A 576,716-nucleotide genomic window follows, 5' to 3' on the forward strand; every position below is an offset into this window, starting at 1 on the left:
CAGTTCGGCCTTTTTCTTTGAGATTCTTCAGTTGAACTCAATTGGTTTCGGCTCCACATCATTATCAATTTGGCCTCTCCGCCCTCCTTCCTGAAACAGCTTCAGCCTTTAAGCTGATTTACAAGGTGAACACGGGAGCAAAGAGCAGAGCAGGTCTCTCTTGCAAATTGTCATTGACGTGGCCCCATATTTCATACAGTCATTTCAAAACCACACGTCGCGGTTTCAACTCACACATCATGATCTCAGCCCACACATCATGGTACGGGGCCGTGTTACAGGCTGACGCTTGTCCCGCCAATGTAGATAGAGCTGATTTTTATACGTAAAAATGATGGTGTTGATAAAAGGGAAACTCAGTTTGTTGTTTTTCTGCCAGGTCTATGCTGGGTCTACGACATAAAAGTTTATGAATGCAGTTTTTCTGAATCCAGACGCAGAATATCAAAGTACAGTGAAGACACACACACACACACACACACACACACACACACACACACACACACACACACACACACACACGCACACACACACAGGTCGAGCAGTGCCTAAAGCAACACTACTGGCTCCAACCTCGGGGTTCAAAGCAGCTCCAGTCTTCTGTTGTCATTCCATAAGTCATCTACCACAAATTACATTTTCTGTGTCAGTGATTTATGCTGTGGAGAAAAAGACATAAAAATAAGGATTAATGTTTAAGTCTAAGGATTTCTAGTTGTCTGTCCTGAGAAGTTCCAGATAAGGTTTTGATTTTTAATTTTTGCTGATTTAAGGTAAGTGTGTTTGCTTTTGTTATAAACTCTAAAAATCGGGCTCATAACCTTTTAGTAGAATCCAATAAATATGAATATAAGAGCGGAAAACCTCTTTAATCACACTGTGAAAACAGTCATTAACAGCAACATAGTAGGAATATAATGAAATCCAGATTAGAATTTTTGTCACGCTACATTAAGCATCTCTGTAAAGCATGTGCTCCATGGAAACAACAGATTTGAATTCTCCATAAAAAGATATTATGACCATGGGACATTCTCGGAGAAGCAAAAACATCTGAACTTAATTGCCCCGCTGCTTCACCAGGTGCATTTCTTGTACCTACATAGTGTCGATACGCAAATCAGACACCAAATCCCAAGAGAAAAGGGCGGAGTTTAAGATTTCACCCGGACACCATCACTTGTAGATATGACAACGAAAAGCTATAGTAGAGTATTTCTGCTGTGACGTGAGTCAAATATATCTTTTCCATCACTGCGAGACACAGGAGACGAACTCCAAGGTGAGCTGAGGTCGTCCCTTAGTTCGACTGCGCAAGCGAGAGAGAAACAACAAGGCCACTCTGCCAGGAGACTGAAGAACGGGAAGCTTTTAAACTGCAACCACTCGCACAACGTGTGTCAGGCAGCGAGGGGAATTCTCCCAACGACTAATTTGTTCAACAGGGACACGAAAGTCCCATTCAAGGTTTTCCATCGTTTTCTGTTCATGCCATCATACTATAAGTGGGCTGAGTTTAAGGGGCTGTTAAAATAACCAACATGACTAATTGGCTCAATTCAATAACCAAAAGGAATTTACCAGATCCTAAAATAGGGGTGTCAAACATAGAGCCCGCGGGCCAAAATCCGGATGGCCAACAAGGTCGAATCCACAGTGTGTCTTCGTACAGTGTAACAAAGAAAGAGTCTCATTGTTTTAATAAGAGTTGAGCAGTCAGAGGTCACAGTTACTCCTGCCATCATCAGGACTTGTCCAAATGTCCACCACCAAAGGCCTGCCACAACCAACCACAGCTACCTGCAGCTAACCTATCCTAACTAGACCCAGCAGAAAGAAGCAGCTTGGAGGCTTAGTCACATATTGCTTGCAAAATCGCCATTGCATAAAACCCATTTGGAAATAAGAAAGAAGTATCAGAGACTAATATTAAAGCTGTTTTTCTGTTTATTTAATATATGTTTCTCACTTGATAATCTTCCTGCTAATCCTGTTATATAACCGTTGTTGTTTGGGTTGCTGCAGTTGTGGTTTATGTCACTCTTGGTTGGTTATGAGTTTTGTTTATATTTATATCGTTGGTGAAGATGTTGATATGGTTACTGTTTGGTCGGTTGACCCGTCTCTTTGCCGCCCTCATACCTGTCTGTGACGAATGCCTAAAACACAAACCATGAGAACAGAGAGAGGCAACATGAGAAGAAGGCAAAAGATAAAGAAAACCCAAGAGCTTTTAAAACTGAGATCAAGGCCCCTGAAAAAAAAAATCATCTTGAGAATTAGAAAAAAAATTCATAAATAAAATAACTTTCATCTCGGTTCACTCATTAGTTTTTCATTATTTTCAATATTATCAGCCACAGTTTGTTTTTTGTTTTTTTTCAATGTGTTGTCTCTCCATCTGGTCTGGGATATGGTGAACACATGTTCACACATGTGATGAGGAAGAAAGACACAGTTTGCTCTTCAAATCCGTTTCTAATCCGACAAGGGACGAGGTGATTAGAACCAAAATCTGTCTGCGTGTCTGGCATCCTGCGTCGTCTGCAGGGCGCATTACAGCTTACAAAATGTTACGTAAACATCAGCGGTCAGCAAAATTCTAAAAATAGGTCCATAAGAGCATTTTTGCACAGAAATGTTTAAACAAAGAAAAATAAGATTAAGAATACTACATAAATATTATTTGAAAATTCCTGAGTACAAGGTTTGAAATTGTTACGGAATGTTTTGGGAAGAGCAAAGAAGAATTTTTTTTTTTTTCCAATAAAAGGAATCATGGGAGTTTGCAGTCATTGTGAAATAAGGTGTGTTACCTCATAAATCTCAACATTAGAGCACCGACGATTTAGTGGAAGAAACCATTTAGAGTAATTTGATGTGGGTTTAGCTTTTGTTGACTCCTCTGTGCCGAGGTTATTTCCAAACATTTAGGTGCAGCTCCAGTGCATGCAGGAGGAATTCAGGCTTCAGTCTATCATGGTGAGGAGGACGGACTCCGAATATTAAAGTGCGACCACAGGTCTGGAAGAGGTACGCTAGAAAAACACTGACGTCCAAGGGAGCGAGGTGGAGTCGTGAGAAATGGCAAGGACTCTCGAGGTGGTTTTCCCAACACCCATCTGACTCATGTTATTTAATATCGCCAGCTCCGCGCGCACGACAATTTGCGGCTTACAGCCCCATATCTAATCCAGCATTTCATCGAGAGTGAGATGAAGACCTTTTTTTTTTGCGCAATCGATCATCTCTCCAAATTCGGCTTCAAATCCCGAGAGGTTACATTAGGAGGGCTTTGTGATCTCAGTGAGATCAGAATTTCATTTAAAGCTTTCAAACTTCCTTATGTGGATAAATGGGGCCGCGTCTGTGTGTGCTGATAGTATTAGACAGCATTGCCACACCGTTTGATGTCAAGGAAAAGTAAATTATCTGATTTTTTTCTTTACTGGAATAGGTGCTTATTGTCACTGTGCTATCAAAGCAGTTCTTCTGAGAAACAATTTTAGAAATGTCTACATTACATGGCTATTTTTATCTATTCAAAGAAACGATGAAATTTCAGAAACAATCAGAAAATGTCAAATCATTGTGAATAGTTAAATATAAAGTTGTTTAAATAGCTGCTTTTAGCTTTGGATGTAAATTAAATGAGCTTTAGTGATGAAATCCCACAAATATAAACCCTACTTTTATTCTTAAAATAGCTATTTTCAGCTTTTGTAATTGCCAGAATAACTTTTAACAAAGAAAACTTTTCATCACAGAATAGAACACCACCATTGTTATTCAAACGTATTTATGCAGCCATTTATTTTTTTAGTAAAATCACAGTAAAATAAATATTTGCAGGAAATGTTTTTTTGTTTTTCAAGCTTGGGAACCAGTTGCTGTAAGAGTATGGCAATTATTTAACCCTTTACTATCCCAATGACCTTGTTAAGTCACTGTAAGAATTTGTATGAATAAAAAGGTAAAACATTGAGATAATGCTGCTGTAATGTTTTGCCTCTTTGTGTTCCTCACTGTCAGAGCAGCCGATTGGGCAATTTCCCTTGAAAAAAAAAAAAAAAAGAATATATATATTCAAAAACAAGCTTTATTATTATATACTATTTGCTCCATGCACGTTACAAACAGTGCAAAGATGCAACAAATTATTGTAGTTAATCATATAGAGAACCTTATTGCAAATAACACAATATAGTGTGGCACATTGGTTCCAAAGTGTGCAGAAAAACTTTTATAGAAATATATATTTTTTGAATTTTTTAAATTGTAAGTGTGTCAGTTCATTCATTGCCAACAGATTTAATTATATTGAAAAAGCTAATTAAAGTTTTCCTCCACACAGACTTCTAAAGTCTTGAATTCTTGACCACTTTAGGATTGAAAGATTTGAAAGAGTGTCCTGTAAAGGGTTAAACATATACAGACCAAGTTTTAAATGACCAAGCTATTTCTACTTTCTTTTTAAAGCACAGCAGCCAGATACGATTAAATTACTGTGATTATTCAAATATTCACAGAGTAAGTGCTTTTAAGCAGCTATTTTCATCTATGAAAGGAAAAAAAAAAAAGCAGGCGTTCTCAAGAAATCTACTGCAGGATCTAAAAACAATGTGAGTATTTTACTCTTCATTGAAGAAAATGCATTTTGTCACATAAAATTAGAACTGTGAAAACTCAGCCAATGATTTGAGCGTTTTGTGTATCAGCCCAGAGGTAATAGTGGGAATAATGTTGGTGGTTATATTTATCTGCAGTCTAACTTCTTGACAGGGTTCCCCGGCAAATATCTGAATGACAGCTTATTTTCTCTTCTGTCTTTCTGTCGCTTTAATGTGCAACGATCTGCCTCTGAGCAACTCCTCCACACCAGAATGAAAAAAAAAAACCCAAGGTGCCTCACAGCTTTAAAAGGATCTTGCCTTTGACATTTGAAGACAAAATTACTTACAGTCTCTATTTATCGACTGTAGGAAAGCGGATTGAACTTTCCCCCGGGGACTTTCTCCAGGAAGCTACAGCTCGGGCGATGCGAATGACAGAAAACGAGGCCCTGACATCAGCACGCCAAGCTACAATGATTTTAACAGCGCGTCGACCACAAATGTGGCCGCACTAAAGCAAATGTTTCATATTTATTATTTTCAGCGATCACACAATTTAGCTTAGCGAAAATCAAACAGCTAAATATTATAAAGAACCAATTCACCTGATTAAGTTGAAAGTTGGTCGAGTTCCGTTTTGAATAGCACATGGCTCCTGTTCATGGGTTTCATTGAGTGTTTTGTCCGGAGGGTAAAAACTCTGTCCAGACACTCGGTTTGATGAAGCGCCAGGACGTAAAATAGTGAGGAGAATTGCAGACAGTACGATGGATATAAAAATTTCCTAAAGCAAACAAAGCTTGTTCTGTGGCTGGGACAGATTTTCTTTTTAAACAGATGGCCACGTCGTTGGGTGGAAAAGTGTGTTTAAAAAAAAATATTGGCAAAGAAGTCAGAAGTGGTCATGATGGCACAAGTGCTTTGTTTTTGTAATTCATTATGTGCAAATAGCAGGTTCCCTATTTCCTTGAGCTGTGTACCAGGATGTGGAACTCTGACACTGAAATCAACACCTGGATTTCACCTGTGTGTCCCGGTAACCAGTCACAGCTGAGGATTGGCTTGAAATTCACGGTTTAACATAAAATTGTTTATATGAGGTCGGGGGGATTTTTTTTTTCTTCTCTCTCTTAAAAAAGGATAAGCTTTTGCCTTAAATAAAAAAAATTCTCTATTACTTACTGGAAAAGCTGAATATTGAACCAAAGTCAGCAGAGCCGAAGGCAGATGTAAATACTCATCCATCACTCCAACCACAACACAGTTCCTTTCCATCTGATTGTTTTCATGTCAGACTGGTTCTAAGAATAATCTTTTCATGGGGATGATAGATGTTACGTTTGGGTTTCATGCAGGTGGGATACACTTACTTACCCAATCTTTACAAATCTGTATCAGAAAACAGACTATATGAGAGCCTGGACCAACTCAGTTTAAGGTCAAAACATGATAGATTTGTGGTCATACCAAACTGTTGCTTTCTACAATTAAAACCTGTAACTTTCTTTTTTTTTTCCAAACGAGCTTTCATTTTCTCACGCTGCACACACGTTATTGAGTGCTTCAATGACTCCTCTGTAATTCAATGGATTGCACAGAGAGCCACAACACCATGTGAAATCATGAAATATTGGACGTGACTGAAATGAAAAAGGTTTGCGGATACAAGTAGGGCCTCCATGTTGAGGGGAGCCATTGGAGATTCTGATAAGCAGACCACCTTTCCACCAGGAGCTGGAGGAAGATGCAGAGGACAGAGATATCTCTTCCTCTCTGCTCTTGTTATTGCCACTGCGACCCCACATGGACTAAACAGGGAGATGGATGGATTGCAAATAGGCACGGCATGTTCAAAACCTGTCTGACGGCAAGTTACACCCACAGTAGCTTTAATCCATCAGCAGCAATTGTCACCCCAGCTGTCGTCTTTATGTTACCACCATAAACAGCTCATGTTCACTTCATAGGTCCATCTTCCTACAACAAACCGGTGTCATTTTGGCTGAAGGAGTAAGCGAAAAATTAGGCTGACTCACCAAGTGCTTACAGCTTAGCTAATGTTTTACAATGACAACACAATATTACACCGATGTGCAAATGACCAAAACAGGTCTGACTGACTGGGGCTTTCCAGCAGATACGACTCTGTCACTTTGTGTGTGCTGCGTCGTCATGTCAACATGCATGTTATACTGCACTCTGCACCAGCAGCAGAAGAAGTGGAGCAGTCGTTGATTTGTTCATTGTGTCATATTTGGTCACTGGTTTTTTTTATTCAATTTTTTTTCTGTGCTCCTACCTTTGCTTAACTGGTCAGATCTAAACTCATTCAAATCAAACTGCAGGCATTTTCCCCTTCATGGAGTCACCTTATGAAAAGAGCTGACGTGTCTGATGAAAGTGAGAGACTTTCCACTAGAAGGATAAAACCTCTCGTCATCAAATGATTTCTGACGTGCCTCTTTTGGCCCGTTGCCACTGGACATTATGTAATATATAATCAATGAAGTGAATTATGATGCATTGTCAACACCAGTTATATTATTTTGATAAAATGACTACATTTGCTATGCATTTCATATGAGCACTTCTTGCAGAGCTCCATTGTCTCTGGATACCTTGATGCTCCTTAGGAAAAAAAAAAAAAAAAAGGAGTGCTAAGGTGGTTGGAGGGTTGTCTAGAATGGTTGCAAATAATTTCAAGAGCTGCAGCACCTATGGCGGAAACTAAATGTGGAAGACAATAAAGGGTAAAGCATAAGTTACCCCCCAAAAATATTTACATTTATTATCAATTGACTAGTGAAATAACTTTGGAAAGTATCTAAAATCATATACGAGTTCAATCTTCAGCTGTAGTGTTTTCAACAGAAAGAGGAAAGAAAGTGCAAGACTCGGATGAAAAGTTGGGTTTGATCTTCTTAAACGTGCCCAGTTGTGGAGTGACATAGTGTGCGAGACATAATGTTGTTCTACGACTGCAACAACAAACATTCTGTGGGTTTGGCCTTTTTTCTTTTTTCTTTTTTTTTTCCGCTATGTTTGTTTGCCTTTCGGAACGATCACAATGACTAAAACCGGGAAAGTCATGCTGTGGGAGAATTGTTTCATGGGAAAAGATAAAGAGTTTAGAAGGTGGGAAGTGAACGTGTTGCACTGACCACAATGAAAGGATCTTTCCACGATGGGTGTGAAACCAGTATGTCAGGCTGGCCCGAGTCCTGAAAATGTGACGCAAATATCTTGAGGACAAGACACGTCAAGCGTCAAAATCAATTTGGAGATGTGGTGTGTCTGGATAGCGCTGAAAACTAAACCTCTGCGTGCGTGAATATTGCAGTTCAGGACATCCACGTTTGTAAAGAAATGTGACATGACGTTAACATCCTGAATTAGATTCTCAAGAAACAGCCTGATGCATCATGAAAGCAGCAGTGTTCTGAACTCCACAGGACCTCCATTGCAAAATTTTGCATTTGATGAGTCAAGAAAACGCAGAAGAACGACCGCAATTATTCACAATTTCGAAGGAATTGTTGCATGTAAATGTACCTTTCTATGTTTTAAAGTGCCGAAGATCATGTTCGAGGGTTTGCAGTGATGGCAGTGCTGATTACAGTGAACACCGGCGCTCATGGTTGACTGCTTGGGGAAGTGCTGAGGCTAATTGAACGATGCTCGCAATTATCTTCAGCGATGTGAAGCTAAAGTGGCTCACTTCCTCACAAAAGGGAAATCATAAAAACAAAGAGATACCTCACACGGGCTAGGACTCCGGTTATCACCATTTGTTGTACTCTAAGAAAGGGCCTGTTGTCTCTGTTATATACACAGGAAATACGGGGCAATTTTGACACTCGTGCTGTACGGTGAATGAGTGTCGAGGGGAGCTCGGGTTAGGTAAAAGTTTTATGTGCCGAAGTTGCTGTCGACTGATTTGTCATTGACACACATGTGGGCAGTTTATGCCACCGCCACCGTCTTAAACTACATACGGTACCTCCAGTGCATAGTGTGAGCAGTTTAGAAAACAGGGTTGTTTTGTGGTGTGGTTACCACTGTGGAGTCAACCCTCAATCCTGGAGTGTGAATCACAATCTTAATTAGAGAACACAATCTAAACCACATGTAAAAAAAAAAAAAAAAAAAGAATTAGCCTTCAAAACAGCAGGGCTGTTCCTATGTGTAAGTGTGTGTGTGTGTGTGTGTGTGTGTGTGTGTGTGTGTGTGTGTGTGTGTGTGTGTGTGTGTGTGTGTGTGTGTGTGCGTGTGTGTGTGTGTGTGTGTGTGGTGCGTGACCAACGTGTGAGCTCACACAAGCAAAAAGAAATACTGCTACATCCCCTGTTTAGCATGTTAGTGATTCTAATCTCATTATTTCAGTTTGAGGCTTTAGGTTATTTTTCTCGCCGGCCACTCTATTAACTGTTTCCCTCACTGTTAGTTTGTGAGCGAGACAAACAGCTGTTTTCCGTATGGGGGAAATGCTAAGATACCTCCACTGATCCCCACTCTACACTGTACCAAACAGCAGACAGTCAGGACCGGCAGGCATCTGGCGCACATAATGGAGTGTTTAGCATCTAAGGGGCCAGACTTTTCCCCGAGGAGGACATGAGAGTAAACCAAAGATGGAAGAGGAAAAGTGAAAATTGGCCCGTTGCTAATAGGCGATGGTTTACTACCATGCGGACAGAAAATGTTTAACTCAACCACTTTTTCCACATTCCAAAGCATCCACCAAACAATGAAAAAAAACAAAAAAACCCTCATCTTAGCGCTAAGAGTCATGCTTGTCAATAGCTGTCTCAATTCAGGCGCTGCATCGCTCAGAGGAAGCAGCGTTCTCAGCCTGGGACGTACCCATGCTGCGGACAGTCTACAGTAGGCTTCCAGCATCACCTTAGTCATCTCAGTCACGTGACATGAGGTTGAAGCACAACCAGAGCCAAAGAAAATTCATCCATCCATCCATCCATCTATCCATTCATCCGTCCATCCCTGCTGCTGCTCTCACATATTTTAGTTTATTCGTAATTTGTTTTCTTTGGGATTAAAATTGAGAACGTGCCAACGTATAAAATGCTTTCCTCGGCTGTGAATCACGTTTATTGATTTGTGTTGACAGCTGCTGAATGCTGGGTGGAGTTAATGGTGATTAACTGGGAAGAATACATCTGAAAACATTAAAACCCGGAGGTTTTAGAGAGCTCCAGGAAGACGTCACTGAAGATGGCAGCGATTTTTGGTGAACATTGTGTCCTCCCTATGCTCACAAAGAAGTTATCTTTATTCAAATTTTGCTCATATTCCTCAGAATAATTATAAATTAAACAATCACTCTTGCCATATCAGTGCAGGAGACCGACCCCGTGTAACCATAACACTTGTTTTATTACAATGGCTATGATTGTTAGTTATACTAACAACAAAAAAATGAGTCTTGTGCTTCATTTCATTCCCTTCTTGGTTGAGGCATGTTGCATATTGTTGGTGGCAGCCATATTGTTTGGTGTTATCAGCATGCAGATGCTGTAAAGTTGGAAATGGGACCTTCCAAATTGATGAAATTCAATGTCCCCAGCCACAAGAATGCCGCATATAAAAGCCCACCAGTTTTCACGCAAAATGAACCTGTTGGATAATTGGTCCTCATGGAAGGACACGTTTGTGGGCTGCGGGTGAAGAAGCCGTAGAACTGGTCCAGCCTGCTTGTGCTGTGTCTGACATCGGTCTTCAAATGCAATATGCAGTTATTGTTACAACATATGATATTCTCACCGCGCCGGTCAAAACACACACACACACACACACACACACACACACCAGCCCCATTTATCTCTGTTCTAACTTTTACAGAGGAAGCCCACAAGGCATCCAGTTATTGTTAGCGGCACCAAAATCCAGAGCAATAAAAGAACCGTAATGCCAAAGTACACAGCGCTCAACATCAACAAATTCCTCAGCAGAAACGATACGAAGACTGGAGTGGCGGGCCAGCTGTGGCAGAAGCCAAAAGAAACTGTTGTCAAACTCTGTCACTCATATAATGTGTGTGAGGCCTGAAATACTTTCGAGCGCATGTGTGTGTGTGTGGTTGAAACAGCTTTTCAGAGATAACCCAAAAGAAACAAACATCCCAATCAGCAACGGGATCTGATTAATGTCAACAACTTGTCCAAAAGGGCACGGAGCACACATTATTTTCTTTGCTAAGGACAGCTTTCTTAAGATTAGAAATTAGTTGTAACTAAGCAGAAGATGTTTTTGTCCCTTTCCCAGCCAAACATGGATGTGTTTGAAAGAATTTTGTCTGTAAAAGCAAATGATATGAGCACAGGCCACCCATGGTAGAAACAACAGAGCGTTTGACCCGTCTCCTCAGAGTGGCAGGTTAACAAAGTGCCAGCTCACGTCCTCAAGGAAGAAACGTTTCATTGACTGATCCCCTTAAGGCTGTTGTCATTAATAAATGAAACATGTCTTCATAACATTCGCGATTTAAAGCGCCAACGCCCTGATGACTTGTCCTCTTGGTCTGATATTTAAGACATCCCAGGGAACAGAATTCTCCAGAAAGGAGATCAAAGTTCACGCCAGGACTTGTTGCTCGGACCACAATCGCTTTTATTTGTTGTCTCTGTTCTTCACTCCAACATTTGTCTTGGTGTCATCTTCTCCTATTAACACTCATTGTCTCATTATCTGTCTCTGCCCTTTTCTACTCATACAAACCCACTCTTTTCCCTCTCTCTCTTCGTCCCTCCGGGGCGTTCGAACTCTGTAATCCCTTTGTCTTTTCATCACATGTTGACAGACCAGAATTTTTGGTCTTATTGCAACTTTGAGCTTAAGCAAGCATCGGGAATACGAGGGCCTCATGTATATGTGCGTGTTGGATGTGTTTGGATGAATGTAAGCCTCATCCACTGAGTTGTTCTGAAGGGTGGGAGGAAGTGCAAAAGGAGGACAGGAGGAGAAAAAGTGCAGACCGGGAGGAGCTATTTTCTTGTTGTTGTTGAAGATGGGTCTATTTCTTCTGATCACTTGACCCTTTCCTTTACATGTAAATATTTACGCTATTTTTTCAGTGAAAAACAAATTTCTTCCTAGTGATTTAAAAAATCTCCAAAAGGATTCCTCATATTCATGCTGTGTTTGAGTTTAGCAATCTTCCAATAGACAGATGTAAAGCATGTGTTCCTCTGTAGTTGGAGGATGAGCAGAGCTCTTTCTCTTTGTAACTTTGAGTCATTAGGTATGTGAAGATGAAGCACAGGTGGGTCACATCTGCTCCGCAAATCTCCACTTTTCCTTTCCAAAAACTTCATGTAACACAGCCACAACCAGTCACTACAAAACTTTTCTTCTTTTTTTTTTTTTTGTTAGGTATAATAGCCTTTAGTTTATGTTTCTTTAGTGATTTCCCAGCTTCTTTTCTTGTGCATACTTAAATATATCAAAGGGGAAAAAGTTAAAGAGGAATGTAGGAATCTGGTGAGTGTCATTTGACATTTTGTGAAGAAACTGATAAGCCTCTATAAACAAGGGGTGCTGAAGCCTATCTGTGTGCTGCATGCATTCAGGACAGCTTTGCTCTAACTCTCTGTGGTATGCTCGCTCATTAGCGCTGCACTAACGCCCTGTCCTGCTCGGGACTCGGATCTATCTTCCGAAAGAAGTCGAAAAAGCAGGATCCCGTTAGCGGCCGGTGATGGTTGTGAGATGTCGCGGCTGGTGGTGCTCTGCGCGTTGGCCTTGTCCTTCTTCTGTATCTCCTCTTCAGTAGAAGTTTGCACCAACGCTCTGATACCTGGAGCTAAAGGTAACACATCCTCACTCTGAGCGGTTCCATCGGGGGTCATCACACTGACATTACTGGATCTGAAGCTGAGGAGCTGCCATACGTATTCAGGCACGCTACTGTCTGCTGTTGAAAGAATTTTTATAGTTGCAGGTTTTGCTGTTGTTTGTACAAATTACTGGAGATTAAGCAGTCTATGACCTCACTTTAAATGAAATTGGTCAGCGTAAAACGTCTGAAGAAATACCCCCAATATATTTGGTGGTTTACAGAGCTGATGATAAAGCTACAAAGCATTAAATGTCCTGCAGTTTACGAGCGTTCTGTCTGCTGCGCCGGTCTCTTGGAAGGAATAGCCTCCCTGTCTGAGCTCTCCAATTTTACGACATCAAGTAGCTGGTTCCCCTGCTGATTCAGACAGACAGACCTAATAAAATACAAAATCAAGCTATGAAGGGTTGTTTTCTTGTCGGCTACTTTTACAATACTGAAAAACATGAAATTTCACAGTGAATCAAGGCCAAAGCCGTCAATTATTAAGCGGCTGACCGAGTAAAAATTCAGCAAATATGTAAAATAAAGAGAAACAAGTGATAGAAAGATAAAATAAACCAAAATGGCCACTCACTGAACTTTATAGCTTTTGACAGCTACTTTAATATGATTTTGCTTGTAAATGTTATTACGAGCTGAAATAAGTTATTGTTACTCCATTTTTAATGCAGCCACAACGACTTGAGTCTCTTTGAGCTTGTGACTTGTCACTTTTGTCGTGGATGAAAACAGTTAAGTTGCCATCTTCCTCTGCCCAGTTTATTGTGCCAGTCTTTAATGTGAAGCGCCTCCTGTTCATTGGAGAAACAACTCATTACTTTGCCTAAACATTAAGAATGCCTTAATGTAATTAACATCATTAACACAAATTGTGTGAGCTATGACGGTGGAAATTAATCTAATACCTGATACCTTGTAGTTTATCTGTTCTTGCTGCTTCTTTTATAAATTCTTTCAACAACAGGTGCTATGCTGAGTTATGCACGACAACTGAAAATTGCAACCGTTTCATGGGACCTTGTGCGGTGGAGTGATTACAAATGAATCTATGGGACTTTTTAACTCAAACACGTGTACTGCACCATTTGAATCCGGACTGATTGATGTGAACTGAGCAGAAATAGGTGAATGATTGAGTCTTCTCGAGATCTCCTCTGAGATGTGCAACATAACATCTAAATCATGCAGCAGTAGGAGCTGATCCACTATGGGATGCACTGAGGATCACAAAATAAGACACACGCTGTCAATTAAAAATGTTTCCCTCCATGTGTCTGTTTTGAATGTTTTTAACTATTTGTTTCAACTCTTAGCAGAGATTCTGCTTTTATTGTGGTGTGAGGGATTTCCAAAGCTGGCTCGCTTTGACTTTACCAAGTTTATTCGAAGATATTTTATTGTTCCTCCTTGTCGTCTTTACAGAATTTGGCACGCTATGGGATATTTTTTTAAATCAGACCAAAGGTATCATCCACTGCCCACAAAGACTGTGATATTGTGACGTTGAGACAGCGTCACCTCTGGTTCATCGGAGGCTGACATTGTGCAGTGAAACATGCAGCTTTATCCAAGTTTATGAAATCTGCATTGCACAGTGTGGCAAGAAATTCACTTTTAAGACTGCTAAAACCAAGCAGTCTGACATAGCACAGTTTATGTTTCAGTACTTGAAGTAACTGCAGCCTGCTGTGGCCAAAGTCAGCCAAGTAACATGTTTGTTTTTTTCCAGGAACTAGTTGGTTACTAATAACTTTAATCAAGCATTAATATTCATTAACGTGTACAGATCTTCATTATGGAGAAACGCCACCTTTGCCTTAATCCCAGTTTTACAAAAGTAGCGCCTGTCGTACAAAGTGAACAATGACAAGGTACAATTGTTGAGGAAAAGTAAACACACTTTCACAGTTTTCCACTATATATTTTTTTGTGCTGGGCAAAAAGAAAAACAACCCATTGTGACAGCATGTATTTATACAGCTGCCAGAAAAATGAACAGATTATTTGTTCAAGACTCATCCAGATAGAAGCGACCGCAGAGTCTGTGTGTGAATGTGCACATACTCCACCATCTGCGTGTTTGAGTGGGTGTCCGACGTACATTTTTCTATGTTTCATACACCCCAAAAATGTGTGCTTTTTTTTTTTTTTGACCTTTTTCAACAAACATAGTTTTATTGCCTTTACTGGTAGTTTGACGAAATCATTTTGAAATAGATCGGCCAGAATGTCTTTTATAATGAGATAGTAAAACTTGAGACACTGAAGGCCAAAATTATTTTGTTTTCTAGAAATAAAATCTCTGACAACGAACATCAAACAAGAGCTTTTCCTCACATTGTTTGTTATTACTATGTAATCATTACCGGAATGTAATTGACTTGGATGCCCTTTATGTGATTTGATGTATTAATCACATAAATGACTCTTGTCAGTCATGTGGTTTTAGTTCAGTAGTCCACAAAATGAAAGAGTTTTAATGCCGGCCGACTCATTCCAAAGTGCAGTGATTCACCTTTCATTCCTGCACGACCTGACAAAAAGAGGGCCGGCAATCAATTTTCTTGACGACTCCTTCAGGCTAACAGACGCAGATTGACAGAACACGCGTCTTAAAACTCAGCACATAACAAGATATAAACTACTTTGTGTATCAACAAAGGAAGAAAATTGCTCCTCTGATACACTCTCTTGCCAAGAGGTGTTTGATCGGCAAAATACTTTTACTGCACCTCAGTTGTGCTTCCAGAAATGGAAAGTGTGTCATTAAGGAAATGTTGGACATTGGCTGGTGTTTTTGCAAATTACATTGGAAAACGTCCCGAAACGTCATGTTTCTAAAAGCACAAATCCATCCATTTCGCAGTCGGTGATTGTCTCCTAGTGGCCTACTCCTGAAACCATGAATGAACCTGCAATGGATTGTTGTAGATAGAGACGATGATCAATCTTCGGCCTGCTGATAGTTACTCATGATGGCACATAGGCGTTCCATTCATGATACGTTATTTAGATTCTAACAATGAACCCAGCTTGGATCGAGCTGGATAATAAATAGAAGATGGATGAATATGACCCCCCAAAATTCTTCTTTTAAATTCAGGAGACCAAGGTGAGAAGGGGGAGGAGGGAGATGTGGGAGTGATGGGGAAGGCTGGACCACCAGGACTTCCAGGTACGTCCTCATCATTATATTTATATATTATTATGTGTAATTGTTATCTTCCATGACATTTTTTCATACTGCTCTCACCCGGTTTATAATTGTAGTTTTTTTATTCTTAAGTTTTCCCTCTGTTAATGTTACACTGATGCAACTATATTTTCTTGTATTTTCTGGCCTTTCTGTATTGTGAATGGCATTTTATGTTTGAAAGTTGAAAGATACTACTACTACTACTATTAATAATTTAAGAGTCAAAACATTTGAAGCGATTTCTTGCTGAGACACATTTAGTTGCTCACCTTTCCAAAATAGTTATTACCAACAGAACAGGCTAGTTTTGGGTTCTATCTACAGTACCTGTGTTTCTACACATGAAGGCAGTATTATAGGTTTATTATCCAATCCAATCAAACTGTTCTTACTTCACTAAGCCTGACTACTAAAAGCCTGTTTGATGACTTAGTCCATCCATTAATCCATCCTATATCCATCGTTATCTAACTTTAAGGTAGTGGGGTCTGCAGGCGAAGTACACAGTATACTCAGGATAAGTCACCAGACAAACAGAGAAAAAGAGGCAGTGATGGTCTAAAGGTTAAAGAAACAAGCTTGTGTCCAGAGGTTTACTGGTTCAAACCCCACTGCTGACAGGTTAACACTATGGATCCTTGAGCAAGGCCTTTTGACCCCGCTGGCTGCCCCCCGGCTTGTAGTTAAGGTCAACTATCAAAATCCTGTGATTTGAAAGCAGAGAAATGATTTCCTGGTGTGGAATAATGAAGTATTGAATCATTCTCATTAGTCATATTCACCCATACAATGTTTAAAATCCAGTTAACCTCAACAGCAGTTGCACCAGGAGAAAATCCACAGACAGGGAGAACATGTAAACAAAAAGGCCCTCAAGCTCTTCACCCGACCCGAGGACATTTCCACTGTGTGGCAAGGACGCTGACCACTGAAGCAGTGTCCAGCCTCTCATGCAAAATCTTATAAGATACAATCAGTTTGCTGAGTCGTCTCGCTGCAGTTCATATTGATGTGTAACAGGAATCACTGACTCAGTTTTGCTGACATCATGGTAACAACGGTATCATCATAACTGTTGAACATAAGGATTTTCCAGCATTTGTCAGTGGAGGACTTCAGCCATGAGACTAAGGGGTAAACATTGCTAACCACTACATCACTGTGCAGAACGGCGGTCTATAAGTCAAAACTCATGTAGCTTTTGATTGGGAGTTGGAAATATAAATGGAGTGGGATACAAAATTGTATAAATGTGTGATTTCAATTTTTTTCCAACTCTTCACCAGTATGCATTGTTTTTTATTTATTTAGTTTTAAAAGAAAAAAAAAGCCCCAAATGGCTCTGTTAGGTGACATCACTGCCCCTGGAGTCACACAGTGTTTTCACAGTAATCCTGTAAACAGTGTTTCATGTGTGAAAATCCCTGGACATCCCCCTTTATGTCCTCATAAAAATTGGGTTTGGTATCAGACTGCAGCTGAGAATAGGGCAGGAGGCAGATATCTGCATAATCTCAGTCACTCCGGGTCTGTTTGAGCTGGATGACTGCTGGATGACTTGGAGAGAACACTGTGACCAGGTGTCTCTGGCTGCAGCTGTGCAAAGTCCATCTAATAAGCACAAAATCAGGCAATTGTAGCAAAAATGTGTTTTTTCTTCCTTCGGCCTTGAGCTTCTACGTAAGAATGCCAAAGAGCTCTTCTGCACAGAAAGCAACATTGGAACACTTGAATATTCTGTCACAATGATTTCATGCCATTTTTCTTGCTGTAGTCTTTTGAGCCAAGTGTTCCCAAATGAAAAAAAAATGTAATAAAAAAAAAAAAGCACTGGCAAACCTTCTGGGCTGCACAGTAGTGTGGTGGTCACCACTTTTGTCGTAAAGTCTCTACATGAGTGGACTTTCTGTGTTTGCATGTTTTCTCCAGGTACTTAAATTTCCCCGACAGTGCAAAAACATTTGTTTGAGATAAAGTGAAATGTTCTTCGATGTGCCTTTGAGTATGTCTAAATGGTAAATGGAGTTCACTGGTGCACACACACACACACACACACACACACACACACATATACACACACACACACACACACACACACACACACACACACACACACACACACACACACACACACACACACACACACACACACACACACACACACACACACACACACACATATACACACACACACACACAGGGATGTGGGGGATCGAACCAAAACTCCTCTTAAAACACATTTTTATTATTTGGCTTGCAAACCCTAGTAAGAGCTTTTGTTTTTTTATTCATTTTTTTCCTTGACTTGTCACCCCTATGTTGTTTTTCATGATTATTAAAGTACAGCATTTTGTTTTCAGCCTTGGTTGTTTTTCAAATCCTATAGAAATAAAGTTGAGTGAAGTCCAGCAGTTCAGCCTCAGTCGTCCCAATATCTGAGCGTTTGTCTCTCTGTCCCTGCAACCCTGAGTATAAAGAGGCTGAGGATGAACTGTCTTAGTTCCCAGTAAGCAAGTGTATTACTTTGACATGTGACTCTGAGTCTGGACTTCTTTATATTCAGAAAGAAAGATTAAGTCTGAATTCATTCTGAGATGGTGTTTTGTCTGCGGTTGTAACATGAACAATCAGTGCTATATGAAAGCGACTGTGACAGACAGACAGACAGACAGACAGACAGTCCCGTTAACTGCTGCTGAAGAAGCAGGATCGTCCCGCTCCGCCATATGTTTTCCGACTATCCGGCTGACAGCCCGGCCATATAACACATACAGATGTCTGTTCACATGAGCCCATACACTCCAGTGTGTATGCGCGCTTGCTTAGAAGCGCACAACGAACGCCAGGACACATTCAAGTTGCAGACCTGCACGCACATAGACACACGTATAGAACAGTGTATGCACAAATAAACTGGAAGCAGTGTTTCCTGGCTGCCCTCGTGTTCTCCTCAGATGTTTGTTTTATTCAACAGATTCACACAGAGGTCGTCGCCCAGACATATATGCACACTCTTTAAACACAACAGCACACTTCTCTCGTCAATCTGACACAAATGCCGGAACCCATTTCCAAAAGCGAGAAGGTACGCACAGTCCATGTGAACCTTTTTTATCAACTTTTCAACTTTTGCGGGTATTATTCAACACTATAGCAGACCCAGTCATTATGGTTTTCTGTGTGTATGCGCACAGTAGACATGAATGCAGGTTTCTATGATGATTTTGTAACTGTAGTATGTCAGCAGCCTAACAGATGACGCATGTATTCCCCGTCTTAATTTAGGCAGTTTTACAGGAAACAGTTGCTTAATTTTGGAATGTTAAAAAGGGAATGCGTGACTGTTAATGCTCCCACGGGTAACAAAACTCATTTGTTGCTCCAAGGTCATTAACATCAGCGAGCTGGTGTGCCGCAGTTCTGCGTTTGTTAATTGGTCTCAAATCAGCGCTACTACAGGGGGCGTTTCACTGTGATAAACAGAAGAGTTCAGGGGGTCTCCGGTTTTGTGAAGAAGCTGTGGGGAGAACGAGCGAGTGCTAAACAATTGGAAAATGTAGCTGAAGGCCTCCGTCATGTGACCTTGCTCTCCTCTCCACACACGGCAGCATTCACATTTTCCCTTGATGACTGCGCAAACAACATTAAATGAATAAGTATAGCCTTATAATGTCTTGAATTTTTGATGAGATCCAGGTCATTCTCATGAGCATGAAAAAATCTGACAACGCTAAAGGGCTGAGAAAACCTTTCTTAAGCCGCCATGATTCCATTCGAAAAAAAGTGCGGCCTTTACCTCCTTTGTCCCCCAGCAGCTGGAGAGTCCAGACGTTAAACCAGTGGGAGGGGGCGGCCATTATAAAGAGAGCCTGATAGGAAGAGCTGTTATCTAGACGTTTGGATAGACGGTTTAACTGGCAAGCGCAAGAACTGCCAAAACATTAATCAACTGTTACAGACTCAGGACGGAGGACAACAGATAGAATTTCATCGTATAGCAAAAAAACAAACATCTACGAGCCTCTTCTCACAATCGGCTCCCAAGGTCTGAGCTGTCAAAATGTTGACTTTGTGAGGGCGCGTCTCGGCCATCATCGCAGAAAATTCCATAAAAATTGCACTCAGATTGTGGAGAAACTTTCCCAAAGGCCAGAGCGTTACAGACCTCACACAATCTGTACGACCTCACACCTCCTGCCAACTTCTCGCAAATCATCAAGTAGAAGAGCAACAGGAGAAAAGCGGCAAAAGTGAAATATTGGTGTGTGTGTGTGTGTGTGTGTGTGTGTGTGTGTGTGTGTGTGTGTGTGTGTGTGTGTGTGTGTGTGTGTGTGTGTGTGTGTGTGTGTGTGTGTGTGTGTGGCAGATCCTTCGAATAGCAATCGGCTTCTCCGGTGCGTCACTTAGTATTTTAAACGCCATCAATTTCCACTTGAATAGTTTCCTGAGGAAACACTCGTCTGGAGGGCTGGCAGCGAGCCGCGGTCTGCTCTGGAGCTTTTCCCACACGCGTGCACACACACACACACACACACACACACACACACACACACACACACACACACACACATACACGCATACACATACACACACGTACATACGTACACAGTTTCCCCGACTGACATTCTATATCCTAAATTTTCACATCCGAAATGATGCAATGTCTCAGTGTCTCAGCTCCGTTACTGTCTCAGCAAGCAGCTGTCAGACTAACTTGTGATGACAGTAATCTGATCGAAAGTCTGAGATACAAAGAAAAATATGACTCCAGAAGCGGAACACCTTTTACAGATATGATCACCATTTTTCAAACACATTTCCATATTCTTGATTTTTTTTTCTGATTTCATGGATTAAGGTTTATAAGAACAGTTTTGCAATTTTACCATGTTTTGTCTCGTGGAGCAGAGTGTAAGACACTATTTTCTTGGTATATTTTGGATGTTATACCAGATTAGATCATGATTATCCAGGTCAGAGGCTGAGATTTTTCTCGCAGGCCTCAAAAGTCTCTGAAGGACTTTATCAGCCCTTTCTTGTCTCTTCCCTTCTCTATCACTGTCACTCTTTCTCCTCGTTTACAGGAGCACAGGGAGAACCCGGGCTTAAGGGAGAAGTGGGCCAAATGGGGAAAATTGGGCCAGCCGGAGACAAAGGTACAACGGAGAGAAGTCTTTTAAAAGCTCAATATCCCAACTTCATGTTCCAGAATGAAGGTCAACAAAAAGATGCTTGAAACTCCTTTTAATCTGTTTGACGCACATTCATTTTACCTTGGAGTGCAGTAGTTTTAAAGCGTGTGGCGGGCCTCCCCTGGGGGGCGCCAGAGAGCAGTGCGGCAGCTGGTAAAATTTTGGGGTCAAAGGAATGCCTTTTTCCAACATGCTCTTTTTCTTAAAATTTGCTTTCTACGAAATGAATTATAAAAAAAAGAACAAATATATCATACCATATTTTTAGAGCTGAATTCATGAAGTTTATTTTAAATAAAAATGATAAAATGAGTATGAGTGTAAAATTATACATGTAAAAGTTGTGCAACATATTACACATGAAGCTACCATGAGAACAATTGTGTTTTGTTTTTTTTGTCTATGGTTTTCAATAGCCATGAACAATTATAGATGAAAAAGTATGACTGCACTTCAAACATCAAGCATACTCATCCAAACACATCAAATATAAAAGCACATTGCGGTAAAACCTTGGGAGTCTTGAAGAATATTAAAAAAGAAAAACAAAATACTTTGTGGGGCATTAAAACATCACGCATATACATTTATTGTTTCTTGAGTGCCGGAGTTAAATTGTAGCTGTGAGGATTTTACAAAAATGTATTGACTTTAAACTGATTTAAAGAAGAATAAATTTTTTTTAACTTCTGCTGATCTCCGCCTGCTGCCTTATAGCAAAAAGTCAAACGGACGTCTCTGTATAAATAAGTACTCCTAATTAGTCCCAGGATTAATCCACTTGAAGGAACTGCCTTAAATCTGCAATTCTGATGATTTCAGGGTAACTTAACAGCTTTTTTTAATTTAGGTTTTGAGTTATCACATCCAAAAATTGAAGAGAGCATAATCCAATAGAATGGTTTCATGCATTTGCACAGACCCATGTGGGATGTGGCAACACCAATTTCTATCTTTATTTTATTTTATGAGCAGTTATGTTCCCCTTGCCTTCCTAGACATTCACTTTCCTCAGTATTCATTATGTTTAATGCACTTACAGGAAAGTGGCTGTGCATCAGCCATCTCAGGCAAAGCAGTGAGGTCACAGCGTTGGCTTCTCCTTGATCCTGAGAGCTTGTGGCTCATAAAACACCTGGAAAAATACTTGTTTTTTTTCTCGGCAATGCCAGCTTTAACAGAAACACAAACCAAAATTCACTTAGTGTTTTACAAGTCACAGAGCTTGCTGTGACTCACTTATAAGAAGGATTTAATCTAAACATTCTTTTATGCTTATGGGAAAAGTATCTGCATATATTCAGACACTCATGACAGGCGTCACGATAATTAATACATTTCCATGAACTGAAATGTAAACTCCAAACAGTATAATTGACTCTATTTGCAAGACTGGATTCTTTTTTTTCTTCTTTTACTTTTTTGATTTCACATACACATTACAAAAAACACAGAAAAAACAAAAGAGGCACAGCTCATAATTGTTTTTAAAGTTCCTCATACAAAACTAGGCCATTGTAATGTTTGTACTGCTGCCCACTTCCCCAAAATCTTCAACTGCCAGTTGGGTTAATTTCCACAACACATAAAATGAGTGTGTTTGGCGGGATGGGTGGATTATATTGATCATATTTGCACACATCATTTGTATTTGAAAAACAATTTCCAGCTTGACCCCACTCCCACACGCGCACACTCGTGTGTATTTTTGCTGGCATGTTAAATCTATGTGGCACATTAATACACGAGTTAAAATGAGTAGTAAAATACTGCACTTTTATGTATAATGTGTGATACTGACATCTGGTGGTGATATTGTGGAAGTACATCTAGATTCAATTCAAGATTCAAAATACTTTATTATCAACGTGACATAAAAGCAGGGGTGTCAAACACGTTTTAGTTCAGGGGGCCACATACAGGCATAACAACTTTTCGTTTTTGTTGTGGTACAGAATATAAGTGATGGAAATGTCTATATTTTCACAAAGAAAACAAAACAATGGCCAATGAAGACTGCTAAAATCTCAACATGAGGCCAATTTTAAAGATACCTTCTGCTACAAAATGCAGTATAACACTATTCAAATTCCAAAAATCTATGATTTCTTTGACATTTTGCTTAGTCGTTTGATGTGCCATATTGATGCCCCTTGCAGGCCAGTTACGTTAGACACCCCTGAGTGAAAGGGTTTATGAAAGGCAACTCATTTCCCTGAGGTGTCACTCAAACAAAACCTAAGATTGCTGGGAAGAACTGAACCATATGGACTCATTCTGCTGCTCACTGATCACAATTTTCTATTTATTATCATCCATCGTGTAAAAAGTTTGGATTTGTCTTGCTCTACAGGTGACCAAGGTGACACAGGCTTGGATGGAGTCCCTGGTTTCAAAGGGAAAGCAGGTAAGGAGCTCTACAGGAAGTCCCGGGTGTCTCTGATCACTTTATGTGTTCTTGACTCTTCTGAGGGGACGGACATCTGAGGTTTTATCTCCGGTTTTGCCTGTCTTGAGGTTGTCGATATTAGATTTGTACATCTCAAAAAAAACCATGAGAGCCTCAAGAAAAAACCCGGGAACATTACTGAAGACTCCTGCTGCTGCAGGTTTATAATTGTGTCGACTGTCTTCAGCCCTTCACTGTAATTTCTCCTTCAAATCAGAGATCGGTGGCTGTTAAAGCTAATCAAATGCTCTTAAGATCTCATGTATGATGACACCACATCATAACAATTGTTTTAAACTAAATTTAACAACAATTTGTTTCCTCAGGCGCCACGTGTGACTGTGGCAGGTACAGGAACATCGTTGGGCAGCTGGATCTCAATGTAAGCAAGCTGAAGAACGCCGTGAAGTTTGTGAAGAACGGTGAGCCTTCTGTGGGGTTTTTCTGTGATTTCTAGGTATTTAATTCGGACGCATTTATCCAAAATATACTGGAGATGAAAAACTCTTGACAGTTGTTACGATGGAAAACAAAAGATTATTTGCAGAAATAGAAATTGTAGCAAATAAAATGGTCGTAATTTTTGCTTTCCATCATAATGATCCTCATTTTCAAAATATCTTTTTCAAAGAGTATGTTTTATCACTTTCACCAGCGTTGAGGTGAAACAAAGGCAGTGGCTCGAAAACTACAAACAAGCTCTTACATTACATAAATTGATCTTTTCAATTATTGATCTCAATCTGATAACCTGTTTCTCCCAATGACTGAACGGTTGGCATCTCCATAAAAAGAAATTGAAAAGGAATAGGTGATCAATTCTACTTGTTTTTTAAGGTATTCTCGGAGTACATTTATCCTGTAAACTTTCCTTGTGCAGTTGTCTTAGGCTTGAGGGAGACAGAAGAGCGGTACTACCTGCTGGTTAAGGAGCCCAAGAGGTTCAGAGAAGCTTCAGTGAACTGCAAGCTGAGAGGAGGCTCCATGGCCATGCCGAAAAACAGCGACACCAACCAGCTAATGGCCGACTATGTCAGCGAGGCAGGACTGACCAGGATTTATATCGGCGTGCAGGCCCAAAGCACGGAAACCGTAGGTGTTTTTAAATTGTTTTTTATAAAAAGGACTGTTAATAATGACCATGTACAGTAACAAATTCCCCCATAATAAGACTACAATTTGTGGTTTTGTTATTTATTATTTATATAAAATGAATGAAGATTCCAAGTGTTTGAATGTTTCACTGTGTAGAGGTAGACCAGTGACAAAAAGACATCTGAGCTGAACTTGTTTTTAATGACTGGTCTCCGTCATCCCTGTGTCAACAGAATGGATCAAGCACCTACACTTATGCAGACTCCAGCCCTCTGCAGGGCTTTGAAGCTTGGAACCAGGAGGAGGTACAATCCCCATCGTCTCCCACAACAAACTCCAGCTGTGTGGAGCTGCTCAGCACCGGGACCTGGGCTCATGTGGAGTGTGAAGCCACCATGTTTTTTGTCTGTGAGTTCCCTAAAAGCAGAAGAAGAGGAGGAGCGACACCTGCTTTGACATCATCTTGAACATCTGATAATAAATGCAGTATACTTGTGAAGAAGTGTGTGTTTTAATATGCATGGGTATACAAAATGCAAACAACTTTCACAACAAATTTTGCTGACTTGGTTCAATAAACAAGTATGGTATTGTTTTAATGTTTCATCAAGTCAAATCATTTACATTTGGTATATGTCGGCAATTCACCAAAATAAGATCTAAATAAGATCTAAATCCCCAAAATAAGTTTATCATAATTTTATTTTTTTTCCTGCCATTTTTTTCATGAGTACCTAGTCTTCCGCCGTTTGGAGCATGGACACAAAAACACACCAGAATGTATGGAACGTTCGGGAATATGTTGCTCCAACTTCTGTTAATGATTTGGCTAACCGTTCCTGAATGAATCCCAAAAAACTGCGGAAATGTCCCATACAAAGTGGAAGGGAGAGGCACCTCATGGATGAGATCAGAGGAGATGCAGGCATACTAGTTGTTCAGTGTTCTTTCAACTCTGAAAACACCCCACCAATTTATTATTGATAAATCTAGGACTTCTTTAAGATTGATCAATGTAGATGATTCATTGTGGTTTCAGCACTTTAACAGTGACAAATCCTTGGACCTAACATTTGTAACCCACTTCAGAGTATGTACACGTCACCACTAGCTTTGTAGGAGCTGAGAGTAAAAGCAATAACCACTGGACACAGGTATATGCTGTTAATTTGAATGTTTTAGTTTTGAACAACTGATTGAACAATAATACAACACAACTACAATACAATACTTATGGGCCCAATAACTAAGAAAAATAAAAAATTAAATAAAATAAAATGTCCATTGGAAAATATCTGTTGTGGATCCAATCAAAGTTCAAGTCAAGTCAGAAAGTCGGGGGAATAGTCAAGAGTATATCCAACGTAGGCTCTTGTTGGTGTTGGTCAGTGGGACTGACACAATCCTACCACAGAATCCGTTGAATGGTGTGGTGGAGGCTCACAGTTCGACTTGGATTATCGTAGGTTGACTGGAAGGTCAGAGGTCAACTGGAGGATCAGAGGTCAACTGGGAGGCTCGCCATCAACTGGATCGTTGGTCAGCTTCTTAGACACAAAGCTCGACTTTCAGTTTTTTTGCCTGGATCAAAACACCTGACCTGTATTTACAAAACAGGTGTATAGTCTGGGTTCTCATACAATGATATCAAATTACATTGAAAGTGTTGTAGAAAATTAAAACTCTATTTTCTATAACAACCCAAAATAATACAGTTCATGGGTGGATCATCATAACAATTTCCACTATAATCATTTCAAGTTGTCAAACCATTTAAATAAAGTGTAATTACAATGAATTGCAATTATGTGTTTTATCAATGAATTAACTTATTTACCAATGACACATTCCTTTAAAGTTAAGGTGTAACTTGAATTTATTTGTGTAATCTCTCTTTTTGATCTTTTTTAACACAGGCTTTAGATTTTAAATAAAATATAGCATTTTTAATAAACAACATGTACTAAAAGTAAAGCTTTGCTGCATTTATCTCTCCTAAATTAACTTAAAATGACTTTAACTTCAGCGAAGGTGATTAAGCGTTTCACAGTCTAAACACAAAATACAGGATCAATCAAAGTACATTTTCATCTCAATCATAAACTAAACGTAAGAACATCCTTCAAAACCAACATAAAATGTTTAATACACCCATAATAACATGTGCTTGCATGTTACTTTGTGGTATTTCCACATACACATCAATGGAACAGAAAGGAGTTTTCATCTGGAGAAACTGAGACCAATGAAAGTTCTCCAACCTTTAAAACAGGATTATAAATCAATATATAATAAACTAAATAATTTCTTCAATTTGGGTGCAAAACAATTGGTTTTTCATACCTTTTTCGCTTGTTTATTCTCTCTCACCGGAGAACAGAAATGCGCTCAGTCTGTGAATTAGTGTTATTAAGCCACCTCAAATGGCTTACCGATTTACAGTTTCACGGAAAATAAACTTACGGTTTTTCAAAAGTAAAACTCACAGTAGATATAAACATGAGCTGAAAATAAATAATGATCAGAAATAAGTTAAAAACTATAATTTAACCCCTATTGTGTCAACATTGCATTTACTCAACTTTCAAGGAAGGATTCACAGACAATATTGCAAACACGTCTCCCCGGTAAGAATTTGTAATTCTCTGATTCATCAGAAATGTTACGAATTGTAAGTCATACAAATGCTCACTTCCACAACTTATCAATGGACTCAAACTGTAGTTTTGTTTTCTGTTACCTCTTCATTTAGCATCAGCTTTAAATAAAAGGCCGCGCAAAATTACGGAAATCTGTAATAATCCCTCCTCCGTTAAGGTGGCGATGGCACAAATAAAGAACAAATTAGTTTCATTGTTGTCAACTTTGTATAATAAATGGCTCCATTTAAAAAAAATAGAAAATATGATGAAGCTAATGTGTGCAAATTGCTTATCCACAGGTCTCCATCCTTACCAAATTAAGACAGCTGACCAGGGCTTTGGCATTCCCCAACCTGTTGGCCCGTTGGCTGACTCTCCTGAACTGGAAGCTCCCTAGTCCCCCTTCACATTTTCGCTGGGTTCGCAAGGTGCTTTATGACTTGAAGCTCAAAAGACTCTACGTCTTACTCTAAGAGGCTCAGTGAAATCATTTCACTCTTCTTTCTTCCCTAAACGTATGTACACTCTTCTCTGGCCCTTTTTCTCTGAAGGAAATGTATTGAAGTGGGCGGCCTGGCAGTGGGTGGCGGATGGGTGGGTAGGAGGTTTACAGTCAGATGTGTCTATGTTTACTTCGGATTGGCTGATAGACCAAGTAAAACCAGATTTATGATGAAAAGTAAACGTGATGTTGTCGTCTGCGCTCGGTGAGCGGTTGGAGACGTTAATAACCGTTTTTTGATTTTTTTAATTAATTTGTGCACAATTTATGAAAAAACAGACCATCAATGGATACTACATACATAAATCTGGTTGTACTCTATAACTCTATACTCCCCCCTCCCTCGCCGAATCACACATGGCCCACATCCAGCCAATCGAAAAAACTAAATGGATAGCATCTCACGGAATGATGTTTTTTTTATGGACTAAATATTTCAGACGATAAACATTATGAAGTACATAACGGCTTGAGAAGTGATCGAAGCAACTCCTCTTCGATCATCCAATTCTTCCATATTTGTAATCAGCGGGCAGAGTCACGCCAGCTGCGGGAATACTCATCTCAGTGGCCGACACAGCGGGGCGCAACGTGTCGCCGTTGCCGGGTCTTGACATTAAAAGCTATTTTTCACACAACATATCTAACCTTTTTTCCCGAGAATTAGGTTGGCGGTGAGCGGTTGGAGCCGTTAATAACGTTTTTTTTTTTTTTTTTTTTTTTTAATTAAATTGTGCACAATTTATGAAAAAACAGACCATCAATGGATACTACATACATAGATCTGGTAGTACTCTATAACTCTATACGCCCTTCCTTTTTCATATTACTGTGGATAAATCCCGTGTTTTCAAGTGCAGTACAGACTAACCCATGGGTCCACACCCCCAGGGAACTGTTCTTGCTCTATTTTGCTTCTGACACCTAGAAAACGATTTGTAAAAACGCGATTAAAAATGCTGACAAGGACATTTCCCTGGGGAAAAAATACAAATGGACCGAGCTCACTGAAGAGGAGCTCCTGAAAGCCTCATATTCTTCATGTCCCTGGTCCAAATGCCCACTGTGAAGGATTATTGGAGGTCAAATCATATCCTTTCTGTTTCACAGTGTCAAAGGTCATGCCCAGCAACAGATTCCAGGCAATTTTCTGGAACCTCCACCTCAGCAATCCTGACCAGGATATTACTGTGGATCAGCTGAGGGGAGGATCTGGGCATGACAAACTGTTCAGAGTCCAGCTTGTGATGAGTGACATCCTCTGTGCATGCCAGGCCTACTCCCAGCCAAGGAGATGGCATTACTGTACAATTTTATAAAAACACAATTTTTTAAGTCTCAACAATTTTATAAAATACTCGTTCTTAAAATTAAACTTTAAATGTGTGTAAAATCTTGCGCCTGAGTTTGTATGCAAAATGATAGAGAAATGTAACCCCTGTGGTGTCACCACTAGAGGTGCTGCAAACGGTGACTGTAAACCAGCCAAATGCAAAACCACTTTCGGCCAAAGCAGCTTCTCAGTTAAGGGTCCACAGATCTGGAACAACCTACCTGCTGAACTAAAAACCCTCACAGATCTGAACCAGTTCAACAGCAAAGCAAAGCGCTGGTTAAAGACCAACCAAGCATGCGGACATTAAATACACTGTTTTATGTATAACTATGTATAACTGTTTGCTTGTGTCTGTTTCATGTTGGGGACCGGGTCTGCAAATTAGCCTTTGGCTAGATGGCTCATGGACATGGCATCGGTTGCTATTGTTGTAACAATGCTCTCTGTTCTGTCCCTCTTAAATAAACGAAAGAAAGAAAGAAAGAAAGAAAGAAAGAAAGAAAGAAAGAAAGAAAGAAAGAAAGAAAGAAAGAAAGAAAGAAAGAAAGAAAGAAAGAAAGAAAGAAAGAAAGAAAGAAAGAAAGAAAGAAAGAAAGAAAGAAAGAAAGAAAGAAAGAAAGAAAGAAAGAAAGAAAGAAAGAAAGAAAGAAAGAAAGAAAGAAAGAAAGAAAGAAAGAAAGAAAGAAAGAAAGCTGGCGGTCGATGAATGGATGGTTGCCACAAAAGCATAAACTGGCGTGACCCAGTACATGAAAAATAAATCAACTAAGTGGGGGATGAAATTATTTGTTTTGGCAGTCATGTACTGGGTGCACCATCCGCTTCACAATTTACACGGGGAAGGACTCATCTGCAAGCGAGCATGGGCTTTCCTATGACGCTGTAATGAGCCTTCTCCGGCCAGCTGCTCTTGGGACAGGGTACCATTTATACAAGGACAATTTTTACACAAGCCCAAAATTGTTCCGTGACCTGGCAGACCTGAAGATGGGAGCATGTGGCACCTATCGAGAACAGGCTTTGATGCCCCAGAGGGAGAGAAAATGCACTGACACCCAAAAGTCCTAGGGGGACCATGAGGTGGATCAGGGAGGGCCAATTGCTTTTTGTGAAGTGGATGAACACACGGGTGGTGTCCATCTGCCCCACCATCCATCCTGCTTTCTCAGGTGCCACAGTTCAGAGGAAAGTGCAGGACAGAGACGGGCCTTGGGCTGTGAGGGACATCCCCTGTCCCACACTAATAATTGATTATAACAAATTCATGGGTGGGTCAATGATTTACATCACTCTTGACACGCCCGCCATTTTCAAATCCCTCATCAGCTACACGCTTTAGCAGTGAGAGAAAATGGCACGAGTCATGTCTTCATGGACTGCTGCTGAGGTCCAGCTGTTCTGCTCCATAATAGGAGAGGAGGTGGTTCAGCGGGAGCTATACGGTGCGGTCTGCAATGACATTTTTTTCCCGACTTATTGCTGAAAGAATGGAGGCAGATGGCTTTATCCGGACGCAGTGCCACTCATAGCTAAAGAAGCTACGCAGCGACTACCGACAGGTAAAGGACCACAACGGTCGGAGCGGGTCTCAGCGGAAGCACCGACGGTGGCAGAAAGCCATGGACGCAATTTATGGCAAGAGAACGGCAAGTCAGGGTAGCTTGCCTTCACACAGCCACGACCCAGCTGGAGTCTCTGATGGAGGGGAATGGTGAGTTTTATGCCCCGAACTGTGCTTACAACCTCTGCTCATTTCAGTAAATAACACCTGTGTAGCCATGCAATTATCCGTTGCTACTTAGTGCAAGAAATTAACGGCAGTGAATCACCCCAAGTCAAGGCCCTGCATAAAGCCTTGTTCTACTACCGTAACTTCAGTGTGGAGATGGTTGCAGATAACAGCAAGTTGCAGCAGCGTTTCAACAGCTTGGAGGACGAGAAGGAGAAACTGCAGGAGGAAAAGGAGGTTTGGAGGAGCCAGGTTACTGCTTTAGAGTGTGAACAGCAGCAAAAAGACTCTGAGCTCCAGGAGAAGGCCCAACTCCTGACAGGGATGCAGGAGGAGCTCCAGGACCTCAGAAAAAGTCTCCAGTCCCAACAGGATGAAGCTGAAGCGGCTTGCATCAGCTTCACCAACCTTAAAAAGCCGTTTTCAACCTGGTGGATGCTCAGCACATTAAATACATCGATTATGAAAAGCTCAGAATGAAACTGAGCCAGAAGATCGAGGAGGTGAAAAAGTTCAGCACCCTGATAGAGACCAGCAAAGCTGACATGACAGAGAAGCAGGAGGAGCTGCAGGACCAGGAAAGCAGTGTCCGGTCTCGCCAGGACGATGTTGAAACGGCTCACACCACCTTTGACGACCTCATAGGGTCGTTTCTCAACTTCCACATAAGTGAGCCAGAAGAATGAGAAGATCACAATGTTAAAAGCCCTTATGGAGACCACCGAGGCGCTACAGAAGAAAGCGGCGGCCACTGTGTGGCGAAGACTGCAGCTAAAGACACTCTCCAAAATACCCATGGGAGGACAGTCGAGAAGCGAGAGAAAGAGAAGAGAAAGAGTGAAAGACTGGAGAAACAGGAGACTAAAAAAGGGGGTGGGGGCACAGTGAGAAATGGTTAGCACTGTAAATGTACAAATAAAAACTGTTAAAATGAATGTGGCAAGAACAATGTGATGTTTTTAAGTTATTGCACGTCCGACAACGCCACCTGGGGAATTGCACCCCAGGAAATACGAGGTAGTTTTTACAATTAAAAAAAAAGGTCACACAGGTTCAACGATACAACGGGGTGAGACAGTCTTCTGTGTGTTGTTTTGACCCACTTTTCCCACAGTTTTTATCCAATTTTCCCCATTCTAATAGCAAAATGTGCAACAGAATGCCTTTCTGCATAATTTTAAGCTATGAATTTGTTGTGTGGTTAGAGTTCCACAGTAATGTTTTAATACCTGCTGATCAGGAATGTTTCGCATGAACTCATACATAGAAGAATGGAAATGTCTTTGGACGGTTGTGCCAATTTAACAGTGGACATGAACGCCAACGGCATGACTGTGGGTGAAATCTCTGCACACCTGTGCAGGCAGGTTGGCCCCATCAGAGGGTTTTCGGAGAGAAATGTCCATAGATGGATCTCCGAGCGAGGCCTACATGACGGACGATCAACTCCAAGCTGAAGTTGCTTCAGCTACTGCTGAGGTGAGTAGCGTTGTACGAGATTAATTTATGATGGAAATTAACTACTGTCAGAAGCAGCACACTTGCAGATTGTCCTGAAGCATTTTTTTAGGAGAGAAAAATACATATTAAAACCAAATAATATTGACAAATGTGAGGCTACAAATATACTTAGTGTCAGGAGTGTCAAGTTGTAGTCACACCATACAATTTACACATTTTAAAAAACTAATGATACCATTCTTTATATTGGTTAATTGTTCATAATATAATACACAACTGTAATATTAATGTTGTTGTTGTTCTTGATATTATTACTAGTTACAACCTTGACGCAGCTCCGTATGCAGTTCTATGTCATTTTCATCATTTTTCTAAATCATGTGTTACTTGAATTGATAGGTTGGGCCAACATATGGGAGGAAAATTATGACAGGATTCCTGTCTTCTAAAGGCAGACATGCCAGTGAAAGGAGAGTGGGAGCAGCCTTTCAAGCAGTTCACCTTCAACACCATTAGGCTCGTCAACATGTAAGCCTTTTTTCCAAATAATCACTATTGGAACTGTCACATTTATGAAGCTTAAGCCCCGTTTCCACAGTGCCCCTTGGTACCGGCGCGGGTCCGGTGGTAACCGTTTGTTGTGCGTTTCCACTGACTCAGAACCGTTACCAACAGGTCCCATTGGTAACCATTTCTCGCTACCCCTCCCACTTGGGATACCAGGCACAACCTGCCGGATATGAGGGGGAGGAGCTTCAACACTGTCGTCTGCTGATTGGTCTGTGACAACCGCTATTATACCGGCAAGCCCGCCATTTCAAATCAGTTCTCTGGCAGCAGTCAGAAAAAAAGTGAAGAATGGATCCTTGGACTACAGCAGAAGTACAAATGCTCCATAATCAGAGAGGAGCATATTCAGAAAGAGCTAGACGGGGCGGTGAGGAACGAGAAAACCTTAAGGGTGGTGTCGGAGAGGATGGATAGTCATGGCTTCGGTAGAAGCCCAGCACAATGCCGGGCAAAATTTAAAAAACTGTATATATTCTTTTTCTGTCTTTAAGGGAGCCCGGAACCTGAATCCAGTCCCGTGCAGGGCTGACTACTTTGGTCAGAAACTCCACATTGACCAAACGAGAAGTTGGTGACGTTTGGAGTTACCCATGTTGTAGCCATTGATGGATACAATGAGACATTGGTTGCCCATTCCACCATGGCAATTGAGAACCTCAAAATATATGATGTGTACAGGTATGGTGTCACATGTTGCATGTAATCCCAAAATAGTTTTGCTCCAACAGAGACAGGATTTTATATAAACATGTTATGAAAAGTGAGCATGAAGTTAGGCCCTGGTGTCTTTTGTCACTAAACACAAACATGTAAGCATATACACACCTCATATTGTTTTAGTTTTTTGACGTTGTTAAAGGGAGGCAGTGATGAAGTACGGGTTGTGGGATCAGCTTCGAGCAGACCGTGGGACAGATTTTACCTGAGCCTGTTCATGCAGGAGAAACTATCTGGCTACAGATACAATACAGAAAGACTAGCATTTCTGCAGACGCCATCAACATCGGTAGGTTTTCTTTGTTGCGGTTCTTTTTTCGAACGGTACATTGTGAAATTGACTGCATTGTTGATTACATGCACTCAAGTTATGCGTGTTTTTCCTACTGTGAGCTAATAAATTTGTTGAGCTGAAATTGGATTTATATTAAACTGAGCTCCAATAAAATGTAATTGTCATGTATGCTTTATTTTATAGGTAAATAACAGAATCAACTACAAAATACAGGCCTGCCTGACACATCTGCAGGATCAAGAGGTCCTCAGTACACAGAATGAGCATGTCAGTTTCTGCGTCTCAGCCCTGGCATGCCAGGTCGCCAGCTGTAGCATCAGCCCGTTTGTCGACTCCTGGAATCCCCACCGAGTGCCAGGTCGTTTCTTTTTCATGCTTCTTGGATTAGTTTATCTATCTTTATTCATTATGGTTTAAGGCAATAACAAGTGATCAGTCACAGCAAATCATGACCATGATGTCCTGCAAATAGGCTATTTCAGTTGCTAATATGTTATTGTCTCATGTGTCCACTTTGTAACCTATTGCAGGAAGAGTGATCCCCAACGTTCTGGCCTCGGGTGGCTGTCCAGTCAAGATTCCAGAGAACCTGCTGCCTTGTGCCTCTGTAGCAGCAGACTGGTACGATGTAGAGAAAGGTTCATCCCTGACCAGGGTTTCAGGTTTTGGAGTCGACCCTTTCATGACTGATGAGGCAAGACAACATGCTGGAAGACAGTTTTCAGAGGCTTTTGGGGACATCACTCCTCTGTTTGATGGCATCGCCAACGGCAACCCAACGCCCTTTCAGGAGGCTCTGCAACACCTCATTCATGTCAGTGAATGAAAAAGCAAAGAAAAATGGGTTCGATGAAGGGGACTTACTATTTTTTCCTCATATAATTTCAGATCTTCAAATATACTTCCAGTCAGAGCACAGCCATGAGTACACTAAGGACAACAGAGAGTTTGCCCTCAACCTCCACTAGGGTTGTTCGGTATACCGGTACTGTATTGGTATCGCGGTACTGACGCCTTAAAAAAGATACTATACTGGGCCTGGCAGGTACCGGTATCTTTTTTTTTTTTTTTTTACACGTCTCTCCGGAGCGTCACTGTGTTGTAATTTGCACCGAAGAGAGGAGTCAGTCTCTCTGTGGGGGAAGCGTCAGCGGGCTGGTCCGCTTTCTGACTTGTTTTGGACAATTGAAAGTGCGGAAAACAGCGCTCTGGTTTATTTTTTTGCACTCCGGTTTCTCCGAGATGGGGTGCGTGAGCGCTCCCTCGCTCCGACCCGAGATCCGCAACTGAATAAGCGTTTCATACTTGACCTACACAACTTCAAAATAAAAGTAAAAACAACGTACTTTCAAAACAATCTTCCAACCGAGCTTGTACTTTGAAAAGAATACCGGATGCGCATGCGTAAATGACATAGCGTTTCCGTCCATGTGAGAGTGCGTAACTAACTCAAACGACCCGCATCATTAACGGAGAGAGAGAGAAAGAGAGAGAACAAGAGAGAGAGACTGCTGATACAGCCACAAGGCCGCAACTTGTAGAAAAAGCAGATGCACCAAGTGCTATATGGAATTACTTTGGCTCTGGCTCTTGGGGCTTAGTGTCCACATATATGGACAGCACTTTTTTAACTCCTATGTCCACAATCGTGTCGACAGCTTAACTGGGGGTGCTATAAATTTGTTTGTCAGTACCGTCACTACCATCTGGTGGTGGTAGAAGAGTATTACACCCCATCAACAAATTTGAAAATGGCAGCCAGTACACCACAAGAGGCTGCTGGCAGCTCCAAGCACAAACATCGTCCAGGTAAGAAGTCCTGAAATTTTTTTTTGGTTGATTTTGATTTAGAGAGTAATAAAAGTGTTGTACCTTTGTTACGAAATGCAAATTTGATGAAAAAAACGTGAATAAAAGAAGTTATTATGATGCTAAACATGAAGTACACGTACGTGTACATGGGGACTGAAGCTCCTCGAAACAGCTAATATTCTAGAAAGTATGCACACACGTAGAATAAGAAAAACTATTTGTGGTCTCAACATTGACCCAATCAGATAAATATTAAATAAATAGCCAAATTTATACATATATTAGTTGGACTAAACATGTTATTAAAAATGTAATATGCTAGTAAATTCATGTATGTGTGTTAGACTGGACAAATTCTGGAAGGTGAGGCCTTTTCTGGATCGTATTCTGCGAGGCTGCCGGTCTCTGAGTCGACCTGATTGCGCATCCATAGATGAGCAGATGATTCCTTTCACGGGAGCATGTCCATGGAGACAATATCTGCCAATGAAACCAAATCCAGTCGGCATAAAGAACTTCGTCTGTGCTACAGCAGATGGCATCGTGCTTGACTTTGAGCTTTATCAAGGTACAAATGTGCTGATCGAGAAGGTAGAGGAACCAGAGGGCATGGGTTTGGCAAGCTTAGTCATTGAGCGCCTGTGTCAAACTCTGCATCGTGGCACTAAAGTGTACTGTGACCGGTTCTTCACCACCATCAAGGGTGCGCAACGAATGATGGAGAAGGGGTTCTACAAGACTGGTACAGTAATGAAGAACAGAGTAGCTGGAGCAAACCACAAGTTATCAACTGACAAAGCCATGAAAAATGCTGGAAGAGGAACCTCTTCAGAAGTTTCTGCTGACGATGGAAAGTTGTGTGTAGTAAAGTGGTATGACAACAAACCAGTCCTGATGATGTCTGTTGTTCATGGTGTACAGCCAGAAGACACCTGCCAGCGCTGGGACAAGAAACTGAAACAACATATCACTGTCTCACGACCAAGCATTGTACGCCAGTACAACATGAAGATGGGTGGAGTGGATTTGATGGATAGAATGATAAGTTACTATCGCATGAGCACACGTACAAAGAAGTGGACATTACGGATGGTAATGCACTTCACAGATCTGGCTGTAGCCAACAGCTGGCTACTGTACCGCAAAGACCATGCAATATCTGCTGGACCAAAAACAAAACCCATCCAGTTCCTTCAGTTCCGTATGGAAGTGGGCAAGATCCTCTTGGCCCAGCATCACTGTGCAGATGCAGACCTTTCAGAACCTTCAGAGGATGAAGATTGGGTCAAACGTCATGTAATGGAGTTGCCCCATGTGTCGGTCCGCAGAAGAGCCAATGCCCACCTCCCAGAGATGATCGGCCAGAAGAACGCAATGCGCTGCAGACAACCAGGATGTACTGGAAGAACCCGAGTGCGTTGTGTGACCTGCAAAGTGTTGTTGTGCATGCAAACTGAGCGCAACTGTTACTCAGCCTTTCACTCATAGGTGATGACAGTGATTTCCAGGTGTGTACTTCTTCCGACAGTGATTGTAGCCTTTCACTTATCATTTTTGTTACATTACTCACGCATTGTTTCAAGCGCTGAAACTGAATATCCAAAAGTGGAAGAACGTTTTTCTTTTTGTTTACTTATATTCACTAAGATCGTTACAGTAGTAGGCTGATTCAACAGTGACAGTTAAAAATGCTTCTAAGTTTTGTGTTAAATTTTGTTACAGGCATACAGTGTCATCCTGCAAAAGGCCTGGTTGTTGTAACTGTTCAAAACGGGCAAAAATGCAATATTTCTTATGTTGTTTTTACTCTTTGATAATCATAACATGTCACAGTATTTGTATATGTGTTAATAATACATACTAAAGCAGTCAGGAAAAAACTGCTGTGTTCAAAGTGGAAATAAAGAGTTTTTTCACAGCGATTTCTTAAGTTGTCTTAAATGTGTTTTATGGAAATTCGGACCATGCGTCCACATATGTGGACGTAATTTTTCTCTAAAAGTACATAACTTCAAAATATGATGCTTTATTTTTATTCTAATTGGGTTCAAACAAGCCCAATTAGCAAAGAGAAATAACATATGCATGTAAAAAAACTGCTTGGGCCTTAAGAGGTTAAAACAAATGAGCACGGTGTTGCCATCAACACCGAAGCACCACCGTGCAAACGGTGTTTGTGAACATGTCTGGCTAAGGGGGGAAACACTACTAACTTGGCTAAACACCTGAAGGACAAACACTCAGACCTGCATAAGGAGTTCAAAGAACGAAAGATAATAACTTATATACCCATGAAAAAGTAGCTCTGGAAAAAAATTTAAGCTATTATAAATATTAGTATTATAAATATAATATAATAAATAATATAAAAGATTATAATATGAAAATATTTAATTTTAGCCATTCAATGTTATAAAGATTACAGCAAAGTAACATACCATTTAAAGACATTGGTCCTACTTAAGACAGGCGATATCTAATGACATTTTTTGTGTTCTCTTTTTATTTGGAAAAGTATCGAACTACATGGTGGTGTCAGAATCGATACCAAAATGTTGTTATCGTGAGAACACTACCCTCCACCTATGTGGTCCAAAGGCATACTGATAACTCAGGGAGACTCGAAATTTTCCACTCCCTCATCCACATATGTTAAAGGTAGTCTTAATGTTGTCCAATTTAATTTTTGGAAATGAATGTTATAAATATTTGAATAGCTACTTGTACAGGTGGCTGTGTTCAGTGGATGACAAGCCTGGCCTGAATAAGATGATGTTGTATGCTGGAGACCAGATGCCAGGAAGATCCGGCTAAATATGGATCTGTTGCACTGATGTTAGATGTCATGGCCATCAAAAGACATGTGCAATATATTCCACATCACCAGTCAATGTCTGGTTTTGTAGACATGGGTGATGGAAGCAATGAGACTGATGTTGCTACTGAGGCTCTTTTGTTCATGGTGATCGAATTACAAGGACATTGGAAGGCTCCCATTGCATATTACCTGACGAAGTCTCCGTCATCAGAAACACAGTGTCCTTCTCAGTCATGCTTTGGAGGTGCTGCATGCACGGGGCATTCAGGTGGTATGTGTGACAATGGATGGGCTTGCCTCCATTGTCACCCTCTGAGCTGAAGAGAAACCCACAAGAGTCACTGAAAACCAGTTTCCCGCATCCGGTTACAGGCGAGAAAGTATTTATAATGATGGATGCATGCCACATGCTGAAGTTTGCACGTAATGTGTTGCATTATGATTGTTGTTGACCTATTTGTACAAGTTATAGATCTGCTGCGAAAAGTTATCTCTAAATATTGTTGTCTGTTCATTTGCAGTTATGGCTGTATGTGATTATCAGCATTTTACTGTTTGTACTTGTTTAAGCAGTGACTGATTCTTTCTCTGCAGGCATGCCGTCCAATTTCAACAACCACTGGACAGACAAATTGGAGGTACATCAATCATCACAATGATGTGCAAAAAAAAGATGGACTGCTCGCTCACATTAAAATTACAAACATGTCTACTAAGAGAACCACAAGATGAGGGTGTCCCTGGCCGTACAAACACTGAATCACTCCGTGTCAGTCGCTCTGAGGGATCTTGGGTACTCTCAGTTTAAAGACTGTGAGACAATGACAGAATTTGTTGAGGCAATTAGTGATTACAGAACCGAGTCCACATTTTAAAAGTAATTTATAAAAATTTGATTTGAGCATCAGGAACCACTTGTTGATAATTCTGACTAAGTTCAACATTCAAATATCTTCATAAATTGTTATATTGCATATTCTCCATACAAAACAAAACTATGCAAAAGTTTGTAAATAACCTTAGAGACCTGCCTCCGTTCAGGAAATCCATTCCACATTTTGCAGCCAGCGAGCAGAGCAGCTGGCAGGGAAACACTTGTGGAGTAATTTCAGCAGACAAAGCACAGACGCGGCTTCATGGATCGGAAAACTTCGCAGGTTGGATCGGAAAAGAAAATTCAGATTCCTGAATTACGTTGCTATCAGAACCCGATACAGATACTGGGTCAGATCGGCGCCATCCCTACAATCAGTGTCATTTCATGTCCGAGACTTGGGACAGCGTTTAAATTGACCATCGCCAGATGGTGATTGTCGTAACCCTATAAAGTCCTCGCCAAGAAAAAAGCAATGAAAAAATTTGTCATTTTTATTTTTGGTTTTCTTGGGGCACTCAACAACAATCAATATTCTTTTTTTGAACAGACCTCACAGTTTGGGAAATATTGACCTCTACACCAAACGGTTGAGATGTTCCTTCATGGTAAAAGTGCGTTTTTTGAAATTTGCATCGATTCTGTGCCTTGAATTAAAATAAAAGAGATTCCTATGCTGCAAGTCAGGTTCAACTGTCTCCATTGTAGTTATTTATAAATGCACGCAAACAGAAATGTATTCACAATTTTGCAAATGTGTCCAGGTTTGTTATTGTTTATATATGTTTAGATATGCTCATATTTATTGATGACAGAAAATCTAAGCTTAAAAAAAGTAGTTCATTTTGCTATTCTTTTTTTGAGGTTTGGACCGATGTGTTGTTTGAAAACATATCTGATACCTTTTGTTTTTCCTAAACTCAGACTAACTGTAATTTCAATTAAACCAGCCCTAAAACACCTTTATTTTCTAAAAAGGACAAATGAAGCATCTGCTTGTATTGGTTTACAGGTATGTAAAAAAAAAAAAAAAGAGCCTTAATAAATCTCGATTCACTAGCTGTTTAAAAGTACAATAATTTTCATCACTTGCAGCCTCTCTCAATCTAAAAAAGGCAAGATTGTTGGAATGTGGTTTATAAAGGCACTGTATTTAAATAATGTTAACCTTGGCTGAAATTAAATAATGAAGAGCCCCATCTAAGACATTTACCACCAGTCGCCACTGAGAACATCCAATAAAGCAGAAGAAGAAAGCATTGGCTTCTCTGGATAGCCTGTTGAATGGAAGTGCCTTCAATCCTCCACTGTAAAACTTTGGCGATGAACATATCTTTGAATCATGCTCACAGTCCTGATGAAGGTCACTGAAGACACAACCTGACCTCTACTCCTGTTTCACATTGCAGATAAGACCCCTCTCTTCAGACCAAGTGATTGAAATTGGGGATGCAGGCATGTTTGTGGACCTATTGAAAGGGATGCTTCAGCTTGATGCTGCACAGCGCTTGACGCCGCATCAAGTGGTGCAGCATCACTTCATAAGCATGAGCCACATCATGTCCCTGCACCTTCCCAGTAAATAAAGCCCCGTTTCCACAGTGCCCCTTGGTACCGGTGCGGGTCCGGTGGTAACCGTTTGTTGTGCGTTTCCACTGACTCAGAACCGTTACCAACAGGTCCCATTGGTAACCATTTCTTGCTACCCCTCCATTTGGGATACCAGGCGCAACCTGCCGGATATGAGGGGGAGGAGCTTCAACACTGTCGTCTGCTGATTGGTCTGTGACAACCGCTATTCTACCGGCAAGCCCACCATTTCAAATCAGTTCTCCGGCAGCAGTCAGAAAAAAAGTGAAGAAAGTGAAGAATGGATCCTTGGACTACAGCAGAAGTACATATGCTCCTCTCCATAATCGGAGAAGAGCACATTCAGAAAGAGCTAGACGGGGCGGTGAGGAACGAGAAAACCTTCAGGGCGGTGTCGGAGAGGATGAGCAGTCATGGCTTCGGTAGAAGCCCAGCACAATGCCGGGCAAAATTAAAAAAACTCAGGAGTGACTACCGCAAGGTGAAAGACCATAACAGCCGCAGCGGGGTCCAGAGGAGGCACTGGCGGTGGTTGGACGCCATGGATGTAATTTATGGCCACAGACCGGCCAGTCAGGGCAGAGAAGCCGGTTTGGACAGCGCCACGGCCCTGCTGGAGTCTCTGGTGGAGGGAGATGGTAAGTTTTTAAACTCTGAACTGTGTTTACAACAAGTTTTTAAACTCTGAACTGTGTTTACAACCACCACTGTTGCCATGTAATTATTCACAACTGAAATCCATCCGTGCTTTTTGTGTCCACGCGAGGCGCGAGCCAGTTAGCTTTAGCACGCGGCTTAGCTAGTGAGCTTCAGCCCCAGTTATCGGCGCTGCTGAACGTGTGGTTTGTTTACATTTCTGCAGGAGGAAGTGAGTCCATGGGTGAGGATTTCACCTCCCCTGGACCCAGTAGTGTGGAGGGGCGGTGCAGCACACCGTCACTCCCAACCCCAACCCCATCACCTGCATCGCCACCAGCGTCACCACCTCGTCCAGGGGTTGGAAATGTGTCTTTCCAGCAGCGCCCGGGTAAGGAGTAGCTTTTACATGTTATTGGAGTACTGGTATTCTGTTAAGTAAAAGTATATACATGCACCATTACATTGAATACTGTGATAAATACTGAGGATATATACTCTGCATCATTTGTGCACAGCACAAATGATGCAAATGATGATATTTTCTGCTGTTTTTGCAGCTGGATGTTTATATTATTATATTCATGCTTAACGTCACTCAACAACAGATTATGCTCAAACAATTGAAGTGCAGAGCAGTGAGGTGATAGGCTCCACCCTGGCAGTGTCTTCCCACACATCCTTGTGACGTTAATAAGTCAATTCTGCCACTTTTAAAGACTTTGTTTTTCAAAAGGCTTCTCTTTACAGGTTCTATATAATTGTCAAAGTGCTTTTCAGTCTGAGGATGAATAAGTCAAAAGGGGAATATGATGGTTTTTCAGTAACAAATCCTGAACTGATGAAATGACTGTCTGCCGTAAGAGGAGCTTGACTTCACTTCTGGGGAAGAAGAAACTGGGTGCAGTTCCTCCCACAGTATTGTCCACCGTGTCAGCCAGAATGACTCTCCCTCATGTGTTTCCCCTGTGGAACACTGTTCATCACACCAAGTAGACAAAATCAGACCAGCTACGTAAGAGAAAGATTATAGATGAACAGGAGACGGATGCTGAAAGGACAGATTCTGAAAGAAAGAGGCAGTGTGTACCATCCGACAGTATTGCGGTCCGCCACTCCTAAATTAATAAGCCACTGCAGGTATAAGCAGTCAATTTGAATGTTTTAGATTTGAACAACAGATTGAACAACAACACAACACAACTACAATACAATACCTATGGGCCCAATAAGTATGACAAATGAAAAAATAAAATGTTCTTTGGAAAATATCTGTTGTGGATCCAATCAAAGTTCAAGTCAAGTCAGAAAGTCGGGGGAATAGTCAAGAGTATATCCAACGTAGGCTCTTGTTGGTGTCGGTCAGTGGGACTGACACAATCCTACCACAAAATCCATTGAATGGTGTGGTGGAGGCTCACAGTTCGACTTGGATCATCGTAGGTTGACTGGAAGGTCAGAGGTCAACTGGAGGATCAGAGGTCAACTGGGAGGCTCGCCATCAACTGGATCCTTGGTCAGCTTCTTAGACACAAAGCTCGAGCTTCCGTTTTTTTCCATGGATCAAAACACCTGACCTGTATTTACAAAACAGGTGTATAGTCTGGGTTCTCATACAATGATATCAAATTACATTCAAAGTGTTGTAGAAAATTAAAACTCTATTTTCTATAAGAAACAAATAATACAGTTCACAGGTAGATTATCGTAATAATTTCCACTATAATCATTTTAAGTTGTCAAAATATACAAATAAAGTGTAATTACAATGAATAGCAATTATGTGTTTTATCAATTTATTTATTTACCAATGACGCATTACCCTTTAAATTAAAGGCATGACTTGAATTTATTTGTGTAATCTCTTTAATTTTTATAACACCAGTTATACATTTACAATAAAATAAATCCTCTTTAATAAACAAAATGTACATAAATTACAGCATTGCTGCATTTATCTCAGCTAAATTAACTTAAAGGGGACATATCATGCTAAATCCACTTTTTTAGCCCTTAAATGCATTTTGGTGTATATTTAGAGTGTTTAGAAGTACAGAAAAGTTCAAAGTAGTCTCTTCAGGTGCTCCGTTGATATCTTTATATTCTGTTTTGGTCATATTTTGCGATCGGTTTCGATTTTTCTATTCTCTATTACGTTTTTTGAACAATGACGTCACAGTATTCTCAGCGGAACTGCCAAATTAGGACATCGACGTTTCGAGCAATCCGCCATTTTTGTTTCTCGCTGCGATTTTGTAGTCCAACCGAAGTTACGAGAGGATAAGTCGAAATGTTCGGTTGTTGGATGTAGTAACCCACAAGCTTCGTTACACCGTCTCCCAGCATCAGAACCTTTTCGAAGTGCCTGGTTGAGTTTTATTTTTCACAGAAATGTACCCACATCTGTGGGTAAGGTCATTTTTGTGTGCGCGAATCACTTTAAGGACGACTGCTTCAGCAACCTCCGCCAGTATAAAGAAGGATTTGCCGAAAGACTTGGTCTGATTGAGCGGTCAGTTCCTTCTATCTATGGAGACGACGAACAGAGCACTTCGGTAAGCTGTATATAACGCTAAAAAGTGTGATGATAAGACGTCCCTGTCATTGTTTTGTTAGCATTAGCAGTTGCACCGTCTTCATATGTTAGCGCTGTGTGCTCGTTTTAGATTATAATGTAACTTCTGTGTTAAATAGTCGTTGTAATACAGGCAGTATTGTAGTAGTGGGCATGGATGGAGAAGTTAGTGTAAATATAGTAACACACCATTGCGTTACATCCATATGAAGACGTTGTTCTGAAGGTGCATCATCGTCATTTTCATCTCGCTCCGCCGGGTCCGACTCTGGCTCCAACATGTATGGCTGGATGGACAAATCTTCCGTTGTTGACATTTTGTAAATAATGTGTGAATATAAAGTTTCTGCGCCGCTAGATAATTGTATCTGTTCTATCAAACTACAAAGATGGCCGAACAGGGTGACGTTGAACCGAGTGTGACCTCTGCAACCTGGAGAGGAGGAGGGGTATGAAGTGTGTCATTTGCATTTGAAGAGACCGCCCCAAAACGAGTTGCTCTCAGAAGCACATCAGAAAAGGGGTTGAAAAGGGGCCTGTGGAGCTCTAATAATGAGGAATTCAGACCCAAGCATTGCAGTTTCGCGTTGTATAGACCACAACTGTATGATTTATATGTAAAAAGGAAGGATTTAAAAGCATGATATGTCTCCTTTAAAATTACATTTGACCTTCCTAATGATGGTTTTAATCTTCAGTGAAGGTGATTAAGCATTTCACAATGTGAAAGTTGCAATGTGCTAATTATAAAATACAGGAACAATCAAAGTGCATTTTCAACTCAATCATAAACTAAATGTAAGAACACCCTTCAAAACCAACATAAAATGTTTAACACGCTCATAATAGCATGTGCTAGCATCTTCACCTCGTGGTCTTTCCACATACACATCAATGGAACACGTGGGAGTTAGCTTACCAAGAAAGGAGCTTTCATCTGGAGAAGCCGAGACAAATAAAAGTGCTTCTTCCCCGGTTCTCCAACCTTTAAAACAGGATTTTTAAATCAATATAAATTAAACTACATCATTTCTTAATTTTGGGTGCGAAACAATCGGTTTTTCATACCTTTTTCTCTTGTGATTTCCTCTCTCACAGGAGAACAGAAATGTTCTGCCTCTGAATCTGCGTTATTAGCTTCGCGCAGTACTTCTTGTTTCTAACTTCCGGTTTTTCGAAATAAAACTTAAAGTACATATAAACATAGGATGAACATAAATAATGATCGTCAATTATTAAAAATGTTATTTAATCCCTATTTAGGTGGGTGTTTAAACATTTATTGATATATTTGCTCCTTTTGCATTTATGTTTTTAATGAATGAATCTTTATTTTGAACATAGAAATAGAAAAAAAAGAAAAAGAAAAACACAATCTGCTTAATCTACATTTATATTCACGAAAAGGAATAGGAAGAAGTAAACCCTTGTTGACTCCTCTCAAACACTGCTTTATCCCCGTCAACACGTCAGTGACAAACACTCCCCACAATTAAATTTTACACCAACAGTTGCACAAATGCTTATATAAATAAACTATGGTACCTTGGTCCTCAATTTAACAATCAAACCTTCACAAAGATGAATTATTGTACCTCTCCAGATCGAGATGTTTTCTTTTCATGAATTATATTTTATATTTTTGTTATCTCCATTCCTAATTTATTCAACAGTTTTACTCAGTCGATGGTGACCCCGAAACCTTTCTAAGTAGTGCGCACTTTATGAATCTTGAAATTGAGCTTTCCTCTAAAATCATAACTACTCACTGTTTCACAGAACATTTTCTGGATGTTCTCTGGTAATAAGGTATTCTTTACTTTGTACAATATTTGCATGGTTTTGAACTCTACCAGATCAGTGAATTTAAAAGCTTTCGCATGACAAAATAATGAATTGGTGTGCTCCCGAAAACCAACTTTGTGAACAATTCTCATTTCTCTTTTCTGTAATATACTGATATTTTGTAATAAACTTGCATATGTATTTCACCAGACCTCCACATAGTAAGTTCAATAAGGCAACACCATTAAGTTATAAAGAATGTAAAGTGATTTATGATCTGAGGTGCCTGTGCAAAGTTGATGATGATGCACAGGTTTTATATAGCGCTTTTCTGGACACTCAAAGTTGCTTTACATTGCATTATTCATTCACTCCATACTCGATGGTAAGCTATGTATGTAGCTGCCCTGGGGTAGACTGACGGAAGTGAGGCTGCCAATCTGCACCACCGGCCCCACCGTCCACCACCAACCACTCACTCTCACCCTGCATTCACTCAGGCAGTTTGGTGTCTTGCCCAAGGACACTTCAGCATGTAGGAACCAAACCTTCCGATTGGGAGATGACCGCTCTACCAACCGAGCCATGCCACCCCTAAGTTGACAAATTAATAATAATACCATCAACAACACTTAACACAATAGTATCTCCTAATGTCTCAAACACAAATGGAAATAAAACTGGGTTCAACTTGAGATTTGGGGTATGCCTATTTCCTACAACAGTCTAGGAGAGCTTCTGCTTGGAATAAGTTGCACCACTGCCCCATTAATGCAGAAAAACAGAGCCTTTTTTTTTTTTTTCTTCTTCAGAAAACCATTATCTCATAAATTCAGAAAAACAGATCCCAATTTTTTTTTATAATTTATTTTTTCTAATAATTATGAGATAATTATCTCATTAATTCAGAAAAACTGAGACGATTTTTATTTTTTCATCTAAATTTTGAAGGCGCGGCTGCAAGGATTTACAGTAGAAATAGCGGCCAGCCACTCCTAAATGAACGTAGAGGAAATACTGGGGGTCCCAAATGCTTCATATTTTACATAAATTACAAATGTAAAGTTTTGACATTTTGAAAATTGTTTTTTTTTGCAAATGATTTGTAATTTTTGTTCTGGTAGAGACTTGCAGGAAATCCTGTGTATATTTGCTGCAGAATTGTAAAAGGAATACTTGTGCATTCATACAAACCGATGAGGTTGATCATGTGGAATCTCATGGAATGGAACTCTTGTCATACTGGATTGAGAAATGAACTTGAACTCTCATATTAAACTTGTAGAAAAACAAACCCTGTCAAAGCATTTCACTCGGCACTGAGGTTAAACACTCTCTGGACTTCACTCCACATCCTATGCTGTTCATTAAATCACCATATTCTGTGCTCAGGTCGGGGCCAATACCTACAGATGTACATTTACACCACTTCTCTCTATACTGTGAAAAGGGGTCATGAGGATAATTCACTACGCTGGTTAAGGAGATCACAGAAATACATTATTCTTAAAGTCAAAAACATCAGGTTTCACTGATCTGGTTCATTTTCAAACAACACCAATCATGTACAAAGTATCAAACAACTTACTGCCAGGGAACATTCAGAAATAGTTTTTTTTCAGGGTGTGTGGAGTTGGGTAGACTAAAATGCACTTTCAGTCAGTTTCTTTCCTTGTTGATTGCTTTTTTGAGGTTATTTAACTTTGTGAGTGTGTGATTGGAGGAAAACAGGGGGAAAGAAATCACAGGACTCAAACAATTCAATGTTTAACTTTATGTATGTATGTATGTATGTATGTATGTATGTATGTATGTATGTATGTATGTATGTATGTATGTATTTACTCCTGTACATGATTTAACAATGTGATTTTAATTTTCTTTTTCTTTTTCACTTTGGCCGAAAATTCAAGGATATCCTCAAAATGAAATCAAGCACATAATCATTCTTGTTCTACACTACCTGTTCAAATAACTTTTTTTTTTTTTAATTGAAAAATACCAATTTTTAATCACAAAATACAATTCAATGATTTTTTTTTGCTTTTTCAACAACATGAGTGCACACGAACAGTCATATAAACAGTAAAGCAAATAAATGATATTAGATTACAGATTTCTGTGCAAACAATGAACACCCCAACCCACCCCCCCACCTTGGCTCAACAACACACATCCTATTGAATATTTTACCTATTTACACAATAACGGAAAGCTATAACAGGCACATACAGTTTGGGTATCAGCTGGGCAATACTTGTAAGTCTGTGAAATAGGAGATAAATGGTTGCCATTTTTGGAAAAATTTCCCCGTACTCCCACCCAACGTATATTTTATTTTTTCAAGCTTTAAAAAAAACATAACATCCTTGAGCCACTGGGAGACGGAAGGATTCTTAGCAGATTTCCAGTGCAACAATAAGGAACGTCTTGCCAGTAAAGATGTAAAAGCTATTATGCCTTTTTGCATTGAATTAAGTGTAAGTGAAGGGTCAGGAATCCCGAACACAGCAATCAGCGGACAAGGTTGGAGATTTAACCCAAGCACAGCAGACAATCAAATTACTTTTAAGGTTTGAGCTTTATTTCCTTATTTTAATGCAATGATGACTACAATTGTGCACAACGATCAACTTTGTTGTCTGGAGGGGCATACTGACTGGTTGATCAGTAAATGCTGGTTCTATTCCCTGGTCATAATTACAAGACTTGGATTAATTAATGTCTGTTGTCTTAAAAGATAACTGTACAGAGGTTTTTGAGAGTGTCTCATCTCAACATCAAACCAAAGTCAAACTAAACTGAACTGAGCCCTTTCAGAGGTTAAATCCACATTGGTTCACATAAACCAAACCCTGGCTAATCATTCACAGTGGCATTTCCAGGAGAAACTCCAGACCGACTACTCTGAGCAACAGAGCATATTCACTCTTGAATTATAAAGGAAAAAAACCTGATCCAGAAAAGGAATAATCAATCTTGATGTGTTAGTTCTGTTTACATGCAAACATAACAAAAGTAAATCTCATTGGAAATCAGTTGGTCTTTGCTCCTCAGCTTTTAAGCCTTGAATCAATATTTGCTTTTCAAGCGTTTCTGCTCTTGCACTGTTGAAGTGAACCTGAATATTTGTGTTTCTCAGCCCTGATTCCTTTTGAAATGTTCATGACTCCAACATTTGGATGTTGTCTGTTTGACGGAATAGTTGGTGTCTGTTCACACACAGGTGGTGTTGGATTCACCAAAAGCACACATCAAACACATGTCTTTGCAATACAGCTGACTGTGGTTATCACAAAATTGACATTGAGGGTGTGGAGATGACAAAACCAAAGGAATAAAGGAGTAACTATTCTGTTAGGCCTCTACACAACACACCCAGGAGTATTTCATGACATGCTTGCATTTGCCCACAGCTTTTCTCATGTCAATTACAATCAGCAAGAAGCACTAAAAGTGGAAATTCTTTCAACCGCTGCCAAATTCTTATATAATCTCTTATATAATCAAACAATCACTCATCTCAAGCAACTGCATTAAAGAATATATTTGCTTCTTATTCATTTTATATTGTTATTATTGGAAATGTCTCAATAAAGCCCAAAGGAAGTGTAAGTTTAAAAGATGTGTAAAACCACGTGGTTATTTCAATGTGTCTTACATGATCACGTGTATTGAGAATGTGTTTATTAAGTTTTGTTGGTTATAAGTTTGGATAGATAGATAGATAGACAGATAGATAGATAGATAGATAGATAGATAGATAGATAGATAGATAGATAGATAGATAGATAGATAGATAGATAGATAGATAGACAGATAGATCTAGCACCTGTTGAGACCGACTAACCTGGATCTTTCCCACATGCCATCATCAAATCTTCTGCAGGCACAGGGCACGACCATTATTTTACATATAACATTATCAATAAATCTTTATTTAACCAGAATAATAACCTGTTCAAGAGCCAGATTCAAAACAGTCAGAATATAGAATTACACACATTTTTGCAACATGTTTACTAATAGTATGACTAAAAGTGATTAATTCGTACCATGGGAAGAATGAAAAGCTGGTGGAAGTAAAATTATCTTGTCATTTTTAGGAAAACAAACACTTTGTGTTGACTTTTGTTCCTCGTGAATCCTGGTGAGGGACTTTTGGATCGAGGATCTTCCGTGGTGTCCGTGAACGCAGCGCGGGCTTCCAGGGAGTGGCCGCTGCACCTGTCCGACCTGTTTCGGGGACACATGACCCCGGAGGAATTTCTCCCGCTGCTCCCGTCCTTTGTTTGTGGGAGACTTGAGGGTGCGAGGCAGAGGGAGAGAGAGAGGGGGAGACAGAGGAAGAAGTAGTGGAAGAAGAAGAAGAGAGGGAGACACAGAGATGTCGGAGCCAGCAGCCGCTAATCCCGCCGCTACTTCTTTCCCTGCGCCGACTGTGTCCTTACCTCTGGGACTGGACGTGCTGCGGACCTACTCCGGAGTGCTGGTCTGCCTAGAGATCGTAAGTGTGCTTTATTAAAGCTTACACCGGGTCATTATATCCCTACGTGGGTTAATAATGGATGAGACCAGTTATAATTGATGTCCTGAGTGTGTGATGTGGGGTCTCCTCAGTGTCAACACACTGATCCTCAGGCTGACTTTACTGGCTCTCTCAGGCTGACTTTACTGGCTCTCTCAGGTTGACTTTACTGGCTCTCTCAGGTTGACTTTACTGGCTCTCTCAGGCTGACTTTACTGGCTCTCTCAGCCTGACTTTACTGGCTCTCTCAGGCTGACTTTACTGGCTCTCTCAGGCTGACTTTACTGGCTCTGTTTGACAGCCAAAATCAGGGAAATGTCCCCTCAAGCGACGTGTCCAGCACTGGCCGTGCAGATCAGGCCAGCACCTGTTCGATCTACCGCACAAGGCTTCGATAACTTCTTATTACAGTGCTATACAGTCAGTCCTACAAGGGGACCTCCCTCTGCATACATGCTACTCTACTCTTTTAATGGCTCAGCTATTTATTTGCAGGCCTGTCTGCTCCCGAAAGCCTTCACCAGTTCATTTCGGTTTTTGATTTGTGATGAAAGCAGCAGAATTGATGGATATAAGACTAAGACAATACAATTGTGTTTGTTTCAGTAAAACACAAAACCTCACAACTTTGACATCGCGATGAACTCAAAAGTAAATCTTAAAGTCATAATAAATGTTACAGGTGTGCAGGTTGCATCAACTTAGACTAGATTCTACTTTCAAAGGAAAATACCTCAGCTGTCTACATCCATCCAACCATCTTCTATACTGCTAATACCCTGCGCAGTGGCACTGGAGCCAATCCCAGACCCTGGACAACACCTTGGACAGGTCGGCAGTCCACAGGGCAAACGCACACATGCTCACATTCACTACTCGGGTTCAACTCAGGGTCACCAATTAACATCACATGCATGTTTTGGGACTGTGGGAGAGAACTGGAGTAACCTGGAAGAAACCCAACGCACACAGGGGGAGAACATCCAAACTCCACACACCATCAAATGTAGTTTATTAATTCAGAATCAATCTTTGAAAATAATTTCTATCTTTTGTATTGAAATCACTGGATAACTGGCACGCAAACTTAATTTTCTACATGCTGTGATGCAAACAGTTTTAACATTTGTTTGATCCATATTTTTGCCCTTATTTTTACAAGTAAATTGCATCCCGGTTATACTAGTGTTGAACTGCGGCGTATGGCCTATAGCCAGAGACGGAAAGAGGACTAAAGAGTTCTAAAGAAACACTTTTCACGTTTCTTAAACTGTGCTCAATTACAAGTTGAAGCACTGTTCTAACAATATTCAAATTAAAGTGCAAAGCACACTTTGTATTTCCAAAAACAGGGATGCAATGTAATAAAATATCTACAATGACGCACATAACGCTTACAAAGGATAAAATAGGTTAAACAAATGTGTGTGTATATAAAACACAAGTTTCTCTTAGAAAATAACTTATTAAAAATATACTAAGGATCAACTTCTAATTTTCAAAACTATTTGTTATAGTTGATCTTTATTAGTGCCGGATACAACAGCGTCAACTCATGGCACTTTGCATTCAAATGAAATAGAGAAAACACGAACAATTCCATGTGAGCAAGCAAACGCAAACGTGGAATGGCAAAACATCCTTTTAGCAGAAAGAACCAAACTGCTTCTTCCTGCCGAACCCATTAGAGTGAAATGATAGTGAGAGAGAAAACTAAAGGATGGAGAACGACAAAGGAACCAGCCAGTTAACGAAGCCACACAATGTCAACTTGATGGGTGGAAGCACAAACTTCATCTGAGTAAACTACATTCAAGTAACTTTTTCTCTACTGATTTGTATTCAATAGCCACACGTTGTATTCCAGATTGAGTTCCAGGTTAAACAGTTTGAAACTATGATGTTGTACCACAAGTCTCTTTCCTCAATTATGTGAATATTGTCACTGTTGCTCACTTCATTATTCATCTATTTGTTCATTTGTAGCACCGTTATTACTGTAGGTAATGTTAAAATGTAAAGTTTGGAGATTTTATTTAAAGCTGTAGCCTTTTCTTTTGTAAAATTCAAAAAATATTTTGTCTAACTTCCCAAAAAATTTTATATTACAAAGAAAAGTAAATTTCATAATCAATTTTTTCATTTTTTTCCTGACCTGGTAGGACTAAGTTTCATATGCCCGTGTGCATCCCTATGAGACTGCAAATGTGTGCCCTGAGGCGGTGATGCTGATTAAATCCATCCAAGTGGACCTTTTCAAAATGCCGAGCTGCTTGGAGGATTAGAGCGCTCCATAAACTGCATCCGTCGCCAGTGTGAGTCATTTTGTTTTGTGCGTTCACAGATATTTGGCGGCCTGGTATGGATCCTGGTGGCTTCCTCCAATGTGCCCGTGCCTCTGCTGCAGGGCTGGGTGATGTTCGTCTCTGTCACCACCTTCTTCCTCTCCTCTGCCTACCTCACCGTCCTCCTCACCGGCTTGGCTGACCGCATCAACACAGATTGGAACGTTCTGGTGAGCTGGAGATAAACAAAGTGATCGCTGCAGTAACTTAGTCTGTTTTTGAAGATTGATCCCAGCTCCTCCATCCCAGACTCGAACCAGGGGTCGCTCTACTGCGAGACAAACCACTTCGCCATCCCGTCTGTAGTGACATCGGAACAATTTGTAATCCATTTGAGATTACTCTTTGAGTAGGAAAACACCTCAGACAGCTCGAAATAAAATGTTGCTCTCACCAGTTTTCACATTAAAACTGATTTTGGTTTGTCAGTTTTAGGGAATAAAAGAGACTTTTGAAACACAAGACTTATGAAAAAGCAGTGAGTTGAATCAGCATCAATCTCTTTAAGTTTTACACAGTAATTCTTGTCAGGTTGTCGTTGTGTTTGGTTCATCGCAGTTGGTTTCAGTGAGCCACGTCTTAGTGGTTGTATTTCAGCCCAGTGCATGTCTACACACCAAACAACCACCGGTCTATCAAACTCACTTAGTCTGGATACAAGTGTGTAACATGAGAGTACAATGGAATTACAGGTTGAGTGGACTTTCCCTCCAGAGGGAGGAGCATGTCTCTTATGTATATTTATGTGGGGCATTTGTGACTCAGTCGTCCTAATAGGGCAAGATACTGAACCCAAGTCGCTCCCAGTAAGTGTGTGAATGATTGTGTGTGTGTGTGTGTGTGTGTGTGTGTGTGTGTGTGTGTGTGTGTGTGTGTGTGTGTGTGTGTGTGTGTGTGTGTGTGTGTGTGTGTGTGTGTGTGTGTGTGTGTGTGTGTGTGTGTGTGTGTGTGTGTGTGTGTGTAGAGGTGAATGTGACTGATAATATCAAGCTTGTTGAGAATACTGAAGCAGAAAGAGTGGATTTATAAGTTGTGGTCAATTTGACACCCAACGTGTCTCTTTGGAAAAAGGAATCGGAGTTTTGTCAGTGTGATTGCGAATTGTAATGTCATCAATCTTTCCCCCCAATTTTTTTCCTATAATGATTCTTTTGCAAGATTGCCAAATGAAAGATTAAAATGAATGCATGCATCGCTCCTGTTTTGTTAAATCATACATCATTTAAGTGCTCCCCTGCCTTATGTTAAAGCAACACCATCATCACTCTTTTCAGTCCTTAACCAGTTTGAAGGGATGACTGAAGGTCAGAGCACAGGGTTAAGACCAGCACACATTTTCAGGAGTGCGTTTCAGGAAGAGACTAGTTTCTAGTTGCCACAAAAAGAAACACGGAGAAGAAAGAGAAACAGTTGCCGTGCACTTGTGTAACGTCTTTGTGGCGGCCTCAGCCCCCGAGTGGCGTCTGGGCTCTCGGACAGAGCGAGCCTTTCCTCGGGCTCCAGATCCTCGCTCCCAGGAGTAGCCAGGCGTGTGGGGTTGTTTGTTTTCAGCCGAACAATGAGTGACATCGATGATGAGCTCACGCGAAAACGCAACAAAGGCCCGCCTGTAGTCCCGCCCGGCTCTCGGAGTCGGCAACACCAACCCTCATTAACCTGCCTCGCTCGGGCTCGCTCTCTCTTCGCTTTCTGTCTCTCCTGAATCATATTCTCCCCTTTATTGTGTCTTTAATTCTTTGTTTCTTCCCCACGATTGTTGTTTTTACAAACGCCGTGTTTTCCATGCCCTACAAAAGGTGGATTGTGTGTCAGGTTTGAGGGCTTAGGAGGAGGCGCACTTTTGACGCAGGATTAATGGTTAGCGGTGTGCGTTGTGCCGTCACAAAGGCGACTCTCTTGTTAACCTGGAGGCATCACCATGGTGAGCCACGCCGCAAACATGACCTGCTCCAGAGATGAGTGATCCAGCGACTGACCAATCATCTACGTGGAGAATGACTTTGCCATTCATTTATAAAGCGACCTCTCTCACGAAACAGAAAAATAGCACAAAGTGCTTTAAGAAGAGCTCCAATGCAACGTTCAAACACAGACGCAAAGAAACCGACATGCAAACACTCTAGTTTGATCCACCGTAAAGTGTCTGAGCAGATAAAACCAGGTGAGGAAGCGCCGTGACGGGGACAGGCCGCGCCACAACGCAATATGAAAAACCATGACCACCACGACTACGCCACCCATTGTGTCCACACATCGCATGTGACCCCTATTATTACTTCCACATTATAGTTAACTCTGTATTTGTCATCAATAGAAAAGAGAGATGATCAACTTTGTGACATTTTCATTTAAATTGCTTATCCAGTGTGTTTTATTTACATTCACTGAGGCGCGGCAGTGCAGCGATCAGCAGGAGGAGTTTGCATGTTTTCCCTGGCTGTGTCTGACTTTCTCCGACGATCCAAAGTCTTGATGTTCAATTTCCCCGGTGACTCTCGGTATGTACGCGTGCGTTTGTGTGTGGACGGACATGATTGGGTGTCGCTGTGTGTTGGCCAACCGCTCCGGGGTGTACCTCGCCTCGTGCACAAAGTCCACTGGGCTTGGTGATCCTCAGCTGGATAAAGAAAGTATAGGCGCGATGGATGGAGGTGAACTCTGGCTGGCATTTTAAAAACTAACCTGCACGGATAGGCGACTTAAATCATTGTGAGGACCATGATTTCAAAAAATATATACATCAATACTGCTGGAAGAAGTTGTGGCTGAACATTTCTTACGCAGGAATACAGATTTTATGGAAAAGATGTTTATGCATAATTGTGGGCAATATTAAACGATCAGTGGACAGGTTACTTCCACATGATCGGATTTGCTTTAACTGAGCTGACCTGCAAATATTCTCATTTAGCTCCTGCATCTTAACAAGTACTGTACAAGTACTACCAGCTGTGTGATACTGACCTTGTCCTTTGTTCCAGCTCATGCAAAAAGAATAGCTGATCAAGTTGAATTCTCTTCTTGGTGCAGTTTCCAGCGAGCTGCAGACAGCAGAGCACCTTTTTTTTTGGGGGGGGGGTAATGACCTGCATGTTGCTTGAGTTAATTCCCAAATACTTCAGTGGATTCCACACGCCCACTATCTCTGGAGTCAGCATATTTACCTACCTTGAAAGTCCATACTCTCAAACTCCCTTTCTCTTTTTGTTATTCTCAGGATGTGTTTTACCATTTCTTAGCGGTGCTTTTCTACTTCGCCGCCTTCGTGTTGGAGGCGGCGATGACGGCCGCCAACGGGGGGGCGCACTTCAACCCGCTGCCGAACAGCACCGACGCCGTCCTGTGTATAACCTACCCCCGAGGGAATATATTCACCGTCCTGAACAGCACGCAGTACAGTATTAACGTGGCAGCCACGGTAAGTACTCTTTGAGATGAGGTCGAAAACGGCTGTTTTTGTCCGCACGTGTCACCTCGCACGCACTGCGGTCAGATTACGAAGACGTGAACCAATTTGTTTAACGCCGCACAGATTAACCTCTTGGCTGCCCGTCTAGATATTTGCATTCATCGCGACGCTTTGCTACGGCTGCAGTATGGTGATGGGATTCAGGAGGTGGAGGATGTGACCCGGAAACAGCTGCAAGAACGTCTGCGTCGTACCAAGATATCAGGCGCCTCATTCACCGCTCCTCGGTCCACGTTGTCAGCTCCTCGTAGAAGCAGGAGGAAACAGCCTCTACTCCAGAAATACAATAGAAACATGGATGGGAATCTTTCTTCCTTTTACAAAATACCGGACTATATTTCTGGAAACAATTATGTTACCTCTGGGCGACTGGAGGTGTTTTGAAGGTTAAAAATCTTTATTTGCATTTCAAGACCCCCCTCCCCTGGGATTAAGAAAGTATTTCTATTCTATTCTATTCTATTCTATTCTATTCTATTCTATTCTATTCTATACAAAATGGATGAACTGTTTTCTTGTTCTGTAACTTTTCCGATCCTCTTCGACAAAAAAAACCCCACCCATGTGAGGAATGGAGCAGAGTTTATTTTAAACTGTATGTAACATCAAAGTGACGTCTTCGAGTTATATTTATTCTCTTGTCATGTCATGTCAGTCCTACAGATTCTTTTTAGAGTCTCGGCCTCACTCAAGTAAATATGGCCGACCAAAAGGAGCCTCAAAAAGTTGCTGCCTTCTGCTAAAATCTCCACAACAGATCACATTTTAACGACATGCTTCGTTTGAAAGGTTTCCAAAAGAATGTTGTTGTTCCTGTGTTCCGTCTGTTCTGGTGCTCAGGCCGTTTGATGAGGAAACCGATCTTATCTTTGAATTTTCTTACGACACGAGGATCTGCGTTTGTAATATTTTGTAACATGTGCACTTCTATATATGTTACATTTGTCAAATAATAGCGTTGTTCAACCCTTATGAATAACTCCACTGATGATTAAAATGATTTCAAGTTCTGGCTAAAGTAAATTGGTGGTTTTGACTTGAGATCTAATCAGTTAACCGTCAGCAAAGATGCTCTGATCAACTATTTTTCAAATATCTTTTATGTAGTGATGGACTGTTTCAGTGTTTGTTTAATGGAGCGTTTTCTTAATGTTTGATCTTTAAACTGTATTGATCTGTAAATGAGTTGCTTAAATCAGAAATTATCCCGCTACATAAATAATTACCGTAGTTATATTGAATGTTCGCTTCAGTTTTTCGTGAAGGCATTGAAATAGGTTGTTAATTTAAAATAGTTTAAACGTAAAGTTTATTGATGATTATAATTTTTTGTGACAGCTGCTGTTTTTGACATTTGAAATACATTTCTCAACAACTTAAAATAAAAGTTTGTAAAAACATATCTCTTCGAGTTTCATTATTACCGGCTGTATTTTCATTCTACCACTAGGGGTCGCCAAACTCACGGAACAGCTCTTTACAGGTACGGATATGTAAATTTCTTTAAAAAATAAATCTCCAAAGTCTACAGCTGGAGGATTTTGACAAGTCAACAATATTTTATGTTGACACACATTCGACAGGACATTTATTTTTCTTGTTTCCAGTCATATTTACATTTTACACGTCATAGTTTGTCTTCAAGCCTTAAACTTTCCACTTCATGAGAATATTTTGTTGCTGTTTCAGAAACAAGAATGTGTAGGAGCTCTAACTGGCTATGTACGTTTAAGATAAGCATAAATATTTTGGAGTAAATGAAATGTGCAATGGGGATATAGGGAATACACTCTGATACCCCAGAAGAACAGACCAATAACGTCCTTTGTCCCAATAAATGTGCAAAGTTCTTTGAATTAGGAGTAGCAATGAATTCATTTAGTAATGTAATATGTATTTATGCTGTTAAAGTTTTTGTTCACTAAGATGAATTCCTGCATGCTCACACTTATACACACAAATACATAAAACACGGTTCTGCTTAATGTCGATATTAAGTGTTTTTTGAATGAACTCAGCGCTGTAGTTAGATGTCATTCTTATTTTGGCCACTAGATGTCCTCAGTTTTCTACACTAACTCAAAACACTGTTGCGTGAGTTTCCCCTAATGACTTTGTGTTTATACACAAATAGCATAATGTTGGCATTAATAATAAAGGTGATGGTGGCAGTTAATAATATTTTGCTGGCGCCACTGCAGCCTCAACAGTTTTTTTTTTCAGGTCATACATTAAAAATCACATTCACACAACTTTGTTCAACAGGTAAGACATTGCCGTTTTCTTACACTGTGACTGCAGAGACAAGATACATAATGCTAATTTAGTTACTGACTTACATACACTTAACAGTAAATTGTGCAAAGTATTATTTTTTTTTCAAGTAAACTTTTGGTTAACAATCAGTACAAAAGGACATTAATGATAAATGTCACACATTTTGACAGTTATCCAATTTAAATATGGCCATTGTTTGAAAATTAATTTAGTTTAATCTTTGAAATATCCTATGATAACAGGCATTCCGTTTTTATACATTTTGAAACAGTTGTACACTTTCAGTAGATATTTGTTTGACTTTCCTGACATTATCTGACATTTTAAGGACTAAAATAAATATGATATTCTCAAATGAGATATAATGACTCGACCATCAATAAATATGCTTTTATTTGATGTCAGATGCCCTTTATATTTTTGGTGAAATGCTTTAAATGTTTATTTCTTTATTATTAAAGATACATTTCAACATTTTCCTGTAATAATTGTGGTGGACTGTTTGAAAATTTCGGAGGAAAAAACCCCCAGCAAGAACCATGTGGGGGAGTATTGCATTTTACAAAATGTTGTAGTTAAGCACACTTTTTTCAAATACATTTTATTCACTCGTGGATCATTTCAGAGTGTTTGTTTCGTGTGTCCATTGTTTACAACTGTGTTGATGCATCACTAAGCAGCATAAATCATCCATCCTTTCATTGTCTCCACCACTTTCTATTCATACAGGCAGTTAAACACACACTCTCACACATGCATGGAATTTAAATGACTGGACTATGGGAGGACAATCTGGAGAAAACGCACACAAAGATCATTCAAGCTCCACACAACACAAGCACAGACTTGAACCCACAACCATCTGGCGTTGAAGTGAGCGTGCCAACCACTACATCCCTGTTCGGTTCTGTCATAAGCAATTCGTTTTTTAAATGGAAGGTAACAAAAAACCTTGCAAAATAGACTGCTAATTGTTTTGAATGTTACCCCTTGATTCGAATTAAGATGTGTAGTTTTCACCAGCTGCTCTTTTGGGTATTTGAAAATAAATTAAATTTACCATCAAGCTATTGAATGAATTTTTTCTATTTTAGTTGTAATTATAATGTTGAAATCTCTTAAAATAAATTGATACCATAACACTTAAGAGAAATATCGGTTTCATACTTGAAATTAAAACCACATTACTATGACAGTTTTGTTTTTCGTGGCTAACCGGAAGCATATTGAGAGTAAGACGATACGGGTGTTATTTTGACAGGGTTAACCGGAAGCAGGTGTTATTGATGCCATTTGACGGATTCGTTTTCTCCTTCAGTGTTGTGGAGGCAGAGAGAGGAACCCGGAGCGTCGGTATTCGCCTACCTGTCAGGCTACGGAATAACGAAACCCGACGAGTAATTTGGATTAACGCGGAATCGGCGTGTTGTGCTGCGGTCATGGCTGCGAGCGGAGCGGACCGGAGGAGAGAGGGGGATTTAAATGTCTCTCCCCCCCGCAGACAGCAGCCTCTCTCGGTCTGAAGTAGCGTCGGTGCAGCGGTGCAGAGAACCGGGGCTGCGTTTGTTTACACGGCTCCTCCAACTTAACAAACACCGGGGAAGTTATTTCCCGTCGATTTAGCCGCGCAGTTTACTTCATTTCGCGCCGCTTGGTTGTTTTTTTTTTTTTTTTCCCTCTCGGTTTTTTTGGTAGTTTTTTCTTTTTTTTTTTTTTCCTCCAGCGGAGGAAAGGAGGAGGAGGAGGAGGGGGGGTTGGTCAGACGGCGGAGGTGGAGGAGTGAAGGCGGCTCGCAGAGTCGGGACTGACCGCTGGAGGTGGTCCTGAAAATGGAGGCTGTTATCGAGAAGGAATGCAGCGCGCTTGGAGGACTCTTCCAGACTGTGATCGGAGACATGAAAGTAAGAAATCATAACATACTTCATGAATCTTAAGTTTTATTAACTAATGACTGGCATTCAGAAAGTAACCCGAGCGACTAAACATCTCATCCCACCGAGATTTATTCAACTGCCATCATATTGTTTAACACTTGTGTTGATATGTTTACCCCCCATCTTTTCATTGACTCTAATAAAGTTAAAAACTTTATTTCTCCCCCCCATAATGTTCTAGTTTGATGTGGATGCAGCAGCCATCTAGGGCAGTCGTCCTCCTCAGATCTGAGCCATCCTGCTATTTTGATGTTATTTTTGACAGCCTGGCTGATGAGACAATTATCAGATTCCCCAGCTGTTGTACTTGCCTGGAGGAATGCGGGGGGGACTTAGCTGTCAGGGTGGGAGGTTACCCCCGAGGGCTGTGACATGTGTGGGTCAAATGGCCAGCCTGCAGGTCTGCTGGAGTCAGAGAGGTTTGTTATGAATACTGCCGAGACATTCAGCACATCCCACAGTCCCAGCGTCTCTCTTTTAGCCCCCTCGTCCCTCCCTGTCTCTTATTGCAGACAGATCTAGCAGGTGAACTTGTGTTTCAACCTCACCTGGATCAGCTCCGTCTCACTTTGTAGGGTGGCTCATCTTTTAATTTGAAGGCTTGCCCGTTGAAGTCGCCATCTGTTGAAGTGTCCTTGGTCAATACGCTGAGGCACACACTGCTCTCAGTCGAGCATCTTGCATGGCAGACCTTGCCGGTAGCGTGCGAAGTTCAATGTGACTTCCATTTAAGTGAAATCCATTTACCGCACTCCCCAGATTTTACATTTAGGGTTCGCGGGCAACTTGTCATACATCAGCATCCAAGCCAAGAGCATCACCATCTGCATTCATTAAGAAAGCATTCAGAAGGGTGGGACATTTGTCCAAATAGTGGAAGCTCTCTTAATCACAATCCTGACCTCCACTGTGTATCCTGCTTTGTGCAGTACAGTGTGTTAATGCTTTTCATCCCACTGATCTTTAACATCAATTTCGATGCATTTGAACTTCCTAATCTGTCATGTCATGTTGACATTGATGTCAGCTTTGCTTTTCAGCCTCTTATAATAACCCCCAAGGGACAAATCAAGCTGTTGTTTTTTTTTTTTTTTTTTTTTTAATTCTTGCTCTTATCTTGTAAAAGGAGTAACAGAAAATGGGGGAAGGAATGCAGACAAAGCTCATTAGTCATGGTGCTGTTGGGGAGAAAGATAGGCGTGTGTAGTGAGGGAGGTAGGGGATTAAAAGGAACAAAGGTGATGTAAGGAAGACCAAGTGACTGGAGGAAAGGGAAGAGAGAAAGCGCGGCTGTATGCAGAGAGGACGGAGTTGGTTGTTGGGTGTAATGTTTGACAGCATAACACGACATTCCCCGGGCCCCCGACGGGAGTCGCACATCAGTGGCCAACATGTGCTCACAGCGCAGTCATCATTTCGTCCTGGGCCGTCTCTCCAAGCAATAGGCCACTCGTTCTCAGCGATTGCAAGGCTCTTTAACCATTTTCAGCCTGGGACCTGATTTAGGAAGAAGAAGAAAAAAAATTAGAGTCCCATTGGGAGCCCGGCTCATTACGCTGTGGTATTAATGCTCTTGTTGTGTGGGGAGCTCTCCAAAAGAGGCCTGTGACCCACTTTGCAGCCGAACGCATCCAGCATATGATGGTAATGTCTACTTTCAATTCATTGTGCAGAATTTAAATGTCGAGGTGCTTAAATGTGAGCCAGCTGTTTGGAGGTCATTTACAGGATCTCACTTTTCGATTTTGTAACGTTTAACGAATTCTGTCTCAATGGCTCACATGCTTGATAATCTACAGAGGGGAAAAAAAACAACAACTTTGACATTTTGTGTAAGAAAGCCAAACCCTCGCCAAGGGATTATTTGCCCTGCAGGTGAGGCGAGGCATCAGCGTGGTTTCATGCTGGCTCTGTCGTTATGTAACTATGAGAATAATGAAATCTGTTTGATCCAGAGATTGTGTCACTCATGTTTATGTGTATTTGTCCCCCCCCCACAGAGCAGCTACCCTATTTGGGAGGACTTTATCACCAAGGCCGGCAAACTGCAGTCGCAGCTCAGGTGAGAGCACGTTTGTGTGCACGTACACACATATCAGTTAGATTAAAGCCAAAAGTTTAAACGGGCGAATCAAGAGGACTTTGTCGTAAAGTTTAATCTGTAATCTGTTTGTTAAACATGTTTTTGGTTTGTAATTTTGTCACGTTGATAAAGATCAGGCCATTTTTTTTTTTTTTTCGTATGCACCTACAGAATTGTCCATTTCGCAAGAAAGACAAAACGTGGCTACCGATTTAAACATGTGAGGAGGTGGATTTCTAATACTAGACTGACACTAACTGTGTTCTAAACCTTTGGGATTAGGTTTGCATTCAGTGAAAGTGTCCTCTCACTTTGTGCTTAATTGTGACAGTTGATTGTACAGGCTCCAGCAATTTTAACTCCCCCAAAATTGCCATTGAAACGATTGCACAACATTTGCGATACCCCGTGTTGGCAACTTTTTACACTAAGATTCTTCTATTGTTCATAATCTGCACTTTAGCATTAGACGTCAGGAGTAATTCCATTTCCAAGAAGTTTAAATTGCCACGTGTCCTTTGATTAATGCGTGATGGCAGATGTATAAAAGCCTCATCTCTCAACAATACTGTCCTGCTGTTTTTGCATGTCCTTCCCCCCCCATTTCGTCTCATTTAAGCCTGATTTAATTTGTCTTTCCGACGATGTAACTTCACGCACCTCCTGCCAAAAATTATTCCAACGCCTGCGCTCACAGTGACGGCCAGTCCCAGCCAGCTCTCTTAGTTGGTTTTAAGTGGCCATGTGTCAGGAGACAAACAACTGATGACAGCTGAAATAAAAGTTCATTGTCCCGCAAGTACTGCAAACACGGATGTCCTGCGGTCTAAATTATTCTTTGATTAACAGTGCATGGCAGTTCTCTGGCCATTTAAGTGTCCACGTGTCCTCAGGCAGACTAACGCTGACAGTTGCATAAAGGTAGAGTGACTCAACAGTAATTTTACTGGGGCCGCCCTATGTCCCACTCTGCAGTTTTCTCACTATTAATGCTGATTAATGGTGATATGTTATTCGAGTGTCTCCATCATCGGGGGGTTAAATATGTGACCCCAGCCATGCCGGAGCTCAGGGGAGTATTTGTAACCTTGCTGCTAATGACCGGAGAATGTTTTTGTGTCTGGATGCCAGGTCAGTGATAAACAGAGCAAACTGAGTTTACCCGAGCGGTGGACAAAAAAAAAAAAAAGAGCCAAGCTCAATTTTCAATAGGATTTGGTTCGTGTCTTTGTTTAGAATCTTTTCTATCTGGATTAGTCTGTTGATCTTCTTACATGAGTATCATTCATTGAAAATGACTGTGTTGTGGTATTTCAGACCATCTTTTGCCCCATTTAAGCTCGGCCCACGCCCTGCTCCGAGCTGCAGCGGTTGCGGCATATGGCCGCCTGTAACGATGCCCCCGCCGCTGAAGCGCTAATAAGCGTGCGCTATCTGGGGTTGTGGCGGTGACCTACAAATAAAAGCCTCCTCTTTTTTTCTTTTTTTACTGCCTGCTTTAAAAGCCCATCTCCAGCCGCGACAAGTGACAAAATGGCCCCGTTGAGCATGGACGCAACCCTCTCAACCCATAGACCTCTGTCATCTGTTTTGACACTGAACTACACGGGGCGACACACACTCGCAGTAATGCATACATGCAGTAAAAGACAAACACACCCACCTTCCCCAGCTCGGCCTGGATAAGTGAGTGGCCAGCAGCGGTAGCGGCATATGTCTGTGTGTGTAATAACGTCCTGGGGCAGACTAGTCTGTAATTTAGCCCCTCTGCTCCCCTCTCACAAAAGTAACTAGGAAATCAACCAATTACAGTGTTGGAGTTGTTGTGTCATTTTTTTTTTTTTCTTTGATACAGAATTTGGGTTTTTGTCCTGCCCTTACTGGTTTTAAAGAGCCATCTTGCACACACACACACACACACACACACACACACACACACACACACACACACACACACACACACACACACACACACACACACACACAGACGCATACAAAAGACTGCTTTGAAGAAGGCAAGGGTGGAATAGAGGCGTACTGATTTCTAATCACAGTCCTCCTTTAACTTGTCAGTGTTTGGTGGGCTCTGGTCACTGCAGCTGTGTTGGAGCGCGGCTCGCACACGGCCCTCTATCATTCCGGTTTAAAGTTAATGTGTGTTGAAACACACCGCCGCAAAACTTCCATCTCTTGCTCCTGATGCCTTTGAACGCTACTGGAGGGTTATAAAACTCAATTGGGCTCAAGAAGAGGTACTTAACTGTGTGGACGGTAGATGAGTAAGTGGGTTGATGTATTGAGAAATGCATGCATATATCTATGGATGTCACATAAGAAAAAAAAAAAAATTGCATAAACTCCAATCCGTTCCGTCTCATGTATGTGGTGTCCCGGACACGTGGAGGTAAACACAACTTCTTTCTATGATTCAGACTTACTCCAGTCTCATACCAGGTTGTGTTGAACTAAGAATAGATGAGGGAAGCAGTGCTGAATGTGTCATTGTCAAAAAAGAGCGCTCCGCTGTACTACAGCCCGCTCTATAGGGAGTTCGGCTTGGCTCGGCCAGGACCTTGCGGGATAGATATGTTAAAGTCGTTTGTCTTGACTGGAGCGCAGGGGCGTGTGTGCAGATTTTAAGACCACTGGTAGCAGTCGGGTCATTGTTGGAGCAATGTGCAGAGCCGAGCTCTCATAGGAGCACTTTTTTTTAAAACATTTTTACAGCCACAGAAGTCTTGAGTATTTTGGCCAGCAGTCAGCTGAAATAAAACCTGGCTTTTCTGCCTCGCACAGACTGGACTTCATTTATATGTTAAGAAGAGAAGTTGCCCTCTTTTACCTGCTGCCTGAGCCAGAAAATATCGAGACGTTCAAGGAAGTGTGAAGATCGCATGAAGCACTTTAACGCTGTTCTCCCGTAAATGTAAACATTAAAGCAGATGACTAAGGAAAATAATTGTTTACAATCACACGTGCTCTGGAGCCAACGACGCTTAGATCAGACTTTGAACAATTCAGCGCACGAGCCTGTTTAGGCTTAATGAGGTACAGTTGACCGAACATGACTTTGCTGCACGTAAAATACAATCCGCAGACCAATGCGTACATGGTATAAATTAGTGGAGACTGGAGGCGGATATCAGTTGGAGGTTGCTCTGGTGCCCGCGCTGGGCTTTAAATAGAAAGGAATCTGCGTGTGCCTGCGCGTATGTTTCTTTTTCCATTTGCAGGAAACACCCTTGGATCTTCTGGTCAGCCCTGCAACAGCACAGCGCTTGATCACCAATGTTGCGTTAGATTTATGAATTTAAAAAGGTCCTTAACTAGACACTCTTTATAGTTCTTGGATTGCAAACAAGTCAGGTTTAACTCAGGGATCGATTTGCCCCATGTATTTGTTTTCTCTTTTTGGCAAGCTCATTGGAGGCTACCATGACATGTTGCTTGTACCTCATAACAACTGGAATAGTGCTGTAAGATAAGACATAAACAGGAGTGCACTGAAAACACAATAAACAATCTTTTGTTAAGTTACATTGGACACAAGGTCCTGTAGACTTCTCGCATCACAAATGTAATAAATGGAAGATTACAACACTGGGCATCATGCTTTCTCATCGCTCTCTGACCTTTCCAAGGGAAGTAGGAATACTGATGTGGTGAAACCAAATATGGAACTTTTTTCTCTGTTGGGTTGAGTCGTAGCATCTAATGCTCGGCTGTTTGTGAACGATACCTTGACAGAGTGTCAATGGAAACTCCCAGCTTGGGTCATAAAGGTGTTTTTTTTGGCCCATGGAGGATAACAAGTGTTTACAAATTCACATACTCAAGGTTAGAACAAACAAGGTCTTGTTGCAGGATTTGCGTTGGAAAAATTACTCATCAATTGTGTCTCTTTGTGAAACACTCGTGACTGATAGGTCGTCTAGTGTCTCTCTGGCAGATCGGATATCACATATATGCACAAGCATACGGCGGCGGCCTTTCATCTTCGTACCTGTGATCATGAAAGATCTGTTGTCTCTGAAAGCAGGCCTGTGTTTGCAAGTTAACAAGTCATCCGGCTCGCCAGTCAGGCTGCCAGCTAGAAAAGGAACTGCTTTGTCGGGGAGCCAGGCAGTCGATCGGTCAGGATACAAGCGAGATGCTGTGTGTGTGATGGGCAAAACAGAACCTAATCTCACACCCAGCTTCCTTTACTTTGTATGATGCACTGGATTTTGCATATTTCTTGTGTAGACACCGTGTTTTCCCCCAAACTGTACAAGCCGCGTGAGAAGCCGGAAGCAGTGAGCTCTCTGGCCTCCTTTAATAGGGTAGATCCCCACATTGGTCCTTCCATTGACCTGTAAGTGTGGCAAACTGGAGCTGCTCCGCTGAGCCGGACAGATTCCAGTGGTCTCTAAGTAATTACATGGACATTCCTCACACAGCGGGACACGCTCAGGTCTGAACTTAAACACACACTTAACAGTATATACAGTGCTTTGCCTTCCACAACACGTTTACTTCAGTCTGCAAAATCGACGTCCAGATCTGAAGTGGAGAATGTGTCCATGAGCGTGTGTGCTGTCCATGTAGGGACTTGAACTGCATTTTTGTAGTCTCTGCTGGCCACCACAAATAGCTCGAGGTTGATTGGATTACTTGATACATTTTCCTGTCAACACCTGTATGAAACTACTGCAGTTGATTGACAAGCATCATGAGGTTTTGCCAGTGATTACATGTGCTTTCCGCTTCCTCCATGATTTAACACAGTGGGATTTTTTCAACTTTTTTATGGATTTTTTTTTTTTTCCCCCTTACTTAAGTCTTAGTAATTTCTGTCCTCCCCTCCTCTCACAGGGCGACTGTTGTTGCTGTGGCGGCTTTCCTGGATGCCTTCCAGAAGGTGGCCGACCTGGCCACCAACTCCAGAGGTAATCATCGCCACACAGATGCAGAAAATTAAGCCTAAAGCCAACTTTTAATGTCTCTTTTCCCATCACTGTGTTGGTCTATATATCTTGCCTCTTCTAGTCCACTGTTTCACCCCACTGTGCTGAGGCGCTTAGTGGGTTGTTTGCTTCATCGCATGGGTAGTAAATCCATCACTATGCTGTTTGAAGCTCTGCTGCTGGTTTTGTCCTCCACCTTCACCCCCACTCTCTGTGGTTTTCCTCAGCCTGCCCCCACCTATGCCCTACCTCCGCTACATCTGGACTCTCTGGTCATCTGTGTTAATTCTGTATTTGCATGAGGAGTGAGAGAGTGAGAGATCTCATCCCTTCCCAGCTTTGACACCTCCAGGCCTGCTCCGCACTATTAATAGGCACCAAGACGGACACACACATTCATCACCTCACTCAAAGGAACCAGGGAAGAACGAACGGAGCTCAGGAGGGGCAGACGAGGCAGTGCAGGGATTCTTCTCTCCCTCTTTCTGTATAACCCACACGGTGTATCTGTTCGCTGTGCAGCAGTGGGATACGGTTCACCGAAGCTCATTGCATCATTTTTCATCAACTCTTTCATCACTTTCTCCCCCCTTGTCCCCCACTCCAGTTTGTATCTCAGGTTTTGCAGTGTCTCGTAACACTCATCATGTTGTGCTCTGTTGCTCAGGCTTCACTGGTACCCCTTAGCTCTTCAGGAGATGAGTCTGGATAATGACTTGATATATAGTGCAGCCTGACACAGCTTTATTACAGGTAGATAACCTGTGCACACAGTAGTTGCACACAGAGGATGACATGGTTTTTGCTATGCTCCTGTTTTAATTTTATTGGGTTTCTATCACATACTATACTCATTTAAATATGGGAACAGTCCTTTATGCCTTTAAGATTATTTTCCAGCCTCATGAACACTTGAGCAAAATGTTGATTTTAGCCATCTTATTATTTTGAATAATACAATTACAAACGTCTCTTTGCATTACAGTTAAGCTCCAAATGTCTCTTTATTTATTCAGTGTCTGGACAGAACATCATTCCGAGCTACTGTTTTATTGGCAACTAGTTTGAAGTGCAGTACAACTGCAAACATGGGCACACTCATGCATACTTTATCTACCTAATGGCTGTCTTCCTGCAGATAGGGTTGTTTGATTTCTCCATAGTGAATTGGCCTGGCTGCACAGACCACTGATAACAGCTGTAAGGACCAAACGTGTGTTGAGGAGAGAACAAAGCCGATGCTGTATAGGGATGTTGTGATTTTGAAGGTCTGTTTTTGCTTTTTTTCAGCTGCTTTGAGCAAAATCACAGTTGTTTTAAGACACACTGAAGAGATTTTTTTTTTTTGTCATTACTCCTAGTTCCTAAGTTTTAGCAATGTAGTTCTGACTATCCTCTGTTGACACAGTCATGACAAATCACATAGCTTTTTTGGTCACGCCCCACAACAGATTTCTGAAAAGAGAAATCTTAAGAAAAAAAAAAAAACCTCTTCCAGGAGTCAAGAAGGCTCATTAATCACCAAGCCAAAGCCCTCAGTTGGAATCTGCTGTCTTCTCAGAGGATTGTTTTACTTTTGTAATGGTCCTCTATGAAATGACAGGGCTTGTTTACCCTTCTGCTGAGTGAAGAGATCAGTTTACCGTAGTGTTCATGTAAAAAAAAGCAGAAGCGCTCAGCTTATTTTTTGACCACATTCGTTCCCAGCCTGTGTGTACATGTTTCAGTATTCTTCAAAGATCATTTGCATGTTTTTCTTTTCCATCGACAATGTTCTATTTGCTAATTAGCCAGAGGCCACCGAGGCCATGTGTACACATGGTAAATGGTGGCTGCTTTTCTTCATTCCGTTTTATCTCCTTCCATCTTGTCCTCCTGTTTGCCGTCAAGTCTTAACCTGATTCTCACAGCCATCGCCATGGTAATCACATAGAAATAAGGTAGATCGTGTGTGTTTGTGTGCGCTCGCATGCGGAGTGGTCTAAGTGGGAAGATACAACAAACTACAGCCATAAAGGTAACCACAGATTTTGTAGTGCACATATTAAAGGTCATTTAGACTGTTAATCATGAGAACTGAGCTTTTCGGCTTCCTTTGGAGATTCCTGTCCTGTGGCGAGGCTGCATAGATAGCGGCAGTAATGATGGCTCATAAAGATTCGAGCTGCTGATCGCCGAAGAGTAGCAGAGTATCGATACCTGACATAACGAATGTCTAAAGGTGTTTAAATGAGAAGTGCTCTGGGAGTCTTATCACCGAGGCAGAGTGATCAGAGAAGGGAAAGGAGCTTTAGCAGACTTTCAAAACTTTGGACTTTCAAAACTTTGGACAAACATTTATTCACAACACATAAAGATGATCCATTAAAGTTCCTCAGATTCAAATATTATTTAAGTTTATTAAATTTAGCATTCTTTGTCGCATCAAAGCAAGACAGGAATTCCGCACCTGACCTATCCAGAGTAAAACCTGCCTTCACCCACAGGCTTCCTGCGATCTAAAGATGGATAAAGTGTAATGGAGGAAGGATGGATGGACTGAATCCAACTGTGAGGTTTTTATTCCAATTTTAAAGAAAATATAAAGTAATCAATGCCTGTTTCAATTTTGATTGAAACTTTATGGAAATTGCAACAAATGTCTGTCAACACTAAAGCTCTAAATATGTCTTTTAAAAAAACAACAGATTTTTGGAGGTAATCGGGAAAAATACTGTAGCTTCAAGTAATTGTCAGCTGCGGCTTGCTGATTTGTTTCTTCTGTTTACGCACTACTTAGACTGTGTGGAAAGTGCACAGTTAAAGAAGAAATGAGTATCAGGCTCACTGAGGAAAAGTGTTTTACCAGAATAAACGATGAAAGGTGAAAGAACCTTTTCCATTGTTAGGAATTGTTCAGGTTTCATCTTGGTGGATTACACCTGAATGAAATCAAACAACAGGGATGCCACGTGGACAAAGTGTGAATAAAAGAAGTAAAGGGAGACTTAAGCTTTCAGCCAAATCCCTGTTTTTACTCTGCAGTAGTCACGGAACAAGCACATACACGAGCACACTTTCTTTATGCGTGCATGACTGACTGAATTTCTCTCTTTCTTGTGCTTAACACACACAGGATTAGGTATAACCACCTGTTCCAGTGTGCTCAGATTTGTTGTTTCAGTCTTAAAAAAAAAAAGAAAAGTGCTTGAGAGAGTACTTTGGTATCTCCACATTATTGTTGTTTTTACCGTCTTTCAGCTGGCTTTTGCACTATTACATCTCAAAATTTTCTCCTGTACAGCAATAGCAATTATCAAGTGATTTCCTACATTTCCATGTTGTTTACATGATTTTTTTTCCCCCACATAAAATACCCTTTTCTGATCACATTTAGTATGTTTTCATTTCTGTGCTTTTGTCCTTGCCGCTCTGTTTACCTTCTCCATCAGTGCTGCATGTGAATACCTTCGCTTTGGCTAGTCCGTGTGTTTTCAGAGCAGATCTTACATTTTTTCCGAGATGGTGTCAACGCTGCTTGGATGGACGTGTCTGTCAGCATCAACTCTTTCAGTGACCTAAGCTTATGTTATACATCGGCTTAAACCATCGGAATGATTATTTTTGTAAAGTGGAGAAGTCCACACGAGCACTGTGGCAAACCAAAATATAACCTAAAAAAACTGAAGAAAAAAAAAATATGGAAGGGGACAACTTGAAGGAGGTTTTGTTTTTTTTGACGCATATATTGATGTTGTTCAAATTGACGTTAATGAAGTGGCGAAACATCAGAAATGCCATGAATTTAGTTGAATTTGTTCTCTCTCGATTGAACTCAAGCTGTTTTTGCATCTCGAGCTGTTTTTCTTTCATTGTCTCGCTCAAGCCATCAGCATTGCTTTTCTGTTATACGTGTGTATATAAGTGGTTTTCTTCAATTTCTTATATATTTAAGTAAGCTGAATCTGCTCTCTAAGGTTGTGTGCATGAAAAGTGAAATGACAGACTCGGGTAAAAGAGCAAAGAAGCGGTGAACTGCCAAAAAAGGGAAGTATTTTATTATGCTCAATATATACACAAATAGGCTCTATGTCGCATAGAGACCCCAGAAAGGGCTTGGATCAGCAGCTACTTTGAATTGCATTGGTTTCCACCTTGGCGCCGCCTGTGGTGATGCTGCTTTCCTGCGCCAAGGTGCTACCCTTCTTCGCCATCTGCCTTTTGCTCCACTGTTTTCCATGATTTATTAGAACAAATAGAGATCAGGCCACAGTCATTACGCAAGCCGCAGTGCTGCTCAGACCTTGAAGCACTGGGTACGCTCTAATAGGTCTAATGATTCTGTTTGATTTGAACTCATGTCAAATGTTAATAAGTAACCAGGATTTAGGTCCGACTTCAGGTGCTCAGACATCAAGCCACATGAAAAAAAAAATGCCTGTCAATGTCGTGGAAACTTACAAATTAATCTGTTACTGTGAAACAGTTTTAGAAATGTTGGTTAAAAAGTGACATTCAGTTCAAAGAGACAATGTATTCCTATGTACATGTTAATAATTATCAGAGCCTAATCCGGACATTATTAATACATATGAACTTACTATTAACTTGGTGTTTCAAGTTGAAATCATAAAAGATCCTTTTGCATGAACCAGTTAAGTAAACTTGTTTTGACTAAGCAACATATTTTTTTGTAAAGATTTAGAATATTGCAAATGATGACTTAACATCTTAGTAAGTTTCCATTAAGTAACGTCACTGGAGTCCATAAAAGTTGCTGCCTGTTTCTGTTTCGGATACACCTGTATATGGAATGTCTTTCATAAATGTCGTTCTGACGTGCTCATTGTTTTTCAGCAGAGTTTAGCATTTGTCACTAGAACTGCTTATAAACTTTGCTTGAATGAAACCTGTGCATGTTTTCGATGTTTCCTGCTCCAGCACACTTCACTGCTCTTTGATTCATTTTGGATGAGGTGACCTCTAAAACACGTTAAGTTATGGTATTTAGAGGATACGGACGAGCAAACGCAAAACCGAGATGTCCTTTTGAAGCTTAGCATACCTCCTTTTGTATTTTAAACACATGAGCTACGAAATACCGTAATTTATCTCACTTTTTTAAAGCAATCAAGTGGGACATGCGGCCAACTATTTTTTTTCAAACATTTTTCGCCATATTCTTTTCATCCAAAATGTCAAACTGGCCATTTGTGAAGAGTGAGACAAAGCCCCATTGAATCCATGAAGAGAGAGTGTGAGCGGGAGAGAGAGAATGGGGCGATAGAATGGAAAAGGCAAGAGAGCAGACTTTCCGGAGAAGAATCCTTCCTCTTGTTTGAGAAAGCAACCAGTTCATTTTCCGTCGCTCCCTTCTGTTCTTCAGTTTTGCGTCACAGTTTCCTTCTGTGCATAATGGGCTTGTGTCGGTGTGTCGCTGGTCTTTTTTTAGCCCGTTTGTTTGTGAATTTCTGTGCTACCTCTTTGTGGTATTTCATTCACCCGGTGAGTGCGAGAGTGAGTGAGTAGTGGGAGCTCTTTCGGAGTTTACCACTTGGAAACAGCTGACGCGACTCGGGCTACACAGAGAGATGATCTCATTCCACACAACAGGCAGGGCACGGTGTGCAAAAAATAAAAAATAATACAGTAATTTAGCTGTGCTGCCATTCCAGGAATAGTATAATGTTGGTTTAAAACTTTGAAATATCAAAGGATTGTAGTCGTAGACGCACAATATGAGCTCCGTTTAAGTCACTAAACTGCGGTATGTTACAGCTATGCTGACAGGTGCACCGTGTAAAAGGATTGCATCACGACAACTGTTCAGTTAAAGTTGTAGAGAGCAAGTTTTACCACTTTGACTCATAATTAAAGGGTTTGCCTGAATCCTCCTTTGGCCCATTCTCACATCCCAGAGTGTGACCTTGAAAATCAGCCTGAGGAAGAAAAGCTAAAATAAAACAAGTGTCTTAGTGCAGGCACATTTGTACACATTTCTGTTGACCTCCAGAAAATGTGAACAATAAAAGCATTGCTCAACTTTATCTCTGATGCACATCCTCACAGAATGAGTCCCGTACAACCCCCGATTTACAATAGTTTGTCCACTCTAATAAATATATCCAGGGATGTATCAGATATGGGTTAGCAGCTGTTGGGGTACTGTCTCTACAAGTAGTGTGTGTATGTCTGTGCACATATACAGTGGATATAAGTATGTGTGTCTCTGTGTGTATATTAATCCCAGTGGCCCTGTCAGCAGCTCCAGTGTTTTGTCTGTTTAGACACGTCTGACTCTGTAGACATGAAATAGACACCTTCCACAGATCCTGCATGTAGAAGCCTGTTGAAACCAAAAAGACCATCTAGGAAACACAGTTTGAAGCTGATAATTACTAGAATCCCCCTGCCATCTATGCCCACTTTGTGATCAGTATCGTTGTCCCTTAGAAGCCTACGTTCTCATTTGAATCCGTTTCCCCCAGACCTAAAGGTCAGGCGCTCGTTGTCCAGATGCAAGTCTAACATCGTCCAGATATTAGTGAACTGGTCCAGCTTTCACACTTTGGTTATCATTCACGGTTTCATCTGCATTTGGGCGGCCTCTTTTATCCTCACTGCATTAGTGGCTGATCCATCTACACTTATGTTTCCCCCAGTGCCTATCCCTCTTAAGCTGTCTGTACCGGTTTTGTAATTTCCATGAATTACCTAATTGCAATGGGAACCATGTTATTCATGAGAATCTTTGGGGACACACAGAAGAGCAAACAAACAAACTCCAGCGGTGTTGACTGGAAGCAGACCAGTATGTCTGAGTAAGCTGCTGCCTTTGTTAAACTTTAAGGATTTCTGCTGTCTCTCCAGAGGGGAATACGGAGGATTATGGAATTGAAATGCTTATGTTGTGCTGAAGTACATGTCTGCATTGCTAAGTCACAGATTAAAATATGTGGGAAACTGCCTTATAATCTGAGTACGATGGCAGATGAGCGGAACAAGGGGTGTTTCGCCATAAATGACTCGCCGATTGTACCAAAAAGTACACCGGTTAAACCGCTATGTTCTGTTTTTGCTTCATGAATTCCTGCTTGCTTCTAGTCACCACACAGTGACTGTGCTCCATCTTCCTGACCTCTTTACACTAGCCTCGCTTCAGCCCATTGTTTAACCTCACCCATTTACAACTATGCTGCCCCTCCTTATGGAATAACTTAGCTTCGCCGAGGCCCCCTGTGGAGTTCAGCTCCCAGAAATATCTTTCAGTCGAGAGCTGCACATTTTCTGTTTCATCCTTCATCGGGGCAGTTTATATTTCAAAATAGCATGACTATGAAAAGTACAAACCTCAAAATATAAAAGAATATTGCCCTAAACTGATGTCATGCTGCTGTGTTTAGCGGCAGCCCAGAAGGGATGGGGTTGTAAACCCCAGATGTCTCTGAGGATTTACCTTCTTCTGTTTCCAGTCATCTGGTAATGCAGTTGGTGCCTCTGGGTAGACGCTGTCACATCTGCTATCTGTTATCTACACTTGTCACTAGCAGAGTTGCCGATAACACTTTTGCAAATCGTCACTCTTTTTAACCTCGCAGTCTGTGTAGATAGTTGGAAGTGATTAAAAGCTTGGCCAGCTATCCAGTGTGCATGACTAATCGAGGTGAACTAACATGCACATGATGTTCGCTGTTAAGGTTTAAACCCTCAAGTCTGTATAGTTGAAGGCGGATCAAGGGGTTGGTAATAAGTGGGTGCATCCACTCGACCTCTTTAGCCTTTGAGCTGGAGGGGACCAAACAGTTCTCATTTGGGTGGATCTCGCCCGGAACACCGGATTGCCTTGTGTTTGTATGTGATTGGGAAATCAAGTGCTTGTGGATTCATCTGTGTACACACAATCAAGCCCATACGACACACACTTACTCTCAAGAGTGTATGTGTGAGTCTGTGCATATACATGCCCTGGTTGTTTCTCAATGAGGTCTCTGTTTCCTCTCTGTCATTCCTTTTTACCGAGTGACACTGGGCCATACAATTACTGTGAACTAGGACACGTCCAACCTACTTTAAATAAGGTAAAAAGCGATCCAGTCCACTTGGTTCATTTTGGAATAGTGGCTGTAGATGAATTTTTCTTTTCTCTTCCAAGGTTCAAGGTTAAGGTTTTTTATTTTATAAAATGATGGTCACAATTCCTTTCTAAATGCAAGACTCCTGCATTGTCTTTTGCTCATTTCTCTGAGCATGCTCAACATGGTCAGCATGGTCAACAGACCCCCATACACAGCTTCATTTAAAAAATAAAATAAAATAAAAAAAATATCGAGCTCTTTCCTCCTTTGCCCCTTTGAGTTCATGCCTCGGCCTCTGTTACAGAGGAGCATTAGTGCCTGAACTAACCCGCAGTCTCAATGCCCTCTCTGAGAAGCTTCTGTCCTCTTTTCCCGTTTCAGTCCAAGACGTGCTCTGGCGGTGTACGTTTCCTGTCCTCTGTCCAGCGAACAGACCTCGATCGCATCCCCTGCATCAGCTCCGTGCCTCTCAATCCATCCTCTGTTCTTTTCAGTTCACCCCGACCCCATCCTGGGAATCTTACAGATCACTGCAACCAGCAAATAGATCAGTTAATGGGTCAAATACACTGACACAAGCAAAGACTCACACACTAATTTCACCGTGCACAGGCCCGTGCGCACATGCATGCGGATGCATGCACAACTAATGGGGTGACTAAAGTACGTAAACTTGACTTTCATTATATTATCCCCGTCTCAGACTCCGAGGCAATCGATTTCTCGTGCTGGTTTATGGAGTCAGAATCCTAACAGGCAATGTGAAAAGCATTAACACTGAAAAACACATCACAGGATTTTCTGCAACAATCCCAAAAGTACCAATATTCGTTGAGTCTCACTCTTGAGTCTGTAGGGTCAAAGTCGACCTGGTGGTGACGTCAAAGGACATGAATATGTAGAGATTGTTTGTTGTGTTGTGTTTCAGACATACATGAGAGTACATGCTGTTGAATCCGGATACCAGAGAATCATCTGCACACTTGCCTGTGCGTGCAGGCAGTGTGTGTCCGCACAAGTGTCTGTGGGTGTTAGCCATGTTTGCTCTCTGGTTTTGTTTAAACACAAACCCGGTTCGACCAGTGAGCTCTGAATTTGGAACATCTGACAGGCATGCAAAGCCAAACTCAAAACACATTTCTCTGGCAAATGAACCTCAGTCTTGTGTCTCTGAGTTGATTTGATAGGCACTTATTTGCAAAGCTGCTGATTTTATGGCCTCTGTTGGTGAAAAATAAGTTTCCTCACTGGTCTAGTCCTTATAGGAGGTATAAGATTTAACTATAATCCCAAACTGAATGAACAGCAATTTGTATCAACTAGTTGTACTCCACAATGACACGCTAGTAAGTAAAAGACTCCAAATGGCCCATATAACCTGACCCAAACAATCTGCAGTTGTTCCTGTCTTGTGTTTATCAGGTTTTAATCTCATAACTTGACCTTTTTGTGAAACCTGACATTGATGACATTGTTTCGTTGTCTGTAACGAGTCATTGTCTGCGTCAAGAGCATCAGTAATTGCACACTTTATCACTAACAGGTTTTTATCGCACGGGGCTTATCAATGGATCTTGGTCAACTAATAGCAGAAAGCTTGTCCGCTCCATGTCTGCATGCGAGCCATTTGCATCTGTCCGCCGTGTGTCTACATTTGTTTATCTAAAGCCTCTGGTGTATGTGTGTCTCTTTGTGTCTAGTTCCCAAGTGCATGTGTTACGGCTGCTATTTTTAGGTTTCTGCTTTTTGTAAATGGGTAACATTGAACACATTAACACAGGACTTCATCCCAACGGCCAGGCCGTGAACCAACACAGCCCACCTTTGTTCTGTACGGCACACACACACAGACTCGTGCTGTGTTACATATACTAAATGGTAAAGTCGGCACTCAGCACAGAGCCCTCTCATGTCTTGGTTAGTCCAAATATTTAAACTGACGGATGATCATTTGGTCCAAAGAAAATTTTAGTTTTTTTTTAAGTTGAAGACATTGGAAGCTTGTAACACAGCCTAAATAACATGTTGTTGACAGAAAGCCGAAATCGAACAAAACAGCTGCACGTTGGAAGCCTGCAGAGATAAACGGTAACACATGCCAAGACTAATACAAGTTTTTGTGTTTAATAGCCTGTTTCCCAATTCCCAATTTCATTAATATTTGATCGTGTTCGCAAGAGACAAAGTAAATTAGGGTTTTAAATGTAGTCCTTGATCATGTCTACCTATTTGATCCTCTTATTTGTACTATTTTCTTGTTCTTGTCTCTTATGCGTCTATGACCTCGCCTCCTGTGTGTGTCCAGGCTGTCGAGGCCAGGTGTGTACACAGCCGGTTTGTGACAGCAACACCAAGCCGCTTTGTGATTATCACTGGGGACTTTCTCTGCTGTTAAAAGTCCCCTCAAGGACACAGACACAGATAAATGACGTCAGAGGCGGAGGGTAGAAAGAGCCAAGTCATGGAGAGCAGTGACAGAAATAAAACAAGTCTCTGAGCTTAAACTCTCCTGCCCTTCATGTATCACACTTTAAGGATAAAGTACAATAGTTCCACGTGGTGGTCAAAACAAATATCGTGACACACGTGCACAGTGGGGTACCGTCATCAGCTTGCTGCTGTGTGGTGAGGTAGGTGGGCCATCTGTTGCAACGTGAACAGTAAAGGTGAACTTGGACAAAATGTGACTCGTTTTGTTGTCTTAGGATGGCATATTTATTGAATTATTCCCCGAACATCAACTATATTTGCTTAAATTTATTGCTTTCTTAGTGTTTTTCAAACTAAGAAAATAAACTTGTCAGGGGTTGATAGATGAGTAAATAATAAAGTTCTGTAAGTGATGTTACTCTGTCAGAAGGTTGATTCAGTGTTTTCAGCATCTGAATTGTTCCCCCATCGTCCAACAGATACTCCATGAAACACTGAATGCATGAGGTGTTTGTGTGAAGTGCACACTTGGGTGGTGGATGGATGTAGGGTGACACTGGGGTGGAGAAAGTCCCCATGCTAACTGTTTGACACTAAAACTGGAGGGGGTGGGGGCTCTTACGCATGAGCTCGCTCCAACTCTCACACACACTCTATACATGCAAAGGCTCAGACACACACATGATGGATGTAATCTGGCGGTCATTATGGCAAACAAGTCAGTGTTGTGTTGCACTGACAAACAGCTCAGTCTCTCTGCTGTGTCTCTGGTTTAAATTATGGCCAGTATCTCAAAGACTGGAGGCCTCTGGGTCTTTCTCCCCACAGGAAAAGGAAAGGTCACAGACACATTCACATACCGAGTGCTGAAGGTGAAAAGCCAAATATTGTAGAATGTAGGTATTTCTTGTCACCCACTCAGCTTTAAGCGCCAACTTCAACATTTTATTACTGTCATATTGCAGACTTGTTACTTTTAAATTATATTTGCATACGACCTGTTCCCATTGTGTTTCTTAATAAAGCCGGATAGTTTTGTGACACATTTTAAAAGAAATCTTCGTCCCACTGAGGAATATATATATATTTTTTTATTTCTCCATTTCTTAGTCACTTGAGGCCTTTGCAAATTTTTTGCCATTGCCTTGTAGGAAACTCCCGCCAATAGAGTATCGGGTTAAGATCCCGGTCTGAATCCCAGTTGATGCAAGAAAAAAAGCAAGTCAAGTCTCCATTGCAAGTAGCAATGGCTGTGATGAGTCCTGTACAAAGGGAGCAGCAGAATAGACACGGCTACTTGTAGGATGTTTTTAGCCACTTTACACACAATACAGGTCATAAACACAACAGTTCATTATTAGTTAATTTAGTATCAGTATTCTGAAATTTCAAGTCAAATTAAGGCTGCTTAAATAGGTCCTCGCTACTTACGGGACTCCGACCGAGAATGTCGATTGGTACTGTATATGTATAACATCTCAGGAAACATGTGAAGTGTGTTGCCAGTTGGAGGTTATGTAGACTGTAGTACCTGTTTCCAGCATGTGGCGCTATGGCTGACGGTTGTCATTGTGCTGTAGCTGTGATGAGGGCTGGTCTCTGATGCAACGTGTCAACTTTGATCTGACCATGCTCAGGCTCTTTACATTGCACTTCCCGTTGCATGGCCACGGCCACACCCTCACACGCATGGCGTGTCCGTGGACAGCGCATTTTACATTTTAGAGCTATCAAGTGTTCTCGGTGTGAATATTCTGTGAAATATGAGAGACAAACGCGTCTGAAAAAATGTTCCCAATATAAGTTCATATTTTGGAATAGGAGGGTCATAATAGAATGGGATGGGGAACAGCCATTGGCTCAATCCTTGAATGACAGCTCTGCTTCTCCAGCCACATGATGGCTTTCTGCTGCGTACCTGACATGTTGAATCTTGAATGCTGATGCAGCTTGAGCATCATTTGAAGGCATGGCAGTAGGACTGCAGTGACTATCTACCTTAATTTGCTCTCAAGGACTCGGCAGGCTGGATTAGAAGATCCAATGTAAATGAGTTGCATGTGGTCCCACAATTGACCTCACCTGATTACTGGGTTAGTAATTGACATACTTCAAAATAATGTGATGTTGTTTATCAAGATTGGGTGTAAATGTATCTTCAGTTGGAGGACATGTGTCTACAAGGTCTAAAATGACTGTTGTACCTTCTCCGCCCTTAAAACTGGTATTACCTGTTGACCTATGATGTATAGATGGGTGTTCAAACGAAGGTTATTTCTTTATTTTTTTTTTTCAAGTTATGCTAATATTGAAGCTTTAGTCTGTCCTGTATTCATTGAAGTAGCACCTGGAATTTCATGTCTCTCTGTCAATCACTTCGATGTTGGCGGCACTGTTAAGAATTACTATTCTGAACTTTGGTCGCTGTACAAAACAGACGTGACTCAGACCTCAGTTTATTCTGACAGGCATATGGAAATGTGAACCTCTGTCCTCTTATTATCAATGAATAACTGTGGCTTCAGTCTTTTTGCACGTTCAAGCCGCACACGCTGACAACAGATTGTGACTCATTTGGAGGGAAAGATTCTGAAGCAATGTTGACTTTGACCTTTTTCTACATTTATTTTTATTTTTTTAGGTTGCAGTTATCGTTGCTGCTCCACAGTTCTGCATACCATAAATACCCAACCAAAGAGAAGCAATGAATGTAGTTCATTGGTAGAGGTCTTAGTAAATCCTTTCTGTCTGTCAGTGGAATGTGTGTCAGACCAGAAAGGAAGATTAGAGAAAAAGTGGGGCACCAAAGCCCAGAAAAGAGCAAGAGTGGGCTCTGGGGGTAATCTATTCTCGCTCTCTCATTCATTTTCTCTCTCTCTCTCTGGTCATCTGATGACATGCTTAAATCCCCTCATTGGTGGCTTTAATTGGTCAGATTCTGGGCAGCAGATGTATAGCTGCTGTTGAGCTGTTACCATGCAGTGGAGAGGAATATGCAAGGCCTCTGGTTTTTATTAGTGCAGCTGTTGTTATTGAGCTATTTGGATGTAATTTATTTGCGCAGTTTTTAGATGCAGAAATGTGATGGAACTGAAGGGAGATAACTCTTATAAAGGCTCCCAAAAGCTTCATAGTGAATATATTGCATTTCAACCATATCTCAACAAGGCGAGAAACTCTCTGTACCAGTTGCCCATCGCGGTACTATTTGCTGTGTACGAAAAGCTTGAAAGCAGCAATGCAGGAGTTGCTAATTCGCCCTGTGAAAATCGATGGTGAGGCCCCTTTGCTAAGGATACACCGAGACCTTATGTTATCGTCGCATACTTTCCCATGGGACATTCTCGCCTCCTCTTCGAGCATTTATTTTCGTCTTGACATTGACCGCTAATTGAACTAGCCGACTGCTTACGGACAGGATTAACTTGTGCGCCGTGTTAACATTACGGTACTGGCTTGCTTACTTTCACAGAGACATCAGAGAGTAGCAGTGGGAGCAGAGTGAGAAGAAGCCGTGGACAGTACGGAGCAAAAAAAAAAAAAAAAGATAGAAAGCGAAACCAGAGCACACAAAGCCTATCATGTACTGTGAAGATCAGAGAGATAACGGCTTCAAAGTTGAAATCAAAGGCATACAGACGATAGATTGACCCAGATTTGCACTGCGATCTGCTGCAGAAACCAACATGTGCAGTAGTGATATCTCACTGTAAGAATACGGCAAGCCAGTTCGCATAAATTTGCATGTCAAGTTTGCCTGGAGACGGTTTGGTTTCAGAGGATGCCTTTTAAGAGACCACCCTCGTACTGGTGTACCCTCTTTGTGAAGCTGGTGGTGAAACCCACCAATCGGTGCCATGCTTCTCCAAATAGTTTCCTACACAACCTTCCGTGGTCATCCAGGTTCATTGTGATGTTGAAATAGTCGTGTTTGGTTCCAGTTTGAGGAGCTTCTTTATTTCCTTCCTTGTGGTTTACAGCAATGGAAACATCTGGTCCATTGTGCTCTGGTCAGGTGGCTGCATTTGGTCATAAATCATTCTGTGACTCTCCTATTTTATTGTCCTAAAGCCCCACAGCTACTGGAATCTCTCCGACAACACTATAGCTTAATGCTTTGAGTTATTTTTGCCGTCTTTTATTTTGCTTCTGGGTTCTTCAACGCTTGTGACACCATGTGTCAGACGATCATGTTGAAACGTTGTTCTGACTGGGACCAAATAAGCAACAAATGCGCAAGATGATGAATTACCCACAGAGCAAACCCATCGAAAGTGAGAGGAAAAAGGATGGCAGCATTTTGTAGGCAAGAACGACGCACTCTTGTTATCTTAATTGGTTCCCATCCGTTGGTTTAGTATCCATTCATAGCACAGTACTGCGAGATAGTACCGGTGAAAGGCAAAGAATAACGGGGGGGGTGGGGGGGGGGGGGGGTACAGTGACTTCATAGCATCCCAATGAGAGAGAGGGAGACAGAGAGTGCAATGAGTGCATCTGTCAGCTATCTTTTCTTGTTTATCTGTAGCTTGAAGACCTCGTTAGCATTCACGCTGCAGATCCACACAAAGGTGGCATACTGTCACACTCAAATGGCCTCGCTTTGTCACTGCCCTCGTGCTTTTTAGCTTTCCAGCCCACAGTTCCCCCTCTGCTGTTTTCTTCTCTATATGTTGGATTTATTCTTTACGTTTGTCCTCAGGTTGCAGCGGCTACACCAGCATACTGACACACTTCCCGAATCCAGTTTCAGCACTGTGTGGCGTACACCGAACATTCACATCTTACTATAATCAACACCACAAACATCGCTCCAAAGTAATTCTGCTGCTCTTTTTTTTTTTTCCACTCTTCACACTGCTGGTGAGATAGCGGTACAGAGTGAGGAAGGACAGGACGGTGACAAGGAGAGAAATTAGAACAGGGGAGTGTGAATTAGAAGGAAAAAAAAAACAAAACATGGTGACACACTGCAGAGAGGGAAGAGATGACGATCTCCACGAGGAGACGAGAAGATACCGGATAAAACCAGACTTTAGGAGAAGGAAGTGCCGTGAAAGAGGGAAGGGTGACGGGAGTCTCGTGGATTACTATTCAGGGTGCATTTCACTGCATTGCAGTGGCACACTGACACGCATTCACTACATGAACTACAGGTTACACTCGCTTCTGTCTTTCCTTTTTTTCTTCTTCTTCTAAAATATAATGTGTTTCAGTGTGAAGAGCAAGTAGAACATTGCCTGCCCATATGCGTATTGTGAGTAACCGCCGCATTCAGCTGTCCTTCACAGATGATGCTCAGAGGTCAGGCAGCAGTTGTTTTGGCGCCACAGTTGACTGTGATGCCTCAACGGGGGCAGTAGAGATGGATTTCTAGCCTTTATCACTCAACTTAGCATTCCATGAGTGGAGAAGTATGAAGAGAGACTTTTAAAATGTTGCCTGCTTAGTGGATCACAGTCTTTCTTTCATTATGTAATATAGGTTTATGATGGTTAGTTCTGAGTTCACTGTGATGGTTTTGTTACTTATACTAGAGCTGATAGTCTTTATTCTATGCCCTCTCCTTGACAGCTATCCTTTGTCAACACTTTATAGTATGTATTTTTCAACTTTTGCCAGCAGCAACAGAGTCCGTATTGCTAAATAAAAACAAAAAGAACCACAGATAGTTCAAAATAAAAAAAGATATATAAACATTTGGAGACTTTTTTGACTGATATACAGTTAAATAAGTTCACCTAGATCTTACTCTTGTATCCATAATATATCACCCAGGACACACACCTCTTGTTCAACTTTAGCTCAGACAGTTTATAGGCTCGTAAGGCATTTAAATCATTTCTACACAATCTGAAAATAGTGCTCATCCTCCTCCTTATTCTCTCGATCCTCCTCCTTCATTCCTCTCGGTCCTCTCCCTTTCCTCCTCCCATGCTCTGGCCTGACAGCTGTTTGGAGCTGTAGTCAGACAGTCCGGGGTTTTTCTGTGTCAGCACTGGTCACACTACAGCAGGTGTGTGTGTGCGCGTGCGTGTGTGTGTGTTCGTTCGCTCGCTCGCATGTTGTATATGTCGGTGCTCATTGAGCCAGGACTCGCCGACTGTCGAGTGCGAGTTTGTGTGTGCGCGTCGGCAACGTAAGACAGACAAGCTGTCTGTCTGTCAACAGCTATTGATGAATGACAAGAAGAGTTTGGATCCCGAAGAGGCCAGATCCACTATCACAAGAGACTATTTAAAGCCCTTGACCTTGAAGATAATCCACACACATTACCTTACCTAACCCGTTATCAAGTACAAATAATATAGCACATTTTTGATTTGTTTATTTCATCGACTGATTGTGTAATTTGAACATTTGACTGATCTTTTTCTGGCCATTTTAATCACCAGATTCATTAAAACCCTCTTACAAGTTCACAAGCAGTCACTTTGTTAATGATTAATAGAAGAATGTCATCGGATACTGACAGCAGGCTCCCAGACTGACGGAGTCACCGAATCAGTGAATGAAACGTTAGCCTGTATCTGTGCTGTGTGGGTGGCTCCATCTGGGCATACCAACTGCTCTGTTAAGACTGCGTGTATGCCTTCATGTGTGTCAGGATCCATGTGTCTCTTCCACTGAAGAATATCAACTCGATTTGTTAGATATACTTTGGACATGCGAGATCTTTTCCCAAAATGATGTGGAAAAATACTGAACTCCATAGTACCGATTCAGGAGTGTGGCACTTTGAACAGTTTTTCGTAGTTTGGATTATTTCGGGGCGGACCTAAAACAAAACGCTCAAGCCACGGTCTGAGCTACGCTAGATAACAACCACCACCGGCCGGTTGTGTCCATGAATCTCCTGTTTATAGCAGGTGAACACACCTGCTACATCTACGACAGTGCGAGTTTACCATTACGTTGTTTGTCTTCCATGAGCAGATCGACCTGCGTCAAACACTATTGCTTCCAGTGTACAAGTTTGTGTGTGTGTGAATGTTATAAATATATTTGCCAGCCAGTAGATTAGCTTGCCTGTTGACATTTGAGAGGCGGAACGTTTCACTTTTAATTTTGCCGTTATCATCAGATATTTCTAACCAGTTTAAATGCACCTTGAAGCGCACACTAATACATGTTTTGAAAAGTAAAATTAAGACCGTAAAATACTTTTAACAGTTTTTGTTGGTTTACAGGAATGATACAAGTGATTAGTTAGATTTAAAAAAAAATAAACAAATGTTTGCCCCACTGCCATTTCTGACCTGAAATACTTGTTAGTTAAACCAAGTCGTGTTTGATCAATGTACAAGACCTCTTTAAGGTAATGTAACCACTTTTTGTTAGTTATAGCTCCAGATCTGTCACACGTAAGTTTCCAGCAAAGTGGTAAAGCTCAAATAGACAGTTTTTAATCTGGAGGTTGGAGAGGTGCCCTTTCACAAAAACAGCACAGTTCAGCTGTAATTTCCTCTTGAAAAATCCCAACAAGGTACTGAATGTTGACTGTGTCAGAAAAAAAAACGGACATATAACCACTCCAGCAGATCTATCTGGAAACACATTCAACGAAAGTACTTGGATATTGCTGATGGTGACGCAAGCCGTGCTAAACTACAATAAATTAGTGATTATCCTCTCCAGTACCTACTTTCCTTCAGCAGTATTTGCATCTGTGATTATCTGAGCATCAGTGGGCATGTTCATTTGGGAATGCGATGTCGTCGGGCACGTTGCCACCTGATGATTCTTACAAAGCAATCGCACAAGATATAAATGTAAACACAGCTGACAGTGTTGTATAACCTGCTGTATAGGCCGGATGCAACAGATAAGCACGATTGCATCATAGCGGGGAGCAATACAGTGGAACATGGCGATTTTAAAGATTCATCATCTTGTAGTTTTATTTAAATGAAAGCAGCATCAAAAGGGGAGCATGCTTAGAGAGCTGGAGAAAACACTAGGGTTCGTGCTCACTAATTTGCGAGTGAACAGATCGCCTTTCCTCTGTCCAGCTGGGTGTGTGTGTATGTGAGTGCATGTACCCAGCTGTATGGTCTCCAGTCTCTTATCAGTGTAACCACCGGCCCGTGGTTAACAGCAGCCATCTGGTGCCCGTGCAGGGAGCTGGTTTTAACTATTCAACCTCTCTAATCTACATGTCAAAACTACCCCACCTACCATGCTCTTTATTTATTTTCTCTTTACGTTTTTCATATCCCCCTTTCTAATAATTCTATTTTAAATCAATGTGTTGAGGTGTTGAGGTTTTGATCTTTTAACTTTCACCTCATCAATCCCTAGTTTTTGTCCTTTTCTCTTTTTCTCCACATCACATATCTCAAATGTTTTTACTACAGACGACAAGCTACTTTGCATTGTCCTTTGAAAACATTATCGTGTCTCTGCTTATTTACATTACAGTGTATTCTTCCTTATCAACCCAATGCTAGAGTTTATGCTAAATACATGTTTTTAATGTATTTTGATGATCCAAAGTCTAGAACATTCTTTAGTTGTTGCATTTAACCACCGGAATAAGCTGCATCCCTAAAGGAAAGATTTGTTCGCTATCGCATTGCTTCCTGCTTTGTTGCTGCTCATTCAGATTCCACCAAATTGTATCACATTTCACCAGAAAGCTGTAACTCTTAACCCCGTTGTCCAAACACAAAGAAAGACAATTTGTCCTCTCATGTTTATTTAACCCGGACAAGAACACTATTTCACAGCCTGCTGTGTCCCGGACAATTGCGGAGTTAAGTCTATCGAAAATAAACAGATGGGATGTTTCGGTTTTACGCTCTTCAACCTTCACGTCATAATCCGAAGAGATACTATGACACGTTCAATCAATGGACTCCCATGTTGTTGTGCCTTGTGATTCACTGGCCTTTTCCACCAAACCTCCCTTTGTAAAGTACTTCAACTAAGTGCAGGCACACACACACACACACACACACACACACACACACACACACACACACACACACACACACACACACACACACACACACACACACACACACACACACACACACACACACACACACACACACACACACACACACACACACACACACACACACACACACTTCCTCTGTGTCAGCACAGTGTGACATTCCAAGGAACAGTCTGGAAGGGGGTTGAGGACGAAGTCAGGCTTGGCAACTCGACATCAAGTTGCTATACTGTCACTATCTCTCTCCCTCTCTCTCTGAGACACACGCCGACACCGACTCACACGATGCAGTGCAATACAACTGAAAAAACACTCCTCTGTGTTATATTACTGACTCACAATCTTATGCACAAGCCAAAATCAACTGAAGCAGAGAATTTAGATCTGCTGATTTTTCTCAAAGTCGCTCCAGCTGCCACCTTTTCGTTTTGCTCACAAAAAGGCGTCAGTCCGGCATTGTTGTTCCACCAAAGAACGAACCGTCTTTTTAAGTGCATATGTGTGTCTTTTGCCTGGCTTTAAGTCAGTGGCACTGCAATAATTACAAGCCTCTGAAACAACCACGTTACAATGAAGCTATTCTTACCGACAGCCGGCTATTCTACTACACACACACACAAACGCGTTCAGGTGCACTGTCACACACATGCACCCTTACATTTAAAAGCACACAGAAGTAGTATGGCTCGCCACAGGCGCAGTCGAAGCTCAAAGCCGTGTGCGTGTTAGGTTGTGCGTTTGTGTGGTAGACAACTGGCGCTGCCATTGCAGCTATTTCTGTCCCCAGTCACTCGGCGGTAGAAAGAGTGTACGATGTGTTAGGTGTTAGCAGCTACTTCACTCTGAAAACAACAAGATAATAGTCTACAAACGGGGAAGAAATCAACTCATCATTTACTTTTAGACGACACCCTCCGCCTTTGGCACGTGTCCTGACGATGTGTCAAGCTTGATTCATTAACGTGAATGGTCTCACCAACTTCACAGTGCAGAACAAGAGAAAGAAATTACTAATGTACTCTATACCATAAGCAATTAAAAAAAAAAAAAAAAAAAGCTGTTACACTGTGCTGTAAATGGAACGACACATGTAAGCTATTTGCGTCATGTTTTTTCAGACATGTCTGTGTCTTTACACAAGAAAACAAGGGTCCTCACCCAGTAAAACCACTTGGGGCCCACATCCAATTGAAGCTGGCACAGACAATGCACACACATATTGTATACAGTTTCCCGGGTAACTGCCAGAAAAGGCAGAGGCCGCGCTGACTGGCTACCTGCTGTGACGGGGAGTCAGAGTGGTGGAAAGATGAGATGTTGGCTGAACCAAGCTATTTTTCATTTGGCAAAAGACTTTGGTCGTGGATGACGAATGCAGTGATCATTTTTTGTTGCAAAGCCTGTCAATGTGGAGCCTGAATATTGTTATTGCAAAGACACAGAACTTGAACACCTGCGGCCGCATTTCTATGCATCCTTGTCCTCTCCCGTGTGACAGAAGTAGAATCTTCCCCTCACAGGATAAGTGCCATTTAGTGGAACAAATGGAGATTGAGTAAATCCCACACAAATGCCTGCTTGTGTGCTCTCTTTCCATTCACGTGTGCACATAGCCAGGAGCACATCTTGGTTCTCCTCAAGTGTCTGGTATCAAATCCAAGAACGTGGGTGGGGTTGTGGCGAATGAATAATCTGCTGAAACCGAAGCCTTCCCTTGACAGCATGTGGCGGGACTCTCCAGTAACTTTCTAATGAAAAACCAACTTCTGCTTTGCTCCAAATACCCCCCCCCCCTTTTTTTTCTTGACTGTGTGGCCTCTGTGTGGCACATTGACCTCCGTCAGCCACACCCTCTAGAATAACAAACAGTCATAGCGAGAAAGATGTGGGCAGATGGATGGATGTATTTTCTGACTAAACAAGTCAACGCGTGTATAAAGGAGCATTATGATATTGTGTAACAAAATGGTCTTTTAAGGCATGTGATAGCCACACCTGTCACAAACGCATAAAAACTGTATTAATGAATGAAAGGGCAAAGGCGGAAAAAAAACCCCACTAGGTTTCAGTGGCCTCAGTGGAAATGACAATAAATTACATGTGGTTGAAAGGTATAGCAAATGTGTGAATTGTTCCAGTGATTTGTGACTTTTAGCAGTCAGTCATTAGAAGCTTTTAGAAGAGATGAGCCGATGTTGATTGTCTGAAAACTACCAGCAACTGTGACGGAAAAATATATAAAGTATCGCTACAGCTTCACTGCTGTAGTTTATTATGAAGGAGACTTTGTTTTAGGGGGAACAACACCAATATTTAACTTGGATTCATACACTCGTATTTTCATTTATCAATATAGGAGTTGGACTGTAAAACAGTTCTCTATAATGTCTGCCTTCTACGTTACAGTATTGATGCGCACTCCCAAGAGGTGACTCAGAAAATGTTTAACGCAATGCAAAACTTGAGAAAATATAGTATAGCAGCACTTTTAACTTATAGTTACAGGATGTCTCCGTGTATTTCTGTGGAAGTTTTGCTGGACCGATAAGCAGCCACTCGCATGCTTTTGTTTCGGCTTTAAAAAGCATTGTCACTGAATGTGTGTTGTAAATCAGAGCGCGAGTGAGTGACGGCTCTGTGTGCGTCTCTGCATGCAGCGAGGGCTGTGCTGACAGCAGAATGGCTTGCTCTGCGGGAGGGGATTCACACACACACACACACACACACACACACACACACACACACACACACACACACACACACACACACACACACACACACACACACACACACACACACACACACACACGCACGAATTAGAATGTTATAATATCTCCGCACATTTTCATAGGAGATCACTCTGCCGCCACTTTCACTCTTTCTTACACACACTTACACACTCACACGTGTAGTCATTCACACAGTAATCCCACGGAGAGACCGGTTTGTCATAGCGAGCACCCGGACAATAGAACCGTCAATCAGCGTCGGGTCCTGGAGTTGGGGTCCAGCCTGAGGCCTTCCAAGCGGACAGCTCGTCTGTCTGCGTGAAGGAAGCAGACTTTAGCTCCCAGCACTTCCACCAAGGCTTCACTTCCAACCTCTCATCGCCCCTCTTGACCTGAATATCCGTGCAATTCGTAACTCTGCGTTTCCTGCTGTTTCTGACAGTCTTAGCTGAGGCAGTGCAGAGAGAGAGTTCACCGAGTCTGTGACCGTGTTTCTTTAAAGTCTTGCAGCGATGATTTGGGTTTTTTTTGTTGATTTTTTTTTTTGCAATAGTGATGGCACTTCAATTTAAATTTGAACACATCAGCTGTCAACTGTTTACGCTTATGCTTTTCATTTAGGTGTCAGTTTAACCCATACTAATAAAATGTAGTCTTTTTCCATTCAAAAGTTAATAAAGAGAAAAGAAATTAAGCTTATATGAACTATTTCAGTTGCGTGTGTTACTATTCTAGCCATAAACCGACGGGCTTCATAGTTTGAAGTCGGTCTCTCCCCAGGAAGTTTATTTGAATAAAATCTCCACTAAACAGTCTGAATGGCCAAGGAGAGTATGGAACAGTTTGCATGCTGTTTGTTTTTAGTTTTACAAGCATCTGTGTCTCTGAGGCATAAGCTACAAAAATGTTTGTTTTCAGTCTGAAAGACTGAAATATTCTATCCAATCTCCCGTTTGGATTTTTCCTCCTTCTTTTCCCTCCGCCATGTCCCTTTCTGATGAGTCAGAGTGATTCTGGTCCGGTACATGAGATTTGGCGACTGATAGTGTGTTACAATAGATGAATATAATTGATTTTAACATCGACTTCTTTTGTCTTTTTCCATCTTTTTTCAGGTGGCACCAGAGACATTGGATCTGCACTGACGAGGATGTGTATGAGACATCGCAGCATAGAGGCCAAACTCAAGCAGTTCTCCATGTAAGGGTCTTTACACCAGAGTATCCCCGCGCTGCGTTTCATCACAATATAAATGTGCAGTATAATGTAATCTGCGATTGTACTTTCAGTAAATCCCGGGAGTGCAACTCCGGTAAAATAGTGTGTTTATGAACCGTCTCCTCACTGTGCCCTCCGCGTTTTGACATTTTACATGCGTGGGTGAAAATGCCGCTGGTGGTGGAATGTTGGGAAAGAGACTATTTGTCTGGCAACACGTGCATCTATAATGTCTCAGTGCACAAACACACACACACACACGCGCTCTCGCACGCGCACACACAAACACACCACAGACAAGAGGCTCTCTAATTTCAGCTGGCATTTCAGTGGAGATTCCACTCGGATCTCCATAGCAGGGACTATACACAGGGGGGCTGTGAACACACACACACACACACACACACACACACACACACACACACACACACACACACACACACACACACACACACACACACACACTTACTTTGTGGAAATGTCTGCAAGAGGGATAAGTCTAATTTTAGCCTCATGTACTACGACTGCAGCTGTCCACCACTCACACACTCCACCTCCCAAACACACTTGCAAATACATCTTGGAAGACGGGCACAGTTGGGTAATGATTGACAGACGTAACTGCACGAGCGTCTCACTTCCCCCCGCGACACGCAGTCAGACGCAGACCTTTTTTCAGTTTTTTTTTTTTTTTTGTCTCAGTGTTTTTCTCCTTCTCTCGCCTGTTAATGATTGACACCGAGTTATAAGACATAACAAAAGAAAAGCAAAACAGATCTAATGACTTTTAGGCCTGACAGCTTGTCTGCCACTTTAACTGGATGACAGACGCAATGTGTTAAACTGGCTAAAACTCCCCACGCACTTGTTTTTGTATTGCCCTAAACTGACTCCAATTAAAGCTTTTTTAGTTTAATGTGAACTCCATCAATACTTTTCAAACAGAAGCACGGCGCAAGAAAGAAGAAAAGGAACAAAAACCTGTCCTCTTACTTTGAATGGTGCAATTGATCAGCATGACTGGGAATAATGGACCTGCTGTTTTTACAGGGGCTTCCTGGAGGGTCTGATCAACCCTCTCCAGGAACAGATGGAGGAGTGGAAAAGAGGAGTCAACACTTTGGACAAGGACCACGCAAAAGGTTGTAAAAGAGGTGCAATCCCAATTTAAAAGCATTTCAGCAATGTGAAGTATTAACACTTGTATAGTTTTTTGTTTTTTTTTAATTGCTAATTAACAAGTATTGTTATTTGAAAGTCTTTTTTTTTTCTTTTTTTTTTTTCCATACTTTATCATTTTTCTACTGAGGTTAGCGACAGCTCATTGACCTTTTTACCTGTTTCCGCCAGAGTACAAAAGAGCTCGGCAAGAAATCAAGAAGAAGTCTTCGGACACGTTGAAACTCCAGAAGAAAGCAAAAAAAGGTAGAATTTTTTTTCTTGAAATAGCTGGAAAAAAAGAGATCAAATACAGATAATTGAGCAAATAATAAAAGCAGCTTAAACCCAATAAAACCAATCCATCAAGTCTATCCGAACACATTTTTAATAATATAACAGTTGAAATGACTGTTGTTCCAAAACGTCAGTGTGAAACATGCAACGTAAAACCAGAAGAAATACCAATATTCCTACATTCCCGTCTTAAAATCCCATCATTGCTTTTCTCATTGCTGTTATATTATATCTCTGACCAGGCACAAGATGAATTGAAATGATGTCCATTGACCTGCAGGTGAATCTAACAGCCATCTGTTTTCTTGGGTGCCAACATGAGTGAATTTGAAATATTTAGGCTCCTTGCTGTGAGAAGAGGAGCAAAAAAACAAAAGCAGTTCATCTATTGCTATATTAGTGCACTAGGTTTTACACAGACATTATATCCCCGTTGTAGTTGTTTTCAAGCTATATTTAACCTGTATGAGCTCATAGACATGTCTGCTAGAATCCAAACTCAGATTTCTAAAAGCTGAAGAAACAAGCCAAGAAACAAAAAAGTCATCTTTTACATCAAATAGGAAAATTTCCAAATTGTGCACGAGTGTTTCGTTAGACAGCTGTGATGTGTTGGCAAGGACGTTTGTCCTCACTGGTTAAGTAGTGCACATGGAGCACGGCTAAACATTACCTTACTTGGTAAACACACTCTGTGAGGGCAGTGAGTTTTCTCTGTGTGCAGCTCTCTTGGCTCAGGTTCGACATACGCATTCACCTACCTAGAGAGAGAGAGAGAGAGAGAGAGAGAAGAAAAAAACATACCATACACAAAAAAGGAATTAGATGATTATGCGTCTAGTATGTTTCGGGATATTGCTGGTTTCCGTTTTAAATCCATGGATGGAAGACATTCCTAAAGTGATCAGAAGACATTTAAGCCTGAAAAGTCAGTAATTCTCCCTCTTTTCCACTATGTTTAACTTTAAACCCACATACAGCGGTTTCTGAAAGGATTCAGAATACACTGTTTAAAATTTTCTGAAATTTTTGTGATTGTTGCGTCAAACTGCAACGTCACAAAACTGTAGTAAATGAATGTGGCCTGAAAACTTTACAGCTCGTCTACATATCAACTTAATTCTGGATACCCGAGATACAGATATTTTTGGGTTTGTATGAAACACACATTAGACTTACGTCAGTATAGTCTCACACTTGTTTTCAAACACTTAATTATGTTACCAGGTTTCTTAAGAAGTCTTTAGCACGTTGCCCTGCAGTGTTTGAAGAGGCACAGAGACAGAGAGAGCTGCACATTCATGTGATGGATTAGTGTTTAGTGCTGGCGCGCTCCCTCAGTTGACTTGGATCTTTCTCCTCTCCTTGTCCCCATGTGGTTCTGATACCATCCTTCACCTTACGCTGCACTGCAGCTGACACTTTTGGTAAGTCAGTTTGTGAAATAGATGCTGTCCAGATTTTTGCCTATGCAGGAATGTTCAGCTCAGCATCTTAGATGCGAAGTAAAGTCGCTACTAGAAGTACTGGTTGTTGTTTTAATAAATGTAGACTGTAGTAAGTATTTGCATGCTCTTTTTTAAAAATTTTTTAAGGTAAGTCTCTGTTCTGCCATAACCTATGTCATCAGTAATACAGTTTTAAGTGTTTATGATAAGGTTCATTATTAACTGTGGCCTCCTCTACTTTCTGTCTTTTGTTTTCTCATGAGCAATCTCTTATACTGCCTGTAGTTCGTAGTGAAAGGTCCCGTCATGGGATCGGCATCACAATAACACAACTGATGTGGTCAAACAAGGGAAAAGAGGAGACTGTTTACAAGGGGAAAGGAGATGGAGTGGAGGCCGCAGTAGACCTGCGATCTCTTGGGTCTTAACCAGTAGGGCATGTATTTCTTCACCAGCCCAGTGCTGTAGTGTTAGATCCTTTTCTATAAACACTCTCTTTGTTTATCAGCTCTGTGGCATCAACTTTGACGGCGGTTCATAACAACAATTTTCCGTTTCACTCCTTTGCACTCAAGCACTTTGTCTCATCTTCAGTGGACCACGGCTGTAATAAGGAAGCGCCGCCACAACAAAACAAATCATCATTTTCCATTATGCACTTAACCAAGACCCTTGATCAGTTCTGGGTTTAAGGCCTTTCTGTGTGGAGTTTCAATGTTCTCGCTGTGTTTTTGTATGGGTTTATGATGGTTGCTGTGATTTCCTCTCACCAATCCAAAGACATGTGGGGCTCAGTTGGTAGAGTTTAATCCCAAGGTCGCCGTGTCAGTCCCCCATCTTACCATGTGTCGATTTGTCCCTGTTTGACACTGAAACCCCAAATTGTTGTGAACGGTGGGCTTGCATGACTTCTGTCAATATTGATATCCGAGTGTGTGCGTGATTGGTGATCGTGTAAAATTATAACTTTGCATAGTACAAGTGTATGCGTGTGTCTCTCTGTCGGAGTGTTTGTCTCTTTTTCTGCGTTTGCCCTTTGATTGGAGTGATGATCCGTTCTCTGCCAGTTGGAATACACTCCTTGAGACTCTTAACTTGGACAAAGCAAGGCTAGAGGACAGATGTTAATAGATTTGATGGTAAATTAGAATTATCCATCCCACTGAGGTTGATGGATTTTGTATGTTTGCCGACAAAAATCAACTCGGATAAGATTATAGTTGTCTTTCAATGTGGTGTGATGTAGATTCCCTCGGGAATAAGATAATAACTTGACCTAACGTTCCCGAACTGTGTCTGGCTCACAGCAACACTCATAAATTGAAATCAAATTTAGAAGTACAATATTAGATCCAGTCATACTGTTTGAAAGAAGAACGCTCCATCTGCTCACAGGAATAAAACACCATCTGTGTGCTTGCGTCGGTGAGTCCAGAACTGATGTTTGATACGTGTCTTGTGAGGGTGTTTTTCTGACCCGAGACCCCGGCCGAGCTAAGAAACAGCCTGTGACTGCAACCTAATGTAATCATTGGCCATGTGAAAGCCGGAGTGGTTAATCTCATTTGTGCGTGCACATGCAGATGCATGTGCGTGGACTCTGAGCAAAATACAGCTCATCTAGTCTGGAAAGTCAAAAATAGATGAAGAACAGAATGAAATGGTTATGATGGTTTGAAGATATAAAACGATTGGCGTTGGTAGGAAAATAGTAACTGTTGAACATCTGTTGTGCCCTATGTGTAATAGCTCTCTCTCTCTCTCTGTCTCTGTGTCTGTCTCTGTCTCTCTTTCTCTCTCTCTCTCTGTCTCTGTGTCTGTCTCTGTCTCTGTCTCTGTCTCTCTCTCTCTCTCTCTCTCTCTCTCTCTCTCTCTCTCCCACACACACACACACATCACACATCAAAGAGGCGGTTGTGTTTCAAATGTATGGTACAAATTAGTTGACTCTTTATCAAGCCATTTTCAACTAATGAAACAATGCAAATGATGAAATGACTGGTAAATGTCATTACAATATATCGAGTGCTACGGTAATACATTTGCATATTTGCTGAAGATCGTCTTGTCATCTCAGAGTAAAAAACTACAACAGTATGTACCACTTCTGTTGTTGATCTCTGAAAGTGGTGGGGGGGGGGGGGGGGGGGGTATGGCATGGCATGGCATCCGTTGTAGCTCAGATTTATTTACAGTCCAGACAGTGACCACAGATGTCCGATGGACCTCGATGTTTGTCTGCGGCTGAAGGGAAAAGAAAAAAGTAGCAATCAGGATCTTGTTCACATGGCAGCGCAGATGCACAAGTTCTAGCACAGAGACTGGGGATGTGGACAAACCCAGGAACGCCGACAAAGCTGTCGCGTAGCAGAAGCTTAAGTTTGGCACTAACCACCCCCTTGCTTACCACAAGTTGAAGTTTCATGCCAGGATGTGACTGCATTGTCTCCCAAGCACTCCACTTGTGCCGTGTGTGTTTATTAGTTATCTTATGTACTGGTGAGGTCTTCAGCCCAGCTGCAGACTAGTCCCCATTAAGAAAAAGTTAAATTCTTAGGTGAAGATTTATCACAGGGTTCAACTAAGGTTAAAGTTAAAGTAAGCCACGTCTCTGAAGGGAATTAAAACTGTATCTGTTACTGTTGTTGAAGAGCCAATTCTATTCACATGCTCTCAATATGGGGACTCTTAAGGTTACATTAAGAGTTGGGGTGAGTCTTAAGGTCAGGCAAGAATCATTTGAAGTCCTCAGAAATCTAATGTGACTCAGTGTCATAGACACATGTGCAGCCCTTCTCATCTCTGCAATCACTTCACTTACATCAGCTTCAATATCTGTAACACGCCGATTAAATAATGAATATTGCTTCTAGTTGCACATTCAGAATATTTTTCCCTGTCTATGTCTGCCACAGTTAAGTAGTTAATAATGTGTACCCTTGTATGGTTAGTTTCCACGATTGGCCTATGGGAAACACGAGTGTATGCATATTTGGAATTGGTTCAATCTTTGTTTAATTTCAATGGGCTGAACTCGAAGATTACTCACTAAGTCTTAATCAAACTACTTTGCTTGCATTTGTGACAAAGATTTTAATTTTTTTTTCTTATTGCGATTCAATGAGTAGAGGATAAGCCGCTTCTTAATAGGTCAGCCTTTAGCAGAAGTGCTGGCACGACTCAAGCCCCTCACAGGCACTACAAAAACAGCAACAAAGAAAAATATTTGGCTTTCCATCTGTCTCAGACAAAGTACCTCATCTTAAAGTCGTGTTTTTCCCCCAAAAAAACCACCTTGGTTATGTTGAGAAAACAGACTGCCAAGACTTGAGCTAGTGGGAGAAAACCAAAATTCAGTATGCTTCTTTATTTTGCTGCGTGCCAACGAGACACCACAGCATCCTTGGCTTTCAGGGCCTGAAAATCGGCTTCTTTATTTTGAAGCCAAGAGAGACGTAAGTTTGAAACTTTAGTCTCAATACACAGTCAAACAAAACATGGCTATAATGTGATAAGAACAGGTTTCAGGGTTATGTGGCACAAATTGTATCACCAAGCGCCACAGCTGCTTGTCGCTTCACTTTGAGCCTGTTTAAGTGAAGGGTTATGTACTGCCAGTTATTTGCAGTTTTAGCTTTAAAAAAAGAAATAATACACATGATACACAAGATTTTTGCTTGATCCTCCAATAAGACGTGATGACACTGGTCATAACACGATTTGACACATCGAGCAAATGTACAAATAATTTCTGTTTCAATGAGATGGAAAAAGACTTCCTTTGCCTGCGGACAAATGAATGATAATGAGCGCAGTCCTGCAATGGAAACCAGACTAATGAATGAGGCCTGTCTTCGCATTCTCAGGTCCAGTCAACTTCCCACAAACCCTCACGTAAAGTAACTGCACACTGATCTGCCCGAAAAAGCAGCTTTTCTATCCATACGAGACTGAAAATATATATACTGTAATTTGGACTTTCCAGCCTGGCCTCCACAGTCGATTTACCTCATCATTGGTTTCTATAATGTGATATAGGAGGAGCTGCCATAAAAACACACATAACTCGCATTCCTCCGCGTGCAGCTTTAAACTCACCCCGCTAGGCCCGGTAAATGGATCCTTAACACACGGCAACTGGGTTTTGTCTTATCTTGTCAACAAGAAAGGAGTTCTTAGAGCTACTCAGATGGCTGACTCCTCGTTTTTGTCACGTCTGTATTTGTTTGTATCCACCGCTCATTAATTATTTTAACTGTAAAGAGTTAAAGCAATTAGTGAAGGCTTTCCACAAGAAATGGACATCTTAGTTTTACGTTGTGAGGTGAGGATGACTTCCCTTCCGAACTCCGACTCGCCGTCCAGCTTGTTTGCATGTGACAGGACCTCATATCAAATGTCAACAGATGACGCCAGTGTATCTTTAAACAGGAGCAGACAGAGAACACCGGGTTAACCTTGATGTATCAAAGTTGAAACTCTTGTGTTTGTGTGTGTTTGGAAGCGTAGCTCAAGTGGTTAGATAATGCCTTTGAGGCTCACTTTAGGTCATCTTGGGCAGTCGCCAGCCTTCCTGCCTCCTTGGAGAACTCAAGAGGACTTGATTTGGCTTCAGGGTATCCTCTCTTAAAAACACACACACACACACTAGCCTGCAACCACACAGGCAGCGCTGAATAACAGGGTAACCTTGGGAGTGTAATTGAGCTCAAACGTTTCTGCATTTACATATGCATATTAAAAGACGGCACAAAGACCAGATGGTCTCGGAGATACCTCGCACTCTCTGTCATTAGGAAGGCAGACTCAAGCAGAGTCGCTCTTTATCATTTAATGGAGCTCCTGGGAATTGAAGTGTTTAACAGGAGAAGTTGAAAGATTATCGAGTCGACTCTCACTTTTGGATATCTCGTCACGATAGATTGCAGCTTCACAAGGCAAACAACAGATTAGCCTACCATGGATAACGTGTTGAACATGAGGGAGGAAAGATTTCCATGACAAGAGTGCCCTCTCATACCGAGGTGATGGCCAGAAAGTACATTCATATTAGAACATTTCCAGTGGCAGAATGAGGAGATAACAGTAGAGAAGCAGAAATCCTAAACACTAATGTCTTTGAAATGTTCATTCACTGCTACATGATCATGTCGTCTGTGACCTTTCATGCATGAGAAAGTTGACTAGTTATCCTTTTTAGTGTAGAAGGTAGAACATTGTCTTTATAGTTCAGTGGTACTATTCACTTCAAGCCAAGACGTAGTAGTCGAGTAATTTTACAATCACCTAACTGATTTAAATGTGCTTCTTGTGCCCGTGTCTCTTTCTCTTTGATAGGCCGTGGTGACATCCAACCCCAGCTGGACAGCGCCATGCAGGATGTCAGCGATAAATACATTCTGCTGGAGGAGACGGAGAAACAGGCTCTGAGGAAGGCTCTCATTGAGGAAAGGCAGAGGTTCTGCTGGTTCGTAGCCATGCTGCGACCTGTTGTGGTGAGTCCAAGCATGAGGGAAATGAAAAAAATCATCCTGAAAACACTTGACTGTAACTCCTCCTGAACTGAGGACGTGACACCACTCAGTGATTATATGCCGTTTGTCTTGAAATGTTTGTGCCCTCCACGCCTTTTATTCTTTTAGGATGAAGAGATTTCTATGTTGGGAGAGGTCACCCATCTCCAGGCCATCTCTGATGACCTCAAGGCCTTGACCTCTGACCCACACAAGCTTCCCCCTGCGAGTGAGCAGGTGAGAAAAAAAAAATGTCACGGGTGAATTTGACATCAATAGATACTCTAAAAAGGACACATTGTTTTTGTTTGCTGCCGATATTCTTTGTCTAAATGTAGCTGTCTTTGTTGCACCGATAATGTCCCTCCTATTTAGGTGATCTTGGATCTGAAGGGCTCAGATTACGGTTGGTCGTATCAAACACCACCCTCATCCCCGAGTACCACCATGTCCAGGAAGTCCAGCATGTGCAGGTATCCTCATGAACCCAATCAAAATTGATGTAGTGCATCTATAAACAGTCTGACTCAAGTCAAATGGAAATAGAAGAATTGCACTTCTACATTATAAGAGGGAAGGAAGGCGCACACAGAGTCGGAGGGGACAGAGTTTTGATAATCTTCCTCTCAGTGGTTTTGGACTTCTCCGTGGTTATGTGTCTGTGAGGGAGAGGTTTAATGTCAGTGCTAAAATGTAATGAACAAGAATTTGCAGACAAACATTATGATTTGTCCAAACGGCCTCTGCCCCCTGGTGGCCCATGTGAGCTGTGAGAGTTTATGGTCTGGTCATCTTTCAAAATAGTAAAGTTTGTCCTTTATAAAACTTCAGGGTTCTACATAAAAACCCTCGACAAATAAAGAATGTTTAGTTCATTAGCTGTTCAGACGATGTCACTGCTGCTTTCTGTGTCTGCTGATGATTTTTCCAGAGCTAAATCTAATGCCGGGGTTGGATGCTACTTTGCATTTCCAGTGGTACAATCATGTGATCCTTATTTTGGACTTGAAATGATGATTGGAGTATAATTTTTGTATAATTACATTTCATGTCACAATGTTCAACTACAGGGTAACAATTTGAGTCCAGTGGGATTTTTCTTTTTTCCTTTTTTTTTTGCAGCATTTTCATCTCGTGATTAACAAAGCTTTTGAGTTTTATATTTTCGAAAAGAAATCACTTAATAAAAATCCTCAGGTTTATTGTGAAACAGCTGCTGTTGTGCAGCTTGTGATTTCAACAGGTGTTTGTTTAAAGCACACAGATATACATACAGAAGCTCCAGCAGCCTCGGCCAGATGGAGTTCTACGTTATTGTCTCACAAATATAATCCGAAGGGTTTTGCAATATTTGCGTCCGATTTTAAATTTTCACGTCATAATTAACTCCAGTGTTTACATTGTTTTGCTTTTTTTTTATGGGTGTTGTATGCAAATACCTTCGAATAGCTCATTGACAGGCATGAAATCCTGTAATTTTATGCCTGTGAACATTGTCATGATGATTTCACACCTTTTGTTGCTGGTTTGTTTGGTTGTTTTGACGATTTGCTTCAGTCACTGCCTGCTGCATCTTGGTGTGCTGTGTTAATCGTTTCCAACCCTGTCTCCTCCACCCCCCCCCCCCAAATCCTTTGCCTTCACTCTCTCCCTGTTACTCCTCTTTACTCAATCAATCTTCCCCCTTCAATCCATGTCTGTGGGTGCACGCTTTTACCCTCCCCGACCAACTTCTTCCTCCATCCCCTCGCTCCTTTCACAGTAGTCTGAACAGCGTTAACAGTAGTGACTCCAGGGGATCCAGTGGCTCTCACTCTCATTCTCCTTCCTCCTCTTCTTCCTCTTCTTCCTCACACCACCTCTTCCACCACCATCACCCCCGCCATCGATACCGCAGCTCCACGCTACCCCAGCAGGCCCCGGTGAGGCTCTCCAGCATCTCCTCCCACGACTCGGGCTTCATTTCTTCGTCACAGGACCACCACACGTCATCCAAATCATCCTCGCCGATGCCAGCTGAAACAAAGGTAAGACAACAAACAAAACCGAGATACCCGCTCCTAACTCTTGTTCTGAGATCTCTAGTCACTACTAAAAGCAGGAAGCTGTCGGCAGAGAGTGTGTGTGATCCCGGTGAAGTCATTTCACTGCTATTATTACAGCAGAAATGTGCAGGAAATTAGTCTGCCTCCATTTGTCGCTCAAGGCGAAACAGCTCAGGCCCATCCTGCTATTAAAAAGTCGACCACTGTGACAGACTGTGGTTTGGCCCGGCTCGGAGGCTTGATCATGCTTACTGTTGTGTTTTCATTCGATGAATCATAGTAAAAACTGACATGCTCCTGTGTCAACGGGACATTTTCACAGCCACTAAGAGCCTGTCTCTGTCAGCAGGTCTCACTCTGACAGATTGCTCTGACCATCTGACACAGGGTTTCGGATAAATATCAGTGAGATTGTCCAACGGCTCCTCTGATCAGGGGGGCGGGGGAGCGACTTGTGGTTTGACCTCAACCATGAGAGCGGCTGCACTAGTTAAAGTTGTTTTATAATTCCAGCAAACCAGGGCTTGTCTGCACACATTGGTATAGTTAGGCTCCAAGTTTTTATGATGCACTGAAGGTGGTTTGGCAAGGTAGCCCCCCGACCCATTTACAGCACAGTCCTGGGAAATGGCCCTCGTGTTGCCTCTTTCCGAGTGTAGCCGCAGTAACTTTGTTCAGGGGGGGGGGGGGAAACAGCCACATGGCTTCCATTTATGGATCTCATTCATTTCCATCCATTTTAATCCCCACTTTTTTTAATGGTAATGTTCTCCAGCTGACCCCAACTTGTAATTTCCTCTTGCGAGCAGCAAGCCAGGACGTAATTTCCCCGCAGGCACTGATTAGATAACTTTTTAAATATCATGTGCAGCATTGATTGTGCCCTCCTTTAACAAGACGCCTAACACAACACTGCTGATGTCCATGCAATTAATGCTGGTATGACTCCCAGTGCACTGTCTACACAGCCTCGTCACTAACTGCTGAGAAGTGTGGAAAAGTCTAACAAAGTGCTTCTCCTCGCTTCTTTCTGTCTACCTGCTGACATGTTTGTCTTTTGCAACTCTTCCCTTTTGTGCACGTCCGTCTGCATCAACCCTCCTCCTCCCCCTCCTCCTCCTCCCCCTCCTCCTCTTCTCATCTCACTGCCTGCCTGCTTGCTGCTGCCCTCGCTGTTCCAGCCTTGTCCCAATTCCAGCTCCTCTGAGATGTCAGAGACTGGGCCGCTTCACAGTGACTGCAGCCCCCCCTCTCCTCTAGCTGCTGCTACTGCACCTCAGCACACCACTGACGAGGTGAAAAACACTCATCCACAATAATGAGCATTTAACACACTTGCAAACTTTACGTCTACATGGAGACAGAAACCGCCACAGTCCCCTGTATGTGCAGTTTTCATTCGTTATTTTGTGATCAGTTCCTTTGAATTTGTTTTCTTTTTTCTTTTTATTATTTAAGTAATTTTTTTCCCATTGTCTGTTTGTTTCTGTGTTGTATCTTGTTATGTCGTCACCTCTCCGACACGCACACAACCAGCTGTCCAACGGCTATGACCACTACAGCCCAGCCAGCTCCCCCTACTTGCACAGCAACGGGGGCAGTTTGGGCTCAGTGTCAGGCACCGCCTTCCCTTTCTTCTCTCCCACCTCCTCCTCCTCCTCCTCATCCACCACCTCCACCTCCTGCCCAACCCGCTCATGGTCACGTCCTGCCTCCGCCTTGCTCCCAGACTACCCTCACTACTGCACTGTGGGCTCCCCCATGGTGCCTTCATCACAAGTGCCCAGCTGGAAGGTTTGTTCATCTCAGCAAACTCCAAGATCAACACGTTTTCATTCTCATCGACCCATGAAACAAACGTTTTGAAGAAGTCCGTTTCAGATGCTCCTGAAAGGCTTAGCAAATAAATATGTGTCACAATGGACCCGAACATGTGTTTGTTTACAGGACTGGGCGAAGCCCGGGCCCTACGACCAGCCAATGGTCAATACACTGAGGAGGAAGAAGGACAAGGAGAGCCCAGCAATGGTGGACAGTAACGGGAACATGAGCAGTGATAACAGTCCTCGGCCAGTCCAGCCGTCTGTCTCCAGCCCTTCGCCTCCAGCTGCTCTGCAGACACAGAGCCAGGCAGCGTTGATGGAAGACCGGAACAGGATCATGCCTGCACCTCTCAAGGTCCTGTTCATTATCCAACTACTGTACTGCTGATGGTTATTCCATTATAGAATTGACCACATTAGTTTATCTGTCTACATCTGCCATCTTTTCAAACTTAAATGGAGACCTGCAGTTCATGAGCATATACATTTCTAAGTGAGTATTCCTTGATCATTAATCATAAAACTTAAAACCACTTGATGTCTGTATTTTTGCTGATTGACGTCATTAAATGTAATTTTATGCACTCTTTTTTCCTCACATGCTTTTCATTTGATAAGCTATTGCTTGAAGTTTGCAGTGATTAACTATGAGCTCTTTCACTCAGTAAATTGTTCAGTGATTCAGTTCCATGTTTTGTTTTTGTTTTTTTTTTACCTCTGATTAGCGAAGCTTATAAAGAGAGTTCCAACTACATATAAATCCATCTGCAGTGCGACCTCACATTCAGCCTCTTGCAGGCTGGTGTTTTTGCAGTCATGGCATTTAGACGATATGAATAGCCTCTCACCACTTACGTTCCCCTTTAATGGCTTTAATGGGTTATACCTAATGACTGTAATGACTTTAATAAATTGTACCTGGCCCTGTCCAGACAGGCAGACTTTCAGACTCTCATGCTAAATTGATTACAATCGGTTGATTGTATCCATTGCGCTGCAGGCCGGCGACATGGAGGCCCATGATGAGCTGGCTCTGGCCTTATCCAGAGGTCTGGAGCTGGACACACAGAGGTCCAGTAGAGACTCCATCCAGTGCTCCAGTGGCTACAGCACGCAGACCAACACGCCCTGCTGCTCGGAAGACACTATACCGTCTCAAGGTAATGCACTTAATGGAATAAGTTGACCCGCAATCCTCTCTTAGTATCATAAATGTATAGTTGTGTCAGTGCATTGACAGCCTCTCCATGTGCTCCATTTTAGTTTCGGACTACGACTATTTTTCGATGGCTGGGGATCAAGAGCCCGAGCAGCCGCAGCCGTTGGATTTCGACAAGTCCTCCACCATCCCCAGAAACAGTGACATCAGTCAGTCCTACAGGCGCATGTTCCAGACCAAACGGCCAGCGTCCACAGCCGGGCTGCCCAGCACACAGGCGCCGTACGCCGGACAGGGGGTCTATCAGCACACGGCGCCGTATCCCAACACACCGGTCCACACGGGAGCTTATCCTTCTACTGCTGCTGGAGCATATCCTCCGATCCCGACAGGTACACACAAGTCTCTTTAATGTTTGAGACCTCTCCACTATTCTTACCTTTTTGATTTTGTGTGAATGCCAGAAAGCTTGTTAGCTTGGAAATGTTCTTTTTTTTTTTTTTTTTTTTTTTATGCATTCTGATTTAAGAAAAACAAATAAAACGCTTGCTCTTGTTTTAAGTGCTGTAAATGTGTGTTCCCCCCCTTCAGTTCACTGCAAAGCCTAATGTTTTTCAAGTGAATTAAAGATGAGGAAACGCTATGAGAGAAAAGATGAGACACTATTTTAAATGAAGAGAAAAAGAAGGAAATGGATTTGAAATATTCTAATTACTATTTTTTTGACAATTATTGGATGCAGATCAAGAGATCCATAAACAACAGGCCAACAAACACGAAACAAAAACTGTATTTTTAATCTCTTGTGAGATTAACTGTTTGGTCCCTCGTTGTTTTATTGTTCATGAATTATTGATTAAAGCTTTTTAAAGCTGAATGCGTATTTGTCATTCAGCTCATGTTTTTTTTGTCTTGCATTCGGCAGGCCATGGTCCAATCATCGTCACCCCCGGGGTCGCAACAATCCGCCGCACCCCGTCTTCAAAACCGTCCGCTCGCCGCTCAGGCTCAAACGCAGGCACCGGTCCCATTCCCATCCGCACCCCTGTGGTCCCAGTGAAAATCCCCACGGTGCCAGACATGTCCGTGGTTAACGGGAACCGGAGTGTGGAGGAGACGAGAGGGGGGGGGGAGAGCCCAGACTCTCCAACATTCACAGGAGGAGAGGATACCGGCTCGCTGCCCGGGGTGTCCTGGAGCGGCCAGGCGACCACCAACCCCCCCACCGTGCCTCTGCCCAACCAGCCGTCCCTGCAGCACCTGCAGAGCGAGACTGAAGAGGAGGCGGGAGAACAAGAGCAAGGAAACATGCTGGTGGCCATCCGCAAGGGGGTCAAGCTCAAGAGAACCCTCACAAATGATCGCTCTGCGCCACGCATCGCATGATCACATCCTCACCATACGCAGCGGAGGTCACAGACACGTGACCCCCCCCTGCCCGGTGTATATTAGGTTCAAAAGCTTTAGAAGAAAATGTTGCTGTTAGAAATGCATTTTAAGAAATGAAAAGGCGTCTTGTGCTGCAAGTAGTAGGAGAAATCAGTAGTACCTGCTCTACAGGCAGCAGTTCCACACTTTGATTCCATTTGCAACAACTTAGAAAAGAGAACTTAGAGAAATGCTATTTTTATTCAAGTGCACATTTATTAATTTGGTTTATGATAGAAATTACGTAAAAGCCTGGCTAAATAGCACAACAGTTAAGAGCTCAAGCAGACCTCAGACTCTCATGGTCATGCTTTAAGCGGAGTAACTACACAAAGTAGATTGAGAAGACATAGTGTCTTTACACGGGGCCTCAAACTAAAGGACTCTGGCCAATCACTGCAGTGCTTCTGTAAATCTGGCCTCACAGATGTGTAATGAATGTGTTAAACATTAGGTTGTGTTTTTGTTAATAGATAGCTAGACATTGCACCGTACGGTTCTCCGTTAGGATAGGAGCACAGTAAAGATTTCCGTCTCGCCTGAGCAGGTTTGGATAGCAGTATTGTGCGTACCCCCTCTCGGTGTAAACAAACAAACAAACCACTTTTGGGACTGCATTGTGTGCCATCATTATGAAAGTAAGCGTTGCGACTGCCCAGTTGGTATGTAATAACCACTGCAATGGATCGCGAGAGCAATAATCAGGTCCGCTCGGAGGTAACCGCTTCACTGGCGGGCTTTCGATCGCATCGTCTGGCAGCTCCGGAACTGTCCTGGCTCGTTAGCGAGCAGCTGACCGCCGCAGAAAGCTGCTGTGTTGACGGAGTCCTCCTCCACACAGAGTGTAGAAACTACAGCACGGCGTGCATCCGCCTGGAGAAGCCCTGTGAGCCGGAGTTTGACCAACAGAGTTTCCCTGAAAAGCAAAGGAACTGATTTCACCGAGCAGCCCGAGTTGCATCCAGGAAACTACAGTTTGACCACAGCGTCACACGTTCGACACTGTCACGTTAAGGGACACTACATATTGTGTTAGGTTGTTTTCTTTTCAGCAATCACACGGTTTGTACATAATTTTGGACGTCTCCATTGTTGAGGAGTGTTGGTGCTTTTCATTCTCAATGACTTTGCTGTATTTTCACGTTTCTCCCTCCTCCGCCTCCTCTTTCCTCCCCACTGTGCCAAAATCACGGTTTCACATTTTTGAATAGGCTATAATAATCATTATCACACCCCATCGCCTTGAGATATATATTAGTTTTACCCTCCGCTGATTGCCATCCCCCCCCCCAATGCGACTCACTTAATCTACAACCTCTGCCTGCTGAGTTTTGTAGAACTTCTCGGTGGTTTGTCTTAATATGTGAGCCCTTTCTTTTTTTTTTTGTATTAGTTTGTAGCTATAATTACAACCCCGTCTACTGTGTATTGACTGCTCATAGCATGACTCGCAGAAAATACACATGTGCCATGGGAGAACACAGTGGCAGGTCAGGTTTGTATAGGATTAAACACTTTATAGAGGCAAAGTGGGATATTTTTGATGTTTTCAAAACCGACAACGCCGCGTCAGTTTTTTGGTTCTTCCATTTTGTATTTTGCTTTCACACCCTCGCCCCCTCTCTTTGTTTAATTTTTTTTTTAACTGCGAAAACAAAAATAAAATGCCCGTGTCCTTTTGGTTAGACGGAATATTGTCACTTTGATTTTCAGTCATTGTTTTTTCCCTTGAGATAGTGTCGAAGGTGACAAGTCCACTATGTGGCGATTTTGCTACGATGAAACATAGGCTATCAGATTAAATTCATTGTATAATTGAAAGAAAATGTGTTTATAGGTTACTCTATTATTTTGAATCTTAACCGTAGGATGTTTTTTTTGAGATAAGAGGCTCATCCTCTGACATTGTTCGTCTAAAGGCTAACGAGCGCCACCGTCTGTATTTTAATTTGCATTTCAGTTCAAGCACTGTGAGACCATGGCTACTACAAGATGTATTAAACTGTAAATAATATCTCGCTGCACACACTATTAGTCCAGGAACTCACACGTCGTTGTTTTAATTTATTCTTTATCTCTATTTTTTTTTGTCTTTTTTTCTCTCGACCTATCTCTATTTTTATACCTACTATAAGATATCAGAGCGACAGAGCTGTCTCCTCTGTTCATGCATGTGCTATCTGAGGATGGGATCAGTAAGAGGTTCACGACCTTCCTGGCACCACTCGCTGAAGTCCCTTATTTCACACACACGTTGTATTTATGCTGGTTCAGAAGCACAGTGTTTGTCGACACAGGTTGCATCAGTATTATGAGTTGCGCGATTAGACGGAGCTGAGCCCACTTTACCTTAGTTCAGAACGCGCTTCGCTCTGTGTGGTGATTGTTTCGATTGGTGGTTACTTCCTGTTTGTAGAGAGTCATCTAAAGAAAACGGACTGACGCCTCGCAACACGTTCATTTAATTGATTTTCAGTGTCAATTTTTCTTCTTCGGTCCACCCATCTAAGACTTGTATTGTTGAACCGTAATTCCCATATTTAAAACGTTAGCATAAATATATATTATATATTGCCAAATGTCAGTATATCCTATGAATAACAAGTTTATAGTTTGTGAAAGTTTGAAAGTACGATGAAACTTTTCTAGTTTAGAGTTTAGCTTATTCCCCCCCCACCCTCCCCACGAAGAGAGTTGACCTCTCCGTCTGTCCCTGTATAGTTCAGTCTATGATGCAGTTTGTTTCGGGAGGTTAAAAAAAAAGTTCTTATTTTTTTTTGTGTTATGACAGCTTTAGCAACATAATAAAAAAAATTATTAATTTTGCTTTGGGTCCTTTTTTTTTTTTAATGCATCACGGCTCCTCACAAGATGGAAACAGACCATTGTCCTAACTGAGATGTCTTCCTTTCCTTCTTGAATCAAACAAGTCACATCGGCTGAACGCTTAACGTTCATATCGGTTGGATTAAGTAACACCGTCCATCAGGTAAAGAAAGTTCAGTCGAGCTTGGAGCTCCTCAAGAAGCTGGAATCATCCTGTATCAGCCACAGGCGGCCTCTCGGACTTCTGTGCTTTTTCAGCTGCAGAGGGGAGGATGGTGGCAGAGCACATGATAAGCAGACAACTCATTTATAACTGACCAACTAGAAACGAAGGCCAGCTGCATTATCACGAACCTCACCCATCCAGGACATCACCTGTTTTCTCTGCGGGCCTCTGGAAAGGAATTCTGTTCAAAAAAACAAAAAAACTTAAGTGTCCAATTACAATAACCCCCCCATTACATTGTCAATTCATCTTCAATATGATTTTATCTGGTTCATAGTCACACACGGGCGATGAAACTTTGCTCGGTTTGCCAGTTCATCACAGGGAAAAACTATTATTTCCAATGTAATAAAAAATGTTTAACTCATTTTTCATTTACAACTGTTAATCTCCTCATTGTTTCTCAAATAATTCTAATAATCCTATGATAACATGCATCTCACAGCCAGAAAAGCCCCGGTTACTGTGCAGAGTTTGCATGTTCTCCCTGAATATACATGTTTGACAATAACCCATGACTGTCTCTCTTTGATTGTCTGGCCTGTTCAGACTGTACTCTGCAAATACTCGGATGAAATTGGCTCCTTTGGCCCTCAGACAAATAAATTAGTATAGAAGATGGGTTTATTAAAAAATTAAAAAACAAAAAATTCTGTTTATCGTGGCAAAACGTTTAAGCTCCAGTTTTCCCATGTGAAACAGCCCACAATGGAGATGAGTGGGTGAACTGGGTCAAAGCCTTTTTACTCCTCGAGACATAAACAGATGCTATGTTTATATTTGACCACCAGGGGGCGCTCTCATCCAACCCAAAGCTGAGTAATAGCTTCCATCTGGAAAATAATACATTCCTCTTCTCCTCTTCCACTCATTAAGAGGCCTGAAACAGTCATCGGATCAATTAAACAACAGACACACTCAACTTTACGCTGGAAAAAACAACCAATTATGACTAAACAGACGACTTGTCCTTGATAGTAGTGCTTCCTTTGAAACAAATAACTTGCTCATGGTGTCATATTTTCTTTGGGTGTGGACTCTGGTCTGACTGAATGCTTCACATGTGTCACGTGGGTGAGAGGAGAGGGATGGATGACCACACACACACACCCAGCAAACACACTCCCTTTGCAATGCAAGGATTTTAGTCGGCGCACAGCAGGTAGTTTGATCTGAAGGGATGGATTCACAGCGATGCTCGCCACTTTGGCAGATGCGTTAAATTTAATGACCGAATTCAGAATACATATGAGCGTCACAGCGGATGAATAACAAATCTCCAGATCCAGACCATATAAACTTCACCCAGAAAGTCGCAGGGTTGCGTTCACACGTTTCCAATCTTTCCAGACTCGGCGTTATTGTGACGCGAACGCAACCCGTGCGTCCTCATGATGTGCGTGCGCGCGGTGCCGTCAGAGTTACGCACGGAGCGGAGCGCCGCTGCGATTGGAAAACACATTCTGTGCCGCCTCGCGCTGGACCGCCCTCCTATCCGCTGCACGGCATCCTGTCAGCCAGAGGTTACACCGAGACGAGGAGTGCGCTCGCAAAAATGTGATTTCGTACAAATCTTTTAGCAGCCAGTCAGCGTCTTTAGGTTTTGCGCGAGACCACCTACCCCGCGTGAGACGCGTCGCAGCGGCGGAGCGGACTGGTCGGTCCGTGGCGCGCGACCGAGCTGCTGCTGCCCTGATCCCGAGCTTTCCTCTGGAGGTTGTCGGACGGGACAGCGGAGCATCGACCGAGGTGCGTCCGACCACACAAGTTGCTGTTTGTTCTCCGGACAGCTCGCGCCGCTTTGTCCCGCTGCGTCTTGTTTTGGGAGGCAGCTGATGTTGCGCGTGTTCGTCGGGCCCGTGTTTGTGTTTAAACATCCTCCAGGGTCTGGACACGAGGATGCCAGATAGTCCAAGTGGTGTTAAAGCAGGCCTGCTTGTCTCTCCCCTCCAGGTTCCCGGTGCATTGCTCCTCCTCCTCCACCTCGTCCACCTCCTCCTCAGAGATGCTGCCCTGCTGGCGTGCTCTCCTTCGGCCTGCCCTCTCCCTGAGAGCCGGGACCGGGACCGGGACCGGGCTGGCCAGAGCCGCTGCTGCCTCCCCGCCGCTCACCGGGCTGGTGCAGCGGTGTCATCTGGGCACGCACCCCTTGAAGGAGTCCGTGGAGCCTCTCAACTCCCCCCAAGGAGCCAAGGAGTTTATTTATAGCCTCCACCCGTCCGAGCGCACCTGTCTGCTGAGGGAGCTGCACAGGTTCGAGTCCATAGCCATCGCGCAAGGTATGTGATTCTGTATGATGCAGCCCGAGGGTTTGTTGCATTGGACACGTATTTGTTTGAAATGAATTCCAATAGTGCATTCAATGTGTGATTTATCATATCATGTGCCATAAATTCCAGGTTTAAAATAAGACTTCATACATTCTATTATCATCACTATTATCCTGTTTACCCGTTACTCTGTGTCTGTCAGTGTCCACGTTCCATCTGATACAATGTGAGCTGACAAGGTGTTGACAGTCAGGTTAAAAATATTCATATCTCGGCTTAATTAAGTTTGACATAAACCACATTTCCATGCAGGCAGCATGGGGAAATCCAGCTCCAACTGAGAGGAGGGAGCATGTTGATCTTGCAACACTTTTGATCCTAATATTATGAAACATAATATGGGGGTGGAAGAACATCATGGTAAAATTTGGAATCCAGTTTTGATGTCTGACCTTTCGTCTGACTGAAGAAAATAGAATCCAGAGACCTGCATCATCTTGAATATAATTGTCATTTCCATGACTTTCTCGGAAGTATTACTTAATGTTTAAAGGACTGCATCACAATCATTACACTTTCAGGCTTCTGTTCGTCGGCCTGTAGTTTGACAACAATTAGAAGCCAGGTACTGAATTTATCACCAAAATACAAAGTTTCTCTGCTGCCCTTTTAAATGTCACGTGTAACAGAAGTTTGTGAATGTGATTTACCGTCGAGTCGATCGGCTCTGCTGCTAACAAGCCTCTGGCTGAAAAAGGCTTGAATGGTTCCAACCAGGCAAACAGGAGTGAGACAATAAATTATCATCCTGATATCTTTTTTTTCATATTTGGGAGGAAAAAAACCTCTCAAAAACCCTTTTCTCGGGTTCTTTTTGGCATAAGCAGAGTTTTGGGGGACACGGAGGAATAAACTTGGCCAGTTTTTAATTAGTTCTATAGATATGAGCAGGGCCCATCTGCTCCTAAAACCCAATAGAATAGAGTTATTTTAATGTCTTGTGGGGGCATTTGTTATGATTTAAAATGGTGTTAGAAGCCAGAAACATGAACATATGCCAAAGTAGAAAGTTTCTCTCCGAGGGCGGAAGTCTTAAGCTTGAGTCCGTTTTGACAAAAAAAGGTAAACACTTGAGTTTTCATGTTCCGTATGCAAGGAAAACAACACATTTCATGTAATCAGTGTACAATGAGGCAGCATCGTACATGATTTTGTACTAAATCTCACCAAATTATTATGGTAATTCAACCCACCCAACTCGTAGTAGCATAACAGCTGTTAACTTGACAACAAAGGTCAAACCTTCCTATTACTAATAGTCTGTCATGCTGATAGTTACCACAGTTCACTGATAGCAGAAAGTCCAGCAACTCATAGGTAAGGGTCGGTCAGATCGTAGCTCTGGGTTGATAAGGTTTCCTATTCACTGAGCTTCTCTGAGACCACTGTAGTTCTTGCATGTTCGGAGTTGAGTATAAACCCAGTCCAACTTTTACCGGCTCTGCTGCTGTGTTAAGATCAAAAAGTTTAGTCCGCTGTACCGCATGAGCCAGAAACAAAGGAATGAACATATGAGAGTATATTAATAGACGTGAAACACAAAGCAAGAGCCACAAGGAGAGAGAAAGAGGGAAGGAAACGGGGTCGATCAATGTGGAGGAGAATAGAACCCGAGAACGAGGCAGAACACGAGCGATGATGAAGAGGCTTTCTAGAATATGAGGCTCTGTGGGAGCGTGCGGCTCTGAGCCACTGTCACTCTTTGTATTTCTCTACAGGAGTAAAGTGCACAGTCTGTATTTTATTTTTTTTTTACAATGAATGCCTGATATTTTATTTAAATGAACCCTTCTTGGGATATCGGATTTTAGTAAGCGCTTTTCTCTGAAGCCACTGAGAAGCGAGTGCACGAGGAACTGAATCACTCCTTTAGTGTCGTCTGTAATTTGTTATATTTAAAAAAAACTATTGAGGGGGGGGCAGGCAGATCGGCTGCAGTAAGCATAAAAACCTTGGAAAAAGTGAAGTTTTGTCACTTGAGTCCTGCAGGGTTGAGGGGGTGTAAGTGTCAGTGAAGCTTTGTTTGTCTGTGTCTCATGGTGGACAAGTGATTCCCATGATGGCAGACACCCTGCAGGGTCACTGTAAGTAACTTGGGCCTTACAAGTTTTCATTTCCTAAATTCTTACCTCAATCATTTGCAGAAATTCCACACTTCAGTTCATGTTTAGTATTTTTTCTTCCAGGGTTGTACACCCACCATTGTTCCGTCTCTTCCCCTAACCATTGACTTTCCAGGTTCCAAAGTGCGCCCTCCGCCACACTCCTTGAACCCATCGGTCCCTGCAACACTTGCCAGTGTCTCCTATCAGAGCTGACACAGTTTCACCTTTAGTTTGCGTGTATATTCCAGCAGATCGCGGTGCATTTCATCTGTGATCACTTCTCAAAATGATAGCGTCATATAAAATGTGTTCGCCGTGCACCGAACCCCCGAGGGAGAACTGCATACGTGCAGCTCCAGGTCTTTAATATGTCAAAGTATGTAGCAACAGGCCGCTGAATGTTGGCCTTATGTGCATCCATACTATAATTAGTCTTTCCAGCTTGAGCGGCCCACGATAACAAGATCACAGCCTCAGTCTTTGTTAATATACACAATGTAATTAGTTGTTTGCTTTATAGCCGTGGAATTCAAAGGCCAGAACGACGAGCCTCCCGCCTAGAAAACATGAATCGCTTAGCATGCCCTGTTTCCTCATTTCCCCTCATTATGACGTCTCTCCCGAATAACATCATTTGAATATTTTCTCATTGTTAGACGGTGGGATCAAGTTTAGTTTGGTAGCAAGGCCATAAGCCATGTTGATTATCAGGGGTGTGTGAAGTCAGCCGTATCTATTTTTTGCCTTTTCTGTTCATTAGGACCGTGTTGAATTAGATTTTATCTTCACTCTCCTTTAGCTATATCCTCCATTTATTGGTCACGGCAAACTACAAAAAACAAGGATGTACTCTACCTTTCACCCAGTGTTAGAGGGCTCTTCCCTCATTAAGATATGATATGATTCGAATGCCACATAAAGTTATATAAAATATATATAAAAATACTAAAATGCTGTTTGTAACTTTCTGAACTGTCTTGGTAAATGAGATTATTTTCTTGTTTCAGTTTGCTCCTATCACCAACATGGGAGCATATTGTTGTTCAGCGCAGGTGATGGGATTCACTCGTCGCATTACTGTTTGTGTCACAAAGGCCTCTCCCTGCCTTTGTGTACAGTCCGACAGACCTGAGGTGGCAGTTCCAGTACTCGTAGTTTTACAGAGGTCAGTGTAGTCGATGGTCATTATGACAGAGCTCATCAGTGTGTCAGGGAGCGTGGACAGAGGGAAACAGAGTAGAGGCAGATGTGAATCTATTAACAAAAGCTTTAATGGATGCACAGTTCAGAGAGCTCCAACAAGAACTAAGCATAAGGAGACAAACGGAGAGACTGGGAGCTTTATAAACACCAGGAGAAAAGGGCTTGACGAGATGCAGGAAGGCACTATAAAGGTGAAGACGGGTGGACAACATGAACCCAGGCATAAACCTGGATGGAGAGAAAAGACACAGCAGCCAATTGACAGAAAAGACTTAAAACCTCTAGATTATCAGAAGACAAGCACATGACATGAAACACAAAACACCGTCTTTTACCCAGCCACGAGCATCTTTCTCCTCTCCCGTGGTGCCATTTGCCCAGTGCTGACACATATTAGTATTTTCTCTCCATCTGATCGGGGATTGCAGAAATCAGCCCCCCCCCCCCCATCATTACAAGGCATTCCTCATCATCATGCATCGTTATGTTCCTGTCGAACAAAGCTGATTGCATCCTGTCCACATGCTGCCGGCCTCCGTCTGTGGGCTGCGAGTATTGTACCAGATCAATGTCGGGCAAAGAACCGTAAATCCCTGTGGAGCCCCGGGACAGAGGTTTTCGCATGACACGGTCAGTCTGACAGGAAGTGAAGCAGCGCTCATCCCACACCACAAGTATTGGGAAAAAGCTTTTGACTCAAGACTGGTTCTAATGTGTGGAAGAACCTGACTCTACGATAACGTGTTGTTTTGCCTTGTTAACAGAATGTCAGGCCTGAGAACGTTTCCCAGCATTCAAAGCCATCATAGCTATCTCTGTGGAAATATGAGCACAATTTGAGCCCATGTGCTCAGGTGACTGTACACAAATGACTTTCCTCTGCTCTCACCTTTGGGGCCTGCCGGTGCTGGAGCTGGCTGACATCCTCACCTTCATGCTATAAACACCCAGAGGGCTTCTCTTACCTTATGCAGACTCGCTGACTCGGTGATTAGACTGGTAATGTGTGTGTGTGTGTCTCTCTTTCTCACTCTCTGACTGCTTTGCTCGCACATAGATCGACAAGTTTGACAGGCTTATCAGCACTCATCATTATTCCACCCCGAGGCTACAAGGACACCCGAGGCCTTATTTTTTTGACGCTCACTCCCACAGTGACTGTATGTCTGCTCGGGAATGAAGCTGGCTGACATGTTTCAGGACCAGCCAGTCCTCTGGGTATATGGAGTGTGTAGCTTTGGAGCCATGGCAGATAATACCATCACATCCATGCTACCTATTTATATATAAATTCTGTACATCCTGCATGGTGTGTCGTAATCAGTAGGTAATATTACCTACAGACCTATAAAAGTCATCCTACTCTGGCATGTAAACATGCTTGCATTGATGTGTTATACACTTGGGGGCAGCACTTCTACCCATCCAGTGTCGTCACTGTCGGCTCATCAAGTCTCATATGACCAGAGTCTCCTACAATCCATCATGCGGCACTATCTTCTCTCTCTTTCTTGCGCTCTCTCTCCCTCTACACACACACACACACACACACACACACACACACACACACACACACACACACACACACACACACACACACACACCTATATAAAGATATAGATATAGTGCCACCCTTCTTTGACCAAACTTCCTGCTAAACCTCCTGCAATAACAAGATGTGTCCTTGGCTCAAATTTTTGTGAAATGCTCTGAAACTTTTTGAGAAAACTACTAAAAGTTTATTCCCTGGAGGTTAAGTGTTGAGATGGTCTTAGGGACTGGATGCTTTCTTCAGTGGAGAGGAAGACAAAGCTTCAGGAGGAGGCAATTTGTTGTGTATGTCATATATATACAGGTATAGTAGAGATGAATACGATCCATTTCAGAGAGAGATAGAGAGACAGAGACTTGGGAAGGAGAGAGAGCGAGAGAGACAGACAAGGGAGAGAGACTTGGGAGGGAGAGAGAGAGTTGGGAGGGTGAGAGAGAGAGAGAGAGAGAGAGAGAGAGAGAGAGAGAGAGAGAGAGAGAGAGAGAGAGAGAGAGAGAGAGAGAGAGAGAGAGACTTGGGAGGGAGGGAGGGAGGGACGGAGAGAGAGAGAGACTTGGGAGGGAGGGAGGGAGAGAGAGAGATAGACTTGGGAGGGAGGGAGGGTGAGAGAGAGAGAGAGACTTGGGAGGGAGGGAGGGAGAGAGAGAGATAGACTTGGGAGGGAGGGAGGGTGAGAGAGAGAGAGAGACTTGGGAGGGAGGGAGAGGGAGAGAGAGAGAGAGAGAGAGGGTAAAGTTTAAAGAAACTGAACAAGCGTGAAGGTATAATGAGGCTTCTGATGCAGATCCTCAAAGTGGAGAACAGTGAAAGCAGGACTCTAATAACGCAGCACATGTGACTCTATCTAACAAGAGCGCCAATGTCATCTCTCTGGGAATATTGGGTCATTATTTTCATACTTTCATTGAAGCCAAGGTTCATGAAATCAATAAAACTGAAAAGAAAGAAAAGTTTGACTATGAAGAGCTGAGACCCACTGGGGGAAATTAATTTTTAATATAAAATGTTGTGACGGCTGCCATGTCGAGAACATAGATCCTTTTCAGGAACAAAAGCAGGACTTAGAAACTAAGGTCCAGTTGAAATAATGAGTTCCTTTTGTTGTGGTTGAGATTCTGATATATGACTCCCTGTAGTGATTAATACATATTTCATTTGCATAAAAAGGTTTGTGCAAAATACAGATATTAGAAGAAATTATCAATAAATATGGGGAAATTCACGCCAAGCTATACAATGTAATGATTTTAAATTGTAGAGAAGCTATGTTATGTATGTTATGTAACCAATCTGAATGTTTTCAGCCCAAACTAATCAACACTGACAATTTACAATCATGGACCCAAGAATAAACCTGGAGTTTATTTGAACCCTTGACTTGTATGAGGTGTTATTGAAAGCAATCTCACTTTCTAAACTTTAACTTTTGTGACTTTTTAAAAACAGCAGTGATAAACACCATTATTTGTATCATGAAAAAAATATCTATTTTTAATAAAAGTATGTTAAATGGAGCAAAATCCCATATATATGGGGTGTATGGGGTAAATATGGTGGTGCACATGGTTGATGTTTACAGCGTGTATTAAATAGTTTTTATCGTACATGATCACGCATTGTGTCAATTTGAATGTTGAATACAGTAATCAGGTGCTTTTAGATTTAAGCTAAGGTCTGAATGCCAGCATTTATGGTTTTGAAAAGTATTTAGCATTTTCTTATTTCTATAAATACCACAACCGAGTATGTGTAGTTAACCTATTAAGTATATAAGTCATGTTATGTATATCTTGTGTTTTTTGTCAATTGTTCTTTGCAAAAAGTAAATTTTTGTGAAGCAAGCTGAACTTTTTGTGCCTGAACTTAAGTAAACATGTTTGTTGTGACCCTATAATTGCTGGTAATTTACATCGCTCTTGTTTTTTAAATCATTGAGCTACAAAGAGATAAAGATGGGCTCTGCAATGCTAAAACCACTAAACAGGTATATTTAGTAAACACAGAAATTAAAGACAACGCTGTATAAATACACAGCAGTAATGGCTGTCGCTGGAATAAGTTTGAGTTTTTCCTGAATTTAATGCAGAAAAATGCAAACATAAACAAACAATTTTTAAAGCAGCTTCAATGGAATAAAGGATCATTTCAGTCTGCATCATCGGCAGTACATACTGATCCATGCACAGGTTTTAGAACAAGAATACAGTGTTCCTCTGCACTCACACAGGGAGCATATATTTGCATACAAAGTCATCTTGCTTTGGCAAAAAAAAACTCCTAGTCACCCTGAAGTTTTCAGAAGACATGAGGTGCAAGAGCACAGAAACGAGGGAGTAACTGACCGAACGGACATGTTGGAGCTCTGTCAACATGCGTGGGCAGATACAGACGGACGTCCACCGCACAGGGCTTTTCCCGCCGGGTGAGCGATAAACACGGGAGGAGGTGACATCGAGGCATGTGAGACACTGTGGAAGGGAGACTTGATTGGAAATGTAAATGAGGAAAGCACAGCGAGTGGAAGTCATCCATTTGGATGCTCTTCATCGCTTTGCTTTTCCTGTCGCCTCAGTGACTCTCTGATGGCAACAAAGCAAAGTCTTCGCGGCGTCAACACGCTTTTACACTCCCTTTGAATGACTGTGCCCCGTTTGTTTTGAGGTTTAGTCATTATTCTTAATCTCTGCGAGAAAACAAGACTGATGCAGATTTGGGAGCTACAATGAATCAAGCATCAAAGCTTTTTATGTGGCTGGTATTTTCTTTCACCTTCTATGATGAAAGGGGAAGCCATGAGCTCTCCTTTCTCGTCATATTTTCCTCCCCTGGAATAAAGACTGGCTTCTAATTTCTCCGCACAGTCAGTCTGGGTTTCATAAAGATCTATTGTCATGTTAATTCACACACAGTACTGAAAAATGGCACTCGCTGGTGACATTTAACCTGCTTTGACTCATGCGGGGCTATAAATCTGGACTCTGCTGGGTGTTTGAAGCTCACATTTACAATGTTGTCGATGTTTTAGGAGATTTCTTGAAAAGTAAGAGTGATCCTGGCAGGATTAGTTGAGTAATTCAAGTCCATGTGGCATTCTGGGTTATGGCAGCACCACTCAACATCGAGATGTCTGATTCAGATGGCGATGAATCCATTAGTGTACGACCCATTGCTTATTATCTTTAACGTACAGAATATATTTGTCTGAGGGTTGTACTTGATCAGTCCTATGCAAACCACTTTACTGCAATTTACAGTTTAAAGCTCATACAGGCAGAGCTCATTAACTACAGCATACTAATTACACTTAATTCAGCTCGGTGGGTTCATTGAGAGCTCAGCTAAAGAGGTCCTTACACATTTATTTTAAAGTTAAATGCAGGATAGTTAGTTGATGTTTTTAAAATTACAGGAGAGAAGCTCGCTAAGTTCGTAATCCCCAACAAACATCTTGAACAAAGAGCTTCTATGCGATTATTGGAGTGTAAACTTCCCAGAATGCTCACACGAGACGGCACCACTGATGATGTTACGCAACACTTTAGGAAGAGGAGCGCTCACTGAGCAAGTACTGCAACAGGAGTACTCTTTATTTTTTGTTTTCTTTTATGTTATCTAATACAAACTATTCAATGGCATGTTTGTTTATCCTTCATGTAATATATGGTTGGAGCAAGCACTGACCTACTCGGATCCATACATGGATGTGTTTCCTTGTGGAGTTTGCATGTTATCCCTGGGCAAAAAGCCCCAAATATTTTGTTTGAGGTGGATAGATGAGCCCAGAAGGTGTGTGTTGTCTGTGACTCTTGTGTTTGTCCTGTGATGGACTAGTGGTCTGTGTAGTGTGTACCCTGCTTTCACCCACAGGCAGCTATGATTGACTCTGAGTTGGATGAAGCAGTGCAGAAAATGGATAGGACACATAAAGCCACGTGACTCCACTGTGAGAACCATGTGGGATCACTTTATTCAGGCTAAATTTCTGAGCAAGTCACTTTTGCTTTCCTTATTTTGACCAAATGGAACTCTATTTGGCTTCAGCCTGCCACGCTCGTCGCACTCGTTCCCTGACGTCCTCACACAGCCGCACCCAGCTGGTTTCTTATTCGTTCTCTCAGTATTCAAACCTGCTGGTTGCCCATTTGTGGCCTGTACTGAGGCTCAGTCTTGCAACTGCTGCTTTCCTTTCATACTGTTTCGCTTCCCCTATCTGAAAACAAGCCTTTATAAAATAGCTGCTTAAAGGAAGGAAACAATGAATCATAATAAGAAATACAGCCGATATTTTTGACATAAACATTTTTTTCCTGATTTAGACAGACAACAAAAAGTCTTTAATGTGAGAGGAAATTACCTATAAACAACTCAGCGGCTCTGACGTTCTCTTCCAGTCAGTAATCTGGCACCAATTAAAATTGTATCATTGATGTGGGAATGGGGAGGACGGTTGTTGCATTTGTTTCCTCTTCCGAGTGAAGTTCAGGCAGATGGATTGAGGCATGAGTGAAATTATTCTGGCACCACAGAAGCTCAGGTAATATTATTATGCGCAGCGGGACGTGTTTGATATTCCAGGTGGTATTTGTTTCGGTGAGCCCGTCCATTCAATCACGAGGTCATGAGCGTCAGAGGATAAGAGACAGGGATGGATCACCGTCTAATCTTGTTGCAGAGGACTCTCCGACCTTTGAAGATGTCACACTCTCGCATGCCGTCCTTTCCAAGCACTTTTTCTTTTGTGTTGCTATTTACTTGTTTCTTTTCCTCTCCCCATCCTTCTGTGTTGATTTGACTTGGTCCACATTATAGAACATATAACTTACTGTTCCTGTTTTCTCATCAGTTTGCTCTTGGCCTCTGACATCCTCCTGGGGCTCACGTTGCTCACCATGTTCACGGCTGCTCATTTCACTGCAGCCTCGTGAGGTTGAAGTCAGCACTTACAGATATTAAGGTCAGCAATCCCCTCCAGGCCTTTAGGTGCACCACACCTTCTACACTGACTGCATCAGATTTTTATTCATTTTTATTGATTCTAAATACATATGTTGAGAGCACTATCAGCAATAAAATGGGATTCCAAACCCTCCCATATTTTCAGAAGATGGCGGCAGCTCTCTTTGTGTCTCTGAAGTGTGATACTGACATTATCTTGATGTCTGCTGCATCGCCGTCCAAGATCAACTTCCATTGTTGAATTCTGTTGAGGAAATGACTTCAGTTTTTTTTTTTTAGCTTTTATTTTTTAAGGATAGCGATTGTTCAGGCGGGGACAGAGGCCTTGTGGAGTCGATGTGACGGGTTGACTGGTCCTCCTCTTTTGGCATTCTATTACATTTTGGACAATGAATTACTCACTAATTTATACAACTTATTGTTGTTTAAAATATGTCTCCCATTAAGGGTATGAGTAGAACTTTAATAACTTTAGTTCATGAGTATCAACATGTTTTCCCAGTTTGAAATCAATCAACTTAGCAGTTAAAATGATTGAATGCATCCCTGAAATGTACAGAGGACTAAACATGCCAAAACCAAATTAACCAATACACCACCAATAACCACTTAAATATGTCATTAATATATTGAAATACCAATTCACTCCACATAAAAAAGCACATATACATATACCTCAATATTCACCGAACCATCTCATGGTCTGGTGCTGCAGTTCCTCATGAACCTTCCTCATCTGTCAACCTCAAAATGCGATTCAATCTTTCACATCGGTGTGTAATACTGTGCTGTGTAAGTGAATTGGCGTATGCTCTTTATGTGTGTGTATGCTCTTCATTCATAGATGTGTTTGTGAATGTGTGTATCAACTTGTTGGCAGAATGAGGAAGTGGTGTGTCTGTGGGTGCACTTTTGTTCGACACATTGAAAGACTTTTTTTCTGAGCCCAGGTCAACCTTTGGCGGACGTCAGAAATCTCTGATTGCTCTTATTATCGTTGTCCTTCTATTCGCACATGTGCAGAAGAACTATTTACCGCGGCCGAGGTACGCATGCGCAGTAGCTGCGTTTTGACCGTCAACAATGAGACGAGACAGGCCCCAAGTGTGTCCGGAAAGTCTCGTTCTCGCCCGCTTACATGGCGTTAGAGCACAGGCCTTTTCGAAAAGTTCCACCTTGGGAGTCTTATCCTTAAAAAAAACTTTGTTTTGAGTGGCTCCGAGTGTTGTTGTCATGTAAGCAGACACCCAAAATGCAACAGACGTTTTGCACTTCCACTTGAAGTTGTTGCTGTGTAAACAGACCCTGATTTTGCATGTTCTTCCTGTGCACACATGGATTTCTCTTCGTTTTCTCCCCCTAAAAGACCAAAAATATGCATTTTAAGTTATTTGGTGACTGTAAAATTGCCACCAGGCGTGAATTTGACTTCACCATTAGTCAGCTGGGTCCATCTCTTCCACACACTGACCCTTTTCGAATTGAAGGATGAATAAAAGAAAGAAGTGAAAGTGACTTTGCAATGTTGTGGGTCATAAAATACACTCAAATTCTCAGAAGAGCAGAAATGGGTTAATTTGATCTGTTTTTACACTATTTTCCATTCCAACAATTTAACATTTTCACTGTTGTTGATGTAAATCAAACATTTGAATACTTTCAGGACTTACAGACAAGTGTAAGGGTTACCAATGTCACATTACTCTACGAACAGTTGAGTTTAATTTCAGATTAAGACCTTTTTTTAAATGTAATCTATAAGTTCTCCCTTTGTCTGCATGATAGGGCTGCAAAGGTTATCATTATGGCAATACCAACAAGCACAATATACATAAATCAAGTCTCCATGCATTCATGTTATGTAAATTCCAAATGACTGTATCTTAATATGAAAAAAATGCAATTAATTGAGATTATTTCCGACCAGGTGGCCACAGGGTAGAAATCAGAAGCACAAAAATTCAAAACAGATTACCGTAAACAGTCTTGACTGCTCATTTTCTGAAACAGTATATTGTATTGTATTGTATTCCTATACCTGTATTTATCAGAAACCATATAGTCATTGCAGTACTCAACAGCATTATGACAGCTCACATGTTCACCTGACATCGTACCGCTCTACTGCAGGAGTTGGTTTTCTTCACTGGGGAATCCAGCTTCCACGCACAGTGAAATTCCATTGGCATGAATTCTGCACAAGCAATTGGTGACTGTACATCGAGAGCAGATGTGAATGTGTAAATGACTGATTGTATCACTGTAAGATGGTTTAGACTCCCGTCCCTGCAAACCTAAACTTAGTGAGAGTGGGTGTGTGAAATGATTTCAACTTTTTTTCAGGAACAGCCAGTTTGGGAGTATGTGAGTGGTTTGTGCTGGATGAGTGAGTAAATTTAGAAAGCAGAACTCACCCACTGAAGTCCAGTATGCTAAATAATTGAGAGCGGTGAGCATGTCCGCCTTGGTTGAAACCATGTGGGAACATTACGGCACTGGTGCAGAAAACAATGTAGAGCAGGAGCTGTCTCGCTGCTCCTTCCTGTCTGCCTGCTGCTGTCTGCCGGCGGGGTTATAGTGTGTGTCACAGTCGCACTGTGGAGACAATCCTCCCTGCTGCTGCTGCTGCTGCTGCCACGTACAGCAACAAGGTGCCACAGCCAGAGAAAAAACCAAGCCAATTGTCGAGGTGGCAGCAGGAGACGATTCGACATGTCATGGTAGAAATAGCTCAGGTGTTGTTGATGTCAGCTCAGTGTTACAGGGAGCCAGCACACACAAAACTGTCCAGCATCAATTAACATTTTCTTTTAGCAGGGAACTCAAAGTTTTTCCAATGACCAACACAAATACAGCACATGTAAAAGAAAAAAAGATGAATGTCACTTTGATGAATCTGGAGTTATTAGCTTCTCCGAGCTCCTACATGGAAGTGGGACCGTTCCCAAAAGCCACTTAGTTCTGATTGTACTGGGATGTTCCGTCATGTTGGCTGATGTGTATGAACCGATCAGCTGGCGTGCATGCAGCTACCCAGGTTGTCATTAGCTGAAATGAGTGAAAACATCTGCACTGTTGTGTTTCTCCATGCTTGGTGGCGAGCCGCAGGTGAGATGTCAGGTGTAATTACCACACTCCATAAAACATGTGCTTCGATTGTGATTCAGTGCCACGAACCAGCTGCGGCTGCGAACCAGCAGGAGTCCGGCAGGATTTATATCGGCTGGCAAATAGAAAGTGGGGAGTGATTAGTGTAATGTAGCAGGCAAATCGCTATGTGAGGAGAGAAACTGGTTGCTGTGCTTGACTTTAGTGTCGTCGCACATTTTGACGAATATTGATTTTCTTTAAGAAAAGGAATTACAACAGAGGGGAAAAAAAAGACTCACTCATTTTGTCATGGTGAAATATTATCACAGAATATTGTGAAACATTATCACATAATGTCAACATTTATCATGTTCTAATGTGAGAAAAATCCACATTTATTTGATCCAAAGAAACATCATAATAATATGCCAGAATATTGAAAAATGTATCTTCCCTTGCTTATCCCAAGTCTTATTCCAGTAACAGAATCTGTCAAAATGACAGTTTGAGGCCTTTTTAGTGTGGAGTTTGCACCTTCTCAAGCTATTTGTTTCCACACAGTTTAAAAACATGTGTTTGAGGTTGATTGGTGACTGAATTGCTTGTGTGTGTGTGTGTGTGTGTGTGTGTGAGAGACTATCTGAGTGTGTGTGTTTGCTCTTTGATAGTCTGACAACATATCCAGATTGTACCTCTGCCTTCAGCCGGAGTCAGCTGGGATCACCTGCAGCCCCCGTGACCCTGAAGCAGCATTAAAACAAAAAGATGGATGTTCTTCTGAACCATGATCTTGCGATCTCCCGGGAGGTGAAGTGCTTGTGTGGCGAGGAAGTCATCGTAAACACTCCTCATTGTGTGTCACTCGATCGTTTCAGGCAGCTCTCGAATGAGTCTCCCACTTTCCTCTTGACTTTGTCCTTTTAGTTCTTGCAGGCAGAGTGCTAACAGAAACCACTTCCTCCTGTCTCTCTCATCTCTCGTGGTTTACCATTTGTCAGGAGGATCTTTTCAAGGATCGGTGGTCGTGTTATCTATTTTTTATTTATTTTCCGTACTTTTCCGGTGTCTGTGCTTTGTATCCGGCTCTCCACCGCTGCCTAAACTGGCACTGTTGGACAGATTGCTATATTTATTTCTCTACTTTCATGTAGAGGAACACACAGGAAGAAAAATACACTTAATTTTAACGACACCAGTGTGTGTGCCTGTTTTTCTAGAATAGCTTTCACTTCATGGAGAAGCTTCTCATTAGTTGTTTTTTTTGCACATTGTGAGAGGCTCATGAAGGAATGCACCTGTCTTCTGCTTATAGAAATAATCTTTAAATGTGGAGTCCAGTCTTGATGTACGTTTTTATAAATGGTAACATCTTTTCAGTTTTCCACTGCGTATCCATTGCCTCCATTGTATTAGTTTGCTGAATAATGTATGCAAGCTTTTCTTTGTAAATTTGATCAAGCATCCACAGGCAAATTCATTTCCAACCTTGCTTACGCCTGTAAAGACTTAGTTCCTCTCTGGTGTTTGTTAATGACTGGCCTGGCCCACATTTTGTGTGCATTGTAATTTCCTTCCTCTCCGCCTCAACACACCACCGGGGAATAGCGCCAAGCTGCGCTCTTGATGAATGGCTCTGGATTTCTGTTGCTCTTCTCCTGCTGAACTCTTGATCCCACACTCGCGCGTCCATATGTGCATATCTCCAATTCATGTCAGATTATTGATTCATACGGAAATAGATCCTTATAGACTCGCATCACAATCTCTCGGATAATGAGGATCTTCTCAGCTAAATAATCAATGAAATCCTGAAGGAAAACAAAGGTTACATCTGCTCTATTAAGGCCGACAAGGACTGTACCACAGTTGTGTGTGTGTGTGTGTGTGTGTGTGTGTGTGTGTGTGTGTGTGTGTGTGTGTGTGTGTGTGTGTGTGTGTGTGTGTGTGTGTGTGTGTGTGTGTGTGTGTGTGTGTGTGTGTGTGTGTGTGTGTGTGTGTGTATGGATCGGTTATGAAAAATGCCCCTGCAGAGCCTGTTACTGCAACTGTAACATCAATACCTGAATTTCCTGGAAACCTTGCCACCTCTATCTAATTTTTGTGAGCATGAATAAAGCTGAAAAAAAGACAAACCGCGTACTCATCATAAGCTGCTCTAAACTTAACTCATTCTTGCCTTGTTGGCATACTGTACCACATGTTTGGAAAGGAATGGCCGAGATGAATCATTTGTCAAAACAAAACAAAGCAACCAGTGTGTTATTTTCTCGCCCCTTCTCCTTTTCAACGCTCATAGCTGAACAAGTGCGTGTTAATGTTTGAGGACTGAGCACAGCAACAGTGTGAGGCTGCTAATGTGACTCAAGCCAAACCTCGGCCCATACAAACATGTTTGTGGACTCCAGGGCTGCACGATATTAGATAAACACTGGATAACAATACAATTTTGATAAATATAAAGAGTTGAGTATGTGATGTTTATGTGTTGTGTGCTATTGAGATTTATTACTAGAAATAACAGCGCTCTTTCTCTTCTCATGTTTTGCATCACGTTTTTATCTGCAGATCTCACCTGCGGCATTTCAAACAGAGCAGTTTGTAGGTTTTGTTCTCTTTTTTTGTGTGCTTTTGTACAACCAGATATGAAATAATTGGGGCTGTCAATCAATGAAAATGTTTCGATTAGTTATTAAGTCACCCTGTGTTTCTCAATTATTTGCAATTAACCACATCTTTCATAAGTTGAATTTTGCAGAACATGAATGCATAGTGCATGAAAACAGAATTTAGGATTATTTCTTTGCGTCCGTTGATATTAAATCTGTGATATATTGTGTAACTCTGTTAGACACCCTTGGAAATTGACTGCAAATCAGTAATGAGACATCCTCAGATCCAGTCAGTTGTGGTTTCAGGCCATCTGGATGCATTAATTACGCAGATTCCCAAACCATATGGATGGTCAGGTGCATACTTAGTGTTTTCAGTTAGTCTTTTTTTTCCTGATGGTGTGATAATTTGCTCGAAAAAAACTACAAGTAGATTGTTGAGCAGTGAACAAGTTGAATAAATAAAAACTGCAGCTATATTTATGATAAAGTGCTAACTGACTGGCTCTGAGGCCATGTTTACTGTACCCGGGTATTTAAAATTTTTTATATTACTAAGATTCTGTTTGGCAATCATGGCTTCATGCTTCTCGTTACACTGCCCCCTACAGGTTTGGCAGGCTCATAGTAGCTCTGAACCAGCTGTAAAAGCGGGTCCATGTCAATGAAGATTTTTTTTGTAAACATAGAGGGGAAAATATATGTTTTTGTAAAAACTTGTGTATGTTGTAAACGTGGCCTCAATCTTATTGAGTCAATATGCATTAATTTGATCATCTCCAGTTTATTTTGGATTTAGGAGCAGGGGGCTCCATGTCATATATTAAAACCAATGATCCGTACAAACTTCATGATTCTTAACTGTTTTTGTTGAGGGAGAAACAGCATGCAGCTCTTTTTCTTCCTCAGACTCATTCATGATGGAGCCTCCTGTTGTAAGGTGCTTTTTAATTTACTGGTAAGAGCTTTGAGCTCGATTGTTTTGTTTGTAGTGTGTGTGTGGTAAAAGCTGGGAGTAGAGTGGCTGATCTGTTCCTGAGAGCTTCTCTGATCAAAATGTCACCATATCATTCAGTCTGTTTACCTGGAAACAGTCTCTCAGCAGAGGTGCGGTCAAGATAAGAGAAAGCTTGAAGAGATATGAAACATGACTCCTTTAGTATTTATTTAATCATGCTCATGGTCAGCGACTTATCACAGCCCGTTTAACGTTTTCAACACTGCCGCCTGTTGAAATTGAAATCCCTTGAGACGACAAGCTGTGGGGGATTTTAAGACCGTGTGCAATCAATACTTTGTACCAGAGCAGCTCTCAGGGGGCAATAGGCAGCCATGTCACCCTTCTCACTTCTAATAAATGGCTCAGAAAAACCCGAAGGGCTTGGGAGAGACAAATCTGCAAGATTCTCTGTATCTTGGTAATGGCTTTTTTTCTTTTTTTCTATATGCGACTGGTGATGAGATGGTGACTCAGCTGTGCCTTCAATTGACTGGCGTCGTTCTTTTTAAGTGATGGAAAATATACGGCTGCACAGTAGAACTGCAATTATGTTTTGGCCCATTTATTTCACATCAAAGTGAGACAGGTAGTTATGAAACATTTTAGCAGCATAGAAACCCATTACCTGCTGTCTGGAGAAACGTCTGATGAGCAAGAAACAAGAGAAATCAGAACATGGTAAATGTGTGGGGACACCAACAAGCTTTACTGATGGAAATCTTCCACTATCTGTCATTTAAAACAAATCACATGTGTTTTGCATCAGGGAAAATGTGTTGTCATATCAACATTGTTGATTTACATTTTGCAAATGACAGATTTTGATTCAAGTATGTTTCTGTTCTCTGCTTCTGAAACAACTTTAGTGACAACTACAGTCCAATCCGTCCTTTTACCAGCTGTGAAAATTTCTGACGTCGACTTCAATATATTTATTTGACCACCGGGGGCGTACAGGGGTAGAACTTATTTTCTTTCTACTTTAGTCTATATTATGTGGTGAATCAGTTCTACACAAATGTAGAAAGGTGTCTTCATAATGGATCATTTCTAGATCTTGACAGGTTATTCTGACCATAATGTGAACCAGCCAACTATGTGTTTTTGAGTTCCAGCTAAGATGTACATAATGTGATAGAAATCCACAGTGATCTGTGTGTCGTAAAGCACATGGTGAACTGAATCATAATGTTGTTGGAATTGCAGTTCTTTTATTTAGCTTTCAGGTTTGTCATGTTTTGTAAAAGGATAGTTCAATAAGTATGAAATGAATAATATTCGTTTTTTGAACTAAAACAGGGACATAGATTTAGAATTCTACTTAGTTTTAGATTATAATGCTATTCTTTACTGGTGTGGCCCACTTGAGAGCAGACGGTGCTGTAGGAGTTTGACACCTCTGACTGGAGTGTTAATTCTCTTAATATCTCATATCTAATGTACAACAAATATTCTCTAGCCCAATCTGTTCATTGAACAATTTCTTTTGTGACCCTCGAAGCTGCTCAAACCTCTTTAATCCTTATTAAAACAATGAAACAAGTCTCTCATGACATTTTACCAAAGGGCAGATTTACAGCAATGTCAGAGTGGGTCATTGTTAACACTCAACTCTTGTTAACAGGATTTTCATGCATGACCCACCAAGGTTTGTGTTAATAGTGATTGGCTTTACAGCCAAATGCCAAATAAATAGATTTAGTTTGTGTAAGTGCAGCACAGCTGTGGAGTGGATCTGTCACCTCATACCTGTAAGGACGTTGCATGTTTAGTTTTTTTCTCTCGACTGGTTTTCCCATCCATCCAAAGATATACTTGTTAGGTCTCTTGGTGTTCGCTCTGTGATGGACGGCGACACATTGCCTTTTGTCCGACGTCAGCTGTGAAAGGCTCGAGCTCCTGTGACCCCAACTTGTATAAAGATGGATGGCTGAACTGGTCAGAGTGATAAATGTCAGTATTTAGTCACACGGCACACGCAGCAGTGAATACAGTGACTGAGCCTACGTGTGTTCTCTCGGCCTTTCACAGCACACAGTTTCCCACCAGCACTATTTGATTTATACTGCCGACCTTCAGTAGTTTTGATGTGTAGATTTGCGAGTTGTTTTTTGACATTGTCCTTGACTTTCTTAAATATGCCACTTTTAAAAATGATGTTGATTGTCAGAGTGAATTTAATGTGTTTTTAAGCTGCTTAAACGCCAATACAAACATAGAAAATTGCTCCATCTCAATGAGAAAAACAGGTGGCAGGCTATATATCCACAACAATCATGAAGACTTCAGCGAGAAAAGTTGTTGTGCAGCAGCTATTCTCCTGAGCGGATCATTGAAAGGCTTTAATTAAATCCTTTTAAAACAACTCCTGAATGAGAGATAAATGGAACCAAACGGTTTACAGTTTAAAGCAATCCTTCCTTCGTGAATTGGCGCCTCATCACCGCCAGTCTGTTCTGGTCTTGTTGTGGGATGCGTTATGCTCGTGGAGGTGAGAGGATTTTCCAGAACCTGTGAAACGAGATAATGGGCCTAACAATGCTCCCGGGGGAGTCGCAAATGGACGACGTTTCACCGAGCACAAGAAGCAGGAGGCAGTGATGGATCGGAGAGTACGGCTGATGGGCGTACTCCGCGAGCCAAATGCATCAGCAGCAGTTTTGTGGAGGAGCTGTTGCTCAGGTGAACCATTGTTCCGTGTGTGTGTGTAACCTGAGGCGGGGGTTGAACTCATGGCTTGACTGTCGGGGTTGAAATCTGACTCTTATGAGGTGAAATAGTTTGGACCTGAGTTGATGGAGGGAAAGAAGGCAGAGTTAAAAAAAAAATAAAAATTTTGTTTTATTGTAATACTGCAGGTGAGGTTTACCCTGCAAGCAGTGCTTTAAAACCTGTACCTGAGTGCAGAGACTTCATTATTTGGACTAACATTTCCACCCACCTTGTGGCAAGAAATTCAATTGAGCAAAGAAAATGGTCCTGCCTTGTGTCTCCAGCTATAAATCCAATCCAATTGCCTTCAGTTTCACAGCAGGTCATTGTGTGACTTCACAGTTCAGCGACTGTTGCATAAATCTGGCACATCTAATGTGGCACTTTATTTTACTCTACTATCTCTCATCCAAGATACCTCGGATAGTTGCAGGCCCTCCACTCCAGTTTCTCTTCAACTTTAGAATCACAGCATAAGATCGTAATGTAATTTCAGTACAGTCGTTTATTTTCATCCATTGTATGGCAGTATGTCGTTATCACTATGGATCTGTTGAAATGAAGGCTGAAAACAAATGTGTCTCCCCTCTTCTGTCTGCCTGAGTGTCAGCTCTGTGCCGCTCTCTCGTGTAATCAGTGTGCTTCCAGGCGTCCTCCTGAGGCTTGATGGGCACCACAATCATCATTGTCTGACGTAATTTTTTTTGTCCTCAGCCGGATCTGTCTGAAGGAAAAAACTGGCATCGGGGGAGCTGCTCCTCTTCCTCACTCCTCCCTCCTCCCTCTGACCCCTCATTCTTTTCCGCTGTCGCATCTTCCATCCTCCTCCTCATTTTTTCTCACTCTCTGTACAAAAGGTTCAGACTGATTGATAGGCTGTGCCATTTAAGAGCTGTCCCGCGTTCACGCCCTGTCCATTTCCATCCACAGAAATAATACAGATTCAAAACCTTTATTCACACTGATTTCTCTCTGTGTTTTCAGGGCAGCTGAAAATTGCACCGCCGACTTCAGCACAGTTAAGATACGGTAAGCGGGTTTGGATCACAATTCTCCTGCATGTAGAGGACGAGTACGCTCAATGGATGCCAGAAGTGCTCGTTAATTTTCTACAACAATATGACAGCTGTGATTCATATCCCTCATTGAGCTGTCAATCAGCCAGGATGATTAATGACGGAACACCTGTGTTAGTTAATGTGTGGAATGTTGATTTATTTGTGTTCTTGGTGGAGCATGGCGTAAAAACTGTACTCTGTATCAGCCAATGGGCATGACAGTTCACACAGCGCAATAATGAAAGGGTTCCATTTGAATGAGTGTGCATATGATAAAGACAAATATATGGAAACTTCACAAAGATTATTATATGTATTATATAGATTATATATCTAGATGTGCTTGATTTTTGTATAAAGCATATTTAGTGGTTTTATCTTCCTGGGATGTTGCTGTTTGTCCCATCAAGTAATAACAAGTTATAAAAGAGAGAGTGTAGGTCAGGGGTCGTCTGTATTTTTAAAACTGAGAGTTACCAGTACAAATTAACATGAAGAGCTCCTTTCATTGATTTCAGAACATGTCCTCTGGGCTCCTCACAGGGTACTGCAGGCTACCAGGGGCCTGCGGGCAATGTGTTGGCTACCCGTACAATAGATCATGCTAAAGCTTTGTTCCCAGGTCCAGACCAAACTTGCGTGGGTAAAAAGTTTGCACTCTTTGTTCCAACTTTCTCATTTTCAACACAGGATCAAAACAAACAAAAAAAAAACAAAAACCTTGCAGCTGTTTTCATGTGCAGTTTGGATTTCTTGTTAGTTTTATTACAAGGTAAGTCCCCAATATTTTATAAAGCGTAAAAAAGGTCAAAACAGCAACAAGAATTATTCCATTGTTGCATCAGTTATGATTTTCTTGCAGGGATGCATTGCTCCTGAAGCACAAGACAGCCTGTGTTTGGTTTTAGAGTGTTTAAGCCTGCGTTCATATCTGGTTCTTGTTTGATTGAAAGCAGACAGAGACCTGCTTCACAAACTGATTCAGGCCACTTGTGTGATAAATAGGCACCAGAGTTCAGATGGCAGCATTCCCACTTCCACGAATGAACCAAATTAATGCAACAGGGGTCATTTTATTCTGACCAAGAGTGACAAATGTAAATGCACCTTAAGGCTGAAGCTCTTACTTATTCACTATACTGTAGATTCCTATTCACTGACATTAGAGTAGCAGCTCCTGAGAATAAATATCACTGCAGGAAATGATCCAAATTGGAAGCACACAAAGGTTAAACTTATTACATTTAGGAAACTGTATATATTGTTATTGCATTAAATATGTTTTCCTATAATTTGAAACAATTAGGATGTGCAACTATAAAAAATGGAAAAATGAAAAGCAGAATTGTGCAGGTCCTGTGTGTGAGCAGTTAGAGTACTTTTACTATTTGTATTAGTAGTTTCCTCACAGTTGTATTTTAATATCATTAAAACTTAAAAATATTTCATGAGAATGGCTGAAACTTGACCCCCAGCATCCCACCGGGTGTTAACTGTGAATAGGGTGGGTTGAAGTGACAATTTCTTTCGTCTCAGTGGGCTTTCCATACCCGAGTGCTTGGACAAAAAAAAGTCAAATAAAAGCACCTTGATGATTGTGTATGTAACATTTCCTCCAATAGAAACTAAATCAGAACCTCGGACATGTAGGTAAAAAAACGATCTTTTTACTTGCAGTCTGTTCGTAGGTTCCACAGTGAAGAGCTTCAGAGTGGATCGCTGTTAAGGTCATGCACTCACACAGCCATTATGTAATCCTCCTGCACATGTGCAGCTAAAATCCTGTGCAGGCATTCTTCACTGTGTGGTGATTTTATGGAGGTGGTCACAAGGCATCTGCTGTTGTCTCGTGTTCTAACATCTGAGAGGTTAGAAACAAACAGATTTTTTACTCTGCACTGTCTTCTGTTTCTCCTTTTTCTTCTTCACTGTGCCAAAGCAGAAAGAAAACCACATGAGCAGTCGCGCAGTTCTGCTGAAATGCGGTTTCTCCTGCTTTGACTGCTCAGGAAAGATAACACAGCCGACTGAAACGAAAGGAAAGGAAACTCTGACTCAGACCATCGGCACTGAGGCTGCGGTGTCAAATACAGTCATGATCACGAGTTTCTTAAACACAGCCAGTCTTTGTGTTGTGTTGATTGTTACCTCCATTTTTCCTCCTGGGACTTATTAGAACAGTTGGCATCTTCAGAAAAGAGGCTGTGCTCCTTTTAGTGCCGTTGGAGGGAAGAAATCCTGCTAAAAGAAATGAAGTATAAAACTTATTTAAGATATTATATAAGAAAATTTATAGTAAGTGCAATAGTGATGAATGAAAACAATTAAATGAACATTATGTAATTATCAGATATTCTGAATAAACACATTTAATTAGCAGAATAAGAAGTTGTGCTTTTATTGCCCCTGGATTCCAACAGCCTTGAAAATGTGAAAAACATTTTAAAAATTCAACATTCAGACCAATTTTTTTGTGAAGTGAGACAAAGCAATGTGCAGCTTGAGACTGAGTAAGTGTTCACTAGAGATTATCTGTCAGGATTTATCAATAAAACTCTGTGTTTTCAGTTTCATCTGCGAAATGAAGATTTACTCTTTGTTTATGTGTTTATTTTTAAACTACTGGACATACAAGCATTGGTCCCGTGATATTTAACTGATACATATTTGAAACTACTCATTTCTCATATGTGTCAAAGAATAAACTTGATATGGAAATATATTTGTGTGTGTCTGTGTTGCACAGAAATAACAGTTCAAATTTAATGAGACGAACCGTGTTTTGTTTTGTTTTTGTTTTTTTAAGAAAAGTCACAAAAGTCTGCATTGTAAAACATAACCAGAAGCTATATTAAATTTAATAGGAAAACTCAGTGTGGAAATAAAAGAGTTACATATTATAACTACAAGACTCAAGTTTGGTGGTTCAGGGGTTAAAGAACCAAAAAAAAAAAAACTGACCAATTTAAATATGTTCATGTCAATCATAATGATTAAGCCGAGGGCCCGCGCCCTCAAAACAAATATCCAGATTAAAACTGGTCTAATAACCCAAAGGGTGTGATTTTTAATCAAATGTTCCCCACCAACACTGAGAAATGTTCCCTTATACCCTCTACAATTTCATTTTCTTCACTACAGTAGATTAATTACAACTAATGGCCGGAGGATTTAATTTCAAATCCTCTGACCTGTGATGCATTTGGTAACAAACGCTGGAAGATGTTTAGCCCTTAAATACCTCAGACTGTGGAGCAACGTAGTGTATCCTGTAACAGGCACAGGCTGGAGAAGAGAAGTGGTTCTTGCTGTGAAATTAAACTGTTGGTCCTGCGTTTTTAACTCGAAACCAGACTGGAATTGAAAATGCCGCGACTGATGTTTTAAGGGAGATGAACGTAAATTTCAGTTAAAATCTGCAATGCATTTTACACACTTTTACTCAATGAAAACATTCACCGGGTAAAATTGCAAATGGTCACTGTATTGCAGCAAATGCATGAATGTTGTGACGGTTATAAGAGACAACTGAGAATTCTGGACCATCTAAATTTGACGCCTCTCGCCATCCTGCGATCATTTTATTCATCTGAACCTTGTAAAAGAAGCTGCAGGACAAAGACCATTATGATGTCTCATTCTGTATAAATCACACAAATGAAACTGAGAAATGTTGGAAGCATGTTTTGTGACTTTCAAAAAAAGTAGTGCAAATTCTTTAAAGTTGTGTATATGAATTTGCACGTTGTTGCAGCCCCTGGAGACGGGGACTTAAAGTGTCTTGAGGCTCATGCAGCTTTAGGATTTAGGGTTCTGAAGCAGAGCGAGAGCTCCAGGGCAACCTGGTACTGTCACCGTCATACTGAGCAGGAACTTTTTTACTTGAAGGAGACCGAACTTCATTTGAACTTCTCTCACAATAAAATTCAAAGGCAGTTGACATTTCAAAAATTCAATTTATCAGACACGGCAATACATCAAGCTGCCTGTAAAAGCTGTATAATACACAGAACACAATATATTACTCACACACATAGATGCAGACAGCACACCTCACTGCAACACATCACAGCACTTCTGCAAATTGAGCTCCGTGATATTTATGGTCCTGTTTATTTATTTCAAAGACAAAAACCTTTTCTTCTGTTGAAAAATATGATTGCTTTGCTGCTGAATTCTGGGGCGTCTGAATGCATAAAACAGAGGAAAAACTGAGGTATAATAGCCAGCCTTCCACCTTATTCTACTTTCCGTATATATTTCTGTATTTTATTTTCTTGCCTGACAGCAACTATTTGGACTGTGCTTCAGCTTTAGGGTCATATTGTGTGTGAATCTTCTTCAGTACTCCTTCATTCGACTCGGGGTCATGAAGCAGAAACTGATCCCAGGGGAAATAGTTAACAAGTTCACCACTGTGGGGCGTTTTTAATGTTTTGCATGTGACGATCTGTCACATTCAGCCTGTAGCGGGTTCGCCATTACTAAAACGATGTTAGACTGAATAACTTCAGTCGCGCTCATTATTAATCCATCTGTCTCTCCTGTAGCTTTCAATCGATTAATTTTTCAGAAGGGTTTTGTGTCAAAAGAAAATGAATTTTGCATTTATTTCCATTGTATTGCTGCTCTGTCTGGCTCCATTACATTTAAAAGGTTGCCCTCTGTCAGGGTACGTTGACAGTTTCTTGTTCTTACTTTGCAGTGCTGCTGCACAACGCCCTGCCCTTTGTTGGATTCGGTTTCCTGGACAACTGCATCATGATTGTCGCTGTAAGTTTGAGTTTCGTGCAGCGCGGTGGTCCCCTGCTGCTCGGTGGGGGTTCACTGATGGTAGGAGTCTGTGGTTTTTGCTACATGTGCTCAGGAGAGTAATGATGGAGGTCTCCAGATGGAAGCAGAGGGTCTTCCATCCCACTTTCTATCATCTATTTGACAGATCTGGACTCTTTTATGTTCCTCTGTACATGTTAAAACAAAATAAACTAAACAAAGTAAAGAAAAGTAAAACCAAAGGTTTGGCTCTTTATGAATCCTCCAGAGCTGAATCAAAAGCCTCAAATCGAATGCTATAGTAGTGATATCAAATAGCTTATCTGCAGATTATAGCATATAACCATCATGGCTTCTCATTATATGCATAGCTGTTACATTTATGCATAGTTTTTAGACTGGTTATATTTCCTTTTCGCAATTTCTGATCATGACGTGAGAATAAAGGGAATGAGTCTGTGTTAGTTGGTTTAAGTTAAAAGTTTAGTCAAGATCCTTAAATTAGATTTTCTTCTGAAATGGTAACGTGTTTTACTAATGACCTCTCAAGAAGAGAAAAGCAGATCAAACACATATTATCATCATGCGTCCCTCTTCTGCTTATTGTTTAGCCCCTGATCTGTATTTTAGATTTTCTGTGTTCTTCCTCGTGATTATTCATGCGATAAATCTATGTAAATAATGTGTGATGAGTTGTACAACGGCTTGAAATCTTTACACAGTCATGGATGAAGGGTTTCCCTGTCTTATGAATTAATCTGCATGTGCGTTTGGTTTTTTTTCAGGGGACACAGATTGAGCTGTCCATCGGGGTGGTCCTCGGTATTTCAACCATGGCAGGTCAGAGAATGTCATTAATATGAAACTCTTTTCATCTATTAATTACAAGTATATTTCACTGACATAGGAAAGAAAAGCTTGTCTGTGTGTAAAAGGTTTTCATACAAGTTTCTTTGATTTGTAAAGCTTTTTTCCCCCCATTATACTATCACCTTGGTTCTATAAACACTTGAATTTATTCTATTTAGGTTAGAAAGCCCTGACCTAAGCACCCAAACTGTCTTTCATTCTACCTCCACTCTAAACCAAATTACAGTGGGCTCCCATTTCCCAAAATAGAAATATGGCATTTTTAGCTGCCAACATAAAACAAATTCTCATAATGAAGCTTTCATGATAAGCTCACAATACGTCTACCGCTGTGACGGCAATTTGAAATACGAGTGAATAATGAAGTGAAATCACATTCACGGGGGCAGAAAGAAGTGGGACTGACCTAGATAATAAAAGAAAATTCATAAATATGATAATGTTGTTCACAAGCAGACTGAATGGACGGTGGGATATCTACTCGGCTCAGAGGGGGCTATTAGCATTTTAATGTTATCGCTTGTTCCTGTTCAGTGTATCTAGTCTGAACATTTACTGCTTATTTACACTATAAAACACAGATGGTGCTCACTGTTGTACGTGAAGCATGGAAAGAGTCTCGATATACATATGCATGTTTATGGAAAGTATAAACAATCAATAGTATTAGTAGTTGGGTAGGTAAAGCAATCTCAGCGACACATGAAATATAAGAACAGTTGTGTTATTTTGCTTTGAACTCATGCTGCATTTGTGGTATGAACGGCGCACCTGTTTTTCTTTGCTGTTGACTCTTTTTTTTCGAGCTCCTGGTTCCCAGACTGTTTTTAATCACGAGTGAGACTGGGACCTCTCGATGCAGAGCGATACCGAGATGAGATTCTGCTGCCAGTCGCAATCCCATGTGTTCACAGCCTGAGTCTTTCCTACAAGAGGAGAACACTCAGCCTCACAGAGCGGAGTTTATCAGAGACTATCACCACCAGTTCGCTGTGGATAGGAAGGAATAACCTGTCAGTTGCCATGACCTGAAACCTAATGAAAGCTTGTGGGATTGGCTTGGACATGAGGTGGAGGAGGAGGAGGAGGAGGAGGAATAGTAGTAGTCAGGTTGGCACTGTTTGATTAACAGAAAAGAGTTAAGGCCCCATATTTTCACTCACATACTCAGCGCTGCTGCTCATTCGCTTAAAAAAAAATGTGGCAACCTTCCAATAGTGTTAAAAATTAATTGCCAAGACGCACTGTAAAAAGAAATGATCTTCCAAACCAAAGTTTCTTACTTTTTGCGTGTAGTTTAGTTGAAGTATATCTGAGCTCACAGGTATAAAAATTTTTGTTGGCTGCTCTCGTGTTTTTAGCTTTAAAACATCAAACAGACTGAGTAAAGTGATCCGTCCAGAAGTCTAGGCCAAGTCAACGATGATGCTGAGAGAGAGAAAGCTTTTTATAGGCCACTTCAAACAGACCGGGACGGATGTGAAGAGGTTCACCATTACAGGCTAGAGCAAAGACAAATGGACCCGTTGGGGATGTATTGTACTGAAGAGACAATCCAGTCTTTTCACTGCAAAAACACAGTATTTTTTTCGAACCACACCTTGTAGATTTTAAACTGCAACCAGTTCAGTTTAAAAATATATGCTCATTTTCGATTTGATTTTGATGGAGCTTAAGGAGCAATTTCAGGCTTGTTATTGACTCGTAAAGTCAAGCAGGGAGTGAAAAATTCATTTTCAGAAAGGCAGAGCTTGTTATCTTTGTGTGGCGAGATTTCCTATTCCAGACTCGTCAGTGAGCTGGTGCAGATAGCTTCCTTACATCACTGAGTTGGAGTAAGAAAAAAAAGCTACCCAGAGGGTCCACAGCCACCTTCTGTTCTTTCCACAAGCTCAGCCTCGATGTACTTTCTATCCCTCGGTCTGTACGGACCCTTCCCTGCTAAATCTGGGACATTCAGAAGCCTGAATATTCAGACTTTGTGGTTATCTAACCCAGTCCAGAGTGCTTTAGAGCTGGTGTCAGTTCTGTGGTTAGTACCACCAATCACTTTCCAGGACTCCAACACGTCCGAGGCAGCTCAGGCTCTATTCAAACTGAGCTAATGATGTGAAATACTCCCAAATTGGATTAAATCCATAAAAGATTTCAACTAAGGTGATTAAGTCATGAAATCGCCATGTTCTGCTGACATTTGTCTTCACAGCTTTGCACCCTTCACACGTCTCCAGACGTCTCTTATTTCATTACTGTTTTTGTGATATAAGTACTTTTGGAAACGCATTGCATTGAATACGTATTTTCATGGTTTTGAGTTTTGCGTGAGGCCTCTGTACAGCTCCAACTCTCATAAGTAAAAGTGTGCAGGTCTGTTTGTGCTGCTGTTGCAATAAAGAGCCTCCAGGTACGTCCATCCGTTTCTTCTGTGAACATTATGGGCTGAACCAAAGCTTTGTTAAATCGCCTCCGAGACAAAAAGCAGGAGGGACTAATAGAAAGCCCTCTCCGTCTCCTATTTGTGATTTCACATTGTTTCACGCTCCATCCATCCAGCCAGAGTTGAAGGTGTATAATAAACTTGTGGGCAGTGTTTCTGGATTTTGTTTGAGGAATTTGTCTGGGTTCGTCTTGAGGTCAACGTGCAATTTCAAGTGTATCTAATTTTCCATAAAATGGATTTTCCTCCACACACCAACGGAAGGTGCTTCCCTGCAGAGCTTCTTTCCTGCATGTTTTAGATGTCTCCCTGCTTCAACACACCTCAGTCTAATGACTGTCATTCAATCCCAGTGAGGAGTCTCTCTTTGTCAATCAGCTGGGTTGCAGCAGGAGGAGACTCAAAACATGCAGGGCAACAGCCCTCCAGGACCAAGATTACGCATCCCTGCTCTAGTGTATTGGTACACTCCATCCTTGAAAAAACATTAAAAAAAAAGCTGTTTGTCACATTGTCTTGTCATTTAATGAGTTCTAGATGAGAAACCAGGCTCATTGAGGCTTTAAACTATTCTCAGTGGGGAGAGAATGTCAATTAGTTGCTGTTAAATCTACTTTACCCAATTTGGACACTTCAGGGTTCTATAATATTGCTGCAACATATGAGAAATCTATCCACTCATCATTTTTTCCCACCGCATAATCCTGGTAAACCTCGAATGGGAGGCACTTCTAATCAGATGCCTGAAATCTCCTCTGGGCTTTTCCCCCCATATGGAAAAAATTTATTTTAAAAGTGAGAAGGATTTCACCAATGTTTATCAGTAATCTGGAATAAAGTGAGCAAGAGGCTCGTTACAAATATTAAAACCCCCCAAAATATGCTATAATCATCCTTAGATTAAAATTTACAAATCTAAGGTGGCATTGCATCATAACAATATATATTGTTATCATACCGTCCAGAAATAGGAGCATGTGTGATTAGTTTGACTGAAGATGATAGAGGCAGGAACAGTGGAGTGTTAAAGACATATAATAGGTTTAGCTTGTAATTACATTTGATTAAACTTCCCGTGGGCTCACCACCCGCAGGAAAGGTTCTTAATTGGTTCAATGTGATCTGGGTGACAGTGCTCAGACTGCCACCACCGCGACCCGGAAACGGATAAGCGGGAGAAAATGGAGGATAGATTTGATTAGATTAGCGACATAATCCATCCTGATGTTCTGTCTATTATGGTTGTTGAGAGACTTGCATAAAGGAAGCATAGCATCAGCTACATATTTTATTATTATACCATAATGTAGTTTGGGAGTCTTTGAACTGTAACCTAATATCTGTTTTTATTTTGAGTAAAGTATAAAGGGGTGCATGTTGTCTTGGTGGAAGAAAATATATAGTTTCCTTCTGTTGGCAACATGTCCTTCAAAACACCTCTTTCTATCTTTGCCTCCTGTTGCATTTTGAATATGACATTGTGAGCTTATTCAGGTCCCCAGAGGATAAGGGAAAACACTTTTCATTTATTTTGGGTGAGTAAAAATAACTGCAGCTTGTCTCCAGTTAAAGGATTGGGTTGAAACTAAGAAATGAATGAATTAGTGCTGCAGCTGACATGAACTTAAAAAACAGCAACTGTTCAAAAATACATTTTAATGAAAAGTGTGACACATTAATTGACTTTAAAGCAGTAAAACACAGCTGTTTTCATGCTCTTTCTCACTTAAATTAAAAAACAATAATTAAAAAAACCTTTTCTCTTTTTAAAGAACATATTTCCATGTTTCATTCGCAGACACAGAGTCTCATTGGGACGTGGCCCAGTGCAAACATTTAAGCTGAATGTGCCAAAGCAGATTCCTTATTGAACCCAAATCCATGGTGTGTTTTGGCTCTCACTGTTGCACCAAGTATTACAAACTCTCATGTCTTCGCTCCAACTGCCTTGGAAAAGCTGCCTTCATCCCCAAAGAGCTTCTTACACAGCTACAAACTAATATGCTTGAATTAAATTCCAAAATCCAGACAAACCAGCGGCTTATTAGCAGTGATGCTGCTTTTTCAGGCTCTGCTGATTTTATTAACAAGACACTTTAATCTCATCTGAAAGCATCTGTGCTGGTTTTGTTTTCAGTCCCTGTGGATGAGTTGTACGATTCCACTTTGTCAGTATGTATAAAAAGAGATGCTCCATCTGGATCAATCGCCTCCTGCTCCTGACCTCATTTCTACAGCAGCTCAAGGATCAGATGGAAGCACTCAGAACTTCCTCCAGCAGTGAGATGAGGATGTGCCTAAGCAGCAATGACACCGCAACTTTGTGTCGATCCCCCCGAGGGTCTCCGAGCTGCTGCTGCCTCTGTGACTGTCGCTACAACACAGCTAACGCGGGGTCACGAACCACCGAGAGAACACAAGCAGGCAGATTGCATTTCCTCGTGTATGAGCTTCTGAAGGAGCAACAAGGACACGCTTTAAACTCACAGTATATATCCCAACCTTTGCTCTTCTACTATCTCTGTCCTCTTTTCCTGGAAGTCTTTGATGCTTCGTGTTTATCCATCATATCCTCTGCAAAAAAACTAGACAGAAACATATTGTCTTATATTTCCTCTAAAAGCCTTTTATATCCATAAATAGCTCGTACAAATTATGGGTAATGACTTGGCTGAATAATTTGCTTTCTGGTCCAGACATGCTGCGTTTTGCTCTTTTGTGCATCTCCACTGGGGAACAACAGAATAATGAAAAGTACCACAGAGAGAGGAAGGCACATTGTAATGTGGATATTGTGGAAGCAGTTTCAGTACAAGGAGAGAGGAGAAATCAGGATCCGCACAATTACCACAAGTATTTGTGACCAAACAGCACCTGCAACCTGTCAGCTTTTCCCTGAACGCAGGAGAGAAAATGATCAGACACCTGACAAACAACCATTATCTTATTGTTGTGACCATTTTAGAAATGTTATACTATATACATACATCAGGGCTGAATTTATAGCAGAAAAAGTCAATTTTTCCTGTAATTTTGTAAAAACGGTGAAACTACCATATATTTTTGGTTCATTCATAGATTGAAGAAAAGAAAACAGTCATTTTCAGAATTCAAGGTTTTTTTTTCTGTATAATTTTAGTTTATGAGTTATAAAACTCATAATTGTGAAAGAGTGTTCCATGAGATCATATGGTTTCTCTTTAAAATTAGGCAATAATTATCAGTCGACTTGGTTATGCGTGTGTCGGGAGAATATCCCCACTTCTTTGTGGAGTTTGCATGTTTTCCCTGCGCGTGCATATGTACACCTGGTCTTACTCCCACGGTCCAAAGCCATGCATTTGAGGTTAAATGGTGAATTTTCTGTAGTTAAATGTGAGTGTGTCTGTCCAGGATGTACAACCATCCTTCACCCATAGTCAGCTAGGATTGGCTCCAGCAGCTGAACAGCAGAACAGAGCAGGACGCAAGATGGATGAATGTGATCGTATAAACGGATACGTGCACCAGTAGATGTCTGTTGCTGTAAAAATGGCTGCAGGTATGATGGCGGGTGACTTCAGAGACATGCGTCAGAGTGCCAGACAGAAAAATATGCCACCCCCTTGTTTTTCAGCTGATTGGAATAAACTCAGTCGAACTCCTTCTGTGCCTTTTCGGCTCCCCATCGACAAAAACTTCAATTTCCATACTCATCTGATCGCATGTCCTTTTCTTTTCGTATTTTCTGCAGCTGCTGCCCTTGGCAACCTGGTATCTGATCTGGCAGGATTGGGGTAAGCATTTCACACACACACACACACACACACACACACACACACACACACACACACACACACACACACACACACACACACACACACACACACACACACACACACACACACACACACACACACACACACACACACACACACACAAAATGCGAACTCATGAAACGCAAGCATGACAGCTTGTAGGAGAGCTTATAGGAGCTGATGAAATAATATGCCTCACAAAACTTGAGTTCCGTGAGGCAGTGCTGACTCAAAAAAAGTTTATTCCTTCAGATAGACACACGGAATAAGCCTTCGTTTCACACGACTGCGTTTGGGTAAAAGTTCATCACCACAGTCCCACTGGTGTTGGTGAAGGCTATGTCATTAAATAGTTCAACATTAGAGGGTAATTACTGAGTTTAGCTCAGAGAAAGATAAGCATGAGCAGCAAGGGAGAAAGAGAATCACAGCCACCAGAGGTATGTGTCCCAAAAGGAAACCAGACTGACATTAAAAAAAAAAAGAGACGTCATCATGAATTAACAAAAGGCTCATTTAAGATTACAAATGTGTTTTGATTACATTCCATCTGGGCGAGGTGTGCATGGGGATGTAATTTAAGATGTGAAAATGGTCCCCAGTCTGATCACTTAATGTAATCACCTTTAATGTGTCGCTGCTGTTTCTGATCTGTACTGAAGCCAGATTTCTTTTTAGCTGAACATAAAATATGTCTGCTGATGTGAAGCTGCTTTCTCACAGAGATTAAACATTTTATTGCCACTCACTCACTACTATTTCTTAAGATTTAGATGTTTATCCGTTTTCATTCCTCTTAATGTGTTTTCTACCCATCAAGTGATATTATTTCTATTAATGTGTCCACTTTGGATCAATAACAGGATGCTGCTGTATGAGGACTTGGTTTCATTCAGATGATTTCACCACGTTATGAGGCACAGTCAGCTGACTCGTGGCTGTTATACACTTCACAGCCTTCAAGTGGCAACAGGGACCGTAATCAGCTCCATAACCTGCTTCATGAGCTTAACCAAGCACAATGCTTCAAGGAATAGAAACGGCTTCATGCCTCTGCTATCAAGAGTGAGTTAAGTTGAATGCAGGCATATGAGGTTGCCATCACTTTTGCACATTTGCATACAAATCACACAGAAACGCAGAGATTGTGGCTGCTGCGTTGTTTCAGTGTGATGGATGAGTTGAGTAGTGGTGGCCCCTGTGTGAACACTCCCCGGGAGCGTGCGCAGTTTTTCTCCTCCCGTGTGTGCGTTTGTGGCTGCCGCTCAATCTTCATTGGAAGACGGAGCCCTTGTGGCCTGTTTGTCAAGGTGAGCCTCGATTAGACCAGACAAGGGAGGCTTTTTCTTTTTTCCTCCTCACTTTGATAGATTCACACCGGTGAGTGTTGAAGGCTGCTTACTGCATCAGAGACTCGGTGGACGCCTGCAAGTGGACTTCATGGCGGCAGTCGCATCACAGCTTAAGTGTTTTTCAAAGAGGAAAATCTTAAGTGTACACATATAAACGAATTACTCTTTAGTGTCAGTTAGAGGCTCCAGTCGACTTCTTCTCTCGACAGATTATGAACTATTCACATATTGCTATTTGAGGCACTCGACTAACACCAATTGTAGGGGAATCACTTGAACTGGCTTTCTCTAATTTCTTTTTGATTCATTTTTACAAAGTTTGTATGAATATGAACCTCGAAGTTTGACTCTACGTGACTGAACTCGCTCCAACTCCCAGCATTTTCGGCGTCCATCACAATGCTCCTCCCTTTATGATTAATACTTGAAAGTTTTCCCAAGCCCAGCCTGACTTCACAATCTTGATGAAATCATTTGAATGGTCCTTTTTTTTTTGAGTTGCACTAAATGTGCATTGTTTCATCGGGAGATCTATTACGAGAGCCGTTGAGCTGACTGGTGGATTTATGGACAATTTCAGCTTTTGTTTAAACTCTCAGTTGTTCTTGTTTATTCATTATTTTTCACTCGTTAACAGCATTGACCAAAATTATGGTATGAATCTGTGTGTGTCTGTGAGTGTGTGTTCATGTAATGCACACCTGTCTTTGTGTGTGTTGTTGGCATTGACTTAATTTCCACTTTCAACAAATTATACTGCAGGTCACTTGGATGAAAATCAAGGCTCCCATTTTCAGTCATCAAGGACTTCATGTTGTTCCGTCGCTCCTGTTTCCACCTGCAGCAAATGATACAAATTAAAAGCTCTACAGATTGAAGTGCTACTGACAGTTTGGAAACCAGGAAGTAGTTGGTTTCAAAGTCTTTGACACTGTTGCTTTAATATAAAGTACTGTGCCAGATTTGGGGGACCTTGGCCATCCTTTGTTTCTAAAACAGTGTCACTCCTCTAAGTACATCCACTCCGTTTTTGAAAGGAAGTTTTGAGAAATATTCTCCTGAGCATCTTTGAGAACTAACTAGGGGAATGAAGGCTTCCTCATATCTTATTGTCTCGTGTATAATCCCGTTTACCCTTTGTTGAGTTTAAATCAGTCCCTGCTGGGGCCATGATATCACCTCTGGGACTCAGTTCATTACAGTGAGATGTAAGTGACACTGGCTGTATGTGTGGGGTCGTCGACCTGCTGCAGATTTAATTTGGAGACCGTTTGTACAGTACAGCACTTGTGTGAAGAAAGAAATCTAAGAATCCAATCTGACCCACAGGACGACACTGACAATTGTAAAAATAACCAAAAAAATGCATAAATCTTAGTTTTTCCAATAAATGTAAAGAGATGTCTGTAATGTATTTCGCTGGACATTGCACTATTTTAGTGAGAGTAGCCAACACAACACTGAGAGCCAAGACCTGAGCTGAGAGGTCGATAATAGCTGCGTTGCTGTCAGCCAAGCAGCATGAGCATCTTGTAGCCATATTGTGTGTAAATCTGTGAAAACATTCATCCCGAAGGCTCGAGAAATTGAGAAGCGACAGACCTTTTGCCATTAATAGTCTAAAAGCGAAACACTACAGCAGAGGGAGTTTATTTCAGCAGGTTTGCAAACTAAAGCACAAAGTCATTTAGTGCTTTTTGAACATACAATGCTACAAAAAGAGGACATTGTTTTGGGGCATTTTACTATGTTAAGCTGAATTTTAGAGAACACAGTTTGAAACTGGACTTGTTTTCTACCAGAAATATAATCTTCTCAGAGTGTGTGAACATATTATTTCTTTCATGTTCTCTTACCCTTTTGCTTTATAAGAAATTAACAACATTTGCGATTGTCAGTATTTCTTGGTTATGCTATAATCTCACAGGTCTAGCCCAATCAGATAATAAATGACTGTCCTGTATGTGGCCCCTGAAATATAATGTGTCTACACATTTCTTGAATTCCATTTGTTTTCACTCCAAATTCTGGAGAATTTCATGTTGCATCAATGGCATATAAAAGTGATTTCTTTAGTTTTGCTTCTAGCGACAGTGCTGTAGTGCTGTAATGCAAATTATAAACAGTTTAAGAATACATCAAAAGTAGAAAAAGTCACTTTTTTGCAAACCACAGTTATTTAGCAAGCAACTGTGACACATAAATACCTCTGTGCAGATTTTGTAATGAGTACAACCCAGTCCAGTTTTGGTACAGTTCAATCCTCAGCCACATTCAAAGGTGTGTGTCGGTTGTGCAGTCGCTTGATCTTCTCAGTGTAACGCAGCAGCACAGATAGATGTAGCTGTCACTACGACACGTTGGACAAGTCTCTCTGGTCAATACTGTAGTGATTACATTGCAATGATTGTTTGTAAATCCTCCCACACGACGTCTGCTGTGCTCATTTAGGAGACAGCGACTGAGCTGGGCTGCTCCGATATACAGTTTTCCCGGCTTGTGTTGACTCCGTGTCGGAGCCTGTGGTGAGCAATCTGTTCAGCCATATCCACATATGCACCCGTGTGAGTATATTTTATCGTGCAGGAGTTCATGCAGGGTGAATTTGTCAGATTTTCCCCAGCAGAAGTTTGTATTCCGATGAACGCCGACAACCAGTGGCATGTCATTGAAGTCCTGTAATTTAGCTCATGAGTCATTCTGACCGTGATGCAGCCGGTTATTACTGATTCCTCTGACCAGTTTCAGCCACAGCTGCTCTTTCCATTTCTTTCCGGACACGACGCATCAGTGGCTTTCTGGGACAGAGGAAGCTCCCAGTAAAGTGTTGTTGCCGTCGGACAAATTCAAGAAAACAGCACAAAGATTCAAAACTAAATTAGGACACACAAAAAGGAGATGAAAACTTTGAATATCAGCTTTACATCTATAACATGCTTGTAACTGGATTATATTCTATGTCCTTATGTAATGAAAGTTGGAGGCAGTGACTTAATGAATGAGTGACTTTTAAATTCCCTATGAAATAGCCGAATAATTGATAAATCTCCTCTGGGGGGGGGGATTCACTGTTTTCCCTCAGCTGAGCGAATGTTTGTTTTAAATCCTCTCCAAATCTCTCTTTATCATCACAGAACTGACATTCAGCCACTCTGTTTGAAATGCACTATAGTTCTAGGTAGCTGTCAGTCATGGCTGTTTAACTTGTTTTAGAGCTCCATTTCATCTCAATTGGGCCAGATCAATGACATAGCATATATACCATAATAACCTAAACTTACTGACAATGCTAAAGTTTTCCCACCACATTTTATGCAAAAATGTAGCCCATGTAAATGTAACTGGTTTCCCCTTTGGTATCTGGATGTAAGTAGCTGTTTAGTTTGAGGTACCAGTGTTGTGGTCTGCTTATCGTACTAAAATAGTGAGACCCACAGAGGAGTTGGATGAGAGTAAAGAAAATGCTGTCGGTCCGTTGTGTTACTAGTTATTGTCATCCATCTTACAACGTTTGTTACTTCTTCTGTTTGCACTGTTGCCAAAACCAGAGCCGTTCTCCGTGCAGCAATATCAAGCTGATCGTTTCACTTTCTGCAAATGTAATGTTCCAGATGATGAAATGAGTTCATTGATGTCGACGCGGGTTCACGTTTCAGCCTGTGAGCTGCTTCTCGGACGCGCTCCGCCTCGTGATACCGAAGTCTGCTTTCTGTAAATTTCATCATTTGATTACTGCGTTATTTTCTTTCGTGTTGCAGACGTTTCGCTTTTGCAAGTGGGTGAAACATGACGGGAGGATTTGTTTGACAGCTTTTTGGGAAGAATTGAAACGGAGTGTATGTTCAGAGATTTACCTCTCAGTAATTACTGTCCCCATGATAGTTTTCGATTTACTGGCCTAATGGTGCGTCATCTGTCATAATAACTGGAAGGGATCTGTCAGCAAAAGTTTCTATTTCTTCTCTGCTTTTCTTAAAAGTTTCAGACACACACATCGGCTCCCCTTTTCCTCAAACACGCCACATGCTACTTATCGCTCCGCTCGCTCCACAGCTGCTGCTGCTGCTGCTTATTTGTGTGTTCAGTGAACTGAGCATCCATTAGCGCCACTGACTGAACCAGGCGGGTCAAAAATAATATCGATTTCTTTTTTTCTGTTGTGTTTGACCTGTGCTGCAGTTTTCACAGTATACATTATGCTTTACTACCTAATACTGGACACATGGCGTCTTTCCATTATTTCAGTCTTACGGCTGTTTTACTGTCTCACTTTAATATGATAATGGTTCTCATGCCTCACTGATGCTGCTGTAGAAAACGAAATGTTTCCTAATTTTAGTAAAAGTTAGTGAGGTTAGTTTGTGTCGGACTGAGATCTGATGATTGTTGTTGAAATATGTTCTGCCTCAGTTTTAATTTTCCTTCAGAGAACTCTTGTGGTGACTTTTGGATTTATCTTCTCGCCCTGTCCGTATGAAGTAAACACCTAAAGTTACACCATAATTGACAGTGAATGCTCAAATGTAGACCTCACTTCAGTTTTAGAGTAACCTTGTGCTCAAAGGTTTGCAGGTTTTATTCTCACTGCTAACAGTTGATCACTGTGGGAGCTCAGTATGTGTAGTTAAAATCAACTATGAATGACTGTGAATGAATGTTTGAGCTTCATGGTGTTTTGTGGATGGAAAAAAAAAAGAATACAGGAGTGTGTGAAGGGTTGAAGGAGAAAATAAGCAGTTTCAGTTTGTAAATTTGCAATACATGTTTTCACTATGTCAGGAAGGATCATTGAGGTTAGAGTTATTACTTACAATCCAGTCTGCTGTATTTCATCAAATGTGCAAAATAGGAAAGGGTCTGAATACTCTCTGAAGCGACTGTATTTATATGAGATGTACAGTTTGTGTCCTGCAGGTCTGTGATCTCATTGTTAACCAACCAGCTGTGAAATAAACGAGAGGAAAATCAGCTCAGTGGGAGAAACGGTGTGAAACGTTCAGTATCAATTTTTTGGTGAAAAGCATTTTCAGTCTTTTTTTTTTTATTCCAAAGTTATATTTTGTTTCAAACTTTATATATGAAGTACTTTTCTTACAAATGGATACAGTGATGACAGGACAAAACAAGGAAAACATGTGATTATTTAAATCTAGATCTATGTTCAACATACTTCTGAGAGGAAAATTATAATTCAACTAAAACATTCCTACAGTTGCAGATTTTACAACTTTGAATATTTCCATGTCATGAATAACCTTTTGTACCTTAAAGGGAAACATAAAGTTACGGTTGAACCGTATCTTTGTTATTACATTTACATACATATTATTCTCTGCGCCACATCAGACAAAACCTTCCAACGAAAATGAGCGATGAAAAGTTTGAAGAGATTACGTTTCCAATTGAAGATTTGCTCTATCCCCTCCATCCTGTCTTTGTCGAGAGAGCAATAATGAAATTAATTCAATCTATACGCGGAGGGGGTTTCCTCTGCAGCTCTCCGTCGCTGGAGATCTGCCATCCCGCTGGGTTTAAGACAAATGGTAGCAACAGGACACAGACTTGAGACATTAATCTGCTGATTCCGTTGGCTGTTATAATCAATAACTTACTGTTTACTTCTCTGCTCTTGGGGGGAAACGTGTCGCTCTGTTTGTAGTTAAATGGATCGTGACATCTAATGTGAGAAAGTATCAGCAGGAGACTGTTATGTGGAGCGGAGCAAATCAAACACAAAGACTGGCTCATAAATTTAATCCAGTATACGAATGTACTAGATTCACTTCTCATTTAGATATGGAAATATTGTTGCACATATGTAGGCGTTTTATCTTGCTCCTAAAACAAAATGAATAAAATCCACAACCTCATACCTCATTCAATCACAATGGAGGAAGAGGAATCAACTCTTTTCCTTCAAATGTCCTCCACGTCAATGTCATGTCTCAATGTTGTTGCACATTAAAAGGTCGCTGGATGAAAGTGATGGATTGTTGTGGTTGTTTTCTCCCCTGCTGTCCTGTCTCCCTGTAGACTCGCCGGCTACGTGGAGGCTTTAGCGTCTCGGTTGGGGATGCAGATTCCTGACCTGAGCCCGAAGCAGGCGGACATGTGGCAGACCAGAGTCAGCTCCCATTCGGTTTGTACAGGGGCGGGGGTGTAAGAGTCATGCCGTGTCTGACATGAATCTCTTCCTTTTCCGTTTGAACCCTGATTGTGTCACAAACAATATAACCTCAGAGAGGACATTCGTCACCTTGCCGTGGAGAACAATTTCCAAAAGGTTTCCATTTAATGTGTAATACAATCAGAGCAGACATCAGAGCGGGTCAGGCCTTTCGCACACTGACAACAGAAGGACACGTCTCGGCGACGGGACGTTTAAAAGAAAATTAGACTTGAATGAATTATAATGTGCTATGACTTGTGAAGAGTGAAATGTAATTACTTTCACTGATTAGTCGGCCACTGAAGGGCACCTGGATGATTGGAAAAGGCCACGCCAACTGTTCCGGTGCGATAGGAAATATTTTACATCTTCATCTTTTTGCTTAATCTCTCTAAAGGGGACAGATGTTTTCTTGAAGGATATAGCACAATTGAATAAAAAATTTCAGACTTAAACAGCCAAACAAACCAAGCTGTGAGCATTCTACTCATCTGAGTTGGAGATGATGCAGGAGGCTGAAAAAGATGTATTTATAATATATCGTATTAGAGTATAAAACTGAAAATCTATCCATTACTGAAAGCCATTTACCTGAGGCGGTGCCTGGAAAGCTTTGTGAGGTTAATGGACTTTCTCGGGGAGCCACAGTGGTGACCTGACAGCAGTGACTTTTGAACGCTGACCCTCGGGTCCTGTGTGTGTGTGTGTGTGTGTGTGTGTGTGTGTGTGTGTGTGTGTGTGTGTGTGTGTGTGTGTGTGTGTGTGTGTGTGTGTGTGTGTGTGTGTGTGTGTGTGTGTGTGTGTGTGTGTGTGTGTGTGTGTGTGTGTGTGTGTGTGTGTGTGTGTGTGTGTGTGTGTGTGTGTGTGTGTGTGTGTGTGTGTGTGTGTGTGTGTGTGTGTGTGTGTGTGTGTGTGTGCAGGGTAAAGCCATCGGCGTGGGCATCGGCTGCATCCTCGGTATGTTCCCTCTTCTCTTCTTCAAGGACGACGAGAAGAAGAAGAAGGACGGCCAGACTGAGGCGACAGAGACAACTCCTGCTCCTACAGAGAGCAGCAAAAACTGAAGCCGGCACCGCTGGAGACAAATACTATGTGGAATCCATTTAAATACTTCACTCAACGTGACGCCTTGTGGACTGACTGGGTATGGAAATGTCATTGAAACCATACGGTCCCATCACAAGGCTCAATCAAACTGTCCAAAGTATTGTGAAGAGGATTTTAGATAATATTTGACTGTTAGGCTGAAACTAAGCACAGGAAACGGGTGGTCTCTCGGAGAGACGAGGCTGGACTGCTGCTACCTATCGCTCTGTAACCTCAACTGGTCTCGACTGACTGACAGACTGAAACCTGTTTATCTATTACGCACACTGCAGCAGCCTCTCTGCCTCCCCTGCTCTAATAACTCTGTTCAGTGGAACGCATATAATAACACACGTGGTTCTAGATGGTTAGGTAGCACGCAGGCTCAGTGACATTTTGAGGGCTCCATGAAAAATCTGCAAGTTTTGCAAACAGTGCAACAGGAGGAAAAACCATTAGAGCTCATTTCAAAAAAAAAAGTACGTTAAAGATTTCTTTTGTGTTGATGACTAATAGACTGAACCAGGAGCAATGCAAATAGCTTGGTTCAGACATTTAAAAGAATATTTTGAACCTTTTGCTGCTTAGTTTTTGTGATGAGTTTTAGAAAAATAGATTTTTGATGAGCATGTCTGCATTTGGATGAGGTCAAAGTCTTAAAATCTCATTTCACGCACACGGCCGTGACCACCAGACATCCGCAGGCGATTATACTGTATACATAGGATAGCTGCCCTTTTTGTATTTTTATTTTTCATTGTCTTTTATGGACGACATGTTTTTAAATCTCTGCCAAAGCAATGACGTCGACAAAAAGCCTCCCAGGTTTTACTTTTATCTCAGCAGGTTGATGAAATTCTGCAAATCTCTTCCGAGTAGCCTGGAATTGTGAGGAGCTGCTGACAAATGGTGGAGGTGGGGCAGAATAGCGGTTTCCATCACTTAAACTCGACCACCTGAGACCTCTGTCCAATTTACAGGGATGTTCCAGCGCCCAATGTTAGACTTTATCTCCCCCCAGATCAGCATTTTCAACCCAGAGCAAATCACAACATTTCTTCCATCTGCTGACTTACTCTTCCAACAGTAGTGGGTGGGTTGAAACTGCATTTATTTTTAATAGAAAATGATTATCGCACTGTTTTTATTATGTGGAACAAGCGGTTCCTGCTTGTATTAATGCACAACTACATCACTGGCTTCACCTTGAGTGATATTGTTTGTTCTGCTGCCCTCCGCTGGCTGAACATTTGTTCTCCACATGTTTAGAAGTCACTTCTTTTCTCCCCCTAGTGAACGTTCACCCCTTACACCCCCCCCCCCAAAAAAAAATATTTGCTAACCTTCTCCAATTTACATTTTTCATCCTTTAATTATTGTTGTGATTGCTCTCCTCTTAATATGCAAACGAAGCAATCTGCAGGGTTTTTTGTCACCTGCTCAGCAAAAGCTGCACTGAAGACTGTTTACAGCCTTTAGATCTGTTTAGAAATTATATGAAAGGAAGCAGCAGTGTCATGTCCCCCCCCCCCCCCCCCCCCCCCCAAAACGTATTTATTTTTGGGATATTTATTCAGATTGGTAGTGGTGTGTTCTCACTCTAATACCTTCCTTTGCAGACGATGATGTGATAAGATTAGTTCGCACAAAAACACTTGGTATATTTTCAGCAGCTTTCTCTAGAAGGAAGGAGGACCTCACAGGTGAACATGTCCCAAACACTTGACGGGAGATTTCAACTGTATATGATCGAAACAATAATCTGAAAAGATGTGTAAAAGGAAGGTACCGTATTTCTGTAGAATTGTTTGATCCGATTGCTTGGTTTCCACGTTGCATGCACTGCTAATAAGAAAACTCAATTGAATAACTGAATATGTTCTGAAAATATGCATTTCAGCAGACTGTAAACCAAAAAAGCCACAAAGAAGATGCTGATATAATAATCAAAGCAGTCAGGCTGAATTAACTTGGAAAATATCACATTTTGGACTCTAGATGTATATGATTTTGAGGAAATAAGTGAACCTTGTGTCTTTTTTTAATAATTATAGGGTAGGTGGAGTGGAATGAAATACACTTTTGAATCAATAAAAAAAAAAAAATCTCTGTTGAATGGAGGGTTGAAACTAAAAGGTGAATTATTATTACTATTATAGCAAAAAAAAAAAAAGATTTATTTGGAGAACCTGATAATAATGGGTTTATGATAGTAGCAATTTCCCTCTTTAAACTGTGTTATTGAATTGCCCGTCACAGAGACTTTAGTGTATATAAAATAATATTAGATATTATAATATCTGTCAAACGGGTGCTGGTATCTTTTCCTGAATTCACACTACTTTGTATTTTTATGATTTGAAATAGCAGGTTGCAGAAACCCAATAATTGATTTATCGAATTACGTTTAATTGTTGTAGGTTTATGCTTGAGAGTCAGTTCAAATCTATAAAGACAGGAAATTAGCGTTAAATCATCGTTCACTGGCAGCCCTGAAGGTGTGTTCAGTACAGCATGCTGCAGGCAGATGCATGCTTAAGGACCTGTTCTATATTTCTTTCTGATTGTTTTGTGTGACGTGAGCTGATTGTGTTGGTGCAGAAGCAGAATCTGACATAAACTCTTGACTTTCCACTAACCGAGCTTGTTTTTATCTTATAACTGTGTTTCTTAGTCCTCGTCTCATGGATTCACCTGCACATTTTAGAAGGATTCAGATGAACGGCTTAATATGGCTGCTGTAACGTTTGGTATGTTACGGTTGGGGGTTTGTTTTGTGTTTGCAATGTGATGAACTGTCCAGGGTTCAGAAAAGATGGATGGATGGATTTTGGAGGTTGAAACATGTGTAACAGGGCGTTAGGTCCTTGGTGGCCAGGACTGAGAATCATTGTTATCCACGTACTTACAGACTGATGTGGTAGCATCACACACTCCATCGAACTCAACATAGTTTCCAAAAATGTTTTTTTTTCTTCACTAAGATATCAAAATAAGTTTGGTCATTTCTCTTTTTCACACATTAACCTTCAGCATATTGCATGATGATGCCTTTCACTATTTCCCACATATCCTCATTCATTTTTATTTATTTTATTTTAACAGCTATACATGTTTGACGGCATGCACCACTTTGTTTTGGAACCTAGTTCACGGTGCCAAAATGTCCATTTTGTGTTCCATTAATATTTGTTTCCTTCATTTGACACTTTTTTTTCCCCAGTCACAAATGATATGTACATACTGTATGCAAAAAAAAAAGAGAAGAAAACTAAAATGTACCTAGAAAATATAGAGGAAAAAAAAAAACTGGAGTAGAGTTTAAGAGTCCGTTTCTGTGAGATGTTTTTGAGTTTCTCTGCTTTGATTAAACAGTTACCACCTGGCTGCAAACCTCTCGACTTCTCTGGACTGTGCCGGTGCTTTCTGCAGAATCACATCATTCGCCACCACATGATCAAGGTTGTACAAGATACTGGGGTGCGGATGGGGGTGGATCAGTTACTTGGAGGAAAATGCACAATATGTTGGCGTTTTGGGAAAGACATTGTTGAACTAATTAGAAGCCGGAACCAACTGAATCGAAGCTGAGATGAACTGCCAACATGCAGACAGTTAATGTTAATTTAATGCAGGTAATTCAGCTTCACGTTAGTTCAGTTACAATGCTGCTGTTTTTCAGAGGTGGCAAAAGTACTCGTAGTCTATCTGAGTAAAGATGCTTTTGTAACTGTAATTCTACCAAGGCTCTTTATCCGCAGCAGCTCCCATATGGGGCAATTTGGGAAATTGTAGTAAATCTGTGCACTTTTTCTACACGACAACTGAGGTTACAGCAGGATTAAGTGTTTTTCTGTAGGGTTGTTCGACTCAAAGCACCAATCAGAGAAAGGCCAACGATTTACTTGGGACACCTTTTCTATCTCAGAGAGGCAACTGACTCTACACAATGACGAGTTAATCCCTATTGAGGCTTTTTCCTGCTACTCTTCAGGTACGAATGGTTAGTCCTTCAACACAAAGCTATTTGTCCTCATTCTTCCACCTTTAACTTCATAGTCTGACCTTTAATGGTGTATTCAGTGCCATCATACACTCATAACGTTACAATTTGAAAATAAATCGCCGTGGAAGCACACCATGACTCACCTGTGGTAAATCTTCAATGAGAATCACCTGTGATCATTTGTCTGTGCCCATGTGACATAAATCAGCCAATGAATGAGGACTTCAGTGTTTTAAAAAGCCACCAGTTGTGCTCTGTTCTTTTGTCACGATGGTGACGGCAGAGGAGCTGAGAGCATCAGTACAGCTTTCATTAGCAGATAAAGACCTCCTAATACGTTGGTATCCCTGTTCCAACAGTGTGTAATGAAGAAGTTTGCCAAGCTTGGAACTGTTAAGAAGCTTCCTGACATGGATGGAAGAGAAATATTGAAGAGAGAAGTCCTCAAATGTTTGTGCAAATGGTGGAAAAACACCAGATTGGAGTCGCACACCAAACCAAGCAGGGTTTTATAAGTGAAGGACAAGAAAGTTGTCATTACCTAGAAAAACACAGAAAAGAAAAGCTGATCTTTTCCAAAGAGTAAGGACAAAATGCAATCCTTCTGGGAATATGTTGGGTGTACGGATTAAAGACAAAAAAGATTATTGGCATTGCACACCAATAGTTTATTTACAGATGAAGCCTACAGGGGAAATATTTACAGTTAAGCATGGTGGAGGATGCATAATGCTGTGGGGTCTGGTACTGGGCGCCTTGACAATGTCATGAAATCAAAGGAATATCAACAGATCTTACCGTGAAATATCCTGCCCAGTGCAAGAAAGCTTGGTTTGAGTCGAAGATCAGGGGTCCTCCAGCAAGACAGCAAAGATCTAAATCACACGTCATAATCATGAACAAATATTTGAAAAGTAAAGAAACATGGGACTGTTTTAAAATGGCAACAATAAAAATACCAGCTTAGAAGTGCAAGAAGCTCATAGGCTATAAGAAACATTTGGAGGCTGTCGTCACTGCCAAAGGGTGTGCAGATATCATTGAGGTGTGTCTTATTGCTGCACATGGTGTTTTTTCTGTTTATTTTTTGAAATTACAATATGTAAGTTAGAAAAAAGCAATTTTCTTTATTAAATTACTTTGGATATACATTTGGTACATCTATTTCTGAAGACATTGTCCAGATTATGTAAAAAACATTATGCTTTTGGTGTGGCTCTGCAGTGCCGTGTTCCGATGACTACCTTTGGTACTGGTGAGGTATTGAGAAAGCAAGAGTCATCTCCCTTTGAATAGCAGCTTTTCTATTTTACATCTTCCAGTGTGCTGTAGTAAGGAAGACTGGTCCTCAAGAAGCCGGTTACAGGAAGTGGTTCAACCCTATCCAAGTGGTGGCCTTTCTATTTCATCCATGGACCTTATAGGCATTTCAAACAAAAGAAAACCATTAAAGTCTCCACAAACACACACCTTTATAATTTCTGATCATTTTTGACTCAACATTATCCAGTGGCGGACACACACCCTCTACTGGATGGAGAACGGACGTAGATGTGCTTAAATGTTTGGATCCAGCAGGCTGCAGAGGGAACAGATACCAAGTTGAAACAGGAACTGATTAGCGTGAATGGTTTATTGTAATTATGTGTGAACTAATTAGGTTGTAAAAAAAATACAGGAAGATTAATTAAACCCGTCTGATCTGAGTGAAATAAATCCTCATGGTAACGTGCATGTTCTCTTTTGTATAACTGCTTGATGGCAAAGATCGTCTGGAATATGTAGAGATTTCTCTCTTAATTTGGTTGTTCCTTCGTTCGTGGTGTTTTGATCCCATCTCGAGACACACACACACACACACACACACACACACACACGCACACGCAGGCATCTATGTCAGAGGAGAAAGGACAGGCGACACAGGGGACAACACAGATGAGCTACTTAGAGAGCACCATCAGAGGTTTACCAGCCTGGGAGAGGCGTCGCGTGGAGAGGATCTGAGGGACGGAGCCACCATGCATAACAAATACAGCTCATTTACACTTCATCACGTAAGATTGATGTTATAGATAAATCACCAAAATGCAAATATACCAAGCGGATTGACACGGCGATTGCTATAGTGATAATATAGATTGACAAGAAAGAATCAACAAACGAAACCGACCGAAATGCTTGTTTCAGTGAAGCTTTATTAGTTCTTCTAATCTTTTACCACTCACTCTTTCCTCCTTCTAAATAATACTAAAATGGAGCAACGATGCAATACGAAAATGTCACTCGCATACACACACCAGCGCGCGCACACACATACAAACTCTCTCTCTCTGTCAGTACATTTATTTCGCACAAAAATATCCACAAATCATATACAAAAAAAAGTCAACATCAAGTCAATCAAACAGCAGCTCATTCTGACATTTTCTCACGTCAATGTTCTATAAACACATTTTACCATGTTAATATAAAATTTGAAGGTTATGGACAGTCCCCCCGTACTGCAGGCTTTCTGTGTCAAAGTCCATCTTAAATGTAGCAGCAAAGTCAAAGGTGTGTGTGTGTGTGTGTGTGTGTGTGTGCAGTCAGGCTTCATTCATGACTGTTGTACGCATTTTCATCATCAGTTTGGATTTAACACATCATCAGCTAATTGCATAAAAAAAAGTCCTAAAAAAAAAAAAAGTAAAAGTATTAATGCTCAGAAGGTTAAATCACCACATGAACTGAACCAAACAGGTAAGTACAAAATATACATTGTTTTACGTTGATAAGTTGCAAGAAAATGCATTAAGATTGTTCCTCCAATGTGATTAAATCGGCAAATATATTAAATACGCTACAACCAAAGAATGAAAAAGCATGTTCAAAGACAAGCTATTGATATTTTCAAGTGTAAGACTAATCACTGCTGTGCTATAAAATAAACTATACATTGCATCTTGTTGGTGTTTCCAGCACACTGATAAACTCTACCAAACATATCAGTGCTAAATTCTCCACGTGAATAAAGTCAAAGGGAAAAGCAGTTTCCTTTTTTCTGCATTTAGCTCATCTGAAAACAAAACATTTTCGGATTCATGGCTTCTGGTCGTGCTCGAGTATGTAGTGACGGGAAGTGAATGTGTTGAAATTCTAATGTTAGTGGAATAAAAAAAAAAAAGAAAAAGAAAGAAGTTGCATGAGAGAAGTCACGCAGCCGTTTCAGTCAGTCAACCTGCCATCATGACTTCTCTCAGCACATAAACAACCACCAGATGTCTCTGTTAAGTCCACATCTCAATCCTCCAGAGGAGCTCAGAGGGAACAACACGGCACCATCACTCTCACCGAGACCGAACACATCTGACGTCTCCTGGTCTCCATTCATGGAGTGAGCTGTGGTTACTACCTAAAAACCTTCGATGTATTTCTTCTCAGCGGTTTGTTCAGTTTCTCTGCATCGTGATAGCAGGCGTCCAGCGCCGTGCACACGATAAACACTTAACACATTTAGACATTTGTTAAATTCCCTGCTGCTGTTTAAACTATGGAACAGTACATATTCCTAAAATCACTATTTACAGCCGAGCAAAGCAAAACTTGTTTTCTCATTTATGTGTACAGGGATATTACCAACGTTGCAGGATTACTCTGCATACTGTATCAAAGTATTGTGGCGTTCCGCAGGATAATTCCTCACCTGGAGGATCTCCCGTCCTGCTTGAAAAAAAACAACAAAAAAAACATGAGCCAAAGTTAGAAGTAATAGAAATGGCTGAACAATCCTATCCATGTTTTATGTAGTTTTCATCCCGGCAAAGTGAACCGTGGGAGAAATACTGACAGGTTTTGTAGTTTTCAGTGGCGAGTGGCGACACACCAGCACACATGCACACATTCATAGCAATCCCCGGACAAAGTGGGTGCAACGAGTGCAACTTTCTCTCTCTCTCTCTCTCTCTCTCTCTCTCTCTCCCCCTCTTTCTCCACTTGGCATGCCGTCCGGCGGCCTCACAAGGGCAGCCTTTGTGTGCCACCAGAGTGTGACAGAGTATGAGCGTGCCTAAGAGAGAGTATGTGTGCGTGTTTGTTTCCCAATCTTTGCTTATGCATCAGTTTGTGTGCATGTGTCCTGGTATTTGTGTCCCACCCCCACCCTCCACCCCCCCAACACCTCCTCGTTTATGAGCTCCTCTCCCACTGCGCTGGCTTGAATCCCACCAGTCAGCCGGACAGCACAGAAGAGAAAGCCAGGCTCATTTCGGTCTTCACACTGTTGCATTGTTCCTGGAAAGTGGGCAGACTGGTGGGGGTCAGGTTGAAGAGACTGTGGAGGGAGGCCAGCGTGCTCGTGGTGGTGGTGGTGGTGGTAATAGAAGTTTCTCTTGAGGGGTACGAGCCGAGTTTATTATCCTCGTGAACGCCAGTGCCACAGACTTTGCGTTGTACCATTAACGTTTTCCTCCATCTTTCCTGTATATTGTCCTTAAAAAAAAATTAAATAGCATAATATTTCCCTATTCGTCAGTTGTCCTCCAGGGATACTCACTTGTCTTTGAGCGAGGATCGAGCACCGAGAGCTTGATAAAAGAACGGTGGGGACGGGGGGGGGCATGGTGCTCAGTCTATTTTGTCATTGTTGTTGGAGTGAACAGGCTGGCACTCGGCTGAGCCCGGAGCTGAGAGGGTGGAGGAGGAGACGGAGGGGAACTTTTCGCTGGAGGCTGAGGGTTCCCCGGGTTTATGTTTCCGATGGAGGGCGATCGCAGCCAGAATGCTGATGATATGCATGTGGAAGTACATGGACCTAGGAAGACACAAAAGCAAAGTGGAACATTTCTATCGCCATCCTTATTGTGCAGTACGCAGAAATGTTGATCCCTCGGCAAAAGCGATTAGACTCATCTAAATGTGGGATATCTTTAAATTGCTACGTCATTAGTGAGAAGATGGAGCCGAGCTGGAATGACTTGTCGTAATTCTATTTATCATGTGTAAGTGAAGGGATCAAGCTCCATTGAAAAGTGTACATTTGAATGGAACAAAGACAGATTTGGCACAAAGGGTGCTGAACTCTCATTAAAAGGTGCAATCCACTTTCTATTAATTTAAACCAGTATTGAAAATTGGTTAAAAGAAATTATTACAAAAGCATGACTGACACGTAAAACCACAGCCCTAAGTTGTTCTGATAAAAAAACAAATACCAGTGTGAGATTGCTGGTTGGATTGATTAACTTTAATCCCCTTCCATCATGAATATATCGGTTGGTGCATAAAACTAAACACCAATAGCAATAAGAAGCTTTAAATCCATATATACTATTATAGCATCCACAGTCTGAACAATGACAACTGTTGGACAATTGCATGGACTGCTTAGCATTTGCCTCGTATGCTGATTAACGATTATTCTGCAAACCTAATGAGGAGCAGATCCAAGAAGATGGGTTGATTCAAGCCAGGTTGGACGTACCTGTAATACACCAGAGTCTGATCAACTGCAAGCAGCAGGAAAGGCATGACGGTGTAGCAGATGGCAAACTGAGTGGCCGCCCAGGTCAAGACATCGTAGCCCAGCTTCAAGACACTGGAGCCAAGGACGTGGTGTCGTATAGACCTCCGTATCTGACGAGGGGAGACGTTACATGTTACCTCGAGTTGTTATGTTATATAATTGCACAAGAAAATTAACATTTTTGTTGATTCCCGTTTCATTTTCACCTCTCATATGCTCACTGTGCTTATCTATCTACCAGGAGACTGTAGTGGTGGAAGGATCCATCACTGTGTTAATTTGAATTTTTAGAAAGAAGCTGATAACTCACAGCCCGTGCTGCCATGGTGATGGGGATGGCGGTGAGGAAGGTGAAATAATAGCCTGGATAAACACCGTGCCACAGGGCGGACAGGATGAAGGTCAGTGCCAACCGGTGCCGGGGGGCTCGGTCATAACACACCCTGAAAAACAAAGAGGACGACCAACTTAGAAAGAAGAAAACATGTTTAAAAAAACAAAAACAAAAAAAAAACTGAGCAGGGTTCAGCTTGAGTGCCAAATTATTTGCAGCGCTTACATTTTTAACCAAATTCCTGTTCGAATATTCCAGTTGTCGATGAAGGTCTTGAAGCTAGTTGCTGTCTGAATAAGAATCAGAGTTTTTCAAAGCTTAGTTACCATCCGATTAAAGGAAAAAAAGCTAAAAATGTGAATTATATACATGATTTCGGACAAGAAGACGGAATGTACCTCAATCCCAACAATGTTGAGGTTACAGATTAGATCCCAGGATGGCTTTCCGTTTTTATCCAACCCCGAGAAGCCATAACCTGCAGCGTTGTTTACTGCATCAGCTGACGCCAGTGCACAACAAAGAGATTTCCATTAAAAAAAATACACCCCATCACAGACGGTTTCTCCATACTATTATCAGCCAATGAAAGTTACCTAATGTCCAGGCGAAGTAGAATTTGGGCCTCGCGGCTTGTATGGACAAGAAAGCGTAAGCGAGTCTGGTGAGGAAGGGGGCGCTGCTGACGAAGTCGGGGTCCACGTTGTATGCAATCGGCAAAGACCGAGTCACGGTGAGGAAGAACAGCATGCAGCCACAGCACACCAGCAACTTCTGACAGACGGCATCCTGCAGAGAAATCACTGATTAGTATCATTTATAACACATACGCACACAAAGATCTTTCCAAAATAAGAGATTTTCGAGGTGATTGTAATGAAAATGTGGAGGAGAAGCCATGAAAATATGAAATAAGCTACAGTACAAAACCATGTGCAACATGTCAAACAGGTGCAAGGCTTTCCATAAAAACATGTGACTTTTTAAAGTAAAATCTTTTTTATTCTTACAAACAATTAAAAGCGTCTCAATGGAAAACGAGAGGACGTCCAGCATTCAGACAAAAAGTACTGTACTACTTAACACGAGGCAAAGCTTGTTAGTGTGTGAGTTTAGAGTTAGTCTACGATATTATGAAGGGGTATTTAGTACTGATGTAGGAACTTAAATCTGTTTACACAATCCAATCATGAGGGAAAAGTGATAAGAAAAAACAATATTTTTGGGGGGGAGATAGCAGGTTTTATAGTTGGGGTTAAGCAAAATGTATTGGTTTTGAGAGTAAACATGCAGTAAAAAAAAAACAAAAAAAACTGCTGAGAACATGAACCTGATTTGACACTGATCTAGAGACTTGTGTCACTGCGGAGACAACAACTGACATCACCAAACTGAAAATCAATGTTTCGGTGATAATACCATCTGGGGTCAGACGTCAGCTCACGTTAAGGAGAGGCTCCGAGGAAGGGACGCTACACACTGCCCTACACGTACTGTAGTATACGCAGTAGTTTACTGGAGTCTCAAGGGTGCAGTTTGAACAAATTGAGGTACAGCTGAGTCGAGACTGAGTTTGTGTGTCTTTGCAAGTTTTTCATGTCTAAACTTGCAAGGAGGAGGCGTCATTCTTCCCTCCAGCCGGAGCGAAACAGCTCAGGCGACGCGACACTATGTCGTGGACTGCGTCAGGATGATTTGATCGGAATTCATTCAATTAGTCAGGTTGTTTTTGAAAAAGCTGGAGAAACTAATTTCTCTTCATAATGATTAACAATTGGCAAAGGCTTGTGTGCAGCAGATATTCATTAATATGTAAAAAAAAAATCAACTTTAAATCACAAATATTTCAGTCTAAAGGAGCACCAACAACAAAAACGCTGCAAGGCTACAATTACACTAATCACCGATGCATTGATTGACTTACCAGAGGCGACGGCTCCGGGGTCTTACTGTAGCCGTTCTGGCCGTTGCAGGTGCCCGAGTGACGCCTGAGCCTCCTGCTGATGTGTCTGCCCTCGATGAAGTCGATGTAGTCCTTGTAGTCATTGCACGGCCCCACCAAGACACTCAGGAAGTTCAGATTGTAACTCAGGTACTCGATGAGAGAAGGCCTCGCACTGCAGGAGAGAACAGAAGCAGCCACTGAACTCAGACGGTTCAATAGCGGAGATCCGGTCACATGAAACGCAGCGGCGTCACCAGCCACCGTTTGTTTTTTCACGGTGGCGTGGTAGAAAATGAGAACTGCGTGTTATTTCTCTATAATTACAGACAGATAAATAATCAGAAACGTGCCTTTAAAATCTGTGTTAGTTGTGAACAGATGAGGAAATTAAGAGATATATAGAAGTAAATGTGCTATAACTTTATTGCATTCACACTTATGAATGTCATACATCGGCTGCCGTGGTTCCACTGATTCTCTGATAACGTTCTATTACATCACCGGCTGCCAGCCATTATGAGCAAAACAAGTGATGATATAAATATTAATGAATTAAGACGATTTTCACATTTTTGCATGCACCTGGATGAGATTTACAATTCATAACATTTTAATTGATCACGACAAACATAATCCATTCATCAAATTCAAAACTGCTCAGTTGTCATGCAAATGTGAATCGGCACATTTCAGGATTTCCTTTTGATCCATTTTCAATATCGGTTGTAAAAAAGTGGCATGCTTGACACTCTAATGAATGCGACTCTTCATCAATGTACATGCAAAGGTAAGATTTTCCGTGCAAGCCTGTTTGAAAGAATCCCAAGCATGCGTCTTTTTTTTTTTTTTTTTTTTTTAATGAACAAGCTATTCACCATTATTTCACCTCCTTGTCATTGTCCTTCGTGGCTAAAGGAAAAGAAAGAGTTATTTATTGTGTTAAAATAAGGTGTTTCTTCATGTGCACTGTGAAGGAGTGAAAGCATCTCTGCTTTTGGATGCAGATATACTTTAATCCTTTATCATAAACTATATACACCACAAGGGTCAGATTCGTCATTCGGAATATACAACCCAGATCATTTATCTTTTTAAATATACATTCCTGTTTTCACTAGCAACACCATGGTTTTATAAAACAGTTTCTATGATGTAACACAAACACAAAAAAAATGTTAATTGTCTATTTCATTAACACTCCTGTCTTCCTTCCTTCCTCCCAGAGTCAAACACAGAAGCCAGTTCATTTCCCTCCTGATATAAGCCACATAACTATCAAAATGAACATAACTGCAATATTTTCCAACAGGTTTTTTTTTGTGGTTTTTTTCATCTTCGTGAAAGTGTGTCAAAACTCTGATGATGCATCCTTCCCTCGAAGGCATTATAGAATCCTGCACCCAATGCAAATACTTGATTCGGCGCTATTGGCTACTAAAAATATGCCAGAAATATGCCAGTAAACAGAAATCTACAAAGGAATTGCCCAATTTCCAAAATATTAATCACCTGCATAGTCACACAGCAATCTACACTTTGATTATCGCCACGAAATGAGTGAAGTCATTGGTGTGTTTCACTCAACAAAACAACTTACTTTATGGCCATAAGCTTCTGCTCCGATGTTAGTTGTTCAGGTTTCTTACTAATACCTGAAAGAAAAGCAGTTAATTAGTCTTTCATGACAAGATATTTTCACAAGTAATAGCATGAAAAACACAAGAGTGGCTGAAATGACTAAACTTCATATCGTAGCTTTTGTTCAGGAGTCTTCTCACACACACAGACACTGCGGGGGATTTCCAATTAGGAGGCAGTCATAGTTAACGTGATTAGCTCATCCTGTACTATTCCTGTTCCAACAGGCCTAAAAACACTGCAGTGTGTGTGTGTGTGTGTGTGTGTGTGTGTGGGGGGGGGGGGGGGGGGGGGGGGGGGGGGGGGGGGGGGGGGGGGCTGTCATTAAGTAAAGCTCAGAGCACAGTGAGTGGTTTAAAGAAAAAAAGGCCGCAGCAGCATCTTGAGTATTTACACATGTGTGTCTGTGTGCCTCTGCAGCCTTACCATCGTGCAGCTGGAACGCCAGTGTGGTGATCTTCTGGGTTACTATCATCAGAGGTCTGAACAGAAAAAGGAGAAGAAAAAAACTAAACTGACTTGACTATAAAGTGATTGAATACAATACAAGAATAGAAAAGTTTCAGCAGTTCTCAAACATTTACCACATGGAATTTCTTTTTCTTTTTTTTTTCTTTTCTGGTGGTAAATCATCTAATTCCCCAAAGAGAAACTGAGACAGTCACACCTATGAGGTATTTAGACCACAATTAACATCAGTTACATTAAACTAATCAAGTCCTGTGGTATAGAGATTTTCATAATATGTCCATAACAGAAGCAAAAGAGAAAATTAAAGAGAAAGAAGCTTTTAGGAGGAATGTACCCGCGCCTGTAGTAAGCCGCAATCAGCTAATTATCTTTCCACTTAAAGTGGAATAGATTGAAGAAATAGAATATCTAATGAAAATAAATGAGCTTAAGAAGTAGGTTTTACACTTCCTCGTTGCATGTAGCTCCTCAGGCAGGCTGTTTCTGTGTCCTTCCTCTCTAAAGGCGGCAGTTCAGAGAGAAACATGCCGGATCATCAGAGGAATCGCATATGTGGGTGAAATATTGGGCTGCAAGAAGTCATTTAAAACATCCATGAAGTGTTTTTAAAAGACACACAAGAGCTCCACTGGTCCAACTCTCACACAGACACACAGTAACACACAGCAACACACTCACACAGTGGCTCCCGTCTGTGAGTGGGCTGCATTGTGTGCACAGCATGGCAAACCGAGGCAGAGCGAGGCCGTCCATGTGGCTGGCAGTGCCAGCTCAGGCTTTAGAGGAACATTTTCAGGGTGCCAGTCAGTACGTGCAGTGGCTGCGGCGGTATTAAAGTCGATATTTTTCCCCACATTGACTGCAGAACTGCCTTGTTGTGAACAATCTCTTAGCTGGAGGTCATTTCTCTCACATTATTATGTTATGGAGAGACGACAATGAGATGCACCTGCCCGAGCAAAAAGGGCTAAACAAGCTGTGACGTCTTTCGACAGCACTGGATGTCGAGCTGAAGGGCACTTGTCCCACTGGCGGGGGGGCACCAGGGAGCGTTGGGGCAACACAGCAGCAGGAAAAATCTATAAACAAAGTGAGGGGGTGAAAGTTAAAGGGGCAAAGGTGGCCTCGTCCTCTCACACCTGGAAAATCGGTCCTTTTCTGGGGGGGATTATCAGGCAAAGCTCGAAAACCAGAAAATCCCCAATGGACAAACTCCAACTGTGTCAGAAGAAGTCAGTCACATAAACGTGGCTGGATTTCGCTGAACCCTGAAGAAGTGGTTGTGTGTCTGAACCGATAGTCCAACATGAAGAACTGCGCTCACTACTCATACCCAACATACCAGAAGCTGAGTCACAGGCTAAACACTAAAGACACGTGGAGTTCAAGTGAGGCTGCAAACAAAGTCACCCATGCTGGTTGATTGACAAAGAAGTTGCCAATTGTCACCTCCAGACGTACAATCACAGAGTAATTGTTAAGAACCTCATCAAGTATGAACGTTCCAGGTGAAAACAAGGTTAATGCAAGATTCTGGTGTTAACAGTATTTCATTTCTTTGTCTCTTTCCAGCTCTTCTTTAAATTGTTTTAAAATGTCTAAAGTAAAACAGTACTATTGTAAAAGTAACACTTTTGTGCTTTAAACACCACAGAATCCCAGCGAACAGGAGACACTCGTCATTTTTTATCTCCGCCTGGGCAGCTGAGGAAATTCCTCTCTCAGTGTGGTTGTATTTACAAAAGGACGCGCGCGTCACTAACTGCTTTGTGGCCTGGTCCCGCACAGTACTGATAACAGGCCAGCTCCTCCGTACCTGGATTAACTGATACCCTGTCAAAAGGAGGGTGCAGAGATAAAAAGAGATAAGATATCAGGTAAGGAAATGATTCAGGTTTGCTCACCCGGAGAAGTCGGTGGACAATATCCCATAGTTATATATGAAGACTCGGCTCATTTGGCACGCGGTCAGGTAGCCCATGGTGATCATCATGGAGTACCTGCATGTGGAAGTAAATTATAGAAAGGACAATGGGAACATTTTTGCAATACAATACTTTAAAGATATCACACATACAAGCTACAGGCAAGTCATCAGTAGTGAATGTTAGTCGAAGTCAGAGGAATAAGACAAGATATCTACAGAACAGTAGTTCTTTAAGAAGCGTTAAGCCCCTTTTGAAACGTTTCAAACTACAAGTGTGGTGAGGCGTTAGATTGATCATACACCACTTTACCGGAGATTTAGTTGTGTGATCAGATGTGATGGTGTATCTTCGTACTGATTTTACAGCCTTAAAGATTAGAAATAATCTCTTTCAACCACATTTTGGGGATGGATCATCTGAACCTATGAATGCCTTATAAAGAGGTCAAATAAAATAGTTTCTAAAGTACATTATTAGGAGGGTTCATTGTTTCATGCCAAATATGACTATTTCACAAAAACACATTTCCTTTAAGTAGAGTAAGTTTATCTTGCTCAGTCAAATAAAGACATGTTTTATTCCTTATGAGAAGGTAATACACTCGTATATGGCTGATTGGAATTCTTCCATTTTGGATCATTGCATACATTTTACACGCACTCAAGTTTTCTGGAGTCATATTTTCATTCACAAAAAATTTTTGAGAACAGATATTCTGCAGTGACCCTGAAAATATTCTTATTTCGAGGGTTTATGTCGAACTACTTAAATAAAACATGTCTAACCAGTGCAAATAAGAAATGTGCGTTATCAAAACTCCATACAAAACCAGCTTTATCTCTCTGACACCAGGTAACGCTCAGACCCGTGAATACCACAGCTGCCTAAGCACTGACTCCATTCATGAAAAGAAAAAGAAGCGAGACGCGCTCCAGTCATCTTGTCTTAAGGCGACGTGCAGACACACAAGCAACCATGTACAAAAACAACGAACAAACAAATAAACAAGCAGGGATGTGCAGTACATTCTCACAAAGTTCTGCAGTAACACTAAAAACATCGGGACATGAACACAGTGAATCTGTCTGGATTGACTGAACGGGACTAGTTTGTCCGGCGTGTCTCTGCTGCACTCGTCAGTGGTTTGATTAAGTTTAGACTTGTAATCTTACAGGAGTACAATAAGGTATGAATACATAGCACTGACGTCTGTGTTGCAATGAGAAGGGGTGAGAATGAATGAAAATGAGAGTTGTGAGTGTGAGACACAAAAACAAGGAAAATTTTTTTTAATGAATCTCTCATTATCGGAGCTTAAGTCAGAATCCCTTCGAACCCCTGGGTAGATAACCACAGGGGTAAAGTAAAACCGCCCACTGCTGCAAACACCCATCTTTTGATGTCAGTGCTTTCAGGGCAGGGCTAATTTGTCGGACTAGTTCTACTTGAAAACAACATTAGCCAGGATTACATCACCCTGTTTGAAGTGAGACAACCCCCCCCCACTCCAATTAAAAAAGAAAATGTCGGTCTGGTCCAGAAACAACTCTGACCGTTTGGTAGGTTCACCTCCAACCAGACCAACCAGTCAGCGAGCCGGTTACACCTGGCGGGAGGAGCACGGCAAAAGGCAAAGGTGGTGCACAAAATGTAGGGTTTCATTTTAATGATGAATTCTCTGCTGGCATGTTCCAGCCTTGGTTTTCATGTCGCTCTCTCTTTGTGGTCTGACGATCAACACTTACTTGTGCACATTGTTGATGTCAGCTTGAAGGATGATCAAGTAGTTTGCAGCCACCACTGTCATGATGTGAACGGAGTACCTGCATGACAGAAAGTGTGTCTTAATAATGGACAAAACTATTTGGAGTTATTTAAAATATCACCGTGAGGGATCAATTTGCAGAAATGGCATATTTGTGTTTTCACTAGTGTTAACTCGCTTGTGAGTCAAGTATTGTTTTGGCCAGGAATGAGTTTTTCTTATGTAAACGATCAGGATGTACAAAGGGACTGTTTTGTTTCTACAGAAGCCTTGAATGAACAAAACAAATACAGGCTGTAGAAAAAAGCAATTTGCAAAGTGTATCACTGGTTTTGTGGCCACCTTGCAAAAAGAGACGTTTGTCCAATGAGTTGCTAAATGCAATTTCACTGCTAAAAATAGAAACCTACACTGTATATCTGTAAATGATGTTCAAATGTGAACCTATCATTTGAAGCCAGGCGTGTTTCAGTGCAGCAAATGCTTGAAATGCTGTCGCCTTCCTAAGCAGTCAGTCTCCTCCCTATGCGTGTGTCCGAAAGGTAAACACAGCTCAGCCACTGCAAATAACTGTCTGTCACATAGTTTCCGTCGCCGCATGCTGGTATCTATGTCATGCTGCTGCCTGAGGGTGGACAATATGAATAATCAGGGCGGAGATGTGGGAGAGTATCAGTCAGTCACCATCCGAAGCAGAAGATGAGGAAGGTGATGCCGAGAAGGGTGGCCACGGCGTGCCTGATCAGGGGGTTGGCGTGGTTGGGACTGAGGTAGAGGCGGAACCAGAAGGCGGCAGCCAGGGCAAAAAGCTGGCACACCAAGAAATTCACCTGGAAGGGAAGAGGAATGAGAATGAGAGGTGGTTGTGGACAGGAGATGAGAGCATGGTTTTAGATCAGACTAAAGCTTGTCTCATTATCCTGATCCAGGATAGCAATAGATGGCAGAGAAGGGGAAAATCTATGATTTATTTTATTAAACCACGTATTTATATTGATGAATCTGTTTGTTGGTGGAAAAAGCTTTGGTGGAGAACCTCAAGTGTTGCAAGACTAGAAGATTTTAATTGGTCTCAACAGCCAAACTATCTCATCTTATCATGTTAAAATGAATATAAATGAGGTATTCAATCACAAATTACTACTTGACAAAACACGGGACCCACCCAGTGAGGACTCCCCTCATGTCCCAACCAGGAAAATAAAGTCATAGTAATCTTAAAAGAGTACACCACAGCACTCATGGTGAGATCTGATCATTTCAGAAGGCCGATTTTGAAATACCGGTTGAGGAAAATAAATCTGATCTGATCTGATGAGAATCAAGCATTCCAATGTGGGCGTCAATGCTGCGTTAATTGAGCCATTCATTCACCACCAGGACTCCCACTCAGGCGCACTTTGAACTTTTCAGGAAAAGTGCAGATACTCCTTCGTGGATGTATCTGCAGGGAAAGTGGTCTCACCTGATCAAGAGGGAAGCCTAAATATCCACTGACAGGCAGCAGCCACCTGGATCCAGTGGTTTTATACGCGGTGTCCGCCGGCTCGCCCATCCTGCCCGTTTGTGCGCGTGACGCTTCACACTCTCCGCTCAGCTCCTCGTTTTATTTTCTCCTCCTCGCTTAGGAAACTCTTTTTCTTGCTTTATTCCAGTGATCGAAACATGGTTTGACCGAGAGGCCCCGTGACAAGTCAAACCAGTCTGCAGAGTGGGAAAGGTAGTCCGATGATCGCTCTCCTCCTCCTCCTCTTCCTCCTCTTCCTCCTCCTCCTCCTCCTCCTCTGCCTCCCTCCGGTCTGTGCGCACCGCAGCCTGAGAGCCTGACCGCAGATAAACAGCGATTCCGGCTTCTGCCTGCAAATTAAAAGCAGGCTTGACCTGGGAAATGGTTCCCCTTCCTGACCCTGTAAAATAAGACGTTTGACCCTTTCAGATCGCTGCAATGATAATTGGTTACCTTCAACCACATGCACCTGACCCAGTACGCCTAATATCAACATATTATAATCAAATGTAAGATGTGATATTTGTGTTTCAGACTTCCAACCACGATCTTGTCCTTTTTTAGTATTAGCATTGGAAATGCACTGAATCTGTGAAAGTGGGACCACTGGGTTTCCCCCCATGTGTTACTCCAATTATTACACTCCCACTGTTTACTGTGTGTTTGACGTTTGTGTGACGATTTTGTTTTTAGACACTGTTTTGTTTTCAGCCAGATTTATTTACATTTTCAAAGTACTTGTACCCTAGGTGTCGCCATTTTAGCCAATTGGCATGAGATGTAATTCATGTGTGCGCCAGTATTTTGATTGAAATAAAAGCTCTATCCATAGTGGAACATGCTTTCATAACGGATGATGTTGTGGTTTCGCACCTCACCACAGGAAAATCCTTGGAAGTCTTTCTGTGTGGAGTTTACATGTTCTCCCTTGAGGTGTGCATGTTTTCTAGGGGTCATGCTGTTTGGCCCCACAGTCCAAAAACATGGATTTGATGTTTATTGGTGATTTTAAATTGCCTGTACGAGTGGATGTGAGTTTGTGTGGGTAATTTTGTTGTCTCATTGACTGGTCCAGGGTGTAACCTGCGTTCAGCTATCGTTAGCCGGGATCAGCTCCAGCCTCCTGCAACACCAAATGGGATGACATTGTTTTGAAGATTTGGGGATGGTTATGTTTAGAACCACATTTAAATGTATTTCTAACAGAAATAGATATAAATCTTGAAATAAACTTCCATCTAAAGCCATACGTGTCACAGTTACAGCAGTTTGCAGACTATACTATATAGTAAGAGGTCTTAATTAAATCTCACTAATTTCACAGGTTTTAGGGTTTTTCATTGGCTGTGATAGACAACAGGAACAACAAAGATATTTTACAAGTGAAAAATATTAGGAAAGTCCAATAATCAAGAAAGAAAAAAAAAAACCACCTAATTGGCATCAAACAAAGTATGCACAGTCAAAACATTCACAACATCCGGCATACCTACTGTGAAGGAAAGTGATTTTTGCATCATATTGGCCTGCCCTCATTTAATAAGGATGTGGGTTTTCTTTTCTTTTTTTAAATAGACCCTCTTTAGACTGACATACCAGAAATAAAAGATGGAGAACTTTATTAAATGTTATCTGAACATTTATCTACATCTATATGTGCTCAGAACAAATGCAGAAGCCTTTACATGTACACTTGCACACTTTGTTACTCAGGAATCACCCTGTTAATAGTTGAATTGTCATCTTTTAAAGATTTTTTCTCTTATTAAGTTTTGTCTCTTTGCTTAAAGATCAGCTGCTGACTTAATGTGTTTGGGTTGGAGATGGTGACAGGAGAGATCTTCTGTGATAGATAGATAGATAGAGAGAGAGAGAGAGAGAGAGAGAGAGAGAGAGAGATAGATAGATAGATAGATAGATAGATAGATAGATAGATAGAGAGAGATAGATAGAGAGATAGAAGCAGTTATTAATAAGGTTTAATATTGGAATTCTCCGATTAATAGACAATTGAAGCGTTTTAATGAATCATTGTAATAATGATCAGCAGTAGGGTAAAATAAAGATATGAGTCCAAAACGTGTCCTACGATACCATAAATAGCATGCAAGTTCATTGAATGTATGCATGTGTATTATATTTAAACTGATGTGAAGATTATATTGTATGTAGCATTAAAAAAATGACACTGAAACAGGAAATACAATATGAATTTGAATTAAAAGCATTAGTAACTAGTGTAATAATATTTTAGTATGTAATATGTTGCATGCTAACTGGTATTTGTATATAAGCATGATAGGTTGAGGGAAGACTTCAGTTACTCTTGGCTGGGGGAGATTTTTCCACTCTCTTTTCACTTTGAATGTAATATTCTTTGGGACTTTTATCCTATAAGGAAACAACTTGAAACAACTTGAAGACAGAAAAGACTTGCTGGGAGAAAAAACAACATGTAGCAAAAGTTTAACCAACCACAAGTTGAATTGATCGATCAGCTTATTCACTACAACACTTAACTAGCCGCCCTAGAATATTCAAAACTTTACTTTAAAACCAGGGGATAGATACATGTCCTGTCCCACCTTTTGCTTTAGGCTTAGAGGTGTGGACTTGTGTTCAGAGGTTTGTATATTTCGAAATTCCGTCAGGTCCTTGAGTAGTGAAGGAAAACTATAATATGTGTAAAATGTAGAGAAATAATTCCCCTTATGGAATCAATAAAGTGTCTCAAAGTGTATTTTGTCTTTTGCTCTTATATGTTTTTTTCCTTATGCTTCAAAGCATTGTAGTTTTGAAAAATGTCTTTCCTTAATATTTGATCCAAATAAGCTCACCCTTGGTTTGTCTGAGGAAAATAAGAGTTGTCAATAGCGTCTCCTCATGAAGTTAAATGTGAAACATTTCAGGAGTCATAGTGTCAGAAACATTATCATACAACATACTCAGAACATTATCAATGACAATGATAATGTTTGTTGCAGCTCTTGTATTTTTGCTGAGGTTGTATCTGGCTTGTCAATCATTCACATAAAATTCTGTAAGAAGTATTGACGATTATTGATCCACCCTTTAACATGTTAAGGCAAATTTTATGTTGCAAAGATGAAAAATATTTTTGGAAACAAAGTCCAAAAGAAAGAACACACACATACACAATTCTGCTGAATTGAAGGCAGCATCTGTATTCTTATTTGTTCCTTCGAGATGTACTTGGACTTTAAATGAACCTTTACCCAGCTAATTTATTAATACTATTATTATTAATACTATTTCCAAAATGAATTATTTACATTTCCAGTCCAATGTGTCGCGTGCGCCATCCAGCGTCTCCTTCGAAAACGCGCAAGGCGTGACGGGTGACGTCCCCTGTTTACAACTGCCAATGAACACGTGGCGCACTGAACCCAAGGCCGCTATTGGTCGGTGCCGTTGTGAAGTAGGCGGGGACTTGTCCGTGACGGACCAATACTGTCGAGCATGTAAATTGTGTTTGAAAATTTCCCGGGAAATCTGAGTTTCGCGGGAGGGCTCTTGAGCGCGTAAACCGTATCCCTTCATTCATCAGGCCGTTTCCTGAAGCCATTTCTAGACGGGGGAAACGAGAGTTGCGCTACTTTTTAATCCGTTGCATCTGCCTAAATGCACCTCCAGAGGGGAAAATACTTTTCAAAAGTCGATCATTCAGACACTCATCTTCACATCGGTGTGATTATTTTTGTGACTATTGCGGTGGATTAGCAGCCAGACGAGCTCGAAAGTTGAGAGACAAGAAAGGGGTTACCCCGAATACGCAAGATGAGAAGAGGGATCTCCTCGGCTCCGGACAAAGTGATTTTAGCGGGGGTCGGGGGCTCTACTCTGGATAATAACATAATTTTAACAGCCCTCTCGGATCGTCTGAACCCCGGTCAATCCAACGCTACGTACATCCAAATAATAACTACACCTCCGCCTTGTAACGTTACACAGACATCCAATGTGTGTTTATCCGAGCCTCAGATTAACAACATTTACACAACTCCACAACAAGCGGCTGCAAACGGAGCAGGACAACGACCCGCTCTGGGAAGACCGCCGGTAATAACCTCCACAAACTCGGGTGTTTTCTGGACGTTTTCAGCCTCGCCAGGAGTGTTAGCGTGCTATGCTAGCGCAGCTTGTTGTTCGGGAGGGGGGCAGCTAACGTTAGCTCCGCGTTTAGCCAGGGCTCTCCCAGCGAGGCGGCGAACTAAACCACCGCGAGCCGACTCACCGGAGCCGGCTGGTTAAAGTGCTTCGTTAGCCGCGGCGAGGCGGAAAAGCTTTATTAAGTTTAATAAGTTTGAGTTTGTTTTTTTGAGTCGGGGGTCGTCCGCAGAAATGCGGGGCTGTCATGTAGCAGCGTGCTAAGCTAACTTCATGGTGCTTTAGAGTCCGCTTCAACGGGTTTTTATTTTTTTTTACAGCCTGATGGAAGTATTGGTAAGAGATGAGGAGCGTTAGCGGTGGCCTAGTGGCTGCTGTTGGTGTCTTAATTTTGGGGTTGGGGGGGGGAGGAGAGGCTTGTTAGGCTGCCTGGTTCTTTAGTTAGCTTGTTTTTTTTTAGCTTTATAACGCGACACGAGTGGAGAAACTTGCACAGTGGGGTTGCTAAAGCTTGCCACCAGGTCAGGAACTCGGTAGATATTTGTCCAGGTCGTCTCTTGGAGATGCAAACCAACTTGGATGAAGCTTGGGGGGGAAAAAAAAAAAATGTGTTAGCTTTCAAGGCTAGCAGCAGTATTGATCACCAGAGGACAACATTACTCGTTGTCGGCCTTGACCTTTTTAAAATCTGAATCTCTGCACGACTGTTTTAATGTAAATAAAGTAACGATGTGGTGCTTTTTTTTTTCTTTCTTTCAAACTGAAACCCGAGTTTGTCGCTTTAGTGCTGATTGCACGTTTCCTGTATTCTCAAACATGCACAGACCACATTAACATAGTTTGTGCAGCATTCAGGGTGTCTGCTCGTTCCTGGATGTTCATCTTTTATGAAGCAAAGCAGCCTTGTTGTAGCTGAGGCTGAAGCCATGAGCAGGCATGGGGGTGAGGGGAGCTGCTGATATAAAATGGCTGACACTTTGACTGTCAACAGAGGACATATTATTGCTTCTGACTTGGGCCAGATCAAGTCTGATCTAGTGTTAAAGGTGGGAACAACGAGGGTGGAGGGATTGGTTCACGTCTGAGTCAGCCTGGCTAAAGATTGAGGGGCAACATGCCACTGACACTGATGGAAACTGAAGTTGGGTGGGTTTGTGCCTTCCACATTGGCTGGAGGTGGTCTTCACCAGGGTGTGATGCAGGGTTATTTTAGGTGTAGCAGACGGAAATATTCAGTTACGAATAGAAGAAATGGAGGTTACCTACCCACAGTTTAGTAGTCGCTACACTGAGGCTAACAGGCTCTACCTTAAAGTGAGACCCATCATTATATGTGATCAAACAATCTCATGGGTGGTTGGTGCTTGAGTTAGGGTGTAAAGTGTGACTGTGTTTCATGACGCGAGAAACCATTTTTGCCTTCATTGTCTGGGATCACACTAATGTGACGTTCCCGTGAGTCGCTGGTGGTGCCATGTGGCCTGATAGATCATGCTGTCGTTGGTATACATGTGCTGGATTTCGCTGGCGTGACTGTTGCACTGGAAGCAAACCCACATGTGTGACTCACTCCTGAGATATTTAGGTTTGTCTTGGCCAGTCAGTTTGGGAACGAGGGATCCACGATCTCAAAGACATGGAAGAAGTCTGCAGAACTACTCTCATTGTCTTTGTAGATATCGTGGGTTTCCGACGGCACCATTTCCACTTTCTGAGAAATGAGTCATGTTGATATGGAAATGGTTGCGTCTGCAGGTGTTAATGTCCTGTCAGATTCTAAAGGAATCCAATAGTGGCATATAACCATGTACGTTTCTGCTTTTGAGCAATGAATTTGAACTTTTAAGGTTATTTTCTGTTGTACTTCAGTTAGAGAAGTTCTTGTATGAGAATTTAGTCTCTCATTGCTGTGCGGTTGTCTTGTTAACGTTCTCTTTAACATGCTCCCTCTCAGGCAAAGAGGCGGTTGGCGCTCGATGATTCAGACCAACAGTACCAGACAGAACCGACCAGAACGCAGAGAGGCCGAGGAGGAGCAGCGACCAACGGGACAAGGCTAAAGACACCAAAAAGTACGTGCGCACGTCTTTAAAGAGCTATATTAACTCTGCATTCTCATATTCAGTCCCACAATTTCTAGCAGCATGATCAGGGATGACGCACACAGAATTTGTAAACATTTGTGACGCAGCTACTTCAGATGGTTGGAACATGCTCATAAATGTTTTCTAATTTATTTATCTTTTGATCAGAAATGGTTTTTACTTCACAGATCTCTCAATTACATCGTCACTCATATCCTCAAGATCATAGCTTCTAACAGTGTCGCTATCTGTGATTTACTGGAGGTGCTGTGGTTTTGTTTATAATTATACAAATTCTATAGAAATCACCTCTTAAACAAAAGAAAATATATCATGTTTTATTTTTATTTCCTTAAAGATTGTTCTGAAACTCCCGAGGGAAATAATGGAGCTTGAGGACAACATTCATAAGCTTGAAAAGCATTGATTTACCTCATGAATGTTTACAAAACTATATTCAGTCACACAAAATCATTCACATCATTCACAGACTAAGTTTGAAACACAAGTTGAGACTGTAGATCCTAAATCATTGCAGGAATTATTCCAGCAAATGCTGACATATTGCTTGACCCGTGCTGCATCTTTATATAAATCACACATTGCCACCTATTTACGCCTTGCTGAATCATTTGACTCCATATTTGTTGATTGGCAAAACCTCAAAACCACAGTCTGAACTGTGAGGGAGACACAGAACATTAGATATCTGATATGTTCTTCAGCAGATATTGGAGACTTTTCCCCACAGGCTACATGGGCTGCCCAGTCCATGAGCCAACTTTAAAAAAATTAATTAATGATCTCCTTGAACAGGTATCATTGGAGAATAATCCAGATTACCGCATTACTCATATTTATTTTAAGTTATAAGTAATAGTATGATAGACATACAATCAGTCTTTCTTATCTAAACCACATGAATTATATTCATAAATTCTTGTGGTTTAGGTACGTGGGCATAATTTTGTCCTTCTAATAGTTATGATGACATTTTTGTGGCCCTCACAGTCCATCAAAATTGCTCATCCCTGCTCGACAGCTTTTTAACACTGCACTGGTCACCAGCCAATCACAGAAAACACACACACACACACACACACACACACACACACACACACACACACACACACACACACACACACACACACACACACACACACACACACACACACACACACACACACACACACACACACACACACACACACACACCTATACAGACAATTTCGAGTCACAAATTAGCGTCATATGCACTGTGGTAAGAAACAATAGTACAAGGGAAACATGCACAGGCAGAACATGCAAACCAGTCAAGCCTGGACTCAAATCAGGGCGCCTGTTTACACCTGGTGTTAACATGCGTCTTGTGGTGAACCCTGACGCAGACATGCGTTTGGGGCTGTCCACTTGAGGCCTGATTTTATTACTACCTCTACATCACTTCCACTACATGGTCCGGTTGTGATTTGTGTCATCCAGCTTGCACGGGACGGTATCCTCTGCCCCGTCGGCTATAAGACACTGTTTCTCTACAGAACTCCAGGCACAAACGTCCATGTTCTTTTCCATAGTTTCTTTGGAAAGTAACACAGTTTTAAAGACTATGTAACTCAGATCGACGCGTTCTCTTAGACGAAAACACAGCACGCACTGATGGCGTTTACATATATGAAGTATTCTCCTGCAACGACGCCGTCCCAGAACGCATTAGTGACGCATGCATTTCACGCTACAGAGCCTCGGTGGTCAGATGCGTCCCTGACCACCTCAGGAGGGGGTTTCTGTGGAAGCGCTTTGGTGCCCGGTCACACTTGTCTTGAGGGCTCACCATTTGTGATGGGATCTCCCGAAACGTGTGTAAACGGGAGCAGGGATATTCCCACTTCCCAAAACTGAATATAAATATATAATAAAATCCATTCAGAACTCATTACGCTGTCGATTGAAGCCTCCTCACTGCGCTCACTTTGTTTATTTACTCGTAAATAAATAACTCAAATGTAGCATAAATTGAAATCTGCTCAACACACGTGTGTTACTGCGTTTGATGGCTGCGAATGCAAAGTGTCGTCCACTACGCTCCCTTTGGGTTGTTTATAGAGACGGCTGTCCAATATCAACATCGCGACAAGTCCCCAACTAACTGCTGACGTTAAAATGGCTTTGTTTTTTTTGGTTTTTTTGCCACTTTGTTTTTTGTTCTTCCTGCTGCTGTGGGAAACTTCCCAGTTGGATCTTTGTGCCAGCATTGATTTCCTGTGGTCACTCATTGATATTGACAAAGCCACGCAGGCTTATTTCTTCCTCATGTAATAATCTCCCCTGTCTCATCACAGCACCAAAGTCCCCCCCTGAGAAGACGCGGTACGACACATCTTTGGGCCTACTAACAAAGAAGTTTGTGGACCTTCTTGCTCAGTCCTCCGATGGCGTCCTGGACCTCAACCTCGCTGCTGAAACCTTACAGGTAGAAGTGTGGATGTTGACTCATGATTTGCTAGATTAACTGCGTTGCAAAATGTTCAACTGGTTGGACCTGTATTCTCTGCTTTTCAGGTGCAGAAACGGCGTCTGTATGATATCACCAATGTACTGGAGGGCATTCACCTCATCAAGAAGAAATCAAAGAACAACATTCAGTGGATGTGAGTGGGTTTTTCCTCTTGCACTCTCATCATACAGCTTTTCACTCCACATGAACAAACTAACACGAGCTGCATTTACTGTACATGGTCACTCTTCTGTCAGTGATTGAATCCTTTATCGCTGTGGGATCCGACTGATGTTTGAGTCCATATTCACAAAGAATCTCTAATTCAGTCCGTTGATCCACCCTGAATACAAAGCTGTGCAATGAAATTCAACATGCTTTTTTACAATGAACCCGATTGGGTCATAGATACCACCAAAGGTTACACCACCCACAACATTTTAGAGAAAAAAAAAGAGTAACAATCCGACATGGAATATTTTGCAAAATAAAGCAAAACATGTTGAACTTTGAAGCTGAAAGGCAGCAGAGAGCCAAAATTGGACAATATAAGATTGAAAAGAAAAAAAAAAGCTGGTCTGATGACGCTCACATTTTCGAGAGACATGAAAGACTGAATCCATCCTGACTTATGTCAACAGTTCAGGCTACTGCTGCTGCTGAAATGGTGTCTCCTGGGACACTTTGTGGCACTCAGAATCAACTGAGCATCGTTTTAATATGGGACGGACATTTCTTTAAGATATGATGGAGCCTGGTTGGTGAGAGCATTATAGGTTAAAAGAGGAATTCAAAGAGGAATACTGCTCACAAAAATTTGGGGATTTTTGACTTTCAGGTGGAATTTATGGAAAATGTAAAAATTTCACACAACAGTGATATTTTATCATGAAAGTAGGACATTTAAGTAGACGCATGTGATGGCGGTTTCCTCTTAAACGAAATAGTTATTGAAAAGTAAGCCAACAACAGTGGAGGGTATACCGCAAACAAAACATCTAAACGTCTCAATAACTTGTCATGTGCCTTTGAGCATCAATTACAGCTCGACAACAACATCTTATGCTGTTTACAAGTTGATTTGTTGTCTGCTGAGGCATGGCGTCCCACTCTTCGAGAAGGGCGGCCCGCAGGTAATTATGGTTCTGGGGTACAGCGTTATGATTCTCTCCACTGCAACTCGGCTATATAGCACTCTCCTTGACGGCTCCAACATCGTTGACGGCCATCATTTCTGCTCAGTGTGAACGCTCCCTGGCCAATGCAAGACGATGATGCCTGTGCGTATGATCAGGTACTCCAGCACTTAGATAACGCTGATGTGAACAGTTTCCAATGGTCTGATGTGACTCCTGGAGCCTTTCACCTTCTCTAAATGTGTCTGGAGTTTAGTGGCGTTCGTCATCTGGTTCTACAGAGCCCTGTTCACAATCAAGCAGACATCCGAGAGGGTTCAACCTGCCGATGACATTCTGTGACACATTTAGCTCAGTGGACATTTCCATATGAAAACATCCTGTTTGAAGCTTTGCAATGACGTGGTACTCTTGATCAGTTGTGAGGCGTCATCTTGGTCTCATGATGTCAAAATGTGAACAGCATGATGAGGAGGAGGGCAGGTTAAATATCAATCCTAATTGAACCAGAACATTTAGTGGGCCATTCATGGATCAAACACCTGTTTGTGAATTTCTCTATTAGGTTACTTGTTGGAGAAGAAACTTCTGAAACACTGAACTGTTGGACATGTACATTTTAAAGCTTAGAGAAGGTCACATGAAAGTGGAGAAGAGTGCGTTTTAGGTTCATCCTGAGATTTTACCTGAAAGTTGAATATCCCTAACTTTTTGTGTGTACTGTATTCTAGAGTTAGCAGGAAGCTAAGATTCCTTTTTCTTGTCAACACAAGCAGTTATTCAGACATCCTGATTATGTGGATTTACAATAAGTGACAAATGCATGGATTCATTTTTCAGCCTCACTCCGAGTCGATGTGTTCTTGATTTTGGAGGCATTATGCAGGTGAAAGAAAACATTCCTGCCGACTTATTTAACGTGGGAGTTGAAGGATAAGTCCTGGTCAAAAATAACTCCCAGGTTCCTCACAGTGCCGCTGGACGTCAAAGTAATACCATCCAGTCTTACTATATCTTGAGATAATTTGGTTTGGTTCAAATATAATAACGTCTGTTTTAGCTGAGATCAGGAGCAGAAAATTACTCATCCAAGCCTTTATGTCTTTAAGTGAAGCTTCTCGTTCAAGTTGATCAGAATCATCTGGTTTCATAGTTGAATAGATTTGTCATCTGCATAAAAATGGTGCACGCTGATTCATGCTCTCGGTACAGGGTGTCCGCTATTTTCGGGATAGTTATCTGTAGTTTACCTTTGTACTTGCGGGTACCCGACCCAGTGCAGGACTCTGCTTTGAAGGTAGGGACTTGCGGCGTTGGGTGTATTTGTGACAATTAAAAAAAAAAAAAAGAAGAAGAAAGAAATATGATGGAGCAACGGCTCGGATTTAAGAATGGCGGTCCGCCACTCCTAAATGAATGTCGAGAATAGACGATTTTAACCTCTATTCCTCCGTGGTACAAGTAGCACCTTCAATTTTAAGATCTGTAGCTTGCCAAATCCATCAGAAACCCAAGATAAGATTTCTTTTCTTCCCCTCTTGAAATCTTGTTTCAGACACTTGGAGCATGAAGCACCAGATAGATATACAGGAAAGTAGCTTTTCACAAAATCCCTTGTAACTCACTCCCCTCTCTTGTCTCCCACCCACAGGGGCTGCAGTCTGTTGGAGGTCGAGGGGGCAATGAGCCAGAGACAGAGACTGACAGCTGAAGTTTCAGCGCTGGGCGAAGAAGAGCAGAGGCTGGAACAACTCATCCAGAGATGCAGCCTGGATATGAGACACATGAGCGAGTTGCCCGGCAACCAGAAATATCCTTTTGTTAGTTGATATGATTGCAGAAGTTAGATTTGACTTTTCGCTTCTGCGTCTCAGCAGACAAGTTTTTGTGAACCGGATCTCGTCCATCTGAAGGCGTCTGAACCTTTGTAGCTGAAATATATCTGCTCTATCCATCCATCTATCCTATAAACTTAATCATCCAACTCATGGCGGGAGAAAGCAGAGGACAAACATGCCTGTCACGTGGAACTTTTATATAGTCTGTGAGATTGATGTGAAATTTGCATCCTGCAAGACACGCATTGAAAAAATACCTCACGGGGGACACGCGTTAGTTATCGTTACTTCTGAGCGGCCGGCCGCGACTAACTGCGCTCACTGGGGTTGCTTTTATTTACCTTGTGCGTTCAAGCTCTATTTGGTTAAAAAATGTTTCATGGGCGAAAGTCGATTAGGATGTTCCTCTGAGTTGGGCGTAATCTTGTAAAAGGAGAAATTTGCCTGTGAACGTCACACCAAGTGAGGAGTCGGGGCTGTCCCTCTGAGGAGGCAGCGCCCCCACGTGACGCCGGGTCTCATGGCAGAGCACGAAAAGACGACAGCCAGAGGGGCAGCAGTCAGACGACAGTTAACGCCGCCAACATGATTGATTTAGGCAACGTAGAGAGATATATTGCGTTTGATCTATTTGGCTTCCTGCACTATTTGGCCTGTCGAAAGCCTTAATGTTTTCAGTCGGCTAAAGATCGGATTCCTGATGTGGCCGTTATCGGTGATCGGACATCAGGGCTAATCGGGATTTGAACTGACAGCATAAAGCCTGATCGGTGCATCGCTATGATAATGATATAATTTGTAATTAATATAAGCAATCATGGACATTATGTTAATGCTTTTGTGCTTTAAGATTAGCTGTTGTGTTGAATAACTACTTTTGCCCTTAATGTATAACGCCTGTTGCAGGGCCATTTACTTACTTTTTTACCCCCTGCAGTGTTTTGAAAGAATAGCATTTTCTTGACTTTTTTGTTTCAGTCATTTAACTTTGATTTCCGTGCTTCTGAACACTTTTGTGATATGTATATTGTGTATGCCGATATTGTAGCAACTGATAACTTGTTGATATGTGGTGGAGGCCTAATTCAAGTACATAGGCAAACTCTATACAAGATGGTATTTAATGTATAGGTGCCTGCTAGTCATTGTACCACCGAGTAACTATTATGAATGAAACAGTCTTCTGCTTTCCGCTCAAGACGTGAAAGCTATATATAAGGTGTAGGACAATGAATCTGAGGTCAGAAGTGCATCGCATTCCATCTCTACATACTATAAATGATGATCTTTGAGTGGCTCCACCAAACCGGTGTGTTCAGCATGCGAAGGTACAGTTCAGTGTCAAGTGTTGACAAGTTTGTCTGCTGATCAGCACTTCCAAGTCGAGAAGATTAGGTGTGTCGGAAGTATAGCGAGGCTGCACACTTGAACAAGCTGTAGTGGTTAATAAGCTCACTGTGCCTGACCGCTCAAGATGGAGCTGAGCTGCAAGGCAAAGCTCTCTATTAGTTTACTGTGTTTACCTGTAGTCATGAACTCGTGGGTCATTTTCAACGTGTGAGTGGTTTTAATTAATCGGAAAATTTGTGAGACGCATGTGCGGTTGTTTCTGCTCTACTGTTATGCAGATTTAAGATAAAGGCAAAATGGATGGAAAGAGGTTTCAGAATGATTCAAACTGAGAACATGTTGCTTAGTATCTCATAACTTCAAATTTCAAAAAAAGTGTGATTTCCTTAACCATTGCCTCTCCACGTATGCCTATGTAACGTACCAAGACATCAAGCAGCTGGGGAAGCTGAGAGACCAGACTGTTATTGTCGTCAAGGCGCCCACAGACACCAAACTGGAAGTACCTGACCCTGATGAGGTTTGTCTGCGTGAACAAAAACACGAGCTGGATTCGTCATCTGTGCCCTGATGAAACTTCTGCTTCTTTAATGCGTGTCGTCTGACGTATGACTTGTACTTCCCTAAAACATTTGAGTAAATTGATAATTTCGGTGTTTTGGGTCTAGGACAATGCTCGTCAGCGATTCTATAAATATATGTGTGTTTTCTTTGGGATATTACAAAAGAAAACTTTGAACTCCATATGCAGACAAAACCTGGATAGAAACTGTTTTATGTCTTCTCTAGAGTTTATCCATCCACCTGACCAGCACCAAGGGTCCTATAGAAGTCCTGCTGTGCCCAGATGAGGAGAACGACCCCCGGAGCCCCATAAAAAATGGAAGCACGGACATCAATGGGAACTCGCCTTTTCTCAAAGTCCTTCAAGGTAAGTGTCAGATGGGACACTGGTGCTTCACATCAGTGGACCTCAGTGATCTTATTTCCTCTGAATATAATTTCTGATCAACACGACTCGAAATGTTCCCGTGAAATTGACACGTTAGAAAAAGGGAAGAGGATTGAAGCAGTTTTGAAGATTCATGATTTCTACTACTGTTTCTGCTGGATAATTTGAACTTAACTGGACAAAGGAGAACGGCTCCACTGAGGGAGGCATTTCGATCCGGATGCCTCTTGGGTGCCTCACGTTGCAGGTGTACTGGGCCTGACCGACTCGGACAAGATCCTGAAGTCTGACCAGAACCAGCTGAAAATACTAGTACATCTTTGCTGAGCTGGGACCGTCTGAATTAGTCTTCTGTCCGTATTGCCACCGCCACTCCATGCAGAGTAATGAGCATGGACAGTTTGAGTTCTGGATGAATGTTATTAAAAGAAAAAAAAAAGAGCCATGTAAATCCCTTCATTCACACATTACCCGCTCAGTATAACATTTAGTCGAAAAACCCTGACATCCCTGGCTCCTACTGCTTCTTGTACTTCTTCCAGGATGAGCATGAGCTGTTTTCAGGCCAGCAGAGAGAAGTGATCTCTCCAGCAGGGCCTGGGCCAAACCTGGGCCGTGGCCCATTTGGTTTTGCCAGGCACGTCTTCAACATGGCCCGAGCAGCCTCTTTATCACCCCCTTCCTCTCAATGTGGAGGAGAAACAGTCCCGCCTTGAGACCATCCCACAAGAACAGGAATGTTTATACTATCCACCTCCAGGGAAAAACCTGTTTTGTTTTCTTGTTTCTACAATGAAATTCTGACAGTTGTGCACACGGTGAACAAGAGAATGTAGACCAACTGGTGAACAGAGGTCTGTCTTACTGCTCGGCTACCTTCTTTTTTTTTTTACACTACAGTCTGGCATGGCCCTCACAGTCCCTGTGTTATACTGCCTTCTCATAACAGTAGAAACAAGAAGCAGGGGCTGGATGTGAAATGTGCACATGGGGTGTGTGAAACCAGCTGCAAAAGGCAATCTGAACGGCGTTTAAAATGCTTCATATGAAACACTTTGCGTGGCAGTAAGTGTGACGTCAAAGGCGAGATGAGCTTTACTGTCAATTCTGCTGTACAGACGAGACACACGGTGGAATCGAAATTTAGTTTCGCCTGCCCTCCTGCAGTATTAAGACGTACATCACCCTAAATAAAATATAGACAATAGAGAAGATAGAACCAAAACAATAAGAAAATAAATAATAATGGAAAGAACAGTGCATCAAGATTTTAAAAACTGAAATGTGCAATATCCAATACAATATACCCCGGGAAATAAAATGCAAATACAGTGTAGCCTCAGAATAAGCTGTATTGTCCATGGATATGATTTATGTTATGAGATGAGCATAAAAGCAAAGATAGCTGGTATAAAACCAACGAGGCAGTCTGTGCATTGAATATGCTCAGCAAACAAAACTATAGTTTAAGAGATTATGAAAAAGGACCATGTGGTTTCTAATACGACCATTAATGTGAAAGTGTCCGTGAGAGTTGTATTGTTGCCGTTTTGACTTCTCGATGCAACAAAACCATATAACCTTTAGCGACAAGTTGTCATGACTGACGTTCTGTTTTCCTTCCCAGATTCTGGCTGTGCAACCACTTCTCCAAGCGCCTTCCTGGCTCCGCCTTCCTCTTCCGCCGTCTCAGCTGTTTCCGTCACCACTCTCTCCCCCATCTCGTCCCCTTACACCAGCCTCCTCCAGCAGACAGAAGACCAGATCCCGTCGTCTTTGGGGCCTTTCTTAAACCTGGGGCCTCCCCTCCTGGACCAGGAGGACTACCTATTAGGTTTGGGAGACGATCAGGGAATCAGCGACTTGTTTGACGCCTGTGACTTTGATAAGATGCCCTCACTCGGCTTGGATGATCTCCTGTGCAGCTAGCATTCGCTAAAAAAAAAATACTACATTAAAATCAAACACTGAGGGCTTTTCCAGTCCCGCCGGGGCTTAAATACCATCTTCTATTCATGGTGTCAGTGATAAACTGATCAGTGTGATGCCTTTTTTTTTTTTTTTCTTTTTTAGTGGATGGTATTTACACAGTCGATTGGCTAAGTACAAACAGGAAAGGAGAAGGTGTCCACTCCTCTGTATGAAGCCGTGTGTGTGTTTGTGTGTGTGTGTGCGCGTGTGTGTGTGTGTCATTGTACCGAGGCCAACAAAGAACAGCTCGCCGGAAGCCCCCTCCCCACACCACCTGGCATTAGTTATGAATCCTTGGGGATTGAGTTTGTTTTTTAACGGTAAAATCACTCACAACATTGCGGCGAAGAGGAAATACTGCGATTTTCAGAATCTGAAGGATTCCGCCTCCCAAGTCTGGAATACAAAAGTTGATCTGCGCGTCCTCCGGGAAGCTTTTTCTCTTCTCGTACATAAAGAGTCGTCCAGGTAACTCTGTGTGCTGATGCCAAGTGCCGTGTTTGTGTGGGCGGGCGGTCCACTGAGGAATCCTTGATTTCATTTGATCACACCAATCATCTGTGACACCGTTGACTGTTAAATCGGCTTCCTCTGTGTACGAAGGTGGCGCATTTTAGAAATCAAAAATAAGACGGGACACTTGTGATGCACAGCATGTCGGTTCACTCGTGGTTACAGGCTCGGTGCACCTTTTCGTCTCAGTGCCTCCCCAGACATTTGGCAGTTTCTCTTTCAAACTTATGGACATCAAGTTAGTAAGTATATTTTATGAATTTGGATAAATTCCAGATTTAGATAAACGGTAAACATCCGTGTGTTATTGACAAGTGGGCAACCTCTGAATGGAAAAAAAAAAAAAAAAAAATACTCGCCATACTGGAAAAAAAACAAAACAAAAAAAACATTTTGCCTGATGTAGCCCAGGATTTAGTGTTTAGTTGATAAAACTACACAAAAGCCATTTCTTCTGGGTAACATAGGGCTCCCCTACCTGTTTCATGATGTATGAGCTTGAAAATCATCTTCAAGCGGGACTTTATTTTGTAAATGACACTTTGTGAATTCAGGGCTCCTCTGCTCTTGCTGCTTCTCACCCGTCCCTCTCCGTCTTCATCAGCAGAAGCTGCCATAGCCAAACTTGTCTTCTAAAGCTTCCTCGGACGATGTGCTGTGCAATTCCGCCGTGGCTCGAGCTAATCAGAGTCACTCCCCCCACCTTAAACTGTCTCCTCAGTGTGCGTCGTGAGCAGGAATCGGTGAACATTAGTCATTGTCGGGTCGAAGATGGCTGGATTTTAGTGAATTTTAATACTGTGGTAGTGATTGTTGACGTCACTTAAACAAGGAACAATAGCCACTAACTGAGTTCAGCGCGCATGTAAGGGCTTCTTTTCTCTCTGTAATGACAACGTTAGGTTTAAAAGAAAGAAATCACCCCTTTCAGCTAATGGTATAAGTAATTTTTTTCAGGTTTTCCAAAAAACTGAATATTTGTTATTTAAGAAAACATTGTCATGTGAGGTAAGCTGAATAAAAAACAAAACAAAAGCTTAACTTATACAACTTTTGACAGACTATAGAGATTAAACAGTTGTTCTCGTGTTACCAGAGGTGAAAAGAATTACTTCGGCCATTAATTTAGGAAGATGTCACTATGAAATGAGTGATTTTCCGCTGAAATGTTTTATCGTCACAATGTTTCCTGCCAATGAATTGGTCGCTCATAAGAAAAAGCTTCACAACAACCGAAGGGGCGTCCATGTTTTTCTCTTTGTATCAAGGACATGAGCACAGCTCCGTAATAATCATTTGTGCTTTATTGCATCTCTAAAATCTAAATGTACGCATCTCCTCTGATAGCCTAGGATTTTAGATATCCCAGGTAATACTGCTGCTGTTAGTGCCGACACCCCCCCCCCCCCCCCCCCACGACGCCCCCCCCCCTCGATCTGACCAATGTGTGCTTGACTAATATTGTGTGCTGCGTGAGTGAATTCTTGTCAGATCGAGCCGTCGAGTGAGCCTGCCGTGTGTAAATCTATGTACAGTTTTCTAAATTTTTCAGTGCACAAGGTACTGTAGGCTACCTCTCACTTAATGACTGTAGTACTAGTGCGTAGAGGTAAATGCTATAGTGTGTATGAGTCTTCGATCATAGAAGTTACCCTCCTCGTTGAGCAGTCACGTGTCTTTCATCGCACTTTTGTCCTTTCAGTGTGTGTGATATTCCACCATGTGTCACCATCACTATCTTACATTTCAATGTTAAGCTGCACATTCAATGGGTAAAAAAAAAAAAAGAAGTGGATAAATACATTGCAATATTATTTTCCTTTCTCAATAAATTATTTAGTTATTTTGGCAGTGTTTGATTTTTGATTTCACCCCAGACGTATAGACATGCATGTCTCCATGTATCCATTCATCGAGCCTGTCTGCCCCTCGAGACAGTCGTCTCCACACGCCGCTGAACCTCGACCAGGTTTTTTGCTGAGTGTGCAGGGAGCTTTGCTTTTGTGACACTGTGTGTCCGTTTTGTGTTTGGAACGATGTCAGGGAGTCTTTGACATTTTTTTTTTATTTTTTTTTTTATATAAATTTCTGAAAATTTTTCTGAGAGTATTGCATTCTGTTAAAGGAGGTTATGGGCCTAGTCAAAGTAACTTGGCCCATCCAGCTGTAGAGAAAATTCCACTCTCTTAGTGAAGCGTTACTCGGTGGTTCAGGCAGCGCCTTTTATCAGAAATGACCTGAATTTGACTTGAATGCACAAATATATCTGTATTTTACATTGAGTCTTGACTAATTTCCTCCCATTTAGGTCACTAAGCGCAGCACTCGCTACAATTTACTTGGATAGTTATATCTTCATTTATTTCATGCAGCCAGAATCTGGTCCCCCCCTTCCCCCCCCTCCTCTTTTTTTTTGTGACAGAAATTTTTTATTTTTTTTTTCTGGAAAGATTGTACCTTTCCAGCTGTCAATGATTTTAATGCAAAGCTGATGCTTGTGTTTCTATATGATGGGTGACTTAAAATTGTAGCTTTGTTCATTTCTAATGTGTGATTCTGATGTGTGATTAGATCTTGCAGAAAGTTATCATTAGGCTAATTACGGTGTTTACTATAGTCCAGATTGAAACAGCAATGCTTTTTCTGCTATTTTCCTATGGTTATTCTTAAGCTGTTACCAAATACAATATATTGATTCTGAATATTCTGTAAAGGATATGTGAAAAATTTACCTTTTGATAGGAAAGAATTGACTGTACAATTACAATATTGCTGCCTGTTTCCATCAACCACAGACAAAAAAAAAACAACAAAAAGAGCAATTTGCAATTTTAGCGCATGGGTGAAAGTGCTGTTGAATGTTTAAGGTAAACTAATTTGATGTTTTTGGTGTGTGCTATTCGGTTATATAAGTTGTTTCTGTACATCTGTTAAATGAGGAATTTGAGTTGTATTTGTGTGTCGGGGAGGGAGGGACAAATGGACTTTTTGTACTCTGGGCATTTGTAATTGAAGATTTGAATAAAGGCAAATATGAATACGAAAATACTTTAGTGCATGATCTGTTTATTGATTTGAGTTGAACTGGACGTGAAAATAAGAAATCAACCTGCAAAGGATTTGATATACCCCAGGATAACTGCAGCACATTTTCTCTGTACATACCTGGTATCATAACGCCTGGGGACTATGTGTGGCCCTCTGGCTCTGTTTGACCGTGCTTCAGGGTGTCACTGCGAAATTCTGAATTAAATGGAAATTCTTCTCATTATTAGCTTTATTACATCTAAAATGGTAACATTTTTCTATGTTATTCACCATTATCACATTATTGGTTTGGTATTTTACCTTGACAAGCAGAACAAGCAATTGTGACCTCACATTTGTGTTTCACGTTGAAAAAAAAAGATTTTTATTTGCTTTTTTAATGAATTCGAAATTTAGAAAAATATGATTTCCAGACAACGAATGAGAAAAGGTGATGCAGAGCAATAGTAGCTCATAACAATCATGTAAAGAAACGGACACACACGGTTCATTCTGATGAAAGGTTTTCGAAACGCGTATTCATTAATTTTGTCCTTCTTCGCCTTCCGTAACTGCAAACAAGTATGGCGTCTCTAGAGTTGTGCGAACTGTTTTGATGGTGAAAATAATCAATAATCATCATTTTCAAAGCATCGCTTCTGCGGGACTTGCATTTATTCTTTCCAGCAACTACATCGGGACTCAGGCAAGTGATTCATTTCATGTGTTGAGAACATTTTCTCTCCAAAACAGAAAACACGTGTGGAGGAGCGCGCTAACGTGGCTAGCTGAGCTAGCAGCTTCGCTCTTGAGCTCAACATTTAGGAAGAGTTTATCCCATATTTATGAAACACTGCTTCTATTTTTAAATGTGTCTGTTTGGAGTTAGTTTTCGGTGATGTTAGTTAGCGTAGTCATGCTTTCAAGTTTGGTTGGAACGACAGGGTCGCGAGGGAAACCTAGTTTAAACGAAGTAAACTTGGCTTTTAATTAAACGATAATATAATGTTTATGCAGGTGCTTCATCTCGTTACGCCGTTTCTTGTGCAGTAAGTGTTACGAGAACTGACCAAGAGGCGATGAAATAAGCGCTTCACTTTCACTCATGTGCTGAAGCTGCATCCAGTCATGATCAAGTGTCACAGAGCTTTGACAGCTACTTTCTGTAATGATACAATCTGCTAATAATACAAATATATATATATATATATATATATATATACACAGCCTGACAACTGAGAATGAAATCCTGCTAACATTAACATTTGATCAATATTAACACTAGAGTAACATTTGATCAATTTTATCCGGTGAGAATAGTCAAGCATGCATATTGTCTGTCACAATATGTGGAGAGCAAATCGATCAATTCTAGAAAACTTGAAATAAAAGGGACTCGGCTGAATTGTTTTACACACATCCTCTCTTATTTTCCACAACACACTTGATAAATGAACGAGAAACGAGTGGCAATGAAGACAATCTATAGTTTTCTGCATTCATCCTGGACTAATCGATGAGGAACAGGAGAAGTTGAGAGCTTTTTTTTAAACAATTTAGTCTCTTCTTCATAAGTAACTTGATGTCAGGCAAAGACCTCTACTCAAACCGGAAGAAACACGTCATCCTCACTCTCTTGATTTAGAAAATAAATATTACTTCCTAAACATTTATTTCACCTTACGAAGAAAATGTTTACCTCTTCATTTTTGTAATGTTTTCAAACATTCAACTGTTGGCTGTATCTCCAATTAATAACAAAAGTGTCACAGTCGTTGGAACTGTTCAGCAGCTGATGGCAGAATGACTTTGTTGTGTGTGGAGCAGTGGCAGACCTGGCTGTTTTTTTCCGCCCTGGGCGGACTCCCAACCCAACGCCTCGGCCCTGAATCATATCATTTAGGCCAAAATCGTGATCCGCGCTTAGGAATTGAGATTTGTGCAGTTCCTGACTTGTCATCGTTATGCGTAAATGCACCTTAAGAGTAAATGTTTAAAGTCGACAGCAGTGTTGTCCAACCCTGATCCTCGGGGGCCCCGGTCCTGCATGTGTTAGACATCCCCCTGCTTCAACACTTCACAATCTAAAGGTTATGTCATCATGGAGCATCTAAGAAAGCCTTAGGGGAATCTCTCATTGCAGTTGAATGCGTTATAGCAGGGAGAGACCTAACAGGACTTGGGTTGAGCACCGCTGGTTTACAGTGAGCGTTTTTTTCTTTTTTTTTTTTCTGAATTACTCTGGTAATCACTGTGTATACCGCTCTGTCCACTTTATGGAGGTCCCTCGAATAAATCTCTTTCTGATTTTCAGGCCATCATGCCTTCTGCCTGTGACTCCTTGATCGAAGACATCGAGGATATGGTGTCTTCCAACGATCCCACTCCTCACGAAAGACAGTCTGCCCGTAAAAGTATCATGCCAAGGTCCAGAAAGAAGAAGGACAATCTGAGCAGCGAAGAGCTCCAAGCTGACAGGTAAATGCAGGGTCAGATGCAGTGGCAGTAATATGAAAACAGCATCCACTTGAATAGTGGTGCCTTTTAAAAATGTTTTAATATCTGAAGAATTTTACTTGATCAACTAAATTAAACCCAAATCCAATATATGGAATATCAGCTGAAAAATCAACACAGAATATTTTTCCATCCGTCCTTCTTCACTACTGCTCAATCCTGTGGAGGGTCGCAGGGAACTTTAGCTGATCCTCGTTAACTAAGGGCGTGTTCATGTTCCCCTGTTTGATCCGTACCGCATTTCTCTTCAGGGAAAAAAAAATGTTTCGTTTGGGCAACGTGAAAGACGGAAAATATCTCGCGGCCAGATGTGGAGTAGTGAAGACAAGTTAGTGAGGAAGAAATAGTGAAGAAGGCGCTCATTGATATCTGGTCTGAAGACTATATATCGTGGTTGTTTATGACTACCCATTAGCCACGAGCTAACTAGCCCAGTCACCGGCGGCAAAAGTGGCGGGAATTCCGGTTTTAGTCCAGACCAATCAATGAGCGGCGTTTCTTCTTTTGACGGTTTGGTCCGGTCTCTAAAGTGAATGTGAATGCCACCCGGACCAAATGAAAGTGTGAAACTTCTTCGCTCCCCTCGAGTCCCAGACTATCCGAATGTGAAAGGCCCCTAAGGGTGAGGGCAGGATTCTCCTAAGAATGGGGCCGATCCGATCCAGTATCAGTATCGGGTTCCGATACCAACGTAATTCATGGATTAGAAATTTCCGATCCAACCTGCGAAGATTTCCGATCCATGAAGCCTCGTCTGTGCTTCACTGTTGCTGAAATGACTCCACATGTGTTTGCCTGCTGGCTGCTCTGCTCGCTGGCTGCAAACTGTGGACTGGATTTCCTGAAGGGAGGCGGGTCTAGTTTATTATGAGATGATGACGTCACAAAAATAGTTTGTACTGCTTCCTTTTCTGACCTTATACTAACATCAAGTTACCTTTTGGGAGAATACATGCAAACATTCTTACATTTCAAACTTGCCTATAGAGAGGAGTTTATTACAGCCTCATATAAAATCAACAATAATAATAATATTAAAGCAAACAGAGCTCTGGTATCTGAATAGTATCGATATCGGCAGATATCCAAATTCAGGTATCGGGATCGGATCGGAAGTGAAAAAACGTGGATCCCTAGATTCTCCTAGGACTGGTCACCAATCAGTCACAGAGCAAACAGACGGACGGACAACCACACACACACACAACTTAACGTCACATGCATGTTTTTGGACCGTGCGAGGAAACCGGAGTACACAGTGGAAACGCAGACACGGGCACAGCATGCAAACTCTCCACAGAAAGGCTCCGGCCAGGATTTGAACCCGGACCTTCTTGCTGTGAGGCGAGAGCCCTAACCACTGCTCCACCGTGCAGTCCTCGAAATCTTCTTTCTGAACGTAATGCTGTTCCTTTTTGAGAAATGACAGGCTTGAATGTTTGATTCACTTAATGATCAATGAACACATTTCTTCCAAGATTTTAGTGAGTTTTACGGTTTTGAAATGTTTCCAATGTCTTCTCAGAGGGGGCCTAAATTAAGCTTCTAACCATTTATCTTCTTACTTTGGGGGTTTGAAATCTTGTTTGACTTTCTGATACCTTCACGGTACCTTCTGAGTTTGACACATTGACAAATTCATTGCTGAATCAATGGTTACAATTGATAATGATTTTTTTTTTTATTAGTAAACAGTTGATGCATCACTTAGTCTTAAGAGTTATTTTAATTACTCAAATTACATAACAACTTTTGTCATTGACAGTTCAATGTTTTATTGTTTTTTTTTCCTTTTATTTAAAACAAATAATTGCATAAAACAAACATTGCATTGCTGAGCCACAAAACTACTCAGTTAAAGTGTTTAATTCAGTCTCTGGTAATTGAGCAACAAATTAAATGAAAGAATGTAGGATTCAAGACATTTTGTCATTCATAACACTTTGTAACAAGCTAAACGCACCAAAAACACTTCCACTATTCCTAGTTATCTTTAAAACAAACAAAAGGTTGATAAATCAAATGATGCGTTGAAGACGCCACAAAGATATTGCTTTGGCGTGAGATGTAGGAAGTCAACTTTTAATCATGTTTATGACATTCCTGGTCGCTCCCAATCGTTCTCCAGTAGCCGTCCTTGTCCAAACATCAGTCTGGATTTATTTGTTGGAAGAGGTTTTCCACACTGCGGGAAGGAGACGCATAAAACACATTGCAATACCTATAAAAGTGCTGTATTTGAAAGTATTTCAATATTTTTTCTTACTAGTCAGCTGCTGCGTCAGGAAGATACTGTAACCACACTTTTAAAAGTATTGCTGTCACACTTAGTCTAATTTAATCACTGTATGTTAAAACTGTTTCCTGGAATTGAAGAATCTGTACTTTTATTTCTTTTTAAAATATTCATGTTACGGGTTTATTCGATCACCAAAGTGACACGCAATCGCGACAAATTTATCTTTGGATCAGTGGGGAAAGGGAAATACTTAAAAAGGTTTACAGACTAAAGAAGTAAGTAAACAAATTCAGAAACATCTTTTACACTTATACATAGACATTACACTGAACACAATATACAGCAGCCTTTTGACATATTCCCCGGTCTAAAAATGTTACAATATTGATTTTTTTTAAATTTATTTTCTGTATTTGTGGACCATAATATATTACCCGTGTTGTGTGGTATAACTTTGTTACCATGGCAGCAGCAGCGAGAAACTTCTTTTAATCTATATGAGGAAACATTTAGAAAGTGAGCCTTAAAGAAGGAATGCCACCGCGGTCAGAGCCTGTTTGGCGTGTTGATAATCCAAATATATCATGCAGGAATACTGGAGAAAGTAAACAGGTGTCACGGTGCTGTTTTGTTGCTGCCACAGGGACAAACCACTCCAGCACACTTTCCCTTCTGGTTGTTCCGGCTTTACTGCTGTGAAAAGCCATCTCCAACTTCTTCAAATACTCCTACACTCTCGATGGCCATGGGCGAGTTCACTTTGGCTCGTACCCATCCACGCTAATGCTGCTGCTTTAACTGAGAGCAGCATTTATTGTCTCCTTTCGTGAGTTGAGATTTGCCCGTAGTTGTGAGCGCGTGTAATGGCCTCTCTCTCTGTGTTTTGTGCCGTGACGGACGACTGATCTGTCCAAAGTGTAACCTGCCTTCACCCACGGGCAGCTGGGATCAGCTTCAATGCCCGACGTTGTTTAAAGCTTTTAGTTCCTACTCTCCTCACCTGTGGAACGAACTTCCTGGACACTTGAGGACTGCTCACACACTCCTTTTAAACCAGGCCTTAAAACTACTACTTTCTCCGGCTTTACAATACAATGATAGATTTTAATTATTTTATTTTATTTCCTTTTATGCCAATAAAGCTTTTACTTTATTTATTCTCCTTTTTAGGTCTTTGTTAATCGCTTTGGTTTAATGTATTTCTTTGTGATGCAGTGTGAATGGCCGTGTCTGAATGGTGCTCTTTAAATAAATTTGCCGTGCGTTGCCTTTAGATCTCGGTTTCATGTGATGTATAACGTATATTAATTGTGAATATTGGAATTTGTCCATAGTTAGTTGGGATTGGCTCCAGCGCCCTGTGACCCTGAACAAGACAAAGCGATGTAGAAGACGGATGGATGGAGAATTTGTACCAAAATGCATTCAGCGGTTGCTTGCTTGGATATGTTGTTGAAAGGCAAAGATTTCTTTAATATAGTTTGATTTAAAGCCACAATTGACACATAAAGGTTAATAAACATTCAGGTCAAAGTGCTGTTCTCAGGGTTTTATGTGTTACAGTAAGAACAATGAATGCGGTGGATGTTGGGCTACTTTCTGAGTTTCTGTGGAAAACAAAATTCCCTTCACATCCAGTGTGACACGCCACTCTGCTTCTCTCCGTAAATCATTTAAACACAACAAAAGAAAAGTGGATTAAAACAGATTTTCTCTTGTGGTCTCAACGTGGCTGAATCTGGTTGGAGTTTTTGAATTTGAGAACCTTTTCCAGATCCCATGTCTCTCTAGAAACATCAGTCGGTGTACCTGGGTTACCTTTGTTCTCCCTCTCTATGGAGAATAACATGGCACTAACATGGACCAAGTATCAGTCTTCAAAAGCTTGAAAGGAACTGAAAGATTTCCTGATTGACAAAATGTACCTGATTCATACTTAGTTTCCACATGCTTTTCAAATGTATCTGTGGAAGCATGAGAATACACATAAATCTGAAAAACAGTCCAATCTAAAAAGTAACTGACTGCATCATTACCCAGCAGCAACAAGCAAATACAAAGTCCAAGTGCTATTATTGCTTCTTGTCCCTTCCCGGGAGATTTAGCTCGACTTCAGGTTAAAAGACCTTCAAAACGAACAGCTTAGAGGAATGAAAACAGCTTTCTAGTGTTTCTCTTGAGGCTTGGGCAACAAACATTGTACAAAGGACAAGAAGTTGTCTGATGATCAGCAAGGTGCTTTGTTATTTTTCAATCAATGATCGGCTCAAACAATGATCTCACTGTACCAACATGCTATATTATAATACACGAGAATAATATTCTTTCAACATTTTTCAGTTTCATCCCAGGCACCCAGAAAATCTGGATGAAAACGTGGGGCTGCAGTCACAACAACTCAGATGGCGAATACATGGCCGGGCAGCTCGCAGCCAGTGGATACAAGATGACTGGTAAGCTTTTGTTCACTTCTAATAGTTTGGATGAAGCTGACTGACTGGATTTCAGGAGGAAATATACAACACGTACATGATTTGAGTTCAATCAATACTTGAGTTCTCATGTGGCGTTACTGTTGTGGTGTATTTATTTGCAAGGACACAAAAATATCCTTCAAATTCTGAAACGGTAGCAGGAATTCTTCCATTGTGCGATTCGGTTATGATCTGTTGCAAAAGCATCCTGACGAGGTGTGTTTAGATATCTTTGGACTGTGCTGCATGACACTTTTATTCCCATCATATGTACACAGTATTCATAACTTTAACTTGTTGACTGTTTATGTTCTACTGATAATGCAAAAGCTTCCAGAAAGCAGAGAAGTTGTCATTTCAGAAGCAGTTGCTCATTGCACATTTATTGACAATATGTCCAATCGCACAGGGTTAAACTGAAACACGTCAACATGAATTACAAATGTTACATGCTCTTTAAGTAGAATTGATCTGCTTGTTTTGGGTACACTACAGATAAACAGATTACAGCATTCACACCTGCTCAAGTTGTCCAACAAAGTTTCATTTATTTGTACCAAACTCGGATGGACTGGCTTCAAACTGATTGATAAATGTAGATGTAATTACTAATATTAACCACAAGGGGGCAGTGCTGCTTTTTTTCTTTTTTTTTTTTTTTTTGTTCATGTCGAGTGGGTCTTGTGCTATTCTTCCATAAGGGACTTCTTTCTTCCTGGATTGAATTTCCCAGGTTGTGCACTGCCCCAGAACAAATCAATTGAAGCAAAGCCATTGTTGCACCAAGTAGTTAAATGTGAAAGGTCCGACACAGTCTGGAGTCCACCAATCCTCTGGAGCCAGGAGGCTTTAGTATCCTCTCCTGTCACCGGAATATAAACACTTGTCTTACATACTGTTGTTGTCATCATCCCATCAGCAGTTAACATGTTGCTTTGAGATCCAGCATTAAAGTGAACCGGTGTCAGATTACGGACTGTTGTAAAAACCCTCGACTCTATTAAATACTACCTTTTCACATGTCGTTTTGCTTGCATTTTGCAGGAAGGCCCGACGTTTTATGTTATAAATTACCAGACGTTTGCCATTAGGGATTGTGCGTGTGTGCATGTGTACAGGTGAGAGAGACCAGCACAGACAAAAGCAGAGAGCGTTTGTTTATTATTCCAGCTTGTATGCAGTTGTCTTGTTGTGCCATAGTTCTCTTGCTTTGTGTGTGAGCAGGACTTCTCGTGTCAGGTTGTGTGTGTTCTCGGTTGTGCAATACTTTTTATGGAGCGTGAATGTTTGTGTTGCAGCATACACAGTTGTGTGTGTTTGTGCAGGGGGAGACGGTGGAAGAAAAAAAAAAAAGCGTTAACCCCCTTTAGGCATTTCTCTCTCCACGGGGTCCCCATAGCCATAGGAGGACATTAATCACACACTTCAAAAATGCAGATGTACCCACTCACTCATGCACACACACACACACACACACACACACACACACACACACACACACACACACACACACACACACACACACACACACACACACACACACACACACACACACACACACACACACACACACACACACACACACACACACACACACACACACACGGCACAAATTGCTCCTGAACATGGGCCAACAGTTTCTCCCCCGCATTTGATAATTTAAACCCTTGATCTCTTTATCCTTCCTACCTTTCTTTGTTTTGCGGTTCCCTTCGTCCCGGGAGCTCCTCTCCGATAAAACACTCGCCTTCCTCGTGCACTCTCTCATCACTCTGTCACCTCTCGCCCGCCACTCGACCGGGGGCAACATCCTGTGTGCAAACATCTACCAAGGCTTGATATTTAGTGTGCTAATTGTCTCGTGGCAAATCTATTTGGATTCTGTAATTTAGTGGCGCGGGCACAGTCGTGCTCCGAGTGGTTTTGTGTTGCTGCTCCGACCTTTTGTATGGGAAGTATCCGCCTGCGTCCCAATCTGATTACAGCACACATTGCTTCCCTGGTTGTCTTAAGGTCCTGAGCAGATATAGATGCAAGCGAGTGTAATGTAATACACTCCCAGGTAATAAGGTTAAAACTTGCTGTTATGGGGATTAGATTTTTCTAATCTCTGGTTCAGGTTTGGTCCTGTCTCCTTTTCCCGTTACTCAGATGACTGTAGGAACACAGTAATGGTGCTTATAGAAGCTACTATTTATATCTGTTTAACAGTATATCTGTAGTAGTAACACTACTTATTAGTGTTACTCTGGGTGATTTGATGCATGTTTTCCTGGCCCGGTGTGTGTATACCTAAGGTATGTGCTGGCACTGTTAAACCTCACACATGGCAGTCAATGACATACAGGTGAAAAAGTAAGTTAAGGTTTTACAGATTGTTTCTTTGTTGGAACAAGGCTTCTTTGCAAAAAGAAAAGTCCAAAATCAGCTCAGCTGCTCATCCGACAAATGTCTGTTCTTTACCCACTTGACACAATTTACTAAGATGAGAAAAATGTTTAATGACAGTGTGAGATACATTTTTTTGAAAATAAATAAATAATCAACCCAACAGTTATTTCAGTGATTAAATTTTTTTTTCAGTGTTTATTTGGTTTTGGAGGGAAAAAATAGCAAAATGACTGTGAGGCTACCCAAATCCTACCTGGACATATATTGATATTGTTCTATAAAAGAATACATTTTGTTTTAATTGATTGGACTTTATGCGATACTTTATAGAGACAGCTCTCACCTGAGGGCTCGGTAATCAGGGTTGATAGCCTTTACGTCTATTGTTGGAGAAGAAGGTTTTGCTCTACACCCTGTTCATTTACACCACAGCACAAAAAGGACAAGACTATAAGATGACAGTGAAGCATCTTTTCTTTCATACAAATTTCGGTTTGCTGGCTGTCCTATTTATTTGAGCTCATAATTCACATCCCACATTATTATCATTGTTATGGCTTTTGAAGTAGCCACAAAGATGCCCTCATCATTACCCACAGTGAAGTCAGGGAATACTTTCTCTGTTTTATGACTTCCAGTTTTGTTTTGTTTCCTCCACTTACCTCTTTCAACGAGGACTTGAAAGGTCAGTCTATTGGGACTAAAGGATTATTTTGGTTTCTCGTCTCTACACCTCTGCTTTTCATCTGTCTTTTGTGTTCATTAGCTTTCTTATCTGCCCCCCCCCCCCCCCCCCCCCCCCCGTGTTTCTCCCTCTCCCTCCATCCCTCTTTCACCTCATATCTCCTCCCATTCATTGTGCTTCAGTGGAGGATTGTTGGGAAGAGAAATTGACTGTCATGGCGAAAATCAGAGGAGATTACACTGGGTACAGGTTGTGATTGTTCTGAATGGCAGAGTGTGGAATGCGCTGCAGCTTTTCTCGAAAGGTATGAAATTGTCAGACGTGTATTTGAGAGAGTGGAATCGCCTGGGATGACCAGCCCTGAAATGGGCTCTTGAATGATGGAGCCTGTGGTTGTTGCCCAGAATGAAGCCGAGGACAGGTTTAAACATGATCATTATGGAGTCACTGCATTTCATCTTTTCTCTAAAACGGTGAGCGAAATCGTTTGTGAATATCAGACCTGCCAGATGACAGTAGTTGAAGTCTGCAGCGTCGTCGTGGGGAAGTTTAACCCGAGCGTCTGGACAAAGACGGCTCCAGCAGTGCTGAAAACATGACATCACCTCTCTCCTCTCTCTCTCTTCCTCTCTCTCTTCCCTTCTCGCTCATTCTCCCTCTCATCTTGTCTGACTTTCACCTCTTTTTCACAGCCCCCGCTCTCTCATGTCGTGTTTTCCTCCCCTTCTCAAACTCTTTCTTTTCCAAACTATGACATCACCTGGTGAGAGACATAGTAGCAGTCCCACAGTGTGCCTGTAGGTGGCAGCCTCGGACCACGGAGGAGCTTTTTATTGAAGGGATGAGTCTCTGCAGTATCAGGATGAGGTCATCCTTCTGAAAAACATCCTCTGCTCCCATTCATAGTTTTCACATTTCTAACTTTCAGTCTAAGTTGACCTGCTACCTTATTAGAGATGTGAACTAGAGTCTTGTTACTGTTATTTCTATTATTATTATGTTAACCTGAACCAATGCAATCCACATGGCATCATGTTTAAATACATGCTGAATGTCATGTGCTTTCAGGTTGAACTCTATTTAGACGAAGAATGCCTCTATATATTATATAAAATTTTGATATTTAAGCTATTTTTTTGTAATCTAGCAAACAAGTTGATTTTAACAAGTAATCTCTCGTTTTTCTGTCACACTATTTGAACTGGAACACATCACTCGCTGTCTGAGGAGAAATCTCACTAACTACTTTGTTATTCTCAATCTCATATAGATGCTAATAAGCAAACAGGAAGTAGGAAGTATTGTACAATCATAGTCTGGAATCAATTTACCAGTGTCATTACATCATCTTGTTTTCTTCCAGTTGCGTTTAACATCAGGGAAAGTGACCTGTGTTATTTCCCCCTGATTTCATTGTTTCAGCAACTTGTGTTTGTGCCTGCACTTGCTCAGCTCGGCTTCTCCCCAGCTGCAGTTCCCACGTTGAACTAAAGAGGGCACTATTTACCCATGATAGCACCACGGGACAAATGAACCACATTGGAGCAGGAGAGCAATGTGCCAAATAGTGACTTCATAGAAAGGCAAGTACACACACACACACACACACACACACACACACACACACACACACACACACACACACACACACACACACACACACACACACACACACACACACACACACACACACACACACACACACACACACACACACACACACACACACACACACACACACCCTTCCTTCATAGAAAGTCACACCAGGATATTTTGATTGTTTTTGGCTGGTCTCCTCCCCTCCCAATCTCTTCCCTGCCAGCCAGCCGCGCACACAGCACTTCAGTTATGATTTTACATACCGGTTAGGCAAAATTACTCCCTGGTACACAATGTCAGCCAAATGAGGCGTTCTCAGTTCCTGGTTTGGACAGGCGGTTGGAGGATATGGGTTTTAGAGGGTTTTAGAGAGAGGGTGTGAGCTGTTTTGATAAAACTCTGCGAGGACTTAATTGATCAACATGTATTACAGGTGTTGTTGTGCCTGGAAAATGCTGGCAGGTCACATGCGGTGTAATTTTATTGTGTCATTTTAGATGATAAACAGCTTTGAAATTCTGATGTGAAATCATCACTTCGAACAAAGTACAGGAATATATTATATCGGTCATTTACCATTAATTGGTTTTGTTTGACTTTGAGCTGGAGCTTTTCATGCTGGATGCATGTTCACTGACAGCTGAAGCAAAGCCTACAAGTGAATTTATAGAAAAGCATTCACTTTCCTCCTTCCAAACAAACCAAGCTGTGAATTTGTGGTAGAAAAGGATTTGGATGTTTGCGCTCAAACACTTTCAGACTGTTCTGATTGAGCTCGTATCGCGTTCGCGTTTCAAACGCCTTTGCTGCTCCGTGCGATTGTATTACATCACTGTAGAGTATTCTCACTCTGACTGCGCGTACCTCGCATACATGCCCATCTCATTCATAAAACCGAGCGTCTGTGCATCCCCTGATTGGCTCACCGCGTGGCACGCAACATTACACGCCGCAACATTATGGCCAATGAAAACTTACAATGTCGCGTCTGACTCCACCTCTCACATATACACACACATTGGCGCGCGCAGCCGGCTCAACACACACACACACACACATTTTGCTCTCCTCACACACAGTTGCAGACGTGGTGGGAATCGGTGTCGTACGGGGGAAAGTGTGTGAGAGGCAGTTCCGTTTTCGACAGTCATCACTCTGCAAGATTAGACGCATCACTCGAGAAAGACTCTGTCTGCTCGCTGTCTTCTCCCCCACTACGCTGTAACTGTGTGTCAGACAGACTTGCTCTGCTGATTTCGAGGGGAGCAAGAGGGAAGGAGAAAAGCAATGTAAGGAAACACGAGAGGAAGAGTCAGCGGGGATGTGAGGAGGGTGCTGGGATGAAGGGGACAGCCGACAGAGACGGGGATGCGCTCGAAGCCAAAGCAATGGTTGGAAGTGGGAAAGCGAACAGGGAGCGCAGTATAGTGCCAGTGAATACCAACGAGAGTCTGGCAAATCAGTAGAAACGGGGAATAGAATGAGAGAGCGAGAGCTGGAATGGTTTGAAACACAAGAGATTCAAGGGAAAGGAAGATCAGTGCTTTGAAAAAGTGAATACGAGCCATTAGTTGGCTGCAGTGGACATGGATGTAAAGCACTCAAATGTCGCTGTGAGAAAAATAACTCAAACATGCAAGTAGAACTTTTATGAAACTCACTTTTCCATAGTATTTAATCAGTTTTTATGGTTTAATGTAACTCCTGTGGTGGTCATCATGGCATTTTTATATAATTTTTGTATCACTTTAATAAGGAAAAACTGTCAAAATGATGAAAGAAAAGCTGCCTTCTATCTCTTAAAAAAAAAAATCCATGATTCCAGGCAGTCAGGTGTAACCATTTAAAGACCCCAAGATTAGAGTGATCCCAAAGCTCTGCGTGTGTGCGCGTGTGCGCGCGTGTATGTGCGCTTCAGTGATCCTACAAGGTGACCCATATGTAGGCAGCACCCAGTAACCATTTAGAAGCCACGGGATTAAGGACCTCGGCCATTCCTGCTTTGAAATTCCCTTGAGGTAAGTGTGGATAGAGGAGAAGACGGGAAGCGGCGTAGGCTGAGGAAAGAGGGGATCACCGCTCAGTCCCATCCATTGATTACTCTGAGGGAAGGAATTTTGATAACATCACACACTGACCTGATGAGAACTGCAGCAGGAAATTGTCACGGGAGATGAAAATCACTGTGTCAGTCCCAGGGATTTATTCCTGTCATCACTTATTTATTTACTTATTTATTTTCTAGGTAAGTTCAACCGTGGGACGTTTTGATAATAGGAAGCCTGATAAGATTGAAACAACATAATGTGTCTGATGTCTGAATTCCCCAATAAGTCCCACCCATGATTGTGAGGAACTGCAAAACAGAAGCAAAAAACGATTCTTCCCTGGTACTCATGTCTCCAAGGATACAAAGATCTCCCTTATTGTTAGCCTCCCCTTTCCCACATGTGAGATTTAGGAGCAGGGAAAGAGAATTAGAGATGACTGAAAGAGAGACCCCTCCCTGCCCCTTTGAGAAATAACAAAAAAAACTGAACAAATTCATTCCCCATAGGGCAGTGATAGCTCATCCTTGCTCCTCCAGCCTCAGAGGGAGCAGAAGAAGAAGAATGGAAGCAAGAATCACTGCTCCAGTCCTCTCTCTGTCCAGCCATTTGTTCACTCAGCCTTCCATTTCTCTGATGAAGAGAGCGAAGAGATAAATGATTGGAGAACCTGCAAGGGAGCCTCCTTTACTGCTTCTCTGTAGAGGAAGCGAGTGTATTCCCCTATTCCCCTCAGAACCCAGCCAGCCAGTGAACCCTCCGTTATCCCAGGAACTCCGCCCCGCATTCCTGCGGGATTGTGAATACCCTGAAGGGATATAATGGGAATATCATGGAGGGGATGTGAGTAATGGGATAAGGCAAGAACTGAAGGAAGGTGTGTGTGTGTGTGTGTGTGGGGGGGGGGGGGGGGGGGGGGGGGTGATAGGGAGAGGAGGGAGGGACTAACGACGACAAGCAAGGTATGTTGTCTGGAAGGGAGATGAGGGTTAAAGCCGGGTTTCACTCACTTCCACAGTGTTGAGCCTTAAATTAAAGCAGGGAAATTATGTTTCCTGCCATCAAATGTGGCCAGACTGTTTGGGAAGAAAAAAAAAAAATAAAATAGAAGCCAATAGCCCGCAGACTGACAGTTTAAATCCCAGACTGCCTCTTGCACACTGCACGCAAAATTGAAGGAGTCATGCCATCCCTTCCTTTTCAACAAGTGGCATCAGGTGCCATTTAACAAGGCATTTAGCCCCCGATGTTCCTACTGGAGCCGCTCAGAGCGGAAACACAGCATGCCTGCGGATATGTTGGGCAGCTCCCAGTTAGGTGGATGGAAACCACTCTCCATCGCCCATGTATTGCTGCTCATAAGAATGTGATTGACATTGTGTGTTTTTGGACAGCAGGACACAAAAATAAAAGCTCACCGTATGCAAGGAGCCAATTTCTAAACTTTTAACCATTCATATTAATACGTAGAATACTTAGAGAGTCACACAGCGAATTGGAAATTGGTAAAACTGAAAGAATAAATTAAAAAAAAACTAAAATTACACACACAGAAAAGTATTTTTTTTGTTTTTTTCAAACTCTCATCAATTATTTTCTGGTTGATGGGTCTCAGGGATCTAGGTTGTAACCCAACGCCTCCACCTCCTGCTTAGTGGGTCCTCAGATACGGCACATGATATAGTTGACCATGAACAAGCAGCTTAAAATGTAATTAAAATTAGATAAAAGCATACTGAATTGAATGATCAGAACAATTTTATTCAAAGAGTTGGCTGTTCACTACAGCTTAATGTGGGCAGAGGCAGGTGACCCTGTGGACGGGTCAGCAATCTGATAATATCACAGGAAAGAGATGCAGACAATCCAAAACACACTCACACTGCGGGATAACTTCAGAGTCACCCATTAGTCAAATCTGTGATTTTGGAAAGTGGATGTATCACAAGTACCTGTAAAACACCTCCACCATATTTTTCAAAATAAATCCAATACTTAAGGTGATTTCAATTTGAATCACGATCATTTATCACGATTGCTAATGTTACTGTGTTTTGCGCCGTAATGTAAAAGAAAACATGAGAAAACATCCCAAAAGCAAAATTTGATATCAAAATCCTCATATGCAACCATACTCTGTCTGATTTAATAAATAACACGTGACAATGACAGCAACCAAAATATTACGACAACATTTTTATGATCCTGTCGATCAGCTCGCTCTGCTCAGCCTCCGTATGGGACGCACAGTATTTGTTTATAATGAAGGTGAAGAAAGAAACATGGGATTAGTGGAAGTCTAAAGAAAGGACAGTGTCAGAAGGTTTGACTTTACTCGCAGGTGGTTGCCACTCTTTTATATTAAAAAACAGAGACCTGTAACACGCATTTATTGTGGGGAATGTGTGACACAGCAGTGATGGATGCGTGCCTTCCAGAGCCGGCGACAACCTGCCTGATAAATCATTGATGGACCTCCGTTTCAATTTCGTTGGAGGGTTCAGACCGCGTCGAGGGCCGAGATCTCGCAGCATCTCTTTGAGCTCTCCCGGCTGCGTCAGATCTGTTCATTGTTTGCTTGATTGTTTCGAATTCTCCAACTTCTTAGCTCCCGAAACACTCCCAAACCGGAAAACGTGCCGTCACCACGGCAACAGTGAGCTATCCTGTCATTAGTTGTGGCAAAACCGCAGACAGCGCTTTTAATACTCTGACTTTTATAGTCATTGCTTTTTCTTCTTCATAACATTCGTGCAGCAACAGCGTTCAGTGGGTTTACAGTTTTTTTTTTTTCCTCTTTAAACTGCCTTGAAAATAAAAAAAAAAAGCTGTGTGTACGAGGCACGTTTTTAAAGTCCCACATGCACTCTATTTTTTTTTTCTTCCACACAGGTGGTTATGATCATGTTGCTTGATGAGACCTCCTCTCAGGACAGTGTAGGTGTCTTTAAACGGAGATTCACACCTGCTGGCTGCTCAGCATTCTAAATGTTGTGAAAGGAATCGGTTCCACGGTGTTGTATAGACACCAAAATGTTTCCGACAGACGTTAAAGTTGGGAAAGTCCCACTTTTGAATCCCGTTTCACATGATGAAATATGTTGCTATAACCCTGATGGCATACACATAAATTTGTGGTAAATGTCATCACACACTAATAAAGATATTAAACGTAACACAGTTTGGTTTTGTTGGTGTTTTCTTTGCAACCTCGCATACCAGGCCAATGAAATCTGTTTGTGAAGAGTTTTGTTTTTATTTCAGGGTCCATCATTTAGACATTTGTCATATAGATGTCGTGCAAAATAACGCAACATGTTCTCACCGTCAATCTGGGAAATTCCCAGTTCCACAGGATTCAGGTATTTTTTTTGTCCTTATCACCTTTATTTATTCACTATGAGCACAGCGGTACTCGGATGTCTCATATTAGCGTCGCGTTGCCTCACTGGTGTGTCTATTGGCAGTGGTGAAGTAAAGTAGCTTTCTGCTGACTCCACAATCTGCAATAAACGATTTGTTCCAAAGACTGGTATTGTGTGAAGTTTGCATTTGTTCGTATGTCGTGGCGGCACAATTTGTGTTGGTGGATATGAAGTAAACGCGAAACAAATCTCGGCATTCTTTTCATCGTTGTGTAAAAACACGATCACACTCGAGCATTTGTTATGATGATCATTACCACAGCTGTGTTTATCTCCAGACTACGACTGAATCACATCCGTGCTGATACTCCGAATTACAGCACTCCTCCTTGTGTTGTATTTCTTAACTCAACTTTTTTTGAGACGCTCTTGAACTTGTTCTAATGATTTGAAGCCAGAGCACATGTGCACTCCTCCGTGTAGAAGTCCACTGTTGCTTGCGATCACAGTCGCGCTGTGCTTTGCGCCTGGCGTTAAATAGAGGCCAGATTGTTGTGTAAATGTTGTGAGATTGGTTGACAGTAAGAAAATTAATATAACAGAGATGATATGATGGCGGGGAATCTGTGAACCCACGGTTCAGTTTGCCGATGAGCAACATGTTTGTTTGCTTTTTCTTTTTTTTTTCTTTTTTTTTTTTCAGTCATTTTCGAGAAGTTGCACTGAGAGTACGGAGACAAGATGGCTATCAGTGTGTTAATTAGCTTTTCCAATCAGGGGGGAAAAAAAAAGAGTTTTGTTCACATAATTTGACAGTGCGAACTACTCTTATTAAAATGTCTTTGTTTGTATATAATTTAAATGTCACTATTACTTCGGTGAAGCAATGTCAACGACTCACTTCTCTTGGAGGACAAACTGTGGCACTCTGAAAAGGACCGAAGCAAGGTGATCTTTGACTTCTTGACTGACAACTCATTGTTGCTTTCTCTCTGAATAATTAGCTTGTCCAACATTTTACAAGGTGAAAGACACTTTTTTAAATTTTTTTTTTTATTTTTGTCTTTCTCACTTCTAATTTGTCCGCCCCTTGTTTTCTCTGTCATCTCGCCTGAACGAGGAAAACAAATGTAATTTCCCTCATGAAGAGGAAATGAAAGCTTGAAAGACTTTAGTAATTAATGTGGCTTGTCAGGCTGTTGGTGTGGGTGGATAAAGAGTGTGGGTGACATATGGATAGAAAGCAAAGAAATCGAGAGTTGGCATTCAAAGATGTGGAGCAAATGACTTTTCAAGGCCCTCGTTTGAGTTTCTCTCTCTCTCTCTCTCTCTCTCTCTCTCTCTCTCCCCCCCCCCCCCCCCCCCCCCTCCCTGACTTTGACTCTTTTGTGTTGTTTTGGAAGATAACCCCCCACTTTCTGCCCGAGCGTCCGACACTCAGCCATCAGAGCCATTACTCACTGGCCACCCGCTGAAATGGAAAGCAGTTTGACCCGTATCGTTGTGTGTGGATGTTCACACGAGGCCACCTGCTGAAATGAAAGCGCCGCTTACCTGTGAGTGAACAGCCGAAAGTGTGCGCGCAGGAGTGTTTAGCCGGTCATGTGGATTTATGAGCTTTGTGGGGACCAGTCAGCAGTTTGAACATTTTTAATGGCACGAGACGTCATGTGCGAGCGCGCTTTGGCGTGCGAGTGCACTTGTGTCCTTTGTAATAAATTAATTCAACATGTGCCTCTGTCTGATCTCCTCTTCATACATATAAATGAATCAGCTCGGTGCGAGATTTCCATGTGAGAGCACAGAGATTAGATAAAGTGGATTTAAAAGCCGCAGATGATTTGAGCAGTGGGTTTTAATTTGAGTCATCATCGGACAAAGTAACCTTGACCGCTGAGCAGAAGAGATGGCATGACTGGGGGCCTCGGCAGGACCTTCCTCGACCAGATAGAACTGTGAATGAGCACAAGTCACTCCGTGTGTGGTCGTCTGCGGGTTATAAAAACGAATCGCTTGTCTGCTGCCCATTCACCGAAGGCAGGGTGGAGACGAGTAATAATTGAGCTTGAATTGTTTCACGCTCAGCTGTTTGACTTGTATTGCTTTCTTTTCTCTAAGACTCCTCTTCATCCTCGCTCCCCTCTCATCCCGTGGTTATAACAGCAGTATGGATCTGCACACGGCAAAGTTAGCAGAGTAAATACAACTAATGTTTAGCCAGGGAAGAGATCGATAGCTATGTATTGATTAAGCATCAAGTGTGGCCACAAGTAATTTCCTGGTCATCTGTGTGCAACTGCCTGTGTTGGAAGGTGATTGATGGTCCCTAAAATGTGTTTGTGTGGTTTCAGCTGTGTGTGCACAGTACTGGATAAGTCCAGATGTACTGAAATAGTGAGGATTTTGTAGGACTTTACATGTTCCCACTAAGGCTGCACAGCATGACTTTGTATGTTGTGGTGTATAAACACACAAGTACTTTGAGTACCTCAGTGTATGATGCAAATGTCTTTGTGCTTTAGGACTTCTCAGAATGACACTATTTCTGTTCCTGAATTGAATTTCAAGTAGAACCAACTGAGCCGGTTCGTCTTCTTTCTTTTTCCTCTATTCATTTTGTGACCACATGCGTGTCCGCAGTCCCCATCAGCGATTTTTATACAGTCCACTGTCAACACAACCTGGTGCAGTGGAGCTCAATTGGATTGACCAGATATGTTTACATGGAGGGCATAAAAAAAAAAAATGCAGTTCAGTCAGTGTTTTGTGTGATTATATAGCCGGTGAACGTTGTTAATTTTGCAATACATTGTGCAGCCCTAATTCTCACTCAGGCAGAATAATGGAGGAACATCTCCGGCTGCGCTTCATTAAAATGAGCTTCATAGGTCAACCTTAGGTGAAACATTCCCTCAAATTGATGTTTATTTTGTACTTCTGCTGCACTCATTCGCTTTCCACACTCAATTTCTGGATCAAACGTATAAGCACTCGGATGCATGCACATACAGAGGTATTTGAAGTTTATTGATAACCCGGTGCTTTCCACATGGCGAGCAGATGGTCCCTCTAATCTTACAGACATTGCCTTTGGAGATGTGATCTGATGATCGCTCGCTGTGTGTCTGTCCGTGTGTGGTTTCCACGGTTGAACTGGGTGAGTCTGTCCTCAGAAAGCCCCCGCTGTCTTGTGTCTTCCAGGGCCTTTTGTGCTTAACTCATCTCACAGTTGTGGTCGGAATGTGTTTTCACTCTCGTCGCCGTCCTTGGTACTTGATCAATGGCATATCAGCACTATTATGACAACCCCTCTATTTTGAATATCATTTCAAGACAGTTCTTGGTTGCAAATCAGTCATGTTTTGATCCCCTGAGTTTAGAAATGAAATGCTGTGACAATTAATTTCTTTCTCTCTTCAGATTGTTTACAGTGGAAAGTAAAAAAAAAAATACGAGGAAAAGGAAACTCGATGGCCGTGAAAATAGGTCAGAACTGATCTCAAGCTCAATTTATTAGATCAGTGTGCTAAAAGCCTTCCATACACTTTCCCACAGCTCTGACTTTGAAGCAGATGCACAGCATTTAAGCTTCTGTATTTAATGTACTTGTTGTTTTGCTACAGATGACATTGTGCTCAGACCAGTGATCATGAACGTTGCCCATATTATGACACCTTTATGACCATAGGGGATGTTCTGTCTGACCTAACAAACACTTAAATGTTTTAATGTCTGCTTTTTGAATGTTTGTCCATTTTTTTAGATTGGTCAACGAGCCTTAATTAGACACTCAACCTCTTCACATTAACTTCCTTAAGCCTTTTCCTTTCGATAAAGATCAGCGAAAGCATATCCTGTGAGAAAATTGTCTATATCTTCTTAGACTGTGTGGAATCACAGCATCTCCAGAGTGGCCAGCAGTCATATTGTACAAGTTATCATCCAAATACTGACTTGAATTTGGTTGGACATCGTTCCAGTGGAGTGATTATGTCAGTTTGTTTTTTTCAGACAGTTTATATTTCACCTTATTTCCGTTTATTCGAGAAAACTACTAGCAATCATACACATCCAAAATAACTGTAATTTATCTTTTCTATAGACTTTAGCGTCTTCACTAGGCAGTTGCTGGAGCTTTTCACCTCATCTTTTCGGAACTAAACCAAACAGTTTGCTTTATACGACCCACTTAGTATTATTGTTTGAAAAGTAATCCATGTCTGACAAAGCACAAAGTAATTATTTAACTAAAGTTTAGAAAAATTGCTGTAAAGCTGTACTGTCAGATCAACTTCAGCAACTTTTAGTAACATCACTTTTCTCCTTGCTGTCACAGTTTTGGAGGTGGCCATGCAGTAAAAGGCACCTCGCTTATTGTTGCCTTCCCTTTGAAACAGATTTACTTTGAAGCAAGAAGTGTTGAATTATTATCAACAGTAGCTTTAAGCATCAATAATAGCTACATGCAGCCGGGGGAGTGAGTGGAAACGGAAAACAACAGGACTCCTGCTGTGACGGAGGCTGTTTGAGTGGCAGAATGACTGCTGGCAAGTGACGATAAATAAGTGAATATTATGCAAGGGAAGTTTGTCATATTGCCGAACATCTAGGTGTGGCTTTTCCTTTACAAGTGAACGGGTGTAGTAGAAATGCTCTTTCTAATTTATCAGTGAGTCTGAGTGCTGAAAGCAAAGTCACCCCTCTATGTGAATACCACACTTTGCCTCACTTTGCCTCAGTCTCATGACATTAATGCACTGATACATTGCAGTGTGACTACCTGTCTAAGTGTATTGTAATATGCCAGCCTCATGATTGTCTCAGCTTGATTTAGTTTCTTTGACCTGATATCTGATTAAAGAGACTCAGATGTGTGCAGGAGCGGGATTAGCATATAAAAAGACAGTGACAGGACATCACATAATTCTGATGCCATCTGTTTTCAGTGGTGTGTGTGCAGCACGTGTGTGTGTCTGTGTGGCCTCCCACACTCCTGCTCTCTTTCATTGTCCTCGTTACTGTTTTAAGCCTATTATTTGTATGTGTATTGCAGCTTTTCTTAGCTTCTGTCCCATTATTTGTGGTTTTGTTTCATATCTTTTTTGTTCTACAGCCGAGCAGACCTATTATTAACACAGAAAATGGACAAAGACATTAATTATTTACAATGGAAAACACTTTAAATCGTTCCGTTTTGTAATGATTTATTAATTAGGAGGCAAATTCTCTGGGATTTGGCTTTATGTCCACCCCAACTACCTAATGTATTCATTCACGGGTGCATGGAGCCACACATGCAAATGACGCACAAATCGACACACGCAAATTTCATAGGAGGCTTTGTGTTGTTGAAATCCTCCCATCATTTCAATAGGATTATTCTGAGACAGGCTTGTTGTAGTTTGGTGTAAATCAGATTTTAGAAATACCAGTACTTCAAAATAACAACGTGGATCATCATGCTGAAAGTGGCAAAAAAGAAAAATGGAGGAGTCATTATTAATAACAATTAGTGTTGCCAAACGATTACAATTTTTAATCAGATTAAGCGCAGGGTTGCTGTGGATTAATTTTGATTAATCACAATTAAATGTCATTCATTTTCAATTGACATTAACCATGTTTCATTTTGCATGAGTAAACAGAATGGAATATATAAACTCCTTTAACAGTTCATGTTGACAAAAAAAATTCTCTCTTTCAAAACAAATATTTTTACACATTAATGTGACCCTGCTACTTCTTTTTCAGCCAGCTACTAAGACAAACTAATTTGTTAACATTGTCTAAGAGGAGAGCGGACCGCTTCTTATTTACAATCTTGCCGGCAACTGAGAAGAGTCAATCCACGACTAACGTATGCTTCACGTTAATGTGGTAATTTAAGCTGGAACTCCTCCCTTTAGATTGTGCATAATAGTTTGTCGGTCGTGTACTTATTTCCCATCGAGAGGGCGTCTTCCATATCAACTGCCCATTTATTTGCGCATGCGTGGAGGCGACAAGCCCTACGGTAAGCCTACTTAAACAAATTGCACGAAATGTGTTGACAGGGATGTTTCAGAGATATTGAGACATACTGCGTTAGCATGTCAATTTTGACAGCCCTAATAACTATGTTTATATTTGGGATGATTGAAAAAAAAAAAATCCATCATCCATTTTCAGAGGCTCTGGCCACCGCTGTGGAAAAGGACGAAAGTTTTCGGTTTTCACTTGAAAACGTTGCCGTGCAAGCAGGGCCTAAGCTGGATGACAGGTGGATGGATCGATGAGAAAAATAGTATTCACGAAAGCCCACCGCACTTTTTGCACCGGGGTGAGCCAGGGCATGATGGGTTTTCGCGTGGTCCCACCGAAAAAATTGTGGATGGTACGGAAAAAAACGCTACCACCAGCTACGATTTTCCCCCTTGAGTTACCTAGCACTGAGGAACGGGTCAGTGAGGAGGGGTGACAACGCAGCCGTCTGCTGATTGGTAGTGACGATCGCCCTTCTCGACTTGCCCGCAATATTTGAAAATTTCATCTGCTGTAAACCCTCCCATTGTTTACTTTCGCCGCTTTGCACTTACTGGTTGTTTTGTTAACTGGGTTTATTGAAACGCACGACACAACACCGCGGTCTTTTACTGAGGTGCAGACGCTCCTCTCAGTAACAGGAGGAGGAGATTCAGCAGCAGCTGGACGCTGTTGTTTACAATGAGAACGTTTGTGCTGTGTCACAGAGAACGACTCGGACGGCCGCGGAGTCGCGACCGAGTAAAGCTGACTGCCGAGGGCCGCTTCCGCGTTCTTTGCTCGACGCGTCCCTGCGTCATTCACAGACCCACCTACATTTTAACCGTACTTTCTGTGGTGGGACGGCGCGACAGAGTTGGGCCTGCGTGTGTTTTGCTGTACTATACCCTCCCCCTCCGGCATGTACTGCGCGGTGAAACCGTGGCTAAATATTGACAGTGCATGTGTCAGGCGTCTCTCAGCAATGTTGTCAAAGTATCCTTGTATTTATTTAAACCATTCAGAACACATTACAGTGCTTTGTTTTTTTTATTCAGCGATGCCTTAAGAAGGTTTACAATCCCTTATTCTTGTCAACTTTTAAATGATCAGATTTTAGGCTGAATTTGTCCTGTTGAACCCGCAAAAGCCCAAAAAAAAGACCACTGATTAACTGGACTGTAGCCTTAAGACAGATAAGCTGTTTGCATTAGAGTGCGTGTGAAATGTTTAGGCGTACATACTTAAAGCAGCACTGCCTGTCTAATCAGCTGTCTACCTGCCAACCTCCGCGTTGATTTCCCCGCTCAGGGCTAAGTACATCAGCAACAAGCCCGTGTGCGTGTATCTGAGGGTTGAAGCTGTGATTAAGAGCTTTGCAGCATTCATTTCGAATGTGGTAGCATTGCAGGTAGGGAGATCAGGTGATGTGTTCGGGGCAACTCTGGCTTTCAATTAAGAGCATTATAGTGATTATGGCGGAACCGCCGGTGGAGGCATAGCGTAGTTCGTGCGTGCGCATATGTGTGCACGCCAGTGATGCATGTAATTTGAGGAGACACTGCCAATTGAACAAGGTGGTCCACTAAGCTTATCATGTGTTGTGTGTGCACATTGTTTCCTTCTGATTAATTCACAACTCCCAGCCACCTCCGTTTCTATAAACAAGCTAGATCAGCAAACTGTGACAGTGGTATTACTAGGATCCCAGATTATACAACATTTTCTCTTCCTTTTGATGCTCTCCATGACCTCTTTGAATACATTTTAAGGATCTCCCTGTCTTTTCTGTCTCACTGTGGCCTTTTGCAGTATTGTGCCTCAGACAGTCTCTAACAGGGAACATTTGCTTTATCTCTCCAGTGTTAATGGTTCTGGCATCTTCCTGGCATCTCTGTTGTTCTCATGTCTTTATTTCTCTCTTTTGGACTCAAGTTCCAGCTTTTGCTTCATACCGGCGTGCCATAGGAAGATTGTATACCTTACTCTTTACAGCCAGTGTCTTTCCTCCTGCTTTTCCCGCCTGCACATTGATCCTCTAATCAGCCGACTCCACCGCTTGGGTTTCAGTTTTGATGTGGCATGCAATGCCTCCCCTTCTCCTTGCTTCCTTGCCTTACACTCTCATTTCTGTCCTCATGTAATGTCTTGTAATATTTTTCTCCCCTATCTTCTTTTATTCTTTCTGTCACAACTTCCTCTTTTTTCTATTCATGCCAGTTGAGGAGAGAGTGAATATAAAAGTGCCAGTGTCAGGGGAAGAGTCGTTTTCAAACCCACGACATCACAGGACCATGTTATGTTCCTCTGCCTTCTAAGCCACCAGGACATCCCACATGTTCTCTGGATCAGAAAAAAACAAAAAAAAACAAGAGCTCGTTGCATCTGGGCTATTTGCATATAGTTTGCATATGAACCCCAACTGGCTGTTTTTGGAATGCCAAGAGGCTAAATTCAGTATTTATTACCAGAGCCCATAACTACTTTTCACTTTTCTGGTGGCATTTGCATCTGATTTGCATGTCCCTCTGCTTGGATTGGGGAATAAGGGACCCACTGACCTAAATTGTTTCAATTTCATTCAGAGGAAAAAAGAAAAGAAAAAAGGAAGCTCTAATTATTAATATTAATCGAATTAGGATGCTTTACATGTGAAGCGTAAATATGTAAAAATGTAATTAGATGCAATGCTGCGTCACGCTATGAGTGATTTGACAGGTTAACGTTCAAGTATCAACAATACTTGCTAAAAGTTTGGCTGGATAGGAATGGGAAGAAGGCCACGTGGTTGATTTATCTATTGTAGTAAATCAGTACATTGCCTGTTATGTTTCCACACTCATATTCATTCTTTGTGACTCTATCCAGCACACTGGCTTTTTATAACATGGAAAAGGCATTGTGAGGTTATTGTTTCAATATTTCCCATACTTTTTTTTTTTTATTGCATTACAGGAGCCTTTAAAACTTCTACAAAACATACATAATACCCTACATTAAGGATTCAATGATCCTGAAAGAGTAAACTGCCTCCATCCAGGCAATGAAAGCATTTATTGCAAAAGACAGTTATTGTAATTCCATTAGCATCATCATGTGAGAAAATGTCAAGTCACCAAATCCATTCATGAGTCTATTGGTGTGTTGGTCCAGCTGATCATTGACAGAGTGTGTCCACTGCGCAGGTGTGCATAAAGACTTTTCTTATCACTGAACGAGGGAAAGTCATTGAAAGAAAGTTATTGACCCGCTTGTTAGTAACCACTGCAGTGGCATTATGTTTCCTACCATTAATTAATGGTAATAAAGTGCAAAATGGTTCCGAAAGTTATTCAGGCAGTTCTTAAAAGGATCACTTTTAGTGACTTCTTTATATAAGACATAAAAGGCTCGACCCTTCCACATTTTTTATTGACTTCGATGTTCACACAGTTTGCGTTCATTCCTTTGCAATGTATTTGAACTGTGCAGAGCTCGGAATTGGGACAAGAAAAAAAAAAAAAACCTTGACAGTGACGCTTTTGTGTTGTCTCTTTAATCACCGCAGCTCCTCTCAGCTTCTACCTTTGTTAAAGCTCAAGCTCCATCTGCCACAGTTCACATTCATCTGTTCTTTTTTTTTTTTTTTTTTTTGTCAGAGGACAGGTGAGCTTTTACATACAGGTGGCTCCTACTTTTTCCCCCCCCTTTTCTTTTTAATAACCCTTCTCTTTCAGGCTTTGTCTCTCTTCCAGGTGACAAGCGGGGAGCTGTAATGTAACACACACTGAGTCACGCGGAGGCAGGCACACGCACGCAATGCTTGTACAGCAGTACATGTGGGGCCCACGCATTGCAATAATGCATTCCCATAGCCCCTCACCCTTCACCTTCAGCTAATTGCAACTCTGGACCCTAAAACCACATCTTAGCCTTTAAATACACGTCGGGTGCTGTGGGCGGACCCCCACATACGAGGAAAAAAACACACGCGCGCGCACGTGCACACGTTTCAGGAACTCTGTTTTCCAGCACATTCTTCTGTGTACAAAGCAAATTGACGTGCATTCTTCCCATGGCCTATTTCAACTTCAAATTCAACATGCGAACACACACACACACACACACACACACACACACACACACACACACACACACACACACACACACACACACACACACACACACCATTGAATATTAACTGCCATCTCCTAGGGCAAACAGCAAATATAATCACATTTGTAATGTCAGTGAAATGGCGTGTCAATATTTGCCTGGTCTGTTATTGTTGTGAAATGGGGAACTGGCTGTGGTTACCATAGTGTTCATGCTTTCGACAGTTGGCTTTGAGGTACAGAAAGATTCGCTTTATCACTGAGAACACACACACACACACACACACACACACACACACACACACACACACACACACACACACACACACACACACACACACACACACACACACACACACACACACACACACACACACACACACACACACACACACACACACACACACACACACACACACACAGCATTAGAGTGAATGCACATTTGAAACACAGTTTTAGTTATGTTGTAACCATAGAACCCGCAGTTATAAAAAATGACAGGGATTCATTGAAATGAATCATAAAGGAAAAAAACAAAAACCTCCAGAATTTATTCCTTCATGTAGTTTATACTCGGGGGAAGTACAAATAATTGTGTCGCCAACCCTTCATACTATTGTGAAGGTCATAATGTTGTGTTTTACTGAGGTTATGTGGAAACGAGTGTTGAGCCAGCCGTGTTGACTTTTGGTTTTTTGATGGTTGTCGTTAGCAAAACAACAATCCAAGAATTAAATCAAAAGAAATTCTAGCTCAAACTAAACCTTTCCTATTGAAAGACAGAAATTCCTGCAGAGTATTTGAAATTGATTTTCTCGTCAACCACTTAGTTACTACTTCTTCATACTCAACAGTGTGCAATGTGGACCTTTTAGTGTGGACAGGTCCAATCTCTGGTTGGCTTTTATGAGTAACTAACCTGCAGTGACAGACTGACTGAAGGGAGGTTCATGTGTTGTTCTCTTGATTTCCTGTAATCTATTGGGCAACCCAGTTTGAGTTTTCCTCTGTTGGGCAAGCAAAAAGTGTAGTAAGAACTCATCGAAATGGAGCCTCTCAGAAAACACTCCAAATTGAACGTGGCGTGTTCAGGCTAAACGTCGTCCATTAAACAGAACCATGTCTTGCGACATTGTTGTGATGAGCAACATTATCTTCTCGGATTGGGCGGGATTGGACTCAGTCTTCTGGCACCACTCGCAGCAGCTGCCATGGTTCCATGCAGATTGAATGTAATTGATGATCGCTTTAGTGGAGTGCTTTAATTTTACTGTTTTAATGACACAGCTCACGCCCTACCGTTTTCTTTTTTATTTTCTAGTAGTGAGTACTGTCAGATTGTGCTTGCTTTGTGAGAGGGCATCTCTCTGCTGTTTCTTAACTGCAGTCCACTCGATCACTGCTGCAGGGAGAAGGTCTGACGGCTCTGTTACACCAACTAGTGGCTGGAGGCTGCATGGCACCTGTTTGGTTCAACATACCAATATTTGTTAGGCCTACTAGTGAGGGGGTGGATGGTAAATTATGGAAAAAAACTGGTTGCATGATTGCATATCTCGCTATCTGGGTGTTTTTTTTTTTTTTTTTAATTATGTGCTGCTAATAGAAGTCTATCTGGTCTGTTATTCAACAATTAGGAAACATATGTCTTTTAAAAACATTTCTGGTAGAATGGTATAACACTAATTATCTGAAGCGAAATGCCTCCAACACTCAGCAGCTGTTCAGAAATTCAACAAGTACATACAGTAGCTTTGCAAGTTGGCAGACAACTGACATTAGTTACAAGTGAGTTGCCGGATGTGATCCTCCATCTCTCGAGGCTACAGAGGAGCAGCTTTAAGGCTCTTACGGACTCGTCTCACATGGCTGGAAGTCTTTTCAGTCTCTTATTTTCACTGAAGCTTGAGAAACATAAAGACGTGAACATCCAGGTTTCAGCTCGTTATTTTCAGTTCTTTGGATTTTGCTTGCAGGACAATCAGATGCATTTATTTCCTTTATCAGGACATTGTTTTTTTTTTATTTTATGGAATGGTTTCAAAAGTAATTTAATCTGTTGCTCTTCTTTAGCCTGATTTTAATGTTGGTTCACTAAATTCATTCCTCATAGGTTAAATATTTTTGGCGAGATTCTAACTCCAGTCCTAATTGCCATGACAATGGTGTTCACAGAGAAAACCGGTACACGTATAGCAGGTGTAACACATGGATGATAGCACCTATATGAAGGGTTTTTGTGGGATTTTAGGTATGGATCATTTCGATAAAAACAGCAGTAGATTGGAGTGTGCATTTCTTTTTAATGTTTAGCCATATATAGTAGCCTCCAGCCTTAAAGGGAAAGTGTAAGCCATGTATCACTCTGAGATGTGAGGTGGAAGTGAAATCACAGGAATATTATTCTGTCAGTCAGTAACCTTCCAGGCCCTTCTTCCTCCCAGACACACTGACTTTTGTGCCCTTGACTCTAATAGTCCCTCTCTCCCCGTGCAAAAAAATATCTTTTCATGTCTGCGCTGATGATCATAATGGTTTTCTGTCTGAGTTGCCGACTAGTGATTGGCCCCAATTACTGCATGAACCTGAGGCTTCAAATCATCTTATCTATGCAAGGTGAGACGTGTAATGGCAAAAATCTACTCAGGCCTGGTTTCTATCCCCTGCTCGTATGCACCTCAGTAAATCACACTTAATGCACGTTTAAAACCACATGGAATCAACTCCCAGATGTTTGTTATTATGGTCCGGTGTTGTGCATTTTTTTTCTATATACAGTATAAACCCTATGCAGCCTATAAGCCCACTTCTTTTCTTCAGTTACGTGGGAACTTAATAGTGCAAAACGTGTTTATTTCTGATGCGCATTTTCTCACATGTGCTGCCCATCTGAATTACTGCACTGCTCCAGTTTCACCGATATATTGACTACTTCTCAGAGACTATAAACACAAAGAGACAGAGAGAGAGACACTGGTGTCTGGGCCCAGGTGCTCCCACTGTGCGTCTGTGATCAGACTTAAGAGAGACGGATTGACTCCAGTCTCTTGCACCGCAGAAGAAAACTTCTGCCGTCCAAATTAGAAGCCACCTTGTCTCGCCGCATTCATCATTCCTGTTCCACTTTCAGCTCAGCCTGCCTGCTATTTTTCACTGAGATACCCCCGCTTAATCTTCTAATGTTAGATCTCTCCTTTGCACATCCTTGGTATTTTGTTCTCCTTCTGTCTGTTTCTCTCAATTTTCTAAGCCATTTTCACCCTACTTCTTTTCTCAATCTCTGATGTCTTGGAGATTTTTTTTTTCTTTTTGTATCTTCTTACTTTGTCCACCTCCGTCTTTTACAGCCCCCCCCCCCCCCAAAAGTCCTCAATCCCTCTCGTTTTCTGTCAGGCTGACTCTCCCTCTCCCGCAGTAATGTACTCAGAGTTGTTAGGGACAGGAGAGAAATCCCCAAGTGAATAGATCTTTCTAAGATGTTGTCAAACTGTTGACGTGAGTGCTATCATGGGCTCCTGCTGTGCCTAACTTGGCATACCGCTCTTACTTAACACACACACACACACACACACACACACACACACACACACACACACACACACACACACACACACACACACACACACACACACACACACACACACACACACACACACACACACACACACACACACACACACACACACACACACACGCTCAGCCACATCCCTCGGTCTCTGGAGAAGCGGCGGTAGATTACGCTCTGCACCGTTGCTGTGAATTTCTGCCACTTAACAAAGCGCGCAGAGACAGTCAGTCTGAGAACACCACAGACCAGCATTGCTGGGTGTATGCATGTGTCTGTGAGCGAGGGAGTGAGCGATATGGACCAAAAGAAGCTGTGAAACAGCTCAGATATCCTCATGATGAGTTTTAAAGTACCTGTCTCCTGGCTCACAGCCATATACAGTTAGTTTCTGGAATTAAAAAGGCCAAGTTTGACATGAATAATCAGGACTTCAGTTTCTGTGTTTGTGGTTGTTCAATCCACCAGAGGATGCCTCCCTGAAACAACATGCTGGCCCATTGCTAAAAAGAGTAGACTTATTTTTTTCCCAGAGTGACATGAAAAAAAGGAAATTTAACAATGATGTATATGGTGACAGCAGGATCCAACACTGTTATAGAGCCACTTTTCAATTTTTTTTTACTATTTGTTATTTGCTTGTAATCACTAGGCTCGAGGTTTTACTACTCCATTGGTTCGTATTAATAATATTCACAGAAAATCCAATAAGTAAGGAGGAAGTAAGCACATGGACAGAAAGCTTTGCTTGTATCCAGATGTGGATTAAATGTTGAGTGTGTATGAGTTTTAGGGTTGCAATTTCCTCCCATCGTTAAAAAAAAAATGCTTCATTAATTAAAGAATAATTGATCATTATTAGTTAAAGTTTGTTTCGTGTGTGCTGGTGTTGGTGCGTGATTGCATGTTTGCCTTATTCCTGTGATGAACTGGTCATCTTCCTGAGCTGCAGATGTGCCTAAAGATATGCAGGTCAAACTTAAACCCCTGTGACCTTCTGTTGTATTATTATTATTGTTGTATTGTATTATCATTATTTTCACTTAATTGTCATTATTCATTCCAAATTATTCTGAGTTTTACTTACATTTTTATCCATTTTTATTGAGTCCATTTGGAGCCTAGGTTTGAAATACATTGTTTGCTTTACACCAACATTTTTATTTTTTTTCCTGTTATAACCCTTAATTTGATAAAATGAAGGCTGTTTTAGTGAGTCGGGAGCCACGGACTTGTCATGGTAAAAACGGTTGGAGTAATAAAGTGAAAATACAATAAAAGGATGATATTTAATTAAAAGCTTTTAATTATTCTCTGCACCCTGATGCATATGACATGAGGTCAGATGCTGACGACCCCACCTGTACATCACCAGCCAGACTAAAAATAACACAAAAACTGCAGCAAGGGCAACAGCAGGATGGAAAACTCTTGCCTCAATGTTATAGCCACACTAAAGCACCTCGTTCTCGTTCTTTACTGCTGTTGCTCTGTTGTTGCATCAGGTGATTTATGGCTGATAGGAATTGAAGATGTGGTTGTGCCCTGTGCGTCCTTCTTCAAGGGGTGCCTTGGCTATTTTTACAAATGTGTTCATAGGCAGACATACGGTTTATGTGAAAAGTTTTTTTTTTTGTGGAAACAGATGTTTTTCACCTTTTTTTGCCAGGATAATTTTTTTCCCCCCATTTAACTGTGTGAAGTTCTCCATTCAAAATATGGTAGCGTAGTAAACAGAAATATTCTGATATTCTAACCTAATATAGCAGTTTCGTTTTTTTGTTTTTTTTCTCAACTTGTGACAGGTTGTCTGCGTCCTGTGGGTACTTTATTGTGTGTGCATGCATGTGTACAGCAGCCAGCATCCCTTCTAATGACAGTTGATTGCATTATCATCCACGGCTGAGTGGTTGCTCACCCTGCTAGACGGATAGACCAACTGCCAAACCCCAAGGCCCCGCCGCGTGTGTACACCAGCGTGTGCGCCTGCCCCAGTGTTTATGCTGAAGTGCCTGAGCGCCTGGGCGAGTGCTTGTTTGTAAAATGTGATTGGAGGTGAAGCTCGTAAGTCCTCGAAGGCCCATTCACAATTTGCCACGTCAGTAAGGGAAATGTACACGCGCGCGCGCACACACACACACACACTCACACACTCGCAAGCGGACTCCCCATCTTTCCCCAAGGAAAGGAGGGAGCCTTTTAGACTGAAATGTTTTCAGCTGGGAATCTCTCCTGTTGACCCAGCTCGACATGCCCAGCTCGTCTCTCTTTGCACACCTATTCTCACGCACATGCTTTGGGAATATGACTGCGTGTGTATGACTGGAGCTGTTACTTTTGGGTCATTCTTTTCACCGCCCCGTGCGATTTATCCCTACAGAGACTGTGGGATGACTTGTTGCTTACTTGCTTTTGCTGCCATTTCTATTGTAGATGTTCAAATGATAAGAAAAAAATATCGTTTTCTTCTTTAGGGCCATAAAATTGTTTATTATTTTTTACTAGTGTCTCAGTTTATCTTTTATTCTCTATTGTCTATTATTGTCATTAATGTCTGAAAGTGTAGGGAATCTCAGTCAGCAAGGTGCAGAGGGTCTAATTCTCTTCATATTGGTTTACTGGTATTAAAACGTTGGTCGTTTGTTTATGGGTAAAGTTTGCTGTAGATTGTCAACTAGAAGCCATACTTTTGTTTTGTTTTTGTTTGGCTTTTCATGGAGCTTATTTACTGAAATATATAGAAACTTACTATCTGGAACCACTAGATGACATTGCATGACAACAAAATGCTGCTGCATTGCCTCAAAAAAAAAATCCATTATTTCTGTATTTGACTGAGAGCAAGAACTAAATGTCGCTCAAATAATTTAAACTAAAAATCAGGAAAATATATGCAGTGGAACACAGAAACAAAGTAGCAGTAAGAGTTTGGATTGTCTGGGAAACTTGTAAGGGACTGGAAAAAACAGCAAAGAAACTCTTACCTGAAAGAAAAACAAAGGCTCATTGTGGGCTAAATGTGTGACCGACAAAGCTGAGGAACAAAATCACAGATGGTTCTGGAACAGCAGCTGGACGATGATTATCAACAATGCAGTTCTGAAAAAATAAATGCGACTTACACGCTAGTGCACGTTGTATGTTTTCCCCCCTTCTCCCTTCGCGATGCTTTTTTTATATATGCGACTTATGCTCATGTGCGACTTAAAGTCGGAAAAGTACGATCGATTTTTTTTGTTCTTTAGATTCCTACCGTAAATATTTCAGTGTACCTCTTTAATTTTCTCACTTTCATTTTGTCATTGGTGGAATCTAAAATGCGTCGATTGTGTTTTGTTCACGAGGTGCTTTGTTCCCTCTGTTGGAGTGCAGCACATGAAGTGGCGATACAAACATGAATGATCCCACCTAGACAATTAGTCACATTGCTCCATTTATAGCAGGGGTGTCAAACACATTTAGTCCGGGAGGAATATACAGCCCAATTTCATCTGGGGTGGGCAGGACTGGTAAAATAGTGCCATAGTAATCTTTATATTTAAACTATTAAGTTTGTCTTTGTTGTATACATGATGAAAATGTTTGTATGTTTGCAAAAACCAGCAATTACTACCGAAAATTGGAGATCGGTACCTTTCAAATTGGAATCGATACCGATACTCAACGATACCAATTTTCAATTTAACATATTTATTTCTCAATATGTAAGATTTAGCAAACATATAAAAACACCATTCAACTGTTTGTATCGTAACGTCACTGTTGTTTCACAAATTTCTTCAACATGAAAACCCTTAACTATAACCAGCGGTGTTCTTTTTTAATAGTGTGCAAATTAAAACCCAGCTCCACTCCCTCAGTCACAAGGACGTGTTTAGGTACCAAGAAATGGTACCGTTTGATTTTACGTGAATCGGTGCTCGGTAGTACTGATGGAATTCAGTCGGTATCTATGAAAGTACCTAATTCGGTACCCATCCCCTTCCCTGGTGGTGTGGAGCTTCTTACGGCCCAGTTTTACTTGTTGATGTATGTCTTTATTATGTTATCAATACCTTTCCGAAGGATTTTTGCCATTACACTCATAAAAACACATTTTTTCGGCCTTTAAATTTTGCAGAACATACCCAGGTTTGTTGACATCTTGCGGCCACGGAGACACCGGAAGATTCCGGAGGCAAGATCTCGTTTGTACCCTTGATCTCGCGAGATCTTGATGGGAAAAATTATTAACGATCATTATGAAAACATTTAAAATTATTCTTGTGGCTTGAATACTCTTTCTTTAAGAAGGTCTGGCTTTTTTTTTCTGAATCGGTCAAATGTTGATATTTCCGCTTGAGCTGCTGCAACGCCATCTTTGATATCCCAGAAACCCATACGGCAGATTTCCGAACAAGATGTCAGTTAGGAAACATAAACACAGTTTTTTGGCTACATATTCCAGTTTGTTTGTAAACTTAGATGTGATTGATTTAGGTGACTGCGGATTGGAAATTTGTGGGAATGAGTTTTTTCTCTGTGCAGAAGTGATACCTTTTATGGGAAGTATGTTTTAAAGATTTTTTTCTGGGAGAGTAACTTTAAACAGAGTTCAAAGTGTCTTCCTGAATCCCCTTAGATAAAAAATGGTTATATGACTTTATCATAGTCGAGATGTTGTGATCTGATAATTATTGTGATATGTTTGTGTCTTTATTTGTAAATGTATTCATTCATTCATTCATTCCAAACATATACATTGCAAAAGACTAGAAATGGGCACTTTCTATATATTTTGCGATTAAATGTGGAAATAAAGTGTTGCCAAATCTTTGCTGGGACACAATTTATGACACTGATCTCTGTATTTGACTTCTACCATGGGGGATTGGGTCAGCGCCTCACCCTGCCCTCCGGTCCACCTGTCCTCTCAGCCAGTCAGCCGCCTGGCATCCAGCTGTCCGGTCAGGCTATCTGCGAGGAAGCCCATACAGGCCTTGTTAGCTCAGTCAAGTGTGTCCATTCACCCCAAAGCCACCCCTTGCCCCAGCATGCTTACCCCTATAAACCACCACTGCACTGTTTCCCAAGGTTAGAATGTCCTGTGTGTGTGTGTGTGTGTGGGTGGGTGGGGGTGTGTGTGTGGGGGTGTGTGTGTGTGTGTGTGTATTAAAGATGAGCGATGGGAGCGGGGGCCGTGGAGGAGGAAAGACGATGTGTTTGAGATAGAGGGTGGAATGGATGGAGGGTAGAGGACAGAAATAACAAGGGAAAGACAAGTTGGTGTGTGTGTGTGTGTGTGTGTGTGTGTGTGTGTGTGTGTGTGTGTGTGTGTGTGTGTGTGTGTGTGTGTGTGTGTGTGTGTGTGTGTGTGTGTGTGTGTGTGTGTGTGTGTGTGTGTGTGTGTGTGTGTGTGTGTGTGTGTGTGCGCGCGTACATGCTCATCTGTGCATGTTGGGGTTGGTGGGGGTGTCTGGGGGTGTGTGTGGGATGAGGTGGAAAGTGGGTCATGGCGTGGTCTGTATGTGAAGCACCAGGAGCATCATATTGACCCCTAGGGCTGCTGTCTGCCTCTTCTTTTTCTCTCTCAGCCATAGACACACACACACACACACACACACACACACACACACACACACACACACACACACACACACACACACACACACACACACACACACACACACACACACACACACACACACACACACACACACACACACACACACACACACACACACACACACACACACACACACACACACACACACACACACACACACACACTCACTCCAAATGTCTCAGCCTTCTCCCTCATATATCATCCAGCAGGGCAGAAGACCAGAAGGTAGTTTACCGCGTCTAGAGAAATGAATGGACATCCAAACAGTGATCAGCCTGAGAAATAGAATCCAAATTTGGCAGAGAAAGCAGTTAACATAGAAATTTGAAACGTCCGTTGGACTGAGTCGGCCTCGCCCTTCAGTAGATTCAAGTTAGAAGATAGATAACTTAAACCATGTGTATATAACTGGTGGGAGAGTGTCAGAGAGAGTTTGGAAACTTGTTAAATATGTCTGTCTGAAATGGAAAATACGATACTCCAGTCACGATGGTACCAAGGAAAGTGAGGCTATGTATGATGTATATCTATCATCGAGAGAAATAACCGAAGGAGGCTCTATGAAAGGTTTATGGTGCTTGGAAAGCTAAAATCCCCAGCGCTCCTTTTCCTACATAAATATACACAATCTGACTGCACTGAACTCCCCTGAACTGCCTGCAAATCTCAAGCTGGAGACTTTATAATCAGCGAAAACTTAAAATGTTCTGTACTCTCCTGGCAGACAGGCTCTGTTTGCAGAGTAATCACCCCGGGAGCTCCCGTGTCCTCGAAAGCAAAACTGCTGTTTCAGATTTTAGGGTGCAATCATATAAATACTAACGTTTTCAATTATACAGAGCACAGTACCAGTAAGTGAAAGTTCCTGTAATACCTGTGTGCTTGCTAAATTACAGACCTGCTTTTGGACATGTTTGTACAGCTTTATTGCAGATAGGAAAAATAAAACAAGTGCATATACATAGTGTTTCATCACGCTTGATTGTGTAAAGATTCATCAAAACTATCAAGGCCCATATATTACTAAGCACAGATGGACTTGATACATTCACTGCTTTTACTAACTGAAAAGGTCTAACGTATAATTTTCTCTCCTTGAATGCAAATCGAACAACTGCATTGTGAATGTGTCTTTATTCTCTTATTTATAGTCATTTGGGACTTAAATTGCAATGAGCACTGAAGAATCTAAAATAACTGAAAATAACAAGGAATGTTTTGTGTGTGGCTCATCTGGTAACACGTGGGCATTCACCAGTGACTTAAGAAAGCAGAAGGAAAGACTTAAAGCGAGTCGATGTAATGTGTTGTGGTTAAGTGAAACGCGGGAGAACCTCCTCTCCTGTGGTCGTGTGGACCAAGGAAATTACAGAACAATTTGAAAATATATTACGTGGAGGAAACAAACCAGCGGAAAAGTGGTGGCTGTTTCTAGATGTTGTGGTAAAATATTAGGTGGGTGCGAGGTGATTGAAGCTTTAAATTACTAGTGTCTTACTTCCACAAAGCCCTTTGCTTTCAGTATGACTCCTTTAATTTAGTGCTATTTGAACTCTCTTCGTTCCATCCTGTTATCAATTTACTTACCTTGTTTTTTTTATAGTTTTATTTCTTCAAATGTTACTCTGCGTTTGAGGAGGTTCCTCCTAAAGGGACTGATTTTCCATGTCACAAGAAGGTACGGTTTCATCCTTTTTGTATTCTTTAATTACGAGCTATATGTCTATGATATTTGTGTTGTGTGTTACCTAAAGTTGCAGCAGTCAGCCATATCATTGTGACCACATATTTTACATGCCACATTTTTCAGTGAAGATGGCGCCGACCTCTGAAAATATCTGGAGGCATCAACGTTTCTGCAACAGATTGTTAAAGTCCCGTAGGATACAAACCCTCTATAGATTACATTTAATTGTCCAGCACTTCCCACCTTGCTCAAACAGGTCTGTACTGTGTGCATTACTCCAATGGCCGCTCCATCTACCATTGGCAGGTTGTATTTGTCCTTCAACGTGGTTGAGATAGGACGAGCCAAAGTACCCAAATCAACATGAAGTTCAGGATCAGAGGTTTTCCAGCAGAACATCGCCTGCAGCATCATGTTGTGCACACCGACTTCCTTTAAGTGAATCCTGCCTGATGTGCAGCTACACAGTCCCAAACACATCAAACTGTGATGTTTTACTTGTTCCGAGTCTTTTTCCCTCAGAACCAGTATTTACTGTTTGAGCAGTTTGCTTTGCTTTTGTTTTGGATCGGACAACGTCCCCGAGCAGCCGGTGGTCCTGCGGCACATTCATTTTGTCCACCTGTGACCATTTCCAGCTCAGATCACTTTTTTGCAGGTACTGGTCTTTGCAGAAAAAGACACCCCCTAAAAGAGCTCTGAACCAGTTGTCTAGCAATCATACACTCTTTTCAAAGTCTCTCAGATCTTATATTTGCCTCTTTCTTCCATTTCCAACATACCTAATATACGTGGAAGTTCAAATGTTTGCCTTGTGCCTAATACATCCCGCGTAGTGACACTTGACACGGCAAGAACATAACGGACGTTATATTGACGCGGTCATATGCTGTGCTGTATGGTGAAATGTATGATGTTCAGACTTTAAGACCAGTCAGGATTTATACTCATTTCTTGACCCCACTATTGCGTGACTCACAGCAGAATATTATGTTATAAACAGATCGTTTACAACTAAGATTACATCTTTAATTAGGGGCTGCGTGTCAAAGACCTTCGTATCCGCTCCATGGTACAATAAATTCACTCTTTACTGTTCTAGCCTGAGTGTCTAAATTCAAGATATGTTGGATTATTCATTATAGAGAATCTCAAACATCATAAAATAAACTTCTGCACTTTGTAGTAAATGTTTTTACTTTCACATCATGTGATTCTGGGTTTGAGTCTATTACATATTGAACAGTGTGTGAATAACGGTAGTTTTTGATCCAGACTGGGCTTATACTTTGCCATTCGTCTGAGGAAGGAATCTTTTACTTACTTATCAGAACAAATCAGAATTTCCAACATTGATGCTTTCTGGTCTGGTTGTGTGAACCTTGCCTTGCCGCACAAAGATTTGCATAACATTTCCATTTGACTGGCAGGAGTGACAAAGTAATCTCCAAGACGTTAGTTATGTACTAGTCCAAGTAGGACCAACTGTTTACTGAATAGAGTGTTGTCCATTTATTCAGTACAGTGAGTTCTCTTTAGCATCCTGAACCTGGCGGAGTTCACTTGAAAAGCAACAGATGATTAAAGTTTTACATTGAACATCTTTTCTCATGATTTAGTTATATGCAAAACTTTAGAACACGTAAAGTGTTCTGAGTAGGAAACCAGGAAAGAGGCAGCTTATTTAAAATTCATCTTGTTGATATGTCTTTGTCTACAGTTTGCCAAATACAACCCTGACATGACACAATCCTGTTGGGGGAGTGTCTAATGGTTTAAACGACAACAATTTTAAACGGAAACTGTGAATGTCGTTGCGAGTCGCTGAAATCGGCCTCTGACTCGGCGGTGGTCAACATCTGAAACCAAAAGTGCTGCACATGTGCAGAGACAGATTGGTTTTTAGACTTGGTTTAAACATATTTCACGTTCTTTTCACAACGTCTGTTGAGTTTTTATAAAATATGCTATATAGAACATTAAGAAAATAATTTCCAACAAGCACAGCAAAAACATTTTAAACTCACATTTCAATGAATTGCTCCTTCTTCTGACTCACGTTTACAAATTAATTTTAAAAGACAACCGATCTCCTCTGCTGGACTCCGTCATCAGTGATAGTTATTGGTGAAGTGTCTCTCTGAAGCATTTTAGATCAGTTATTTTTGTGGTTTGTTAACAGGTGCTTTTGGTGGGTTTTTTATTGATTTATTGGGTTGTGTGCAAACTCTGTCATACCTAGCGACTCTGCCCATGTGCAAGTAGATCCACGACGATAACAATGACAGATCCCAGAGTAATGTTTGAATAGCATTCACTCTCTTGAATTGAACTGTGCTTCTCCCATGTTTCTTACGTTCAGCAGAGACTGAGCGTGCCCATACAGGGGAAGACGGTTTGAAGGAGCTTGAAGGTTTATATCGTACTATTGTGTGTGAATGCGTGCGTGCTCGTAGTAAATAAAATACAGCACCAACTACTGACCTTGCCTTGCAAACTATAGTGTTTTCAGTCTCTCCTGTTCTTCTCTGAGTTCACGCTAGTAGATCGTCATGTAAATAAGATCTAATTTACCTCACTTTCCTGTACCTAACGGTCTAAAAAGCCTGCTGCATACATGAGAGCTTCATTCCTATGGTGAATTACAGTAATGGGAGTGTCACGATTTGAGGCTTATTTGCTGGCACACGGTCTTAAACCTATCGAATGGAATGGAAAATTATGATCAGGCTAATGTAGGGGACAATGTTAAAGTGGCTATGTTCCAGCTGAAGTCCAGTTCCAGCTTGTTGCTGCAGCTGAACCCCTAAACATGGAAATAAATGCACCACAAAAAAGATTTAGTTGTAGGGGCCCAGTCAAAACTCAGGCCTGGAGATGATGAGTTATGAGCTTTAAGGGATCTGTTTGCAGCGAATATCCTCAGAATATGGCACTGCTAAAGCAATTCTGTCGAGAACGATGGTCCAAAATCCCCTTTGATTCATTTTCTGATCTTATTCTGCATAGTGGGAGCACAGGGTCCACAGAGAAGTTTTGACAAGTTGTTAAATCTCAAATTAAACTTCCTTTTCAGAAGCTCTATGAATGTGTAATGCCTCTGTATCCAATATAGACATTCAGTATTAAAAACAGTTTGTTTGTTTTTGGTTCATTACATTTTGTTTGCCCTGGACTTGGGACTTTTATACAGAACTAGATATATATATTTTTATAAGCAACTAATATGGAAAAGGTTTCGAAGACATTTATTCTTCATCTGAACATTCAATCCAAATAGCCCATTCGTTCTTTTGAATAAATGCTTTTAATTTTCGCTGTATTGAAGAAGTGACTAGTGAAATTCATCAAAATATGTTTAAATACATGTGGAAAAAAGTGAAATCTCGTCCCTTTCAACTCTAAATGGAGAAGCTCAAGACCATCGCTAACGATCATAAAGGGACGAATGCAATTGTTGCTTCGGGTCTCAGTAGGTTAGATCGCAGCCAGTCTCCCTCTATGTGGCTCAGTGCATGCAACGCCGCCGTGCCTTGACTCGTTCTTTGGTTTTCTTAAGCGCCATCACGGACGAGGAGAAACTCATTTATTGTGGTATAAAAGCAAATCCCATGTATGTTACCTTTACCTTGGCTGTACACACCAGGGACCGTTTCTGTGTAAGCGTGAAGTCAATAGTGCAAACCATTGCACAATGGCGATTTTCAATCCCGCATTCCTGGTATTATAGAGATAATATTGAAAAACACATGTTGCGCTTTAGCTAGAGGATGAGCCGGCAAAGCAAAGCAGTTCAGGCGAGTTCACGTTGAAATGAAATAACAGGAACACTCTTTTCATCACGGGTTGCACTTGAGATTAAGTTTTTATGCTTTGCATTCGATTACATTACATTTTAATGTGCAGTGGTAAAAAAAAAACCTTTATTGGTCTTATTACCTTGCTTCTTGGCATCAAGGAAAATTGCACATAATGGGCTTTAAACTGCTACGCTTAGAGAAACAGACAAATATGCCGAGTTTCTTAGTGTGATACGCAGCTGTTTCAATTTTATTTTACTGTAAACAACTGAGTTGAATTTACAGTATTTATTTGCAAAGTGGCACATCTGCATACAGTACGTATGATTTCCGGGAAATGCTCCTATTCCCATTCTGCCTGTTATTGTGTTTGTTTCTCTGCTTTTTGACCCGGCAGCTGAGCCTCACCTCTGTTCCTCTGCATACACCTGTGGGTCAATTCACAAGCATTACAGGCATGCGCAAATACAAGTCTTAAGTGTGTCTCATATTTATATTTTATTCATAGAATTCGTTCAAAAATAAGTTACTAAAATTGTACTTATTGACACTCATGGTACTCATTTCTAAACTCAGCTGCTTTGAATTCACAATATATTTTTTTTATGACTGCTTTTTTTTATGACTACATGTAGTGTTGATACACTACATGTCTGTCTGTCTTTGTCTCTCTTCACGTACAGTGATAACCATATCTGGTCTTTCTCTCTCCCTGTCTTTTTTTTGGTCTTTTGTCCATCTCTCTGTCCGTACTTATTTGGTGACTGCACCTGCTCCCATGACTCTTTTGCCTCATCTCCATAGGGAGCAGAGTGATTGAAATGTGTTATGTATGACCCTTTCCCCACACGCACTGACCACAGGTGCTGAATTTTCAATATCCCGCTCTCTTCTCTCTGATTTGGGTTCGGGGTGAATTTAGGGTGAACATCACAGATTCACAAACAGGCACACACAGAGGCACTCACAAGGAATAACCTCATGGATTAGATTTAGTCATTTGGGTCGGTCATGGGGGTTGTTTTTTTTAAGAATAAGCTTGGGTGCACCGCCATACACATGCACACAACAAATGGAGGAATGACTGTATACGCTTGCACGCGCCTGGGCAGAGGCCAATTTCTTTTTGTGTATTGTGAGGTCAACAGTTGAGATTGGTGGAATTCCTTATATTTGTTCATAGAGAGACTCACAAACACACACATATATATATAAAAAAAATAAAAATACCAATATGTTGTGGTCGAATGGAGATTATTATAAAATGGGCTTTTCATCTAAAGGCTGGAGACTGAGTGAAGTAGTGTCATCACTGTCTGTATGTGTGTCTGTGCACCTTTTGTAAGTGTGTGACTGAATGGAAGAGGAAAATTGTTTAGCGAGTCGCCTCAGCATTCACCCCCCGCCAGCAGGAGTTAGTGTAAAGCTACAAATATCAAAAATCCAATGTAGCAAACTTGTACCTTCCACAACTCAATTGTGTGCTAAAAATCTTCTTTAAAGTGAAACACATTGTTTTTGCATTTTTGTTGAAGAAAAAAAATGTGCGTTTACACGGCAGTGTTTTGATAATGACGTCCGTTTACGCAGAAATGGCCGAAACACTGAAAACAATGCAGTTAGGATGCCAGACCAAGAGTTGGCGCTGTTGATTGTTTTTGTATTGAAACCACGCACGTGCACTGAGAACAGTACGCTATAAACATTAACAATGGGAAAACATTTGTATGGACAGTCGACAAAGTTGGATTGCTGTCGGGGTAATTCTCAACGATAAAACTACCAGGTCTCAAGACAATATGGACGGGGAGTCCTGACACTCTGGAGGCCGCCATTGCTGTTATGGTCGATTGCGTTGCGTTGTTGTCCATCGACATGGAGACGGAGTCGGAGCGTTTTCAAAAAGTTGCATTTCCAGTGTCTCCAGGCAACGCTGTCATGTCAATAGAAACCCATAATGCAAAGAAAGGTTTCCATTTTCACTTGAAAATGTTACATAAATAGAGCCTAGATCCAATGGATCAACAGCACGAAGTAAAGCATCACAAATAAACAAAAGCAGCCAGCATGTTGTCTAATGGATAAACTTTAAAGTTTCCCACAAATTTCTAAATTTGAAAAGAGAAGCCTGCACGTCATCAGCACAAGAGAGAGAAAATAGTTTAATGTCACATGTAGTTATCAAATATGTTCACTATGAAACAACACCAAAAAAACTACTAAGATTTGATAAATCCTAAGCATAACCTATAAGACTAACATACCAAATTGATGAGGAGTATTAGTAGTAATAGAGAAGAGGGAGCAGGTTGCGGCTTGTTTTGAAGATTTCTACTCTCATATATTTAAATGAGTTACTCAAAGTAACTGAATTAGGTCGACTGGATTTGCCTGTGTGTACCGGAAGACATTTTTTTCCCTTATTTGAGTGACTTCATCAGTTTGAGAGGACTCTCACCTGAACAAATTAGAACGCGCACAGGCACGTTTCCATGAGTGTGAGTTCTCCTGGGTTTTGCTTCACTGTCAAAGTCAGACATGGTTAGAGGGGGTCCACAGTGTTTCGCAAAGGCTGGCGGCCTCGTGTGAAACGGGGCTGTTGACTTACCTGACACAATCGTGCTCTCTCTCTCTCTCTCTCTCTCTCTCTCTCTCTCTCTCTCTCTCTCTCTCTCTCTCTCTCTCTCTCTCTCTCTCTCTCTCTCTCTCTCTCTCTCTCTCACTCACACACAGCAGGAAGCATGTCTTACCCTCTGTGACTTCCCCTCATCAGATAAAAGATAAGTCAACAGTTTCCGTGCACATTCCGTTCCAACAAATCGTCCTCCTGTTGCCTCCGGGCTGTGACATGCAAAGAGCAGACAAATAAATCCCCTGTGATTGGCTGATCCCCTCTGCCTTTGCAAATCTCATGCAAATTGGAAGATTCCAGAGATTTTACCAGGAGCAGCTTTTTTTTTTTTTTTTTTTTTAAGTGGTGGGAATGTATGGGCTTTTTATTTTTTATTTTTTATTGCTGAGTCACTTGGAGGTCATGCACCCACAAATTAATAATGTAAAAACAAAAGAGTCCTCCTGTTGTGATGTTTATCCAGACAGTGAGGAATACAATTCATTTTAATAAAAACTAAACTTTATTTATTATAACCTCATGATTTCATGTAGCTATACACATTCTTACATCTTCGGGAGGCATCATGAAGATCATTCTGTCCATGTGACAGCAAGGGCAGCGTATCATCTTCACATGTTTGATAGCTGCTATATCTCAATAACTTCCTCATCACATGGAAATTTGAAAGGAGAAGCAACAAAAGCAACCGTCAGTGAGAACGTGACAGCGTCTGTCAGTGTGCTGTTCACTCTGCACCCCATCTGTGTCAGATATTGCTCGCACTTTCCAGAAATACACCACAACAAAGTGTTATTTGACCTGATTGAGTATCTTGAATATATCTAGTGATGCGCGAGGAGAGTGTGAATTGCATAAAAAAAGTGCCTTCGCATTTCGCTTTAAGCAACATGAATCTACTACAATAATTAGGTCCAAGTGTCTTTCTTTGTTTGTCTTTCAAATTGATTTTAAATATTAATAATTTCTTCTGCTAAACTAAAAACTTTCTTTTCCAATAGGCAAAGTCACATAATATTTCACATTTTTGTGAGAATTTACTGAAAAGATACAATATTTAACTGTTTGGACAGAAGATGGTGATTTTCAGAGCAACGTTGTGTAAGGAGACAAAACTATTTGTTAAAGAGATGAATCTGATCTTTTTTTCTTTCGTGCTATTGCTGTCAAATATCAAATAGTTTGTGTTTGTTGTGCAAATTGTGGTAGTTGTGCATAAGGCTTTGTTCACACAACAATGTTTTCAAGTGAAAATGAAAAACTGTCGTTGCATTTTGAAGTTCCTTATACATGACAGTGGTATTTTGTACTTTATAGTCGAGAGTCACCTGTAATAGTAAGTCCGACTTCTGTCCGTGCCCTCACCATTGTAAATGTTTACAGCGTATTGTTCTCTGTGTGTGGTTTCATTACGAAAACGATCAACAGCACCAACCGGTGGCCTGGCATGCAAACGACATGATTTTCAATGTTCAATCGGCAGACTCCTTGTAAATAGACGTCTTTTTCAAAATGTTGCCATGTGAACGCCAGACTTTTATGACATGAAAATAATGCATACGTTGTCCGAAGATGGAATCACAGTCGCACTGCTATTCAATGCAACGGCAAAGAGACAATGAATTGCTCCGTCACTCCGCCTACCACCTACCACCTGTTTCACATGTTATTCATGAACAACAGATAAGTTTGGCTCGCGAGCGAGACGTTAATGACATAGCTGTTATTCCTGTAATCGTACATAAAATATAAATACAAACATATTTGATTCAAAGGAGCAAAGCCTACAGTAATTTGTTAGAATCATTGCAACAGTTTGCTGAGGAAATAGTTCTCCTAATATTAAGCTGGAGTGAAGCCATTATCTCATCATGCATTTCATTTTTTATTGAAAGTTATTTGAATCATGAACTATACTATGTGGCGCTCCCCTAATGTATTATATGTGTGTCTTAACAGTGCAAGCAGTGCATTTCCAGATAGTTATTCTCTGTAGGGTTTTTATTTGTGTGCTATTTAAGTTGTGCTGACAGTGTGAACAGGACTGTTTTGCAGATGTTCATGCCTGTCGTGTGTGTTCGTGTGTGTGTGTGTGTGTGTTAAATTGATGGAGAGCTTGTTATTGTTGGTCTGGAAGGCCTCCCCCGGGACAGAGAGGAGACGGCAACCACACAGCTAAGACCACTCCCACTACAGCCCCCCTGTGTGTGTGTGCGTGGGTGTGTGTGTGTGTGTGTGTGTGTGTGTGTGTGTGTGTGTGTGTGTGTGTGTTGCCAGACAAATAAAAGCAGGCATAATTATCACCTTTCGCCAGCTGAACTTATGCTATCTTTCATGCTCTTTTCTGTTTCTCACACATTTGTAGCTTCAGGATCGCTTCGTATTCTTATTTATTTTCTTTCAGTCTTTGTATTTTTAGTCCCGTCCCAAAAGAAACAATTATTGCTTGCAACCCACCAAAGCCCAAACAAACAGACAAACAAACAAACCCCTACACATGATTCATGTCTTACCACTGTGACTCATATTGCTTTATTGCTTTTTGGAGACATGCAGCTGTACTTCTGTTTTTGCGTGAGGCATCATTAAATCTTGCTGAATGTCTGATTCAATCACCGAACGCACCTCAAGCCCCGCATGGCTGTGTTTTCATATTTTGAAGATCAGTGGTTTCCGTGTTCATGCTTTGTGAATTATAAGTTGTGTTACTGTTGTTGTAATTAGACGTCATCTGAGCAACTGACTTGATAAAAATGTGGCTTGCCTAAATGTTGACCTGTAATGATTATTGAGCAACTAAAAAGCATTAGACTACAAAACCATTTTGCACAGTTTGTATTCAATAATGAGTCATTTGATAAACTTGCTCTTGCACCATTGTTTGCCCACCGTCCAGAAATTGCCAGAGAGGGATTGTTTGCACACCTTGTCTGCGGGAGCGTTCACCTCAGGCAAGGTGTGGTGTGCTTGGTAATCTCTCTTTTATCCACCTTCTCCAGTCTTCCACAGAAGACTTGTGTGGGTGTGGGTGGGTGTGTGTATGCTTGACTGCAGCGGGGAGGCGGATTTTAAGTGAAATATCTGGTTCAATGTGGCGTAAAGGAGCGGCTCCCCACCATCGCTGTACCATAACTCCCCGAGTGTGTGTGTCTTTGCTTGTGACAGCTCTCCTGGCAGCGCCATGCGAAGCTTGCCACCATGGCCTTGAGAAACAACAGAGCTTAACATCACACAGAGCGGCACTCCTGTGTGTGTGTGTGTGTGTGTGTGTGTGTGTGTGTGTGTGTGTGTGTGTGTGTGTGTGTGTGTGTGTGTGTGTGTGTGTGTGTGTGTGTGTGTGTGTGTGTGTGTGTGTGTGTGTGTGTGTGTGTGTGTGTGTGTGTGTGTGTGTGTGTGTGTGTGTGTGTGTGTGTGTGTGTGTGTGTGTGTGTGAGAGATGGTTTAAATCTAATGGCGAATGACCTGTTTTGAGCATCTGATATGTTTTCTTTTTTTTTTTACTAATTAATGAATTTTTAGCGCTCATTACATACCGTAATCTATTATTTTCTGCCGTAATGTTGTTGCACGGGGAGGATATGATATATGCATCTGAAAACTCTGAATGTTATTGGGCTTTTTCACAACCTTGGTGATGACATCATCATTACGTTCAGGTATGATGAGAACTAAAACATTCAGGACGCCGGCCCTCCAGGGCCGAGTTTGGACACACCTGGTCTAGACAATATCAATCCACTTCTAAATTGACTTCAGTGAGGTTCATTGGAGGTTTGGTTCATTGGAGGACCAAATGCATGGCGTGTAAGGAATTGCAAAAGATCTTTGTGGGTGTGCAAGACATTGTTTCTGGAAGTTTGGTGTTTTCACACTCATTATTAATGTCCATGAGTCCCCAACTGGTTTAAAAAATTTAATAAATAAAAGTTCCCTCACTATAATCTCACACGTGTATTTCTCCAAGTTTACAGAATTCTTATAGAAACAATGACAGTTATGTTGCGTAATTAAAGCAAAATAAGGAGAAAAGTGCCAAAGCCTTTAATGGAAAGGGACAATAAGCATTTAACATTACTCGGACTTGTCTGACTGTGTTACTGAGACCTCTGGTACTGTTATTGGCTCTCAGAAACCTGAATCCAACATTCTTGATTAGTTCAAAGCAAAGGCAAAGTGGAACTGAATTAATTGAATAGGGCTGAGCGATTTGGCTTAAAAAAGAAAGAAAAATTCAAGTTTTGATTAGATTTTCGATAGTTTTTCCCAATGCACTTAAAAATGACTGCAGCCATCAGATATATTGTCAAAAGTATTTATTGCTGTGATTGTACTCGGAGCTAAAATACATATGAACAATTCCAAAATAAAAGGTAAATGAGGCTCTGTCATTCAGCAAGTTCAAGCTTTAACCCAGGTTTAAGCAAAAGTGCAACAGCAACTACGGAAACCCACAAGGAATGGTAGAACGGAATGCAAAAAATGCTGAAAAACTGTGGGTAAAAAACCCCCGATAATTTGCAAAATAAAAATCTTTTTTAGCTACAAATTTGATAAATAGATTAAATCAATTATTTGCCCAGCCCTAGAATTAAATAATAATCACATAGAAAACATTTGGCTGGGAGAACTGTGTATCCTTACATAGTTAGATAAACTTATCTTTAAAAAAAAAAAACAACAACAAAGTAATCTAGTTGTGAGATAAAGGTCTACAATTTAATCTATTTTGCTGCTTTAAATAGAGGTGAGAACTGAGAGTGGTTATAAAAACATTATAAAACCACATGGGATCGTTTGAGTGTGACTTTTGTGTGGAAATGCTGACCCACTGTGTGCCTCAGGCACCAAGGAACTGCGCCAAAGACCAATTAAGTAGTTTCTGCATTTTGAGAGTGCGACGTGCTCTGCGAATTCTCTTCTTTATGCAATCTGTGATGTGATGATGTGTTGACCAGATTCGAGGTTCCTTGATTTCCCGAAGCCACGCATGTATTTCTGCTCCACATAAAATAAAGACCGTTTCTTTTCCACAGATGACCCGACAGAAGCAGATCTGTGGTTGCTCAACAGCTGCACTGTGAAAAACCCCGCAGAAGACCACTTCAGGAACTCAATCAAGTAATGACACAAAAAAAAAAGAAGCTGCACACACTAACACCTTACATGCACGATGTTTCTTTACGTTTTCATTAGATTTAGATGAAAGTGAATCAGCTCGTCAGAACACCTTCGTATATGGCGAATAGATTTGAATAGATAAACCTATATTTAAATAGATTTTTTTTCAGGTTTGAAATGGCCTTAAAGCTTCTCAAATGCAGCAGTAAATGTAGGAGGATTTTGGTACTTTCAAAATTCAGCTTTCCGCTCCAACGTAGCCCAAAAAACTAATTATGGTGCTTTTTTTTTTTTGTGCTCAACACATTTTCTCATGCAGAAATGTGTGCATGTGCGTGTTACATCTTTTCAGCTTGTTGCCCTGTGTCAGCTTCCACCTACTCACTGTTCCACCGGTCCCCGACAGTAAGCACACGCACACACAGCGAGAGGGAAAGAGGGAGGGAGAAACGCGCATATTTGCATAAACACAGAGAAATTAAGCCAGAAACTGTTTTGCATTTTGATTAATTTCCCCCCATCAGTGGCACACACACCTGGCGGGCGTATGCTTTTGAACCACTCGGTGATTTAGAGAGCAAAATCAGGATTGTGCTACTGAAGAGAGCTTTTGGGTTCGCTTCAGCTGAGAATTGCAGATCTTTCCACACTGTGGGTAGGAATGACACGCCATCGATAAAAAGAAAATTATTCCTCACACTGACTGTTTTGTCTATTAGTTGATGTGGTTTTCTCCCGACAGCGTGAGGATGAAAAGGGGGCTTGATTTTCCTCGTTAGACATCAGTCGGAGTCGTCTAACGTTAAGACGGTGCACTTGAGCCCGTCTTTAGAGGCTTCTAGTGGAGACGCGTGTTAACGCACCTTGTGACATTTTCTAAAGTGCCAGTGCAGAGCGTTGCTAATTTTATTATTTAACTTTAATTATGTCCATGCTCACAGAATAAATGACTATGAATTGTACAGGTGTTTGGTACGTGTACTTATATATGTGTATATAGGCCTTAATCTCCGCGAATTGCAATGCAGATATCGCCACAATCCACACACTTGCCTTGTTTTTTTTTTATCCAACAACAACTGCACCCACGGGTGTGTTGGGGTTACGAAGATGTGCGGGCAGGCACATTGGATAATATTGCCAGTTACTCCGGCAAACTAGATGCTTCTGTGTGTCAGTGGAGCTGAGAATACCTGCATCATTTAAGCACTTTGCTGTAGTATCTTCATTATGTATCTAAGTCTAAAAAAAGACAAACAGCTTTGAATTGTTAGGAGACAGTAACCCGCCTACCTTCGCTTTAAACGGATGAGCTGTTACGCTCAGTTTATTTGTGTTGTTTATAAAGACCCTTATAACAATGTAACAGGTTCTAAGTGCATTATTTCTTTTCATAGTGGAAAGGAGATGGCAGTCTAATAGTTTTTTTTTGTTTTTTTTGGGGATAGGTTCACACCAACATCAAGCTTTTATTAATCAAGAGAACAAGCACAGCCCCTTTTAATTGCATGCTTTACCCACAATTACGTTGCTGTTCAACAGCAAATGTGGATGCTCATAATCCGTAGTATTACACATAGCCCGCTGTAAAATTGATATAGAGCACGGAAAGTATAGATCACAGGATATTATATTATTTACTGCGACTTTGGAGGTAATCCTGCATTGCTGAGGTTCTTGAAAGCTCGATAAAGTGCCATGATCCCGCTCTGAAGAGATTTTATCCTCAGACTTTTTACTACATAATTGCCCTCACTGCTGCAACCATCCTTACAAGTGTTTGAATATATCAAATGTAGGCTTTTTTTTTTTTTTTTTAAATAAAAGTGGAGTTTTAGGTGAGTTTCATTTGCATTTAGAGGAAAGGAAACTGCTGCAATTCATCATGTCTCGCCTTTTTGCATTTGGCTGTCTGAAAAATCAGAATAAAACTTACTATAAGACAATGAGACAAGGGTGAACAGTTTCACACGGTCAACTTGATCAGTGCAATCTTCCTGTCTTTTTTTCCCCCCTCAGCTGTCTCCTGATGCTCGCATTTTCCTTTCACTCTCTCCGTCTGGACCGTTTTTATGCAAAGAATTTGTCAGTTGAAATGCACAAAATAATAACACACTTCAGGACTTTGAAAATGTCTCGGTTGTTGGTGCTAGAGTTTTCTTCGATTGGAAATCACCCAGCTGTAATGCTAATGCAATTAATGCTCTATTCACTGGGAGGGACACACACACACACACACACACACACACACACACACACACACACACACACACACACACACACACACACACACACACACACACACACACACACACACACACACACACACACACACACACACACACACACACACACACACACACACACACACACACACACACACACACGTATACGGGTAATAAAAAAGTTTTTCTTCCTTTCATCACTTGCATGATGGAGACTCTAAATGACGGGAGTGTGGGTTCACAGCGAATCCAAATGCCCACTTGTCATTCCTTTTCTTTCCTCCATGGTTTCGTTTTTCTTTGGCTTTCCTTCATAAGATTGGCGGGGGGGTGATGGTGGTGGTGGTGGGGGGAGGCGGGGGTGCAGGCACACGCGCTGCCTCGCGCTCAGTCACACGCTGGCCGTTATGCCTGCACCTCCTGGTACCACAATCCAGCACCAGCTGTGGCATCAAGTCTGGGGCCATGAAAATGTCTGGATTCCGTTAGTAGTTTCCAAATCTGCACCTCGAATCCAAATCTCGTACATTGCTTATAAATAGCGACACTTCAAACAAAACCCCAAACGCCACTTTTCTGCACCTCCCACCCGCCGACTCTTTGATTTGAGAAATTTGAGGCCATTTAATGTAGATGACAAAGAAGCTGTGCCGCGCTGTGAAGCTCAGCTTGCGATTCTCAATTCACATTTGAGTAAAGCACGATGTCAGTCGCCATGCTGTTATGATTTGTTACAGCTCAAAACGCTGGGTGAAACAGGCTGGCCAAACCACCATTCAGGTCTTAGAATCTGGGCCGCCGCTTCAACCAGTAAATGATTAAAGGTTTTCCTCCCTGCCAGTGGGCACCAGAAATATTTGTTGCGCCTTCTCCTCAACTGTCATTAAGCAGATTGGCACTAGTCAGAGCTACAGAGCCGTCAGGCAGATGTTGAATTGACATTATTTACCTGGAGCCACTGTGATCTGCCCTGTCTGAGGAGGTGACGCAGCTCATGGCAACACTGACCTTACAAGACAGGCTACCTCTTAACTTAGTTGAAGGGAAAGGTTTCAGGAAGTCAGTGGAAGATGTCGGGCCTAAGCACACAGTGCTGGGACACAAAATGATAACTTCTAGATTCCCGTGGAGTGCAAAGTGATTCAGATTACATTCAAAGTGTATATATATGTATGATAATGCCTTTACTATGAAATGTGCAAGAGTTTAATGGTTTTCTGAGAGTTCAATTTCTTTAGTGAGTCCGTCAGTACTTTAGTAGCCACGGTATGCCCTGCCATCTCCACGTTGTATTTTCAGACACTGCATCACTGAATCTGTTTCACAATGTGACAACATACCAGATCATCGGCAACCATCTGGAGCTCAGACGTTTCCCCATGTCCCTGCTGAGCCTCACCGCGCTCTGGATTCATTCTGCCACAATCCAGGAACAAACAAAGATGAAGTTCATGTCATGTCTGGTTTTGCATATCAATATAAAAATTGTAAGTATCAAATCAGGAAATTTGTTGGGATTGGTAACTGATAATTGGTAACTCAATTCTAAATCTCAGGTGAAGTCTTAACCTTGCGCTTGAGTGGCCCAGGTTCCAATCTGGTTTGCAGCAGGTGACTTGCTGTGAGACACCTGCAAAAAAAAGGATCAGTCAAACAGACCATCATCCTTTTAATAATTATTTTGTGGTTGTCTTTGGGTTACGCTGACCTCATCAAATAAATCTCTCTAGAGAAGTACTGCATTTTGGCTTTTCAATACAAACTGAATCAGATCAACTGGACTTGGTGATATGGCTTGAGTGATGTTTTGTCTCTTATCCAACTGTCTTCATCAGTCTAAATTTAGCCTGACATGCAGAATTTCTTCCTAAATTTTTTACTTGTTGAAGTACAGATTGTTTTTTTTTATTTTGGGATTATAACTGGAATACATGCCATGAACACAATTGAATAAGAAAAATTATAATGAACCAGAAAAGAGAGCCCATTACTCATTTTGGGGTGTAGTTGAAGGCTACACTAGCCCACAGTGCAGCGTTCTCTGCAAACTGAGTCTGATGCACTCTGATAAATGGAGTTATCATTCCCCCCCCAACAATGAGCCAGATAGATATTTCATACATATTTTCGAAATAACAAGAGATGGGAAAAAAATCTTCTAGTTTTATTCTCATCTTTCAGCAAACAGTCGACAGGGGTGTGATCCAATGACACGTTTTAGGTGGAAAAACGTCCCCCGCGACGACAACATGTGGCACAACAGACCTGCACATATGCATGGTCACATAAGTAGCAGTCAGTGTGATGGTAAATGAGTTGAGGGGGCTTTGAATGGAAGCACAGGGGTTCTCGGCAGTCCTCTATCACAGTTTGGAGCGGTGCTGTGAAAAGGCGGCTTATTACCTCTGGAGAGCTGGGGCTACGCTGGCATCCGTGCCAAGTGTGTGGGATAAGGAGTCGAATTTGTGCATATATGCATGAGGGTTGTCCAGTGGATGGATGCCCAGGCAGCTTGTAGTAAGTGGTATGTGTGTGCGTGTGTGTGTGTGTGTGCACACGTACAGTGTTAAGCATTTCCCTATGAGGGAACATTATCAGATATGCATGAAGCTTCTTTTGAGACTGCACTTTGTGTGTGGATGTGTTTGTGCATATGCGAATGCTGTTTTTCATTATGTGAACACGCAGCTCTCTGTAAATCCTGAAGCTGTTGGCTGCCAGGACATTTGTATGTGTTGCTTATAGATGAACAGGAGAGGCTGAAGTATTTTTGTCTTCATGTAAACTGTGAATTTGAGGAGAATAGCACAGGCAGGTGTTCTATTTGGTTATTTATTGCATATTTAAATCGTTATTTCATGCTTCTCGAGAGTATTTGCCTCTAGTATTTTACTATATTATATTGGTCACAATGCAGGTAAGATGGAAGACTTTCTGGTATTTTTTAAAACTGTCAAAGCATCCTCATCCCTTCTGTTTACTCCTGAATCAAAACCCTCTGTAGCCCAAACTGCTAATATGGCAGCTTCTGAATGCTAACAAGTTAATTAGTGTGTATATTTGAGTATGCATGTGTGTGCGTCCAAAATGCCAAAATCTATAGTGTAATTCAATGTCAGAGACCTCTCAAATCAATGAATACAGAATGCATTAAAGAAACAGTTGCTCAACAGCATGTGATTAAACTGCTCTGCATTTGTGTGTGCGAGTTGGAGTTTTCCACATGGCTGTTTCCACTAATTTGTATGATCAAGGGAATGTATGCTTAAGGAATTAAAACCAGACTCAGGGTTCTGTACCCCTGTTTTCAAAACACACCAATTCCCACATTATATTTACATTCATTTCAATAAAATTTTAATATTCATGAACCCAACCGTAAGAAAGAAAAAAAAAAATCATTAATGTTAATTGAAAAGGGACTCACAACACACAGAATGAACTCTTGGAGGAAGTCCAAAGTGTATGCAGTGTGCTTATACTGTGTATTTATAACAGATGTGTAGGCAGGGTGGTGAATATGTATCACTGCCTCTGGCTGCAGGGCAGACTACCTCAGTGTTGTTTTGGCAGAACTTTCTTTACAAATTTAGTACCATTGATTGGGGACCATATGCTGCCAAACGCTGAAATCAGAACTAAATTGAGCTGATTTACAACAGTGGCAGAGGTCTTCATAGTATGTCCCAATATAAAACTGAAGTAAGAGAATATAAAATCGTGATTTGTAGCTATTATGGTGTTTTAGTGTTTAGACTAGCAGGGTTGTTTCTTTTCTGCAACTATTTACTTTCCATACCTGATTCACCCAACTCTGGGTTGTGGATCTTGGAACACATGCAAGGTAAACAATGGGCCCGAAGGATGGACACACCCTCGACAGTGCAGGGTAAATCCAAAACCTGCAATCAATTTCAAGTCAACAAATAGTATATATATGTTTAGATTATAGGAGGAACCCCCTGGAGAAAAAAAAAACATGAACATGCAAACTCAACAGAAAGATGCTTGTCATAACCCAAAGTATGTTTTCCGAGACAAAAGAACTCGCCACTACAACTGAATACAACCCCTTGTTTCCAATGGTTGCTTAGAAATTACAATGTATTCACACTTTAACCTCGCTGAGCCACTCCATCTTTATTTCCAAAGTGCTTCAAAAGAACCACAGGGAGCCAAGTGCTCTGTACCAACTAAATAACACAATCAAGGGCCGTAAAAGAGAAAATAAATAAACGCAAGAATTTGACCGCAGCTGGACCTTTCTGTGTGGATCCTGTTCTCCCTGTGTGTACATTGGAGTTTCTCCAGGCATCCTTAAACAAACCTTCTCCTATAAACATCTGTTTGAGGCTAATTGGTGATCCTAAAAAAGTCCATGATGTGAACGTGATCATGGATGTGATGAAGTGTGTCTCTGGATTTGTCCTGTGAAGGACTGGTGTCCTGTCCTGTCCAGTGTGTAACCTGTCTTCATCCACAGTCAGGTGGCCATGGCTCCAGCCCCCCTTGACCTGGACAGATGGAAAGTGAGAAATGCATTTTATTAATTAAAGAAAAAGATTTTTTTTTTCGACCAACTGTGTCAGACGTGCTTGCGTTGGAAAAGTTTTCAGCCGTTGTTGTTTAACTTTTTGATGAACCCTGAGCTCACATGTCCAGAGTCCAGGTCCTCAATTAATAGCAGGTGGTTAATATGCATTTCAGCCCATGGCTACATCTGTTGATTAGTAAGATATCCACTGACGCCTGGCAAGCGATTTTATGTCATTGATTTTTGACCACATATTTACTGCAGGGAAAAGGTCATGTTTGGCAAATCTAATTATTAATCCACCCAGAAACTGAATTTACATGTCAAAGCCCCGATTTTTAGACTTTGAGCGCACTGACGGCATTTTCCAAACGTCTGTGTTTTGAGGGTTGAAGCTGCAATCTGTCAGATGACAAATCTCTCAAATGACAAACCCTGACCCGAATGCATTAATAATGGGTCGGAAAGTGACCCTCAAAAACACGCGAATGCCACTCACCCACGTAACTGTGTATTCATAAATATCAATCAAAATCCCGACATGGCTGTGTGGTCAGGGGAAAGCGTTTCCTCTTCAGAGTGTTTATAATGTCTGACCCTGCCTCACAGGCACTTTCTGCGTGTTGCTTTAAATGAACTGATACATGGAAGTGAGTGACATTAAGGCCAGGAATGTTTCCTTTTCATCAGGACATGACAACGAGGTATAAACAATTCGAAATCTGCACTGACCTTTAGAGTTGTTTACTAAGGGCAGTTATTTTATGTCTGCTTTCACACAGTACAGCAAACACACAGGCATGGATTTGCAACCAACTGGACACAAACATGCACACACACACACACACACACGCACTCACACACACACACTTGTACATGCCCGGGGCTGGTTTTGGTACAACTCAGGGATTGGCATTTAATCTGTCAGTCCTACAGGGCATTAGCCTACATTTTCGGGTGCGCACAGACACAAAAATAGTCATGGACAGGGAGAGGCAGACAGATGAGGAGAGAGGGCATGGACAAAGAATCTGGCTGAATCTGGGCATCCCATGCCGGCCTCGCTGTGCCAAAGGCTGTGTGACAACCTGGACACAACCTTGTTTCAACACATTTCCATCACACTCTTCTTTATATGAGGTGAAAAGGCCCTAATGTCATGTACGATGGCGGTAATCAAATCTTGAAAGGGTGTCACTTTTCATAGTTACAATAAAAGGTATGATTCTCTCTCTCTCTCTCTCTCTCTCTCTCTCTCAAAATAAGGTCCTCATCCACAAAATCAGGCTGTAATTAAAGATGGCCTTTTATAATGGGCTTACCATCTGGTGCTCACTCCTTAGTTTTTCCCATAAATCCTTTTTGGCATTATTTGGCGTGTATTGTTGATTGGCAGAGGAGAGACTGAATGACAAGTTGAATGTGGCCATAACCCACTAGTGCTGTCACTCTTCTCATATGTTCTTATTCAAATGTCCTTTGTTATTGTCTTATATCCAAATTATATCAATTTTCTTTAGCAATTTCAATGGAATATAGCCCTTCATTGATTAAAATAAATGTCACGATCGAGTAGTTTTTGCCAATTCAGTCCACTCGAGGACATACAATCAAAGGGGAAACCAATGATTTTGTTGAATTACTAAAAGGCGGCAACAATATTTGGCAGATAATACGATCTGGCACAAAATTAAGCAACTTGTCAAATGTCAACTTTAATGAATATCTTTAATAATTGATACGGAGGTCTTTCCTGCCAGCCTCTGTCAGTGAAGTATAAAAATATGAGGGCTGGTCAGTCGCTCCCTGTGAAATGTTAAACGATCTCATGCCATTGCATAAAATCGTACATAAACTGTGTCACTGTTTCAGGCTGCAGAGAAGCTTTGTGACATTTAGGACGGGGCAAAAAAAAGATGCAAGCTTAGTCGGGGAGTATTATTAGCAGGTGTTTTTTTACTTTTTAAATTATATTATTATTGCGCAGCATTTGACCTGGACCTCGCATATTATTTGGTTGCACTCCTTTATTGTTCAGATGCAGTGATTTTAATCTAGGTGTTCTCGCATTAGTCTGCTATTCTTTTTTTACTAATCTGAAAAATTTACCAGGGCTCGTCATGTGGCTGTTGGTGACGATCGAACACGTTTACACAATAGATTAAAAATAATTCAAATAGTAACTTTTACATTTGACTGGATTATATATTTTTGAATTATATTCAACTCCTGAAACTCATTTCACTAGCCCTATAGCCCACTGAGCTTTTGTAGTATTAGTGTATTCCAGCCAAACCATCCACCCAATGGATTAACAACATGGCAACAATTAAATTCACCCTCCACTTCTTCTCTTGCCCCTTCAGCCCCTTCAGCCCCTCTGCCCCGTTAGACCTACTTCACCAGAGAAGGTTCTTGCATTGCTTTAATTCACATTAACATGAACCTGTTAACTGGACTTTAAGCAATTATTGAGCATTATCCATCTTGCTGGCCTGCACAGGCTTATCCTCTTAAAATGATTTACCTGCTGTCATCAGACTAGATTTTAGTACTTTTATCTCGGCTTAACCTGAGACGTTCGCCGACATTCAACAGTCAGACCCAATTTGATGCAGTTAGTGCTGAAAGTGAAGTAACGGCCTCGTCATTTATAATCTTGTTTATCACAAAAGGCGATAGGCAACTCGGGCATCAGAGGGGATGACTGTAATGTGATGAAAGGCTAATAATATTAAGTCTCTATTCCTAACAGACTTGGCCGTTATCGGCTTCTGTCGGCTTTTAAAGACCAGGTGTGACGTCGTCTCATTCCCACTGCCAATGAATCGTCTCTGCAGCTTAAATGTCAAGTCACAGGTTGGTCTCCTGTCATTTCACCCATATGGGAGCAAAACATTAATATGGGCAGTGCATATAACAGCAGCATTATGAAGAAATCCTTGTTCTGCCTGAACAAGCCATTTCTTTGGGGAGACCAGTGCAATTTCACACAATGCTGCTTTATGAATTTCTTTTAAATAGGAAAACTACAGTGAATAACAATGATGAAATGTTTTGCTGTTACATGAACCATCTTGTTTATAACAAGGTTAAATTTAGGCTCTTTGCTGTTAGTGATTGTGCTTAAGATGAAGAAACCAGAACACTTTGCTTTTATGGGACTGTGTCAACTGCAAATGACAAAAAAATTAAAAAATAAAACATGTTGCTCAGACTCACTATTAGTGAAGCCTAACTTTCTGCTTGACTCCACACTTTTTGAATATGCCATGAAGAACCAAGACTTCAGTGACCATGCGTTCAGAAATGGTCTACATTTGGATATATAGAGTACCTGAGGTAGCGTGGGTATTTTTGTGTATGTTTTTGAACCGTACTCGCCACAAAGCTGTCACGTCTACTCAACAAAGTCGCCTTGAGTTCCAGGCTTAACTCAACATGGGGTCCCGGTATGTGTGTGTGTGTGTGCGTGCCTCGGCTTGAATGTGGCCAAAATGCAGGGCAGCTCACAGTACGCCACTGAGGCCTGAGCCAACAACCTTCTTACCATCCAACCAGATCTTGTTAAACACGGCTTCAGTCTGGACTCGGTTGTTTTGTGTGTTCTTTATTTGTAGTTCCAGTACAACTGTGTGCTTGAAATGAGTTTACATTCTGATGAATGGGACTTTTTTAAAAAAAATATTATTTCCAGCATTTGTAACAGCTTAAGTCTGCTACAAAACAGATATTCGTCACTGCTGTGAATATTTTGTGTGTAGCTGCAGGGAAATGTGTGTGCATGACTGAGCCCTTAAATAAATGGCTGCATAATCACAGCCTGTCACATTGCTGCTGTCCTTACAAGGTCTTCCTTAACGGCAACCACAAACAACTCCCGTCTTTCATCTGTTCAGACGGCTGGGCTCTTAAGGCACCCCACTGTGCTCGTGCCTTTTCGCTGATCCCCGATTGTGGCTTTAAGCCGTAAGAGGCCAAGTTAATATAGGATTGCGGATAAAATAGGACCTTTCACCCCGGCGCATTGCAAGCAACTGGGCTCCTTTCGTTGGATTCTGCATTTTGTCAAGGGATTCCGTTATTTTGGCTGCAGAGCTTTAAAGGGTCTCTTATCCATATTGAGGGACTTGGTGATCGTGTTGACCATTTCAGCTTCTGTAGGAATTAAAAATATGGGCCAGAGAAGTTGGGTCAACCTGGTTTCATAAATGCTTCAGTCACTTTAGAGTGGCGGAAACCTCATTTCACATTCTAGACAATCAGATTAAAATTAAATATCAGGCCCATATGTTTTTTTAAATATTGGTGAGAGGATGAATCTGGAAATGGGACGAGTTGACGCTAATTGACTTGAGTGTGTCCCTATTTTTTGATAATTCCCCCCCCTTCAGTCTTCAGTGTCTTCAGTCTTGTTGAATTCCTCAATGTGATCGCTTCTTTTTCTTTTTCCTCTCTCTCGCTCTCTCGCTCTCTAAATCCGAGACGATACGATATGACAGGATTAGCAGTGTTTTATGTTAACTGTTTTCTTTTCTCCCGGCGAATCCGTCGCCACGTTGTCTGAGCTTTCATTGAGCCAAGAGGCGCTAAGTCCCTCTGCAGGGGGTTTGATGGACTCGTCATGTGATCCGTGCACGTCTTAGGAAACATTGATGTCTTATTAAGACACATAGATGTCACTGACACTCGGGATATCATATCAGGGAAAGGATGGAGGAGGCTTTACATTTCAAAAGAGCGAAACTGTTGGATACTTAAATAATGATTCCAGATTTTGTCATTTATGCATTACTTTTTTTGTGCATAAATTTCTCTTGCGTCTGTGGTATGTGTAAAACTGGAAACATGCATACAGTAAAAGTGCTGTGATTTACTCGTTAGTGACTGTAGGGAATCGAGACCTCATAGACGCCGCTTGAAGAGTTTTCATATGTGCGAGCAATATAATAATTGCACTTTTCTGCCAAGATTTCTGAACATCTTCCTGTATATGGTGCACACTGTGTTGAGGCCACTTTTGTTCATTTGAAATATCACCACTCGGGGTTTATACGTCACAACTAGTGGTGTCTTTTTCTTAATTAGTATAACTTTTAAAGTTGCTGTAGCATACAGATGTGTCCCTGTGGGATGAATAAAGTACATTTATGATGTGCAGTTGTTTCCAATAAATGACATCACTGGAAGCACAAATCACAGCACCAACAAAGCAAATAGGCCATTTATGCAACAATGACATCAGTTTCTCATGCATAACTTTGAGACTCTTAATTAAAACAAATGTCAGCATTGCCGTGTTAATGTCTTGATTGTGGCATTGATATGAAGCTGTAAAGATTTCTGTCGTACGAGCAATTTTACCAGCCAGCATTAACACTGGATACCAAGGGGCATCTACATCACACTGCCAGTTTACTACCAGCAATGATAAACTGTTTGTCTGTTTGCAACAAATACAACAATGGGTAGTTAAATATAAAGGTAAGCGAGAAAGATGACGCAGGGACACAAGGCAGAGAGACAATGTCAGCTGTCAGCTGTAATAAGGAAATGGTGAAATATGTTGAGATGGGAGGTCTCAGCAGGAGGCTGACAGGGTGTTGTTATTTTTATTTGGTCCTGTATATTAGTGGTTTTCCTGTGAGGGAGCTAACATTAGTGAGTGATGGTGGTTGTAATGCTCATTATGTTGTTTGATAAATCCGCAACGACCCTTGGAGAAGGTCATGTTGAAGAGGTCAGAGGTCTCTTAAAGGGTTCTGGAGGTCATGCTCGGTGCAGCTGGTGATGAATCACCTGGCCGTGTCGGGGGGTGGAGGGTAGGGGCACATGCTATATACTCCTTGGTATGTGTGTGTGTGTGTGTATGTGTGTGCGTCATCCAGGGAATCATTGATCAGAGAGACTTAGTGCATAGTCTATATGTCATCATTGATGTTTCAAGTTATATTGGAGTGCTTGTATTGGGTTTTGTACTTTGGTTCGGTTGTGCATCTTTAGGTGATTTACTGCATTTGCTATTTTTTGCTGTGGGTGTGTTTTTTTTTTTGTTTTTTTACATGCTGTTAATTTTACCATCACATACCTTCTTTCATCTTTCCACATGTCGGCGAGCTGCAGTAAGTAAAATGTCTCTGAAACTTGTGATTTCAAATGTTGTTCACGTTGTCTCTTGAAGTTTCAGGTGTGTGGAAATATAAGCTGAAATTGGTGGGCGGTAGTGATCAATAACAAAAGAGCTATGCTTAGTATGAAATGATTTCCCATGATAACTCCCCAGCTGTGTGAGTGTTTTCCGCCTCAGGCACATAGTCGGCCAGATCCCACCCTCCCAGGATGCTTATTGCCACTATTGTGACAGGAGTGAAATGAAGATGAACACAGACATTCCTGCCGCGCTGTAGTCACACTCATTTCTGTTAGTTTACTTTTCAATCTAAAAACAGTCTCATCCAGATGATCAACTCTCGACTGCACTTGTGTGTTTGGCCAAGAGATATAAAAATACAAATACATAGAATATTTTGCATAAAAAGGAAGCAACTATTCACCAAGTTATTCATAATAAGGCCCCGCTGACATGACAGTGTTACAGGTGAAAACCCATAACTTATGCAGTTTTTTCCCAGAAAATATTTGCATTTAAAAGGCAACCTTTTGAAAACAATGTTTGTTTACACAGAAATGGCAGAAAAGTTGAAAACTATGTAGTTAGCATGCCAGGCCACTTTGCGCAGTTGGTTAAGCTATAAGTTATAAGTATTAACAGTGGCGACTCCACCAACATTCGTATGGACAGGCAATGAAGTTGGTTTTGTTATCACAGGTGACTGTCAACTATAAAACTATCGAGTCCCAGGAGAATATGGAGTCATGCCACTCTGGAGGCAACCATTGTTATTTTCCATGTACTCGCGCATGTGCAGAAGAACTGGTTACTATGGCCGTGGTGCACAGTTGCAGCATTTCAGAAACGTTACATTTTCCCTGCCTTTTACAGAGGAAACGAAGGCGGAGCAAAAAATTCCATCCTGGGAGCCGTTTTCAAAAAGTTTCGTTTTCAGCGGCTCTGTGCACCGCTGTTGTGTAAACGGACACCCATAATGCAATGACAGTATTCCGCTTTCATTGTTGAGACGCTGATGTCAATAGTTGATAGTTCATGAGCCCTTCTCCAATGGCCTTAAGAAATGCGTCGCTTTACCTGACGGGCAGCTTTGTTTATATCCCTGTAACTACAAATGCAGCATTTGCCCTGGTTGTTCTCCAATGCTCTCACGTCACATCGCTCTCTACCCAAACGCTGCGCCAGGCCTGGAAGATTTACAAAGTGACTCCCTTTCACTTTTCTTTATGTATCTTCTATTCTACTGACTCATGCGTCTGCAGATTTCAGCCAAATTCTAAGCACTTTTCCCTGTCTCTTTTTTATTGACAGCTCAGGGCAAATTACTCAAGATTATAGCGACTGGGCACTCCTGCGAGACATGCCAGGTGTTCTGTTGGCAGAAATTGAAGTCAGTTTTGCCAGTTGTTCAGTGTGGTTACTCACTCATAATGTGTATGATCTATATTTACTGTCAAAAGGCTACATCTGGGTAAGTAGAAAGAACTTTCTGGATATGATGTTTTTTTTCCGTCAAAGTATGTTTAACCTTACCTTTAGGGTTTAAACAACACTTGTGAAACTGATGTCAGAAGTATCTTTGATTCTGCGTGCCTCGCTCTTTCCGTCAACAGCAGTAAAAATTACAAGTGGGCATGCTGTGAATTTGATTGGCTTTTTCACTTGCCAAGCACACTGAATGTATAATACATCCAACCCTTCAAGCTGGAAGTAAATCTGTAGCTGGCACAACTGCTTGTTCAGAAGAGACATCATGTAAAGTAAATGATAAATGGACTTTACTTATAGAGCGCACTTCATCACCTCTGAAGTCTCAACACACTTTACATGATCTGTCATATTCACCCATTATCACGCACGCTCTCAGACACCAGTGGGGATGGCTGCCATGCAAGGTGGTCACACACTATTGGGAGAGACTTGGAGGTTATGTGTCTTGCCCAAGGACATTTGGAATTGGAAGGCAACACGCTCCACCGACTGAACTCCTACTGAGCTGCAGCCACAGGTGCAATATGCATCACAGTGGTCATGGAGTAGAAGAAATTGAAGAAAACACTTCTCTGGGTGGCAGAATGAGTAACAAGCCCTCGAGTGCAGGATGAGTTTTCAGACATTTGACACCATTTTATCTGGAGAGAAAATTGGATTGTGAAATTACTCTAATTATATATTTTTCAACCATCTGGCACAGATCAAGAGATGTATTTGAAGTTAAATAAAGAAACAAAAAGTGAGAAAGTGATATTTCATATTATGGTTTTTTTTTTTTTTCTTCTCTCTCTCTCTCTCTCTCTCTCTCTCTCTCTCTCTCTCTCTCCCCCCCCCCCCCCCCCCCCCCTTTAACCCTGTCTGAGAAAGTTACTCTGAAAAATATCGAAGTACTTTCACACCTTAGTTTCTAATCACAAGTACCTCAGCCTTAAAGACGAACTCTAAAGTTTCAAGGGAGGTAAGTTTAAGTATTGTGTTCTGTTTTAAGTGCCTATAATGGGTGTTAAGTGGTTGATAGTGAAGACATAAGGGGACCAGGGAACCTGAGAATGCTGTGTCAGGGAGATTTGTGTATCACTAGTATCAAAAACCACCCTGTGCCAGTAATTAAAACAGGAGGTGATTGTTGACACGAGCAGAAATAGTCTATTGCCGGGTCTCATACCGGTAACCTGGTGCCAGAAATAGAAACAAGCTGAGGTAGCTAAAAGCAATGTATGGCTGCACATTCAGTATCAGTAGCAGGAACAAGTATAATTTTCTGATGGGAGGCGACATGACTGAATGAGTAACTGGTGACGCGTTTTTTTGATAATGGACACAGCAGGGTGTTTCTAAAGTGAGGTGAGAATAGCGTACCTGGCTGCATAATGCCAGCGTAAGGTTATTGAAGTGAGAAGATAATAGCTGAAGGGGTAATTGGCAGCCTAGTGATGGTAACAGAAACAGCACGGCGCTGCTGAAGAGAGGTAGAAAAAGAGATTTAGTGCCATCAAAGCAGAGCCAATAAATGAAACCGTAAGGAGGGATTGAGTCAAGGTGAAAATCTCGAGGCGAATAACTTGCAGCTTGCTGCTACTGGTGGAAACTGCGGAATGTTATATAACTGACCTTTACAATGAAGCTGAAGGAAAAAGCTTGAGTGACTAAAGGCCCAGTTTGACTAATGTTGAATATGGGATTGCTGGAAAATGGAAATCGTCCTGGGTCTTATAGCTGTATAACTGTCAGCCTTAATGTGGGTAACGGAAGCTGCAGAGAATCCTGGAGGTGAGCAGAGAACTGAAATGGGTACTCTGTGGTGGTAATCTAAGGAAGAAACTGCAGTTACTCTCTCTTACGCCGTCTCTTCTGGTGTACTGGCTGAGTGACAGTCAATTTCGTGTGACCTGTTTTCAATGGGGAGGCTGAAGAGAAATGGTGTGGCCAGAACTTTCCATGAAACTTTCTAATGTTCACACTAATGGATTCTCTCCTGCGAGACGAGACCAAAATATTGAAGGAACTTTAAAAATGTATTTTGACCCAATGAAAAATTCGGTAGAAAAGAAAAGTGCTGATAACGTTTCTCTTTTTGCAAATTCAATGAAACACTACTATTATTGTGGACCAAAAGTAATTCTCTTAAATTTGTACCATATAAACACTTCAATCGGATTTTATTTGCACCATCTGAAATTACCAATTGTTTGATCGTATCACACCCCATGTAAACTGCAACATCGGGTTACTTGTGTCTGTGACGTTGGTTCACTTAACGTCATGTCGTGACCGCGTACGCACGCCGGTGTTTTGAGAAAGATGGTGGGAGCAAAGTAGCTGTAGCAGAGTAATCAGTGCTACATCACGCAAAAAAAGGAGACCTGTGCTCATCTCTTCCGTTTTATACTTTCAGCCAAGAGAAACTTTCTTTGATTTTGCAGTTTAATTAATTAATTAATTTATTTTAAAAGAAGCTCTACCAGCATAGTCACTAATTAATTCCATTTTTGATACTGGCGGGATTCTGGGTAAAGCCAAATGTGGGATTCTGTGTGCATGTCACAAACGTCGCAGTAAAAAGCACCATGGGATTGATCCACTGAAAGGAATCTGGTTCCATCTCGGTGCTATAAACCAGCGCAACATTCCAATTACTTTATTTTTCCTATAATAGGAAAGAATGAAAATGTGACCATGCAAACGCAGCAACTGTCGCACTGCAACACAGCGTGACAACAGTCTTTATACGGACAAACATCCAACTGGCGGCATCTGTTCAGCTCTCATTTCGATGATGAAGTACATCAGGAAAACATCTTTCACAATCATTTATGAAATGAAGCAAGGCTGAACCAACCACTTTTGTCCCACCATTTCTACACGTTTGGGAAGCTCAAGGTTCTCGGTTTTGATCTCTTCCGAGTAGAAAAGTCAGAGGCACAAGCAAAGGATAGAAATGTGCTTTCCACCGACTTCCATTTAAAAATGGGAAATCAGACACGCATAAACCCATGAGCACACATTCACGTAGCTGGTTTTTTCAAAATGATTCTGTGAAGTTTGGCACCTTGAGTGTTGGTGCGTCTTTAGTATGAAACAGTTTAATGCCAAAGTGACGACCTTGGCAACGCTGTTCTCAAAATTTGTAGCAATAAGGTGCATTTAATTGAATTTGCAGCTAAAGAGATCGGGCACAGGAGATGAAGACAAATTACAGTAAAGGAAGGGAAGGAAGAAGTGAGAAAAGATGGATGGAACGTAGGAGTAAATGAGAGTGAGGTTATTTTGCTTCCAATTAATGGGAACCGAGGACCCACCAGAGTCATTTCTATTCCATTTTAATTGAGTTTAGTTATTTCAAGCAAGTAACATATTCGCCATTTGGGAGCAGCTGCAAGGGTAGAGAAGAAGATGGTGGGTAAAGAGACCGCTCTCAGGTGGTGATGTGTTGTGTACTTGAGCTATGTGCTGCAGGTAATTTTTTTCCCAGCAGGTGATGACAAGCTCTCACAAGGTCACACCATTACCACTGTCTGTCTGTCATTCTCTCCCAACTTTTGCCCACTTTTGCACCTTCACATGTTCTCGAGGTCACTCCAGTGTCTGTAGTTTCTCCATCTCTCACCTCCATTTTTCAACCCCTTGCCATATCATTTCTCTCCCTCGTTTCTCATCAAAGTTCACAGTTCAGTCTTGGGAGTATGAGATATTGCAGTGCGCCGCTGAATGTAAGGCAGTGTTGACTTGTCCAACGCTGTCAAGAGTGTGTCCTGCCCGGGGGTCCTCGCTCTCCTCCCCATGTCTGGATTTGTAGTTTTTTTGTTAACGTCCTCAAATAAAAAGGCATGTGTAGTTGATTCTTAGACTATGCATCCTATCTTTATTGATTGATTATAATTCTTTTAACAATCTAAATCATAAAGTGTTTGTTAATGTTTTTGCTGTGAAGTGATGTCTGTAAAACCAAACCGGTGCTGTCACTGCATTGTCAGTTTATGAGAACACAAGGCTGTCATGTTGCTACATGGCCCACTGCTGTAATTTTAAAGCAGTGATTTCAAAGGTTTATACATAATTCACTCTAATCTCATTCAGAAGGGGACTGTGAATCTCATTAGCACCTCATTAGGATTTGCGTTGTGAGCGAGAGGAAGAGAAAGCGAGCGAGGGAGAGGGAAAGAGGAAGGGAAATGAGGGAGTCAATCTTGGTTCAGGGTTGAATTGAATTAACTGAGCTCTAAAGTTTTGTTACCAAAATTAGCTCAAGTCAGAGAAAGAGACCTAGACTACTTAAATGCACTTCAGATTGATTGAGCAGCAGATCTGTGATTAAGTTTCCAGTAATGTTTTATAGTCATCCTTTGAAATGTTAAATTACTGAAGAAAAGTTCAACAAACACCATTAATCGCTTGTTCGTAGTCAGGTTTAGGCAACACTATAAAGTGTGTTTATCAAACTGTTGAAAGCAAACCAATCAAATATACTGCCGCAATGAATAATTTAGCTCGACTTCACATTTTTCCTCTGACTTAAATGTTGCTGAAACGATGCTCCAAAAGCCTTTTTCTTTCACCCTTGTTAATTTCATGGGAAGCCCCTTGGATCGATTTAATATGTGTGCCTGAGAAATTGCAACGCCACTCATTTGAACATTTGTAGTGTGCGGCATTGCAATGTAGATAAAGTAGCATTGTGAATCTATAAAAGCTTTTGATTGTTTAATGCTTAATTTTATGCCATCATTATATTACCATTTAGTTACGTAGGCCCCGTTTACACGACAACGTTTTCAAGTGAAATTTTCTGAGGCAGAATTTAGTTTTTTGTAAAACGCTCTTGATTCCGTCTCCATGTAGACAGAGGAATACAACTTTTTTTCAAAAATGCTGTCACTGCATATGCACACTACAGTCGATGTAAATAGTTCGTCTAGACATGCAGAAACAACAATGGCGGCCTCCAAAATGTCATGACTCCATGGAAAATGGCGTCATAACAATCCAACCGAGTCGTCTGTCCGTACGAATTTACGTGTACTCACCATTGTTAATCTTAAAACTATATTATATTAAGCATTTCTGCTATTTCCATGTAAATGGACATCGTCTTCAAAACATTGACATGTAAACGCCAAACTTTTCTGAAACTAAAATGATAAAAAAACAGGGCCTTAGAGGCTGAGTTGGAGCGTATGGGCAGACAGTACACAAAAGATCAAACATGTAGAATCATGCCATATTGCCTCACTGTAACATGCTGGTTGCCATCGGGGCGGTGATGCTGTCGTTACATCTTCATAGACCAAGTGATGAAGATGTGGCAAGCAGCTGCTAATTTGCATTCAAGAAAACTATCAAGTCAACCTGTCAGGGTGAAAACAGGACAATACTGCCTTGCTTTATTGCTCTTCAATACATCATAATGAATCAAGTGTAGAAAATGACTTGACAATGAGCCCAGGTGCCCTTATTCCCGCCCACAGCTTAATTGTGGTAATTAAAAAATGTTACATTACATAATATATATGCAACATCAGCTGGCCAGTGTGGCTTTTGTGTTTAAAAAACACAATGTCATCTTTGAAACCAGGTCATGAGTGTGAAACACAGCCTCTCGGGGACTTAGGAAAGAAATAAAACTTTCCTGAAGTCACAGATATATTGTAAAAACATGACAGGGAACATGGATTTTGTATCTGGCCCAATACACGCATGTGGTTTGACATTGGCGGTGAATGTAGGAAAATGTCAATGTGACATGGAGATCATGTGACAGATGGCATATGGCAAGTACTGCACTGACCCTCTGTTCACCTGAGCGCGCGCACACACACACACACACACACACACACACACACACACACACACACACACACACACACACACACACACACACACACACACACACACACACACCTGCCCCCCCCCCCCCCCCCCCCCCCTCCCCCTGATTTCAATCAAACTGTGTTAGAGACATAAAAGACAAGACCAGTATTGCTAGGAAGTCTTTTTCTTTGGCTAGACTCCCAGTTTGGGCTCGACATATTTGTCTTTTGTGTTTGACCTAGTGCAACATACTTTTTGTGTGGTTAAAAAAAAAAAAAAGGAAAAGAAGAGGCTGTGTGTGTGTGTGTGTGTGTGTGTGTGTGTGTGTGTGTGTGTGTGTGTGTGTGTGTGTGTGTGTGTGTGTGTGTGTGTGTGTGTGTGTGTGTGTGTGTGTGTGTGTGTGTGTGTGTGTGTGTGTGTGTGTGTGTGTGTGTGTGTGTGTGTGTGTGTGTGTGTGTGTGTGTGTGTGTGTGTGTGTGTGTGTTTGAGAAAGCCTGGGTGACTCAGGTGGCAGGTGTGAGGGAGTGTGTAACAGCCAGCGGAGCAGCTGCCGTGTCTCTATCAAGTATCCGTAGTCACACACAGAGGTTTCTGACACTGAACAGAAACCAGGGGCACTGAAACGCGATCAGCCTCGATCTTTTCACCCAAAGACAAATACACCGTGGACACAGCAAGCCTGGCCATCAAAATTACAACAGTGCATATTCATTGTGTACTCATGCCCACGGTTTGACTCTGCACAGTGTACAAAGGCGTCTGTCTCAGCAACTCACTTTCAGACATCTTATCATTTATTAATACTGGCCTACTGTAAGAGAGAAAACAGCAATAGGAGGACGTGTGTTTTCTCTTGAGGAGCACCTACTATGAGCGTAAGCATTTCCCCAGCTGAGCTGCGGTCTTGTTTTGGGAGCCGACTCTTCCAGAGGCCTTGTTGTTGGTGTTAGATAAGCAAAGCACTGACCTGGAAATCACTGAGCTGCTGAGGTACTTTCTACTTGCTGCTAGTTATAAAAGATGACATCCCCCCCGCCCCAAAACAGTGTTCATCTCCACGCACCTTCAGGGTGATAAGTGAGATCATATTTATTTGAGAAACTCCGCGACACGGCATACACACTGATGAACATACAAGCACTCTTGAGGAAGTCTCTCTCGATGGATGTCACATCTAAATTCGATATGTTAAAATATAAAGACGGGCTTGATATACATTAAGTCATGCAAGATGACAGTAAGATCTTTGACCTTTGCATGACTTATGCTCAAACCCTGGGGGGAAATTTGAGGAGCGGTGCATACAGCGGAAAAGGGAAGATGAGAGCGGAGAGCAGATGACGGGCTGGTCAACGTCGAAGAGGATGCTGGAGAAAGAGGGAAACATGGTCACAATCAGAGGCAGATGGTTGGTAAATGGTGTATGTTTGACTGTTTACAGCCCTGCAAGCATCAGCCATGTAAAACGCTCTATTTACATTGAGGTTATATGCAAGAATAGATTCTTTTCTGTGGGAAGTTTGTGTTCTATTACGATTTATCGGAAGTAACTTGTTTATGTAACCAGTGGACAAACGTGGCGAAACCAGCCAAGATGCAATTTCACAAAAAGCTGTATGTGGAGTGACACAAGCCCACGGCGTGCATCTTCGCCATAGGTACATGTACAAAGAATGATGGATGCACAGAAACGTACACAGCCAGATGCCAACCTCTTTAAAGCGTGGGGTTGGCGGGTCAGTGCCTTAGTAGACCCGGGGCAGTCCTTAACCTCTGAGGTGCTGTACACAAACAGACAGATAGCTGTATATGGAAGGAGGGATTGTTGCTGAGGGGAGGCAGAGCACATGTGCAATATAGGCTACTGTACATTTATTCCCTGGCTCCTGGGGTGTAGCAGTGGTGTGGGATTATGTGCGTCTCTGGCTGCGTGCTTGTGTCAGATGGGATACAATAATGTGTCATGTCAGTGCCATTTACATCGAGACACATCTGGCATAAACTTTGTTGTGTTGTGCAGTTTTGGTCCAGCTCTTTGCCTCAGGTCATCCATTCATCTCCACTCAGGAGCTGCATGGGAAATATATTTCTTACTAAACAGTCACTCATCGAAGTCAGCCCTCAGTCTGTTATGTCCAATGTCCCGATAAATTAATGTCCCACTAATGGTTAACGTGTGTAAAGTTACAGCACAATGTCTTGAAGTAATTTGAAATCAAAGTTTAAATTGATTCTTCTTGATATTGGTTAAGTTACCACCCAAGAACATGGTGAAATATGACCATACTGAGTTTTACCCCTAAGTTTCCCCCCCCGAAAATGGAGAATTGACTCCAATCAAACGCCATACATGTATGTTTGTAGTGCATAAATCCTGTGTGGCCTCCCTCAGTTTAGTATTTACCCTCCATACTGAATTCACCTTTGTAGCTTGTACACTCTAAATGTTTATCTGCTGACTAAACATGACATGTGAGTATATATTGACACACCGATGATTAAGAGATGGACATTTTATGAAGGTGCACAAGGTAAATTTGGTATGGTTGTTAAATTAGCTTCAGTACAATATTTACCTTTTGTACTGAATGGTAAACATTGTACTGAACTGACCACATATGGAAGACATATGGCTGATTTTATGAGCATATATTTACAGTCAAACGTATTTTAATGTATTGGACAGAGAAGGTAAATGTGATATGGCTCCGCCACACACAATATTTACTCCTCAGTTAAACGGACTTGACATATCCTCTAGGATAAAGTTTTTCATTGTATATGTGTATGCGCGTACTTCCTCGCTCACACTGCAATTACCCACGATGTGCATGTGAAAACTATTAAAAGTTCACCACAATTGCTGAAAATAAAAGTTGCAATAATTGATTTACAACATGTGTTTGGATTTAGTATGTTTTTCCAAAATGAATATCAGAATGTAAAAAAAAAAAAAAAAGCTTAGCTACACACTTCAGAAGAATAGCAGTATATTCAGTGTGAGAAGTGAATACCATTAGTATGAAGCAAGTATTTCATCATAGATTCCAGCTGTCGGTAGTTGTCTATATCAGTGTGGCTTCTAGCCTTTAGCCCAAATGCAATTTTATTTCAATGCACCATGCCAATATATCTTTAAATGGATTTGAAAACTCAAATGCAATAAAATGCTTTATCTGCACTGTAGACCACAGAATGTAGATATTTGTTGAACATGGTCTTTATTGATTGAGGAGAGAGGAGGAAGATGTAACAAATGTAGTTCAACAAAAGAGGCCGCGGCAGCTCTATTCATCACCAACGAGAAAAATATTCACCATCCTTCTAACAAGCTAAATGTTTTATTTTTTTTTTTTTTGAAAATCACCTCCCCGTGTGCTGAAGCCTTTTTTCTCTCCGAACAATTCACTCCGTTTTCCTTTCTTGTCTTTTCTAATGTAATGAACCATGCCTTGAACCTTCCTTTTAATTGGTGTTGACTCGGATGAGAAAAGAGAAGCAAAAAAATAAATAATTCTGTTCCATAAATTAAGTTTTTACCAAGTAAGCAGGGTGCTTACATCGCAATTTGATCAGACCGTTAGTTTTGTGCACACCACAGCCTTGGCTTTATAAAGGAATGTTATTTGGAATGAATAAAGCACAGTGGTAAAATGAGGGGGTCTTTCAGAGGGACTGATGAGCCACCGCGGAGCCACTTCAGGCCATGCGAGGGGAAAGACATCAGCCAGGGAAATTAACAGGCTGAATAGATACTTAGACTTTGCGGCTTCATAATGAGACTCCAACTGTCTACATAGACCCGCTCTTATTGTACGTGTAGTCACATATCTGCTTTCGTATGCATGCTCGCATAGAAATAAATAACAGTGCACCGGCTCACATTAACGTAGCTGTGAAAAAATACGTTTCTATGCAATGCACAGATATGCCAGTTCAAAGATGCGCTTGCAATAAAAAAAAAAAAAAAAAAAAAAAAGCATAAGCGCGGCAATTAATGTAATTTCATTTGTGTAAAATTTATTTTTTAAAATAAGGAGGTAAATATAATGGTCGACCTTTAAACTGTACACCGACTTGATGCTGTCGCTATGAAGCTTTCAGATGCATGTAGCGAGTCTTTCTTTGTGTGTTTTTCAGTTCATTGAACTAAGATCTCCAGCCAGGGAATCAACCTTAACAACATAACAGTGGTGATGCTTCCTGCTGTGAAAGCTACCATGGCAGCATTTGTACCTCTCAGGCGGTTTGATATACTTTTCAATGCATATATACACAGTTCAGGCTCTTTCCGCAGTGCCAGCACGACCTCACAGGCTTCCTGTGAAAGCTCACACGTTTTACCATCAGCAGCCAAGCAAGCTGTGTTATTGCTTAATGTTTTCTTGGATGCAATAGCAGGTGCATCTATAGTAAATAGACTTTAATTGCGTACTCCAACTTTATTTTTACCTGCCATAAATAATTTATGAAGTCAGCAAGCTGTTATCTTTAAAAAAAAAATAAAAATCCCTCCAGTCCAATTTGTGTATAAGTTCACACGGAGGATATAAAAAATAAAAAAGAAGCCAGATTTAGATTTTTAAAACTTAAGGCACATGTTAAGTCTTACAAATTGTTCACCATTCGTTCCTACTGTATATCGTTCTTAATTCTATAAATTGTTATTCATCCCAGTGTTTTCTCTGTAATTGTTTACAGCTATGCAAGGTCAAAAAAATACCTCCTAGATAATGTGATGTAATTATATATCTGGTGAACTTTTAAGGACAGATTCTCTCTTTTATGTTCCCTTGTTAGAACAGTGTAATTATTCTGTCATCGTGTTGTCTAGAAATGAAAAAAGTGTCGGTTTGCAAAGATTGTGGATGCAATCCAGGTCACTGAGCATGTGCCATTCCACTTTTCCAAACCCCTGCTTGTAATAATTTATGACCTTGAAACCAATCATGATTGTTTATGCTTGGACTAATTTTGTGTTGATTCATTCAACCAAGAATGACTTTTCACCTGTGCCTTCCAAGCCAAGACTCTCCTCTTGTCTCCGGTTCGCGATCGGAATAAATACAAAGCGACAGCACAAAGGTGGAAAATGCACACTCACTCACACATCTACACAAGTACAAGCAAGTGTGCGTTCATTCAGAGGGAGTAAAATGACTGTATGTCTACAAGAGCGCTGGATGTCAGACCTATTTACACAAGAAAACCTCATAGGGTTGGATTGTGGATTTGCATGATAAATGTCTGTGTGTTCTGTGACCTGACCTGTTTAGCCTTAGGCCCCGTTTACATGAAGACGTTTTATATGACAACACGTAATCTGTAAAAAAAAAAAAAAAGGAATACATTTACACTGAAGCACTGTAGTTAGTATGCCGGGCCATGGGAGGGCGCTGTTGCTTGATTTTGTAATGAAACTACACAGACATGCATTCAGAGAACAATAAACTATAAACGTGAGGAGAGACGCGCATGCGCAGTAAACACCGCTCCATAGCCTCAGGCAGTCTCTCCAGGATGGAATAGCGACCGTGAAAGAATCTTTCCACCTTGGGAGCAGGGATAAAAACTTTGCGGATACCTTGGATCCGCACACTGGGGTCGTGTGAACGGAACCCGCAAAATTGAAGAAAGTTTTGCGGCTACACTTGTATTCGTTGTCATGTAAACGGGGCGTCAGACTGGAGCTGCCACAAAAAACACACAACGTAAACAACCCATCCGTTCGACTCAGCTTTTTCCCCACATAGGGTCCAGAGGTGTGGGGGCAAATCTCAGCTGAGCCGGGAGAGGCAGGGTAGACCCCGGACAGGTCGGACCAGACAGACAACCACAACACATACACATTCATACCTCACCAATAAACCTCAAACGTGTTTTTAGACTGTGGAAAGAAACAACAATACACAAAGAAAAAAAACCCCACGCTCACTTGGGGACTCCACACAGGAAGTTCCCCCGAGCTGGAACTCTTTTCGCTGTGAGGCGAGAGTGCTGAACATCAGCTATACAATATGAATTTATAATGAATTATATTACAAAACTCGGCTCTGCTTATTCTGGGGGTTTGTTTGGAGCAGTTTATTTTTTGCCCGAAACACTGACTACTATAGTTTATTTTCCTTGATGTTTTTATAAACCTTAATCCATGCACAGTGACTCCCTGCTGATATTTGCTCTAATAAGTGCATGATTCTATTTTAGAAGATAACGCCCTCTCTTTTCCTAGCAGTAACTCGCTGCTCCATATGGCTGTATGTTTGTTTGCCCTTCCTCAAGTATTAACTTGGCAGTTGTCTCTTCAATTCAGCCCGAGGCTGCGGAGCTGCTACCATATTATTGTCCTATAACCGCCGCTCCTATAGATTCTGGGACTTTGCATGAGAAATGGGACTCATGGGGCCCCTCCCTTGATTCAGTTTGCAGGTTCTCCTCTTTGTGGATCTGTCAAGTGCTCATCTCTAATGCAATTCCCCACACATCTGTGTGTCTGCATGTTGGCGTGGGCCTTTGCTGTGGCTCTTGGCTTTTTTTTTTGATTTTATTAGCATTTTCTCCATTATGAACCATTCAAGCGGTGAATACAACTCATTTACAGTAATGCAATATTTATCACGCATTCTACAGATTTTTATAAGACAGATGTCATCGCTTTCACAGCACTGGGCAGGTGTGTCAGGGATTTTTATTTATTTATTTTTTTAAAAGGCCATAATCTGAAAACCTTGCATTTCCGTTGACTTGCTTTTACTAGACCCACGTTGAGGATTGGGCTGCATCCTATCTGTGATGTACCCGAAGGCCGCGTGAACTCGCCATAAACTAGCCATGTTATTGGTGTATATTGATTGGTCAACAGATTGCCTGTATCCTGTAAAACAAAGCTGAAATGTGAATGCCTTTATTAACCACATTGGTAATAAACGTGCAAAAGTAAAAACAAGTCAAGTCATGGTCATGGTTGCAGCAACCCGAATCAATCTCAATCTCCCTGCTACTGTTGAGGTCCTTTAAAAATGCAGATTGAAACCAGGGTTTCAAGGGGGGCGGGGGCCCTCGCAACTTGTGTTTGGTGCTTAAGCTGACCCAATTTATATTACCTTTAACATCACTTACCACAACTCACTTTTATGGACCTGCTTTCATGTAATTATCTTTTATTGATTAAACGGTGCATCTCCTCTCAACTCCCCACCTCGTTTTCATTTCTCAGGCTTTCAGATGTTTTCTTCCTCTTTAATTTCAGATTTTCTTTCATTCGGTGCATCTTTATGGTTCCCGATGTCCCATAAACACAACAGCAGCTGAAGTGTTTGTGAGCGTTTTGTATATGTGTTTCAGACAAAGTGAGAGATCAGAGGGGGATTTAGAAGCAGCACCACTGAAACCCCTGTCTCATCCCTCCATCACAATCCTCCTTCACAGCTCCCTGACCCTTCAGCCTCTCCCTTCATTTTATTTTTCATCCGTCCTCCCTGTCTTTCTATTAGAACATGAAGATGAATCTGTTCCTCTTCCTTCCTTTCAATCATCGCCAGTTTTCTCTCTCGTGTTTCTCCGGCTCTGCCGACTTATCCCTATCGGCCCTTTCCATTCAGATTTAAATGATAAGTGGGTATAGCTCATAAACGGCTGGTCCTATATTTACTTCTTTTGTATGCACATCTTGCATTCAAAGCAACGTCCTTGGATGGATTAACAAATACAAAAACAGAGTTTTCACAGGAAATAAAAGACGACCTAGTTTTAATAACCGTTTGAAAAGTTTTTGTGTTTTCTCATCCCGCTGGGTTGGATCTGATTTGTAAAAGGCTCATTTATTAACTGAGCTCATTTAGAAGTTTTACATAACTTTAATCACCTCATCATCTCATTTCACAGTTGGTTCAGTTGTGTTACGGAGTGGTGTATCAAACAACCTTGTAATCATCATAATGGTGGCACATGTGGCGTTGGCGAAGGTATGTGCTCTACGGAGTGCCCGTTTTAGTTACCATTGAAACTCAAATATTGTGATTAGCTGTCTTCTTCCAAAGCAGTCGCTGACGTATTCATCTTCAGTAACATGTTAGTTGGACTCAATGCAATGAAAACCAAAATTGTTAGAAGTGTCTCAGCTATGCTGGAATAGAAGCCATTCATTAAGGTGGTTGTGTGCTCAATGTTTAGGTTCGTAGTTTACGCCAGTGATTCTCACTCGTGGGATCAAGGATAGGCCGCGATTGCCAACAATTGGTTTGCAAAAAACTTTCTGTTCCACTCCTGCGGGCCGTGAAGGACGTGAGGGCTGTGGGACTGCAATGCCGCTTCCCACCACTAGGGGAAGTGACACGTCATTCAGTTGTAGAATACGCTCCAATAAGAAGCAGAAGAAAAAGCCAGCCATAAACTTGTTGAAGTTTTTAAAACAAAAAAAAAAGAAGATGAAAGTGATGCCACCCCCTCCTCAAAGACGAAATATGTCTGCAAGTACGACCTTCATTAAGTTGGGCTTTGTGAATGGAGGTAGCGAGGCAGAGCCGAGAGCCCCGTGTGTTGAGTGTGGGTTAACGCTCGCCAAGGACTTTAAAACTCAGACGGCATTTCCAAACCAAACCTCCACAGCTGGTTGGAAAGCCAGCTGTGGGCTATTTCAAGACAAAAGAAAATGAGCTACAGATGCAGAAAAGGATCAATCTATTGTGTCACTGACTGGCGACTTTAAATGTGCTTTAAAAGCTGAGATGATCCGGGAGGTTGCTGCCAAGAAGCTGATGACCGTCCCATTCTGAAACGACACTGAGTCGCCAGGGACTTTTTCCTCTCTTCGTGTCGATGATTGCGCTGACGTCACAAATGCTGCACTGCTGCTGGTTTTACCACCGAATTTTATTTATCCGAATTTGTCTTTTTTATTTTTAGTTAAGATTTCTGATTTCTTTTCTGCTAATATTGACATAGAGTTACTTCAGTTGTTATAATTGCTCTCCGGTTCAGGGTTGTATGTGCAGGTTTACATACACGCTATTAAATGTTTTCTGAGATCATCACAGTGTATCGTATCATTTATTTTACAAGGTTTTACCTTGTTAATCTCAGTGAACTCGATTTAATTATTAAATACAAATAAAACCAAGATTCGGATCAGTTGAAATGAAAGTATTAATATTTAAATGGAGCCCCAGTCTAAAAGGTTGAGAACTCTTGGTTTACACAACTTATCTAGTATATGCCCAAACCCCATGGAAATCCACTGTGATTTCAGACCATTTACCATTGAAATACTGTTTATTTTTTACCTTTTTTGATACACTTCAGTGTCTGTGTTTGGACCAGTGGAGTCCTGAGGTTTGTTTTTTCTCCTGTAATGAAATGGAAGTTGTAAAGCTTTTTTCTAGGTGCTATTAGTTCTTCAAAGAACTTCATTTATGATGACCGCTACACGCAAGCTTTGCTGACCTTATATCGCGGCTTCCAATGCATCTCAGTAAAGCAAATGCACTTTACTTTTGTAATTCTTTATAAAGCTTTTAGAAGTCTCAATGCACGTTCTCCAATCACATTCACACGCCACTGGCTACGGCTGCCATACAAGGTGCTCACACCCATCGAAGCATCTTGAGGTCTGGTATTTTGTCCTTGGACGCTTTGACAAATAGACTGAGTGAGGATTGAATTGAAAGGACTCTTTTCCAACTTAGGACCCGTTTAGACGTCATTTCAAGTGAAAATTTATAATCTTTTGCGTTTTCGTTTCAGAATCTTTTCACGTTTTGCACAGCATTGTTTCGATAACAATATCCTTTTATTTGGAAATCGCAGAAACATCAAAAACGATTTGTAAACATTATCAATGGGAGCAAACGGACATTCGTATGGACAGAGAACAAAGCAGGATTGCTTTTGCAAGTGACTCTCAACTATAAAACTATCAAGTCCCATTAGAATATGAACTGGGAGTCATGACTCTCTGGAGGCCGCCATTGTTGTTATTGTCCATCCACTTTCGCATGTGCAGAAGAACTATTAATTACAGCCGTGGGGACATACGCAGTAGCAATACTTTTAGAAAAGTTGAATTTTCCGCTGTTTACACGGCGATGGAGTCGAACCATTTTCGAAAAGTTCCACCTTGGAAGCCATTTTCACAATGTTTTCACTGGCTCCGAGCACCATTGTCATGTCAACAGACACCCAATACTCAACAAAAGTCTTGTGTTTTCACTTGAAAACATGTTGTGTAAAGACACAGCTGCCCCCACAAATACCAGCTAAGAATGCCGAAAACGTCTTCAATTAAACAGGAGTTCAGTGAAATAGTCACAGCACATGACTGAAAACACCTAGTGTTCAAGTTAACTGGTCGCTCAATGGTAATGCCAGCGAGACAGCAGCTCTGTGAAACAATCTGACTGCATTACTAATCTCAGGGTTGGTTTCTAGCTTGTCCAGGAGTCGTGGCCTTGCAGGAGATTCTCTTTGAAACATGGCCGACGGACACGAGTTTCAGTTTGAAGGTTCAGGATTTGAATAGGCGTAAAGTTGGATCTATTAGACGTTTGCTGACGGTCCCATTGCGTCATCTGTCATGTATACCCTGACTTCTATCTCTTCTACCATCATCTGCTTCCTGTTCCACACTCTCCTTCATCGCTCTCTCTTTCTGTGTTTATATAGATGTTTTTTTGACAGTTTTCTGTCAATCACTTTTTCTTTTTTCTTTTTTTTTTACTTTCCTCCTTCTCCGCTCTGCCTCTTCTATCTTGGCTCCATCTCCAAGAGGCCCCTGGTCTGCTACATTAACAACTTTCATTTAGTTTAGTTTGTCTGCAGTCAGATCCCACAGGCTCGGAGTTAGCTGCTGTTTTATTTATACTGTTTGTTTTGACAGTTGTTTTTGGTAAACTTTGCCAGTGCACTTATTCACAGAGGAAGAGCTACATTTTTCATCAGCGTTAGGAAAAAAAAAAAAAAGTGAATTTCCTCCACATTCATTCAGCCGGCACTGTCAGTCAGAGGAGATGCATTTTCACGCTGCTGCTCAGAGGAAACACACAGGGAAATAAATATGGATACATGAATAAAACATTAAACAGATAAACATACATTGTAATCCCCCAAGCAGATCAAAAGTAAGTAAGGTATAGTGTTGGATCGCAATAATCTTGGCGGAATTGAAATTGGGACGGTGACCACATCTACGATTCCTTTACCATATATGGAAAAGTTTGGGAAAAATGGCAGAAAATATGTGAAGTGGAAGATTAAATACATTTAGGCCTCCCTTCTCCAACACTCATCCACTCACACTCATGCACACATCGGCTCACATCTTAATTACTAAGGCTTGATGGGTACTTAACCTTGCCCCTTGCTGCTTATGCTAATGCAGGGAGGTCAGGAGTGCGCTGAGTGGCTGGCTCGCTGTCAAATCAGGCGGAAAGAGTCGTCATCGCGCAGATGAGAGGATGGGGGGGGGGGACATAAGAGCAAGGACAGGCAGGATATGGGGTGGTGGGGGAGGGGGGGGGGGGGGGGACTGGTATGTGGTTAGGCGTGTTGGAGCTGTATAAAGTTCCACAAGTTAAATCGAAAATCAACGAATAATCGACGTAAATATTTGTTTGCTCAGCAAATGGTAGTTGTTTGGCTTTACAGACCGTTTTCTCCCATGTTTCTCTGTTTGACGCTCTTAATTACAGTCATCAAGGTACGAGAGCCGGAGCTCTTCCAAAACACTGACCTCCACTCGACGCGTCGTCCCCTACGCCTCTCGTGCAGAAGCAAAGGTGGAGAGCACTTGCTGGAGCCACACTGCTAAAACTGCTGCAAACACTACTCCGAGTGTCTCTCATGTGTTTTTGAGTCATTTAGCAAAGTGTCAGCAACACATGTAGCGGAGCAGTCGCTTTGCGTCGCGTGAGCACTTTGGGGCGAAGCTGCTGCCGCCGCTCGGCTGTAGCTGCCGCTCGCGCCGAGTGTCTTTAATGTTTTAGGGTGTAATTTAGCAGCACACTCGGATTAGCATTTTTATTTATTTAGCTCAGTAGCAGCAACAGTGCCAAGTGACAGCAGCATGTGCTCACATTATGCCGAAGCTAAATGTGCAAGTTGACACTATGCTGTTTGATATGATCAAACGAGTCTCAAACATACGTCCAGAAGGCTAAAATTGGCTCATCGCAGGGTCCAATCTGGCCTGCAGGAAGACGTTGGAAATAAGAAAAAAATTATGATAAAATTGAATTTTTTCCATAAAAGTAACTACAACAACCAATGATGGAACAATGGGCAATAATTTACTGACTTATTGTTATGAAATTGTAAAGGATTTGTCTAACTGTGAAGAGAGCGACTACGATGACCATACCATCCACCATACCTATTTTTAAATGTGCAAACTGCTAAAAACCTTTACTTTCCAAGAAATGTAGGCTTACTTATGTTATTAAATTATTATACTTATGCTATGAATTTCAACTTTTTTATGATGCCATTTCAATCTTGTTATTAATAACTTAATACATTGTGGGCAACATGTGTTGTAATGGATCAAATAGCATTGTTGACCATTGTTACATTATTAGTTGTTGTAGTAACTCCTATTTCTAACGTATTTACTGGGGATCATGGGGTAGAAGACATTACTGAAACAATACCGAGACCCGACCAAACTAACTTATTAACAAAATAGCATCAAAGCCATATGATGAGTGACTTTGTAAAACATGTTCAGTGCTGTAAAGTGCCGCAACTGGTGGATATTTCATTTTATGTTACACCAAGAGGCATTTACATTTCTTTTAAGCCTTCGTACTTACTATATTTAATTTGATAGAATTGATTAAATAAAAATATTTGGGTCACTGAAACATTTCTGGTTAAATTGGGCTGTGCATGGCCCTTAGACTCAAATGTATTTGACATACTTGCGATAAAAAGTACCTAAAATAGAGAACGGTAAACTATGATTTCTCTAAAGTTCATCCACATGTTGGTAATTTCTCATCTCAAGTCATTGTGCCCCAGTCAAAGGCCGCTGCGGTTAATCACAATGCAAATATGTACATCTCAGTTACACAAAAATTGAGTCGGCACTTGTGCCCGTGTGACCTCATCCTTTAAGCAGTGGGTTGGTTAAGGAGCATATGGCTGGCTCTGTGTGTGTGTGTAATGAGCTCATCTTCTTCATCATCCCCCCACTATGTTGCTATCTGTATATGGCGGAGGCTGTGGAGCAGCAGGGATGGTCATTGAGAGGACATACTTACACACACACAGCGCTCACAGCTGTGAGCCGGCTTTGGGTTGGCTTTCCACCTCACAAACATACTTATGGATGAGATTTTCTGCCCTCAGATTGTTCTCCCGGTTTGATTTCTTACAACTTTAAAGGGCAGAATTGATGTTTTGGATTATCACTGTTTATTTTTCATCAGAAAAGTCAAAACTGTACCACAGGGACAGAATCAATTGCAGCGGGTGCAGAATAAATTTGGGTTTGCTCCACTCTATTCATATTATAAAAGATTTTGTTTATACATTTATTGTGATGCTTCATCACAGCGAGCCATCATTTTGTTTTAGCAATGAACCACGTTATAAAATGTAGATTATGAGTATCATCTGATATGAGCCTTCAGAAAAACATTTCACAATCAACCTCCATATTACTCTGACTTTTAAAATCACGCTTTGTTATTTGCTTAACTGTTATTTGCGTTCCTAAAGAAGAAAGTAAACCTCTTTAAGTAGGATCAGAGAGGGTAGAATCATTCGAGAGTTGCCTACGTTGTTGTGGTAAATGCATCTGGATTAACTGAAAAACACAAAATACTGTATTTTGTTCGCTTTTTATCATATATTATAATTGTTTTAGTTTTAATGTTTTACATTCTTCACAAAGCAACACTGTAGCGTTAAATGATCACATGATCACATTTCATGGTCAAATCTGCTACTTTCACTGAGATGTCTGAGAAGTCCAACATGTGCCCAGTAATGGCAGGAAACAGCTGTTGGTTCCCACATATTTTATGGTAATGATTTTAGAAAATGACATGATTTTGTCCATATAAAGAGCTTTTGATCTTTGAAACCTTTTCCCACATATGGGCCTTATGAAAATGAGGGTTTGCCTTATAATCACATTTGTCTCATTCAGATTAATTATTAAACTTATCCACGCCTGTTATTTAAAATACCCAACAACAAGGCGGTCGTTGTTCTGCGAGGGCCACAAAAATATAATCCTCACCAATTTGGCTAAAAGAATAGACTAACTTACTAAATTATAACTACTAATTTTGGAAAAACCTTAGATTTATTTCTCTATACTATAATGATTTTGACAGATAAATTACGTTTAAGTGTGGTTGAACATATTTTCCTGTTGTTTTGAGCTATTAATGATATATTTTTCTGGAAACTGGTTTGGGAGGCACCATTTGATTATGTCTGGTGTAACACCACCTCCAAGCATGATGCGTCTTAATCCTTTGTTTTAGTCTAACGTAAGAACAAACATAGTCCGATCTGGTAACTTAAGCTACTCTATTTTTCTCATTTGGACACATCAGATTTTGAATTAAATAAGAATATCTCACATCCAGCTATTTTTCAACTTGTTTGTCTGATTGCTCATCATAATATATGCACATGTTTAATTCCAGCTAATTGCAGTGGGCATCAAGTGTCTGCTGTCGTGAAATTAAAATAATAACACGCCAACTGTTCCCGTGGCGGCCAACTTATGGATGCAAGACATAAAATGCAGTTTGTTTCAAAATGTCCTCACTCCATTGTGCTCTCCTGTGTTTTCCGATGCGAGCCATATGGGGCGGCTGTATGAACATCAGCGTTGAAGCTCAATTTATCTGATGTGATCACATTGTGGCTTTCTGTCGTGCACGTGGCGCTATAGAGGACTACTGTGTTCTAGAAAAAGAGGCTCCTCTCCTTCACTTCAAGTTTTGCTGTGAGAAAGTTGAAGAGGCCTATATATAGGTCATGCACCGTGGTCCATCCAATGCCTACAGTTATTTTAATGTCATATTCATAGCAAGGGGCATCTCCAAGCCAACCTGATCAATTGAGTTGGACATTTAGTCTGCTCTCATTTGACTGATTCACTGTAACCACTCAGCTGTTAAAAACCAGTATGTACAGCACAGCACTCCCTACCATACATACATACCACAGAGGTCATGCATGTATGCATAGGCCATTGTACAGTACTGCTGCGGCTTGCCGTAACCAAGGCTATTTGTGTGCGTGTACAGCGTGCTCAGAGCATGTGGGTGTTCAGACCCACGGCGCGCATGTGGTCTCGAGGCAATGGAGAGCAGTAACAAAGATTCGACAGGCCTTAGAGATTCAGGGCGAGGTGCCAAGGAAGTCAAGGAGAAACGTGCGTGAGCGCGCGCGCGCGCTCGTACTCAAACCCACACACGCGGCGCGCAGACGCACAGACCCACACCTCGTCGTATGATCTTGGGGGACATCTGCTGTGGTCCGGGTCACTGGCACCGAGCGCTTGGTTGGGCTCAAAAGTATCACCACAGCAACTGCATCGCATAATCCCATTCCATCTCATCCCACCCAGGAGTCATGCGGGCGAGGCGATTGGCCCGCTCCCCCTGGGGCGCTGAGGCGGCGACTCAGGCGCTGTCTGCTTACTCGCTGTGTCAGCTCCAGCTCCCGAGTCTGTGGGCAGGGAGCGAGTAGCGCATTAAAGGAGTGTTTGGCGCATTTTGGCAGGAGACGGTGTGAATTATGCAGACGCACCCCTACTGTGTGTGTGTGTGTGTGTGTGTGTGTGTGTCTGTGTGCGCCGTGATGCCAGTGTGAGTTCCTCATGACAAACAGCGTGCGGAGAACAAGCCAGTCAAGCCGATACGTCCGCTTGTGTCCAACCCGACTTTGACATGTGCAGAAAGTTTGTGTGTGTCCATCTTTCTTCATCGTAAAAACAGGACTACAGCTGCATAGATGTCACTTCTCAATCTGTATGATGCTGGTGGATAACACCAGTTCATTTACATATGTGCGTTTGAGATCAATAGAGTTTGTCTGAAATGCCAACTTTTTGGGACTTCCATTCTAATTGCTCCCTTTTTTTCCGATCAGTTGGCTCTTTATTGGTTTTGTGGGACTATAAAGTTGTACTGCACCCGTTTCAGCGATTCTCAAACAACCCTGAGCTCTACAAGCAGGCTTGAATAATTGCAAATAATCATGAAAATCTTTAAGTCCTGCCTTCATCTCTCCGCTCATCCTTCATCAACTTCAAGCTTTTATCTTTCCTTCCATTTCCCCCCCCTGCGTGTGACACTCTGCGTGTGACACTCTGCGCTGGCTTTGAATTGATTCGTCTACCTTCACGTCGTGCTCCCTCACACAACCTCCTCCACCTCCACATCACCGTCTCTCTTTGTTTTTGCTGAAGAATACAAACGCAGCCTGAATCAAAACACAACTGACAGTTTGCATCCAGTTTCATCGCTCCTCCTCGGTCCTCCTCCTCCCACGTATTCCCCCCCCCCCACACACCCCACCCCTTCCTCTCTCACTCCAGCTGTCAGGAGGCTTCATTATTAAAGATTCATGGCAGAGTCTGGGCAGCTCTTGGAAAAGCTTTTGTCACACAGACCGAGTGTCTCAAATCTCGCTGCCACTAACTGGAGGTGACATGAAGACTTGCGCACACGCAAACACATGTGCATTTTCCTCCTGGTTTTGTTACCCACTTTTACTGTCGCACATTCTTTTTAAAAATAATTGACAATCATATTATCAAATTGGATCTATGATGCTCATGTTTCTTTTTCCGGAGGCCTGTTTCCTCACGTCAGCGTGCATCGTTGAGCTGTAGCTGTCCACATTTAGGGGGAAAAATGATAATAATTTGCTTGATAACCAAGCCTGAGATAGTTGTGTCCTATGAACAGGTGATTGACTTTGAAATGGTTTGATTATAATAATAATAATATAATAATAATTATTTTAAATTTTTTTAACAAATCCTGAAAGAGTATTTAACTACCTATCTGACATACTTTAACCCGGGTCCCTTGTCGCTCACTGCAATATCTTCCACATTCATATTAGGTCATCTATTGCACTACATACATTCCTGTTCATCTTGGTTTGAGGTAAATCATCCCCATTTTAGGAGGAAGTAGTTCACATTTTATTGAATGAAAGCAAAATTTGATTAAAAAAAGTAAGATTCTGACATTAAGGTATGTCCTGTTAGGTGGTGTACTGAAAGGTATTATTTAGCTTCTTTATGAACCCTCAAGTCAGATGATCTCTTGGTATTTGAAGGTATAAATTCCTTTTAGAATTAGGCTTTGAAGCTGGATGCAGGTGTCAATGAAAGCTGCTGGTTTGTTGGTATGATGTTTTGTCTCTTCACCATCGCTTTGATATACTCTACTAATATGTCATTGTTTTTTCCATGTGTTTTCAACAGAAAAGCCCAAGAACAGCAGAAAAAGGTGGTGTTAGCAGGGTGTGTCCCTCAAGCCCAGCCACGGATGGACTACCTCAAAGGTCTTAGCATCATCGGGGTATGTATAGTCTTTGTGATTGATTGAAAGCGTGAACAGAAAGTACAAACTCTCTACAGCCATTGTCAGAGCAATATTCTAAGTATATACATTTTTTTTTTTTTTACATGCTCTGCTGTGCAACATGAATCCCAGAAACTCGGTACAATATTGATGTACACACACCTGCTGAGACATGAGGCACACCTTGCTAGTAGCAGGTTGGGCCCTTATTTATCATCAGAAATGTCTTCATTCTCAGTGGAATAGATTCAACGAGGGATTGGAAACATTCCTCAGAGATTCTAATTCTGATTGATGTGTCAGCATCAGAATCTGCAGCAGATTTGTCTGCTGAACATCCATGATGTGAATCTCCTCTTCCACAACATCCCAGTAGTGACAATGGAGGACTCTTGCGTCCAGTGAACTTTTTGTCATACGTTCACAGAAAAGAATATTTGAGATGGTTCGAGTTTTATGCCATGTTGTGTCGTTATGCTGGGAGTAGTCATCAGAAGATGGGTAAACCGTGGTTATGAAGGGATGACCGTGGTCAAAAACAACTCTCAGGGAGGCTATAGTGTTGCTCAATTATTAAGGAGCCCAAAGCATGCCAAGAAAATATCCCCCACACCATTACAACACCAGCAGTCACGTGAATTGTTGACACAAGGCAGGATGAGTCCCATGCTTTGATGTTGTTTACACCAAACTCTGACCCTACCATCTGAATGTAGCACCAGAAATCGAAACTCATCAGACAAGTCAACTTTTCCAATCTTCCATTGTCCAATTATGGTGAGCCTGTGCCAACTGTAGCCATTCTATCATCTCGAATCAGTCCTTCTCCTCTGACCTCTGGCATCAACAAGACATTTTCGCCCAGAGAAACTGCCTCTCACTGGATATTTTCTCTCTTTTGGATCATCATCAGTGAGTCCTGGAGATGGCCGAGCGTGAAAATCCCAATAGATACCGTTTTCTGAAATACCCAGGCCAGCCTGTCTGGCACCAACAGCCAATCTACATTAAAAATCACTCAAGTCACCTTTCTTATTCATTCTCGTGCTCAGTTTGAACTCAACTACACATCTGTTATTGGGTAGTTGAACAGGCATATGACAATATGCAAGAAGAGTATCATTCCTATATCATGTATGCAGCTTGTTGAATTAAGAAATATGTTGATAGTATTTATGGTGAGACAACAGTCCTTACATTTCAGACACTGTCATTGGATTATTCCTGGGTTTTTTTTGTGAGTACTCTGTGACAATAGGTGTAGGTGAGCCTTTTTTTGCCACAGTTTTTTTAATTACAACCTAAAATAGTTACATCAATTTGCTGAGACTTTATCAGAAAATTCAGTCTGTTTCACTCTGTTTCACCTCAGTAACCACAGGAAGAAAGTAAACACATTAGCAGTGTTCTGACATTTGTCATTGAGTAATTTATACACTTATTGAATTATTGCACATTTCTGTCTGTTGCAACTACTCTGAGCAGCGAAGCCATCCTGGAAGTCCTGAAACTAAATATTCCAACCTCTGAACGGTGAGGTGTTGGTGAAAAGAGACCAACTTTCTCTGTGGATCAGCAGCATTTACGCATATAATTCTGGACTGTACATACAGATTAAGGCATTTATTCAATGTTTAGTGGAGCAGGTTAGCCCGCTCAAATGTACCATATATGGAAGCAGTCATTTGATCAGTCAATGCTCACAAACAGCTTGAATTTGCCTCCTAAATCTTGACTGAACACTCTGATCCTGATTTCACATAATACTGAATCTATTTGCTTTTGTAAAACACAAAATGCCCATTTAACATGAAGGATGAATCAGACGCTTCCATGTCGAGTGCTGATTTTTGCTATTGTCTTACACATGATGTATTGGGGGGTGGATTATTGCTCAAATGCTACATTAAATATCCTTTACCATAAATAATGTTATTCCATTTAAGTAAACATGCCACCATGTAACATAATTACATTCAAATAAAGTGGCATGTATGTGTAATATAATTACGTTAGGATAAACAGCCTTGTATACGTAAAAGCCTTCAGGGGTTCGGCAAAAACAGCTGGGAAGTTCACCACTGCCCGTCCTCTCATTGTCATGAGTCGATTGGATTATGCATTGAAATATGCGCACACACACGCATGCATGCACGCACACACTAATAGTCACATGCATGCATGAACAGGCACACACAGGGCCAGACGCAGACAGAGGTATACGAGAATGCACATATTCCCCCTGTGTATCCTCGGTAGTTACAATCAGCCATGTAATGACAGTGGCAGTTGGTGGTTTATGCAAATGGTATGCAAAACAGGATTCAAAAAATTGTGTATAGTGATTGCACTAACGGCTAGATGAAGGGGTGTAGTTTAAAATAAAACAACAACAATGCTGGGCTTTGCTGTTGAATTCATTTGCTTTAATTGACCCGTGCACGTCAGTTTTCATGTGCGCTGCTTTATTTTCTATTATGTTTTCCCACCTGAAGGTAATGTCAAATGGATGTATTGTGTCTGAGGAACACAGACGGTCATACAAGTCTGCAATGTTTGCCTTCTCGGAGCTGGGCTTGTCACAGCTGGCTTAGCAATCTGAGGGGCACAATGGGAGAGTGGCGCTGTGACCACGAGGTACCTCGAATCAGTATGCTTTGGGGTATTAAACTGGTGAATATTGACAATCCTGCTTTATCCACATTATGTTCATGGAGGACTGGAACCAATCTCAGTTTAAACGCAGGGGACTTTGGTTATTTTTATCCAACTGTGACATTTAAACACACTTACCAATCAATCTAAAGTTTTCTTTGGGTTGAGGCACTATGCTGGACTTCCTGGAGAAAACATATGAATGCAGAGGAAGAACATGCACTCCAACCTTGAGCTGGCAGTGCTAACCACCAAATCACCATGCTGCCCCCTCCTAGTAAACATTTTTCTTCTTCTTTTTCAAATACCCGTCTTTGAACGCATACTCATGCTCAAAATGTTCTCCTTTTCCCAACGTTGAGTTACTATCTGAATCAAACAATATTGTACAGATGCAAAGCAGGCCTCGAGAACAGCCGGAGTTGAAATGTGAGTTCTGACTTAATAGCTAAAATGTAAACCACACCCGACCCTTACTCCAAGAAGGGCCGCCTGCTGTTGCTCTGAATGGACCCAGATTGCCTGGCCATTACTCGGAAATAGGTTTTATTTCAGTGTGTAACATGCATGTAACTGCTGCCTGCAAAGCACAGTGTGCCTCTGTGTGAATATTTCTCAAAGAAGGGTTACTCTGAGTAATGGGCCCGGAGCCATTGAGAGTGCTGGTGCCAAGGGCTATAGAGTATAGACACTTTCTCTAAGAATAGAGAAAGTGGGAGAGTTAGAAGTGGAAGGGATGCTGGGAGAACTGAAAGGAGAAATAATGGCAGGTAGAGATTATTAAGTTTCTACGCCCCCTTCTTCAGTTCAAGCCTCTTTTCCTCCATCTCACATTCATTCTCAGCTCACCTCTATTGCGCTGTGCAGTATTTCTGTAAGACGGAAAATTGGTAAAATCAGTGCTGTTTACATTTCAATATATCAGCTCATTTCATATACAGCTCAACCGCAGAATAGTCGGCCTCTTTATTAAACTGTAGCGAGCCAGAGCTTAATTGTTTTCGGTACATAATTCGGTGGTGTTTCCGAGTGCCCCTCAGTGCACTGAGCTCCAGAATTTCTTTTCATGAGAACAATGTGTGTTGTTCTTTGATTATACCTTGAACTTTAAAGTCATTCTTTCATAGTCTTATGCGGCATTCCTTTAACTGTGCAATCATCTCTGCTCTCCTCTTTATATTCTTGCCCTTGGTGCTTATCCATAAAAAGTGTACCACTGACCGAGGCTCTGTCAATACATATTACACATGGTGTTGCATCTACGCACACACTGCGTGGCATTTAGAAAATCCATATTACTTAATCCTGACTGGAGGAGGCTCAGTGTGATTGTATCCTTGTGCATTTGTTTGTCCGTGTGCTTATTGCATATCGCCTTTGTGTATATTTACATGGCCTCCTTGTTTAAACCGCGATCAGTATACGTATGTTTGTGTGGATCGTCAATATCAGGCTTTTGTTTGAACCGCCAGGACTTGGTCTGTCAGCATCAATAAACTTTTCCCCTGTGTGCCTCTGTCTGTATTTCAGGTCCAGCAGATTGATCGAGTGGTGGAAGTAGTGGACGAGGCTGTTAAAGGTATTTCAACACACACGCACACACAAACACGCAAGTGTTAAGTGAAGACTGAATGAATGCATAAATGAATGAAGGCGAGCCATTTCACTGTCTTCATGCATGAGCTACGCTCATCTTTTTTGATCAAAACGACTTCTATAAAAGACAAACGGCAACAAAAGATGTCAATAAAGGTGTGAAAACAAATATATGTTTGTGTGTACATGTCTTTATGTTTCTGACAGGTCAGGTGATACAGCAGGTTGCCCTTCAATACATTGATCCGCTTAGGATCTGTATTGGCCTGCGCTGTCCATGGAATCCCAGTGCTCTAGACATGAAACTGTAACTAACTTCCCCCTAATAGCGCGTGAGCGCCTTGGATGGCACCCATCTCCATTAGTGTGTGAATGTGTGCACCTATGGGTATGTTAATGGCTGAACGTGGGAACGATTGAAACCGCTCGAAGACTACTAAATATGATCAAACCATATAAAGGGAATCCACAGAGGCTGTTACTAATCCACAAACAGGCCTCATGGCAATTTGGTGACTCTAAAATTGCCTGCAGATTTGAATGTGGATGTGTGTGATTGCCTGTGATGGACTGCCTGTGCTAATATTTAGATTGGCTCCAGTTGCAACGTTGCTGAGTGGGATAAAGCAGCATTTGAGATCGATTGATCTCTAAGAGTTATAATATGGTGGTGCACTAATATATTGGTGAAATATGATAAACATGAAAGCACCACCCAGCCACTCCCCCCCCTTTTAACAAAGATTTACTTTATATTTTGATATCAGAAAAATTCACACTATATTTTAATTTGATTTATAGACATGATTATAATGGAGTAATGGAGGATTTAATCTGTTACTGTTTCTGGACAGATTGGAGCACTTGTTCGCACCGACGCAGAAAGAATATGTAGTGATCTTGTCATGTTTCCATGATGCGACAAGTATTTAATTGTTAAGGGCTGAATGCCCAGTGTTTTCTCACCTGGGATATTGTTTAACGTTTACATGCCTCTGCAACTGCATATAAACATTTTTTTTTCCCCCTGTACAGAATTTACATATTTACATTTCCGTTCTGTCGCGAGCCACTCTTACACAACAGTTTCCCTGTAGGGATTAATAAACTTTGTCTGATTCTGATTAAAAAAACAGAAAAAACTGAAAAATCCCCCAATACTTGGACACAGCGGGGGGTAAACATGGGCCCAGTGGGCTGGCGGGCCTGCAATAGTCTCGCGGAAACCCTGGTAATAAGGTACCAGCTGGAGTGTTATTAAGAAAATTCTGTATTCTGCAAAGTGTAAAGGAAGAGTTTGTCCTCCGTGGTGAAATGAGAGATGGCAGAATGACTGGGTTTACTACTTAATTATTTTTTTTGAATGTTTCCAGGGCAGTAAAATGGGAGGAGAAGATGCAGAGAATCGTCTTTTTGTCCACTCTACCATTCTGACGATGAATTGATTGGACTGATGTGTATTTAAAAGCAAAACTCATCAGCGCCGCTCCTGCTCCCTGTCTGTCTCGCTGTCTGAGGTGCTTGTTAAGTGGCGTTTGCTGTCAGTGAAGCTCAACAGACAGACTCACATGGCAGTGATTAGGTCATCCATTTAAACTGTGAGCGAACCAGCGCACTTAACTGTTTAATGAAGGTCAGAGGGAGTTTACAGTGCGAGAGTGTCCAGTCAAGCTGTCATACACCCCCAGCTGTTCTCTAATAAAGAACAGATTGAGTTTACACTGCTTGCTTTGTGTGTGTATGTGTGTCTCCATGAGTGACTAGTTTGCACTGCAGGCCTCATTCTAATGAAGGACAGCTGAACTCGGGCTTAATTTTACAGCGTGTCATCAACCCTAAGTCGTCGAGCTGTACACAAGCTCACATTCACACATGCACTCCGTGACTTATATTCCTTCCTTTCTTCACTATGATTTGCTCGTTCTTTACTTTTTTCTTCCCTCTTTTTTTTCCTCCTTTCGCCGTCTCCTTAGCATCTTTTGATCTCATTTCTTTTTTCCGCTTTCTCTGCCGTCGCACGGCCGTTCCTGCTCTTTCTCCCCCACTTTTTTTCCCCCCTCGCTCCTTCCACTATCACCCCCTCCATAGAAACTAATTTCCCCAGTATCATTACAGTTCTTTATGACCTCGTATAAGCTGAGAGCTGTTATTTCGTCTCGGAGGCCTGGGCATAAACCTTTAAGCTCAGGGATTTGCCTTTCGTAATGGCTACTAAAATACTTACTTCAATGAACTGCTAATAGATGCAGGTCTTTGCTGTGCCAAAATTGCTTGAAGGTCTGTTTTCCACATGACAAGAGTAGCAGTATGCATTTATGAACTTGCTTCTTGAGGTGTGAGACTATATTCCATTTGGATTCTGGTTTAAAAGATGTCTGGAGCGTCTGCCAGTCCATAAGGAGTCCTCCCTTCCATAAAACTTTAATCATACTCCATCTACGTAATATAAAGCTCGTGTTACTACCTGTTGTAAATGACGGGGCATATTTTTATCCCGTGGCGTTATCTCAAGTTGGCTTTTGTGATTGTGCACGCACTTCATTTAAACAATCGCATGCATTATAATTAGTGCCTAGTCTGGTGTTGTTTGCCTCTGTGCAGCACATTTGTAGTGTGATGGTGTTACAGTGGTCACAAGCTTGCTTATCCAAATCATTTATTTTTATTTTTTTAAAGCTGTGCCAGATGTTGATTTTCTTGCTATCAACAAACACTGCTTTGACTTTATCTCTTATTCTAAGCCCACTGGCAGATCCATAAAAAAACACTCTATTAATGACACCCTTGGATACACATTTTCACAAGGGCACTCAGCCAGATTTTATGTCTCGTAGTGATGCTCAACAAACAAAGAACAGGCAAGGAAATAGTTTGCTGAGGGAAAAATATTGAAAAAAAAACAAACAGAAAGGAGAGAAAACCTGTTTTTTTTTTTTTTTTTTAAAGAAATTCATTCTGGTCTGACGTACCATTAATACATATCTGAAGTAACTCTTTCTTTATAGAGCTGCTTTGACATCTTTGTTTCTTTATGGGCCTCCTGATATTGATCTTCTCTCACCGAGAAGATAGCCTAGTATGATACCTTTTCACCTGATATTCTTTTACCTTTTAGAGCCTGTTTAGATTTAGTGTGCTTGTCACAAAAGAAACAGAGGGCAGCTGAGGTTTGACAGGCTAATATATGTATTTAGCTACAGTTCAGAGGCCATACAGCATCTGTGTCACCCCGTGAACCGTATTTCTCGAGTATAAACACACCGTTTGCTTGTATTTCTGTTGATAAGATGAGGGTGAAGTATGGAGATGTGGCTCCACACATAGAAATAGACAGGGGGAAATGGAAATGAGGAGCAAGGACCAAGAAAAAAGTTAACACCTTCCCATTCATTTGAAGCCTTCTGAAGATTTTCCGAGTAACATTTTCTTTTTAATGCTTGCTGATTCTCTTTCGAGGCGACAAAAGGCGTCTCTCTACTTGTCAAACATCAAAGCCTCATGGATGTTTGTTAAGGACATGCTCTTGTCACACTTTTGCATTAAAGCCCGTTATGAAACATGCTATATCATACATCTAATGTGCATGTAGGTGCTTCCCATCAAAGCTGATTTGACTGACGTGCGAAGGGAAATTGAAAGATCTTTGAAAGTCATTGGTGCATATGTAATAAACGTACACATAGAAAGGATAAATGGCCAGCATCACATTACTCCAGTCTTCCTCTCGTTCTGACATGTCCTCGTCCTTCCCACCTCTCTTCCCCTCAATCCCGCCTGCTGCTTTACAATCAAACGGGAGAGCACAACAAGAGCCACCACTTATGAGACATCAGACACAGGTCAACAGGTCATCCTTTTAGCTTTCTACCTCTCCCATCCAACCATCCATCTGGCTATCCCCTACATCTTTCATCTGTGATGTATTTTTTTTTTTTTCTTCCCATCATCATCCAGGCATCCACCCTTCTACCTCTCTGGCTATCTATCCTTGGCTTCACTTCTTTTTTCTCGAGTGTGTTTTAATGGGTTGTTATGAGCGGGTGGACGGATGGATTTATGTCGACTTGTATTTATGAAGGGAAGAAAAGAACAAAGACTGATTGGAAAAGGGACAAAAGGAAAGGAGGAGGGCAGTTGGTGAAAGAGAAATTTGCTCTAAAACAATGTGTCGTTTTATATCTGTGCAGGGTAGCACATTGCGGCAATTAGCCTCTCTTAAATGCATAATTGAGATGACAAATAGCGACGAATCGGTTGGTTTTTCGTAAGTAAGTTCTGTTAGCTGTTTTGTCTCCTGATTTACATTCATGTCCCTCTCGGCCCTGGAATTGCATTTGGCTTCTGGGTGCATTTTTTAAGTGATTCTCTGCTGGCAGTGAGACCCTTTTTCTCTAGTCTTTGGTGGTATTCACACTGACAGGGTTCCTGCGAAGATTATCTGGGAAATGACAATCTCCCAGTTTTATTACAATGGACAAGCCCATAATTTGGGGAGGGGGGCGGGCATCTGGAAATTCAGCTCCATACTGGTAACTGCTTTCTCCTGACAAGTCTGTATATGTAATTATGTATCGGTCACTTTATTTTCCCACCATGTAGAAATAAGTGAACGGGGAAATAGGAAATGATTGAATTGAAAAAGCAGATTTAACCACAAATGTGCAGCAATGGACCTGAAGTTTTGATACTATCGTCCTGTTTTGTACCTAATAAAATTGACAATCTGCCAATTGTCATAATGTCCTATTTTCAACCTCTACAGGTAAACTAATCAAGTAAGCCCGAAGTCAGACACGTTTAAATGAGAATCTGCTAGATAAAGTGCTAATATATGGATAAATGCATCAGCGCATCAACAGTTGAAGCCATGGTCACAGAGGTAGGAATATTTGCACATGCATTAGTATTGACTAACCACAGGGTCAAAGAGCCTGTTAAAAGTGTAACCAAATGTGCTCAAAGTCCCAGCTGTTTTCCACGAGGGAAGTTTTCTCATTTCCTCGCTTGTACTGGGGTATTACGACCAGTCACGCCTCACCGATTGGCTCTTTGTCCTCCTCTGGGGCAGATTGTCATTTTTATCTACCAATTGATAACCAAGCTTCCTGCCCTGAGCCCACCCTCCCATGAGACCCTTGTAAAGCGGATGAAAACAGGAAGACAATTCCATCCCTCAGCGCCTCCATCTCGCGCACACCCCTAGCTCAGTCGCCTATTAGACGATTTGAGAGAAAAAAGAGAGACTGCTGCATCCCATTTCCACACACCAAAGGCTGGACATTACCAGCTTTTAGCTGTCGGGCTCATGCTGCGTCAACCCCCACATTTGTTTCAATGACACTGATATCCACTCAGAAACGCATTGTTTCAGTTGCTGTTGAGCTCATTTTATCAAAGCAACCAGGCAAAAAGTCTGGAAAAGAACTGAGAACTAAGAGCCATTCATGTCAGTATCATTTTTTGTGTCATCCATCCATCCATCCATCCATCCATCCATCCATCCATCGTAGAGCGGTCATCTCCCAATCGGAAGGTCGCAGCTTCAGTTCCCATCTCCGCCTGTCCACATGCCGAAGTGTCCTTGAGCAAGACACTGAATCCCAAATTGCTCCCAATTGATTGACAGTGCCTTGCATTGCAGCAACTTCCATTGGTGTGTGAATGGATGAATGTGATTAGCAATGTAAAGTGCTTTGGGACAGCTCACACAGTTGAAAAGCGCCATATGAGTGAAGTTTTCTTTTTATTATGATTGTTGTTAAGATAGTAGCTTCCCTTTCATCAACCATACATCTGCCTATCAGTGCAACAGTGATGCATCAGGTAAACAAAAACAAAAAAAAAAGTAACATTCATTGTTTTCCTTGTTTTCTCTCTTTCTATTTAGGTCATTCAGTCCGACTGTTGGGTCAAAAGAAAGATGGCGGTCGAAGGCTTGGAGGAGCTCGCCTGGATCTGCCCAAGATCAGGAAGAACCCTCTCATTGAAATCATCTCCATTAACACCGGGTAGGACACAGACGCACAAACAGGGAACACAACTCATAAAATATTCAGCTTTAACTGAATTCAATTTCACGGGCTTCCTGCTGCTGCAGTTTACTGTGTGTATATCCGCCTGCATGCGTGTGTGTGTGTGTGTGTGTGTGCGCGCACACTCTCTTTCTCTCTCATCCTCTTTGCACAACCACTTAAACCCTTCCCCTCTGTGCTTCTAATTCTATCAGTCCACATGGCTCACTCGGCGTGTATACGGTGTTAGTATGTGCGCGTGCATATAGTGCTATTTGTCAAATGTAAATGTGAAGGCGACCCAACAGGTGTCCAGCTATTTTTCTCCGCTTCCATTTGACTTGTGATATAAAAAAAGAAAATTGGGATAAACAAAAGCAGTTATGAGGAGACACAGTTTTCATCATGGCTGTGATGTTCATCGGCATCCTGTTCCATTTCTTTTTGCTCTTTCACCCGCAATACCATTGAAATAGAACTGTGGACTATGTATTTGTCTATTTTTTCCTATATGTGCAAGCATAAAGCTGAATGTAGATTTTGTGCAGATATGTTGTGGATAGACGACAACAACGATAGACTTGACCGTGTTCTTGTGATCACACACACTCTTAACATTACCTTTTTATGGGCTAATTTCATGTTGTTTACAGATCTGTGTGCCTCCACTAACCCATGTGCTGTATTCTCTGCGGGCCAGTTAAAAAAGGGTTACGACCGACTAATTCCTCTGTGCTGGACCTCTGCTGATGATAATCCATCCATCATCCTATTGGATGTCTTCCAGGTCTATACATTAATGGGTTGTCTCACAAAGAACAGACATAAAGAGCTTGCAGACAACAGGAGTCTTCCTATTGTGGAGAACTTTATCTTCTAAAAAGAATAAAAGCAAGACACAATTATCTCCCTTTTAAATGTGTTCACATCCTTCGCTTTTTACTATCTGACAAACGGATGGGATCGTCTTTGTTTGAACCTGTTATGCTACTGTGTTTTTCTAGAATCTCCAACAATGTCATTGAACAAAGATGTCTAATTGTAGCAGAACCTGCAACCATTAAAACATTTTATTTCTGGGAAGGCTTCCAGAATTGTCATATATAGTACATTATCACGTAATAGCAGTACATCTAATGTATTTACTTGTTTTAGGGTGATTTTGTCTATAAATGTACAGTTTCTGTGACGTTCCTGTTGAGCAAAAATGTGGCTGCTCTATATTGAGCATCTCCGATCACAGATCAGCTCAAAGTTAGTTTTTTTTTTTTTTTTTTCTAGTTTCAGATCAGCACTCTTGTCTTTTTTTAACTTTTATCACCCAGTTTGTCAACTCAACTTTCACCAGTTTGGGTGTCTAGAAATAAAAACAAGCAGAGATTTTGTACAAAACTGAAGTCATGTGACACCAACAATTGTGCTGTTCTCTATCTGCCCACCCAGAGGTTGGACTACCATCGAAGACACCACTGATTGCGTCCACTCATGATTTCTGCCACAGTAGAACACTGTTGAATTTGTATAAATATACAGAAAAACAGGACTAACCTTTTCTCTTGAATGCAACCGTGTTAACCACTCCTCCATTGTGCCCCGCCCACATCTGATTTAATTCAACGCTCCCCAAATAAAATCATAATCTATAAATATGTTAACTGGTGTTTGAATTCATCAGCAAACAAAGACATGTTAGTTATTGTGTGTGTGTGTGTGTGTGTGTGTGTGTGTGTGTGTGTGTGTGTGTGTGTGTGTGTGTGTGTGTGTGTGTGTGTGTGTGTGTGTGTGTGTGTGTGTGTGTGTGTGTGTGTGTGTGTGTGTGTGTGTGTGTGTGTGTGTGTGTGTGTGTGTGTGTGTGTGTGTGTGTGTGTGTGTGTGTGTGTGTGTGAGATAATTGCTTTGACATCGAACTCAGTTCTTTTATCTTTCTGTTTTTGTCGCTATTAAGTCAAATTTGCAGCTCGACTATTTGCAGTTCTTTTGTGTGCTCTTGCACCTTTCTGTTTGACTCGATTGTTTGAGAGCGCGTCCAGATGTGTGGGTTCTGGCATTACATGCAGATGTCAGTGCGTTGCTCGCCTCCTTCCAGCAGGGGGTCTGTATCTGATCCAGATGATCTTGCTGTTGTTTTTCAAAGGAGTCAAGCTGGCTACCAGTAAATCCCCTTGTTTTTTTTTTTGTTTTTTTTTCCAAGTGGAACTCGTAGTCAAGCGGTGGATTACACAAATATTTGATTGCTTGAGTGCTGATCTGTTTCCCCCAAATAACACGTGTGTGTGCTGAAAATCCAGGCTTAATGCGAGCCTCTGGTAAAGCTGATCAGTCATTAGGGTTGCTGTTCCGCCACGGTCCCTTTCAATGTCAGTCTATATTTATGAGTATTTCAAGGAACCGATCAGAGAATGTGTCCTCTCTCTGTTCTGTTTTTAGACAACGAGTTTTCATTAGATTAATTTGGGATGGCGGTGACATCAGTGGTGACATTTGTCAGCTGATGAAACAGAGAGGTCCTTGTGTGACGCAGACACACTCTCATGCACAAGACGGGCCACAGTTGTACTCTCGGCCGCCTTCACGCCAAGGAGAACATTTGAAACTGATAATCCTCTGTGTGTGTGTGTGCGTGTGTGTCTGTGTGTGTGTGTGGCCTGAAAGTCTTCACTTTGTCGGCTTGGCTTCTTTTAGATGAAGCATGTGGGATGTATTCATTTAGGCTCCTTCTCTATCTTTCTCTGATTTTCTTGCCAAATGTCAGGCTGATGTCATGTTTCAGAGTGCGTTGCTTCCACAGGATGTGTGCTGATTCTTGAAAAGTCTTCAACCTTAAATAATCTTATGGCCCTCAATAGGTTAGTGTATGTTAAATGCAGTTCAGGGATACGCGTGTTTTTATTCCCGCCATATAATGAAGGATTTGTTTTTTGCTTTAATGTCAAGTTGCCGGGCAAGTTGCTGACGTTTGGGGATATTTCTTGTGGTACACCACCACACTAAACATTTCAAGTGTGATTACATTCGGTCTCTAAAAAGCATCATGTTTTGCTCTGTAGTGTGTGGCGTCCTGGTTGAATTCAGTCTTGCCCATCATGTATAGGGAGCGAGTACTTTCAGACACATACTCACACAAAAAAAAAATCCCAAAAGTTGCTTCTATTATAATAATGAATTCAAATTTTCAACTTCATGCATCGCTGAGCACGGCGGGCAGCGTGAATGGAGAAAAAGGCAGGCGGGCATCCTGCTCTCACCAGGGCAGGTCAGGGAAGTTGTGTCAGAGGTTGCTGAATCTTTGGGAATTGGACGGACCAGTTCGTAAATCTGTTTTGAAAGGCTTTCAACGTGCTTTTTGTGGAGAACAAAGCTCTGAAACCATCCGACATTTTTTTGAGTCATCTCAACACTGAAATTCTTAAATACACTCCCTTTCTCCTGCAAATTACCCCGCGCACATTAATTTTTAGACAGATGAACCCGCTGGAACGTCCCCCTCACTTTATTAGCGCAAACCCTCAAAACAGCCTCGCCTAGTGTGCCACCTGGGACTACCTATGAAAATTTAATTTTGCGTTCAAATTGATTCACAATATTAGTTTCATTAAGTTGCATATTAATTTCATTTGCACCTATTAAATCCAAATTAGATTGCTTTTTTTTTTTTTTTTTTCCCTCCACCAAGCTAATTTTACCTCCATCAAAAAAACGCATTCAATATAGTCCAGCAAGGCTTTAAATAGCCTCTGGCTTTATATTAAAGGAACGTATTCAGGGCTCTCGTGCCATTAGCGTAGTTATTGTGCGTTATCTGTACTCGACGCATATATGAACCGAAACCCTGAATGTTACCTTGAAGGCTCAGTCCAAAAACATGTTACAGTAATGTCAGGAATCACCTGGCGGGATCCATATTCCTCTACATTTTTAGCGTGTTTTGATTCATTCTTTGCAGACGCAGTGGGCACGACACACAAATTATGAGTTTGAAGGACACATTTTGCATCATTACGCTTTTATTGCAAATGGTTAAAAATTCAATAAACCCCCATATGTAATGAATTTTAAGATACTGGTTTATAATGAAATTTTGGCTCCAGACATGTGCTGTCCATGCAGGTGTTTTGGGAAAAGGTCACAATCATGCGTTATATTTAATTAAAGGCAGTCAATTTAAATTTAATTAGCGACAACAACAAGCTTGGTCTATAAAATGCAGCTATAGTCGAGTCAATCGCAAATAGTTTTTTTCAGTAATGCCGCCAGTGACATTTCTTTTTCTTCCCGACACTGTCGCTGGATATGAGTGGACATCCAAACAACATGATGCCACACGATTCTTGATGAAGGTAAACCCACAGAATCTGCACTGGTACAACAGAATTGTTTTGTCACCGGATGTGGGCGTACGTGACGTGAAAGCAGTGGAGGGAGCAGATGTGGTAATCAGATGAACAAAAGAGGGAAAAACACACTTGTATCTGCTGGTGTTTTCCACACATGATCGGATAAGATGCGGTTGCTTTGAACACTGGGCTCCTTGTGATGTTAACTCCTGCAGCTCATGTCAGGCTTGTGCTCTTTCATTGGCTCGCACTCCAGTCCCCAACATTTAGTTTTGAATTGTTTCTTATGCGATTCCTCCCGTAGCCTGTTTATGCAAACAGACGAGCCCAAGGGCAGAGTTCATTTTTCATTCTGCCTCGGACCAAAAAAAAAAAAAAAGACTTCACAATGTCTTTCTAATGCTCTGTTTGGAGTCCCTGCTTTAGCCCGCTTGATGCCATTAGGAAAGCCGGTGCGTGCATGTGTGTCTTTTGCCCCGAGGCTACACTAACGGTCCATCCTTAATCTGTGGATATCTATATGCGCATGTGTTGCTGGTGACAGTAAAAGCCCTTTTGTGAGCAAGTTCAGTCAGGATGCCTCAGCGTCATAAACAAGGAATTTACAGCCACTCAGTCAGAATGGGTCATTAAACTCTGTGTGTGTGTGTGTGTGTGTGTGTGTGTGTGTGTGTGTGTGTGTGTGTGTGTGTGTGTGTGTGTGTGTGTGTGTGTGTGTGTGTGTGTGTGTGTGTGTGTGTGGTGTGGTGTGGTGTGTGTGTGTGTGTGTGTGTGTGTGTGTGTGTGTGTGTGTGTGTGTGTGTGTGTGTGTGTGTGTGTGTGTGTGTGTGTGTGTGTGTGTGTGTGTGTGTGTGTGTGTGTGTGTGTGTGTGTGTGTTGCTGTGTCTGTTTGTGTGAACCTTCGCCATTACACTCAAGGCATTAAAAAAAAGGCCCTTTGTTCCACTGTTACAGCTCATTACATTTCATTAGCTGTCTCTTCCCTGTTCTCTATTTAGTTGCATTTTTGGCTGCTCCGATCTCTGTCAGTGTTCCCACAAATTGCTAAAGTCAGGTGTTAATGATCCCGCGCTCTAACCCCAAAAAACCAATAACCAACTCCATCATTTTTTTTTGGGTCCTCCAGGCAGGCAGGTAACCAAAACGTTCCGGAAGAATAAGGCGTGGAGGCACACTTGTTGTGGTTTGAGAGCTCTTACAAACAGGAGTGCGGGATTGCTGGCGGCCTTGATGTCTGATTGCTGTGCTGGCAACTCACACTTTGCAACAAACAGTTTGAAATTGAATTAATGCTGAAATGGATGACTGCACCTCTGTCAAATACCGGCATCAAAATTACATCTAGCATCTGCTTTCAAGCATTGTGTTCTGCTCAATTCAGTTCAATGGGATTTAATTTTCCTCAGCCTAATGGTTCTGCAGAATTGTGCTGCTTTTGGGTTTATGTTTTTTTATTTATTTTTTTCTCAACCTTTATCTACTGCACACCCTTGTCCTTCACATGCTTGCAGTGTTGAGCTTATATTAGCTTGGCAAATAGACATGTTGACACCTCTTGAATAGAAGCAAACATTGAAGGATTTAATAAACGGTGAATTTCAATAGTCCTGTTTTTTTTGTTGCAGGGGAGTGGAAATTTCTCTTTCAAGAACAGGCCTCATCTAACCAGGGAGTAGAAAGTGTGACCTTGAAGCCCATGCTGCATTTCATCCCGTTTCCTTTGTTTAGCACCTTCTATTCAGTTTCCCTGTTATTGTTTTTACACCCTTTGACACCAACACTAATACAAATACCTACTTAACAGAGAACTAACTTAAAAATGCCGTTAAGCCATGTTAAGTATTGCATGATTTCATTATGAAGCAGTTGAATTTCTATTTAATACCTTTATGAACATCAGTGTTTTGCTTGTTTACTTACTCCAGCCACATAGATTTAAGCTTTAATGTAGTTTTTTTTTTTTTTTTAGCCTTGTTGTGTTTGCTACATATGATTTGTGTGTAGTGAACGTAGTCAAACATATCACTTTTTCCTTGAGACGTTCATCCCGGTCTCATTCTGAATGCATGCAGTATCAATAGCCACTGCAGTTAAACGCGCATACACACACACACACAGGCCGAGTTGTCTAAGCCGATGGAGTGCAAAATGTCCCCATGCTTGTTATGTTAGCGTATGTGAATGTATTTGTGTTCGCTAAGAGGCCCCCAGTGTGTTGCCTCCTGGTTTCCTGAGATTTACATCCAACTGCCTTGACTTCTACTTCCACAGTGGAATAATAGGCCTTATCAACTACCTCTGCTGATCTTTACACAGATTCGCTCTAACCATTGTGACCAGCCGTTGTGCTTGCAGACGGCGGCATTTGCTCTGGGTTGCACTAATGACCCGACGCCTTCAGAGCAGGCAGGGCCACTGTTAGGACTGTGCGCGGCTCCGACCCGACAACCACCTCAGCAATGTCTCGCGTGTCAGAAGTCTGATTTTCAACCGGGAACAAAAAGATTAAAACATCGGTATCCTGTCACTACTCGAGGTAACCCGACATGTCTCAGCAAGGTCAGGATGAATGTCGGTATGTCACCAGTTGAGGAGAGGTGGGTCTTCACAGGGGAAAAACTCCCACTCGTCATGCTCAAAGAAAGCCATGCACGTCAGGAGCACAACCCAAAGTATGCCTGACATTTTATCCATTGGGGTATGAACCATGACTCCCCCCAACCCCTCCCCGTTGTCAGACTGCGTCTTTATCTTTCTATGATATTTGTACGTCTTCTGAAGGAGAATGCTCGGCGGAAGCTTCAGAGAGCTGTGTGCGAGTTTTCAATGACAGCGCCATCCCCATACCAACCTCAACCCTCCCACGTGTTGGGGTTACTTCTTTTTGACTTTGACCTCTCCCCCGCGGGGAAGTTCACTGTATTGTTGCCCTCCCAACACACTGAAGATTGCGGATAGTTCTTGACATCTGCAATGTCACATGAATTTGATGAACGGATCGGAAACAAATCTTATAATTCTGCTAAAAGTTAGCTTTATAGGATTGTAGCCGCTGGGGCTACACCATTTGTGAAACATATCCGGTTGTGAATTGTTCGACAGATATTGTGATTTGACTTGCAATTTGAGTTTAACTGCAGACCTTGAATAATTTACTGCTTTCCCCCCAATAAATGGTACATTTCTTCCTGCAGTAATGCTATTTTAAAGTGTAAAAATGAGACCTAAAAAGAGATGAATAATTTTTATCAAGTTTTTTTTTCTTCTAATTTGCAGTAACAGTATTACGTGCAAATATCTGAGAAATGTGAACACAAAACAGATTAAAAAAAAAACACACCTTCAAGTGAAAACACTCTTCACTTTGAAATTTGTTGCCTTTAACAAATAAATAGGCTGCATTAGATATTGCACATTAGAATAACAGGGTGAGTGTAATATTTCCATGACTACTGGATATGTTGGCATAGGGAGGGTGGTTACAGACCAGATTATATTTGGAATTCTTCTGTGCCTCCATGCAACATTGTTATACCAAGGACCCTCTTCGTGAGGCGGAGGCGGCTGCACCACACTCATAAACTCATAAACCAGTCTGAGTTCACTGGTGGGAGCCTTCAAATGCTCCTGAAAACTTGTTTCTTCTTTTTGTCGCAGCGACTCCATGCATCTAGCAGAGCATCTTTTTATGAGGCATCTCATGCGACTTGTTGGTGGGTGGAGACCATGTGGCTTCGGTAATGACAGGTGATTGGTTGTCAGTATGGAGACGCGCTGACTCCCTTTGCTACAATGCTTTCTCACTCGAAGGTGAAACCGGCCTTATAATGAAGTTTGATTTCAGTGTCTTTCATCATGGTTTTACTTTATTTTCCATTTTCTACTCTTGATTGTATTTTGTTTTATTTACTGCATTCAGTAAAAATGAGAGGTGGCCAGGTTCTAGAGCAAGTGCATCGATATTGTGTTGGTAGATATATTGATTAATGTTGACATTTATTTTGATTAAATGTTAACACCATTGTTTTAGGTTGTTTCACTGTCATTGGCTCTGAACACAAAGTGTGGGACACAAAATAGGTGAGGTAATGTAATCATTATCACAGACGATGCTGCAATAATGATTGACAGTTCCCATTGTACCAATCAGTGTCCCTACACACGGTAACTCATTTTTCTTTGGCGAGTCTTCGGAGCAGTAAAGAGAGAAAACGTTCCTAACTTGGTAAACTGGAGCCTCAGTCCGACGGGAAATGTTCAAATGAAAATTTGTCCATAATCTTCACTTGACCTGTGATTACTGATTAAATAAAATTCTGCTCAGTGCTGAGTTTATGCTCCTAAAGATTTGGGGTTTGTAATCAGTCCTTAAATGTCCTGTTCAAGGCACGTTTGCTGGAGGTTACATTGCAGGAGCACGTGCAGGTGACGATGTCCGATTTTATTAATGTCTGATTAACTCAAATAGACCAACATGATATGTTTTCAGTGATTTTCTAACTTCCAACTAACAGCTGAATTTGATTGTGATAGTTATAATAATGCAGCCACTGCTTCATGTCTTCATAACCAAAGAAACTGCAAATTTAAAGTGAACATTCACTCCAGGTCTCATATGAATTAAAGAAATTTAAGGTGGTTTTAAGCTCGAGCTCAGGCTCGGAGTTTTTCATCTAATATGTTTTACGTTTGGATAAAGCCATTTCAGAGATATTGATAAGGATGGGATAGGATATGATTTACATTATTGATCCCCAGAGGGAAATTAAAATGTCACAGCAGCCAGGTACAGAGCACACATACAAATCTAATACAATAAAAGCACATTAAAAAGTACAGGTAATAATGAATTTATTAAATATTCTAAGAAATTAAAAGTTAAACCCAAACACTGCCTGTGCAGCTGTAAGCATGGACACATCACATATAATCATACACATATGAAAATCGTTTGTGCATATTTTGCAGTGTAGGAGGCAGAGATTATTTTGCTTCAGTGAGGATTCAGACGGGCAGAAGTAGATAGATTATAGAGTCTGATGGCACTAAGAAGGAACGCTTTCCTCTACCGTTCCTATAAACAAGCAGGGCTGGATGAGTCTGTGGCTGAAGCTGCTCTTCAGTTTGTCCAGTGCTTCATGCAGTGGATGGGGGACATTGTCCATGAGTGTCAGCAATTTTGCCAACATTCTGTCTTCGGCCACGTCCTTCAGAGAGACGAACTTCAGGCCAACAACTGATCCCGCCTGTTAAATCAGTTTATTTAGTCTTTTGACATCCTTTGCCATGATGCCTCCGCCCCAGCGCACAACACAGTGAAGGAGATGGTAACTTGCAATAACAGACTGGTAGAAGATCTGGAGCATCTTGCTGCGTACATTGAAGGACCTGAGAAGTTCTTTCAACTTTAGCCAATATAATCTGATCACTTGATGTTTGAATAGGACTGAAGAAGCCACATTTGATAAAAAAAAATTACCACAAGTCATTCTGGAGATATCTAATTGACCAGAATTTGACCTTTATACTATATGCATGAATGGAGTGTTTCGACAACTCAAAATCACACCGCCTTTGGCCTCCAGTCTGTGGTTGTACCTAGACAAAAGCCTTTTCGATGATTTCAAAAGCTGATAACCACTTTTCACTTTCTCTGTTCCAAAATAAACACTTCAGAGCTTCTTCCGCGATTTCTTTCCTCACAACTTAGTTTTTTCTCAAAGTCAGCACATTGTGTTTGTAAGCCGCAGGCCTTGACATAACACAGCACAGCTCACTGGCAACACACTTTACTCAGAGATTATCACTGAAGAATAGTAGGGTCACTAAAAGAATAGTGGAGCCGTTTTTGAAGATAAAAGTCTGGGCTTCAAAGAGAAAGGGGAGCGTGGTATGCAGGAGAACGATGGGAAGTCATTAACCAAGTTAAAAGCAAATTGAATCAGACCCTTGCACTCATTTGTAATTTCAATTTCTCTGGCAACAGCGTGGATATAAATAAGGTGAAATGCCACAGAGATATACAAATGTGTTGGTTTTTTTTGTTGGTTTTTTTCTTCTCCCCCCTTTTCTTCTGCCTCATACACACTCTAACCAACAATCAAAGATGGCATATCTGCCCGAGCATTACACTTCCTCTGAGAGTTTAATATCCACCGCTGGGATATTGTGTGATTTTTACTTCAAATAATTTGTCCATATCTCTTCCTCATCTTACTAGCAATATATAAGCCACGTTGGGCTGCTCTACTTGACTGCATTTTCATTTTGTTTATCGTTGGTCAGTGATCTAGTCTTTTCTTTTCAATGTTGTTTGTCCTCTGCTCGCAGCATAAGTGAAAATGCGTCATGTCGGCCAACAACAAAAGAGGGAGAAAATGTTCTGATGTGCTTTAGAAAGTCGAATTACAGCCAGTGATGTTTACATAAGGGTTTCTGATCACGTACCTATGTGTATAGAATCGTGGGAATGCATGGCTGCCCAATATACACACACAATCTCCTTCGATTTTGCACTTTAGCAAATGCACATATCCAAACACGTACACACACACACACACACACACACACACACACACACACACACACACACACACAGAGGCCCACAAAGGAATTCCCATTTTCTTTTTCTATTTCATTCCACACGTGCACGCCCATACACGCGCACACACGATCATATGCAGACATACTCCCACTCAGTCACACACACACACACACACACACACACACACACACACACACACACACACACACACACACACACACACACACACCTCTTCTAGCTATGTACCACGGTGGCCTTTCTTGCTGTTTATCAAACCAATGTATGGGTAGTTTTCAGCTCCACTGGTCTGAACATTTTATTCCATTTCCCTCTTTCCCACTGCTTAACACACAAACTCACAAATATATGCCAGAGGCTCATGCACATACACACGCAGAGAGACGCGCGCACACACACTCCCTCTCCTTCCACTGTTCCCCACACTCACCAGGAGAGACTCAGCTCCCCACAGTATATCCAAAAGATTGATGTGTCTCCTTGGACAAAATGAGATTGTGTGTCATTACAAGGTATTACGCCGCAGAACCCCAGAGTAACTGAATTAGTCCCAGTGTGTCTCACACACACACACACACACACACACACACACACACACACACACACACACACACACACACACACACACACACACACACACACACACACACACACACACACACACACACACACACACACACACACACACACACACACACACACACACACACACACACACACACACACACACACACACACACACGATTGTCTTACAGACTTTTAGAGTGCAGCATTTCCCTTCATGTTGTCTTGAATGTGATAAAGCAAGCAGTCATTCGATGCATGTCACTGAGTTCACTGGGGGCATGTGTACATTATTTGTCGTCGATGACATGCTTTTTTGTTGTGATGCCTTCTGAATTTAAGGCTAAACAGTTGCACTTACGTCAAAGATGGTTGCGAAATCCTAAGAAAATCCTTTCCCACATTGAACCGAGAGTTCAGAATTGTAACCCATTCTATAACTTCTCTGTCAATTCTACAAGAACCCACCAGGCCTCTTCTTCAGATAGACCAGTGGTTTATGATGTTTGTAAATCAGGAACACACAGCAGACCTTAATGTTGAAGGCCTCTCTTAAGTAAACACTTTGCGTCTTCAATGTGGTGTTTCAGGAAGGCATTGGCACGGACCTTGTAAATAGTTCTCTACATGCACGAGTGGATCGCCAACAACAACAATGGTGGCCTCCAGAGTGTCATGACTCCCAGTCCATATTCTCCTGGGACTTGGTAGTTTTATAGTTGAGTCACCTGTAATAGTATTGTTCTCTGCGCAAACGTGTGTGTGGTTTCATAAAAAAAGAAGTGCCCCGACATGAAAACTATGTTGTTTACTGTGTAAATGAAGCTTGTTTTCAAAACGTTGTCGTGTAAACTTTTCTGAAACAAAAACGCAAAAACGATGTATTTTCTCTTGAAACGCTGCGTAAACGCCACATGTAGGGCCATATGTTCAATTAACCCTATGAAGTACTTTGAAGAATCAGTTAGATCAAATGTATTCTAAATGCCTGCACAAGGTTTCCTGCAGGATCTATTTACTAAATTCTCATATTTCCAAGAGTGTTTGTTTGAGTTAGTTTTCCGTCTTATTATACAACCTTAGAAAATCTGCGTGGCCGATCGGTAAAGTGGTGAGACAGGCACTCAATCAATCACCAATCGGTGCACTTCAGTCACCCAGTGAGTGCCAAGAGCAGGTCACTCGGACTTGCTGTGAGTCAGGTAGTTTGTCAGAGAAGCTGTGATCTACTGTGAGTGCATCAGGTTGAGTCAGCTTGATGTTCAGGCAGGTTGACAGGGAAAAGTGATTTCATCTGTCAGTCACTCTTGTGAAGTGGTCAGTTGGGTGGGCAGGCAGCAGGTGAGCTGATAAGCTGCCAAACACTCAATCAGCCTGCCTGAACGTCCTACTTCAGATCATATCGTCATCCAACGCGCTGGCTGACTTTATCTACAAGCGTGAGGGAGGGGGGTGCAATAATAAACAAGCATCAGTCCATTCTTGTGTCGTGCACAATGGGCTGATTGATGTAGTGCAAACACCATCTCAAGGCAAGTCGACAGACAAAACAGAAGTTGGGAAAACACTCCCGAGTTCCTTTGCAGACACGGGCTTGTGGTTTCACACACAAACACACATGCTCCCATACACATACACGTGCTGCCTTTTTTTCCCAGTCAAAACAACAAGCCGAGCTTCTGGGCTCGCTGCAGAAAACTGAGGTCGGCATGTGACACATTTTCTAACACACAAAAATACACAGGGCTCTTAGTGTGTAGCACTGAGAACATGAGACTGACTAACAGAATTCAAGAGGTCAGACACAAAGGCTGGATTGAGCAGAGAGAAAAGGCCCCCAGCTGCACTGGAACACACTGTCATCCACACACTGTCAGATAAAAGAGGTTACCTAAGTACACACACACACACACACACACACACACACACACACACACACACACACACACACACACACACACACACACACACACACACACACACACACACACACACACACACACACACACACACACACACACACACACACACACACACACACAAAGTAAAACAACTATATTGTGAGTTATTGGTCAGAACTGAAAACCACGTGCTGATTTGTACAGTAGTCTGACTTAATAGTCACAAATCAAGGATCCATTCTTAAAAACTATATTCAAACTTAAATCTACATGAAAACATAAATTCTGCGCTTTGGTTACATCATTATTGTTGCACTGTTTTTTTTTTTTTTTTACTTTTTACTTTTGTACATATCTTCCCCACAAGTGCAAAAGTTTTGGTGAGTCAGTCTGGATTTTCCACACAGTCCAAAGACCTGCGTAGTTGGTGGATTAGTGTTTCAAAAGTGATGATGGATGTCAATGTGTATGGATGTGGATTGTTTGTCTGTGTTAACATTGCCTTTGTTCAATATCAGCAATGCAAAAAGTTAACTCTTTATATCGACTGGGCAACAGGTTCTTTCTGTTGAATTTGCATCTTCTTCTTTGGCTTTTGTGGGCCTCACCCAAGTACCCAGGTGTAGAAGAACGTCTGAAAATCCTCACAAAAATCACGAGATTAAAATAATAACTAAATAAGTCCTTCTCAGCCTCTTGCTCGCATGTTGGTCCTGTTGGTGTGATTGATGAAAATAGAAATGAGGCAGCAACCATCAGTCATACAAAAATGTTAAAGTTCATAATTCAATAAAAGCGCCCACATTATCTAATACTTTCCAAGTCCCCAAAGGTTCTGTGTATGTCTGTGTTTGTGTTTGACTGCCAGTCTTTTTCACAATTACTAATTGCCCTCTTTTCTTCCTCCTATTAGAGCTCTACCCCTTTGTGTTGCGTCATTTGTTCCTGAGCTTCATATCAGTTTTCCACCTCCACTTTGACTTTGAGATGACACAAGCAGCAAACTTAAAGGCTTTAGGCATTGTTCAGTCACATAATGCCACTTTTAGGATTGTGTTTGCTCATATACCCGCCGCACTTCCTCCCCAGTTTTAACAATAAGTACAGCGAGTAATCTCGCCTTCCAATTTTAAAAAGCGCTCAGATTTGCCCTGACAGTTGAAGCTTTGTTTTCATAATTACATTTTGAAACTGGTACAATACACACGCACATACATGCACATGCACACGCACATGTAAATCCACCAACTGCTCAGTTTGTTTGTGTGTAGAATGTTTTTTTGTAATTAATGTGTAGACGCTAAATGCTTATCATTGAGAAAACGTTTTTCCTGCTCAACTCTTTCCCAGTCGGCGTCTTTAAGATGCTGAACAGGGGAGCCCCTCTGAAGGGAACTGCACTGTGTTCATGTGTGTGTTGAGGGAGCTTTACAAATGTATAGAGGAACCTCTGGGCTTTCCTCTCTTTGTTAGCGCTTCAAGGCTGCAGCCGCACAATAGTCTCTGTCTTTGACTCATAGACACACTCGCACACACTGGGGAGGTAGCCTTTCCCATTGTAACACATTGATAAACTGCACGGTTGTCAGGTACAACAGCTACCTCTGCGGTTTAATTAACTGCGACGGAACAGCACAGAGAGGGGACAGATATAAAGTAGGGATAGAATTCAGACTGATAAGGATATTCCTTAATTCTACGAGCACTTCTCTCTTACAGGAGTTAGTGCTTCTGTTTTCGTTCATAACACCCCAGGTGAATTTCATAAATAGCAAAGGTAATGTACGACCCCGCAACTTTAAGTTGATGTTGACTCAGAATAAGATACAATAAAGGCCTTTTTGTTATTATCACATACAACACAAGTTGAACACACGCTGAACGTATGCGAGGGTGACACTACTCCTCTCCTTCTGTCGCTGCTATTTTGAGGTTGCTGACTAGTTGTCGCAGTCTGTCTAGGCTAATGGAGAAGTCGAAACTGCTAATGTGTTGTTGTGGTACCGGACAAATGTTCAGTAGGAACACACTCACTCGGGCACACGAACACACACATATACACAATTGATGCAAATAGGCACACACACACAGACAGACAGACACCCAAGCCGGCCACTGACTGTCTCTTGAGATTAATGTTGGTGTGATCCACTCAGCTGGGCCTGATCACATTAAGATGGATGGACCCCCTGGTGATGGTGTATGTGTGTGTTTGTGCGTGAGTGTGTGTGTATGTGCACGCAGGGTCCCATCTGTCTGTGTTTTCGCCACAGCTAGGCCCTGTGACCTAGCTGCCATCTTTAGTGCCCTCAGCTCGGATAAGCAATACCCTGAGAAGGGGAGATGGATGGGTCGACGGACTGATAGCTGTATTCTCTTCTCTGTTCCAGGTTTGGTGATTTGTGAAGATAAAAATCCAACTGTCTTTTTGCCTACTGTTACAAATGAATCAAGTTATTTTTGCCCAAGTAAAAATGGGTGGGATCTTACACAATCTAATAAAATGGGTGCACTGCTGAATGTATTTTGTTGATCTTTTCAATACTGTAATCACTCACATGATGTCTTCTGTGGATTATTTATCTTAAGTTGTAAATTTTGAACAGCCATCAGCAGCTCACTGAAATGTTTAAGGCCTGTTTGATTTGAACCTATCAGTAGTGCTATATATATATATATATATAATCAGGTCAGTGACATGGGATTGTTCATTCAAATTCAAACATCTAACAACATACATTTTTAAATAAATTAAAGGAAATGTGCAATTTCTATGGTAGAAAACTGAAAGAGAGTCTCTAAGTGACAGGGTAGGAGTCTCTGTGTAGCTGTTTGTTTGTTTTTTTCCCCCAAAGAACTACAACAGGAAGTCAAGAAAAGCTGCCCCGAGGATTTTTATTGGTTTCTAACAAGTAACCGATTGTTGAGTCAAAAAACCTTTAACAGAGGAAATAAATTCAGCTCGCATTTAAAAAGCCCATATACTTTTGGGCTGTAGGACAGTGGATTGAGAAGTGGACTTGGGATCTGAGGTTTCCAAGTTCCAAACCCACAGCTGACTGGTCACCAGCGTGGGTCCTTGAGCAAGGTTTGGTTGTTGTGGTTTAAGGAGGTCTTAGTTCCACATAGACCAGCCACTGGATTGGATATACATGTTCGTGTTGCACAATCTAATAAACCACTGGTATATTGAAAAACAGTAGATTTTACAAGTGTGCCTAATGAAGTGGGAAGTGATGATCTTCATTAAAACTAAGCATGTCATTGCGTTAACGCGTTCAGCACTACACTTTTTCCTGATACGCCTTTGTCTTGCTGCTCTGTTCTTCGCAGAGCCGCTTCCCGACTTCACCGCACACACACAGAAACAATCAGGATATACTGAAGGTCTCAGTACTGCCGAGTAGGATCTGTCAACGTGACAGACATCATGCTATGGCTGGTAATTGAGAAAAATGGCTATTCTTGAGCAAAGTGCTCCACTTGAATAATGTGAAATCTACATGACCCAAGTTACACGATGCAAAATTGACAACAGTTGTATCCTTTCTGCAGCTGGAGCTCTGCCATGTCGGCCCGTTTGTGTCAAGCTCCCGGGGAATCCCTGTTATTTCTCAGTGCCGCCGTCACGGCCGGATTCGAGGTTTATGCTCGTTATCTCCAACAGTCTGATTTCATAGCCTCGTTCTCGCTGCCTTGCATCACAGCATTTGATGGTTATTAATGTTTAGTGAGATGTTTTTGTCACTGTATTGGAGTGTATAAATCCCAAACCAATTTCAACTTTGTGGCAGTTGTATTAAAGAGGAACTGGAGCTTTTGATGTTTTTGTCTGTAGTCAGTAGCCGCCTTTAATAGCGCTGTGTGAACAGACGGTCATGTTGTTTTCTTTATGAGGAGCCGGACTGTGGTCCATTATTAGTCATAGTCGGGTTTGTTTGGGTCTTTAGTGGAAACAACACTCGGCATACAGCGTTCTGTGTCTGAGATGCCTCTGTGTTCAACTCACGCTGACTTGACGGCGTGGTCTTTACACAGAAAACTGTGAAGGAGTGTGAGAAAAGAAATCACTGAGGTCACAGCAGTGTCTTCTTTTAACCTGGTAGGACAAATTACAGGTCAGGAATGAAATCCAAATGCAGGAAATGCTTTTAATAATGGTTTTTAGACATCGTAGTGATTTAGGAACGGTGGTTAAAGAAAAATCCCCTTCCGAAGCAATTCTTTCTGCCACGTGTTTATATCTAGTGTGAGGCGGTCTTCTTTTCATGCCGTATTGTTTATTCTCCTTCTTTTCAGCATCAATTAAAATCATGCCTTTGCTCTTTGTGAAGCCACTGACCTGCCTGAACTCGGTGGAGGAGACAGCCATTCGTGATCATTTTGAAATCAGCCGAATACTCCAAACTAAGCGAGAAACTCTCCCGTGTCTGATTCATTTTCTCTTTTGACAGACTTAACACCCCCAGCTTTCTTTTTAAAGCCTCTTCATTTGTTTTGTATGCTCAGCCTGTTCTCCATTTTCTCAGGCTTTCTTCAGCGCTGCGCTTCAAGTTAAAATGTACATCTGGTGTGACAGTGAATTACTGCTGACAAATGCATTTATCAATACAATACACCCAAAATCGCAACTTTCTTGCATTGAAAGCGCTGAAGCCCTGCATCTTCTCTCTCTCTCTCTCGTGTTTTTCTGTGTCTAGGTGTCTGAACGCATGCACCTACTGCAAGACGAAGCACGCCAGAGGAGACCTGGCCAGCTATCCCGTCGAGGAGCTGGCAGAGAGAGCCAGGCAGTCCTTCCAGGGTGAGTACTTCAAGTGATGGGCAGCTCAAAAGTTGCTCTATCTTCTTAATAGCTGGTGATTTGGTTGTCGCAAAGTAAATTTAATGAGTTTTACCGTCATTATTTTGTGCCCTTGTAATTCACTTCTCGGTGTCTGCGGAGTTTAATGCACAGTGTGAGTCCTGGGTGTGTTGCGTGTCTGCGTGCGCCCTATTAGGAGGGGAAGGTTTTAGTAACACATGTTGATGTTTTTGTTCTTGGGTAGAGGGTCCAGCCAGTTGGCTCGGGTTCGATGCCAAAGGAACAGCTGTTGTGCCCTGGCATCTGTTCCTTAAGAGCACACTCCCAGAATCCCCCAACTGCACAGCAGGCTATGCCTGTATTAGAGCCCCAGGCAGGTCAGTCAAGGGCAACTCAACACATTGATAGCAAGTAGTCAGCTATCTTATGAGGAGCTATTAGATTTTACAAGATCATTTTGTCATAACTTAGTATTGCATATGTTTTTAAAAAAAAAAAAAAAAGCTACATGTGGTAGACATGAGTTTTTTGAGTAATATTTTTTTGGGTAATATCTGCTCGTGTTATATGGTCTTTCATAGCTGTTAAGAAGCAACAGAAAGTTGTTGTCACAGCCACAAACAAAAGACGGCTTTCATCCAGATTTAATCAGTTTTCTCTCATGCAGAAAGCGTAAAAGAGCCAAATGATCATAATTGTTTTTAATCCCCATTCACCTTAGTGCTTAAATTGAAAACTGTTGAGGTTACTTGTGTTAATGCTCAGAATGCCTTGGAGCAGTCCAAAAACAGTGTCGAACTAAACTCCGGACACACGCTGACATGGTTATTGTCTCCTCTTCCCCATCTGAAGATCCTGCTATTTCTGGTTCTGTTGAGCTACAGAATGACCAACATGATTCTTCTCCCACTTTAGACACGCATGGTTCATAACAATGTTCGAGTGAAGCACTTGACAGTCAGCTGACACCAGAACTTGTGAATGCGCTGCTTTGTGCCACTGAGTGGCACTCAGGACTTACTTGTCCAGCGATCCTCTCTGGCACACAATCACACCACTGATAGTCTCAAAACTCCCAATAATATAAAGGCTATCGTTAGAACAGATTAGAACAGATTGTGGTTTTGTTACACAACTTACGAACTCTAAAAATGATAGTTTGGTCATGCCTCTTGCTGCTGGTGACCTAAAGAGTAGAGTTAGCACGAGGCGACTTGGTTTGACGCTTGTTCATAACAGAATCAGCCAGAATAGTGTTGTAAGGTTATGTTACAGCTGGATGTTTCCCCCCAGGACCCCTCATCTATAGCACCAAACTAATGATCTCAATACAAACAGCAGAACTTGATTCATCTTTGTTTTTCTCTTAATTAGTGTCACTGGTCTAAAGCAAGTTTCACTGTATATTTAGGTGATAAAAAAAACTACCCCGAATGTACCCTTGACAAGGGCATGGCTTCCTGAATCCCATCTACAACCCTCTTAAACAGCTGCATCCATGCCACTGCCACAGGGTGGGCAGTCAAGGGCAAACTCACCAGCTGTTTGAACCTTGGTATGTGCATGAATGTTTTTACACATGTGTAATGTGCGGGGTGAACATACACCTGCCCTTTACACTTGTTTGAGCAGAGTTAGAACTGCAGGACAATGAATGTAACTTTTACTTAAGGGTGACTGTTGAAACATCAATCAAACCGATCAATCAACATACACTAGAATAGCTTTTGGTTGTGATTCGTAAAGACTATCATCCATGTTGTGCAGTCAAAGTCACATTTGTGGGCTTTTAGGGCCAAAATGAAATCCTATTTTATGTTTAATGGGATGTTGAGGTAAGCAGTGGGTATGGTGAGAAAAAGCCTTTGTGTTTTATCTGTATTGCAGGGTCTAAAACTCTGACTTCATTGGAAGTTGTCTGAAATGTGGGAAAAAGTCTCATTAATAGAAAGACTAAGGTTTCATGTACCCCAGACTAAAGGTTAAAGTTGGAGTCAAATGGTAGTTTTTAGGATGAGCTGTGGTTATGAAAGCAGGATTAAAAACGATGGTTAGGGCTGACCATAAGAACTAAAGCACGAAAGTCATATATTTTTTAGCTGTATGTAATGAGTGTATACTAAAAGAAATTTCTAAAGTAAGTTACAATGCAATACTATTAGGGCTAAGGGTCGAATAATTGCAGTGTATTAAATGTAATAGAAAAATAAAAAATAAATTCCCCCATGGATTATTAAAGAATTTCTGATTCTGGTTCTGAAGTATAAGGAATACGAGTATAGTCTAATTTTCAAAATGAATGCCTTGAAATGGCACCCTTCAAAAAATGTTATTCATTGCCTATTTTACCACCTCCTGTGAAAATAATTCAGCAGAAGTGACGGCGGGTAAATCTCCACAGTTCCCCAATGAAATTACACTCTGAATTAATGTGTGTGTTGCTTCATTAAACTTTCTCTCTGAGGTCAAAAACGTGGACATACTTTACATATGTGTGCCCCAGATAATAGAAACAACATAGCTGGACCCCCATGTTAAGTTTTGGAGGTTTTCCAGCATTTAACAACAGCAAAACTGAAGTGGATGGCAGGTTATGCACGAGGCTTGTGCTGCCTTTGATTGCATGTAATCCATGAAAGGGGTTGCCTCTTTTTGTTAGCATTGCTAAGGGAAATAAAATGCTAAGTGCACTTAATCCCTAAACTACACCAGGTATAGCCGTACCTCTGCACTCGATGTGATCCGCTGCCAGTCTACCTATGTTTCCACCAGAAGCGGCTCTGTGCTTCACTCTGCTGACTATGCACATTTGCTTTTACATAGAAGCTGCGTCACCTTGCACAGAGGCGAATGAAATACCCGCTCAAGAAGCACAGTGAATCGGATCATTTTCAAAATTAATATCTTATCTCGACTTTGCAAGAAACCTTGTGTCACCCGGATAGAAATCAGAGGCTCAAAGGGGAGTTCGAGTTAGTGCAGTGAATGTTTGAATTGGTATAATAAAACAAATGCTACAGTGTCAAATCAATCAGCATCGAGTGGAAATTTTTGTAATTGCATGATGATCAGAAACCTTTTCGTTTTGAGCTTTCGGTAAAGGGCTTGGAAAAGCATTGTATCAGCGAGAAGGCCACAGAAAATAGAAGAACCACCAGCCTCTGTGTGTGTGTGTGTGTGTGTGTGTGTGTGTGTGTGTGTGTGTGTGTGTGTGTGTGTGTGTGTGTGTGTGTGTGTGTGTGTGTGTGTGTGTGTGTGTGTGTGTGTGTGTGTGTGTGTGTGTGTGTGTGTGTGTGTGTGTGTGTGTGTGTGTGTGTGTGTGTGTGTGTGTGTGTGTGTGTGTGTGTGTGTGTGTTGGTGCTTTGTGAGGAGGACGGGCTGATCCGTTACAACGCAGGAAATATGAGTGTCAGAGACAGTTAGTAGTTGTTTTGAAAACAGAAAAAAAAAAAAGGAAGCGGGACGTGACAGCCTGTTACGATGTGGAGACAGTTGGAGTAAGTCATCCTCAAGATGGGCCACGAGTAAAGGAGAAACGAGGCTTCACTTGCTCGTCCAATATTTCTTTTCTACTCACGGATCCAAAACCGAAAGCTTAAGTTTGCCGTTTTAAAGTTAGTATACATTTGAAACGCCACATTACTGTGGGGACAGTTTTGTCATCGCTCCAATTCAACTGTAATTGTGTCTCACGCATACACACCCGCTCGCACTCGCAGAGGAAAAAACACACACTCGCTGGCATGTGTGATAAGTCGGTTTCATCTCTGAAAGTCATTTGGCATCCATAGCCTTTGGCCATCTAATGTATATTTTGTCTGTCACATGCCATATGTTGGAATCATCTTCTACGTTTATGAATGAAAGGCACACTGTTTACTCCATCAAATATTTTTGTTAGAGTTTGAATTACATTATGGCAGGGCGGCTGTGCCCCTTTTCCGAGCTCACTCTCACTCTATTAGCCGCTTTCTCTTATCTCAAACAAATTGAGCCTTACAAATACACTGCAATTTGATTTGCTATTTGATGTATTTTGAATAAAAATAGGCTGCAAGTATGAATACTAATTTTGATTGGCCAGTCAGCCAGCGTTGGGGGGTATTTGATTGGTTTATCTCCGGCAACTTTGAAAGGATTTATGGGATTTATTCAAATGCGATTTGAGGTAAATAGCTCTCATTCCATCTCAAAAGAGAGAGAGAGTGTATGTGTGTGTGAGTGCACGGCTTTTAAAATAATCTGAATTATTCAAATGTATGAATGTATAATTTTTAACATCAGAGAGGTTTGTTAATGCATGCAGGTAATGGAGGCTTCGGGATGTCATCGGAAATGACAAGGTTATGGGTGGAGAGCGCAGCGGTTCGTACTCGCAGTTCTGCGTGTGACAGACACACGCTGGGAGACTGATGATGGGGGGGGATTGGGGGGGGGGGGGGGCACGTCAGTGGGGAAGTGTGTATATTTACATGTGATAAAACCAAAACAGGAACAGAATTATTTCGTAAAAATTTCTCCGGCAATGACTGTGTTTACCGTGCGGTGAATCTTAGAAGATGGGAGATAAACATTGCTTTCCTCTTCTTTCCTTCAAGACGTCAACGTCACTGCGGCGGTTGACTTTTGTCTTAATGAGCCTTAGACCCCCCTCTCTGTCTTCGTTGTGTTGCTCCTCTGTATTTTAGATGTTTTTGTGTCATGGAAGTTTTTCATAGTCACTCCCTATCATCGTCCTGTTTCCTGTATTTTGGACTCGGGATCAGGTCTTTGCAATTGCGTGTGATTTTGTGACCAGACGTAAAGCTCAGGCTGCGTTTTCATGTCTGGAGTTTGCATGTTCCTTCGGTGTTTTTATGGGGTTTGTTCCAACACTCCAGTTTGCTCCCCCTTATCTGAAGACATGCTTGTTTAGTTAAGAGGTGAACTTGACTGTGTGTTGCCAGATTTCAATCCCTTTGACCTAAACTTACATAAGGCGGATTTAGAAGATGAATGGATACCAAGGTTTGGAGGCCCCAAAATCATAAACGCTGAAGTCATTAAACATCTTTTCTTAAAGCTGCCTCAGAGAAAAGAGCATATGAAATGGAAACACTTAATTGTAAAATAATTTGGTCCCATATAAAATGGCTGATCACTATCATGTTCAGCTCAACTGAGGTTTATCTCGTGAATCATCTCCAGATGACACATGTTACAGATGATGTAACATTCAGGCATATGTTTTGGAAATGTCAGGAGGTTAAGTATTTTCACAGGGGGGGAGAGTTTGTGTTGCTTTATCGAGTACGGATCAGGAGGAAATTTCCATGCCCCCATTGTCACATCATCTTATGAAGTCTGAGTTTCTCTTCCAGTAAAAACAAACTCGACAGGACACTTCTCTCTCTCTTTTTTTTTTTTTAACCACAGGCTTCTTCTCTAGTGCTGCAGAGAACTGCTCGTCTCATGAGCAGCCTCCTGACTGCAGAGTATCTCACATGTACCCACATCAATAACCAATCACTGAGAGACTGGAGGAAACCTACAATTGCACAGATTCTCTGTGGACTTCTGAACAGTGTGTTTCTCATTGGATTTGGGGAAAGATGATCTTTTAAAAGGTCTTACTGCTGCCAGGAAAGACGCTGGCAGCACAATACAAACCTCTCAATACAAATACTCGACTCTGATTCATAAATATGCATCCTGACTTTGGGAACATTGCGGTATCGGTTGCTGAAGTACAAAGGGACAGAACTGGTTCTAAACTCCATGTGAAAAGTAAAGAAACTTTGCCAAATTTCCTCTGCCAATTCCTATAAGACTTATATTCAAGAAGGATTGTCACAACAGAAACAAGAATTTGCTTTGATAACTGACATGGTTAATAGAGTTTGACTTGATTTTGTAAACCTATATTTATTCAAATGAAATCTGTGATGGGAGGGGTGGGACCCATGTCATGGTATTATTTGATGATGCATGCAAAATCCTTTGAAATGCAATAATAATGTAGATCCAGTGTGTCTTATGGTGTTGCCATAAATCAAGAGTCCGAGGGTTAAAGCAGAATTGCGTCTTCTTCTCGCATTTGTGTTAAAATAGATTTTCTTGTTCGGAAATTCGGCGTTTCCTCTCAAATTAAAGGCAAATTCATAAACTGAAATGCTTCAGGGTTTGAAGCTTGCTTATGGCTCTTCCTTGAAACATGGCGACTGCCCCCAAGAAACATGACAAAAGATGAGGAGCCAACCAGATAGAGTGATGTGCCAGAGCCGTGTGGCGAGGTGGCGAGAGAGAGAGAGCGAGAGCGAGCGCTCTATTTTTGTTGTGGCCTTGAAACCCCCACTGCGGCTGACGCCTTGTCATTTTAAACTGTCAGGAGAGCGTTTTTGAAACGGCCCCGTCTGAAACAGGACGTGACGCCTCATAGATACAGACACACTGCTATCATTCCCACATGACACACTACATTAGTGTGTGACGAGCGCCTCAGCTATCACGACACAGCTTGAATTTTGGTCTCTTGCTAGAGTTGGCATAATGAAAACACACAACTGAAACTATCACCCCCCCACCCCACCCCACCCCACCCCAGAAATGCCAGCTGGTGCTTTTCTCCCCTCTGTAAAAATGTTTCATGTACCAGATTACCCTAAAAAGTGCTTTGCAATGCACATTGAATTTCACATGGAACTGACAGTGTGATTCGGCTTTTACTTGAACATCAGGTCTGTTTTTTTTTGTTTGTTTGTTTTTTAATAAGTTTGATACATTGGAAATATACGAACTAATAGATACCTTGTGCTTTTCTTGCTCCAACCCAACTGCTGGCTTCACTGTGGAACACGGATATTAGTGGAAATGACACCGCTTAGGTCGTTGGCTCTGGCTGGATGACTTCGGACAGATAGACGGACAGATATGCGGTCTGGCTTGTTGGCCGGCTCCAACATCTGTGACAGGTGTCAGCTCCTGTTTACTTCTGTTGCCGCGGCTACGTGACACACGGACAGACGAGGCTGCCAAAGTTTGCCGGGAATGATGCTCAACGGGCGAGGGAGGTCACTCAGGTTGGGCGGTCAGGTTCAGGTTTAGAGCGTACATTTGGGTCGTATTACAGAGGAAATTTTTAAAAAAAGAAATCCCTCACAGCACCCGGAGAAAAGCTGTTGAGTTTGGAAAATAGTGCAACGAATGATGGAAAAAGCACAGGTTTACATTGTCTACATTATATAGCACTGTTTACGTCATCGCATATTTCCCTCCATGGATTGGACTTGGACTGGAAACAGATGTGTGTATGTGTGTGCAGGCGGGCGGGCGTACGTGATGTAAACTTGCTATTTATCTTAGTAAGCTAGATGGAGGTAATATGATTAAAAATATACTTGGGCTAAAGGGACACGAGCAGAGCGACTGAAATATTGATAGGAGAAAATTGATCATAGATGAGTCACCAAAGTGCCTCCTATTGGAAAGAGCATGTGGAAAACTGCTGAGCTTGCAGGCGCAAACACAAATTTCCTGTGTGTGCAGGCAGTCGGATTCATTATCCTCTGGGAAAGCTCTTAGTGAGAAGCTAAAAATGGATTTTCTGAATCGCTTCCAGGCTGATAACTCGCTGATATTTTTCACACAGACAGAGGTTTCTCCACATGTGCTCACTCTGAGAACTATAGTTTATACTCCCAACAACAGCTTTCTTTTTTTTTCTTTTTTTTTTTCTTCTTGCAATCTGGCTGTTGTGCTGCCAGCAAACTCGAGGCAGACTTCAGTCACACACACGTGCACACGCACCGGAGTTCAAACGTATGTCACCGCTGCCGAGGCGTTAACGAGCCCCTGTGTGTCTTTTACACTGCTATTGCTGTGCAGTTTTATTTATTAAACTCAACTTGGAGCGATGCAAACGATGCACAGTTATGCGAGGAAGTGTGACCCTCTACTAGCAGAGTTGTCAAACACATGGCACGCGGGCCAAAACTGGTCCACCAGGGGTCCAAGTTTTGGCTCGCAGGACGCAAAAGAAGACTTCACTTTGTCTAATTTGGCCCCGAAGGATCACGGTTTTACTAGTAGGTGACGTAATACAACCCTGAGACTTGGAACTTAACAGATGGCAGCAGCGCCTGAAGTAATGCAGCAGTGAAAGTTAACTCATTGGTCGTGGTAAGCCATACTATGAGGCGGTCATCCAGGCTAAATCCCGCATTAGCCCAATGAAGTGACAGGCTTTTACCAGCATTAGAGTGGAATTAAACACTTTACGAAGATACAGTTGACAAAAAAAAAGAAGGTATTTTATTGTCTCTCCTGGTGAAATTATGTATTTGCATTCAGCCAATGGCATTCAAACCTGCAAAACCAAGCTCAAGCTTGCTTCTTTAACCTCCAGACCAGATGCAACATTTTTTTTATTTCAGGGGCCCATAAAACCCAGAAATAAGAGAAGCATTTCAACGTTCTGCCATTTCCAGGAGGTCTCCTTGTGCAGATTACTGTCATCTTCAATTTTGTTGCAACTAAAAATGCAAATGACTCAATTTTTCTTCCTATTTAAAGGTGTAAATTATTAATTTTTTATAACTTTTACATTTACAAGGCCATGCTGCAGGCTGGATTGGACTCTGGCAGGATGATTTTTTGGCCCACATGCCGTGCATTTACCCCGCTGTTGGCCAAAACTGCCTGATGTACTCCGATGCTGATCTTTGCAATAAAACTACTAAAAAAAAAAAAATTGTACTTGTTGTTTATTAACTATTATAGTCATTTTAATGGTTTGGCCTGATTGAGATCAACGTATTCGGCCTCTGAACTGAAATGTGTTTGACACTTCTGCTCCAGGAGATAAGGACTTTATTTGCAAACCAAATTTGAAATGAGAAGTGTTCAGAGAAGTGTGCTGAGAGCACGGCGGTATAAATCATTCAAAGTCGGCTAAATCGACTCGCCCTTTACTCGTTTTCACAACACGGGAGGTATTATTTTATTTTTTTAATGTGTTTGGACATTTGTCAGTAGGAAAAGAACTCGCACGGTCAAAGTGAAAAATCAGTAGTTTGTTGCTTTCTAATCGGCCATGGTAATCTGATTCAGTAGATCTTTATCACAGTAAACACATTTGACTGGTGGGACACAGGTGCAATTAATAATAGCTGCATTAAGTTCCCATGTTTCAGTCTCAGGGACTTTGCGTTGCGGTGTGCTGGCTCAGCAACGTCGAGCACTGACAGACCGACATGGAAAGAAGCCATTGTTCAACTTATTATTTCCATCTGTGCTTTTCTTACTGTGATTGCGAACAGAGGTAGATATAAATGCTACAGAAGAAGAGCCGGGGAGATTGTAGCTTTGACCCACACAGACCCAGTTTCCTCCGTTCCACCGCGTTGCCTGCTCAATATGCAGACACGACACTGATTGTGCGTGAGGAAGACTCCTTTCCCCACTCCTTACCCCCTCGCGCTGCGTTCAATATCTATTTGTCTGTTGCCCACAAAGTTCAGCTCGACTGCCGCGGTCCTTCCCCGCCTCCGTATTCTTGTGTGACCTCCTTTAATTCTCTCCCTGGGCCGGACAAAAAAAAGACAAAACAGGGTGTTGTGTGTGCATGCGTGCGAGCGTGTGCTTGTGAGTGCGTGCGTGTGTCCCGTCTCGTCCTGTGATTTAGTGCCAAGCTGCTGGCAGAGGAGAGCCGTGAATAGGGGGCCCCTCGCTCTCGCTCTCTCTCTCTCTCTCTCTCTCTCTCTCTCTCTCTCTCTCTCTCTCTCTCTCTCTCTCTCTCTCTCTCTCTCTCTCTCTCTCTCTCTCTCTCTCTCTCTCTCTCTCTCTCTCTCTCTCCCTCTCCCTCTCCCTCTCCCTCTCCCTCTCCCTCTCCCTCTCCCTCTCCCTCTCCCTCTCTCTCTCTCTCTCTCTCTCTCTCTCTCCCTCTCCCTCTCCCTCCCTCTCTCTCTCTCTCTCCCCCCCTCGCACACACACACAGTCGCTGCCAGACTTCAGGCCACCAACTGCACACCTGGCATGCTGCTATTATGTCACCAGTGTGCTGTGTGCACACTGGTGTGTGTGTGTGTGTGTGTGTGATTGTGTAAGTCCAGCAGACGCCATCTGCTCTGTCCTCTGTGAACTTGTGTCCACACCTCTCCTCTCCCCGTGCCTCTTCACTATCTCCAAACCTTTTCAGTCCTCCTACAAACACTCTTGAGCTCAGTCCCGCTTCACGTCTGCGATATTGTTTCACACCTCAGTGCCACTTTAATATTTTATCCCGTGTAAAAACTCTAGTAAACCTGCAATATGCATTAGGGTGTATACTCGGTGTTACTGCTGCTTATGACTGTAAGTCTAACTTCTACTTTCCTTACCCTGCACCTCTATGTCTGCATTGTATGTTTCATGGAATCTACTACCCAGATAGTATTGAATTTGATGTAAAAAAAAAACTAGATCCCAATCATCAGTTTACTTTACCTCAAAAAAGGTGATTATGTAGATCTTGTATTTACAGTGTGCTGAAATGTTAGGTAAACACACTAAGTGCGCTCTGAGAAATAAACATCTGAATATGAGCTACAGAGCAACAGATGAAGAAATAACATCTTTTAAAGGTGTTGTTTTTGGCTGCTGAAAGATTTTTTTTATTTAATTTCAATTTCCACCCCAAAAAACATCTTTCTTCCCTTTTCTCACTTCTTCCTCTCATTCATGACACATTTTCTTCCCATCACACTCCCTCTCCCTCCAATCTGTCTCTGCTTCTCCTTTTTTTTTTTTATCTCTTCCTGCCTCTCACCTGAAGGTGCCTGTGCTACTGTACTTTAGCTGCTGTGGGGGAGGGGAGAGCACTTCCACCGTCTGTCAATAGGTGGCAGTAGGACACTTGGATTAAATGTGGAGCCATGTGCTCGGCTCACTGGCCTTGTTATTGTCTTCCTGGCTTTCCACTCGCAGTATCTCACACACGCCCAGAGAGTCGGTTTGTGCCTGTTAAAATGTTTAACTGCTGTAAGTCCTCTGACTCACATTTGGCTTTTTGGTTCTCCCTCACTCTGTGTGTGTGTGTGTGTGTGTGTGTGTGTGTGTGTGTGTGTGTGTGTGTGTGTGTGTGTGTGTGTGTGTGTGTGTGTGTGTGTGTGTGTGTTTTCTCCCGTTGTTTACATACCCCCCCCCCCCCCCCCCTGCGAGTCACAAAAGCTCAGAAATAAATGACACACTCTTCTTTGTTGTTGTAACCTTGTAAATATTTGTCAAGATTTCCTGCTCTATGAAACAATATTCACGATTGGCCTTTTTTTTTTTTCCTCTCTCTCCCAACTTGTTTTGGGGGATTTTTCATGTAGTTTTCCTCTCTGACCCCTATTGTGTGTAAACCTGTTGGAGAAGGCGTCACAAAACAAAACACTATACTTTGAAAATGCACTTTTGTGGGCTTCGTAGCTACTTTTTCTGCTTAACTCACTCTTATATTTTTTACTGTTGGCCCCATTTTCTCCTCCCATTTATTGTCCAGCCATGTGGGGTGATTGTCACTGATAATGGAATGTGCATTCAATTTGTGAATTAGTTCTAAAGCCTTAAAGTCAGACCGTGTCTCCCCCCCTAGTTGCTTTTCCAAGATAAAAATGGAATCCTTTAAATTTTACCTGGACTGCTGAAACAAAGAAGCACTGTGTTCCTTCCATGACCCTTGACTGAGTCACACACACACACACACACACACACACACACACACACACACACACACACACACACACACACACACACACACACACACACACACACACACACACACACACACACACACACACACACACACACACACACACACACACACACACACACACACACACACACAAGCTACAAGTGGCTCAAGTTTTTGGGCTTTGAAGTCTAGACTCGAGCTTGCGAGGTTGGAGAAGGTGAGATTAATTGGGGTGTTTAATCTGCACAGTCCCTTGTTTGAACACTTTAAGGTTTTTCTTTTTTTTGGGGCGACCTCACCAAAACAAAAGCCCTCCAGATACCTGCAGGGATTGAAGTTTCTTGCCATGTGGCATATTCTTGGCATGTGGATTTCCGAGTGGTTTGGTTTGAGTGAAAGGAAGATGAGAAAAAGCAGATGGGTAATGGGAGGCATATAGTAGTGCATTATAATTACTTCTTGAGGGTGTCTGTCAGGGCAATAAACACACCTGCCTTGCATTGAATGAGTTTCATTTGCACAGTTGCAGGTAGAGCAAACGTGCTTGCCTGTAAATATCCCGATAAAAGTTAATAAGGACCAGTTTGTTTACTTTTTACAGCCATGAAACAGTTATTTATTGATAAATTAACATGCCAGTGTAAAAAAAAGAAATGGCAACAACATGGTATTGTCATAAAAACTCGTTGCTTAAATTTGGCCTGAATGGACAGAAATATTAGGATTTATTTCAAGCAAAGTTTCCAGCCATTAAACACATTTAACACCCAAAGTGCACCAGTTTTTGTTCGGCGTTTGGTCTCCACCAACTGAGGGTAGAAATATCAGACATTCTATCCACTAAGAGTTGCTAATGTTATCTTTTCTAGTATGTGTTGACGTATTAGGGTATAACGCATCATATTTAAAGAAGCTAACTGTAACTGACAAAAGCTTTGAAGGTTAATAAAATAACAGGAAGCAGCACTGATAACTTTAAAATGGTTCATAAGTGATTATCTGTTTCACCATTATGGGTTTCTACCGCTCATGTCACTGTAATGTAAGCATTAATGATTGTTAATTGAGTTCGAGGTATATGTACACAGTTCATTTTATACCAAGACATTCCAAAATTCCACAGCATTTCTAGAAACCTACATTTTCATGGATTTCAGAAATTAACCTGTCGTAATTTACACATATTTTCTCACCTATTTTCCCCATTTCTTAGTTCAACGGAAGGTCTATTAACTAACGGGGAATCACCAGCAGGTATAAAGAGAATTCATTTAAATGTGATCGCTATATTATTCTCGAGATGCCAGCAAAAGGTGAACTCATATATTCATCTCTGTGCTCGGTTTCCCCCGAGCCGCTGGCCTCCCATCTTCCACCACAGACACATCTCTCATGTATGCCCACTTAGCGCTCACATCACAATTAATTGGTTGGACTACGTGTAATTAACTTGAACTTCACGTCAGTGTTGTGATCAACACAACTCATTACCTGTAAGAGAAAGAGAAATCAGAAGAGGGAGCGTAATGAAGGGCGGACAGCCCGGACGGAAAAGTCCTGGGAAACTGCAGTTGTACTTCTGATATGCCTATTATGGTTCAAAATGTGTTAAGATATTTCTTTATTTGATTCAGGTTTTGAAAACTGGAACAATCGTGTTGAACAAGCTTTTAAACTGGGAGTGAAAACTGTTTTTTTTTCTTTTTTCTTTTGAGTTATTCACTTTTTTTATTTTTTATTTGACTTCATTTCTTCTTCTCACACATTGTGGTGGTTACTTTTAGCTTTTAGTCCGTCTTCATACTCCTTTGATCACCTCTCGTTTTCTGACCAGTGAAGTTTGGTTCAGTTTCCCTTAGATTCATTGATTTTCCTTTTCTTCTTTTTTTGTTTATTCCTGACTTAATCACACTTCGCCTTTGTCGGGCTGCCTTTCGTCTTCTGCTCACAGGATCACTCTCCTGCCGCCTCGGTGTCTGTGGATATCTTCTATCTCCTCTACTCATTTAGTTTTACTGCCTGATGTTGAACCACTACTCTCTTATCTGCATTCAGATGGATAAATAATAACACCGTTTATGAAAAGGCTAAGCCCCGGTTCATTCCACAAGGCACATATCATCAGCAACTCATTTATTTCCCATTTAGTCCTATGAATAGGGGGGGGGGGAAGCCAGCAGTGGAAGCCATTAGCCCTGGAGTTATTTGCCTCCACAGTTATTTATTCTTCATTTGTAAATTAATTTTAAATGATCCATAGTATGATGAGGTTGTCTCATGATATGCAGAAATAATTCATTAGCTCGGATTTTAGTTGTTCCACTGCGGCTACACTGGGCCACTTTCAGGGCTTGAGGCACAAATGTAAAAACAAATATTTACGCGATCGTTGACTTATTACTGGTACCTAATTACTGATTCTGCCCTGTGGGACGAGTCAAACAAGAGAAAGAGAATAGTTTCAAAACTATGATGGAAGTAGATGGAGCTATTGGGGATTTGAGTCCAGGGATGCACTGACTGTCACGTTGCATTTAAAAAGCGTCCTTTCTTGGTAAACATTAGTAAACATTGCACAGAAGTGCAGGAATTAGTTGTTGGTAGAGTTTCTGTCTTCTCTGGACAATTCGTTCTTTGCGCTTGTAAAGTGTGTTTATTTTTGTCGTGCATCTGTGGGATGAGAGAAGAGTTGAGCGTGTCTCTTGAAAAGAAAATAACTAATCCTTCTCAGCCAAGAGCCAAACATCTTAGGCCCGTTTAGAAGTCAACATTTTCAAGTGAAAATGGAAAAATGTTGTTGCATTTCGGCCATCCGTTTATACGGTAATGATGCTCGAAGCCCGCTGAAAATGCAACTTTTTGAAATGTCTCCCAAGGTGGAACTTTTTGAAAATGCTCTGTTGTGGAATGGGTGAAAATGCAATTATTTTGAAATGCTGCTTTGACACACTAATGAAACCTGCTTACCACACCACGGCCGCAGTAAATAGTCTGTCTGCTCATCAGCGAGTATCTGGATAATAACAACAATGTTTCCTCCAGAGTTTCATGACTCCCAGGCCATAATCTCCTGGGACTTGGTACTTTTATAACTGAGTCAGCCAGAATAGCAGTCGAATTTGGTCATCCGTCCATACGAATGTCCGCGTACTCACCATTGTGTCAGATAACTTTTTTTGAAACGGAAACGCGAAAACGACGCGATTTCACTTGAAAACACTGTCGCGTAAACGGGGACTTTAATCTGCCGTTGCTGTGCACTCTTGTTTTGCACTTCTGATACTCATCAGGCAGCCAGCAGTCCTGACCTGACCTCCACGGACTTCTCCTCAACCAGCACTGGCGTGCTGTTTGAGCCAGAGTAAACAACACGACCACGCCGGCTGATTTGTTCTAAATGCCGGTTGTAGGTTGGGACGCCGTCCCACTGCAGCGTGTGACCAGCATGAGGAGGAGGCACCGGGCTGTTGTGGCTGTGCGCTTCGTCCGCACGCCACCGAAGCTCCTGTTTTGTTCAACATTTGAGTCTCGCCCTCACCCATATTGTCAAATGCCAACATATTCAATTATACAAGCAAAAATACCAAATAAGGGTCAGCAGCTGAGTAAGATGTCTCTGACGGGTGCAGCCATCCTGCTCATCCTACAAATCCATGTTCTTTGTGGCGCCATTTAAATGAGAAATAAACAGACCTTCGGTGAAGGAGTGTGGTCACAACAAAGACATATTCTGAATGTCCTCGGTCCCTAGCAAAATAAACCCTTATCTTGTGAGCATAAGTTGCGTCCCCGTGTAGACGTTTGTGTGTGCAATTGTGCACGCGAGTGTGTGCATGTGTCTCCCTCTGTGGTATATATTTTGGTACCATCAGGGGGTCTCTTCACACCCCCTGCAGGAAGCACTTCTCACATAGTGGACCACCCGTGGCCGAAGCCACAAGCCCCTGGTGTTGGGTGACATGGCGGGGCTACAGGGGAGACAGCTGATGCACATGCACAAACCGAAACATAACACAAACACACACGGGCACAAACACTTCCTCAGAGAAATTGCTCGCAAATGCTCGAAACCAGCGTACACGTCCTCATGCTCCCTGCAAGCCTTTTAACTCTGTGTCTGTGCTTCAGGTCGTGCATGGCATTGCCCTTTCATAAACAACCTTTGTTTTGCCCGGCTGCAGTTTAAAAATAATTCACTTCAGTCACTTCAGCTATTCAACAAACACATTATTTATCGCATGCTCAGTTATTCAGTTAAAACGATGTAAAAACCTCTCGACAAACATTTTGTCCTGACCACATTGCTGCAATGTTTCAGTGCAAACAAATCCAACCAAAAGCAAGCTTTTTGTGTTAATGTGCCCTCCAGTGTGACTTCACAAAAATCCTCATCGAGGGATTGCAGTAACGAACTCGCATTCAAGCCACTGCACGATATATGCGTGAACATTCAAAGCGGCATTGATTTTTCTGCATAAGTCTGACTAACAAGCATCTGAAGGGAATATTGTGAGTTTATTAAAATGCTCAGAAACACTAATCTGCTCGTAAAAATATCCACAAGAAAGAAGTTCAGGTTTTCCCCCAGAATTGAGGTTAAACAACATTGTGGTAGAACATGAGGTTTCCTCAGTGATGGCACCATAAATGGTCACATTGCTGCAGCTGAGATGGTGACTAAAAAAAACCAGCCTGAAACATATATTAAGTGGACTACAATGAAAAATATTCTTAAATTGTGATTGTTTTTTTTTCCTTTTTTGTCAGTTGTGTACTCAAATTTCTCTTTGAAGTTTGGATGAACTCCCTCTGCCTGTGCTGGCTTGTCTTAAGGTGCTCCAGCTTCTTCCCACAAGCCAAAGACATGCTTCTTATGTGAATTGACGTCTCTGTATGCGTCTTAGGTCTTAATGTGTTTGGTTGGTCCTGCAATAAATTGGCCTCATGCACGAGGTTTACCATGGCTTTGGATAGCAGTCTTACACTATGGCGTATTACTTTTGTCACGATTTAATGTTAAGTGTTCGAAAAGCTTGGGAGATCGTTGTTTCGTGGCTTTGCTTCAGCAGAATGGACGAGGCTGACACTTGGCTGGTTGGATAAAGCAGATAAATACCGGAGAAAAGAACAACAGAGGCTGAACAGAGAAAGTTAATTGCTGTAGGAGATGATAGAAAGATAAAAGTAAGACGACAAAAAGAGAATCCAGGAAAGTGAAACATCACAAGGCAAAGAATTCAGTGAAACTTCAACAGGAAGAACAATGATAATGGAAGAAGTTACAAACACAACCCTTTTTTTTATTTATTTTTTTTTTCATGTTTACTTGTCTGCAGTGTTCTCAATGTTTTGATCATAGGGAGGAGGCACAGCCACAGTGTGGTTAAAAAAAAAAGTGGGACCAGTTTCCATTGGCAAGGAAGTAAGGAGAATTCTGTTGTTTGCCACGGCTTGCGAACACACCAACGCAGGCTTCCACAGTGGGGTTCATGCCTGCACATGTTAGGACATGTCTTAGCATGTTTCTGTCTGCCTTCCGATTCTGTCAGACTCCTACTGCAGCTTTGCTCTCAGCTTTAGCAAACCTGTCACAACATTTTCTTATCATTGATTATCAGGACAGATTTTGACATCCAACTGTTTTTTTTTTTGGGTTTTTTTCTTTCTTGACCAGGGATTGCAGCTTTGTCCCTCCCGATTGTGCTGATGGCTCAATGATGTTGTGATATTGCATGATATGGTCCGAAATAAAGTTAGCGTTATGTCAACTGTGACTGTTAAGAATTGTTTTAAGTCATTTTTAGATGTTCTAGTGTGTGTGTGTGGGTGTGTGTGCGCGTATGCGTGTGTGTGTCCTGACACGTTTCTCTCCAGCCACACTCACTGTCACTCCAGGTCTTCAGCTAAAGAAATCGTTGAGTGTTTCTGCCTGACTGAACAGCCCGTCGCCACATCTGTCACTTTGCAGAAAACCCTGTGCCTGATTCACTTCGACCCCCACTGTGTGTGTGTGTGTGTGTGTGTGTGTGTGTGTGTGTGTGTGTGTGTGTGTGTGTGTGTGTGTGTGTGTGTGTGTGTGTGTGTGTGTGTGTGTGTGTGTGTGTGTGTGTGTGTGTGTGTGTGTGTGTGTGTGTGTGTGTGTGTGTGTGTGTGTGTGTGTATTGAGGCCACAACTTTCCTCCAAAGCCTTTTGCCTTGTTTTCTGAACTCTGTGTGATTACATATGTGCCCAGTAGTTTGCTCTCGCACTTTTACTTGTCAGGATTTTTCTATATCTGTGAAGGTGATAACTGTAATACGTTTGCTCTCAAACACACCATTTAGCTACTTGGGCAGTGTTGAAGTTTAATATATAAAGTTCTCAGTTTATTTGGATAATACAATAATAATAATAATAATAATAACACAATGTTTCATTCTGGTATTTTTGGGATGTTTGGGACAATGTAGAACATTTTAAGAAATAAGCTTATATGTTTCTCAAAACAACACAGACAACATATCAGAAGGTAAAAGTAAGATATATTGTTAACCATACAAATATTAGCTAATTTTCAATTTAAATTCAGTAACTTATGGGGAAAACAAAAAAAATGTAGGGCCCCATATATACACACCAGCAGTTCAAGTGAAAATGCATCATTTTTGTGCGTTTCTTTCATAAAGGTTTTGTGTTTGCACTGTAATGTTTTGAACGATATGACTTTCACGTAGGGCAACTAGTGGTTTGTTTTTGTAATGAAAGAACTCACAGAAAACAATATTCTATATACAATGGCATGTACGTGGACATTCATATGGAAAGAGACTCTCAACTCTAAAAGTACCAAGTCCCAGGAGAATATGGACTTGGAGTCATGACTCTCTGGAGGCAAACATTGTTTTGTATTGTCCATCTACTCGTGCATGCGCAGAAGAGCTGTTTACATTGCGTTTCGAAAAAGTTGCATTTCCCGCTGTTTTCACTGAGCCAGAGAGTTTTCGAAAAGTTCCACATTGGGTGCCGTTCTCAGTTGCTCCAAAGCCCAGGCACCCAACGAACGTTTTCCATTTTCTCTTGAAAACATTGTTGAGACGGTCCTTCAATCACAAAACAAGCATTTCAGAAAAGCAGAGTCACTCAAAAAGTATTGTCGGCATTTTTTTATTTGCTTATTTTTTTTGACATATTGTATTCAATACATGATGGCATTCTCATTCGCCACGTGGGAAAACGCTGAGGTGGCTTTATTTGCGACATCCAGAATCCGGCAGTGAAGAAACAAGTTCCTTCTCTCTTTTCTAAACGTAAAATCAAAATCATGTGAAAAAAGTGAGTCGCAAATGGGAATTGACAGTTTTATGGCCCCGCTTCAGTGTCTGTCCTCCTCCGACTCCTGCTCTAAGCAGATGTTCAGATCGTTGCCAATGCAGACCCAATAAGATCCAGCTGGGTTTTTTTTTCTGTAGATCAGTGGCGTTGCCTATTGATTGGGTCGTTTTTCCCTCAACGAGCTGATCCGTAAAATATACAAGGGAATAACTGAAGTTGACTATGAGAGAAACCGTGACTGAGATACTCTTGAAAGTGTGTTTGACAAGCAGAAATACTCACGTTTACACATCTCGGAAAAGAATTGATGCAAATTCACAATCACATAAAGTACCCGCTCTTCTTGATGAGTAATAATTAATACTTCCCATTTGTATCAACCGGGACTTATGTTCACTGAATATTTTCAATGAGATAATCCCATTGGTTTAAAAAAACAAAACAAAACAAAAAAAACACTGAAGGTAATTTCTATCCGCATGCCGCCTGCATTAAACTACAAACTGACAGCGCTGGAGCGTGTTGGCGATCAACGTGGGTCAGAGAAGGAGGCAGCTGCCCCACTTGTTCAGAGGAGGATTTTTGTCCCGGATTGAGACACCCCACTTTAAAAGTCTTGCCAACTGTTGATGAAATCCACAGGAGGGACTCTCCCCCAGGATTTGGAGTGTTGGAAGAAGTGCTGCTACTAGTCTGCATTGTTTCCGCCGAGCTTGGCTTCGTCACTCGCAACATTAAAAGCTCCACCAGATGCAAAATCTAATGGCAATCACTCTTGAGGTGTTTAATTGCACTCATTCCAAGTCCATTAGGATCAAAAGAAATTCCCAGCCGAGCCGTAGCAGGACCTCCTCAGAAGCGCAGCTGACACGTATAAAACTCAGCTTTTTTTTCCCCCCCCCCACATTCCTACAATCTTGAAAGTAGCTTTCTTGCCTTTTATTTAAAAGTTCTAGATTCTGTCCACCTAATCGGTCGTAGTTAAGGGTTAGCAACACTGCTTTAGGGGGGGGGGGGGGGATCCACCATCATGACGGATGACGCAAAAATCTAGCACAACCTCTGATGTTAAAGTGTTGACTTTCCAGCCATTCCAGCCCTCGTTGGCCCTGAAGGAGATCTGGGAGAGAAGAATGCAATGTGCTTTTGTGCCGTAAGAATGACAAGCATTTCTCCCATTGTGAGATTCTCTGTGTGTGTGAGTTTGCAGCTCAGATAAACCAACAAGTGTCAAGGCCTCTGCTTTCTAGATCCAGAATTGTTATGAGCTAGTATTCGCGATTAAACTTGCAAACATTTGCAAGAATTTTTATTTTTTTTTATGCATAGATGTGATATTTTGTTGCAAAACAAACACACTCTCGGCCTTAGAGGCTTATAATTCTCCTTTATGGGAGAAAGAAGTTTTTCCTCTGCATAAATGCCTACGAGACTTTGACATCAACTCCATAAAACTTTTGACTCCACTTCATGCAGAAAGTCGTAGAAAAACAGATGAGGCTTTACTTGCATGTACTCCACATTTCAAATCTCCCCACAACCACACATACATCTTTGCCCAGAAACAAGCCTCTCCATAAACTCCCCCCCCCCCCCCCCCCCCCCCCCCCTTTTTTTTTTTTTTTTTAAATCCCAGAACTATATCTGGTTTGATTTGCAAATGTACTCCAGATTTTTACATCCTGTTGAAAGGTTCATGTCTGGTACAACTTGAGGGCAGATGGCTGAGAGTGAAAACATTATCTTCGGGCACTCTTTAATATGTTGCAGAATTCATTGCTGAATCAATGACTGCAAGCTGTCCAGTCCCCGAGGCAGCGGAGCAACACAAAACCGTGACATTTCGGCCACAGTGCTTCGCAGCTGGTGCGAAGTTCTCCTCCTGAAAGGCTGTTTCCAGTCCCTGCCAAACCTGTCCGGACCACATCACTCTGAAAGACTCCGTCTTTGTACAGATGGTAGAAATCTACTCTGGTTTTACCCTTTCCCTCGGAATATGGTTTCAAAGATGTCCTCAAAATGTAGGCTTTAGGAAATGTATAGATCTGGCTTATGATACGTTTGGAAACTGAACTTGTCTGGGCACGCTCCGTATTTGTCAGTTGAGCAAATCTTGACTTGAGTCCTGTTTACACAACAAAGATTTCAGTGAAAAATACATCGTTTTTATGGTGCTGATGTCTTTTTACACAGAAATGGTAGAAATTCTGAAAATGAGCATGCAAGATAGCATGCCAGGCCACAAGTTGGCACTGATGGTTGTTTTATTAGTTTTTTTTAGAATGAAACCACTCTCACATGCACGCAGAGAACAATGATATAAACATTAACGATGGCGTATGCATGAGCGTTCATATAGATAGATGTTGACATTGGATTGCTGTTACAGATGACTCATAACTATTAAAATACCAAGTCCAAGGAGAACAATGACTGGGAGGCCGCCATTGTTGTATTACTACATCTGTGGTGCGCAGCCGCCGTGTTTCAGAAAAGCGTTGCCCCGTTTCCGTGGAGACGGAGTTAAGACGTTTTCAAAAAGCTTTGAAGTGGCTCCAAACACCTCGGTCTCGTTAAAGGACACCCAAAACAAAGCCTTTTTCCGTTTTTCATGTGAACATGTCGTGTAAATGTAAATTAAGGATCACAGCCCTTAAGTAAAGGACAGCACATATAAGTGACGATGAGCAGATTGAGATCAGCGGCTCTGCATATGGCCTACCTGTTGTTATGTGTTTTACCGCCGTAAACAAGCCGCGGCGGTTATTCAAAAGCCTTAACGTGGCAAATGTCCCATATGTTTACATAAAAATGCTAATATTTACCTCATATGATAATGTTGTACAATACAGTTCGAGGTTACCCCGCACACATGCATTATACGATTTACTTTTGCAAACACACCCAATATATTATGAAGTCACTAACTTAATTAACACTCACACAGACACAAGCAGGGTGCAGAGTTCGTCTGGGCTTCCTACAGTTACTAATTCCATAGGCACACACACGCTCACACGCGGCCATACACACACATACACATGGGCTAAGTGAATTAACAAACACAAACATGATGCCTGCTGGTGGGTCATGAATATATTAGCATAAATACTGACCAGACGTATTATTATTTATCAAATTAGTGCCTGCAGAAGCTCAAATGCACACGCGCGCGCGCGCACACACAAATGGCACACAGAGAAATTAGGTCAACGGCCTTGAATTGAAAGGAGTTAAACCTTATTATGTCTGATTAATAACACAACTGTAGCACTGGATGTGTGTATGCGTGTGTGCACGTGTGTCCACTGCCTTGACTTCTTGACAGATGATATTAACCATTACCACCTCGATGACTTTTTAATAGGAACTCATTTCCATATGTAATCTCAGTGTGTGTGTGTGTGTGTGTGTGTGTGTGTGTGTGTGTGTGTGTGTGTGTGTGTGTGTGTGTGTGTGTGTGTGTGTGTGTGTGTGTGTGTGTGTGTGTGTGTGTGTGTGTGAGAGAGACGCCCTTAGCACTGTGCAGTTTCTGGGGTCTCTGAAGCATACAGAAATGAGATCTGCCCCTATAGCCTCCTTTGACTCCCCCCCCCCCACCCCCCCACTCTCTGTGTCTCAGGCTCCCTGTCCTCTAATCCACGCGCCCCATCAGCCGTTCGCCCTCCCCTCAGCCTCAACTCATGTGCTTTTAATAGCTTACAGTACAAGTTCATTATCTTGATAGAATGACATTGGGTCAGATCTCGAGACAGTTCCCATAATCTGCCTTTCGAGATAAAGTTTGCTAAAAACACATCTTTCCAACTTTATTTCTCATCAGCGCGTTTAAAGATCTGCTGCGTCAGTGCATTAGCAGGTGAGAATTGCAATTACAAGTTCAACTTTTAAATAATTTATCAAGGAACAATGCCATGCACTTGGAGCTGACAGCATCTGTAATGAGAGATTTATGCCCTGCAACCCTGCTGTAATACCCCCTCTGTGTAAATGTCGATGCGGTATTCTTACTGACAGTCTGATCACATCCCACACTGACAGACTTAGAAACCAGGGGAAGAGTTGCTCTTCTGTTTTTCCTTCTAAATCACACTGATCATCACATGTGCTGCCAGTCACAGTTTCTGATGGGATTTTTCTGATGTCTTTCCCTCAGATCTGAATGCAGACGTCACTTTAGACACCAACATTGGTGCTGTTCTTTTTCTTTTTTTCTTCTTGCAATCTGTATCATTAGCCTGGATGTGACATAGATAGTCGGTTCAGTTTCACTTCACTGCAAAGCTTTTATGTCCTCGAGTAGTAACAGGCTAAACAAATTCCATCTTGACTGGTGAAATAGTGCCTTAATCACCTTTAAAATTTGAACTTTAAAGTTTCTCTTTATTGTGGTGCAGCGTCTGTGTGATCAAAATGTCGATATTTTCACAAAACCAAATATTTACTGCTGAAAAATACTACAATCTCAACACAAAGCCAGCTATAATGATTTATTCTGATGCAAAAATACAGCGAAATGTCCAAAAGGACTGTTTTTTTGTATTATTCCTGTTCTTTCAAACTCACCCAGACAACATGACTTTGGGGCTGATGCTGGTTTACTTGCAATGATCTCAGGATGTCGGTTTTGTCTTGTGTCCGCTACTGTTAAGAATTTTGGTTTTTAAATGTTTATCTATTTCAAAAATTTGCTTATTGGTTTGGCGGGCCATATTGGAGCCTCTCGTGGGCCCACGGGCCTTACGTTTAACACCCCTGGCAGGCATACACCAAATTATTAGCTACATGTCGCACCTCAGAGCAACTCGTCTCTGGTATATTTGGTGATTTAATTAAAAAAAAATAAACTTGGTGCATTGAAGAGTTTTTTAACAAGTAATTCTGTTGAAAGTCAGCATGTTGGTGTGATTCTTGCTTGATTGTATTATGGATGGAAGGCGTTGGAAAGCATCTGCCTTTTTTAATATCTCTATATTGCATTAGCTAAACCTGGTTGGCTTTCAGTAGTGGAAATAAGCATTTCCATAGCATCCCGGGTGTATCCACAACTTGTCAAATGCCCAGTTATCAGCTCCACTTCCATTTTTCCTTGGTCATGCGTTGAGTTGAAATATCACTGGTGTTTTCCCACTATAGGCAGCTGAAGGTCTGATTTTAGTCCCCAAAGAATTCACTTATATGCAGCAGTCTGTCGACTTCAGAAGCTTCACAAGATGCTTTCTCTTTGATAACACGCACGCGCACACACACACACACGCACACGCACACGCACACACACACACACACACACACACACACACACACACACACACACACACACACACACACACACACACACACACACACACACGCACACACTTTGTGAGTGAGAACTAGATGAAAGAAGGGATATGACTTTCCACCCTAATACACCCTATATATTCATATACACACACACACACACACTTACACGTATAGCACATGCACAGAGTTACACTCACATGCACTGCGGTAGGAGACTTCTTGCCAATTACTTTTGATATATCCATACAATATGTCTGACCCATATATGTTACGGCATACGTTGCATGCGCATGCACACACACACAAACCCAAAAGCTTTGATGTATTCAGACATTCTGTGTCATGCGCAGGCGAGCGCAGAGGGTCACGCCTGTAGTTCACAAACTATGTGAAAGTAGGTTAAGGCGGATGCGTTGTTGTTTAAGGGATTGTGTAGGCTGTTCATTAAAGCATCCACACGTGTATATTCCCACACACACACACGCACCGTGCAGCTCGCGCACATCAGTGTGTGCATGCACACATGCATGTATTTAGTGTAAACATGCCAGAGAAAGGATATTTGCATGCACAAGTGTGTCTGTTGGGTTAATCCGTGATGATGATGCTACCTGCCAAGACACCCACGCACCACATCAACAGTTGTTGCTCTAAATTAAGCTGCTTAATTACTGCAATTAAACTCTGTGTGTGTGTGTTGTGTGTGCAGGAGTTGCACTGCGTTAATGTGTGTGGTGGGGATTGAAGGAGAGCTTGTGTCTATGTGCAAGTATCTAGTTGCTTGTTTGTGTGCAAGTGTTTATTAGTAAAGTTTATGGATTTCAGTGAGAGTTCTTAATTGCGAGCCTAAAAAAAGAAGTTGCTAGAAAATAAGTATCAAATGCATTATGGGAAGTGGTAACGTGATATTACATATGTTTGCTCGAATCATTCGGGGGCAGGGATTAGGGAGGGTGTAAACCAATTAAAGTAATAATTATACAGTATAGTTTTTGTACTGTTTGGGTGTTTAAATTAGTTTCCAGTAAAATGTGGGGGAGAAAAGGACTCTGTTAATGTTGGTGTGATACAGGCTGTGCCAAATGATTCGCTGCCATGTTGGTAAATTTACCACCGCTATTCCAACATATCCTGAAGTACAATGCAATATTGATGTCTCCCTCCTCTTCTTCCAACAAATCATATCTCCTCGTAGTTCAAGTGTTCACTTTTCACAAATCTCTTTCCTTCCAAATGTATCATTTAATTTCTCAAGTTGCTGTTGCTGACATCTGCCCCAGAATTATCATTATTATTATTTTTTATTTTTTTTGGTGCCGTGCAGTGGTGGGTGGGGAGGTTTGCTGTGGAGGCAGACAGCCAGAGGGAAGTGATGGGGGAGGATGGGGAGGGACTAATGTGATTGAAGGTCAGACAGGCCTTCCAGTCAGTAGCACTGTACAGAAGTGTTACATAGATATAGATGAGGTGCCTGCGTGGGCTTTTTCTATTTTTTTTTCTCTGATGAAGAACTGAGTCATTTCTTAAAGGAGGCTGTGGTTTAAATTGATGTAATGTGTATAAAGTATAGTACACATTATCAGTGTATAAGGCCAACTTCTACATCCCTTTAATAGTTAAAAAAAATATATATATATATTATTGTTTGACACATGTTCATGTTGAACAAATGCAGTGATAGCTCCAAGCAGCTGTGTGCGTTTTTCTCTCCATCTTGCATGGGAGAGAGGTTTGTGTTGACATCTGGGAAGTCGTGTTTCCCAGCTATGAAATTGATTTGAATTCATTTTAATAAAAAGTGTTTCAAAAAAGAAGAGGAAATAGGCTTGATCTGTTAAAGAGGCCAAAAAGTGTTGTGTTATTTGAGCATACGAATAGAGGTTATAAACCAACTTTATATGTATGGTGCCATCATTGATTCCACATCATGTATATGCATTTTGTCTTTCTCCATTTTTTTTCCTTCTCCGTGTGGATTTCTTCTCAGACTGGATGTTCTTTAGAGGGAACATATCGATCCCTGTACTGTCCATGTTGACCCTCCTCTCCCTTCGCGGGCACTGAATGCACTTTTTTTGCATACTTATTTACTGTCTAATTATCAGTATCCATGGGAACCAAGATAAGGAGAGAGTTGAGACTGGTCAGGCCGCGAGGGTAAAGAGTTCATAACTTACGGTTGATTCTTAAGACACTCGCACTGATTTCTCTAAATGTTTTATCTTTGCATTTTGTAGTTCTGCGGTTACACTTCGACGGGGCTTTTTTTTTTTTTTTTTTTTTTCCCTCATCCTGACTGGTAATGTCTAATTGACTGCAGATTATATGCACATGAAGATAATCCTATTAGGCTCCATTAAGTCCATATTTTCCATGACACAAAGCAACACATAGCTAAGCACGTTGTATACATTAAGCTAGCGTGATGCACAAGTGGGCGTGTATGTGCGAGTATTTAAATGTAGGCTATATCAGGACGTATATCCAGATTGTTAGCACTCAGGACTATCGCTAATCGATTAAGACGTCATGGAAAAATAACTGAGACGTTGCAAGACATTTCAAAGTCGTTGAGACACCAGGCATTCAATTCAGATCAACCTTGATGTCCCCCCCTCCCCGTTCTGCATCTCACAGACTCTTCCTCCATGTGCAAACTGTGGGACGTTTTACCGTGTGTTGACTTGTGTTATGGAAAGTAGGCTTTTTAATACAGTTTAATAGGATCATCTTTATGTGCATCTAATCTATAATCTGTTAAGCAGTGCAGCCCCTGGCAGCCAATCAAAATGTATATCATGTCAAACAGATTAAGATAAGTAGGGATGCCGAGCTTACATCTATATGGTTCGGATAGAAAGGGTCACTTATGTGCATTTTCTTCCACATACACAATCCATATACACACAGCACAGATTTGAGAAGGTTTATGAATTTGCCTCGATTGTATCTTACTATATCATTTTTTTCAGTAGATCAGTTCAAATGAAACGCTGTGCATTAAGGCAACTTTTGAGTTTCAAACTCCTATATCCCAAAAAGCCTGGCTTCCATTGTATGTATCTGCATGCATCTCAAATCTGTATCTGGTTACTCAAAGAAATGCAACATTAACATTTAAGAGGGCTTGTGATGGGTTGGGTTACAGCATTATCAGTAATATACAAAATATGCGACCGCTGTTACACAACCGTACTGAGGGGATCTCGGCGGGCAGAAACAGACGCAAGCGTGATGTAAAACTGCACCGTCATGTCGCTTTTTGTCTCATTTAGGATTTCTGACCCTTAAAACAATTATCCTTTTACTTCAGTTCGACAATCACCTGACTCAACCGGTTCCGTCACATTTGAATATAAACACTTTCATCCTTTATCTCCTTCAATTCTCCTTTTTGTCCAGAGGCAGCATGGAAACACGGGTCCAGAAGAAATCATACATGTAAACTGCATAATGATGCATACAGGGCTAACACACACATATACAGATGCAAGCGACACAGTGCTGCAACTTATGGAAATAACATTATTATTGATTAATGATTAACATGTAAAACACTGTTTTTTCCTGAAAGCTGTTGTCAAATAACATCGAGCCACACTTCCTGTCATACACAATGACACTATTAATAAAAGGAAAAATAATTCATGTTTGTTATAAACCTACACCAAAGTTTCTACTATTGTTTTGACTAAGATTAACTAGACTTCTCATTTTTTCCCCTCTTTATTATGCCTGGGGGGGGGGACAACATAAAGAATTTTGTTCTTTTTTCACAGTTTTCTTTATTATTAAGTCTAAAACTGTAAAGCGAACTTGTGATAAATTGGACCTGATGTGGACCTGAGAACTAAATTGATTGGTATGTTGATGTGGGAATATTCCGTTCTAACTGGGAAATAACAACGAAACTTCAAACTCCTATCAAACTCAAATTTTCCATTGTTAAAATTGCTAAATGTTGGAAATGTACGAAAAATGTTGATTAGAAGAAACTCGGTACTAAAACTTTCTATCAAACGAGAACAGTTTTTTCCTTATGATACCCTCTGTGACAAACCGTTGCAGTTCATGCTCCAGAAAATGTGTTACTTCCCATGTGTAAAAAAAAAGATCAACTTCACAAACCTTCATTTGTCCGTACGTTGGTTTATATTGGTGATGGTAGGTTGTTTTGTCATTAAGTTGCTGAATTTTGCCAAAGTTCATCACTTCCTAAATTGCCAGCTTTATAAACGAACTCTTCTCTGAATGATGAAGTCAAATAAAAACCTTCCTCTAAAAACTTAGTGATACGCACAGCAAACAGGTATCTGGCACAGAACGGGGCTGATGACGGTTTGATATGTTTGTGGCGTTTGTCAGTCACCCTTGTTGTTTTGCTTGGAAAAAGACGAATGGAACTTCAGCATACGTCCAACCGTTTCCTTTTTCTAGTGCCTCCCTCCCTGCCTATAACACTTTGTTCGCTGGCCTGTCTGCTTTGTCCAAATTAAGTGAATGTTAATAGCTTTTAGGAAAAGTATTCTGCTCCCCTCCCTTGTTTATGGCTGCTTTGACATCAAACTACATCATTGGGTGACATGGAAAAAGGCCTCAGGTTGAAAGGTTCCTAGTGAAAACATGCGCAGGTCACAGCCAAGTGGAAAGTTTGCTATTTCGATTTCATTTCACTCAGTTTTGCATTTTTAACGTCATGTTACTCAACAGCCATACTTATGGTCAGATGCCAGGGTCAGTCAGAGCCTTCTAGACTGTTAAACTTCACTCAGATGCTCAAGGACACTTTTCATCGTAATTAAAACCTGTTCGGATTCAACCTATTAAGCTGTTATGCGTCCCGTTTACAGGGTTTGTACTTGCTTTCAGTGCCTTTTGTTCTCACGGATGATATTGATTCCATATGGTTATCGTGATAATGTTTGCTGTATTCTATTAAACATGATCCACTTCAATATAATCACATATCTTTCACGAGACAATGTCTTTCTGTAATTTATTCATTTTCTTTTTCAAGTAATCTTGACAAGAATGAGGCATGATTTACCCTTGGACCACCATGAACCCTCTCTGCACTGCATTCAGGCCAAACCCGGAGGAAGCAGCTGTGCTGTTTAGATCATCGCCGATAGCGAAGGAGGAGTGAGCAGACATTTCCTGATGGCTACCTTCTCTGCATTTTCTGTCCAACAACAACAACACCATTGGCACACGGAACTCAAAAGCAGCTGAAAAGCAAGCCAAAAGGGCAAATTACTGGGCAGTGTATTGAGTTTGTCTGGAGATCTGTGTATGGCTGTGGCCTTGAGTGGTTTTAACCCCCCCCCCCACACACACACACACACACACACACACACACACACACACACAAAAGCATCACCCGGCTCAAAGCGCAAATTAACACAGGGATCACAAGAGCTATTTATTAGCAGACAATACACAGGTGGACTATCTTGGCACCATTTCTCGAGTGGAATCAAAGGAATGTTGTTTTGTAAGGAACCAGTTTGTTGTTTGTTTATGACCGTTTACTGCAGTCCTGGCCTTTGATTAACACACTGCCTGGTCAGTGTTATTCTGGGACAGGGCTGTAAACTTTAAAGTGATGCTGGTGTGTGCCCCAATTTAGGAAGATTTCGTGTTGAAAATGGCACCATGATTTATGATAAAATGCTGCAACCACAGCAGCCATATTAATGCTGTTAAACTTGCCCTTGCGTTCCTACACTGTAGTGGTGAGAGCAGATGTTGACGTCATCGTGTGAAGCTTGACCACTAAATCCTACAGCTAAGATTTAGAGTGCTTTACAGTAGATGTGTATTTGATACGCCTGGAAAAAAATGAAAGAAAACCCAAAAGAAAACAAAAACAAGCAGGACGTAGCGACTGCTTGGGGGTTTTAAAGTTGTTTTAGGCAGTGTTGAACACAATCTGACTTTTTACTGAAAATACATGAATGGATTATGAAACGATACAGGATTTCCTGAACTTTTTTTCGATGAGGCAAAATACATGAACTCTGAAGCAAATGAACAATCAGTCCTCAATTATTTTTACACAAAGTGTATGGTGGAAAGATGTTTTTTTTTTTTTTTTTGAGGGGAAATCATTAGTGCATCTTAATGTCTGTGATGATGAACTCTGGAAACTCTTTCATCATAATCTAGAAAATTGCACTGTCATCATTTATAATCTGTCCAGCCCATGTGGACATTTAAACGCACGCACGCACACATTCTTATCCAATTAGCCAAACATCTTCTTCGCTACCTGAATGACTGCATGCATCTTTCTATCTCTGCACTAATGCTAATGATGGCAGGTATTTGTGAGTGCGTGCGTGCAGGCGGGCGGGCGGGCGGGCGGGCGGGCGGGCGGTCGTGCGGGCGTGCGTGCGGGCGTTCTGTATGATGGCATCTATGAATGTGCAAATGCATTTTTCTGTGCCCGCGTGACATAATATGTCTTAACACATAGCTTAAGCAGACACTCAACCATTTCCAGACCTACAGCCAAATGACAGTTCGGTCATTAAGCTCCAGCTCTTGAGTGCTGCTCTAATTTAGCATGAAGCCAGTAGATCATCCCCTCTTGCTGCATGTGACCTTCACATTTCTGCAATGCATGTTTACGGGACGAGTTCTGGTTCTTCCAGAGCGATGGAGCCATTAGGCAATGACAAAAAGATACCCTTAAAGGTAATGAAATAATACCGGGCAGAAGCTGGTGCAATGGCAACTTAACTTACATCTTTAGCTTGAAAACTAGAACACATTTATTTTGAGTTGAAGGTACCATGGCGGAGGTAAAAAAAACAAAACAAAGAAGAAGAAAAATGTTATCTCTGGCTATGGCAGAAACAACATAAAAGGGGAGAAGAAATGGAATAAACCCGGCTTTACATTCATGTGGTGTGTGGAGATTTTGCTCCCGACTGAGAGAGGGGAAGAGTGTGTGAGGGGGGCTTTTAAACCTTCATCAGGTGCAACTGATTGGAGAGTTGATTGTTGATTGGACGTCCTGAAACGAGCGTCCAGAGCCGGCTGGCTCTCAGACATGATGGATGAATGTAGCAGGGAGGACAGTGGGGCAGTGTAGGGTGCTGCTCCTGGGGGATTTGGCTTCGAACTACACCAAACTCCCAAACCATTTTATGTTTTTGTGGGGTTTTTTCCCCCCCCGGTTTTGGCGACGCAAAGATTATCAGAAAGTAGCATGGGAGTTTTTAATTCAATTCACATCAGTAAAGCATGCAAAATTAATATTCCGTAAGCTTATAATAAACTGTGAAGGCAACCCAGTTAATATGACCACGAAAACATTGGTGTGAGTTAAATACTTCCGACAGGTTTGAGCCTATAGGTTTTGCATTCATTACCTACAGTGAGTGAGGTTATTATTCATCCAATTAATGAAATGTAAACGTGAGATTCCCTTAAGAGGAACACGAGCAATAGTCACAGTAAAGAACAGCCACTTGGGATCTGCTCAGGAAACACGAGGCCGTGTTTGTCTTTTTAAAGCATGTTGTGCTTAATAGTTTGAAAAGCTCTCACATCCGCTTACAAGGATTCTTAATGCCAGGCGAGTCGTAAAAGAAGCATGTCTTGTGTTTGTCTTCTTCCAGAGGGAGTGTGTGAGATCTGGTTGACCAGCGAGGACACCGGGGCCTACGGCAGAGATATCGGAACCGATCTGCCCACCTTATTGTGGAGACTCGTCGAGGAGATTCCTGAAGGGGCCATGCTGAGGCTTGGTATGACTAACCCACCGTATATCCTGGAACACCTGGAGGTATGAACATAGGACACGCGCAGTCATGTTTCCATCACGTACGACACGACTGACTTCCGAGAGACTCGTCATTAGTGAGACTTTCCTAACTCTAATGTTAACTCGTAAAATATAATGATTCTTTTTTTAACCGCACAACTGGGATCTGAGTCCCCCCCTTCAGTGTAGCTGTGTAAATAGAGTAATGTCCCCACAAGATGAGTACTAAAAGAACTAATGCTGATATGCTTCAGCTTTTCGCTCAAAAGTACCATCAATGGTAATTAAAAAAAAAAAAATCAGTGATAAATGAAACGAAAATACTTAAACACTCACAACTTTTTCTTTTTCTCCGTCCAGCCTTCCTCCCGGTTGTCTCTCAGTTCCTATTTGTGAACAAACAATATTGCTTTGCCTAGATTTAATAAACCAAATGCCTTTCTGGTTTGCTTACCAAGCAGTTTAGCTGCAGAACTCATTCTCCACTCATTAGTTCATTCTCTTCTTCCCCTAATGAGTCAATTAAGGGCCATTGTGTCCTCTTTAGCAACCTCATTTTATCAGTCATTATTGTCTTCCCTAATGGAACAATGGACATTGTTATCCCCTCTTTTTTTCTCTCGACCCCTCGTTCTCCCTTTGTGTGTCTGCAGGCCTGTGAGACACATTTTTTTAATCATTTGAATCTGTTTTTTTTCTTTCCCTCCACCAATTTAAGTCTGTGTTTTTAAGTTTATTGTTTCTCAAAGTGTGTCAAGTAACAGAATGTATTCTTAAAATGTCCAACCATAGACCGTTAAGCTTCAGCTTCAAGACAATTGACTGTGGAGAGTAGAGAAAGGGAGAGTTGAATGGCAGACGGGTGATTTGGATGCAGAGTAGCAGTCCATTGTCTAATTGTCTTCCATTGACCAAATTCTATGGATGTATAATGTATGAGGGCCCCACAATGCCACGATTAGTTAAAAAAATAAGCCTCACCAATGCAGATTTCCAGATGATAAAACGGCACACCGATTCTCAATTAAAAAAACAAGTTTATTTTTATACCAACACGAGCAAGCTCACATCACAGTGATCGGCTTATGTCCCTGCAAATCAGTCCTCAATAACTCAGTTATGGCTGTTATGGCAAATCTGCATGAATATTTCCCTTAGATTCTTCTTGATAGGGACCTGTTGGTCAATTTTCGGACACATTATTGTTACTGTGAAAATCTTTTAAATATTGCGTTAGAGAAGGTGATGAGGGATGGATTTTTACTCTGGGGTCCATCTTTCAGATCGCCAAGTTGGCTGAAAATGTTAGCCCGCCAAGCAAGCCGATATTTATCAGGAAAATTACCAGCAGAACGTCTCTACCTGGCCTCCGCAAGCAGACGGCAGTGCTGAGATTTAATAAAATATTATTTACCGACATGTTAGAGTTTGGAATAGTGAGCACCCCCCCCCCCCCCCCCCCCCCCCAAAAAAAAAATCAATCCATCCATCTTCCAGACTATTCCGTCTAACTTTGGGTCGTGGGGGTGCTTGAGCCAATCGCCCTAAAAATCGCTTTATATAATGCCAGGTCTTACCTTATGAGAGCATACGATTCATCTTCCGTAGACTAACTTTAAGTAAAGCTAATGTTCTTCCAGAATGGAGTAAAACTTCATTAGGCACAAATATGGTTTAGGTCTTGTGACATCCAATGACAGCCCTCTCATTCAGGCAGGTTGTCTTCCACAATGCTTTGATCTATTTGATCTTTTTGACATCTGAGTTGTTCTGACGTTTTACTTGTTCATCTTTACCCAAGTTTTCGTGGTGCCAATGTTGTGCTTTCTTTTGTTTAACAAAAAAAAACAAGTGTATTTGTAGAATTATGTTTGTGTTTCCTGGCGTGCGAACCCTGATGCATCGATCTTCCGGCGGCATCGTTACTTTTGCGCGCCCATTTTGACGACAGATGATCCATGAAGTGTTTTCGAGCGATGTGCACGGCCTTCATCACAAACCTTTAGTCCAGTGACGACTTAGATGTTGAGACCTCTCTTTGCTTCGGATAGAAAAGCCCGCTGACACTTTCACTTAGGTCTGAAGCCATTTTTCGCTGTACTTCTTATCGAGCAGTGTTGCGCTTGAAATGTGAGGTAGAGTGCCATCTCGATGTCAGCTTCAATGAAAGGTAAACCACTCAGGTACGCCGAGCCTTTTGTGAAAATTACATTGAACACACTGCTAAAATATAAGAGCTCACCACTGAAAGTAAATTTCGCATGAAGGCATCTAAAGAAAGTAACATATTGTTTCCAATTCCATATAGCTTGAACGGGCTGCATAGATGTGTAGGTGGTGATCAATCTCTCTCCACATCGAGAAAGTCCACAGATTGATTCTGGATTTGGGACCTTTCTTTGTTTAAGTTTGCATATTATCCAAATCTGTGCCTCAGTCTAAAAAAAGATGTATTTGAAGCGAATTCGTGGCTGTAAATTGCCCGTAGTTGTACAATTTGAGTGTGTTGGTTGTCTCTCTGACTTTGCTCTGTGATGGACTTGTGTACCCTGCCTCTGGATGTCGTCATCTGAAATCGCCTCCAGTCCAAGCGAGTTTAAATTAGATGAAGTGGGACAGGAGACGGATGAATGTTACAGTAACTCGACTTGTCCTAAACTCTTATAAAAACGACTTGAAATAAGTAGAGGACATAGATATTAATGGGGAATGGGAGGACATAGAGGGCAGAAGCAGGGGAATGGTAACCTAGAAAAACACTGAATTCTTTCCTTTTTTGGTTTCGAGAAAATCCTGAGAAGTTCAAAAACAGATACTTTGAATCAAACAATCAAGGATGATGGAGATCATAGATAAATGAAACGAGGGCAGATATTTAAAAAAAATAAAATGGATAAAAAACGGGGGATGAAGGCCTGGGGATAGAGATGAGGGGTAAGAAGGATTGAGAAAAGTGCTGTGGGAAGCAGCAATGGAGGTTGTAATTAACCAGGGGTTAATGGAGGTGGCTAATTGTCCCCCACATGTATAGGTAGGCTTTCTGCTTGGCTACATTACAATTAAAAAACCACCCTCCTAATGATAGGGAATAACAATTAACTGATAATTAGAAATATACTAGGAAGACACACTAGCGGTGGTCTGTGTGTGTATGTTAAAGAATCATTTCATATGGTAAGGGCCCTTTTATTGTTAACGTCAATGCACTGAATTGAATTATATCTTCTTTTTTTTTTTTTAGCTTTAATTCCTCAGTCAATTAACCTACATAAGGAAAGATAAGACGGCTCCTCTTTAAGTTATTGTCTTTTGTTGCTCCTGTCCCCTATTTACCCTTCCTCTCCTCCCCTCCTCTCCCCTGCTTCACTGCCGCCCTCGTTTCACCCCGCCCCATTTCGTCTTTCTCGTCTTCCTCATAACATTTCCCCTCACTGAAAATCGACCTGAAATGTGAAACACGTTTTTTTTTCGGGATGCGATGAAAGTTTTGCTGTACTTTCCTTGATGTTTTCACAAGGATTTTTCCCTTTTGGCTGCTCCCCTCCACGGTGATCTGTTTGGCTTGGCAGAAGTTTAACACCAGATACCCTTGATGATTTAATCATTGAAAGGATTTGAACCCTATCCTCTCCAGGCCATCACTGCCCCATCCTTGATACTCTGTTGCTCTTCCATTGTTACTTTCCCCCTCTTTTATCATTATTTTTTGCTTTCCTCTTTCTTCTTTTGTAAGTCATCATATTATTCTCATCTTTCTTGGAATTTTCATCTTTCCCTTCTAATTACCCTTGTTACATCTTTTTTTATCCAGTTCTCACGACAATGGTAATCAAAATGGTAATCACAGCAATCGGATGATGATGATGATGATGATGATGATGATGAAGGCCAACAATCTCTGAGGTATATTTATCCATCATCTTAAGTAAAGGCCAGATGATATCCTGCCGTCCCTCCCTTTGAAGAACACCGGCACTTATATAACGGCATCGTACTGAATGGCCGTGATTGAAGCTGAAAAGGCCAAGTAACTTCTCCACTACCCCGTTAAAGATCACCCTCTCTCACACACACTCACAGATCAACACTTTGCCTCTGTCTCATTCCTGTCACACGAGAGCACACAATTTCTTTCCGTGTGCGGCCGTTTTTTTTTTTTTTCCCCTGACAGATGTAGACAGCCTCATAGCACCATTTGCTGATTGGAGCAGTTATAGGCCCAATCGCCTCTCACGGGCCACTTCTCCCTGACATTTTAGTTGATTGCATTGTGCTGTCAGTGGTTCCTTTCTGAGTAGCCGCACGTGAAAATGTCTTTAACAATGCTACTTTTTGTTTTTCATTTGACCGTAGTTTTTTGTCTTCGAGCTATATATATTTTTTCCCTCTGCTCAGCTTTCCCGCAGCCCCGTCCATCTACAGAGTGAAGCTGTACTTGATCATATAGGGTTCGCCTTTGTGCGTACGGATAAATGCGTGTGCCCGACTCAGCTGTGTGATTGAATCTATCATGCTAGGAGAAACAAGAAATGAGGTGTGAAAGTAGCCTCCATGTATGTAGCTCTCAGACTAAAGATGGATGAAACAAGGATTGTGGGTTCAACGTCCTCCTCAGAGCTCGTTTCACTCAGACTGAGAACCGTCACCTGTGCCATTCTGTGAAACAGTCATTACTGCTACTGCGACTAATGCCCGCCACACACTGTGCCATTTTAACAATCTTATAAGTTCACAGCTAACCGCACCGTATGACATGAATCTAATAACCTTTGGAGAGACATGAAGTTTGCTGTGGGCAGATTGCACAATGGAAGCTGAATCGCAGCCTACCATGTACGTGAGTCGACGTGATATCGCAAGACTAAAACATAAGCTGGCACCATCCAATCGTGAAGAAGAAACTAACGAAACACGAACAGAACCCTTGCCCTTGTGGCATTTATGTGTTTGGAGAGTAATCCAAGGGCACGTTCACATTCCCCCGTTTGATGCGGACCAGAGTTCTCTTGAGGGACTTTCTGGGAAAGTCCGCTTTGTTTGGGGGAATGTGAATGCACCCCAAACTCGGTTCCAGATTTTTCAAGCGGAATCTGGTCCCCTTCAAAACACCGGCCTCGGTCCTCTTTGAAACAGACTTTCGAGTGGGCGGGGTGAGGGTTGAAGGGACATGACGTAGAGCGCAATGCATTTTGGGTGCGCAGATCTGAAAAAGATGCGGAGAAAAAAGCTGGGGTCCTGCAACATTTGCGTTCTCCTGGAAAATGGGTCGTGTACAGACGTGGAGTAGCGAGGAAGTGGTTCCTTTACAAGCGATCTTTCTACCAGGTGGGGTGAGAGGATGGGGGAGGACGTGACATGCGCAATGCATTCAATAACTGTCAGATTGCCTTGAAAATGTATATCCTAAAAAAATGATTTATATGATGATACAAACTAATTAATTATCTGCAGCATAACTGAATAAATTCCTATATTTTAATGCCACAGTTTCAAAAAGATTGACACAAAAAGGAATCAAGATATTTTGTCTGTTTTTTTACATGTGTAAGCAATAGTTTGATATGTTTATTGGTTTTACCTTCAATTATTTCCATTTCTCTTGTTTTTACTTCTGCCATTTTGTAGTTACTTTTTTTTTTATTTATTTGTGCTAAAAGCATTGATTTAGATCTTATTAACATGGAAACAGGTTGGAAACAACATGTCACACTCTGAGATTAAAATGTTACTATTTGAGGAGAAGTATCTTGTATATCTTTTACAAGGCAGCATTTTAACATCAAAATATTGTGAGGTTTACCATAATATAACATCAACACTCTTTGCAATGCTGTGACATGAGGAGGCCAGTTGATGAAGCTCTATGAGAAGATACTTAATTGTTTCTTATCTAATCAGGATCTGGTGTCAATGGCTCAGTAGTGCACCAGAGTTTAGCTTACAAAAATAGTTTAGTGTTGTTTACTGCTGTTTCAGAAACATGACACAAAGTTAAGTCTGAACATGTTTAAATTACTCACATCTCCAGCCAATTCCATTTTTCTGCAATAAGCTGGACCTGTAAATAATGCAGAAGCCACTTTTTCTACCTTCCTTTTCGCAGGAGCACACTCCATTTTTGTTTTATCTTTAATTTTCACAAAAACATTACAGCGAAGCCAAACAGTGGAGACACGTCCCCCTCCATACAAAGACACAATATGCCTTAAAGATAAAAGCAATAGGGCAGATCTCAGATCGGGTGGAGGGGATAGAACTCCATGTTGACAACCACTGAGTTAAAGGATGTCCTAATCATTCTTTTAATCCCTAATAATGAAGCTGTTGCACAAAATGTGCTTATTGCTGTGGCTCATCGGCGCGCGCACACACACACACACACACACACACACACACACACACACACACACACACACACACACACACCTTGCTTTTGTTCACACTTTTTTATTAACTTCCATTCATTTCCTGCATACTAATGACTAAACTCGCCCTAACAACTAGCAACCTTAACTTTAATCCAACCCAGAGGTGGGTGAAACCATAGTCCTGTGATGAAAGGTCTGCCTCTTTTAAAAATGCCTTTCCTCCCCAACTCTGCTGGATTAAATGAATGTGTCATCATGAAGCACTGAAGACCTGATAATGAGCCGCCCGTTGCAAGGTGGCGTGTCGGAGCAGGGGACTCAACCCAGCCATGCATTACCAACAGTGCCCACCTCTGAGCTACCAAAAAAAAACATGTCTTTTCCTTGGAATTTATTGATTTCCTGTGTGGGGGGCCTCAATTGTTGTCCCCACAGTGACACAAGTAAACAAGGGTCAGTGTGCAATCAGGGTGATGTCTCCAGCAGAGGAAAAGACTGACACACACACACATACACACCCCCATCTCTTACCTGCTCAAGCGGTGTGTATTTGTATGGGTACCCACACTCTCTCAAACCATTTTCATTTTAATGAAGCCTTTGGGAGCGTCTTCACATTAGAGGCCTAATGTAGCGCTGTGTGAGGGACCGAGCACCGAGCGAATGCTCACATTCAAACCATTCTGATGCGCCTCTAAATCCTCGCTCCTGACGTATTGCAATGCATTACAGTTTGCTGAATTATTGCAGCGGAGTGTGTTTTCAAGATATGGAGATTTAAATTTTCACTTGAAATGGTGCATTTCGACATCAATCATTCTTGTTGCCTTTTACTGTTAATGCTTTTTTTTTTTTTTCAAGGTGTAAGAATAAAATACAAAAGCAAAAATAATGACTGCGATTTGAATTGTGAAACCCGTATTTATTCACAATTCTTTACTCATGTGTAGATTTGTTGGATTTTGTGCTTGACTTCTCCTGTTGTCAGCGAACAAACTTGTCACGCACACTCTCAATATTACACGTAAACAACGTGACAAAATACTCACAAATGTGATATCACTGTCATGGTTTATGCAGCTCGCCGCCACATGAGCCACACACACACACACGCACCACAATACAGTGTGACATTCAAATACTAGACCTTTGCCTAATTTCCCTTTTAGAGTGCAATACATAGAATTCAGTTCCACTGTGTGTGTGGTGCTGCAGGCTCGGTTTAGCCTCCAGGGAAAATCAAGTGCAGCCTGGAGTGTTTGAAATGTTTAATACCACAGGGATCCCAGTTTTCTCTGTCTGCTGTTGAATGTAGTTCCCACCGACTGTTGGCGTGTGTGCGTGCGTGCCTTTCTATCATGGGGATGGCTTGTAGAATGGTTTTCTCGGCAGACTCCCCCGGGTGAGCCCTGTTAATGTGTGTGGGTTTGTGGATATGTCTGGGTTTCTGCGCTGATGCAGTTCCGTGCGGTTTCAGTGCAATCGCCAATGTGATGTTGTTACACGCCATACAGGAACGTAATACCAAGACCCCACGTCCAATTAGTGACCAGGTGCCACTTAAACCATTAGTGTGGGAACTTTGGATTCAGCTTGTTCAAATTGCTGTGTGGCCGTTGATCGATTTGAACATCTGCACTTTATCTCCCAATTTTCACTTTAAGATTGAACAAATGGTAATAAAAAAAAAAAAACTGTTCTCTCACATTTACTTTTAACTTTTTTTTTTTATTTTGTTTTTGATGTTCAGCTCCTCCACATCAAGGCTGTTCTTACAGGAAATTACCAGTTTTGGTGTGCAGGTGATTTTAAGTGGACTTCAAGTAGACGTTTTCTTTTCTTCTTCTGTCTTCGTCCCAGTCTTCACAGAAATGTTGGTGAATTTCTGTGCCCCCCCCCCCCCCCAAAAAAAGAGCTTGGTTTTACAAAATATCTTCCTTCATAGTCTAAAAAAATGTTCTGTGCGAGTCTTAAGGTATCCCTGTTATGTATTTTTTTTAACTTCAGCTTCTCTCTTTAGTACTATCAAGTCTTAATTGCCACAGACGTAATTATTTCTTCCTGAACAGAGATTCTATTTTTTTGTTGCTATTGACAGGTTAATGATATAAATAGAAATCGTAGTTTATGTGTAAGTTAGTTATTCTTGACAAATTCCAGGTTTCATTATAGTTTTGATAGAGTTGTTTAAGATTTATGGGAAAGTCGTGGAAGACAACAAGGATGTATGACATTTTGCAGGCCGTGCAGATTCATTTAGTCCATTTAACTGTTCATACCCGTCCATACTGCAATACTCCTTTGCATAGAAGCACAATCCATTCGTTTGATGCCAGATCTGTGACTTTCGAGAGAAGCCAGAGTACACCCAGGACAGGTCACCATTCCATTACAGGACTAGCACAGAGACAAACAACTACAGATAATTTAGAGGCACCAATGCATGTTTCTGGACTGTTGGGGAAAAAAAACAATGTACATAGAGAAAACGCGAACACACAAATGTTGCTTGATAAAATGTAAGTTAAAAACTGCATAATCCTCATAACCCCGGATGTATTTCTGATGTCGGAAGTAAACACCATGTCCTTCCAAGACCTATATTTTGCTTATTTTGAATTAGATGACAGAAGCACATCTCCAAATAGTTGGAACGAAGGAACAAAATGCTGAATAGGTAATTGGTAAAGGAGGCTGGAGATGCTTTTTGCGCTGAAATCAGTGTAATGGTAAAATCTCGCTGAAATGAGGGGCCAATTTAGAACTGGATTATATAAGCAACATTACAAAAAAAAATGGAAGTGAAGAATCACTTTTCCTCTCTCCTTAAAGAAAATAGGAGGGAGCCAACTGATAAAAAAATAAGGAGCACAAAAACAGCACAAAGCAACAAAATACTCCACATGGTTTACAAGACTAAGCCTATAAGTAGAAGGTGGTGTGAAAGGGTGAAGTTACTACGGCGGATTGCAACCAAATCATCTTTCATCTCCTTGCTTCACTTTTCCCATGTATGTTCTTTTCGTAGCTATCTGATCCAAAGGGGGGAGATATCAGATCCTTTGCACTAATCCAGTTAATATAGATTCTTTCTGGTTTATGTTTGTCTTTTTTTCTTTCTTTTTTTTTTTTTTTCCAAGAGTTGTTCAGCCAGAGATGAAAAGATTGTGTGTCTGCTTGTGAAAATGAGACATAAGACCTGCTGTGGAGAAACAAAAAAAAAAGAGCACAGAGACCATAAACAATTATTGTACGGCTTTATGAGCCATCAGAGCTCATTAAGATAAATAAAAAAACATTCAAAACCTCACGGTTTATTTAGGCCTGCCGTACTTTTCTTTGAGCCGGATGGTTCATCCTTCTGGGAGCGAAAGCATTAAAGCAGAGCTGCAATTCTTTGCCACGGGGCACTGCTGAGAGATATCTCGCTTCTCACAGCATCATTTTCACTTTAGACTCAATAAACTGTCAGGAGCAGTGAAACATCGAGAAAAAAAAAAAAAAAAAAAAAGCCTCTCCCCCTTCTCCACGGGGATTCGTAACGAGAGATCCATATCAGTGTACTGTATAATCACCGGACGAAGCGACGCAGTCTGTTAGACAGAAGCGCTCACATGATAAATGGCTTGTGTGAATGAAAAGTCCTCCCCTTATAGATTAATCCCCAGCTGTAATCAGGTGCCCCGCTACTCAAACCAGCATGCCATCTGCTAAGACCCCATTCACCCTTACGACACACATCCAGGCACACGCACGCGCTGTCTGCGATCTTGATTGTGGTCGTTTGGGACTCGTCGTTGTCAGCGCATCTAATGAGACTTGAGTAACGTATTACTATACATAATGCAAAGCGCCGCAGCAGGGAGCACAGAAATGCATCTATCAGTTCTGAGCCGAGCAATTTTATTTACATGACACATTTCATCGCGAGTGAACTCATTAAAATGCACACAGCAACAAGTAACATGCAGAGAGGCTTATATATGCTGCAGCAAATCCAGCTTGCTTACGCTGAACTCTGAGGACCCTCAAGGTTCGACTGTCAGCGGGGCTCGCTGTGCTCGCTGCAGTTGCATCAGTTGGAGAAACATGCGAATGGAATGCCGATGGCCGCCATTGTCAGGGACCCGGCGGGGAGGAGTGGAAGGGCGAGCGTCGTAGAGTGTCGGCACGACGGCTCTCGCTCCTTCAGCTAAACTAAACTCATAATCCTGAGAAGAAAAAAAAGGGGGGGGCTTTCATGGTCAAGTCATTAACTCGGTCAGAAAAAGGACTATATTCAAAATGATAAAAGTCGTTTTTTTTCCCTTACCTGCACACGAGCATCCAGACCTTACAGGTCAGTTCTTTGTCCTTTTAATGACAAGTGCTAAATTCATAACTGAACCTGCAACTTGAGGATTCATATACAACTAAGTGTTTGGTTGCACTTTTGAAAAGAAAATCAATGTTTTCACAAGTATCTTCTTTTTTCCGAACGCATTCTCAGTATTTGAAGTCTATTTCATGAGTCTTGCACACAGGCTCGTGTTGTTCCTCGTTATCTCGACATGGAGCGCTCCCTTTACATTTTTTTGTTTATACGTTGAAATTCCCTCTTTCGTGGTTCTATGGTTGCAGCTTTCAAAACTCCTCCGCGCCTGACATCGAAACTACATTCGACCAAACAGCTAAGCTGTAAAAGGAAGAGTGTTCACCTCTCGCAACACTTTAAAATACACATACATTTCCATGTTCCTGTGCATGTTTTTTCCTCTCACACCCCCTCTCTGTCACACACGCGCACGCAGCAGCCTGATTTCTGTCACCAATCAAGCTCCATTTTCCAACCAAATTAATTCTTTCTAATTTGGAGCTTCCAGCGGTCAACCCCCCGCGGTGCTGCAACCGAGCTGTGTCTGTGTGTGCGCTCGCGCGCGCATACGAACCAAAGAGGGAACATGCTACAATAGATCTTAATTGAGAAGACGGACTGCAATCAGCACATTCTTGTAGGAAATCATTAAATCATTTTTTTTTTTTTCTCCCTCCCCTCTCTTTTTCCTTTCCTCCTCCTTGTGGTGATTAGCGTAGCGATGATAGCATTCTGATTATGTCCGTCAAGAGAAATCTGACATCTGCAGTCTCTCCAGTTCTTTCACAGACGGAATTAAAGTGAGAATGAAGCGAGTGCGGGTGGAGCAAAACAAAACTTGCCAAATCCTCTAATTAATTGGGGTCCCTTTAAAACGCGGCGCTCTTGGTAAAAAAAAAGTGTAAGAGCCGGGGAAACAAAGGAGACGACGAGCGGACCTGTGATGTCAGCTTCTGTGGAGGAAATTCACTCAGGCTGAACCGTATCCGGAGACCGCTCAAATCAGACGTCGCTTCACTGTCTCAAAACTTTAAATTTCCTATTATAATGATACAGTTCATACAATTTATAATATGTATTTGAGCCTAGTGGAGCGTTGCCTTGATTTAAGCCGCAGAGCATCTTTCATTAATTACAATCAAAGTGAAGCATCTTGAAGTGTAGACAGGCTCTTATGTCTGCCAAGTCCTTTAATATAAGAAGTGTATGCAAACAACAAGGATAGAAGAATTTTGCTGCTTGGGGGGAAAAAAGAAAAAGAAAAGATCTGTTTATGAGTTGTTTTTCATTTGCAATCACATTTTCCTTTAGCTTTATTATAACGGAACACAAATTCAATATCAGCTTCCCATGTTATCGAAGCTGCAGGACTCACTGTACCTAAAGTGTTTGTGTAAATCTTTCAAAGGAAACTGAAGGTACCCAGAGTCCTGAAATCCTTAGCGATTTAATTATAGACATAATATGTTTTTCTTTTTTCCCTCTCACCATTTTGATCTGAAATGGGGACCCGCATGCTTCGGTAAAAGCTCTTGACTCTTCAGACATAAAGGATCCCTACTGGAGCAGCCTTGAGTCTTTGGCCCCGAGATGTAGTGTGTGCACACGATGAATTCTCCGAGCTGCTTTTCTTTTACTCTCCCAATATGAAAAGAAGGAATGGAAAAATAAGAGGCCGCGCATTGTGAAAGGTCTGGAATGAAAAGGGTGCAGAAAGAGGCAGGAATGTTAATGGAACCTTCGTTTTATTCAAAGCTCGCAGCGATCATTCACCAGAGCCATCAGAGGGATTTGCTGCTTTCCTCCTTTAATATTTCCCTTTATTTGAGTATTTTATTATGCTTTAATTGACTACATTTTCGAGCAGCATGAAAATATTTACAGAAATTAAATTTCTGGCCACAAAATATTGACTCACGGACGTTACTCGTTAGGAGGCGCAGTCATTTCCTCCTACGTTTAACCATCAATCAAGAGAAATGGACATTTTTAGACTTGGTACATTTATGTCAGAATTGCAGCTTAGCCACAGGCTAATAGTGCGGTGATGTTCGAGTGTTTGAATAGATTGTTTACTTTTACATGATAGATTGATTTTTTATTTTTTTTTATTTTTTTTTGCTTTAAGAATATTTGATTCAAACTCAGATAATGTATTATTGGGTGTTGGGTGGTAATTATGTTTGTGCATTAAACCTTTGATGAGCAGTGGCAATCATATTTTTCTATCCTTCCCTCCGTGCTTCATCAGGAGATGGCGAAGATTTTGAATCACCCGCGCGTCTACGCCTTCCTCCATGTTCCCGTGCAGTCGGCCTCCGACAGCGTGCTGATGGACATGAAGCGGGAGTACTGCATCGACGACTTCAAGAGAGTGGTAGACTTCCTCGGAGAGAGGTAAGACGCCATGTGGGGTCCTCCTGGAGGTTTTGCTCGATACTATCGTCCCTTTGTGCGTCGGAGATCCAGCTGAAACGGTCTCCTCTCACGGTGGAATACGCACCACTTTTACCCGACTGAAAATCACAATAAAACAACCACATTCTTTGAACGCGCCCCCGCGCTCACTGCACACATTCTTGATGATCATGACTCGCACATCCGAGAGAAATATCTTGTTAGCTCCGTAATACTCAATCCTTATTGCAGACACAGGTCCATGTCAAACAAGAACATGCAAGTACATAAGTAGGAAGGAGGAGAAAAAAATAAATAATAAAAGATACAACTCACTCCACTGTGCACATGTTGCCCTGTGTTGTGTTTGAGTGGCTGCTTGTGTGTCTTGAGTTCCTATGGCAGGTGATTTTTTTTTTTTCTTTCTTTCTTTCTTTCTTTCTTTCTTTCTTTCTTTCTTTCTTTCTTTCTTTCTTTCTTTCTTTCTTTCTTTCTTTCTTTCCCATCTCAAAGCAATGGCTTCTTTAATGCTCTCCTCGGCTCTCCTTCACCCCTTCTCTTTGACATGCAAGACTAAACATGGATGATGAAAGTTTTATTTCAGATGTGGTTCAGGGTTTCTTTGTGTTCTATATAATTCTATTATGTGAAAGGCCTTCATAGCATGAATCTGAAGGAACCTAACTAGTATCATTAAGTTGCATTTGTTGGTCTTTCTGAAAGTTCAACATCAAGTTAGCTCGATTTGTGCAGCTGCTGGACGAATTAACTTTCAATTATAGGGATTGAATAATTTCTGTCGCTGCCATTGTTTTGCAGTTTTGAATGAAATGTCTGATGTATATATAAGTATATTATTTCATTCCTATAAGTCTTCAGGTCTGTTGCCCAGTAACCAAACCTTTCACCGGTCGTAGTGAACAAGGCTCTGTTTACACAAGTGAAAACGGAAAGCTTTTGTAGCGTTTTTGTAGCACTCCGTCTCTGTGGAAACCGCGGAAAACACAACTTAGTGAAACGCTCCTACTGCGCACGTGCACCTCAGCCGTGGGAAGTAGTCCTTCTGCACATGTGCGAGTAGATGGACAAAAACAAGAATGGCGGCCTCCGGAGTGTCTTGACTCCAAGTGAATTCTCCTGGGACGTGGTTGTTTTAAAGTTGAGAGTCACCTGGGATAGCAATCCAACTTTGTCGTCTGTCCACAGGAATGTCCGTGTACTCGACATTGTTAATGCTTTTATCACGCGTGTGTTCGGTTTCATAACAAAAACAACCAACAGCACCAACGTGTGTCCCGGCAAGTGTAAACGGGTATCATTGTCAAAATGTTGCAGTGTAAACACAAAGCTTTTCTGAAAGCAAAAGGCAAAAACAAGGCTCTTTCACTTGAAACAGCCTAAAGCTGCATCACTAGCAGACCAGAGAAATGATTTAGTTAAAGCAGAGCAGTCACCTGTCCTGCATCCGAACAGTAAAACCAAATTGAATTTCAACTCACACAAACGCAATAAACACAAATCTACTTCAGCAAATAGTCCATTTTGGTTGAATTTCAGATTTCCCTGTATTTCTAAACATATTGCTGTCAATGGCTGATTCACAGACAATAACTCACATTTCTTGAGTATTGCTAGTTAGAGAATGTGACTTAATTCTGATGTTTCAGGTGCACCTGCAATACTTACTGGGGTCTTTCATTAAGTTTTGTCTGCGTCATTACATTTCTCCATTTAGGACTGCAATGCTGCTGGAGCTTTGGATTTGGATAAACTTTTATAATATTCTACTATTCTTTGTTCTCTCTGTCAAATCAGCAAGTGCAATGCTCCATCTACTTTTACCAGGAATATCTGACTATTGTCATTTGTTTGCTTATGTACAAAGCACATTTAGGTTAATAATATGAGGCATTTTAACCTTTAGCCTGCAAGCCAGAAGTCAGTTTGCTGTGTTTTTCACTGTGTTACAGTCAGACAACACTACTGGCTGAGTTAGAGAAACTTAGCAACCAGTTTGCTTACAATAGTAATATTGGTTTGATGATTACAAAAAATCCTAAGTTACTTATTTTGAAATCAGATCTGATGTAAATGAAAGTATAATCAAACTTGCATGTTTTTTCCGACTGTACAACTCGTGAATATAAAGGAAAGAGAGAGAGAGAAAAAAAACATGCTTTTTAGTTTATCTTCATTCAGCACATCCTATTCATAGTTACCCTTAACTATACACACTAGGAGGGGTGAGCTGCTGCACAAAAAGCTGGTTGGGGTCAGGCGACCAAACAGTGACCGGTCAGCAGTGAGATTCTAACCCGTGAACCTCTGAAGAGAAACTTGTTCCTCTAACCTGAAGGCCACCGCAGCACCAAGTCTTATACAAACCATCAAGACAACTTTTTCCTTTTCGCAGCTCAAAAATGTCACTTCTCCAAAGGCGGCACTAATTTGTTCTATCCAAATTTCTCAGTTTTGCAGCTGCGTGTCTTTTCTTTTGCTGTCACATTCATCAGAATATGACTTCACAAGGTGAAAAAATTCAAAAACATCAACTCAACAGACAAAAAGCGCTCAACAATCGAGTCCTGATTCCTCACATACTTTTGGAAAATGTGCCTCCAAAACACACACACACACACACACACACACACACACACACACACACACACACACACACACACACACACACACACACACACACCAGAGTGTGTGCTTTCTTGATAGGGAATAGATATATAAATATAGCCACATAATACACAGGGCCTGACCTTCGATATTGCCATAAAGACAAAAATGTAATCTTTTACTGAATGAAACATAATCTATCACGGAATTTGAGTATGATTAATTATGGCAGTGCACATCGGAGTGGAGGGTAAATATAGAGCCGATGCTCTGAAGACATGCCATGAGGTGGATTCAAATGAAAATGAGTTTGTATCTTGAATCTCTAGGTATTATTATAAGATTTAGATATCTGAAAACATGTTTATGTATGCAATGGTATATTTAAGCATGTTTTTGCATTTGCCAGATGACAATCTCTTATTTTTTTTCATCCAGAATTAAATGGCGACATACATGTTTTTGTGATGAATACAGTGCAGGGCTTTTCTGCCTCATTTGATTATATACTGTATGCGGGAGATTTGTGAGGTAGAGAGGTTAAGCGCTTTGGGGAAAAAAGTGAAAACACTTGTGAATAAGCATGGAGTCACTGTTGTGATACTCCGATATTCGGATTAGATAGTTGAACACAGAGACACTTGTAAGGAACCTTGAATTATGTCTGTTAAGGTCCCAATTGTAAATAATGATATCAATGTTCATATTATTAGTTACGTGGACGTGCGTGTTTTTTTTTTGTGGGGCGGGGGGGGGGGGGTTGATTTGCAGATTTTGTTTTGCCTGCATGGAATTTACTCTAAGCGGATGAGATCCATGTACCGCGGCAATCAATAGATTTCATGTCCATGTTTTATGTGGGTCAACGTCAAGCCATGAGCTTAAATATGAAATGTAAATCCGGGTGTGATGACTTTTATTCGGGTCGCCGTACAGCTATCTACATTTTAAACTCTGCCTATTTAGCAATATTCACAGAGGAGCTTTTCCACGTGTCGCCTCGAGTACTGAAACAAGAAACTCGTGAATGTGGGACTGTGTGTGCACATGTGGGACATTTATGTAATTTGCGAGTCACTCTGACTCACTTATACTTCCCCCTTGCTACCTCTTGTTCACCTTCTTTCCCACGTCTCATTTATATCTCCTGTAACACTGTGCAAACCCAATGTAGTATACATTACCTTTTATGTCTATTTCTTCGACCTTGTATAGCTACTGATTCTCATTTGTTTTTTGATTGTTGAACAACCTTGAAGGCCATTTTTAAGCAAAACTGTCCATTGTTTGACTATGCTTTATAGTTTATGTCATTGCCCTGCTCTTTGTGTAATTGTGCAAAAATAGGCCAGCACATTCAGGTCAGTAAGTTGTAATCTCACCTGTCTGTCCTCAAAACTGTCCTCAAGCTCTTTTTAAACACTGAAAACTTCAGCTTTTCCTCGAAAGTTGGTCTAAAAATTGTGATTTAATTTATGGTTCCATTGCAGCATACATATACATGTTCATATGTCTCCGCTGCTCTGGTTTATACTCAGTGTCATTGAGTTGTGGTGTTTAAGTTCTCCTTTCCGCGTGGAGTTTGCATGTTCTTCTTGTGGGTGGGTGGGTGGATGAGGGCGTCTCTCAGGGTTTGGATCAAACAACATAAAAGATGGCTGTTTCCACTCTTTAGTGTCGCTATGTTTTCCAGCAAAACTCTTAACATAGTGACACTGACAGACACACACACACTGTACGCACACACACCCATGCAAACACACACACACTTAGGACCTGCCAAGTATAAATTGCCTTTTGTGCGAGCCGTTGTTTCCTTGTGAGCGTGGTTGCGCAATGTCTGGCTTCTGTTTCATAAACACAGATTGGAATAACGAGCAGGTGATGTGGGCTGTTTGAAATCAATAAGAGAACACAAACAGGGGCCTGACCCATTTGGCTGCAGTGGAAAGAGCTGGGGCGCAGTTCAGGCTCTGGGAGGGAGGCCAACTTTTTAGACGAGCCAGGAAACAGCCCTCTGTGTGTGCGCGCGTGTGTGAGTCTTTGTGCATGTGTGTGTATTAGCTAAGAGGGGATGTCCATGTTTGAATAAGTATTATTGTGCAGTTTGCTTACTTTGGCACCGGTGTAGTGCACCTCCATGGCTAATTAAAATATTTGCCTACTAAGCTGTCTTCCTTATTAACTCTTTGTACATAGAGCTATTACTTTTATTCATTTAACCTTTCTATATTTTCTATATAGTGATATGTATTGTCACATATTATACCAACTAGATCTCTGCTCTTGCGGTGTTGGCTTGTTGATAACCTTTTGTGGGGGGGGTTTTGGTCTTGTTTTGCTTTCAAACACCTAAAATGGAAAGGCAGGCCCCACACCATGCTCAGTGGGTGGTCTTGTGTATGCAATGAGTCAGACTCACAGGTGACTCTTAATGTAGGGACTTTGTTGAAGCATTTAAAGTTCACTTCAGAGAAGGAGACGTGCACCTTGTGCAGGTGTCTGAGAAGAGTCAGGGCCCTTTTCTGACTGGACGCCGACAGCAGGAGAAAAACACGTTTCTCCTTACTAACAGCTTAATGCCAGCAACACAGCAGAGGTCACAAGGGGTCACGCTCCCCTGGCTTTTCTTTTCAGGCAGAAAGATACACACACACACACATACACACACACATACACACACACACACACGCGCACTATACCTCAGACCTCCATGCTTGACATCGTTCACGGTCGAGTGTCTTGAACTCCATTATGAATTCAGTTGGACATTTCTTCTGTCACTTTTGAAGCGCTGATTGGTTTTCTTTATTTTCTTTCTCTTGACAGATGAAATAGTTTGGCTTTTTTTTTCTCCAACTATGAAAGAATATATCAGCAGTCCAGACCACCATTAAAGGGCAAATAATGGCCAGGAAAGTCACAGTTGGGAATACAGTGCAATCACTGCTCCTTCTGCACAGTCTTTGGCGATGTGTGGGAGTTTATGGCCGCTGGTATTTAACACTGCGGTCCTTCTCGTGCTGTGTTTTTGATCATGTAAGTAAATCGCAGTGCGGTACCTTTACAATCATAAAGATGAAACAGCTGCAAGCGTTTCAATTTAAAGCCTGGATGGAATCTAGTTTTACAGTTCTTTCTCTTTTTACTCTTTTGTTGGATTAATACCTTCTCTTTCAGGAGGCCTTAAAGAAGTTGAATTATGTCCAAATTTAATATTTACAAGAATCGTGACTAAATATTTTTAATTAGATTTAGAAATGTTTCTATTTAATTCCTGAAGCCTCAGCCAGGGCCTCACTACGAGGGATGATTAGTTTAGTTATTGGTTAACGTATGTGAGGACCAATAGGATAGAGGCTTCAGTCATAATCTTACAGATCTACAGTACAATCTACAGTATAGGGGAAAATAGTGCTGGAAAACAGGAACAAACAGAAAAGACCTTCTCCAAGCCCTTCAGAAGCTTAAATGCCCCCCGTGGGATCAAGATGAGCAGCTTTAGATCCCGCTGTAACCCATCCCAGGTTGGAAAAGCAGAGAGAAAGAAGGCCTGTTTACCAAGCTCAGTACGTACTGAGGGAGTTAATCAAGTCCAGTGACCGTAGGCTTAGACCGTTCTGGTGGAGTAGCGTGTGGAAAGATAAATATAAAGCCAGCAAACCAGGGATGGATTTGTGAATGAAGGCATACTAGTGGAGAAGTTTGCATATGGATAATGATGTCCAGTTGACCAGCGACTGTAATGATGTGCGAGGGGTTTGCAGCCTGTTATTCATCTAAAGCGCTCCATGATAAACAGCGTCCAGGTAAACAATGTCGCCATCGTCGAGGTGAGGTAAGAGGTTAGCAGCCTCGTTTTAATTTCTTTTTTTTTTTTTGTTGTTGTTGTTGTTAAAGATGTTCAGTACGAGTTTAATCAAGAACGGATGTCCCTTGTAGAGATGTTATAGAAGCTTCATAGTCATCTTCTCAGACTGGGCGGGAGCGCCGTGTCTCCAGGCGAAGCACGTTAAATTAGTGCCGGCCATCACCGCGAGCACCAGCAGCCAGCGTTACATACAGGTTATTATCCACGTGTTTCAGCTGAACGTGGTCGAGCATTGCAATCCAGTGCAGTGATTCTGTGCAAATTTTGTCTTGCACAGTGTGCATTCTAACAATATGTCGCCACTTTCCCTCCATGAGGCTGATGTTTAGTCACTTAGCCAACTAATTACGCATATTCTTTTTCTTTCTATATAAATAAATGAATCAGACATTACACAGAGAAAAAAAAATCTTCACAGTCATGAGTGTTGTATTAAAGAAGCCCCCAAACTGAAACAAGTGTTATAAGTCTCTGGAAGGTTTGGCAGTCAAATTAAGCAAACTCCTCGAATCTAATTGCAAATTTAGTCTTGTCCAATAATTGATGAATTGATGAAAGAAAGTCATAGTTATGGTTATAACAGTGTAAACATGTTTCTTTGGGCAATTTGTTCAACTAAATTTGCTTTAGCAGAAAATGCAGTTTGTATGATGGACAAAGTTCAACTCGTGGCCATGTGCCAGTTTTGAACCTTTTTTGACATTTGGAGATTATATAAATACACCTTTTGAAAAATTAATTGCCTACATTGTTGTTCAATGTGATTTCATTTGGGTGTTTTCCATTTATAATGCAAGCTTTGTGCCATTATTTTAGAACTGATGTGTGTTTCCACTCTTTGTTGCGATATTTGGCCCAATTCCCGTTGTCGAGTTTGCTCCACTGTGCTCTCCACTAAAGTCACGAGTGAAAAAAAAAAAAAAAACCAAAACAAATTGCATTAAGTATGTTCTCTTTTGAAAAACATAATAAGACATTTTGTGATAAAGGAATTGTTTTCTGCCATGAATAATTCTAACCATCAGTAGAATAATTATTTCATTAAAATGGTTAATTTGTTCTCATCTGCCAATACAGGCCATATTTTTCTCTCTCTTTTCTCTCTGCTTCTATCAATTAAAATCATATAATGAAGTACAGTCTTTATGTAATGATGTATGGAGAAAATCCTATTATGGTGGAATAAGGCTGTTAAGGAGTGAGCGAACGTGGTCAGAGGATTTTCCACAGTTGTTTCATAGTTTGCTGTAATATCGGGGCAGATTTTCCCTGAACTACTCTCGAGGATTAAGTGTGTTTGAACCACAGGGACCAGAGATGAAACGCCGGGAGAAGAATAGTCATGTGCCTCTGAGTTGGGGATTGGTTGTGTATGTGTGCTCAGCAGCAGAATCCAGCAGTTAAGAGTGTTGAACTTGAGGGCTAGTTGGTTGAGATACCATACAGGGATTAATGGCAGGGTACAGCTGGGCGCTGAGTGGCCTTTAGTCCTTCTAGGGTATCCCGTGGGTTGCTGGGTTTGTTTCCCCGGAGGTTATGTGTTTGTGACCTCCAGAAACCCTCTGAATCTCAGGCTAAAGACGTCCTCTCCTCAAGGAGACACTTCCACTTATATGCCTCTCAGCCGCCGGTTCATTCTCGAGGCGTTTAAAATGACTCTTCACAGTGTCTTTGTAGTTGAAACGTAGGAGGCGAAGCGACATTGATACCGAATGCTAAGCAGGGCTTTCTTCTCAGAACTGTTAACGTGAGCGTCCGCTGCTGTGGAGTTTTTCCGCTTGTTTTGCCAAAGCAAGGAGGATCTGCATAGGTCAACAAGTGATTAATCTGCGCGATGTCAGAGGCTGACTGACTGTAGTGACCCTTGACATGACCTATAGGATCCCTGCACTTCCATCCAATCTTTGTTTTGAGCATTCGGTTACCATTTCGCCCCACTCCGGTCCATGTCACCCACGAATGTAATCACTCTGACCTTTAGCACGGCTCCTCTCCTGAAGAAGCCAAACAGTAACGCATTTTGTATGTTCCCGTTCTCTCTCTAAGCATGTTTGGCCTCTTCAGTTTCAGCTTCAGCTTCAGCTTCAAACTGACCAGTCCACGGTCGTCACTAAAGTCTCAGGGTGCACTTGTCCCTCGCGAGACAGGTGCAGACACCCAGCGTGTAAGATCAAAACTCAGCAGCTTTTGGATGAAGATCAATTCAACCTATTCATACTTAAAAAAATTAATCAGATTTTACATGTGAATTAATTCCTGTTTTTAGCACACACTAAAACATCTCAGTGGTTGAAAAAAAAAAAAAAAGTGTCTGTCAGTGGTGCTGTTTTCACGCTACCCTCTCTTCTGGTTTCTATCTCCAGAGAAATACATCAAACATTAGCTTGTTCAGACAGTGTTTTTTTTTATATTTTTTTTTTATGATGATATGTTTTACCTGAGGGCTGCTGTGGCTCAGGTGGTGGAGTGGGTCATCTTCTATTCCCCTGGTTACCAGTTCGACATGATCTCTGCTGCCCATCTAACAAAGTATCCTCGAGCAATACTGAACCTCAAGCTGGCAGCCCTGTTGTTTGTAGTGTGTGATCGGGTGTGAATGCCTGATTTTTAAATTGCTTTGTGACTGTTTAGGTGGTGAAGTGCGTGTGATTGTAAATCTTCTGCATTCTTTAACCACAAACACTGTGATTATCGCCTGTTCTTTTTTTGCTTTGTTTTGGCGGAGAAGACTCCCGGTGAAAGAAGTTATTGATCTGTGACTGTCTGGCAACTTTCTTTTCACCAACTGCAGTTACAGTAATGCGATTAAACCTGGATCCGACATGATCGTAGAAGACTGTTCCTGAACCTGGATGGTGGATCATGTGCACATTGCCATTGCCACAGTGCAAGGCATTATGGGTTTGATTCACTGAGACAGATGATATTCTTGGTGTATGATCAGATAACCCTCACTCAGAGGAAATGCAGTCATAGTCCTCAAAAAGTCACCAGGCCACTGCAGCTAGTGTGTCAGGATTGTTATACAATTAAAAACCTACGGCATGGCAATTTTTCACTTACCCAGGTGGGACTCCCCCTCAAAAAAAAAAAAATTAAATAGAATGAACCATTGTGCAGTTGGTCAGTTTTCCTTTCAACACATTACATCACAAGTCCTCACTTAAAGAGACCAGCTATTCTCTATAAACTGTGTGACTTCACACGTTTTTTAAATGTGCAGCTGGCCATATCTTTCTGGTGATTCATAGAAATAAAATGCATACATTGTATTCATAAAACACTTGGCTGAGTTCTGGCTCTTGTATCTGGAGCTGTGATAAATAATACATTTTTTCTTCTCCCCCTTTATACGGAGCATTTGGTGGAAGGAAACAAGTGACCACGCACTCTAAAGAGGATTTGACACCAAAGACGTAACACTAACACACCATAACTTCACTATAGTGTGTTCAGCTGTTCAGAGTACAAACATTATATTGCTCACATTTACTCCTACTTTGAAACAGTTGCATAACGGTGTCTTTGTTGTTTTCTTTTTGTTTTTTTTTAAAGATTTGGAAGTTAATACATAATGCAACGAATGAATGAGTTGAGAAAAAATATTATGAGAAAGCACAGGAGAGGCGCTGTGGTCTGGGACGGAGATGATATCAATTTTTAACCAAATAATCTAACTGATCGCCTGGGCTTCCTCATACTCCCGCCACATTTATGTGTTAAAAGTGCAACGTGCCGCCAGAGAGACGCTGTGTCTGTTGACTCAGAGTGTTTCACTGATAAACCGTGTGTGTGTGTGTGTGCACGCGTGTCGATTTCTCTTGAGTGTAGCAACTGCTACTCGCTGAGCAAACAGGTCCAAGAGCCCTTGTATTGTGCGTGTGTGTGCGTGTGTGTGTGTGTGTGTGTGTGTGTGTGTGTGTGTGTGTGTGTGTGTGTGTGTGTGTGTGTGTGTGTGTGTGTGTGTGTGTGTGTGTGTGTGTGTGTGTGTGTGTGTGTGTGTGTGTGTGTGTGTGTGTGTGTGTGTGTGTGTGTGTGTTAGTCATCTCCATTAGTCACACGAAGTGACAGGGTTATATCAAACTTTCATGGGTTACTGCGAGACACACGCATCAGTAGCGTGACTGCACTCTGTGTTTGTGTGGAGACTTGTTCTGTTTGTAGTGTTGGAGATACCTTTATTGGCTCACACACACACACACTCCTAAGAGTTTAAGGTATCGGCAGGGCTAATGTTTCACTGAAATAGAGGGCGGGATGGGGCAGCAGCTCCCTTAAGGCATTGCAGCAACAACAACAAAAAAAAAAAACAAGTAAGACTTGTAAGGAGGGAAAAAGTGAGGGAACGAAAAGGAGGGCAGGAGAGGCGGGAAGAGAGCAGCGATCGAGACGGGTTTGCCGCGATAACCTGCCGCACTGGCGCGACTTGTCAACACCCCCCCCCCCTCCCCTCCTCCCTCCTCTCCTTTCGCTGCAGCTGATGATTCAGCAGGTAAAGTAAATGAAGCATTGGGTTTCTGTGCGTGTGTTTTGACTCTCAGCCTTTGATTTACAACTTCTTTTGAAGCACAGCAGACATAGCAAACAGCCTCCTCTGGGTCGTCGGTGGCGGCGGGGGGGGGCACAGAAACCTCAACAATTATGAACACATGGATCTTTCAAACTCACCATTCAGCACCTCTTAATACTTCAAATAAGGATTTCCACAAGTGCTTGGCAGACTCATAAAGTGACGTGCAGAAATGACTAATTAAAAACTGAAATAATAGTAATTTGGTAATAATTACAGGGCTGTGGTACAAATAAATCCTGCGACTCAAAAAGATCACATTTTCACTTTCAAACTTTCTCATTATCGGTTGGATCGTGTCACTCGGCTCAAAGAAAATGATGATATCTTTAGATCATTGGAAAATGTTTGGGTAAACACACGGGAACCTTTACATACTCAGCAGGGCTGAATACCGGTGATTGCAACTGTATCTGTTTATGCTGTTTGTTTATGTTGCCTGTTGGTTTGTGTATAGAAGCCACTTAATCCAGGAAGGAGTGAGAGAGGGAGGGAGCCTTCCTGCCTACATACCTGGCTGCATGTGTCAATAAGTCTGCAGAATTGGCTCAGTTTAAACAACAGGAAACAAGCAGAGACGACTCATTAACTTCACAACAAGCCGAAACTCAAGTGTGTGTGTGTGTGTGTGTGTGTGTGTGTGTGTGTGTGTGTGTGTGTGTGTGTGTGTGTGTGTGTGTGTGTGTGTGTGTGTGTGTGTGTGTGTGTGTGTGTGTGTGTGTGTGTGTGTGTGTGTGTGTGTGTGTGTGTGTGTGTGTGTGTGTGTGTGTGTGTGCGCGTGTGCGCGTGTGTGTCTGTGAGCGATTTTCAAGTGAGAACCAGCTTGTGGGTAATGACTCCGGGCAATTCCTAACACATCGTTGTCTTATTGACACTTCCTCTGGATTAAACCTTATTTCCTTTCCTCAAACCACACACGTGCACACCCACCCCCGAACACACACACACTCTCTCTCTCTCTCTCTCTCTCTCTCTCTCTCTCTCTCTCTCTCTCTCACACACACACACCTAAGATACATACAGCTTTACCATAATTACAGGAGTTAAGTTTTACTTCATTAAGTTGTCTTCATTTATTATTAAGCCTCTCAGGCCACATCACCCATCATTGCTGTCTGAGACAATAGAGCACTCAAGCATGGCGTGTGTGTGTGTGTGTGTGTGTGTGTGTGTGTGTGTGTGTGTGTGTGTGTGTGTGTGTGTGTGTGTGTGTGTGTGTGTGTGTGTGTGTGTGTGTGTGTGTGTGTGTGTGTGTGTGTGTGTGTGTGTGTGTGTGTGTGTGTGTGTGTGTGTGAGAGAGCATGAAAGAAACTCAGGATGTCGGCACTTATGTAAGTGTGCGCATGTTTCTGCATGTCAGAGCAGCTGTGAAACTCTATGCTTCCCAGTGGTCACAAAAAGCAGGTGGTAACACTCCCTCCACCATATCCCCACTGCATGTCAGAATGATATAAGAAGAACGTGGTGTTCTTTCCCCTGCATCACTATTGTATTCTGCCCCCATTTAATCTCACTTCAAACTGATTTACCCGCTTCTTACTTTTTGTTCATTGTCAGCTTCCCTTCCCTATGACTAATTTGATGTTGGTTAGATATCATATAAGCTGTTAGTGGGTATTGTCCCAAACTAAGCCACTGTAATTTATGAGTGTCATTTTTTATCAAGGCAATGCTTTGATGTGGGTTTAAACTCATGAGCCTCAAGGTTATCTGTGGCCCTGAAGGACAGAGGTTATGTTTGGGTTACCGCAGCCTCCTCACTTGTTACACATTTTCTGTATTTACCCAAAAGATGTAGTGATATTGGTGTTTCGTTTTCCCTCAAACAAAGTTGTATTTGTACTCTGGTATGGGAAAGCACATCGGCTCATTTCCCACCCAATCAAAAGCAAACGGACACCTGATGACACACATGGCTGTGTTTGCTATGACTGTTATACCTGAATGAAAAGTATATTAGTGTTGATTGATCAGTTATCAAATGAAAAGAAGAAATTTGTGTTTACCTTCACCCAAAGGTTCATTGAAAAGAGGGATTTTCTTTGAGACCGATGTGAATCCCACAGGTAGTGGGAATACATGTGGTCTGACCACCTTGAAAATAACACCCATTACGTCAGATCCAAATGGACTGAGTGAAACATGACGTGAAAGTCTCGCCACGAGAGACGGGACAGAAGTGTGCAAACACAGATATCATGTAAAATGATCAAAACAAGCTGGAATGAAGAGTACAACCTGCCTCCTCTCTTATCACCACACAACCAGTCAGACGTTGTGTGAAGTAACGCACACACCCACACGCACCTCGCTGTGAGGTTAAAGATGCAAGGTTTTGGACCGCTTCAAGTGTACTTTATGGAGCGTGTAAAGTGTTTATCGGATAACTTTGGAAATTTCCTCCATCCACACCGTTCTGCAAACGGCATAGGGAGGGCCTGTGTCTATTTCTGTAACCTTATGAAAGTGACAATCTTGTCTTCACACCCACTTCACACACTGGGAGTGGACAACCATGTGGGGGTGAGAAATAAACCAAGGACTGCACTTCTCACTTTGTTTTCTTTTGTTTTTTTAAGTGTTTATTTTCGTAAACAACTGTTATGAATGTTTTCAAATGTGCACGGTCATCCCCAGTAGTCGCTATCACGCTTTCACTTTTTCGATAACGGCATATTTGATTTCTGAGCAAAACCAGCTTTAAGTATGCAAACACCCACATTGGGGACCCATGACTGGGAACAAGGCAGCGTGGCACGCTGTTAACCTGAGAGCCGTCTCACAAAAACACAGAGGAATGTCAAGGGACGAGGCAGCGAAGTGTTAACTTTCCATGTGTCTGCACCCTCCCAGTGTACTCACACAAGGTCAGCTGTTACTTCAGCACATCCTTCAGTGTCTGACTCACCTTTCAGTCTCTCCGTCTCTCGTCTCACGTTTCTCTCGCCGGGTGTTTGAGTCACGCTGCCTTTGTAAGATCATTTCCAAGCACGCAGTTTCACCCACTGCTGATGGACTCTTCTCTGTGCGTGCGTGTTTCAGCGTCACTTTGTTTTCACCTTTATTATTGTGCAACATATTTTTCCACCCTCAGGTGGATTATCACCAGCAGCGAGCTCAGCTTTCTTTCTTTTTTTTTTTAACTAATGATGAGTTTGTTTGTGTTTCCAAACTCACATTCGCTGTTAGAGAGACAGGGCGGGAAAACTGCCACCAAACTTCTGAGTTACGTAATGTTTAGCCAAGGTAAGCTATTAAACTAAAACGAGTGGACTCTCACTTTAATGTCATCCTAAAAGGGCAGTTTAACTTCCAACTCAGATTCCTACACAAACACTTCTTATTATTTACGCATTTTGTGTTCCAAAGTAAATATTTTTATGTGTTTTGAGAGCAGAGAATATGTGCCATGTGCATCATCTGATACTTGATCACACTGACCACACTTACATTCAATGTTAATGTGTCTCATGCTTAAAATGTCTTCACAGATTTAATCTTGATTTCTTTTACACGCGGTACAAACCTGCGTCTCCGTTGTCACATTAAGTTCATGTCAGGTCGTTATTGTTTTTTGGTGGTTTTTTTTGGGAGTCATTAGCTGGAAAGGTGAATATGATTACAATCCAATCACTCTTAAAACTTTTGATGTCAGGTTTTAATGACTCGTTTCTTCATTATTGTTTTAATGTGTTCCTTTTATATCTTTGTAAAGCACTGCGTCTGACTGGTGCTCTATGAATAAATTTGCCTTGCCAAGCTTTGCCTTATTAGTATTAGCCACACTTAAACACAACTTATAAAATACACAGCAATTATATATTAATTTATTCCCATGGAGAATGTTTTATTAGCTTAGCTCATAAAATATATTAATATCTCTTAAAAATGTAAGTGCAATACAAGGTTTGAAAACTTGAACTCAGCACATCCATCGAGGTCAAGAGTTAACCTCTTGCACCCCCAGGGTAGACTACAAGTACACAGTCAATCACAACAAAGCTTAATGGTAAAGCATTGCACAACAAGTATGTAAAGTGCATGGGACAGTAGAAAAAATGGGTTTATCTTGTAAAGTCAATTAAATATCTGCACCATTACACTCCATGAGTCAAAATGAAGATACTACGTAAGTGAATCAGTACTTGGCACATAATTGGAGAAATGCATCAGTGTGTAAATACATAGCCAAATCAGAGAGGAAGAGTCTGCTTTCCAAAATCAAGGGAATAAACATAATCAGTGTTTCAGTGAAGCCAAAAAAGCAGCCTTGTGAAATATTACAATTAGGTTTTTTGGGAAAAGTAAATATAATGTTTGTTTTGATATTATGTTGTCGGAGCCTGATTGTCTGGGATGTCTTTCTACTGTGGCTTGTTTTACTGGAGAAGTCACAAGTTGAAAGTGACACTAATTGATTTGGCATGACAGGTTCTACTTCAACCCCCCAACAAAAGAACCCCCACATGATGTGGTTCCCGAGCCCCAGTATCTGTCCGCCTAATGACTCATAAAATGATCAGTTAGTTAAAAATGATTACCACCAACTGCAGCGTCAGTCAAAGGTCTGTCTTGCTTAGCACACCCTTTGCTGCCTGTCAGTGGCAGCGGATGTCAATCAATGTCTTTGAATACTTTACCACCACCACCCACCCACCACCACCCACCCACCCGTGTCTTGTTTATCCCATTGAAACAGTCTGTGTGTGCATAACTAAGATCAGCCAGACCTGCCTCAACATCAAATTCACCTTTTATTATGAGTAAGATAATCTGAACAAACTCTTATAAAGTCTTTTAAATAAGAAGCAATTATCATTGTTAATCTTTTTTGGATTTAACCTTTAGTTCAGTTTTTCATGGTAGTATTTGAATATCTACTCATAATCTCTTTATGAGAGTACAGACGTGGCTCGTTACCTGTTTTAGCAGTTCATGTCGTTAACAATATTTTTTTAACTCTGGCGGTGAGCTGCCCGATAAAGAACGGACGAAAGCCTGTCCACCATTCATTTCATTCAGATAAGGCTTTTATGTCCTGCATTTATCCGGTGCCTTGATGTTATCCATGTCTGAGCGGGTCAGGTCAGCACAGCGGGATGGAATGATGAATCACATACTGCCGGTATGCCAATGAACGCTGGATTAAATTGAAATAAAGTGCAAAGGGACAGTCCATTTAACGCCTGAATAGCCAGTCATGAGTGTCATGCCTTTGCACCGCTGCGCTCCTTAAGCTTTTATACGTGTGTGTGTGTGTGTGTGTGTGTAAAATATCTGTGTGCACGCACGTGTGAATGGATGGATTTGTGGTGTCTGTGCGCTCTTATTACTCCACCCTCAGACTAATGGAATGTGTATGTGTGTGTTCTCATTACCCTTCTCCAAGGCTAATGAAGTATGTGTGTGCCAGCATGTGTAAGTGTGTGTGTTAAATTGAACTGCAGTTCTGCTCTGCTGTGTTCGGGCTGTTTCATTAAATGATAAAGTTTACTGATGACTCCAGCGGGATCATTATTTACTTGGCTCTCCATTCATTCTGCTGCAGCCACCTCGATCTTTACAAATGACCTGCTGCACAGAGAGACAGAGGTTATTTTGCACTGTAGGTTTAAAGACGAATGGTATTCTCTTAATAGACCACCGGCATATCCACCGTGTTTACACAGGCCATTTGTAGGTATAGCCAATATCAGGTGATCGCTTAATGCTAAGACTTTTCCTTAACAAACTTGTTTGATAAACAAATAAAATCTATATTTCTGGGGGGCTTTTTTTTCTCCAAATATTTGAAACTGATTTTTTTATCTTTCTCTCACTCATAAGCAAAGATTAAAGGAGCAAGATGACAAATGACGAGTGTGGGAGTCTGTTGATAACCCAAAATGGAATGCTTAATATAGGATTTCCACTTGAGTAAGTACAAGTGAAAGAAAAAACAATTTCCCACATTTAACCGTTAATTCCCAGAAGTTTGACTGAGAGAAAGCCAGGAAGTGAAAAGGTGAAGCTCCACGTTGAGAAAGCCTTTCCGACAGTTTGACAGCTCCTCTCAGGCCAACTGAAGCCATCACCTGTCTCATTCCGTCTCCAAACCAATCATTTGTCTGCCAGCTCTCTGCTCACACATTCCACTGTTTTCTTTAACTTCTGCTGAATCCGTAACATCGCTTAACAGCCGATTGTGTAAGTGTAGCTGGATGCTTGACTCTTTAAATGGATTAATTGTTCGTGTCTGTCCTGACTCTAGTGGAAAGAACACAAACCCCGGCTTCAACATAATCAGGTTTTCAGGTCATGGTCGTCATCACTTGGGTCTGGGAAGTCATTTTACAGTTATTATAGTTCACATCGGGGCCTCTGTGAGATCCATTGTTTGCTTGTGCAGCTTTGATGTGCCTGAAATTCCCCTGTTATCTGGGCAGTCACCTGGCATCCCCTCAGCTCGCGCTGACAGTCCTCTCCTTCATCCTTGATGGTGGCAGTGGGTGAGGAAAGTGAGTGATAACCAAGGAGACCTCTCCCTTTCTCTGTAAATTGAGCTGCTACATGACAGTGCCATTACCTCTCGCTGCCACAGCTAAATCAAACACTTAAGTGTCTGAGTGATTACTCACACTCGGCACAAGTGTCCTTATTCTTCTCTTTTTTCTTTGATTCCTTCTGTCTCTTCTGATAGATTGGATGGAACGGATGGATTGGATGGAGAGTGTGCGCGTGTGGAGTGTGGACACCTGTGTGTGTGTCTTCACTCGCCCACATTTTGGGGACACAATGAATTCCACTGACAGAGTTGTCAAATCTTGAATGGCATAATCAACATACTCAACATTGCACCTCATCACATGAATGTATGTTTCTTCTAAAGGTAGCAGAATTCAGAAGGCAAATAAACAGACTTTCAAACATTTATTTTTTTATTTTTTTATTTTTTTACCAAAAATCCACACAAATAAGTGAAACATTCCAATCAATAACCTTGAGAGCACAATGTAAATTCCTGTTTGTTGAACGTCTTTGACTCCTTTTTATGAAATGTTTTACGGACTGTAATAATGCATCTGACATGCGGAGTCGCCCAGATTTTGTTGAAAAGAGGTTTAACTTCAGAAAGTCAGTGGAAAAGAAGATTTGCATGACTTTTAAAGTTACATAATGTATACGTTGTCTGTTGGAGACAGGTTTTCCTGAGACAAGATAAGCTCTTATCTTCAATGCTTGAATCTGCTCCACAGAGAATTTCTATATTCATTTACTGGTGGAAAATCCAAGTTTGGTGAAAGACAAAGCAGACATGTAGTCTGTTCTCTTTAACTCCCTGGAATCATTTTAGAGGCAGTTTAGACAAAGCATTCTTCACTCCATCACTACGCAGCAGTTTATTTAGAACCGAAACAATAAAAAAGATTAAGACACATGCAGTGTTAAAGTCTGTTGAGCCGAGTCGTGTGGCGAGTTTGATGAAATTCCCAGGAATTCACGTCGAGCCATGCTTGTTATCATATCAACATAATGTCAAACCAGAGCAAGCACGACCAAGTCTTTCATTCCACAAAAGTGTATTTTGCTTTTTGGAAAATAACCGTAAATCATATTACCCGTGTTGTTGTTGGCGATACACCCAGAGATCTCGCTGCTGTTTGGAAAAATCACATCAGCTGTGAACTTTAAGGAGTACGGGAGCGGACAGATGGCGGCTATGAGAACTTTGAATCCACAGTGAAAACCCCACCGCTCGCTCTGGTTCTCACACATGAGCATTGATTATCTCAGACCCAAACTTAATTTTCACCCAATATGTCATGGCTCCATAATCTTCAAACTTCATTCCTCATAGACTTCCTTCTCTCTCTCTCTCTCTCTCTCTCTCTCTCTCTCTCTCTCTCTCTCGCTCTCTCCAGCTGCTGCTCTCTCTTCCTTTCCCTCACACACAATTACACATCACAGCGAAGCTGTCAGATTACACGTTAATGTGATTTTATTTAGATTTTTTTTTTCTTTATTCTCAAGACACCAGCTTTGCAAACTTTTTTTTATACGTTTGACACAAACTCTCCCCAAAGCACAATTCTTTAGCATTTTCATCATCCTCCCCCCCCCCTCGCTCCTCGCTGCCGTCTCTTTCTCTCTCTTCCCTGCACCGTCCGACTCCTACGCTGCAGCAGCCCCAGCGTGCCACACATTACCATTTCAGAGAACACACATACACCACACACGCTGCCGCACAGATGGGTAGCATGGTCTCTTTCCGACACATGAATAGGTAAATATTTACCTTCCCATATTGTCTTTTTTTTTTTTTTTTTTACCTGCTCTCATCCTTCCATCCCTCCACCCATCGCCCGCCTCTCTGCACCTCCGTGCCACACTCATTTTTCCTCTTGTTGTCATTTTTGCAGGGTTCTTCTGTCCCAGTGGTCTCGCCTTCATCTTATCACCGAGGCCGCTCACAGGCATCTGTTGTGCAAACACGCTTGTGTACACACGCACATATTTTGAATATATGATGAAAAGGATGGCGGTTGCGCATGTGTGGAAACGCAAGTGCTCATGTATGGAATCTGTGAGGGCCTCTGCAAACAAAGAGTTGATAATAATAATAACATGGACAATAGTGTGTTTTATGAAGCTTAATTCTACTCATTGAGGCAGATTGGGGATTGACTGAGCGCTTATCTGGTGCTTTAATTAAAAGTATTAAATCTTCTCTGAACGCTTTCTCCCGGTGCAAATTCTCACACACAAGCCTGATGATAGTCCACTGTGGTTAATGGAGTCTACTGTCTTCTGGGAAGTGGCGGAGACGGGATGCACACAAACCTCATCTTGTACATGTCTTTTTTTTCCCGAGTGCTCGCTATTGTCTGTCATTCTGCAGCATGTCGAGAAATCTCGGCCTTAAAAGTACCTCTACATCCTTTTGTCCCTGGTGCCCTGTTCAAAGAATAAAGTAAGTATCATGTCTACTACTGACGACATGGGAAAAGCGTGAGCAGAGCTTTCAAAACCTTTCCAACCTTTCTAAAAAATAATCAACCCCAGCACTAAATTTAACCCGTTTCCACTTGTCTAAACCCACAAGGAGCTGTGATGGTTTACCAAAGTTCCTGCACTTCAAATCTAGCTTTAGCTTCTCAGTCCCCCTTCTCCTTCCTGTCCTAGGATTTCAAAGGGTCCTGGCTTGCTTCGAAACCGTTAATTCACAGTCTCAGACATTCAAAACTTGATTTAATGGAGCTGCGATAAAAACACCATCAGGATGCACTCAAAGATGACATTTGAAGAGGTATTATGATTAGTGGACATTGTAGTGTAAAATGTTAAGCCTCGCTTTTCTTAAATGCTTCTATTGTAATATTTATCACAAATGAGGAAGTTACTGAAAACCAGTTATGGATGAGTTACTTTTTTAAAACCAATATAAATATGTCATTTTACAGGTACTACAGCCTCATTATCTGATTAAGTTGAGCTAAAGTTTTGATTTTTCAGTTACTTTTAAGTTTCTTAAAGAAGGATGACCTATAATCTAAATGTTAGCCTTTTTGAAAGACGCTGATTCATAAACATAAAAAAAAAACTACAAACGCGCAGTTTTAAAAAGATAAACAAATGTCCATGTTGTTAATTACTTGCAAGCACTATGGATAGAAGCTTATGTTAGTGCTGCTCGGACACATTTAATCTCATTGCAGGGCTGAGCTAGTTCAGAATTACTGAGGTGCATCACCTCCAGTGGACAGTAGTTTGGTGAAATTGCGACAGATTAGACAAGGGGTTTGTCTTGGTTCCGAGCGGAGGACAAAGACAGATGGCAATTCTGCAGCTATACATCTATTTTTGTGTGTGATAAAAAAAAAAAGACCTTTAAGCGTAGTGAAAGCAAAGTTACTATCATAGCGTTACTCATTTTATAATTGTAATCATTCATTCCAAAGTTATAATGTTACATTGACACGTCACTTTAGAATTTGTTGTTCACAACACTGTCACACAATTCTTGTTTTGATAAACTGTAATCTCCTTTTTTTAATGACAGATCTCCCGCCATTGCCACCAAACTTGTACAATTCGACTTGCAATCTTTCAACTTAACTTTTTTGTCTGTTTTCAGAGTAAATATATTATATATATATATTGTGAAGAACACTTTCTTGAATATCTGTCCTGAATCAATACTTGACATTAACTCCTTCGCGGTGCCTGACTGAGCCAGATAATGTCTCATTTGATAGATCCTGCTCTCCACTGTCTGTTTTATCTCTTTTCCACACACCAAAGACACCCATCTTGCACTGTCAGTGTTTTTCTTTAGGTAAGGCTCTATTCAGATCTATTCATTGGCTGCATAACTCATCTCTCTTTCATTACCACACCTGCCCCCTATTAAAATGACAATGCCCCACGTACCAATATCTTGCTCTGTTTACTGTAAACAGGAATTTAGAGGAGCCGTCAGAGCCGCATTCGCCCGCTACTTTATTAGATATAAATAATAGATATGTTTTATGAGTTTTGTCACATAAAATAGAAATGTGATTCAAAGTTGAGAGTGTAATCATAAAGCTGTAGGGCTCGCTGGCAGAAGAAAGGAAGCCAGAATTAAGACTTGTGCTTCGTAACAAAAGTTCATTCCAGTTTAAACAGACCGGTTTTCAGTTTGTAAATTCGTGAAACTGTTCCTCGCCTGCGTCATTTTAATTGAAAGCGAGTCGAGCCTAAATGTAATCTATTCATCCTTTCTTGTTCCTGTTTTTTCTTCTCCTCTTTCTATTCCTCTTTCCTGGATTCTCTCCGTTTCTCTCACATTCTGTTTTTTTTTTTTTTTTGAAAGGTGAACAATAACAAGATACACTTCTCCTCTCTCATTTTAACAAGGAGAGTATCAGTGTGGTTCTTGTTCATTAGTATCACACATCACACCTCTATCACCCTCAGATGTGGGAGAGGTAGAGGTGTCAAAATGTGAGCGTGCGAGTATGTGTGTCTGGGTTTTTTTCTCCCTTCGCCTTTCTGCTTCCACCTTAGGAGCATCTACAAAAGCCAATTCACACTAGTCTCCCTCTCCCCCTGCTCATTTCTCCACTGTTCTATCTCCTTTTGTTATTTTGCACCCTTGGCCTGAATTGTACATTTCTTTCCCAGCAATGGTGTCAATTTTTTAGTAGCGCTACCAGAATGAAAAGGACACGTGAGCTGCCTATGCCTCCTCACCATCAGCGCTACCACCCAGGGGCAGGAGCAAATTAGATGTACAAGCCCTGTGGAGATGCAGGAGACGACTATCTATTGAGGCTGGGGCAAAGAAAGGCTTGTTTGTTCGTATTGCTAATTTTATTTACCTTCCCTCCTGCCGCCATTAATAAAACAGCTCAGAGGGATTTACTGCGGGCAGGAACTTCAAATGGTGATAAATAATTGTGAGCTCATTCAGATTTGTTTCATCCCCGCTAGAGGATCCCGTATGCTGCGCCAAGATTCTGGACTCCACCTGCATGCCTACAAGTTTCACACAGTTGACCCTCATGTGGGCGCAAACTGACACTGTGGAGAAACTCTGATTGCAAAAAAAAAAAAAATAATGTACCATATCTTACCGCTTTCTGGAGACTTTACTGGATTAATTATTATAGGTGCCTACAGGCTGCACGTACTTCTTTGTTTACCTAATAAGATAAAGGATTAAACCTTGAATTTTGTGTTGAGCACTCAGGGGGGGATTGGAGCTGCTGCTTGAGGGGATCCAGGAAGTTAATTTTAATGACAAATGGAGAATTATTCATTTATTCAGCCCATTTGACCATTCTGTGCACGTAGTTTATTTTGTTTTATTCTTTAATTTATGTACTTTTACTTTTCCATAGGGTAGTTGTCAGGAAGATCTGAGAGGTCAAGGATGCCTTTGCCCGCAGGCTATTGGTTAATATTAATGACCATCGGCCAATTGGAAGCCGTCAATAGGTCAGAGGTTATCGCTGGGTTGCAGATGCAGGAAGTTAATGTAATTAGAGATGCATCATGTTGTCGATAGCAGAGAAAATGTCTTCCCCACTCTTTTCCGAATATCTTTGTTGAGCTGTCTCTCTCTTCGACGGCATGCCCGTGTGTGTGTGTTTGTTAGTGTCTTTATTTCTGGAGCTTCTCATGGATTCCAAACAGGAGATAAAATGTTGGTGATATTCACGCTTTCAAGCTTCTTATCGATACGAACCGCAGAGAATGTGGGAGAAAAGGAATAAAGCTGAGATAATAGAGAATAGAAAAGAGCCAAAACTAATAGTGTGTTGTTTATTATTGATAACGTCTCGGCTTGTTGTTGTTCAAGCCTATACATTAAGAGGCCCCGGTGCTTCTGCCATTCCACTGTATAAAGAGCTTTGATAGAAGGCTTATCGTCAATATCTTGGCTTTTTAAAATTGTGAATAGTAAAAAAAAATAAAAAAAAGCCACTACAGCAAATACCTGCATCTTCAAAAATGTTCTGTTTCAGAGCGAGCTTGTCAAAAATAATCTGGACTCCATTGCTCAGAGTAATGCCGCTTCGTGCAGAACTCTGGCATTGGTAACGGAGCCCTTCATGGTAATTGACAGTAGCTTCAACTGCCAGAGATGATGATAAATGCCTCCAGGGTGAAGCGCAATCATTGAAATTCAACAGCAACATGTCAAAATAGTGTTTATTTCAATGAGAATGTCAAATATGTCCTTCAGCGAGACAATGTTTTCTGACAAACGTGATTCACCCTTAGAGTTCCTTCATTTGTCATCTAACGGCTGCCAATACAAACAAAATTCATGAAGCAAATCAATGCATTCATTCCCATACTGTTCTATTGGCCACCATTAATCCAATGAGCCAGGCGGTCAATAATCAATAACTAACGATTTGCAGTTGCTAATTAAGTTTTGATTGGCTGAATGAGTCCATGGGGAAAGGTGCAAACCTCCCCTAGTGCCCACTTCCTCCAAACATTTAGGAAGGTGTATATCAGCACTTGTATGAATCATCCGTTTCAGTTAATAGGTCATGAATGTTGCACTATGAATGTGTTGTTTTTCTTTACGTTTTTTTTTTGTTTTTGTTTGTTTTTTGGTAATGCCAAAAAATTGTCCAGTCTTGAGCAGAGGAGTCAATCTGGTCAAAACCAGAAAATCTAGACAGTCTCGTCTGGCCCGCGGGATGACCTTACAAAGAATATAATCATAAAGACAGCATGAACTTTATTTTTTCAACTGTTGCTTCTGATGCATTCACTGAGGATCACAATGTTTTCTGAACAGTAGTAGACATAACCCCACGCAAAGAGTCAAACCAAGACATCTGTGATGCAACTGTAAAATGATTGGCGTTATGATCAAAGATCACATCTTCCATGGGATTGGCCGAATGTAGCATAAAGAGAATTTTTTTTATGCCGCAAAATCCGAAGACGAATTAGGAGTCATAAATGGAAGAAGTGGTTTCATCATTCCATTCTTTATCAAACACACCAAACATTGTTTTTAGAAGTGTTTTCTGTATTTATACCCTCACCAGTTCAAAGCACAAAGCGAGAGATAGTCAAACAGGCAATTTAGAGTCTTCAAATTAGCCTCAATTACATGTTTTCAGACAGTAGGATGGAATCTCATGCAAACTCCACACAGGAAGGGCCCTAAGCTCATTCTTACCCTGAACTGGTGACCTTCTCTCAAAACCATTACATCCCCGCATGGCTAAAATTTTAACCAGTGAACGTCAAAGATCTTGTCTTACAGCTAACTGTGCCTTTCCTTCTCTTTTAGGGTTCCTGGTATAACCATAGCCACAGACATCATCTGTGGTTTTCCTGGTGAGACTGACACGGATTTCCAAGAGACCATGGAGCTGGTAAAATACTATCGATTCCCCAGTCTCTTCATCAACCAGTTCTACCCAAGACCCGGTACACCTGCTGCCAAGATGGAGCAAGTTCCAGCACATGTGGTGAGTGTGGACATAAAGTCACTGCAGATCTCATGCACACACACACACACACACACACACACACACACACACACACACACACACAGTATACAATAACATGATGAAATATTTAACAACACTGATAAGTCAAATCTATTGGCTCTGAAATTGATAAAATGATTTTACAGTCAAATAAATAACATTTTACAGTGCGCTTTAATCAATATGTGCTTATGTGTGATGATTGTAGTAAAGCGCATGCATGTGCGGAGGCTGTACATTTTTTCTTTCGCGTGTTTCAATGGAGGAAACACCGGTCTGTCCCTCTGTCATCCTAAAATGTAAAATCCTGTTCCAGTTCTGTCATAACGTGTGTATGATGAGATCCCTAATCCTGAGAATCATCAAACGTATGTGTGTCTGAGTGAGTGACAGAGCTTTTCTGTCCCGTCCCGACAGGCAGACTCATGCGTACACATATTCAAGCGCATCGCGTTAAAGGTTCAATGTCTAAATGCTCAAAGCCTGCTTGGGATTTCTTTTCTTTTTTTTTTTTTTGCAATTGGGAAAAGACCTGAACAGACACCAGAGTGACTATCAAGCAATTTTTCACACGTGCAGAGCGACTTCGCCTTAAAGTTCCTGAATGACCAATTATGGTATGAAGCATTTTCCTCTTCATTTTCTCAACGCCTTTATTGGAGTAAAGAAACCGCATTTTGAAGCACCGACTCATTATTTGATGTTGGTTACTGGTTCATTTGAACCTCTTATTGTTTCATGTGTAACTACCCAGCTTGTGAGTAATACCCTCTCAAGCTCCATCTCTCTTTCTGCGTGCTGCCAAATGAAACAATTACGAGCTAATGAAGATATAATTGTGAGCAGAGGAAGATTGAGTGGAATAAAAGCAACTCAGACTGAAGACATCAGCACCAGCAGCACCTGAGTTTTCATGACCTTTTTGCCTCACAGCTACATTATTATTTAGCAGAGCTGTGCTGAGTTATAATTGGGACTATCTATAGCCTCTGCTTTATAGCTTTACCATCCTCATCATAAGCAAGGTTTGTCACATTGCAATGGAAGATTATACTTCGCTTTTTCAATCACTTCTTTTCAGCATTAGCTTGGCTTGCTTATTGGATTTTTTTCTTTTTTTTCACATCTTAATGCAATTTCTATTTAATCCTGTTATTTAATAACATTTTTTTTGAATATCCTTTTCTTCAATACGTTTAATATTACATGCAACTGAACGCTCGAGTTCTGTTATTATTAAAGCATTACCATGCATTTGTTTGTCATTGTGGCTTAAATGTTTTCTTTGACCTTTTTTCCTCAGTAGTTTCACCACCTACATATGCTCAGCTCTGCTCTGTATGTTACATCTCTTTGTGCATTTGTGCTCGCTCCCTCTTTACCATCAAAGTGTTGACACATCTCTTTCAAGTGGAGCATCTTCATAAGTCATTCTCTTTTCCCTTCCCCTCGGTTCTCCGAGGAGAAGCCGAGCGTGTCTTGGAGGGATCAATCCCCAGACAACCACACGGCTGCTTCTCGCCTCTTCCTCTCCCTTTTCACCCTCGCCTTTCTTTCTCCTCCGTCGGTCCCACATGACTTTTGTTGTCAGCATTGGGGTGTCGGCGCAAATCAACCCAGGGTTTCCACTTTTTAGTGTCATCGTACTATTTTACGCGGGGACTTTTAATTCCCACATAAGCATTTTTTTTGACATGTGATGTTATTTTGCCAGCTTGATTTATTTAACACTGGCATTGAGCTTTGTGAGTCGTTCGCACTTTTTGCTTCATATCAAGACAGTTCATGGGCTGATGCCCGATGAGACCTGCGCTTCCTGCATCTGCTTTTGTTTGATTTGTGACTTTCAAATCTGAGTGCGTGAATGTTTGTTCGTGATAAGGTAGTTTAGTATTCTACCTTTTGGCATAGTGAGGTAAACTCTATCCTCCACCACATGGCTCGAGTCTGGATAAAGTGTGTATGGATAGATTAATGGGTGGATTTGTACTAAATCACTGTACATAGAGAAGTCCATTGTAAATATCTCACATGCACAGACAACAAAGGATTGGTTAGCGCCACATGAGCAGTTGTTTGTATTCTTTAATTGCTTACAATTGACTTCTACTTGATTATGCCCGGGTTTCTCACACACTTTTTTTTTTCTCTTCTTTTCCCTCTGTGGTGTTAGAAGATGACTTAATATTGGGCGTATTCGTACTTGACAGAGAATAGTGAAAGGTGAGAGTGGGGGTGTCAGAAAGATGTGTTGGGGTCCCTGTAACCAGTACACCTGCTTCAGTGGTTAAAGCTGCACACAACATCGCTTCATCAGTCAGCGTGCACCTGTTTCCACACACACAGGCACACACATGCACACACACACACAGCGAGCGGTGGCAGCTAGGCGACGTCTCAAAGCCATGTAGGGTCAGTCATTAATAAAGTGCACCAGATGGTTTGTCTGGAGCACAACTGTGTTGAATAGCCACAGGAGGGCCGGATGGATAGGTAGATGGAGGAGGAAGGGAAGAGGGGCCAGAGATGGAGGGAGCTGGGAGGGTAATAATGAAAGGCAGATACAAACACATATTGGGGGTTTTCCACCATGGGGCATGTTGGAGCCCCTCGCAATCTCCTAAATTTAGCATTTTGCAGGTTATAACATCGGTTGTTTTTGGCTTTGACGGATTCATTGGGCAGACGGTTGCATTTGGGACACAGACAAAACAATTGACAGTATTAAGATAAAAGCAATTTATTGTCTACTTGGTTGCAGAACTAATGTGGTTTTTTTTTCTGTTGGTAAAAAGTAAAAATACTGACATTCTCTCACATATTTACAAAAACCTTGCCTCTCACTGTAGAAAGAAGTATCAAACAAATGATATTTCAGTCATGCTGGGTCTTTTTAAAGTAGCATCAAGTGAACCAGGTGTCTTCTCTAGGATCCTTTATATAGTGCATTGACAAAATCTGAATACATTAAATAAAAACCCAAGGGCAGACAGAAGACTTTTTTTTTTCCTCTGTTGTTTCGGAAGGCAGAATTTTCTACACTTTGCAGCACCGTGTCACCTGGTGTCAGCCCATTTTATTTGATTATTACCACATTTCTGTCAAGACAGTAATTGTAATGTGATTTTTCAGTATTGGGATGTTGCTGTGGCCATCTTGTTTCCAGCCATATAAAGGAGGGGGGTACAAAAAGCACATATTTGATTAGGAAAACACACAGCGAGCAAGACCATGTGTGAACCGGAGAAAACACAGCGGGCTGGAGGGTGTCCACCTGCAATGAGGTCCAGGTGTTTTGTGGTATCTGTAGGTCTTATTACCTTGTATAATAAATGATATATGAGAGAATGCTGGATGCAGGTAGGAACGAGGCAGATGGGAGGAATAGGAGACCACAGGGATGGAGGGATAGAGGGATAGGAGGGAACATGTTGAGAATAAAGGAATGTGAATGTTATTAGCTTGGATCTCCATAATCATCCCCAGGTGACTAGAACTTAGCCTTGATAAATGGACTTGCTGAGTGGAAGGTGTGTATATGTGAGCGTGTGCATGTCTGTTGGTGAGGACGAGTTGAGAATGAGCAGCTGCAGGAGAGAAAGTGATCGAGAAGGAGATTAGCTGTTCTAGTGGGACAGTGTTTTTAATTTCCCCAGGTTGTAATTGGTTAAGAACTCCATTACCCACGAGGCGCCAGTGCTGCAGCTGTCAAAGTGAAACAGCTGGCCAGCCACTAGTAGCTCCATCTTCTCGCTTCACTATCATTTATCTACGCCTGGACACACACACACAAGGCAGGGGTGGACACACGCACACACGCTTTCTCTCACCTGAGACAAAACTCCCTCACACACATATCAAGGGAGATAATAACACTTGCTTAAAGGCAGTCTAACAGGTATTAAGGTTGAGTTAATGGTTAAGTTGCTGTCTGGGGCCAGGTAGACCTGCACTTGATTAATGAGCGCCGTATCCACCAATAATGGATGAGATAACACATTGCATTTTAATGATCGCAATTTTTTTTGCCGCATTCAAATAATTATATTTTAACCTGTTTAGTTCCTTCATATCGCTGTTCATACAAGAGTTTTAACTAGCTGGGGGAATCGAGGGTAACACGGTGTGCAAAATCAAGATCTCCGTTTGGTCAATGCATATCCCTGAGGGGAAATTTAGTTGATGCTGAAAAATGGTGATAGCGGTGAATATAGCCTGCAGAATAATTAGCAACTTTAATAATAAAAGAAATAAATTGGAAAATAAATGGAGTTTTGAAACTCTCACAGCTTAATCCTTTGTCATGGTGGTGAAAGAGGATGCCCCCTTCCCCACATTGGCTGAATTGGCATGTAGGGTATCTGACAAGTCAAAATAGGACAAAAATGTTATGTTACATGACCTCGATAGAGGGGAAAAAAGGTCACACGCAGACACATACACATAGGCACGCACCAATGTGACCACTGTGCTTGCAATGCTTTAGGAGGTGTTAATCCTTCACAGGCACAAACACACACAGATGACGCCCAAGGTTCTCGTACTGCAGGAGTAATGTGACACTCGGGCTCTATAGCAGCAACATCTGTCTGTCATTAGGGGAAAGACAAACGGGCACGTACTGATGAGCCGGAGGCACACACACTACAGGCAAGATCACTGTTACCTTGCCCCGCAACGTACTCACTCCCGGGTATATTGAGATACATGGACTTCATGTATGCGCACATACTACACGGGCGCACACACATTCCTCCTGCCTTCATTTCTGAAATCGAGAGCATTTGAAGATACAAAACACTGACACAGCCACAACACTTGGAAGGGTGTACATTTTGATTATATGAGTATATGTGCTACTCTACATTTTTAGCATCTGGCCTCCAGTCGCTTTAGCTTCCTATATCCGAAGACAAATATTTCTTTGTCCGTGTAGCGAGTCATTTTTAGCTAGCGTCATTAATCACCACTAAATCATAGGCCTGTCAGAGCAACTGCTTTTCAGCATTATGCAGATATTCATACAATCTTACAGCAGACTGTATGAGCACTCCACGCACACACGGCCTCCGTCTGCAGCAGTCCTGCACCAGAATGTGGGTACGAGTACAAGTGTCTACATCCATGTAATGTCACTTCACGTTACACGCAGCATCCGTCTCTGGCGACAACAACAGATGGACGTCATGATAACAACCATTGTTCATCATCACCACGGTGACAGGTCCACACACACACACACACACACACACACACACACACACACACACACACACACACACACACACACACACACACACACACACACACACTGTAGCATTGCATTGCTGGGTTGTCACCAGCACAACCTCGACGACATGCAAGATTAACTTCTCCATGCACAGAGTCACACTAATTTGTACAGCCATCTTTGCGAGGACATTTATCGACATACTGCGTCTCCCAGCTCCAGGCCCATCCTGATCTATCACAGCTAAAGGTCTTGCAGCAACCTCTAGGCCAGGGGCAACTTTGATCAGAGTCAGGCCCACGAGAATATAATCCTCTCTACCAGAGGACCAAATTATGCTGGATTATTTAATATTGTATGAGCATTAATGCCAGTATTTTAAATTAAAGAGCTAAGTGAATGGCTATATGTTGAACCTACTGAATTAAAATGCATGCATTTCATAATGACCACTTCAAAATGCTATTAGTTTTACAGTATTTAGGGGGAATTGCAGTTGGTATTGGGTTCAAATGGGGTTAATTGCATCACCATTTTTAGTTCTCGCGGGCTCCAAAGTAGACAGATGGGTCAGTGCGTAACCTACAGGTCGCCATTGGTCCATGCCTGCTTTAGGTAAACCCTATTATAAATCTAACTGTACTGTTGACTGAGCATTCGTCTACAGTCTTTGTGTATGTGTATACATGTGAAACAATGTTCAGTCACCCGCTCGCTCTCCTTTTTGAAACTGTTAGTCTAATTTCATGGCGTGAAGATCGTTTTTTCACATTTTCAATTACAATGTCAAATGTGCAGCATTGTGGAGTGGCGTATTCATTTACCATTGCTCCTGTGGTGATTGAAATATTTTGCAATCAGTGGTTGCTGTATCAGAAGCAGGAATACAGTTTGATAAAGGTTCCATTTGAATGTTACATGTCTGGCATTTCAAAATCTGCAGCTGTTGCGGTGTGTTTCAGTTCTACAAGGGTCAGGATCTATCAAAAGTGGTCAGAGGAAGGAAAAACGCTGAATTGGTTACGAGATCATGGAAAGAAAATGATGTGAAGGCTGATCCATGGGGTCCGAGCCAACACAAGAGCTTCTGTAGCTCAAACTTCTGCCAATTTCAATGCCGGTTCTGATGGAAAGTTATCATATTACACAGGGAATTACAAAGTGTTGATCCCGCCGGGCCACAGTTCTGCCGGTTTTTGACATCTCCCTTCTTCAACGCACCTGAAACTGAACAACATGTGTGGATCTCTCTTCCCCCCCCACCCCCACCCCCCCAATGTGTTTATTGTGTGGAGAGAGGTTTAACATCTATCTCTCCTTATTTTGAAATAAAAATAAAAAAAAGACAACAACTCAGTTTGTGTTTATGTGTGTCTGTGTAGGGTTGTAGGACTGCTGTGCTGCTGCTGCTGTGTGTGTGTGTGTGTGTGTGTGTGTGTGTGTGTGTGTGTGTGTGTGTGTGTGTGTGTGTGTGTGTGTGTGTGTGTGTGTGTGTGTGTGTGTGTGTGTGTGTGTGTGTGTGTGTGTGTGTGTGTGTGTGTGTGTGTGTGTGTGTGTGTGTTTGCTATTGAGCTGAACCTGAATTATTTCTACTGGGGGTTGTGAAATTTTTACCTGCAGTTACATCTGTCTTACAGTTTCTCGCTGGTACACACACACACACACACACACACACAGAGTTGAGTCTCTCTGAATAGAGAGTGATGTTGAGAGTGATAAAGGGATGGCAGGAGGAGAGAGAGAATGGTGTTGAGGAGCAATGATGAGAGCATCACTCTCACCCAAGGTGCTCGAGGCAAAGAAAGAGTGAGAGTGAGAGAAATTGTGGTGGGACAGACTTAAAGGGGGTGGGGAGGGAGAGGGGCTGGTGGAACGGGTGAGAGTGGAGACGGTCTGATTAGTAGGAATTTTCTCCCACTGGAGAAAACACAGAGAGCGAGGGAGAAAGTGGGGGGGAGTGGAGAGACGATGGGCTTGCGGAAAGCCAAAGAAAATGTGAGTGAAAAGAGGATTTGGAGATTCCGGAGAGCCCTTTGGCAGAGGACGTGAGTGGGAAGCAGGTGAAAACAAGAATGAGCAGATGGATGGAGGGACAGGGCCAGTGATTACAGGAGTGTATGGATCAGATGAGCCTTGAGTGAAGAGAGGATGAGTAGGAGATGGGCAGAGCTGTACTATATGGAAGAGGAAGACGTGATAGGATGCTTAGATGGATATGAATGGAGATTAGGGCAACCGGCTTTGAGAGGTGAGCGATGGGGGATATGTCTTAGTGGAGACAGAAAAGCCAGAAATGAAGTCAAATGTGGGAAAGAACAAACATCATCCTTTTGTTTAGTTTTTTGTTGTTGTTTTTTTTACATTTTACTCCTCACCTGAGGACATTAGGACAAACTGCCATGTGTTGCAAACTTATAAAATGTAGATTATGTCTGTCCAGTCAACAATACATTTGTTAGTTGTTGTTTTTTTTCCCCCCCTCAATCTCTGCTATCCTGCTGCTGCACGTCTATCAAGCTTTAATGATGCCCCTGTGCGATAACAGAATGACTTGGGTGCTCTGTTCAGTATGTACAGATCTGGCCTAAGGACTCTAAAAGCATCTCTGTACATCCCGACACTGAAAAAGACGGAGGGAAGGAAGAGGAGGGAGAATAACAATGAATGCAACGCTCCCTTCAGCTACGGCGGCGTATACATATATCCCTTCCCCTTTAGCCAGACGTGGCCTAATCAGCGCACTAATTAGCTCTCTCTGTAACTGCATCAGCCTCATGTAACTGATTGCATTAACAACTGCCACACATCAAACAGTCATGTCTCACGCTCGTGCATCTCATTACGGATTAAGGACATGCAAGGTTAAGGCCAGACTTAGACTGGAAATAAAATGAGGAATATTTTCTGCCACAGCTGGCGAACAAATAAATGTGCTCCCTCTGTTTATCGCATGGACTTAATGAATTACCGTGGGCGTAGTTGTCAACCATGCTAATTTGTTTTTCCTTGTGTCACAGTCATCTAATAAGTTAAAATAAGGGAAACTATACTTTATGTTCATACTTGCTCCAGATGTTATTTTCACTCTCTTTGTGAGATAAACAGAAAGTGATGGGCAAATGTCATAAAAACATATATATTTTTGGAAGACGGATCTTACCACGTGCATGTAATAAGATGCAATTTGTAGATAAGTTTTCCATTTCTTTTCAAATGTGAGACATAAATAGTCAATATTTATATCCAACCTGCCTGTTTCTCAATTTCTATTTCCAGTTATTATATTTCTAGTTTTGTATTTTATACCATAACTGCTTTGTCTCTTTTTTTTTTTCCCCTTTCATTTTACACGCTATAGAAGAAGCAAAGGACTAAGGAGCTCTCACAACTCTTCCAGTCTTACACCCCTTACGACCACAAGGTAAGACCTTTAGTCTATTCCTTTGTGCTTTCCCAGCTTTACATCTTAATGTTTCTTTTCTGTGCAGCGCTGAAAGTACTGTGGTTTCTTCTTTTTTTTTCTGCCTGCTCGCTGTGTGTTTCTTAATGAGCCCTGAGTGTCCAGCATCATTCACCTCTAGACCAGAAGCTCTCACTTGACATCAAAGGTCGCCATCACCACCTTGTATTTATGGCAGCTGTGAGTTTATTGTCTCTTCAGGATGGACACCTCTCGTCAGTAATTTTGTGGTTGAGCACTGCTCGAGTGTTTGCTCCTGATTACAGTGGGAGAGAGTGTGTGATTGTGTCTGTGTGTGTGTGTGTGTGTGTGTGTGTGATTGTGAGGGAGATCAGAGTCTGATATAAATCTAATCAGCTGTATTGGTGTGTATACCGTGTGTGGGTTCATGCGTTATCAGGTTAACATCTGACAGCAGACTGGTCCTGTCACACTTCACAAACACTTAAAATGATGGCGTGAGAGCGTTTGTGAGCTTCTGCCTGTAAAGTTCTTCTTCTGAGGGCGACAGCCGCTGCCATTGCCTTCTTCCCCACCATCACTTTTGTCCGGGATGTGAGTTGTGCTGTAAGCACTACTTATCACCGATGCATAGTTTGGCAACCTGCAATTGCAGAGGGAATGTTGTCGACATGCCAGAGATTGAAAACTGCCTTTAAGATGCGTTATTGTCTTCAGATCAGCTTCAGCTCAGCCAATTTTTTTATTTATTTTTTATTTTTATTTTTTTAAACACACTTCATACTCAGCCTGTAGTGCATGTTATATGTTGCACACTAATTAAAAGGATATGGGAAAGATCACGTTTTCATTGCAGCAGACGTGCATCTTTGCCTCCCACACGCAGAAAGATACACAGGCGCACATAGAGACACTAATAATAGTAATAGTAATAGTATACACAGAACACACACTCACATAAATGAGTGCAGGAGTTTGAGGCGAACACAAACAGAATGTGAATTGAACAAAGTTAGCGGGGAATATCTTCATAATACATTAGCGCGTTTATACCTAAATGAGGCCGTTGGTATTCGCGAACATGCGCTATCCTTAACTACCATCCTCGCAGGGATTGAGGACTATGTGACAGAATTTCAAAGTGATCCAGCACACAAATATCACCGAGCTCTTTGTTCTCTTATAATGGGATTTCTTTTGAACTTGCTGATTCATGAAGATTTGGATTGTTGGAGAAATTACATTATTCTGCTCTAATGTCCATTTCAATCGGAAAAAAAAAAGAAGTGTTTCTCTGAATAAACTCTTGAAAGAAACTCACAGAAAGGAACCTAAAACAGGAGATTCATAACAAGTTGTCATGACAAACACAGACTTTCAGCTTTTTGAACTCCTCCTGTTTACACTCGCTTCGTTAAAAGAAACCTTTGTGTATGTTCATTTTATGTATGAGCTGTATGTTTATTTTTCACCCAATTTTTTTTAAACAGCCTATGGAAGAAGACCGATTTTGTCTGTAAAGTGTCACAAGAAATATGTCTGTATTGTCTCTGCAATGATCGCTTTTAGAGGGACAAAAAAACTCCAGTCGGTGGCTATTATATGCACTCATAGTTACAGTATTATCAGGCTGGATCATTTTATGATTTCAGACGTGCCTTTGTTTCTTGTATGGATTCAAAACTGCTTGAAATATCAACAATACTCATTCATATTGATATGATAGCATCGCCGTGTTGCTGCAGATTTATCCACAACACATCCATCATCATTTATCTCCTGTTTCACCATGTTCAACTTACCACTTCGAGATGATTCGTCAGAAAGCATCTGACAACAACCGTCATCCCGCCCTAAGATATCATCAGAAGAAAGCGAACATATGTATAAGGTTAGACACCATCAGCAGCAATGTTCAGATGCCACGTGTCCAATTAAATGATTTAATATAAAGGTGAACTACAAGCTGCAGCCTGAAAAGTCGATACTGGGCATGATGTTTATGCTAATTTCTGACCCGGCATTTAACATGTTGCCAGCTCTTTATTGTTCAACCACGGTGAGCCCATGTGAAGAATAACCTGCGTGACCTCTTTTAAGTGGACAATAGCAGCGTCCAGTGTGGTCCTCTGCTACCGTAGCCCATCTGCATTCAAGGTTCTTCAGACTATCTTCTAGATATATCGGTGGTAACCAGTGGCTTTTTGAATTGGTTTTGCTTTTTCTGTCATCTCCGACCAAACTGATCCATCTCCTCTGACCTTTACATTCACAAAGCATCGTCACACAGAGAACTGCGGCACGCAGGATTCGTAGTTTATGTTTATTGATCGGCAAAACTTCAGCGCTCGAGCCGTATAACTCAATAATAACAGTTAAATGGCACTAACATTCGACCTAGGCTCATTAACGGTGACCTTCGATTTACTTCAGGACTCAAGAGGAGAGAGCCTCAGCAACAATCATGTGAAATTCCTTATACAGAAAATAAAATGTGCATGTGAACCACACCGTGTTTCCGAGCTGTTTCAGTCTGTCGTTTCATGGGTTGTCTCGACACTACCCAAGGCTCAGATTTAATTCTCTCCACTATGTGGACAGAAAAAGCTTCAAAACGAGAAACTCACAAGACAGATGCAGCTCTTAACGTTGGACGTTACATTTCAGCAACCTGGAAATAGAACAGACCTGGAGGAAGTGCTCACCTCAGCCAAACATAGTGTGTTCTCCCCCTCTGGTTGGCCAGGGAATTACTTCACTCATACAGGGTTTAGTAAGCACAGATTTCATGTGGATTATACCACCATGCCATGTAGACTATCGATTCAACCTTTTCCACCCTGAGTCTAATGTTCGTTTTGAACTCCAGCAGGTCATGTGATCACGTCAACGGGCCTAAATAAATGGAGCAGTTAGCAGGTGCATCAATTGTTCTGACCAGTAAGTTTATAAATGAGTCAATTTAATCACTTTTAAATCATAAAACAATCATTTTGATATGTCAGTCGTTATCATGACATAGCATGAGGTTTTCATGAGAAAATGCCAACAAATTCACAGATAAACTTGCCAGTCGAACTATATTTGGAGATAAAATGTGTCAAAAGTAATCTACTTCTATTACATGTTATCGTACGCCCCTCATACGTAAACGTGTTCGGCATGTCGAGTTTCTTGTAAATCTCCCTCGTAAGCAGCTCAACTTGCAGCCACATTACCGTAGGTCTTATTCCTTTTTCCATAGATTGTGTAGATGTGCAAATAAATCCCCTTACATTACAAACCCAGATACCCGTGAGATATGATTTAATGATAACAAATCTAATGTCAAGCATGCTTCCTCGCAGATCAACCACTGTTCTGCCTGTCCTTGCCCATGTCCGTAACACCGTGGAAATGCAAAAGCAAATCAGTTTGTATTAAGCCCATATAGCCGTTAGATAGAAATAAATGAAGTCTGATAATGTCCCTCATTTTACACTAAATTCCCTTGGGTGTCTGACCTTTCAGCTTACAGTTTATGTAAGGATATTATGTGTTTACTAGCACGTCCGTGTGCTTGCGTGTGTGTGTGAGAGTGAGATAAGAGAAAGAGTGAAAGGATCAACATTAGAGTATATTGGTGTTTTTACAGCCATTATTGTTATTATGCATCCTCCTATAGGTATAAAAGGGTCATTAATAAAGAGTGAGTTGGGGAGAGGGTGGGTTAGCGAGGCTTTATTGTGGCTCCAGGCTACCTACCAAATGAAACAATGTTTTTAAATGAACTAATTGTTATTTCTGTACCAAGCTTGTTTCTTAATCTCCCATGACTAACTCTGAATTACAAATGGAGCGAACGGCTAGGTAAAAGGAAATGGGGGGGAAAAAATGGATGTCAAAGAAACTATGCATTTTCTCTTGTTTCTTTTTATTGTCATTTCTTCTTCCACAGTCTTCCTCCAGCCCACCATTTACGTTCTCTTGTCTCAACGGTGCCGCCGTGTTTGCGTCAAATCCATTCCTGCGTGTTGATATACGTGCATTACATGTAGACAATTGCACTCATCTGGTATATGTATGTTTAAGGGACAGAAGTGTGTGTGTGTGTTTGTGATGATTAATGCGAGGTATCCCTTAGCCAGATGGTGCTGAACAAGGCCCATCCATCAGCAATGAAAAGACCAGTGGGCAGAAAGCTGGCAGAGCACTTTGTCTGGGGCCAGTGCCCCCACTGGACACACACACACACACAGACACACTATACTCTCTGACACACACACACACACACACACACTCTATACTCTCTGACACACACACACACACACACACTCACAGATGCTCTGAGGCTTTGACTGTGTAAGTCACTGAGCCATGTTGGAGCCTTGTGTTTTGTTTTGGAATACAGGTTCTCCTTTGTTTAGCTTCCACCCCCTCTCTTTTTTTGGCCGCTTCTGTCCCACATGAGTTGTGCTGCCTCACCCATGAAAGCAAGTCCGCGATGGCCTTGACATGTGCAAGTTCAACCTATTATACTCCCAAGACACAGTTTAAGGGTGAAATCTTTCCCATTCCAGTGCCTGATTTGTTATTGCACATCAACACCTTTTGTAATATTGCTCACGGGTACTCTACGTTTAATTGATTAAACTATTGCTGTACTGACACTTATTTTATTGTGTTAAATATTTCCGGCATTTGTGTGACTAAATATACAACTGAAAATGTCAATAGCACAATAAACCAAGGCTGCACAGATAAAGTAACTGTGCGATTTTCTGCCATTGGTAAGATGAAGGCCTTGACTTCTCATAACTGTTTCAAATTAACAGACCATCTTTCATAATAAAAATCATTGAGGCAGTGTTCACGTATAGAATGTGCTTTTCTACTATTCCTATCCATTGTCTATCATCTTTTATCCTTCTAAGTCACATTTTAGTTCAGGAATCGCATACAGCCCACTTTACACTAGACCAGTAAAATAATAACCTTCAAATTTAAACTTTAAAGTTTTTCTTTGTTGTGGTGCAGAGAATGCGTGATGGAAATAACTATATTTTCCCAAAACCAAACAATTACTCCTGAAAATGACTACAATATTAACATAGTCAATTTTGATGATACCTTCGGGTGCAAAATAGTGAAATGTCCATAAAGCTTCTCCTATAGCTGTTGCATTATGCATGCTTTCACAAACTCACACTGAGAGTATGGCTGTGAGCAACAGCGTAGCTATCTTCCATGGCAACATCACCGATAGCTCAGCTCGGGTCTCAGAGTTGTGTTGTGTCTGCTACTCCCAATGAATGTGCTTTAAAAAAAAAAAAAAATTCTTTGACATTTTTACAATTTGTTTGTTTGTTTAAAGTGTCAGATCAGAGCTTCTTGCGGGCAGGCTTTGGCCCAGGGGACCTGAAGCAAACCTATACACACAGGAAAAACATGCAAACTCCGAAAAGCACCCCCCGATGTCAGTTTAAATTCAAGCAGACTACAGGAACTTCTGTTACAGGATTTTTCTTTTTTCTTTATAATATACTGGACGTTATGAATAAATCCCAAAGAAAACGGCACAGAAATCCCCACAGTTCTCTGAAGAAAAGTACACTTTTGGATTAGAGGTGAACTTTTTAGCACATCCAAGACATTTTCATCCCCACTTGGACTTCGACACATTTTGATGTGGACTCATCCACTCCAGCCTGTGTTTTCAACCTTTGGTCACAGCTACATTTTAACTTGTTGCTGGACAGCTCTTTTCCGTTTAATTGGGGATTTTTGTCACAGTCCAGTCTGTTTTTCTCACCTGTGGGTCATTGCTTTTTTTCTTTTTTGTGTGTGTGTGTTCACATTAATTATCTCTCTTTTAATTCATTAAGGCGTGTAGTGTAATCAGAGGTAGAGCAATCTCTCGCCTTTGTTTGAAACAGCCACATTTTCTTCCCCTTGTGTCTTCGGATGTACGTGTAGGTGCAGAAAGTGAATGCACCACCCCCTCCCTCACAAGACTTCTCTCCCTTCGCTGCATCACTGTGTCATCCGGTGTAAAGTTTTGCTCCCCGAAGGCTTTGTCCTTCCAGGTTGAGGTTGTGAAGCTCCCATCATGTTTAAGTCATTGTCAGCATTGTGTGTGTGTGTGTCCACGCATTCAGCTGTTTCTGGCAGTTAGCAGAGTACCTCTACCTTCTCTGCACACACTGTCACTGTCTCCTGAGAGTGCGCACACACACACACACACACACACACACACACACACACACACACACACACACACACACACACACACACACACACACACACACACACACACACACCATGCTGTGTTCATAGGCCTGAATGACAGGGGTGACAGTTTTCCCTGTGGCAAGAGAGGAGGGACAAGCTGTCAACATGGCCCGCTGCACCTGCCCGGCCACACAAGACCGGCACAGACTGAACAAGGTTGGGGGGGGAGAATAGAAAGAGGAGTTGAGGTGGCTCAGTGAAAACCTGATAATAAAAGACTAACAAGGAAAGCATTTATAAGAAATAAAGCACTTAATTACACTCAGTAAACATCCCCCTTCAGTTATTCTGAACACCCAGTTTGCCTCAAAAGAAGTTGACATAATTATCTATCATTTGAAGAGAAAGGGAAAAAATGCTAATTAGTCTAACAATTCTCTTCCAACTCAACAGATCTTTAAATTTTTTTCCCCCCATCATGTTGCTAAACTGAACAAATAACAGTCATCTTTTTCTTTTCTTTTTGGCATTTTTAATTACTTTATTTTTTTTTAAATGAGCTCTTAAGCTGCTGTTGTTTAGCATTATTGTCAGAAGCTAACCTCCATCTTTGTCGGACTTGACATTTGCCTGGCATACTTTTCCTTGTTAATTAACTGACTATTCAGGGCACGAGGGAGAGGTGGAGGTTGGGGGGAAAAGACCAAAAATATTGCTTATGGTGATTTATTTTCTAGCCACGCTCTTTAACTTGTCCCTCCAACCTTTAAGGGCTTTTTTCTTATTGTTATTGCTCTGTGTGTCTTCGGGTTGTGCGTCACTCTTTAAAACTAAAGACAGTTGATTCATTTTTCGTTTTTGTTTGCTGATGTTTGACAATTTTGAACAAATGTATATAATTAATATAATTTGCACAGACAGAGAAGTGCTATTTATGTTGTTGTTTGACAATGTTGATCACGTTATGCATGTCTTTTTCAACAACATTTCTCATTTGTTGGATCTTATGTGGACTCTGATAAACAGGCCAGTGTGACTGTCATTCTTGCATATAGATCCTGAGCTTCTAAACATATGTGTTGACTGTAAAGGCAACATCATACCACTGTCTTTGTAGTTATCGAGTCTGGAGTTTATGATGTTGAAATCCTTGAGAGCGAGACCGTATCAAAACTTATACGAGACAGTTTTGTACTCTACCTGTAAAAATAACCATTTACACTTAAATCTCACCTGTGTGTCTGAAGTCTTGTAAATAGCCCATTATTACGTGCATGTAACTGTTGTACCAATACTGTAAGTACTAATGAAATAGCAAATAATCACAAAGAAAACCGCAGCAGGCTCTGTGCTATCTTTAGCATCCAGTGATCAGTGATGTTATTATTTCACTAAGTTAGTGTTTACCAGAGGAGCAGCACCTGCATGCAGCATGACACTTGTCTGCTTGTTGACAGTTTCTCCTACAATTTCATTGAAAAAACCACAAATATCCAGAGTATAGAGCATTTTTCGCCAACAAAAATACGTATCTTCAGCCGACCTTGCTGAGTGAATCAGTCATTAAACTGGCCAACAAAGTGCAGACAGATCCTGATGTATCTAATTAACACTGCAGTAACACAGAGACACACTGGCAGGGCAAACCTCAAATAGGGAAATAATGAATCTTACCTTGAAAATTAAATTCCTATTTAACCTTTTTTTTTTTTTTTTCCAAGCGACACTCCATTTCAGTGGCTTGTAGATAAAGATTGCTAATAAATGCACGTTCGACTGCGGGCAGGTTCCATTTGTCAACGCTGCCTGAGCACTTTTGGATAAGCGTTTGAAAAGAACTGCAGAGTGGATATACTTTAGTGAAAATGGGGGCCACCAATAGATGCCGACGTACCGGTGTCACATTTCTTGCTGGGTCATGGGTGTAACTACCACTTTTCCGTTGAACATAAGCTGTTATATAATGTTACACAGTATATGTTCGCGCTCATTTTATACTATTCTTTCTGTCACTTACTGAATGAGACAAACTGTGCACTTTGTTCTCCGACCTCTTGCCGCCTGTCTCCAGTATTTTGTTCACAGCAGGTCTGCACCCTGGTGATTATACAATGAATATTGACAAGGCCCATCTTTGGCGAAGTTCGGAGGCAAATGAAAGCCATTTTTCTGTGGCTTTAGGTGGGCTGAGATATGTATATTATCTGACTTTACAGGATAATATTACTACCTCCATTTGATCAAAGGCAGCAGAAATGAAACAAAACCTGTGGTGTATGGGTGCGCACGCTTATATGTGTGTGCGTGTGCGTGTGTGCACTCACTGATATTCCACCCACATTGCAATGGAGCTTGCCAAATACAGGATTTTCTTCTGCTACAGTACAGAGCGCTATGGCGATATATACATGCTCTCAATCTGTCAGTTTTACATAACCGGGACGTGCGCAATACATACTGATGTATAGTCCCACAAAACTGCAAGCGTACATGTGAACTTCCGTAATTACACGCTGCATTAGGAGCCAGACAGACGTGTGCCTTTGAAATATTCCCAGGTTCTTCTTCATTTTCCTTTAATTTATGCACACCACCTTATAGCAACTTTGTATTTGTTGTGGAGACAGGCAGGCAAACTGTGTACAACTCTTGCCAGGCATGGCATCACATAAGAGGAAATATGCCTTCGCCACACAAACTGAACTTGATTTCTTCCCTCAGATTCTTTCATAGGCAACGGCACTGTCTCCTGTAATTCTCCGAAAAGCAATCACATGGATGCTGTAATGATTTTACTTCGAACAGCAGCAGGATTTTGAATGCTGAACACAATTTGTGGGCAAATAAATGTGTTCAATGTAATCAGTAGTTTGCTTTTCTGCGTTTGCCACTGTGTTGCACAATGTTTTCTGGTGGGTTAGTATGATTGAAGTGTGGTTCCTCACAGAATTGAGTTGCAATGGTTTCATCCAATCCATAGCTGTGGATCGGAAACATAGAGAGATAATCACAAACATACACAGACAGATATAGGAAATGTGGGGTTTACCTGGAGAAAACCCCAGGCCCCCCCATCAAGCCTGAACTGGGGTTATTTTCTCTGCAGCCCCACGTTCAACACAATGTCGCTATCAGAAAGAAGAAAACAAGAATTGTTGTTGACTTGGTAAAAAAAAAAAGATTCCAAATTTAGTTTGTTATTTAAATGTATTTTCTATTATCAAAATGAAACTATATGGGATGAGCCTGCCTTTGCTCCATCTTCTTTTTTTTTTTCTGACCGCCTAACCAGCCACTCCTCAAAGTGGCACCATGTGTGCTGTTGATTGCCTCCATTTGTTAGGCCAAAGGCTGTATGACACACACACACACACACACACACACACACACACACACACACACACACACACACACACACACACACACACACACACACACACACACACACACACACACCTATGCACACATACATCCATAGTGGAAATCACTGGGTTGCAGCCACTTGCACATACGATGTGACTGACATATGAATGGAGGGGTGGGGTGGTGGGGGGAGTGCAAATGAATGGGTACTAGGCCTTGTGTTGCTAAATGGTTTCTTAGACAGGAGTGTGAGTGCTCTCTGCTTCAGTCATAAGGCCTTCGATTCAGGCAGGCTCATTTGAAATGGTACATGAGTTTTATTGTTGGTGAGTGTATTTCCCTCTATACCGGTGTTCTGCGGCTCCTCAACAGAAAAGGTGGATACTCTCTCTTCTTTGAAATAAGCATCAGAAATGCTATATGTTATCAGCATATACACCCACTGCTCTTGTTTTAATTTTTTTTCTCTAATTTGTCTTTAAAGAAACAGAAAGGCTACATTTGTAGATGAAAATGGAATATAACATATAAAAATACACTGTTTAGTGTTGCAAGAATGTAAACAACATTAGAAAATTAATCTAATGTCTGTTTTAGTGCGAGAATGTCAAATTTATATTGGTTCAGGAGCCACTTACACACTTTTTACTGACCCTGTTGTTTTTTTTAATCAATTGGTTTTCTCTCTAATGCCTGTTGTTTCATTGGATTGTTGTAGTCGTTATCATGTTAGTATTATAGCAGACCCACTGCCCAGTTTAGGAATTGGGAATAGTAGGTACATTTAAATGAATGCAATTAATGTCTTCTATGTAATATTTACAATATGTAGAGATTTCCTCTCCTCAGGTGGGCCTTTTGGGGCAGCAAGCCTTACATTGGACACCGAGAGGAGATATAGTTGAGTGAATAATGCATCTTGAGTAAATCTTGTGTTTTACTTGGACTTTGGAAACAAAAATCTGTCAAATCATATTATGAGGACTTATCTGAACATTAAAAAAAATTGTAGTTCAAGACGTGTTCTAGAGTTAGATTAGGATTAGATTTAAGGGTCAGGGTTCGGCTGCTTGTAGTGTTTTTGATTTATTTCTGCAAACATCAATGGGAGCCATTCTAATCCCATAAAGTGATGAGAACAGAGTGCATGGGTGTCAAAAGTGAGGCCCGTGGGGCCAAAACCGGCCTGCCAGAGGCTCCAATCTGACCCATCAAACCACCAAGCAAATTGTAAAGATTTCAAGAGAACATTGATTTTTTTTTTTTTTTGGGACACTTCATTTCTTAAGCATCGCGGACATAACACAACACTGAGATCCCAGCTGAGATATTGGCATGAGAGCGAGCTACCTCATCGCTCAAAGTCATGTTGTTGGGGTGAGTTTTTGTAAAAACATGTATAATGCAACAGCTTTAGGAGAAGATCTTTGGACATTTCACTGCATTTGTCACCAGAGGGTTTCATTAAAATTGGCTTTATATTGATTGTGTTGTGATTTTCAGTAGTCGATTTTTGGTTTAGTAAAACTCAAGACATTTTGGTCACATATACTCTACACAATGAAGAAACACGTTAAAGTTTAAATGTGCAAAGCATTATGGCAGTATGTCACCTCTCCGACCCCCTCAACAGGAAATTGGGCCGTGCGTGGCCCCTGAACTAGAATGTGTTTGTAACCCCTGCGTTAGTGTATCATCAGGTTACTGATTTACGAGTATCAATAGACAACACTCATAGAGGGTGTAAGTAACTCTTTGTTAAAGTAGAAAGTATTTCCCCTTTTGTTAGTCAGTTGTGCAAAGTTCAAAGATACTTTTATTAAAACAATGTCTGGCATTGGCTGAAGTGTTAAAAGTGTTGTTGTTTTTTTCCATCACACTGATCAGCAGGTCCTATAGAGTGGGTTCTCTCTCTCGACATACACGTTCCATCCTGAATGTAATCATTCCGGCATGTATGCATTTTGTGCTCGCTCACACTCAGAGTTTTTATTGTATTTTTATGAACTTTGCTGTTATGAGCCCACAGATGTTTTAATATATGTGTTTTTATGTATGCATGTATGCAGGCTTATCAGCCCGGGTAATTGTATTGTCTGTGCTTGATTGCTTAACATACCCTGTTATTAGAAATATTTGAAGCCTGATTCTAACAAACCCTCTACAATCTATATGGAAATTCAGTCGCATGGTTCCAGGCTATTGGTTAACAGGAATATGTGCCTCCTTGACCTTTTACTTTACTTTCTTTCTTTCTTTCTTTCTTTCTTTCTTTCTTTCTTTCTCTCACTCTCTCCCACTTTGTTAGACCGAGGATTAACTAAGGACTAACTCAGCCAGTCTCTCATTAAAGCCTTTAATTAAGTAAACACAAAGTTTATTTGTGAGCTACTTTATCTTCCCATTGCACGGCGGGGAGTTTATCTTCTGTTGTAAATCACATGTTAACACCATTTAAAATCCTGCATTCATGTATTGATTTTGTTTTGTAGCCGTAGCTCTTGTATCTTGGGGAGTGACTGTTTTTCGGGTAATTTATCTGTCTGAAAGTACTTGAAAGAACATTCTGGCATTTTGCCTGTAAGTATATGTCTAACTCTTTATCGGGCAAGTTGGTATATATGTGCGGCAACGCCTGCATTTCCTCATGTTTCTTCCAAAGTAGTAATGGAAAATCGATTACAATGGGTTAATTAGTTATGCTAAACAATACAGTTGGTGTTGCCTGTGTAACATTTGTATTATTATATCAACACATGACATTTCTGTTATTAAAAATAGGCTTGTCCAAAAACATGCATGCCAGGTTAATTGGTGACCCGAGGTGTGAATTTGAGTGTGTGTGTGGTTGTCTGTCTGTCTGTTTTCCCTGTGATATACGGGTGACCTGTCCAGGGTGAATCCTGCTCTGGCCCGTACTTTGCAGGGGATTGGCTCCAGCGCCCTACAACCCTCGAACAGGATAAGTGGTACAAAAGATGGATGGATGGATAGAACATACAGTATGTTCATTAATGTCTTAATGGAGGATTATCCATTACCCAAGGTAACCTACGTTATATTATAAAATGGTATTACTCGTAAATTTTTCTCAGTGTACTTACAGAAATTTGTATTTGATCATATTTAGAGAGCTATAAAGCTATGAATTCTTAAAAAAATGTAGGATTTCTGTCTACTTTATACTTACAATCTGTTCCTTTATATAGTAACTTGTCCTCCAGCAACACTATTTTAAACCCAAGTGCCTTTTCTTTGGTCCCCTTTCAAAGTTTCCGATTCAAAGACGTTCAAAAGTCAGTTTGATGGTTAAATCTTAACCGTTTTCTGTGAAAAAATAAATAAAGGCTGTAAATAAAGGCAGAGCATGTTCAGTCCAGTTTCTCAGTGTGAGCATGTTTATCCTGAGTTCTTGTTTTCACAGAAACAAACTTGGTGCAATGCAGCTGACGGTGCATGTATTGTTAAACGGTGCACTGCTGTTCCTCCTGAGATAAAGAGGTGTGACAGACTGATCTACCTCTTTATCAGTGTGGGAAACCTCCAGGGGCTATTGGCATCAATCTGCTTTACTCCATCTCTCTCCAGCTCTAGTTTGCTGTAACTAACTAACCACAGCAGCTGTCGCACACCTCAGACTAAAATCACACTGTGACTATACACATATATATATATATATATATATAAGTATTTGCTTGCCATCCTTCACACACATATGAATTTGAGTGACATCACATTCTTAATGCCATAGGAATTAACATGTCAGTCCATCAAATGCAGCTATAACAGATTCAACTCTTATGGGAAGGCTTTCCATGAGGTTAAGAGTGTGTTTATTGGAGCTTTTAACCATTCTTCCAGAATAGCATTTGTGAGGTCAGACAACAGTGTGGGACGTGAAGGCCTGGCTCGCAGTCTGCACTGTAATTCCTCCCAAAAGTGTTGGTTGAGGTCAGACCAGTCCAATTCTTCAACATCGAACTCGCTCCTCCATGTCTTTGTCGACCTTTGCTTTTTGCACTGGTATGCAGTCCTGTTGGAACAGGAAGAGGCCATCTCCGAACCGTTCCCACAAAAGTTAGGAGCACGAAAATGTCCAGAATATCTTGGTAGGCTGCAGCTTTCAGAGTTCCTTTAACTGGAACTAAGGGGCCGAGACAACCCCACACCATAATCCCTCATCCACCAAAGTTTACCCTTGGTACAATGCAGTCCGACAAGTACCCTTCTCCTGGCAACTGCCAAACCCAGACTTGTCCATATTGCCAGATGGAGAAGCGTGATTGGTCAGTTGAGAGAACACGTCTCTAATGTTCTAGGGTCCAGTGGTGGTGGTCCTCTATACCAATGCAGCCGACATTTTGCATTGCACTTGGTGATGTAAGGCTTGAATGTGGCTGCTTGGCCATGGAATTCTCTATGAAGCGCTCGACACTCTGCTCCGGAGCTAATCTGAAGCTCACATGAAGTCTGGAGGTCTGGAGCTGTCAACTCTGCAGAAAGTTGGCGACCTCTGCACACGATGCGCCTCAGCATCAGCTGACCCTGCTCTGATTTTTCATGGCCTGCCACTTCATGACTATGTTGCTGTTGTTCCCAATTGCTTTCACTTTGTCATCGTACTACTAACAATTCGTTGTGGAAATTTCACTTTTCATTTTTATTTGCAGAGGTTGCATCTCATAACTGTACCATTGCTGGAATTTACTGAGCTCCTGAGAGCGACACATTCACCAATGCTAGATTTTACACACCTGTGGTCATTGAAGTGATCGCAACGCCTGAATTCAATGATTTGAATAGCCTAGCAAATTGCGAAGTGCAAAAAGCAAAGTGTTTACATCTTTGTGTATCACTCCAACATTTCAACAAATGTATGATAGTAACTGACTTGTTAATACATTCAATTCAATTTAACTTTATTTATATAGCACCACATACAGTCATTTCTAGGTGCCAATAGAGAGAACCCCAACAAATCACAACAAATAAATAAATTTGATATTTGCTTCTCCCCTTTACAAAAAATATCAAGGTTTTTATTGAGTAGCGACAGATCAACAAATTGCTTCATAACGCGTTGAATTTGTGCAGGTATTCAAGTATCATGGCAAAGATTAGATACATTTTTAATCAGATCCCAAAAAAAAATTATATTTAAAATGTTGATATTATTCTATTTTATTAGTAATTTGTTAATCCAAACTAGTGATATGTAGTAATATTTACTGTTTATTTTATAAAACCTCTTTCTCAAACCCAATTGGCATTGTAACTTGAAAGTTGACTGATTTTCATGTTTTATAACAGCGTTTGTTTTGTTGTTTCCTCTGTGCAAATAAAGCTGGCTTTGAGAAGACTGACTTTATCCGCAGGACACATATACACACGCACACACACACACATGCGCACAGACAGGTTTTAAGATAGAGAAAAACACACGCACGCACACACACACACACACACACACACACACACACACACACACACACACACACACACACACACACACACACACACACAGCTCACACTGTCCTCCAAATGAGCTGTGTGTGTAGTGTGTTGAGATCACAACTGTAACGGCTGTATTTTCATAACTGAGTTGCCAAAACTGGGGCACAGCAGGGGGGATAAGTGATACATTAACTGACTGTAGGCGTTTTGTGTGTGTGTGTGTGTGTGCGTGCGTGCGTGCGTGCGTGCGTGCGTGCGTGCGTGCGTGCGTGCGTGCGCGTGTGCGAGAGCAAGAAAGAAGTTTAAATGAAAGCAGTCAAAAATAGTGACAGCAAATGTGTGTTATTTTTCTTTTTCAGCTTATGTTCTTTGTTTGTGTTCTTGTGACAAGAATTAGTCCCGAGCTGTCATACCCTGACGTATCTGTGAAATTCATAAGGAATCCAAGCTTTTTTTTTTTTCTTTTTTTTTTTTACGTTTATCCCAGAATAGGAGTTTTTTCCCCCCTAAGCATCACAAATGGTTGTTTTTCAGATTTTCTTGATGTTCGATGGGATAATTCATTTAAGGCTAATTTGTGGTTCCACCACAAACCTGCAGGAGCTCTGGATCTGGAGCCTTTTAAGTAGGAAAGATCTCACAAATGTTGTGTGTTTTTTTTGTTTTTTTTTTAAATCTTTTGTTCTTTAGTTTTTTGTACACACATTTGGTTTTTTTTTAGCAGTTCTGATTCCCAAAGTGTTTTGTCGTAACGATACTTCTGATATGGGGATGGCGAGCCACTTGTCACAAAATGAAGAACAGAAATGCATCAACGCCAGAAAATGTCAGTCGTGAAGAAATGCCACCCGTGACACTACTGCAGAACTATAAATCTACTGCAGACATATAATCAATAGTCCGGCATTATGTGTACAGCACAGCATTTAAGCACACACATACACATAAAACGGCAGTCAACTATAGTGGGGCTCCAAATAACGAAATGGCGTTTTTGTTGGAAATCAATCAGACACTTATTGTTTATTGACAGAGAAAGTGAGCCAAGTTTAAGGGAGTGATGATATGTATCAAAACTATTATATATTACATAATGCTGCATTTTACTACCGGGCAATAAGAACGTGCAAGAATTCCGTTTCCTATTGCTCTTCGGGGCCCGGGTTCTACGACAACGTTTCAAGTTAGAACGTATCAGAGGAACACCGTAATGGAGCCCAAGTCACAGTTGGGAAAGAGAGCTTCTTTTTTTAACATGAATAAGTAGTTTTAAGCAGGATTGTAACGTCAGAGGAAGATGTCCGCACCTTGATGTTACATGATCGCCCCAGTTCATCATGTTTTGATTCATGACATCTGAGCAGTTCGAGGGGTTAAGAGCCTTGCTCAGGGAACCACGGCGGTGACCCACCGGCTTTGGGATTCAATACCTATCACCACTTCAGTCGGTAAAAATGACAAGCAAGCAGCATTTTAATGATCTGTTTAACAAGGAATGCGAGATACTCGTCCTTTGTGACCATTTCATGATCAAACTGTAGTTTATAAATCTTTCATGTGTCCATCACAATGTGGAATGATTCTTTTTTTTTTTCTTTTTGTCATAATGTGCACTTCTTACCTTTGTTTTAAGGGTTGAATCCCACTGAGATGTGGGCGATGCTTAAAAAAAAAAAATCTGTCCTCAATAATATAATCTGTGAAAATGACAGACAGATTTTACTTTTTTCTATTATCAGCCAAAACATTTGTGAATGGGCAGACATCTTGATTAAAGAAACACTTGATAGATTAATTCTTTGTGATTTTTTAATTTTGAGGCACTTTCCGCTGCCAAACGACAAAGGAATAGTTGTTGATTCACACTCATTCACAGTTTGCCATTTTTGTCCCTTCGGTATTATTTTGTTTGCTTGCGATCGTGGTGTAAGAACAGCGTGTTTTCATCACTTTTGGTGCCTGATGTTTTGTCTGGCCCGCCGTTATCCCTGCCCAAAGTGATACGGTTAACTCGACGTCGTTACTCACCGCTCTCTCAAAACACCGTAGACAGCTTCGGACAATGAAGGGGAGAATCCCGTAAAGATAAAGAAGCGAAAACACAGCTAGAGCTTTCACATGCTGAAGTGGAGAAAGTGAGACAAAAGGACAAAAACAAACACCTCAGGAGGAAGGGAAAAAAAAGAAAAAAAGGAGTGATTATTTATGGGAGTGAACGCAAGGAAAGAAAACAAAGAGCATTTTCAACAGTGTTGACACCTATTCTATTTGTGGCCCTCTTTTTCATTTTTCTTCATGATATTTGGTGCGGTCGTTCCTCAATGTGTTGCGTATAGATTAGTGTGGCTGCTTGTTGTGCTGAAGGTCTGTTAATTGGGTGTTTGAGGCTAATAAATAGCTGTAATTAACAGGCAGGGGTGAGGTAAAGCTGTGGCAAAGCAAACAATGAACTACGATATGGCAACGTTCACCTGGAACTTTTGTCCTCTGGGATGTTCCGATTAAAGACCCAGCAAGGTAAATCTTCCAGGGAGCATTATTGGCTTTTCGTTTTAAACTGAATTACTGTACTTTCTATTTCAGACCTCTCTAATGAAGCGGATTGCGATGAATACATTAAAACTGAAATATTATATCACGCGCTTGCATTCAGGAGGCAACCTGCGGAAACCCCGGCCATGCAATGTGTGTTTTCACATAGAACTGCGGCAGAATTTCATATTTGGGTTGAACGTCACAGAATTCACAGTCAAGCTGACGGTGTCACGCAAATATAGAAATCCAATCTCTGCCTTTTGTTCAAACCGTGTCAGTGGTTGTCAATCATTTTATATTGTTTTGCTCTGCTTTATCTGCATCATACTTACAATGTAGAAATTCATGCTTGCACTGTGATAAACAACATGAGAGTCGGCCAATATTTAATGTGTGATAAAAAAGTGTTTTATTGACACATGCTGCGGCGAAACGAGCCAAAGTGGTTATGTTATGTAAAGCAAACAAGCCTATCAATCTAAATGTCCCGTGTCTTTCCTCTCTTTTCCTCTGAAGTCTTTCCATTTGTGTTTGGATGAAAATATGTGATATCTCTGAGGTAGAAAATATTGAATTGTTCTGCTGTCTGTCATCGTTGCCAGGTTCCAGGTTTGTGCTGTCTCACCCCTTTTCTCTCCCTTCTACTCATCTCCGTTGATATATGAGAGGCCAGACTTGTTGAAGCACGGTAAAGGTGTTTGAAGTCCTGCCAATAAAGAAGTGAACTTTAAACCCTTTAAACAGCAAAAAAAAAAAAAAAAAATCATCAGGGATTTTCTCTTTCTTTTGATTTCACTGGAAGTTTCTTTCTTTAGTTTTTTCATGCTCGCTTAAAAAGCAAATAAAAAAAGTGAATGGACACAGGTGAAGCTCATTTATCTGTTTTGTGTCACACCCACTCGTTCAGCCGGATCCCCAGGCGTACTACAGTAGCAGTGCAATTATAATAAGAGAACACCAGTTATGTAATTGTTATTGTATTGAAATAATTTACTGCAGCATGCATCCTGTCCCATTATGAAGGGATGCACCGGAGCGTTTCAGACATTGGTCGGATCAGTCGAAGTAAATTAAGAAGACAAAAAAAAAAATATTCTTGATTTGTCACTTTTCAGCCATAGAGATGTGATGCTTAAGGGCCCGCCCACACAATGGTGGCAATCAGTGGAGGACCAAGCGGCTGCTTTCGTTTTGCCTACCAGAATCTCCTGTCAGTCCAGAGATCCGAACCGGCCTGAGGCCACTGAAGCTTGGCCCACACTACAGGATTTTCAAAATCTTCACCGATCAAGAGACCACACACTTGATGATCACAAAAGACAGATCGCACAAGCTCGTCCTCTTCTGATCTGGTAGTGTGTGGTGTGACTGCGTAGCTCAGCACACACTAACCGATTGTTCAACAGAGTATCAGGCTCTGCATCATAGACTTCTATAAATCTATATATATATAGGTCTAGGTTCTTCAAGCTCAATATTCCAAATCTTGCGTAGTCAAATATACAATATCCTGATTGGTGCACGGATTGTCCCGCCCACTTGGTCAGAGCGGAGTGGAGATGGGGTGTTTAGAGCGATCTGAGGCTTTGAAGGATCTTTTTGTTCTTGTTCTTGACTTGTTCCCCAAGTCTGTTTAGTTCTTTGAGGGTTGATCTGTAATAATGAGTTCATAATAATGGTCAGGTGCAGAAACAGGAACTTATGGAGAGCACCGTGTTGCTTTCAGCTGGTTGGCTTTCATGCATGTGACGACACAAACTACACCAAAGGAAAATCAGACCCGATTTTTTTTTTTTGCAGAAATCCGACTATCGGGCCCGTGCACCCGATGATCAGAAGTTGGAGATCAGGACTAAATTCGGCCCGGTTATCCTGTAGTGTGTGCCGGCATTAAGCTGAAACGCTCCATATAAATACTGCATTCAGAGGTTGTCACCATTGTTCGGTTGGTGGTTGAGTGCTACACTGATGGTATCCCACAGTTTTTGAAACCCAGTTTGTTTCCCCCCCCCAAAAAATAAATCTGTGTATTTCAGTTATATTCTGAATTCAGAACTTTGTGAACTTGAAATGTTCCCATCTTCACCTAATTAGCATAGTCATTTAACTAACATTTTCACAATTTGCATAGATCCTCTATCAGAAACACAGCAGACCCACACAGATATTTTAAATTAAAATGACCCAGACTTATGTTTCTCTCTGTGCTGCTTTATCTCGCTCTCATTTTGATCTCTTTCTCCACCACCTATCTGTGAGTCGCATGCACAGTATCGCTGTCACATTGTTAAAATAAGTCCGGCTTTGAAAGGAAGCGGCGGTACCCTGAGGGCTTGTCAGCCAACTTGATGACATGACGTTTCTGTTCAAAGAAAGCAGGGAAGATCAAATGCTTAATGGCCACCTGTGTGTATGTGTCTGTGCCTGTGTGCGCAGGAGTGTGTGTTTCCCTTTATTGAACTTACGCTCTCATTTCACATCCTTTCAAGCGATGTATAAGATGTTTTAATGTCATAATGTGTTAAACATGGAAGTTCACTGTGCTTTAAAGGCTAAATAGAAAATTGGAATTTAATTTTGAGTAACACAAGCGTGAAGGAAAACGGTCGAGCAGGTCTGTCTTCAACTTTTTTAATGGTGTTGAGAACAGCGCTCAACTATTTCACAAAGGCATTCAAGTTTATTACACAGTTTGAACATAGGAGTTGGGGCTACATGAATAAAGGTCCAAATTCTGCCACAATATTGAATTACATTTTTTTTTTTTCCTACTTTAACACGGTCACAAATGGAAATGGTTTTCTTTGAAGATACATTTTTCATCTGTCCGTCCGTCAGTCCGTCACCTGCTTGATCTGGTTCAGGGTCAAACATGCCGGGTGAAGCTCACCCCAGCTGACTATTAATGAAGGCAGGTTACATGCAGGACGGGTCACCAGGCCACCAGAGTGGCGGTGACAAGCGGTGACACAACAAGTCATGTATGCTTTTTGACTGCGGGAAGGAGCTGCAGTATTTGGGCAAAACCCATGGATGCAGAATAAGATGATGCAAACTCCAGACAAAAAGGCCCTCCAAACACATTTCTGGCTCTGATATGAGAGTGTTGATAACTACTCCACTGTGCCGCCTCGAGAATTTGTTTCCAATCAGTTGAAATTAAGTTAATATGTCAACATGGTCATCTTATAATGGCGCCTTATAATCTTTTAAAATGTAGAACACAAGATTTCCAAACGAGCAAGCAAGGGCAACAATGGGTCAAGATCAAGACTGGGATGATGTCTTTCTTGTGGTTTCAGTTAAGATTGGAAAATGTTCAGAGAAAAAAATGATAAAAGAGAGCAATAAACAAGTTGAATACAGACATCAGGTTGACAAATGTCGAAATGCAAGACATTTTTGTATTTTTGTACAAAGGCTATAGATTGCTTTGATATCTTTTCAGTAATTTTTTTACGCTCCAGCTCATTTACTCTTACTATACTAAGGTCACCCTTAGTAGTTTTTTTTTTTCGCTTTTGGTAGTTTGTTATATCTTGAAATAGTTTGAGTCGGCTCATTTTTCTGCTCCACTGACATCGTCTTGACCCAGCCTGTATTTCTGTTGTAAATCTTAACATTTCTCTTGTCTACATGCCGGTCATTCCCATGGTACGTGGTCTCAATTCCCCCGTATAATTTGCTTGTTTTTATACATGCTGTATGTGTATAACTAAAGATGCGTGCGTGTCTTCCCTGACTCTGTTTTCATTGAGTCATTTCCCATGGGAGATGGAGTTTAAAAAAAAAAAAAACTCACACAGAATTAAAAGGAAGGATGATAAACGGAGGCGTCACTGAATATATTTGCTTGTGGGAAAAAAAGCACATAGATTAAAAGTGACATCTTGATAAAAGAAAGGAGGGAAGAGACAAATATATATATATATATAAGTATAAATATGGGAGAGACAGACCAGCTCTACTCAGCTCCTCTCATGCAAAAGTGATGTGCTGCCTTGAGCGCAGTCCTTTCCAGGAACTGCAGCAAAAACAAATTAAGTCAAAAGTGTCCCTACAGCTCTTTGTCTATGCATATCTGGAGATATATGTGCATCCTTTCTGGGTGTTTTCAAATATGTCCTCCCCCTCCCACGTACTAGTTTTATGTGACTCCATGTGTGTTTATGTGGCGTTTGAGTCCATGATGTAGCTCAGGAAGGCATGTCTACCCAAGCACGTGTGTGGGAGTATTTAGTGCGTTGTGACTGGCGTACTCTGAGGCAATGTGTGTACAAGTCACTGCAAGGCCACACTGTGATTACATTGTTTGGGGAGAATTTTTTTTTTATCAGGACAACACATGTAGTGACAACAAGTCCTCAAGCTAAAGCTGAGCTAAGACACCGTCAGTGCATTAAATTCCCCGATGGCAACAACAGTATAGACTGTAGGATAATTCAATGTCCTCCAGTGGTCAAAGTGGGCTGGCAGCCATTGGCGCAGACAGTAATATATTTGACTCTTTCCTGAAGCATGTCTTTTCCCTGCACAAGAGCACTTTTCACAAGTTGCCGTTGCTTTTTTTTTTTTTTTTCTTTCTCCTTCACACTTAATGTAAACTTGTCTGGCTGACTCGTAATGGCTCTAAATAAACTGCATCACCCAGGGGGAACAGCGTCAAGCTCACCTCTTTCCATGCTCCCTGCCTGCTTTTCTGCATTGCTGGTTCACCAACCTTACAATACGTTGTCCCCTTAAGGGAACCAAGAGAAGACGAAGGTACTCCTGTGATGCACGTGAGCCTGGAAAGTCGAAAAATGAACAAAAACCCAATCAAAACTAAATGTATGAGTAACAAGGTAAAGTTGGCAAACCCCCGAGAACACCTCACCCAGTACTTAATGGAGGCTTTGAACTTCTGCAATTACAGTAAAATGGCCAGATATGGATATTACACTTAAGACTGTGGCGATGAACGACAGTCGGTCAAAGGATTAAATGTTGTGCTGAGGAGGCAGCCAGCTATACTCATTGCACACCCCAGCTGCCTGGAGCTTCGACTTGAAGCTGCCCCCACTATTGGCCGTGTCTAATAGCTAATGTGACCAAGGCTTTGGTCGGATAAATGACGCTGGCACCTCAAGACGAACACCCTCGCTATTACCATCACTACCATTTAATGTTCAGACACTATAACCTGATTTTCTCCTTTTCGTGTAGAATAACCAGTCCGACGCATCAGCATATCTTGACGGAATTGATTGTCACTCGCATAGCTAACTGCTATTTAATTTAATTCTCTTTGTAAACCCCCACTCCCTCCGTCCGCGCATGCCTCTGTTGTGTGCGTCCACTGGGAACACAGAGTGCCAGTTTGTTCGTAAAAGACGGCCGCACGTCTCCTCTGATTGATGTGTAGTCGACCTGTTCTCGTCAGCCACCCTCCCTCTCACCCCAAGCAGAGATTTCCACGGTAGGCCTCATGACTTCATCGAAGCAAACACCAAAGACGGCGCGGATCAGTAGCCTGAGGGAAGCTGGACACAGAGCATCGCGATACAGAGGTGCTTCATATGTGCAGCATATAAAATAGTCTCAGTACCTTTTATTCCTGCAATTTCTCATGGCCTTTTTCTTACCGCAGAAATTTTGGAATCTAATGATTTACTGACTTCTATCAACTCAAAGCACTGTTGTCCTCCAATGCGTGACCTCTTAACACTTCTGAAATGAGCTGTATGAGAAAATATGGAAGACATAAGATAAGTTTGAGATAACTGTGGAGGTTTTTCTTTGTGTGACACATTATCTAAACCCGTTGGTATTTGTTGAGGTGATAACTGTGCTCTGAGGCTTTTAGTGACCCCAGTTGGTGCATCCAGTGTGGCAAGTATTAAATGTGAATGACCTTATTTTGCAGCGAGTGCACTGGCAGAAACCGCTTAAAGGGGACATATCATGCTAAATCCACTTTTTTAGCCCTTAAATGCATTTTGGTGTATATTTAGAGTGTTTAGAAGTACAGAAAAGTTCAAAGTAGTCTCTTCAGGTGCTCCGTTGATATCTTTATATTCTGTTTTGGTCATATTTTGCGATCGGTTTCGATTTTTCTATTCTCTATTACGTTTTTTGAACAATGACGTCACAGTATTCTCAGCGGAACTGCCAAATTAGGACATCGACGTTTCGAGCAATCCGCCATTTTTGTTTCTCGCTGCGATTTTGTAGTCCAACCGAAGTTACGAGAGGATAAGGCGAAATGTTCGGTTGTTGGATGTAGTAACCCACAAGCTTCGTTACACCGTCTCCCAGCATCAGAACCTTTTCGAAGTGCCTGGTTGAGTTTTATTTTTCACAGAAATGTACCCACATCTGTGGGTAAGGTCATTTTTGTGTGCGCGAATCACTTTAAGGACGACTGCTTCAGCAACCTCCGCCAGTATAAAGAAGGATTTGCCGAAAGACTTCGTCTGATTGAGCGGTCAGTTCCTTCTATCTATGGAGACGACGAACAGAGCACTTCGGTAAGCTGTATATAACGCTACAAAGTGTGATGATAAGACGTCCCTGTCATTGTTTTGTTAGCATTAGCAGTTGCACCGTCTTCATATGTTAGCGCTGTGTGCTCGTTTTAGATTATAATGTAACTTCTGTGTTAAATAGTCGTTGTAATACAGGCAGTATTGTAGTAGTGGGCATGGATGGAGAAGTTAGTGTAAATATAGTAACACACCATTGCGTTACATCCATATGAAGACGTTGTTCTGTAGGTGCATCATCGTCATTTTCATCTCGCTCCGCCGGGTCCGACTCTGGCTCCAACATGTATGGCTGGATGGACAAATCTTCCGTTGTTGACATTTTGTAAATAATGTGTGAATATAAAGTTTCTGCGCCGCTAGATAATTGTATCTGTTCTATCAAACTACAAAGATGGCCGAACAGGGTGACGTTGAACCGAGTGTGACCTCTGCAACCTGGAGAAGAGGCGGGGTATGAAGTGTCTCATTTGCATTTGAAGAGACCGCCCCAAAACGAGTTGCTCTCAGAAGCGCATCAGAAAAGGGGTTGAAAAGGGGCCTGTGGAGCTATAATAATGAGGAATTCAGACCCAAGCATTGCAGTTTCGCGTTGTATAGACCACAACTGTATGATTTATATGTAAAAAGGAAGGATTTAAAAGCATGATATGTCTCCTTTAAGGCTTTTAAGGATGGTGTGTGTCTCACTTCTTTAATGTATCATTTATGTTGCTGGACTTAAAAATTTCACAGTTGCGGCTGAATTGCTGTTGAACTCTGGCAAACTTGTGCATTCTGCTTGTATTCTGTTGCGCTCTGCTGCAAAATATACTGGCTCCTTGGTGCAATATTAAAGATCCATGCATGTGTAGTCTTTTGTGATTTATCTGGCGGTGATTTGGTGTGGTTTGCTAGTGACGGGTCTACCAGGACTGGCTGGCTGTAATGTACACAAGCACCATGGTGTTTGTCATTAATGCAGCAATTTGGCAGTCACATCTGTACTGGAGTTAAATGCATTCGGTGATTACTCACAAACTTTGAATAGAGCCTCAGTAAGGAAACATGGGCATCACTTCATGTTTGTTTGCCAAAAGGACAAGATAAGCAATATGTGCAGTCAAATGAGCCCTAATTCTTACTGCTACATCTTTCTGTGAACTGCTCTTTAAGCTGGCTTTCATCAACTTAGCTGTAGCCTGTAAATATATTAAAGTGGATAAAGGGATATTTTATGTGTCGTCCTCAGAAGAAGAGAGATCTTTCCTGATATGTGGACATATATGAAGTTTGATGGTTTACTGGGAATTATGCACCAGTGCATCAGGAGATATTGCTTCACAATGCAGTTATATCTTATTTGGTAGTGTCACAAATTCCCATCTAGAAGCTTTAACACAATAAATTCCATTATCTATTCTAACTCCACACTATAGCTCACATATCAGCTCATTAGTATACTTTTATTTGGACCAAAATTACCATAATAGTGCAAGAGTTGCTGTAAACAGTTCAAGTTTGTGTGTGCATGCCTTTCCACATTACTTATTCCGCTCCAACCGCTAAAATTCTACCTGACCAGTCTCATACCGCCTGCTTTAGGCTCTAACAGAGCATATAGTGTGGTGTGTGTGCTTGTTCACATGGTTTTTATTGTTTGTTTTCAGGCCGTAAAAAAAAAAAAGTCAAAAGTCATTCAGTGACTGCACGAGCTGGCTTGAAAACTATGTGATATGATAGCTTATATTATGAGTAAATAACGCTTCGCAGAGTTGTGCATTGAATGCCTGGGGCCTTTATTGAGGACACAAGTTGTTTATGTATCTAATGTACCATATATGAGTGAATAACCTTTGCCGGCAAGTATGGATCGAATTGAAAACTGTGTGGAGGACTTGTGGAGGACACAGGCTAGTTTATTAATCTAATGTAGAGCGGAGTCGTTTTCTGTTGCTTTGACCTGCTTATGGGTACGTGCCTGCTGACATTAGAGCATGACAGTGTGTGTGCCCATGAGCATGGTAGTGTATGGAGTTAGCTGCCATAGGATTTTTTATTGGGTGCATCGGCTTGTTTATGTATCAAATGTACCACAGGCCAGTGTGCCTGTTGATATGTGATATCCAGAGTCCATTACCAGATGGGAGTTAAGGCAAAAACAGATCTGCTCAGACAAATAAGGTCACAGCAGCCTCTCAAGGCATTCAGAGGTCATTGTAATGTACAGTATCGCTGTAAAAGAAACTTTGCGGCGTTAAAGTCACTGCTACACAAATTATTCATGGATATTATGTTGAAGATTTGGATTTGAACTCTTGCTAATTTGTGAAAAGATTATATGCCAATCTTTGCAAGATGTGTTTCAGTAATTTAAATGAAACGCCACCTTGTTTTCTGTATGCTCGTTCGTGCACTTTGGAGTGTGACTATAAGTTTCCATTCTCCGGTTTGTTTGAAAATCAGTGAGGCTCTCTGTTAATGCGTGTTTGTCTGAGGTGATGAATATAGAGGGGACAGATTTGGATTAACATGCAAATCCTTCTCATTCACCAGCCGTGTGCCTTGTCACACACTCAAGCGTGCACGCACACACACACACACACACACACACACACACACACACACACACACACACACACACACACACACACACACACACACACACACACCCCACACTGGCCATTTGATAGCTCTGCCACTCAGCCATATGCCACCCAAAGGCCTGGCATCTGTTGGAACCCAAACACACAGTAACAAGAAACAACATACTGGTATAATGACTTCTTCCTCTGTGCATCCACAGACCTCTACACACACACACTCCCTTTGAAGCAGCCCTTCTCTACCTGTCATTTGAACAGCTCATTCATTGTATTTACCCAGCCGATAGAGAACAGCACATATGTACGGCTGACATATTGGACGCTTTATCCCTATTTGTTTAGACAGCCGATCTCGGTTCGCTATTTACAAAAATCAACCCTCCACAAATGTGCACACATGTTCAGGGAGGCCGATTCTCTGGCACGGGCAAGGCACATAAAGTTAAATAGCAGACTTTTATGAATACATGCAGAGTCACATTCATAATTGTGAGCGCTCAGGCTGGTGCCATGCATATTCAAATGATTCCAAAGCCACAAAGATCCGTCCCGTATTTGCATTTGTGCCATTAGCCCACAATCAAAAGCACCTCAGCTTGCCAGCATGCCCTCCCTCTGCATGTACACACAGAACTCACATTTAGATGTGTGACCGTATATCATGTATTTACTGACTCCTCCTTTACATGCACACACATCCTTCTCTTACTTCTCTTGGTCTTGTAGGAAATAGCTTTTCTTTATTAATGCACCAAAACCAACACGTTACATTTAGCTTATTTTTTACTGCTCTTAGTTCACGCATTAATACTGACCATAAAAAATCTGATCTCACTGAAACACCTTGGCTATAATCAATATTAGATGTATTCTACACACATTTTTGCTTGCTTGTTTACAGGAGTTTAATAGAAGCCGTAAACCGAAGTGCTCTTATTAAGCGTACCCTGGATGTTGGCTTCATGTTTATTTTACAGGTTTTGGGTGGTTGCGGAGGGCTGGGGCTTTTTGTCTGTCGTGTCTGCCTCTAATGACTTGCTGGTTTGAATGGCACAGCTGTGTGTGAGCAGACTTGCCTCTTAAAGCTCTGTCTGATTACTACTTGCTCTCTTTGATTAATGCTCATTATGTGTGTGTGTGTGTGTGTGTGTGTGTGTGTGTGTGTGTGTGTGTGTGTGTGTGTGTGTGTCCAAGCGTGCTTGCGTGTGTGCGTGCATGTGTGTGTTCAGCCTGACCCCCCCCCCCCCCCCCCCCCCCCCCCCCCATAAATCAATCAACACCATTGAAGTGTTAATATTGCTGCCTTTGTGAGACATTTTCTTATTCAAGTCTCATCCCTGCTGAAGTCAATGTGATTTTATTCAGATAGTTTGTCAGATAAAAGGAGAATATTATGAATCAATTTTTGGATTTTAGTAGTTTTTATCCCTTAATCAATACGTCTTCATTTTCAGTGGAGAAATCAGACTTTTTTTTTTTATTTTGGCCCTGTTATGTCTTTATAGATTAATTCAAAAGGAAAATTAAAGCAATGGCAGACTCCTTCAATCATTCAATCATTCAATCATTCATCATCAACTGCATGTGCTAAATAGAAATGAGACAGTAAGACCATCTGATAGATGATATTGAAAAAAGCCTTTTAAAAGAATCTCGACTGCCCACTTTCAGCATTTTAAAAGTGAAGTTAATTCAGTTAGAATCTGCCAAGCAGCTCGGCGTGTGCATGTCAGCTATTTCTGATCCCTATAGCTTCTCACTGTCTTCCTTTCTATGTGCATTAGAGCAGTACGAGACATGATATGAACGTTCCTTCCCATAAGCTGTCCAGACCCATCCATTGTTTCTTTAAGATGTATATACATTCATTTGAAAGTCTGCATATCATGCTGGAGTTTGCACATTTTCCATACATTGGCCAGCCAGCATATCTGCTCGTGAGCTTGTGTCAGCGCACATTGAGCCTGTGGCCACCAAACAGCCAGAATACATTAATCTCCGCCCAACCTAGAAAGAGCAGGGTACTTTAGAATGTTACATAATTGTAAGGGAAGGTTATTCTTCCTTTCATCATGTCGGTTCCCAGTGTGCATGTCGTTGGTGCATGCATGTGTGACTGTGGTCACTGTGGTACTATAGCTGTCTGAGTGCGATACTTACGTGTTGGCCATGTACACATGCTAAGCAGTGTGCCCACATTGATACCATATCTATATTCAGTATAACATTGATGTGTATTCCTTCTGGACTGGTGCTTTTCAACCTCGCCTTGAATCTACTTCGGCAGTTTAGTTGAAGTATTTCTGTGGCTTTAATATATAAAGTTTTACTTCTGTTTGTACAAGCAGCATAAAGAGAGTCTGCGCCACACTTGATGTGGAGTGCATCTGCAGCCGAAGAAAGATTTAGTTTTTGAAGGTCAGGATTCAGTGTTTTGAATTCTGTGTGCTTTGCGTGCTTTTAGGGCATGCTTAATGCACCAAGCACAGTACGGCTTAAGAAATGACGCTCAGTGTTTCACCCACGGTGCAACGAACCCCAAACAGAAAACTTTTTTTTTTTTTTTTAACATAGCTGAAGAAAAGAGAGACATAAGGGATTTAGTGCATTAGCTGTGAAACCAAGCCTGATTTAATGTGATAGGGGTTTGTTCAGTGTGTTATTGCAGCTATAACTCAGTGATCAGGGTTGATATATGACATTTTCAAAGCAGTTTATTAAGCAGTAAATTTAGTACATGCTACACCTGAAGCTGTGTACTATATGGAGTAGTAGTGTGAGGTCTCCCTTCTTTGTTTGCCATGTGACAAACTTGTCTTTGCTCAGTGTGAGCATCACCATCTTGCCATAATGTTTCTCTCTATTACCAGTTTAATATTGGCAATTTAGCCACACAGTCTTGATGTTGTTCGTGCTAAGTTGTAGTAAATTGTGAAAAATTTTCAGAAAAAGCAGTTTAGTTACCTCTGTTGTCGATTTTAATATCAACTCATTAAGACTTGGACCCGTGCTTTCTTCCCCTGAAGGCAAATAGGACGTGCACACATGGAGGCTTCCTACGTGATGTCACTATTGAATAGGTGACTGCTCCACCCACAGAAGCATCGTGTTGTGCAATCTGATATGAATATAGAAGTCACACAAATATTGATATTCACGCTGACGTATAGCAAATGATGGCAGACTTGATTGTGTTTTGTACTTTCAAAGCAACGTCTCCCACATCTGCCTTCATCCTTTATGCACACACCTGTTACAGCCTGCTGAAGAATAAGGACAACGGCAAAAAGAAAGTTATCATCAGGAACCCAAGAAACGGTTACAAATGTTTGAGAAAAAATAAACGTCCTCTAACTTTTCCTTCTCTCTTTATGTCCTCAATTCATCTGTTGTTTCCTTGTCCTTGGATACCTTATTGAATCACAGAGACATGGGAAGAAGAAAAAAAAAGAGCCAAGTCCTTGACAGTCCATCTGTGTACCACTTGTACCAGAATGTACCATCAGCGGGACGGATGAAAAGGACGTGGGTATACTGGACCACATGCACACGTTAGTCCTGTGAACACAATCAAGATGTTGAACATCCAATAAGTGTTCTTACTGTACACCAAATCCAGGGTGTACTACACAAACATTATTGTGGCTTTCAAACATTATTTGTCTTTCAAAAAAAAAAAACCGCAATAATGAATGTTAATCTTTTTTGTGTGTGTTTTTTGTTAGAACACTTGAACAGACCTTTAATGGTTACCGTGAAGTAAGGGTCATCTTGTGAATGTTTCATTATACATGCAAAGTGTACACCCTACACTTTATTTGCATCTCCCCAATTCAAATCTGTCCTTGATTTATATGCACAAAAGTCACTTGTATGACAGAATAATTCCCATACACAACAAAGAACAACCTTCTTCCCCTATTTTAAAGTACAACCCTTGAAACAGCCATAATGTTAAATAATTGCCACTTTGACCAAACACATGAAGGCAGGATTTATTACGAATGACTGAAGTTTATGTGGAGTGACTTCTAGTTTAGGTTAAGTTCAAGATGCTATGTTGTTGTTCCATGTGTTGTGAACCCTTTGGGTTTAGTAGTATTGCGCGCCCATCTGTTTCCCCGACCATCACACTCCTACTTTTACCATCCTGCCTACACAGCACAAGACTGCTCCATGTATACCTGATGTTGGCATATGGAGCTTAAGACCAACAACTGGACACATGGGGACTGTAGTAAAAGTAGTTTTGTATATAAATGAGGCCATCTGCATGTACGCCCACTACCTTCTTTACATTTTAAAAAAAAACAAAGAAAAGAGAAAAAAAATCTCCACACTTCATTTCTCATTATCTCTGCAGCAAAACAGTTTTCTGGCTTTCATTTGTTTTCCAGCCAAATTTCCAATCTCATTTGTCAATGTTTTTTATTTGGATTTGCACAGTTGCCAAGTCATGACACAGGGGAAGCGTGGAGGCAGAGATAGGGAATGCATGAAAGGTCATGATCCGGCTTTTAACCCAATCAGGCATTGGAAGCACATGATCCTCGCCTCATCCTGCAGAGCTACCAGGATAGCCTCGTGGCTCATGTTTTACCCCCCTCCCCTTATCATAACACATACTTTCTCTAATTCTACTTTGACAACTGGAGGGCTAGCCTTGAACAGCAATCAGACGTGTTTGCGAGATAGGCCTTCCTATGCATGTATGATTTGTTGTGTCCTCAGGTCTGGCCTCTAGTGATAATCATAATCATACTGCTATTGCCAAGGCATTAGTTTTAGCTGCAATTATAGATTAATGTGGATGTATAGATGCCTCCATTACACATGCACTCCCTGTGCCTTTTCGTCCCTGTTCCTCTTTTAATCCCGTACACATGAGTTACACACCGAGGCCTCCAGGCCCCACAGGGACGCTACGGACAATCAGGCTGACAATCACAGCTGAGCTCTGATTGATGCTGCTGTTGCTTACACACACAGTCGCAGCCACAAAGATGCTGTAATGCCAAGGGCTTGGTCCTCGATAACACACACACACACACACACACACACACCGACACACACACACACACACACACACACAGAGGCCCCACTGTGGATGAATAAATGTAAGAATATGTAAAGTTTCCAATCACAGTGACTCTGTGAGATATGTCTATTGTTACCATGCAAACATTATTAGTGCTTAGTATAAAACTCAGGATCAGAAAAAGATTTAGTTGGGGCCAAAGGGCATTTATTAGATAGTCTGTCAGGCGATGTGCTCTGCAATATCTTCTGTAGTGAAAGGTAACATAAATATACAAACCTATTTTTATTGTTCGTTGGGTCTTTATGAGATCATAACGTTCGCAGACATAGTCTGTCAGTGTTATGATGCAAGAGGACTGAAAATACTCTTAATATTTGGTGTCCTCTTCACAGTTTAGCATGACCAAAACTGTGTGTTTTCGGGGTGCGTATGTGTGTTTGCGTGCAAGTGTATTTGTGTGCATTTTAGTAAATGTTTCTCAAGCTTTCATTGTGAGTTTTCTGCCACGTCTCTGTTTTGATGTAATCCATTCCAGCATCTGAGACACTAAACAGCCTACGGGCTGCTGTCACAGGGGCTGCGTGTATGTGTGTGTGTGTGTGTGTGTGTGTGTGTGTGTGTGTGTGTACGCTGGTGTGTAAGAGGGACATCTATCTGTCTCTTGTCTGACAAACTAGATCTGTCACAGTGGGAGCAGACTTGACTGTCTTTTCTGTCGGGTGGTTAAAATTGATGAGGCAATCACGTGCTTGTGTGTGTGTGTGTGTGTGTGTGTGTGTGTGTGTGTGTGTGTGTGTGTGTGTGTGTGTGTGTGTGTGTGTGTGTGTGTGTGTGTGTGTGTGTGTGTGTGTGTGTGTGTGTGTGTGTGTGTGTGTGTGTGTGTGTGTGTGTGTGTGTGTGTGTGTGTGTGTGTGTACGCACGTTTTACATGATGTGTTTGTAAATGTGCCAGAACTCACTTTGTGTGCATGTTAGGTGCAGCATATACGTAGGGGTAGAAAACATTGTCATATACAATGATCTTCAAACCCTCTCGTGTAAAAGTGGAAACATATAAACCAGCTTAATGTGACAACACATTATTATGTCTTAGAGCTTCTCCTTCACCAGAAGTGTGCCCCTTTTCTCTGCCTTTTATTATCTTACTGAACTCACTGTTGCAGCTGTAAAATATGAACAGCTGTTTAAACCATATTTTTCCAGTGGCACGGATTACTATCTCATGAATCGTTATGTGTCCATCTTTACAGAGTGCAGTATACAGAAAGTGTTTTTATGTGCTTTTACCATCTGCTCAAGCACAAAATGAAATGTAAAGTGCTCATTTGTGAACGTTTTTACTTATATGTATATTGTCCTACATTAGCAGTCAAATACTAACCCTCTGAAAATAGAAATGGTTGAATCTCAAGCAACGCTGTACGACATCTACATTACATTCACTGTGATTTTGTCTGAGCTTTGTTGATGAGCGCTTTCCTTACTGGTATAACAACCTTCACAGGATACAAACAATCAAACCCACCAAACCACAGTCACATCCTCATCATCAACAGACTTCAAACAATTTGAGCCTGTAAAACTCTTCAAAAATAGTTATTTTCCTTCATTTTAAATTGTGTAGAAGCTTCTTTCTTTGGTGGGGTTGCATACAGAGACCAGTTCTGAGTTTTCATAAAGAACGTTTGGCAGCTTCAACGGTATTGTGTAATAAAAACCTTTATCTCCCAGATGCCTTTTTAAATGCTAGTAATGGCCATCCAACCGTTTCCTACCTTGGACGGAGTCAGAGCTTTATTATGGAATAGAAAATAAATACAATATTATTCCGGGTTTCCTATTATCATTTCTCCACACAGAGACGTAATGCATGGTAAATATAGTATGTACATGTTCGGGTTTAACAGTAAATATAATGTGTACACAGTGAAGGGATTGACAAAAAGTCCAGAGAAGTCATCTGAATGTTTGAAGGCTTCAGGAAGGAAGACAAGTCAGTCGTTCTCTGTAGTGTATTTGGATGGAATGAGTCTGTTGCTGGAGGTGCTCCTGCTGTTCACTAGTACATCAGGGTGAACTGCAGTTTGGACCTTGTCTTCCTCTCTGAGACCACCTGTACAGAGTCCACCCCCACCCCCACCACTTCACTGACCTCTCTAATTAGTATATTGAGGTGTCGGCCTGCCTCAGCCTGCTGCCCCAGCATGCAACAGCATAGAGGAGATGTCTCTCTAAATTAGATTTCATCCAGGTTGGAGGTGTCTCACAGCCACAGCAAAGAGGATACCTTTCACCACTACAGACTCACAGACCTTAAGCATTGTCCAGAAGATCTTGAAGGACCTCAGTCGTTACAGAAAATAGAAACCGCCTCGGCCCTTCCTGTAGAATGCACCAGTCCTCCTAACCAATAAAAAAATGAATCAAGTGATCCTGTGGTAGACAGTACTGGGATATTTAAGGGTCTTAAATGGCCTTGGATCTTCCTCGTTGTCTTCAAATGTTTCAAAAGTTTGCACATTCTTCTGTCAGTCTTGTACAGATTCCTTATTAAGATGATGGAGATGAGCAGATCTCAAGCAGCAAACAGTCCAGAAAGGGACTGATCTTCAGTGAGATTAATACTGTATAAGATGCCTAAAAGATTGCCATTATGATCTGAAAAGCAAATATTCTTTATATAGAGAGTAAATAGAGGACAAGATATCAACCCTTTACAAGCTACAATTTGAACCATCCACAAGCAAAAACCACACACATTTCACATTATTTGATTTGATTGGTCTCCCTTCATCTTACCTCTCTGGGCTACTTCATCCTGCACTCCTGCTCGGCGCGTCAGATTAGCTGGTACAGAGGTCTGAAGCTCAGAGAGGACAGAGCCTTTACAGTTATGGAACGAGCTTCTACTTCACTGTCCATTTTATAAACTAATCTTAAAATCCATATTCATTGCTCAGCTTTTAACCCAGCTTGAGACTCTGCTCCCGTTTGTATTGTTGCCATGTTATTGTATTTATTGTATTATTGTTTTCCATCTTTAGATTTCCGTGTCTAATTATGTACAGCATTGTGTTTTAGTTGCAGTTGTCTTTAAGGTGCCATACAAATAAAGTTGAGTTTATTTGTATAGCCTATTGAGAACATCCTATGTAACTGAACATTGTGAGAAACAGTCAAAAAGGAACAGCACAGAGTACCACAGAGTTGGCTTCAATCAAGTGAGTTAACTATGTAATCCCCCACAGCAGGTACTGTGATATCAGCGGGTCTAAAGCCTAATTGCTGCAGCTGAAGGACATCATTATCCTGGAGGATAATGATGTGAGTTCTCCAGAAATTGGACAGACTTGACAGCTTGATTTAGTCATACAATGGTTTTTCTCTCACTCATTAGTTAATCACGGTTAAATAATTTCAATATAACTTGCTAAGATTCTGGCACTGCAATCAAATGCAGGTAAATTCTAATCTAGTGGGTTGACAAAACCATTAAGCAAAAAACTGGTGAATAATGCCTTCAGTCGTCCTCGTTTTATGTTTCTGTCAACTTCTTCAAAATACCGTGAGAATGTTTTTAGAGAAAGTGGTCCGAGCTGACCCTGCCGCAGGGCAGCGACTCACCTTTGCATGTTTTACATCTTTCATGTCTCAGAAACGTCTCCAAAGAGCTCTGTTATATATGAGGATGAGAATATCATTCTCCATGAAGTCTGTCTGATAGATATCACAATGGGATGAAAAAAAAGTTACCTTTAAAATATGTCTGTTTTCCTTAAGGCAGAACTTTACATACGTCTTTGCCTTTGTTTGCCAAGCCTTGCTTTCTTGCGTATGCATTTCTCTTTTCTTTTTTTTTTCGGCTTTTGTTCGTCACTTTTCCTTTAAATCAGCAGTTCACACTTCCATCCATCGCTCTGTCTGCCATACTTGCCGTATCCAAAGGGCCACCTTGAGCTTATTCAAGCTGACATTGGGTGGAGAGCGAGATGCACCTGGGACAGATCAGTAGTCCTTCATAGTGCTAAGGCAGAAAGACACACTTTGTCACTGACACGCACAGAAAGGATGTGGAAAATCTCTGCAGGCCAAGGAGACCATGCAAAGGTGACATAGCATGGGTCCTACTTGTAGCGATGATAATCACTTCACCAACATCCCATTTGGCTTTTGTGTGTGCTTAATTATGTTTTGTCTTGACCAAATATTTGAATATTTCAGAGTTAGACGTATGTTCGTGTGTCGGGTTACAGATTGGGGTTTGACAAGTCGCTGTGGATGAGTTTAACAGAGAGAGAGAGAGAGAGAGAGAGAGAGAGAGAGAGAGAGAGAGAGAGAGAGAGAGAGAGAGAGAGAGAGAGAGAGAGAGAGAGAGAGAGAGAGAGAGAGAGAGAGAGAGAGAGAGAGAGAGAGAGAGAGAGAGAGAGAGAGAGAGAGAGAGAGAGAGAGAGAGAGAGAGAGGAGAGAGAGAGAGAGAGAGAGAGAGAGACCTATTGAGCTCTGGGAACGCTTTAAAAGACCTGGGGAGGAGGGGGTTGTGTGGGGTGAGGGGGTTAGATTTGATGCAGGTGCAGAGCATGCTGTTTGGGCAAAAACCTCTCACACTTCCCCTGCTCCATTTGGGGGGGGGGGGGGTTTACAAGAGCCAAGAACACATTAGAGGTCTGGTTGGAAGCCTCAAGGCGCACACACACACTCACATATGTGCTCACACAGTTAGTGGGGCTTTGCTCGGCCGTGTATTCTGAGAGGTAAACTAGCCTAAGAGACACATTTTGTTGGAATCTTTGCAGGCGTGTTGCTCGGCCCGTTTGTTGGGTGGGGGGTTCGGTGCGGGATTGAAATGTTGTGTCTGGAAATGTGCATGACACTAATATTTTTGGGATTGGCTCTCGTGATATTTTTCCTTCCACGTAGCTCTTTGACATGCCTGCTTTCTCTCTGCCTTTGCGAGGGACCTGGTTCACATATTGGCCACACAGTAATAGCTCTTATTACTGCGGGTTTGAATTAATTGCTAGTGTCTCATGCTAATAACGGCTATGAAAGCCCTAACTCTAAACCCGGCAGTAACCATACGTTCACTTTGAAACCAAGTCTTCAGCTTCAAACACTTTCTCTCAGTGGGGTTGTTTCCAAATACACATAAAAAGACACGCTGACAACAAATAAGACTGACTTACAGACAAAGCACACGTTCATGTCATTTTTTTTCTTTCATCAGTCCATTATAGTGCTTTTCATTTCTCCTTTTAATTGTCAATAGCAGATCTTCCACACAAAGGCCTTTATGTCTGTCAGTGAAGTCAGTATATTGTCATCTTCCACTACTCCTTGGTGTTCCAAACTTCATGGAGCTTTGTTGTATTTTACTGTTATTATGGCTGGGTCAGTGGTTCATTGCTACACAGTGACTACTTTAAAGTTCCTTGAAGTAAAGAGGATACAATAAATCGCTTTTTCCTTGAATTCTTTTTGTCAGTAGAAGTTGCCCGAGCGAGCAATGGATTGACAAAAAGTCCTGAAGGAATATTGACACATTAAAGTGTCCTGAACATTCATTCCTTTTTTTTTTCTTCATTATTCTGCAAAATATTCATTCTTTGGTATTGCCACGTGTAGCAGTTGATCACCAGAGATATTTCAAGTGTTTCATAAAAATATTACAAATGGAATACATTGCCAGGCTGGATTAACATAACACCGGTCTTATGATTCTTTTTTTTTTTTTGTTTGACTGTGTTCTTTGCAGCACAGAGGACCACACACACATTCACCTCACCTTAAGTTCCCTTTGCATCAATATACCAAATGTCTTTCTTCACGTATTCAGTGACTCTATGATCCACTTGTCTTTGTTTGACCAACTGGTAAAAACTCAAGGACTTGTTGTCCCTGACATTTCCAATCTGTTGTTGGTCAAAGTGTGGTTCCTTCTTCAGTTTCCTCTCAGATTCATTTGAGCCGGTATTTTTCTTCAAGGGACTGCTTGGTGAAGTAGTAGACGGAAGTTTCACTTTTCAGAGAACTTTTGCCTGATTTTGGGTGACGATTCACACATCAACGGTGCTCAGAGCCACAGAAAACTTTTTGAAAACGGTTCCCAAAGTGGAACTGTTCAAAAATGCCCCACCTCTGTTGTCATGTAAACTGGGGAAAGCTAGATTTTCCTGAAACGCTGCTACTGCACATGGCCGTAGTAAATATTTGTTCTGCACATGCTCAGTAGATGGATATTAAGAATGTTTGCCTCCAGTGTGTCATGGCTGCCAGTCCATATTCTCCTGGGACTGGGTAGTTTTATAGTTGAGAGTCTCTCATAATAGTAATCCAACTTGTTAACGTTGTCCATACGAGTGTCCCTGGCCTCAACGTTGTTAATGTTTATAGCGTAGATAGCATGTGTGTGGTTTCATTACCAATACAACCAACAGCGCCAACTTGTGGCCTGGCATGCTGACACGTGCTACATCGTTTTAGTGTTTCTGTCGTTTCCATGGAGCTGAACATCGTTTTCAAAACGTTGCTGTGTAAACGCAAAACCTTTCTGAAACAAAAAATGCTAATACGATGCCTTTTCACATGAAACATTGTGTAAAAGGGGCCTTGTTTCAGATGTTCCTGTGTGAAGTTTGTTGGTTCTTACTGCCTTGAATATGTTCTCCGATAACACATATTCATGGTTGATCAATGCGTAAAATGACCAGTGTGGATGTGTGAATGTTTGTGTCTGTGATGGACTGGACCCTTCCTCCTCCCATAGTCACCTGCGATCTGCTCCAGCACCCAGTGAACTTCAAATAGATAAAGCCACACTGACAATTTGAATGATTTGTTTAAATTAAATGTCCTTTATCAGACTCTTTAGCTGTGCTAATCTTCTGAATATTAATTCTAGTTTGACACGACAGATCGGCATAGGAGTCAGTTTTATCAGACTGTAAACTAAGCGGACGCTCTTTCTGTACTACTCTTTATAAATATTAATTTAATGCACTGACTCGGAAAGTACGTTTATCCTTCAACATATTGGAATGCGGACCCTCTCACTTCCACTCCCTAAAAGGCTCACAGTATCAGACGGGGGGCTGTTTGAATGTGAAAGACAGGCACGTGTGGAGTTCATAAACATACAGATAAGGAATCAGTTTATCAGCTCAAAAAAGTACCTCCAACTGCCGATGTGCGTGCGTTTATTACTGTTGTGGAGACTTAAATCTGTGTGCACACTCACATTATGGGGACCCGCTATCCTTATGGGAACAAACTGATATGTTTGAAGATGTGATATGTTTGATTAAGGTTAGGGTTCAAAAGATAGTACGTATGCCTGAGTTTAGGAGTGAAACATCAGGAACTGAATGCAAATCAAATAATGTCCTTGAAAATTGTGAAAACACAAAGTGTGTGTGTGTGTGTGTGTGTGTGTGTGTGTGTGTGTGTGTGTGTGTGTGTGTGTGTGTGTGTGTGTGTGTGTGTGTGTGTGTGTGTGTGTGTGTGTGTGTGTGTGTGTGTGTGTGTGTGTGTGTGTGTGTGTGTGTGTGTGTGTGTGTGTGTGTGTGTGTGTGCGCCTGTTTGCAATCTTGAAAGGGTTGATCTCGGCTGTCTTGTTGAGTACAAAGACTCAAAAACTACTTGTAGGCTTTTGGTGGTGTTTAAAAGTCCTCATAGTATTAAAAAAAAAGAATTCATAAACTGTTTTCTTTACTTGGCTCATGTGTCGTATTCCTCTTGTCATTTATCCCTTCTGTCATGCATTCTCATACAGTTGATGTATTCCTTTAGGCATTCACATTCAAGAGTTCACTTTTGTAACTTTGATCTGTGTTGATTGTACATTTGTCCCTGCAAACATTCACCCAAAAGCCACCGTAATCCCCCCGGTGTTCTGAAAAGTTTTCATTTGGATTTGACTTTGAGCCTAAAAACTAAATACCCAAACCAACAGGGGTGTGTTTCTCTTCAAATATCTTCCACGAAGCTTGTTTAAAGCGAACCTCCAAAAGATCTGAGCATCTCTCTTTAGCCTTGTTATATCACTCCCCACAGCGATTGTTTAGCAGGCAACAAAGCAGAACCCCTGCAAGTGGCTGCTGAAAGCTCTGTGTGTGTGTGTGTGTGTGTGTGTGTGTGTGTGTGTGTGTGTGTGTGTGTGTGTGTGTGTGTGTGTGTGTGTGTGTGTGTGTGTGTGTGTGTGTGTGTGTGTGTGTGTGTGTGTGTGTGTGTGTGTGTGTGTGTGTGTGTGTGTGTGTGTGTGGTAGAGTAGACAGTGTCTATAGAAACCACAGGGGTGGATAATGAGTCCACGAAGCAGATGGAGAAGTAAAAACAAATGGGTCAATGTAAGAGAAGAGAGAGTGATGTATAAATGTACAATGAGTGGGAGAATAGAGTTCAACTTTGTGTTGCATAAGCCTCCAAGCCTCAGCTCAGCAGTCAGTGGGGTTACGGGTCAGGGGTGGGGAGGGTCAGTCGGTCAATTGTAAAAAAAAATTAGTATAAAAAGTTACAAATTCAAGTGAGGAGATTGTTTTAGAGACGTGGCCTGGAAGATTTTTTTTTTTATGAAATTTACAGAATCCCATCGAGAACTACTTCGGCTGTGTAGTTTAAACAGACAGATTGTGACAGATTTCTGTGTTAGAGATTAATTAAGTGAGATTTTATTCCATCAGCAAAATCTAAGATGGCACCAAGCAAATAAGAGCTTTTCTCTTTTTTTTTTTTTTTTTTTTTTTTTTTTTTAATTTCCTGGAAGGGATAATAACTGGAAGTTTGCCTGCATTGATTGCTGCCTGGAGTCAATTGGTTGAACATAAATCTTTATATTATGTAATGCTGTATCAGTTCGCGGAATATCCCTCCCTTACTTGTTAATACAACTTGAGTAGAAACGCTGTGAGCGTGCAGCGCAGGGCATTTTTAAAGTAGATTAAAATCTAAACTAGCGTGTCCTCATTGTACGCACATGCTGTGTGTGTGCGCGCGTGTGTGTGTATGTGGCACTAATTGGATTTAAATGCGGCTGCCCTTGTAGTGAGACCACTCCGGAGCGTGTTCTCACTGAACGTACAGTTTGTTGGAGGAGCTCTGTTTAATCTTAAAGATTGAGCAATGCAAACAGTGCTCCATTATTGTACCCAATTAACTGTACAGAGAAACTATCACAACTATTCCGACTACAACGGTGGAGTGCATGTACCTAAAGTTTTAGAAAGCTTGTGTTCTTCTTGATCAGATAGACATTTGTACATTTTGAATTTATTTCCTTCTCTGGAAACCGTTTATAAAGACTCAAAACATCCTTGTTTGAACAGTCGAAACACAAAAACCTAAAAGCGCAGCGCTTGTCCAGTATTTCCCCACTCTGTGCTGAAGTATAATCCAAATAAAGTGCACAGATTGATTAAAACAGTTTGGTTAAATCGTTCCTGTATTTGGAGCCCAGATGAAGATGTTGATTAGAATTCAAAGCCACAGTTCTATCATTATCCTTGTTATGATGTGGATTAATTATCAATTAAACTCCTGATCCTGCAAATCTGTAGTGGATCTTCCATGCGTCGTGGGACGCTATTCTCTGGATGGCGAAGTAAATAAATGTCTCACTGTGCAAAGACATACACGCCTTGTATGGTGTGCTGTGATGTTTTTCCAACAGATGGAGTAAATACGAATCGAAATGCTCTCACACACACACAGATATGGAAGGATAAGCAGCCACACAAACCAGAACCTGATACATATGTTCCACACACACACACACACCATCCAACTCATATTTTGGAGCCCAAAGTGTGTGTGTGTGTGTGTGTGTGTGTGTGTGTGTGTGTGTGTGTGTGTGTGTGTGTGTGTGTGTGTGTGTGTGTGTGTGTGTGTGTGTGTGTGTGTGTGTGTGTGTGTGTGTGTGTGTGTGTGTGTGTGTGTGTGTGTGTGTGTGTGTGTGTGTGTGTGTGTGTGTGTGTCTGTGTGTGTGTGTGTCGCCAAACAGGTTTAATTTTCTCAGCTCTACCATAGTCTGAGATTTGCCTTTTTCTGGACCAGGTTGTGTTTATTCATGATTGTTGTCTCAATGACAATTCATCCAGGATAGATACAAACTCCGGGGTGACTGCTCCTCACCACTTCTTTAGGTATGGATTATGGTATATTATCGTGGTTAGAGTCGGTAGAATGGGTTTAACTTCAAGTGAATCACTTTCTCGGACTCATAGCATCCATCCAGCCATTATTCATCTGTCAGTCATCTACACCCACTTCGCCCCATGTCGGGCCGTGAGGGACTGGAGCTCATGCCAGCTAACAATGGGGGAGTGGCCGGGCAAAGCCTGAACAGTCCACCACCGGGGAAACACAGACTGACGCATAATCACAGGAATATACACTCACTGCTACGAGCAAGTCGGAGTCAATAATTGGCCCAGTGGTTCTCAGAGTGTACGGCATCCCCACAGGGCACAGGGCGTCCAGGGTGGTGCAGGAGTCATCCGGGGGTTGTTTTTTTTTTTTTCCTCTGTACAGTCTGAGAAGAGACCTGGTATGAACTAATAATTGAATCATAACAGTATGGCTTTTCTCAGGTGTAATGAAAATACATTAAAATCCTATTATATGCTTGAAAAACCACAAGTGTAACAACAGTAGGCGACAATATTATATGACTTAGCAAATAATTCACATGGAAAGCCTCTGTGTCTAATACCCACTACACACATTTCAGCCGTCCCAGACAAAAGATAACGATCGCAAGAGAATCGTGGCGATATCTTTGGTCTTCGTTCTGAATTCTAAATTGTTGGTCCTAAGGCGCACTGTGTGACCGGTTCAAGGACGGCTGTTGTCATGGTCTTGCGACCAAAGACAACCCTCAATAAAATTCTGACAGTGTTAGAAATTGGGGATGATCATGATCATCTAACCAATAGAAATGCAGCATGAAACAATCAGTACTGATCAGCGTGACACTGGTGCTAAACCTAAGTAGACGCTTAGTGGGTGCAATGGCAGAACGAGTTAAAAAAAACAATAAAACTATGTGAGATGGAAACAAAAGCTTTTGGGGGCGATTCCTCTCCGAACACATAAAAGCCACAAGGGCGAGGACGGGTCATTCTTGCGCAATCATATCGACTCACGTAACACCGCAGGCTGTGATTCAGCTTGCGTTTTTCATGGTGCAATCTGCACACAGTAAACTTTTTGTCGTGCTAAAATTGCAGTGTATAGCGGGCTTTAGATTAGGAAATCTGATATTCAACTACTTCAGCTCTGAGGTAGAGCTCCTCCTCTCTCACTTTGAGAACAACTGAAGTATCATCGGCATAATTTTTTGTGTTTTTGTCTCAGAAAAACTTTGTGTGCACACAGAAACACCAGAAACTGTGAAAACAATGTAGTTTCCATGTCATATGGTGAACGCTGTGTTTATGGACTACAATCTCTGAACAGTGCACGCACAGAACAGTGCACCGCAAACAGTCAAGCACCATTAAACTTATTTCTTTCAAGACGTTTGAATTTCTTTATTGTTTTGGCCCGCTCGGTATCTGGTTGTATGAAAGAAATCTGTGTCCACTAAAAATCCACAAGAGTGAGCAGCAAAAATAGGAGCTAGATTCTTTCATTATTGTCAATATACGCCCGCATGCGCATAACTTTTTACCATGACCACAGTGCACGTGTGCAGCACTCAGCGTTTCAGAAACGTTCGGTCTTCTCTGTTTACACAGAGATGGAGAGATTCCAAGCAGTTGCCCGTTAGAAGCTGTTTTCATAAAGTTCTTTCTTCAGGGACTCTTGAGTGCTGAAAACATTGTGCACCGGGAAAACATGCAAACTACACTTAAAAAGACTTTGTGCCTGGAATCAAACTGGATTTCCCTGCAGCAGTTGATTCACAGCATCAATAAATGATTTCAGAGGGGGCTGCGCTGTGGTGTGGAGGGGTTATCACTCCCACCACAGCTCCAGTGTTACCCCACAGTCCATAAACATCCTATATGTAATACATAATAATACATTGCCTGCAGGTGTGTGTGTGTGTGTGTGTGTGTGTGTGTGTGTGTGTGTGTGTGTGTGTGTGTGTGTGTGTGTGTGTGTGTGTGTGTGTGTGTGTGTGTGTGTGTGTGTGTGTGTGTGTGTGTGTGTGTGTGTGTGTGTGTGTGTGTGTGTGTGTGTGTGTGTGTGTGTGTGTGTGTGTGCGTGTGTGCGTGTGCTGGCCTCTCTGTTTGACCTGTGATGGACTGTTGACCTGAGTTAAGAGAGCAGCTGAGACACTAATGGCAACTTTACTATTGAAATGAATAATATAGTCAGAGGGGACCGGCTCCGCTCTGAGTTGGACGACGCGGTATAGGAGCTGGATTTATTTGAGCTGATCGCCAGCTGTTTAGAACAAAGTTTGATCAGCAGTTTTGCCCTAAAATTGAGAATCTCTTCAGAACTTTTTGAATAATTTATTCCATTTGAGTGTTTTTAATAATGCATCCATTGGAGGAGATGAAATGGGAACAGTTGTGGGTTCATACTATTGTCATACTGTGTGATGTTGCATCACAAAGGGTCTATCTTTTGAATAAGTATCATACTATGCCATTTATAAATAAGAAACGTTAAGAAACGCGTCTAATTTAATTCTCTGATTCAAATAATATTTTTTGAAGAAGAATTAGTGTGAAATGTTGTTTTTTTCTTCATTTGAATTTCAGGCTTTCAGCAGAGACATCTGTCTTCAGTCCAACTGCATAAATCGGAAAAGTAAAATGACCAGTAATAATCTCACAGAATAGATTTTCCAGCCAATTTTTTTTTTTTTTTTACAAAAAAAAAGTAAATAAGTGATTTATTTTATCTCTTCTTAAGTCTGCCAGTATGTTTGCGCAGGTGTTGGAACACACGCACACACGCACACACACACACACGTCGGCGGACACACACACACATACACATGCAAAGGGGATGAGAGGGGAGTTATATTGGAAGGAAGAAAGGTGTGAACAACAAAGAGAACGCCCAGAGATAGTAGTGAGGGATGCAGGCGAAGGGATAAGCGCGAAAAAGAGGGAAGAAAAGAAAACGGAATATTGGTGTCTGCAAAAAATGGAAACACCCTGGGCAATATGTCGGAGCCATGACTTCTAAGGCTCTGACATATTGCTGCGGAAATGATCAGTCAGCACAGTTTTACGGCACACGGGCTCATCACTGACAGACTTTTAAAATGCAAATACTGCCCGCCGTGCCTACAGAAGACCCCGGTTCCAAACATTTTTAATAATGTGTTGCGGATGTTTAATTCTCCGATTTCGCTCGGCAGCTCTGTTTCCTAAATAGCCGGGGTTTGGATCTCAACTTGTTGGTGTGTCGCAGGCTGTTTCAGCCGGTCAGACTTTGAGAAAGTAAGTTAGGAATTCAGACTGTATAGGCATATATACAACCAAAATATACTGCACACCGCGCAGGACTCGCATTCATTACATTAGATGAGCCCTACATCGCAGTTTTTTCTACTGTTGACCGCCAGCAGACTCGTCGAATGAAATTACAGTCTGATATTTTCAAAAATTGATTGTTGTCATCTGCGAATACTAAAACATGGCAAACAAGCATGAAAAGACCTCTCTCATTTTCTCTGTCAAAGTCAGTCCTGAGGTGGTTTTATTCAGACATGCAGCGCTTTCTATAAAGTTTCTCAGACTCTTCTTTTCATTCTCTGTTTGAATCAACACTATTCTTCAACCAAAAAATGTACTTTCTGTTGTTTTGTCCAATACTAAATTGATGGGAAGGAGGCCTTGTAGTATTTGATTTTCTGATGTCTTGAATAGACTGGTTTTTTGTATTCATTTGAACTGTATCTTGTAGAAGCTTCTTTTTTTTTCCTGTCTGTTTTTCTTTTTATTCAGTTTTCTTTTTTGTAAGGACCTGAGCTGAATAGTGAGCACTATACTCTCTGCAAAGCGCTAAACCTGAAGTGGCTTGGAAACCTTGAGATTGTAATTAAAGGGCGAACTGCAGTAACATGAAAGACCAAAAGCCTCCATTGAATTTGGGTTCATGATGAATGCAGGCATGACCGAGGAAGCTCACTTGTGCTGAATTAGAACGGTCGAAAGCTCTGCGGGCACCTATACCTGGCCTGTGTAATGAAAGTCCTCAGCCTATAGTCCATGCTTCGGTCTGTATTTTGGGCATAAAGGTATATCAATGAATGCGTGTCATCAGATACAATGATTCAGTGTTCAGCCAAACCGTACTGGTTCCACTGTTGTATTTAAGGGATTGTTTGGGACTAAAAATGCCCTTTTGTGCCAAATAAACTTAACAATTTTCCAACAAATTCTTTTTTTTCCCTTTTTCGTGAGAACCAAAATGCTGTGCAAAAGGGCGAAACTAAGCATACACTTAATGCATGAGTACGTTAATGCAAGGTATTTGCTCTGGTGAAATGATGACTGATTATCCATGTCACCTTTCTGTACTTGATATTAATTGTCTTAGAAAGATTTGGTCATTAAACTATTCCTTCCTTCTTGTTTTTTCTCCATGTGTAGGTAGGAGAGAGACAACATGTCCTGGTGACAGAGGAGTCGTTTGACTCTCAGTACTATGTGGCTCACAACAAGTTCTACGAACAGGTAAGATCATCTCTGAAAGGAAGTTAACGAGAAGAAAAGCTGAAATCCAAAACATTTCCATTATCTATTCCACGAAATAATAACTACCATTGATAATTGAGCCAACATGACTTGTAATGGTTTCTACTGGAGGACGACGGAGCGAAGTGAATGGCTGTTGACACTGTTGCGTACCCTGACGGTTACCTACAGACTTTCTCGACCATCAAAACACAGGAAGTGCAACAAGCTGTAAAATTAATCTGCATTTGATGAATATTTTTCACGTATGTGACGCTAATCCAAGTCTCCCTCATTTTCACACTCAGTAAATCAGATCAGAAGGTTTGCTTTGCGTGTCACACCAGTACCCACAGCAGGTGTCAGAAGCTTAAGCTTGCATTGACTAAAGTAGGTTAGCTATAATATCAAACATACTCACAAATACACACACACACACACCCTGCGGTGGTCATGAGAGCATTTGGCAGCTGATAGCAGCACTACTTTTTCTTTTTTTTACTGTACTAACATTAAGGTCAGCCCTAAAGACATGTACATTCCACCCTCCAAACACACACAGCTGCTCTCGCACTCACACACACTCGCGTGGCTTCAAAGACCCTCTCTCAACCTGTGAAAAATTCACTTTAAAACATCTTCAAATAAATCAATTTCCTCCTGCTTTAACCATCATCAGAAACATGTTTGAAGTCATGCTTTTTATTAGCAGGGAGGGCAGGGGATGGTAATAATTTTTCCTCCTTTCCACTTTCCTCTCCTCCCCTCCTCTCCTCCCCCTTTGCACCTCCTCCTGCGGGCTATAAACTTAAGTTACAAGTGTTACTCAGTTCACGTGCGTGCGCGTGTGCGTGCATATCCGGACCTGTGTGTCATATATGTCCGCTGGTTGTACTCTCGGGGAGATTTGTTTGATGTTTGTCTTTGTTTTTTTGGACATCAAGTGTTTCTCGAGTACTCGTAAATCACATTATGACTTGAAAATAGGAGCTGAGAAAACGTTCTGTACCACTGTGTCTAGAATCTGTACCCCCTGGGGGCTATGCACCCACCAGACACTCATACCACAGTGTACACGCTGTAGAAGTTGTGTACACATCAAAAGAGGCTTGACTCTCATGTCATATGAGTTGTATTTAGAGGCCTTCCCGTCTTTCATCTAAGTTTCCACAAATTAATGCCAGTCATTATCTCGTCACATGTCATTTGATGGGAATTATGAGGCAGCGGGTTAACGCTTACGTGTAGGAACTGCATTGTTGAAAGCTAGAAAAAGGGCCCTGTTTGATAAGCTGAGCGATTTGAACAGAGAGTTAATGACTTGCTCAGTGCAGCTCTGAAAGCAGAAGGTCCTCTTTGGTCTTGGATGTATGTGCTAAGTGGTGAGTGACGACCAGAAGCAGCCTGAGGAAGGACGGACTTTAAACCACCGTTGCACAGACAACCAAGGTTCCTTGAGGTATAGCGGTAGTGAAAGCTGGCTTACAGAAGGGCTGCTGTAGCAAATATTCCTGAACACCTTAATGCTGGCAGCCCTGGAACCATCTCTGTTCACACAGCACATCTCGCCATACAGCTGGCGCGCCATGCTGACTTTATTCACCATTGGATGCTCCTTTGTTTGGCACATGGCCTCAAACTGAAGCGTGAAGTGAAGTTGTCTTTGCCGTCATGTGGACAGTTACATCTGTGGATACTTGTGTTGGAAAAAGGTGGCAGGCAGGATAAAAAACTGAGAAAGTCTGTGTAGTCACATGCAGGTAATGGTGTGCCGAGCACTTTGGGTCTCTCCAATGGCTGTAGTCTTTTTCGGGAGGTGCTTTCAGGTGAAAACGGAAAAGTTTTATTGCGATTTTGTTGTGCGTTTACATAACAACGGTAGTCGGAGCCACTGAAAACACATGTTTTTGAAAACAACTCCCAAGGCGAAACTTTTAGAAAAACCGCAAGTAGATGGACACTCACAACGATGTTTCCTCCAGAGTGTCAGGACTCCCAGTCCATATCCTCCCGGGACTTGGTAGTTTTATGATTGAGATTCACCTGCAGTAACCATCCAACGGGCTTTCTGTTCATACGAATTTACTTGTGCTCACCATTTGTAATGTTTGTAGCATATTGTTCTCCGCATGCATGTGGGTGTGTGGTGTCGTTACAAAAATAAACAGCAGCACCCACTAGTGGCCCTACATCAACACTGCATCGTTATCAGCGTTTCTCCCGATTCCGTGTAGACAGATATCGTATTCAAAACTCTGCTTTGTAAGTGCGAAACGCTTCTGAAACAAAAACACAAAAAGAATGTTTTTCATTTTCATTTGAAACGTTGTGTAACATTCTTGTAGAGTCTTTTCGGTCGAGAGCTCTTCACTAAAGTAATTACATTGTGACTGGTTTGTGTTTATTAATTTTCTTCATTTATGACGTAACGAGGAATTGTGTTGTTATCGAAGTTCAACGTTTAGAAACATATACAGGAAGTGAATTGCACAAACAAAGAAATAGACAGAAGGACTTGAAGAGGAGAGGTTGCATAGCGGGGTTGCGAGGCGCGAGCGTGAAGAAATGGGCCGCTTTCACTTTTCCACTGTCCGATAGATAGTTGTGCCTTGGCGGTTACAATAGGCACCGGTCCTACCTGCGTTCGTGTGTGTGTAAGTGTGGATGTGAAACTGTTCGGGGTTAAGTGAGGAAGGAGGAGAGGGGGTTTCCAGCGAAATCGGACAAGCTCTTTCATCATTTAATCACCATGTAATGGGCCTCAAACGACCCTCACCTACACACACGCACGCACACAGCGACCTCCCCCACAGCCATGCTGTTTTACCTCTCTGCTCCCAGTTTAGCTGCTGGCTGCGCACACACACACACACACACACACACACACACACACACACACACACACACACACACACACACACGCGCACACTCAGTGGTCAGAGTGTTGAGCTGCAGGTGTGTTGATTGGGCACGTTTGACGCTGGCTGTGTGTCGGTTGCGCCGGCGCTTTGCCTCCTATCGTATTCCACCAGCTGGATAAAAGAGCGACAGATTAACACTGAGGCGAGGCGCGCTGCTACCGTCACAGCGGCAACAATCTCTCCACCGCTGCATGGGCTATTCTCTGCCCAGCCAGTGACTTAACCCTGCAGAGTGGCGTAATAGTTAGACACACACTACCAGATGATCTGAGTCAGCATGCAGCCACCCTGCTGGAATGTACGCGTGCAAGACGCGGAGTTTCCAATAGGCCCCGCAGCATCTGAGCGCGGCCTCTCATGTGTCCTTGGAGAGAGATGAGCTAAGAGAGAATTTATAGAGAGATTATTAAATTATTATGTTATTAATATGCTATTTATGCTAAGCGGTCAAGCGAGTGTCAGAACGGCTTGTCTAAAGAGCCTTTTATGTACATCAATCATGGAAGTGTACTTTTCTTGTGATGAGAATTTACACAAACTTTAAAATCCTACTATTAATAAAAGCGCCCCCCCCCCCCCAAAAAAAAAAGAAGCTATAAAATTGGCCTTGTAGTCATGCAGCATCCATCACTGTAAGGCTTTTTACTTTTAGCGAGTTTGAGGACAGTTTTGAAAGAAAATGCATTTGCATACAGTCTTTATTTACAGTGGCGAGTCATTAAGAACAAATTCCATTTCACACGGAGCCGTAATTATAAGGCTTTTGTTTTCCTTTCCCTCCCGCTGTGATCAGCCAAGATTTATCGTTGCCACGGTGAAATAATAAGACAAACCACCAAATCCCTCTCGTTTATCACAGCTGCTGCCATACTTTTTGACCTTGAGGGCTTCCATAAATGGAACTGAGGAGCTGAAAACACTCAGACCTATGTCTGTTTTTTTTTGTTTTTTTTTCAAGACGCCAAGGACTGGCTAAATAACAATGCGGCCGAGCTTTGGGAAATGCAGCAGTTAATTGAAAATGTAATTGGCAAATGTGCGAAAATGTTCCGAGGGGTGGTTACTCTGTGGATTGCTTATGTGGGTCTGCTTCTGTTGGTAAATTACAGCTGAGTGCTGAATTCATCCCACCTGTGGTGCAGAAATCCGTCACTAAGCGACATAATATTATCCATTGTGCTGTGACTTGGAAGAGTTTCATCTATACTCAGTGATAATGTAACATCCAGACCCAATTTTAACTTCATTCATGCTATAACAGGATGTGTTCTTTGTTTGCAGGTGCTGGTACCTAAGAGGATGGAGTTCAAAGGGAAGATGATCGAGGTGGATATATACGAGGCAGGAAAACACTTCTTGAAAGGCCAGGCTGTAGAAGACAGCAAGCCGTTCACTCCCTCCATTGCTGCACCCCTCCGGAAAGGAGAAGTGTCTGGTTTGATGAAGGTAAACGCACACAAACACATGCAGGTGTAAGTAAATGCACGCCTAGATATGCAATGTTTTCACAAAACATTGCTAAATTGCTCTTGAAATTGGCGCGAGATGAAAAACAAATGCATAATATGAATGGATGCACATGAACCAAAATATTCGGAACACTTCACACAACCGTGCCGGGAGTTTTTAATGTTTAGTTTGTTCTGAATGGATACATGAAGCAAGAAAATAGAGGCAATACTTCTGGACCTGTCCCACATGAAGCTCATATTGTGTGTCCTTCACCCCTAAACACTGTGAAAGTTGTGTTTACAAGCTATTCAAATTTTCTGCATTCAGTGTGTGTGTGTGTGTGTGTGTGTGTGTGTGTGTGTGTGTGTGTGTGTGTGTGTGTGTGTGTGTGTGTGTGTGTGTGTGTGTGTGTGTGTGTGTGTGTGTGTGTGTGTGTGTGTGTGTGTGTGTGTGTGTGTGTGTGTGTGTGTGTGTGTGTGTGTGCGCGCACCCATTTTTTGTGCATCAATGCATGGTCGCCTATGTAGTTGAAGAAGCACCAGTGTGTCATCCATGAGATAAGTAATTTTAGATAAGCCGTGGCTGGCTAAACTGTCCTCTGTCTGCTGTTGCAACACACACACACACACACACACACACACACACACACACACACACCATGTTAATGTATCTGTTTCACTGCATGTTATTTTTCACTCTGACTAGCTGTAGCTTATAGCTCAGGACATGGAGCCACAGAGCAGAATATGATACACTTTCTAATTTCACACTCCATCAGCCTTTACTGCCAGACAGGGAGGGAGGGAGGGAAAGAAAGGAACAGACAGAGACGTGAAGAGGAGGGGAGGGGGACTGGAGGAAGAGGAAAGCAAGCAGAGAGAGAAATGGATAGCAGTGAATGGAATAAAAAAGAAAGAAAGAGGAAGGTTTCACCAACTGACACATCACTCAGCAGTAAAAAAAAAAAAAGAAAAAAAGAAAAAAGTTCAGCAGTGAGGCCCAGACCTTGTAAAAGTAGTTGCCTCATAAAGTCAGCAGCCCGTCCAACGCACACGCTCGCATACATTCGCTCACCCACTAACTTTCCCTCACGTCTTTACACAATATCCCAGGCCATCTTTACAGGGGGATTGATGTAACACATGGACTCTCACACACACATACACACACACACACACACACACACACACACACACACACACACACACACACACACACACACACACACACACACACACAGCATGTCACTCTCTTCACACCCTTCTACACACTTTGTTTTTACCACACTTTCTCTCCCACACTCACCATTCCTAAAGCAAAATGTAGGATTTATTTTTTTTTTTTTGAGATGAGGTCATCAACTTCCCAGAAAAGGAGAAAAACATTTTTTTTTCCCACTTTCTTAGAATGAGACGAACTGAAATGCACATATTGTAATTGTCCTTCCTTTTAACGCACTGTTTAAACTCACTTCATAGTTTTGAGGATATCCAGTGGGGACAACTGTATGATGGTTGTGGTTTAAAATAGCAAGCGCTGAACAGAAGTGATGAATTGAGGGAGTCAGACAGACAGAATGAGAAACCAATTTAAGGCGACCGGCAGCCAGCGAGTCGGGCATCAAAGCTCACTGGCAGATAAGTGTGCGCTGTAATTTAGTGGCGTATCTGAACTTGCAAAAAATTCATTAATGATTGTCTCTGCTGTCCGCAGCATATTGGCAATTAACACTGTGTTATATTAAGTGATCTCCAGTGATGCCGCTGATGATCTGTAATCCCTGGTTCTTATGACCTCCGTCGTCGGCTCTTAATGGCACCGAGTGGCACTTGAGCACAGCGCGATAACTGACCTAATGGCTCGGAAACACAGCAGTATTTGCAAGCTGTGCACATAGACATCCTTATTGTGGAGTCCTCTGGTATATCAGACGTCCTTGTATCGCATTCACTGTTATTATTCTAGTCAAGTGAATAGTGAGTGAATTAATCGGGATTGTTTTCTTTTCACTTTATAATTGACCCAATTTTTCCATTGAGTTCGACAGCCTATTTTAAAATGATCAACAATCACTTGCAAAAAACAAATAACTATCAGTCCATCCAGATTGGACCTTGATTGGCCCACAGGCCACAAATAGTGTTTTTACTTGTAGCAAACCATGAGCTTATTGAGAATTGCAAAATCAAATAAATTGAGTGTCCCATGATGCACGTGGTGCAACCCTGTTGCTTTCATTTCGAGGGTGGTCACTTTATTTATTTTTTATGTCTGTTTTTCTTTCACTTATGGGTCTTCCTCTACTGGCCTTCACAGAAAAGTTGACTAAAGTTAAAGGTGAGGTTCGAGCGCTTGGACTGTGTCGAACATATGTCTGAGCAGGAATCACAGTTTGAATCACCATTAACCAGACAGCTCACACAGAGAAATGCAATAGCTTGACTAATGCTGAGCAGGAATGGTAGCACATAAAAACCTATATATATATAGTTTATTTATTTATTTATTTATTTTTAGGGATATAATAATATTGAGCAAAACTGAGTACAAGACATTCCTCAGCCCGCCGCAGCAGTGCTAGTTTTACATGTGGCCCCTGAGGAAAATGAATTGCACATCCCTGAACCTTTGTTTTATGCTCTCGTGCACAACTATACAACTAATGGTGTTTTCTTGTGACTGCTAATGGTTCTAAGTGAATGATTAAATCAACTGCTTTTTCTTTTTTTTTCTTTTTTTTCTTTTTTTACACTCAAGCTGTGCCGGCACTCCTCCTTGTCATTCTGTGTAAAAGATAACAATTCATAATCGTTAGATGTTGTTGTTCCAGGATGGCAGGACAAGATGCAACTATATTTTATGCTCAAACTCCTTTTCCAAGTGTCAGGGGTGCATGTAAAGTTACACACCAGGGCTGTATTATGTCGCCTGTCCTTGGCTCATTGTTTTGACTCTTCTCTGTGCTGGATATGTGGCATAGCTGTGTTGAGTGCTTCACAAATAACAATGAAGACTGTGGGAATGGACTGAAAGTTGAAGAACAGGCGCACCGAATGAAAAAGAACATTTGAAGTATTTTGTGACAACCAATATATAAATCCTTGAGATTATCTTCTACCTGCAAGTTGAATAGAAAAGATATTTTTTGAAGATGGATTTTGTGTACAAATGTATTTTATAGAATTACTATTATTAGTCAAGTCATTACTGAGATATTTATGACAATTAATCATGATATTGATCTCAGTTGATATCACCCAGTCTTTAATTGACTATATGCATGAGCGCTCATGCGTTCTATACATCCACAGATGGGGGTGAGAGGACTGCACATATCTGAAGACCATCTATTTTCTATGAGGCTCAGCGTGACGCCGTCTCACACTGACTCGAATGTGCATGTGTGAGATGAAGGAGTGATTGTGGAAAGGCAGATACTCAGCCCCATGTCTTATAGCGGGGTCTGTAATTACAGGCTTTTGGCAGAGAGCAAGAGAAAAACAGAAGAATGAAAGACCAGGAGGAGAGACGTTGTGTGATGAGGTGCATGATAACTGGGTAGGCGATGGGAGGACAGAGTGTGAGCTTTGTCGTTTAGTTTGAGATGCAGGGACATAATGCAAAAGAAAGTGGGAGAAAGAAAGAGTGGCGGATAAGTGGGTGATTGGATAGGCAGAGGAACCGGCTCAGGTCTGTAATATTCATTTGTCACAAGAGGAACACAGTGAGAGATCTCTCATGCCAGAAACACGGAGAATAAGAGAGAGAGGGAGAGAGAGAGAGAGAGATGATTGCACACCAGCCAGCATCCATACTGATGTGTGCATGAATGAAGCAATATGTCCAGGTGGATGAAGGAATGGCTTTTCACTTGAGTCGCATATAAAAGCCTCTGTGAATGGACCTGAAAGCCTACAGGTAGATGTGGATCTAAAAATGTGATGCCATGAACGCACAGGGCTGATGGATGTGCAGATGAGTGCATACATGAGGGAATATATAGACAGCTGTAGCAATCATGGACGGACGGATGGATGGATGACTGCAGAGGTCAGACTCTTGGTGATCTAATGACACACTGCACTGTGCAAAGTCCCGCAGCTTGCAAAAGGGGGAATGTGTTCTGAAATCACCAGGGAAATTCAGTTGCATTGTCTAAATCAGTGGTCCCGTGTAGCCCCCCGATTCCTCTTTCTGTGGCCCCTGAGCCGTTTCCCAATAATGTATAGATGAATGGGGAAAGGAAAATCATGTCAACCACATTTGGAGCTGATTTAGATGTTTTTTAGTTACGGTGTTGAATCAGAATTGGACTTTTCAAAATGTTAGGAGCCACTAGAGTAGAATATGTGTTAAAAGTGCTCAGTTCCAATTCAGTCAGTGAAGTTTCTGAAGTCGCTCAAGCCTCGTCTGGGTATGACGTTTTATATTTCATTGTTATTGGTGGACTCAAACGCAAAACCACGACCCGGCAATCTGGCCAGTTTTTATCCAGATTGTATTAAATCCGTTGTGTTTGTCTATAAGACTACAAGATGAACCTCCATGCAATGACAAACATGTATCTGAGCTGACCTAAGGCGTTTTGTTTCACCGAGTAGTGAATCTGCACGCTCATTAAAAGCCTTCATTACATTACAGGAAGTAGACTACAGTCTACAAGAGATAAAAATGTGCTTTTATTGATATGGATGACATCTTCTTTCACTGCCCCCCCCCCCCCCCCCCCCCCTCTCTCTCTCTCTCTCTCTCTCTGTCACCGTCTATCAGCCCTTCATTCACAGAAACCGCACTTTCAGCAGAAGGGGAAGGGCAGTAATGAGTCTATTGGTAGGACACAATAGCCAAGAAAGCACTCAACAGCATGGTAAAGGAAAGAAAAAGAGAAAGTATCTTCACCAGTCCTCTTCCTCAGATGAAATTAAATGATAGGTTTGGGGGGGGGGGGGGGGGGGAGACAGAGGCCCAAAAATGAAGCCAAAGTAAATGAGAGCGAGGGAGGTAGATGGAGAGATCAGGAGACAGAGGAGCAGCTTAGAGTGCCATTTAATAATCAGCTCTTTTCACAGCATATTCCTTCAAGAAGACTGAGAGAATGGGTGAGAGGGAAGAAAACCGCTCTGCTTCTTCCACAAGAGAGCAAATTGACAGTTTGTATGAAAGGCCGCATAGAAAAGGGAGAGAGGCTGAGAGGGAAGAATACGGGTAGCGAACAGTGTCCCTTCATGAGCGCAAATTGACAAAATAACAAAAAGGGGGAGGTGAATGAATGAAGCTTTGCTGCATTCACTCGCTTCACTTTCTCCTGCTTTTATTTGGAGATGGCGTTCCAGGTTTTCTTTGCTTTCCACGAATTTTCCTGGGGAATATTCCTTTTGCCTTTTCTCCGGCGCCATCCAGCTCCTCCCCTCCTGCCTCAATCTCTTTAACCTGATCCTGTGCGTTTCACTCATTTGGCGTGAATTAGGTGCCGGGCAAGAAATAGTGAGGCGCTCTGCGGGGATGTGGTCAATTCATAATGTTCTAGTGCAGGGTGAGTGGGTGGGATTGCTTGTACTTTGCATCATAATGCTTACAGTACATAAACACAAGGCACACTAACGTACAGCGCAGATGCATGATAAAAAACAAAGCTCCTACACGCACTGATCCTTGTACGTGCACAATCACATACACATATATGCTGATGCAGTCCCCCCCCCCCCCCCCCCCCCGAGTGTGGCTGGCAGATTCTGGCTGGCCTCGGGCTGTTTGAGACACTTCCTGCGCGCGCACGCACACACACACACACACACACACACACACACACACACATAACGCAGACAAAGCACAAGCATGCCTTACTTACACACACACACACACACAGGCGTGAAGCTTGAACCAAAATCTCTATTTCTCTCCTCCTTTTATTTATTGCTCCGTGTTGACATGCAACTGTTATGGATTGTTGCTTTGATGTTGCGTTATGCTCTTACGTTGTCATCTCTATTGTCGGGAGAAGAACAGGAATCAAAGATTACGCTTCCTTTTGTGGTCGGGATACAGTTAATCCTCTCAAATCTATTTTTAAACTTTGTTGTTTATAATGTCAAAAGGTTTTGCGTGGCCTTTGCATGACTTCGCCCGACTCTCGCAGCAAATAATTTGTTTTGCCTTCAAAACAGCGGGCGTAGCTATTTTGAGCTTTTCATTTAGCATGTCAAATTGTATTACATGGCCTGCACTTAAGAACCAAAGTCAGAGGAACAAAGGAATAAATGTTACGCCATCAAAAATATCACTCAGCTCTATTTTCAGTATTCCTGCCTCACATGTCAAATGGCTTTACAAAAACCTCATTCTGTGATGTTCATTCAGGATGTCAACAAGCTTTAAATGTCCCATGTGTTGGGATTTGTTTTCAAGCCACAGATGGAAGATAAGTACATTTCTAATTAAAAAACAAAACAAAACAACATCTACCCAAAATTACAAGAAAAGATAAAAGAATCTTGCTTTCGTTATTGGTTAAGTTTTTGTTTGGTGAAAAGACCTCACCTCCAATCCTTTCTCAGCCCTCTGAGAGATTGTTCTCACTGTTGACATGGTGTCTCTTTATTTACTCCCATGTTCTGGGATCAGTCATCACACAAAGATAGAAACATAAACCCGAATGACTTCAGCTGGGTGTATAATGACGGGGGTTTTGCAAGCCAGTGCCTTAGTATTTAACCAGATTACCTCAAAAAGGCCAGAGTAGGGGGTCTGTGCACCAAAATGTGACTAACCTCCTAACTGATGTAACTTCAGTTGAACTTGATGAGTGAATGAGTGGATCAACCACCAGAATAAACCACACAGCTGCACTAACAATGTGTGTTTTATTGAGACAGGGCATACTGAGGGAGGGAGATAATCAAAAATCAATCCAAGTTGTTCTGTACTGTTGTAAATGGGTGAAGTTGTTCACGGGGGTCCTCATCATGTTCTGCTGCTCTGGGCTTCCCTTTGGTCAGACAAGAAACCTCCCACACAAACATCTATTACAATGTTATTACATTATCGACACCATGTGGGTTTTCTTTTTCTTCTATTGTACATTCAGAATGGCCAACATTGTTCTGTAACTGGCAGCAGTTGCATTATTGGTCATTATTGCATTATTAGATGTTATGGACACTAACATGAAAAGGTTCTAATAAACTAATTTTCTGAGTTATTTCTGAGAAATATTTCTGCTGCTCACAGCGTGGTTTAAAGGCACTTTGATTATTGTAATCTTCGGTGAAACCAATGGTATTGCACTTTGTTTTTATTGCGGTACCTTTGAATAAAGATGCACGATAGACTGCTTCTGCATTCATCGTTGAATTTTGTGCCAAACAAAAAAAAAAAAAGCTCAGTACAGAATTCATGCTTATAGACAGTATATGCTTAGAACTCATAAGTAAGCTCTTAATAATATTATCAACTTACAGTGAATGTAATGTAACTGAATGTGCGGCTTGTATAATACTATTTAACATTTTGACATCTACTTTCAGAACAATAAATAAGTGCGATAAGGTAATGATAAGTTACACACCATCTATCAATAAATCAGGTTTGATTCCTTTATAAAATTCACTGGCGGCTTCAGTTAGAGATCGAACCTGATGCTTGTGATGCTACAACTGAGCTGTTGAGGTACTTAATAGAAGCAAACGGTCATCTTCAGAGTCGTCAGGAGAAATGGGACTTTTTCTGTTACAGTGGTTATTTTAGAATTACAGACTTGTATGGCTGACCTGTATGGTCCTTGAACACCTTCCAGGTATTGAAGAAAAAAACAAAAAACAATGCACCTTCAAAACTCTGACTGACTCGTCACCATTATGTTCAGCATGTAAATGATGCTGTTCCAGTCCTGAAAATGTCCCAAGTGTAACCACAAAACAATGCAACCTAGAACAGAAATGAGAAACCAAACCTTAGTATATCAGGTCTTTATTGTTTGGGCCAAAAGTCTCAAAAGTCTTGTGTAAAATCTGAACTTTCTCGTGATGAGTTAATAAGGTGACACTGCGCTCAGTTTTCACTCAGTGGAACCATCATCTCTTTATCTGGCAGGATGATGAAAAGTTCACATGTCCAGCTCGTGTCTGTTCCACGTTTCGCTCATGGAGCTTGGCGCATATGTGCAAACCCAACACCTCGACGCGCACGCTGTTCGTCTGTATTCAGTTACTGTAACTGTAAACCTCTTTGTGGGAACAACATGGACGCCCTTTTTGTATTTATCTAATGAGTGCAGAGAATACTCGGGCTGTGTGAATAATTACAGTATAATTGTTTCTATGTACATGCCAAATCTTTTGGGAGAACTTGAGTTAAATTTAGATAAAAAAATGTGTCTGTTTTTTTAGCGTCGCGTTTGTAGGAACACTCGCATGAATAACTATGAGCAAACATAAATGATGAAACGCCACAGAATCGTATATATCATAAGTATATTGTCACGGTAGTTTTGTTAGATTTGAAATGTGATTCCTGCTTATATGCCCTGAAAAGAGCTGATACATTGTTGTAGTTTTTGATATTTACTGTATTTTTACACTTTTTGCTGCATTGTGAGCATACACATATTGTAAGTTAAATATTTTAATGTCTTATCAAGTACTTTACATTATCAGAGTTGTACATTATATATCAGCCTGTCTCATGAGTATCTTAGAGTGATTCTGTGGGTGTGTGCACATGTGGCATAACAATGCCGAGGACGTCGTGTTTAGATTTGTGTAAAGTGACAACAGGTGCACCGGAGTACGGTGCTTTGGTAGGAGGGATGGGCAGTCGAGGTAAAGGGAGGAAATTTCACATGAAAGAAGTCGATGACAATATGACTCTCATCCCCCTCTGAGCTTCTGTTCATGGTTTTGTTTGTTTTAGGCTCCCTCCTTTCCTCCTCCTCCTCCTCCTCCTCCTCCTCCTCCTCCTCCTGCTCCAGCGAGAAGTCGCACCATAACTGTTTTCCATAACCACAATCCTTTTCTCGACCGTCCTTCCTTTCTGGTGTAAATACAGCTGCAGCACACTCAGAATGTCGCTACGGCTTTGTTGAATCACCCGTGACTAAGGAGCCTGTTACAGTATCAGTTTGCGTGCATGCACACACTCACACACACCGACACACACACACACACACACACACACACACACACACACACACCCTGCTTCCATGGTCAATGTGTTTCAAGAGTGACACTGACAGCTGGCGAGGATCATGTGAGAAATGTGACCACTGTGCATTGTGCGTTCTGGCTCTCGCGTCCCGCAGTGTGTATTTTAGTGTGAATATGTCAGTGTGTTGGCAAAGGCTCCACCAGACGCCCAGGCAGATTTTGTTTTTAAAAAGGATGCATATGTGGATTTGGAGCAAGAGTTTGTTTTTGTTTTGGGTTTTTTTTCTCCTTTTTGAATGAAATAGTAGACATGTAAGTGGGAAAAGACTGGAGCTGTGCTCGCCGGTCCGCAGCCTCGGTGTGGAGTTAGATGATCTTCGGGGGGATTATTTTGCCCTCTTCTACTGCTGTGAGCAGAGACAGAGACATTATCCACCACCGGTCGGCGTGTACACACACATGGACAAACACCAGCAGCCTTTCTTACAGACATATGCACAAGCTCAGCACGCCAGCTAGCAGGTGGTGAACTATCACTGAAAGCCCCATCCCTCATCTTTTCCTGCTCCTTTTCTTCCTCTCCTCATTTCTTCTCACTTTTTTCTCTTTTCTGTCTCTCTCTTCACGTCACTCGTCTTCGCTTCTCTCTCGTCCTCTCTCCCACTGTGCTGACACGCACCTACTGGCACTTGGATTTTCACTTATCCTCCCTACCAGTAATAGATTTTAGACTGTACTATTCAGTCTCGCTCCCGGCACCCTGTTGTTAAAAGACACCTGCAGAGAGACAGATAAATAGAAGCAAAGAGAAGAAGACGGTATACTTGGCCTGTCAGCAGAGAGAAAGATAATGGTCTTAGTGCTCAACTATTTCTGTTTCATTAGTCCCTCTCTCTTAGTACAGCCTTTCTTTTGTCACGTCTTCTATTAACTATTCATCTTGCTTCCATTCTCCTTGAGAAGTGAGAAGAAAGTGAATTTTACAGTATTAGTTTTTTCTTCTTCTTTTTTGCACATATCTTTTCTCATTCAGTTGTATTTTAGCAAGTCATGAATGGTGCTATAATAAAAAAAAAAAAAAAAAAGACCCGTTCTTTTTATAACTTGCCATTCGTAAAAGAATGAGTCAGCGTTTTTGAATACACCGAAAGGAGAAGGATTAGTTAGAAAAGTGGTCCTGTTTGTTTGATGTGTGAAAAATCTCAGCACTGTGTGCGACCGTCTCACATCAAGTAACCGTTTCCAGAAAGCCTCTTTTTTTTTTTTCTTTTTTTTTCACAACAACAAGCGCTTTATCGCCGGTGTCATTAGGGAGTCCCCGCATGATACAAGCGTGGATGGGTCAGCCGGGCCCGCCGCCACCGGTCCGTCCCTCCACCTCTCGTCTGAAGTTACTGCGAGGTGACTTATGGATGCGTCACGTAGGCGTCGCCTGTCATAATATCCATCCTCCATTGTGTGCGCCGAAACAGAGGAAGCCATTCACGACAATGTGCCGAGGAGATGAGTGGGTGGCAAGGTGGCGTTCGCAGCCATCAGAGAGTTTGGGAGGAAAGCGAGGCAGAGGACAGGCGCTGCACAGCTGCTCGCACACACACACACACACACACGCACACACACACACACACACACACACACACACTGGAGCACACGTAGGCGTGCACTGGCACTGCAAACACACAGGTAGGTGTTTGCACTCCACAAAGTCTGTCATTCTTTTAGTCTCAGTTTAAATGTTGCATGCAAATTCAAGCCAAACACAACTTTTTAAGTTTTTCTACATATATTGATACTTTTTTTTTTCTTTTCTTTTCTTTTTTTTTTAAACACTTCTGATCTTCCACAACTTTCCGTGAGCTGGATAGACCTTAACAGATGAAACAAAAAGCAGGAAGTTATCATTTTGTATTAATAAAAGGACTACAATTGTTAGATAGAAGAAAAGAGATGAAAGGGAAGTAACGAGAGCTCCTATTTTATATCAAAAGGGGGAATAAAAGACGGAAGACGGTGGATTAAAATAGAGAAACATGAGTCGGGGAATAATGGAGGCCGAGGTCAGAATGAGTCAATATATCGAGAGTGAATATCAAAGCCAAACCTCTTATGTTTTTCTCGATGGCAAACGCGATTAAAGGTCACTCTAGAAATGTTGATCAATTGCTTAATATCAGCCTGCATAATTTACGTCGGCGATGATGGGGCATTTTACTGGCTGCCGCGCCAGGAGGAGATGGAACGGGAATCCCAGCAAGGTCGTCCGCATCGATTTCCAGTCCGCCCAGCCGTGTTGACAGGCCGCGCGTTGCTTGCATCAAATTTGTTTAAAGCTCAAATTAAAAAAGACCGCATGTTGTGCGGGATTATTTATTCCTTTCCAGATCAATTTGGCCCGACTTGAGCTCACACCTCAGGTCTCGGCTCTCATACCTTCAGATAAAACTAAATAAATGTGTAATCAAACAGAATGATGATCAATGAGGGAGGGAGGAGTCCACGAAAGGAACCGGCCTGGTGATCAATATTCAGTGTTGCCAACTGAATTATATTAACGCTATCAGCAACTGGAAAATGACAGCTTGTTTTTTGATTAGGTGTGTGTTTGTTTTTAACTGCTTCTTTTTTTTTTCTTGTTGCGCACATGCTGATTATTTGAATTTGCATGTTTGGCTGGAAGATTCGAGGCCGAGTTCTTACGTCCCTGAAATTCAGTCCCAAACAAGAAGCAGGTTTATGTGAAACTTGAATGAAATAGAATCATCATTGTGGCCAAGCGGGATTAAAGAATCCATGGTCCTCCTACAGTCGTGCTCGGGCTGAGCCGCGGTTCAAACTGTTATTCCCCTCCCAGCCCTCCTAACGACATGGCCGTGCACCTTTTCAACATCAGCCTGATTCAATAGACAGCACTCTGCAATAATTGGATCACTACAAAACTGCATTAACAGCTTACACAGAGATAATGGCATCATAATTGAAATGCGCTCATTTGCATAAGGAAATGGCTGGTCTCATGAACGCTTTCATCCACAAAATATCGAAAAACAAGCGCCGCATTTAAAATTCGGTTTATTGTTGTCTTCCTTTTCCAAAGCAAACTGACTTCTGGAGAGGAAGCAGATGGGAGGGAGAAGCTCTGAAGGGAGAGACGGCAGTGAGTGATTCTCCGGCACGCTCCCGAATTATCATGCCACCGACATATCTCTGGATCCTCGTATCGAGTGTTATCAAAAGATGTGTTTCTGAATGCGCGTAATGATGAACCGCAGCGATCCATGAAGGACACTAATGCAGCTCTCCCAGTTAGATTATTATAAAGAAGAGAGGGAAGAGAGCAAATTAGAATTTGACTGATTGATGTCAGGTAATAAGCTGGGAATAGTTGCTTAAACAAACATAATTAAGGTTCGGTGTGTCCTTTCTGGTCCTCCTGACAGTTTTCCTTTCTCTCCCTTCAGCTCCAGTGTTGGTTTCAGGGTCCAAACAATTAATACTAAACACACATCTGTGATTATGGACGTGTGATGTGTTGGATTACTGACGCCACTCTGCTACCGGGACTTCCTCTTTGATTTGGAACTGAGAGAGAGAGAGAGAGAGAGAGAGAGAGGAGAGAGAGAGAGAGAGAGAGAGAGAGAGAGAGAGAGGAGAGAGAGAGAGAGAGAGAGAGAGAGAGAGAGAGAGAGAGAGAGAGAGAGAGAGAGAGAGAGAGAGAGGAGAGAGAGAGAGAGAGAGAGAGAGAGAAGAGAGAGAGAGAGAGAGAGAGAGAGAGAGAGAGAGAGAGAGAGAGAGAGAGAGAGAGAGAGAGAGAGAGAGAGAGAGAGAGAGACTGTGTGTTTGCATGTGTCAAAAGGGTTCACAAGACGCTCCGTCTCGTGGAAACGGGGGAAAACGCAACTTTTCTGAAAGACTGCAACTGCACGGCCGCAGTAAAGAGTTCTTCTACACATAGACGAGTAGATGGAGGATAACTCCGGAGCGTCAGGACTCCCAGTCCGAGTTCTCCTGGGATTTGGTAGTTTTATAGTTGAGTCTCCCGGTCTGGCAATCCAACCTGGTCGTCTGTCCATGAGAATGTCTGTGTACTCTGTATTGTTGCTGTTTATAGTGTCTTGTTCTCTGTGTGCGTGTGTGTATATGTGTGTGTGGTTTGATTACAAAAACAACCAGCAGCACCAACTCCTGTCCTGGCGTGCTCTCCACATCGTTTTCAAAACGTTGGTGTATAAAACACAAAACTTTCCTGAAACCAAAAAGCGATGCGTTTTCACTTTGTCGTGGAAACCTGCCTCATAAACGTTGAATGTACCGCGCAGTGTGTCCACTGTAACCTCAGTGTGCGTTCACTGTATTATGTAACCTCAACGTTTGTCTTTTTTCCAACAGGAGGATTTGGCCAATGGCGTCCAGAGTCCCACGCCTTCCTCATGCGCCTTCTTCATGGGCTCGTACAGTGTGGACAGGGACGCACTGAAGAGGCTGGGGGTCGGACTCGCACTCGCTGCAGCCATCTTGGCCTTTATCGTTGAGAAACTGTACTAAGTGCATAGTCTTCCTACCTCTGTGCCGTGTCTTTGCCGCTTTTCACACCGAGTCAGTCGTCCTGGTGTCAGCAAAGGACAAATAACCACGTGACCACATGGTCTCCGATCTTCACTGAGCTCTTGACGTTTTCTTTGGTATAAATTACAGGTAATAGTATTTTTTAATTGGAATCTACCCCAGTCCAAATGTCTTGACGATGGCCGCCGTTGCTTTAATAATTTCTCAGACTTTTTATGAAGACGCTGCTTCGACAATTGTTGCGTTGACGTTGTCTGAACTAGTTTGGAGTCGATGCTGCGGCAAAGCTTAGTTTGTTTTATCTTGTGAAGATGAGCTGTACAATACTCTGAAATAATGTAACCTTGGTTTCAAAGTATTTATTTTAGAAAAAGATATTTTCAGCGCTGCGTAATAAATGACATTTCTGTTGTTTAACATGTTAATCCAGTGTGTAATTAGTTGGTCCAAAACAGCTTTCTGCTTGATCCTTTTCTTTTTTTTTGTCTCGTACACCAAACACAAGTGGTTTGTGATCTACATCTTATCTTAATGGATAACGGAGCCGGCCAGGTGGAAACCCCTGACTGCCGGGATTAATGGTCATCGTTGACTCGCGTCTCGTCACTGCGGCTCACGCCCAAAGTGACTGTTTATGTTTGCATGTGACGGAAGCTGTGTTGTATTAGCTGTACTGGTGTCATCCTGGGAGGTCTGTCCTGTCACTCCACGACAATGAAGGTCATCCGTCTACCTGGAAGAAGGAAAATGTGGCTCCGATGCCAGAGAGTCTGCAGAATTTGTATTTCAGTCAAATCCAGTCCAAACAGCTTGCGTACCTTCCAAGTGGCAGCTTCGTCTATCATCCATCATTGCGATATTCTTTCCTTTATCTGTTATTAAACGGAACCTTCCCTGTCAGACACCTGCTCTGTTGATGTGTGGACTGTTTGTGACATATGTACAGTCATTGTTTTTTTTTTTGTTTTTTTTTTCTTCTTCTTCAATTTTGCAACCATCCAGAATAGTTTAATAAAGCGCAAAAATCAATTTGTCATGAGTGGAGCTGCCATTGCGTTGACTGATCGACCGATTCATTGAATTATTGATCACCCGCTTGTTGTCATGCATGGATCTGCCTGCCGCTGCCGCTCTCTAATGTCTTTCTCTTTTCTTTCTTTTTTTTTTTTTTGGTGAAACCACCATCCCAACACAGGCTCCTAAATCTCAGGCAGTAAATAATGCATGCCCCAGTTTATCTCCTGCAGAAGTGGCACACGTGTCTCCGTACCTGTTTTCCTCGTCACAAGATTGTTTGTGGGATTGTTTCTGTGTCAAAAGGGGTGTGTGTGTGTGTGTGTGTGTGTGTGTGTGTGTGTGTGTGTGTGTGTGTGTGTGTGTGTGTGTGTGTGTGTGTGTGTGTGTGTGTGTGTGTGTGTGTGTGTGTGTGTGTGTGTGTGTGTGTGTGTGTGTGTGTGTGTGTGTGTGTGTGTGTGTGTGTGTGTGTGTGTGTGTGTGTGTGTGATGTGTCTGGAGGTTCTTCCGACGCCTAATTTAGCAGAAAGTCAGCGTGTGTGTGTGTGTGTGTGCATCAGGAGTGACAGTAGTCATCACTCTTTCACTCAGAAAGTCTTCTTGTTAGATATACCGCTGTTTGGAGCCTACACAAACACACACACACACACACACACACACACACACTGGCTTTGTATTATCTAAGTAAATGACGCATGTCGCACATTTTGTAGACACACAGTATGCATGTTCTTGTTCTTACCTAGCTGATGCATGTCTCACACATGCACGCGCACGTACACACACACACACATATATACACGCACAATAACAGCACAGTGCAGCTTTGTGGTGTATGGGCAAATGATGCATGTCAGGAAAAGTTGCACACAAACACAGGCACCAAAGCTTTATATTACCCGATCAAATGATGCATGTCCTACGCACACACACACACACACACACACACACACACACACAGGCTTTGTATTATGTGATCAAATGATGCGTGTAGCTATGAAGCTTGTTACATCCATCCAGCAGTGCCCTATATTATTCTGCAGCCATCCATACTGTGCGACAGTTCTTTTGATGCTTTGTAAGCACATTTCCTCCCTGTGTATGTCACTTACACTGCATTGTTCTCCAATGAAATATGGATGCAATGACACCCTTTATTGTTTGGGAGATCATCACTTACCATGAAATATTGAGGCGGGAGCCATCGAAAGAAGATCATTATTCACTTCGCATCATTCACTTCAGTTGTTTCTAATAAAAGCAAGAGTTTCTGAATTCTTGCCTCACTTGCAGCTGTTGTCAATTTGTCAGCCGAGCGGTGACGTCCTCTTTTATTTATCTATTTATTTTGATGTTGAGACAAAGAAACTTTGGGCACAAGACAAATGCAAAGGAGGTTGAACATTAATGCACTCTTTGTGTAATCTTTCATCGGTCGTGTGATGCATCGCCAGTGATTTAAGTGATTTAAATTCAAAGTGGTTTGGCTGGCATACGAACATGGGCAACATTTTTGATACTCAAAGCAGGCCCGAAGATGTATTGAGACAGATCATTGTCAAAAACTGCCCGCCGTCTTATCTTTGCTGATGTCCGCGGCTCAAACTTAGTCATCCAAGAGTGGTTTAGATGTGACGCACATTCTTGTGTAATCACAGTAGACGCATAAAGCTGGGAAAAAAAAAAAAAAAGGCAACATCAGGCCTGTTTTCAAGCTTTGACGGCGCTTGCCTTGTCGCAGTCTGACTACAGCAAAGGCTAACAATTAGTACGAAGGCTGCGGGAGATGGGAAGAGAAACATTTATTGTAGCATATTATTCTGCTCATATGCTAACGTGCAGGCGTGCCGCTCATTTAATGCGTTCATGCTGCTGTACAGTGTGACGTCCTCATGCAGCCTGAATCGCTACATCTGACAGTGTGGATACACCTTCATTTCCTGTCTTTATCGCAATTCGTATTCGCCGCGTAACAGTGGGTTCGTCGTCGGGAGTGTGTACATTACGCGTGTAACAAGTGAGGCACAAACAGGAGATGGACGTATGAAACGTTTTTGTTTTTTTTTTGTCATTTGTAATATCTGTTGCTTTCAGTTCTCGGTTGATAATTAACAAGGCCGCCTGCTCTTCTTATGTTACACGGCTCTGCTCAGCTGGCGTCGACAGGCCCCGAACGCATGAGCTTCTGATCCATTTTTTATTTATTTTTAATGTTTAATTATTGCTCACCAACTAATAGCAATGACTAAATATTACAATAAATTTAAGGCTAAGTCGTGTCATAATGAGGACGAGTCTGCTGCACAGTGTGAGGGGTTTTATTCATGAGACGGTTATAATAATGTGTGCTAACAATAGAGATGTATAGTCGTCTTTAATGAATAAGTGTGGGAGTTCTTCAATGAGGAGATCAAATAACTTCAAACCTCATCAGAATATACAACAACTGGAGCACATTTCACTAACCTATTAAGCTCCTCTGCGCTCTGGTGAGATGAAATCTCAGTTCAGTCCAAGTTATTTTGGGTTTCCAGCCATTTTTCCTTTTTTTCTTGGAGTTCCACCAAATGTATCCATGAGTAAAAGTGAGTCCTGAGAAATTGTTTGGTATTTATCATTATTCTTGCAGTTAGAGTATGGAAATGTGAAGTGGTTCTCAGTAGGTCTCCACTAAGAATGATTAAATTGACTTTCATAGAGAAAGGTGTTGTTTTTTTTGTTTGTTTTTTGTTTTTTCGTTTAGTTTGAAGTTTAGTTTCTTAAAGCTATCTGGTTAAACACCTGCTAGTCTGCTTTCCCTTGTTTCCTCCATGAATGAGTCCCTCCCTGTGGAGCTCCTTTAATGCTGCCAGCTCTGTATAATTCCTAATCTTTCTTCATAACATGCGAAAATGAGCTACCGGGTCGCGTTGCAGACGGGAGTAATGATAAAAAGTCTTAATTTTCGTTCTAGCTGAAAGTGAAAATTAGCTATAATGTCCTCAATTTTTCTGATAGCAGACATTAGACTGAAAGTCCACCAAGCAGGCTTTAATAGTGAAGTAGCTACTGGTTTTTTTTTTTTTTGTCATTTTGTGGAATATCACAAAGCAGTGTTTCCAACTTAATGACGATATTTGGCAAATCAAGCAGCTCTCATAAAGCAGCCGGTGACTAATGTAGAAACCTTCTCCCTCCCATCACATCCATTACCATTGGATGGTCGTGGCTTCTTTTTCTGACGACTTTTGGGGGCGGCGAGTAACTACTTCTCGAACCGAAGAGTTGGCGAGTGTCTCTCAAAGTTCATTCTATCTACTCCATCCCATGGCGTATGAAGTTGAGTTTTAAAAAAAAAGTACTTGTTGGTAGAAACTGGGTGTTCAGTCATCTGATGACTGTTTGTCTGTGACTCGATAAAAAGTGGACATCGACTCATTTTATTTAAGGCCGCTCGTCATTTGCGTTTCTCTAATGCCCTGTTTACACCACAGCGTTGTTATGTGGAAATGGAAAGCTTTCGTTGCGTTTTGGGTCTCCGGTCAAACGACAAACTTTTGAAAAATGTTACCAACTCCATCTCCGTGGCAACAGGAGAAACACAACTTATCTGAAAGACTGCAACTGTGCCATACGGCCATAGTAAAGATTTCTTCTGAAGCGTGAGTCGATGGACATTAACAACAATGGCCGCCCCCCAGGAGTAGCATGACTTTGCAATTTTATAGTTGACAGTCGCCATAATAACAATCCAGCTTCGTCGTCTGCACATACGGATGTCCCTGTACTCACATTGTTCATGTTTATAGTGACTTGTTCTCGTTGCATATGTGTTTTGTTTCATCACAAAAACCAACAAAAGCACCCACCAGTGGCCCAACGTGAAAAATGTTGCCGTGGCATGTAAACCTTTTCGAAACGAAAACACAAAAACAATGTTGTTCACTTTAAATGTTGTGTAAATGCGACATTTGTCAAGACTGTATGAGTTTAGTTCTTTAGTATCACCATTATGGGACAAAACAGTAAAACTTCGGCGGCTACGATACCCTATGCCCTTTGGTTATTTCCCTAATTAACTGGATTGTGGACTGAAATGTTTGACTTTGATTCTTCTGGCTTTTAAAGACTTTTCCAGCCTGATGCCAGACCTAAAATCTTCAACTCACTTGCTTTGGGCTTGACGATTTGTAATTGTGAGGCACCGTGTGTAACAACCAATAAAACACGAGGAATAATAAAACACCAGTCAGCTATGTCAGGCCTAAAATCACATTATCAGAACGTCATTATTGACCATTATTTCATTATTGGTTGATACAAGCATGTCTTTTCAGAAATGTATAGATGAAATTATCCACTGGGATGAAGAGGTATTGATATCTCAGTATCATAAACTAAAGGTGGAATCAAAATAAATGGACACACTCTGACCCTCTCACGTTAATAACTTTCTATTGTGTGACTCAGAGCTGTTTACCCAGCAGTGATCTTCATTATTCAACTATGACATTTAATATTTACTGCTGAAGTTTCTATTTGTTCAAACCCGATGGCTGAAAAGAATAGTTGATTTTGTTGCTTTGACGTGAAACATTTAAATGTATGTGTCAAAACATGTACTCCACAATTAAAACCGGGCTTTACATATGACTTCAGTAGTTGAACACTTTAAAATCTGCAATCATTTTCTTCAGAAATCCACATTTGAGCTCTGTTGGGTTCAAGCTATTACTCTAACCATCGTCCTTTGTTCAGAGGCGAACCGAATGTCCAGGACAAATAGTTTCAGATTGAACTCACAGAAGATGAATTCTGCTCAAATATATACACTTTGTTTCCAACAACAAGCAGTTTCCCGCGAACGCAAAGCCTTTTGGCATCAGCTTTGGCTGACAGAGATTCTCATTAGCCACCATCTCGGCCGGGTGACCTTTTCATTTCTCCTCACAAAGTAAATTCCTCACTATCTTTCCCACCCACCGCTGATATTTTTCTTCTTTCTTTTTTTTTTTCCTCTTTTAACTGTAGCTCCTGTTTGTGGGTTTTATTGTGGGTATAAATCATCCACTTGATGACTGGAATCTCAAACATCGGAATTCAGACAGCTGTGAGATTTTCAAAGTGAGGAAACAAGGCAGAAATGCACACAGCGAGTTTGTTTCAGGGTTCAGCTGATACCTCTTTTGTAAAGGTTGTAGCCTGTTTTTTTTTTTTGTGGGGTTTTTTTTTTTTTTTTTTAGAAAAGCAATCAGTAAGGTATGGAGAGAAAAGCCTGACATAATTACTATGTTGATGTTTGTCAGGTTAAGCCCAATTTAGCTCAGTCAATTTCCCATGCTGTCATTCAGCTGGCTTCAGAATGGTTTCATTAAAAATATCATCCTTTTTCCCTCCCCGTGCCTTTTAGCTGAAAACGCTACCTGCATCTATCTGCACGCCAGTCAAAGCTGCCGCTGTGAGATTACTCAGACAATAATGTTCAAGGTGCAATTAAAACATTTACACCATCAAAGCGCTCGCAGAGCATTTATTTTAGAGCTGCTGTTAATTGGCAAGGGGCGCAGGCAGTGACAGTCATAGTCTGTGTGTGTGTGTGTGTGTGTGTGTGTGTGTGTGTGTGTGTGTGTGTGTGTGTGTGTGTGTGTGTGTGTGTGTGTGTGTGTGTGTGTGTGTGTGTGTGTGTGTGTGTGTGTGTGTGTGTGTGTGTGTGTGTGTGTGTGTGTGTGTGTGTGTGTGTGTGTGTGTGTGTGTCTGGAGAGAAGGAGACCTGCTTAGCCTGAGGGCACACACGCATTAAGAACAGTGACTGACACTACCTTTCAACTGAGGCCTGGCAGAAACAATGTCTATTAGTGTGTGTGTGTGTGTGTGTGTGTGTGTGTGTGTGTGTGTGTGTGTGTGTGTGTGTGTGTGTGGCTGCCACCATCCGACACGAAGCGAATGGAAGGACAGAAATACCCCCCCCCTCATCTTCATTAGCAGTCATTGTTTTTTTGCCCTTGACTTTTACCCCCTGTGCATCATAAGATAAAGTTCTTGCATCAAAGATGATCCTTTCTTCCTCGTTGTCATATTTGCTCCACACATCGAACACACTTTGGAATAGTCTAAAAATGAATTTTAATGAAAATCCAATTCACCTCCTGTATTCACCTCACTTCGTTGTGACGGCTGGTGAACACACGCTGCGACGCTCCGAGGAGGAAGGATGGCGGCTTGTGATTCTGAAACAGAAATCTTTGCACTGACATTTAACATTTAGCGGAATAACACAGGCGCCGACTTTCCTTCCCCAACTCGGCTCGGGAGCGAAACAGCTGGATGCAAATGCGAGCCCACGCGGGTGTGACCAATTAATTTTTGCAATTTTGGTGACCAGCATGCTTTGTTGGTTCCTGTCTTTACCTCCCACCCTTCTCCTCTCTCTCTCTGTCACACTCTGCCTTTCCATTTCTATAGGCTGAGGTCTGCTCGCTGTGTGCTAAGCACCTCAGTGCCTTCTGGAACAGAGGGGAAACTGTCTTGGCAAGCATATCCATTCCTAATCATATGTGCTATGTGTGTGTGTGAGTCTTGATGCCAGCTTCGTCCAAGCATTTAGTTTGGTGGCCCTTGTGCCTGCATTCAGTGATTGCTGTGTTTTTTTATCTGCACACACGCACAAGTGGAGAGACACACACACACACACACACACATACCCCATTGTCGCTGCAAAGCAAACTGGGAATTCACAGCCTGCCGTGTGAGAGGGAGATTGGCCCTATTGAGTGTCTTGGTGGCTTGCCAGTTCTGTTTCAGTGTGTGTTCCTTTGTGCGTCCGTGTGTCTCTGTGGTTTTGTGTCTGTGTGCGTTTGATGGACCCACATACATCTTTGACTTTGAACGGTTAAGGGTGTTTGTAATCACCAGTGGGACGACAGACCAAAGTCAATATTTTAGCTCTACAGTGACATTGTTCTTGAAAGAGCTTTAATAAGCACACAGAGACATGGCGCCCGTGCCGTATTAAAAGCTGTTATTAGTTTGAAGTCAGTTAAATATCTCTCGATGTGTGATTTGTGTCCATTGTTGATTGTTTGCCTAATCGAGGGACTTAAACGGTCCGGCTTATCTGTCTGGAAATGGAATGTTCCATTCTTTTGTTGAGTAACTCTGGACTGAGGAGCATTACTTTTAACTCTTTCCCTCAAATCCAGACAGAAAGTGCATTAATTTTAATTAGATTCCTCAAGAGTTCTTCGCCCACATGTCTAACATTCGTGGCAGACCTGTTCCAGCTCATGGACACTTAATGAAAAGATTTTCATGAAACCCTTGAACCGCTGAAAGTTGCCCTTTCCTTTTCAGTGAGTGGTTCACTTAGATAACAGATATAACAGATATGGATGCTGGCAGGCGGACGGCTCACATTTACTGTAAGAAGGGTCAAAGAAATGTGTCTGCTGGAGGAAACTTTGGTAATTACCGCAAAGTGCCACATTTAGCAGGTTTTAGCTTAATGAACCGGCTACTTTTCTTTTTTTGGGGGGGGCTTTGGATCTTTTTAAACAAAAAGGAGAGGAAGAGAGAGAGAGAGAGTTAGAGAGAGAGAAAGCACCTTGAGGCCTCACGGCTGTTTTCCTCTTGTTTGATTAGAGTACTTCAGATGCCATCCAAGAAACTTTTAATGATGTTGTCATGGAAATAATTGTATGTTGCCTAAGACAGTCAAGCGCTGCTTTGTTGCCTAAGACAGTCAAGCGCTGCTTTGTTGCCATGGTGAAATGTTCCTGTGGTATTGTCCACACATGAAGCATTACTCATTTACATAACTGCATTGTTAACACGCAACGGAAACCTTCTGGGATCTGCGACGGGACGACTCAACTGCTGATCCCGAGGGAGCGATCGGCTGTGGCGTTGTGGGAAACACTTGAGATTCATATCCAAAAGCCTGAAGAAGGATTTCAAATTTTAAATCGTATGGTCTGTCTCTGTAAAAGAAGTTGCATACAATATTCAGAGGGAGTTTGTTCTTCATTTCATCTTTAATTGTTTTCATTCCGAACAATTTTTCATTCTAATACTGATGAAATGAGGCGTTTAGGCAGAGCAGTGGGGTATAGCCTGAGCTGTGCATGAAGAACACGTTTGAGAGCTAAACCACGAGTGAAATAATGATTTTTAAAATTACGTTGCATTTGACTTTTCTAATTCGAAACTTCAACACACAATAGTTTGTTTTCCATGAATACATAAATCTGTTTTGATCTAAACTATTCCATTGCAGCTCCGGCTGGATGTTTCCGGTTGTCGCCCTGCTGGAGGGTGACCCTCTGCCCCAGTCAGAACGTTTTCCTCCAACAGTGTCCTCTATTTGGTTCCATCCGTCTCCTATCAACATGAGCAAGCATAAGCGATGATGGAAAGAAAAACCTCCGTCTAAAAGGTAGAAAGCTTTGCAGAACCATAGCTCAGAGGTGGCGGCTTTCTGCAATTCTGGTTGGGGGGGAGAAGGAGAGGACAGACTGGGGCAGGGATACAGACCCCGGTTCGGGCCGGGGGTTAGGAAACATGTGATGTGCAGTGCTAGTTTTCTGCCACACTTACCAATTGGTATTTAGTCCAAAAAGTTCAAACAATGGATTTCTTCTTGCCGCTCCTCCATAAAAGCTCGATTTGTGGAGCGCAGACTGACAGTCGTCATGTGGACAGATCGTCCCACCTGAGCCTGTGGAGGTCTGCAGCTCCTCCGGAGCTACCGCGAGCCTCTCGGCTGCTTTTCTGATCAATCGCTCTCCTTGACCGTCCTTTCGGTGTAGGTGGACGGCCACGTCTCGGTAGGTTTGCAGTTGTGCCATACTCTTTTCATTTTCTGATGATGGATTCCACAGTGCTCCTCGAGATGTTCAAAGGCTGGGAATAGTTTTTAATGAATTAACGCTGCTTCAGACTTCTCCGCTCCTTTCTCCCTGCATGTCAAAAATCATGTATTATTTTACTTTCACTTCTGAACTATGCAGCATATTGTGTGGGTCTAACATGAAAATCCCAATAAAATCCATTTACATTTGTGTTTGTAACGGGACAAAATGTGGAAAAGGTTAAAGTGTAAGAATCTTTTTGCTGGTCACTGTCGATCCCATTGTGCTGTTAAGAATAATTGGCAAATTGACCAATCCAAGGCTGCAACACCATCTTGGTTGGAGAAATTCTCGCGGTGTGAATACGAACATGTCCTGCATGCAGTGCAACTTCACAGAGTCTAAAAACAGCATACTGGATTATTCTCGATTCATTCAGGGCATAGTGAAAGACAACCTTTATAACACACAATTTCAGTCAGTCTTATGTATTAATGAGTAAAAATGTGGAACATGGATTACCTGTACGTGTCTTTTGGTCTTTTTCACATGTCTAGTATGCAATTTTTCCTACATGCATCAGGAAATTATGAAACCAGTCAAAGTTAATTGCATTGGTAGAAAGACATCATGACGTCTGATACTTAAAGCACTCTATTTTGATTGAATAACAGTTGTACATGGTGTTATGAAGTAAAACCTGATTTTATACAACAAACCAAGAGCGGCAGATGTACAGTGTGTGTCAGAGAGGGTGGAAACTCTTTGGGTAGAAAGATATAGACTTGAAAATGTCACACAGACTGAGGCTCCCGACAGTTTCATCGCTGAATGTTCCGAATGTTTAAAAGAAAATCAATAAATGCCGTCCACTTTCAATTTTCTTCCTGTATGATTTCAAAAGTGTCAAAAAAAAAAAATGTTCGCTGTGGGATAAAAAGGTCCGTGCTTAAAGACCTTCTAAGGAGACTGTGCTTCTGAAATTGACATTTTCCATAAGACTTTCCGAGCCCGACGAGAGTACGTACTTGAGTAATCAGAGCTGCGGTTGTAAAGACTCACCTGCTGACACTCTTAAACACTGTGAACAATCATTTAATTATAATTCTTTTTTGTATTATTGTTTCCGGGGTTTTTGAGACATTTTCAGAGGATTAGTATTTAGTATGAGAAGCTCTGCCAGTTTAAATCAAAGTGTAACACAGTTTTGCTTCTGAGTCTGAGAATAAGGAGGTCAGAGGTTTGACAGCACGATGAGTCTTGTTTGTTTGGTCATTTGTGAGGAAAATACATGCTGATGTCTGAGCGGACGAGCTGTCAATCACCTGACCACCCAGTATATTTGACATGGTGCTTCCCTCGGGCCAATTTACCAGTGATTCTCCTCCATTGTCCACAATGACTGAAATTAAGACTGAAAAAGAAACTTTTTTTTTTTTAAATTTTTCCTGAATCTTCTCTGTCACACAGCTTTTCTTTGCTGATATTATTGACGCTTGTTTTGGAGCATCTAAGATCATGTGGTGACACAGACTCTGCTACAGTGAGCTCAAATGACTTGTTTGACTGATCCGACGTTGCAGAATGTAATTTAAATCGGTTCTCGTACCAACAGCCAAGACACTGCGGGTTCAAAGTGCGGAGAAGACGCAGACTTGCTGTTGGATCGATCAACAGAGACATGTTTCAGCGGAGGCAGCATGAGGCGTTATGATTAGTCATAATGAGAGGTGATCTTAATGCAGAGAGATATCGAAATTAAATTATGCAAGCAGTGGAAACCCCCCATACTTATAGAGACCAAACTATCCTGCAAGATGGAGACACTCGCCCCGACAGAGCAGGGCTTATCAGTAAATACCTGCAGGGGTGGAGGGGATGTAACGACCTGCCTGCAGTCCTGACCTCGACCCCATTCCAAACGTGTGTGATCACCACCGACACGTTGTTCACGTCAGTGACCAACACCACCACAAGCGCCGACTGGCCACAAATGCTGTTTGAAGAATGAGATAACATCCCAGAGCTGTGTGTGAGCGAGCTGCTTGGGCTGTGGATATGTAAATATGTCGTGTTTCTTCACACTACCAAAGAAAAGCTTCCCTTAAATGCACATATTGTACAAATCCTGGCAGTAATAATAAAAGTGTAATAAGTTGTCTAATGGTTTAAGGTGGATTACCAAGAGGCATTGATTGGAGAAATAATCCACCAAATATATTTGTTCCGACTTAATTATAGAGCCACAGTAATTCCCATCTCTGCCACTCGTCCATGACTTGTGTGTCCAGTGTAGGAATGAAATAAAAAAAAATCCCCTCTGTGTGTATGTGGACATTTCGTCTCATTCATCAGGACTTGCTGGCTCCCAGGCACAATCAGACTTTCTGATCCAGAGTATCACCTCAGCACCCGAACAGACACCGAGTGTCGGGGAAGATCAATACGTTCTCCAGCGAGAAATGCCCCGCGAATGAAACGCAATGACTGATCCATCGAGGTGTCTGTAACTTTGTTTTTAAAGAAACATGATGTGCAACAGCTTTTCGGTGACCTCTGACCCCGCCTCCTCCCCATCTAGTCCATCACTGCTCCCTCTCCTCCTCACTGTTTTCTTTAACTTTGTCCCTTTCCTCCCCCTTCATCTGCCTTTCTCACTCATCTCAGCAAATCATCCCGTATTGACAGTGTGGTTTAGCACTCAAAACCCGCTCCCAACACAATAATCCTCACACACATTTTCTTCCACCCAAAGTACTTTGGCTGTGAGGCTCCGATAAGAGGGAGCTGTTATTTAATAGGCACCTCTTCACCTCCGAGTGTGTGTCTCTGAGTTAGAGAGCGGAGCTGTGACGGGTTAGAAATGTCTTAATAGCGCAACTAATTACATACACATGCGCGTCTTTCGGATTCTGCTTTTGGAAAGATTTAATATAGTAAAAAAAAATAAAAATTCTCATTCGCTGACAGTTTGAGAGGCGGGCGGCCTCTCCAACACGTTACAGAACAACAATCACATGCACAGAGTTGAGAAGTCATTCACAGGGCAGGCTCACACCGAGGGGAGTCAGAAATAAAAAATGAACAAAGGGAGAAAAATAATAAAGGCATCAAAGATAAAGGCATCCAAAAGCCCTGAAGACATTTTCATCATTTTATGTGTCATAGGGGGTATTTCACCCAGTAGGTTCTCCTGCCTTTCTCTCACTTCTTGTCTCTTTATTCAATTCTTCCTTGCTTTCCCCTTATTTCCCCTTCTTTCTCTTTTTTTTCCCCCCTCCCTCCTCCTCCTCCTCCTCCTCCTCCTCCTCCTCTCCTGGCCGCCCCCCTCCTGTCGTCGACAGCACCAGTTAATTTGATGTCAGCTCTGCCAGCTCGCCCCGTCACCGCCAGACAAACAGACCTGAGCGCAGGAGGGTGCGAGAGGGAAAGATCACTGCGAGCAGGCAGAGGGCAAGAAGAGTGAGAGAGAGAGAGAGGGATGAAAACAGAAAACAAGTTAGAGGGAAAAAATAAATTAACCAATAAAGTCAAAATAAAGAACTCCGACTGTCGGAGCCGATACGAAAGAGTTTATGCTTTCCCACAATCCTTTGCCTTTTGCAGGAGAGGCAATTACAATTTCACAGGTTGAAATTAAAATTTGCAGTGTGTGTGTGTGTGTGTGTGTGTGTGTGTGTGTGTGTGTGTGTGTGTGTGTGTGTGTGTGTGTGTGTGTGTGTGTGTGTGTGTGTGTGTGTGTGTGTGTGTGTGTGTGTGTGTGTGTGTGTGTGTGTGTGTGTGTGTGTGTGTGTGTGTGTGTTCCACGAGATAGAGCAGACTGTCAAAGTGATTTCAAGCTGTTTATAGCCTAAGCTCACAAAATAGATCCTCATGCAGCAAAGGGAGGAAAAGAATCTAAATCCCCCCTTTTTAAAAAAGAAAACTAATTCCTTGAATATTAATTGCCTGGCTGGGTCTTGACGATCGGCTTATTTGTTTGTGATGAGGCTGCAAAAGAAAAGTACCCATAATCCCTGTCTCTTCCTCTCTCTCATGCTGTCTGCTGCCTGCATTAATCTTTCTTTCAGCGTCTTTACTTTGCACTCTCAATATCTTTTTGCCTCTTTCTTGGAACATGTTCGTCAGCTGTGTATTTTTCCCCTCTTAGGTAAAAAGAGCAGGGCTTTCGAGTTGGTGAAGCGGTGTCATCTGATATTGAAGTTCAAGTGTCTAATTTCTGGTCTTGCTTTATTTACATTCCCATAGATTTACGATCCCTGTCAGGTTTCGTTTTCAAGCCCCAGAGTGCAGCTTGATTTATTCCCATTATAATAGTATCTCCACTTTCCAGTGCTCTCTCTCCCTCTCCCTCTCTCTCTCTCTCTCTCTCTGATTCCTTACAGCACGCTGTGTAGGCTACAAGTACCATATAATCTCTCTGAGTGCTCATATCAGTCATTGGCGTTCATACGGTATCAACTTTTATTCATCCACGGAAAGTCAACCGAGTGTGCCTGCTTTTATTACAGGAACACTTCCTGCGAACATTCACAAGTGGGAAATACAAAGTGTGGCCACATGATCCTGGCGACCAATCAGCTGCTCCGCTACACCTGAAGGCTGTTGCTCATGGGCACTTTAATTGTGGGTGTTAATAGAGGAAGTGTCACCAAGTGGAGAAATAACACATATTTGACTTCCTGATTCCGGTTGGATTAAACGACTTCAGTTTAAAGGTGAACTGACAGAAATGGACTGCAGTGCTTTCTATGAGCATCTATTTGTATAATAGACCAAATTTGATAGGTAATTTTTATTGAAATTGGGAACTTTTGTTGAGGAGTGCATTATAATTCTTGAGTGAACTGAGTCCTTGTCGTACTACAATTGAAGATGTTCCATAGAAAATGATATAAACTGTGTACATCTCATACAAGGGCAGATTTAAATGAACATGACTTTTGCTTTCTGCATTTCGGTACATTACTTCATGCTTATCCTGTTGTCCAGTGGCTGAGGCCAATAGAGGGCGGTAGGATTCCCCCGACCTCGGACCCAGAAGCAGAGGGCCAAGTCATGCAGATGGATGACTGTCGCTTCGGACCTTATTGTCTCGTGCGGTCCGCTTGGTTTGTCCCATCCATTCCTTCTCTTCTGCACGCCTGGAGTCTTTGAGCAGCTGACGTCTCTCCCAGAGGATCTCTTGCTCCTTCCTGATCTCTTCTTTCAGCTGGTCTGCCAGGGGTTGCTTATTCTGCGAGTCAGCCATCTGTGAAGCCACCTTCTCTCTAGTGATTGATCAAGCGCTCCTCCCACACAGCCATCGACTTCACGTTGTCTGCCGTTGCCTTTTGCACCCCCATACATGACTTCAGGGTGCCAATTTCCAAGGTGAGCTTGCTGATGACCTCATCCTGTCTTTTACAGAGATCCTCCTTTTCTGCAGGCATTGCCGCCTCGCTGCTGTCTCATCTTTGGCTCCAGCCATTGTTACATGTCTGCCATCATTTTGTCTGTAGTTGTCTTCATGTGTCTCACCTGCTCGGCGCTCTTGGATAGCTGAGTCTCAAGGTCTTTGGACTCAGTCTCCTTGATCTGCAGAGCCCTTTGTGAGCATCTTGACCTGCTCCTCCTCCTGCTGGAGCTTGGATTCCATATGTTTTTGTTTTCTTCAAGCTTTCGTCAAGCTGCTTTTGCTTTCTTCTTCGAACTCGAGGAAGCGCTTGTTTCAGGTCGACGCACTCTGCATCTTGTTGCACGCCGAAGTTGCGGTAATAAGGGAGTGGATTCCACAGGGATCATATTCTTAAGAATTCACTCCTTAGGTGGTCCTCTGCGTTTTACAGCAGCCTCTTTCTCTTTGATGGACTTTTCATGTCTCGCAAGACAACAAATCTCAGCAGTCTGGGAGTAACTGGACTCAGACCTGAAATTCAACAAATCACAAAATTTACTTACTACAGGTGGAGGTCATCCAGACTCCACAAAAAGGGTGGAGCATGTTACACCTGAGCTTCAATCTCTGCACTGGCTGCCTGTGTGTCAAAGGATTAAACTTCAAAATCTTACTTCTGGTCTATAAAGCTTCAAATGATCTCGGGATTTAGTTGCAGAATATGAGACATTCAGTCTGAATGGTGTCATATATTCACCTTGCTTTGCCTTTAACAGAACCACATGTAATGAAGGTCTTGTGATGAGCGACTTGATGAGTATAGAACCTCATAATTACATGTTGTTGTACTAATTCTTTAAATCACCTGATCAAGCTTTATTTAGTTTTTAATCTAATGTTCGTTGAAGAAGGCCGATCAGGTCATATTCAATCCGATCCTGTTTCTTTGGAAATTAGGTTGTTATACTTTTTTTATTTTTTTTTTTATTTAATGTTTATGGGCTGAAACAACACAATAAAAACAATTCTAACTTTTTGTTGCAAACCTAGAGACTCATAATGGACCTCAAAGTTTCTGAAGGTTGTATGGGAGTGGGGTGGGGTGTGTGTGTGTGTGTGTGGGGGGGGGGGGGGGGGGGGGTCTAAATTTGCATTGGGCCCCTCAGAGCCTGGGGCCGGCCCTGGGAGATCGTGTGCTCTGGAAGGTGAAGATGCTTCTGCTGAGCAGACTTGTTTTCATCTGTGATAAACCAGAACAGTTGAAAAAAAAAAAAAACATGTTTCTTCAAAGTATAACAGACTTTGAGCTCCAGGAAGCTACAAGTAATAACTTCAAATGATTGGCAGAATATGACAAACATCAGCCCCGAATTCATCTCAAAGACAATTTTATAAAGTGCTGCTGCTGTGTTTCCCAGATCCAGCCAGTGTTTCCAATTTGCTCCTCCCCTTATAGTTTTTCAGAACAAGGTTGTACAAATGAGTCGGCGTATTGAATCAAAGAAGAAGAAGGGGGAAGGATAGGTGACACACCAATGGCTGAGGGTTAAGATGTAGTCTATGTTATAAATGGATACATGTCATCTACCAACCAGACGAACCAGTTGAATGGGGTACATGGGTTTCTTGTTCAGAACAAGAAAACAAAAACAAAAGAAAACCCCCCAAAAAGTGCATTTAAAGTTTCCATTCTTCTCTTATATTACATTTATTTAGTGTTTCGTTTTTATTCACAACAATGGAAATATAATCTTTTTTCCCACCAGCAATAAAAATACTTAAACGCTGCACCACTGAGCCACATGGTGGCGCAGTGATTCTGTTGGGCGATTGCATGTTCTCCCTGCGTGTGTCAATTACAAGACGCGGCGCCCGGCACATCCACACTGAAGGCCCTTCCATACTTTCTGCATTGCGCGTCCGCAGACCACCTTGACTTGAGCGCCGACCGTGGCTGCACACGTGGTTCCATTCATACTACATCTCAGGGTTCACACAGGTATGGGTTCCATAACGTAACGTAACAATCCCCGAAAACATCTCTACTTCTGGTGGCCGGCGTTCTCCTCCTTTCCTAAAGTTGTTGAGATTTCACTGGAGCAGTTCTGAGCCCTCTGGCTATCTTGATTTTCTTATACATTGTGACGGGGATACTGGTGGATCTCCTCACACAAGCGTTCCGGAGGCGTTCGTTGTTCCTTGTCGGAGCGCTCAGTCGGTGTGTTCACAAAAAACCAGCCCCAAAACTCATCCATTTTTTAAAAGGGACTAATTAAGCATTTCTTTAAACCTGACACTAAGTGTTGTAGGATGAATGCAGCTGCATGACTTGTTCACAATTTAGTTTTTTTGTTTTTTTGTAGTCTGCGCTGAAACACATTTGGAGCCAAACAGGAGCTCATGAACGAGTGTGATTGAATGTTTCTGTTCAGCTGACCAGGAAGACAAACTGATTTTCTCTGCTTCCCCCCCCCCATGGCCGGCTTTTTTGTTCCAGTCTGTTGACACGCAGGGAAGTGCAAGTCGAGTTAAAACATTTTCAACTTAAGCAGCTGTGTCTTTGCTCCCTTAAGTGAATCTGCATTTTCACTCGGCCGTGTTCACAATCCTTTGTATCTGTGTACTTCACTTCACATTGCATCTGAATGCGAGGAACACACTCAAACGGCTCATAGTGCAACTGCAGAGCAGCAGTCACACTTTGTTACCACTGTGGCGATAAGACAAGCTGAACCTGTTCAAAGCCCCGAGTGAACCGTTTCCTTTTTCTTTCTTTTTTTCCCCTGCATGGCCAGATAGAAATCCCAGAGCAGCTGGGAGCAGAGTGATTACAGACTGCTTTGAGCAGCAAGCGGAAATTACAGCAGCTCCTCTCCTCTCACATGCTCTCTCCACTTTACTCAGACTTGGGACTTGAGCAAGGTTGACTAGGTCACACCTCTGGCAGAGCCCCACTCATTCACTTTCATCCGCAGTTTCTTTTTTTTTCTTTTTTTCAGGCTGTCCTCAGGACGTGAACCAGTTTAAGCCCTCTTGTCTAACTTGTAGGGCTCTTTAGCCGAGTGCATGTCGCAGGGGTGGAGACAGGCAAGTCCTTTTGAAGGGCATTACATTGTGTGAGTGTAAATATTACTGTTGTTTGGACAGAGTTGGACTTGCCATGAGCGGAATAGTTGTGTCACAAATAGTGGACATGGCATGAATTTAACTGTGTAGATTCTGTGTGGCCTTGTTTTTCTTTTTCCCTGGAGACCTGATCCTGACTGCACTCTGGGGACTCATGTTGGAGGCAAAAATTGAGATTTCCATGTTACAGAAACTACGTTTGAGGGTCAGAACTAAGATTACAGTTCTGAGTGTTAGAGTTACAGCCGAATCAGTCCGCGGGAAAATATCATATGTTAATATACTGTCTGCGTGCGTCTCTCATGGTCCAAGTATCGATATTTTTAAAAACTCAATTTTTCACAACCACAGAAAGTGATAAGGAAACTTATACATTCTAGTACAATCATCAATTTCAGCTCGTCATTTTCCTGCTCTCACACCTCCTGGTGACTGCCAGTGGCTGTGTACTTTATTGTGGGATTTTACCGACTGTCCTGAAAAGCTTTTATAAGTCTGTGTATGTGGGTTTTTTTTTTTTGGCAAAGTAGGCTGTCTGATCTCTCACTGATCATTTCTTTTCATTTTTCACCATCTGCTACACCAGTCTCACCCATGAGACCTGCAATGTGGTGACTACTACTAATTGCACTAGTAAGCAAATATGATTGCTTTTCACACTTTTTTGCCACTTTTTTTTTTTTTTCTTTTTTAAGCTAAAAGCCCTTCAGACAAAATGATGTAAAACACATCTTGGAGATTTGGTAACTTCCTGAGCAAGTTCAAACTATATCGAGGAACTGAGTTTTCACTAACGATTTGTAGATTAAGATTGCGGCGCTCGTGGTAAATTAGTTTTTGTAGGAGGGGAAATGTATAAATCCAGGAGGAGAAGTCTATGGAAAACACGTTTTACTCAGCATGATGGTGTGAAACCTCTCTCTCTCTCTCTCTCTCTCTCTCTCTCTCTCTCTCTCTCTCTCTCTCTCTCTCTCTGCCCCCCCCCCCAATGTTGAGTAATATTGTTGAATATTAATCTAATATTAGATGCAAGCTGATTACATCTAGCTGACCTGGGCTTTCTGCTTTTGTGCCTCCTGCGGAATGTGTGTGTGTGTGTGTGTGTGTGTGTGTGTGTGTGTGTGTGTGTGTGTGTGTGTGTGTGTGTGTGTGTGTGTGTGTGTGTGTGTGTGTGTGTGTGTGAGCAGTGTTAAGGGCATTAAAGTGTGAAAGCGTTTCTAAATTGCTCTTAAATTGCTCCAGGGACGGGTTGGGTGAATATATGCCCTGCAGGGCTTAATGGAAGGAACATCAGTCTTCCATGGAGGAAACTGCAAGGCACAGGTGCCCACGTTTATTTATTTCATTTTTATGTAGAAGTACACACAAATGCAAAACACACACACACACACACACACAATACATGCTCTGCTTTCTCCATCGCCTCAGCCAGACCGATTACTCTAAATCCTCTTCCTCCCTTTTTGCCCTCCTCCTCCTCCTCCTCTTCCTCCTTCTTTTGCCGTTCTCTTTTCTCAAACTTCATTCTTCTTTCTCGTCTTTCTCTCATCAGTATGAAAGACGAGAACTTGATTTCTCCCACTTGGTCTCTCTCTTTCTCTCTCTCTTTCTCCTCTCCCCTAACCCTCACCCTCCCTTCCTTTTTCTTTTTTATCTGTCTCCCTACCCAGTCAGGTTTAATCCTGTTAGTCACGGTAGATATATGGGGTCCTGCTCACTCTGTTTGACTCTCTTCCAGAGAGACATTCCCCAGAGCAACCCTATGGATTCAGATGCACACACAGTGTACACATACTTCCACAGTGAAACATGCATCGCTCAAATACACTCACGTTACTTTTATCATTATGCATATCACTATGAAACTATGTTTAACATCAGGGTTTCAGAATATGTTTCAATACAAACGGGCTTCTATTTAGTATTTCAGTATTGGTTTTAACTGCCAATCAACATGTATTGGTGTATTGATTTGATTTTGTATCAGATCTGTAAACGGCTTAAAAAGGCACGCTGTACTCAGTTTACACTTCAAAACTTTGAAATGACCTGTACACACAATATAAATTTGATTGTCCCTGTGTGATGGACGAGTGACTAGACCAGATTGTTCCCTGAGATTTCCCGACAGTCAGCTGGGACTGGGTCCCTAACTGAAGTCTATTAAAGCATGTATCTACTCTCTCCTGTTCATGGCGACGGGGTGAAAGAGTTATTCCCAGTTAACATGTATGCTTTGGGGAGGAAACCAGATTACCCAAAGAACAATCCATGCATGCACAGAGAGAACATGCAAACTTTGAACACTTCATTTAAAGAGGAACTTCTCTGTGAGAGATTTGCTTGCCCCCCCCCCCCCCCCCCGTCTGCTTTGGTTTTCTCCAGTTATAGAAGGTTTCCTTGACCACTTGAAAAAAAAAACAGCTAAAATTGGTGTTTGTAACTTACCTGTGGCTTTGGCAGCTGGGATCCACGATTCTAATGTAAATAAAGCAGATGTAGAAAAGAGAGCAATACTCCATCTATGTAGGGTTGCTTATTAATTTGTGTGTGAATGTGTATTAGTTGTGTTTCTCTCTTCCGGGTTCTCACTTTTTTGCATTGGAGGGCAGTTTTCTGTCCCCTGGAGCAACACCACCTTCCATTTGTCTGTGTGTGTGTGTGTGTGTGTGTGTGTGTGTGTGTGTGTGTGTGTGTGTGTGTGTGTGTGTGTGTGTGTGTGTGTGTGTGTGTGTGTGTGTGTGTGTGTGTGTGTGTGTGTGTGTGTGTGTGTGTGTGTACATTTGCACAGTCTGTATTGTGATTAAGGCCTTGACAGTGACCCCCCCCCCCTCTCGCTTTAATTAACAAGCAGATGCACTACCCTCATCGCCGTCTGCCGTTCTCTTTTGTATGTGTCCGCGTGCGCGTCTTGTGCATTCGTCTTGTTTTGAACCAGCTTGCGCTCCCCATGTGACGGTTTGGAGCCATATTGCCACCAGGACTGTTGGTGTCATCTGTATGGAAGATAAAGTCGGCGGGAACAGGGTAAACACGGTGGACAAAGGCAGGACCTCTCCACCGCTACATCTCCAGAAAAGCTGAAATCTTTGAGCAATAGCACACAAACATGCTTTTGTAGGCACACCTAAACACAAAGGTAATTGTATCAGGGCAGATGTTTAGAAAAACCTGCAGGAAGATTTTCTACAATAGTACGCTGTTACAGGAAAATCTCCAAATTGTTCATTGAGAGCACTAAATGAGTTCCTCAGATCTAAAAACTAGAACAAATGTGTGTGTGTGTGTGTGTGTGAGAGAGAGAGAGAGAGAGAGAGAGAGAGAGAGAGAGAGAGAGAGAGAGAGAGAGAGAGAGAGAGAGAGAGAGAGAGAGAGAGAGAGAGAGAGAGAGAGAGAGAGAGAGAGAGAGAGAGAGAGAGAGAGAGAGAGAGAGAGAGAGAGAGAGAGAGAGAGAGAGAGAGAGAGAGAGAGAACGCTGCACAGTAGTTGCCTCCGATTGCATCAGTCGTCAGTCAACAGATGGGATCAGCTGAAGATGAGCTAATACCTTGGATGTGTTGGACCCAAACACTAAAAAAACAGATGTTTACTGACAGCGAGAGCTAAAAGAAAAAAAAAAAGAAAATAAGTGTGTGAACCGCTTAAAGCTACTGGTGTCTATGACATTATTTTTCTCTGCTAAACTTTCTAATACTGCAACATTTTAAAGGATTTTTTTGGTAAAATGTTTGGAAAAGTCTAAAGAGTGAGCTCCTGATCTATTGTAGGCTGATTTCAACTAATACGCATGTTTTTAGCTGTTTGCGGCTAAAGTTGCTACTCTGTCGTCAAAGAAGCTGATTGATCCAAAACCTTGAGGGCGACAAGGTCAAATCTTATGTGGCTTGAGAGATTTTCAATGTTATGCTTTGCTTTGTCATGACCACCTGTGTATTAATTTACTGTAAATAGTATATTGCATATACTATGTCACATATCGGTACTGTTGCAGATGCAGCTTGTTTTCATGTAAATAAAGATGCAATCTCGACGGAGTATTCTCCTCCGTGTTCATCAAGCTTTGCTGTTTACTGTGTGCTTGCTAATTTGGAAAAATCAAATGTTCATCTGAGGCATATATAATCAATGTTGGGCTTTGAAAGTGGCAGCTATTGTACACACAAGTGTATAAGTGCACACACTGAGCTTGTTGTGTTGATCTAACTGGCACGGCAACCTTGAATTAGACTTCACTGTAGAATCAGCGTTGCGCTGTATATACCCTTTGTTATCCTCCACTTGTGCAGTAATTATAAGGTCCTGCTAACCGCTGCTATAATTCGTCACTTTATGATATGTGCTTCTGCTCTCTTTGTAGTTGAAAACTGTGAGACACTGTCTCTGTGATGAAAAGCGGTAATGCATTACAGTACAATTGCTCTTAATGGATCCGTTTGGCAAGACGAAATAACTGCTGGAAAAGTTCAGGGTTCCTCGCGAGTCAAGGCTGTTTCTGCTTGCCTGATGTCTATTAATCCTGCCGTCATTCATTGTCATTTATCTACTGCTGCAAACACAATAGTACACATTTTAGTTGTGTGGCTGTGTTACAGGGGATACAATTGCAATTTTTTTCTTCTTTTAAGGTGTGTGTGTGTGTGTGTGTGTGTGTGTGTGTGTGTGTGTGTGTGTGTGTGTGTGTGTGTGTGTGTGTGTGTGTGTGTGTGTGTGTGTGTGTGTGTGTGTGTGTGTGTGTGTGTGTGTGTGTGTGTGTGTGTGTGTGTGTGTGTGTGTGTGTAGTAACTGAAACGTTGTTTTGGTATATAAAGCCCTTTTACAGATTATGTTTTTGTACTCTGCCCACAGTTTTTGTAGACACACACACACACACACACACGCGCACACGGGCACAAACTGAAATGTACATTCACAGTATTTTCGGCACAGTTCCCATGCCCTCTTACCCAGAGATTTGGCAAGTCAGTCAACTCAGAATCTACAGTATGTGAAAGTGTTTATGTTGCAACACGTTACAACATCTTTAATTCCCTCAACCAAACCAAACATTTCAATGAATATTGCATTTGCTTTTTGGAGGGTTTTTTTTTCCAATAGCTTTTCCACATACTGAACATATATAGTCTGCAGCGATGGGAGTACTTTGGTAAACAAAATACAAGTGTATAAATGCCTTGCTTGTCTGCAAACAATCGGTGCGGACAAGGAAGAAGACAATAACAATCTCCTCCATTCTTTCAGATTTGTGGAAGGTTGTTTTTGCGTTTGGTGAAGTGGTCCACTGTAAAGAAAATCAATTGCCAACAAAAAATATTGCTTAATAAAAATTGTATGATCACTGTGATCTTTTTCCTGCACAGTCACACACAAACACACACACACACACACACACACACACACACACACACACACACACACACACACACACACACACACACACACACACACACACACTCTCCTTACCTTCTCTGCTTCTGTCTGCTCTTTCTCCTATGGATCTTTTGATGTCCTCTGTGCTGTGGATCAATGGACTGACTTTCTTCCCTGCTGGATTGCACACAGGTCTGTTGTGGAAACAGGGCCGATGGCGTGTCTTCCGGGACTACACACACGCAGACACACAGACACGCAGACATGCATTCACACACACACAGATACACAAGGAGCTGACTGGAAACCACACTGTGATTTATTGACAAGATAGGATTGTGCTGAAAGAACCCTGACCTCCTGAAAACCAATATGAGGAGCAGACTGACCTGGGGGGAAGTGATCTGATTGGCACATTCAATTTGAATTTAGATTTTTAAAAAAAAATTTTTTTACTTCCTTCTGTGTGCTTAACGCTTTGAGAATATTATATATTATATGTATGTACGTGTGTTCAGACTATGAAGCTTTTCTTGTTAAGTGAGTCCACTTGTTGAACGATGCCTTTACTTATTCATACACTTAAAATAATATTCAAATGCAAGCGCGCTCTGATGGTCATCTTTCTCATCTTCCCTCGGTATTGTGAGACTTCCTGCAATATCCTGGTATTATCTCCTTGCTCTATTTATTCGGGGCAATAAGGCATACAGTCATTTGCAGCACGACACCTTTGATAGTTAATTACAATTTCAACAAGATTTAGGAAAAGAGCTGGAAGAAATTCTAATTGTTATTTTTAGATAACCTTCTACCAACACACGAGCACGCACGCACGCACGCACGCACACACACACACACACACACACGCACACACACACACACACACGCTAATTAGATTAGTACAGTGTCATTAGGCTGTTGTTTGTTGTTTAGGCTAAGTATCAGTGCTTAACGTTAAGTATTAATGTTTGTGTTTCACTGACGGAAAATGATGGGAGTTAAAATATCGCACCCTGTGCGGGCGGTAATTGTTCATGTCAGGGAGTACTATTGAACCTGCACTCCTCCCATATGACAATATGGTATAAATCCAGCCGCCACACTTACATAATGAAGACTGTGTGTGGCATAAGTACCAAGTTTGAGGAAGGGGTCAGAGTTCAGTTCCTCTGCTCCTCCAAAGTTAATGGTGCAGACCCATTCAACATTTCAAATTGAAAAGCACTATAGTTAACGGCAGGTGGGATCCATTGACTCGAGAAGCTTTTATAATCTATGGAGAGTCTTATGAATAGCTTTCAATCATTGCCCCTGGGTTGACTTACAATTGTCCCCTTCAGCTGATTATATAGTTTGAATTTACCTTAATTATATTTCTATCCGCTTCCAAAGAACATACGTTTTATTAGGTTTAACCTCCAAATATTCTTTTATTCTTTTTTTTTTTTTTTAACTCCAATTCCTTATAATTAACAAAATGGCACGCTGGGAAGACAAGTTGACCTCCCCATCGCTGGCATGAGGTTGGCGCTCATAATGTCTGGGTTAGAGTTCCGTGTGGAAAACTCTATACGTTTTATGCATCTATAGCCTGATGTTCTAAGATCCTGCTTGAAAATGTGCTAAATTTCACACTCACGCAAACAAATTGCACTTTCAGCTCGTGAAGAATGACAGCATGAGCAGCATCACACTCACACAAGAGTTTTCAGATTGAAGTTGTTGCTTGCTTTAGATCCTGTTACATAAGAAACATCAGCTGGAAAATGTCTCACTTGAGTGTTTCTTTGAGTTCACCATGGAGTGATAGAGCGCTGAGGTTCCACAAGCACACACACGTTTGGAGCATGATAGTGAAGAAAGTTTTACAACATACTGGCGGAAAATAATTCCTTATTTGACTGATCAAGTCGTACATCAGTCTATTAGTATTAACTTATCCCAGTATTTTTCACAAACCCCTCATACGCCACATTCATGAACACAGACTATTTCTTTATTTTGTTTGTCTGTCAAAAACAATCTGTTAGCAGATCAGCTATCACACACGTGTGCTCACAATATCTTTTTATACCTGTATTCAGTAGACTGGAGACTTATTACAGAAAATGCGGCAAAATGATAATATCGTAGACCTGATCTGTAATCAGTTGAGCATATTTTACTTAGACAGCTTAAATTTTCATGTATAGGTAATTAATTACTTTTTATTTAGCTTGTAAACAAATGAAAGCGAAAAGACCAAGTGCATTGTATTTATTTCCCCTTTTTTCAGAGGTTGCATAACAAATTGTTTCAACAGCTCTGCAACCATTACAGAATCCCCTTGCTTTGAGTGTCCCGCCTGCAGGCACCCAGGCTGCGCAGCGCAAGAAAATTGGATGTAAAATGTGCTTTTGGAGCCTCTAACCACATTACTGGGTTGAATCATGGGCATGGAGGCCGGCTCCGATATTCACAGAAGTATATTTGACAATATTGTTGCAGAGCTTGTTATTCAGCCAAGCGAATAATGGAGTTGCTTTTGGGCACGGTGTCATCTGCAAACTGAGGGCAGTTTGGTCTTTGGCACGGGAAGGTTTTCATTATTACTCCAGTCCGTCACACCTTGAACCGCTGCTTCCTTGTGATTGTATGATACGAACATTACAACACATTACAGGTCACAAAAGATGCAATTGAGACACGTTAAATTTTTTATATATTTTATTTTTTTCCTAAAGAGCAACGAGAGCAGTAATGAGACACACATATTTGTAAATAGAAGAGAGAACAAAAGAGGAACACAATGTGTTCTTCCTGCACCTCCTGTCCTCACTACATGGCTTCATTTGTTGTTGCAGAAAAAGTGTGGAACAGTGAAAGCCCTTTTGGGGTCATCAGTACGACTTTTAATATGCTGTTTTTAGGCTTTTTTTTTGTTGTTGTTGTTGCTGTTATTCTTTTAGTTGCATCACAAAGAAAAACTGGGAGCATTTTCGCTGTTGTTCTTTAACTGAGCAGTTTAACAGTGAAGAGCTGGTCGAATGATTGTTTATCTTGTGTGATGTGCATTGGGCCACTCTTAATCCATCAGCAAATGGCAGCACAGCAGCTGTTCGGTACTGGAGATGATGTGTTTTGTAAGTATATGTATGGCAAGTTTAAAAGACTGTTTACATACTGAAATCAGCATTCAGAACCACACTGATGAGACTATTTGAGTTAGAAAACATCAAGGGAATGGGAGTGAGAGATAAGCCTCTCCATATTTGAAGATCCACTTGTTTATTTGACAACTCCTGCATGGTAAATTGCACACTACACAGCGTTTGCATGACTGACTACCAATTTTCAAACAACATGGCAGCCTTTATCCTAATAGGATAAAGTGATCGAGGAACTTCCAGTTCCAGCTTGTGCTGCGTTTTTCACACTTCAATATATCGACTGTATTAATGTAAATGGAGCTAAGATGCGATCTTATTTTTCCTGTGTCTGCTCGTCTTGTTGGCATTTGTCACACCGTCATGACACGCAGCGGGACAGATAAAAAGTGCAGAACATTTGGTCCCCTCAATCCTCACATAGATTCCTATCAAGTAAGCATGTTTGAAAAAAAAAAGAAAAAAAAAAAAAGAGTCAAATACCATCTGCTTGGTGCTTCCCATATGGCAAATCTACCTTAACCACTTAACCCCCTTCTGCCAATACAGAAAACCTTTATGTGATCTTAAATGTCAAGAGTTGACATTATTCAGCTGGAAGCGATCAATAGATGGTGTTTGTCTAAATGCATAACTTTGAATGACAAGTGCAAGTGCACTCGGTGAACTGCACTGTAGCTGACTGTAAATTCAAGGCAGAGGTGTTTGGATTGTGACCATCAGGTGAGAATAAAAAAAAAAAATAAAAATAAATTCTTAATCGTTTCTCCACCATCCTGCCCTCTTCTTCCTTTCACACAAAAATATTTCCAGTTTCTTTAAATAACCCGCCTCAGTCAGAGTAAAAACAAACAAAAAAAAAAGACACATTTTGTACTTCATGAAGTGTCACATCTGAATCTATTTGTCAGAATCAATGCGAGCCTGAGCTGTATCCATCTCAAACTCCGACGTTCAGCACTTTCACCCTCGCCGAGAGGCTGAAACGTTTCCCTTTGTTGCCGTTTGCTTTTATTCTCCAACTCCAATTTGTACAAATTTGCCTGTATGCAATGAACTTCATTGTGTCTTTTTCCCAGTAAAACCCGGGTCATTGTAGTTTTTTTAATTTTTTTTTTTTAATGCACTAAATGACGTTCAGAAAAGCTTTGAAAACATACAGCGGCTGCTCTTGATCAGAGCAACAATAATCCAAGCAACAGGGCAAAGCAGGAGGAAAAGAACCCATTTTAACAGACAAAGAGGAAAATATGCTAACTCTAAGGCCTGTTCACAATAAATCCTAGTTAAAGATACTGAACTAATGTACACCATCTGACAACGGAGTGTCAAAACATCAGGAGGCATTTTACTTGATTAAAGCAAGTAAATGAGAGGAAAAAACATCAAAGTGTTTTGAATGTCAGATTTGTTTAAAAAAAAAAAAAAAAAAAAAAACTCTGAAAGCCGAGCATATGAAAGATATTGTGTCCCACTAACGCCGGCAACGCTCACGCATTTACATCGGGATAGGTGATCAGTTTCGATCCCCTGCCTCAGAAACCTCAAAGCAGTTGTTTTGCAAAATGATATTCATGGAAAGCCCAGAAAAACACAGTTGCACTTGATCAGAGTAATAATGACCCTGCAGGCAGAGCGGAGCAATTAAAGGAGAGTCCAGGGGAGAGATGAGAACTATTAACAGCCACAGAGGACCTCCTCTTCCCCCCCATCATCTCACTCTTCCTCGCTCTCAGACGAGGCTACCGAAGCTATACACTGATGAAAACATTGCTGGAAATCCTGAAAAAAGCACTAATTACAAGGGGGAGAGGAGGGAGGGCGGGGGGGGGGGGGGGGGGGGGGTAGAGCAATGCAGATCCCCAGTGCTTCAGAGGCATTTCCTGTCCAATTTAATATGTTGCATCAGTTATTTTTGATCTGCTGTGTTTTTCTCTCTCCTCTTTTTGCATAAAATTGTTTCACACGGTTTGCAGTCTGACCCCCGTCCAACTCGCACAGACTACTGTGAGATAGGAAACTTGGCAGAGGCTTGACTGTGTAGGATGCTCTGGAAATGCCTGTCACAGTTATAATGACCACGGGTGCGATGTTACTGTAGACTAATGTCTTATTACTGGTAATGATCTTTTTTCTGGCTGCTGGGAATTAGATTAATATAATGGAGCACAGAATTTTCTTGTTTTAGTCTGAGAAGAGAAGAAGAGGAGAGAAATGATGAGACACAAGATTTTTTTATTATTTTTTTATTTTGGCATAAGTTGTTTAACCATTTATAAGACACTCATTGAAATGTTGTTAATAAATGACATCTCAACACTTTGTGACACTTTGGCTTTGTTCACACTACAGTGAAATGCGACCCAATTCAGATTTTTTTACTCACAAGTGACTCATATCCGACCTGTTTATTGGCCGTGTCAAAACGCAAATTCCGATTTTTTTCACACTTGACCCAGGCCTCGATCGGATGTGGTACCAATTCGGATACTTTTCGACACACGACTGCTTCGTCATCGACGTGTGACTGACATCACAGTTAAGCACTGGAGGAAGCGGCTCTGCCAAAATGTTAAAAAGCATTTAAATTTAAAGCTTCTGCTCTGTTTTTATCTCATTCTTCTTCTCCCAATAATTTGTATCCTCAATGAATGAATTTGGCAGGTATCCCATCGACTTCACCTATTTTTAATAGGAAAACTACATAAACCTACAAAAAAAGCTTTTATTTCTAAGAAATGCAGTCTTATTTATGTGATATTGCTTTATTGGCTGCGGTTATTACATTTAAAAAAAAGACTCTTTTAATACTACTTCAATCGTGTAATAACTTATTACATTATTGGCACACTGTTATTATGGTAATAACTCTAATCTTGTATTACATTATTGACATGTTATTACATTGTTGGCTTTATTACATTGAAAAAAAGCAAAAATTGTTACATCACTGGCCACGATTACAATTTATATATACTATTAAGACCAGCTATCCAACAATATAATGTATTACTTGTAAAACAAACAGACAGACAGACAGACAGACAGACAGACAGACAGACAGACAGACAGACAGACAGACAGACAGACAGACAGACAGACAGACAGACAGACAGACAGACAGACAGACAGACAGACAGACCAACCAACCAACATGATGTACCATATTGGGCGAATGTTAAAAATAGACAGGCATCCATCGTGGATAATTCCATGTGCACAGAGCATCTGATCAAGTTTGTGGTCCCATTTTCAAGTTAAACCCATGAATTAGTTGCACAGGCAGTGAAATATGTTTTCCCGAAACAAAAGCCCCGTACGCAGCCGTGCTTGTGGCGTCATGAGAAGTGTCAAGCAGAACAGTTAAGCTTTGTAATTTTCACAAATTCCGACACAAGTAGCGCTTTAGCTCGATGTTAATCACGTTTTCTGTGACTGCTCTGTATTTAGCATGATTAGTTTGGGAGGAACAGGAAACGATGTGGAAGTTACCCAAAGTGAACACTTGTCAGATGAAGGGTTAACGCCAGCAAGCCTGACAGAACAGGTTTTGCTCTGTTTCAATGGGATGTGTTGCTGGACTTTTCTTATAGTGCCTTACAGACACTTACAGGAAATGTAAACAGTAATACACATCTGAATATCATAGATGTTGATTTGCTACTTAATAATTTATTTGTTATTTTGGTATTGTGCGTTTCATTACATTACACACTATATTTTGTAGTTTGATCTTCCAGTTTTGACTTAATAAAATGAAAGTTTGCACGATTGCCCATAATTAGTTTTTGCACATAGCTTTTATATTTATTCAATATGATGCCTACTTTTTCTCCCTGTGCTCCATTCCTTGAATGTTTTGCGTAGGGTTTTGTATTATTCAAAGCTTTTTCATTACATCTGCTGTACCAGTTGTTGCTCTAGTCTCAAAATAGAGGAGATCTTCTGTTTACAGAAGTAAAACTATATATATAAGGATATAAAGTATTGGTTTTACACTTGATGAGCTCATTTTCAACATTAAGATATCAGAAAATAAATGTCTAAAGTAAATATATTCTTCCAGTTTTGGCAGTAAATGTCAGTTAATAGATGATGGCACTGATCTCAGAAACCTATGTAAGCAAATGTCAATTATTATAGAAAAGAGAAAAGGGGCTTTTCTGGGGTAAATATGCTTTGTTTTGTCATCTAAGCAGCAAATCGTTACTAATACGTGTAAAGAAAGTTCATCGTCGTCTGTCATGAGCAGAATTCAAAGTTGTAGCTTTGTGGACATGCGTGTTACTGTGTCAGATGAGTCTTCCTGGAATGCTGGAGTCAAGTGTGAAAATGGCCATTTCTTCTAACACACAAAGGTCGAACACGGGTTCCACAGGTCAGCGCGGTTAGTTCAGAAAACTACAGAGAATAATTTTAAATTGCTTGTGTGAGAAAGGTTACCTCAACCGGGTCAAGCATCAGCTTTATTTAAAATGTCACTGACGCGATGAGGACACATTTCTACCCAGTGTGTGTTTGTATGCGCACGCGTGTGAGTTGGCTCATGAGCAACTATGGCAGTGGTAGAGAGGAGCTATCATGGCCTGGCCTTAAAGTCACATTTAATTGGTGTATTCCCCCAAGTAAATAAAAAAGGTGACATTTTCTCTTCGGTGGCTGGACTGGAATGCTAAAACCCGATGGGCCGAGGTCCCTGAAATGTCAAGGAGGAATAATTTCTATCACATACTTTGCCAGCTTTTGTACCTTGCCCCCGCTCTGCTTTGGGAGACTCAGAAAGGTCATCAGCACGTTTGACTTATTTTATGTCAACATTTGGCTGAGAATCAATGACAGCTTTCCGTGATCAAAGATAAGTAGGACGCCGCAAAATTTTGTCCCGAGCTCGAGGCCGACTTTGATGCTGTGATACATTAAGGCTTAGATGTCAAATTTCCACCTCCTTTTTGCATCATCCGCGGTTAGGTGGTTGTCTCGCACACTCGCAGGAAGACACAATTACACACAGAGCATGAAAGCCCCCCTGGCACAGTAAACAACTTTAAGCACCCCGGAAAACAAACAGATAAAAGCACGCCTTTGACATGAAAACATGACAATTTCCCTCTAAGAACCTCTCAGAAAAATAAAATCCTGAGAGAGAGAAAAAGGCTTTACTGACAAGAACAGACACTATTGACTAAATCTGTGTTATTTATCATCTGGCGTAGCTCTGTGGCCGGCTTTAGGCCAATACTCCATGAATTACCTGCTGCAACATCAAAACACTCCCGTGTAACCATTCAGCTATTTTAGGCCTCAAAGCATCTTAACAGAGGAAGCGCATTCGTCCATTGGCTCACAGTGAAATGATTTGCAGAAACTAAGACTGCAAAAAAATTTGAAACTCTTCCCTTCTTCTCTCTTGCATTTGTCTCGCTTTCCCCTCTGTGTGTGCGCTTAATGGCATATTAGGTAATCAAATCCAGAGTGATCAGGTTTGATGCATTCATCGACAAGGATTTGTCAGTGCTGTTTTCTCTCTAAAAAAGGACTTAGGATGCATAATAGAGTCGGTACACCTCTCCTCCTAAACCCTTCCTTGTTTCAGGATTTATGACTTACCGTTATGTAGGCAGAGGCATAAAGTGGTGGTTTTCCCCACCTTTGATGTCAATGCTGTGGAGGTTGATAATCTATGTGGGCTGTGCTATACTTCAGTAATATTGTGCACGAGAACTCCACTCAATCCCCTTACCGTATGCGGGACATGTTATTTTCTTTTACATTAAAGCTCAATAGAGAGTCTTTCATGATGTGACGCGCTCGTCGCGAAAAAATTAAATAAAATAAAAAATTGGACTATTGTTTTAAAGCCACTTCAATATAAAATACAAGGAGTGAGATTTGAATGTGGCTGATGGTGGAAGCATGAGGGAATAAACAAGAGATTAAGCATAAAGACGCAAACGAGAAGGATTGTTGCACTGCAGGCACCTTGCAGCAAGTTGGTCTTTATCCTCAATGCAGCTGAGCCCTGTGAAATTAGTAACAAGCAAACAACAACAACAAAAAAAAAAAAAAAAAAACATTTGGAGAGACTCTTGTTTTTGAGGCTGATTGTAAAACACAACCAACTCATGACTGAGTCAAACTTCATCAGTGCTGCAAGGCAATGCAAACAAACCAATTAAAGGAGCCTTCACAGCAGCGTCTGATATTTAAAAGCAATAAACAATCAGGCAGATAGACAGCCCCCAAAATTAGACGCACACACTAGAGGTCTATTATCTCATCTCTCATTTAACAAGCAAGTGCTTGATTAACAAACAAGGGGCTTAACAAGCTCTGATTGTTTAACGATGGGTTGCATTAGGGGGATGAATTTTTAGACTGATGATTTATTTCAAACCGAAGGGAAGAATTTGGATGCCGTCATTAGACCACTGCTTTCATTCAGGGCAGCGACAGGTGCGTTTTTGGTGCAATTCAGATTGAGAACAGCGAAACGCGTCTTGGGAGTTTGAAACTTCGCAAAAACCTTCATGTTGAGAATTGGAGCTCCAGTTTGTGGAGAAAACGATCGCTCAAGAGCTCTTTAGACCTTTAAAACCGCATTAGCGTTTGTCGAAAACTGTCCACGGAGCAAACATGCAGAATGGTAATTCCCCATTTAGCAAGTCAAACTCAATTACACATGGCAGTATATGTTTGTTGCTGGGTCTTTAAACCTTGTTAGCAATGTTACGCCGATTAGTTCAACTCGGCCAAGTCAGAATAGTATTGCATGCAGGTATTTGAACAAAAAATAAGGCATTATTTTCTTCTGGGGGACTAAGAAAAAGAAAAAGGTTTATGAGGAGGAAAATAGCTGTGTAGTGCCTAATAAGTGATTAACATGCTGATAATAAGAGGACAATAGAATAGTAAGTAATGTGTTAGAGGAAGAAAATACCTTTGAGAAAACAAACGTGTCAACGTGATTCCTTATTATACTGATATTAGAAAAAACATGAGACTGAATTTCGTAATACATAGAATATCTTTGCTGGCGGAGTGTTGAATATGCGGCGTATGGCGTATGTGATGTGGTGCAGCCCAGATGAAACAGCACACACACACACACACACACACACACACACACACACACACACACACACACACACACACACACACACACACACACACACACACACACACACACACACACACACACACACACACACACACACACACACACAGACAGGGTGTGATCGTTATAACGTGTGCCCTCCTCACAAAGCAAAGTGTTGCAACTGACATAAACTGAGAATAAAGACTCCAGTCATCGGAGGAGCTCGTATTGAAGTGCAGCTTCTGAAGCCCCTCTTCTCTTGTTCTACTGTTTGCCATCAAACAAAGCGGTGACCAGCGGAATGAGAGGGAGAGACGGCGAGAGGTGCCTCGAGGCATTTCTACCACTATCATCGCCTTCATTTTGTATGAGCCAAGATTCAAAATGCCCTTTGTGTGATTATGTGACAACTCTGGAAACCTGGTAAGAAGCAAAGCATCACCACAACCACAATTACGACAAAGTACAGAATGATGCCAAACAGTTATTGTTGCTGACATGCTTACACATGACACTTGACTTGAAAGCAACTGGCCGTTTTCAGCTTATCTGGCCTCAGAATAATTCCGAGTTGACAAGCCTCCATTCGAATTTCACGGCACTCGCCAGCCGCAGACAAGTCAAGTGTAACTTGTAGCCTTAAAATGTCCTGTCATTTTTAATCTGCCCATTTGCATGTAGCTGTCAAAGAAATGACAACTGTAAGTATTTACTGCTCTGGAGCCACATCACTCCCACGGTGAAAGTGACCGAGAAAAAGAAGAAGAAAAAAAAGCAACAAGCTTGTTGCCTTTTTGTCACAGCGTGAAATCCAATAGTTATATCCGATACTATAAATACATTATTCCTGCATTGTTTTAATGACTCTCGGCGATATCATCGTGTCATACTTCTGTTTCCTCTGTCAAGAAAAAGTGATGATGATCAGAGCAACCTGAAATAGCAGAGGAGAGAAAGAAAGTGACATATTGTGGGCTGCAGGAGTTATGCCTTACTGCTCTGCTGCTACAAATTCATCATGTTTGTGACAAGTGGAGGATGATGTTTTTAATTGCTACAACCTTCAGTGGCACCGAAGCCTGGCCTTGAGGGACCAGTATATGCCTGTATACGTGTGCATATACGAGAATCCCTACTAAATGCGCGCATGCATGCATGTGTTTGAACTTGTGGCGGCTCTCCTGTAATCAGGGTGACGGCAGAAGAGGTGTTTGTGTGTTATCTGAATCTCCAGGTTCTCCGTGAGGTATTACGGCGTTTAATTAGCCACGGGGAGCGCTCATCTCGTCTCGTCTACGACGGAGGCTGCAATTGTGTCCTCAAGTCATTGGATCTAACATCACCTTAACATGGTATGTAATAGTATATGACTCACACGAGAAGGTTTAGAAAACATTTCAGGTTCAAATTATTCCAAAAGGCCGTACTTTCTATATATCGCCTTGGCGCCACAGACAAACTGTACGTGCCATATTGGCTCTTCTTTCCGCTTCCCTCTCGACACACATTAAGACCCCTTGTTAATGAAACCACACACACACACACACACACACACACACACACACACGCACACACACACACACACACACACACGTGCGCACATAGTAGGAGACGTATAGATATGCACATGCAGTGGCCCCCTTCGCTAATGAACCTTTCCTCAAATACATTTGCATCTCTCTAAATTAGCTTGATTATTTCAGGGTAATTAGCATAAGCGTATGGAAATTAAATTGACTATAGTGGTGTGGTGGCTTCAAGGTGTTTTTCCATGTGATGTGTGGGTAATGGGCTGCATTTGATGATCCCTTGCAAGATAGGTGTTCCCTTCGTACCGTGTGACACCAAGGTGTTTTTAGATCCGAAAAGCTTAAAAGGGCTTTCGAATCTGATAAACACTTTATTAAATTACATCCTGTATTAATTAAAATCAGCCGCGGGCATAACAAATTGATTAATAAGAGAGGAAAAGTTAGCTTTTCAGCTATTGAAGTTTGGAATTCAGCTTTAGTTTTTTTTATTTTTGATGTGACATAAAAGACGAGTTAATGCCAGGATCGAGGAAAAATCGAAACGTAAACATGGGTCGAAAAAAGAAGCAATTAAAAAAAAAAAAAAAAAAAATGCAGTGAATTCTTTAAGCAAAAAGTCAGCAAGATTTTAGGAGATTCCAATAAAGTTTGAATCAGCCAATGTGAAACAAATGTACTAATTTTGTTTTAATGTGTTTTGAGTTAAGAAGCAGTGCATGTCATCTTCCTTCATCGTTACCCATGATGCCCCCTGGTCCTCCTCATCTACAGTAATAGGGGTCTGAAATCCCTCATACACTAATAACTCAGCCATGGATTATTAATTAATATGTTCAAAGTACTCTCTCTGATTCTAACCCCCCGACCACCACCACAGCTAATGTGAACCCTGTGAACTTTTATTCTCCAATATTCACAAAAGGCATTGACTGATAAAAGGGAGAGAAAAAAAAGATAGTATTTTCAAGTTTAGAATTTTGAGTGCTCATTGGCAAAATTATAAGGCCTTATAATTAGAAGTACGTTTCAGGGTAGTGCATACATCTACATGTTTTAAAGGGATGCAATGAAAATTTAATGAAGTTATTGGTGACATCTCAGAGGAAGGGCATTCAGTGTCTTGCTCAAAGACACATCAACAAGGATCAGGGTTTCAACGTGCCATGGAAAACATGTCACATGGGTTGGGGGCTTCAATATGTCCAAATGGATTATAATAATGTCTTCATCTGTTTGTCCATCCATCCGTCCAGCCTTCCATGGATGGATGGAGTGATGTGTTTGGACTGCGGATGGACATTTAGCACAATTGTGCGTGTGCAGCGGGAGAGAGCATTAATCTCTGTGGGCCACCATACCATGTGGTGCTGTGTGGTTAACATGGAAACCCATATTACACCTGTTTCCGTGGGCACACGGACATGCAAGTTTCTCATTGTACTGTGGGTCTCAGACTTAATTAGAGAGCAAACGTTATGTTGAGTGACGACAATCTCGAAAAGCCATGGACCTTAATCTGCAGCAAATGCTGCCAATCAGAGGCTCTAAAAGTCTTCACTGGAGAAGAGGCTGGGTTTTTAAAGACATTAAAACATTAAGATTTGTGCTGTATTGAACTGTGAATTCCTCCATCATGGTAAGATTGTCAAGGCAGACATCTAAAGGAGAACATTTGGTACAAAAGACCTAAAGTGTGGCGCAATGGCAAAGCCTTGACCGTATGTTTTCATTTCGGTCGCATCACTGCGACTCACCCACTTTGGCTACTCGCAACTTCTTCCCCCTTCCCCAAGATGAGGATCAAACTGAAGTGATGCCATCCAAAGACAGTGGAGGAGATTGAAGCCACAGATGGTGCTTGACAAGTTTGAAGAAGAAGACCTCCAGAAAGTGTTCCAAGTGTGGCGGGGAGTGTTGTATCGCTGCACAAAGTGACTACTTGGATAGTGGTTGGCAGCCAAATCCAAATCAGACATGCCTTTTGCTTTTTATTGGCAAAGTCTCTGGACTTTTTGATCACACCTTGTATGTCTTTTGTCACTGCCTTCTGAGATGAGTGTTTTTCTCATGTAACACCCCTGCAAGAATGATGACATTGTTGACACTAACAGAAACCTCCAAAATCTTACAAATGAATGTTGCAGCCTATTATTTTGAGGTGTTGTTTGGCACTCAAACAAATGACAAGTGCTGGAATTTATCTTCTGAGTAGTTTGAGAGAACATTGATTGTTTAGAGAGGGCAAGATGTAGACTGCAGTCTGTACCGTCAAAACCCAAAGGACTTATTATTCCGCTTTATTTGTGATGCTGTAACAATAGTTTACTTTTTCTTTTATGGATTATGTTTTTTGTTTTTTTTTTAAAGCAAAGACAAGTTGCCTACATTCAATAAATACAATAAAATAAGTCAGACATACATACTAAGCATACCCGTGACCTGACCTTTACTTTCTGTGATGATGATGACGATGATTATAATTGTTATTATATAACAGAATGTTAGCACTATCATATGGTCAAGAGAGATAGAAGAAAAAAAGTCCCGGTCAACCGTTACAGCAATTTTCCACTCACATTAATAAAGACGTCTTTGTATCTACCATATTTCCTCCTGGGAATGTGTATATTTACTGTAAAATATACATGAGAATAACTTCATTCATGGCTCATTGACTTTCTGTTTTCCTTCCCAATTCACAATCGCAGCCTGCGTACGGTTATCACTGATATTTCATAGCGTCTAGTGCTATACATTGGGGGTAATGATAACATTTATGAGCGTGATGCTTTTTCACAGAGGAACGCTGTAGGTTATTGATGAGTCTCAGTGTGCACCATTACTTATGAATGAAAAGAAGGCGAAAGGGAGGAGACACAGATAAGAAGAAGGTATGGATGTTATATCCTCATCCCTTGAACTATATTTCATCAAAGCTCATGGCTGGAGACTGTGCTTGTCATAGACAGGGTTCACAAGACTTTCTTAACCCAATGTATACTGGTGCTTTTTTTTTTTCTTTTTTTTTTTTAACTTGAAGGGTGCTTTCATGAGCTTTTGGATTGATTCGATAGTATACAGTGGTGCAAGATCTGAAAACAGAGTAAAAGAAGCATGCGCGAACCACTTTTGATCTTTTAACTTATACTTATGCTGAAACTGTGTTGTTGAATGTCATATCATTAAAAAAAGCATTTAAATCATGGTCACCATAAAAACAACTTTCACCTGATGGGATTGTCAAGTGGTGCAATTTCTGCACTTGTTACTCTAGTACATTTAAAGTTAAAAGAAATGGTTTAGAATTAAGCCATTTATGTGCACTGAAATTGCTTAACGGTTCTGCTGTTTCATCTTGAGGCTTTGTAAATCTCTGTTGATAGATAAGTGGAATATATATCTCCACTCAGAAGTCGTGCTATATCTCACTTTTGAACCAAGAGAAATGTAATTAACCACAGCAAAGTCATAGTTAATTGGAAAAAAAAAAAAAAAAGTGGAAATTATTTTTATGTATTCGGTGTCAGTATGGCTGCATATTACATCTGAAGTTAATCAGAACATCTGCTTGTTAATTCACTTTGATGAAGGGAGGATGGGGAATCGGGGAAAAAGGCTGTACAGTGTGTGGACCCGCTACCCAGAGAACATGAAGAAAAACAGGAGGGAAAAAAAAGAAAGAGGAGACAGGAGGCATTATGTTGAATTAGCCCACAATTCATTCAAAGTAAAGTGTAATCAGGAATATGTGGAAAGACATGGAAAAAAGTGATGTTACACAATTATTTCTGCTTCCTTATCCAATAATGTTCTACCGTATTGGTTATTAATTACACAGCCTGTTAGTCAGTCTTATGATAACGCACGTTTGAAGAGGAGAATGGCTTTGTGATGTTGAATTGTGGAAAACTCTATATTGTTGCATATTATTCACCGGCTTTTTTACAACATCTATAAAAACATGGCAGCCGAGTGATTCAATACTTAGCATACATTCTCATACATAGACTCATACATTAATTCAAAAACAATTTTAAATTTGTATGTGCACACATGAAATAGCTTTTATAAAAGTATGACAGCTAAATGTATATGTTATGTTAAGAAAATCTGAAATCCATCCATCCATCCAATTGGACAGGTGACCAGTGTAGCTGAAACAGACTTTTCGGGTGTTTTTACATTCCCGTTTAGTCCAGACCCCAGTTCTGTTCAGGGTTTGAGCGACGTGAACACCCCCCGAATCTCTGAACCGGATCTAACAAGCGATCTCTGGTCCCCTTGAACAGCTAAATCTCGGTTCGTTCCTCGTACGATCCTTCTACCAGGCGGTGTGAGAGGAAGCGGGGAGGGGATGTGACATAGTGTGCAATGCATTCTGGGTAATAAACAAACAAAGTTAACCGCGTGAATCAGAGGAAGCAGACACAGAAAGAACAAGTTGGAAAATATCTCATGGGCAGACGTGGTGTAGTGAGGAAGAAGTAGAGAGGAAGGCGCTTACTGATATCTGCTCTGAAGACTATATATTGCAGTTGTTTGTGGCTACCCAATAGCCATGAGCGAACTCGCCTCGCCACCACCAGTATCTTTATTTTCGTTGCAACAAGTACAACGTTATTTAAAATCTCTGAATAACCCATTTCTAATCTTTGCAATGATTTTGAACCCCTGAGTCTGATTTCTTTTAAAACAAACTGTTATTGTCTTCAAACGGTTGCTACTAACTATGGCGCGAGGAAAGTTTGTGCCTATATTTTATTACTTCAGTGTACATATCTTTTTTTTCTGCATCTGTTTGTGAAAGACTTCCATCTATTCTTAGTCTAAACCTACTTTATCCAGATATTGGACGTTCTCATGATGCATGATTCCATCTGACGTTTTTTGAAAGGGGGGATACACAGAGAGACCCACGTATTTACAACTACAGAACATAAACAAATCATTAATCTGGATTGAGGGATAAAGCTAAAGTAACTAAAGAAAACCCTCATCAGGGGAATCATGCAAACCCAGTGTCATCAATTCATGATACGTCCATTCTGTAATGCTTCGAAAACAATGAAACTCAAGAAACACAAGTGTTTGAATTTTAATTTCAATTGTCAGAGTGAGCAGTGCTCATTGATTGTCGCTATAAAACCCCAAAAAACCTCCAAAAAAGAAGACATAACAAAAATGGCTGACGTACAAGTAAGAACATGTAAATGTCAGCTTCAATCTCATATTTGTAATGAAAGTAACAAGATGGAGCTGCACACTTCAAATAAGTGAGAAACACAATTTTAATCATGAATATGTAACAAACACTGATAACAGAGAAAGAAAAAAAAAAAGAAAAAAAAAAAAAGGACAGACTAGAATAAACTTCTTTTTGTGGATTTAGTTTCATTAAATGTGACAAAACTAAGATTGTTTTTGAAGCCTGTCTATTGACGCATTAGATGAGGCCTCTTTCATACTCTAAGCAGTCGATGTTTGAATGTTTCTCAATTACAATGGAGTAATATGCCCAAAAATAAATCCATCTTGCTTGATGAAAATCTCAGACACAGCAATGATTAAGACTGAACAATACAGTATACAAAAAGCAGTTTATAAAGAACAAGTGGGGAGCAAATCAGTAAAAATCTGATAATGAATTAATCGTTAATGAGCAGCTCCTGAATAACTCCAAATTGAGGAGTATAAAGTAGATAATGATGAGTTCCTTGAGAACAGACAAGAAGATTGTATCCTAATGAATCATTAGGTAATGATTAGCTCGTTAATATCTGTGAAACAAAATAACCATCAGTGTCGCTTAAAGTCGCTTCTGATTATCTGCGAACCCGGACTCCTTTTTTGCGCTCACTCCGGTCTTATTGACAGACTCAATGCAACTTCCTGAGTGCAAAGTCACTCTCGACAATTTATTTATTTATTTATTTATTTTTGCTTTAATTTCACCTCACGGGACACAAAACGTACATGTGATTGTTGGATAATCGTGGATTAAGTGCTTGAAGACAGAACTGACTGTAATTTAAAGAGTAAAATAATTCAAAAAGAATAAGAAGCTGTATGCATTTCGACAAGACGGCTTGATGGAAAATAGCATCTCTATGGAAATTTTGTTTCTTTTTCAAGCAATTTGGGGTTCAGTGTCTTGCTCAAGGGCACTCCTACAATATGGACAAGGGTGATGAAGGTTTGATCCTCCAACCTGGCGGATGATCAACGACCTGCTGTACTGGCTGAGCCACAGCCGCCTCAGATTTAACTATATAAACAAATTAGGAATTGTTTATATTTGGCGGGTGAGAATCACTTGTTAATGTCAGTGTTGTTAATGTTTGTTTTTTAACGATATAACAACTTTAGGATTCGGTCTTCATACACAAAGTTCAATATTTTCTCCCTCATGCATTGGATTCCAGTTCATGACACCTTGTGCACACTCATCCAGTCTAACGCTGCTTGGCTAAAATCTTCTGCTCACACTCCAGCTGCACTAAATGACACCAATACATGAGGAACAATCCAGGGAACCAATCTTTCAATGCAGCATCATATAAATCAATGTTTTGTCCATACTTGCTGTGTAATTGGGTTCTTGGACTGACATCATTAAGTCAACAGATTTACAGTTGTGTGTGACTTGTACAAATTCATTCTAAACTACACCTATATGCCGACTTTGTCATAACAAAGCAATGAACAACTTGCGGAACGTTTATTCCCATTTTAAACGTGTGGCACAATTGTAGTGAGGCAGCATTTGTGGGATGAGCAGCAGAGTTCCGTCCTTCCTTTGCTCTTTACTCTTGCTTGATCAATTGGATCATTTAACTGTGAAGAAGCAAGATGTATTGGGAAAGTAATGATTGATTCGGTTGACAAACAGGAGCCCCGTTTGTGTGTTTGATGAACGATACATGACCAACACAGCCTGGCTCCTCCTCCTCCGCCTCACGGTGGTCACACTCACACACAGCTGTTTGATGGCATCTCACTTCTCAGCCAACGTGGGTGTGTTGGTCCATCCCGGCACACCCGCGCATATCCCACAAGTGTGTCATTGGGTTTGAGGTCAGGAGCGCAGGCAGGGTATGTTTACCGGAATCTCAAAACAGAGGCAGTCGCAACAGAAGATTTAGCAGTTTTTTGAAGGATAAAACCTATTGTCGACTCTGCTGCTCGTCACACAAATGCATGTATTTCCAGAGTCTATTTAAAAAAAATAAGAATAGATTCCGTGTTTGCTTGATTATTATGTGTTTATAGTAACTTTAGTAGTGTGGGCTGTGCTTGTCTGAGCAGAGAAAGAAGCACTTAGTGCTGCTCTCAGTTTAATCCACGTTCTTATTCCTTAAGGCATTTGAGTAATTCAATCTTAAAGATCTTTGTTTCTGAATAGGGTTGAAAGACCTCACCAATATGAATCAGGCGACTGTGCCTCGTGAAAAAAAAGTCAATAAATCTGAATAGCTGAAATGTTTAATCTCTTCTATTGAATAATATTCATGCATCCTGCAGCAATTCTTCCAGCTCGAGGCTTTTGACTTCAATTAAAGCGCTCATTGCAACAAACTGTGTCGTACTGACAGCCAAAACAGCATTCAGGTTTGTTCACTTTTCTAGGAGTTTCAGAGGAAAGTGGCCTCCGCTCAATGGGCAAACATCCGTTTTTTTGTTTACAGTCGGAGAAGGACAAACATTCACATGGATGAATATCCTGCTGAAGTAAATCCTCTGCTTTTGATTCGCATCGCGTTAAAGCTTTGGTAAATGAGAACAATCTCTCTAATGCCTAATCCAAAATATCACAAAGCTCTTTGTGGCCCTGCAGAACTCGTCCCAACGCCGTACTGCTGCTCCGGCTAGTTAAGGCCTCCAAAACACAGGCTTCAAACTGTACGCCTGGTTTCAAAAGTTCAAGAATATGAAACGGAAAGAAAAAATAAGCCCTCTTAGCCTAATTGCTCTCAGTGGGAAGTAAACAGTTATTAACGTATGGCAAGCAGCACGCAGGGATTTCAAACTGGGAGGGAGGTGGGAGGAGAAAGTTGGAGAAAGAGGGAGGAACATGTCAGGAGAGAATGGAGGAGATGAAGGGCAGGAAAATAGAGGAATGGAAACCAGAGAGGCAGGGAGGTGGAGTGAGGAAGAAATCACTCTTCAGTGACAAAGCCACTCGCATTTTAGGATCGTTGCCTCTAAAACAATTCTTTCATGTCCCCCCCCCTTCTTATTTATCTGTCTCTCCTATCCAACGCACCTCCTCCCCTTGGAGGAACAGCTCATATTTCCCCTCTCTCAGTTTCTCTCTCTTTCTCTCTTTCCTTTAATTTTTATTCTTTGAATAATTTACTGCAGCAGGGGAGAGTGGAAGTGCGTTTATTTTGAGTGTGTTTGCGCTTTAAACAGAATGCTTAATGATTGCCGATGGGAGAGAGACTGCATTAATCCCATTTATGTTGAGACCTTAGATGTACTGACACCCGTGGCAGACATGCAGGGCCCAGGCAGTGTGTTTAAGCGTGTGTGTCTGTGCGCGCATGTGTGTGTGTGTGTGTGTGTGTGTGTGTGTGTACATGGGGGCTCACTGCATTCCCACAAATGATCCACCATCACATCTGTGGGAAGAAGCCCCCTATCACTCGGTCTTACTGTGTGTGTGTGTGAGAGAGAGAGAGAGGATCAAAATGCCAGCTCTGTGCATATACCTCCACTCTCGATCAAGGGAGGCCTTTGGGGCATCCCCCCTACTCGCTGAGTTGATTTGAAAAATCTGCTTATGAAATTCACATTTTTTTCCAACATATATGTATTTCATACTATTTCTGCATTTCCACAAGTGTGGAAACAGCTTTGAAAACTCTTGCATTTATATTTGTCCAAAAGAGGCCTTGAATACATCATCATCCATTTACCTTAAAAAAAAAAAAAAGAAGCTGAGTGTGTTTTTTATAAGTGTTGGGCAGAGAAGAGATGGTTCAAATTCATGACCTCTGGCTTAAGTACATGCACAGTGATAATTACATACAAAACAATTCAAAAGTGACAATACGCAGATCACGTAAACCTTTTTTTTTTTTTAACAGTTTCAGCAGTTTCAAAGCACTTGACATTGTTAGTCACATTCACCCATTCAAACACACACTCACACACGCCATGCATCCATCCACTGGGATCCATTTTGGTCTCACTCTCGTGCTCAAGGACACTTTGACAGATGAAGGGGTGGGGGTGGGGGTAGAACCTCCAACCTCGTGATTGAACAGCAACCTGCTGTACTAACTGAGCCACAGCCGTCCTACATATCCCCTATACCGCAGATCTGAAAGTGAGACACATTATTTAATACTTTAAAGTCCAGAAATAAACGAAACACTCGGTTATGAAACGTTGCTTTACTTGTATTGAATGATTATAAAGGGTATTGAACATGTAAAAGTGTGACCAATGCCTGACATATTCATCATTCAGTCCCCTGACAAGAATAATTAAATAATGCTATTAATAATTGCAGATATGTGAAATTACCCTAACTCTTCCTGACAATCTTTCTCTAATACGTCATTATTTTTCATGATTCATGATTCATGAAGCATTTTTTTTTCTCCATACTATTAAATTCATCCATCCTCTATTCCACTTTGTCTAGGTCAGGGTCGAGGGGGTTGAAGACAGGTTACACAGGTCGCTGGTTCATCACAGGGCAAACAAACTCACACATGCGAGGTCACAACAACAGTGATCTTTGACCTTCCTTCACAAAAAGGTAATGACTTCATTCTTACGTTTGGCATTTGTAAAAGATTATGTAAACAAAAAAAAAAGCATTAGTGCACATACAATGGCTGAATTTTCCAGCTCACAAAGTAATTGATTTGTGAATACGACAACATTGTGTATATGTACTCGACTGTATGGCATAAATGTCATAAATTTCTTAGAGAGAAAATTACAGACAGGGATGCAAAGATCCACTGCCATGGATCTGAGTTTACTTGACCTTATCAAGAAGTGTTTCTTGAGCTGTTCAGGCTGCAAAATAACAGTTGTAATCCCAGTGAGTACTGAGTCTATTGAGTGGAGTTTTTCTACCTTAAAGCTGGTGTTATCATCCTTTAGGTCAACTATAACTGGTTACTTGGGTATGCTAAGTATTGAATCTAAGAGGGCACAAATCACAAAAACAATGGGATACAATTATTGTGAAATTACATCATTAAAAGCTCATACATACTAGGACCCAGATTCTCAATTTTGTATTAAAGAACGGGTCCCGAACCACCACTGTTCAGGAACTCATCCCTTACAGCTGTGTGTGATCCCAACATGCAACAGGATATACTGGAGCTGATCTACTAAAGGTTCACGCATATAAAAAAGGCCATAAATTTGAGATCGTGCACACAATTGTGGAAGCTGATCTACTAATGGAACACACTGAGGATAGTCCATGACCCGCATGCGATATTGACTTTGCGATTCATTAAGATGTAATTTCAGTCTTCTCAAAAATACTAAAGGTTTATACGGATGGATCAGTGTACGATGCACGATGTGATTTACGACATCTGAAAACATTTGCAATGTTTGTGGTTATGTCTGTTAACTCGATTTCTTCAGCCGAAAGGCTGCGTTCATGGTGGTGAGAAGCATTTCCTCAGCTCGCTCCCCCACAACTTCTCTACCTTATTACTGAATATTGTATCTATTGTGCTTGTTCTTGGTTTTTAAAATCTTCAAACAGGCGTATTCTTGCTTCATATCGAGGTTTTTCTGGGCTTCAGAGGCTTTCTGTGTGGAGTTTGTATGTCCTCCCTTTCCTCCAACCCTTAAAAAAAAAACCAGACATTCCAGGTTGATTAGTGAGTGTTGCCCGATTGTAGGAGTGAGTGTGACCGTGGGTCCATCTCTCCCTGTGTTTGCTCTGTGATGGACTGGTAATCTGCTCAGGACTTCACCCATATTCAGATGGGGATGAGATAAAGCTGTATAGGAGATGAATGGATTAAAATGATGATAATAACGCTATACAGCATATGACTTGAGACAAAAGAGCACAGGAGACAGATGGGCAGTCCTAAACTGAAATTTTACAAGCTTAGAAAGCATTTTCTGCTGAAAAAACACTGAACCAGTGAGAACAATTAGGAAGCTAATGTAATAGTACAGCTGAATGGCTTGTTGCTTTTTTTTTTTTTTTTCATATCTCCTGTATTCACCTGGACAATTACATGCTTGTCCGTATCCGTGAGGTAATTGCGCCTATTAGTTCACATCTGCCTGTTACTGCACTTTACAGAAAAAAAAAAAAAAAAGAAGCTATTTCACAGGTTCATCAACATTTGTCATCGCAGGTAGGGTTTTCTGAATTTACCTAACATCCAAATCATTGAGTGTTTACCTCTGGCGAAACATTTCTGAACATATGGCCAATCCCTCTGCGGGTCAGATTGATGCAAGTTCCGAAAAGGAAAAAGAACCCCCCCCCCCTGGTTCTGTTTTTCCTCACTCTCTCCTTAACCCATCCATCTGTTATTCCCCATAGATACAGAGAATGTGAAAGATGGAGTAGCAAGAAAGATCTGATGCAACATGCAGCGGTGTGCTGAAGCCGTTCGCTTTGTGGAGCGACCACTTCACGTCTGCCTGTGAGCGCACATGTGTGCGGCTCTGTTGACGAGTGTTTTGCGTAGACTTCCACTTGTATGGGCAGAGAACATAAATAATGGACTCGCTCCTTTCTCTGGCACAAGAAACGTCGAAGCTGCAGTGTCACTGAAATAAATTTGAATGGATTCAAACTCCCATTTCAAGCAGGGTCAAACACAGATGTGCTGATCTTTAAGAGTGGTAGAACACTTGAAAAAAACTGAAGTGGCTCTGTTATTCAGAAATGTTCCATCATACTCAGTATTATATTCTGCAACTTGTTTTGACGTAAGAGCTTGAAATTGGTCAAGTGCAGCACAGTGTGTGCATTAAAAGTATGATAGATTAACGTATTTGAATAAGTAGTTTGGGTACAATGTTAAAAGAAAAGTAAGATTACATTTGTAAAAAGTTTATTACTTGAAGAACTTTTAGGAAAACGAGTATTCAGCTGGGCTTTCATCTTTAATCAGACCGACAATTATGTTACCGTTATTAACAAATGATAAAAAAAATAAAGATATGTCGATTTAAAAAATTGTTTTTTACACTTTTCCTTGCTACATTCAGTTACTTTTGCATCCATGTTAGTTTCAGTCATTTTTCTTATATTACTTTTGTAGCTGAGATGTAAAAAAAAAAAAAGAAAAAAATGAAAGGTATGAGGTATGCAGCTTTTATATTTTCACCTGGATTTCTTTTTCCCTTTCATCTGTCTGCAGGAATTTGGATACAAAGTCTTTGCATTTTCTTGTTACCTCTGGAATCTGGCAGTTTCATGTATAATGCAGTATAAACATGCGACAGGGAGTTTGTATGCTTTTTGTTATAATCCAATATTAGCTCTACTAGCCTCAGACCTCTTTCTGGAGAAAATCACTAATTACTTTAATGTGATTGTGAAAGCATTGTTTTTACATACACATCATATATGTTCTTCAAACAACCCACGCTGATTGCTCATGCAGTCTGAGGAGTGATGATTTTAAATAGCCACGATTCTTGTGTATGTATGTGTGTGTGTGTGTGTGCGTGTAAGCGAGTGCATGATTTGAAATCAACTTTATGCTAATCCTGTTCCACGCCTTGACAGTCTTAGTGAGGAGATACATTTGCATAACTCGCTCGTGCCACGAACAACAGGGGGTCTGTGCGGTTCACATTGAGCATGTAGGTGTGTGCGGCCTGTGCGGTTGGAGAGGACAACTTTGAAGAGACAAAGTGTCAGTCTCCTTCCTCGTTTGCTCTTCTGCCTTGTCGTAGTTTGAAATAGGCCTCAGCCTGCGCGTCAGAGTGCTTGTATATAGAGACACACATACACACACACACAAATACCACAATGAAATGCAGAACAAAAGGAAAAATCCACTATAACTGGAAGTGTTGGAGTGTAACTGCAACTTCACCAAGTGGTGAATAATTAAGATTCCTCCTTTATTAACTTGATTGTTTTGAATCACCGTATTTTAGATGCATATCCGTACTGACTCACTATGACACAGTGGCGTCATATATGTCGCCAGCTTGCATCCAGGTCCTGAGAGCTTCTCAATCTAAGGATCTGATCTAAAGTCATTGGGTATTTAAGAGGTCTTTCAACAAAGAGGAATAAATGAAGCGAGGTTAAGGGTTTTTCATTGAAAATTGAAGAATGATGACACTTTTTTGAAAATAGAAATCATGACAGAGAAAAATAGATAGAAAACATGAATTATTTGATATTTTTTGGGTTTCACTGCCCTTCTCTGTCTATTTCGCACATCTTCTATTTTCTCTGTTCCTGTTTGTTTATAACATGATCTAACTCCCAGCAGGACACTGTGAGGCGGGCAGCGCTCTGACACGCACGCACGCACACACACACACACACACACACACACACACACACACACACACACACACACACACACAAACATTGCGCACACACCGAGGCCGACCCTGTAGCTGCTGCTGGCACCACGCCATCCTGTCTGGGCCGGTCTATGTGTAGGGGGCGAGCTGTCTGCCCTCATCAGTGCCAACATGTCCCCTATATGGACGCTGCTCCAGGGGGACCTGTGTGTGCGCGCACGCATGTGTGTGTGTGTGTGTGTGTGTGTGTGTGTGTGTGTGTGTGTGTGTGTGTGTGTGTGTGTGTGTGTGTGTGTGTGTGTGTGTCCATTCAGCCCTTTTACCAATACCCAGCGACCATGTGGGGACAACAAAGCTCATTACACCGGTGACCCGAATCCCATTTGATACATGTATCTACATTTTATGGTCAGGCAGACACAGATAAATAAACAGGCAGGGAGGCAATTTTACACTTAAGCAGGTGAGTGCAAGTATGTGCATTTCTCCGCTGCTCCACAAACACGACGTCGACGTTCAAAGTGCTGTAATATTCTTTTGTTACTCCTAATGATGTTGATGTTCCTGATTTATTGGCTGTGCAGTCAATCAGACCTTATTTAAATTGCTCCGAAGGGCAATGCATATGTTCTTTTGTTCATGTTGAGACAAAAAAACACAAACACAGCGTTCAATACGACAACAAGCCCAAAAGCATTTGATATGTTAACACATTAATGTGCATCATTTCAAACAGAATAATATATTTACTTGTTACACGCTTGTAATAAACAGGTTGCTCAATAATGTATACAGTGTTATTCAGAGGTAAAGAGATTTTTTTTGTTTGTTTGTTAAAAAAGTTGTATGTCTAATCTCCATTGAAACTTTTCCTGTCGGTTCTTCATGAGGCTTTCTGTCAGTCTTACTGCTCCATTACGCACCTGCACAGCACTTAAGTGCACAATAATGCTGTTTCACCTGCCTCTGGAGATCTGTTAAGCATAAGAATCTCTCGTGTGCAAAAACAGTGACCTTGGAATCGATGTTTGGATTTTCATATCGAGATCAAACCGAGCAGAAGACTCCCATTGGAAATAAATTTGCGTCGGCGTATCCCTGCGGAACGATAAAAATCAAAGGTCCAGTTACATTTCTCACTGGGGAAATTTGATCTTAACTATTTGCAAATGAAAGCAATTCTCTCCTGCACAAAGCTGGTTTTAAACTGAAGGGAGGCCAGAGTCAATGAAAGGCTTTTGGAGACGTTTAGATTAAAATATGGATATAGATGTTTTACATCTGTTTGTAAATGAGGCTCAATTGAGCTCCAGATCAGTTTCTTTGAGTGCAGCGACCACACATTGCTGCACTGCCAGGGTCAGCCCAACCTTTTCCCGCTGCATCATAAGGGGAGAGTTAAGGTTGTGAAATCCTCATTTCATGGTTCCTATGTGTGGCGTTTACCAACAGGACTCCAGATCTTACAGAGAATCACTGCTCTCCTCACTCACGATGGTCAGATCTCTGGCATAAACTTTTTATATGATGGATGATCTTGGCATTAATCGAAATCTTATGAGAAGTCTTTTTCAAATCATTTTCCCTAAAAGCCATCAGCTGTCCAACTCCGAAGCCCTACAGTGGTAATTGCCCTTCTCCCTTTTCATGACTGACATTTGCACATACTCCTGACACACTGGTCCTTGCTGGCATTTGCTGATGAGGCAGAAGGGCACCGTCTTACTGAGACACCCTCTAAGACCCGAGTGTAGATGAACACACACACACACACACACACACACACACACACACACACACACACACACACACACACACACACACACACACACACACAAACACACACTCGAGCTCGAGTTTGGAAGAGTGCACACTCACATGCAGGTGTGCAAACAAAGATAGATTGCACCGCACAAAGACATACACAAAAATGGCTTCTTTTTTTTTTCCCCTCTTTTTTTTTTTGGGACTTGCTCTTTGTGTTTCCCGTGTCTGTGTGTTAGTGAGCATGAGCGACACAGTCTTCTTGTCCCCGAGGCGGCTGTGTCAGGAAGTATCGGAGTCGACAGAGAGCGCGCTCAGTAGGCTGCCTGGGCCGAGGAACACTGATCTTTATGTCAACTCAAAGAAATGGAATCACCCTTTTCTCTGTCAAACGTGTGTGTGTGTGTGTGTGTGTGTGTGTGTGTGTGTGTGTGTGTGTGTGTGCGTGCGCACGTTTGTGTGTGCATGACAAAAGCAATAAGGATACAAGAGAACCCGGCCTTGCTTTGAACTCTGTCACTTTGTTATAAGTCACTACTTCATGCTGTCTGAGTCCTCTTCCCATTCCAGCTTTTGCCGTCTCCTCTTCTTACAGCAGCCCCCCCTCCCCTCCCCTTCATATGCTCCTCTGGTTTCCTCCCTTCAACAGCTCTCCATCAATACATTCTCCCAGTTCTGCACAAAACTCTACTTGCTGCATAAAATAACGAAGCAAAAGGTGTGTTTAGGATCCTTTAATTACAGCAATAGGCAGCAGGTGTTCGTAAAGACATGCATCTCTCCCTTAAGGTCTGTTCATGTGGTCTAGTTACAACGTGGAGCTCTAATCACCGTTAAAACGTGTTTGATCTCGAAACACATGGGAAGCTTTGGTGCTCCTTCCACTTCTCAGGCATCAGCTTCTTGTGATCCTGACTCTGAGTGGGGTTGGAACAAATCTACAGACCTCATTGCTGTCAATTAAGCATATCATCAAAAGAATCTCGGTGAGGAAAAGAAAAATTATTGCATCCACACTGAGATGGAAGGTGTGTGACTTCCAATTATGTAGTGCAACAAAAGGATATACAATATCTATCTATCTATCTATCTATCTATCTATCTATCTATCTATCTATCTATCTATCTATCTATCTATCTATCTATCTATCTATCTATCTATCTATCTATCTATCTATCTATCTATCTATCTATTCATTCCCCCACAATCTACTATTTCACCCCATAATGGGGCCATTTTCCATTGCACACCCCATTACACTTTGTCCATTTAGGGGGCACTGTTTAGTTCTCCTCCAGTGATTACACTGACAGTTCTCTTTCATTATTCAGTAAAGCGTGGTCTCCCATCACTCAAGGTTCGAACTCTGACGGCGTGAACCCTGACCTTAAAACCCACCAACTTTAACATGTCACTGATGTAATGAGTGTCGATATTAAGCCGAAACCGAGACGGTCAATAATCAGCATTCAGCCTTTACTGGGACAATCTCAACCTGGACTGGGTTAAATAGGACAGCTGGTGTGGTTTGACTGAGATCAATCCCCCTTGGAATGTTTTTCACCATATTATTGAGTCTGGGTGACAAACGGCTTCTTTGCTTTTAGCAATTCTCATCTCGGGGTAACAATTATATACAGTCCCACTACAGTTGGCTCAAAATGAAATTATTTTCCATCTGATTGAACTTTTTTTTTGTTCACTGTTTGGCACTAACCTAATCTGCCCCCCTCTATCAGTAACGTTTGATCTCGTGTTGTATTTCAAGTGTTAAAGGTGTTAATAGGAACATGTGTTGGCCTGACATGAGGTGTCTTCCTCACTCCACACGTTGGTGCAGCGAGGCTGACTGAAATGGCACCAAAAAACAAAGTGAAATGCTTCCTAAAACTAAATATGTGTTTACCACTGCAGCCACACAAGGCTTGTCGCAGAACATATTCAAGATTTGAAGTCAATTCTGGTTAAGCAGTTTTTTTCTATGATTTGCTCGATAACGAACCTCTTACAAAGCCAACATCCGTGTTAACCTTCCATAAAAAAGTGACTCTGTCCTTTTCAGCACATGCAGAAATGTCAATTAAAGCGTTGTCCTTCATTTGAATATTCCTGATTATTATGCAGCTTCCTCTCTTACATATTCAAAATGGGGTTCGCAATCCAATTAAATGGGCAATGTGCTGTAAAGGCGTGGGCAAACATGATTGAAGGCAGAGCTTAGGATGACAAACAAGAGCAATCTGAGGGAGATGGAAAACCGCTTGCTGTGAAGTTAATGGAAGACTCTGTGATGATCACTGATGGAGCAATGGATGGAGACGTGTGTGCGTGTGTGTTTGTGGTGTGTGTGTCCCTTATGGAGAGAGAGGGAGAAAGGTAAAGAGCCTAAAAGGAAAGCTTGAATAAGGAAATGAGAGCAATATGGAATTCTGGGAATAAGTTAATAGGAGGAAATAAGTCTGAGCTCATGTTTGTGCAGGTGCGTGTGCTCGCAGAGGTACGCTCGTGTTTCTGTGCATGTCAATTTGCCCTTTGCTTGGACAGGATTTGATGCCCCCGTGCTCGTGTATGATGAGGAAGCCTCACGGAACACATTTAATTTGAAATTCAGATTTGGCTGCCACATACAGGGATCGGCGGCAATTACAGTAATAACACTTTATTTAGAACACACCTAACAAACAATTAAAATTCAGGGACAAAAAGGCAATTAATGTAACATCTACGGCGCGACATGTTGTGCCATCCAGGTCGAATGTTATTTGTGGATTTGGAGAGAACGCTTAATTGGCTTGTCTAAAAGAGCCAAGAGTCAAAGGTGCCCTTTTAAACCTGCAGTCAATAAATTGTATATGTTGACAAAAGGGAGGAAAACCACATCACATGTATCCCGAGGAAATAAAACATGCACTCTGTTTGTGTCGAATGTTGTGGGCCCCTGCCTGCCCTTGGTTCAGGACCCAATCAGTGTGTTTAAAAGCCGTGCTCGGGAGCCGCCTGATGCCGCTCTGTCAGACTTGTGTCTGATGAATGCCTTGGCGTCCCACCGGCTCGCTAAATATGCGCAGTGAAATGAGCTGAAACACGGGCCTTAATTAAAAAGTGGAGACCCACGAAGATGTGATTAAAGCAACGCTCAGCGGATTATAGTGACTAAAGCGCCTCCGAAGGCATACAGAAAAGAAGAAGTGAAAAGGGGGAAATGAAAGAGAGGAATGAGCAAGTGATTACCACTTTTCTGTTTTCTTCTTTCATATTTTTTTTTATTTTTTTTCTTCCTTTACACCAAAAAGCCTGGAACAGAATAACAGTCAGCTTGCTTAGTGCCATGACGTCAGGTCCATCATGAAGCAGTTTGGTGTGTGTTACGCCGCGTTCGTGCAGCTGGAGAACTGGGATGGTTACCAGTATGAAGCTCTCATTCCCCGCCTTACAGCGTTCGCATGACAATAACAAACAAGCCGTGTGATTGTCTCAAGCAGTGCTGCTTTTATTTTACTTTATTGCTGCTGTCAGAGTATAGAAAAAAAGACAAACAAGCTCATCATCCCATGCATCAATCAAGATGGGGAAAAAAATGAAGCTCAGGAGTTGGCATTCATTTTCGCACTATATTCAAGCGCATGATCTGTGCAGCCGTTACTTTATTTCATCTGTCTTGTGTAATCTCTTTATTTGTCCCCGTAGAGTTTTATAGTTTGAAATGGCCAAAATATTTCACTGAAGTGGCAAAAGGGAGTGTCATTGTAAATGTGATTTATGCTTAAGAGTCATAGAAATCATGTTTTTTTTAAGCAAAGTGAGAACCATTTCTTAATTTTCAACAAAGCTGGTGCCATGTTGGCACGCCTCCTCTTAAACTCCTCTATCAGTCCATCGAGAACGTCCTTCGGTCTGCATATTTCCACTTTCGCAACATCGCCTACCTGCGTCCCTCCCTCAGACACAACAGCAGCCCCACGCTGGTCGGCTCTCTGCTCACCTCACCGCTTGGCGACTGTAATTCCTTTATCTCTGGTCGTCTTCTCAAATCCATTAACTCCATCTGGTTCGATATCCTCACCGGAGCACCCTCAATCAGTCACATGACACCGGTCCTCCAAAAACACTGGCTTCCAATTCACCGGCACATCCACCGCCAACGTTTCTCCTCCACACCTGACTGAACTCTTCCTCGTCGACGCAAACGTTTATTCCCTGATTATAAAGTCAAACAAATTCATGCAAAAGGTCTGTCACCTGAATGTTTTATTCTTTCTTGTTTTGGCTGTTTCCAACTGTCTCCTGTTTATCTTCATTGTGTACAGTGAACCAGAGTGTGCAGAAAAGTGACTCTTATCATCCCTCTTGTAGACTGAACTTACTGTATATTTAAACACAAACTTCCGGACAGATCATTCCCATGACGCTGTGAGCGGCACTGATTTGTGATTAAAAGTCTGCTTGTCCTTTACATGGGAGTCAGCACTCAAACTGTAATGGCCTGGTGGACCCTGTTCTTAGACACTGCATTGTTAAGTAGCCATAATGATGCTCTTATTAATAATGTATGGTTTTATTATGGCTTCTCTTCTCTTCTCTTCTCTTCTCTTCTCTTCTCTTCTCAATATTGGGACTATTTTTCAATTAATGTGTTCATAAAAAATACAAAACATTTCTAGACACAAGTGAATGCAGCCATTTAAGTGCTGCACATAAAATTATTATAAAGCATCCAATGCCGGGCAATAAAAGGAAAAGAAAAAAAAAAAAAGCGAGTTACAAATTCAAGGATTCTTTCACACAAACAAATAAATATGACTGTGATATTTCAGAGGTAAAAATTGGAGGTTGGAGAGCATCTCATCCCTCACTTCTGTCGTCTCAAAAGACCACTTAAGCCGCATTTTTCAAAGCAATCTCCTCATTGTTTGGTCTCTCCATCTCTTGGTCTACTCTTCTTCTTTTTTTTCCTTCTCCTCATCTTTGTCTGCCCCCATTCTCCAGGATGACCTACAGTATGTATGCAAATACCCTGTGTTTGTTCATATCAGGTTTTTCACTGTATGGATGTCAGCTCCTATATTAATCAAATCTTCTTTTGCCTGGTATCAGCATGCAAAGAGGGATAGTGTGATAACAAAGATAGAAAGACACTGCTTATACACTGCTTTCTGTATTTTAATCTCTTTAGCATCAGTGTGATTAAAGGCTGCGTCTCATATCCATAAGATTTGTGATCCTTTATCGAATCTCTCCTGAATGAGATGTGTGTGGGATGAGCAGTGGATGGAAAAGGTTATGGAAGACGAAAAGGAAATGAATGAATGAACTCTGGTTTATTAACTACCGTATTTTTTCAATTTTTCTTTTTTTTTTTTTTTTGCCTTGTCTCTGACTTATTTGACGAGGATGAGGGATGTAATGAAGGGTCAGAGAGGAGCAAGGGCAGATGGGAAAGATAAAGAAGGAAGAGAAATACAGAGAAGTGGTGGATGGTGATGGGAATGTGAGAGAGAGAGACGGCATGCAGGACAAAGAAACTGAGGAAATGAGTAAGCGGATTAATGCTGGTCGCAGTGAAAGTAGAAAACAAAATTAGATAAACAAAGTAAAAAGATGGAAGTTCAGGCCCCGCTCAAATTAAAAAAAAAAAAAAATCTGAAAAAGAAAACCAAGGTACGAAATTACTGATAGTTTGAATAAATAAACAGGAAATTTAGAGGTTGGAAGGTAATTACTCGAACTGAGATGCATTCAGAACATATTGCGACAGTGGAGAAGCAAGTACAGATCGAGGATATGGATTTTGTTTGGTAAAAGTCCATCACAGGCTGAAGGAGGGCAAAGCAGAGTTGTTATGTATTTGTCATCCTGATGCAGCCTTCTGGCACTTGTCCAACATTAACAGAGCAATGCATATACTCTGTCTTACCTCTACCCACCACTCATTCACACGTACATCACCAACACATCAGATGCTCATTACCTGCTCCCCAGCCCCCCATATCTCCCACTGACACCGACTGATTAACAACCTCCGCAGGCCTTCCTCACCCCCTTTTACCACCTCTCAGCCTTCCCCCACCCCGTCATCCGACACCCTGTCTGTCTCACTTTTACTCCAATATTTGCACGTTCGGTCGCTTGTCTTTGGACGACATTTAATGGGCGATCAGATCACGACAGGGATGACACCGCGGGGAACAGGTGGTGGGGTGTACTGTTTGTACGGCAGACACGTTAATGCACGAGACAAACTTTTCATCTGGAGGTTTTCAGGTTTTATCAATCCTATCAAGCGAGTGGACATAGTTAATTATTTGCATTATGGAGGGGGTCAAGGACTTGCTCTACGTACTTGAACTAACCTAAACTGAGGCCCCATTTACAGTGTAGTTTTTGCATTTTTGTTACAGAAAAGTTTCAGGTTTACGCGACAATATCTTGAAAACAAAGCAGGACATGAGTTGTCGTAGAAGGAAAAAACACATAGAATTGCACAGAAAACAATACGCTATAAACATAAACGATGGTAAATACACAGACTATAAACTATAAATCTACCAAGTCCCAGGAGGACATGGACTGGGAGAACAAGTCGCTCTGGTGGGAGCCATTGTCGTTATTGTCCATCTGTAGAATAACTATTTACGACAGCCGTAGTGTGCGTGCACTGTCGCGGTGTTTTAGAAAAGTTGTGTTTTCACCAGTTTCCACAGGGCCAGGGCATTTTCAAAAACTTCCACCTAAGGAGCCATTTTGCCAAAAGTTGCGTTTTCATTGGCTCCGAGCACCGTTGTTGTGTAAACAGACACCAAAGACGCAAGGAAGGTTTTTTCCGTTTTCGCTCGAAAACAGAGCCCGTGTAAAAACAGGGCCTGAGACGAGTCACAGGAGCAACCGCCAAACAAATTGTGTTGAAGAATTGCAAAACTGAAATCGGAGAAGTCAAGTGGAACAAAACTTTTTCTCACTTTTTCCCATTATCGGTCTGTGATCCTCGTCCAAATAGAATGAAAAAAAATGTTCCATACCACGTGTGACGAAGACAATCCATCTTCACTAATAATTCATGTCATCCATCTCTCTGGAAATACAGTTGTTTAATCTAATAATGTAATGTATTCAGCTCCAGTTTTGCTTCTGTAATTACCTTTGTAAGGATGTTTCCACGCCTGTTTGCTTTCACTTCAACAGGTGAGTGAAGGTCACAATAGATTTGTTTGGAATATGTTTTCCCCTCTCCTAGTACCTGTTTAAGAAGACTTGTTGAAAGTGACTCACATAAGAAATAAAGTATTTGTTAAACATTACTTGGGTGAACTAAACAAAATTGTGTAAAGTACTTCCACCAAATTTAAATGAGCTCTCCAGCAAGAAACTATTTTGAAGCATGACCTCAATGTAAATATGTGCGCCACTGTCACTTAACTACCAGGGTTGGGTCCAACATAATTTGCAAAAGGTTAATTTTAATATGTTTACCCCGGTAGGATGTGACATCATTTGATTGAATCACTTTTAAGTGTCTGTGCTTGACTTTGTTTTTCTCTGGCAGCTTTTTAGTTTTACCTTCATTTTAACAGAAAATATCTCTACATCTTTCTCCTTACGTTATCAAAATGGGCTCATATTAAAACTTACAGTGAAGGTTTTAACCTGCATCCAGAAGTTTGTGAATGTAGGAGTGGACATAAAATATAATTGAATGCAAGACTTAACTTTGTTTGATTTAAAGAAAAAAGTTTTAAATACATTTTCTTGTTTTGTTAAAAGTCCAGCAACATCAAAAAAATAATAATATCACATCATATGTTTGGACATAAAACTATGAGACAACAGTTGACCCATGACCGTTTTAATTGCTAATGATGAAGCTTGTATATCCATGCTGTTACACATGTCGAACAGTAGTTATATTGTCTGTAAACACTGTATATAGCGATACGTTATTTTGATGAAGCACTTTTACTTAATGAAGCAATATATTTTTAGCCTCATTATACCTACACTTTAGTGAAGGAACCAAACACTTTGTCACCTCTGTTGACTTTTGCAAAAACAAATAAAACAAAAACACATAAATGACCACAATAGGTTTTCATACCCCCCAATGTATTTTTTGGAAAACAGATGTAGACATATCACGAGATGTTTACATGAATTACCAGTTTTCATAAAACACCTTTGTTTTTCTAAGTTATCAAGATATGGGAACAAACTATAGACCAACCTTTCTGTGTTCAGTTTATATTCTAAAACAAGATGAAGCACCGAGGGCCACTTCACCTATTCTTCAAACATCTGACATCTGCTGGGACCATTTGAGGTATCTCCTTAAGATAACGATTGGAAATGAAACAGCAATTTCTTTTTGTTGAATTCTATACATTTGGGTAAGCGTATGCTTTTAAAAAAAATACAAAAAACTGCTGACACTGGCCAAAAGAGCTGTCTAATTCACTTTTTCACTGCAATACGATAATAAAATGTTAGCGTTCCACCAACTTCGACACACGCAAGCGGTCAACTGGATTAATCCATTTGTACTGGACTCACAACAAGTGCATCAATATAATCAGAATATTTGATCAAAACAGCATGACTGTGCATCCATAATGCACCGATTGTCTGTGGCCACTTTGATTTTTTTTTAGCTCACTTTTAATGAGGCGTTCATTAATTCCTTCATCGGGCCTGGATAGTTTGTCTGACTTGTCATCTGACTCGTGCTGTTAACCTGCGCAGCGGCGACAACAGCCAGCGCTGAAAAGGTCAAGGTGTCATCTCAACTAAGGAAGTGAGAGTTTGCGGCTGTGATGCGCAGACGTAACTGTCACCGTCTGTCCTGGGAGCTCCCAATGTGGCACGCAAAGTGTGCTTTCTCGCTCTCTCTCTGACTCTGGAGTGGCAGGTTCATCACACCACCAGATAAATGATCAGGCCGTGCACTCTGATGCTCATAACAAGGCCGCTCGCTGCCTCATACACTCGCAGACAGACATGCCAGTGATCCTTTGCCACACTTCCATTGTCTTTACTCCCAATATAAGCCGCTGCATTGTCTTGTTCAGTGTTGAAGAATACTTGAAATGAATGCTTTTTTAAAAAAAAATGTAATTAATATTTGTAATTTCAGAGAACACAGAACGTGTGTGCTTTGTCCTTCACCCAACGAAATGTATTTTATTGACTTATGAGAGGTGGTAGTACTTTTAATGTTGCTCAGTTACTCAGACAAATTAGGAAACACTTATCTTTTTTTTGGTTTGTTTGTCTGCGCTTCAATGCTGCTGTTTGATCCCTGACATTTATGGGGGCGGCGAGGGGGGGGGGGTTCTCTCAGTATAAGTTGGCTCTCTGCCACGGGGAATTGAGGTAATACAGTGTCAGATGCCTGCGTCAAGTGTGTAATTTTGATTCCAGCACAAACGGTAGATGAAAACTGCACGTCTGAAAAACAGACTTGTCTGCTTTTCAGGAGTCTAAGAAAATATCTGCATTTCACATACTTGGTCCCATAGTCCCAGTTTAATAAACCTTGCTCTGCAGAAAAAAAACAACAACAACACACACACACACACACAAAAAATAGACCACTATAGACTTTAAGGTGGGACACAATTTAATAAACTAGACGTTAGTCCTGATAGAGGTTTGCTGTGTTACCTCCCCGTGCACCCGCTGCCACGCACACTTGCATGCCGTGCACGCAATCGCCGGCTGAGCTATCATCCCCTGGCTGATTAGCTCCGAAGTCAGCCTGGAGGTGAAAGAATAATGATCATAAAAATGTCATCACATATTCACTACTGACACGGGAGAAAGAGAAAGTACGGGGCTTTCCATTTGGGAAAGGGCTCATTCAGTGGTCACGCCGAGAATGTGAAGGAAAAGACACAATTAATTGCGATTAGGTGGCCTGAGAGGATTCGCCAGGCAGGAGAGATGCCGTTTCGGCGAGAGTTTCAGAGCCTGATTGTGCAGCGAAAGGTGAGACTGCATGATTAAGACTGCTCGTGCAGGAAGTTAGCATGCGCCGTGCAAGAGTGCTGCGAGAACACCACAGCGCGGCGAAACCACCGTATGAGGCGTCTCACACCCACGTGCAAATACAGCTGTGTGACATGATGTCACTGGATTTTCTTTTTTTCCATGAAGGGAGCCCGTCTAAGCTCTTCCAGATACTCTGACCTGGTTAAGACAGCGTTGCAAGCGGAGGAGTTAAGACTCTGTGTCTTCGCACATAAAAGTCAGTACTTTCACTATTAAAAAAAAAAAGAAAAAAGGATTGGATCAATGCATTTCTTATACAGAACACAGAAACATGCCACCTCCACACGAGAATGTTGTTTCGTGCAACGGCGTTGTTTGTTGTGGCCGATCTTCCACACAGCGCGGTGTTTTAGGAGTCGGAAGACAGGTTTAAAAAAAAAAAAAAAAAAAAAGGGTTCCAACATCGGCATTGAGGTGTGGGAGGGCAAGACTTACATTTGAGGAAAATGATGATGTCATCTACTTTTAGAAGTTTCTAATAATTACACATTTGAATTTAAATTCAAACACTTTGTTCTGCATTTCTTCTGGCAATGGATTTATTCTGTATTCTTCTTCACTGCTGTTTTTTAACACTCAAAGTTTTTTTTTTTTTTTTTTTTTTGTACTTTTCCTTGTATTTAAGTACAAATACAAATCTTAATAGCAGTTGTATTCCAGTAAGCCTTTTCAACACTTTCTTCACATCTGGTTCAGTTGCTACAAATAAATGCACTGTCAACAACATTCACTCAACTCAGTTTATGTTTAGTATACATAAATACAACTCACAGTAATTATAGTAATGTGTGTATTTGTAAAGCATTACTTCCACCCCTGCCAACTGTGTTAAGTACATAAACGTGAGCATTTATTTACAATCTGTAGGCTGGCTGCTTCAGTCACTGTGATTTTAATGTACGTTTTCATGAACAATTATAGATAAGCACATAATCTGTAATTAATCATGAAGCAATTAATGAGTGACTTACATTCATGTGCGAGCGGTTGAAGGCAAATTAAACAAGAATGCAAACAGTTTGGATTGAAATGATTTTTGGTTGAAGTGTTTCTTTTCTTTTTTTTCTTGTCATTTCAAGCCAGCCTGGGATTTTAGTTGGAGTAGTTGAATTTGCTCAATCCGTCAGGATAATGAGATGAAGCTCGAAAGGAAAGAATTAGAATAAGAGATTTGATACAAAGTTTTTCCTCTCTTTGCTCACACTGAGATTTCCAACATGTTAAATTACTACCTGGATACCAAAGCTTAATGTTGCCGCGGCCATAGGTTCTGTATGTGTTAATAGTATTTTGCTGAGACCTGCGATGAAGTCACAGCTGACTACATCCTTCATACATCTCATTCCACATCTCTACATCGCTATTATTTCACCCCACCCCACCTACCTCCCACTTTACTTCATAACCCCCCACGGTTTCTTGCCTCACTGGCTGGCAGCCCTATAAATAAATTGAGCGAGATGTACGATCAGAAATGAATTTATCTGCTTTTTATGCATTTGCTGTGACAATTTCCAGGGCAATATGTAACTGTTTGAAGTCTGAGGTGGTGTGAGGTGGTGGCTAACACAATCTTATCAAACCAGAGAGGGCTGGCTGGAGAATTTAAGCAGGCCTCTCCAGTCTGTTGGATATTATTCACTCTGATGGCTTCAAGAGGTTTATCAGTATGCCAGAAATACTAAGTAACTGAGCGCAGCCCGCTTCTGTATCTTGCAGTGCCTTTGCACACAGACGTTCTTGCGCTTAAAGACATAAATACACATGTTTATATGTGCTGCTCTGTTCAACCACACACACACACACACACGAATACCTCGGCCGCCACGTTCTCATACGCTACTATTTTTATAATACTCAGTTGCCTGTTCAGCCTGCTCCCACAGGCGAGAGCGGACAGAATGGGACTGGACGTACAGGCAGACACACTGCCTGTCAACCTCCTACAGCCACAGCCTCACACACACACGCACACACGCACACACGCACACACACACACACACACACACACACACACACACACACACACACACACACACACACACACACACACACACACACACACACACACACACACACACACTGGATTGGTCCCAGCGCCTGCCATCTGCGTGTGTTTGTATGTTGGCCTATTGTACCAGGGAATGTGTTATATTAATGTGTGAAAGTGAATGAATGGGTGTTGAAATGAGTCTTTTGATATTTGGAAAGTACAGAAGGTCAGTCTGTTACATGCTGTCAAGGCCAACGTTGTTTCTTTGAAGAAAGTTTAGACTGAAGTTTGTACTTACAGAGCTAGTTGGACTTTAATGTGAGCGCTTCGAAAGCCAAAATGCAGGCATTTTTTTTCTTCTCCCCCTTCTTCTTTTTATTTGGATGTGAGTTGTGCAAGGTTTAATTCAAACAGGAACAAATGGAAAGGAGCCTTACCTGTAAAACACGGTTATATTTATAAGCTTCGCTTGAGTTGCAAACTGACAGAGAAAAACTAAATATTCTAGATGAACTGTGTTTTGTATTTACTGTGAGATTTAAACAAGCGAAAGCTTTCTAAACAATCTATGGCAACTAAATGTCATTTTATTTCAGTTTAAACTCAAATTGCTAATTAGGTTTTAGGAGTATTTTGCTTTATTTAGCTCAATAAAATGTCACTCTTAATTGACATCACCTATGTATGAAATCGTGATGCAATTTCTGAAGGAACGAGAGTCGGTCATGTTGTCTGGCATGTGTCTTTACCCAGCATGCCTGTTGAAAATGTATATAACTCATATATACTAAAACGACTGCATTTTATTTCTTAATCAAAGATAAGTTTTATAAATCTTGACTCAATATAATAGATGATAACTAAGAAAATGTAAATACACATTATATTAACTTTACATTATGTTTAGTGAAACACCAAGGGCTTGATCTGGTATGTGCACATAAGAAATGGTTCAAATGTAATATTGTGTTCATCTGGACAAACTGAAGTTGTGTCGCAGACACGCAGAATAACACGCAGTATTGATTTTGGTAGTTTACCTTCATGAATATGTAATATCAAGTCTGCAACAGATGATGTAAATGTGATTTATACAAAGCAGATAAGCTGATGTTATTGTGGCGAAAGACATTTGCTCAGCTGATGACTTTGTTATGAGGCGTTTTCTGTGTCGTACCTGGGTCTAAATCTCAGCTTTTATCCCCCCCCCCCCCCCCCCCCCCCCCACAGCTTTGACTTCCTGACATATTAACTTCCATATTGTGTGAAATAATACAGTTTCCAACAGTTTGTTTGTGTGTGAAGAGACCATAATGCATATATGCATAATGCATAATGTATATATATTTGTGTGAGCTTGTAATTTAGTACGCTTTATGTATGCTGACTTTACTATTAAATAAGGCTCTATCAGTGGAACTAGTACGACAGTGACTGAAATTCTGCATCTAACTACCATTTGCCAATATCATGTTTTTTTTGTTGTTGCTTGTTTGTTTGTTTATCCCAATTTATAACCAAAATCTCTTATCCGCTTTTTCTTTTTACAAGGGTCCGCAACTGCACTCTTGATTAATGTTTGCTGCCTTGTTTTACTTGGATTTTGTGTCTTTTATCAAATCTCAGTGAAGTAGCTTCAATCACACTGAGAAAGAGATGGACTTTATCCTTCCGACTTTGAAGAGAATTTAGTAAAACATATGTTGAGCAGGAAGAGGAAGCATCTAAATGCCACTGCAAAATTGCCCCTTATGAGAAATAAGTGTACTTTCAGGTGCAGAGAGAATAGATTTGCTTTGCTCTTGGTATATATTGTAAAGCACCTACAGAGTGCAGAGAACTAAGAGGCCTTTTTCTTTTATCCTTTTTATTTCACATGCGCTCCTTTACAGAACAAACAATGCAACATAAGTTACATGCTATATGTCGCTGCTCTTGAAGACTCTAGTGATCTAAAACAGGAAGAAATAACTCAATTGTATTTCAATTCATTGACCTTGCTTTAGTGTTTGTGTCTTGTTTTTTTCAGTGTATTTTTTTTAATATGAAGATGATCCTTTCTTCCTATTATAGACATAGAAGAACATTTTGTTATTATAACTATCTGCACCACAGTATAAGTTTGTATTCATACTGTTTAACAGTGTTCTGGTTGCAACTTCTCCACAGGAAAACAAGCGTAGGTCATGCTCGAGGAAAGAAGTTTTACCAACAGTGCACATTAGGCATGTCAAATATTTCATGTGTTCCATGCATGTGTTTGTTTTTGCTGTTTTGATAGAAGAGGGCGATAGTCAATGTGTTTAAGACTCATGCACATATAAACATTTGGTTAAATGGATAAATAACATACTATTACAACTATTCTATGCATTTTAGAATATAGAAAGAAATTGTGCTTTCTATGATGTTTTTGGTTTTTGCAATGTTTAAACTTTTTTTTTTTTTTTTTAATTACGCAACACTTTTCAAAGTGAATTAAAGTTTGAATTTAAGTGCGTTTTATTTTTTTAGACAAACTTCTATGTACGATCAGTTACAGTTACGTGACCTAAATGTCAGCTTAAAAACATTTAAATATATTTAGTGTATCCTCACGGTTCTAAAAATACAAAAACATTTGGCTGCTAACTGTTTCACCGCGAATCCAATGGCCAGAAAACTCCTTTAACAGGTTTGAATGGTTAATGAGGAGGGGGAATGTGAAGTTCTTTAATGTGCCGGAAACATTTCAAATGTTGTTTTTTATTTTATTTTTCAGTTAATTTCCACCCCCACATCTTGAGCACCAGCTCCTGCCATCATCCCCCAGATTACACACATGCAACAACTCCTTGCTGCACTCAACACTTTGTGATAAATCTCAGTGAAGGAAGTGAAGTGCAGCTCATGACGGCCCGCCCACTTCTGTCAGGATGACTTCATGCTCGCCGGCTTATGAGCAGCTCACAAAAGTCAACGTGTTTTTCGTTGAAGCTGCTGTTGCTCTTTTCTAAATCGCCTAATGGCAAACCTCACAATTTACTATGCAACTAGAAAATAGGCATATCTTGTTTGTCCCTTTTTCTTATTATTTGTTGGTGAGCACAGTTTAGTTGTAGTGTTTATACTTTACTGTGCAAAAATGAAATCACCCACTTGGGAAATGTTTTTGCTTTTAATTTGAGTTCAATAAAAACTTTATTGGTATGGAGAGAAAAATAGACTTGTTTAAACTACAAGATTTTATTTATTTATTTATCTATGAAAGTATACAAAAAAGAAACAAACAAAGTAAAAAACAAACAAAAACCAAACGAAAATCCAAACAAGTAAACCAGAGTTCACGTGACACACACTCCAATTTTACAATTTTATCGAAAAGGGGGTAGGAAGAAGTATGGATGTTTCTAATCCTACCCCTTTACATCTTTATCATTACTTCCTTACAAGTCACACTTTTGTTTTTTTTATTATAGTAGACTTTCCTTGAGCATTTATGTTTTTCATATTTGATATCCCTGTCTTTCACCAGTTCAGTTTTCTTCAGAACACAAAGGTGAGAAGAAATTACAAGCTGCTCATTTATGCACATTAGTACCACTTTGGTTGAAACAGTAACAAAAACAAGGCTGACTGGTGATGCAAACATTGAATTTGTTACACAAAGTGTTTTTTTTATTTTTGACACAGTAATTAGGAGACATCCAATGAGAACGAAACCCACAACTAGTGGAGCTTTACCAGTTAACTAGTATCTCATCCGTTATCAAACTAGTTGATAAATGTTCACTGTGTGACCAGTGAAATCAAAAAGTGCAGTAGTCATACTAACAAAAGTCTATTTGACCTTTGGCTTTGACTAATCAACTAGTGTCTAAGTCTTACTATTGTAAGTTCCAAATACTCACAATACAATACATACTGTATGACTCACCACACTATAACACTGGTGAAAGGTACTTTCATCAAACTCGTCCAATGTTTAACAATAATTATAAAACAAAAACAGAACAAGTGATAGAAACTAATACCAAGGATGCAAAAGAAATTCTCCAACAGTTTGCCCTATTTCTTTTTTTCATACATACTACGTCCTACTTGATTTGATTTGGGGAATAACTCAATTGTAATCCTCCTTTTATTTTGCCAAAACTACACAGACAAACAGCTGTATCCACAGACAAATGTACACACAGGCACAGGATTTATACACACAAGCTGTTCCTCTCTCTCTCTCTCTCTCTCTCTGTTACTTTTGGGGAGATTACATTACTTTATATCCATTTACAAGTGCTATACCTCTCCCAAAACTCCTACTTGCCTCACCCCCCTCCTGCCCTCCTGCCCTTTAACATAACCGGACACTGAAGTCCACCTCCGGATGATGACACGTTTTTATGTTAAAATCTAACCTCACAGGGAGCAGCCTTTTGTCTGTCCCCAACACTGACTGTGTAAACAGGTCCTCACAACGTCAGTGACACACACACACACACACACACACACACACACACACCGCGCGAGTGAGGGGCTTATTTGAGGTTATTATGGGATATTAGTTTGGCTTGGGAAATGACAGGGCTTTGCACGACTCTGCCGTTGCATAGCAACCAAGGTAATTTTCAGCTAGCTAGCACTGCTTCATTTTAGGTGATAGAAATGTTTTTTAATAAAACAGGAGGAGTGGAGATATTTTTGTCTGCCAGCCACGGAGAGAAAGAAATGGGGAGGAAGAAAAAATAATTGTGAAATAGGATTCTCTATTCTGTGTGTACACCGTCAACCACTCCATAACCACACACACACACACACACAGATGTCAAGTCACATTTATGTTTTTTCAGGCAGAACATGTTTTTAAAACAAAAAAGGTTTTCCCTTAATATAATCTGGTGTATTGCCTCAGTTCCATGTACAGTGACACATTTAATTTGTTTATATTAGCTGCGATAAAGTAGATGGCGACATTAGAAGACTCCTCAGGTAGCTGAGGATATGAAGAAATGGCCGTGTGTTATTGGACATACTGTATGTGAAGTTTGACTTTTACTTTTAAGAAAGAAGCAACTTTAAAGGCTGAGCAAATCAACTTTAATCACTAACTGCTCTGATGAAGCATGATCAGGATATGAAATTGCTGCAGAAATCTGGAAATCAACCTACCGAAACATTATTATCCACCATTATCTAAGCAAGTACTGTAATATCAAAAATTGAATCCCATGTCACCTGCTTGTAATTAAAAAAAACAACTAAGATACGACTGCAATTATTAAAATGAGTAAATAATAGAAAAGCTGTGCTTTAAATAATTGAAATCAGTCACATATCTTTTATTTCTCACCCAGTGACGTTGAAAACATTGTTTTGGGAGCGACACAATGTTGCTAAATCTCTCAAAAAGCAAATCTTACACTACATTTTACATTTGGCAATTAAAAACGAGACAAAGGAATGTAGAATTTGCATCCCAAATGTCATACGTGATTACTACCAGCTACTACTTGTATGGAGGGAGAAAGAGAGATAGGGAATGAGAGGAAATGATAGACGGGGAGGAAAGAGGGGTGTTGAAGGGGAATGAGTCTGAGGAGAGAAAGAGCTACTGTACAACATGGTGCTGTAGTGGCAGATAAGTGTTTTTTTCTGGTGGGGCAGATTAAAAGACTACAATCTCCCGATGAATATATTAACATTTTATGAGGCGAATCGGGGACTGGCAATCTCTTTCCTTGCATAAATAATGAGCTGGTTTAATATGACTGCCTGGTTGGGAGTCTCCTCTGACATGTGTGAAATTGAATGGGATGTTATGTGTATGTGTGTGCATGTGTGTTGGCCCGATGTGTGTAAAATGGGAGGGACAATGTGTGTGTTTAGTCGAGGGGGCATGAGGGTGTGCATTGGGATGTGTGTTGGGGTGTTTGGCTGGTGGTCTGTGTGGGTGTGTGTCTGCGTTTGGCATTGATTCTTGGTGGGGTGTGTAGGAAGGATGCTAATGACTGAGTCACTGGCACAACACCAGCACGCATGCACGCACGCACGCACGCACACGCACACGCGCACACGCACACACACACACACACACACACACACACACACACACACACACACACACACACACACACACACACACACACACACACACACACACACACACACGTGTACATTCAGGAGCACACAAGCACCTTGATGAAAAGTGCAATTAGAAGCTTTTCAGCTGCAAATTAGACTATACAAAGCTTTCCAAGCTCGTACCGCAGTGATGAAAAAAAATAACTTCATACTATTGCTTTAACTTAAGTACAATTTTCAGGTGCTTGTACTTTACAAGGGTGTTTAGAAGCATTTTGACACCTAATTTGTCGGCATAGAATTTAGAATATCTTCATGACAAAAAATGCCAATGAAGTCACAGATCTGGTGGGATATCAAACAGAACAAATAATGCACAAGGCCAAATATGAAATACGACCAGGAAATATTCTAAAATTGTTCATTGCGGAGAAGGGAGCCATGATTTACAGTTTTTCTTGATTGATAAGATACGGTTCCTGAAAAACAGCACACATTTCCCACAACAATGCACCCTATTTTCTTTATTACGACACAATTCACAAAGCACTGCACACACAAAGCAAAAGTAGGACACTGCACTGCTACACTCAAAAAAAATCAACTATGCAGTTTTTCAGTTTACATATCAGAAATATGTTTGATTAACATGAGCATATTGAGTTTCTTGTTGTTAAATGGTTCATTCTAATACATGTCGTTCAGATAATATGAATAAATGGGATTCAATCTACTTAATATGAATAGATGGAAATGTGTGACATGATTAAATTACATTAACTCAACAAATTATTTTTGTGTTTGTGGAAATGACTGAGAATAATTTTTTTCAGTGTAAATACAAAACACTCTTCTCTAACTGTGGTTTCTTGTGAAGAATAAAAAAAATGATGCAGTCCTAAAAAATGACAATTTAAACACAAATGCATCCTGTAAAGGATTCAGGGGGCCATTGTCTGACATTACATTACAAATAAAAACAATGTTAGACAAATAAATACAGCACTGTATTGTACACAGTACAGTATGCAAATATTTACACCACGTCTGCATCAATTCTTTCAGCCTGGCCAGACCACAGGACCTCGTCACCATCACAAGCTATGTTTTCTCTGGTCAGGCAACGTTGAAAGAAAGACTCGTGTGTCTGATCCAGCCCTGGCATCCATCAACAGAAACATCATCACATGCCAAGACCATGATTGCAAGATATTTTTCTGAATATATGGCTGCCGCTCATATACCTTCCACCTCCATGTCGAGAAGAATTCCTCTATAGGATTTAGAAAGGGAGATTATGGCGGCAGAAAAATCACAATGCTGTATCAATGACAGTGGCACAAATTTCATCTAGATTGTATTTCATTGCATGGGTCTTTGTCTCTAAGTCTTTGCCTTGGTGTTTGTCTGTGTCGTGGTCCAGGACCAAGTGCAAGGGCTGGGGCTGGGGCTGGGGCTGGGGCTGGGGCTGGGGCTGGGTCAGGTCCAGGTCCAGGTCCAGGTCCAGGTCCAGGTCCAGGTCCAGGTCCAGGTCCAGGTTCTGGACCAGGTGCATGAGCAGGTCCAGGTTTTGGACCAGGTGAGGTTCTGGACCAAGTGCATGGACCACATTGTGGTTCTGGCCATGGTCTAGGTTGTCCACATGGAATTTAGTGTCTTATCAATTGAGAAATACTAGAAAAAAGAAAAAAGAAAAAAACACAACTTCAAAACTTGCAGTGCCCGTACCACCAGGAAAAGTTTCTGTGTTTCAGTCTGTGGAGTCCGACTGTGGAACAGTTGGAATGAGGAGTTGAAGCAATGTCTGAAAAAACACCAGTTTAAAATACTTTACAGGATATAAGGATGAAGAGGGGGCTTGACTTATGCCAGGTGATTACAGGAGTTAAGGTTTATCTTGTTAATTATTAAACTTATATATGTATATATGTATATGTGGGTGTATATTTATATAGATAAATATAAATAGGTGGTATCATATTGGTATATACTTTGAATGTATCTTACATGTATAAACACAAATTGAATATTGTATAAATAATACTTATTTACTTAATACTTGTGTTTACATATTCTAAATAAATATCATTAAAGAAAAAGGAATACATGAGTCACGCAGCAATGCACTGGTTTGTACTTCACATGTCTGAGGCTGATTGGTGACTCTAAAAATGTGTATGCATATGTGTGTTTACTTCTCTGTGTATTTGCCATGTGATGATTTATGACCTACTGTTCCCTGCTTTCACCTGCAGTCAAGGTTAGCTCCAGCACCCTGCGACCTTGGATAAAGAAGATAGATGGATATGTATTAATAAAAGTGTCAATCAACAAGGGTTTGCTTTCAGTTAATCAAAATTACTTCATTGTCATAGTCATTGGCACCCTTCACTGTTTTGCTTGCTTGAACTCCAGCAGCAAGAAAAGTGGATTGAATGAGATCTTGGACTTGTCGCTTCTCGCTTCTCTCAGCTATAAGTTTCTGCTGCACTTTAATTATGATACAATCAAGGTAAACTTAGGATTTTGCTTTGTTTGTGTTGACTATCGTAATATCTGTTTTGTTGTTGACAGGTTGGAAACATATGCCTAAGATTTTATTGCTTCTGTGATATGTTTAGCCTCCAGTACCAGAGGCAGAGAATCAGGCCTGCGATAGAAATCTCTGATTTTGTCATTTTAGTGTTAGTATTGGTGTTTTCTATTGCGTTCTTCCATAGTGTTTCACTGAAATGAACACCTTAAACAGTCAATTTATAAAATGTATAATATTAGAAGTTCTGATTCTTGTCTTCACGGTTCTTAAATGAATGTGAAACAGTTTGACATGGCAGACGTTTTATGTCTGAGCCTCTTTTCCTGATGCAGACCTTCAGTGGGACTTCACCCCCACCACCTTACCATCACAAACTCACTGTTTAACCTTGTTTGGTATTGAAAGCGCCGTCCTCAAATATTCATGGTACAGTGTTTTTAGAATACAGTGTTTTGTGTTCCCCGTGCACTGTATGAAGCGGTAGCGTTACTTTTCAGCGGAATATATTTTACAATAGCTTTAAAACTTTAGCGCATTGTTTAAGATGTTGGCCATAAACATACTGTGGGCTGTGGGCAAATACCAGTTTGCCTCACTGTAAGTTTTAGCTCATCGGAAATGTGAGTTAACTGTGAGCCCTCAGCAAATTTAGGGCAGCAAAGATTAGAGACATATTCAAAATACAAAATGTATCCAAACTCAATGCTTCATCGTGAAGGCTGCAGTATGTGTTTACTGAAGTTAAAGGTAAAACCTGGTGTTCCGTATGTGGAGAAGAGAGTGCTGTGTTTAAATAGTTTGACACATCTGGAGCTTGTTATCTAAGCTACAAAATCAACACAGCCTTTTTTTATTTATTTTTTTTTTTTTTAAACTCAATTTTATACTCTCAGGGATAGAGCAGCTGGAGGCAGCTCTGTAATATCCCACAAAATCACTAAAAACAGTAAGCCATTCTCTGATGGAGAGTTTATCAAAGAGTGTTTGGTGGACTCTGCAGGCTAACACATCCCGAGATAAGAGAAGAGCTTGAGAATGTGTTTCTCTCTTTGGGGGGATCCACAGCATTTCTTGGACGCAAACTGGGTGGGCTCCAGGGAATGAAGGTTAGAAAACCTCTGAAACTACTCAGACAAGCCTTTCCTCCTGCAGCTGCAACACTATCGTACTACTTACAAACTATTGCCTCTCAGAGGCCATATATCAGTGGAAATGGGGGGGGGGGGGGGACTTCTCTGGAGACATTCAGCCTCTAACCCTTCCATACTTTACCTATGCAGATTAAAAAAATAAATAAAATTTCACCTCAGCATGAATTTAAAGGACAGTACCGACTTTTACAAATATTAATTTGGTATAGTGAAAAAATATATATAAAACATGTGTATTACAGAAACAAAACATTTCAAGATGGAAATGTTCTGAAAATTAAAAAGTTATTGCCTTTTTAATTACAATGGGTTTTCCATAGTTAGAACCCTAAAGTCGCTTTAATCACATTACACCTCCTGATACTTGTATCTCTGTCGTACTTACCTGAAGCACTGTTGTTGGAGTAGGTTGTTGGTTCGATGTCCCACCTCACCCGAACCAAGTGTGGAAGTGTCTTTGAAAAATACATTGACAACACTGTGTTCATCTGCAAATTTAAGAATTTAAGAATGAGTCCTTCCTAAGATGTACCAAAAACAAACAAATATGGATTTCAGGAAAAAAGAAAAATTGCTTTTGTAATCTTAAATGGTCCGTTCTTAGAGGTGGTACAAACATATAAATACCTCGACATCACCATCAACAACAAATTGTCCTTTGATCACACCAGTGTGTTGTGTAAAAAAAAGCCAGTGCATGTTATTTCTAGAAAAGTGAGGAATTTTAACATCAATCAAACTGAGAAAGTCTTATTGAATCTCTTCTCACTTTTCCCTTTGACTGTTGGTATGTATGGGCAACCCATGCTCAGAAACAAAAACAGACTGGAGAGTGGATTGAAAAAACTGCTGCAAAACTGCACATAACATACTCAACAACCTCAATGATTTATACAAGATGAGAACCTTCAAAAAAGCTCAGGCAATCGTCTGTTTTCAGTCAAACTTGACTTGCTCCCGTCAGGACATCGGTTCAGTCTAACTGCATACAGATCCGCCAGGCACACGAACTCTTGTCTGTGTGTATTGTATGTTTTCTTTTATGTATGTTTTATTGCTGGATGTACCACAACTTGCCCCCTTGGCGATAGTAAAGTTATGACTTGACTTGACCTCAAGTAGTATGTGAATAGCTGCCGTCACCTTTTGGTGCGTGCATATGTGCGTCTGGTGTGTGTGCGAGCATGAATAGGCAGATGTGAATAAGTCATTGCTAAAAAGACCCCACGGTACAATCAAAACATAGTGAAAAGTTGCCACAGAGACCTCAAAAAAAACAAGCTTATTCACATAGTAATGTCTCAATTAGTTTTCTCGCCCTGTGTCCGGTTTTTTCCTTGATGTCCCTCCGTGTTCTTTCTGCTGCTGCTTGGTAAGATGGCACATTTTACACACGACAAGCATAGAAAATGACACTAAAGGAGCATTTTTTTTAAAACATATATATGAAAGAAAGAGATCGCAACAAGAAGTTGAATGACGACCAAAAACCTCTTTTTTTTTAATCTGAAGCGACACAGTGAATTCAAGGATAGCAAAAAGGGTTACACGCAAGTAGTGCAAAACAAACACAAAGATGATGAACAAAATAAAACAGAGTGAAAAATGAATAGCTGATCGTGAAAGGGCTAAAAGGGAGAAAAGGATTTCGTGAGGGTTTTCACATGGATGCATGTGAACAGGCAGACACAAAAATCTTTTTTTTCATGGGTAAATATGCTGCAGGTCAAAATGTGAAATCATATAGTGGGAGTAGCAGCCGCTGCCTTTGAAGAGTAACCTGCTTTAATTTGCTTCACTTCTCATCTGTTGACCGACTTCTTTCTTATAAAGTTCTGCAATAAAACACGGACGACATCAAAACTGCAAGCAGCTTCCGAGTCCTTGTGAAGCTTTCAAGTGCAGTGACAGTATTTATCATGGAATGATTGATGTTTTTTGTTATGAATGAATTGAATGAGATGTCCAAGGTAATATGCCAAAAAGTGTTTGGAAAAAGGATTAACATCACTTTTACCAATAGTAGGATCGCATATTCAGTACTTGACATGCTTTTCCGCTGAGAAAAGTTTTACGACGGCTTGCTTTGCCTTTACCGTCGAATTTTATTTTACCAAAGTAGTTTCTTTCTTCCTGTCTTTTTATGAGCTCATTCCCAGCTTCCCTATTCATCCTTCGTCTCCGCTATGCCTTCTTCTCACTCTTTAAGAGCAAACTGGAAAGAATGAGGCGTAAGGTGTGTGAGGATGAGAGATCACAGGCTGTGCTGCTAAAATGTGTAATTTCTCGACGTTTTTGCCCCGTGGCGCCAAATGACATCTGCAGCAAAGTTGTGGAAGTTTTTAGTGGACCCCTGCTGATTATTTAAAACAGCCACCGCAAAACCTGGAAAATACATCAGCTAGCCAAGTGAGAAAGTGGTGTGTTTAAATTGATTTTGCCGCGTGAAAATACAAACATGGTGTGAACCGCATCACTTCCAGTCCCCTGGCCCAGTTTAGAGTGGACCGTATTGGCAGAGGTGCAACCCAGAACGCAACAACAAATTGATAAACATTTCTCAGTAAAGGATGGAAGAACTGCCAACCATTGTAAATGTGTCATATTTTAATCTAACAATTGTTTTTTTTTTTGTTTTTTTTTTAAATAAACAAGTCTTTGCATTCGGGTAGTATGGACATGATGGGGCTAAACACTGTAACAAACCTACTGATAACAAGTGACTAAAGAAACATGAGGACAGATTTAACCCAAAAAAAAGGAGCCATGAGTGAAACAGTTTTTAACTGTGCACTTGTGATGAAACTAATAAGGACTCTTTCACCTTGAGACAAGTTAATGAAAGATGGCAGAGCATTTCACGGTGCCTGGCATTAGCCCTGCTATGAGCAGCCATCTCTTATTCCCTTTACCCCGTGTTACTTTACCCCTTAGCGCCCTCAGACTATTAAAGCTCTGCATTTTGACGTGGAGCTTCCCCAGAGCATGGCGGATTCGTGAGAGAGGGTCACGCAAAGTTCACTAATAAAGGCCAGTTTGGAAGGGGTAGTAGGTTGTGTGTGTGTGTGTGTGTGTGTGTGTGTGTGTGTGTGTGTGTGTGTGTGTGTGTGTGTGTGTGTGTGTGTGTGTGTGTGTGTGTGTGTGTGTGTGTGTGTGTGTGTGTGTGTGTGTGTGTGTGTGTGATTTAAGAGAAAGAGTTCGTTCACCTTGCCTCAAAATGATGAAATATCCCAAGACATCAGTAACTGATCCAGCGTAAAGGTTAGGCTATTATTAGTCTACGTGTGTGTGTGTATGTGTGTATGTGTGTGTGTGTGTAAGAGTGAACACACATCGGCATGCATATGTGAATGGGTCTAAGTTTTTACCTTGACAGGGATAGCAAGGTAAACCTAGAACAATACATGGGGGAGCAATGTGGCAGTGACCCACTGTGATGAAGTATGAATGCTATGCCCCCTGAGATGTGTGAAAACAGGAGGAAAAAAAAAAAAAAAAAGCCCGGCTCAAAGTAGAACATGACCTTGGCAGGTCATTAACAACATGTATCGCTGAGTTCACGCTGTGAATTACTTGGTTGGAGGGTCAGTCTGTTCTGATTGGTCGTGCACCATGCAAGAGAGTCTGGTGGAATTACAGAGTGAAAAAAACAAACAGACGACAAGTGACAGGAGAGTATCGTGTCCGGGTCAAGTATTTCAGACAGAGGCAAAAGTTTCTGATGTTTTGTATATTTTCTAAAAATTAAAAAACATAGTGAATGTAAAGTTGTGACTTCTCTTGGAGGTTGTTTTAAGGGAAAACTGTTGTTAGTGAGACAAAAATTAAAGTCACACCTGCAGAAACAGGAGGTCAATTGATCATTCATCACATACAGTATATACACATAAACATGTTGTTCTTTGATATTGACCACTTTATGGTGACTCATATCAAATACTATCTGTCCACAGTTTGATACTTTCTTTGACATTTTCTTGACAATTTTTTTTATTGGAAAGAGAATTTAGTGCTCTGCTTATTTGCTTACGGATCCTTCAAACTTTGGAATTGTAGTCAGTTGCTGCACTGTGCGATGTGGATTTCATGAGCACGATCCCAGTAAGTTTGACTGTCATTTTCCACTCAATTGCAGTTGACAACTGCTACAAAGTACTTCAGAATGTTATCTGGTTAAAAAGAAAAAATTTACAATAATAATAAATGTACACCAACAGTGCTTTCAGAAAACAGAAAAATTAAGCAAAACCAGGAAACAAGATGTTGTTCTTGTATTAATTCTATGCTCTGTATGAAGGTCTACAGATAACGTGGAGAATGTGGATGGAGCGTTTTCTCGGAATCTGCAGCTTTTGTTTTGGTGTCGTTTTGATTGTTAAGTCATTTTCTGTTGCCTTATTGTTGCCTGAGGAGAGACAATAGTCACGGCAGTGGAGAGTTTTTCATCTGCATGTGCTTGCACAGCAGTGACGCCGGATAACCCTTGTGCCTCCAAGATCCTCGTTCTCTAATGCGGATGGAGGATGGACACAAAGAGCAGCTGTGAAGAGACAAAGAGGGGCAGTAAAAACTATATATGTTTCTTTATGTTTGATCGACGCTAAGACCCACTGGGATTTCACACCGTACGCCCCTGTACGGCTGATGGGTAGGTTGTTCCGAGAAACCGGCATGTTTGTTTGGATACTGTGTTTCGTGAAGTTTGATGAGTCATCTGGTCATGAAATTGAACAAATCAGCGGAAAGAAGTCGAAATGTGCTTTCAGAAATTGAGTGCACGCGTGCGTCTGTGTGGGTGTTCTGTGTGTAATCTGCCTTCCTTCCTATAACGCAAAGACATGTTTGTTGGAATAATTCGCGACTGTAATTTGGCTGTAGGCATCTCTGTTTGTGGGAGGGATTGTCTGCTGCTCTGCATTGGGCGTGCGGTTGGCTGGCAAGGCATCCAAGCGTGTTTGTAACTCCGTACTGTCTTTCACTAATGTCAGCGGTGAAGGACAAGGCAAACACAATATCAATGAAAAGAAAGTGTTTCTAAATGCTCTTTATCCAGCTATCAGTGGCACTAATGCGGCAATTTGTTTGTTTGCTAATTGTTATTAAATAAACAAAAAAGAAGACAGTAAGGTTTTTTTTTTTTAAAGCATATTGGAAATATTAGTTTAATCAGGGTTGATATTTGCACAATTTTGTCACACTGCAGAGTTAACTTTGCATAATTCCCACTACACTGCGCCCAAATTAGTATGTACAGATTGAATTAGAATGCGGTCATGCTATTCCTCTCCTCTCGTCTGCTTATTTATAGTTTCTCCGCTTCACAACAGCAGTCTTCCTCACTAACTCCCTTTCTCTTTCGACCACCCTCAACTCACCTGCTCGTGGCTGGGCCTCCACTTCTCTGACTGCTCCTCTCCTGTTTCAGCAGTTTATCTCCCGCTTCCTTTAAATGGAGCCTGTTTCCTTTTGTCCCGGTTGTCTGTGATCTACCTTCCACTTTCCTTTTTGTTGTTGTTGAACGGACTACTCCATCCTGCCCTGAGTGATGAATTCGGGTCATCTTCCCAATTCATCAACACTGTATTGCGTTCTTTTCACAGCGTACAAAGCCCCAAATCTGAATCCAATACAAGGCCAATATTCTTGACTTTTGCCATCATTCAGAAATCAGATTGAGAAGCAAGGCACCACAAGACAATTATTTTCAGACAAGGCCTGTCTCCTCTGATATACAGTGTTGGGGAAAAAAATAAAAAAATCAACAATACTTGTATTTCAACTGGAAGAATCATTACAAGAGGGATGTATTCATTGAGAAGTCGACACATGGATGGGCAGCATCCAAAGCAGCCTTCACCTTCAGCTCAGATGTTTTAAAGTAAAAGTTCAGCAATCAGCCTGATAAACGATGCGCCATGGTAACAAGACCATCTGCTTCCTGAGAGGGCCCGTCTCCTCTGATATACAGTGCGCACACATTCACACTCACATACATTATATTGCAGGTAGCTCAAGAGGCACCCTGGGAATTCTGTTTGAAGTTACATAGCGTGCTGATGGGAGTATTCACATGCACGCACACATATGCCTCTCTCCTTTCTTCAAGAGGTCTGATAGTAAGAAAGTTTGAGAGTGAACACATGCACACAAATCACTCTCGTACTGATTGATCATGTCCCCTGGAAATAAATCTGAGACTGTGACAGCTCTGGCTCCTTTTTCTCTTACCACACATTCAGAGTCGGCCCCTCCTTCCACATATACTATGATCAGGGCTATAGTTTTCCCAGGGCACGGAATCCTGGGGGATCACTGACACAACTGATTGCCTGGTACCACTCCTGTAATGACAAGAACACCAGTGGAGCAAAGAGGAAGCATTAAAACACAATGTTCCTCTTTTTCTGTTTACATCTGCTATCTGTCTCATTTTGTGCACACCCTGCTATTCGCAATTCTCCTCTCATCTTGTTTTTCTTCTTTCCGTTCTTCTCCTGTCTTATATGACCTTCATTATGTTCCCCAGCTGTCATGGCTCTTATGTCTGCTGTAGTTACATGTTTCAGTACAGTCTCAGTTAAGAGACAAGAGAGAAGATTTACAGCATATGCACGGTTGTTTAAAGTCATCTTTTCCCTTCTTTTTTTGTATTTTGTGTATCTATGAGTGATTTGTCTGGAATTTTTCTCTTTGTACGGCCTGTGTGTGTGTGTGTGTGCATGCATGTGTACATTTGTGTTTCAAATGCTAGCGTACTAAAGTTGAAATACTTCCTTTTAATATCCTGTTTAGCAGGAAAAACAAAGATGATCAACATCTGTGCACCGTTGAAGTACACAATAGCAGCTGCATGAAGTAAAGTCTTGCCAATGTTTGGGAAGAATGTTATGGTAGTTTGAAGCAATAGCACCTTTGATGCGAACTTCCTCATTTATCACAATCTCTGTTGTTGTAAACGATGAAATCGTGTTCAGGGAAATAAAATATGGTTCAAGATATGCAAACTATGCACTTCATACTAATGTGTGTGACCATATATGTTCCACTATCTTTTGTCGATTGTAAGAGTGAAACTCATTTAAAAAAAATTTATCGATGCAAAAATCCTGTTCGGTAGAGTAACTGAAGTTTCACTTTATAGAGATCGGTGGACGAGAACGTTGTTTACTGTGTTTCTGTGTCAGTAGATGAAGTGTAGTTGTATCATCTATCGTTGGTCTGAAGCAAGTGTACAATAACCCAAAGCGTATGTGTGCATACTGTCCCTAAGCTGTCCCTGTCTGCCACCAAGAACAGGGTGTGTATCCGTCTCGGAGCTGTGTGTACACATGCCTGTGTGTGTCCATATGTGCGCATGATGGCCTGCACCTGTGTGTGTGTGTGTGTGTGTGTGTGTATTCCCTGCACAACTCCTGTCCACTGTCAGTGTCAATGCTGGTCCGTTGGGCCTTTCAGTGCACAGGTGGTGATAGACTGGCCCCTAATGAGTCCATATGGGACTGTCTGGGAGAGGTGTGTGCCTGCGCCTGTGTGTGTCTGTGTGTTTTCTGGCGTGAGAAGTCTGTATGCGTCGCAGATATTGCTGTTCCTATTGTGAGCATGGGCACATTATAGGTAAAACCCCGCTGTACGTGAGAAAGAACAACCCACCTGATGAGAGTGTTTAGTGGGAAACTTACCACAGACGGTGAACTCCGCCATGCAACAACAACGCCACTGTCGTACATGATCACAAACTTGTTTATGTGGTTTCAATCTGTCTTTGTCGTCACTGCAGACTTTTATCCCATCTCACCTGTCAACATACTGTGCGTCTACACACTCCTCACACTGCAGTGTGCCACGGGCATACTTACCCGCCTGCATGCTGTCGCTCCATGTGCATGATGCATCTTTGAGGCACGTTATAACCAACTGTGTAAATGCTGCGTGCGTCTGTGCAGATTTTCTGCCAGGGGCCCTCGGGTGCAAAAAGTATAATCATGTAGGTTTCTGTATGCACAGACATCACATCAACAGAGAAAAGTTGAGAGAACTCAGACTTCTGTTTGAAGGCAGTCACCTCGCATGGAAATAAGAAAGAACCTGCTTACATACACACATGAGGAATAACACACAAATGCACTCATGTGCCCAAGCCGTAATGCTGCTCCTCACTGTCATATGTGTACCATTTATTTAATGCCATTGTAAAAAAAACTATGTATAGTTTAATGATTTTGTATAATTCTGAATTATTTTCTGTCTATTGCTCAACCAACAATATACAATTACGTTTTTGTATGCACTGTAATGCCGCACGTTCACGCACACTATATTGCTGCACTATTTTAATTTATATTCATACATTTTCATTATTAATCCCTTATGCCTATGTAAACTTCTGGTTCTGAGAAACAAATTTCACTTACATGTGAAACCATGAAAATGACAAATAAAGACCTTGAACCTTAAAGTGAGCAAATATACACTAGTTTGTCGATTATACAGCATTACATTCTGTAAAGGAAAAGTATTAAATCATACATTGAGTAAAGACTTCCACCTAAATTAAAGCTCAGATGTGGTCAGAGTTATAAAACTGCTGCATATAAATTAAAGGTACCGTAGAGAGTAAACCAAAAATATTATTTGTAATTTTGTAAATAGATGTTTGTAGTGGGTCGAAACTGAAGGGTTAATATATAATATAACACAGTGGTGCCGTGATTGCCACTCTCAATTCACAGTGAGATGTTCACGGGTGAAGGCCTTGTTTAGGGACTTTTCTGTGTGAACTTTGCATGTTCCTTTTGGGTATGTGTGTGCGTGACTAGATTTTCTCTGTTTTCCATCTTACAGTCACAAAATGCCCTGTGACAGACCGGTGAATCCCCTGCCTCAATCCCAAACAACCCCAAGTTGGATCAAGTGTCATAGAAGATGGATCGATTCACAATAATATGTACATGAAAGTCCCATGAGAGCTGTGATCAAAGTATTTCTCATCGTTTGAGAATAGCAGCAGTTAGGTCAGTTCAACTGAACTTCTGTGGATAAACAGATGCGCCATGTGTTGACGTGCACACTCCCCCTGAATACTAGTGGTCTGGATGACAGTTTTAGTTTCCCTGCAGTGCAAATGTTATCTCTTTATCTGTTGACATAACAGAACTTGTGTGAGTCACTCTGTTGAATCAGTGGTTAGGAGCTGGTTTGACTCGTCTGTCACATGAAACCTGCTTCTCGTCTTCTCGGAGAACAAGGCAGCTGCAAAAACATTAAGAGAGCGTTTGTAGACTTGCAAAACTTTCAAGTGACACTTCTATAAAATGATGCATGGGAGCATTGAGATAAAGACAACTCCCCATACCCATTGACAAATTGCTTTGCTACAACAATGCCCGAATAGTTCGAGCACTGAGGAGCCTCGTGGAACATTTAGATGTGTTTATATAATGTTGAACAACTACAGGGAAAAAAAGCCTCATCCAGGATTTTGTGGCGTTGATTGCACGCTACTGTAAAATGTGTTTGATACATCTAAAATAACTAAAGCAAAGTGGCAAAAACAGTATTCTCTGACAAAGACGTGTGAAGCGTTCAGCTATTTTATAATGAAAGCAACAATGTGACACACACGGTACATGCTTGTAAAGACAATAACAATCCTGTAAACATATAGGTGTTTACTGTCAAACAGCTTTTTAACATTTTTTTATTCTAACTTTTTGTCTTAATGTGCAAAAACATGAAAGACAAAATCAGCATCTTGTCAAATCATTTTTAATTGATTAGGTTTTTTTTTCACAGATCTGGAGAAAGATACACAGCACAAGTCCTATCTGGTTTGAACATCAAACATTTTTTTAAAGTGATTAAAACGGGAATGACAAAGACAAAGATTACAATCGGATATGCTCAGCCGTCTGCAAAATGAAGCAAGCAAACACTTACCTGGTAATTTGTGATTCAGTGTTGCCTCATTAGTTGTACTGCTCGTTAATTGAAAACAAATCGTATTGAAATTGTAATCACTAAATGTAACTACCTAAAAGACTTTGTTCACGAGCTCACCTGAAGTCTCTTTGAATAAGTGAGAAAATGACACGACAAGCAAATTGTGACAAATTATCAGCATTTAAAATAGACAATACTGACGCTCCAATCGGCTCCCCAGTCCAATGCATTCGATGCCACTTCATCGAAAAAGTAACTACATTATAGTAATCATCCATCATGGCATTTAATACAACATCCCCCTTGTTTCACACAGCAGATGTGGGTCTTTCACAGATTCAAGTGGGAAGGATAAGACGACAGCAGGAGATCTGAGAACAATTCAGTCTAAATAGTTTACAAATACTTCTCTTATTAAGTGTGGAAAGCCTCGTCACTGTCTAACATTTCACATGATAATAATAAAACAATCTCTTACACGCTGGAGTAGGAAGGGTAAATTAAGAGGGAAAATTGCAATTTTGCAAGCAGAGGAGTGAGATGGAGAGGAATATGATGAGGATTTAATGTGGCACTTTGGCCGCCTACTGAGAATACTATTCTCTACTGAGAATAGAGCTGTATCAAACACAGGGAGGAAATGCAGCCTAATGTGAAGGACGTGCCTTATGAGAGGGAGGAATATTGCGGCTTGATTAGTGTAATGTTCGGGTGGTCAGTTCACCATTTGATTCACCAACATCCCCGAGCCAAAGTTAACTCCCCGGGGTGGCTGTTATCTCCAGAAATCCAGGCAAAGTGTGACTTTATGAATAACACATAAGGAAGACAAGAGTCATGTCATTGATGACAGAACAGAGATTAATTTAGCAACTCTCTGGACTTTGAGTTGTCTTGTTTGACCTTTGGTATCTGAGCGCGAACTGTGTTAAAGGAAATGCAAATTTTACAATGTCGACAGTTTTCTGTGATGACAGGGTGCCTCTTAAAGGTCTGTTGGAATAGAAATGTGGTATTTCGGCTTCACACTTATCATATATGCTGAACAGCAGTGATTGGCATGCATATAACCACATTACATTGACGCAGTGAAGACTGTTGCCTTAAGTGCCATGAGTGAATTTATCTCCCAATGTGTCTCTCTCTTCATGTATTTATTGAATGCATTTTTGTTGACTCAAACATAAAGGAAACAGGCAGCAGCAGTTGTGCGTTTAACATGAAGATTACAGCAGAGGCCAGCTCTATTTTTATATTTACACTTAAAGGTTGTTCTCTATCTTTTGGAGCTTAAATTACAACCTTCAAAGATATAGGGTGGTTCAAAAAAAATGTTCCTCGTGGAGTATGCTTAAAGCAAAGTACTCGGAAAAAGCTGTACTGCAGTGTCTCACTCTCGTCACTCCACAAATAGATTCCATTTACTTCAAGATGTGCAGAGCAGAGTGAATTTGGCCTCTTCTATCAAGTCCTGCAGAGAATCTCCAATTTTGACCATAATTGACAGCTTGTGTTGTCTGCCCATGTATTTTGCACAGCATAATGTTGAAGTAGCTTCACTCCAGAGGGTGTTTTTTTTTTTTTTTTTTTTTTCCAATTTCCCTTAAGATTTTAGAGACATTTACAAACAAGGCAAGGATAGACAAGATAAAGGTGAGAACAGAGGAAGAAAGCACATATGAGCACATATAGCGGCGGGCAATTCTGACTCACAGGAAGACAGAAAATAGCACACAAATAGATGTGATTTGCTGTAAGTGGCTTTGAGCAAGAGACATGATGTGTACTTGCCATTTACAAATAATGGACCTGTCATACAATGCAGAGAGGTGGCAGTATGGAAAATGGGGGGGGGGTGCTGTTGGTTCATTGGATGCATGTTTATGTAAAGGTCAACCTTATTATGGTGATATAGAAAGAACACAGTGCCCTAAACAAGCTCGCCAACCGAGGCTGTCAGGTTACGAAGCAAGCAGAGGCATAGTTAGTGGCTGTTTAGGCTTCCTCCAGTGCTACAAAATGAGGAGGTTAAGTTTCCATTTGAAAATTCACATTACATCTGAGGAAAGATGTGGGATCGGAGATGCAGAAGGAAGGCAGGCAGGTTTGTCCCACACAGAGTGGTAATGAAGGTAAGTGAATATAGCCAAAGCTAGTTCTACAGGCCTAGTTTATTTTCATCGTCTCCTGTCACTAATGGTAAATATTACTTGAACAGCAATATGTGTCTCATAAAACAAAGCTGTGACCGTATAGGTATGACTCAGTGATGTGAAGATATATCACTAAAGCAGAAGGAAGGAGGAAAGTCGCACCGGCCGTTTCCTTGATATCACTAAAATTTCTCTTCTTTAAAAATGTAAAATATGTGGATTCTCTTAGTATTCACTTCTGGGCAGTGCTTCAATTGAAAATCAAGCCACAGATAATATCCCATGGATGTGCTGCTGCATTTCGTCAACAAAAGCTCCTGAAGTAAGGGTGGCGACAACTGCCCTTTCTCTCACGGTTTAAGGGAAATATAGGCTTCTGATCAAGCATATTCAGGAAGGTGAAAGCAACGTAATTCCGCCTCATGAATAATTCATTTCCTTCCCCTTTCCACCCTTGATTTTCCCTGACAGATGCCTGTGTGTCCTCTCCCATTACCCATGTCATTTCCTCTCCTTCAACTGCAATCCCCGCTCATGTCCTTAACACTGATCCCTGAGGACTGACATGTAAGTGGAGGGAAAGGATGGAGTGAGTGGGAGGTGGGGAAGGGGAGGTAAATTGTGTGGAAGATGTGTGAAAACTAGAGAAAGACAGGGTGATGAGGAAAAAGTGTCCGCTGCGGAAAAAGGGGACCGTTTTTTTGCTTGCATGCAAAGATGGATAAGTACACTTCAAGACAAGACAGCTGGGAATGTAACCAAGTCATCACTAAGTCAAAAAGCCAGTCCTGAACCTTGTGGTATGACATGGTTTAAAAGCAATACTGCCAGATGGACTATTGCTCAGCCAGGCAGGCAGTCGCGCTTGAATTTACCACCTTACCAACTGTACATTCAGCCATAGAAAAAATGTGAGAAGCAGCTTGTAAGCCACCGGCTTTGAGACGGACCGCTTTCCATCCATAAGGCAATGGCAGCGATATGAAGCCCAGCTCACCAGTCAAGCTCACAGACAGATAGGCAGATAGAGCTGCTCCTGCTTCGACGCTGTTCTTCCCCTCCAGTGACACTAGATAACAGCATGGAGCTAGACAAAGTAATCCACCATAGAAAATACTGTTAGGGTTACCCAGAGATAGATAAATGCTGACGGGGAAGGGGGAGAAGAAGGAGGAGAGAGATGAATGTGGTTGGGGAAGGATTGTAGGGTGGTTGGTCATAGAGGCAAAAAGGTTAAAGGAAAGGTATGCAGAGAGAGAGTGTGTATGTGGGGGTGGGGGTGTTGGAAGAAAAAGGGCACGCAATAAATGAAAAGACAAAGGTAAGAGGGACTCCAAAAATAGATAGGGAGCACAAGCAATCACAACAGAGGTGTGCAAAGTGGCTATCCGAAATGCTCCTTTCTGTGGTCCTTTCTGTTCCACAGACTAAGGTTACACCACAGACAGCTGTATTAACTCAGATACCCCAGGCAATGGCTGACTGGTGGTAAGGAATGAAAATAAAGCAGGCGGCAGAAAGAGACAGAAAGGGGATATGGGGAATTAGTGAATGGACTGAAGGGAAAAGGCAGGAGAAACAGAGGGAGGAAAATCTCAGCTGAGGATCGGCTTTCTCTCTCTGCCACTGCTCTGCTCTGATTGTCTTTGTTTCTCATTCCGTCCATTTCATCTTCCTTTCACGCTGTTTCACACTCGCACAATGTGTCTCTGTTTCTTCTCTCCATACTCTCTCCCTCTCTCTCTCTCTTTCTCTCTCTCTCCCTCTCCCTCTCTCTCTCACTTGCCTCCCTCTTGCTCCGTCTTTGACTCGAGACAGTGTTAAATGTAGGTCAGACTGTCTGGAAGCTCCTCTCCATCTCTCTCTCTCTCTCTCTCTCTCTCTCTCTCTCTCTCTCTCTCTCTTCATTTAGTCCACCGTTCTGTGTCTTTCCTTCTCCAGCATTGGATCAGCTTGTTCTCTGGTCTGGGCACCGGCTCCTGGACGCCTCGCCTGGCTGGATACCACTGCACTGGATATGATTGCTATTGCATATGGGGAGTGCAGGACCTGCAACAATTACAAGGCCCGGCTGCATCTACATCCTGGAATGAGTGCAAGAGATTTCCATTGCTTTTATCAGCAACCTGCGAAGGAGGCTGAGCATACCCAGAGCCAAGGGGTCAGCTGCTGCAGAGGTGTTCTGAAAAGAGAACAGGGAAACCTTTGGCATCACTCCTGTCTTCTCACTCTCGTCCAACCCCCCCCCCCCCCCAAAAAAAGCCACAAAGCAAAAACACCCTCGGAACATTGCATTGTTCGCTCGCTTCCAAAATCCACCACATAGTTCCAAATCTTCTTTCCCTTTCTTCTGACTTCTTGTGTGTTTCTTCATTAGCAGACAGGTAAAGTTGCACGTATTCCTTTTGCAATGAAGATACTCCAAATCTCTTCGAAACAACTTTCAGCACAAGGCAAGGAAAATGGAAATCCCCAAGATGTTTGCAGGATATTGCAGCCGCTCTCCATAAATAAGTACCAATAAATGCTGCGCTGTCTAGCTTTTGCCTGCTCCTCGTCCCTTCCCTTCCAAAAAATATGGGAGTGGAGCAGAGAAGAGTGTGTGTGTGAGTGTGTGTCTGCTTCCCCTGCCTGCCGCAGTGCAGAGCGACTGGCTTGGAGAAGTGAGGGAGGCAAAACGCAGACTGTTGCTAACTCTGTGGTGGCAGACTGGCAGAAAGTGTACGAGTGTATGTGCAGCCGGCTGGCTCAGAGTCATCTGAGGACACGCGCTCAGTCACTGCTACCTGCAGTCGACTGTCACTGCAAATTGCATTGTGTGCAGACGGGGGGAATACGAGTCCAGTCGTCATACTGAGACTCCCACAGATAAACGTCACATGCATTCTCTTAACATGTAAAAATGGAAGCACGCTTACATTATGAATATCTCCTTAGTAATTGTGTCTGGCTTGCCGATAATGCTTGAGGTCCTTTACTTAATGAAAAAAAAACAAACAAACAAACAACAACCTCTGAGAATCTTTCAGCGGATATGACACATTTAAATCCTTTACTGTATGGTAATTGTTGCGTGACTGAAGTCATTATATTGAGACAGCCTGTAGTTTTTATTCATGAGGCAAATCCAGGTATTCAATGTGAAACCTGTTTACCTGTCACAACAGTGTCACAGAATGCGATGCTTCTATATTATAACTGAGACGTCATTATTTATGTTCAGTAGAACTACTTTTCGAAAGACGCATAAAGAGGTTGCTTAAATGCTAGAATTTGAAATTAGTCGTATTGCACAATTACATGCCGACAAATATGCACCACGTATTTACAGGGAACTTTAAACAATTTGAGGGCGAAGGGGGAATAAATGAAAGAAATAGATAAAAAGAGCAATGCTTTGTGTTCATGAATATCCTTCAGATTTTTTAATATTTGTGCGACAAATTAAAGCAAAAAAAAGATGGAGTTAGCACTAAATATATGATTCTTTAAAAAAAAAAAAAACATGTATACTAGTGCTGTTTAGTGAATACAACAATCATTTAGTTCTATGTGTAACAACAATCTCTTCAAGCCAAATGGTCTGAAATCATTTTCAGCTCATTTGTGGTTCTCCTGTCTTTGTTATAGATCTGTGAACTCAATTTGAAATGCAAGGAGACATTTTGCCTGAAGGGTCTTCTCTGTTAAGCAAACTGTAATTGTCGAATGAACCTTTTCAGTTTTGATAACCTAATAGATGTCAGTCACTCAACAACAAATAGGTCTTCAGTCTTATGCCATGTTCGGTCATGTTGCCGGTGTAGCTTACAGCCACACTTTCTGAAAGATTGCACATTGTTCAAATGTAAATGCAAACTCGTACCAATGTATTATGCATTCATAATAGAGCACTGCCAATGTATGTTAGTTATTATATACACTCGAGACTTTTCACTGTTTCATTAAAATTCTGATTTCATATTCAAATGTATTGGCAGCCATACATCTAAAAAAACAAAAAAATAAGCAGGGGGGGGGTGATAAATGTACCACAATGATAATGCTATTAAACAGCTTGACAAGCATTTCTCAACCAATTAGGTAGATTTTTTTTTCACAAGTTAAAGACGGGTAAAAAGGGAAAAAAAACAAACAAAACATGATATTGTGAAGACTGACAAGAACCAACGATCTCTATAGTAAGGGGAATGTAGAGTCTTGAAAGCTCAGTGTTGGAGGCTTGTGATCCTCAGGTAACCGAGCATGAAGAAGATGAAGAATAAACACAGTTCACAGACAACCAACGACTCAACAGTAATTTAAAGCTCTACACTTGTCAGAAGCGCAGTTGTGGACTGAGGCAAGATGGAGATGCATTATAAAGAATAAAGACAAAGCAAAGAGGGTCATCAGTCCACAGGTCAATGGTCAGCTTCTCTGATGCAGCAGCATATACTATTGTACATTTATTTTGGTTATTTTTAATCCTTATTTTAATACGTAGGTCAATAAGAACACATTCGTATTAACAAAGGCAATATACCCAAAAGCTATATTCTTTGATGGGGAGAGGGGATGGGCTAAAAGCAGGATACAATACTCGCAGACAAATTGTCTGCATCATCAGGTGTTTGATGTCGGCCTCACCAATTCTTCTCTTTTGTCAGAATTCTCCCTTTGGCCTCATTTCTTTGCTTCTTTTTTTTTTTTTTTTGAGATCATCGATGTCTCTCGAACAAATTTCATTCACACTCTCGTTCAGACAGTCACATCTGTGTTTTCCATTACCTCCCACTCGAGTTTATCCATCCATCTTGTATTCAGCTTTATCCAGCTGAGGGTTGCTGAGTGCTGCAGGCAGGCGCCCTGGACGGTTCACCTGTAGATCACAGGGCAAAAACTGAGAAACATCGCAAACACTCACATGAAATAGAAAGTCACTAATAAGCTTCAAATGCTTGTATTTGGACTGTAGGAGGAGTACCCAGAGAAAAATACACACACACACACACACACACACACACACACACACACACACACACACACACACACACACACACACACACACACACACACACAAGGATAATATTCAAGTTCCATGCAAAACGCACCCGAAGGATTGAAACTAGAGCTATCTCTCTATGAATCTTTCCGATTGTGTCAACCAATTTCTCATCTGTGTTGCTAATTATAACTTCACCTCTTGAAAATGTTATTCGCCACATTTGCAGCATTTATTTCCTTCAATCTGCAATTCAATTTGATTTGTATCGCTTACTTTTGTACAAGGTCCAAAATTCCCAGTTGTTTAGCAAATGGGCCCCTTTTAAAAATCTCATTGTGTTGCCTTGGAGTCTCTTCTGAAGGTAGCTGGAGCTGTTGGTTTTCACTGATACTTGCAATGATACATTGCATAACCGTCAACAGAAAATGCGCACATATACAACCATACATACATTAAAGGGACTACATTCAAAGTTCATTCCATTTCCATGTTCATTCAGAGTTCAGCTTTAACTTTTCCATCCTATGAATCACTGAGGTGCTTCTAGAAAGAATGTACAGTAGCTACCTGCTGCAAACAAAAAACATTCATCATTCTCGTCATCTCATCAGCTGGTCAAGTTTTTTTTTTTTCTTTGATACATTTAATCCTAATGACTATTGCAAATGTATGTGCAATACTAGTACTTTACATTTCTGTATGCCAGTTGAACAGCTGGTGGTTATAACAGCCAACTGTATCAGTCCACCCACCAGCAACACATGGAATTACGCTTTCAGACAAATACTATAAAGCAATAGTACACAAAAGGCATTATTTTTATTGGATTGCGATTTTCAAGCTCCCCAGGCTTTGAGGCAACCAACTTAAACCACCCTTTGTATTTATCAAGAGAGCACTTGTGAGCATGTTTGCAGTCTTGAAACGAAAGGCTGTGACCACAGATTATACTTGTACATACAGAACTCGGCTTTTGTTTGGCAACCCCCTGTTTGTTTTGAGTCGGAACATAGAAGGAAGATGAAATAATCACTCCAACCATGCCTTTTCAACTGTATATCCCTGATATGACTGGATATCCATTTTATAACTAAACTACTCTAATGCTGTATGAGACTGGTAAATCAAGTCGCGCAAGCAAGCATGTAAGCAAAGTGGACAGTTTGAGTGAGGTGGTTCTTGAAGACAACAGACATTGGAACCCGAGCTAACTACAGCAGTATGATATCACAGAAACAAAGATGCCATTCACCTAATGGCGACTGAAAAATTGTAAACACAAGTGACAACCTCTTTAAACCCCCACCCTGTCTTCGTCTGTCTGTGCGTGCCTCTTGCTGCCCTCTTCCCCTCCTTTCCTCGTCCCCCTCCTCCCCTTTCTGTCACACACACACTGTCAGCCACATCCTCCGCCTGCCAGGTGCGAAGAGGGAGATGGCAGTCAGTAATTGGTGAAAAAGCACTTTGTCACTTTGCTGGAGGATAGATTATATCCAATATGTTTCTAATATGATGGAACACAGAGAATAGAAATCACATCGTTACACAAAGGCCAACTCCAGAATGCACTTTGACATCCGAGCGGCTTTATTTATGGAATGCACACTTAATTTCCTGCAAACTGCACATGAATAAGTGAAATCAAGTAAAGATTGCCTAAGTTTGTTAAGCAATCAGCCCTGCACACTTTTTTGTGACGATTCTGAATTGTGCATGCTAAGATGTTTTTCATGCATATTTCATAGGGATAGACAGACTTAGGTCGATATTTTTGTGAAAGCGTAATAAGAAGCAACACTCACTCATCCATGAGGCATTGTTAAAGGGCTGGCTCACAATACCTGTGCAAACTATCTATTTTTACACAGTGTTTTTTAAACGAAACCCTAGTGAAAGCTTGAGCTGGGTCTATTGCTTCCTGGTGCTTGTAAAGTTTTTTTGTTTTTTTTTACTTCTTTTTATACCTGCAGGTAATCACTGTGTGTCTCTAAAGCGAGGACAGTGTGCATTACAAACCTGGCAGCAGTCACTTCATTATTTACCAAAAATATAATGCTTGGGTTCACCAGCGTTTCACTTTTCTACTCTTGGCAAATCAGCCTTCTTGATAACAATCCATCAAAGTGTAAGCACCTTAATCTCTAGATTGAAAATGCGTCTGAATTATGATGATGTTTATTTGACGTTATGCCCACACAACCACCCTATGATTAAATACAGTAAGACAGTAAACAAAACCCCCGAAAGTCGCGCACCTGTACTTAGCACCCAAATTATACATCAACAAACTAGCAACAATAAAGACACACCCTCAAATAGTTCGGTTTGGATGTGCTTTAGTCAGTGTCTGCAAGAGACATGGAAACACTGTGTACTCGATTAAATACCCAAGGTTTTTCAAGATACTTTGCAAGAAAAAGTTCTTCAGTGTCCAAATCAGTGAGTAGTAGTTTCAAATATTTTCAGTATGCTTAGCAAACTATATATAAACGTGTGGAAAATTTAGATTTGTTCTCAGAAAAGACCCACCCTTACTTCTACAACTCTTTAACGGTCCATCAATTTTATTTGATTATCTCTGCATTTCTTTGGGTTCCTTATTTATTGCTTCCTTTTCTCCATGGAAACTGATATTGACTGACGACACCACCGAGCACAGCAAAGAGCAAAGCTCAACTTTTCTGTGTGTGTGTGTGTGTGTGTGTGTGTGTGTGTGTGTGTGTGTGTGTGTGTGTGTGTGTGTGTGTGTGTGTGTGTGTGTGTGTGTGTGTGTGTGTGTGTATATATAAATGTCATTCACACTCAAAAGGAGGTCGATAATCTCAAGAGATGTGAACCACACACACACATGATGCTGCCTCATCACCTGAGGTTCACTGCTGGGACCCCTCCATGTGTGTCATCCATGCATTGTGCCTGGAGCAGGTTAGGAGGGGTCTCCAGAGAGGCATGCCCCTTTAAGTCTCTCTCTGTCTCTCTCGCTCTCTCTCGCTCTCTCTCACACGCGCACATGCACGCACTCACGCACACACACACACAGGTTGAAGGTGACAAGGTGACACTGTGTCTCCTTGATACCTTGTTTCTGTCAAAGCTCAGTGACAACTGGTCACCTCTGACACACACACACACACACACACTCACACATATGGGGACGTATCAGTGTGCAGTTAATCACAGGTAAATGCATACAAATATGTCCGTTAGATACACAAACATCTCATTGTTCACACAGTGACTCTAATTTCCCTTAAAACATTGCATGCCTGATTAAAGGAATCAGCCAGCCACCTATTGTAATTACATGGTGTGTCTCACGCCGTGGCACTTTGTGGCACATGCTCCCATAAAAACACAGTGCATACAGAAGGTATGAGTGTTGCTATGCAACATGCACTTTTTTGGGGACTACAGTGTATGAAAAAGTATGAACAATGTATATGTGTCACTTCATAGTGTGCTACACGCACGCACGCACGTGCGCACACACACACACACACACACACACACACACACACACACACACACACACACACACACACACACACACACACACACACACACACACACACACACACACACACACACACACACACATCAGAATATCTGCAGTCTTACACACATTGCTTGTATGCCTGTGCATGTGTGCACTTGTGTGTGTAGGTGTACGTGGATGTGTTTGTGTGCTTTCCACAATCTCTACCTTGACAGTTTAGTTCAGCCAGTGTTTGCTCTCTCCACTGAAACAACCTTGAAATGCAACAGATGTTCGAATTCACCTTGCTGAACTTGACAAATCAAAGCTCGTCCACTAATAATGAGCTCTTGTCAGTTGAGGAAGGGAAGAGATTGTGAGGTTTTAACACACACACACACACACACACACACGCACGCACGCACGCACGCACGCACGCACGCACGCACACACGCACACACACACACACACACACACACAAAACCAATCATTAACAGCTAAACTGGGGTCATACTTTGCAGCTGCTCTTTCTGGATAAGATAAGACTTTGTGTTCTTGTGTGTATTTATGTTTGCACCTTTGTCTGTATCGGTGCCTGAAAACACCTGTTCAAACAGGGTGTCAGAAATATGACTGAATAAATACATCTCATATATACAGTAACCAGCCATCTGTCTCTTGAAGTGCTGTAAAAGAGTTTGTTGGGAACACTGACTTGGATGACAGTAGAAAAATATCATAATGAAAGATTGAGTTTAGTAAAATGTGTTTTGGGCCGGCCCTTTATTATTTTCAGAGGAATCGTCTTTCTCTCGGCGAGCGTTGGTAATTTGCCACTCGCCACCATGGGTGAGTAGAAGAAGCAATTCAAACAGTATCCATCCATCTTCCGTGCCGCTTAGTCCTGTGCAGGGTCGCTGGGCACTGGAGCCAATTCCAACTAACTACTGATGAGGGCAGGATTCACCCTGGACAGATCATCAATCCATCACAGGGCAAACACAAGGAGACACACAACCACAATCACACTCAGACCAAGGGAAACTTTAGGCTCACCAGTTCTTGATATCGCAAGAACTTCCAGTTCAGAAACACTCGCTGAAATCAACTGCAGCGTGTCGCCGTGTATGAGGGAGGCGAAGCATCGTTTATATAGAGAAAACATTGAGTGAAAGACAATATGCTTAAACCTGGTGTTGCCTTCGGTTGTTCAAACCACAATATGAAGATTGAGGGGAAAATGTCCTTTCATGTCTTTCTAAAGGAAAGGAAAGGACGAGAGCATTTAATTGAAGTGGTTCGAAGGAAAAATCCTGTTGGAAGCAAATGGGACTGGTCCGCTCACGAGCTTTGTGTGGGAAACATTTGATTGGAGCTAAATAAACAAATTTGATTTAAAAAAAAAAAAGAAGTATTTTTCAAGTTGCCATATAAAGACCTTCCACCCAGGTTATTTCCATACATACATATATATATATATATATATATATATATATATATATATATATATATATACATACATACATACTTTATTTTTGTTTAAATAATTGGAAAATAACCCTTCAGAAATATCTAAATTATTCCTGCCTCCCATAAAGAAATACTTTTCCACCATCACTTTCAAATATGAAGGCCCTCTCATAGAACTAATTATTACTACAGCCACTGAAGTAAAGAAGTATGGGTCCATCCACATTCTCTAATTCCAGTGCTGTGCATTGTCAGAGTGTGATTACATACATCAAATCCACTAGTTATCCTGATCATCTTGATTAACTCTTGCACCACCAGTATGACTCAACCTCAGCGGCTCGGAAGGTGGTGAGTCACTGCTTGGTATTCATTGCAGCCCGACCGTTTATGCCGTGAAAATAATCAGGAGTGTGACGTCCCTGAGATGCACGAGGACACGGAGTTCATTCATTTGCATGAAGAATCTCAAAACAATTAAAAACATTTTCTGTTTTTTTTTCTTTTTTTTGGCATCATTGTCACATTTCAGACAGTTTTCACCCGTCATCTCTCTGGATACCAGACAACACAACCGTGTTGGTCTGTAGAATATAAAGAATAGCTTTTTCTTTTTCAATTATTATTACGGAACAGTCAATCAGTGGCTCAGACGAACAACACAGTGTTGCATAGCTAAAAAAGTAATTGTCATTAGAACTTTTCTGGTTTCAGAATAACCTGTGAATTCTTTTGCTTTGATACTTTCACGAAATGTTGCATCCTATTTCAAAAGCTGCTAGAATTCCACAGATGGACTGGACTCATTTTGATTTCAAGGCGGTGCCAATGTGAAGATAACTTTGATATTCAGCAGTTCTTCAAACTCACTGTGTGGATTTGGTGGTACTGAGAAATCGGAAACTGTGTTGAATCTTGTCTGTCAGTGCAACGTTGTACCGAGAAAGACTTGATGATCTATTGGCAGAGTTCTATTTCTTTGCTTTCTGGCTTTTTTATTTTTATTTTATTATTTTCTGGATACCATTAACCGCATAGAATTCATAGTTTGAAAAAAGTATGCATGCCAAATCCTGTCAGTTGTGACAGGATTGGAGTGAAAGGGTTCACAATCAAGATTATTGCAGTGGATCATCTACTGTTATGATTCAAACTTCAAGCGGGCTGAACTCAAAGCATGGTCTGCGACAGACGGTCAATATACACCTCCATCAATATTTCAATATGGGAAGATTTTAAGTTTTCATGAAACCGACTGGATGTGCTCTGAGTGGGTGGTTGACCATATGGTGTCAGTGCTCTGAATAACAGATGACCTCAGATCAGATTTATCTTAGGAGGGAGATGGGGAGGGAAAAGAAAGAGAGATGAGAGGCTGCTTTGGCAACGCGCTTCATCCAACATTCATGCCAGTAAAACAAATTGACCTAAACTGGGGGGGGGGGGGGGGCTAAAGGGAGAGAGAGAGAGAGAGAAAGCGAGAGAGCGAGAGCGAGAGCGAGCGAGAGAGAGAGAGAGAGAGAGACAGAGAGAGAGAGAGCGAGCGAGAGAGAGAGGCCGACTGTTGCAGAAACAGAGGAGGGAATGACAGACGGGTGAGAAAGGCGTGCTGCAGAGAGGAGATGTGAAGAGCAGAAGGATGGGGGGATTCTTTCTATGCTGCAACGCATAGAAAGAGAAAAGTACCAACTAGCTTTTTTTTTTTCTAAAGCTCAGATACCATCGGTTTGCCACACTTGGAAATACATACAGTTTCAACAACTTTTGTCAGAAGTTGCGAAATAGGTCAGAACATGTTATTGCACATGTATTATTTTAAATATTTATCTCTTCTTTAGCACTGATCTTACTTTCATGTGTAAATGTGTATCTTCTTTCAATAAGAAGCTTGAAACTAACTTTTCAAAAATGAGTAATGTAGTTCATTCAGGTGCACAATGTATTGTATCACATGTAGTAGCAATGTGCAGTTTTTCTGCTCAACTTTAATAGATAGTCATACTTAAGTACGAGAACTTATTCGCAGTCATTTGAATACAGTAAATTTGAATTTGCTGAACAAGGGAAGTACTGACGAATGGGACTGAAATGGGGTGGAGCTGAGAGAGAAATAGAATGAGATGGAAAGAGTGAGGACAGACAAAAGAAAGTTGGGGGAGTGAGGCAAAGGGGGAGTAGCTAAAAGAACACCTGTTGAGATTAGGGTTGGCACGCGACCCACTCCAACTCGCGTGGCAGCTGCACCTCAGTGGAACAATGGCAGTAAAAGGGAGAGACCCAGAAAGCGAGGGGAAAGTTTGAATGCACTACTTATCCTTTTCAGGGCTTGTGTGTGTCTGTGTGTGTGTGGCATACTAATGTTTACACCGAGCGAAAGGGTGAGGGACGGGGGTGGGGAGGGTGGGGTGGGGGGTGGGGGGTGTAAGAGTAAGAGAAAGACAGAGAAGAAAATGTGTGCCAAGAACAAGAGATGTGCATTGAAGTTGACTGTGGGGCCACAACTCGGTGAAAGGTCTTATTTATCTTTGAGATGTAGAATAGAATAGAATAGAATAGAATAGAATAGAATAGAATAGAATAGAATAGACACCTGTTTAATGTACTGAATGAGCTCAAGCCAACCAGTTTTAATTCCCAGTGCACTAAGTTTCAATGCAGCACTTGAAATTCTGTTTCAAATTCTGGTTTGCAGTGTGTCTATAATGATAAATATCGACCCAGTACTAGTCTTTACGCAAACCCGCAGAGAACACGTACAATAAGTGCTGTACATTTCAAATATTTTTGTATCATTCAAAGCACTTTTTCCCATAAAATCCACACGCTCCTGCTTTAGCTTACGTTTTTGACTTGCACCCACTTGTGTTTTCCTGCATTTCCATATTGAACTGGCATTTACGGAGCAGTATGACTTTATGAGTTAACACTCTTATACCCAGTTCTGCTCCATGAACACACAAATTGGAGCCCAATTACACAGTGCTTTACTTGGATGCACTGCAGATATGAGGCCATATTGAATATAATTGTACCCAGTGAAATGCATCCAGTAACATTGGCAACTCTACTTTCATACTAATTTCCCCGCGGTGGTCTTAGTCACCTCTGACTCTCCTTTCATTAAGAACATCTGACCATCTCTTTTGATTCCTCAATGAGGTGTACACACACACACACACCACACACACACACACGCACGCACACACACACACATTTTGATGGCATTTTTCAATGTGCACAGGCATGCGTGCTCCCTTGGAAGCTAGAATAATTAAAGTGGTGACTAATTTCAAACTGAGCAGGGTATTTTTCTTTTTTTCCAACAGTCCCACATTCCTTTAATTTTTACCTTCCTTGCTACATTCTGGATAGACCTTACACACGCACACACGCTGCAGAACACACACCATCGCTTGGATGCCTCCCTGTCGCACAGAGACATTATGTAATTCACCCTTGGTAACTGTTCTCAGTGCTGGGACTGATCTCTTTTACCCTCCCTAAATTCTGTGCTGCAGCAGACAGCCGCGCGGCGCCCTCTCTGGCTCTGCCACGCCATCTAGCGACGCACCAACCCCGCACTGGAGTTTCTCTTCACTCAGTGCATGCTCTCATCACATCCTTTTTTTTTTTTTTTGTTTGTTGAGGGTTTTTTTTTTTTACCTTTTCTTTTTTTTTTCTGACCAGTGAGGAATTACACATTTAAACTTTTATTGAAAGACAAAACTTACAAAACTTATCAAAGTTATAAAAAGTATCTTTAAAATATTTCTATATTGACTTTATCATTAAACTGTAGTAGCTCCCTAAGGTAAAGGAAGTAAATGAAATTCTTAACACTAAGATTTATTTTGTACACCTTCAATCCTGTTTTTGTATTATAATACTTAATTAGGCACAATGCGTAAAGGTAACCGTGTCGGTAAGCGCAGCGCGGCGCGTTATTCTGTCACCGGGTCTTGTTTGTGTCAGTGTTCACGGAAAACTGCACCCGATGTCAGTTCAGAGGGGTGCGGATGTGAATGTGTGTGTGTGTGTGTGTGTGCGCGCTCTCTCACACACACACGCGCAGTTTCACACACGCTCGTCTGTTTCTTCGCTCCCTTCTCTTTTCCCCGTCTGGGGTTTGCGGGAGAGGGATGATACGTGCTATGTGACAAAAGACCGCCCAACCCCGCCTCAGAGAGAGAGAGAGAGAGAGAGAGAGAGAGAGAGAGAGAGAGAGAGAGAGAGAGAGAGAGAGAGAGAGAGAGAGAGAGAGAGAGGGGGGGGGGGGGGGGGGGAGCGCACAGCGCGCAGTTTGGCTCGGAGTCTTCTCTCACACCAGCCTAACGATCATGATGTGTCCAACAGACATTTTCCTGTTTGTGATGCGCTCAGTGAGGAAGAAGAAGAAGAAACTCAAACTGTTGAACTGGTGCAGTTAAACAACAGGTCAATGATTCATGTTTTCTGTCAGTGGCCCACCTGTAGGTAAACAACTGACCAATTAAAGCAATCAGGCTATCAATTATGCAAATTATACAGAAAATCTTTAGAGGTACAAGTTGATGCCTCCTAATGCGGTTTACTAGACCTGGTATCTTTTTTTTTCTTTCTTTTTTTTTAACTCCCCCACTGCTTCTTTAATACATTGTAAACATTAGGTAATGCTTTACTACATTAGCTGCAATGCGCCGGCTCCACAGTCTCTCTATTCAGCGCCATTCACAACATGTGGAAGGAGAACCAGGTGGATGTAACAAGACGAATTTCTTTAATTTTGTACTGAGCTCAGTGGTACAAACTGTTCTCAGCGCTCAGAGTGCCATATGGTAAAGTGTACTATTCTTCCTATATAGTGAGCCTGCATGTTAATGGTATACACATGGGCTGGTGGTAAGAGAGTAGAATGGGGTGGGAGGGGTGGGAGGTTCATAACATAAGCCAGTGTCTCTTTAAAAAAAATTGAAGTTTCTTGTTGTATTCTGGAATGAGGTCAGACACGAGGCTCCTCATTGCACGCGCTGATTATTATTAGATTTCATTTTGGGCCAATGGGAGCGCCGGGGGCGTGGCTCTGGCTCAGAAGCAGGGTAGCGACAGCACGCCATTGGTGGATTTTTATCGCCGTTGTATCACTGGAAAGGATAAATGCAAGCAAGGGGGGCCGGGTCTGGAGGGCTGCTTGAAACGCGACTGTTGGTCTGCAGATGGGAGGCGGACAGTGTAACTCGCTCTAGCTTCTTTTTTTTTTTTCCTCCTTTCCCCGGCATGCATGGCTTTTGTTTCTAGGAGAGGGGGACAGAGCTGATGCTGAGAAAAAAAAAGAAAAAAAAAAAAAGCATTTACCTTGAACACACTGCACTCGGGAGCCCGTTGTAAGTGTCCAAAACGCACAGTGTGGCACCCAGTCTGCAATCTGCAGCTGTAGAGACTCTGTTCAGTGTCCACACGGCTTGAATTGATTTTATAACACAGAGAGAAGAGACCGAGAGAGAGAGAGCAAGAGAGAGAGAGCAATTACAGGGTACACAGTGGAGAGTCCTGTTTCACCACCACCAGAACCTGGAAATTAAACTTTTTTTTTTTTTGTTGTTTTTCTTTTTTTCCTAACGCATCCAGCCTTTTAAAGGCTCCTCTGGACTGAAGTGTTTCCGAGTTTACCGGCAACTCAGGAGTGAATTATTTCTTGCCCTGTTTCTACTCAGCTTGAGCGGTGAAGTGGGGGAGGAAAAGAGCTGAGTCTGCTTTAAAGTGCATCAGAGGACCGAGGAGGGAGAGAAAGAGAGAGAGAGAGAGAGAGAGAGAGCGAGAGAGAGGGGGAGAAAGAGCCAGCACACCGCTCTCCCTCCCTGCGTTCCACCGGGCAGCATGGTGCAGAAAATGAGCCACACGGAGAGCACCGCCGAGGCGCTGTCCTTCTTCGCCGGGGATTCGAGCTCCGACTCCGGGGCGTGCATGGACCTGGACCCGGCCGCCTCGCCTCTCTCCCCGGGCTCCACAGCCTCCTCCACCGCCGGCGACAAGTTGGGCGAGAACCCGGCGTGGTGTAAAACTCCCAGCGGGCACATCAAGAGACCCATGAACGCCTTCATGGTGTGGTCCCAGATCGAGAGGAGAAAGATCATGGAGCAGTCCCCGGACATGCACAACGCGGAGATCTCCAAGCGGCTGGGGAAGCGGTGGAAGCTGCTCAGAGACAGCGACAAGATCCCCTTCATCAGGGAGGCGGAGCGGCTCCGGCTCAAGCACATGGCGGACTATCCCGACTACAAGTATCGGCCGAGAAAGAAGGTGAAGTCAAGCGCGTCCAAGCCGGGAAGCGGTGGGGACAAGGGGGACAAAGTGAACAGTAGCTCCAGCAACACCAGCACTAAGTCATCCTCCTCCTCGAGGAAGAGTGGCTCCAAATCACCCAGCAGCAGCAGCAGCAGCAGCAGACCCCACAAATCACTTTTCGGGAGCGGTAGCACCAAAGCATCACTGTTTGCCTCCGAGCACCCGGCAGAGCTCCACCACAACTCGCTATACAAGTCCAAATCCGTGTCCTCGGCGGCCAAGCAGATCCCGGACGGCAAGAAGCCCAAGCGGGTGTACGTGTTCGGGAGCAGCGCGGCCAGCCTGAGCGTCAGCCCCGCGTCCTCCGTCGTGGTGCCCGCCAGCCCCACGCTCAGCAGCTCGGCGGACTCCAGCGACCCGCTCAGCCTCTACGAGGACGCGGCGAGCGGCCGGGAGGAGGGAGCCGACTCCCCCGGCAGCGGCGGCAGCAGCCTGGGCGGGTCTTCGGAGCGCCGCGGCGGGCACACGTACAGCAGCAGTCGGCGGGCTTCCTCGCCCACCCCCTCCGGATCGCACTCCTCCGCCTCGTCCCACTCGTCCTCCTCCTCCTCGGAGGACGAGGAGTTCGAGGACGACCTGCTCGACATCAACCCGAGCCCCAGCTTCGACAGCATGTCGCTGGGGAGCTTCGGCTCCTCGGTGCTGGACAGAGACTGGGATTTGAACTTTGAGTCCGGCTCCGGGGGGTCCCACTTCGAGTTCCCCGACTACTGCACGCCCGAAGTCAGCGAGATGATCTCCGGAGACTGGCTGGAGTCCACCATCTCCAACCTGGTATTCACGTACTGAGGTGCGCAGAATAATCGAATCGTGAAGCGGGGGAGCGACAGGTAACGATGAACAGAGAGAAGCGGGGGAGCTCCTGCAAACAGTGGGCGCAATAGTTTGTGTTCAACCCACTGAAACTAGTCCCCGTCCCTTCTTGTCCGTGCGAGGCGAGAGCTGCGGATCCCTTGGAAAGCTAAACTTTGAAGCAGGTTAAAGTTGCTTTTTGTACTTTTCTTCGGACGCGTGGACTGTGGGACTCGGTACAGCCACAGAGAGCAGCAAGCACCAGGAGACGAGAGAAACTGACTGAAACAGACCCGGACTGTTTCTGAACAACAAACAAACAAACAAACAAAAAAAAAAACAAAAAAAAAAACTTAACTGTGATTGATTTGCACGTTACGCGGTCCGCCGTTCACTTAATCAATGTTGTTGCTGATTTTTTTTATTTTTTATTTTTTATTTCGAGAAAAAAAAGGGACATTTCACAACTTTTTACCAATCGCCAAGTGAACTTCACCACTAGAAAAAGGTACAGAAATAGGACTGCCGTGCGACATTTTTTATTGTGGTGTGTCACCGAGTGGGATTTTTATTGAAATCGAGGTGGGTTGGTGTTTTGTTTTTTTGTTTGTTTTTTTTTTAAGTCGAATATTTTCTCAAAAGCAAAAAAAAAAAAAACGTGTAAAGCATGATAGCCTACTTTGTTCCTATCTTGTGCTGAGATTTTCTGTGAGAGCAGTTTAAAAACTAGTATTAGGGTTATTTAAATGGGTAGGTGGCGCTCGCTTCGGTTCTTCTCTTTAAAAAAAAAAAAAGAAAAAAAATGGACATTGAAATAATCACCAGCTGTCGTAATCTTTCAGACTTCAGGACTCAAACGCAACTTCAAATCTGTGCTGAACTTTATACACTTCTCTATGATTCAGGACCAAAATGTTGATTTCAGATCATAGTTATAGAGAAATCCTCACCGATTGTTTTCATCCTCTGAGCTTTGTTTTTGTACATGTATTCAGATGCCATTTTATATGGGATGTTGTATTTATATACTGGGCCAAGCATTTTTGACTTGATCATTTGTTTTTGTTTTTTATTTCCTGTACACATGATCTAGTCCTGTTTTTTTGTTTTTGTTTTTGTTTTTGTCAGTATCTCTGTGTCTGTCACATTTCCTTCTCAGGCGAAGGGCTAGAGTTAAAAAAAACAACACAACTTTTGATTTGTTTTTATATTTAAATGTACACACTTTTGGACACTTAAAAGAGAGGAAACAGTTTGATTATTTTCTCAGTGTATTTTTGTACAAATCTATATAGAAAAGGGGAGTCAAGAATCGGTGTGTGTAGCCTACTATTACAGCTGGATTTCCTAATTTTTAATACCCTGGCAGACTGGTTTTCATGCTGCCTTCAAGTGCTCATGGTAAGCTCGTAAATTTATGACGCTCTGTGCTGCCTGGATTGCTTTTGTACTTACAGCCAGCGGAGCAGACCTTATAACACTGTGGTGCCTATTGTTTGAGTTTAGAAATAGTGAGTAGGTACCAAACTTATTTTTTACTTCAAGCGGGAAGGGAAGCTGATATAAATCAGGTGCATAACTTTGGTTATAATTGACTAATTATGTCTAACTTCTACCAGCAAACACTGACAAGACTTGTTTGTTTGCCTTGTGCATCACGTGCAAGGCAACAAGCTCACAAGCAGAACATAGTGCAGTTTTTAAAAGATCCAATTACGATTTTTCCCGACAGCACTTGAAAGCAGCACCAGTGTGGTCTCAGCCTACCTTCTACGTTTACAGTGCCAGACTGCAGGCTTCTTAAAGACACAGGAACGCATTATTTCTTCAGGCGACTCCTGTGGACCATGTGGGTTTTGAACAGCATTACTATTTTAAGCAAGCCACTCGCTTTTTTGCATTTTCTGTCAAGATATCTTGCCTATGACAACAACGAGGAGATTGTAGCTTTAAATTTGACTTATTTCTTGATGTTTTCATTAACTGATGTCACATTTGCCAATCAACCACTGGATTGAACAGGCTATCAATATAGCAAAGCAAACAACAAGGATGATAACATCAAGCGTATTCAAATTTCTGACTTGAGTTCCGCAACACCTACTTGTACTGCGTTTCTCATTGTATTTGAATATATAATCTTTTCTACTTGTCGGCTAACTACTAGCTAATAATTGTTTTAGTATCTTTATGGCATGGTGATTAGCATTTGTATTTCAGATTCAGGTTACTAGCTGTTGTGTTTTTCAGAAAAAAATGAAAAAATGAGGAAAAACGATGAAACGTGAACTCGATCTTTGTATATTTGACTGTATCATAAAGCAAAAAGATTGTGTGTTTATGTACGTTGTTGCTATCCAGGACAGGCACTGTCATGAACTGCTATCCTTTACACATCCTTACTTACATTTAAGGTGGTCAGTTCAGACTGTTTTTTTTATATATATATGAAAGCATTTTTAAATATATTAACTTTATTTTTCATCCATCCTGTGCAATATGCTGTGTAGAATTATCATTTATTGTCTCTAATCATGCCATAAACAAAGGAACCACCCTTTTTTTGAGACTCAGAGAAAGGGAGGGGAACTCATGCCAGCTAAATTGTGTCCCTTCACTGCCTGTCAGATTGTTGATACAAACTTGTGTACAGAACTTTTTCAAGGAAGGAAATAAATATCAGCTGGAACTGAAACTCTACAACTCTTTTCTTGATTCAATCCACCTCATTCACTCCCAAGGAGCAGCCAGTCCACTGTACATGCTTTTAAGTAGCTCTGTAATCTTTTGTGGGAACACTCAATCGAGGTGAACTCTGCAGCTCATTAGAAACTTCACTGAAATACTTGGAACACAAATGGTCTGAACATGGGACAGTGGACTTGGTTTTCCTGGGCTTTCAAACACCGACCAATTAATTGTCAACAATGATGGGGGGGGGGGGGGTCTTGTAAGAGAAAAACATTGTAGAGACAAATCATCTTAAACATGCTCAAATTCTTTGCTCAGAATTTAAACCATTTTCACGGAGCTTGGTCTGAACATCCTCCTGGCTTATTGCTTTTAATGGTGTATTCTGCATTGTGATAAAATGCTCCACAGATGGTCCACCAAGCTTTTGGGAAGCTGACTGAGCTCTGGGAAAGCAGAATGGACAGACCTAATTCTGAAAGAGTTTTATAGCAGGCCCCACCCTCCATGCGCCCAGGTTGGTCTTGATTCTGTGAAAAGCCTTTGGGAAGCTTATAACTCCACCATGGATCCCAGACATGGATGCATTTATATAGACTGAGAGCAAATCAATAAGATTTTCTTAACCCCATCATGACATATATTTGATCCATTTTTATGCAAAGCCCCCATAAGGCTTAAGTCTGCATCATGGATTCAGACTGTTTCTTAGTAGGGGAGTGTTGATCTGGGACATATCCCATACCAATGATTACAAGGCCATATGGCATGACCTAGCTCTGTGTTTGAAAAAAACCCAAAAAAAAACACACACACACACATTGTGTTTGCCTTTTTACTCTATGTTGCAATTTTTTGTTTAGATCAGAAATAAACTACTATGAAAAGCTTGCACTTATCTGTTCAAACAGCCATGTAGAATTGATTTGAGGCTTCAGGGGTTAAAAATCAAATACCTAATGCATTATTTAAAACTATGATGTCACTGGCTGAAAACAGAAAATAGATTAGTGTCTTTTAGGTTGTATTTGCTGCAACATCATTCCACATTATCTTTTTGTGTCACGTGTTGTGTAAAAAATGGTCAACTCACACCACAGACATTTACAATCATAACTTACCATTAAAATGTCTGGCAAGAAATGAACAATCAAAACCTCATGTTGGAAAGATGAGACTAATGACTGATGAAAAAAAAAAAAATATATATATATCTTCTGCTTGTGCCACTTATTTGTTGCACACACAAGGAAATCCCCCATGAAAGCACACACAAAGGAGGTAAAAAAAAATCCAGCATGAAGACCAGTACAAGCAGGTGAAGATGAAATGACTCTGCTGGTTCCATCATCAATAAACGCTGACCACCATCATTAGCTGAAGGAGCACAGCTGATTAGGAATTGTGGAATTGTTACTGTAATGGTAAACATATTGTAGGTTTTACTCCCACATTCTATTCTATTCTATTTCCAGCCTCCTGTGTTGTATGCTGGCTTTCAGACAGTCATGATTCCCCTTCCCCCTCTCCCAGACAGACCCTTATTGTGGGGGATGGGCTGCTTCAGCAGCAGTCAGCCAAGGGCCCTCCAGCGTAGCTGACAAGCATGTCTGTCTGTCTACAGAATGTGCATGTGTCTCTGAGGGCGCGTGTGTGCATACATGTGCATTACACTACATGACATGGGCATCTCTGTATCAGTACAACACCACGTATGACTATCTCGTATTTCAAAAAATCTGCGATTGTTATTAATCATTGTTGTCTTGCATCAGCGACTAAAAACACAACAACAACTAAATAAAACATATGATGTAACCTGAGGTAATACTATGCGTTCATTTCTCTACTGTATTTATTGCATAACAGCATAATTCAATTTATGACATTAGAATTAAGGTGCTCAAGCTATTAGCCTAATTGAATATGTGGAGTCATTATATATGGCGCAGTAACACTATGCATTTTTAATGCAGCAACTGGATGCAAATTTACCCTAAGATAACAAGAAGACTTAGGCGTGTGAATTAGTCTTGCTGTTATGAGTGCTCATAGGATGACAGCAGAGTACATAAAGATAAATGCAAGACACAAAAGAGATAGTAAGCTACATTTAAACTGCCTGCATGTTATATTATTTTCATATACAGAACCATTTGGGGGTGGGGTGGGGGTGCATTGCACTATGTATGCGTTGCTAGTGGAAGAAAAGTATTTAAATCTGATCCATTGCATGAATTCACAACTGTTATTATGATGCTGCTGCCACAACTGAGCCCTCAGCATAAAAGTAAATTGCAGATATATGCATGGTTTTGCAGTTAAATTGGCTGTTTAGCAACTTGCTTCACAGAAGTCATTTCAGCTGGCAGTCGTATGTGCTCCGTAATGCCCGACTACATTTCTCTATTTTTCTTAACATCCATATGATAAATATGCATCATGCCAGGCAATGATATCTTCAGTGTGTCGCGTCTCCTCAGAATTTCTGAACAGTCCCAGCTCTTCTGTGCATGTCTGTTAAGCTCCTTTAAACTGTATGTAGCCTGTTCAGTGTGCAGTCTCATGCCTGGCCCAGCTGACTTCTCAGTGGGAGATGTTCAGGCAGCAGCCAGGGCAGAGCGGAGAGGAGCAGAACAGGCTGACTGCTGGAATCAGTGGCCCAGTAAAACCACAGCGGGGATGAAGGGGGGGGGGGGGGGGCTCAGGCGGCGTGGGGTATGACTGCATGTCTACGTCTGCCCGCATGTGTATGTAGCCGCTCCAAGCTAAGCCCAGGGGGGTTGGACTGTGGTGGTGATAGTGGTGGGAAGTATGGCTGCTTCTCCCCTCCTTAGTCTTTTTATGCATTCCGCGACTATTTTCTTTCCTGTTACAAAGGCCAGCTGTTTTCGCTACAAACAACTCCATGAGCGCAAGTGTCCCTTCTTCATTATTTATCTGTATCTGTCTGGCATATGAATGGGAGATGGGTGCCGTGTGTTATCGTTAGTTCTCCCGTCTGTACCTGACTGGCTCCATGTAGATGTGCCCACGGGCCTGGATTCACAGAAACATCATGTAAATAGTGTACTCAGGCCAGTCCCTATCTTTTAAAGCAGGCCCAACATGTCGGACCACACACTGCATTTGTTATCTGCCTGTGAAAGGGTTGCATAGTTAATAACTGTCCCTGTGTATATTTGTAAATACGTGTCTGTTTTTTTTCTTTTCCTTTTCCGTCCTGTAGGACATTGAGTTATTACAGACTGGACAAAGAGCGAAACTTCCAACCGAGAAAGGAGACACGGTCATTACTTCTTCCCTGCTTCTGTGAGTCTAGCTCTTTGGCTCATAGTCCCAGTCTGAGCCCCCTTTGCCAAGCCTCCAACAAAACACTGCCTCCACTGGCCTTTTGTGTTACTTTCCTTTTTTTTGTTGTACCGCAAAATGGAAATGGTTTGACCACATGTGCACTAAGCTCTTTTTTTTGTTGTTGTCACTTTTTGATACAAAAAGTGCTCAGTACATTTTAGCATGCAGACACGTTTAGATTTTCCATTAACAACAGGTGTATGCAAATAACAGCTGGCGTTTGACTAATGATGAAAACTGAGTAGTGATTCATGTTCAGGAAATTACCGGCTTTGCTCATGCATAAACAATAAATTCAATACTTTATGTATTTATGAAACGAGGCGGGCAAACTATTTAGACGTAGCTGTAGCTTTTATGCTAAAATCCATTGGAAATATAAATGAGAATAAAACACAGGAATGTAGCGCATTGACTTATTTACATTTCAACTTTGTCTAAATCCTTCCTTCAAGGATCCCGCATTTTAGAGTAATCACTGTTTTTATTTTATTTTTTGTGACACACAAGTTATAATTAATGCTGTCGGTCACAATGACTTTGTGTTGGACAAAACCTACTATAGAGCTGCTGTCTCTCTTAAGTTAGTCCTTTAAGAGCAGTCTTTTGCTGCATTTTTGTCGTCTTTCAAGAGTTCATAACTCTGATTCTTTCCCGAACACGCCAAGTCGTGTGCGATTGGCCAAACTGTGCCCAGCTCAAGCGGGTTCTTGCAGTTGACAATACCACACTGCAATAATGACTGATTAACTCAGCCACACCCAAAATAACACATGTGGACATTTTCACTCCCAACTGAGTGATGTAAATGCAGCAGCACTAAACAATCGGTGGAATCGTCAGACTGAACCACAGAGTGCTGACAGTCAGCGCATGAGTCACGGCAACGCATTATTAACACATCCTAACTCTGGGGGACTGATAAACACACTTTTTCTTTGGAGTAACTACAATACTGTTTTAGAAGTCATTTTGATCCAATACTGATATTCAGTTCCCTGCACAACACTGATGTAACACAGCATTAACCACTAATCTTACTCTATATTCAAAATGTATGTTAACAATTTTTACTTGGGTTCTTAATATGGACTTGTTTGTTTTTCCTCCCATGGATGCCAAGTATGTATATTCTTAAGCGTGTAAACAGTTTGTATACCAACAAGAATAATGAACACGCTTAAAATCATGCATCAAGAAGCTGACAGATCTAGATGAGCAGAAATGGGCTCTTCCCTTTACAGCAGCACTCCTGATCCCTGCCATTATTGATATTTACATGCACCCGGTGCATGACAAAACAATGAGACCGTTTCCTTTTGTCTCATCCTTTGTTCCCCTCTGAGCTACTGCTGTCCAGACACAATGGAAGTCTCCAGGCAATCCCTCCAGGAAAGTTTTATTTTTATTTTTATCAACCAGCAGACCTTGTGTGTACACAAACACTGGGACAGAAGATAATAAGAAAAAAGAATTATGAAGCTGGGGCTGTCTTGTGTGCAGGTTATAACAGTGTTACTTTTTCCTGGCCAGTGCAACAAGGGATTGTGAAGAGAAACAGCTCTCAGTGGGAAGAACCTGTAAGATAGGGGCAACAAAGAGTCATGACTGGGTAAACAAAGGAATGGAATGAAGAAAAAAAAAAAGAAAATTAAATGAACTCAGAAAAGTTGTGAGTTATTGAAGTCAGGAAATCAGGAAAAACTTGTTGAGCGCTGTTGGGGGACGACTGATTAAAACAATAGAAAAGCACACGTTTATCCACCATGCGTAATCCGACATACATCACAGTCCAATATTGTTGTGTGCATAGTTGTTTGACTTTGAGAGGGCGGGACTCTGTGGAGAGCGAAATGAACTAGGCGCGGCCAAAAGGAGCCCCATCCATCTATCACACGTGTAGACAAAGGGGGACTCCACAACACAAAGCTGGATGTGCCCTCTCAAACTTTTTCCGCGACGCACGGCAGCGCGCACAGAGCAAAGCAGCCTTCAGGTGAGTTGTGTCCGGTCGGCATGTTGCCTTTCGCTTCCTCCCCACGAGCGCTTTTCTTTGCATTTATTTCCAGCTAAAAGTTGCGGCCGTATAGTTGGTGCGTCAGCGCTCAAACTTGAGCACAAAGCAGGAGGGAGAGGGTGAGAGACAGAGAAACTGAAGCAGCGGGGAGAGAGAGAGCGAGAGGAGCGGTCCCCTTTTCCTTTGTCTGATGCGGGGCGCGTTGAGGAGAGAACTTGAGGGGATGCTCAGACACGCATCTTGATAAAACTAAGTAATGCTCAACTTGTGCTACTTACAAATGAACTACCAGGGAGCTTTAATGGAGATGAGATGGAGTTTGTGCTGGTGCCGTATTTTTTTTAATTTTTTTTGTCTCTTGGGGATGTTGCGACACAAGACAAAGCAACTGCCTGTCAGAAGTTTGCGGAGGAAAAGGAGGCTTTTACGCACGCCAGAAAACGACTTTATAATAAGTATTGTTCTTATAAATAGTTTACAAATAGTTTTGTCTCTCGTGCATTAGTTTTGTGACTCTTGGCCGTTGTTCTGCGAAGTTGCCAGCGCACTATGGGAATTCAGCACAATGCAATCAGGTGTAAAGTCTCCACCAAACAAAAACGCTGACTGAATTAAAAGTTTTGCGCGAAAAAGAAAAACATGTTTGGAGGCAGACGGATGCCCCGAAATAAAGTCAAAATTTGATATTCTCAAAAAATCTTCGAGAAACTTGTGAGTTTGTTTTTTCTAAATAGATCAACAGGTATAACTCGCTGCAGCTTCTTTGTTACTGTAAAGGCTCCTTTGTTCTCAGCCCATACAAAGAAAAGCAACAGAAAGAAGCGCAATTCCACCGGGAAACAACTTTTCTCAACTCGCAAAAATTTATCCAACGAGATTCCAATATTTTTGCCATACTTTGCAAATCTTTTCATATAGAAGTGTAGAATAAGCTTTGATTTGATCAATTCTCAGTTAAATAAACACAAAACTGTCTGGGGAAGCTCAGGGTAAATCATTTTCAGTCAAAGTTGAAGATCAACTTTTTTTTTTTTATCCCTTTTTGATGGGATATAGGATTTTGAATTAAGTTTACATGAATTAAAAACTTTTTTTTGATTCTGGAAAGGTGTGGCCAAACAACTTGTTTGAATTTGTTGCATTCCAATGTACAAATGCCCTACCCCTAAACTTTCTATTGGGCAACAATTTTACACATTTCAGAAACATGAATATTTTGTAAATTTAAACTAAATTTGATTTGAACTCTGAATCAAATTCTGTTTAATTACTTTTTTCTGGTTTTTCAATCATCAAAACTATTTTCATTCTCAGACTTATCTTTTACAAACTTTTTGCATTGCTGCTCAAATTTTAAAAGATAATCAGAAATGACTCAACGTTTCAAGTTGTATTTGATTTTTGTTTCACTGTTTTAGATAATGAGAATATTTGTTCTTGCATTGACAACATTTTGTCTTCTGCTCTCTTTCATCCCCTCTGATTTTCTCTTAGAACTGTCCTTCGGTGGGATTTTAACACAGATTAACCAGCAAAGCATTTCCTCCCGCTGGTGCTTCAGGAAATAAAAATATGTGGAAGTCACATTGGAGATGTACAGAGTCACCTATCAAGCTACTTTTAAGACGAAGAGGAGGATTAACAGGCTGTGCAGTTTTCTTTTGGAGAAGGTGAAGACTTATCTCATAAGGATTTAGACTTCAGCAGAAGCAGTGCCACTCGGATTGCATTTTTAGGCACACTTGGAAATGTCAAACTCATGGAGACACTTTGAGGATTATAAAAAAAAAAATGTGTAGTAAGACTCTCTGCAAGACACGTCCCAGGCCAAAGTCCCCGGGATAGCAGGATATTGCTTTTCTGATCCTTCCTCGGCCCTCCACATGGGTAGGTAATATTACTTTTCAGTTGGATGTGCCACTTGTTCAACCACTTGTTTGCTGGGCTGGCAGAGCTGTCCAATCCCATCACTCACACGCACTCTCATATACTCGCCACACCATTTATCTTCCTGTATCAGCTGGATTCTGACAGAACTTGTTTTGCCTTTATATTAGAATGTGTGTGGAGCTCCAAATAGCAAGGATGCAGAGGTTCACATGGAATCAAAGTCGAAAAGGCAAAAATAAAAGCAGTATTGATAAATTCCACAAAAACAACCAAAAAACAACCTTAGACTTTGTTTTTTTTTTAAATCCTCCTTTTAGATGAAAGCAAATATATATGATGTTTTCTTCATTTTATTTTACTTTACTTTTCATATCATATTAGTCTCAAGAAATGAGAAAAAAGATAAGCAGGTTAAATTTGAATGATGGCAGATACAGAAACTTTTCCCTTGCAGAACGTTTAGTGAGCTGAAATGTCATTTCCGATTTTTTACCGTCATGCACTTGGCCTCAAACATCTTAAATGATCACAAATTATCATAGTTTGTGGTGTGTGGTTTCCACTGTGGGGCACCATTTTATGTTGGTGTTTACATTAACTGTGCATTTTGTGATCTGTAGTTAAAACATGATTTAAAATAAATTGATTATTATTATTATTTTTTTTTTTAAAGTCACCTTCAAGTTTGAAATTCCGGCCTGTCAAAAGGAGGAAAATGCTTCTGTAATACACCCATTATTGTGAAAGCAGTTAATTCTGACAAGCCTGTTAGACTCAGAGAGCACCCAGAAGAAGTGCCAGCAGCCTTCTTAAACTCTTATTTATACTGTACTATATATATGTGAGTGAGGGAGAGAGAGCTAGATTCCCTCTTTTCTCTCTCTGCAGCTCTTATCAATGATGTCATTAAGAGCCAATGAGAGCCTACTACAGTCCTTGTCAGTATCCAGGCTCCACCCTCCAGCCTCTTTGTGCATGGCAGCCCACATGGTCCTGCAGCATCACATTTTCACCATGCATTACTCTGCAGCACAGAGGCAGGGAGATATAGGGATGTGGCTCCTGGCTATGTGCTCTGATGTTAATCTGCCATGTCTGCTCAGAGATTACTTGCTTATCATTGTAAACATACAGTATGCAAGGCACACATAGTATGTGACACTTTTTTTTTTTTCTTCATTTTTTGCCAAAAACACATTAGCCATTGAATTGAAACAAGAATATCAGCCTCCGAGGCATTCACATAATACACTTTCGGGTTTTTCATGTCTGTGGCATTCCGCTATTGCCAGCCAAATTCTGGCATATAGAATTTGCCCCCATATTTATATTTATATATCAGTGGTAAATGTCAAACGTGCAGTGAAAGGAATAAACCTGTATTTCACGGCTCTCTGAGAGCATTATAACACATTATGTGCCCTTGTCAACAATTGAGTTTTAAGACACTTAAAAATAACATTTACCGGCATCCTGTTGCTCCTGTGGCACAGCCTCGAAATGACTGGATCATCAAGGAATCCAGGTCAGTCGACGCTGTGACACGCAGGTGGGACAGATGTAGGTCAGTGATGGAGTATGGGCGAAGCTGATGAGTCATGCATCTACAGGAAGCAGGAGCACAGGATCAGAAAGGGAGGGAGGGAGTAAACACCAGACATGCACAACCCAACCACCTCCATAATGATAGCTTTATTTAACTGTACTCTATATTTAACCACAATATAAACGTGGATCTGACCCTTTACAAATCAAGCTGCACCCATAACTCCCCTCCCAGATCTCCACGCTAACCCGGCCCCACCATTTACCTATGATGCACTGGATTACAAGGGTGCAGATATAATCCAGTACTCAGATAATAAAGTCATGAATTGAAGAGACGCATCAGGTTTAACATAACTAATCGTTATGACAAGTCTAACACTGAGCTCCTAGTAGCGAGCATTACATTGGCAGAGTACCTCTTTTGCTCTACTGTATGCAGTTTAATTACACTGCTTATCACTAATGCTATTATCAAGTACAGCGCAGTTTTCTTTGCATTTGCCACTCGGCGGGCGCTTTATGGGGACGTACATTCTTTTCGCATAGTCGTACCATAGGGAGCTGCGCATTTAAACCTAATCCGTCGAGCTGCACAGGACAACATTAATGCAGCAATCTGTACCATCTTTCAGTTACAAGGGTCTCAATATCCATCTGAGCTGAAATGCTCATTAAAACAGGAAGTGGTTTAACACTCACATGCTCAGCAGCATATGCACAACTAAATCTGTTTCACCGTAATCTTCATCTATCTCTATCTGTTGTTGCACTCATAGAAAAAAAAAAGTTAATTCAAGAGCCATGGCACTCATCCTACAGACAGAAGCATGTTTAAATTTACATTACTCGCATCCGGTTATATTACTGTAATACACAGCATGTTTGTAAATTAGAGTGATGGTATGCAAAGTGTATTAGACCAGAATATAACATTAGGCCTAGAGTAACTAGTCATGGCCAGAAGCCTAATTCTTGCAGACATCCTGTGGTCAGCCTCAGGGACGTGATAAGATTTGTTTTTGCCACTTATTGCATGTAGCTTGTGGACATTAGAGCTTGTAGTCCCTCACAGAAATTGGTGTAATGCATTTATGTATATAGTAGCTCTCATTTCTGGCTGATCAAACAAATAAATGGCAACAGGTACCGATTATAGGTTATTTGTTTTTGCAGCATTCGAAAAAGCCATCATCTCATCACTGTTTATGTTAACATTATGCAAATGGTCAGTTAAGTTTAGATTGTTAATTTCCTTCAACACGTAACTGTGGCTAAAGTGAATTTTATACATCTTATGTATGATTTCATTCTCAACTCGACAAAAAAAAAAAGGTTATGATGAGCAAACAGCTTCAATAATCCAGTTAATTTTCCCCCACCAGCTGAATTTAGGTTGATTTTCCTCTTGCACATATCAGTGAGTCATATAGGACAATAAACAGTGGACAGAGTACAGTGAATTACAGTGCAGTGAAACATTAGGCCCACCATTACTAATCGTGACGACAGTCCTAATTCTCTGAGCTACAGGCATTCTGTGGTCATCCTGTTGCAAACTATCAGAGCTTAGTTTTACCACTCAGTGCCTGTCGCTGCGAGATAAGTTAACGTGCTCTGCTGGCATGCTCATACATACCAGCACCGGGGGAACAGGAATAAATTATTTCTTTATGACTGCACACAAGGCATAGTGTTTGAATGGAGGGGAGATAGAGATGGAAGGGGAACATAGGGAGATGAAGCAGAAAGAGAAGACGGGGGGTAAATGATGGGCTGGAGAGAAAGGAGGGAGAGGGGGGAAAAGCAAAACAGGAACTATAAGGATGCAGATTCAGAAGGAAGAAGAGATGAAACTTACGAGCATGATGCAGATAGTACGCTGTATAGTTCTGTTTATATCTGCCTTTCTTCAGTTGTGGTAATCCTCTCACCATGAGTGTGGTGAGAGAAGTGAGTGGAGGAATCTTTTTTTTTTTTTCGAACTTGGAGACACATTGAAGCCAGATAAATGCCAGTGTTTTCACAGATAGGTAACATTTGTAACTTATCAGCTCAGGAATGACACAGGGTCTCTTTGAGAGAATGTTAAGATATACTCCACCGCTTTGGCCCGGAACCACTGGAACCACTGCATCCTTAAATGTGACCTTTTCCTACTTTCAAACAACCAAATCACGCCATGAGAAAAAAGGCTTAAAAACAGCATTATAAAAAATGCTGTGATTGAAATCAAAACAAAATGCCACAAAGTCATTAATATGGAATATTTATTTGCTGTTTTTGATCTATGGAAAAAAAACAAACTATGATGTGGGTCACTTGGTTGGTATTTTATGGTATTGTTTACACCAATCAGCCATGACAGTATAACCAGTGAAGTGATATGATTTATCATGACAGCTGTTTATTGGTGGTATATATCTGTCAGGCAGCAAGTTGTTTTTTTATTTCTTGAAGTTGACGTGTAAAATGTAGGAAAAAATGGGCAAGGGTACATGTTTAAGCTATTTTTGACGCCAATCTGTAATTGTTGGACGACTGGGTCAAGGAATCTCCAAAACTGCAGATTTTGTGGTGTGTTCCCACTCTGTAGTGGCCGATGTCAATGAAAAGTGGTCCATTGAAGGTAAAACAGTGAACCAGCGTCCCTGATGCACATGACAAGCAAAGGCTGGACTGTGTGGGAAGAGGAACTACTTTAACTGGAACTGCTGAACAAGTTAATCTGGTTTTAGGACACAGTGGGTAGGCTGGTAGTCATAATGTTATGGCTGATCCATGATCTACGCACGTGCTAATGTTTTACTCGTTGCTTCTTTGTAAACCGCGCTGCTCATTTTTCCTCTGGGACTTAAGGAAAGTCAAAAGCAGACAGCAAACAGACAACGCATGCACACACAAACACACAAACATTCACAGGTAAGCATCAACTCAGGATTCACTGGGTGATTGCTCTCATGGCGCGCTGCACAGCGGGCCTAACTGTCTCTGAAGATTCTGTTTCGACACCTCTTTCGTTCATCTCAGCTCAGGTATATAGGATATATGGAAACAATTTCCAATAACAGCTTTAGCCAGTTGTCTGTCTGTCTATTACAGATCAACTTATTACCTCCATAAATGCACAGCATGTCGCTGTCTGGGGATGGACTGATAATCCCTCTAAAGACCAGGATTTTATCGAAGCTAAATCGGCTCCACACACAGCACACACACACAGCACACACGGGGACAAGCTTCAGGAATACCAACACACACATATGACATTGGACTTGCCTGGTAGAAACACAGACATATGTGTAAAGACTGGGATTTTATCACAGACAAATCTGTTATTGTCTGGTCGTTAAGAGATTACAGAGCAGTGATTTTATGCCCGCAAACATTCACATGTGTCATCAGAGGGTGAACACTGGCTTGCATACTGAAGACACTGTGTAATTGCGACCAGTATCAGTATTGGTACGTTTTACTGCTGTGATTGACTGTGCTTTAATAATATGATAAAGGCTCTATGAATCACTTTGGTGACAGCTTTTATTATTCACTTGCGTCTGCTTTTCTATTCATAGCCAAACCAATATAGCTTTGTCTTTTCCTTAGATTCGAGCTTCTAGCATTAGATTCCACACACAGTGGAACCGAGTAGCTCACTAGAACTAAAACCCTACCCATTCTGAAAATGAGGAGAAAAGACCAGTGACCCAAATGAGGGCTGTGTTGTTCTGGTTAGTTGTGGGGAAGGTTCTTGCTGTGTCAGAGAAAAGCGGTGAACTGTAGGTGCAGGCTAATTGAAATGACATCTGTTTGAAGCTAATTGATCCGTGGCCATGTCAGGCCACAGAGTGTGAAGACACGTTAGCCTTAAGCACAAGGTTATAGAGGGAAAAGATCCGGCTGGCATGCTGGTGTCCTGGCGCTGAACCCAGACCGAGCATGTATTGTTTTTCTAGGAGGAGAGGAAGGCCTGAACAATTAGTGAACAATTGTATTGTCTTGGTCTCGTCCTCACAGCTATCAGGGCATTTTTGATATGCCACAGTGTGAAGTGAACCTACATGGTGAGGTTTTGGATTTCCATTGACTGTATGTGTAATAGCTGCAGCCTCTTTCAACCCTGATATGTAGATGGATGGATGGATGGATGGATGGATGGATGGATGGATGGATGGATGGAAAGCATATAGATAGATGTGGGTAGGGATGGATGTATGGATGGAGGGATGGTGGATGGATGGAAAGCATATGGAAAGTATATGGATGATGGATGAATGGAAATCATATGGATAGATGTATGAATGGATGGATGGATGGATGGATGGATGGAAAGCATATGGATGGATGGAGGGATGGATGGATGAAGGGATGGATAAGATGGATGAATGGAGCTATGGAGGGTTAGAAAGATGGATGGATGAAGAGATGGATAAGCTGGATGGATGGAGCTATGGAGGGTTAAAAAGATGGATGGATGGAGCTATGGAGGGTTAAAAAGATGGATGGATAAGCTGGATGGATGGAGCTATGGAGGGTTAGAAAGATTGATGGATGGCTGTGATACCAATATTAATTGATACCAATTCTTCTTTTTTTTTTTTTTACATTTTCAATTTATGTCATGGCAGTTATCCTTCAAACCCTTTTTACACTTTTGAGCTAAAATCATTATGCGTACGGGCGGGTAGATCACAAGAGTTACTAAAACCCTTCTTCGTCAATTTATCTGTATTTGTGGAGGCTTTTAAATAGTAGCGCTCACTTTTCTATGTCGTGCATAATTCCAGGAAAGTGAGTCGAGTGGGGTGCTTACCTTGTTTTCCTACTTGTAAACAAATCTACAAAAAAAGTACTATCAACCTTTTCACATTTTCCTCAGCAAAATCAGCCTGTCAGGAGAAGAATAATGTTTCCCTACATTAGGTAGTAACCTGCCTTAACTGTCAGTCACAGCCGAGCTCAGTGCAACCAAAAGCTTCTGCCAGCCACAGTCGGCAAACTGAAGGGGGGGGGGGGGGGGGGGAATTAAAGCCTCCGATTCTGTTTGAAAGTGGCACCCTTTGATTTCCGGGATACTTGTAATGTTTTGACAGTAATTTTTTTTTAAATATTTACTCTGCAACAAAAGAGGACGATCACAGCAAAATAGCAAGTTTTTCATAAGGGGATAAAAGTGCAGATGAAAAAAAAAAAAAAAACCCCAGTGGTGTAAAACTAGGAAGAGATTGAATAAATGAGCACCAACTCCAATCCAGCTGCCCTGGAAGTGTCACTTAGGATCCTCCTTTTTTTTATTTTTTTATTTTTTTTAGTTTGTCTTATTTATTTTTAGATAATATTTTTTGGTCTTCTCTTTTTTTAATGACATTAAGCAAAGTGAGTTCTTGAATCCTCTAACAGCTTGTGCTTTACATCTTAACTTCAGGCATAAAATAAACATGAAGCAGATGGTTTAATCTGACATTGTACTGTTTTGCTGCTGCAATATGGATTCACTGCATGTGCAGAGGCTATTTTGGCTTTTTTGAGTTATTTTCAGGCAGGTATCACCGGGGGAAATAATCTTGCTGAGATAATGTTGTCTGATTGGAGTTGGGCTGCGCATTAGTCTTAAATGGGTTGCATTTTGTCCCGAATACCTCGACTAACATCTCCACGAATGTTTATTCAACGTTGTGCGCGAGATATCTGCCAGTGTTGGGACAGTGATATTTAAGGACAGTGGGTTCAAAATATTATCTCGTGTCATCTTTTCTTTACACCTTCTCTATGCTGCGGTTGACTAGTTCTGAATCGGATCTGTTTTGATGGAGATATCTTTGAGCTTAGCTGGCTGTGGTGTGATAAGTCGGATTATGCTCGCTAACATGAGCTGAGATATCGGACATGAAACCGTCCCAGTCTGCCTCTGTTGGTCCAACATACTTCTTTTTTTTTTTTTTATTCCTTTGCTTATGCATGCAAACAACTGTGCCTTTTGGAATTCGATTTTCCTTTTCACATCAACATTACCAGCATAGGAGGGAAATCTCTGCATCATCTGACTCAGTGCAGTGTCTCACCCTTGGGGAGATAACAGATCACATGTAGACGACTAGTGATAGCTGCCACACAACATCAAGACTTAAATAACAAGTCAGCTGCACCGGGATTGGCTGAATGCATTCCCGCATGCGCCACTTTCAGTCTTGCTGTCCTCATTTTGAACCATCCCTTCCCAACTTTTAAGAGGACATTTCTGCTGATACAGTGCTCAGAGTTAGGATTTGACTCACAATTACCCAGAAACAGATTTTTGATGATGTGCATCCAGATCCAGGAATGTCTGGGTACGAATATGTTGCTTAGAGTGTGATGGTGGATGTAAAAAGTTGGGCTTCCTGGAGGCAGATTACGCTTCAGACTAAAAGCCTTCCCGTAAGAGTATCTGCACTGACACGATTTTCCAGTTCGGTGCGAGGCATAATCTGAGTGCCGGGAAATGGGCTGAATAAGCCCGGGTAAATGTCCCGCTCTCAATAATGTAGTAGTCCCAAGCTGGATGCAGCCTGTATATGATGGGCAGAGGTGGAAAGAAGCCTGATTTCCTCCAAATTCTCATAAAACACGTCCCAACAGAGAGCAATTCAACTTAACATGCATTGAAACTGAAATATTGAAACCAATAGTGCACTTGTTGATATATATATGCATTATAAGGAAGATCAGTTCAGCATATGAAAGTCAAACTAATTTTCTATTTCTACCGGTAGCCATTCCTTGCAAATGCAGGTGTAACCCGGTTGTATAAGGTCAAAACAATCCAGATTGCAATTTGAGGATAAGGCTTTTATAGACAATATAAAAGATTGAGTGGAGAATAAAGGTTGCCATATTTTTTTTTTTCAGATCTTTTCTTATGAAGTCAATGCGTAATCTCTGGTGGGAATATGGCTGAATAAGGCCAAGTCATGCCCTGCTCTTATTATTATGCATCTAATTACTATGCGTCAGCTGTTAGCTATTCTGTACTGTGCCGTGTTGCCAGCGCTGGTTCACAAGGTCAAATTCATGGTACTTGTAAATGTCCTTGCTGAATAAAATTAGACTCTGACTAAAACTGTGTGTGTATGGACGTGTGAATGTGTGACACACACACACACACACTTGCAGGCCACACGTAATGCTCGGTGTACGGCCTGTAGCGACATTCCCGACACACAGTTTTAAGCCTCCGCTCTTATTATTAAGACGAACCATCCAGGGCCGGATCACATGTGGACAAACCTTTTCTTTTCAGACACGATCAAGTCTTTATCTTTGGCTAAGAAATGAGCGGAGTAAGCATGAGTCATGCCTTCAATTATGCATTAGCCAATTACCCAGCATGCCTTGACAGACAGGCGGTGTTAGCTTTCAGATATCTGTCACGGGCTCGACTTACAAGTGAATCTGTCGGCACGTTCCTCTTCTTGGAAAATTAGAGCAGTAAATTAATCATTTAAATCTGAACTCGCTCACTTTTCCCATACACATTGCATAAACAGTCAACAAATATAAACGAGCAAAAACGAGCGTACCTCTTTCTAACAAGTTACTTGGCAAAACTGGTTTTCTTATAATTGCTGCACATTTAGAGGGAATAACTTCTTAATGAGACTAATTAGTTCCTTTCCCCAAATTAAAGTGGTCCCATCTAAACACCTTAATTGGTCTCCAGGGAATTAAGCGTGGTCACATGTAACTTAATTCTCCATTAATATGACTCATTTATTTTTATTACAAATTACCTGCCTCTATATCACTACTTCAGATGAACCTGAGTGGCCTCGTTTGTGGCTGAAGCTAAATTTGGAGGATCCTTCCAAGTATAAAGTTGAAATTTGGCCACCAATGGTCTGGTGGATTATCCACTTCCAGCCTCAACAATATGCACAAGTGAGCATGTGAAAGTGTTTCATACCTATCAGTGAACCTCCCTCCGTTTGTGAGCCTCTCTTTGTGCCTGCTGTTTGTGTTTATTGTGTGCCGTCGTTTGCATGCAGATAGGCGGGCTGCTTTACCCGCCACTTAGTAAGCTCTCTGATGTCCTCAGCTATGCGTGCGGTAATGAGAGCTGCTGACACAGTGAACTGTGGCCACTCAGACACAAAGCCGTTCAGCATGAAAGCATGCCGACACGAGGCGGCTCGCAAATAGGTGTTTACTCTTTCTTTCCAGCACTCTCTACATCTTGTCACTTATTCCTCATCGATTCTGTTATTTTTTTTCCTCTATGTTTTGCCTCTGGATTTTTGTTTCATTCGGACTGAATTTTTTTTTTTCCTGTGTGATTTTTCTCGAGCTCACAGTGAAATGATGCTTTGCCACTCGAGAGAGAGAGAGAGAGAGAGAGAGAGAGAGAGGATGAGAGAGAGATGAAGAGAGAGAGAGAGAGCACAGAGCCAACCTCCTCTTCAGTTCACCGCCAGTTCACCCAGCTCCACACTGACAGAAATGATGCTAGACAGAAATGCAAATTTCATAGTGACAGCCAATGCCAACCGCAAATATTCATATTACTACTCAAAACTTTAGATACTAAATTTGCATTTACTTGAAAGCGTAACTGCAGACTTTTAGACACCGGTTTGTATTTTTTGTGTCTCGGTGGTGCTCGAGTGTGTCTTAGACCGATAATGTGCTGTCACTTTGTGCTGATTCATCTGTCCCTGGAGCTTCCAACGAATCTAAAAATATTCTGTCAGGCCTTGTAGGAGCAGAAGGCTTTTCATTTGATAAAACACCACACAAAGTAGCATCATTGTTATTATTATTTTTTTTTTCCCTTAAAAACGAAGTGCATTCTGGGACCTACTCAGCAGAAGTTAAATTTGTCCCCTTCTAATGTCCTTGTAGAAAATATTTCTCCAGCAATGTTAATAGTTTGATGTGTTCACTTTTTACAGCGGCCGCCTGATAAACTGGTTGTCTGACAGTCGTCGGACACTTTACAGACTGTTTCATGGTCTCAGGCTGCAAGTTAATGAGAGTATTGAGGAAAGACAAGTCGTCCTTGTCATGTTGAGTATTTTTTTTATTTTTTTTATTGTTGGACTTTGCCCTTAGTCAAGAATGTAAGAATTCCTGCTGAGTTATGCACTCTCCACCAGTGTCTATGCATGGCTCTCTCGTCATCTCAAGCTCTCACTCACAGACCCCTCTTTTGCTCTATACCTCGTCTGTCACTTTTTCTCTCTTTCTCCCCCCCTTCCAGTTAGACTTTGACTTTGTCTTCTCTTTTGCCTCTCTCTGCCTTTTCTCGCCCTCGATTTCATGCTGCTATGTTTCGCTGTCTCTCGGAATTTGCATTTTAAGTTTCCCTTGCGTCAGTGCAGTCCGCCTGTCACAGTTGGGACGCCTGTCTGTCTTTTTTTTTTTTTTCTTCTTCCCTCTTGCTCACTATTTCTCTTGATCTCTGGCTGCCTCTCTGGCTGGCTGCCTGTCTGTTTCTATTTCTCTCTCTTTGTACGTCTCTGGCTATGCCTCTCTGTCTGCTTCTTCCTCCCACTCTCCACCTCTCCCTGTCTGCATTACTGCATTTGAGCATAAATGCGCTCAAGTGTCTTCTTACCACTGATGTATTTTTTAACGCCTCTTTCAATTTCTTTTTTCTTTTTTTTCTGAGCCATTATGGCTCTCCGTGTTCACAATGGCTCGTTGATCAGTCCCTCTTCTCGCAGGTGTGCACGGCTCCTGTCTCTTGATGACTGAGTCACTGTCTTGCAGAGTCACACGAGTTCATCTGATCTCTGTGAGAGTTCGGCGCTTTAGGAGGTTTCTTTCCTCAGATTACTGCTGACTTGCACGGGACGGATGATGAGTTATTACTTTCTGAGTGAGTTTCATGTTACTTTTTCTCATCCTCGGGTTACCGAATGAAAAATTCAGTCTGGATTTCACAGGGATGACTGGTGCTTAAAATGTTAAGCAGTTCACTGAAGAGTTTATTTTAATTTGGCATGAGGACCTGTTGCTGACTTTGTAAGCAAGAATCTGCACAAACTAGAATAAAATAAACAAGCAAAAATCACAATATTTAACAAGTAAATATGGTGGAAAAATCGGACAGAGAACATATGTTGAACACAGCAGATTTCCATATGATGCAGTGTGTTTTTGCTTTGTTTGTGTATTCGCCATATTACATGCAATATATCTCCCAGTGCATCTGTGCCAGTGCACGCTTGTTTATTTGCATGCCTGTGTTTCTCTCTGCGCGCCATGCTGTATTTGCATATACATATCAAGAGCTAATTGTGTGCATATATGTGCAATTTCCTCCGGACACAGCGCCATGAACTACTGAGTACATTTTTGTTTACATTAGATGTTCTGTTCAACCCATCCTGGACATCTCACAATTGTTGACACAGAATTTCAATTCACCAATCCAAGCCATTGGAGCCATTGTCTTAAACCGGGGAGCCATAAAACTCAATTTCCCATAGAGAAAGGGGTTGGAGGGGGGCATTCTGAAGTCCAAATGTTCTTATCTCATGCACTATTAAGCGAGGCAGTGGGGTGTGTGGGTAACATGGTTTGGAGTCCGTCTGTCACAGCCCCAGGGTATGTTGCTTGGAGTGCACACGCACACAGACACACAAATGCACAAGTACCAAAGTATGCATATTCACACACATGGAAATGCACTCGGGGACGCACATGCACACAAACACCTCTTTTTCTCATTCACCCATTAACACACACTCAAACATCCCAGCTGCCCCAGGGCTCTGCAGCACGAGTCCTATACGGCCTTGGTGCAGGTCAGAGGGGTCGCCTGAGACTCTCACTTCATTAATCACATCTGGGGAGCCAGCAGCTTTTTATGTCTGTGTTTCCATATGTATTTAGCCTTTATTCAACTTTGACTTGAGGGTAACGTATGGAGCTAAAGCTGTCTTTTGATTATTCAATTTGATTCAGCAATCAATGTAACTGAGAGAATAGTGCTTCCATAAAAGAACATTTGTTACCTTATTATGCCACATTAGGTCTTCTGAGAGATTCAGCACAACTTTGCACATTAGTCTCCGCTCAGAATTAATTTGAATTTTATTCGGAATAATGAGTTTGACTACCTTGACACATTAAACCCCTCCTCAGGTATCAGTAACACTTTGAAACATTTGACGAGCAGTCTGTATATTGTCAATTTATAAATATCTTAAAGGGGTGAACATATGGAAAAAATATGGACATTTAATAACCCTGAAATATAAACAACATATAAATATGGCAAACATTGAACATCAGCAGCTATCGCCATTCAAATAATTGAAAGAAATGGATGTTTTGTATGTATGGCAGACAGTGTGTTAACGGTGGCGAATATACAGTCTTCGCTGTTTATATGTTAGTTTATTCTGGAAATACAAAGCCACTAATTTTGAAGGAATATTTTGACTTTTTAACATGCAAATTTCCACAAAAGCCCATAAGCGCTTAATCTCCAAACTAAGCTGCCCTCAGGGGGGATTTATTTTTTTCTGTCACATTTGATGGTATTTGTTGAAAATGATTTTATATTTATTAAGAGCATCAACAGAAACTGACTGTTTTGATTAGACTTTCATTGTTGTTGTACTCTGTTTTTTTTTGTTTTGTTTTCACAAATTGTGGCAGAAGACCCTCTATCTCTTCCTTCCCAGGCTTCAACAATCATTTTCCAAATATATCCTAATCCACAATAAATACAGAAAGTACACAATTCTACTGTGAAAATGTAATTTGCATAGATGCAACACAATGGCATGGCTATCTACATTACAGCATTGTGAAATCAGTCCCAGCACTCTGTATTCGCTAATAGTCAGGATCCCTGTTACACATGAGCTGATTACAGTTATGATGGTGTAAAAGCACCAGCAGCATGTTGTTATTGACTGCACAAACAAACGTGCGCTATCATCACGCACCTTAAGCTTGAGAGAAATACCTTTGGCAGAGTGGTGCGAGGTGCTGATGTAACACTTTGTGCATTTTTGTGTGCGAGTTTCGCCCTTGACTGCTGGCACTCCCAAATGTTTGGAGGTGGGGAGTATCTTTTGATAACGTCTGTTTATGTGTGTGTGTGTGTGTGTGTGTGTGTGTGTGTGTGTGTGTGTGTGTGTGTGTGTGTGTGTGTGTGTGTGTGTGTGTGTGTGTGTGTCAAAGACAGCCTGCTCATTGAGCTGGAGTTAAAGATTATCCTTAGTCAATACAGAATACACTCCCCCTCTGTCTCTAACTCTTGATCTTTCAAACACAAACACAGAGCCGGATGTCTTTCTGTACTGCATGCATTCAAGTAACACCTCGCAGTTAGTTAGCTCCAGTTGGCCCACATCAGGTGTTTTTCTCCCCTATATTTTAGGTGTGTGTGTGCGTGTGTGTGTGTGTGTGTGTGTGTGTGACAGAGGGGAGAAGAGGGAGTATTTTGTGTTTCTTTGTGGGCCTGCCAGCAGTAGCAATGTTTGATGTGTGTGCGCATATGTGAGGGTGACAGTGGGTGAGGGGTGTATTTGTGTCAGCACAATCAACATGGAAGTGGGAGTGAAAGGAAGTGAAGGATGTCTGAGTGAGCATATGCACCTGCGTGTTTGCTGTGTGTGTGTCTTTGCCATGTGGACATTGTTTTTTTTTATTGTTTTATCTCTTTTTTTTTTTTTTTAGTCTCTGTGCTCACGCTGAAGTACAGAGAAGTTGGGGGAATGAAAAGCTGTTTATGTTGAATTAGCAGCCCCCTTGTGGTTAACACTATACAACATTCCCCTCACTTGGCAAAGCAGAATGTGCAACTGTGTTACCTGCAGAGGTCATTCATCGGTTATCAAACGTCCTCCCCTATATTGTTCTGGCATCAGTCGGAGCTCTTCATACAAACTGGGCTGTGAGCCTCCAAACTTAATATGATAATTTTATTTTCCCGTTTCCTTTACTTTGTTTCCAGGTTATCCAGGACTGTGTTTTCTGGACCGTCACACAAAACAGTAATGCGGGCTTCAAGCTTTTGCTGAGTGAGTAACACAGAGTACGACAGACTGTGTGTGAAGTGCTAAGTGAGCAGAAGACTCCACGACAGCCTCTCACAGTGCTCGCCAACAGCATGTTGCCTTGGCAGAAGAACTGTCCTTTTTGCACAGCTAGTGGTACGACTGATCAAATGTGTTTATGTGTGTGTGTCTTTGTGTGTGAGTGCAGTTCTGACTGACTTTTCCTCACTTAGTTCCATACATGAAGTTGAGTCTGAGGACACAAGTAGCTTCCAGTTCAGATGATGGTGGAATAAGTGCAGTGAATATGTGCTGATCACATTGACTTCGACCTTCATCAGAGAAACTCCAGATCCATGACTTCTGGTGTACATGGTACTGATATTGACTTTTATTCAATGCAGACGGCTTCTAGTCAAAGCCTAACCCACTTCGAGACCTTAAAATATGTCACCCTTAACATTTTTTTTTTTTATAAATTTCAATTTTTTTTGTTGCCATGGTCCCCGTGAATGAGTGTGCAATCACCTTGATGTCCTCACAAGTAGAGGAGAACAAAAACAAATACCCAGACATGCTGTGTTGTCATGCTTTTGATAGACGTAGTATTGACATAGATGCGTATCATGCACACTTTAAACCTGCCGAAACTCTAACCGCTATCAACTTTCTGTCTTAATTCAGATCAATATACAAAAAAACAAAACTAAGGTGATTAAAACAGAAAAGTAATCAGAGAGTTGCAGAATAACGGACTCACGGCCTGTATCACGGCAATGCTTCAAATGAAAGGTTTTTTTGTGTGTTTTCATGGCAACATTTTGAAAATGATGTCCGTTTACACTGAAAGTGTTGAAAAGCTGAAAATGATGTTGTTTTTATGTTGGGCCACTAGTGGGTGCTGTTGTTTGTTTGAAAGCACACACAC

General features: G+C 41.5%; 8 protein-coding genes and 1 long non-coding RNA gene across 9 annotated transcripts in view; 8 read left to right on the plus strand and 1 right to left on the minus strand.

Moving 5' to 3' along the window:
* The first annotated feature begins 12,197 nt into the window (after positions 1 to 12,197).
* colec10 (collectin sub-family member 10 (C-type lectin)) lies at positions 12,198 to 24,998 on the plus strand. Its single transcript, XM_080472241.1, has 7 exons — positions 12,198 to 12,438; positions 15,575 to 15,646; positions 20,752 to 20,823; positions 23,213 to 23,266; positions 23,635 to 23,730; positions 24,189 to 24,400; positions 24,637 to 24,998. The coding sequence occupies exons 1-7, from the start codon at positions 12,339 to 12,341 to the stop codon at positions 24,868 to 24,870; spliced, it is 840 nt and encodes a 279-aa protein (XP_080328367.1). The 5' UTR covers positions 12,198 to 12,338; the 3' UTR covers positions 24,871 to 24,998.
* Positions 24,999 to 49,946: 24,948 nt separating this feature from the next.
* mal2 (mal, T cell differentiation protein 2) lies at positions 49,947 to 57,480 on the plus strand. Its single transcript, XM_080471704.1, has 4 exons — positions 49,947 to 50,252; positions 52,618 to 52,788; positions 55,836 to 56,036; positions 56,176 to 57,480. Exons 1-4 carry the CDS (start codon positions 50,133 to 50,135, stop codon positions 56,245 to 56,247), a joined length of 564 nt encoding a protein of 187 aa, XP_080327830.1. The 5' UTR covers positions 49,947 to 50,132; the 3' UTR covers positions 56,248 to 57,480.
* A 2,200-nt stretch (positions 57,481 to 59,680) lies between these two features.
* On the plus strand, positions 59,681 to 107,287 carry LOC308114652 (protein MTSS 1-like). The gene is made up of 15 exons (XM_080471702.1): positions 59,681 to 60,265; positions 62,299 to 62,360; positions 67,236 to 67,309; positions 90,615 to 90,699; positions 91,768 to 91,859; positions 92,068 to 92,142; positions 98,958 to 99,115; positions 99,263 to 99,370; positions 99,509 to 99,606; positions 100,896 to 101,160; positions 102,715 to 102,972; positions 103,126 to 103,356; positions 104,002 to 104,161; positions 104,265 to 104,552; positions 105,086 to 107,287. Exons 1-15 carry the CDS (start codon positions 60,194 to 60,196, stop codon positions 105,544 to 105,546), a joined length of 2,487 nt encoding a protein of 828 aa, XP_080327828.1. The 5' UTR covers positions 59,681 to 60,193; the 3' UTR covers positions 105,547 to 107,287.
* A 2,485-nt stretch (positions 107,288 to 109,772) lies between these two features.
* Positions 109,773 to 153,062, plus strand: LOC308114653 (transmembrane protein 65-like). The gene is made up of 8 exons (XM_080471703.1): positions 109,773 to 110,389; positions 110,594 to 110,919; positions 131,182 to 131,226; positions 135,961 to 136,028; positions 136,814 to 136,868; positions 143,069 to 143,111; positions 150,518 to 150,623; positions 151,574 to 153,062. Exons 2-8 carry the CDS (start codon positions 110,646 to 110,648, stop codon positions 151,715 to 151,717), a joined length of 735 nt encoding a protein of 244 aa, XP_080327829.1. The 5' UTR covers positions 109,773 to 110,389; positions 110,594 to 110,645; the 3' UTR covers positions 151,718 to 153,062.
* Positions 153,063 to 157,927: 4,865 nt separating this feature from the next.
* mboat1 (membrane bound O-acyltransferase domain containing 1) lies at positions 157,928 to 171,127 on the minus strand. The gene is made up of 13 exons (XM_080472103.1): positions 170,792 to 171,127; positions 170,011 to 170,156; positions 169,307 to 169,384; positions 167,538 to 167,633; positions 165,589 to 165,644; positions 165,122 to 165,176; positions 163,504 to 163,696; positions 162,176 to 162,368; positions 161,978 to 162,081; positions 161,805 to 161,869; positions 161,556 to 161,688; positions 161,204 to 161,355; positions 157,928 to 160,534 (listed from the first exon to the last, which is right to left on the minus strand). The coding sequence occupies exons 1-13, from the start codon at positions 170,879 to 170,881 to the stop codon at positions 160,348 to 160,350; spliced, it is 1,548 nt and encodes a 515-aa protein (XP_080328229.1). The 5' UTR covers positions 170,882 to 171,127; the 3' UTR covers positions 157,928 to 160,347.
* Positions 171,128 to 174,392: 3,265 nt separating this feature from the next.
* LOC308114635 (transcription factor E2F3-like) lies at positions 174,393 to 187,666 on the plus strand. Its single transcript, XM_080471678.1, has 8 exons — positions 174,393 to 174,913; positions 176,916 to 177,033; positions 179,385 to 179,515; positions 179,605 to 179,693; positions 182,327 to 182,485; positions 184,269 to 184,383; positions 184,653 to 184,794; positions 186,443 to 187,666. Exons 1-8 carry the CDS (start codon positions 174,632 to 174,634, stop codon positions 186,742 to 186,744), a joined length of 1,338 nt encoding a protein of 445 aa, XP_080327804.1. The 5' UTR covers positions 174,393 to 174,631; the 3' UTR covers positions 186,745 to 187,666.
* Positions 187,667 to 190,886: 3,220 nt separating this feature from the next.
* On the plus strand, positions 190,887 to 450,673 carry cdkal1 (CDK5 regulatory subunit associated protein 1-like 1). The gene is made up of 15 exons (XM_080470764.1): positions 190,887 to 191,032; positions 192,641 to 192,804; positions 197,423 to 197,535; positions 240,061 to 240,145; positions 277,795 to 277,891; positions 282,080 to 282,128; positions 288,033 to 288,153; positions 306,218 to 306,321; positions 338,237 to 338,403; positions 351,356 to 351,501; positions 376,354 to 376,534; positions 385,144 to 385,206; positions 431,471 to 431,554; positions 435,757 to 435,921; positions 449,454 to 450,673. The coding sequence occupies exons 1-15, from the start codon at positions 190,943 to 190,945 to the stop codon at positions 449,607 to 449,609; spliced, it is 1,785 nt and encodes a 594-aa protein (XP_080326890.1). The 5' UTR covers positions 190,887 to 190,942; the 3' UTR covers positions 449,610 to 450,673.
* A 98,674-nt stretch (positions 450,674 to 549,347) lies between these two features.
* sox4b (SRY-box transcription factor 4b) lies at positions 549,348 to 553,989 on the plus strand. The gene has a single exon (XM_080471459.1). It carries the CDS (start codon positions 550,037 to 550,039, stop codon positions 551,291 to 551,293), a length of 1,257 nt encoding a protein of 418 aa, XP_080327585.1. The 5' UTR covers positions 549,348 to 550,036; the 3' UTR covers positions 551,294 to 553,989.
* A 5,218-nt stretch (positions 553,990 to 559,207) lies between these two features.
* The window catches only part of LOC308114642, a 111,208-nt gene continuing 93,699 nt past the window's right edge, over positions 559,208 to 576,716 (plus strand). The window contains exons 1-2 of the long non-coding RNA XR_013935626.1: positions 559,208 to 559,337; positions 560,853 to 561,245. This is a non-coding gene — a long non-coding RNA (uncharacterized lncRNA). The remainder of the gene's footprint in view (positions 559,338 to 560,852; positions 561,246 to 576,716) is intronic.

The sequence above is a fragment of the Lipophrys pholis genome (genome assembly GCF_963383615.2).
Source record: "Lipophrys pholis genome assembly, chromosome: 9".
In the NCBI taxonomy this organism is placed as follows: domain Eukaryota; kingdom Metazoa; phylum Chordata; class Actinopteri; order Blenniiformes; family Blenniidae; genus Lipophrys; species Lipophrys pholis.

Coding starts and splice junctions, on each gene's coding strand:
- colec10 (XM_080472241.1), top strand. CDS start 12,339: ATGTCGCGGCTGGTGGTGCTCTGCGCGTTGGCCTTGTCCTTCTTCTGT. Junction 12,439..15,574: donor TCTGATACCTGGAGCTAAAG/GTAACACATCCT, acceptor TTTTAAATTCAG/GAGACCAAGGTGAGAAGGGG. Junction 23,267..23,634: donor TGGTTTCAAAGGGAAAGCAG/GTAAGGAGCTCT, acceptor TTGTTTCCTCAG/GCGCCACGTGTGACTGTGGC.
- mal2 (XM_080471704.1), top strand. CDS start 50,133: ATGTCGGAGCCAGCAGCCGCTAATCCCGCCGCTACTTCTTTCCCTGCG. Junction 52,789..55,835: donor ACACAGATTGGAACGTTCTG/GTGAGCTGGAGA, acceptor TGTTATTCTCAG/GATGTGTTTTACCATTTCTT. Junction 56,037..56,175: donor GTATTAACGTGGCAGCCACG/GTAAGTACTCTT, acceptor CTGCCCGTCTAG/ATATTTGCATTCATCGCGAC.
- LOC308114652 (XM_080471702.1), top strand. CDS start 60,194: ATGGAGGCTGTTATCGAGAAGGAATGCAGCGCGCTTGGAGGACTCTTC. Junction 91,860..92,067: donor GGACAAGGACCACGCAAAAG/GTTGTAAAAGAG, acceptor TGTTTCCGCCAG/AGTACAAAAGAGCTCGGCAA. Junction 101,161..102,714: donor CGATGCCAGCTGAAACAAAG/GTAAGACAACAA, acceptor GCACACAACCAG/CTGTCCAACGGCTATGACCA.
- LOC308114653 (XM_080471703.1), top strand. CDS start 110,646: ATGCTGCCCTGCTGGCGTGCTCTCCTTCGGCCTGCCCTCTCCCTGAGA. Junction 110,920..131,181: donor GTCCATAGCCATCGCGCAAG/GTATGTGATTCT, acceptor CTGTGTTTTCAG/GGCAGCTGAAAATTGCACCG. Junction 150,624..151,573: donor CCAGAGTCAGCTCCCATTCG/GTTTGTACAGGG, acceptor GTGTGTGTGCAG/GGTAAAGCCATCGGCGTGGG.
- mboat1 (XM_080472103.1), bottom strand. CDS start 170,881: ATGGGCGAGCCGGCGGACACCGCGTATAAAACCACTGGATCCAGGTGG. Junction 165,645..167,537: donor TTGTCCACCGACTTCTCCGG/GTGAGCAAACCT, acceptor TTTTCTGTTCAG/ACCTCTGATGATAGTAACCC. Junction 162,082..162,175: donor CTACTTCGCCTGGACATTAG/GTAACTTTCATT, acceptor CACTGGCGTCAG/CTGATGCAGTAAACAACGCT.
- LOC308114635 (XM_080471678.1), top strand. CDS start 174,632: ATGAGAAGAGGGATCTCCTCGGCTCCGGACAAAGTGATTTTAGCGGGG. Junction 179,516..179,604: donor TCGCTGCTGAAACCTTACAG/GTAGAAGTGTGG, acceptor TCTGCTTTTCAG/GTGCAGAAACGGCGTCTGTA. Junction 182,486..184,268: donor GAGTTGCCCGGCAACCAGAA/ATATCCTTTTGT, acceptor TTGCCTCTCCAC/GTATGCCTATGTAACGTACC.
- cdkal1 (XM_080470764.1), top strand. CDS start 190,943: ATGGTGAAAATAATCAATAATCATCATTTTCAAAGCATCGCTTCTGCG. Junction 240,146..277,794: donor CACTTCAGGAACTCAATCAA/GTAATGACACAA, acceptor TGTTTTCAACAG/AAAAGCCCAAGAACAGCAGA. Junction 376,535..385,143: donor AGCAAGTTCCAGCACATGTG/GTGAGTGTGGAC, acceptor TACACGCTATAG/AAGAAGCAAAGGACTAAGGA.
- sox4b (XM_080471459.1), top strand. CDS start 550,037: ATGGTGCAGAAAATGAGCCACACGGAGAGCACCGCCGAGGCGCTGTCC.